This window comes from Pongo pygmaeus, chromosome 2 (genome assembly GCF_028885625.2).
Source record: "Pongo pygmaeus isolate AG05252 chromosome 2, NHGRI_mPonPyg2-v2.0_pri, whole genome shotgun sequence".
Classification (NCBI taxonomy): Eukaryota; Metazoa; Chordata; class Mammalia; order Primates; family Hominidae; genus Pongo; species Pongo pygmaeus.
Window position 1 is genome coordinate 134,331,318 of NC_085930.1, and position 576,716 is coordinate 134,908,033.

At 36.2% G+C, this 576,716-nt stretch overlaps 1 protein-coding gene across 1 annotated transcript; it reads right to left on the reverse strand.

Annotated features, from left to right (window-relative positions):
• Positions 1-70,311: 70,311 nt before the first annotated feature.
• KCNH8 (potassium voltage-gated channel subfamily H member 8) lies at positions 70,312-465,056 on the reverse strand. The gene is made up of 16 exons (XM_054483001.1): positions 464,771-465,056; positions 357,660-357,893; positions 329,298-329,429; positions 260,657-260,784; positions 255,422-255,662; positions 218,605-218,762; positions 213,931-214,138; positions 163,208-163,405; positions 151,320-151,519; positions 150,215-150,464; positions 144,633-144,847; positions 96,894-96,932; positions 92,635-92,990; positions 90,522-90,628; positions 87,895-87,971; positions 70,312-72,571 (listed from the first exon to the last, which is right to left on the reverse strand). Exons 1-16 carry the CDS (start codon positions 464,844-464,846, stop codon positions 71,867-71,869), a joined length of 3,324 nt encoding a protein of 1,107 aa, XP_054338976.1. The 5' UTR covers positions 464,847-465,056; the 3' UTR covers positions 70,312-71,866.
• Positions 465,057-576,716: the final 111,660 nt, after the last annotated feature.

Consider the following 576,716-nt stretch of genomic DNA (forward strand, 5'->3'; position numbering starts at 1 on the left):
AGGGCCTAGAACACTACTGTGAAATCGTAACATAAGTGATTTAATAAATGAGTATCTCTAGTCTCATGTCACAGTCACAGTCCTATGTTCTTCTCTCTGTCATTACTGCTATTAGAAAGAAAATTAGATTAAGACATGTTTGGCCTCTAAACCAACATTGATAATGATATAAATTGTGTGTAGGTACCATCAGTGTTGAATAAATCAAAAATTGAAATGATCACAAGACATTAGACTATGGGCCAATGTGAACTACATGAAATTTAATTTTAAAACGTTACCGTTAGTGATTAAAACAAGTCATTATGTAATTTGATATGAAATTATTAAACATAAAAAATAACAAACAAACCAAAAAAACCTTAACATTAGAGGAAACTATCAGCAGTATAATCCAAAGGTGGCCTAGGGTAGACTTGACAATTCTTGTTAAAGACTTATGGGTTTTACAAATCACCTGGTCACTGCAAGCTAATATTATGTTTTGACTGTGGAAAAGCTAACATGTTCTTAGGAAATAGAAATATTATGCCAAATCAGAAAGTATATATAGGACTTGCTTTATCTCAATCTAAAGAGAAACATCTGAATTGCTGGTGATGTCAGTTTGGAATGCAATAACACCTCTAGAGGCAGGGAGCTACCTGCTACTGGTGGGGTTCAAGGCAAGCCAGGAAGACCATATAAGAAGCATGACGTTTACTTAGGAGTAAGGTAGAATTAGGTGAACTGAAGGACTGTTTCAATTCTAAAATTATATATTTAAATGGAAATTCCTTGAGCTTCAGTTTATGTTATCTGTAAAATGAGGAGTTTTTCAGAACATTTAAGGTATATGTACATAGTATTTTGTAGAAAAACAGTGAACATGCTTAGGCAAGTTCAAAATGATAGAGCAAAATCCATGGTTTATCACAATGAACAATTTTCCAAATTATGCCATTATTTTTATTTTTTATTTTTAAATTATTTCACTGTGTATAGAACTTTGTACAGAGTGACACAGAATTTGTCAGAACACTAATAGAGCTTTAGGGGTTCAGAAAAAATAAGGGCTACTCTGTTGTTTTGTTTTAGAAAAAAGGGAGCTAAATTTGTCTTATTTGTCTTTTCTATATTTTGATAATATTCCTCATAGTGCCAGTTAAGTAGGGAACCCCAATTTCAGTCCTAAGCTGGATCCTACAAGGAAAGCTGAAACAGAAGACATTCAGCCCTTCTGAAGAGGCTGTGGTTTTTTTTCCTCCTTCAGAGTGGTCCAACTAAATAGGGCTGGAATTCTTTAGAATAGCAATTCTCAAAATGTGGTTCATGGGTTCCTGGGATACTCAAGACCCTTTTAGGACGTCTATTAAGTCATAACTGTTTTTATAATATAATAATACTGAGGTGATATTTATCTTTTGCATTGTGTTTACGTTTGTTCTGATGGTGCGAAAGCTGTGGTGTGCAACACTTCTGGCACATGAATCAAGGCAGTTTCACTAACTCTATTAGTAGGTATGGTATTCCTCATTGCCACTGATATGGTTTGACTGTGTGTCACCAGCCAAATTTTACCTTGAATTGTAATAACCCCCCCATGTCATGAGAGGAATCTGGTGGGAGGTAATTTAATAATGGGGGCTGTTTCCCCCATACTGTTCTCCTGGTAGTGAATAAGACTTATGAGATCTGATTGTTTTATTTTATTTTATTTTATTTTATTTTATTTTATTTTATTTTTTTGAGATGGAGTCTCACTCTGTCACCCAGGCTGGAGTGCAGTGGTGCGATCTCATCTTACTGCAACCTCCACCTCCCAGGTTCAAGCAGTTCTCCTCTCTCAGTCTCCTGAATAGCTGGGATTACAGGCATGCGCCACCATGCCCGGCTAATTTTTGTATTTTTAGTAGAGACAGAGTTTCACCATGTTGGTCTGGCTGTCTCGAACTCCTGACCTCGTGATCAGTCCACCTCGGCTTCCCAAAGTGCAGGGATTACAGGCGTGAGCCACAGCGCCCAATGATCTGATAGTTTTATAAATGGGAGTTCCCCTGCACAAGCTCACTTGCCTGCCACCATGTAAGATGCGACTTTGCTCCTCATGCCTTCTGCCATGATTGTGAGGACTCCCCAGGCATGTGGAACTGTGAGTCAATTAAACCTCTTTCCTTTATAAAGTAGCCAGTCTTGGATATGTCTTTCTTATCAGTGTGAGAACAGACTAATACAACCACACATTTTCGGAAATGTCAGTTTTACATTCCTTATGAATGTTCCTTATGAAGCAGTAAAATTGCTAGTTTTATTAACTCATCCTACAGTACACCTTTTTAGATATTTGGAGTAACAAAATGGGATGGAGTGATGTTTAAAGCATTTGTGTGTGCTTCGAGTTGAAAGCTATAGGTTGGTGTAAAAGTTATTGCAGTTTTTGCCATTACTTTTAATGCCATTACTTTTGCCATTAAAAGTAATGGCAAAAACCATAATTACTTTTGCACGAACCTAGTAACATAGCCACTTTTTCATGAAATTTAAAATTTCCATTTTGAAGAATCAACTGACAAACTATGGTTCTTCAAACTTGGATATTTGACAGATATTTTCTCAAAAACAAATTAAATGAGTTGTCACTCAAGCTTTCAAGTGAAAATTAGAAGAATTTTTAAAAACTTGCATCAGATACGTGATCTTGATTTTTCCAGTACTTAATAGACTTTTATGATGAGATCAGTGGTGATATTTTTTGATATTATATAATAAAATCTTCCAACATTTTGAAGATCTGCATAACTCAGTGAAGCAGTGCTTTCCAAATGATCATCTCATGATGTTACAAAATCATTCATGTGTAAAAGATCCATTTAGAGTGTAAGAAAAGCCCAATGGATTTTAATGTTACAGAGTATGCAAAATTAATTGATATGTTTTCAGATTACTTATTGCAACTTAGCTTTATGAAACTACAATTTGAGTTTTGATGTAGTGTCAAAGGAAGAAATCCACAAATATATAAAAATGCTATTAAAATACTCCTGTCTTTCCTACTACATATTTGTGTGAGCCCTGATTTTCTTCATATACTTCAACCAAAAAAACACATACCATTTGATTGAATGCAGAAGCCAATATGAGAATTCAGTGTCTCTTATTAAACTGGATGTTAAACGGATTTGCAAAAATGTAAAATGATACTACTTGTCTCTTTTTTTGGGGAAATATGGTTATTTCTGTAAAATATGTTATTTATGCTAACATGCAATAAATATATTTTTAAATGAAAAATATTTTAAGTATTTCTCAGTTTTAGTTTGTGCTACTGTAAATATGGATAGATATAACCTAAAAAAAGAAACTTTTTAGAATTTCCTCAATAATTTTAGGTGTAAAGAAGCCAGAGGCCAAAAAGTTTGAGAACTGCTGCTCAAGAATACCCTGGAGCTGCAAATAGACAATTCTATCAGCACCTTTTTTTTTAAGCATTGACTCTGCTTGCCCTGATGCAGCCTTTTCTTGACTTTGTTCCTGGCCTTAAAATGAGATGTTAAAGTTGAGGGTCTTGATCACCATTAAAGCTTCTCTAAGTTGCCTTCAAATCCATGAACTTTACTGCCCTGACTAAATCCCTCTTGGGAAATTACAGCTTGTGGGATTTGGAAAGTCCTTTCAGCTTCCCTTGGACTTGAAGTAGTTCACTTCAGCAGTTGCATTTCCATGTGGTGTGAAATGATCCCTACATTGGACCCCTACTGTGGGAGTCATTACCAACCTGGAGATGGAAAACAAACCAAAAATAGGGTACAAATGTGCTCTCAAAAAAAAAAAAATTACACAAAAACTCAAACCTGAATAAGCCATCTTTTAAAATGACTGTCTTCAGAAAGACCCAAACTTAAAATGAATATTTGGATTTTCAAAAGTCATAAACAACGAGCCATTAGTAATGGTTTCAAGTTTTTGAAATTACAATGTAAATCAAAGGGATAATATTGATTTATAGTAATTAGATTGATAGGTAACTTTCTTTGGAAATTTCTTTACTGCACAAAGTGATCTACACGTAAAAGTGTAATACAAACCGTACCCAGTGTCTTTAGCCATTGACAGTGATTTAAACATGATGTTGCTGGAAATGAGTTATCTGGAAATCAAAATGATTCCACACATATTGGAAATTTCATTAGAGTATAAATTTTGGAGAAAATTTAATATGTTTCTCTTGAGAATTTATTTGAATGCTCACGAATATTAGTGCTAATCGGTAACTAAAAGTCAAAGTAATGAACAAAATTGTGGCAAAGGCCTATGCTTATCATCAGCATACTATCAGATTTATTTTGAATTAGTTCAGGTACCACATATGGAGACATGCTTATTATTTGTGAGCTCCAGCTTTCGATTAAGATGTTATTGTACTGCTGCAAAATTAATAAAAATAGGTAGCATTGGTTACTTGCTATATATCAAATAGGTAATGTACTACTCTAAGCATTAAACAGATATTGTCTTATTTAATTCTTTCAACAAACATTATGAAGCATGTACTACTGGCACATCCTTTTTAGAGACGAAAAACAGGAATTTTTTGTTTTTTTTTGAGATGGAGTCTTGCTGTGTCATCAAGGCTGGAGTGCAGTGGTGTGATCTCAGCTCACTGCAATCTCCGTTTCCCAGGTTCAAGCAATTCTCCTACCTTAGCCTCCTGAGTAGCTGTGACTACAGGGGCCTGCCACCACGACCGGCTAATTTTTGTATTTTTAGTAGAGGCAGGGTTTCACCATGTTGGCCAGGCTGGTCTCGAACTCCTGACCTCAAGTGATCCACCCACCTTGGCCTCCCAAAGTGCTGGGATTTCAGGTGTGAGCCACAGTGCCTGGCAGAAGCAAGATTTTAAAGGCCCAGACAAAACCAATAAATTACAAAGTCAGCATTAGGACATAAAACCAGTAAGTTACAAAGCCAGGATTAGGACCCAAACAACCTACCTACACAGTCAATACTTTTAATCTGTATTGAGTAAGTTGTCTATGTGGTAGGATATGAGGAGAGATATACAGGCATATCTCATTCTTATTTTATTGCACTTTATTGCACTTTGCTTTATTGTGCTTCACAGATTTTTTTTTTTTTTTTTTTTTTACAAATTGAAGGTTTGCTGCAACTATGCATTGAGCAAGTCTGTCAGTGCCATTTTTCCAACAGCATTTGCTCATTTCGTGTCCCTTTGTCCAATCTTGGTAATTCTCACTGTATTTCAAACTTTTTTTATTATTGTTATATTTATTATGGTAATTTGCAATCAGTGATCTTTGATGTTACTATTGGAATTATTTTGGGGTGTCATGAAGCATGACAATGATGGTGAATGTAACTGATAAAGGCTGTGTATGTTCTGACTGCTCCACTGATTGGCAGTTTGCTGATCTCTCTCCATCTCTTCAGGCCTTCCTATTCCCTGAGACATAACAATATTGAAAGTAGCCAGTAAATCAACCTATGATGGGTTCCAGGTGTTCAAGTGAAATGAAGAGTCGCGTATCTCTCACTTTAAATCAAAAGCTAGAAATAATGAAGCTTAGTAAGGCATGTTGGAAACCAAGACGGGTGGAAAGCTAGGCCTTTTGCACCAAACAGGTAGCCAAATTATGAACATAAAATTAAAGTTTTTAAAAGAAATTAAAAGTGTTACTCCAGTGAACACATAAATGATGAGAAAGCGAAATATCCCTATTGCTGATAGGGAGAAACATTTAGTGGTCTGGATAGAAGATTAAACAAGTCAAAACATTCCCTTAAACCAAAGCCTAATCCAGAATAAGGCCCTAACTCTCTTTAATTCAATGAAGGCTCAGAGAGGTGAGAAAGTGGCAGAGGAAAAGTTGGAAGCTGGCAGAGGTTGGTTCATAAGGTTTAAAGAAAGAAGCTGTCTTCATAACATTGAAGCTCTAGGTGAAGCAGCAAGTGCTGATGGAGAAGCTGCAGCAAGTTATTCAGAAGATCTAGCTAAGCTCATTGATGGAGATGGCTAAACAACAGATATTCCCTGAAATGAAATGGCCTTCCGTTGGGAAAAAATGCCAACTAAAACTTTACTAACTAGAGAGGAGAAGTCAACGTCTGGCTTCAAAGCTTAAAAAGACAGGCTGACTCTTGTTACGGGCTAATGTAGCTGGTGACTTTAAATGGAAGCCAATGCTTATTTTCCATTCTGAAAATCCTGGAGCCCTTAAGAAGTATGCCAAATCCACTACGCCTGTTCTCTATTAGCAGAACAATAAAACATGGGTGACAGCACATCTGTTTACAGTATGATTTACTGAATATTTTAAGCTCACTATTGATTCCTACTGCTCAGAAAAAAAGACTCCTTTCAAAATATTACTGTTCACTGACAGTGAACATGGTCACCCAAGAGCTCTGATGGAGATGTACGTGGAGATTAATGTTGTTTTCATGCTTGCTAGCACAACATTCATTCTGCAGCTATGGATCAAGAAGTACGTTAGAATTTCAAGTCCTATTATTGAAGAAATATATTTTGTAAGGCTATAGCTGCTGTAGATAGTGATTCCTCTGATGGATCTGGGCAAATTAAATTGAAACTTTCTGGAAAAATTTCAGCATTCTAGAGGCCACTAAGCATACGTGTGATTCTTGGGAGGATGTCCAAACATCAACATTAACAGGATTTGGAAGAAGTTTATTCCAACCGACGGGGATGACTTTGAGGAGTTGAAGACTTCAGCAAAGGAAGTCACTGCAGATGACTTGGTGGAAATAGCAAGAGAACTACAATTAGAAGTAGAGCTCCAAGATGTGATTAAGTTTCTGTAATCTCATAGTAAAACTTTAACCTATGAGGAGTTGCTCCTTATGGATGAACATAGTGGTTTCTGGAGGTGAAATCTATTCCTGATGAAGGTGCTGTGAATATTGGTAAAATGACAACAAAGGATTTGGAGTATTATTAAACTTAGTTTAAAAGGAAGTGGCAGGGTATGAGAGGATTGACTACAATTTGGAAAGAAGTTCTGCTTTGGATAAAATGCTATCAAACAGCATCACATGCCATAAAGAAATCTTTCATGAAAGGAATCAATCAGTGCAGCAAATTTCATTATTGTGTTTTTTAAAATTGATATATATCTTATTTGCACTTATTTTGAGAGAACATATGATATTCTGACACCTGGGTACCAAAATATTTTGACATATGTAGCAAAATCGTGTGTAATGATCAAATCAGGGTAATTGGGAAATCCATGAACTCAAAGTTTTATGTTTTGTATGTGTGTGAGGAACATTACTAATCTTCTAGCCATTTTGAAATATACAGTAAATTATTAGCTATAATTTCCCTACTCTAATATAGAATACTAGAACTTATTCCTTCTATTTTACTGTATCTTTGTACCTCTTAACTTATCTTCATCCCCCAATCCTCATCCCTTTCCCTTCCCAGCCTCTGGTAAACATCATTCTGCTATCTACCTCCATGAGGTCTACTTTCTAGTTCCCACGTGTGAGAACATGCAATATTTGTCTTTCTGTGGCTGGATTCTCTTAGCATAATAACCTCTAGTCTAGTTCCATCTGTGTTGCTAAAAATGACAGGATTTTATTCGTTTTGTGGCTGAATAGTCTTCCATTCTGTATATCTGTCACATTTTCTTTTTTCGTAAAAGTTTTTAATTTTTAATTTTTGTGGATACATGGTATATATATTTATGATGTACATGAGATGTTTTGATACAGGCATACAATGCATAATAATCACATCATGGAAAATGGGGTATCCATCCCTTCAAGCATTTATCCTTGTGTTACAAACAATCCAATTATTCTCTTTTAGTTATTTCAAAATATACTATTAAATTAATATTGACTATAGTCATCCCGTTGTTCTATCAAATAGTAGGTCTTACTCATTCTTTCTAATGATTTTTTTGGTACCCATTAACCATCCCCACCTGCTCCCCATGCCATTACCCTTCCCTGTCACATTTTCTTTGGCCCTTCATCCATTGATAGACGCTTGGTTGATTCCATATTTTGGCTATTGTGAATAGTGCTGCAATAAACATGGGAGTGCAGATATCTCTTCGATATACTGATTTTCTTTCTTTTGGATATACACTCCTCAGTGAGATTGCTTAATTATACAGTAGCTCTAATTTTAGTTTATTGAGGAACCTCCATACTGTTTTCCATAATGGCTGTAATATTTTACATCCCTGTCAACAGTGTATGAGCCTTCCCCTTTCTCTGCATCCATGCCAACATTTGTTATTTTTTGTATTTTTGATAGTGGCCACTGTAACTGTAATGAGATGATATCTCATTGTGGTTTTGGCTGGCATTTCCTTGATGATTAATGGTGTTGAACATTTTTTTTCGTATACCTATTAGCTCTTCGTATGTATTCTTTTGAGAAATGTCGATTGAAGCCTTTTGTCATTTTAAAATCAGATTATTTATTTATTTCTATTGAATTGTCTGAATTCCTTAAGTGTTCTGGTTATTAATCCCTTGTTGGATGGATAGTTTGCAAATATTTTCTCCCATTTGGTAGGTTGTCTCTTCAGTTTGCTGATTGTTTCTTTTGCTATGTGGAAGGTTTCTAGCTTAATATAATTCTGTTTGTCTATTTTTTATTTTGCTGCCTGTGCTTTTGAGGTCTTTCCCAAAATATCTTTGCCAAGACCAATGTCCTATAGCATTTCCCCAATGTTTTCTTTTAGTAGCTTCATAGCTGCAAGTCTTACATTTGTCTTTAATCCATTCTACATGTATTTTTGTATGTGGTGAAAGACAAGGATCTCCTTTCATTCTTTTGTGTATGGATATCCGGTTACCCAGCACCATTTATTAAAGAGACTGTCCTTTCCCCACTGTATGTTCTTGGCACCTTTGTGAAAAATGAGTTAGAGGTAAGTGAGTAAATTTACTTTTGGGTTATTTATTCTGTTCCATTGGTCTGTCTGTTTTTTATGCCATTATGATGCTGTTTTGATTACTGTAGCTTTGTAGTATAATTTGAAATCAGGCAGTGTAATGGACACCTTCATGTTTTTTGGCTCAGGGTTGCTTTAGCTATTTGAGGTCTTTTGTGTTTCCATATAAATTTTAGGATATCTTTTCTATTTCTATGAAGAATGTCATTGGTATTTTGATAAACATTGCATTGAATCTATAGATCACTTGTGGTAGTATAGACATATAATAATATTAATTCATCCAATTCATGAAAATGATATATCTTTCTATTTTTTTTTTTGTTCCTCAATTTTCTTCAGCAGTGTTTTATAATTTTTCTTGTAGAGATCTTTTACTCCTTTGGTTAAATTAAGTCTTAATTTTTTTATTTTGTTTCTTCATAGCTATTATAAGTGGGCTTGCTTTCTTTTTTAAAAAATATGTTTATTTTTAATTTTTGTGGGTACATGGTATATATATTTATGGGGTACATGAGATATTTTGGTACATGTATGCAATGCATAATAATCACATCATGGAAAATTAGATATCCATCTGGTCAAGTATTTATCCTTGCTGTTACAAATAATGCAATTATACCCTTTTAGTTATTTTAAAATGTACAATAGATTATTATTGATTATAGTCCCCCTGTGGTGCTATCAAATACTAGATCTTATTCTTTCTTCTAACTATTATTTTTGTATCCATTAACTATCCCCACCTTCCCCCACCCCCCACTACCCTTCCCAGCTTCTGGTAACCATCCTTCTATTCTCTATCTCCATGAGTTCAATTATTTTGATTTTTAGATTAAAGTAAGTGAGAACATGTGATGTTTGTCTTTCTGTGCCTAGCTTATTTTGATTAACATAAAGACTTCCAGTTCTATCCATGTTTTTGTAAGTGACAGTATCTTATTCTTTTTATGACTGACTAGTACTCCACTGTGTATATGTACCACATTTTCTTTATCCATTCATCTGTTGATGGACACTTAGGTGGCTTCCAAATCTTAGCTATTGTGAACAGTGCTGCAACAAACATAAGAGTGCAGATATCTCTTTGATATAATGACTTTCTTTTTTCTTTGAGACAGAGTCTCGCTCTGTCCCCAGGCTGGAGTGCAGTGGTGCGATCTCGGCTCACTTCAACCTCCGACTCCCTCAAGCCACTCTCCTGCTTCAGCCTCCCAAGTAGCTGGGATTACAGTCACGTGCCACCATGCCTAGCTAATTTTTGTATTTTTAGTACAGACGGGGTTTCGTCATGTTGGCCAGCATGGTCTCAATCTCCTGATCTCGTGATCCACACACCTCCGTCTCCCAAAGTGCTAGGATTACAGGTGTGAGCCACCACACCGAGCCATGACTTCCTTTCTTTTGGGTATATACCTAGCAGTGGGATTACTAAATCATAGGGTGGCTTTATTTTTATGTTTTTGAGGAATCTCCGAATTGTTCTCCATAGTAGTGGTTACTAATTTACATTCTCATCAACAATGTTCAAATTTTTCCTTTTCTTCACATCCTCACCAACATTCATTATTGTCTGACTTTTGGATGAAGGACATTTTAACTGGAATAAGATGATATCTCATTGTAGTTTTGACTTGCATTATTTCATGATCAGTGATGTTGAGCAACTTTTTATGTACCTGCTTCCCATTTATATGTCTTCTTTTGAGAAATATCTGTTCAAATCTTTTGCCCATTTTTGTAATTAGATTATTAGATTTTTTTCCTATACAGTTGTTTGAGCTCCTTATACATACTGATTATTAATCTCTTGGCAGATGAACAGTTTGCACATCTTTTCTCCCATTCTGTGGGTTTTTTCGTCACTGCGTTGATTGTTTCCTTTGCTGTGCAGAAGCTTTTTAACTTGATGTGATCCCCTTTGTCCATTTTTGCTTTGGTGGCCTGTGCTTGTGGGACATGACTCAGAGAAATCTTTGCCTGGCCCAGTGTTCTGCAGAGTTTCCCCAGTGTTTTCTTGTAGCAGTTTCATTGTTTTGGGTCTTAGTTTTAAGTCTTTAATCCATTTTGATTTTGATTTGACTATATGGTGAGAGATAGGGATCTAGGTTCATTCTTCTGTATATGGATATCCAGTTTTTCTGGCATCATTTATTTTAGACACTGCCTTTTCTCCAATGCATGTTCTTGGCACCTTTGTCAAAAATGAGTTCACTGTAGGTGAAATTACATTAATTGTAGGGCCACCTCTGGATCTGCTTTGGAACAGAGATCAGCAAGCTCATTAGAGAGTCTCAGGCTCCAAGGCTGCAAGATATGGGTGAGTCTTCCTCTGGATTCTTGTGTGAGCAGCTCTGAGCTGGGACCTCAGTTGAGGGGGGCTGGCGCCAAGGTATAGGGCAACTTTCAGGTTCACTGCTGAGACCAACGGTAGTGGGCACATGAGCCTTTTTGCCAAAGTACTAGCGTGCACAATTCTTTCTGGACCTCTTGGCAGATGGTTTTGGTTACAGGCTCAGGCCCAAACAGGGCTGTAACCAAGCCTCTTGTAGGACTGGGCCTTTTCTGGGCTTGAACCCAGGAGAAAGCTCAGTGAATCGGCCAACTAGGTTTCAGTTTGCACTCTCAAAATGACACTCCAAGGTCTTAGGCTTCACTGGAGTTTCACAAACTCCTACTTGAATCCTGAGGCTCTCAGAGAGACATTTTTGATGGTAGATGGGTGCAGAGTTCTTGTTTTTATAAAGGGATATGAACAGGTTACTTTCTGTTCTGCTATTTTGGTGATGTGGCATTGTTGCCTTAATTTAAGAAATTGCCCCAGCCACTCTAACCTGCAGCAGCTACTCACCTCGATCAGTCAGCAGACATCAACATGGAAGCAAAGCCCTCCTTAGTAATAAAGTATTTTTAATTAAGACATATACATTGTTTTTTAGACATAATGCTATCTTACACTTAATAGACTATAGTGTAATATAAACATAACTTTCATGTGCACCAGGAAACCCAAAAACTTGTGTGACTTGTTTTATTGCAAAATTCATTTTATTGTAGTGGTCTGGAGTTAGACTGAAAATATCTCTGAGCCATGTCTTTAATATGACCCATATTTACTGTTTGTGTCTTTCTCTCTCTCTCTCTCTCTCCCTGTTTTTACAACAAGTTGAACTTTCATCCATCCTCTTATTTCAAATGCCATATCTTCAGTCTTCAATGTTGTCTTTTTCTCTTCCTTGTCTTTCTATAATTGCTTTTTTATATCTTTTTAGTGAAAAATGTAACCTAGATGTGGGTTTACTTTGTGTGCCACTCTGTTTTCCTTTTAGGCTAACCTTAAGTAGTAGGTCTCCAGATTGCTTGGTTTCCTCTCTTGGTTCGTCTCTTACTACCACAATGTAGGAATCATAAAGTAACATAACATTTAGTAATCATTTCATGGTCTGCTCTATAATCCAAAGCTCCACTGAAGTATGGGTATAATCCTGGAGCAGGGAGAGAAAATTACATTAATTGTATGTTAAGATATTATTCTACCACTCTGCATAGAGTACATGCTCAACATGTAATTTAATAGAGTTTAATTTAATAGAATTTAATAGAGTTTAATTGATCTTATAAATATGTCTTTTAGAAATTTGGTCTGATCCAACATCATACTGCCTGGGCAAAAGCTAAAGCCGTTCCCTTTGAGAACTGGAACAACACAAGGAAGCCTACCTACTCTCACCACTTCTATTCAACATAGTACTGGAAGTTGTAGCCAGAGCAATCAGCCAAGAGAAAGAAAAAAAGGCATCCAGATAGGAAAAGAAGTCAAACTATCTCTGTTTGCCGATGATATAATTCTATACCTAGAAAATCCTGAAGACTATGCCAAAAGGCTCCTAGAACTGAAAAACTACTTCAGTAAAGTTTCAGGATACAAAATCAATCTACAAAAATTAGTAGCGTTTCTTTACACAAAAAGGTTCTAGCTCACAGCCAAATCAAGAACACAATCACATTTATAATAGCCACAAAAAATGAAGTACCTAAGAATGCAGCTAATCAAGAAGCTGAAAGATCGCTACAAGGAAAACTACAAAACACTGCTGAAAGAAATCAGAGATTACACAAATGGAAAAATATCCCATGCTCATGGATTGGAAGACTTAATATTGTTAAAATGGCCAGACTGTGCAAATCAATTTACAGATTCAACACTATTCCTATCAAACTACCAACATCATTTTTCACAGAACTAGAAAAAAAATTCTAAATTTTATATAGAACCAGAAAAGAATCTGAATAGCCAAAGTAATCCTAAGCAAAAACAATGAGGCCAGAGACATCATATTATTTGATATCAAATTATACTACAAGGCTACAGTAAGCAAAACAGCCTAGTACTGGTACAAAAACAGACACATAGATCAATGGAACAGAATAGAGAACAGACAATAGAGACAGTCATCTGATTTTTGACAAAGTCAACAAAAATAAGCAAATGGGAAAGGGTTCCCTAGTCAATAAATGGTGCTGGGATAACTGGCTAGTCATATGCAGAAGAATGAAACTGGAGCCCTATCTTTCACCATATACACAAATTGACTCAGGATCAACTAACACTTTAAATGCGGGGTCTCAAACAAGAAAATTCCAGAAGAAAATCCGGGAAATACCCTCTTCAGCACTGGCTTTGGCAAATATTTTGTGACTAAGTCCTCAAAAGCAATTGCAACAAAAACAAAAATTGAGAATGGGACCTAATTAAATTGAAGAGCTTCTGCACAGCAAAAAAAATTGTAAACGAGTAAACAGACAACCTATAGAATGGAAAAAAATATTTGCAAGCTATGAATCTGACAAAGGTCTGATATCCAGAATATGTAAGATACTTAAATCAATAAGCAAAAACCAAATAATATCCAATTAAAAATGGGCAAAGGACATCAGCAGACACTTTTAAAAATAAGACATACAAGTGGCCAACAAACATATGAAAAAGTGTTCATCATCACTAATCATTAAAGAAATGCAAATCAAAACCACAATCAGAGATACATCTCACACTACTCAGAATGACAATCATTAAGAAGTCAAAAAATAACAGATGCTGGGGAGGCTGCAGAGAAAAGGAAATGCTTATACACTGTGAGTGGGAATGCAAATTAGTTCAGCCACTGTGGAAAGCAATCTGGAAGCTTCTCAAAGAACTTAAAAAAGAACTACTATTCGACCCAGAAATCCCATTACTGACTATATACCCAAAGGAATATAAATCATTCTACCCAAAAAGACACATGCTCTTGCATGTTCATCACAGCACTATTCACAATAGCAAAGACATAGAGTAAACCTAACTGCCCATCAACAGTGGTTTGGAATCAGAAAATGTGGTATCTATACACCATGGAATACTACACAGCCATAAAAAAGAACAAAATCATGTCTTTTGCAGCAACATGGATGCAGCTGGAGGCTATTATCCTAAGCAAATTAACATAGAAACAGAAAACCAAATGCTTCATATTCTCATTTATAAGTGGGAGCTAGAAACTGAGTACACATAGCAGTAAAGATGGCAACAATAGACACTGAGGTCTACCAGAGAAGAAAGAAAGGGAAGGGGGATTGGGCTGGAAAACTACCTATTGGGTATTATGCTCACTACCTGGGTTATGGCATCATCTGTGCTCTATGCCTCAGCAAACCATGTAACTCAATATACTTATGTAAAAAACCTACACATGTACCCGCTGAATCCGAAATAAAAGTTGGAAAAAAATAAATTTGGTCTGAGATATAAATTTTAAAATTATTTTAATTTTAGTATGTAAGTAATGTGAATATATCCTCACTATAAAAACTTAGGAAAAGGACCAATAAGGTCCTTTGATTATCTTTTCTATCTTTGTTCTTATTATTTCTTTTCTTGCCTTGTTAGGCAAAAACTCAACTACAATGTTGAATAGTAGCACTGATACTTGATATCTGACATCCTTTTATGGATGCCAACTTAATAAGCATTGTCCTAAAATTTCATCAAGATGTTGAAGTAGCTTTTGATTGGATATATTCTTGATTAAATTTGTTAAAGTTATAATAAATGAGTGCTATATTTTAATTGAATGTACTTTTTCATGTATTGCTATAATTAGTGTTTTTTGTTTAATTTGTTAATATAGTAAATTATAATAAATTTTCTAATTTATCCCTTCTTCATGTTTCTATGTGAAATCCTACCTTGACACAATGAATTATTCTATTATATACTTCTGAATTTAGCTGGAAAGTTGAAGAGTTAAAATTTTCCTGCTGTTGCTTAACTAGCCCCATAATTGTGTAAGGTCAAATCTTTATAATAAATCTCTTATTATATATGTCTCCTAGGAGGTCTGCTTCTCTGATTATTCTCAGAGTGATACAATTATTCTCCATGTGTCTTTATACAATACCCCATTAACGAAAGGAATGCAATCATTGTGCTCCATATCACTCGCAAACCGGTGATTTTGTTGGAGTCACAACCCTGGTAATTTATGTAGCTAGGACTCAAGTCCACTATTTCTGAGTCTTGTGTTCTTTCGGCAGGATTATGTTGTTTTCTTTAAGTTGTGGGAAATCAGAGCTGTCTCAGCTCATTAAAATGCCTTTCCTAAACATTTCCTTCCATGAAGTGCTAATGGTAATAACTGTTTTAGCAATGACATGGTTTCTGAGTCAGCCACAAAGTATTTTTATTTTTCAGGTTGTCCAGATTACCTAACTGTTGTCTAGTGCCATCATAGCCATGCCAAAAATGGCCAATATGGAAGCAAAATGAACACTTTGTCCTGCCCCCATCATAAATAAAGATGAATATTATGTCTCAGAATGAGATAAACCAAAAATAACAGGGTCACCCTGTCTAATTCTGCTCCCTAAAATAAATAAAACCTTGGGCATTTCCTCTAAATTACTCAATCTCTAGCAGAATAAGTATAACCCGGACTTTTGCAAAGTTGATTTCTAAAGATATGTAACATCCTTTGTGGATATGATAATTAAGTGAGAAAGTTGTTGTTTATCTACTACAAATAGATTGGTGTAAACTATGTAACCTTGGTAATTTCACAGTTTTTCCCCCTTACATTTATGTTGTGTTTTTTATTTGACAAGCTACTCTTTCTGAAGTCTGACTCCCCTGCCAACATTTTTGAAAGCAAGTCTCTTTTGTTAATGCTTTGATCTCTGAGTCTTCATCTCATACCAATATATTTTTTTGTGTGTTTCTTAGGAGGGAAATGCCATGGTAGTGGGAGAAGTAAAAATGATAGTAGTGTTTTTCGTTTATGTTGCGTCCACATATCACAGAATGATATGCAAATTTGTCTACTGACAATATATAATCCATAAGCAGATGCAGACTAGGGAATTCATATTCTAACATGAATTTGGTGGGCGTATGAGGAGGCAAAATGGGACCAGGATGAAATTGAAATGTTTGGTTTATTGCATATCCCTTTACAGTGTTTAAATTGAGACCAGCCTGGGCAACATGGCAAAATCCCATCTCTACAAAACATACAACAATTAGCCCAGTGTGGTGGCACATGGCTGTAGTCTCAACTGCTCAGGGAGCTGAGGTGGGAGGATGACTTGAGCCCAGGTAGTCGAGGCTGCAGTGAGCCATGATTGTGCCACTGCAGTCCAGCCTTGGTGACAGAGCAAGACGCTGTTTCCAAAAAAAATGTAGTTTTTATTGTCATATTGCCTGAGTTTAAATGTGAACTTTCCAACTTAGTATCTATAAGATTTTAAACATTTTATATAATAAAAAGTTATTTAAATGTTCTGTGACTCAGTTTCCTTGTCTACCAACCAGGCAAAGTAACAGTACCTGCTTTCCAGTCTTGCAGTGAAGATTAAATGAAATAATGTAAACATTCAGGGTAGCACAGAGCCTGATACATAATAAATGCTCATTACATTTTATTTATAATTATTAAGTTTTCTGATATTTTGGAAATAATTTCAGACTGGTTGGACTTATTCCTTGGAAAGGGGTGAAGATCAGTCTAGTTAATAGACCAGAAGTGTTAAGCACATGGCTACTACCAGAGGTTAAAATTCAGGAGGCCAAATTAAGAACATCCTTAACTAAATTTGCCTTCAGGAAGGAGAGTTTGAGGATGTGTCAAATGACAAAAAAATCTTCAAGGATATTAGAAAGTAAAATGCTGTGGAAAACAAGCATGAAATCCTAGTCCAATAGGCTAGAGGCAGGATCAAATTTGAGATGGCGAACAATCTAGTGAATCAGATAGTCATGGGTTCGAAAAGAGAGTTGATTGGGGAAAAAGAAAGGAGGGTGTGTAGAAAATATCTGAGATCAGTCTATCTTTTGTCTGTATTGGTTGATGGTGTATGATTTGTGAATTGTCCAGCTGCTTTGTGAGGTAGAGGCAGTATAGTAGAGGCAATGTAGATTGAAACTAGTTTGGAGAAGTCTTTTTTTTTTTCAACTTTTATTTTAGATTCAGGAGGTACACATGCAGGTTTGTTACCTGGGTATATTGCAAAATGCTGAGGTTTGGGGTACAAATGATCTCATCACCCAGGTACTAAGAAGAGTACCCAATAGTTAGTTTTTAACCCTTGTCTCCCTCCCTCCTCCATCTAGTAGTCCCTCGTGTCTACTGTTGCCATCTTTATGTCTATGAGTACCCAGTGTTTAGCTCTCATTTGTGAGAACACTTGGAATTTGGTTTTCTTTTTCTGTTCACTTAAGATAATGGTCTCCAGCTGCATTCATGTTGCTGCAAAGGACATGATTTTATTCTTTTTAATAGCTGCATAGTATTCCATTGTGTATATGTACCACATTTTCTGTATCCAGTCCACCATTGATGGGCACCTAGGTTGACTCCATGTCTTTTCTATTTGAACAGTGCTGCAGTGAACATGCAAGTGCATGTGTCTTTTTGGTAGAAAGATTTCTTTTTCTTTTGGAAATGTACCCAGTAGAGGAATTGCTGGGTTGAATGATTTTTTTTAAGTTCTTTGAGAAATCTCCATCATTTGGAGAATTCTTGTATGGGTGATGGAAATCCTCACATTGATAGTACATAGTAAGAAATTAGTACTGAGCAGCTGTACTTTACATAAAGTATTTCATCTTTATTACAAACTTATCTGTTAAATATTTGTATTCTAAATTTCGCAGATGAAAAAAACCATGGCTTAATGGAGGGAAATGTATTAGTCATGGCTTTTTTGATTTATATGACCAAAACACAGCTTGAACGTATTTAGGCAAGATGAGGAACTGGTTGCCATAGCGGTTGGTTTTCATGACAAACCATAATTGGTTTCCGTGACACCCAAGTCATGGAAAGGAAAGGGACAACTCTTATATCAGGGGTTTCTGAAACAGAAGAGAGTAGTGATAACAGTCCCCATTCTCTTACTGGCTCTCCCTGCATTTTTCTGCATATCATCTTCATTCCTTTTCATTGCTTTTGCCGTATGGCTGGAGACATGGTCCCTGGAAGCTCTTTCTCTCACAGTTTTGCAATCCAAGAGACATAGGCAATAACTCTGAGTAGTCTGGTGTGGGCCATATGCCCACTCCTGGACCACTGAAAGGTAGGGAGTTGGGTACTAACACTGGTTGCCTCCACTATAGTAGCAAGTTTCAAGTGAGAAGAGAGAGGGTCTCCTCACTCCCCTTAGTGATTTCAATTTGAAAAGGGTGGAAGGGCTGGGAAAACAAAACCCATACTTGATTAATCTGAATAAATTATTCAAGGGCTCACACACTCTGTAAATGATGGAACTGGGATTAAAACCAGTTCTGCCTGTCACTGTTTACAAAGCCTTTGCTGTTTTTTGATGTGCCTCCATTGATCTAGTTAATGCCCAGCATATGCAAGGTGTTTCAGGATTCTGGGTGAGGTGTTGAGGGGATAGTAATAGAATCTTCATACTATGGCTTTTACCATCAAAAATGATTTTCCCTCCCTCCAACTTCTGTAACAATGATGCCGTATCTGTGTTACTTCTGTAATACTTGTCACTTATTACTCTGTTATTTATTTACAATGCAGTGTGCATTAATTGGTTGTGAGTCCTTCCTCTCTCTTTTATTGAATGGAAAGCTCCTTGAGGAGGGGGATTCTGTCACATAGCACCCAGCATAGCCCTCTGCTCTTATATAGTGCATCATAAATATTTTCTGTTAGATTAGTCTTCCCAAAAAAGGTGGAATAGTGATTTCAGGTAGCTATCATTTACTTATTTGCTTTTACTGAAATATAATGTACATAGAGAAGAGTGCACAAATTATGACTATACAGCTCAATGTAGTCTCACAAATTGGAAAACATCCATGTAGCAAGCCCAGACTTAAAAGAAACATAGCTAGTACCTCCAGACACTCCTTCATACCCTTTGCTATTATTATTCTCTCCAGGAGTAGTGGTTATAAGATGCTTATTGTTTTAAATAACTTCTAACAAGGGTACCATGTCTTTTAAATATGTTCTCTAAAAAATATAAAATCCCTATGACAATGCTCTCAAAAGACCCTCATCATGTACCCTTTTCATGCTTTGTCTCACAAGAATCTAAAACTGTTACAGGGTAGAATCTAGCAAGAAATAAAAACCTAATGAGATGTTCAGCCACAGATGCTCTTGTGAAAGGATTTTAAAGTTGTACAGATCATCTAACTCCTGGAATGGGCTTTCACACAGACTAAGCATTTTCTAGTCTGTTTCTGAGGTTAGTAGTGGCCCGAAGAAAAGCATTTGCCTATGTTTTATCTGATCGGATAAAGCTTTATCATTTTATTTTTTGGTGTCTTCCTATGATACCTGATTTTCTTTGTTTTAGCAAATACTTTTTTTTGGGTAAGATTGCTTATGGGGTATCTGGTACTTTCTGTACAAAATGGCATCTGGATCTCTTTATCTTCAGCTTTTCTGTCTTCAGCAAGCCACCAGGCAGCTTACTTTCTCATGTAGCCATCCCTGAAAATCTTGATTTTTGTTTATACATTATACATATTTCTTTTGTCATTAGGTTGAGATTAGATAATTCTCCTTAATCCATAGTTCCAGTGCAACCAGAAAGGCCAAATATTATCTGATATTTTTTGTATTTTATTTTATTTTGCCTTCAAGTTAATAGGACCCTCAGGTCTTACTTAATGTTTGCCTAATATTTGGTTTTGAATATTGTTTTCTGGAGAATTTGATTGTTATTTTATTTATTTATTTATTTTATTATACTTTAAGTTTTAGGGTACATGTGCACAACGTGCAGGTTTGTTACATATATATACATGTGCCATGTTGGTGTGCTGCACCCATTAACTCGTCATTTAACATTAGGTATATCTGCTAATGCTATCCCTCCCCTCTCCCCCCACCCCACAACAGGCCCCAGTGTGTGATGTTCTCCTTCCTGTGTCCATGTGTTCTCATTGTTCAATTCCCACCTATGAGTGAGAACATGCGGTGTTTGGTTTTTTGTCCTCGCGATAGTTTGCTGTCAATGATGATTTCCAGCTTCATCCATGTCCCTACAAAGGACATGAACTCATCCTTTTTTATGGCTGCATAGTATGCCATGGTGTATATGTGCCACATTTTCTTAATCCAGTCTATCATTGTTGGACATTTGGGTTGGTTCCAGGTCTTTGCTATTGTGAATAGTGCCACAATAAACATACATGTGCATGTGTCTTTATAGCAGCATGATTTATAATCCCTTGGGTACATACCCACTAATGGGATAGCTGGGTCAAATGGTATTTCTAGTTTAGATCCCTGAGGAATCGCCACACTGACTTCCACAATGGTTGAACTAGTTTACAGTCCCACCAACAGTGTAAAAGTGTTCCTATTTCTCCACATCCTCTCCAGCACCTGTTGTTTCCTGACTTTTTAATGATCGCCATTCTAACTGGTGTGAGATGGTATCTCATTGTGGTTTTGATTTGCATTTCTCTGATGGCCAGTGATGATGAGCATTTTTTCATGTGTCTTTTGGCTGCATAAATGTCTTCTTTTGAGAAGTGTCTGTTCATATCCTTTGCCCACTTTTTGATGGGGTTATTTTTTTTTTTATTGTAAATTTGTTTGAGTTCATTGTAGATTCTGGATATTAGCCCTTTGTCAGATGAGTAGATTGCAAAAATTTTCTCCCATTCTGTAGGTTTTTCACTCTGATGGTAGTTTCTTTTGCTGTGCAGAAGCTCTTTAGTTTAATTCAACCCCATTTGTCAATTTTGGCTTTTGTTGCCATTGCTTTTGGTGTTTTAGACATGAAGTCCTTGCCCATGCCTGTGTCCTGAATGGTAATGCCTAGGTTTTCTTCTAGGGTTTTTATGGTTTTAGGTCTAACATTTAAGTCTTTAATCCATCTTGAATTAATTTTTGTATAAAGTGTAAGGAAGGGATCCAGTTTCAGCTTTCTCCATATGGCTAGCCAGTTTTCCCAGCACCATTTATTAAATAGGGAATCCTTTCCCCATTTCTTGTTTTTGTCAGGTTTGTCAAAGATCAGATAGTTGTAGATATGCAGCATTATTTCTGAGGGCTCTGTTCTGTTCCATTGATCTATATCTCTGTTTTGGTACCAGTACCATGCTGTTTTGATTACTGTAGCCTTGTAGTGTAGTTTGAAGTCAGGTAGCATGATGCCTCCAGCTTTGTTCTTTTTGCTTAGGATTGACTTGGCAACTGGGGCTCTTTTTTGGTTCCATATAAACTTTAAAGTAGTTTTTTGCAATTCTGTGAAGAAAGTCATTGGTAAGCTTGATGGGGATGGCATTGAATGTATAAACTACCTTGGGCAGTATGGCCATTTTCATCATATTGATTCTTCCTACCCGTGAGCATGGAATTTTCTTCCATTTGTTTGTATCCTCTTTTATTTCATTGAGCAGTGGTTTGTAGTTCTCCTTGAAGAGGTCCTTCACGTCCCTTGTAAGTTGGATTCCTAGGTATGTTATTCTCTTTGAAGCAATTGTGAATGGGAGTTCACTCATGATTTGGCTCTCTGTTTGTTTGTTATTGGTGTATAAGAATGCTTGTGATTTTTGCAGATTGATTTTGTATCCTGAGACTTTGTTGAAGTTGCTTATCAGCTTAAGGAGATTTTGGGCTGAGATGATGGGGTTTTCTAAATATCCAATCATGTCATCTGCAAACAGGGACAATTTGACTTCCTCTTTTCCTAATTGAATACCCTTTATTTCCTTCTCCTGCCTGATTTCCCTGGCCAGAACTTCCACCACTATGTTGAATAGGAGTGGTGAGAGAGGGCATCCCTGTCCTGTTCCAGTTTTCAAAGGGAATGCTTCCAGTTTTTGCCCATTCAGTATGATATTGGCTGTGGGTTTGTCATAAATAGTTCTCATGATTTTGAGATACGTCCCATCAATACCTAATTTATTTAGAGTTTTTAGCATGAAGGGTTATTGAATTTTGTCAAAAGCCTTTTTTGCATCTATTGAGATAATCATGTGGTTTTTGTCGTTGGTTCGGTTTGTATGCTGGATTACATTTATTGATTTGCGTATGTTGAACCAGCCTTGCATCCCAGGGATGAAGCCCATTTGATCATGGTGCATAAGCTTTTTGATGTGCTGCTGGATTCGGTTTGCCAGTATTTTATTGAGGATTTTTGCGTTGATATTCATCAAGGATATTGGTCTAAAATTCTCTTTTTTGGTTGTGTCTCCGCCAGGCTTTGGTATCGGGATGATTCTGGCCTCATAAAATGAGTTAGGGAGGATTCCCTCTTTTTCTATTGATTGGTATAGTTTCAGAAGGAATGGTACCAGCTCCTCTTTGTACCTCTGGTAGAATTCGGCTGCGAATCCATCTGGTCCTGGACTTTTTTTGGTTGGTAAGCTATTAATTATTGCCTCAATTTCAGATCCTGTTATTGGTCTATTCAGAGATTCAACTTCTTCCTGGTTTAGTCTTGGGAGAGTGTATTTGTTGAGGAATTTATCCATTTCTTCCAGATTTTCTAGTTTATTTGCATAGAGGTGTTTGTAGTATTCTCTGATGGTAGTTTGTATTTCTGTGGGATCAGTGGTGATATCCCCTTTATCATTTTTTATTGCGTCTATTTGATTCTTCTCTCTTTTCTTCTTTATTAGTCTTGCTAGCAGTCTATCAATTTTGTTGATCTTTTCAAAAAACCAGCTCCTGGATTCATTGATTTTTTGAAGGGTTTTTTGTGTCTCTATTTCCTTCAGTTCTGCTCTGAACTTAGTTATTTCTTGCCTTCTGCTAGCTTTTGAATGTGTTTGCTCTTGCTTCTCTAGTTCTTTTAATTGTGATGTTAGGGTGTCGGTTTTAGATCTTTCCTGCTTTCTCTTGTGGGCATTTAGTGCTATAAATTTCCCTGTACACACTGCTTTGAATGTGTCCCAGTGATTCTGGTATGTTGTGTCTTTGTTCTCGTTGGTTTCAAAGAACATCTTTATTTCTGCCTTCATTTTGTTATGTACCCAGTAGTCATTCAGGAGCAGGTTGTTCAGTTTCCATGTAGTTGAGTGGTTTTGAGTGAGTTTCTTAATCCTGAGTTCTAGTTTGATTGCACTGTGGTCTGAGAGACAGTTTGTTATAATTTCTGTTCTTTTGCATTTGCTGAGGAGTGCTTTACTTCCAACTATGTGGTCAATTTTGGAATAGGTGTGCTGTGGTGCTGAAAAAAATGTATATTCTGTTGATTTGGGGTGGAGAGTTCTGTAGATGACAATTTGACTTTTATAAAGTAGCCTTATATTTATTTGGTTTGTGCATCACTGTTGCCTCATGCAAATTTGCTAGTGAGGACCCGAAATGATGGGAACCATGAACCTTAGAAAATGTGTTCCAGATTCTGATGGCTTCAGAGATGAATATGACATTGTGTTACATTCTTACTTCCAGAAAATAGAAATCTAAAGACATTAGACATTTTGTGTTGAGTTATTTTGTATAGCTTACTTCCTGTGCAGCAGGCTTTACAATTGCTCCTATAAAACATCTTGAATGGAATTCTTTAATTTTTGCTTCAATTTGTTTCCAGATGTCTCCCCAGTTTTAGTAATGAATCTTTTACCTTAGCCATTGTGATGGTTAATTTTAGGTATCAACTTGACTGGATTAAGAAATACCTAGAGAACTGATAAAGCATTATTTTCAGGTGTGTCTGTGAGGACGTTTCCAGTGGAGATTGGCACGTGAATCTGATTACACTAAGGGAGATTTTCTCTTAGTGTTGGGGGCACCATGTAATTGGCTGGGGGCTAGAATAAAAACAAAGGAAAGGTGAATTATTGTCTCTTTCTTTCTCTTGGAGCTGTGATACACTAGTTCTTACTTTCCACGTCTACTAATTGGTTATAACAGTAGCTACTGGGATCTTGCTCATATGAATCTGAGTTCAAGAGGCTGAGGTACACTTGCATCAACTTAGGCTCCCCATGTCTGCACTGATGTGTTCAATCCCAACTCATCTACTCATTTTGCCCTTTTCCATAGGGCGACCATGATCACCTTTTTCTCTTTCTTAGTCCTGATTCATTTCACCAGAAATAAAATTTTGGTAGTTCCTTGGGTCTGTGATAATGTCTACGAAAATCAGTAGTTCTTGGTTGTAAATAGTGGTGTGCTGGTAAACGTTCAATAGTTGATTCTGAAAAAAAATTTGATTTGTAGCATTTGCCAGTTTTCTTGGTGTAAATGCTTTCATCATAGCCAATTTCAAGCTACCAACTTCACTATACTGAGTATGAGGGTGGGAGAAATATGCATAGTAGACTCTCCAAGCCAGTTATAGCCAGCTACTATCCTCTGTTCCTAGACTTGAACCATGCACCTCTCATTCTGTAGGCCATGTTCTATGTTCCTGATGGAGAACTCACTATCAAAAGAACTACATAGGAACTAAAGACAAATCAGTTCTAATGGCTCTTTGACCTGAATCCCTACTATTTCCTTGTAGGGTATATTCTTCAGGGTGGAGATATAACTCACTAGTGAACTGGAAGTCCAAGTGAGTAGATTTGAGTCTATAATTAACTCCAAATTTGGACTCAGTATAAACTTACCTTCTCTGTAGCATATGTTAGCCTTTGAGGCTTTGAATCCATAAAAATTGTATTAGTTACCTTTTGATGCATGACAACTTACCTGAAAACTGAGCAGCTTAAAACAACATTTATTATGTCATAGTTTCCAAGGTCTGGGAATCAAGTGTAGCTTAGCTGGGTGCCTCTGACTTAGCATCTGCCTTTGAGCTGCAATCAGGTGTCAGCCAAGCTGCAGTCCTTAGGCTTAAGTGAAGGAAAATCTGTTTCCGAACTTTCTTACATGGCTATGTCAGCCAAGCTGCAGTCCTTAGGCTTAAGTGGAGGAAAATCTGTTTCCCAGCTTTCTCACATGGCTATGGGCAGACCTCTGGTCTTCCCTGGATGTTGACTGGAGACAGCAATTCCTCATCATGTAGGACTCATCATAAAGCTGTTCATAAAATGGCAGCCGGCTTCCCATAGAGCAAGTGAACACAAGAGTAAGAGAGGCTTCCCAAGATGGAAGCCATTGTCTTTTTGTAACCCAACTTCAAAATTGACCTCATGTTACTTTGTTATATTCTATTCAGTAGAAGGGAGTCCCTAGGCTCAGTCCACACTCAAGGAGAGAACATTACACAAGGATACAAAGAAAGCAGGGATCATGGGCTTGGTATTGGCCCTATGACATTTTCTAACCATGCCTCAAAGTGTTTTTCTCTAATTTCTGATAGACAGTAGACTGGATCTGTAATTCAAAAGTCTCCTTAATTGTAAATAAAAAACAAGTTCAAAATATCAGGTCTTAGTATGCTCAGAAGGGTAAAAGATTGGATCCAGTCCCAGGATATCTGCACTTACTCCCTCAATTCTTCCAGAAAAACAAAACTAAACTAAAATCGTAAGAAATAGAGAGATCATTACATGTAGGTTAAAAACCAGTTTCCAGGAGGTGATTTCATAAGCAAGTTTTTAGATTTCCTAAATTTAGAGGATTTATATAATGCTGCCTACAGCTGATTTTCTGCCTAGAACAAACAATTTATAATGGTATTTTTCCCCAGCTTGTCCCTCTGGGTTTGCAATGATATTCAAAGAACCACATTTGGTGCCTTGTGACTCATTGACACCATTCTCCTAGGAGTTGAGTTGGCATGGAGGGTGCAACACTACTGGGCTTGGATTTTTGTTATTGCTTTCTTCACAGGGCAGACAAGCTCCATGCTTAAGTTCATACAACCTGCACAGTAGCCACCAATATATAACCAATATAATCCCAGCCACTTGATGATTCGAGTTTCATTCAAAAATACCTTTCCACTATTATACGCTTTAAAAAATAATGTCAATATTTATTGTAGGTTCAAGGGGCAGTATAGCATTTTTATCCAATACAACAAGCATTCTATAAATATATAATAAAAATGGAAAAAAAATACTCCATAGATGATTCTCTGTCCTTGTGTGTGTTTTTTCTGCTTGTGGCAATAGGTGAAAACGTTTCACCTTTACTTTCATTCTTATTGCCCTGTCAGCACCTCCCAGCATCCTACGGACTTCCTCTTCCCCAGTTGCATACCACATGCAACACAGTCTCCCAGAATAGCTGTGTGTGACCTTTGAGAAGATGGTCCTGTTCCCTGCTCTGCTGGCCTTTTTGAAATAATCAGGCACCAACTTGACGTTGGCATAGTAATTAATAAAATTCGCTATCACTATTTAAAGGGTGGTCATTAAGAAACTGAAGTTTGGATTTTGATTTCTTTCTTCTTTGATTCCTTTCTCCCAAACTCAAATAAGAAGGAAGTGGCCAGTGTTAAGAGTTACAAAAGGACTTTGGAGATGTGATATTTATTCTGAGAACCAGCCTTAAATTCTTCATGTTGGAAGCTCTAAGTTGTTCTCCCCACTTCCCACCTCCTTCCATTGAATCATCAAATTTTAAAAAATCAACAATTTTTAATGTTCAAATCACATAAAGTTATATTTAATATCATTTTTCCTTACTACCTATGTGATATGGTTTGGCTGTGTCCCCAGTGAAAATCTCATCTTTAATTATAATCCCCATAATCCTCACATGTTGTGGGAGGGACCTGGTGGGAGGTAATTGAATCATGGAGCCGGGTTTCCCCCACGCCGTTGTCGTGATAGCGAGTGAGTTCTTATGAGATTTGATGGTTTTATTTTTGCCTGCTGGCACTCCTTCTCTCTTCTGCTGCCATGTGAAGAAGGACATGTTTGCTTCCCCTTCCACCATGATTGCAAGTTTCCTGATGCCTTCCCAGCCATGTGGAACTCTGAGTCAACTAAACCCCTTTCCAGTCTCCGGCAGTTCTTTATAATAGCATGAGAACAGGCTAATACACTATGATTTTGTATTTGTGTTGCTTTTGAGTAAAGAAGCTTAATAGATGTTTTGGGCAAAATTTTGGCTATAAAGTCAGTCACAGCTGAGTTTGCTGAAAAAAGAAGAAAGGCAGTAAGAATGAACCCTTTAAAATGTTTTCTTTCATTCTATAGAAAGCAGAGAGTGAAAATAAGAGAAAACAATACAGAAACTATCAGGATTATTTTTTTCTTCTCATCTGGGTCTGAGTACTTATAGAGACTTAGAGACTGGTTAGTAACCAAGTGTACTGCCCTTCAAATTTAAAAGCTATGATTTGTATCCCGTATTTAGGGATTGTGCACATTTACTTTTAATTTAGTATGTTTAGCTTCCTCACTTGTTTTTGACTTGCTTCCCTGTCTACATAGCAGCAGGTATTTGGGTGATAACAACATTTAAAATAATTCTAGGAAAATGTGCAAATTGGCTGGAATGCAGTAGAAGCTATCATAATCTCCCCACCCCCATAATTTACTTAAACTAATCAAGTTGTAGCACCAATGCTGTTAAGTGCCTGGGACATGGAAGTCTTTTGTGCAAAATTGTGTGGGTGTTTTAACTGCAATGAGACCTATATAGAAAACTTTTGAAGTTTGTGAGGGCTATTGTGTATTCTAGAGGTGCCCACTACCAAAGATGACCCCAGTATAATAAGAATTAAGAGAGAAGAGCTTTTAATTCACAAAATTTGAACTATAAGATACATAACTAGTATTTATTAATATTCATATCAGTAAGGAATGTACTCAGCCATAAATAGATAAAAATTCAGTGATGCTGTGATGTCATTAAGACTCAGATTTCTTCCATTTTCCTACTCTACTATCCTTAGTGTGTGGGTCTCTGAATGGTTCTATACCTCCAAGCATCAGGTTCATATCCTAGCCTGAATGAAAATAGAAATAGGAAAGAAGAAGGGGCAGGAACTATTATAGGAGTGTGAAAAACTCATGGAGAAATTTCTATCAGATTCCCAATTATGTTTCCTTTGTCAGAACTGGGTCACAGGATCATCTACAGCTACAAGAATGGCTGGAAAAGGAAGATTTTTAGTTGGACAAATTGGCACTCCACCAAAATCAATTATTTTTTGGTTAGTTGATATTGGTTAATAAAGGAGGTTAATTGGTTAATAAAGGAGAAGGGGAGATTTGACATTTAGTAGGTAATTAGAGGGCCATGCAAAATCCCTTTTCTAAGAATAATCTCTCTCTCATCTGTGTATGTATATATGTATATGCAGAAACGTATGTTTGTGTGTGTGTGTATATCTCCTGAGCATGTTTGAGACTGTGGCCTTTGGCATCTGACAGAACTGAGTTTCGATTCTTTCCTACTATTTACTAGACGTGAGACTTCGGGAAGTTGTTTCACTAAGTCTCATATTCCTGAGTTTACAATTGTATTTAATTTCGTGAAATATTTTTGTGATCATTAAGTAAGAAAATATATGTGAAGCTCTTAGCACAGTGATTGGTATGGTACACAGTAAGCTTCCAATAACAAGTATTGCTTTTATTATAAATATTGCTTTTACTGCTATTATTAACCTCCAGGTTTTGTGAACTGACAGGAATTTGAGAAGCTAGGTAGGAGCCTGGATAGGGACTGCCCACTCTCCTGTGAAGGACAGTCAGAAGTGTGTGGTTCGGTTGCCAGGAACATGAAGATATGGCAAATTCCTATCCAAGGGAGATGGAATAGAACACACATTCCTCCTCCCTGTTGGCATTTATAAGGTATGCCCACTGCAAGTGATGGCAAATCAATGGAGGACACCCATGTGCAATTTGTGGTAAGGCAGATTGTATGGTTCAAGTGGTACTTCCCTCACTATAAAAAAAAAAAATCCACCCAATACAGAACTGGTCTAGTCTAGAGCTCATTCTGCAATCCCATTCTTCCACCACCTGGAGCCATCTTTGTACATTTGCAGGGTAGTTGTACTAACTCCTAAGGAGGGGCATTAGCATGTCTACCTGCTCCCCATCATGTTCAAAGCTTCTTCTATGAAAGCTTACACTGCAGATGTCTTGCTGGAGTCATTACCCAAAATATCACACAAGTGACCCTCTATCACATCGATAAGCTCTTGCTGCTCAACGTCTACTGACCATGTTACCTCTCACTCATAGAGCTTTTGCTTGCTGATATACTATCTCATTATTATTTAGAAGACCCATGCATTATTCTTGACTTCAGTTTTGCTGCCTACATTACCTATAACTGTCCACCTGTCTGCCCTGCAATAGAATCATATCTCAGGCTGATACCCTGAACAAATGTTCTACTTGTAAGATGAGTGCCAATAAATTCCATAATTGAAGCTATAGAGCCCAAGATCTCACCAAGTCCCCATTTTCTGAAACTACATCTAAGTTCCCAAAATTCCATAGATACAAACATACAAACATAATAACTAGAAGAATGATGGACTAAATATGTTGAGATTATGCCAGTCTCATCTCAGTCATCATTCAAGAAATCTACTATCAAGCTTCCTGACAAACTTGATGGAACAAATGACTTCATGAAGCTAGATTAGGAGTGTGACTAAAACCTTTTCTATGTAGTCCAGTGACCCTGAATTAAAGAAGTTTCTTCCAAATGGAGACAAGCCTAGTCACGAAGTATTATTATTTTTGGCCTACACAGTGACTCCACCATCTCCCAGTGGGTAACGAATAAAGGAAATTAAGCACAACTGTCCTCCATATTGATAATATGCTCATGTACTTGATAAATGCAACTTCATGTAGACCTCTGGTTTGAGTATCTCTGTAGCAGATATGATAGAACTACCGGGGTATCAGCCTTGAGAAATGAACTTTGGATGCCAAAAAATGAAATACCTAGGCCATGTTCAGTCTATTCAACTTGTCTGCATGATGCCAAAAAGGTATTGGAAGTTTTTGAGTGTTCTCTATTGCATACAGATGGTCCCTGGCTTATGATGCCTCGACTTATGACTTTTTGACTTTACGATGGTGTGAAAGTGATATATATTTAGTGGAAACTGTATTTCAAGCACCCCTACAACCATCCTGTTTATTACTTTCGTATAATATTCAATAAATTATACAAGATAACTCAATACTTCATTATAAAATAAGCTTTGTGCTGGATGGTTTTGCCCAACTGTAGGAAATGTACGTGTTCTGAGCACGTTTAAGGTAGGCAAGGCTGAATTATGATGTTTGGTAGGTTAGGTATATTAAAGGCCTTTTCAACTTACAGTATTTTCAATTTCCAAGGAGTTTATCATGAATTACAATGAGTTTATCACAACTTAACTCCATTGTAAGTTGAGGAGGATCTGGATTTGATGGGTTCCTGAAATAAGCAGTTAGGTGTCTTGTTTCCCAGGCTGCATTATTTGGGAATGAGTTAGGCAGTCTTGCCCAGGAAGGTCTCTAGTGAGCATTCATCCAGGTGCTCATGAATACCAGTGCCTGACTAAGATTCAGAGCCGCATAGAGATAGTCTTAGGAGACATGTATGTGGACAGGCTTCTTCCTTCGTTGCTATGGCTTTGTTGCTGCCACCCCAAAGGGGTATGTCTACCCATTCAACATTAACATAATCCACAGAAACTTTTGATGGTTCACAACCAACATGATAGCTCTAGCATTTCTTGTATGACTCTTAACCATACGTTACAGACAAACTCAGCAGGCCAGAGGGTGCTCTGAACTCATGCTAGACTCTTTAATCTCATTGAAACAGTATCACAATAAATTTTATTTTATAGCCATGACATCATCCTGGAGACAGTAGACATTCACCAAGATTCTGTACACCATTCTCTGCTTTGCATTCCCCATTTGTATGAGCCACTTTCATCCTGTTTACATAAGGCATTTATCTCATTTTAATAATATAATTTTGACAGATTGTATTTGGATCTCCAGAAGGCATATGAGGAAGTTTTGTCTCAGATTGAGTTCCAGTATTTGCCCTCATGATCACCCCCACAATCTCCTTTATATTGGTTTGCATTGCCGGGATTCTGAATCCTGAGTTTGTTTTCATCTTCCTTTCTTTTTTATTTTGCTTCTGAATCTTTATCCATCTTTTATTTCTTATACTATACCTGACAAATGAAAGTCTCTCCCGGTTATAAGATGGATATGAAATATTGGGTTCATGTAGCAGCTTGAGAAAAAAATAATAAAATAAATGAAAATTCTACTCAATGACGTGACAATCAATTTGGTATATACAGAAAATAATCCGGAATGATAACTGCATTACAGCCTTTTAGACATTACGTAGAGTCATGCTTGATTGCTCAGCCCTCATTCTTGCTGAAGCATTATCACTCTTTATCCCCATCCCTTTCGTTTTCCTAGCTGCTTTGAGCAATGACAGTCATATTGAAGGTAAAGAATAAAGAAAGGTAAATAAATGCTAAAAATATGACTATCTGTCTGAATGTCAATGACCATTTACAAGCACTGGAGACACAGCCACCCTGACTGCATTTGAAATTTCAGACTTAATGTGGCCTCTGGCTAATGGAGTTGGTGCTGCCAATTTTTCTGCACAGTAGAAGAGGCGCCTTGGAACTAAGTCTCTGATTTTTTCTAACACCTAATTATCTGCTAGGTCCCATAGCTGTGGAAACCACGTAAATGGCATAATACATTTCACTTAACTATGGCAGAGGTAAGAGTTCCTATGATTTCAGACCAGTGGGAAGTATTTTAAAACTGAGTTATATTTAATAGTAGAATACAAATTTGATGTCAGAATATTCCATATAATGTAGTATGTGTAAACCCAGTAGAAATGTTTATACAAATTTGGCTTAAACCGTAAATAGTATTTGTATAAGTATCAGCTCAATTTATTTAATCCGGAGTGTTTTAATAATAATAGGCCTAGAAATTAACGTGGACACAGAGAATAATAATTGATTAAGCTGAAAATCACATGCATTAGAAAACTGATCTTATATCAATTTATTCACTTACTACTCTACAACCATTTGCTTCTACGACCACTAAAATTTCAGTCTTATTAAATATGAGTCTAATGTAATGAAACTTTGGAAATGCAGGCAGAAAATAAAGAATCCATGCCAAATAAAAATAAAACAGAAAATTGATAACTTTGAGGGTTTCTGTTATTATTACCTTTAGCTGGCACCAAAGCTATAAGTTTATACAGACTTCTACTTAATTTGGGTTGACTACCACCACTAATTCAATGACTCTGTGTGTGTGTGTGTGTGTGTGTGTGTGTGTGTGTGTGTATGAATGAATGCAGGGCATTATGTAATGTTGGCTCAGTTACTAAAAGTTACTTCATAATGATCATTGATGGCTGTCTTAAACATTCCTACTAGATATTTGAAAGTAGAAATTATACCATTATGTTTGCTATTACTTCTTTTTAATTTGATTGAAGTCTACAGAAAATTGTTCCTGACAATAATCTCTATTGGATGATGTCTAGAAAGATAGTTGAATTAGGAAAAGCACCAGTAGATTTTCCCTTCTAATTTCTCAAGGAAAGGCATAGGCAATCATTTATCCAGAAAAAAATTACTTCACTGGTAAAAATATTTGCAATAGCTAACCTGCTGCTCTCCAGCCCCAAACTTGGTACTGCTTGACTAAAACATAGGTACGAGAAGGTTGCTGCTGGCTAAAGCTGAAGATCCTTACTTGGCCTCTTGTTAATCTGATGTCCTCCTGTGCTGGGAGTTGAATTATATCCTTTAAAAGGATGTTGAAATCCTAACATTTTGTACCTGTGAATATGACCTTACTTAGAAATAAGATCTTTGCAGATGATCAAGTTAAGATGAAGTCGTTAGGGTGGACTGTAGTCCAACAGGACCGGTGTCCTAGTAAAAGGGGAAATTGAACATAGTGATAGACATGCAGACAGAATTCCAGGTGAATATGAAAGCGGAGCTCAGGGTGATACATCTAGAAGCCAAGGTGGTCAAAAATTTCTAGCAAACCACCAGGAGCTAAGGAAGAGGCATGGAACAGAGTTCTCCTTCAGAGCTCTCAGAAGGAATCAATCCTGCTGATACCTTGATCTCAGATTTCTGGCCTCTAGAAGAGTGAGAAACGTTTTTTCTTGTTTAAGCTACCCAGTTTATGGAACCTTTTATGTTAACCCTAGCAAACGAATACAACTCCAAACCTAACAGTGCTGGTCAGCTTTGCTCTGCTAACACACACCCCTAGATCTCAGTGGCTCCAGGCTGTTCTCTGCCCCTGGCTATAGTTCTGTTCCACATGTCCTCTTCTGGATTCCAGGCTGAAGGAGCAGCACCTGTCTGGGATGTACCATTCTCATGGTGGACAGCAGAGGTGAGGGAATGGTGGAGACTTACAAGGCCTTTTACAGCTTCTGCCCAGTCATGGTGTATGTGAGTCACTGAGCACATTTCACTGGCCAAAGTCAGTCACATGGCAATGGCAAGGATGTGGAAACTTCTTATAGGAAATATAGTGGGAGAGTGAATAATTGTGAAATATCAAACAAACACACTACTTCCTCAATGGAGAAAGAATTGAGGGCAGGCCCATCAAAACTCTGGCTCTGAACTTCTGTGTATAAACCTGGTATTGCATGATGGGATGGGATAAATCATTCCAATGCCTAATCTGTAGATAAAATCTAGAAGTGGTTAGGACTTAGACTTCATTTTCAGCACTGAGAGTGTGCCTATCCTTCAGTGACATGTCCACTGAATTAAATTTAATTGAATTAAAAATAGTAACCTTATAATAATGCATACAAGATGTATACAAGAGGAAATGATCAGCCTCTCTGTTTGCTTATTTTCCGCTTTTCCTTTCTAATTTGTATTTACTTATGACTGGAACGAGATAATGGACTTTTTTTTTGTTTCCTTATATTTCCTGAGATAATTTTCCTAATATTCAGATAACAAGACTTGAAATGGATTTTTTGCAGGAGAGATTCATAATGGTTTTTAGAAAATAACAGCTATCTATTTTCATTGATAAAAGAGAATATGACAGTTGTGGAAGAAAAAGGTAGAATTCTGCTGTTGACCAATTCACATAATTTCTGAAAACAGTAGACAGCAAATTTAATGCTGCAGAAAGTCAGACTGGTGGAACATGGTGGGACATAAGAAAAGAACTGAAAGATGAAAGGGAATGTGAGAGATGTCAGAGCAGACATGGAAAATAGAAGTTTCTGAATAACAAAACAGACTGTTAATCAATGGCATACAAGATAAAGAAATACAGATGTTAAAAAATAGCTGAGGTAGGAGACAACAATGTCTCACTTTATTTCAGATAAATGAAAGAAGCAAAAACACTCTATAAGATATAGTCTGGCTATATCTTTCATAGTATAGAAATTTTCTTTTGCTCTTCCCATCTCAAAGATAAATTATCGAAGGAATTAAAATCTGGGTAACTCCTATTTCTTTATCATACTATCACAGTCAAAAGATAGCAGAGCAGTATTTGAAATGTTTTCTAGGAAGAAGATGTGATGCAGGTATGTCACACCCAGTTGAAATGCTATTACTATGTGAAATACAGCCTAGTATATTTCAGATTTGTCTTCCAAAAACTTTACCTTTAGTGATGATGATATTCAGATTTTCAATGATTAATTTTTTAAAAGGGTTGAATTTTGTAGCTATTGTGGAAAATACATATAAAGAATATTGAGGGGGGAGGTGGGAGGGATAGCATTGGGAGATATACCTAATGCTAGATGACGAGTTGGTGGGTGCAGCACACCAGCATGGCACATGTATACATATGTAACTTACCTGCACGTTGCGCACATGTACCATAGAGCCTAAAGTATAATAATAATAATAATAATAATAATAATAATAATAAAAAGAAAAGAAAAAGAATATTGAAATCACTTACCCAATTTACAAATAAGTAAATAATTCTGTGAATTTGATTATAAAATAAGAGTGGTACAATTAGGATTAAGGGTAGAAAGAAGACATTTGCTTTTTCTAATTATACTAAAAATACAAAATACAATCGAAATAGAAAAAGAAAAAGGAAATGTACTTCTCCAAAAAAGGCATAAGACAGATGCAAGTAACATAAATATTTGATAGTCATACATAAAACACACAGAATCTTAGACTGTTTTTTATTTAAAAGGCCTAGTGATTTGTTGCTCTGAGGATATCTGCTGAAAGTAGACCAAAAGGTAAAATGAGTTAGCAAAAATGGCAGAGTAAAATTAAAAGAAAAGATAGTATGAGTGAAGAGGATCATGATAATTGATAAAATGTATAAATTATAATGAGTATATAACACTGATAATCTTACGTGTACAAAATAACAGCAACAAAATGATGTGAAATACACAGAAAATAAAAAATTGCAAGATTTTTAACTCACCTTAATGTATTACACAATAGAAAAAATCAAATACATGGAAAAATAAACATTACATTAAGCAAAGTAAAAGATAATGTTATACAGATCATTTTGGGAACTCGAAGCTTCTAAAAATATATTTTCTATAGAGAAAATCTGCTATCAGGTTTCTAACCAGATAAATATCATGGTGCAGGAATTAAAAAGGGGGGCATGTAGAATTAATGGAAATACTTGAGAAAGTGACTGAAAAAATTTTGTATGAATGTAAGTATAAATATACACACAGATATACATGCAAATACATTATATACACACAAAAATCAATTATGTTCAATAACAATGAAAACTAGATACCTTACAAAGTCACAATGAAAAACATGAATTTGTACATTACCTTGCTCTGATAAGCATTTAAAGTTCTTCTTTAAAAAATAACAAATATGTGAAATGGTAAAATAAAACATAAAATTCAAATATGTAAAAAATGAGTATTGTTCAAAGAGGTAAATTTTGTAGAATCTTTGAAAAGGAAATAAAAAAACTTTTTTGACATATTTAAAAGATTTGAATAAAGAAATATAGCTGGTTCCTGGGACTCTCCCCTCCTTGATCTTTAACAACGTATGTTATGTATTTTTTGACTGTATGCAGTTTTAAGAATACAGAAAAGTGTGAAGAACGATGGTTAACACTCATATGCACAAAGCCAACATTTTTGTGTGAGTGAAGTATAGACATTCTTTTTAAATTCAAGAACAAAATAATAATGATATATACTATCACTTTTCCTATTTACAACTGCATTTTATGCTAAAAACAGAGAAAAGGTCTGAAAAGTCTGCACCAAGTTAGAAGCAACTAATTAGTTGTTCTTTTTTTTTTTTCAGACGGAGTCTCGCTCTGTTGCCCAGGCTGGAGTGCAGTGGTGCGATCTTGGCTCACTGCAAGCTCCGCCTCCCGGGTTCACGCCATTCTCCTGCCTCGGTCTCCCGAGTAGAGCCGAGATCGCACCACCGCACTCCAGCCTGGGCGACAGAGCGAGACTCCATCTCAAAACAAAAAAAAAAAAAGAAAAAAAGAAAAAAACCAACAAAAACAATAAAAAAGAAATGAGCTATTAAGCCACTGAAATACATGAAGGAACGTTAAAAGCATATTGCAAAGTTAAAGAAACCAATCCAAAAAGGCTACATATTCATACTGTGTGAGCCAACTATATCACATTTTGGAAAAAGCAAGACTATAGAGACAATAAATAGATCAGTAGTTGCCAGGGGTTTGAGGAGACGGAGGGAGTGATAGATGTGTAGTGATAGTGATAGAGGGAGGGAGTGATAGATGTGTAGTGATAGTGATAGAGGGAGGGAGTGATAGGCAGAGTACCGCGGATTTTTTTTTTTTGAGACGGAGTCTCGGAGTCTCGCTCTGTAGCCCAGGCTGGAGTGCAGTGGCGCCATCTCGGCTCACTGCAAGCTCTGCCTCCGGGGTCTACACCATTCTCCTGCCTCAGTCTCCGAGTAGCTGGGACTACAGGCACCCGCCACCACGCCTGGCTAGTACCGGGGATTTTTAGGGCAGTGAAACTGAGAGGTGAAGCTGGCTGGGCTTCTGGGTCTGGTGGGGACTTGGAGAACTTTTCTGTCTAGCTTAAGGATTGTAAATGCACCAATCAGCGCTCTGTGTCTAGCTAAAGGTTTGTAAACGCACCAATCAGCACTCTGTAAAAATGGACCAATCAGCACTCTGTAAAATGGACCAATTAGCAGGATGTGATGGGGCCAAATATGGGAATAAAAATAGGCCACCGTGACCAGCAGCAGCAACCTACTGGGGTCCCCTTCCGCACTTTAGAAGCTTTGTTCTTTCACTCTTTGCAATGAATCTTGTTGCTGCTCACTCTTTGGGTCTGCACTGCGTTTATGAGCTGTAACACTCACCGCGAAGGTCTGCAGCTTCACTCCTGAAGCCAGCGAGACCACAAACCCACCTGGAGGAAGGAACAACTCCGGACATGCTGCCTTTATGAGCTGTAACACTGACCCTGAAGGTCTGCAGCTTCACTCTTGAAGTCAGTGAGACCACGAACCCACCAGAAGGAAGAAACACTGGACACATCTGAATATCTGAAGGAACAAACTGTGGACATACCATCTTTAAGAACTTTAACACTCACCACGAGGGTCCGCGGCTTCATTCTTGAAGTCAGCCAGTCCAAGAACCCACCCCAAGGAACCAATTCCGGACACAAAATCATTTTGTATTAAACTGTATTGGTAGATACATGACATTATGCGTTTCTCAAAATCTATAGAACTGTATAATACAAGCAGTGAGCCCTGATATAAATGATGGACTTTAATTATATTGGTTCATTAATTGTACCAAAAGTGCTGCACCAATGCAAGATGTTAGTAAGAGGGGAAACTGTATGTTGGGAGAGAGGGGAAGGGAAAGAGTACATGAAAATTCCCTGTAGTTTATACTCGTTTTTCTGTCAAACTAAAACTGCGCTGATAAATAAAGCCCAATAATTTAAAAGTCAGAAAAGGAATGATATAGGAAAAGAATAACTGACATATAATTACTCGTAAAAAAGTATTTTTAAATTTCTCCATTTTTTGTATATAGTATTCTATATGATGCTATAATTTTTGTAATGACAGTTAAAGTTTTTTTAATAAATTAGATTTATTCCTACAAATTTTATTATCTTATTTACTCATTTTCTGGTTAGGAGCTGATTAAGTATTTAAATATTTTAATATAGTTATATTGTCTAGCTTTTCTAAATGTTTGAAGCACAATAGTCAGTTTTGCATAGTAACTCATTGTGCTGTATGAATTGTAAGTTCTCCAAGTTTAAACTTATTTTTAATTGACAAAAATTTTATGTATCGTACACATTGTTTTGAAATATTCATACATTGTGGCATCCAAGTTTTAAAAAAGTATATTTGAAATTATTTCTATCAAAATCTCAAAAGAAATTTTAAGAATTTTGATAAAAAAACCTTCTAAATCATGGGAAAAGTGAACAGGTAAAAAAAAATCAAGACAAATACATTAAAGAACAGCAATAGAGAGAAAAATACCTGCTATATATTGAAACCTATAATAAAGCAATAATATTTAAGACATTTTGATATTGGTAAAAAATAAAAATATAAAATAATGGGGTAGCATCAAGTAGGTATAAATACACCTCACAAAGATGGATACATTTACTAAACATGGGAGGGAAAAGGAAAAATTATTAAATATATCACATTGGAATAATTGGTTAGCATTTTGAAATATTAAAAAATCACATTATACTAATCACCAAAATATACTCCATTTGAATAAGGGCAGTGTATTTGTCTGTTCTTGTGTTGCTATTAAAAAATACCAGAGACTAAGGAATTTATAAAGAAAAGCAGTTTAATTGGCTCATGGTTCTGCAGGTTGTACAGGAAACATGGTACCGTCATCTGCCTGGCTTCTGGGGAGGCCTCAGGAAATTTACAATCATGGCAGAAGGCAAACAGGGAGCAAGCATGTCACATGACTAGGGCAGGAGCAAGAAAGAAGGCGAGGATGAGGGTGCTACACATTTTTAAACAACCAGATCTCCTAAGCACTCATTCACTATCGTGAGAACAGCACCAACAAGATGGGGCTAAACCATTCATGAGAAATGCACTCCCATGATCCAACCACCTTTCAGCAAGCCGCATTTCCAAAGGTGGAGATTGCAATTCAAGATGAGATTTGGGCAGGGACACAGACCCAAACCATATCAGGCAGTGATTGCCATTTGGGTGGAGGTGGGTGGGAGAGTGGGTGGTGAGGTGTGGAGTAATAATAAGTGTTGTTTGCAGAATGATGCTGTATTCTTCACTAGGTGTAAGAAAAAGGAGTAGCTTTATAGCTATTATACCGTTGAGAATGGGAATTGTAATTTATCTGTTTCTGCTTATATGCTGAAGGAGAATGAAATGTCTAGATCACATCAAATTGGAGGGTTAATTTTAAAATATAAAATTATAGAAGAACTGGCAGAAGATAAAATAGTTTATGGAGAAATAACTTTTTCAACATCTAAGTAATAATAGGAAGAATGAAAATATGTTCATATATACAAGTTTAAAATATCCTTATGATGAAAATAGTAATGAAATAAGATCAACCACAACACGTTTACATCAAGTATGATATTTTAATTTGATATTTATAAAATATTAAGGATGCACTCAAGTTATGAGAAAAATATTGAGACTGCAAAAGATAAGCAGGCAAGTGACATGAGCTGACAATTCAATAGGGGAAATGCAATTGGAAAATGATAATATATGAAATTGTTCATACTCTCTAGTGATAAAAATTCAAAATAGAGCAATATTAAGCAGAAAATTAAAAAAAATTGATAGCTTCCTGTGCTGATAAAGTTGGAGTAAAGTTGCTACATATATTTTAAGTTGAAACAGTTTAATTTAAAAGTAAAGTAATTGGGTTGACAATAGGTGCTCCTTACATCTCAAAAATACTTGCCTTTTCTGAGAGTTTAATTATTGAAAAATAAATTTGTAAATGGACAACAAATATATCAGTATTTTTAATTTACCTGAGAGAGTGGGTTATAGCTTTATTTGAAGTCTTTATTAGTATGTATAAAGCTGCCACAGAGCAAATAATTCTTTGTATGATCAAACAGAGAATATAACAAAGGAAGGTAGTCATGGCAGCAGGTAAGAATGGTCTTGTCTATTTGGAATATTTGCATCTTTATAGGTGTGTATGTTTGTGCAAATTATTTAATTTCTCAACAAATGCAGATAAGGGTTTCTGTCATTACAGGAACCAGCATAATGATCAGGGAAAGATTGCAACAAACCCCGGGATCTGATTTATCTTGTTTGTGGTTGGAATTGTCCCTGAAGTCAGCTGAGGTTAAATTTTAAGGTTGTGCCTCCACCTGTGATGTTTTAACACCCCTCTTCTTGACTCTACTATTGCTCTAAATTAGAATTCCTAGGATAATTAATCCTTCCATGAACTGACAAAGGGGTTCATATGGTTGGTGCAGATTTTTAAAGCCTTGGGTGGATATTTTAACAGGATTTCTAGCTAGAGAATCAGTAGAACAAAACTTTATTTCCTGAGTTACCAAAGGTAACTCAGGTGAAAGCTAATCAAGGATTTTTCATTTCTCGCGTAGCTTTCTATCCTCTGTGTGCCTAGAAAAACCTGAGCAGTCCTCTCAAGCTGTTATAGTTGCTGAAGATGTTTGTTGTCTGGAACATAGCATATATTTTTAATTCTGAACATTTATAAAAGCTGTTTCTTGGATAATTGGACAGTTGGAAGTGGCATCTTTTTTTAGTGAGTTGTAAAAAGTTCCCTGTATTATTGCCTTTGTTTCAGGTTAGACTACTCTAATGAATCTCTTTTGTTATTAATAACTTGGAAGATGAGTGTGCCATTATAACTGGCTTATCAATCATTTGAGAAAAAACTCCCACCTAAACAACTTCTGCTACATCACTTTTTCTCACTTATTTGCTAGTGGAGTGAGAAACATTTTTAAAGTGATTAACTGGAAATTTTAGGAAATGTGGGTGACCGATTTTAATGGGTTTCAGCATTGCTGTAGTCCTAGAAGATATCTGTACCTCAAACTTCACATACTTTTTGAAATTCTGTTGCTCTTCTCTTTGAAGTAAAATGATATTAACTAACTTGGAAGTATAGGTTGCCTCTTCCTCTTCCTAGCACATTCTTGGTGACATTTTTTCAATAAAAATTTTTTCAAGATAGATTAATCATAAATCTTTTCAACAACCATATGACTCTTTCCATAGAGTGACATTAAATACCCACCCATAATAAACAATTAAGCCTCTCATTTAATGAACAAATTTGATGAAACAATTTTATATGCCAATAGGATACCATAATGTTGTTATGTATAAAATATATTCTTGTACATAATCTTCTAAGAAGAAAAAAATTACAGTGTTCATATTTGACACTTGCATATTGCACTCTCTTTTGAATAAATAGAAAGAAAAGGGTTTGGTATAGTTCCTTATGGGGTGTGTGTTGTTTTTCATGCCACAGTTTGTGAATTGTAATTGTTCTTTCCCATTTCATTGTCATAACTGGGCAGAAATTTTTTTAAAAAATCAATAAAAATACAAAGAAATGTTTAAGCAAAAAAATGAGTATATGTACTTGGTTGAGAATATTTGTAGAAGTAAAATCTTTATCAGATTATATTTGTATGCATTTTAAAATTTGCCAGATGTTGCCAAATTGCCCTTTAAGAAGGTGATACCAATTTAACACAGACTGACAGATGTTTATTAGCTACATGAACTACTTATCCTTGGTCTTTGTCAATTTTTCCATAGAATAACTTATCTCTTAATTTAATTAGTATTTATATTTTTTCATATATTAAGGAAATTAGCACTTTGTCCTTGGTTGCACATATTCTCCGGACTATTGACTTTGTTAATGGTATTATGTTTAGTTAAAAAATTTTCATTTTTATGAATCTCTTTATGGTTTCAATCTTTTTAAATTTTTAAGTTATTAGGTTTTGTGTTCTGATTGGAATAAAATTCTTGGGCCAGATGTGTTGGCTCATACTTGTAATCCCAGCACTTTGGGAGGCCGAGGCAGGTGGATCATTTGAGGCCAGGAATTCAAGAGCAGCCTGGGCAACATGGCAAAACTCCATCTCTACAAAAAAATACAAAAAAATTAGCTGAGTATGGAGGTACATGCCTGTAATTCCACCTACTCAGGGGGCTGAGACACGAGACTTGTGTCAACCTGGGAGGCAGAGGTTGCAGTGAGCCGAGATTGCACCACTGCACTCCAGCCTGGGTGACAGAGTGACACTCTGTCTCAAAAAAAAAAATTATTTACTCAAGGATTTTATGAGAGAGAGAGAGAGAAGAGAGAGAGAGAGTGTGTGTGTGTGTGTGTGTGTGTTTCACACCTAAATCTTTGATTCTTCTGGGATTTGTATCTTGGTTGAAGAGGTGAGTTAAAATCCAGCTTACTTTTTAAAAGCTGGTTTAGTATTGTTTATTGTCAATTGATATGAAACACTAGCTTATAATATACCTAATTTTCACCCATATTTGTTTATAAATCTAGCTTATTTTATATCATCAAGCTGTATATTCCATCTGTAGTACCAGGCGCTTTAATGGCTATAATGTGCTTTCATACCTGACAGAGCTCATTCTCATTCATTATTGATAATATGCATGTATATGGGAGATGAGGTGGGGCCTTAGTAAAATCTGAGGAGAGTTTTATAGTACAATAAACTGTAAATCCTAAAACCTAGTTTTCATTTTGAAAAGGGCTGCTTTTGGTAACTAGTCCCTGAACATCTTTTGTGATGGCACACCTCAAATGTTGTTTTGGCTCTTCATTTTTTCTTATAACATTGTGTGACTATTAACCCTTTTGGAAAATGGGCTTCTGGGATATTGGGACTGCTCTCAACTAGATAACCTCAGATCCCTACTACGAGACACAAATTTAAAAAGCAAGAGTCAAGATGAGCTATATTTTTAGAATTCATATGAGCATCAAGATTTTTCCTGTAGAGGAGGGGACACTAAGGAATGCCCATGGCTATGTTGGGATATAAGAACTTCACCCGTATTAGAGGCTTTTTACACTGACTGAGCGTGGTTCTATGATTTAATGGTGCATTATACGAACTATAAGCTAGCTGTATTCACGATATCAAGAGTGCCAAATAAGCTTTATAGTGAATAAATTTGTACAGGTGACTCTCAGATATATTCAGGTATCCTGTCACATTTTGTTGAAGTCTTATCAGTCTTTCAAGGCCAAATATGAAGCCAGCTTTTTCCTGAAGGATTCACTGATCCTTTGTTCAGATAATATCACCTTTCCCTCCTCCCACCTTTCTCATCACCACTGTAGCTTCTCTGTTATCAGATAGTTCTGATCTCTTCTGCCCTGTGTTCCAGCATCTGTTTCCTTCCTTTGAGTATGAATGACTTAAGCTAGGTTTTCCCCGTGGTCTTGTTCATAATACTAACTCAAAAAATCTTTGATTGAGTGGAATTTATAAAATTTTAAATGTTTGGGATTTAATTAAAACATTTGTACTAGTGTCTGTGACTACATAATAAATTACCACAAACTTGGTGACTTAAAAGAAGAGAAATTTATTCCTTCACAGTTCTGGAAGCCAAAAGTCCAAAATCAGTATCAGTGGCCCCAAATCAAGCTGGGCTGCACTCTTTCTGGAAGTCCTAGGGGAGAATCCTTTTCTTACTGCTTCCAGCTTCTGTGGCTGCCAGCATTCCTTGGCTTGTGGCATCATCACTCCAATCTCTGTCTGCCTCTGCCTTCGCATTTTCTGTGTGTAATCTCCTTTTTCCTCTTTCTTATAAGGACTCTTATTGCATTTTGGGTCCCACCTGAATAGTCCAGGATAAGACCCTTAATCACAACTGCAAATATCCTTTTTCCATTTCCAACTTCCTGGGATTAGATGTGGTATGTTTGAGGATATTATCCTACCAACTATAGGTAACTAGCATCTATCTGAGGAACCATATACTAGGGAACTTCACAATTTTTTTTTTAACATTGAATCTGTTTCCCTATTTGACAGTGAAGTCCAGGGTAGAAGATAGTCTCTGTGTTGACAGGATTCAGTAGTAAGAAATGAAGAAAATGTATATAAAATCACATAGTATATATTTAAAGTAATATATATTATTTTAAAAATCATATTTATTGAGATATAATTTATATACAATAAAGTACAATCCTTTTAAGTGTTTTGATAAATTTTGGTAAATTTATTCCCATATAAATACCATTGCGATCAATACACAGAACATTTTATCATGCCACAAAAGTCCCTTGTGTTTGTCCCTAGTCAGTCCTCTCCTCTCTTTACCTTGGTTCCAGGCAATCACTGATCTGCTTTTTGTCTTTATAGATTAGATTTGTTTTTTCTAGAGTTTTATATACGTGTCATCACATAGTATGCTTCTTCTACTCAGCATAATGCTTTTGAGATCCATCTATGTTGTTGCATATATTAATAGATTATTTCTTTTATTGCTGAACAGTATTTTGTTCATCCATTCCTCTGTTGATGGGCATGTGGGATGTTTCCAGTTTGAGACTGTGATGAATAAAGCTATGATGAGCATTTGTATACAATTTTTATGTGTGGATATATTTTTTTGTTTGACATATGTTCCTTCTTTAGAATCCATCTCCCCATTTAATTTTCCATGACTTTAGAGAGCCATCCCTTAAAATGTACAGACATGAACAAACTTGGCAATAAATGTGGTGACAGTTTTTGTAGGACTTCCTGCCTTTCCTGTTTCTATAATAGAGACAGAGAAGCCACTTCAAAGACTCCTACTTTTCTTTCAGTTAGGATTTAATCCTTTCAACTAACCAAGCAGACAGTAATTCCATTGAGAAAACAAAAGAAATTGGAAGGGATGTGAGAGCTTGGAAGTATAAGCAAGTAATTATCTGATTCAATCAGAGGAAGAACCAATCTTAATGGGGATATTGCTTGCTAAATTAAACTGCAGGGAATCAAACGTGAATCTAACTTGAAATGTAACCAACTTTCTAGGCCACAGAAAGTTCACGCTCCATTAGTGTACTTTGTTCTCTCTTGCCATAGAACTCTTAGAAGAGCCCCTAGACAGATGGTGTTAATATGGAACCGTTGATCAATCATATGATTGTTTCTTTTTCTCATGACACAGGTGATTTTACAATGATTTGGAATATCAACAGTCAGTGAATTCACACATATGCTGTATCTCAGTGGTTGTGAGAATATCTGAGGTTAATTCTAACCTAGCTCCTAACTTTTGTTCTAACCCAGAGAAAGATACTGAATACATTAAGGGTCCTTTGAGAAGAGAAAGGTAGAACTGAATATTTTAGCTGCTGTGGCAACAGGTGCCATTTACATCTGGTAGTTTTATTCTCAGAGAAAAGAAAACTGAGCAGAACTAAAACTGAGAAATGAAACTCAGTCACAGAAATGGGAACAAGATAGAAGGAGGGAAGTAAAATATGTGATCCCAAGACCTCTGGCTCAACCTCTGTGCAGAGGATTTAATAGCAATAAAGCCAGAATTCCCAGTGTGGGGAATTTTCATTCCCACCATTAATTATATCTGCATACTGAACTACAGCTAAGAAATTTTGAGGTATTCTAAAACAATGTTCTCATTCAATTTCCCCTGACAGATAAAAGATAGAAACTTATATTAAATATAAACACCAGGTATCTTTCTATGTTCCCAATAGTAACATATTGGACTGTGAGAGTTAATACACCTATCCCAATAAATCACTATTAAAAACACAGACTTTGAGAAATGGGCTATAATTCTTTGGTAATTGTGTAAATAACTTATTATTTTTCTTATTTCAAATGGCTGTGTCAAAAAATCAATGCTTTCTTCTATTGCCTTTCTCCTTTCATTTCCCACCACTTTCTGCATTTACTTTTTTCCTTTGTATTCAAGTATGGCTGAATGCTGGGTCCAAAACTGCTTTCAGGTTTTGGGGAAACTTTGATTCTATGTACATCATTTCAAGCTCCTTAGATAAGAAGCCTAGAAGTTCTGGATATTGATAATGGTCCTTTAGTCCATTCTGCTGAGTCAGAACCTGGAGAGTCAGAGGAAACTAGAGATTAGATCTCCTTTACCTAGCATGGCAGGTCCATACAGATTTCAGATGGCCTTGCAGAATTCAAAGTTAACCCTGAGTTCTACTGGAAGATATATTATCTTACAAAGTAGTAAATATGGCAAATATAGAGAACATAATTTAGAGATTGGTTTGGTGTCAACAAAATTTCTGAATCGCGACACGGTTCCTATGATACAAAACATCTGATCCCAGCTTTTTATTCATTGATGCATTCATTCCCTCATTTATTGACTTGTTCAACCACACAAATATTTAGTAATTTCTATGTTCTTTATGGATATAATAGTGAAAAAAATAGACAAAGTGCCTGCTCTGAAAGAGTTTACAGTGTGATGAAAAAAGAAACATTGATTGATAAAATAAGTAGTTACATTTTTAATTTAAATCCTTTGAAAAAAGCTCACAGTGTTATAAGAGTATAAATCTTAAATGGTGACATTTGCGCTGGGACCTGACGGCTGAATTGCCAGATGTATCTTATTAAAATTTCCAGCTTCATATTGAAATTGTAGTAGAATCTAGTCTGCACCCAGGTTGTGAAAAATAATAATTTTATGCAGAAGAGAATAAAGAAGGATTATAGTACCTGCCTTTTGATATCTAAACTTAAGAGGGCATCCCAGCAGTTCTTACATCTTTTAAGATTCAATGCCATCCCCATCAAGCTACCAATGACTTTCTTCACAGAATTGGAAAAAACTACTTTAAAGTTCATATGGAACCAAAAAAGAGCCCGCATTGCCAAGTCAATCCTAAGCCAAAAGAACAAAGCTGGAGGCATCACGTTACCTGACTTCAAACTATACTACAAGGCTACAGTAATCAAAACAGCATGGTACTGGTACCAAAACAGAGATATAGACCAATGGAACAGAACAGAGCCCTCAGAAATAATGCTGCATATCTACAACTATCTGATCTTTGACAAACCTGACAAAAACAAGAAATGGGGAAAGGATTCCCTATTTAATAAATGGTGCTGGGAAAACTGGCTAGTCAATATGGAGAAAGCTGAAACTGGATCCCTTCCTTACACCTTATACAAAAATTAATTCAAGATGGATTAAAGACTTAAATGTTAGACCTAAAACCATAAAAACCCTAGAAGAAAACCTAGGCAATACCATTCAGGACATAGACATGGGCAAGGACTTCATGTCTAAAACACCAAAAGCAATGGCAACAAAAGCCAAAATTGACAAATGGGATTGAGTTAAACTAAAGAGCCTCTGCACAGCAAAAGAAACTACCATCAGAGTGAACAGGCAACCTATAGAATGGGAGAAAATTTTTGCAATCTACTCATCTGACAAAGGGCTAATATCCAGAATCTACAATGAACTCAAACAAATTTACAAGAAAAAAACAAACAACCCCATCAAAAAGTGGGCAAAGGATATGAACAGACACTTCTTAAAAGAAGACATTCATGCAGCCAAAAGACAGATGAAAAAATGCTCATCATCACTGGCCATCAGAGAAATGCAAATCAAAACCACAATGAGATACCATCTCACACCAGTTAGAATGGCGATCATTAAAAAGTCAGGAAACAACAGGTGCTGGAGAGGATGTGGAGAAATAGGAACACTTTTACACTGTTGGTGGGACTGTAAACTAGTTCAACCATTGTGGAAGTCAGTGTGGCGATTCCTCAGTGATCTAGAACTAGAAATACCATTTGACCTAGCCATCCCATTACTGGGTATATATCCAAAGGATTATAAATCATGCTGCTATAAAGTCACATGCACACATATGTTTATTGCGGCACTATTCACAATAGCAAAGACCTGGAACCAACCCAAATGTCCAACAATGATAGACTGGATTAAGCAAATGTGGCACATATACACCATGGAATACTATGCAGCCATAAAAAAGGATGAGTTCATGTCCTTTGTAGGGACATGGATGAAGCTGGAAACCATCATTGTCAGCAAACTATCGCAAGGACAAAAAACCAAACACTGCATGTTCTCACTCGTAGGTGGGAATTGAACAATGAGAACACATGGACACAGGAAGGGGAACATCACAAACCGGGGCCTGTTGTGGGGTGGGGGGATGGGGGAGGGATAGCATTAGGAGATATACCTAATGTTAAATGACGAGTTAATGGGTGCAGCACACCAACATGGCACATGTATACATATGTAACAAACCTGCACGTTATGCACATGTACCCTAAAACTTATGATAATAATAAAAAAAAAGAAAATTACTTATTGGGTACAACGCTCACTACTCAGGTGATGGGTGCACTAAAAGCCCAGATTTCAAAAAAAAAAAAGAAGAGAAGAAAAGCATTAAAACTTAAAACTTCGTACTTCGTATAAGAAATAAATCTTTGCCACCTGGGTAAGAAATCATTGAGAAGAGTTCAGGAGATCTTGAAGATAGAATGAAAATTTGTCCTGGGTAGGGTTCTAAAGCTGTCTGTAAGGTAGTAAATCACCAACGGGCTTCTTACTAGGCTCCTTTCTGGTTTTCAAGTAAGCCCGGCACCTGTTAAGTGTCCCAGCCCAAAGGCATTAATAAAGTGAAAAGATATGTGAACCTTTTAAATTCTTTTGGAGACAGGGTCTTGTTCTGTTGCCCAGGCTGGAGTGTAGTGACATGATCATAGCTCACTGCAGCCTCAGTCTCCTGGGCTCCAGTGATCCTTCTATCTCAGTGTCTCAAGTAGCTGGACTGCAGGAACATATCACCATGATTGGCTAATTTTTAATTTTTTTTGTAAAGATAGGGTCTTGCTATGTTGCCCAGGCTGTCTTTAACTCCTGTGCTCAAGCAATCCTCTCACCTTATCCTCCCAAAATGCTGGGATTCAGTTGTTAGCTCCCACTCCCAGCCAAGATGTTTGAACTTTAGATAAGAACACAGTTTCATATAAAATCTAGAAGCTATTTTTCTCTAGTACAGAAAAAAAATCAGGAACTAATAAGAAAAACAAGTAAAGACAGTCAAGGACAATTTGTTTCTTTTTGGAAATAAACATAGGTTTATTATCACATGGCCTGAGGTGGAAAGACTGGTATCAGAGCAGGCCTGGGAAGAGTCTTTCTGATTCTATACGACATGAAATCTCAGCAAGGAGGAATGAACTCAGAAGAGGGCACACATCAAGAAATAAATTTTGTCACAGAACATCTGATTCATGATCATCTTTGGACATAATTTTGTGATGTTTTCAGGGGATGCAGCACTTCCTAAAGGCAGAAGAGCTCATGGAATGGATAGGAGATCACATGAGGGCCAATGTTCACATTAACTTGGGATTTAATATCACCATCACCGATTGTCCCACTGCCACAACAGCCATGAAATAGCTAATATCTAATGTGTGTAGTGTTATTTAATGATGATGCTAAATGATACTGTAACACTAACAAAGAAATGAGACAGGAGAAATCAACTTCCAGAAGGAATTTATAGGTTTTAAGCATTTAAAAAACATATCTGGGACAGAGCAAGATGGTGGAATAGAAGCCGATGTTATTTGTCGTCCCCTCAGGAGCAACAAATTTTAACAACAATCTACACAAAGAAAAGCACTCTCATAAGAACCAAAAAATCAGTTGAGCAATCACAGTACCTGGTTTTAATTTACAGGCAATGGTTGAGTGGCACGGAGAGTCTGTGGACTTGGAGGAGGGAATGCTCAGTGACTGGGGGATTTTATATTGAATTCAGTGCTGCCTTGTCATAGAGAGAACAAAAGCCATACTGGGCTCAGTCAGCTCATGCACACAGAGGGAGCATTTGGACTAGCTCTAGCCAAAGGGGAATAGACCATGCCAGTAGTTAGAACTTGAGTTTCTTGGCAAGCCTCACCACCATGGGCCAAACTGCTTTGGGGGCCTAGGTAAACTTGAAAGTCTGTCTAGGACACATGGATTACAATTTCTAGACAACCCCTAGTGCTGGGTTGGGCTTACAGCCCATGGACTAGGGTGGCACATGACCTAGAGAAACACCAGCTGGGGTGGCTAAGGTAGTGCTTGTACCATTCCTTCCCCCAACTCCATGCAGTGCAGCTTACAGCAATGAATGTGACTCCTTCCTTCTGCTTGAGGGGAGGAGAATAAAGCGTAGCGAGAACTTTGTCTTGCATCGTGGATACCAGCTCAGCCACAGTAGGATAGGGCACTGGGTAGCGTTGTGAGGCCTCATTCCAGGCCATAGCTCCTAGATGACGGATGACATATCTAGACACATCCTGGACTAAAACAGAACCCACTGCCTTGAAGGGAAGGACCTAGGATTCATCACCCACTGTCTAAAGAACCCTTGGGCTCTGAATAACTAGCAATGATATGCAGGTAGTATGCCATGAGCCTTGGACTCTGAGATGTGCTGGCTTCAGGTGTGACCCAGCACATTCTCAGCTACAGTGGCTATGGTGAAAGACTCCTTCTGTTTGAGAAAAGCAGAGGCAAAAGTAAAGAGGACTTTGTTTTGCACCTTAGGTATCAGCATGGCCACAGTAGGGTAGAACAACAAGTTGGGGTCCCCGAGTACAGGCCTAGGCTTTTGGACAGCATTTGTGGACCTGCCTGCCCTGGGCCAGAGTGGAGTCTGCTGCCCTGAAGGATGAGTCCCAGGCCTGGGAGCATTGACAACAAGCTGATGGAAGAGACCTTAGACTTTAAGGGAACATCATAGTGGTGGCCTAGCAGAACTCTCCATAGGCTGGTGGTGGTGGTGGCTACAGGGAGAGGTTCCTCTGCCTGTGGAAACGGGAGGGAAGAGTAGGAATGACTTTATGTTGTGGTTTGAGTGCCAGCATAGGCACAGCAGAATAGAATAGAATAGCATCTATGGACTTCCCTGGGGCTTGAGGAAAATTGCTGCCCCAAAGAGAAGAATGCAAACCTGGCCGGCCTTGCCACCTGCCAATTGTAGAGCCTTAGGTCCTTGAGTGAACATAGTGGGTATCTAGGTAGTGGTTACAGTGGGCCTTGGGCAAGACTCACTGTTGTGCTGGCTTTAGGTCTGATCCAGCACAGTCCCAGTGGTGGTGGCCACAGGGGTCCTTGCATCACCACACCACCAGTTTCAGGTAGCTCAGTAAAGAGATAGAGACTCAGTTTGTTTGGGGTAAAGTAAGTTAAAAAGAAAAAGTGTCTCTGCCTGGTAATCCACAGAATTCTTCTGGATCTTATCCAAGACCACCAAAGCAGCACTTCTACAAATCTGCACAAACCAAAGAACTATTGGGCCTGTGGCCCAACTTCTTTCGAATACTAGGAAAACCTTCCCAAAAAGGATGAGCACAATCAAGCCCAGACTATGAAGACTACAACAAGGACCTAACTCTTCTGTGCCCAGACACCAATGAACATCTATGACCATCAAGACCATCCAAAAACAAAACAAAATAAAACAAAACAACAAAAAAAATGACCTTGCCAAATGAACTAAGTAAGGCACTAGGGACTAATCCTGGAGAAACAGAGATATGTGACCTTTCAGACACAGAAAACTGAAAGCAATTCAAGATAACATAGAAAAAGAATTCTGAATTCTATGAGATAAATTTAACAAAAATATTGCAATAATTTAAAAGAATCAAGCAGAAATTCTAGAGCCGAAAAATGCAATTGACATACTGAAGAATTCATCAGAGTCTCCTGATAGCAGAATTGAACAAATGGGCCTTGGGCACGACCCAGTGTTGTGCTGGCTTTAGGTCTGATCCACTGAAAGAATTAATCAGCTTGAAGATGGCTATTTGAAAACACATGATCAGAGGAGACAAAAGAAAAAAAAAGGAAGCACACCACAATATTTAGAGAATAGTCTTAAAAGGACAAATCTAAGAGTCGTTGGCTATAAAAAGAAGGTAGAAAAAGAGATAGAAGTTGAAAGTTTATTCAAAGGGATAATATCAGAGAACTTTCCAAACTTAGAGAAAGACATCAACATTCAAGTACAAGAAGGTTACAGAACGTGAAGCAGATTTAACCCAAAGAAGACTACCTCAAGGCATTTAACAATCAAACTCCCAAAGTCAAGGATAAAGAAAGGATCCTAAAAGCAGCAAGAAAAACACAACAAATAACATACAATGAAGCTCCAATACATTTGGCAGCAGAGTTGTCAGTGGAAATCTTACAGGCCAGAAGAGAATGGAATGACATAAAGTACATGAGATGTTTAACAAGCCAAAGGGGGAAAAAACACCTTTTACTCTAGAACAGTGTATTTGGTGAAAATATTCCTCAAGCACAAAGGGGAAGTAAAGACATTCCCAGACAAACAAAAGCTGAAGGATTTTATTAACAATAGACCTATCCTAAAAGAAATGCAAAACAGAGTTCTTCAATTTGAAAGAAAAGGATGTTGTTGGCCAGGCACGGTGGCTCATGCCTGTAATCCTAGCAATTTGGGAGACCGAGGCAGGTAGATTGCCTGAGGTCAGGAGTTCAAGACCAGCCTGACCAACATGGAGAAACCCTGACTCTACCAAAAATACAAAATTAGCTGGGCATGGTGGTGCATGCTTTTAACCCCAGCTACTTGGGAGGCTGAGGCAGGAGAATCGCTTGAATCCGGGAGGCGGAGGTTGTGGTGAGCCAAGATTGTGCCATTGTACTCCAGGCAACAAGAGTGAACCTCTGTCTCAAAAAAAAGAAAAAGTTTGTTAATGAACCTGAAGAAACCATCTGAAGGTACAAAATTCCATCATAATAGTAAGTACACAGAAAAACACAAAATTTTGTAACACTGTAATTGTGGTGTATACAGTACTTTTATCTTCAGTAGAATGAGTAAATGATGAACCAATCAAACATAGAATAATAACTACAACAACTTTTCAAGACATAGAGAGTAAAATAAGATGTGAAGAGAAACAACAAAAAGTTAAAAAGCAAGGGGACAAAGTTAAAGTGTAGAGTTTTTGTTTTTGCATATTTGTTTATGTAATAAGTTTTAAGTGTCATCAACTTAAAATAATAGGTTATAGGATAGTATTTCAAGGCCTCAAATCAAAAAAACATACAATGGATACACAATAAAAAGCAAGAAATTAAAGCATACCAGCAGAGAAAACCACTTTCACTAAAAGAAGATAGGAAGAAAGGAAAGAAGAGAGAGAAGACTGCAAAACAACCAGAAAACAAATGACAAGAGGCAGGAGTAAGTCCCTACTTATCAATAATAACATTGAATTTAAATGGAATAAATTCACTAATCAGAAGACATAGAGTAGCTGAATGGATGAAAAAATAAGACTCAGTGACCTGTTGCCTACAAGAAACACACTTTACCTATAAAGATACACATAGACTGAAAATAAAGGTATTAGAAAAGATATTCCATGGGCCAATGGAAACCAAAAAAGAGCAGGAGTAAGACAAAAACTGTAAGAAGAGACAAAGAAGTTTATTTTATAATGATAAAGGGGTCAACTTAACAAGAGGCTATAATGATTGTAAATCTATGTGTACCCAACATTGAAGCTCCCAGATATGTAAAGGAAATATCATTAAAGCTAAAGAAAGAGATAGACCTCAATACAATAATAGCTGGAGACTTCAAGATTCCACTTTCACATTGGATACATCTCCCAGATAGAAAATCAACAAAGAAACATCAGACTTAATGTGTACTATAGACCAAATGGACCTAATCAATATTTACAGAACATTTCATCCAGTGGCTGCAAAATACACATTTTTTCTCAACACAAGGATCATTCTCAAGGATAGACCATACGTTAGGTCACAAAACAAGTCTTAAAACATTCAAAAAAATTGAAATAATATGAAACATCTTCTCTGACCACAATGGAATAAGACTAGAAATCAATAACAAGAGGAATTTTGGAAACTATAGAAACACCTGGAAATTAAACATTATGTCTGAATGATTAGCAGGTTATTGAAGAAAATAAGAAGGAAATTGAAAAATTTCTTGAAACAAACGATAATGGAAACACAACATACCAAAACCTATGGGATGCAGCAAAAACAGTACTCAGAGAGAAGTTTATAGCTATAAGCGCCTATGTTTAAAAAGAGGAAAAACATCAAGTAAACAATTTAATGATGCATCTTGAAGAATTAGAAAAGCAAGAGCTAACTAAACCAAAAATTAGTAGAAAAAAAGAAATAATAAGGATCAGAGTGAAAATAAATGAATTTGAAATGAAGAAAAATAAGCAAAAGATCAATGAAACCAAAAACTGTTTTTTTGAAAAGACAAACAAAATTGATAAATCTTTAGCCAGACAGATGAAGAAAAAAAGGGAGAAGACTCAGATAAAAATGAATAAAGAGACATTACAACTGATATCACAGAAATTCAAAGGATCTTAAATGAGCAACTGTATGACAATAAATTGGAAAATCTAGGGGAAATAAATTCCTAGACACAACCTACCAAGTTTAAACCATGAAGAGATCCAAAACCTTAACAGACCAATAACAAGTAACAAGATCAAAATTGTCATGTAAAGTGTCCCAGTAAATAAATACCTGGGACCCAATTGCCCCACTGCTGAATTCTACCAAATCTTTAAATAACTCACCTGTAATCCCCAAAATTTGGGAAGCTGAAGCAGGAGAATCACTTGAGTCCAGGAGTTTGAGACCAGTCTGGGCAACATGGCAAGACCCCATCTCTACAAAAAGTACCAAAATTAGCCAGGCTTGGTGGTACATGCCTGTTGTCCTAGCTACTGGGGAGGCTGGGGTAGGGAGATTGCTTGAGACAGGGAGTTTGAGGTCGCAGTGAGCCATGATTGCACCACTGCACTCCAGCTTGGGTGACAGAGTAAGACCCTATCTCAAAAAAAAAAAAAAAAAAAAAAAAGAATATCTAATACAAATCCTACTCAAACTATTCTGAGAAATAGAGGAGGGAGTACTTCTGAACACATTTTATGAGGTCAGTATTACCCTGATACCAAAACCAGACAAAAACACATCACAAAAGGAAACTACATGCCAACATCTTTGATTAATATTCATGAAAAATCCTCAACAAAATAGTAGGAAACTGCATTAAACAATACATTAAACAGATCATTCATCATGACCAAATGGGATTTATCCCAGGGACACGAGAATGTTTCAAAATATGTGAATCTTTCAATGTTATACATCATATCAACAGAATGGAGGACAAAATCATATGATCATTTCAATGGAGGCTGAAAAAGCATTTGATAAAATGCAACATCCTTCATGATAAAAAAAAAAACCTTCGAAAAACCGAGTACAGAAGAAACATAATACCACATAATAAAAGTCGTATATGACAGACCCACAGCTAGTATCATACTGAATCATAGAACCAGAATTGGAACCCAGGTATGTTAGACTTCAAAATCCATGCCTTTCTAAGCTTTAAAAAAAAGGCAAGAAAGAATGTTTGGGAAAGATTCTCAGGTACTGGATTCTGAGATTTTAACATGCTAGGGTAAAAGATCAGAAGGAATTTCTGGGGGGTCAGGGACCATAAACCCAAGAAGATAAGAGATTAGTATTAAGTACAAGATGTTAGTGCAGAAATTGGTAGAAACAGGAGCTATGAGCACAATTCAATGTATGTCTTGAAATTTATTTTATATTTCTACAAAGAATTGAGAAGGAATGGTATTGAGAAGTTGAGTGATCCAAGGGAAGATCCTTTGATACTAGTCTCTATTGTTGGTTCTTCCACTTGTATGTAATATGACCTCTCTCAGACTTCCTTATGAATAAAGTGGAACTAATAGTACTGTAGTTACTGGGGTAAAAATGAGATGGAAACTATGAGATCAGTGTAAGATGGACAGTGGAACCATTTGCCAAGAGGCTTGGAAACCATGCAAACTAATCAGCATGGTTGGAGGGTTGCAGATACTGAGATAACTATGTGAAATAGAAACCTAGTCAATTATATTGTAATAGGATGGTCTTGCTGAAAGGGACAAAAAAAAAAATCAGAAAAGTTTTCCAGTCCTGTCCATCGTAGGGAACATTGCTTTTTAGTCTTTTCTTAGACTAAGAGCTGTTCAACTCTGGATGACATACCTATTAAGGCCGCTATATTCCTTTTTACCTATGTCATGCTCACCAAGCAATCCTATGCCCATAACAGTTTTTTTTCCTTTTTTCTTGTTTTCTGTTTTGTGCTACTTTTATGCTGAGAAGGGATGTTTTGGTTTCTGCTCAATTTAAGGGCATATCCCCGCCATTCTTATTGTATTAGTTATCTACTTGCTGTATAACAAATTATACTGAAATTTAGCAGTATAAAACAACACATATTTATTATTTTACAGATTGTGTGGGTCTGGAATTTGAGCACAGCTTGACTAGATCCTCTGTCAGGGTTTCACAGGCTGCCATTAAGATATAAGCAGGGACTTTATTGCGCAGCTTGTGACTATAGTTAATAACAATGTATTATAATCTTGAAATTTGTTAATAGAGTAGATTTCAAGTATCCTCACCACAAATAAAAGTATTTGAGGTAATACATATGTTAATTAGTCATTCTACAATGTGTACATATTTCAAAACATCATGTTGTATACCACAAATATGTATAGCTTTTGTGTATTGACTTTAAAAATTAAAAAAAATATAGTCAGTGGCTTCAAGGTTGAACTCAAGGGCCAACTGGAGAAGGATCAGCCCCAGGCTCACTCGGTGGTTGTTGATAAGATTCGATTCTCTTCCGTCTATTGGGATGAAGGCCTCAGTTCTTTACTGGATGTTGGCCAGAGGCTGTCCTCAGTCCTTTGCCTTGTGATGCATTCTATCACAGTAACTGAGAAGAACCTGAGAGAGAAAATACCAGCAAGAGAGAAGTCACCGTCTTTTGTTACCTAATAATGGAAGTGATATCACATTGTATTTGCTGTATTCTATATGTTAGAAGAAAGTCATTAGGTTCAGCCTACACTCAAGGGGAGAGGATTTCACAAGAGTGTGCACACCAGGAAGTAAGGATCACTGGGGCTATGCCAGAAGCTGCTTATCGCACTTAGCTATCTACAACTGTTGTAGCGAAGGGAGGAGTCATGACTATTGAAACTAATGCAGATGGTTACTTAGAAAAAAATCTGAAGCCCCCTTTACTCTGTCAAATATCCTCTCTGTAAATGAAAAATTGAGCTGTGTGTTTCTCAATAAATGTATCACAGCAAGTAAATCACCCCTTCTGATTTGATTCAGAGCAATAAAAAAGCAATCACACTATACCTTTGCTTTTACTGTGGTGTCTGATATAGCCCTCTCTTTGAGTAGCCTACTTCTGAGCAGACCCAAGTGAATAATGTAAGCCAAGGTCCCTTGACATATGGTTTTTAGAGTATATTTACACTCCATGTGAGTCAACAACCTTGATATTTGGCAGAAGTCTCTTGAGCAGATGATGGAAATATTTTATCACACATTTAAGCCAACTTCCTTGTGTTGATATTTCAAGTATAGGCATGAATTGAAGAGAGAAAGGGAAGAGGGCAACAAGGAAGGAATGGGAGGGGGGTGGCAAAGAAGGGCAGAGAAATTTTCTGTTTAGTCTCAAGCTTTATAATTAACAAAGGTTTGGTTCTAAAAGAAAGCTTCAGTGGCAAACCTAAGAATTTGGGACCTCTATAAAAAATTTATGTTTAAACCAGAAATAGTTCAAGTGGGGACAATAAGAGTCACATTTAACCTGTGCCTGCTTTAATGAGAGACTGAGGAGAAAGGGGTCTTCTGCCTGTCTTGAATGTTTGTCTGTGAATGCCTTGCCATTTTGGCTTAGACAGAGGAATAGAGCCTTTTGTGTGTGTGTGTGTGTGGTTTTTTTTTTTTCTATTTACCACCAGCAGTCAATAGTCAGAGCTATTGACTTTAAGCATTCAGAGACCTTAAGCCTTAAGAAAAGATGCCATTTCTTTTGACTTCATTTTTTTTTTTTAAATAAGGATAGTAATGCTATGTACTCACGTTATTTATTTGCTAGATGATTCACACTCTAAGGTATACAAATGTTCAGAAGCTTCTTCAAAGAGGGCTATGTTAAGGAAAGGGGTTCATAATGGTTAAAGAGATGCTAAGTAGAGATTCTTCTTGTCTGTGGGTACCAGTTTGAAACACAGATATTGCACAGATTTTCATTCTACCTTTGCTGCACAGTTGGTGGAAGATCTGGAAGCATAAAAGCAGATCTTTTGGAGTGGTTAATTTGAGTTCCATTTTAGTTATTTAGTTTAAATGCTTATTGTGTTATGGGAAGCTTTACAATGGCAAGTTTTTTATTAATCCCCATATAGGTCTAGATTGTATGGCCTATCAGTCACATTTTCTCAGTAGCCATTTTGCATCAGCCTCTGTCCTGGTTATTGTGTGGGGATTAGAAATCTATTGAAAGACTTTGGCCATCCTGGAAAGCCTTATAACCTAAAGAGGCACATGAGCAATAGATAAGCACAAAACTAGAATACAGTACAAGGCTAAGAACAAGAGTTCTGAAACAAATATAATTGGGTTGGAATTCTAACTCAGCTACTTACTAGGAGTATGGGTTTGGATATATTATTTAACTTATTTTATCCTCAGTTTCCTCAGCTATGAAATGAATATAATAGCAGTAACTACCTGACAGGATTATTGTTAGAACAAAATGAATTGATATCTAAAGCTTCAAGTATAGTGCCTGTTACTTTATAAGTACCCGTTAAATATTAGCTATTTTCATGTCTTTCCAGTTTAGACTCTTTGTTTAATCTTACCTCAATATCCTCCTCTATAGAATAAGCCTCATTTTATATTTTATGCTCTGATAATACTACAGGTGTACCAGGAGACAAATAAAAACACTCACACTTTTAAGGTGCTTTGCAGATGTATGTGCTTTTCCAATATTTGTTTACCAAGTTTGGGTTCAGGGCAGGGTAGAGTATGTACTTACAAACATCCAGGAGAGTGTGAGAGAGATCTAGTGACACCGTGGAGTTGTGCTGCATATGGTTTTTGGAATCTAAAGGTACTGTGCTTCCTATTTGCTGCGGAAAATTGCATAGTTTTTCAGCCTCTGCTTTCTCATTCATGACAGAGCAATAACACAGCATATTTTATGGAGCTGTTGGGAAGATTAAATGAGACCGCATATCTAAAGTACCTGGCATATAGTAGACAGTCAATAAACATCCTCCTATTTTGGCATATAGTAGACAGTCAATAAACATCCTCCTATTTTGATATGAAAAGAAGAGGAAAAGGTAAAATATGGAAGACCATGGAGGAAGATAATTGAACCCCAATATAGAGGCCCATTCCCACAAACCCTGATGGTTCAGCTCACATCTCCCCAGAGCTGTGGACATCCTGGGTGCATGAGGTGGGCATACTTCTCAAGTATACTACTTTTCATCTCTATTTACCTTTTATCTGCCTGCTGTCTCTTCCACAGCCCTTCTGTTTAACACCAGAAAGAGTCAGGTGAAGTAACTGATCCGGAATCAGTCCTAGTATCAGAAGGATGTAGGGATTCAACTTTTCTCTTTGTTAGTTCTAGATGCTGGGTTTGTTTTAGCTTCGAGAGTTGGGGCATGAGCTACTTGACTATTTACTATCCAAATGGTTTCTCACTTTTGTGACCAGATAATCACCTTCTCTGCTTGTGTGGATGATCAGTTTTAATTTTGGTTACATCTGAGTAGAGTCCAAGTCATACATGAAAGTTTTTCTTAGGCTTGCCTCTCTCTCCTTTCCCCAATGATTGGAGGATCTCAAGCCAGAAAACATTTCAGAAACCACCTGGCCGAATGTAATTCATCCCATACATTACCTCCACAATGAACTTGACCAACGTTTATCTAGCCATCTTTGACCATTTTGTTACAGTTCCCTTTAAAATGCCAATTACTTTGACATGTACACAACTCTCAAAATAGAAATTGTGTTTCTATCCATGGTTACCTCTTGTCTTTTTGTTTCTGTGCCTGTCTGTTATGCTGTACTATTACATCCCTTTGATAGCCTTTGAAACTTCATGAAATAAAGAGGAGGGAGAACAAAGGATGTTCTGACCTGTCAGTAGGCCTGACGACAGATTGGTTTTCTATTTCTAAGAGTTATAAGTGACTATGAACATCATTGGTAACTGAAAGGAAACAATAAATTAATAGCCAGAAGCACATTGATGGGTCAAGAGATTAATTCATTTAGAGGAAAGGTTAATTGGATAGGTATGTGATAAAGACCTCTCAAGGAGATATTTTAATTGATGTATCACTAGTGAGGAGAATAAGAGAGAAGAGTGTGATAAGTTAGAGGATTTCAACTCAATTTTTTTTTTGTAATTCCCCAAATAATTTTTTTTTATTATTATACTTTAAGTTCTAGGGTACATGTGCCCAATGTGCAGGTTTGTTACATATGTATACATGTGCCATGTTGGTGTGCTGCACCCATCAACTCGTCATTTACATTAGGTATTTCTCCTAATGCTATCCCTCCCCCATCCCCCCACTCCCCAACAGGCCCCAGTGTGTGATGCTCCCCGCCCCGTGTCCATGTGTTCTCGTTGTTCACCTCCCACCTATGAGAGAGAACATGTGGTGTTTGGTTTTCTGTCCTTGTGATAGTTTGCTTAGAATGGGGGTTTCCAGCTTCATAATTTTTTTTTTTTTTTTTTTTTTTTTTGCACTGATCTGACTGTGCTAACTAGGGTGAGAGAAAAAGATGTGGTTTCCTGAAGAGTTTTTAGGGAGAGAAGCAAGGACAGTCTAACTGCCCGGTAATAGCTTTTTCATTTTGTACATAGACCATTTTCCTCACTTTTTCCATTGTCTATCAAAATTTTCTGTAAAAGAAATAAAAATATGCTAGACCCTTTGTATTCTGTGGATTAAAATAAATATATTGCACTTATCATTCACTGTAGAAGAAAGACTTGATCCCCATTAAAGGAATTTTAGGCCATGAAACATGTATATGGACATGGGAGTCAATTTATGACATTTTTACAGAGAAGAAAACCTTGTTTAAAAGACCATATGCTAAACATAGCTTTAAAAATTTAATAAATCAACCATGTTAGTGAAAAACATAGTTTTATTATAAATAGTAATTCTGATGATGTTTTTACATACAAACACTCATTTAAAAAATACTATTAGGTTAGTGCAAAAGTAATTGAGTTTTTTTTACGTTAAAAGTAATGTCTTTTAAAACCGCAATTACTTTCACACCAAGTATATCAAGAATGCTATGGTTTGGATATGGCTTGAGTTTGTTCCCACCAAAACTGATGTTGAAATTTTTGGCTCCCAGTGTGGAGGCATTGGAGGTGGGGCTTAGTGGGAAGTGTTTGGGTCACTGTGGTGGATCCCTCATAAATGGTTTGGTGAGTTCTCACTCAGGCAAGATGAGATTCGGATTCGTTCTCATGGGAATGCCTTAGTTCCTGCAGAGTGGGTTGTTATAAAGCTGAGATGTGCCGGCCCTCAGGTTATGCATCTTTGCTTCTCTGCTTCCCCTTTGACCTTCTCCCGTGTTATGAGGCAGCAGGAAAACCTCCACCAGAAGCTGAGAGAATGCCACTGCCATGCTTCCTGTATTTTCCCACTTGTAAAATCACAAGATAGACTTATTTTCTTTATAAATTACCCAGCTTCAGATATTCTGTCACAGAAACACTAAACAGACTAACACAGAGAACTTTACTGTTTAAAAAGTGATTTTAATACATGTTATTCCATTTACTTCATATCGAATGATCTTATGTAAATAGTATTTCCTTGTGTCGGTGGTCAGAATCTATCCTTCATTGCTCTGCTTGTGATACTGAACTGGATCTTGTAAATATTTCCTCTTTGTCAGTAGAGGGTGCTAGAGAGACACTGCAGAGGAAAGGGCTCTTTTCGTGGGTTCTGTGTCCTGCTTCTTTGGTTGGCTCCTATGGTACAGAGTGACCAGTGGTGTGTTGAACACCAGAGCCATTTCCTCACACCAACCTTGATCCACTTGAACCTCTGGATGGATTTGCTGTTTGCCCAGCATGCATTTCTCTCTGGCCTCAGTCCAGTGACAATGGACCACTTCTTATCCAGGAAACCCAGCAAACCTCTCATTGGGCTATATCTACCCCTTTTTCAGAAAGTCTGTATCCTAGCCTTGGAAACTTTCCAAATTTATTCCTTCCTTCGATACCCTCTCTCCACCACAGGATGTTCTTTCATCTTTTCTTAGAAACCTATCTTCCATAATAATAATTATTTATTTTAAGCACTTCCTGTTCAAGTTACTTTGTGGTTTCTGTCTTTTGACTGGACCTGATACATACATACCTCATGTAGCAGTTGCTTTTTGTGCTCTTCTCATATACACTTATGGTTCCAGGCTCTGCCTAAGACATTTTGCTGCAAATTCCTGGGACTCTCTGCTAACGTTTTGTCTTTATATTTGCATAAGGACAGGCCGGATGTATAGTTAACATCTCTGGGTGCAGCCTTTAGCCATTGGGACAGATGGAACTTGGAGGATGAATAATCCATCTTCTTCCTTGTTAGGTTGTGCAACTCATAAGTCATGTTCTGTAATGTCGTCTGGAGCTCCTTAGAGTGATTGAACCTCAGTTGCTCACAATGGTTACCTGCTCAATAATGCATCACTTTCTAGCTTCCTTCTTTCAGTCTCATCTTCCCATTCCCTAATCAGTGTTTCCTGAGTTCATCCTCCAAATAAACTATTTCACCAAAATTTTTATATCAGGATATGCTTGTAGGAGAAGTCATATGGAAATATTCCAGTCTCAGAGAAAAGGGAATGAAGAGTCTGAGAATTTGTTTTGTTCAAAGCCAAATAGTTAAGCAGTGAAGTAAAGAACTCAGTTTATCTCAGCCCAAGTCTCACTCTTTATATTTACTTCAGAAAATGTCTTTATAAAGACAGTGTTAACTACGTGTTAGATAAATGCAGACCTACTATTGTAGTCTAAATACATAAACCCTAGAGTATAGGTGTTGTACATATACAAATAAATTTAACTTGTTTAAAAGTGAAACTCTGTAAAGTATTGCCACATCAGCCACCTATGCAGCAGCATTAAGATATAGAAACAGTTTCTAATAACAGAAAACTTTCTTTTTTCATTATTTCATATACGATATTTTATTGTCAGTAGATACCACCTCTCCACAGTCAGATAGTAGATTATCAGTTATTTTTTATGAATGTGGTTAAAACAGCACAGTGCTGCTCTTATGGCTTATATATGGAGCTGGTTTTGTGTTGCAATATAAAGCTCTGATTTCTGAACACAACAACCATGTTTAATCAAAATGAGGAAAAACATTAGGTTGTTTTTCCATGGGACACATTGTCTGTAGTCTTGAGGGAGGAACTTCTGTCTCAGCTCATGGTTCACAAGACCTACAATTGTGATCTGCTCTTGTAACCAACAATTATTCTTTTCCCAAGCTCAGACTCATGAAACTGAGATATGCCAATGATATCTGAGGAATAAAATCCTTCACAATGATATCTCTAAGCTAAACTAGAAATGATAGAATAGACGGCATTATGGGGAGCCTATTCTAATCAGAAATTGATATGTCCATCAACTAGTACGGTTTTAAAACATAGAGGAGTATTTGAAGTGGAAAGAAGATGCTGAGTCTCCAGGAGGAAGGTTGATATTGATACACATCTTGTTATACACCTTATAACTATATGCACATTCCTTCTTGCTTAAACCCTACTTCAGCCGATGCTGGGTCCTTTGTCGATTAGACTAGAGCAGTAGTTCTCACACTTTAGCTGGTATCAGAAGCACCACAGGTTGCTGGGCCCTACCCCCAGAGTTTCTGATTCTGTATGTCTGAGGTGGAGTATGAATTTGCATGTCTAACAAGTTCCTGGTGATGCTGGTTGCTGCTGGTTAAGCCACCACATTTTGAAAACTACTGTTCTAAAGCAGTGTTTTCTTCAACCCTGGGTGTATACTGAATTAATGTAAACATTACCAATACTTAGGTACCACCCACGCAAACTAAATCAAACTCTTTGTGGTTAGAGCCAGGAATCTGTTTTTTAAAAGCAACATAGGTAATTCTAATGGGTAGCCAGAGTCAAGAACCAGTGTTTGGGTATCTCTTTTTTTCTTTTTCTTTTCTTTTTTCTTTTTTTTTTTTAGACGGAGTCTTGCCTTGTCCCCAGGCTGGAGTGCAGTGGCATGATCTCTGCTCACTGCAATCTCCGCCTCCCGGGTTTAAGCGATTCTCCTGACTCAGCCTCCCAAGTAGCTGGGACTACAGGTGCCCGCCACCATGCCTGGTTAATTTTTGTATTTTTAGTAGAGACGGGGTTTCAGTATGTTAGCCAGGATGGTCTCCATCTCTTGACCTCGTGATACGCCCACCTCAGCCTCCCAAAGTGCTGGGATTACAGGTGTGAGCCACCGCACCCGGCCTTGTCCTGGTATTTCTAAACCTTTAACATGTGCACAAATTACCTGAGAATCTTGTCAAAATGCAGATTCTGATTCACTGCTCTGGGATGGGGTCCAAGATTTTGCATTTTTAACAAACTTCCAGATGAAGCTGCTGCTGTTGTCCCGCAAACCACACCTTCAGAACCAAGTGTCAGAAATGTTGTCTTCTTTACCCCTTTTCTGTAGACGTGGTTTTTGTGTAAGTTAACAAGAGATATGCTAAGTGATCTAGGCCCAGGGCTCAAATACCTTTGGAATTTGAACTCTGGAAGCCAGAGTTGACAATTAGATTTGGTTCCACAGATTGTCTGATTATAGCAGGAGGAACTCTTATGACTCATTTTGGTCAATAAGTTATCATGGCAACTTTCGGAAATCTGTGTTTCCATCTGAGGGCTTCTGGACATCACTGCCAGTCATAGCAAGGGGCCCTGAAGATGCTGAGTGTTGGCCATGTGGCTGCAGCTACCCAGAGGGCTCTGTGTTCCCCAAAAGATGTGGCTGAGTTTGAGCCCCTTCCTTATTAGCATTTAATACTGACCCCCATGCAGAGTTCAGAAATAATTCTCTCTCAGGACAAATAAACCATAGTGAAGAATAAAGCTACAGGAGTAGCGTAAAGTTCAGAGTCAGCACTGGTTAAAAAAAATTAACATTGCAAGTAAAAGTGCCAAAGCAAAAGGGTCCTCTTTACCCTGGAGGAAATTCTTAAATGAAAGTGGTCCCTTCAACTTAGTATATTAGTTCTTTACAAAAATAAAAAGCACAGACACACTTTTAAGTCTCACTTCCTCTTATTTTATTCTTTGTTGTACTCAAATATATCACATATGTATGTTCTATTTTTATCAAACCAACTGTGAAAAAAAACCCAGAAGCTTAGCTTCAGCATCAAATTCCATCCCATTTCCAGCTTCTTATCTCCATAAAGGAAAAACCCAAGTTAAAAGGAAATAGCTTAAGAAGGCATAGTTTTGCCCTTCGGACAAATTTTTCCCACCAGCTGTTTTTTTTCTGGAATGAACAGCTTATTTAATTACCTGCAATGACAGGTATGGAGGTGCTGGTCTATCTCTGCCTCACTGTGCTGTCCTCATGTCTTTTATACTGTTTATTCGGGGCTCTGTTGAATGACACAACTCAAGGAATAGGTTCTTTCAGGACACAAGCTGCAGGGAGTAACATTTAGCTTATTCCCTCTGATGAGACCTACTCACACGATGGACTACCAAGGGAAGCTTTGAAGGCATCTGTGTGAAGTGGCAGACATTTCATAAGCTCTGCTTCTAGCCAGAGGAACTGTGGGTAAGAGGGCAACAACATTTGCCACAGAGAAAGCTCTGAGGCTTTTGGCTGGTAGTGCTCAGGTCTTCTGTGGCCAGGGATGGTGGTTGTGACATATATGTGTGTGATGTCTAAAGCAACAGCAGATCTCTATAGAAAAACTTTATGGGGAAAACATGGTATGTGTTTGTAGAATATATTTGTGTTAGTGAATAAACTTCCTGTATCTTTCTGTAATTAAAGAGTTCAAAATAAAACTTCACTGAAATTCAGATAGACATATTAGAAGCCACACGGGTTGGGGATAAGGTGGCTGGGGGCAGAAACAGCATGTTTTTCTACCCTGGTGGCTCTTTAACAACTTTTTAAAGAAAGGTAAATGTTGACTTGATTGTTAACACTGTGATGAATAGACGGTAGGGGACATATTATGAAAGCTACTTTGTGACCTAAGCAGAGAAAATGTCAAAGAGAGGACTCATTTTCCAGAAGGTGGCCTGGAACACTGAGTGAGAGGGAAAAGGAGGAAGCATGAGGAAGGGCCAAGGGGAGAGGAGGGAGCGGGAAAGAGAGAATGGAGAGGATGTAAGTGGGAAGAGACTGGACATACAGGGAGAGCCAGGAAGAAGTTGGGGAAGAGGAGGGTGGGGGCAAGGAAAGGTGAAAAAATCAGGAAGGAGAGGGAAGAAGGAGATGAGGGGAGGAGGGGGAAATAGGAAAGGAACCAGGGGATGAAAGGTCAGGAAGATAAACTGACATTTGTTTAGCGTTTATTGTACATCGGGTAGTGTGCCTTCACAAAAATTACTTCATTAATTCTCACGAAGACTCTGAAAATTGGATATATTTTATTCTTCAAGTTTTAGATGAAAGAATTGAGGCTCAGATGTCTTAAATTACTTGTCCATATCACAGAGCAAGAAAAAATGGTTGGAGGCAAACACTCCTTTGTGTTCTTCCAAAACTTCTGCTCCTTTTTCAGCTTAATATTTATTTAGACCATTTGCCTTTGTATAAAGTGAAATAAGTAGGCAAAGGAAAGCCTTTTGGAAGAGGCTTTAATAGAGCCTATGCCTGCACATGTACCCAAGCTCTATTTTCGGTGATGATGGTATCTAAGAGAAGACTACATTTGAAGCACTATATACTTAAAAAAGAAGACATAAAAGCAATGTCTTAAAAAGATGACCTTAGAAAATGAGCTATATATGCCATGAGAATAAGTAGCTTTAGCAAGAACTATTTGGTGCAGACTGTTTTCATTGTTATGAATAAAATCACAATCTTAACATTAGCAATTCCATTTCACATAGGGGACATCCACAGCAACTGTCATCTGCTGACCAAATAGTTATCTTGCTTCACATACAAATATGATTCCTATCAGATAACTGACCAATTTTTGAAACTTCAGAAGGTATTTTCACTTTTCTTTTTTCTTCTAGAAAATCTAAATGAAACAAGAAAACAAAGATCTACAACAAATCAAGAGGTTTAAGTGGTGCAAGACACATAGTAGACAATCATTTTTCATTGAAGTAATTGATGGGTGTTCAAAGCTCTCTTGGAGAAAAGATGTCAATTACTTTGATAAAAAAAGGTCATTGATGTATTTGGAACTGTACAGAAAGAAACTTGTCAGTTTTAATTGGTTTGATTCTAGTTGGTCCATCTTCCCACAGAAACAGCTCATTATAAAACGAAAGGTTGTACTTCTTAGGACAACGTTTTCAGAGTTTATTTCTTGGAACATACATATTAGAATCACTTGGGGACCTAGCTCATGTCTAAGGAGTTGGAGCCCTGAAATCTCTCTTTTAATAAGATCTCCCAGAAATACATTATTTGAACTAAAGTTGGAGGACTACTGATTTAGGAGTTAATCAGCCTCCTTCATTATACAATTATAGACTCTGGGCTGTCCTTAATAGAATTTCAGTGGTTGTCTACTTACATACAGATTAGCTAGGACTGAGACTTGTACTTCTGTAGATTCTAGACCAATACTTCTCAGCCTTTAGTGTATTTGAGTCACCCAGGAAGTTTACCAAATGGTAGATTTTCAGGTCCCATTCAAAGCAGCTGGCTTGAAGCTAGATTATCTGCATTTCAAATATATACCCCATGTGGTTGTGATGTAGGCATTCTGCTAACTTCACATCCAATGCACAGCCCTTCTGGAAAAACTATTCCTGTCAAATACTCATGCAGCCTCTGAGAGGACACTTTGTCTATTGGGGATAAACAATAAACTCCATTTGTAAGTAGCTGGAATTATTAGGAATTTCTTCTTATATTGAATTAATATGAAGTTTTGCATAATCTGTCTGGTTTTAATTAGAATTGCATAGAAAATATTTATTCTCAATATAATTTTAAAGAAAATTACCTTGACCAAGAAAATAACTGCTTTTGTTGCCTCTGGGTTCCTGGGGCTTTCTTTCAGCAGAAGGTGAGTAGGTTAAGAAAATGTAGGGGCTCAAAAATGCATCCCTGATAAGAAGACAAGGGCCTTTGCTATTTGTGTAGCTACAATGCTTAGACAATTAACATCTAGGAAAACTTGAAATTCTCACTTTCTAGAATATTATTAGCACATACTTAAACAAAATAGAACTAAACTGTATCATCCTGAGCTGCTCTGGATATGGGAGAGTCCTGTTTGTCAGAGTAGATTGGGGAAAGGGTCGATAAGGAATAAAATGGGGTTGATTTGGATGAGGCGGAGGTCCTCATGGAAGAAATGCACGGGAGCCCTCCCTCCTTCCAGGTGCGCCCTCCCTCCTTCCAGGTGCTTGCTCACTTTTGTCCAGCTGCAGCTCCATGCAGGTCAGGGAGCTTGTTCTCATGCCTGCTAAAGTCAGATGTTGAGTAAATATAGAGAAGGTGACTGGACAGAAAATATGGGCTTGTTTCCAGCCAATTCACAGGAACATCCCCAAATCCCAAGAACTTAGCTAATTCATCCTATTTGTTTACTTGCATTGCAAAAATAACTCAAATAGTTTATTCACTGATTTTGAAAAAAGTTGTAGTTGACCCTTCAACAACCCTTCAAACAATGGTTTGAACTGCACGATCCATTCATATGCGGATTTTCTTCAGCTTCTGCCATCCCTGAGACAGCAAGACTCCTCCTCTTCCTCCTTCTCTTCAGCCTATTCAATGTGAAGACTATAACAATGAACACCTTTATGATGATCCACTTCCAGTTAATGAATAGTAAATGTATTTTCTCTTCATGATTTTCTTAATACAATTTTCTTTTCTCTAGCTTTTTTTATTGTGCTAATACAGTATATAATACATATAATATTCATAAACAGTTGATTTATGTAAACTGTTTATGTTATCAGTAAGGCTTCCAGTCAACAATAGGCTATTAGAAGTTAAATTTTTGGAGAGTCAAAAGTTATATATGAATTTTTAATTGTGTGTGGGGCCAGCCCCCTTGCCCCTCATTGTTCAGTGCTCAATTGTAATTATTAGTAAAGTTTCAAAGATCAACAAGCATGCGTGTGAACATGAAGAGAGGGGTACTTAGAGCAGCCATGAGTCTATCAATCATTTAAAATAATGTGACTGGGGAAGTTAAAAAAAAATCTGTGTCTCAATTATTCACTTGTAAAATAGGGATAATAATAACAAATAACTCAAGTAACTGTTAGCATTGTTTGATTAATACACGAGGAAGTGTAATGTGTATTAATTCCTAAAAATTGGCTGGTACAAAGTCAGTACTCAAGAAACAGAATGCCAGTTATTCTTGTTAGCACTAGTAATAGCAGTGTAATTTGCCAGAAGGACACTTGTGAGCCAACACCAGTTAGCTCTTTTTGAACTGCACTTAAAATGATTACATAGGTCAAGAAGAGCAAAAGGGAGAATGCAAATGAATACATGAAATCTAGAATGTTGCCTTTGTCTCAGTTTTCCCTTTAACTTAGGGAGAGACTGAATTTTGGAGAGGGGGAAAGTAGAAGGCATTGAGTCCTGAGTGACCTGCCTTATAAACATGTCCTGTGTTCGTTTTTCTTAGAAAAGATATCTTTTCTCTCTGCTGCTCTAGCCAGTTTTAAGATGCAAGATTCATACAACATCGGAAGTCTTGGCGTGTTTAGATACTTTTAATGATACAATTCTCAGATTGTTTATTTTTTGTGGTGGAAAATAAAGAGAACTCCAGAATGTGAACCCAATATATCTTCCCCAAAATGTCCAAGACAGTTAGACCGTAACTGTCCTAAAACATAAAATAAAACTTTAGTGAAGGTGCTTAAATCATTGCCAATCCCAGCATCTGAATTTGCCTGTTAGTGTGAGATGTAGGGAGCATTATGGATTCTAGACTGTGTCAGCATCCTAACTGTGTAATCTCTGAGGCTTCCCCTGAGATTTATTAAAAATAGGAATGAAAACAACTGCGCCGTATAGCATTGTTGGGAGCCTTAAAGAAAAAAGGTAAAGTGCTGACCCATTGCAAGCTGGTATTACTCCCACAAGTTATAGCTCGGAAGTCTTGGCTCCATTTGGGGATTTCCACTGGTCTACTACCTCTTGTAAAAGAAAAGCACTGGGAAAGGACACACCCAGGTTTTCTCCCTCACTTTGAGCCCAAAATATCCTTATGTCCACAGACCCATTTTGGATTCTTGAGCAACAAAATACGATACCTAGAGGAGAGACATTTCTGCTGGCACAACGACCTTAAATCAGGTCATTGACATGAGTCGGCAGAGCCTAGATGGAGCCTCTCTACCCCCATGCCAAAGCTCATGTAGTTGACACTCAGTCCATGTTTTTATTTCATTAACAAAATATGACTTCACTTTTCTTTTATAATCCAGAAGCATGAGAATACATTTGTCGCAAATTGCATGCAGAAAAAATGGGGGATTCCTTTGGAAACTACATCCTCTTAGTAATAAATAATTTTTGATCTACTATACACAACAGTAGTGCATTTCTTGTTAAAACAGCAAGCTTTTTTTTTTTTTTTTACCAAAATGAAAAGAAAACATTCATTTCTTTATAAATATTTAAATAGTTTAAATACATATTTCATACCAAGGATATAAAAATAGCCTCTGTGTTTTTTTGATAAATAAAGACGTTTTCATTTACATGGCAAATAACGTGCGAATAGCTAACCACTGGTCACCAGCTCTATTTGACTGATTGTCTAGGAGATGACATGCAGTGATAATTGTCCCTTAGCCTTCACAAAAAGAAAAATACATCAGCAGGAGCTGTGCACTCCTGAGGCCAACAGTGCTATGGATATTGTTCAGGAATGACAATCAGGCACTCATGAAAAACCTTTGCCATACTTCACAAAAGCCACATGGGACAAAAGTCATCCACAAATTCTTTGTCTAGGACTTCTAGCTGCTTAGACCCTCAGGGTCTTTGGATTGTTACCAAAGTCTGTCAAACAGACCAGTAGTTTAATACCTGTACAGAAAAATGTTTCTATTATGCTTCTAGTATCTAGAAATTGTTTGCTACAGCATGGAGGTGGTTCTGCCTTTCCCTGGCTCCTCACACTCTTTTCTGCAGGATTCCCAGCTTTGCTCAGTCTTCATGCCCACCAGAGGCAAAAAAGGCAAACTAAAACTGTCATGCAGTGGTAGGTTTGAAATTAGCTGCTGCATCATGGACACTAATATCATACATTTATGGCTTTGTTATCTTTCACTTCTGCTGTGCTTGCGATAACTTCCAGTGGAAGGTTCTCCAAAGGTTTTGTAGAAGCTGATGCCATTCCTTCCTGGTTCCAAGATCCTGGTAAGTTTTCCAGACTGAAGGAACTCACAGTTCCCTGACTGAAGCTGCCCTCCTCTGATCTGCTTGGGAGAACTAGGTGCAAAGATGTTTCTGAAGAGGAGCAGACAGAGGATGAGAGAGTTGCTGAAATGGACTGCAGAGGCGTCAACGTAGAATCTGAATGTGGAGAGATGCACCTTAAAAATTGCAAATGACCTTCTTGGACAACCTGGTAGTGGGAAGGTGAATAATCAAGGCTTGGAGAATGATAAAGTTCACTGTCTGCAGGATTTTGCTCATGAGCTCCAGTTCGTTGGGGGCTGCTCCCCACAGAGGAGGGATCCACACTCCAAATGTCTGAGGTGATATTACTGCTACAAAGTTGTGCTTGGGTATAAGCAGCCCCGCCTGTTTGCAAGTGTAGGCAAGGCTGGTGCGCACTCCAGCTCATTCTGGTCTGTAAGCTCTCTCTGGAGGGACACACAGAGGTGCTGTGCAGAGAGCAAAACCGTGATGGCTGCTGAGGTGACAGAACATTTTCCAGAAGCTGGATCACATTTCTCATGTCTTTACCCAACTGAGAAACTTCCTGAGTCAATGTTGTTACCTATGTGGATAGAGCAAAGTGAAAGACAATAGTTAGAGGTGCATAGTAGTGACCACATTTCAGAGAAATGAAGCAGGGAAGTGATATTTCTTTTGGTTTTCTTTTATTCCTACTTATTTATTCTTAAACATTTTAGCATTTGCTTGGTGAAAAAGAAATTTTTTTTTCTTTTTCCTTTTTTTTTTTTTTGAGACAGAGTCTCACACTGTTGCCCAGGCTGGAGTACAGCGGCATGATCTCAGCTCACTGCAAGCTCCACCTCCCGAGTTCACACCGTGCTCCTGCCTCAGCCTACCGAGTAGCTGGGACTACAGGTGCCCACCACAATGCCCGGCTAATTTTTTGTATTTTTAGTAGAGAGGGGGTTTCACCATGTTAGCCAGGATGGTCTCAATCTCCTGACCTCGTGATCCGCCCTCCTCAGCCTCCCAAAGTGCTGGGATTTCAGGCGTGAGCCACGAAAAGAAATTTCTTAATAAGAAAGCCTGAAAGGCCGCTCCAACTCCAACCAAGCCCAAGGGGTGAATGGGTAGGTTAGGCATTTGAATGAACATACATCCTGATCTAAAGACATCCTCATTCTGAAAGAGCCTAGAGGGGCATAAGTAGTCTGGGGATCTTAATCAGTGACTTGGGATTCTTAAACAGAATGAGAGATACAGATCCATCATCTCTAAAGTACTGATGATATCTTTTGCTTCCCCTGGGTGAATGGGATGCACGATAGTGCACAAAAATCATCGGACACTTCAAAACAATGTGGAGTGGCAGATATTGCATGTAAAGCACTCAGCACACTAAGCACTACTACCTATTTGGAGTAGACACCTAGTGAATGGTAGGTCTCACTCTTGCCATTTCTGGTTGAAGCCTATGCTTATTATAGGCCAGAGACAAAGTGGCCTTCAGTAATGGTGAGAATGCTACAAAAGAACTCATACCAGATTTGCTACAGAGAAAGTTTGCAGAAAAAGGGAAAGCTATGGAATGAGAGTTGGAAAGAAATAAAAAGACCTTCAAGGTGGGTAAGTAGAGATAAGCACTGCAGGGCATCTGAGAGTCCTGGAATCCATCAGTGAACCTGAAACCCCATGGAATTATAAAACAACAAATTGTGTTGTAGGTACTTCATTCAGTTTTCTAGGTGAGACATTTAGCTTTCACGGCCCCCAAACACTTAAGAACCATTGAAAAGTCTTCATTTTATACTTAAAATGCATAACATTCATTAGAGAATTTATTTTTGTAACGACCACATCAGTATTTTAATCATGGAAGGCCACCAGAAAATTGAATTTCACTTAAACGTAGCTTTTCTAAAAGATTTGTATTCTTCAAGTTGAGGAAAACATATTTCAGAAAGCAGGACACACACATATATTTTCTAGTCTTTGGTTAGATTCATAAAACTAACATAATGTAATATTTTGCCTTCATTGCTATAATACTTTGTATTTTTATAAAGGACTTTCTATGACTTTATTTTACTATCGTGAACCACAAAATGTAATAGAAGCAGCTGAACCTATGGGCTAAATATAATCAGGAAACAAAAAGAGGTAGTTCAACTTCATTGAACTGAAGATTCATTCAAGACTGCTGTTTTGGGCAGACATTCTTCAACATTTAAGTACATATTCCTAATTCATCCAGCAACTTAATTCAGTCTACTTACTGTGAGTGGATTCTGAAACTAATTCTCCCTGGCACGTCCATCAGGAGGTAACACTGCTCAAAGTCAGACATTTAAAAAGGCCAGAAGGAGGTTTTTCCATGGTTTGGGCAACCAACTGGTAACACCTGCCTTGAAATTGCCAGGCCAAAACTATTTCTGCCCTACTGCTGGCATGAAACTCAAGGGATTCAACTGAATACTTGTCCAGGCTTTTCAGCAGATCTAAAACTTCTGAAGACAACAACATCTCTCAGCCTCACATTTAAGAAGTGAAACAATGAATATGAGAAAAATTCAATATGCTTTGAAATCTTCACTATGGGTTGTCAATTTCATTACCTGCCAAGCTTCAGTTCTAAAGCACATGAATCACACTTAAATCATTACCCAGGATATTTGCACTACCTACATTCACAAGAGTTCCATCTTAAAGTGATTAACTCTTGTATCATAATTTCAGAAGACAACGCTGCCACTAAATGAGATGGTTAAAGAGGCACATTAGCCATCCATTCATATAGGTTGTCCAAGCTAAATTTCTGTATGAAACTCACCAGGGCTACATTAGTTCATTTCCCAATAAAAATGCTTTGAATTGACCTTTTATTGAGAATTAAATAAAGGCACAGTCTCTGAAGAAGAAGTTTGAATTTTAGGCACATCAACAATTATGTTATTCAATAAATGTTTGTGTGTTTGTAAATTTATACAATGTGCTTTCAGGTACATTTTTCCTATTGGATCTACCAACAGTGCTAAGAAAGGCAGGGATGTATTATTATTTCTCAACTTGTAAAATAGGAGCAATAAGATTCAGAGGTGAAAGGACATTTTTAAGGTTACTTATTTCATGAATGACAGTCTTCAGTCTAGAATTTAGGACTTCTAAGTTTGGTATTCATTCTGCTATAGAATATTATCATGTGGAAAAAGAAATATTGCTTAAGAAAGCATTGATTTTTCCTAATGTAGTCAGAACATGTAAAGAGCACAATGACACAGAAAGGTAGCCTCATGAGTAAAAAGCTGTGTGAAATGTTAATTCAACATTAAGTAAATAGCGTCATCTCTAAAAATATAGGAGACTGATTAAACACAGTAAAATATCTTCATAGCAAACTATATGAATGCAAAAATAGTTTGCCTCAGGGTAAGAACTGGAAACAGATATGTTAATAGACATATTTCTGATGAACTATTTTTCTAGTTTTCAAAATAAACAGATATTTTTCCATGATTGAAATACCTTTGCATAGACACATTCTTTTTTTACTGATATATAATAATTATACATATTTATAGGATGCATGTGATATTTTATATATGAATACAGTGTATAATGATCAAATCACGATAATTAGTATAACCACTATCTCAAACATTTATCATTTATTTGTGTTGGGAATATTTCAAATCTTCTCTTGTAGATATTTTGAAATATACAATAAGTTATTGTTAATTATATCACCCTACTGTGCTGTCAAACAGTGGCACTTACTCCTTTAATCTAACTGTACTTCTGTGCCCATTAACCAACCTGTCTTCATCCTAACCTCTCCCTTCCCAGCCTCTGGTAATCATCATTCTACTCTCTACCTCCATGAGATACATTTTTCTAGCTCCCACATATGAGTGAGGACATGCAATATTTGTCTTTCTGTGCCTGGCTTACCATGCATTTGCCACAACTTTGAGGCCATGAACTTAGAATGGGAATCCAGAGTCTTGACAGGATCCAGGAACATAAACAAGCACTAACATTTTCAGAAAACAAATTACTATCCTAGCTTGAACTAAAAGGAGCAAGTAACTCAAGGAAACAGAGGTTCCTTTAACTCTAGAGGGAAATAATCAATTTATGTTAGGGAAGATTCCTGTCACTGTGTCTCTGGGGATACACCCCTGAACCTTATTAAAGTTGCATGAGGGAATTAATTGTGTTAAGTAAGGGATCTCTCTTTTTACCATGACAAAACCAGCTGTCACAAGGAGAGATGGCATTTCCTAGAAGTAGAGACTGTGGTGACAGTAAAGGTAACAACATACTGCCACAGAAAATGCCATCAAGTTTTACTGCATTTTTGTTTACTGCTTCCTGCTGTGCTTGCTATCAAAATTTATTCTAAAACAGGAAAGACCTCAGTCTTCATCAAATGTTGAAGGCAAAGAATGCAGTGTTTCTACTATCTGAGGGTGGTGGCTCAAGTGCTTCTCCATAGCATGGTAAGAAGACACACATTTGCTAAAAAAGGATTGTTGGGGCTACTTTGTGAACAAAGCTCTGTCCACTCAAGAAGACATGTATACATACGTAACAAACCTGCACGTTGTGCACATGTACCCTGTAACTTAAAGTATAATTAAAAGAAAAAAGAAGATACGTCTTCAAAATACAACTTAACTGCAAAGAGATATGTCAATTAAAACAAACAAAATCGTTCTGATCAAATGAGCCAAAGTTTTCCCACTTACCTCAACAGCAGCATAAAATATTTAAATGTTTCTGACACTCATATTAGAAAATACAGTCTTTTTGAGCAGGTAATACAAAGCCCTTCACAAACCCCACTTTATTTTTTAATGGCTCCATGTCCTGCATTTTCTCCCTTGCACACCATCAGATACAGTGAGCTTTACCCCTCACTGCCCTGGCGCATGCTATTCGTTCTGACTGTGGGCTCTTCTCTTCTGCCCTTCTCTGTCTGGCAAGAAAATCTTCTCCTTCAAACTTCTTCTAATACTTAATTTTCTCAGTAGAGCATTTCCTTGGCTTACTGACACTCACATAGCAGTTTTAGCCCTGACCACTTTGCATCACATGAGACTGTACCAACTAGTCTTTGAGTTCCTTGAGGGTAGAAACTGTTATCTCAGTATCTCCTGGTCTCAAGGCAATGCCTAGAACACAACATGCACTCAGCAAATCTTGAATGTAAAAATAAATACAATACCTCCATTTTGAGGACTTTTGGTTGTTATATTGCCTTTGATTCTGATATTATTTTATATCATGATTTTACCGTAAATATTTTAGGGGAAAGTTGCCTGATACAAAATTGTATTGGAAAAGCTGTAACTGGCCATCTTCATTCCAAGTGTATATACTAAAAGCAGGTATGACTGTTAGAATTCACATATACAACTTTCCTAAACCAAAGCCTTGACTATCCCTTCATTTTAAGTGCAGGTGGTATTTCTACTGTTAAGAATCCCTTTTCCCTTATTGTGTTTCCTTCATAATTGTAGAAATATGTCTCCGTTGGCCAGGGTTTCTGCTGGATTTCACTTGTCTTATTGCTTTGTCATCTGTCCCAGCATAAACTTGATTTCCATGGGTAGTTTTAATTCTCTGGGAAATTTCCCCCAATGACTGATTCCTAGATCTCATAACTACATTATGAATGCCAAGTGACGCATTCAATTAAGTTATTAAGAGTTGTTTATCAATTGAAATTTGGCAAACATTTTGCATCCCTGATTGCTTCTCTGGATAGCTATTGTAGATGTGGCCTTCAGATTCTTTCTATTTATAAAGACAGTGCATAAAGGAAACATAACAATATACATTCTTATTTGTTTATTAATTTACATTTTCTTTATCCACTTTCCCCTCTTCCTCTTTTTTTCTTCTTCCCCCTTCTCCTTCTTATTCTTCCATGGATAAGAATCCATCAGCCTGGAATTTAAAACTGTTGGCCAAACCAGTTTACCATCACCATCTGCATAACCAATTGTTCACATCCAAGATTTCTCTATCTCTTCCAGAATCCCAACTGTTAAAGAAAAGAAGTGATGAAAACACCATCTGTGCTTCCAAGTGGTACAGTTTTGTATCCAAAACTTTGAAGCACCTAAAGATTCCTCCCTTGTCTATTCTCCCAGCATCATGCATTAACCACACAAATCATTAGATGTTTTGCAGGCAACGCATTTGCTCTTGTTAAACAACATCTCCTGTCATGAATAAAAACCTATGTGACAACTGACTTGCCAACTGGCCATGATAATCCACACATTGATCCTTCCATACCCCTAAGAAGGGAATCACTGACTACCACAGCTTTTCTATTTCTGCTGTATCCAGGTTTCCTCAGAACTTCTGTTGGTTTAGAAATAGTCATTGTTGCCCTACATTTCCAGAGTATCTGGTTTACTCCTCTCATGTTTAATCAGCTTTATTGGTGTAATGCTACTTCTCACCCTCCTCTGTGTCATATTTCCATAAGGGCCTTGTTGTGAGGATTAAATAATATAACAGATATAAAACTTTAGTCCCCATATAACTGGTATCTTGTCAGAATTCCAGGTGGCTCAATTTGATAGTGGATTTGTGACACAGGCACTAAGCTTGGTAGAGAACTTCTGCAAGGCAGGGAATCCTAATCCAGAAAGTATTTAGCTTAAAGAAAATAGAAACTACCGTTATCTCTATAACTATTCTTCTGCCTTAGCATGGAGAGATAAGCCATTCCTGGTAACAATTTTACATAACTAATATCAGAAGAAAAAGTCTTGAATTTTTAGTATTGCTTTGCATGGGTCTTTGCAGTAGCAAGTAGAAACAGCAATAATTGATGCCATTGGAAAATGTAGATTAAGGTCCTGTATTTCAAATCCAAAGTTTGAGCAACTGCATTCAGATGGATTAAAAATTCTCTATAAAGGATGTGTGAGCCAAAATGTAGGGATGTGCAGCCTGGTTTTGATCAGAATTGAATAAGGACCAGTGTGGAGCTGGGGGGGCAGGTAGGGCAGCTACTACATGTATTTATTGCTCTTTACAGTAGTCAAGCTCCTGTAAAAATCCTGCCACATAATATAACTCTACAAATCTTTGTTGATTCATTCAATGAATAGTGAATTGTATGGTGAATTTCTTATGACTTTTTGTTATTTTCAATTGAACTTAAGTAACTCACTTGCATCAATCGCCCCTAAACATCACTGAAAGATAAAGAAGTGTCAGTATATCTCTAGCAGGTAAGAATGTTTCATATAATATCCACGTCTCATGGAAGTCCCCAGCACTTCAAAATGGGAGCTTTCAAAACATTGTGTTACTAAATGGCTTAAATAATCTATCTGCGGTACTGGTGACCTATTATTCCAATAACACCATGCGTTGTCAGTGTCCACAGTTAGATTGTGTGTTTTTTGGTGTAAACACAGATTTACTGTTCTAGTGTGTGGTTAGATTGTGCCTTTTGGGAATAGAAGTATGAGTTTCTAATGCGGACAAGAGAAAAATTGTCTTTGACAATACCTTTCATCTCACATAAAATGACATATAATATCATATAAAATAGCTTTACTTCATTTTACATATGTTTTATATTTCTCCATCTTGGCTATTGGCATGATTGGTGTGAAATTCTTGCGCTTTGAGTATAACTGGAACTTCCGTTGATAGGCAGAGAAAAAATGTGATTTCCATTTTTGTGCATTCAGTGAGCAGATGGGGAATGCATCTGTTGACATAATCTTCTTAGCTTGAAGAGTTCTTGACCTGTCACTCAATTTTTGCCAAACATGTACACATTTTCCTGCTAGACACAATTTTCCTAAGGGGTACTAATTATACCAACCCTCCCCTGCCCCACTACTAATACATATACATTTTTACAAGCTATGATTTGGTAAATTAAATGGTTTTTCATTTAATCCTTTGTTATGTTGCATATTTATCATAAGATTCAGACATGTTCAAACAAACTCCATAAGCAGGCAAAACAAAAAAGACGATTGGCATAATTTCATTCTTGTGTCTTTTGCTTTACAAAGCATTCAGAACAAGTGATAGTCTTTTTATCTGTCAGCTAAAATAATAATCATACTCAGCACTTGCATACATTTCATCCATATGAGGACCTCAATCCCATTACTAATAAAAGTTGTCAATCTTTGTCTACAGCTGGAGAGACTAGAATGTTGGAAGGTAAAGTGGCTTGTTCTAGGTCACACAGGACTACTAACCAGGGTTTTACTTTTGCAGGTGCAGCCGATGTCTCTTAAATTATAATTAGGGAAGAATTACAAGTCTAGCATTACCAATACAAAATGACCAATTATAGTCTTGAAAGTGATTCAATGGCTTCGTTGAGTTTCTGCAAGCTCAGGCCTTTGGACATTACTTCAGCTGTACCATGGTAATCTATTATTTAACAACCCTTTGACTGCTTTTGTCATCTGTTTTCCTGGTTTCTGTGACAAAGTTTGATTAGTATTCAAATTGCTGTCTGGCTAAGGGATCTTTACTGCTATCAGTAAACATCAAATGAAAGTTTGTCTGCTCTCAGAATACTGGTTGTATAGAACAGTGCTTGTCAAACTTTAATGTGTATAGGAATCATCTGGGGATTTAGACAAAGAGTATACTCAGATGCAGTAGGTCTTGGGTGGGGCCTGAGATTCTGCATTTCTAATAAGCTCAAGTTGATGCCAATGCTGCTGGTTCATGCTCTACAGACAGATCCTTAGCCCCAATATATTTTGAAATTTATTTTTTTATTTTGATTTTTTAAATTGACAAAAATAATATATATTTATGTTATATTACTTGATGTTTTGATATATGTATACACTGTGGAATGACTAAGTTGAGCTTATTAGCATATCTGTTACCTCACATCCTTACCACTTTTTCTGTGGTAAGATCTACTTTTTTAGCAATTTTCAGATATACAATACATTGTTATTAACTGTAGTCACTATGTCACTACAAAACAAAAGAGCACAGCTTCTGACAACCGACCTTTTCCACCCAGCCTTCTCTAACTCATGTTTCTGTAACTGCTCTCTACTCTGGCCCCTTCTGACCTAGGAGTTGTGGTGAACTTCTGCTGTTATTATCAAGAGGGGTGGTTCTACCCCTTGTGGTTTCCCTATACTCTACTAACTTCTTTGTAAATAACCTTTTAATTCAACATGCTAAAATTGCCCATTTGGAATGTAACACTGGTTTTTACTTGGGCCCTTACTGATATATCCATTTAGTCCTTCTATTCAAAGATGAGAAGAGTCCTATCTATAAGCAATTATAGGCAAAGAGGACGAAAACAACCAGTCTCCAAAAGTTACATGCATTTTAAATCCACACCTCGCAGGAGAAGCTTTCTGAATGGCATACATTTTTTTTTCTTTTGAGAGATCCACATTGTTATTTAGAATTTTTTAAAGTCAGTAAAATTCTCATGAGAGTTATAAATCTGCCTATTTATACAGGCTTAAGAACTGGAAAATAACCAAAAGGAGTTCTACAAAACATAAATTAGTTGGAAACATTCCAGGTTAAAAACCTATGTCCACAAAACGTAGTATTAACATCAATAACACATATCTAAAAATTAAAAGAAAAACTGTTGGTTTTGCCAGCAGTTAAATGAATTTTGTCGTTCTAGGTCAAAAAGTGAATATACAGTCTTTGTTTATGTTTTGCTTTGAAAATTGATGATCAAGAACTATATATGATCAGGATGAAGAAGAAAAAAGCCTATATAGACAAATCTTGGAATGACCTGACAATTCTGTCAGTGTGTTTCAGTTGACTCAATTGTCAATGAAAAGATATAATGGCAACACTAATTCAGAGGACTAAGGAATCAACTTTACCATAAGATGTTACTCATGCAGGTTTCCTTATGTGAAATATTAGTAGTATCCTGTTTCTGTAGGCATTTAGAAGAGTAGTAAAGCAACTCTTAAATAAAAAACAGCCTCTCTTATTATTCCATCTCTCTTTGACTCAAGGAGATTTCATTAATCTATTAGCTTTGTCAAGTATAACCTAGACAACAACTGAGATTCTTTCTCTGTTTTCCAGTGGAAGGCCTTTTATTGCTGGTATTTTTTTACTTTGATAATATATAATACATTTAATTGGGGGATATTTGGAATTGAATTCTGAGCAAAATTAAATGGGAAACAAAATTTTCCTATTAGCTTTTAGGTGCTATGGTAGATATTATTAGTGTTTGCCAGTATCCAGTTTTCTATTTCTTTTAGGATATACAAAAGCTTACACTTTCTGTTCCAACTGAAATTAACTGTGCCCATGGAATTAGTTCTGCTTAATAAAATACCGACAGAAATGATGTGTTTATCTTTCAAACCGAACAACTGTGCTCCACACTTCAAATGGAAAACAGCCAAGCAGTGACATTCCAGATGGTGCAGCCCCTTCTGCTGACCTGTGTCAGGCATTTTGCTTGAACGAGAAATAAATTTTAATCAATTTGGAGTTTGTTACCTCAGTATAATTTATAACAGTGCTTATCTGATAATGGCGGGACTCTTCAATATGTTAGAAACAGTAACTGGACTTTTTGAGGAGTTGAAAATGAGAAAATAAAGCTAAAAGATCCTGATATTACAAAATTAAATTTGAAATCTAACTTTTAGGTCATAGTGATGATATAAAATAATTTTCTCTAAAGCCTTAGGATAATAGTGCATATAAGGACATTTCTGTAATATCTATTTTTAAAGGACATGACTGACCTATTATCCAATTATGAAATGTAATGCAAACACAGTCATTCCTAAAAAAAGAGGCCTTTCTTTTGGACTCAATAGCAATAAAAGCTTGGTCTCTAAAATGCTAGAGCCCAAGTTGATACGAATGGGCTTCTCATATCACTTAAAGTTAACAACGTGCTAATGTGTTATAGCAAACAACCCCATATCACTCAGATTCCCAGCAAAGTAGTGAGCCTCAGTAATTGAACTCAGCTCTCTCAAATATTGGTTCTCATCACACATATATATGCATAACTTACACTATACCAAGTTGTAAAGGGTAAAACTGAAATACTTTCTAAATTCTGGAGTTTGAGAAAGTGTTTAATTTATCTCACAAAGAAAACCATGACATCTTTTGCTATGGCAAAATGTAAAAAAAATTTTAGATCCAATCAGAGCCTAAAAAGAATTATTGTATCGCTAAAGGGGAAAATAATTATTCCCATCAAAGCAGTTTAGACATTGAAACAGGCCAATGACTTCAACTGTAAAGGAAGCCACTGGACTGACAGAAGACATTTGTTGGATGTGATAGTAAATTTTGTATGCCAGCTTGACTGGGTCATGGGGTGCCCAGATGTTTGGCAGATTATTCTGGGTGTGTCTTTGAGTGTATTTCTGGATGAGATTAGCATTTGGATCAGTAGACTGAATATAGCATACTGCCCTCCCTAATGTGGGTGGGCCTCATCCAATCAGTTGAAGGTCTGAATAGAACAAAAAGTCTAGGTAAATGGAAACTCTTTCTGCCTGCCTGTTTGAGCTATAAAACATTGGTCTTTCCCTAGCTTTGGACTTGAACTGAAAAAAAAAAAAATCAGCTCTTTTTGAGTCCCAAGCCTTTTGGCTTTCGAAATGGGACTGACACCACTGGCTCTCCTGGTTTTTAGGACTTCAGAATCAGAATGGAACTACACCATCAGATCTCCTGGTTCTCCAGTTTGCCAACTGCAGATCATGAGACCTCTCAGCCTCAATAATCAATTAATACAAGTTGCTGTGTTTCTACAAAGCTCATTTTTTTTTGTTTAGGCATGTTACACATTTTATTCTCCTCAGTATGTTTAAGATTCAAGATGGATTAAAATCACCTAATATTAACTCTGACCCCTTTACATATACACAAAATAAAATGATAAAATACAGCAAGTAGAGTATTTAAACCAAAGCATGCTTGGGTGAGTAAGGATGAATTAACAAGCTACCTGTTTTCTCTCATTTTATAGATGCAGATATGGCTATGTTTACCTTTCTGTTAAGCTTGGCAGGTTATTTTCCATCTGGTTTTTATTATCATTTTGCCAATTATATGTTTATTGTAATATCAGGTAATGGTTAAACATTGTTAAACTAGTATATGCATCTATTTGCTACTCAATCCATAAGTCTTACAGAATAAGTGTTTTTTAAAAATAATACAGTAGCACAATTACAATCAAACTAGTTAAGATGCTTTGAAATATCATTAATCTGCCATTTTGTTTTCCATTCTAATTTCATATTGAGTATGTTTATAGCAAAAAGAAAGTCTCTTAGGTGAAAACGGTGATTTTCATAACCAAATGTGTTCTTCTTAGGTCCATTCATTTTCATTTTATTCTATAAACATTGATCCTCTCTCACTTATTACTCTACTGGGCACTGTTAGGTAGAAGGAGGATGCTTATATGAGAGTCACCATTTGTTGAATCAAAGCATAACCTTGTATGAGGATGGAATCAACATTTATTGACCACTTATTAAGGGAAGATATTGTGCTCAGTGCTTTACATATGATATTAACTTCTGACAACAATCCTTGATTACAGGTTCTATTATTATCATTTAATAGAGGACAAATCTAAGCTTAGGGAAAGTAAACACCTTGTTGAAATCACAGAATAGGAATCTAAATATTTGTCTCTTTCCAAAGTGAATTCTCTTTCTTCCATAGTGTGTTTTATGCCTTCTGCCTGCTGTGCCAGAGCACACAGTCTCCCTTGGTAAGCTTTGCCTCTGTATCTTTCTGGGTCAGCCAGATTTCAGAAATGAGAATGCACTCTAACCTTCACCTACAAACCTTTTCAGAAGTGGAGCATTTGACTTACACAGCCCATGGCCCCTATCGTGACATTTTTGTAATTTTCAAAGAGTTTCCTTAGAGTCGCACTATTTCATACTATGCTGTAAAGCAATGGCAATGTGGTCAAAGTGTTCTAATATTAGCAGCTGCCCCACATCTTTTAAACTCTCCTAACTATTCTGTGAATGTAGGTAATTACCAATATTATTCCTTTTCAGATTTTAGTTCTGTATTTAGCTTGCAGATTATGATTATGAAATGTACACACTGATGAACACTTTCTTTATGTCTTAAATCTTTAAACAAATATCAGAATAGAGATTCTGCAGTGCTCTGACACCCCACACAAAGGCCCACAGTCTGCGTGGCATGTGTCACACATATTTTGGGTTGTCCTTTTGGTGGTAGAGTTTTTTTCATGCAGTGCATCCCACATTTATTATCAGTTCTTCTCTTGCTTGCTATTAACCAAATAATAGCAAGAACAAAGAATAAAGCAATCAAATGATGACACACGTTAGCAGTAGAAAATAGGCAAAATGGTAAAATTAGGCTTGGACTTTTAAAAAGTTTTTTTCTATATAAACTATCATTTTACAGAAAGATGAGGAAGAGAAAAATAGGTTAGAAGAGGGGTAATTTTACAGTTTGAAGTCCATTTGTATTTTTATTCTGCCCATCTTAGTGGGTTTTTATGCACTATCCCAAAGGGTCAAAACTGTGTATAAATTAAATTATGTGTGAAGGATAAGATTTTTCTACTTACTCTTCGACCATGAATAAATCAGATATTTTCCTTTATGGAAAACCTAATTCTTTGGGAAAGAATAGTTGGACCTTGATATTTTATCTTTCCCTTTTTATTTAAATGTTTGACAAGATAAAAAGATGTATGTCATCTCGGGGGGCTAGGGGAGGGATAGCATTAGGAGAAATACCTAATGTAGATGACGGGTTGACAGGTACAGCAAACCACCATGGCACGTGTATACCTATGTAACAAACCTGCACGTTCTGCACATGTACCACAGAACTTAAAGTATAATTTTTTAAAAAAAGAAAAGAAATCGTGAATACAGGATCATACTGGGAAGACATTTTGTTTTTAAAATGGTAATTTTTTTTTTGTTAATGGATCTACCCCTGATTCACATTGTCAAAGGAAAATAATAAACTGTGTGGATTTACAGCCCTAACTTGGAAAAATTATCTGCATTCCTAAAGGTGAACATATAGACATTTTTTCTCAGAAGAATCACTAACTCTAATATTTGAACTAAGATATAGGTCAGTTTTTAAAATTATTAAATGCCCTTCTCAAATATGAGAGGAAAGAATTTAAATGGTATTGATGGGTGGTTTTACTTAAGAGCAGTATCTGAAGAGAAACTGTTCAACAGAAGGTTAACATCCAGTTCTCCAACAGGGAGTTACATTAGTTTTGTTTTGGGTTTCGGTGTTTTTTTTGTTTTGTTTTTTTGTTTTAACAAGAGGTTATTTGGGTGATCCAGTGCATGGCTGAGTCTTTGTGATTTAAGTATTTTCAAGCCAGTTAGTGGACCATCTAGTTTTCCTTTTCTGCTTTGTTAGTCTGTCCTTCGGCTCTCTTACTTCTTATTACCAACAATCTCAGCTCCAGAGAGGGCAGGTGCAGAAGGGAGATGGTAGTAAAACATAAATCTCCACGAAGCTGAAGAAACACAGGTTTAAGAGAAACCTGCAGATTTTATGACAAGCTACTCAGTCTGCCCTTATTACAGATAACTGGAAGCTGATTATATGAACTTCATTTTTCATAAATCTCATCAATACCGTCACGTGATTACATTTTCCCCAAGGTGTCATCAAATCAACTATTAATAAGACTTTACTCCTAGAAAAGGATTCTATTGCACTGTCTGTCCCTGCCCACATGCCCTTGCCTGGGTCTACCCTGGTCACCAAAGACAGGCACAGGTTTTGCTGCATATTCTCACCTGAGCAATTTTTTTTTCCTTCAGGCCTGCCTGAAGAGCCTCAACTCCACTTTTCCTTGCTTCTTGGTTGAATAATTTTGAGTTGTCCTACATAGTCTCTCAGAGGTCTCCAGTGGGATTGAGCCCCAGTTGTTTACAAGTTTAACTGTCTCACTAACACATCCTTCTGTTTTGCTTTCCTTCCTTTTCTGTCTTACTTCTCTATTCTTTAATTATACTTCCTGTATCACTTTTCAAATAAACTATTTGCACCCATATAGTCTCAGAACTTGTTTTATTTTATTTTAATGAGAGAGACCTCAATTAAGACAGTAATCAAGAAAGTATCTTATTTTTGTATTTATTTCTATAAAATTGCCAGCAAAAGCAGATTTATAGAAATAAAAAGTAGATAAGTAGTTGCCTAGGGCTGGACATAAGAATAGAGATTAACTATAAAATGAGTATAAGAGATCTTACTGGGGGAAGAAAATATATCCTAAAACTGATTTATAGATGATGGATTCAATAAAGTTACTAAAACTCACTGGATTGTATTGGTGAAATGGACAAATTTTATGATATATAAATATACCTCAATAAAACTGTTAAAAATGAACAGATAGTAAGATTTAGAGAGGTAAAGTACCCAAGGTGACACAAGCAAATACAAGTCAGAGGAAAGAACAGAGTTCAGGCCATTTGACTACACTGAGAAACAGCATTCTTCTGTGAACTTGTGACCTTGCTTTAACTCATTAAAAATGGAAGGTCACAAAAAAGTTTAAAACGTACCAATTAAACCAAATATGCATATATCTAAGACACTTTATGCTAAATGATTGACCTAGATTATTTTATTTAATTTCACAAGGGGCCATAAGGCAGGCATTATTATTCTTCCCTTCTTACACATTGGGGAAGTGGAGCTTGAGAGAAGGTAAGTGACTTGTCAGAGGTCACACAACTTACATGAGGCAGAGCAGAGATTCACCCATGGTGGTCTCATTCTGGAATGCATGCCTGTAACTACTATATTACACTGCTTCTGCGAGTAACTAGGATTTATATCTCCTCTTACCATTTAAGCATGACCAAAGAAAGAGCTCCATACCTCACTGTTGAGTTTGTTTATCTGCTGCTTGGTCTCCTCTGCTTTGATGAAGAGAACAGCAGCTCCAATCTCTGGATCTGAAAAGTGACACACACACAAAATGAGTCCTTTAGGAATAAACCTCATATTTGAGGATTGAGGCAATTAGAATATGAAAGAAAGTCCGCGCTATCACTTTTAACCTTTTCTGATGTCTGTGCACTGTACTGTCTTTTCGGGATCAGGCAAGCTTTTTGTATTCCTCTGGATGGCACCAGATATACTCTCCGGACACACATCATGGTGGTGATTGCACCCACAGTGACTGGATGTGTCCATTGCAAACACCCCATTTCCCCGAGTACAGTCACCACCATGTTCCAAGATGGCACATTTTCTTTTCTTTGACCATTGTTTAAAACTGTATCATAGTCAGTGCTCAAGCCATAGAAAAGGGATATTATTTTTCTTCTCTCGTTCCATTCTAAACATTGATTCATGTGCCCATGAGCATAGTTTCCTCCCACATATATATCAGATACTAATATCCACTGCAGGTTGCCTTTCTCTTCCTGGGTCACTCTAAAGGGTAATTTCTCCCAGTTTTTAGTTCTTCTTCTCCACTTTTTCTCTACTTTGCTCTTCCAAATATATTTATTTCTGTCAGGGACAAGAGTACAGGTGAGTCAGTGCCAGCTTGAGTGGAAAAGATTTGACAGATAAGACCATCCTAATTCTGGTCAATTATGAGGAGAAAACTTGTTGGTGGGGGAAGAAAAGTAGTTCAAAACAGTCTGAAATAGAGTAATAAGAAATTGTTTTGCAGATATATCTTGCAGAGATAATCCATTCATTCAACGAATTGCCAGCCCTCTTTTAGAGTAGATAGCAACCAATAAAGAAAATATAGTTGACACTCATGGAGCTTAGAGTTGAGCAGGAAAAATAAACATTTAAAAAGTAGGCCAGGCATGGTGGCTCATGCTTGTAATCCCAGCATTTTGTGAGGTTGAGACAGGAGGATTCCTTGAGCCCAGGAGTTCAAGACTAGCCTGGGCAACATAGGGAGATCCCATCTCTACTAAAAAAGTAAAATAACTTATATAAAGTAATTATGCAATAGGTTTGAATTTCATACTAAGGGCAATAGAAAGCCATATTAGGGTTTTAAGCATAGGAATAGAGTAATACAAATAAATTTGAATTAATAAAATTCACTTTGCATGGAAAACAGTGTGAGGTCAAAGAAAAGACTTTGGTAGCAATGCAAGCAAGAGATAGATATAGCTAGAGAAAGAGTGGTAGCAGTAATGGTAGAAAGTCTTAGAGAGAACTGAGATATTTTGGAAGTTGCTTCTAGAAAACTTGTTGCTTGAATGCATAAACGTAGGGGTAGGTGATAGGCTAAGGAAGAGGAGGAAGCTAAGAGAGTGGTAGGACTAGAAATATGTGGATGAAATGGTGAGTTTCTGTGCACTGTCTCTAGTTGAACCAAAAAGGTAAACATCCAATTGAGGTGTCAACAGGCTTTTATTGCAAATATACCAGTTTGATGATAACTATGATTTCTTTGCTCCTTGGTCCAAGCACAGTAATATCAACATATGTAAGTCAATTAAATCAATAAATCAATACTGTACTCCTTATCCTTTTGCATTTTCCTCACTTCACACTCCCAATCAAGGAATTTCACAAGTATCCCTTAGTTTCCCAAGAAGATGATGAGTGCTGGAAAGAATTACTGATTCAGATGAAATGCTGGTATTCTACCAGAGAAACATCTCCAGAACTGTACATTCAAATGTCTTTCTTGGGCTTGGCTTTGTTCATAAAGGGATTTGCTAATTATCAAGACATTCTAATACAAGGATTTTAGAACTTGGTAGGAAGGGAAGGGGAGGTTGGGTGAGGATTGCTGGCCTTGTATTAGGTAGTTTGCTGGTAATTGTTTTGGATTGTCTCTGCCTATTCAGCACATGTTCACTATTCTCTTTTTATCAAATACAGGTGTGTCTTCTTTAGAGTTTATTTGTCATTTTATTTGTCTTGTTGACAGAATCCCTCTTACGAGCAACAAACTCAATATTGAAAAGTAAAGAGAGGGATTTGGGCTAGAGTTGGAGGTACCTTCACATTAATTCACCATCACTAAAGGTTAACACAATCACATAGTTCTCCATCATTTCTAACATGCTTATATCTTTCTGAAGTTGTTTATCGTCTGGAAAACTGCAAGTATATAACCTCACACTGAATAAATTGGTTAAATATAACCAATGTTCCCTCAGTGCACAATCAACATGGCATTTCCTCTAGATAATGTTTTTATGGATTAATCTAAATTTATAATAGTAAAACACGGCTATCCTCTGATGAATAGCAGAAATTTGAGTCTCCTGGCATATCAATTACCTTGGCTGCTAAATGGTAGCTCATCCAATCTGGACAGAGAAATGATCACAAATGACATCTTAACTTGGAAATGGCATAAACTCATGTGAAATTATTCAATGGTATTGGTAAGGTTCTATGACAGGGAGAATATTCTAAGGACAGGAAAGCAAAAAAAAAAAAAAAATGCCCATAACAAACATTACAAGTCAATAAGAAATATTGTACCTTAGGAGAAGACTAAATATAGATCTTACCTCCAAGAGGAGGAGAAATTCTGGGCTCTGATCTGATTCGTTCAGAGCCAAAATCAAAAGTCTGACTTTCTTCACTGCTGTTTCCATCTTCAATTCCATCAACGATCCTACTTAAAATAAAGGAAATTGACTGGCTGTGGATTCATATTCACGGATTCCAGTATTTTTAAAGAGTTAAAAGATATTATGTTAAATTTCTAAATTCTAGATACTCTAGAGCTGAGCTATTCAGTATAGTAACCATTAGCCTTATATTGCTATTGAGTACTTGAAATGTGGTTTGTGCAAATTGAGATGTGCTGTAAAAATACAATACACACTGGATTTTGAAGAATATGGTTAAAAAATGTAAATTATTTCACTGAGTATTTTTATATTGTTCAAATTTAAAATAATATTTGGAACATATTCAGTCAAATAAAATATATTATTAAAATTAATTTCACTTTTATCACGCTTAAAAATGTAGCTGTTAGATAATTTAAAAGTATATATGTAGCTCACAATTTTATATCACATTATATTTTTTATCACACACTACTGTTGTAGACAGAGGCTCTTTTACTTATTCTCAGATTCAAAACTTTAAGGTATGGTATAAAAGTCCTCTTACCTAAATTCATGTGAAATCACTACTCTCCAGGTTTTAACCCTTAGCATCACAGAAAATAAATTTGATTACACCTCTACTCTAGACTTAGAGAAAATTCTAAATGTCAGAGTTAAATAATTATATTTAAATCAGTATTTAGTCTTCTTTTCATGGTAAATAGTATCTAACCCACTCATTATTTAAAAAAAATACAAGTCTATTGTAGAAAATTTAAACATAAAGGTAACAAAAAACCAGAAAATAAAAATCACCTGTGATCTACTACTATAGTCAATATTTTGATGTATGTCCTCAAAATATTATTTTCTCTATAAAGGAACATATATTCTTTTTATAAATGTAAGATTACGTTGTATATAAACCTTTCTTTCTCAGCTCCAGTACAGTCTCTTCCTATTTATAATTTATTATGTTTAATTTTAGTATAAACTTACGAAGAAGAGTTAAGCAATATTTTCAAATTACCATCTCCAACTGAATTCTTGAAAATATATCATCCGACTACTTTTTGCTAAACCTATTTTGTTTATCTTTTCCTTAATATTTTATCTTAATGAATAAGAATGTTGTTCAAATAAATAATAAAAATATAGTATTTGAGAAAGATCACTTGCTTTATAAATAGAAAAACAAACTTTGAATCCACCTTTCAATACTTAATATCTCTGAGATCTTCAAAAAAATATTTACCCTTCGAATTTCACTTCTTACAACTTTATAATAGAGATAACACGAACTACTTTATAGGGTTCTGAGAAGATTAAATGCAGTTGTGAATGTGAAATTATCTAGCAAAATACATGAAACATAAAAAGTAATACATATGTTTTTCATGTTTTATTGATTATTATTCAGCTGTTATGTGATTTTGATGATGGCTATTGCTTTTCTACACCACGGCCTACCCCTGAACATCTTCGGAATCAGGATTTTTCACGCTTTCAATCACCTTTAGTGGATTCTAAAGTGATTTTTAAGAAATGAAAAATGAAACCATGCTGTGTTACTTATTGAAGAGACCAGAAATAAAACTAAGTTTTATCCATCCTTGATAATAAGGCAAGAATAGTATGAAAAATAAAAATCTGCATTTCATTTTCTTCCTAATTTCAACTCGTTGCTTATGAAACTTTTGGTAAGATCAAGCATTGAGGGGATAACATGGATGGAGTTTGTTCCATTTCTTTTATTTTCACTATAAATCATAAAATCACAATGTAGGAATATACATTTAACATAATAGGTAGTGCAAAATGAATAAAACGAGTAAAGAAGGATTTCTGAACATTTAGTATTTTGAGAACATATTTTGCCCATCCTGCATGCACACACACACTTGCACATACACTCAAAAAATTGCCCACAAAACTCAGAAAAGCTGAGGATTCCAGGCTAGGAATCTGTGGAGTAGAAAGGCTCAGAAGGCTGAAGTCAGGTACTACACTCTGTATAAAAGGCAGCCACGTTCACGTGAGAAAGTTATATGATATGAACTCTTACCTTGGACTGAGGTCTGGGGGTCCAGCATTATTCAAAGTTGAAAGTTGCAATTTCAAGTTCTTCTCTTTCCTTTTATTATGGTTGGGGGGGTCAATTTCCTGCTTGGTTTTGGGGGAATTTGACCTGGAGACTCTGATAGGCGAGTGAAAGGGCACCGTTCCCGAGGCCAGTTGCTTTAAGCTTAAGCCCAAGTAGGTTTTATTGCTTCCAACCTTCTTGTTGCGTGAAGAAGATCCCCTTGTGCAGATGGGAGAGATGGAGACTGCCTCCTCTTCCTCCCCCTCCTCCTCCTCTTCCTCATCTTCCACAATGGATGGGAGTCGCTTGTTGATGCTGCCATTTCCCTTGGGCTCTGACTAAATCAGTGGATAATATAAATTAGTACAGACTGCAAAACCGCAGAAAAGGTATATCATTAATGCTGGAGGTCTCATTTGAACAAAGTCAAATCTCTTAGAGACTTACTTTTCATTAAAACCGAAGTCTTTGCAGATTTTGTTATTATTTTATCAGGTGTTAAAGGTCTTCCCACTTCTGCTCTTCTCCAGGTTTACTCTCTATGCTTTCTTGATTTTTAGCCCCTGATTTTAACCCTTCTCTTGGTCTTTTAAACTGTCTTCATGGGGAGCCACGTGAAAGGTGCATTATACCAGGTTTGCAACTAGATTTTAATCAGCCTGTCATTTGTAATAGTATATGATGGCATGCTCTTAGAAATAAAGACATTTTCCATTTTAATGGAGGGTCTTAGGCCTTGTTATTTAAAATTACAGGGTCTTTACTGGAACTTTACATGGAGATTAACCAGCAAAATTGCATTATTCTTGAGAATAAAAAGCTTTCCTATTTTGGATCACATGAATGGAAGAAGATCAGAAGTATTCTCAGCTACTCTGCTTCCTGTTCTCCTTGTTCTTTCCAGTCACTAGCAAGAAAAGAAGCAAACCACCTGGTCTGCTTCCTTTGAAAAGCTTGGAAAAGGAAGGAAAAATAGTCTTGCCAAAACCCATCCTATAACTACTGGACTCTTGACTGGGATCATTCAACTGTGTAGACTAAGAAGAGGAAAGAAAGAGTGTGGGAAAAGACAATTGAGGTGATGATGGAAAGGCCAGGGCAGTGAACGCAGCAGAGGCTAACTAGTGGCCCTCAACACAGTCACTGTAATAGTGTGTGCTTCTTGCTTTGCCCCAGACATGGCTTCTCTGCTCACTTTTCTGTGCCTCTGTCTTTTTTGAAAATTGAATCCCTTATATCTGATCATGAATAATTTATGATAAAAATAAGGCAAAGAACTGAAAATCCCTAAGATTACTATTCAGACTCTGGGCTGTCATGGTTATTGACTTAAATGAATAGTTGTTTTTTTGGTGTATATGGATTTTGGTGTATATGGATTTTTTGGTGTATATGGTGTATATATTACAGGTATAATAACAGATCTAACATTGCAGTGACTTATAGGCAATAGCCCGTTCAGTTTAGGCCACAGGTGCTGAGTGAAATGCACAGTTTACTTATGAAGTTCTTGTACTTTAATCTTATTGGCTCAAAATTTCTTGAAGAAATGGCATTCTTAGACTCATCTTTCCAAATACGTATGGTTATTTTAATTAATGACGAGGGCATACTTTTTTTTTTTTTGCTGGCATAGTCATGATGTTACTCTTGTTTGTTTTTCACAGCATTTAAAACTCTGTGTTTTTAACAAAAATTGGGCCTACATGGAATTACAGGGGAACATTTGTACACTAGCATCGTTGGATAGAAAAATTAGTTTACCCAGCTAAAGACACAACAGGGCAAACTTAATCTAAGAAATGAGAAAAAATGAGCGCATTCTCTAATTAGAATTCTGTTTACATTTGCATTGGCAAGTTAATCATTCCTTTGTTTCAAGAAGCCTCTATTGGCTCTAATTGAATTCTCTGACTAATAACCTGTCAAGTATTTGTACTTCTACAAGTTTGTGGAAATTTCATACTTCCATTTTGTCATGGAGACTTGGTGTCTTGGACAAGTTGCTTAGATACTGACTCACAATCAGGGCAGCCGACATTACTTATACCAATAATCAATTATCCCACCTGCCATCACTGCAGACAGGACCTAAGTTTATTATATTATTAAATATTCAGCCTCACATTAGCCTCCATGCAGGAGTATGAGTTACCTTTCTCAGGTTCCCTTGCCACTTGGTTTGACCATAAGGCTAAGTTATGAGATGGTAGCATATAAGTGAACAGGTTTTAAGAAATTTTTAGAAAGGCTCCTAGAAACATGGTAACGTCTATCTTACTCTTGCACATTTCTTTTGTTTCTACTCTGAAATATGGATGAAGTGAATGTGTGTTCAGCAGCCACCTTGGAGAATGAGGAGATCTTGGAGAAGGAAACCATATTTTGAGAATGATGAAGCAAAAATAATAAATAACACATCCTGGCACCTTATTGACACATGGGAGTTTTATATTTTCTATTTCTGGACTTGTCTACAAGAGGGAAACAACACCTGTTATTCTGGTAGTTTTAACATCACAAATTAACTTCAGCCTAAATTATACAGGAGGATTTTGTTGTTGTTTAAAGTTTAGGATGTTGTAGTCTTGGGACAGATCTTCATTTTCAGAGTTCTATGAAAGGGAGAGGAATTCAAATTGAAAAATACAAAAAAAGGCTATTTTTTTTTCATAAGAAAGGGAATATAGAAAGGTCTGGGGTGAAAGCAGTGCAGTAGAAAGGAAAAGCTGTCTGATGAGAAGAGTTAAGACAAAGACATTTATGGACCATGAAGGCCATTTTTCTTGTTGCTGAGGAGGATTTTGTAGAAATGAGAGAGAAAAGACAACTAGTGCCAGGAGAAACTTGAATGAAAGCACTGAAATGCTTTAAGAGCTTCTAAGAAGTTTCCCAATGTAATACTAAAAGTGGGCCTGTAATGCTAGCACTTTGGGATGCCGAGGCAGGCAGATCACTTGAGGTCAGGAGTTCAAAACCAGGTTGGCCAACACGGTGAAACCCGTTTCTACTAAAAATACCAGAAAAATAAGTGATGTGTGGTGGTGCATGTCTGTAATCCCAGCTACTCAGGAGGTGGAGGCAGGAGAATCGCTTGAACCCAGGAAGCGGAGGTTGCAGTGAGCTGAGATCATGCCACTGCAATCTAGCCTGGGCAACAGAGGGAGACTCATTCTATGATAAAGACACACGCACACGTATGTTTATTGTGGCACTATTCACAATAGCAAAGACTTGGAACCAATCCAGATGCTCATCAATGATGATAGACTGGATTAAGAAAATCTGGCACATATACACCATGGAATACTATGCAGCCATAAAAAAGGATGAGCTCATGTCCTTTGCAGGCACAAGGATGAAGCTGGAAACCACCATTCTCAGCAAACTATCACAAGATCAGAAAACCAAACACCACATGTTCTCACTCATACATGCGAGTTGAACAATGAGAACACATGGACACAGGGAGGGGAACATCACACACTGGTGCCTGTGGGGGGTGGGGGGCTAGGGCAGGGATAACATTAGGAGAAATACCTAATGTAGGTGACAGGTTGATGGGTGCAGCAAACCACCAGGGCACATGTATACCTATGTAACAAAACTGAACGTTCTGCACATGTAACCCAGAACTTAAAGTATAATTAAAATAAAAAGTAAACCCTATTTGACCCTTCTCCACCATCATCTTCCGTAAATTCTTAATGTCTTCATAATGCATTATGTAATTTAATCTATTTGCGTGCCTCTGTGTCACAGGATTATTGGTAATAAAAGTCCAGCTAATAATCTTCACAAATTAGTTTTTTCAGGAAACTTTTCTTGAAATTAGAGAGTTCTTAAAAGTTGAAACTGTTTTAAGAGCTGACTGAATCATAAAACATGGTTCCAGAATATCTCTCAACCATATTTTTAGCATTATGGACACTTACAAGAAAAAATTTGACTGCCAATTTTAAATGCAATGAAAGTACTTTTAAGATTAACATCTTAGGACTTCACATTTGGCATGTTTTGGTAACAAACTGCTTTATAACAATAACTATAAAATGCTCCCATAGAAATATGAGTTTCAATTCTCCTCTATGCTCAAACTCAAGCAAGTCAGTTGCCACATCTTTTATTGGGAAGTCAAGTAGGGAAAGTAAAAGATAAATACATGAAATTCTGAAGAGAAAGACAGATTTATTGGTAATCCTCCAGATTTTAGATATTTTGCTCTGTAGCAAAAGCCATACCTGTGAGACCGTAGATTTGTTTGATAGTCTTGATATCACCTGAAAGAACAAACAGAAGTATTAATCATTTTACATCTCCTGGTGGTTTGGGACTGGGTGAAATGCAGCAGGCAGAGGAAAGAGAAGTATGTACAGAGTTTGCGGGAGGGAAGGAGCACAGGAAGGGGTGTGGATCTACCTGTGCAGGCCAGAGAAGAGAACACACCTTCTACAATGTGCCAGAAACAACTGCCTCATCCTATCCTCTAGGACCACTACTGATCAGTGTGTGTAATGAGAAAAGGAGCACCAAGTTGAATGTCTAACACAGGATACCACACCTAGAAAATAATGATCACAATAGTGGGCTTATTGGCTGTATTTTCCATCTTGATGCTTCATTCTCTCTCCTTTTTTTTTTTTTTTTCTATATCTCCCTATTCTTCTTTCTTGCTATTTTGCTAGATTTGCTCATCTTCCTTGATTTTTCTTTCTGGCTCTGTGGAAATAGAAATCTATGAAATCGTTTCTTATTTAATCTCATTACTTCTATTTATTCACTTCTCTTTTTGCCTGAACGCTCATAGCCATGAGCTATCCTTTCTGTTCCACTTGTTTTCCACTATCTCACTGTGATAATCCCTGTGGACTAGGTTTCAGTTTACTGGGAATCCTAATCCCCTCATTGAATCAAATATTCCATTGATTACAAAAAAAGAAGAAAAACTGCTGCCAATCAGTGTTGATATACCATCAATTGTAAGACAGATTTAAATTTCAGAGATGCTAAAATGTGGGGAAAAATATATATCTTATTCACTTAGGGTTGAATCTCAGGACACATTTTGTATAAAATCAAACTATGGCACTATAGAGGAATATATTAAAAACATGCACCTTCCATGATGTACAAAGAAGCTCTGGAAATTATGACATGCCCTGGAAACATGCTTCTGATATTATCTATATTGTTTTTTGCTCAAATACACTTCTTTCATTTTAATGTGGTAATAGATGCTATTAATTAACATGATTTTATTCACATGAAAAAAAAATTTGTACTTGAAAATGATCTGCCTAGTAAGCCAGACAAATTTGGTAATTCTGTCACCCTTTCCTCATTTTTTCCCTAGATGATTAGGGAAATAGCTCTGTTATATTTATACAAATGCAAGGATCATTATTGCTGTGCAAATATATGTTTCATCAGTATTTACTTTTATGATAGCAGTCAACCGATTCTACATCTGCTTAGCCACCTAAATATGCATTAATCAGATGCATTTTAGACATAAGTTTTGTAATAATTCCCTAAATGGTGACAAATAAAACAGCTGAATAATAAAAAATGTGAAAAATAAAACAAAATTATGGTGTTCTTGCTACTGTGGTAGACATGAAAACATGTTTGTAAAAAGCCTTTCATTTATAGCTTGGATTACAGAAGAACATCACAACGGGATTCAGGAAGCCTGAACACCTCCAATCACAGATACCGTTAGAGATATAAGAGAAAGATGCTGGCCTTAGCGTCTTCTGATTTGAGTATGCTTCCAGCTGTGTGGTTTACCACTAGATGAGTTCTGTCAAGTTGCTGAATCCCAGAGTCATTTTTCTGTACTAGTGCTTTTCAAACATATATGTGCACATGAATTACTTAGGGATCTCATTAAAATGCAGATTCTGACATGGGAGGTCTGAGGTGGGGCCTGAAATTCCTAATTTCTAGTTAGCTCCCAGGTAATACTAGTGCTGCTGGCCCTGGAGACACATTTTGAGTAGTAAGAGCTCATGACCAACATCACAGTTATTATCATCCTATTTCCTATCAATTATTTATCCATCATGTGATAAGCACCTTGATAAGTGTTTCCCAGACATTATGCCCATTAATTCCCACTGTGATCCTATAATATAGGTATTTTTAGTCTCTATTCTGCAGAAGAGGAAACAAAAGGACCAAATTAGAGTTAAGTGATTTGGTGATGGCTGCAAAGTAATAACTAACTAAGCAGAGAAATGAACACCAGATTGGCTGTTATTAAGGTTAAATGCAATACTATATTTAGGTGTTTGGCATGCAATATATTTTTCTTCCTCCTACTTTTTGATACCTTTGATTACCTAAGGTAACCTTATCTCATCTTTTACCAAATGTACTGATGGTCAAGAGTCAAGCAGAATAAGCCTAGTACCAAAATCTGGCATAGACACAATGAAAACAGAAAACTTCAGGCCAATATCCCTGATGAATATAGACATAAAAATCCTCAACAAAATACTAGCAAACTGAATCCAGCAGCACATCAAAAAGTTCATACAGCATGATCAAGTAGGCTTTATTCCTGGGATGCAAGGCTGGTTTGACATACAAAATTCAATAAATGTGATTCACCACATAAACAGAATTAAAAGCAAAACCCAAATGATCATCTCAATAGATGCAAATAAAATCAACTTCCCTTCATGATAACAACCCAGATTAGTCATCAGAGGAATATACCCGAAAATAGTAAGAGCCATATTTTGGGAAGGTAGCAGCTCCGTGTTTTCCTGGGACGGTGCTCCCACAGAGGCAAGCTGCCATTTTTGCTGTCTTGCAGCCCTCGCCCCTGTTGCCTTCAGGCTTCCAGAAGGTGTGTGGTGACAAGGAACTGGTGCAGATCCCCAGCACAGTGCAGATGCCCTGTGGAAAAAGCAGCCAGACCTTTTTCCACCCAGGTCTCCGATCCTGTTTCTCCTTACTGGGAGGCCCTTGTGACCTGGGACTCCAACACAACTACCCTGTCCCCACCTGAACATGTCAGTTGGAGGTGGCTCTGCAGTTCTCTGAGCAGGAACTCCCAGAGAAAACCCACAATCCCTCTGCCATTGCAGCTGCAGTGGTATTGCCCTAACCGCTCTGGGGCTGGGGAAGGAACAAAGGGCCTAGTCACTATGCTGGCACCTTCAGCACACTACACACCATAAGGAGAGGAATCCAGACCCTCTTCCCTGTGAGCCCAGGCCCCCCACTCTTCATGAGGCAGGGCTTCTGGCTCCGGACTACAGATCAGCCTCCTCATCATAGCTGAGCACACCCACTGGTACTGGCTCTGAGGTTCCCCAGTGGGGGCTCCCAGAGGCAATCAACAGCCCCTCCATCATTGCCACAGCAGTGGTTCTGCTCCTGCTGCCCTTGGTATAGGGAAGAAACAGTCTGAGGGCTTCACCTGTGCTCCAAGCACACCACAGCCACCATACAGAGAGGAGCTCAGTCTCTCCTCCCTGTAAGCTCTTGAAACTCCATTCTTCACCAAGCAGGGCCCCCAGCTCAGGCCAGCAGTGCGTTTGTCTCATCCCCTGGCTGAACATTTCCAGTGGCAGGGGCGCTGTGTTTCTCTGAGGCAGAGGTCCCAGAGACAACTGAAGGCCCACACCCATGGCCACTGCAGAGTGGTACTGCTCTTGCTGCCCTCGGACTGGGGAAGGCAAAAAGACCATGAGTGCTTTAACCACACTTCTAGGAAGCTGCAGTTGCTCTAAGGAGAAGAGGCCAGTCTGTCTACTCTGTGACCTACGTACCCTCCCTGCTTGTTATCAGGTAGGGCGCCCCCAGCTTGGGCCCCCAGTGCAGCCACCCCAACCTTGGCTGATTATACTGATTGGTAGCAACTCTGCATTTCTCTGGAGTGGAGCCCCCAGAGACGAGAGAAAGGCCCTCTGTCACAGTCACTGCTAAGGTCCCTGGCCTTGCTGCCTCCAAGCTGAGGAGGCCACATAAAGCCTGAGCTCACCCCAGAATTGCAGTGTGCAGCCCAGGAGAGCCAAACCGAGATCTGCAGCCAGCACTCAAGTGGGAGAGGAGCCCACACTATCAGAGCACTGAGAGGGAGCACAGCTGCAATCATGAGGAAATACAGAGGAGCCACATGGCAAAGCAAGTGCCTACCTACTGGCCATTTCACTTAAGCACCACCTACTGAATCACAGCACAAACTTCAACACCAAAAATACTTTTGGTAATATACTCCTCTGTGAAACCAAAGACAAGAGCTCAGCTAAAAATAAAGGCCCTGCACAAAGCCTCGGCCCTCTGAAAACATCCAGAAATGAAACCTACTGATTATACCCAAATTACACCACAGTTAAAGGAACACCAGCCCACACAGATGAGAAAGAACCAGTGTAAGAACTCTGGGAGCTCAAAAAGCCAGAGTGGCCTCTTTCCTCCAAACAGCCACACTAGTTCCCCAGCAAGGGTTCCTAACTGGGTTGAAATCGCTGAAATGCCTGAAATAGAATTCAGAATATGGATGGGAACATAGACAATCGAGATTCAGGAGAAAGTCAGTACCCACTACAAGGAATCTAATGAGTACCATAAAATGATTCAGGAGCTGATGAATGAAATATCCATTATAAAACAGAAGCAAATAGCTGAAAAACACACTACAAGAATTTTACAATGCAACCTCAATTATTAAGAGCAGAATAAACCAAGCTGAGGAAAGAATCTCAGAGTTCGAAAACTGGCTCTCTGAAATAACTCAGTAAAACAGAAAATACATAAAAAAGAATAAAAAAGAATGAACAAAACCTCTGAGAAATATGAGGTTATGTAAAGAGACCAAAATCTATGAATCACTGGGGTCCCTGAAAGAGCTAGGGAGAAAGCAAGCAACCTGGAAAACATATCTCAGAATATCATCCATGCAAACCTTCCCATCCTCTCTAGACAGGCCAACATTCAAATTCAGAAAATGCAGAGAACTCCGGTGAAATACTAAAGAGGAAGACATCCCCAAGACACATAATCATCAGATTTTCCAAGATTGAAATGTAAGAAAAAATGTTAAAGGCAGCTAGAGAGAAGGGATAGGTCACCTACAAAGGGAATCCCATGAGGTTAACAGCAGACCTTTCAGTAGAAACTCGACAAGCCAGAAGAAATTGGGGGCCTATATCAACATTCTTTTTTTAAAAAAACTTTAAGTTCAGGGGTACATGTGCACATTTATTATGTAAGTAAACTTGTGTCATGGGGGTTTGATGTACAGATTATTTCATCCCCCATGTACTAAGCCTAGTACCTATTACTTATATTTTCTGATCCTCTCCCTTGTGCAACCCTTCACCCTCTGGTAGGTCTCAGTGTCTGTTGTTCCCCTCTTGGTGTCCATGTGTTTTCATCATTTGGTTCCCACTTATAATTGAGAAAATGTGGCATTTGGTTTTCTGTTCCTGCATTAGTTTGCTTAGGATAATGGCCTCCAGCTCCATCCATGTTCATTTAGAGAACATGATCTCATTCTCTTTTATGGTGGTGTAGTATTCCATGGTGGGTGGGTGGGTGGGTGTGTGTGTGTGTGTGTGTGTGTGTGTATATCTATATATACATATATAGAGATTGTGTGTATATATATAGTGTATATATATACACATACATATATATAATATATATAAATGTGTGAGAGATATATATATGTATATATATATATCTCTCACATTTTCTTTTATCCAGTGTATCATCAATGGGCTTGTAGATTGATTCCATGTCTTTGCTATTGTGAATAGTGCTGTAATGAACATATGTGTGCATGTGTCTTTATGGTAGAACAATGTATATTCATTTGGGTATATACCCAGTAATGTGATTGCTGAGTTGAATGGTAGTTCTGTTTTTAGCTATTTGAGGAATTGGCACACTGCTTTCCACAACAGTTGAACTAATTTACACTCCCACCAACAGTGCATTCTTCCTTTTTCTCTGCAATCTTTCCAGCATCTGTTATTTTCTGACTGTTTAATAACAGACATTCTAACTGGTGTGAGATGGTATCTCATGGTTTTGATTTGCATTTCTCTAATGATCAGTGATATTGAGCTTTTTTTCATATGACTGTTGGCCACTTATAGGTCTTTTTTTGGAAAGTGTCTGTTCATGGCCTTTACCCACTTTTTAGTGGAGTTGTTTGTGTTTTGCTTGTAAATTTGTTTAAGTTCTTTATGGATGCTGAATATTAGACCTTTGTCAGATGCATGGTTTGCAAAAATTTTCTACCACTCTGTAGGCTGTTTGTTGATAGTGTCTTTTGTTGTGCAGAAGCTCTTTATTTTAATTAGATCCCACTTGTTAATTTTTGCTTTTGTTGCAACTGCTTTCAGCATCTTTGTCATGAAATCTTTGCCAGGTCCTATGTCCAGAATGGTATTTACCTATGTTGTCTTCCAGGGTTTTTATAGTTGTGGGTTTTACATATAAGTCTTTAATCCATCTTGAGTTGACTTTTATATATGGTGAAAGAAAGGGGTCCAGTTTCAGTCTTCTGCATATGGCTAGCCAGTTATCCCAGAACTATTTATTGAATAAGGAGTCCTTTCCCCATTGCTGGTTTTTGTCAGCTTTGTTGAAGATCAGATGGTTGTAGGTGTGTGGCCTTATTTCTGGACTCTCAATTCTGTTCCATTGACTTATGTGTCTGTTTTTGTACAGTATCCCAGCATTCTTAAAGAAAATAATTTTCCACCAAGAATTTTATATCCAGCCAAACTAAGCTTCATAAGCTTATTTCTTTCTTCAAAAGAAATAAGATCCTTTCCAGACAAGTAAACGCTGAGGGAATTCATTACCACCAGGCCTGCCTTACAAGAGATCCTGCAAGGAGCACTAAACATGGAAAGAAAAACAAACAAACAAACAAACATACCAGCCACTATGAAAACACACTTAAGTACACAGACCAGTGACACTATAAAGCAACCATACAAACAAATCTATATAATAGCCAGCTAACAACATAAAAGGACCAAATCCACACATATAAATGTTAACTTGGAATGTAAATGGGCTAAATGCTCCATGTAAAAGTAACAGAGTGGCAACATGGAGAAAGAAGCAATACACCCTGGTATGCCATCTTCAAGAGATCCATCTCACATGCAATGACAATCACAGGCTCAAAATAGAGGGATAAAGAAAAATCTACCAAGCAAATGGAAAACAGGAAAAGGCAGTGGTTGCTATCATAATTTCAGACAAAACAGACTTTAAACCAACAAAGACCAAAAAAGATAGAGTAGGACATTACATAATGGTAAAGAGTTTAATTCAACAAGAAGACCTAACTATCCTAAATATATATGCCTTCAAGGGAGGAGCACCCAGATTCATAAAGAAGTTCTTGGAGACCTACACAGAGACTTTGATTCCCACATAATAATAGTGGGAGACTTCAATACCCCATTGAGAGTATTAGACAAATTGTTCACACAGAAAATTAACAACAGAAATCAACATTAAGAAAATCTCTCAAAACCATACAATTACATGGAAGTTAAACAACCTGCTCCTGAGTGAGTTTTAGGTAAATAAACTAAGGCAGCAATCAAAAAGTTATTTGAAACTAATGAGAACAAAGACACAACATACCAGAATCTTTGGGACACAGCTAAGGCGGTGTTAAGAGGAAGTTTATGGCACTAAACACCCACATCAAAAAGTTAAAAAGATCTCAGATTAACAACCTAACATCACAACTAGAGGAACTAGAGGAACTAGAGAAGCAAGAGCAAACCAACCCCAAAGATAGCAGGAGATAAGAAATAACCAAAATTAGAGCTAAACTGAAGGAAATTAGGACATGAAAAATCATACAAAAGATCAATGAATCCAAGAGTTGGTTTTTAAAAAATTAATAAGACAGACCATTAGCTAGACTAACAAAGGAAAGAAGAGAGAAGAGCCAAATAAACACAATTAGAAATAACAAAGGGGATGTTACCACTGACCTACAGGAATACAAAAAACCCTCAGAGACTACTACAAACACCTCTATGCACACAAACTAGAAAATCTGGAAGAAACTGATAAATTCCTGGACACATATAACCTCGTAAAACTGAACCAGGAGGAAATTAAATCCCTGAACAGACCAATAATGAGTCCCAAAATTGAAACAGTAATAAAAAGCCAACCAACCAAAAAAAAGGTGCAGAACTAGACAGATTCACAGCCAAATTCTGCCAGATGTATAAAGAAAAGCTGATACCATTCCTATTGAAACTATTCCAAAAATTTGAGGAGGATAGACTCCTTCCTAACTCATTTTATGAGGCCAGTATCATCCTGATACCAAAACCTGGCAGAGACACAACAAAAAAAGAAAACTTCAGGTCAATATCCTTGATGAACACAGATAAAAGTCCTCAACAAAATACTAGCAAACTGAATCCAGCAGCACATCATAAAGTTAATTCACCAAGATCAAGTAGGCTTTATCCCTGGGATGCAAAGTTGGTTCAACATACACAAATAAATAAATATGATTCATCACGTAAAGAGAACTAAAATAAAAAACCCATGATTATCTCAATAGATGCAGAAAAGTCTTTTGATACAATTTAACATCGCTTCATGTTAAAAACCTTCAATAAACTAGTCATTGAAGGAATATACTTTAAAATAATAAGAGCCATCTATAACAAATCCACAGCCAACATAATACTAAATGGGCAAAAGCTAGAAGCATTCTGTTGAAAACCAGAGCAAGACAGGGATGCCCTCTATCATGACTCCTATTCAACATAGTACTGGAAGTCTTGGCCAGGGTAATAAGGCAAGAGAAAGAAATAAAAGGCATCCAAATAAGAAAGAAAGTCAAACTATCCTTGTGTGCAGATAATATAACTTTGTATCTAGAAAACCCCATAGTCTCTGCCCAAAAGCTCTGTGATCTGATAAACAATTTCAGCAAAGTGTCAGGTACAAAATCACTGTACAAAATCAGTAGCATTCCTATATACGAACAATATCCAATCTAAGAGTCAAATCAAGAATGTAATCTCATTCGCAATTGCCACAAAAAGGGTAAAATACTGAGGAATACAGCTAACCAGAGCGGTGAAAGATCTCTACAATGAGAATTATAAAACACTGCTCAAGGAAATCATAGATGACACAAACACATGGAAAAACACTTCATGCTCATGATTAGGAAGAATCAATATCATTAAAATGGCCATACCGCACAGAGTAATTTACAGATGCTATTCCTATGAAACTGCCAGTGACATTCTTCATGCAATTTTAAAAAAAATTTTTACATTTATACAAAACTAAAAAAGAGCCTGAATAGCAAAGGCAATCTTAAGCAAAAAGACAAAGCTGAGGTATCATGTTACCTGATTTCAAGCTATATTACAAGGCTACAGTAACCAAAATAGCAGGGTCCTGGTACAAAACCAGACATATAGACCAATGGAACAGAATAGAGATCTCAGAAATAAGGCTGCACATCTACAACTATCTGATCTTCAACAAAGCCAACAAAAACCAGCAATGGGGAAAGGACTCCCTATTCAATAAGCGGTGTAAATGGTGCTGGGATAGCTGGCTAGCAATATGAAGAAGATTGAAACTGGACCCCTTCCTTATACCATAAACAAAAGTTAACTCAAGATGAATTAAAGACTTAAATGTGAAACCCAAAACTATAAAAACTCTGGAAGACAACCTAGGCAATACCATTCTGGACATAGGACCTGGCAAAGATTTCACGAAAAAGATGCCAAAAGCAATTGCAACAAAGGCAAAAATTGACAAATGGGAACTAATTAAAGTATGAAGCTTATAGCAAAAGAAACTATCATCAGAGTGAAAAGACAACCTACGGAATGGGAGAAAATATTTGCAAACTGTGCATCCAATAAAGGTCTAATATCCAGAATCTATAAGGAACTTACACAAATTTACACGCAAAAACCAAACAACCCCATAAAAAAGTGGGCAAAGGATAGGAACAGCCACTTTTCAGAAGAAGACATATAAGTGGCTAGAAAACATATGAAAAAATGCTCAACATCACTGACCATTAGAGAAATGCAAATCAAATCCACAATGAGATAGTATTTCACAGCAGTCAGAATGGCCATTATTAAAAGTTGAAAAATAAATGCTAGCAAGGTTACGGGGGAAAAGGAACACTTATATACTGTTGGTAAGAGTATAAATTAGTTCAACTATTATGGAAAGAAGTGCAGTGACTTCTCAAAGAGCTAAAAACAGAACTACCATTTGATCCAGCAATTCCATTACCAGGTATATAGCCAAAGGAATATACATTATTTTACCATAAAGATACATGCATGCATATGTTCACTGCAGCACTGTTCACGATAGCAAAGACATGGAGTCAACCTAAATGGCCATAAATAGAAGACTGAATGTATTAGTTCATTTTCATGCTGTCGATAAAGATATACCCAAGACTAGGCAACTTACAAAAGAAAGAGGTTTATTGGACTTACAGTTCCACATGGCTTAAGAGGACTCACAATCATGGCAGAAGGCAAGGAGGAGCAAGTCACATCTTATATGGATGACAGCAGGCAAAGAGAGAGCTTGTGTAGGGAAACTCCTGTTTTCAAAATCATTGGCCCTCGTGAGACCCATTTACCATCATGAGAACAGCAAGGGAAAGGCCCACTCCCATGATTCAATCATCTCTCACTGGGTCCCTCCCACCAACACATGGGAATTATGGGAGCTACAAGATGAGATTTGCGTGGGGATATATATCACTGGATAAAGTAAATGTGGTACATGTACACTATGGAATACTATGCAGCCACAAAAGAGAATGAGCTCCTGCCCTTTGCAGCAACATGGGTGGAGCTGGAAGCAATTATCCTAAGCAAACTAACACACGAACAGAAAATCACATACTGCATGTTCTCACTTATAAGTGGCACTAAGCAATGAAAACAAAGAAAAGAACAACAGACACTGGGGCCTACTTGAGGGTGAAGAGTGAGAATAGGCAAAGGATCAGAAAAAATATCTATTGGGTACTAGGCTTAGTACATGGCTGATGAAATCTATATACCAAAACTCTGTGATACACAGTTTATGTATATAGCTAACCTGCACATGTACCCCTGAACTTAAAATAAAAGTTATAATAAAACAATCTATATTAATGGTTCATCATGTACTATGTAATTTGTAATAACATAAGGAGAATAATGTTGTGTAGAGCAGGAAAAATAATAATAATAATAAGACTCATCAATAATAAAGCCACAGCCAATATCATATGGAATGAGCAAAAGCTAAAACCCTTCTCCTTGAAAACTGGAACAAGAGAAAGATGCTGTATTTGTCAATTTTCACACTGCTACAAAGATACTACCTAAGACTGGGTAATTTATAAAGAAAAGGGGTATAATTGACTCGCAGTTCTGCTTGGCTGGGGAGGCCTCAGAAAACCTACAATCATGGCAGAAGGGGAAGGAGGCACATCTTGCATGGTGGCAGGGATGAGAGAGAAGCAAGTGTGTGAGAGCACAGGAAAAACTGCCATTTATAAAACCATCAGATCTAATTCACTCACTATCACGAGAGCAGCATGGAGAAAACTGCCCCATAATCCAATCACTTCCCACCAGTTCTCCCCCTAAACACCTAGGGATTACAATTTAAGATGAGATTTGGGTGGGGACACAAAGCCTAACCATGTAAGATGCCCACTCTCCCTGTTCCTGTTCAACATAGTACTGAAAGTCCTAGCCAGAAGTTAAGCAAGAGAAAGAAACAAAAGGCATCCAAATAGGAAGACAAGAGGCCAAACTGTCTCTGTTTGTGATGATATTATTGTATATCTAGAAACCCCCAAAGACTCTGCCAAGAGGCTACTAGAACTGAGAAACAATTTTAGTAAGGTTTTAGGATACAAAAATCAATGTACAAAAATCAATAGCATTTCTATACACCAATAATGTCCAGGCTGAAAGTCAAACCAAGAACACAATCTCATTTACAATAGCCACAAAGAAAATGAAATACCTAGAAAAACAGCTAATCAAAGAAGTGGAGGATCTCTACATGGAAAATTACAAGTCTTCTGAAAGAAGTCAGAAATCACACACACACACACACACACACGAAAAAACATTCCATGCTCAAGGACTAGAAGAATCAATGTCATGAAAATGACCATGCTGGCCAAAGCAACTTACAGATTCAATGCTACTCCTATCGAACTACCAATATCATTCTTCAAAAAATGAGAAGAAACTATTTTAAAATTCATATGGAACCAAAAAAGAGCCCAAACAGCAAAAGCAATTCTAAGCAACAACAACAACAAAAATGAAGCTGGAGGCATCACACTACCTGACTTGTAACTACACCATAAGGCTATAATGACCAAACAGCATGGTACTGGTACAAAAACAGACACACTGACCAATGGAAAAGAATAGAAAACTCAGAAATGAAGCCACATGTTTAAAACGTCTCACCTTCCACAAGATCGACAAAAATAAGTAATGGGAAAGGACTCCCTATTCAATAAATGGTGCTGGGATAACTGGATAGCCATATGCATAAGAATGAAACTAGACCCCTATCTGTCACCACATACAAAAATTAACTCAAGATGGATGAAAGATAGAAGTGTAAGACCTAAAATTATAAATATCTTAGATGAAAACCTAGGAAGTACTCTTCTTGACATTAGTGTTGGCAAAGAATTTTTTGCCAAGTCCCCAGAAGCAATTGCAGTGAAAACAAAAAATGACAAGTCCAATCTAATTAAACTAAAGAGCTTCTGCATAACAAAAGAAACTATCAAGAGACTAAACAGACAACTGACAGAATGGGATAAAATATTTACGAACTATACATCTGAAAAAGGTCTGATTATCCAGAATCTATAAGAAACTTAAACAAATTTACAAGCAAAAACCAAACAACTCCATTAAAAAGTGAGCAAAAGACATGAACAGATTCCTCTCAAAAGAAGACACACAAGTGGCCAACAAACATATGAAAAAAAGCTATCATCACTAATCATCAGAGAAATGCAAATCAAAATCACAATGAGATACCATTTCACACTAGTCAGAACGGCTATAAGTCAAAAAACAACAGATGCTGGCAAAGCTGTGGAGAAAAGGAAAAGCTGTTGCTGGGAATGTAAATTAGGTCAGCCACTGCGAAAAGCAGTTTGGAGATTTTGCAAAAAACGAAGAACTATTATTTGACCCAGCAATTCCATTACTGGGTGCATACCCAAAGGAAAATAGATCACTACATCAAAAAGAAGTGTTCACTCATATATTCATTGCTGCACTACTCACTATAGCAAAGACATAGAATCAGCATAGGTGACCATCAGTGGTGGATTGGATAAAGAAAATGTGGTACGTATCCACCACAGTGATAAATTACCATAGTAATACAGTCATAAAATAGAATGAAATCATGTCTTTCACAGCAACATGGATGAATCTGGAGGCAAGAATCCTCAGCAAACTAATGGGGGACAGAAAACCAAATACCACATGTTCTCATTTACAAATGGGAGCTAAACAATGAGTACACATGTACATAAACATAGGAATAATAAACACTGGGGACTGCTAAAGAGAGCGGGGAAGGGGGCCTCGGTTGAAAATCTACTTGTTGGGTACTGTGCTCACTACCTTGGTGCAATATCCCCATGTGATAAACCTGCCCATGTACCCCATATATCTAAAATAAAGGCTGAACATTTTTTGAAAGTGTGAGGCATAATCAAGTGTATTCCACTCACACACACACTCACACATATATATGTATATAACTAGTAATTTCCCAGCAATCTGATGGGCTATCTGAATAATTTCATTTACATGTAGTATTAATCACTTATGCTTAAAAAGAGCACTATAATATATTTATTCAGATGATTAACACTTCATACCAATCCAGATTCTGCCCAGAGTATTTTTTTTATTGGAAACTCAGCATTTTAAAGCTAGAAGTGACTGTCTGCTGAAATGATTTCTCTGCTTGTCAAAGAATAGAATGTCTTGAGTAGCTTTCTTACAAAAAAAATCCGTTGTGCTAACTACAGTGAGTCTCTTATAGCTGGTGGTGGATGGAACCCAGTGATCCACAGTTTTCCAAAAGTCTCCAGGTTAGATGTGAAACCATTGAGTTAGTCCAACTCTCTCACTTTAGAAACAGTGTTTAGAAACACTATTGCCCAGGGAGATGAGATTATTTGCTCACTTTAAGGGGGGAGACCACCCCTCATATTATCTTATGCCTAATTTATGCCTCCAAAGAAAGAAGTAGTAAAAACTGAAAGGCAGAAATGAAATCCACAGGCAGACAGCCCGGTGCCACACCCTGGGGCCTGGTAGTTAAAGATCGACCCCTGACCTAATCGGTTATGTTGTCTATAGATTACAGACATTGTATGGAAAAGCACTGTGAAAATCCCTGTCCTGTTCTGTTCCATTCTGATTACCCGTGCAGGTGCATGCAACCCCCAGTCACATACTCCCTGCTTGCTCAATCGATCCCGACCCTCTCACATGGACCTCCTTAGAGTTGTAAACCCTTAAAAGGGACAGTAATTGCTCACTCGGGGAGCTCGGTTTTTGGAGATGTGAGTCTGCCAATGCTCCCAGTTTAATAAAGCTCTTTCCTTCTACAATTCGGTGTCTGAAGGGTTCTTGTCTGTGGCTCATCCTGCTACATTTCTTGGTTTCCTGACCAGGAAGCAGGTGATTAACGGACGGACGGACAGTTGAGTCAGCCCCTTAGGCGGCTTAGGCCTGCCCTGTGGAGCATCCCTGCGGGGGACTCCGGCCAGCTTGAGCGATGTGGATTCTGAGAGCACTCTCGGGTAGGCATTTACCCTGGTGGAACGCCTCGTCAGAGCGGTGGACGGCAGGCCCTTGTGGAGGATCAATGCAGTGGCTGAACACTGGGAAGGAACTGGCACTTGGAGTCCGGACATCTGAAACTTGGTAAGACTGGTCTTTGGAACTTGCTCACTCCATTTGAGTGGAAGCATGGTCTGATCACCCACCACGTGCCTGTACTGGCACTTTGGTTTTTGGTTTTGGCTTGACTTGGATTGCTTGATACTTTGGTTTTGGTTTTGACCTGCCTTGGATTTCTTGATACTCTGATTTTGGTTTTGTTTCTGGTTTGGTGTAAACTGTAAAAGTGTGTGTGTGCCCTCTTTACCCGTTCTTTGTTTTGTGGTGTGAGTGTGGTGTCAGCGTGGTGTTTTGTCTGGAGGAAACATGGGTGAGGCACAAAGTGAGCCCATCCCACTAGGAACTACGTTGAAAAATTTCAAAAAAGGATTTAAGGGAGACTATGGAGTTACGACACCAGGAAAACTTAGAACTTTGTGTGAGATAGACTGGCCAGCATTATAGGTAGGTTGGCCATCAGAAGGAAGCCTGGACGGGTCCCTTCTCTCAAAAGTATGGCACAAGGTAACTTGTAAGCCAGGGCACCCAGATCAATTCCCGTATATACATATAGATTCTTGGTTAGAGTTAGTTTTAGATCCCCCACAGTGGTTAAGAGGACAGGCAGCAGCAGTACTAGTAGCAAAGGGACAGTTAGTTAAGGAAGGTTCTCACTCCACCCACCGAGGGAAGTCTGCACCAAAAGTCTTGTCTGTCCCAACACCAGAAGAATCATGGCAGGAATTGGTACCAGCAATACCCCCTCCTTATTGAGAGGAAGGGCTCCCCACTCCTAAACCCACAGCACCTATACCTCCACCAGATAGCCACACTCCTAGACCACCCAGAGTAGACAAAAGAGGAAGTAAAGCTGCGGGAGAAACTCCTCCCTTGGCAGCTTGCTTATGGCCTAAGACTGGAATCCAAATGCCCCTGAGAGAACAGCAATATTACTGGGGTAAATGAGGATGGACACATGGTGGAAAGGTGTGCCTTTGTATCAACCTTTCACCTCTGCTGACCTCCTCAATTGGAAAAATAATACTCCACCTTATACCAAAAAGCCTCAAGCTTTAATTGACTTGCTCTAAACCGTTATACAGACTCAATCCTACTTAGGCTGATTGCCACCAGCTGCTCATGTACCTCTTTAATACAAATAAAAGGCGAAGGGTGCTCCAGGCAGCAACTAAGTGGCTAGAGTAGCACGTCCCAGCCGATTACCAAAACCCCCAAGAATATATAAGGATTCAGCTGCCAGGAACAGACCCCCAATGGGACCCGAATAAGGGACCAGACATGGGGAGGCTAAGATGGTACTCTAAGGCATTGATAAAAGGTCTAAAGAAAGGGGCTCAAAAGGCTACAAATTTAAATAAGGTCTCTGAGGTCATCCAAGAAAAGGGAGAGTCCAGCACAATTCTATGAAAGACTGTGTGAGGCTTACGGTATGTACACTCCTTTTGATCCAAATAGCCCTGAAAATCAGCACATGATTAACATGGCCTTAGTTAGTCAAAGCGCAGAAGATATCAGGAAAAAATTGCAAAAACAGGCAGGGCTTGTGGGTATGAATACCTCGCCATTACTGGAAATAGCCAATCAAGTGTTTGTGAATAAAGATGCAACAAGCCGCAGAGAAAGCCGAACACCAGGCCAGGCGGAAATGCCAACTTACTGGCCGCGGCCATTAAGGGAATTCCCCCGAAAGGAAAAGAAAAGGGGGGTTCTGGGAAGAATACCCAGTCTAATCGCCCACACTTACAACGTAACCAATGCTCCTATTGTAAGGAAATAGGACATTGGAAAAATAAGTGTCCCCAACTGAAGGAAAAACAAGGTGATTCAGAACAAAAGACCTTAGATAAAGATGAGAGAGCTTTGTTCAATCTGGCTGAAGGGCTACTAGACTGAAGGGGACTGGGCTCAAGTGCCCCCAAGGAGCCCACGGTCAGGACTACAATTGGAGGCAAGGACATTAAATTTTTGGTCAATACTGGTGCTGAACATTCAGTAGTGACCACCCCGGTCACCCCCTTATCCAAGAAAACCATTGATATAATCGGAGCAACAGAAGTTTCCACTAAGCAGGCTTTCTGTCTACCATGGACCGGCTCGGTGGGGGGACATAAAATAGTTCACCAGTTCTTGTACATGCCTGACTGTCCCTTGCCTTTGCTGGGAAGAGACTTGCTTAGCAAGCTGAGAGCCACCATCTCCTTTACAAAACAGGGCTCTTTACAGCTAAAGTTACTGGGAACAGGAGTTATCATGGCCCTTACAGTCCCCCAGGAAAAAGAATAGAGACTTTTTCTAACCGTGCCAGGCCAAGAGATAAAACTAGCTAAGCGATGGCCCCAAGTATGGGCAGAGGATAATCCTCTGGGACTGGCAGTCCATCAAGCCCCCGTCCTTCACAGAAGTTAAGCCTGGGGCCCAGCCAATTAGACAAAAGCAGTATCTGGTTCCCAGAGAAGCTCTTGAAGGAATCCAGGTTCATCGCAGGTGCTTAAAAGTGCCTATAATTTAGAATTATAGTTCCTTGCCAGTCTCCATAGAACACCCCCCTCCTGCCTGTCCCTAAGCCAGGGACAAAGGACTACTGGCCAGTGCAGGACTTGCGCTTGGTCAACCAAGCTACAGTGACTCTGCACCCAACAATTCCTAACCCTTACACATTGTTAGGGCTACTGCCTGCTGAGGACAGCTGGTTTACCTGTCTGGACTTAAAAGATGCCTTCTTTAGCATCAGACTAGCTCCTGAGAGCCAGAAGCTGTTTGCCTTTCAGTAGGAAGATCCGGAGTACACTTGGACCCGGCTTCCCCAAGGGTTCAAGAACTCCCCTACTATCTTCAGGGAGGCCCTGGCACAAGACCTGCAAAAGTTTCCTGCTAAAGACCTAGGCTGCATCTTGCTCCTGTACATGGATGACCTTCTGCTGGGACACTCCACGGCAGTCGGGTGCGCAAAAAGTACGGATGTCCTACATCAGCACCTGGAGGACTGTAGGTAGAAAGTGTCCAAGAAGAAAGCTCAGATCTGCAGACAGCAGGTATGCTACCTGGGATTCACTATTTGGAAAGGGGAGCGCAGCCTGGAGTCAGAAAGAAAGCAGGTCATCTGCAGCCTACTGGAACCTAAAACCAGAAGGCAAGTAAGGGAATCCCTAGGAGCTGTAAGGTTTTACAGATTATGGATTCCAAACTTTGCAGTACTAGCCCAACCTTTGTACAGGGCTACAAAGGGGGGCGACCGGTAACTTTTAAATGGGAGCCTCTACAACAGCAAGTCTTTTGTAAGTTAAAGGAAAAACTTAACGTCGGCCTGTGCCCTAGGACTACCAGATTTGACAAAGCCCTTTACACTCTGTGTCAAAAAGAAAAAAAATGGCAGTTAGAGTTTTAACCCAGACTGTGGGGTCCTGGCCAAGACCAGTGGCCTATCTCTCAAAACAACTAGACGGGGTTTCCAAAGGCTGGCCACCATGTCTAAGGGCCCAGGCAGCAACGGCCCTGTTAGCACAAGAAGCAGATAAACTAACCCTTGGGCAAAAGCTGAATATAAAAGCCCCCCATGCTGTGGTAACCTTGATGAATACCAAAGGACATCATTGGCTAACAAATGCTAAATTAACCAAGTACCAAAGCTTGCTTTGTGAAAATCCCCACATAACAATTGAAGTCTGTAACAACCTAAATCCCACCACCCTGTTCCCATTATCAGAAAGCCTGGTTGAGCATAACTGTGTAGAGGTGTTGGGCTCAGTCTATTCTAGTAGACCTGACCTTCAGGACCAGCCATGGGCATCAGTAGACTGGGAGTTATATGTAGACGGGAGCAGCTTCATCAACCCACAAGATGAAAGATGTGCAGGATATGCGGTGGTAACTTTGGATGCTGTCATTGAAGCCAAACCATTGCCACAGGGCACTTCAGCCCAGAAGGCTGAGCTCATTGCTTTAACTCGGACTCTAGAACTCAGTAAGACTATAAACATCTACATTGACTCTCGATATGCCTTTCTAACCCTCAAGTGCATGGAGCATTATGTAAGAAAAAGGGCCTGTTAACCTCTGGGGGAAAGGACATAAAATATCAACAAGAAATTCTATAATTATTAAAGGCAGTGGAAAAACCTCAAAAGGTGGCAGTCATGCACTGCAGGGGACACCAGCGAGCCTCCTCCTCAGTGGCCCTAGGAAACTCTCGAGCTAATTCAGAAGTTCAAAAAGCAGCATCTACCCCTTACCGGGCATCGGTAGCAGCCCCATTACTCCCTCAAACACCTGACCTGGTACCTGCCTATTCTAAGGAAGAAAAAGACTTCTTCCACGCAGAAAGGGGGCAAGTAATAAAGGAGGATAGATCAGACTGCCAGATAGGAAGGTAGCTGTGCCACAGTTGCTGGGAGCCACAGTCGTATTGGCCGTGCACAAAACCACTCATCTAAGGTCAAGAGTCACTTAAAAAGTTGTTAGGCTGGTACTTCTACATCTCACATTTGCCAGCCCTTGCCAAAGCTGTAGCACAACAGTGCGTTACTTGCCAACAGCACAATGTGAGGCAAGGCCCCACTGTTCCACCCGGCATACAAGCTTATGGAGCAGCTCCTTTTGAGGATCTTCAGGTAAATTTCACAGAAATGCCGAAATGTGGAGGTAACAAGTATTTGCTGGTTCTTGTGTGTACTTACTCTAGGTAGGTGGAGGCTGATCCAATACAAACTAAAAAGGCCTATGAAGTAACCCGTGTGCTTCTCCGAGATCTTATTCCTAGGTTTAGACTGCCCTTACGAATCGGCTCAGGTAACAGGTTTGTGACTGACTTGGTACAGAAAACAGCAAAGGCCTTAGGAATCACTTGGAAGCTACATGCCGCCTACCGACCTCAGAGTTTCCGGAAAGGTGGAGTGAATGAATCAGACTATCAAAAATAGTTTTAAAAAAGTATGTCAGAAAACAGGAGTAAAATGGATACAGGCCCTTCCTATGGTATTGTTTAAAATTAAATGAACTCCTTCTAAGAAAACAGAATACTCCCTTTATGAAATACTGTATCATAGGCCTCCTCCTATACACAGAGACTTCCAGGCACTCCCTCAGAGTTAGGTGAAATTGAATTACAGCAACAGCTACAGGCTTTAAGAAAAATTACACAAACAATCTCAGGTAAATAAGAGGTGACCCATCAGCTTATTCTCCCCAGTTCATCCTTTCTCTCCAGGTGATCACGTGTGGATCAAGGACTGGAACGTAGCCCCTTTACAGCCACCGTGAAAAGGACCTCAGACCATCATCCTGACCACCCCCATGGCTGTAAAGGTATAAGGAATCCCAGCCTGGATCCATGACAGCCATGTGAAACCTACAGCCACTGAAAACTAGGAGACAAAACCGAGCCCGGACAACCCCTGCAAAGTGACTCTGAGGAGGACAACAAGCCCTGCTCCAGTCACACCCGGAAGCTGACTGGTCTACGCACGGCCGAAGCATGAGGAGAATCATCGTAAAACTCATTTTCCTTATAATTTGGACTTGTATAGTAAAAACTTCCGCTGATTTTCCCCGCATGAAAGACTACTCTCAGTGTATACATCAGGTTACTGAGGTAAGGCAAGAAGGTAAAACAATCTTTCTGTTCTATAGTTACTATGAATGCCTAGAAACTTTAAAAGGAGCATGTTTATATAATGACACTCAGTACAAGGTATGTAGCCCAGGAAACGACTAGCCAGATGTGTGTTATGACCCCTCTGGGCCTCCCATGTCCACAGTTTTTAAAATAAGATTAAGAACTAAAGACTGGTGAGGACTCATAAATAATACAAGTAAAGTATTAGCCAGAACAAACAAAAAGGGGGTGCCCAAATGCATAATCTTGAAATTTGATGCCTGTTGTGTCATTACTAGCAATAAGTTAGAAAGGAAATGTGACTCTTTTAATTAAAAAAAAGACTATATGACCAAAAGTAAGTAAATTTGTCATAAATTAGGACTATATAAATATAAATGTAAATACTGGTCTTGTGTCATTTAGGCCACTTGAATAAAAAATAAAAATGATCCAGTCCACCTTCAAAAAAGAAAAAAATGGCCCTTCCTGTACTAAGGGACAATGTAACTCCTTAGGGCTAGTAATAACCAATCCCCTTGATCCTCACTGAAAAAAAGGGGAACGTGTGCCCTTAGGAATCGATGAGGCCAGACTGGATCCTCGAGTAAATACCTTAGTTCCAGGAAAAGTTTACAAACGCTCTCCTGAGCCAGTGTTTTAAACTTTCTATGATGAACTAAATGTGCCAGTACCAGAAATTCAAAAAAAAAACCCCAAGAAATTTGTTTTTGCAATTAGCCGAGCATGTAGCCCAGTTTCACAATGTCACTTCATGTTATGTATGTGGAGAAAGTGTAACAGAAGATCAATAGCCATAGGAAGCATGAAAATTAGTACCTACAGACCCAGTTCCTGATGAATTCCCGGCTCAAAAAAATCACCCTGATAATTTCTAGGTCCTAAAAGCCTCAATTATTGGACAATATTGCATAGCTAGAAAAAAAAATTCACTCACCCTGTAGGATGACTTAGTTGTCTAGGACAGAAACTGTATAATGGTAACATGAAAACAGTCACTGGGTGGAGTTCAAATCACACAAAAAGGAATCCATTTAGTAAATTCCCAAAGTTGCAAACTGTGTGAACCTACCTGGAGTCCCACTGGGACTGGACAGCCCCCACTGGATTATACTGGATATGTAGGCATAGAGCTTACGCCAAATTACCTGACCGTGGGCAGGTAGTTGTGTTATTGGCACTATTAAACCATCTTTCTTCCTACTGCCCATAAAAACAGGAAAACTCCTAGGCTTCCCTGTCTATGCTTCCCACGAAAAGAGAAGCATAGTTATAAAAAATTAAAAAAATAATAAATAGCCCCCTGAAAAAAATCATACAATATTATAGGCCTGCTACTTAGACACAAGACAGCTCGTGGGGATACCAGACCCCCATTTACATGATAAATCAAATCATACAGTTACAAGCTGTCTTAGAAATAATCACTAATAAAACCAGCAGAGCCTTGACTATTCTGGTCTGGCAAGAAACTCAGATGAGAAATACTATCTATCAAAATAGATTCGCTCTCTACTACTTGCTAGCAGCTGAAGGAGGGGTCTGTAGGAAATTTAACCTTACTAATTGCTGTCTACACATAGATGATCAAGGACAAGTAGTTGAAGACATAGTTAAAAATATGACAAAACTGACACATGTGCCTGTGCAAGTGTGGCATGGATTTAATCCTAAGGCCATGTTTAAAAAATGGCTCCCAGCACTAGGAGAATTTAAAACTCTTATAATAAGAGTTATAATAGTAATAAGAACCTGCTTACTACTTCCTTGTTTACTACCTGTACTTCCTCAAATGAGAAAAAGCTTCATTGCTACCTTAGTTCACAAAAATGCTTTAGCACAAGTGTACTATATGAATTACTATTGATCTGTCTTGCAAAAAGACATAGGTAGTAAAAATAAAAGTGAAAACTCCCACTAATGAGTGAGGTTCTCAAAGGGGGGGGCGGGGAATAAAGAGGGAGACCACCCCTCATATTGTCTTATGCCCAGTTTCTGCCTCCAAAGAAAGAAAAAGTAAAAACTAAAAGGCAGAAATGAAATCCATAGGCAGACAGCCTGGCGCCACACCCTGGGGCCTGGTAGTTAAAGACTGACCCCGACCTAATCGGTTATGTTATCTATAGATTACAGACATTGTATGGAAAAGCACTGTGAGAATCCCTGTCCTTTTCTCTTCCATTCTAATTACTGGTGCAGGTGCATGCAGCCCCCAGGCACATACTCCCTGCTTGCTCAATCCACCGCGACCCTCTCACATGGACCCCCTTAGAGTTGTAAGCCTTTAAAAGGGACAAGAACTGCTCACTCGGGGAGCTCAGTTTTTGGAGACGTGAGTCTGCCGATGCTCCCAGCTGAATAAAGCCCTTTCCTTCTACAAATTGGTGTCTGAGGGGTTCTTGTCTGTGGCTCGTCCTGCTGCAACTTCATCCATCAAGTTAAGAACAGAATGTCTGTCATAGGCCATGCATCCTGACTCTCAGTGTTCCTTACCCAACCATAAGTTTTCTCAGGTGCTTTCTCCAGCAGTTAGTGCTGTTACTTGAGCTGAAAGAATAAATGCCTGATGTACTGTAGAATTTAATCCAGCACAGGGTTTTGATGATTCCCATAAAGCCGACCCAAATAGCTCATGATGCGAGGTTACTCAAGCACTGCTTTAACCTTTTCTGGGTCATAGATTTTTCTGGAAATGTGATACATTATAGACATTCTCTCCTTAGGAAAAAAATGCATGAATACAAACTTTGAACAGAAAAACTTTATTGACCCCAATTTTCTTGTTCTAACATCTAGAAGAGGACTCAGAAGTTTTAAATGTTTTGAAGAGGGCAGTCTTATCCAATTTTGAGTCCCTTCTACATAAAATTTTTACATCCTTTACACAACATGAAGAACTTCTAGTCGTCTCTAATCTCTACTGGGGATAACGTTTTAAAAAAAGACTAGACTTTTAGAGGTTGGAGAAACAAAAAGGAAGTAAATTAGACAAAAGAGAGAAATGGAGCTCATTGCAATGAAGCCTTTGGGGAGGATAAGATATTACTTATGAGTATAATATATATTATTTAGGTGATAAATACATTAAAAGCAGTGATTCCCCCTAGGCAGTATATCCATGTAACAAAATTAAACTTCTACCCCATAAATTTATATAAATAAAAAACAAAATCAGTGAAGTCTTGAGAGAGATAAAGAAGATTGAGGGTTAGCCTAATAAGACCTTAGAATTGTGCCCTTCCCTTTATTAGGATGGAAGAAACCAAATGTGGGAAAGATTTGTCTTGGCACAATGTTATTATGAACAGCAGTAAGGCTTTATAACCTTATAGAGTGGGAAAGAAATATAATCTCAGCCACAGTCAGTTGATCTAAGAAGTTTCCCCATAGCTTTTCTTCTCCTTTCTCTCCCAATCCTAACCACCTAAATTGCTCTATCACTTTGTGAATACTGTGGGAACTGAGAGGGAGGACTCTTAAATTGGAAAGATAATTGTTTTTTTGGCATGAAGAACCAGACAGAGAAAATATAGTTTCTTAGTACTCATACTATCTGTAACAAAAAAAGCAAAACAAATTCACAACTCTTTTTTTCTTAAACTGTGGAGAGAAGCCCTCAACATTCTACTGTTGAGCTTGAATTGCAAATGAAAGCAAGCATATCAGGCACATGGATAGCAATTTTAGAAGTGAAAAGTGCTATTGTATTCTCTAATGTTGTCTTTATTCTACTGAATGAAGACATTTCTATAAGAGCTCTCATAGGCTCATACCTGACTTTGGCTATTCAACCTATAATTGCCTTAAATTCTTAAATTCCTCAATGGTAAAAGTTCCTAATATTAGAATTTCCACTAATTATTGTAGTTGGGAAGGCAGTCCTTTGATTTATTGCATCTATTTCTCTAACTCATTAAATGCCTCTGAATCCTGATGGAAGATACTACAGTAACAATGTTTGGGACCCAGCCTTTTATGGGATGCTAATGCTTCACCTTTGGAAGGATTTTGAGTGGTTTTTCCGTCCTGTTGAGGCAGAAGGAAGCTTACTCTCAAGCTTCTTTCAAGAGGCTGAACCACCAGTAAGTTGACTACTGCAAAGCAGGAAAGAAGCAAACATCGCAGAACCCACAGCCTGGACCTATGAAACTTAAACTGTAATCTAGTACAACAGTGGCCCAGGGAAGATAGGAAATCTATTTGCATTGTTTACGTGGTGCATAGATCAGAATTTACAAGCCCTTGTTTGAGTCTGAAAATATCCTCTCAATAAGGAATCTCATAAGACACTAAATACTCCAGCAGGAACATTATCTACAGCTGAATGCTCAATTGGGAAGTGAGACGTGTATTATAAGGCTCTTCTTTCTGACTGATTCAAGATATCTTCTGCCTCAATAATAATGACACTGATTAAGTCACAAAGCAGATTGGAGGAACATGTGTTCCCATTCAGAAAAAGAGATCATTCCATATTTTATCTTATTCACTGGACAGCAGCATAACCAGTATTGGTGACTGTTTGGGATAAAGAGAATATGAATGAAGCGTACTCACAAATAAACCCACGACTCTCATAGTTAAAATGTCTACTCCTGCAAAATCATAATAAGTGTCATATAATAGAGACACAGCAAATCAGCAGGTCTCTTTCTCATTTCTGATCTGTTTCTTCCTCTTGTAGACTCATCTGGAGGTGCCCATAAATAGTAAATAACACCCATGGCAGGTGGTAATGGGAACAGTAAATGGAAACCTCTGGAGAAAGGATAGGCTTTGAATAAGGGAGCACTAATGTTCAAGTAAACAAATCTGACATTTCACCACCATTTAATCTAAAGAAGAGATTTTTTGAGGATGGCCTGAAACCCTAAGTGAGTAACACAGTCTCTACTATATTTCCTTTGCTTGTTGTGTAACTTAGAAATGACGTTTTTAATGAAAGAACTGACGATATTTTAACATTTTCCAATTTCACCCTGAGTTTTGAGATCAAGACTAACTATTAAGACTTAGAGGATAATTCTTTTCTGCTAGGTAAATGGTATCACTTCTGATACAGAAGTACAAGTTAAGTAATTGAGCTCTGAATTTAGAGTTTATGGACGGGAGCTGGAGAGTCAGCTACTGAGTTCATAGTGTAGGAGGCACCCCCAAACTCTCCATTGCTGTATGTTAGAGTAAAAGGTCTGTGTGCCAGGGGATGGAACCCACTTAGGAGGTCGGGTAGCATAGTGATTAAGATTTTCCTAGTCCTGTCAATTATTAGCTATGTAACCTTAGGAAACATATTAATTATGATAGAGGAGGTAATGCTGGGTTAACAATAATGTTCTAAATTTTACACAAAAGAACTGTATTTCTCAGTCATTTACAGTGTTGTATGTCCAGCAGTTCTCCGCTAACATAATCCCTAGGTGATTCAGGGACCTAGGCTTCTTCTATTTTGTGGTCTCAGGATTTTTCTGGTATTATCCAATGCTTCCCCATACTGCTCAGGAGACAGTATGGGGAAGGCATACTGGGCACATTACTACCCCAGCCTAGGGTGACACATCACTTCTATTTACATTTTAATGGCCAGAACTAGTCTTACAGTCAAATTTTGGGAACATTCATTTCCACTTCTCAAAAGTGATGGCAATAACTGGAGTTGTTTTGAGAATTAAATGAGATATATATGTGAAAACTGAATGGAGATCCAGTTGGCCACATTTGGCATTTTGTTACATTTAAGAGAAATGCAGTATAGAAACCAAATGTAATTAAAATGTAATTCTAATTTTTTTGTGTGTGTGTCTTTCAAGACCCTTAAAAGGGGTGCATTTCAAATTAAAACCACAATGAGATACCATCTTACATTAGTGAGAATGGCTATTATTAAAAGTCAAAGAACAACAGATGTTGTTGAGGATGTGGAGAAAAAGGAATGCTTATACATTGTTGGTGGGAATGAAAACTAGTACAATCTTTATGAAAAAGAGTATGGAGATTTCTCAAAGACTAAAAATAGTACCATCATTCAATCCAGCAATCCCATTACTGGGTATACACCGAGAGGGCAGGAAATCATTACATCAAAATGATATCTGCATTCATAAGTTTATTGCAGCACTATTCACAATAGCAAAGATATGGAATCAATCTAGAATTCATAGGCCCATCAGTGGAGGATCAGATGAAGAAAATGGGCCTATGAATCCTAAACTGTATATATAAACCATGAAATACTACTAGGCCATAAAAAAATAAAATTATGTTTTCTGCAGTAACATAGGTGTAACTGGAGGCCATTATCCTAACTGAAGTGACTTAGAAACAGAAAGTCAAATACTTGCATATTCTCACTTGGGAGCTAAACAATGGGTATACATGGACATACAGAGTGGAACAATAGATATTGGAGATGAAAAAAGGGTGTGAGGGGGTGAGGGTTGAAAAATTACTTATTGAGTACAATGTTCACTATTTAGGTGATGGCTACACGAATAGCCCAGAATTCACCACTATGCAATATATTAATGTAAGGAATCTGCACTTGTATTTCCTAAATGTAAATAATAAATCAATAGATTTAAAGAAGAGGATGTATTTGATAACTCTTAGTAAGACATCTTAAGATTAACCCTCCTTTTTAATTTTATTAGCAATAATAATCATGCATCTCTCTCAATTCTCTCACTGAAACTCTTTCTGGATTCCTTGTTTGTTGCTTCCACCTGGCCATAATTCTAAGCATTCCTGTTAGAGGTGTTAGTGTCATGCTAGAGGTTATAGTGTCATGCCTTCCAGGCCTCTCATTTCTCCAGAGAGAAAGCATTTGGAGCCTGTTGGGCAGTGTAAGCCTCATATCCCTTCAACTTTAGGGTCCCCTTCCACAAAGAATTCTCACATAGAAATTACAGTTAAAAAAAAAAAAAAAGAAAGAAAACCAAAAAAATCCTCACATTCATTGTTAAGTTCTCAGTCCAGTGTCTGGCATCAAGAGTAATTCTTGTTTATAAATATTAATTATACTTTATTGATATATTGATTATGAATAAAAGTTTTCTTTGAATTGAATTCATGTTGGGAATGAGCATTATGATATTTTACATCAATCATTTGGCTGGGTGATGATTATCTGAACATTCACATGCATGGGTCTGTCCTACTTGCAATTAATAAATATGTACAATGTCTTAATAAATAGGCCATATACTTAAATACCTGTTTTCCTAAAATTGTTTTCCCAGCAAAAGGGCTATCATGCCATGCCACAAAACACACTTTTCTTTGCACACTAGGAAGAATACTTTATATAAAGAAATGGCCAGGCATTCCATATTTTTCTTTCTCAATCCCTTCATATGCTTTACTTAAATAAAGTAAAACTGTTCACGGGTGTGAGTACAGTCAATAAGACATTGATAATATACACAAATCAACTCAAGAATGATTATCTTTGGATGCAATTACCTAAACTAAAAGGCTTTGAAATTGAAAGAAAATCCAAAGAAGTTTCTTGATACCTATTTAAAAGCTTGGAAAATGCAGGATGATTTTGAGGGAAAGAGGGTTATTTATTAATATGTGGCTCATATCATTCTAGAAGGAAAAAGAAAAATATACACTATTATGTGAAGAAAAATGACTAGAAATCTCTCAGCAATGATGTAAGAGTTTTAAAGATTTCAAGCTTAAGAAGCTACGCCCCAAATCAATGATTTGGGAATTCAGCAGGGTAATCTGTGTGAAAATAATTTACATTGTTTAAATTCATTATATTAAGCTGAGATCCCATGCCCCTCAGTGACCCTCTTCTGATTAGGGTACAATGGCTCCTACTTAGCTTGTAAAGTCAGCTACTGTGTAATTGTAAAGAAACACAATAGACGGTTTCGTAAGATTTTCAGGATACCCACCGAGTATTTAGGTTTCAAACCAGGTCGGTTAAGAAAGATGCTCACTTTGGTGCGAGAAGTTTGCGCATCACAATTCCCTGTGGCACTTTCAGCGTTAATGCGAAATGCCTAATTTGCGGCCTAGGAAGCCCATTGTCAATTATACACTGCAACAAAAAAGTTGAACCTCCTTGTCTGTTGAAGATAGTGTTTGAACAAGCAAACTGAAATAAACTACTTTGCTGATTTGAGATATATTGCCTCGGTTAAGCTCAATTAGCCACAGAATAAGAAGAGGGCTAATAGAGGGTCATGATAGTGGGGTGATAGGCATCCTCCACATGACTAAATGCATAAGTTTTTTACTTAAAGAAATCTTGAAACTTAAGATTGAAGAATATTATTCATCATAGTATTAGCACTTTTACCAAATAATCATTTTCAGGTGAGGAAGATATTCTCACAGTTAGTAGACGTGAGGCCAATCTTCTTATACTACAGTATTGTACTCAAAGTTGGTGTGTGGAGCATCAGAAGGAAGATGTTACTGGCTAGTTATATATTGACTAAAAACAAGTCTTTGAGAGAATTTGTAATGGGATTACAAGCCACTGAAATTTAGAATGAAACACATCTGATTTGACATTTTTGCTCCCTCAATAGTTCTCCTAAAGAAGGAATTTCCCAGAACAAGAATTATGTCATAAATAAAATATGCCTGATAAATCTCTAGTTTCCTTCCCTGGGTCTCTTTCTCAAGAATGTTTCCATGTGGAGCATGTTTTCCGTGGGGGAGAAATTATTCTCCAGTTATTTACACAGTCTCATGTATTTTATATTAATTTTTAAAGTGAGTTTATATTTTGAGCCTGAGTTTTCATCATAGGATAGACATTTTCTTAACCTTTTGAAATAAACAGAGAGGAAATTAGGGACAAGATTTGTGGGAAGAAGGGTGAATCAATGGTTCTTTTCCTGAAATTGTACTATCTGGACAAGCATTTAGAGTTATCACATGGCAACCTGGTCACAAAGTCAGCATTTCCAAATTTGGGAAAAATCACAGGGATATGAGGAGCTTCTCTTTGTAAAAATGTGAACAGTGAACAAGGCATATTCACTTAGAATGGGCATAACTTCTGAATATACAGAACTACCTAATTTAGTTATTTATAGATTCTGTACAAAGTCATCATTCATTTAGTTATACACATGAAGCCTCTTTTCAGAACAAGCTTTTCTCTCCCTTAAGACTATTATTTTCATTTAGCAAAATATAGACAAGTGACCCAATTGGAAGGATGATGCCTCAATGAATATTTACAAAAATTTGTGCAATTCTGGCCCTTTAAGCTTCCAATCTTTTGGATCAAACTGTGCTTGTTTAGTTGTTTCTTTGGGGGTTGCAAGAAACTCAAAGCTTTAGATTCTTTGGAGGAACAATTCTGGCCTTAGTTGTATGTGTATTGAGTCTAATAGTCAGATTTCTGGATCCTCTTCATTGCTCTTTTTGATAGAATCCTATTTCGTTGTTCTCTATATATGATGCTAACATTTTGTACTATCAAGATGGAAGAGTGAATAATAGCCTCAAAGGAAAATGTAAACTGTATAACCTAGGATATAAGTATGCTTCATTAGCAATAATCAGACTCGGGACTGTTTGTGAATGCTGGCAAAGTGCAGTCACACAAATCAGTCATCATATGTTCTGCTTTCAAAGACATTAATCTTAACAGTGGAAAATACAAGTGGAATTACCACATCATTAAATGTTTAGTATGTTGTATACATTCGTATCAGAATTTTCCTTAATTATTTTCTTCAATGACCTGGAAACCAAACCCTTTGAATCCCAATTCATTTGACAGAAATGCATCTTCCTGGGTCCCCCGACCCTTACAGAGTTGTCATCACCACATGCTGGCCTTCACATTCATAATTTCGAGGTACTTCAGTTTTCCCCTTAATTTGGCATTCAGCTTGCTTTGTATTTCTGATGACTTGGCTGCTGTTTCCTCCACTCAAAGCTGCCGCTCTTTTGGCATCCTGGCATGCTGGGTTTAAATGGTGAGCAAATAGATGCCTTGAATCTGATCAAACTGGAAGCCTCCAGATCTGCCTGCTGAGTACAGTCTGTGCTGCGTTGTAAGCAGACTGCCTCCACCATATGTCATCCTCTGTGCTGTCTACACCCTTTTGGGGAATTTTGTGGGAAAAGCACTATTAAATATGTTTATCCTGGGATTTTGCAATTTGTTTTAAATTTTAATTTAATTTCCATCAACTTAGCTCATGTACACAGTTTTAATCATACCATGCACTAAATCTAACAGTTGAGTTTTAGAACTGGGATTAAAGGGCTAACTGGTTTGGGATTTAGAGGGCCAACAGAAGAAATGCCCCACATGCCTAAGGATGACCTGTGAAATGTTATTATCCTGGCACAGCCTCAAACAGTGAAATATTTACCACGATAAAACATTCAGGATTATTCTGAAAATCCTGGACAATTATCTGAAAGCATAATTCTTGGACAGAAAGCATAATAGAATTATGTTTTAAAAAGTCCTAACATATCCACAGGTAAAGTATTTGCAGGTTGACTGAAAAATGTGAGCGAAAATCTAAATTGAAGACATTGCTTCTTTCACTTATGTTCTCAATCCCTCTACATAAATGTATGTGTGTGCATCAGTTTGTGTGTGTATACAAGAAGTTCTCAGAATGTGTTACTGGTTGGCAAATATGATACATTCACACTCCAAAGAGATTTTCATTTATTTCCACTAATAAGAAGACTTGCATCTTCTTACAAGAATGAAACAGTCTGGGAAGAAAGTAAAATACTGTTTTGTACATTTGAAATGATAGTGGAATGGTGATTTCACAAATTTACTCTTAAAGACGGAGCAAGGGAAGGATGAAGAACAATAATGTAAATAGCAGACTGAAAAACGTATACTTGAGTTGGAAGAAATTCTCCCAGAGCCAGTCTGTGACCATAGGGTTATTTAATAAATGGATGGATTTATGAGCAAATAAGAGCACAAATACAAGGGGAGCGGGCAAGTCAAATGGCCAAGGTATGGCTATTTTGTCACCTTACTTGTCCTCTTGTTAATCAGATGTCTTTCCTAAAATGTTTAGTTCCAGTAGGTTTCTGATGAGATATGACGAGCAATAGAATTAAGTTAAAGAAAATTAAAGTGAATGTTATTCCAGAAATTCAGTATAGCTTATGCTATAAATCAGAAGAAGACTAACCCATTTCTCTCTGATTTGTGGCAGATTATGTTAGTGGACAAATGTATTAGGCTTGTATGCAGAAGACCATGAGTTTGACTTGATTTTATTCTGTTTGATTCTTTCACTAATTTTGTAATCTCAGGCAGTAAACTACTTGGATATTCAGTTCCCTTGTTTGGGAAGCCAAAAAATAATCCAAACTCCCAGAAACAATGCAAGGATTAAAAGTTAAATTAAATAAGGTAATATAAACAAATTACCTTGCTCATAATACTTAATAACATTGACATTCTTACCTCTATGTAGCAAGTAGGTATGCTACTAAATATTCAGTTGACAATAGAAAGTAAAAAAAGATGAGATGTATTTTGTTTATTTGACTAAATCTTATTTGAAACATATGCTTGATGTCCATGGGAGATTTATCCAAATGTGAAAGTCCTCTCTGCAAAGGAGATATTCTGATTAACGTAGGTATATAATTCACTTATATTATATATCTAATCAGTGACTGAATTTTTATGCTACTTGTTATCCAATTGTATTAGTCCATTTTCATGCTGCTGAAAAAGACATACCTGAGACTGGGCAATTTACAAAAGAAAGAGATTTAATGGACTTACAGTCCCACATGGCTGGGGAAGCCTCACAATCATGGTGGAAGGCAAGGAGGAGCAAGTCACATCTTACAGGGATAGCAGCAGGCAAAAAGAACTTGTGCAGGAAACTCCTTCTTATAAAACAATCAGGTCTCATGAGACTCATTCACTATCATAAGAACAGCACAGGAAAGACCTGCCCCCATGATTCAGTTATCTCCCACTTGGTCCCTCCCCCAACAGTGGGAATTATGAGAACTACAAGATGAGATTTGGGTGGAGACACAGAGCCAGACCATATCACCAAAGAAAAAGCTTTACTGGATGGTATATAAAGTGCCTTTGTGTTCTAACATTCTGTTATTCTGTGGACATTAACACACACACACACACACACACACACACACACACACAAATGAAGTGATTAAATTCCAATAAGCTTTCATCAAGCACATACTTTGTACCAGCAATCCCATTAAAAAAAGAATTGCAAAAATGAATTAAAATATAGTAACTGTTCTCAAGGAAATCATATGTGCACAACTGAATTATTCACTTGTAACTTGGTAGAATTCTTATAATTCATTTTTTAAAAACTTTCTAATTGAAGTATAGCATACAGAAAAAAGTGCATAAATCAAAAGTGTACAGCTTAATAAATTATCAAAAAGTGCTGTGCTTCATTTTTTACTTAGGTATTTGGCTCATGAAGCTGATTTTCCCATGGAAACATGTTTCCTATGAATGCTCCATTAACTTAGCTGGCATTCAGTAATCACAGGATTAGGCAACTGACCATGAATCAATAACTTTGTTTTGATGGATAAACTTATACTAAGTTTCAACTGGGTTTTGAAGTCAGGTGGTTTGGGACTTAAATTCCAGTTCTTGATCTCCCTTGCTTACTTGCTAAAGGATTCTGGACCAGTTTTTCTTTCCTCTTTCATCCTTAATTAGTCTCCTTATCTAGAGCATAAACTTATACAACTTATTTCTAAAGTTGTTGTGAGAATAAAATAAGTTAATGTTTGTAAAGTGGTTAGCATGCAGCTTGGCTCCTAGGAGCTACTATACTATCAACAGTATGTACATCATCCTCTTTTCATGGAGCCTTTGTCGTGAGTGTGTGACTTTGGTAACCCAGCCTGCAGAAGAACTCTACAGAGGGCAAACACTGCACTTCATAGGCCTAAACAACTATCCAGAATGTAGCATGGAATGGACAACCCTTGCTCCACATCCCCCTCTTCCTGCCAAGTAACTGTAGAGCAGGTATGCGGATTCCTGGTGGATATAAGCAGTACATTGTTTTTCATTCTCAAGGAATACATGTAAGTGGAGCCATGCCTGTTTGTGGGTATGTGTGTGTATATGCAAATTTAACACTTTATTTAAGGCTGAACATCTGCTGTTCTCTTCAGGATGGATGCAACCAGGGAAGAAAGGAAAGAAAAACTTTTTTGTCTTGTTCATGGTATGGCAGGTGTCCTTTTCTTTCTCTCCCTTTCCCAGCCCAACTAAACTCCCCTTCCCCATAAACAAACTTAAAAATCTAACTGCTCACTGTTCAACTTGCAAACATAAGTTGTAATATCCAGATGCCACTAAAAATGTGGTTGATCTCTTTGCAGGGTATATGTCGTGCTCTTTGACTAACAAGAGGCCACACAGGAGACAACCCTGAAAAGATGAAGCATGAGCCACTGCAGCATGTTTTAAACCTTTTTATGTGCTCCCTATTTAATATGCTTTTATTTTAATATATTTTTTATAAGGGATTGGGTTTCTATGAAAATGTTGCTGAGATATGATTGCATGGAGACAAACTATAATGCCACAGCACAAAGGAGACCCACAATTCATACAATTTCTATCTTTGCTTTATGTGTCCAGCAGCTACATCTGCCTACCCACCCTCTTTCTCGTTCTTGTCTCTTATCTCAACTCTTCAGCCCTCAGGGATTCCATGGAAACCACCATGCTACTACAGGGTGATCTCTCTTCATCCTTGAAGCCCCCGATCACTCTGCCACTCACAATAATTAGTGAAAGCTGGATGGGCACATGACTTAAATCTGAACCACTCAGAGTCTTTCCACAAGAATCTAGAATCAACTAAGAATTGATTGATTAGTAATCAACTAAGAATTGATTAATTAGTAATCAACTAATTACTGTGCTCCTATTTAAATTGAAGAGCTGATGTCTGAGATCATATTCTGCCATTTGGATGCAGGAAATAAGATGTCAAGTCTACTGAAGGAGAGAAGAATGAAGAGGAAATGCAGAGAAAAGGAAAAGTAAGAAACGGAGAGATAACATTAGAGTTTGAGAGCCTGACTGTAAGAGTTCCTTACAGGGGTAAGGTACGTGTGGTATGTGTGCATGTGTTTTATTTGATCCCATTAGATACTTGGAATTCTTACATTAAATCTCCCCTTCTTTTAATGCTATATTTGAGTTGAATTTCTATTGTTTACAATCAATGTCCTCATTCTGAATTACCTCCAAACTTAACAGGATTCCCAGGATGGCCCTTTTGCAATGTCCCACACTAGTTCTATCTTAAAATAAGAATTAAAAAAAATTAAATATAATTTGAGAAAGGGTGAAAGTAACTTCTTTCCTTTGGTTTATGGAGTATCAGGCTTTCATTTCTCTGAGGTAGGAGTCTAGAACTTCAGGGTTAGAAGGGAACATGACCTTGGACTCCAGTGGAGTCCAGTAGAGTCTAGTCCTCACTGAGAAAACAATGAAGATGGGAAGAAAGTGGATAATAATAAAAGGAATGAAGCTGTCATCTTAGGCAATCACTAAGAAGAGAAGGGGCACTGAGAGTCATTTTGTGGCAGTCAGGAAGTAGGATGTATTAACAGGTGCAAGAAGTCCAAATTGATCTTTATTTCCTCAATACCTGAACATAAACACAAAACTAGTCTCGGGAGATGCTAATCAAAACACGATCTCTTCCTTCAAGATACTATGTTTGCCAAAATCACTTCTGAATCTACTGAAAGACATCAGTAGGAGGAAAGTTTCAGAATATAAAAAACATACTGTGACGGGTGCCTGTAATCCCAGCTACTTGGGAGGCTGAGGCAGGAGAATCACTTGAACCCCGGAGGCAGAGGTTGCAGTGAGCCGAGATCGTGCCACTGTACTCCAGCCCGGGCGATGCTGCGAGACTCCATCTCAAAAACAAAAAACGAAAAACAACCACAGCAACAACAACAAAAAATACTGGATCCAAGTACAGTTCCCAGGCCATTATTTAATGAGCTTTTCCTATCTAACATTTTCTTAAGCAGCATAAAAGTGTAAAACAGTTCACTGCAAGATATTTCATGGAAGTGTTTTTGCTTCCTGAGGGAGAGTATTTTAAAATACACAACTGACAAAACACTTGTTGGGCCTGAGATAACAAGGAAAGCTGACATGGTAAAATGACATGTGAGTCCTTTAGTATGCAATTTTCTAAGAACAATTATCTCAGAAAAGTGAAGAATTAATTATGTTCTGTTATTATGCAGGACTCTGCTAGCAGATGCACACCTACACGCAGGCTACTTTTGAAGAATTAAGTATCTGGGCTGTCAGATATGATTTAAAAAATTATTAATATTTGATAAATAATTTTCAAGAAAATTGCTTCTAAGCAGCCCAATTTTATTTCAGACTGAAATGGGGACTAAATTTAAAATAAGTGTCTTCTTGGAATAGCTCCCTTTTCAGTACATTCTTGAATTGAATTAAATCGTAATATAGTCACATAGGCATCAAGAGATGTTTGCAAATCAAAAACTTCATTCGAAAGATCTAGTCAGGCTTGTTTTTATCTAAGGAAGGAATCATGAAGTTGAATCTCATGGATACAGCACAGCTTAATTACACAAGAAATTGCCCAGTGCCAAGAGGTTCAAGTAGACGTAATTCAATAGTTCATGGAAATTAGATGTAGAAAATGGGCGCGTTAGCTGAGATTTGAAGGCAGATCTTTTATTTTAACCCTACTTATGTCAAACCACCTGGAGAAATATTACTCAGATTGCAATCTTTATTTTTCCCCCATTATTCAGCTTAAATTCCTCATGTTGCTTTTGAAAATCTCTTTTCCTGAACTTACGGGAAGTGAAAAATGTTGTTATTCAATTTAGCCGTTCTTTCAATTTGTTCTTTCAAATCCTAGTATTGATACTTTTTTTGGCTTTGCTATTTCTAACAGATATAATCCTAAATTGTTTTTTGCTTCTCATTTTAGACTCTACTTCCTGGCCATAGAGGCCGCTGTCTTCAGGACTTTCTTCATTTTCTTAAAACTTAACATTAGTTCCAGGCACCAAAGTAAACTTATTGACATTTGTTCATTCATTCACTGAATATATATTAAATGTTGACTCTGCATTAGGCTCTGACCTAGGCACTGGGGCTATAGTATAGAACAAGACAAAGGTTTCATAAAATAGGTTTTGGTAGGAGAAACTAATCATGAGCAAGAAAATATACAAATTAAAATAATATTAGATCCTGCTAAATGCCATGAAAAAAGACAAACAAGGTGATATAACAGAGGATAACTGGGAGAGGGCAAACTCCAGAGCACACTGTCAGGTAAGGGCAGAGGAGTAGCACAACAGGAAGAAAGAAGATCAAATGCAAAGACCCTGAGGCAGCAGAGGTGGGGAGGAGGGGAGGGAGGGAGTGAGGTGGGCGGAGCCTGCCTCCCTAAGGAAGGGAAAGCAGGCCAGTTTGCTGGAGTGTAATGCTGGAGGCAAGATGGCATCAGATGACTTTGAAAGGCAGGCTGGGGAAGGAAGGCTTAGAACTTTGAAAGTTACGATAAGAAGTCTTGATGTTACTACCAGCCCATGGGGATCTATTTTGAGCAGCAAAATGACACAGTTTGATTTATATTTTACAAAGATTACTCCTGTAGCCTTGAGGTCATTAGAGGATACAAGTGGAGGCAGGGAGAATCACTATATTGAATCTCATTTGTCATGATCAGGTAGGTATGTTTCAGCTCCCACTCCCACCATGCCCCCCGTGCTCCCACAAACACATTCTTCCCTGCCCCCATGGGCTACTGACGGCAAGTTGACTCATACATTAGAGTTCAGCTTATTCCTGACAAAGGATACACATACTTTGTACAGCTGGTGAATATAACTGTACCCAAGTTGCATGACTGTCATAAAGATTTCACCAGATAATGCATACACAGTGTCTATCACAGAGAAAGCAATCAGAAATGGCAGCTGTTATGATGTTTATCCCAGGCATTCTTTGCAGGTTGCTGGGTTATATATTTGTGTGTGTGCACGTGTGTGTGTGTGTGTGTGTGTGTGTCTACTTACACATGAATCTGCAAAAGAAGACAAGGGCCACTATATTTCCCTCAGGATATTTTAACATGTATATTTTTAATTGGAATTTTATGGACTCTCTATATGATATTGAAAGGGTCAATGAATCCCCTGAAACTGAGTTATGATACAGGTATATCTCAGACCACTTCCAAACCACTACAATAAAGTTACTACCTCAGTAAAGTGAGTCATATGAAATTTTTGTTTTCCAGTGGATATAAAAGTCATGTTTACATTATACTGTAGTCTATTAAGTGTGCCTTAATAGACTTATGTATGTCTAAAAACAACATACATATCTTAATAAAAAATATTTTATTGGCCGGGCACAGTGGCTCATGCCTGTAATCCCAGTACTTTGGGAGGCTGAGGCAGGCAGATCACCTGAGGTAGGGAGTTTGAGACCAGCCTGACCAACATGGAGAAACCCCATCTCTACTAAAAATACAAAATTAGCCGGGCATGGTGGCACATGCCTGTAATCCCAGCTACTCGGGAGGCTGAGGCAGGAGAATCACTTGAACCAGGGAGATGGATCTCGGTAAGCCGAGATCGTGCCATTGCACTCCAGCCTGGGCAGCAAAAGTGAGACTTCATCTAAAAAAAAAAAAAAAAAAAAAAAAAACCAAAAATGTATTGCTACAAAATGTTAACAATCATCTGAGTCTGCAGTACGTTGTAATCTCTTTGTTGGTGAAGGGTTTTGCTTTGATGTTGATGGCTGCTGACTAATCAGGGTGGTGGCTGCTGAAGGCTGGGGTGGCTGTGGCAATTTCTGAAAATAAAGCAACAATGAAGTTTGCAACATCAATTGGACTATTCCTTTCATAAGTGATTTCTTTGTACCATACAGCACAGTTTGATAGCATTTTACCCACAGTAGAACTTCTTTCGAAATTGGAGTCAAGCCTTTCAAACCATGCCACTGCTTTATAAACTAAGTTCATGTAATACTCTAAATCCTTTGTTGTCATTTCAACAGTGTTTGCAACATCTTCACCATGAGTAGATTCCATCTCAAGAAACCACTTCACGCATTCATAAGAAGCAACTCCTGGCTGGGTATGGTGGCTAACACCTGTAATCCCAACACTTTGGGAGGCTGAGGCAGGAGGATTGCTTGAGCCCAGGAGTTTGAGACCAGCCTAAGCAATATAGACTTCATCTCTACAAATATAAAAAAGAATTAGCCAGGTGTGGTGGTGCATGCCCGTGCATGGGAGGCTGAGGTTGGGGGATCTCTTGGGCCCAGGAGGTCAAGACTCCAATGAGCTGTGATCATGCCACTGCACTCCAGCCTGTGCAACAGAGTGAGGCCCTATCTCAATAAATAAATAAATAAATAAATAAATAAAATAAAAAAGAAGCAACTTCTTAAATGTTAAAAGTTTTATCATAAAATTGCAGCAATTCAGTCACATCTTCAGGCTCCACGTCTAATTCTAGTTCTTTTGCTATCTTCACCAAATCTGCACTGACTTCCTTCATTTAAGTTTGGAACCCCTCAGTCATCCATGAGGGTTAAAGTCAACTTCTTCCAAACTCCTGTTAATGTTGATATTTGGACCTCCTCCCAGGAATCACACATATTCTTAATGGCATCTAGGATGCTAAAATTTTTCCAGAGTGTTTTCAACTTAATTCACCCAGATCCATCAAAGAAATCACTATCTATGGCAGCTATAGCTTTACAAAATGTATTTCTTCAATAATAAGACTTGAAAGTTGAAATTACACCTGATTTATGGGCTACAGAATAGATGTTGTGTTAGCAGGCATGAAAACTGCATTAATATCCTTGCATATCTCCATCAGAGCTCTTGGGTAACAAGGTACACTGTCAATGAATGAGCAGTAATATTTTGAAAGGAATCTTATATTCTGAGCACTAGGTCTCAACAGTGGGCTTAAAATATTCAGTAAACCATGCTGTAAACAGATGTACTACATCTAGGCTTTGTTGTTCCATTTATAGAGTACAGGCAGAAAAGATTTAGCATACTTCTTAAGGGCCCTAGGATTTTTGGAAAGACAAATGAGCATTAGCCTCAACTTAAAGTCACCAGCTGCATTAGCTCCTAATGAGAATCAGTCTGTCCTTTGAAGATTTGAAGCCAGGCACTGACTTCTCTAACTATGAAATTCCTAGATGGCATCTTCTTCCTTAAATTGACAAGTAAAACTTATGAATTGCTAAAGATTTCTCCAGCATTATTGAAATATGGAGAAGCAGAATAAAAGAAAAGAAAATCTAAGTAATGCCTTCAAAACTTTTCTGGAGTTACCTATTCATATTTCCTTTTAATTATTTTAGCATCTTGGGTGCTATTTCTGCTAATCTCAATTACTTATCTTGATACTAATCATATCATTCTCACTATAATTTATTAAATTCTTTTACTATGAGCAATAGAGTAGATGATGATGTCATTTACTAACTTAGAGAAAAGACTGAGGAGGGAAGAGGTGTACAAGAAGTAAATGATAAAACTTTGTTGGCCATTTGGATATGCCATTTGGATAATGGCAAGTGGCCATTTGGATATCAACCACTTGAAAAGTGCCTGATCATGTTTTCCTCATTTTAAAAACTGAAGTATATGTCTTTTTCTTACTTATTTTTAGGAGTTTTACTACATTCGGGATATTCTTTCTTTTTCAAATATATGTGATGCAAATATCTTCTCCCATTCTTCAGCTTCCCTTTTTATTCTGTTACTGGTGTCTTTTGATGAATAAAAGTTCTTCATTTTAATAAATTTCTCTTTCCTTTATTGTTATTACAGTCCATGCCCTCCTTAAGAAATATTTGCTATTCCAAGGTCATAATGATACTCTGCAATGTTTTCTTCTAGAAACTTTATTGTTTTTTCTTTCATTTAGGTCTGCAATCCATCTGGAATTGAGTTTTAAGTATCTCATGGGCCAACTTTTAGGCCAAGGTTTATTTTCTTTCATATAAGCTTTAAATTAATACATCATCATTAATTGATAGTCTAAACTGCCATTTTTTTCACTATAGCAACTTGTGATAAATCAGGTGACCATAAAGTGTGGGCCTGTTTGTGGAGCCTGTTCTATTGAAATTGTACAGCCTTGCATTCATACCTCTTTGGTTGAATTACTGTAGGGTTAGTTTCTAAAGTTTTGTTAGTATGACAGCATAAATCCTCAAATTTTGTTCTTCTTCTGGTCTTAGGTATTGACAGTCTTTGGTATTTCAATGTATAGAAATTCCTCTGGTATTTTAGTTTATAATTAGCTTATGAAATTGTACACTGATTTATTTGAGTACATTTTAATTTACGCAAGTGGTATTGTTTTAGATATCATTGTGTTTCTTATCTTGTCAATAAATCCTACATTTTACATACTTACATATACTGTCACTGCTATACAGAATTCTGTTATGCACCGTATTTTATTGAACCTGGTCTTCCAGTGATGAATACCCAGGTTGCTTTTAACTCTTGTCCACAATAAGCAGAGCTACAATGAACATCCCCATACAATACCCGTTATAGACCTGTATGAAAAATTTTTGGATACATTTTGAACTTGAGAGGTCATAGGCTGTATATATATTCAAATGGACTAAGTAGTGACATATTTTTCTGCAAAATGGATACACAAAACTATATTCTCCACCAATAACTGCATAAGTTCCTATACACTTTTATTAATCTTCTCCGTAAGGTTGGTATTCTGAGAATTTAAAAGTTTACGCCTTTGTTTTTTATTTTCATTTTTATATTTCTAATGTTTTTGAGCATATTTTTATCTGCTTGTTGTCTTTTGTGTTTCTTCATCTACACATTGCCTGTACATATATTTTGCCCATTTTTCTAACAGTAATACTTTTTACTTTTTGACCAAACCCTTATGGGTTTAGACATTATGGATATATTCTTCCATTTTGTCCTCTATTAACGTTATGCATACTACTAGTATGAAACTTTTGCATTCAATTATGTTTATTTATATTTGTGTTAACTTAATACATAGGACTACTCTGAAACTTTTGCAATGAATTATCATTATATAGGTACAGTGGTCCCTTAGTATCTGAGAGACTGGTTCCAGGACGTCCTGCAGATATGAAAATCCTCAGATGCTCTAAGCCTTGATATAAAATGGCATAGTATAACCTATGCACATCCTCCTGTATACTCTAAATCATCTCTAGATTACTTGTAATACCTAATACAATGTAAATTCTATGTAAATAGTTGTTATACTGTATTGTTTAGGGAGTTATGATAAGAAAAAAAGTATGTACATATTTAGTACAGACACCACTTTTTGATGATTTTGATTGGTGGTTGGTTGAATCCCACACATCTACAACCATCTGATCTTTGACAAACCTGACAAAAACAAATGAGGAAAGGATTCCCTATTTAACAAATGGTGCTGGGAAAACTGGCTAGCCATATGGAGAAAGCTGAAACTGGATCCCTTCCTTACACCTTATACAAAAATTAATTCAAGATGGATTAAAGACTTAAATGTTAGGCCTAAAACCATAAAAACCTTAGAAGAAAACCTAGGGAATACCATTCAGGACATAAGCATGGGCAAAGACTTCATGACTAAAAGACCAAAAGCAATGGCAACAAAAGCCAAAATTGACAAATGGGATCTAATTAAACCAAAGAGCTTCTGCACAGCAAAAGAAACTACCGTCAGAGTGAACAGGCAACCTACAGAATGGGAGAAAAATTTTGCCATCTACCCACCTTACAAAGGGCTAATATTCGGAATCTACAAAGAACTTAAACAAATTTACAAGAAAAAAACAACCCCATCAAAAAGTGGCAAAGAATATCAACAGACACTTATGAAAAGAAGACACTTATGCAGCCAACAGACACATGAAGAAATGCTCATCATCACTGGTCATCAGAGAAAGCAAATCAAAACCACAATGAGATACCATCTCACACCAGTTAGAATGGCAATCATTAAAAAGTCAGGAAACAACAGATATTGGAGAGGATGTGGAGAAATAGGAACACTTTTACACTGTCGGTGGGACTGTAAACTAGTTCAACCATTGTGGAAGACAGTGTGGCGATTCCTCAAGGATCTAGAACCAGAAATACCATTTGACCCAGTGATCCCATTACTGGGTATATACCCAAAGGATTATAAATTGTACTGCTATAAAGACACATGCACACACATGTTTATTGTGGCACTATTCACAATAGCAAAGACTTGGAACCAACCCAAATGTCCAACAATGATAGACTGGATTAAGAAAATGTGGCACATATACACCATGGAATACTATGCAGCCATAAAAAAGGATGAGTTCATGTCCTTTGGAGGGACATGGATGAAGCTGGAAACCATAATTCTGAGCAAACTACCACAGGGACACTCATAGGTGGGAATTGAAAAATGAGAACACTTGGACACAGGGCAGGGAACATCACACCCTGGGGCCTCTTGTGGGGTGGTTGGGAGGGGGAGGGATAACATTAGGAGAAATACCTAATGTAAACGACAAGTTAATGGGTGCGGCAAACCAACATGGCACATGTATACCTATGTAACAAACCTGCACGTTGTGAACATGTACCCTAGAACTTAAAGTATAATAACAAACAAACAAAAAACATGGCAGAGTGGCCACATGACTTTTAAAAATAAGGATGTATAGATAAGTTACATTTATGTTGTGTACATTTCCATTTTGCAAATGTTCCTCCTCCCACAACCCATCACTTAAATTTCCACAAAGGCTTTAACCACAGAAAATCCTGTGTGACTGGATATTTTTGGTTTTGTCTGCCAAAATCAAGGAAAGGGGCTTGGTTCTACATTTAGTCTGACACCAGAGTAGAGAACAGGAATCCATAATGTAATCATCAGAATACAAGTTCCCCTGAAAGTCACAGTATGCTTGGGGAGTGCACAAGACTTTTCCCTAGGTACAAACTTATAGAAAGAGAGGTCCAAACTTATCTAGCCCATAGAGAGCATAGTATCCCCTAGACTCTTAGTTATATATAAATAGAAGTTTTGAGGGATAAAATGTCAGGAAGTATAAAACAATGAAGGTCCCATCTGCCTTTAAAATGTAACTCATAAGGAGTCCTCTTTGAAAAGAAGCAATATTTTTGGTTCCAGCCATAATGAAGTAACTTATATTGAACTAACCCTCCAATCAAAAGTAATTATCAAAATGGACAAAATTAGTAAAATAACTGTGCATTAGTCTGCTCTCATGCCGCTAATAAAAACACACCTGAGACTGGGTAATTTATAAAGGAATTAAGTTTAATTAAGTCACAGTTCAGCATGGCTGGGGAGGTCCCAGGAAACTTACAATCATGGCAGAAGGGGAAGCAAACATGTCCTTCCTTACATGGCAGCAGGGAGAGGAAGAATGAGTGTTCTGTGAAAGGGGAAGCCCTTTATGAAACCATCAGATCTTATGAGAATTAACTCACTATCACAAGAAAAGGATGAGCAAAACTGCCCCCATGATTCAATTATCTCCACCTGGTCCTTCCCATGATATGTGGGGATTATGGGAACTACAATTCAAGATGAGATACACAGTCAAACCATATGAAACTGCTTGAAGGAATTTGAGAGAAATCAACTCTAAGACTTGAAGGACATGATCCCTAAGAAAAGAGAAGTGCACCAATGAGAGCATCACATTTGGCTAGGAATTTTTCTACAGGCATTGGCTATTTCATTGTAAGATAGACTAGAAGAGATGAGAAAGGACCATCCTTACCAACTAAGGAGACAGAGAAGTTCAGGTAAACGAAAGCATAAGGGATTTGAAGAATATAATACCAGAGAGAAGTAAACTGCATTGATGTTCCCTTTAAGGCATTAGCCAACTCCTAACTTGAACAGCAAGGGGTAGTACGCTAAGAAACAGATTAAAATAGCACCTAGAAGGCTAAATTACAAGATAGAGATTTCAGCAGTCATGTGGTGTCGGGGAGATGGAGGCTGGAGCTCAAGCTCTGCTAAATAGCAAGAGCCTTGGTAAACATACTATGGTTTGAGCTGAGACTCCAGAAAAGCTGTTTTAGGAGTAAAGGCTAGACCTCAGGATTGAGGGCAAAATTGAAATATGCCAGCTTAATAAAGCCTAAAATAAACTATGGTCAGCATTAAGTTGGTTTGCTTATACTTTATTTGCCTGTGAAAAGAAAATCTTATTTTGAGGAAAATGACATGAACAATCTTTAATAAGCAACATCTATATTTAAACAAAATTCTGACACCCGCTTTTCCTTTTTTAAAATGAGAACTAAATGACCAAAAAAGAACAAATGACAGAGAGAGAGAGAGACAGAAAAAGAGAAAAATAACAGACAATGGAAATAATTCCAGAGAGAATTCAGGTATACAGGGATTTTTAAATTACTATAATTAATGTTCTAGAAGATAGAAAAAGAATCATGAAAATTTTATCAAAGATAAAAATTCCTTTTCCACATGCAGAAGAATAAAATTAGATCTTTATGTTACACCATATACAAATTCCAAATGAATAAAGACTTAAATGTAAGAACTGAAATTATGTAACTCTAAAAGAAAACAGGGGAAAGCTCCATGACATTGGTCTGGACAATGATGTTTTTGGATATGACTCCAAAGCACAGGCAACAAAAGCAAAAACAGATAAATTGAATTATATCAAATTAAAAAGCTCTACACAGAAAAGGAAACAATCAACAGAATCAAGAGACAATCTACAGAATGGGAGAAAATATTTGCAAATCATACATCTGATAAGGAGTTAATATGCAAAATACATAAACTCAACTCAGTAACAACAATAAATACATAAACAACTCAATAACAAGAAAGTAAATAACCTGATTTTTAAAACGGATGAATGACCAGAATGAACTTTTCTCAGAAAAAGACATACAAAAGGCCAACAGTTATATGAAAATATGCTCAATATTGCTAATCATTAGGAAAATGCAAATTAAAACCACACCTATTAGAAGGGCTATTTTAAAAAAACAACGACAAAGAAATTTTGGCAAGGATGTGAAAAAAAAGGAACCCCTGCACACTGTTGGTGCAAATGTAAATCATTATAGCCACTATGGAAAACAGTAGGGAAGTTCTTTAAAAAAATTAAAAATAGAAATACCATATGATCTGGAAGTCCTAATACTGGGTATATATCCAAAGGAATGAAATCAGTATCTTAAAGAGATATATGCACTTCCATTTTCATTGCAGCATTATTCATAATAGCCAAGATACAGAATTAACCTAAGTGTCCAACAACAGACAAATGAATAAAGAAAATGTGGTATATATACACAATGAAATACTATTCAGCCTTAAAAAAGAAGAAAATCCTGTCATTTGCCACAACATGGATGAAACTAGAGGTCATTATGCTTAGTGAAATAAGCCAGGTATAGAAAAACAAATACTACATGATCTCATTTATATACTGAATCTAAAATACCTTGAAGTCAAAGAAGCAGAGAGTACAATGATGGTTACCATGAGCTGGGGCTGGAGGTCCAGAAGAGATCAGAAAGATGTTGCTTAAAGGATACCGAATTTAAATTAGGAGAAATAAGTTCAAGAGATCTGTTGTACAACATGGTGACTCTAGTTAATAACGATGTATTGTACACTTGAAAATTGCTAAGGGAGGAGATTTTAAGTGTTCTCACCACAAATAAATGATAAACATGTGAGAAATGCATACATTAATTAGAGTGATTTAGCCATTCCAAAATGTATACGTATTTGAAAACATCATTTTGTATGCCACAAAGTTTTTAAAAAGATAAGGATCCTTAATAAGTCAAATGAAATAAAATAGAGATTGAGATCCAATATTTCCCACTTTCTATGCTGAGGAATATTAGCGACTCTCTTTGCTAATTTCTTCTTCTCTTTGATTACTTCGACCCCCGAACTCACCTTTGATTTTCAAAACAGTTGTCATTTTATGCTGTCATGGTGAGCACAAAAGACACCTGTAGTTTTAAACTTCAATCTACTGATTTTTTTTTTAAAGACATGGAAATGATTTCAAGATGAGGCAATATATTTAACAAAAACAATATATGTTTTAAACTCTGATGCCTATGTTGAAACTCTGACCCAGCCACCTGCCTGCAAGTATGTGTGAACATACACACGTGATTTAACCATTCTGAATTTATTTTCTCTTCCATAAAAATAGATCAAGACTTACCTTAAAGATTTGTCTTAAGCAATAAATGAGATGCTTTACATAGGTAGAGTGCTTAACACATAAAACATAGCCAGTAAATGTTGGTACCTACTCTGCTGTTTGCTGTCAACAATGGAGAGAAGCATATATGCAAAACTGGTCATCTTGAACCTCAGAATGGGATATTACCTACATACTTACTGTCATTAGATAGCCCCAACCAAGATAAAATAATACACAATTTAAGTTTTCTTTCTACCTTTCAAAGCGGAGAATATTAATGATTGACATGAATATCTGCACAATATGGGTTGGTCAAAACCACAGCTTCTTAAGTACATAGGAAAAAAATCAAGAGTTACAAATATCTGGGACAGCTCAAGACAGCATATAAAGGCTTGTTGTTACACAATGCTATGCATGCCTTGGCTTACCTTTCAACAATCATTCCTATTAAATCATGTGTCTCTCTGAGACATCTAATGAAGTCATGTTCACGATCGGCTTAATCACAGGATGCAGTATAGTACATATTTTGACAGGAAAGCTGTTGTCTAATACGAAACTTGCAGCAAATATATAATTGCATAAAATGTTCATTATGCTTTCAGTGTGACAATCCTTCACTTGAATCCTTTTATATTTACTCACTTTAAGATAGACTGTTTTGTGTACCACTAAATAAAAGATTATTTTTAAGCAAAATCTATGTCAAGCAACTGGAGTAGTGAACAATTACAAACACAGCAAACTGAACCATATACTTCATCTGGAAATCTTTAAATTCTGGAGAAATCACACATCTCTACCTAATGTTATATATAACTGAAATGGATTGTAGTTTTAAGCATATGAAAAGAAACAGAAAGAAACTGAGTTGAGAAGTCATTCATGAAAAATATTTTCCTAGAATGTTAATAACAAACTCTAGGTTTGGCTTCTAGCTAATTATTTAATTGCTTAACTGGTGGCTGAATATTCACGTCTTAGATATTCAGAGACTTTTTAAGGTGAGGTCATGACATCTGCCTTTACTGTTACAAATGATCTCCAGGCCCAATGTTACTAGGTCTCAGCACCAATTAGAAATGAGACTTACATCACTCTCATGACCTTCTCGGAGGTTGTATGTGAGGTCATGCTGAATGTCTTCCACGAATTTGTGAGCATATTCTGGGTAAAGGTCTAGCACTTCAAAGAGTCCTTTGAGGATGATGCACTGGAGATCACAGTAGGTTAAAGCCTTTACATCTGCATTGGTCTTGATCACTTGGTCCTTAATTGATAGATTTGCTCCAATTAAATCCCCTTTCCCTAGAAAGAGAGAGAGATCATTTTCAAAAAAAAAGCAAGCTTAGGACTGATAACCTCATTTGACTTACAGGCTTCATTTTTCAGTGAGATTACACTGAAAAGAGAAGAACATTTACCTTGGGGCAGGGCTTTTCAACTTTGGCATACAATAGCATCATACCTGGGCTTTAGCTTTTATTTGTTTTATGGCCATTATGCTCAATTTCATAAAGAACCAACAACTAACAAATTTTAACTAACAACAACAAGCAGCAAGCAAGCTATATCTTTGGAATGTTATTATGACAAATGGCCTCTACTTCCCATTCAACAATTTTTTTAACTTTTAAATTTTTTATTGTACCCAGCATTGTTTAAAATTTTTATTTTTTATTGTGCCCAGCATTTGTGGAAGCAAAGTCCCTAGTATGTAGCAGGCTTCAATACCAGTCTGTTTTATCAAATTTGACAGTAAAAGAAAACATGTCAAATTGACTATGAATATCTGAGTTTTTCATAAATATGTATGTCAAATAAAAAATAGAGTTTTAAAATTATTAGATTACAACTAGGTATTATCTTCAAGTTAGTACTGGACTTAAACCTTGAAATTTAGCCTATTTTGGTAGAAGAAAAAGTAGACTAAAATCTATATTTATAGACACTAGGAATAATACATAGCCACATGGTGTGGAAGAATTTAAGTCTGATTTATTGTTGTCAATATTGCTAAACTTGGAAATTTTGTTTCTTGTATATTTCATTAGAAATCTAACTTGCTGCTCAAAACTCAAAGTTGGATACTGATGCAGGATGTAAATATAGCCAAAATGTTTTGAATACAGCAAATTTTAAAATTTTGTATATTTGAGGAGAATTTATCATGATGCAGTCTCTTGCACAATAAGCATTCACATTCTCTGTTAAGCAACTAGTGTCTGCAATAACTTTCGGGTCATCATACTTTCATACTTTGGGTTGCCATGGTATGGCTATTTCAGTTACAATGACACTAGCTATAAAAACAGCACCAACATCCTGCCAATCTTGGCATCCTAGAAAGAATTCCACTTTATTTATTCGTTCAATGAATATTTATGGAGAACTGACCACGCGTGCTGAACCTTGTATTGAGTCTTGGCAAGCAGGTACTGGTGAATACCATGTTGGTATTCACCTCATTACCTAAAACTACCTCACTAATTTTACAGTCTTGTGGCCTTCTTACTGTCTAGATTTAGGACCTTTAGTTAAGTTTTTAAGTAACTTTGGGTCTCAGTATCCTTATGTCTAAAAGATGAGAAAGATTTCCTTGTGGGCTCCGTTTTTCAGCATTATACTATTGATCTTTGCTAATCAGTTACTCTTTCATTGAAAAACATAAGGTGATGGGATGCATCTGCAAACCACCCAGGTTAGAGCTATAACTTACCTTTAGTTATAATTAGGAAGACTAATGTTCTGTGGAGAGTACATTTATTCATGCTTTGCCATTTTCTTTTAAAACAATGAAGAAATTGGTGGGGGAAACACTATTACCTGGACATGAAATCAAGGTGTACAAGGCAAACAAATTCTAGCCCCATAACAAATTCCTGCCCCTACCCTTTCCAGGTATCAGATTAAGAAATGTCTGCACATATTGACTGGACAAGAAAGTTGCTAGAACAAGTTTATGGTTGGACAGCTGTTGTTGTGAGGAAGAAGAACATTAGTTTTTTTCATTGGCAGGGTGAACATGTGCTAAATATCTACAGGTCAAGTATAATGTCATGTACTTGCTAAGTTTATCAAAGTATTATTGATTTGAGTTAGCCCTATAAGGCAATATTGCTATAGGGAAAGTAAAATAATCAATCTTTATTGAAATAATGTTAATCACAGAAAGTAAATATTAAACATTTATTGTCTTTGTTTGAGTTTAGTCCCAGTACCACATACCAGTGTTTAGAATGGTCACGCAGCAATTTGCACTTTTGATATATACATGGTAGAAGCAAAGATGTGAAAATGTTACCCATGTTAATCGCAATTTATGGAGAAACTTGGGGCTAGGAGCAAAAGATAATGAATTAAGTCTTTCAGCCGTAAGTAGTTTTTAAAAAAACATAACAAGAAATATCCAATTGAATCATATTTGACTAGCAATGGAAGTTACATAGAAGCCACTAAATTTGTACTTATTGTGCTCTAGTGTCATAGATGATGCCTTCATATTCTATTCCTAAAACGGTTGCTAGTTACCAAAATTTAAAATACACCACAATTATAGAAAAATACACATTATATCTGTTTAGAATGCTGCATTGTATTTGCTTACATGAATATCAAAACCATAAGATTCTAAAGAAAAAGTCTAGATGCCCTCTTAAAAACAGGCTGAATCATTAGGCAGGCTATAAAACGTTTAGTGGTACTAAGGAAAATCAATAAAAAATATCTTATGATTAAGGTTAAGTTTTTGAAACAAATTAAGAATAACTATTAATTATAATTTAGAATCACAAGATGATAGGGTGACTGGCCTTTAACTTCCCAAACTTGAGAAGAGGCCAGGAAGAGTGTTAAATTCTCCCCTTAAGAAAGAAAACACACACACACACAAGACACACACACACACACACACACACACACACACACACACAGAAGAAGCCTTACTCTAATATTGAGTTACTCTATTATTGAGCCTTACTTTAATATTGATAAAGAAATGACCACATTAATAGTAAACTCTGAGTTGCTATTTCATGCCTTTCTATTGAGGAGAAAAACATAAGAGGATGAGACAATAACTGAGTCACAAATTTGAAAGACCTTTACTCTAAGTGGTAAACAAGTCAACGTGAAGCTGTGAAAAGCATATGGGTCTTCATCATTCACTAGTGTCTATCTCTTCACCTTTAATTTTGAAAATAATCATACTGTCTTAGTCTATTCAGGTTGCCATACTGTAAACTGGGTAGCTTATAAACAAAAAAATTATTTCTCATAGTTCTGCAGGCTGCTGTCTGGTAAGGGCTCATTTTGTGATTCACAGATGGCACCTTTTCGTTGTGTCCGCACATGGGAGAAAGGGCAAGGTAGCTCTCTTGAGCCTCTGCTATAAAGACACGAATCCCATTCACGAGGGCTGTGCCCTCATCACCTATTCACCTCTTCAAGGCCCCACTCCTAATACCATCATATTGGGGATTAGGTTTTGACATATCAATTTTGGGGGGACGCAGACATTCAGATCATAACCCACAAATAATAAATTGCATGATTTAAATTCAATAATGGGAATAAAACACCCAGCTCATATGAGGGATTCAATACACGTTAGTTCTCTTTTTCTCTTCCAAAATATAATCTATTTTGAAGCTTAGTAGCCAGAATCCATTGATAGAAGGCCTACAATGATTATATAGAATAATGGTTTTTTAAAATTTGCATAAATTTAAAGGATACAAGTGCAGTTTGGTTACATAGATATATTGCCTAGTGGTGAAGTCTGGACTTTGAGTGTAACCATCACTTGAATGGTGTACATTGTATATTAATTTATTTTCATCCCTCACCACCCCCCCCGCCCGAGTCTTCCACTTTTCCTGGTTTCCCATATCTATTATTCCACACTCTATGTCCATCTGTACACTTTATTTACTTCCCAATTATAAGTGAGCACATGTAGTATTTCACTTTCTTTTTCTGAGTTATTTTACTTAAGATAATGGCCTCCAGTTCAATCCATATTGCTGCAAAATACATGATTTCATTCTTCTTTATGGCCGAACAGTATTCCATTGCATATATGTACCACATTTTTAATCCATTCATCCAATGATGAACACTTAGGTTGATTCCATATTGTTAATATCATAAATAGTGCTGTGATAAACATATGAGTGCAGGGTTTTTTTAAAATTAGAAAAATAGATATTGTTTAGACATGGAAGGAATGCTGAATACAGAGTCCAAAGTCTTAGGTTAGCTTTGACTTTAGAAAAATCCGAGAAAATACCTTCACTATCTGTCTCTCTGTGTTGTAAAGGCTTAAATGAGACCTTGTGTGTGAACACACTTTGCAAGTAATTGTTTACAAATATAAGGTTCTTAAAAATTAAAAATAAAAAAGTACTGAATTCACCCCCTTTTATTAGCACAAACTCTAAATATTGTGTTTTATATTGGTGTTTGAAATACATCCTGAATTCACCTGCCTCTCACCATCATTACTACCAGCCAAGGGGCTGGTCTCAGACCCCATCATATCCTCCACTTCAGTTTAATTTTCATGCAGGCAAGGATTTTGGCCATTTCTTTTTTGCTGCATTATCACTGTTTAGACCAGTACTGAATTCATTCATAAGTCCTCAATAAACGTTATGTGAATAAACAAACAAAAATTAGAGTGATTTTTTTTTGAGACACTGTTTCTCTCTCTCTGCACTCAGGCTGGAGTTCAGTGGCGCTATCTTGGCTTACTGCACCCTCCACCTCTCGGACTCAAGTGATCCTCCCATCTCAGCCTCCCAGGTAGCTGGAACTACAGGCTCCTGCCACCATGGCCAGCTAATTATTTGTATTTTTAGTAGAGACAGGGTCTGTCCATGTTGCCCAGGCCGGTCTTGAACTCATGGGCTCAAGCAATCCACCTGCCTCGTCTCCAAAAGCGCTAGGATTACAGGCACGAGCCACCGTGCCCAGCCTAGAGTGATTTTTAAAAGAGCCCTACATAAAATTGTAAATAAGATTTTTAATACATTAACTCTGCATGCCATTTTTGTCAACTGCCTTTTATATTTCAATGAAGACCAATTATGTATTAATATTGAGAGTCAACTCTGTGGCGCAAAATTTTCACAATATATCTTGTAAGTTTTCTTTAAGGAAGTAAAAAGAGCCTATAGTCACCTTGACAGTATTAGGTTAATGACTGCTATGAGAGCTTTTTCTTGAAACATAGTCACCTTTGCTCTATTTCTAGTACAGGTACAATTTAATTTTTGTGTTCTTTGAATTAATTTTCCACAAAAATAAATGCCCTCTTAAAACTAAGCAGCTATTTCACCAGAAGGCAGTATATATCATGATTAATAATTTGGCTTTAGGAATAAAAAATAACTGAGTTTATTTTCTTACTAGGTGATCTGGGCTAGTTAACTAAAGTACTATTTATTCATGTCTAAAATGGAGATAATATTTGTACTACTGGATTTTTTTGCAAGAATTAAATAATATGTTGGATATAACACTTAGGCACACTAAACTCATATGAGGAATACTCCTGAGTTCATGTCTTCATCTGTTCTTTTCCTACTCTCAATAGCAGTTTTTTCCCCATTTCATCTTCTTAATTTATGCTCCAGAGTCAAATTTCATACAAGTTTTTCAATTCAGACCTACCAAGAATAGCCAGCACCATGCTGTCTTTAAGAACTTCCATGGAGCCCGAGCATACAAAGTAGATGGCCTGCAAAGCATCCCCTTGACGCAGCAGATACTCCCCCGGAGCACAGAAAGAGGTTTTGATGTGTAGAGACAGAGACCTGAGGCAGCCCCGGCTGGCACATTCAAAAAGGGACAACTGTAAGATCTCCTTGTTCAAGTGCATAGTGATGTCAGAACGCAGTTCATCTGGAAAGTCTTTCAAAAGCTGTCAGAGAAGATGAAGGAGGAAATCAAATTGGGATAAGTGTAGTCTAACTGATTTACTTTGCAAGACAGCAGGGATGCTCTTCCTACTGTCTCCTGCTGTTTGGCCATCCAGCATACAGAAGAGGAAATCTAAGTATGTATAATCCTGGAGAGATTTTTCAGTGACTGTGATTTCAATTATGTGCTACTGAATAATCAGCTGATAAGAAGTGTGGAGAAATAGAACAAATTAAAAAAAGGCTCTAGCAGGAAAACATATAACTCATTGTGACTTGCTTCTCACAGAGAGTCCTAGTCAGGACAGAAGATATGGAATTTGGACCCACTGGTGATTATACGAAGAGAGGAGAAACCAATTAATCACTACTAAAATGTTGGTTACAGGTTTGGCTGGTGGGTTGATGAAATAGTTGGTTGATTTATATAATACCTTTTTTATAGTGGCAGTCTGGGGTGTTTCTGGAAGTATAAAGATAACCCCTTTGATGGAGTTTTTTAACTTTATTGATGTTAAGGCAAACAGAAACTTGATTAATATAATTATCCTAGATTATGCTGTTAAATTATCGTAAGAATTGATTCCTTTGAAAAGAGACAATAAGAAGGAAAATAAGTCCACCTGATTGAATAAGCAGCAAGTTAATATAAAACTTCGGTCAATCCAAATTGGCATTGTGAAAACACAAGCCAAAGCAAGTGAAAGAAGATGGATTGGGATTCATGAATAATTAAAAAGGTAAAGGAATAAAGAAGTTGGTATGCTTTTCACTTCTGATACCTGCATTAGAGCACCTTGCTTTTACCTTAGAATATGTGCTTTCTGCCTGAAAACAACATGAGAAATGAACATTACCTCATTTGAATCTATTCCATTGTTGACTGACCAGGTTGTTTGAAAATATTCGAGCATCCTCTGCTTGAGTTGTTGGGGCAAGTGATGGACACGGATGAAATCTTTCAGATCCTTAGTTCTAGTGTGATAGAGGGACCATCTGGAGTACATCCTCTGTATGATTGCTGTCACGTTTCCAAACACCAAGGCGTGCATCAAGGCTAGAAAGAACAACACAGTATATAATGGAAGAGAAATGTGACGGTGGGGCCCACCACTTACATCTAAATTTACAGTTTATCCTGGATCAGAGCAGAGCGTGGTTACATGGCCATGTTGATACAGCTATTTTGGTACAAGCATTTTGGTACAGACAGTGTGTCACAGGGTACATCCTGAAGCAGTCACTTTGATTCCATATGGCTTGATCAGAGTAAAAATATCTTTAAAAATACTCAATCATATGCAAAACAGGCCCCTTTGATTTACGCTTAATCTGCTAGCTGCCATCCTGGTTATGAGAAACTTTTATTTGAACTCGATTTGTGTCTATATTATTTTAATAATTATGTATAGTTTAATAGTTACAATAAAATAGTCTTCATTGTTTGATAGAAAAGCTATAAAGTTATAGTTTAATAATTACTTTTGTAATAGTAACGGATGAAATAAATTTTTGAAATAAGTCTATTTTAACTAGTTAGCCTTTGTGGGAATTTTAGTCTCACCCCCTCAAAAAGCCATCATTTAAAATTCGTTTTAGAATATTAAATATGATACATTTATATTAATGCAGATATGGAGGAAGTTGTTAAAAATGTAACTGAGGATTTCTTGAGCAGTGTGAAGCTCCAATACCCAGCCCAACCCCAGCTCTGCAATTATTTTAATTTTGAGGGAGATATTGGAAAATTTGAGACCATTCAAGAAACAAATGAATTCACAGAGAAAAAGAGGTATTCTGCTTACAGTCCTTGTTGCCACCATGAGATGCACCAGCAGGGTATATATATATATATGAGACTCTTGTTTCAATGAGGTTTGTCAACCAGATAGCATTTAACCTCCACTTTCTTGCTAAGCCTGCCCTTTTGGCCTGTCCCAAACCTACCATCAAAGTGTAATGACATGAACAATTCTGTTCACCAGAATTTGAGGGCATATGGAGATTTAGGGTGGGTATTTCTTCTGGAGAACAGTAGAGTGAAAGGATGGACCTCGTATTCCAGGAATTACCCACTTTGGGAAGCAGGTAGGTATCCTCAAGTCAGAGAAGGCATGACAGGATTTTGCACTCACTAGTCATTAGCAGAATGAAACCGAAATTGTTTCTAAACCAGCAGATAATCCAAGAAGGCCTTGGACATACCTGGAACTGTGAAACTGAGAGAGATATGAGGGTCAAACACGTTGATATTTATGGATAATTCAACTCTAAGTAATATTCAGATTTTATCCCTGATCCTTATTCTGGGACAGGATTAGGAATGAGGTATGAAGCTTATGTGTTGGGTAAAATCATCTGTTTCAGTAATTTGGGGCTTAAAAAAAGACTAAACATTTAGTAGCTTGTCTATTAGGATCTATCAAAATGTACATGTATCAAAACCTTAGTGCCCAAGGAGCTATGTTAAAAATTTCTTAGCATCATAATGGATACATTAGTGCAAATATGTCAACATATTATTACTTCTATCTTCCTATTTCAGGACCTCCCCAATTCAAATCTTGTTCTCCCCCTACATTGATCAGAAATTACCATCACTGGCATACTAATTTAATTCTAATCTCACACTGGAATTAAAATTATTTCCTAGGTAATACATAATTTCTCTATGGAATAATGGTCACTATGTCTATAAAATCACTCCCTTCATAACAAGACCTCAGTATTTTGGAAAAGCTACTAGAATAGCGTTAAACTTAGGGTCTATATACAAGGAGCAATATAATGTTGCAGAGAGAAGATGAACTTCAGAATCAGACAGATCTGGATTTGAATACTGATTTTGCTACTTCCTAATTGTGTGAACTTGGTAGGTTACATAATTCCTTTAAACAGATTCATGTTAAATGGGCATTCTCATTATGTTAAATAGCCCTTACTCATAGGGCTATTTCAAGATTTAAAGACAAATGTATTTTTTAAAAAGTGCCTAGTATATGTATGAAACACAGTATTTGCTCAATTTATGTTAATTTTCCTTATGAAAGTGAAAAATGTTATGAATTTTCAGCATGCTCAATGCAATTAAATTTGGGGAAAATGACTCAGATTTAAGGTTTTCCTGCAACCTCTTTAATAGTAAAGAGCAGCTCTTAGTAGACACAACTTATTGATGAAATAAATTCAAAACATACTCAATAAATGCTTGATACACGCAAGAATGTATAAGTATGTATTATTCCTAAATGTTCAAAAATTAAGTGTTTCCCAGCAGGTCAAAAATATTCCATGAAAAATATATATCATGTAACAACTAAATGTTGGATTTGTTCTTTGTAGATTCTAAATAGAGGTTCACTCTTCTGTATTGTTTTAGAAGCACAGCAGTTCTGATGCTTAAGTCTTTTATTTGGAAGATAAGAGCTCTACTTATGATAAACACTCACCAAAGAAAAGAACTGATTCTGCTCCAAGTCAAAGAAATTAAACATCGATTTCAGGCACCCTTAATATACCTATGGGCTAAGTGTTTGGAAGCCCTACCATCTTTAACACTATGTAATAGTCTTTTCATGGAGATTAAATCGAGTACAGAGAACAATTCTGTTTCATTTATTTTAACACTGCTTTCCTTAATTATCTGTATGATTTTAACTTTGCTTTGCTTAATTATAATGTGTAAAGCACTTAAAGTAAGAGAAGTAATATGTTCAGATTATTTAGCATCCTAGTTGTATTTTATTAGTAAAATGAATTACTGGATTAATTGTAGCATTCATAAGTGTTGTTGAAAAGTACTAGTCTATGTCTGAGTCACCACAATTTCAAAGTCTCATTTCAGCATAGATAACTACTTCTAATTTAAGTAGTTAAAAAAATAAAATTCTGGTCCTCATAGCCTTTCATTTTCCAAAGTTGTTATGACCATTCTGTCACCGGTTATCATTTCACCCTGGCAAAGAGTGTGTGTAACTGTCAGGAAAAATCATTCCATCTGTTATGAAAGTTTGACTCAAGAACTTCTATATCCAGGTCAGTTTGGAAATTATCACTTACTTTTCTTTTATTTCTAGCAAATTTGATGTATATAATTCTTGAGTGTTAGACCTGCTGAGTGTGTGGGCGTCTCTTTTTTTTGTGTGTTGGAGTTTTGCATAAAATGCATTTTGTAAAATCTCATCTCAGTATCAGGTCCTGGAAGGAACCTCAGCAATTGGCATCTAAGAAGAAAGTAAGCGGTTCTCAAATGAAAGAAGTGCTTCTATAGAACTGCCTGGCTTTTTCTTTCTCTTTCCCTTTGTCTTTTCCTTTCTCTTTTCATTTCCTTTCCCCTTTTTGTTCCCCCTTCTCTTTCTTTTCCTGAATTTTGGACAACACTTATCTCCTGGAGTATAACATCATTGCTAATTACTTTATCCAACTATTTTGCAATGGCTTTGGAGGCTAAGTAGGGGGCGTTTTCTACTGATATAAAAGGAGGCCAGAGCTCAGGTTTTGGGTAATCTTAGCTGCCCTCCTTCTCTTTCCCACCTCCTCATTGCCCTGGAAATTTCCATTCTTGGTTATAAGTACACTGGCTTGTGGATGGCAGATGGCAGAGAGAATAGAGATGAGAAAAATTTCTTAAATAATGAATTTAAATGGCAGTGCAAAGACATCTTGAGAACAGCCTGAATTTGTGAACACAATAGCTCATCATATGGGTCCAATAAAACTATGTCAGGGTAGTGTGTGTGTATTCAGTGGGGGGACCCGAGGGAAGCCTTGATTACTTTGTGATAATAATGCTTCATTGAAACTGAATATGTTCTCAGTGATGAACGATCTTTACTAGGAAGCTTTATCCAACCTCCAAGACTGTGCTGATGACTATCAACTGGGGCAAACTCATTAGGTGACTATAAGCAGTCACTGCTTAGTATGAAATAATTTTTAAAGACATGAGAAAATCTTTTCTGTATATTTTGTCTGGTTGTGAAAAATATGAATAGTTATACATACATATTTCAAAAAATAGTTATATATGTATGGAAATTCTGGAAAACTATCTTTTGATAATGAGACTGTGTAATTTTATTTTTCTGTTTGTTTTCCAGTCTTTTCTAAATGTGCATTATAATAGAAAAAAATAGAAATAAAAAAGAAAGGACATCATCTGCTTAAGTACCTATTTCCATTATTAAACTGTGAACTCCTTGAAAGAAAGTATCATATCTTAGTCATCTTTGTTTTCCCTGCATCTAGCACAGCTCTTGGCATAATTTAAGTATGCAATAAATATTTATGGAACTGAAATGTGCCTCTGGTAGTTTGATACTTTCTTTAAAAAGTTTTATAATTGTAAGCAAATGGTTTAGAAAATCTATGATAAATAGTCCATCCCCAAACCCATCCCTTCATCCCCATCTCACTCTCTAAAGTCAACCTTTTAAAATGATTTTTTTGGGTATTTTTGCAGTTATCACCAAAATTTTGGACAATATAATTGTACTCCATTGCTTGAGTCATTATTGTTAAGACAAACCTAAAAACAATCTGATATGAAAGGCAAGAACTTAGCTCACTATTACCTAGCTTCTTAACTCATGCTTGATATATTATTTTTAGCTCATCTATTAAAATTTTACAAGGTAAAATTAAAATCAAAGATACATATAGAACAAGTTACACATTTGCTAAATGTGAAGCTCATTGAGATTTTTCAAAGTAAACATAGCTATAGAATCACTACCTCCCACCACCCGAGATAAATAAACCAAATATTAGTATCCTGGAGGCTTCCCTGTGTCCCCTTCACAATCACTAACCAATCCCTTCACCAAAGGTAACCACAGTTACCAATTATATTACAATTAATAAGCTTTGCCTATCTATAAACTTTCTCTAAACAAAATCATACAGTATGTACTTTTTTTCTGTCTGGCTTCTCTGTTGAGCATTGAGTTTGTAAGATTTATCCATAAGGTTCCATGACATAGTAGTTCATTTACTCTTATTAGTGTATAATGCTCTCTTGAATAGGCATTTCACAATTTACTTATTTATTCTCCTATTAATGGACATTCCCAGTTTGAGATTCTTACAAAAATGCTTTTATAGACATCTGTGTGTATACCCTGAAGTATATATGTATGCATTTCCATTGGTTATATATTCAGAAGTGGAATTGTTGAATCACAGAGTAGAGGTATATTCAGATATGGTAGATGTTGACAAAGTTGTATCGACTGACATGCCCCTCAACAGTATAGGAGAGGAGGTCAAGGTGTTTCATTAATCTCTCAAACACTTAGGGTTGCAGGGTTTTTAAACATATCATTTTGGTGAACAAAAATGGTCTCTAATTTTGGTTTTAATTTGCATGTTCCTGATTAATGATGTTGAGCACCTTTTTATATGTTTGTCATCTACTCAGGTATTGGAAATCTACTTTTGAGGTGTTTTTTCCAAGCTTTTGCCTATTTCAGGGAGTTGGTTGATTTTTTTCTTATTGATTTAACAATTCTTTATATATAGTAGATGAGAGTCCTTTGTCAGATAAACATTTGAAAATATCTTCTCCTATCCTGTAGCTTCTCTCTTCACATTTATAATAAGGTCTTTTGATAAAAAAGAAGTTCTGCAGTTCAATTTATCATTCTTTTCCTTTATGGCTAGGGCTTTTTGTGTCATGATTAGGAAACCTTTGCCAAATCAGAGGTCATAAAAATATTCTCCTATATTACCTTTTAGAAGTTTTAATGTTTTCCCTCCTAAATTTAGGTCAAAATCCACCTGGAATTAATTTTTATGTACAGTTTTAAGAGGGACCAAGGTTGTCTTCCAACAGGTAGATAAACATTTGGCCCAACAACATTTACTGAAAGTAGCATCCATATCACAAATGAAGTGACAACATATGTGTGAGTCTGTTTCTGAACTCTGTTCTATTTCATTGGCCTATTGGTCTGTTATTGAACAAATACCATACACTCTTAATTACTGTAACTTTGAAATACATTTTGATATCTGTAGCACAAATCTTCCAATTTTGTTCTTTTTCATGATAGCTTTGACTGGTTTTAGCTCTTTTCCACTGATTTTTAGAAACAACTTGTCAATTTTCAAACACACCCACACACAAACACACATCTACTGGAATTTTTATTGGGATTGCATTGAATCTTTAGACTACTTTGAATACAACTGATATTTTCGCAATGTTGAGTCCATTGTTAGCAACCATCACCATTGTACATCCTTCCATTATTTTCTCACTAATGTTTTGTAATTTTCTGTATAGAAGTCTTACAAATTTTTAGTTATAATTATTCATACATATTTAATTATTTGTAATCATTTTTTATATTTTATTTCTAATTTGTTACTCTATATATAGAAATGCAGTTGATTTTTTGCATATTGATCTTGTGTCCATAAACCTTACTGAATTCGCTCATTAACTCTAATATTCATCTGAAGCTATTAGGATTACTTATTTGTTTTGGGTGTTCTCAAAGTTCACATGGTTTTGTCTATGTATAATTTTTAGAAATTATTTTTGCTTTAAATCACTCTGATTTATATAGTTTTAAATATTCCTCCCATATGTTAGTGGTTTATACACTCCATAATTACAGATGCTTATATGGAAGTTTATATGGCATCTTAAATGAAAATTTTATATATATACATATATATAAAGTTTATGTTTATATACATATACACACACACATATATGTATATATATGTGTGTATATATATATATATATTTATATATATATAAAACAAAACCTGTACAACTCCTGTGGAAATTCTGGTGGGTTCCCAGAGGACTCCTAGGTGGATCCATTCAGCATTTTTTCACCCATTTCTTCTCACTGAGCAATACTATCTCTGTCCTTGATAATTATCTGGAGTTTTGCCAGTCCCCTTTCTCATTTAATATTGCTACTGCCGATTTTTCTAGTATATTGCATCCTTGCCATTAGCAATTTCATCAGCCTTGTGTGGGGGATTCCTAGTGAGATACCCTAGACTTAAGTCTATGGTAACACAAATTTTAGATTTTTCTTTTTAAAAATAAATTATTTGTTTATATTTATAAAAATTAAGTAAACAAAATAAATTTATAGTACATAATAAAATGAATATTTTAGAAGAAGTTTGCCAGGTCTTAGTGAGTCCTGGATTTAAACTCACTAAATCTCTTCTGCCTTATGTCTAAATTGGGGTATTAATAATCTCTATCTCACAGTATTATGAGAATTAAATGAACAAAGTGCTCAACAGTGTGAGCTCTTATGATTAGTTATCAACATTTTACAATTAATTAGTTAATTAGGAAATATTAAAATGCAGGCAACATTTTTCCTAGCCAGGGTAATTTTCACAATAATATAAAATTATTTCCCCACAAATACAAATATGAAAGCTTTAACTAATAAATTCAAGTCACTTAGATGGCATTTGACTTTCAAATGAATAGTTTCCTAAGTGCTGCTCGGGTCACCTAAATTTTTTAATGCCACTTACCAATGAGCACTGATTTTGCACCAGGACATTTGCTCAATAAACATTCAACAAACAAGAAACAAAGTGACATTATCAGATTATTTCCCATATCTTTTGGCCTTGTGATCAGTGTCGCACCTACCTACGGAGAACAGCAGGGAATAGTTTGTGCATTAACAATTTTTGATTCAGTACTACTCACAATACAGTAAGTGGATCAATAGATAATAAGCTCAATTATCTTATGGATTTTTTGAAATGTCAAATTAGTAGAATTAGGCTTTGAGCATTTCCCAAAATTATCATCAGGAGTAGAAGAAACATGGGCAAATATTAAATAAGTATAGACTGTTCATCTGCAAAATGCTTGTGATTTTGCTTGGCTGAAATATGGGCTATCACAGAGAATGGAAATTATAAAAGTCATAATGCTGGATACGAAACAGTCACCACAGGGCCTGGCACATTGTAGCTCTTCAGAAAATGAGAATTCCTGTTCTCTGCTCCCTAGGCTGTCACTGCTCTACATCAGCCAAGAGCTTGTTACAGTTGCAGCAGCCCCAGCATGCTACTTCAACAACTGTGCCATGGCACTGTCTTTCCAAGAAACTCTCACTGCTTCTCAACTTCCTAACTGATGTGGCACTTAGCATTTACTGCCTGGTATCGTTAAAACTCTTTCCACATGTTTAAGCCTATCTCCTCCAAACTGGATCATAAGCTCTTTGAGGGAAGGTTTGTTTTTATACTTCTTTGATTTCACTGTATGCTGCGTGATCAATTGCTTAAGACCCACACACTCATATCACATCTCTCATGCAAGGAAGCCTGTAGGAGCCATCTCTGATTGTTAAGTTTCAAAACTCAAAGTTATATCTTGAATTAAGGTCATTAAGAGGACATGCTAAAACAGGCTTTGAGGGGAATATTGTGGGGCAGAAAATATTAACAGAACTTTAGCCTAAAAAGAATGCTTACTTGATCAAGGTAGACTTCAACATCTCCTAATACTCCATCACAGCAGTCTTACAGTTCAGTAAAGTTTCCCTTTACATATTTAAGGAGAGAAGTAAGTATTCACCTGGGTTCAAACCTTGCATCTTTACTAACTGGTTGTGTGGCATTGGGAAAGTTACTTTAATTCTCCATACTTTAGATTTGTCATCTGAAAAATGTGCATAATATCAATCTGCATCAGTTGGAAGGTTTAGAAGAAAGAAATTATACTAAATATTTCAACAGCAGTAATTCAGTACAGAGAATTGGTTTTCCTGGGGTTGGAAGGCTGAATAAATAAAAAGGGAGCATAGAGGTAACATGGACATAGCAAATGTAGAAGGCTTAACCCTTAGGGCTGGATACACAAAGGGAAGAAGTGCAGTTATCAGAACATAGAAACACAGAGCAGGAGCTGTGAGGAGTGTCAGGGAGCCAGGGTTCTCTTTGGACAAGATAGTGCCCCTGACTGATGCAAGATTGTCTGAGGAGGTCCAATGAGTTTGGTTCAGAGAACGAAGGCTGAAACCACCTGCTGCTGCTGAGGTTCCCGCCTCCACTGAGGGAACAGCATGTGCACCAGAGCAGGCAGTCTCTCCTCCCCTCCTCCGCCTGCCAGTCTTCCCTTGGTTCCTCCTCTAAGAGAAAGCAACTGAGGTCAGCTGGCAAAGAAGAATGAGTTTTGCAGAGTACAAACCCCAGCATTACAAAGCAAAATAAATAAAGGTGGGTTTGGAGTCCAGAGAAAATAGTATAATAAATTGTCTATTTGTTATATGAAATAATAATAGTGCCAACCCCATAGATGTGCTTTAAAAATTATGGTATTGTGTTAGAACACTTAGAACAGAGAATGGAACATAAAAACAACTAATAAATGTTCACTATTTATATTGTATTGGTGTTGGCATATAATAGACATTCAGTAAGTATTTGGTCATACACTTGATATGGTTTGGCTGTGTCCCCAACCAAAATCTCACCTTGAATTGTAGCTCCCATAATCCCCACGTGTTGTGGGGAGGGACCCAGTGGGAGGTAATTGAATCATGGTGGCAGGTTTTTCCTGTGCTGTTCTCCTAATAGTAAATAAGTCTCACAAGATCTGATGGTTTTATAAAGGGCAGTTCCCCTGCACGTGCTCTCTTGCCTGCCGCCAAGTAAAATGTGCTTGTGCTCCTCCATCGTCTTCCACCATGATTGTGAGGCCTCCCCAGCCATGTGGAACCAAGAATCCATTAAACCTCTTTTTCTTTATAAATTGCCCAGTCTTGGTTATGTCTTCATTAGCAGCGTGAGAATTAACTAATACAACATTTGAATACGTAAATGGTTGAATCAAGCCTGTTATTTTCCTTCCTTTCTATTGTGCCTCTATCTAGCTTGTTCTCTTCTTCCTGCTTAAAAAAATTACATGCAATAATTCATGTTATCAAAAATTTTTTTTAAAATTATGTAAAATGCTATATAGTGAAAAGTCTTCCTTTGGATCTGCTGACTCCTATTAAAATTTATTTATGTATTAACAAGCAATATACATATGTTGGTTCTCCTTAGCCTGCTTTCTATGGTTAGGGTTTTCTCTACTCTTTTTAAGTTTGTTTATTTCTGTCTTTGTCACTCACTCTTTTTCTTTCTTTTGCCTGCCTGCCTTCCATCCTTTATCTCTCTCCCTCTCCTCCCTCTGTCTCTTTTTGTTTTTTCTCTCCACTTTTTCATCCTTCCCTTCAGTTCCTTTTGCTTTCCTTCTTTTTATCCTTTATGACTCATTATATTCTTTGCAATATCTATTCTTTTTTTCCTTCAGTTTTATCTTTGTGCATAAGATGGCTTTGCTTTTTTCTTTCACGTCTTTGCTTAGCTATTTTAGCGTATCTTTAACCTCTGTTGTTATATCTTTTCTAAGATAGTTAATTTTTGTTTGTGGTCTTCTTTAATAACAGCAATAACTTTATTAATATATTTTGAATTATTGTCTGTTGTTAGCGTGATCCCTGCAAATATGAATGGTCCGTGTGATTCTTTGTGAGTTGAGCCTTCTGTACTTCTCCACCAAACTTGCTCACTTGGTGCTCTTACTTGCAATAAAGGAGGGTGATAGCTTTTGCACTTTGGATCATGAACCTCACACTTAGGAAGTGTATTTTTGCTGATGCTTTCTGAGATTTGACACGCTAGACCCTCTTGTGAAGTCTTCCCATCTCTCCTCACGTTTGCCATCTACCAGTCTCAGTTTCTGCAGACTTTATGTATATTTATGAATTACAGCAGTCTCTTAGTTTAACTGAATATTGAACTTACTGGCTTTAAAAAATATCTTAATGCTTTAAAAATGTGATTTCTTTGAAGAGAAGTATAAAATGCAGACTGTTTCATTATGTTCATATAAGAAATATTTGTTGCTCTTTTTGATTGTCATAAAATTCTCTAGAGAGCATTTTGGGCAAATTTCCTAAATTTTTAATGTTTTGAGCTTTCCAAAGTAAGTGTATTTGGGGCTTTCATTCCAGGAGTGGGGATAGATGTTTGCTGAATCAACCACCCTCTTTCATTGAGTCTCTTATAAAAGAGTTGACTAGGGAGAGAAGTGCGAAGACTGAAAATACAATTCACATCTAATGAAATTTGTTTTGTTATTGGGAGAAGTACTGCTGGATCTTACTAATACCCTTGCTTTATAGAAAGCAATGTTTATTTACGGTCATATAACATTACATCAGGATAGAAAGAACCACAACTGCATCTTGCCTAGTACATCACTTGAAAGATGAAGAAACTGAGTGAAGAGTCTGAAACGGACTTGATCCTGTGGCCCAGAAAGAGGCATATGTAAAAGTAAGTTGGAGGATCTAGGAAAAGTCAGGTTCTAAGCCACTGTCCAGAGTACATATCCTAGTGGGCAGGGAAAATGTGTATTATAAGTTTGCCTACATAGCCACCTCTTACTTCATCTTACCTTTGCAGGCTAAAACAGTAAGCTGGATGAGGTAATGATTCTACGTAAGAGGAGCCCCACGTGTTAATCTTGCTCCATTCTTCTTAAATGCATGCTCTAGTGTGTTAATCTCTCAAGTCTCTTTTTATATGGAACCACAGATACAACTACAGCTTTACATCTAGACTAATTAGTGCTTTTAGAATCTTCCAATGTTAACCAGTTTATCTCTATTGTATTTCAGGACAGAACAAACAAGCAGTGACAGTTAGGCAGGCATAGTTCCTCTTCTTGGTATGAAAGAAGATGCTCTCTTACCACCAATCAGCATGGTGCAGATGGAAAAGATCTTTTCTGCATCTGTATTAGCAGAGACGTTCCCAAAACCCACGCTGGTGAGGCTGCTCAGCGTGAAGTACAGAGCGGCAATATAGGCACTTCGGATCGATGGGCCCCCCAAGGTATTGTTGCCATAGTATGGAGATTCCAGTCTCTTTCCCAACTCATGAAGCCAACCTGCAAAGGAGGAAATAATGCAAATGAGAGAACAAAAAGTAAAGTCTCAGTATTAACACATGGGAGTAATGATAAATGAACATTTGGGGAGGTAATAATTTGCTTAGGGGAAGAAGAAGATAAAAAGGAAATTAAAGGCAAGCTATTAGATTTCATTCTTTAAAAGTGAAAATATAATTTTACTCATGCTGTTCTCTATAATACACACAGCATATAAATATGAATTCCAGAGTGGATTGATGGTCAAAGCTAAACAAGTTACTCTAATGCAAGAAACAAACTGCAGGGATGGCTACTCTCAGAAACAGTGCTGTGTATTCCACTTGACCTGTTAAGCTCATCTCATATGGAATTATAAGAAGAAACAAAGAAATTGGGTAAATATTTCAAAACCCAATGTGATGATAAATTACAACAGCCATGAGTCTAGATGTCAGGGGTGAGAAGTCTAGAAGTCTAGGTGAGATAGACTTTATTTCCATTCTGTAAAACTCTTCCCCTTTGTATTCACTTGGGCAGGTATCCAGTTGTCTTACAAATCTCAGCTCATGTTACTTTACTCAGGAAGCCTTCTCTGCAGTCCTATTTTGAAATTAGGGTTGGAAGGGGGAAAACTTGCACAAGTAATGAATACTTGTAATCTATTAGAATTGAAAGCCCCTCTACAAACTGTTTTATGATACTATGTATATATGTGTCAAAATTTATCAAATTAAATGCTTTATAAATATGTATAGTTAATTGTATATTAATTATGCTGTCAGAAAGCTGTAAACAACCTATATTAATAAACATGAGAAGATAGCAAGTATAAGCTTAATAATATTATCTAGAATTTAAACACAACACAAAAATCACTTTAAAATTCTTTATTGAAAATATTTGTCCCTTAAGATTTTATATTTTATAATTCTCTCTTTCTGTGTGTGTGTGTTGCAACAAGCAATAACAATGCAGCTCAACTCATGAGATTCATAAGGCTTTTTGTAATGGATACTAACTACTACTTTCTAATAAACACTTCATTGAATGACTGACTGCTCAAGAAGAGATGAAAAACCATTACACTCTTAAGCAGTAATAATATTATCATTATCAACTAAGCTTATATATGATAAAACTGTGCTAGGTAATTAAAATGCAAATTTGAGGCAGCTGGGAATTCCTTGAGACCAAGGAGAAGCGCTTAAGAGCAAGTACTGTGCCTTATTCCTTCTGTGTTGCTACGGAGTGTTTTTCAACCTTTAGCTTGCATCAGAAACACCTAGAGGGCTTGTTAAAGAGGGTCTGAACCAAGAATTTATTTGGTTGTTTTCGTCCTGTATTCTCTGAATGAAATCACTTTGCATATCATTTACTTTCCTTAATAAAATAGGATACAAATTTGTATTGGAATGCACAGATGATATGCTTACTCAATGTCTGTTCATTTACACATGTGTGAGATGGTGTGTCTCTGAAGTGGTTCAGGGAGCAACACACAGACAAACAACTGACCTAATTTTGTTGCTGTCTCTTTTCTGTCTAGCCAACTGTTTTGTCTATTTTGAGAAACATCTCATTCTTTAAAAGGATTGCCCTAAACTGTGTTACAGCTGATGAAGCAGAAGCAATAATGACGATGAAAAAAACTGGTAACACAGAAAGGAGGTAACACCCACAAATCCGGGGATTGGCTATGTGGGCCAAATAAAACTTTTTCACAGAATGGCTCTTCTGAAATGAGAGCACATGTTCCACGGTAACAAGACAACATGTGACTGTACTGTTACAGAAGATGATATTTAACCAATTTGGAATCCAATCATTTTTTATGCTGGAGAAACTCATGTCTCTAAAGGAAAGGATGTCCTAGGACAGCCTGTTTCTGCTCAAATTTTTTTTTCCTAAAGAACATTTTGAATGAAAAAGCATACACAACATAGAGTAGAATCTAAATATACTGAAGACACTGACTTATGATAAAAACAAAAGATATCACAAAATAATCTCATAATTAGTAAAATAGATTCCATGAATACAATAGGTTTATGAAATAAATAATCAATTTCAAAGACAGAATGACTCTTCAGAGTCATTCCTAGAAGAGTTTATCATTAGCATGATAATTCAGTCGGTGCATTTTTCGATTGCATACTTACCATAGACCCAGTATTTTGCTTAATTACATACTTTTAACTCTAAATAGGAGTTTATTATTTTACTCTTTAGATTTCCTACAATAATATACTTTGGTTTACTATTTATATGTGTGCATTAACAATGTGTACAGGTGTGATCTGTTTTATACAACAGATGTGTTCCTAAAAACTTTGATTTATGTTAGCATTTGGTAAATCAACACGTTTTACGTTCAATATAAGGAATGCGAGCATGTTATTTAAGGAAAAACTATGGAGAATCTCTGTGGTTATATAAAATACTTCAGTAATATGAAAAACCACCTAGTAAAAGATAAGCTTGTTAAATCAGATTTAGATGTTTGCTAAATGATATATGTGTGGAGAGAAAGGGTAGAAATAATCAGCAAGTACTTAATCACACCTATAATTCAAAATGGTATTCTACTTAATATAGTATGAATGAGCCATGTTGTAAAAGAAGTTAGCTAGCAGCAAGAATGGAGCCCATGTGAGGGTTTCCTTGTTAGCAGGTTAGCACATGGTCAACATTTTACTAAGTGCTACCTGTGCTCTAGATACTCTGCAAAAATGGTACATCCCATCTCATTTACGTGTACTAACCCTATGGAATAGGTACAATTACAGCCGACATTTTGGTTCATTATTTCATTAATAATCACAAAGACTTAGGAATTGTTATCTCTACTTTAAAGATGTGAAAAATAAGGCTCAGGGACATTAAGTAACTTGTTCAAAGTGGCATTATCAGAATTTTAACCCAGAAGTAATCATTTTGTTGTATTTTTTTTCTCCAGTGGTCTTTTGGGAATATTTTGATTCTTTTTTTCTTCAGTTTTATTGGGGTATAATTGATAAATAAAAATTGTATATATTTATGGTATACAACATGATGTTTCGATATACATATACGTTATGAAATGATTACCACAATCAAGCCCAGTAACATATCCATGAACTCACATTGTTATCTTTTTGTGTGTGTGTGTGGTGAGAACATTTAAGATTTATTCTTAGCAGTTTTCAAGCTTTAAATACATTATTAACAATACAAGAGTTCATTTGTATAGTTATCTCGTGATGCTGTCCAAAAGATCATTTCCAATTATCATTTTAAATTGTGCTGTGTTGAGATCATTATTAAATAGGTTTGCACTTCCCACTTTAGTGGGAAAATGTGTCCCAAAAGCATAACATCATACCAGAGAAAACAGAATTATCCAAACGCAATCTACAATATAAACATAGTATGCCTTGGTATTTAGAATCTGGATATTATTTTAACAGTAATTAAGAAGTGTCAAATGCAAATTCCAAGCATAAAAAAATACTCTTACTAACATTTCTTTTCCCCCTCTCCACAATTCTGAAGGTCCACTTAATCATCCTCGTGGACTTCATTAGGATGAGAGGTGGAAAAGCACTGTGATTTTTGTGATGCAAAAGGTGGCAGGCAGTTTGCTGGGAGAGGCAGAGCATTGGAAGAAAATGATTATGATGGGGCATAACATGGGAGCTTCTCCACCCCCTTCAGCCTCCTAAGCAAGGGCCTGAAGCATGGGACTACTCAGCTGCAGAAGTGACTGAGAGATATCAGGATAAGTTTCAGAAGTCTGAGTGTGTGTGTGTCTTTATGTCTGTGTAAGGGAGATGAGGGTGGGGTGGTTATTGGTGAAGTATTTGTTACTGCTACGAATACTTAATAAGAGCAAATATCAGAGAAAAGCTTGAGATTTCATCTCTATTGCTCTTAAAGTATCTATACTTCATAGCATTGATTACAAACATCATTGATAAGAAACATACTTACATATCTGTCTCTGTGTTTCAAGGTTAATCTAGTGCCCATGATTATAATTTTTGGGGTGTTTTTGTTGTCGTTTTGCTTTAAAAACACTTTTTGTTTTGAGATAAGTTTAGATTTACACAAAAGTTCAAAGTGTACAGAGAGCACCTGTGTAGCCCACATCTTTCACCTAGTTTCCTCCAGTGCTGATATGTTATCACAGCACATTTGTAAAAACTTTAAAATTAACATTGGTACATTACTATTAACTAAACTATAAATTTTTCACATTTTAATTTAAGAAATAGAGTCAAAGAGGTTAGAGACTTGGTTCCCAAAGCTCACTCTCAACCCTTCACCCCTTTTCCATTTTATGAGATGTAATCAAGGATAAGGCTAGAATGTCACAAAGCTGTAACGGCATTTAGTGTTGATTTATTGATTTACTCAGAAGGCATCAATAAATTTAGGTCCCAGTTTGACAGGAAAGCAGTTACGACTTGGAATTCCCACTAATGTCAGACCGATTCTCACAAAATAAGAAGTGTCTTACATTTCTGAATTAGTACAATCTACTTTTGAGATAAACATCTGAAACAAAAGTAATTAATCATAAAATAGTAAAGACTGGACTTTGAGTCAGGAAATTGGGGTCCTATGCTTGGTCTTGCTGTTAATTGAGTAGCTATGTGATCCTTCATAGAATTCAGTTTCTTAAACTTAAATATGAAGTGATTGGATTGAGTAATCTCTAGGTTCGCTTTCACATCTAAGATTTTGTGAAATAATATTCTGCAATGCTTCTTCACAAATGATTGACCTTTTTTAAAAGCAAAATTCCGTGTAAAAAGTGTGACTTTTTGAATTTATCTTTCATTCGTTTTAATTCTTTGAGGGAAGATCCATCAGCAAATACTGATGGGATAAAGATAGCAGATTTTCACATTCTCATGTATGTATCACTTGTGCTCTATTTCCATTGCTATACAACCTTCCAGAGCAAGCAATATTATATACTGTTAGTACTGTCAAAAAAATGTGCCACTTGTATTAAACTAGTCCAGAGGTTGCCAGTTCATAATAGTCTACATAAAAGTTGAAAAGTTTGTAAGATAGGAAGTTTTTGAACATTGATTAGTAAAGTATAGCATTTCACTTAAGCAATGATTAATTGAAAGATTGTACAGTATTGTAAATTGCCAAAATAGGGCATCATTACGTGTACAAAAAAAACCCAAAAAAAAACAAAAGACAAGCAAACAAAAAAACCCTAAACAATCTGAAGCCACAGTTGAGCAGCTACCGTAGAGCTCTCTGGTTGATTCTAAGAAGAGAGAGAATAGGCCATCTGTTTCCAGCTAACTGGGGCACTTCCAAATGCCTCTTAAATCTCAGCTAATAATAGAAAAAAGTGTAACAAAGATTAGGCTCATGGTTAAGTTGGCAGAACATAAACTATGAACTGTTGCATTTAACCTTCCTACATAAAATACTTACAATTCACAGTGCTTTCAGATCTGTTCCCCAACATGGGCATTTATTTCACGGGTAGTTGCTCTAGTGTTTCTCATGGCTTAAATAGGTTTGTGGGACATACGTTTGTGTCTGAGCTCAGAGTATCATTTACAAATGACACTGTTTACTCAGTAAGAATTTTTTAACTGAAAGTACTCATCACTTGCATTACATCAGGACAAAAACATGTTTTAGGAAGACAATTTGGGATAAAAATAATTAAGTCCAGGCAAATTATTTTATTAATGATATGCTAAAGTTTACGTTAATAATCTGCCCCAAATTTCCTTATTGTCCTCTCTTTTTTCTCAAAGTTTCAGGCTGGTGAAAAGCTAGAGAGGAAAAATGAAGTGACAAGTCTTGTCTCAAATTTGCACATCATTTCTCAACTGTTTTTGGTAGTTTCCTGGCAGCCATTTAACTTAAAAGCATAGGGTTTTGTCATCTATTGAAAAGGAATCTCAAGTTTCCCTGGTTTGCAAAACTTCAAAAGAAAATTCTAATTACATTTTTTTCCAAAAATATTGGAGGGGGATGCATTTTCTAACATCTCAGTCATAAAAGTAAATGTAAAATAAATTAGACCATATAATATGCTTGAATATTGTATACAAATAACCTGTTAAAGAGTTCACTGGGTTTTCAAGGGATGTGAAAGACCTCTTCAAGGAGAACTACAAACCACTGCTCAAGGAAATAAAAGAGGATACAAACAAATGGAAGAACATTCCATGCTCATGGGTAGGAAGAATCAATATCATGAAAATGGCCATCCTTCCCAAGGTAATTTACAGATTCAATGCCATCCCCATCAAGCTACCAATGACTTTCTTCACAGAATTGGAAAAAACTACTTTAAAGTTCATATGGAACCAAAAAAGAGCCCGCATCGCCAAGTCAATCCTAAGCCAAAAGAACAAAGCTGGAGGCATCACACTACCTGACTTCAAACTATACTACAAGGCTACAGTAACCAAAACAGCATGGTACTGATACCAAAACAGAGATATAGATCAATGGAACAGAACAGAGCCGTCAGAAATAATGCCACATATCTACAAGTATCTGATCTTTGACAAACCTGACAAAAACGAGAAATGGGGAAAGGATTCCCTATTTAATAAATGGTGCTGGGAAAACTGGCTAGCCATATGGAGAAAGCTGAAACTGGATCCCTTCCTTACACCTTATACAAAAATCAATTCAAGATGGATTAAAGACTTAAACGTTAGACCTAAAACCATAAAAACCCTAGAAGAAAACCTAGGCATTACCATTCAGGACATAGGCATGGGCAAGGACTTCATGTCTAAAACACCAAAAGCAATGGCAACAAAAGCCAAAATTGACAAATGGGATCTAATTAAACTAAAGAGCTTCTGCACAGCAAAGGAAACTACCATCAGAGTGAACAGGCAACCTACAAAATGGGAGAAAATTTTCGCAACCTACTCATCTGACAAAGGGCTAATATCCAGAATCTACAATGAACTCCAACAAATTTACAAGAAAAAAACAAACAACCCCATCAAAAAGTGGGCGAAGGACATGAACAGACACTTCTCAAAAGAAGACATTTATGCAGCCAAAAAACACATGAAAAAATGCTCACCATCAGTGGCCATCAGAGAAATGCAAATCAAAACCACAATGAGATACCATCTCACACCAGTAAGAATGGCAATCATTAAAAAGTCAGGAAACAACAGGTGCTGGAGAGGATGTGGAGAAATAGGAACACTTTTACACTGTTGGTGGGAGTGTAAACTAGTTCAACCCTTGTGGAAGTCAGTGTGGCGATTCCTCAGGGATCTAGAACTAGAAATTCCATTCGACCCAGCCATCCCATTACTGGGTATATACCCAAAGGACTATAAATCATGCTGCTATAAAGACACATGCACACGTATGTTTATTGCCGCATTATTCACAATAGCAAAGACTTGGAACCAACCCAAATGTCCAACAATGATAGACTGGATTAAGAAAATGTGGCACATATACACCATGGAATACTATGCAGCTATAAAAAATGATGAGTTCATGTCCTTTGTAGGGACATGGATGAAATTGGAAATCATCATTCTAAGTAAACTATCGCAAGAACAAAAAACCAAACATCGCATATTCTCACTCATAGGTGGGAATTGAACAATGAGAACACATGGACACAGGAAGGGGAACATCACACTTCGGGGACTGTTGTGGGGTGGGGGGAGGGGGGAGGGATAGCATTGGGAGATATACCTAATGCTAGATGACGAGTTGGTGGGTGGGTGCAGCGCACCAGCTAGATGACGAGTTGGTGGGTGCAGCGCACCAGCATGGCACATGTATACATATGTAACTTACCTGCACATTGCGCACATGTACCATAAAACCTAAAGTATAATAATAATAATAATAATAAAAGAAAAAATAAATAAAAATAAAAAAAAATAAAATAAAATAAAATAAAGTTTTTCTTAAAAAAAAAAAAAAAAAAAAAGAAACTAATGAATGGGTTAACCCAGGAATAGAAGAGGAACTGACTCTTCTCTGAGTATTTTATTTGCCTAGTTTTGACTGTTGGAGCATCATATTATTTTACATATTAAAAAATAAAGTCAACAAGGTTGGCAAATACATGCAAAAACAAAACAAAATCCCTAAATGTGAACAATTGGTATCAGAATCACAGAGAAAAAAAATTCAAACGAATCCTAGCATTTTGAAGACAATGCTTTGACTATATGCCCTTGGTGGAAAACATTCTAAAATAAAATTGCAATGAAATTTTAAACATTGCATTTCATTTATTGGTAGTGGTATGGGTATAGAAATTCTGAAATTAATTTGTTGTATTGTAGGATATAGAAAATATAAATAATAAATATATCAATGGTTTGGGGAAAAAGTTACTCACTGTGAGAAAAATGAGGAAAAATAAAGAATTGGAAAGTAAAAAAAAAAAAAAAAAAAAGAGTTCACTGGGTTTTGTTTACCTTAGCTTGGTGTCGAAACTGTTCTACCAAGAGCAAACAAATCCCAAAACTAGCAGAAGTTAAAAAATAACAAAAATCAGAGCCGAACTTAAGGAGTAGAGACACGAAAACCCTTCAAAAGATCAACAAATCCCAGAGCTGATTTTTTGAAAAAAATTAATAAAATAGACAGACCACTAGCTAGACTAATAAAGAAGAAAAGAGAGTAGATTGAAATAAACATAATCAGAAATTATAAGGGTGATATTACCACTGACCCCACGAAAAAACAAAGAACCATGAGAGAATGTTATAAACACCTCTATGCACATAAACTAGAATATCTAGAAGAAATGGATAAATTCCTGGGTACATATACCCTCCCAAGGTTGAACCAGAAAGAAATTGAATCCCTGAACAGGTGAATAACTGGCTCTGAAATTGAGGCAGCAATAAATAGCCTACCAAACAAAAAACAAAACAAAACAAAACAAACAAACAAACCCATGACCACACAGATTTCTGGCTGAAGTCTACCAGATGTACAAAGAAGAGCTGGTACCATTACTACTGAAACTATTCCAAAAAACCGAAAAGGAGGGAAAGAGGGACTACTTCCTAAGGAGGCCAGCATTATCCTGATTCCAAAACCTGGCAGAGGTAAAACAAAGAAAGGAAACTTCAAGTCAATATTCTTGATGAACATCGATGCAAAAACCCTCAACAAAATACTAGCAGACTGCATCCAGCAGCACATCAAAAAGCTTATCCACTACAATCAAGTAGGCTTCATGCCAGAGATGCAAGGTTGGTTCAACATACACAAATCAATAAATGTGATGCATCACATAAACAGAACTAAAGACAAAAACCAGACGGTTATCTCAATAGATGCAGAGAAGTCTTTTGATAAATATCAACATCCTTTCATGTTAAAAAGTATCAATAAATTAAGTATTGAAGGAACATACCTCAAAATAATAAGAGCCATATGTGACAAACCCACAGCCAACATCAGGCTGAATGGGCAAAAGCTGGAACCATTCCCCTTGAAAACTGCAAAAGACAAGGATGCCCTCTCTCACCACTCCTATTCAACATATTATTGGAAGTTCTGGCCAGGGCAATCAGGCAAGAGAAAGAAATAAAGCGTATTCAAATAAAAAGAGAGGAAGTCAAACTGTCTGTGTTTGCAGATGATATGATTCTATATCTAGAAAACTCCATCATCTCAGCCCAAAAGCTTCTTAAGCTGATACACAACTTCAGCAAAGCCTCAGGATACAAAATCAATGTGCAAAAATCCCTAGCATTTCTATATATCAACAATGGTCAAGCAGAGAGTCAAATCGCAAACAAATTCCCATTCACAATTGCCAAAAAAAGCAATAAAATACCTAGGAATACAGCTAACTAGAGAGATGAAAGAGTTCTACTAAGAGAACTACAAAACACTGCTCAAGAAAATCAGAGATGACAGAAACAAATGGAAAACATTCTATGCTCATGCATAGAAGGAATTAATATTATTAAAATGGCCATACTGCCCAAAACAATTTATAGATTCAATGCTACTCCTATTAAACTACCATTGACATTCTTCACAAAACTAGAAGAAAACTATTTTTAAATTCATATGGAACCAAAAAAGGGCCTGAATAGCCAAGACAATCCTCAGCAAAACAAATAAAAACAAAAACAAAAAAAACCAAAGCTGGAGGCATCATGCTACCCAACTTCAAACTATACTATCAGGCTACAGTAACCAAAAGAGCATGGTACTAGTACAAGAATAGGCACACAGACCAATGGAACAGAACAGGGAATCCAGAAATAAGACCACACACCTACAACTATCTGATCTTTGACAAACATGACAAAAACAAGCAATGGGGAAAGGATTCCTTATTTAATAAATGGTGCTGGGATAACAGACTAGCCATATGCAGAAGATTGAAATGGTACTGCTTCCTTACACCATATACAAAAATTAACTCAAGATGGATTAAAGACAGAAATACCATTCAACCCAACAATCCCATTACTGTGTCTATACCCAGAGGAATATAAATCATTCTATTATAAAGACACATGCATGCGTACATTCATTGCAGCACTATTCACAAGAGCAAAGACATGGAATCAACCTAAATGTCCATTAATGACAGACTGGATAATGAAAATGTAGTAGATATACACCATGGAATACTATGCAGCCATAAAAAAACAAGATCAAGTCTTTTGTGGGAACATGGATGGAGCTGGAGGCTATTTTTAGCATACTAATGCAGGAACAGAAAACCAAATGCTGCATGTTCTCACTTACAAGTGGGAGCTAAATGACGAGAACACATGGACACAGAGAGGAGAACACCACACACTGGGGCCTTTCAGAGGGCAGAGGGTAGGAGGAGGGAGAGGATCAGAAAAATCAACTAATGGGTACTAGGCTTAATACCTGGGTGATGAAATAAACTGTACAAAAACTCGCATGAAACAAGTTTACCTATGTAACAAACCTGGGTTTATACCTCTAAACTTAAAAGTTAAAAAAAAGAAACTGTTCTAAAGGAGTTTTCTTCATGTTTCTAGGAAATGTCCAAGTCTCAAAAGGAAACACCAATTTTGAGGTGTCAGCCTTTGTCAGAAGAGTGGATTCCGGCCAGGCGCGGTGGCTCACGCCTGTAATCCCAGCACTTTGGAAGGCCGAGGCGGGCGGATCACGAGGTCAGGAGATGGAGACCATCCTGGCTAACATGGTGAAACCCCGTCTCTACTAAAAATACAAAAAAAATTAGCCGGGTGGAGTGGCGGGCGCCTGTAGTCCCAATTACTCCGGAGGCTGAGGCAGGAGAATGGCGTGAACCCGGGAGGCGGAGCTTGCAGTGAGCCGAGATCGCGCCACTGCACTCCAGGCTTGGTGACAGAGCGAGACTGTCTCAAAAAAAAAAAAAAAAAAAAAAAAAGAAGAGTGGATTCTGACTCATATGCATTTAAAAACATATAAGTAACTTTGTTTCATGGCTTGATAGGTGTGAAAAACAATAAGTAGTGGAAGTTTGCCTGAACATTCCAAAATAAGTTTTCAGCCAGCGTGTGGTGAAGCGATCGGCCTTGAAGTAAACACAGGGCAATGACGTTGTCTCGGAGAGACCTAAATGGGGGCACAGTCATTTTGAAAAATAAGAAGTAGATAGAATGCAGAGAGACAACACACAGGAGAACAAGAAACACAGCGAAATGCAGAAGAGAAACATGAGTAGAGAGAAACGTGTCAGATCCCGGTAATGCAGTAAACCTTGATAACCCAGAAGGCAAGCAATGCAGCATAAAAAAGTGCATACGCGATCTTGTCTTGGAATTATGTTGCCTCACTTTTTTATGTCTTAGTTCTGCCTCTTAGTGGTTATGTAATGTAAGTTTACTTATTCTTTTTCTGTCAGTCTTCTTCTCACTAAAATGGAGAACACAATAGTAACTCACTTCATAGGCTGTTGTGAGGTTAAGGGACATGATTCACGTAAAGTGCTTAGCAGAATGCATTATTACATGTAGCAAGCATTCAATATAAGGCTTTTACTATTGCTGGTGCTGTTTTAAATATGGGATTTCTGTTTTACGAAAAATTATGCAGACTTCAAAAATCCTTCATTATTGAAAACCTATATAAAATATTAATTCAGCATCCCAATTCCGTAAGTAGAAAATAATGTACACAATTGCATCATTCTCAGAAATCAAAGATCTTGCAACATTCTTATTTACAAATGACACTTTCCATTATGAGGTACCGAAGTCATTAAATGGTTAAGACATAGACTCAGAATATTTTCTGTCATTGATTTGTTTTGCTGTTACTTGATTCCCTATGACAAAAATAGTATGTTGTAATGATCTTTTTTCTGTGTTTGTCTAGGAGACCATGGTCTGATGTGCTAAGTACTTTATATACTATTTAATTTAATCCTACTATGTATTACAATCTGAAATGTTGATATTAAAATATTGGTACTTAAGAAGGTTAAAGCAAAACAACAAAGGGTGGACGTCTGTTAGAGAGAAGGACCAGGTTTTGAATCTGGGTTTGTCTGAATTGAAAGTCATTACACTTTTTAATATGCTTCTATCTCCTGATCCTTCTTGTTAGTCAAGGTTCTGATATTAATGAACTTCTGATTGACTTCATCTCTTTCATAGAAATGGCTACCCCAGTAGATTTTTCTCTGTAAGTGCTCTCTTCTTCCACCTGCAAATAAGAATTTCTCATGTTGTCTACTGTCTACTTACTGTCTCCATCATCTAGGACATGTTGTCTGCAGACCTTGCATTATTTTTATATTGATCATGAAAACTTTTCTGAACACTTCCCCAGCCCTTCTCCCAGAAACCCTAGCTATTATACCAAAGGCAGTTGGTGGGAGGGTGTTTTAATGTTCTGGGTATGCAAAGATTTTGGTAACATAAGACCTTTTTGGAACCACAGACTGAACTCTCAGCAACTTCCCAATGACTCATTTTCTAGGAATAGAACTCTTTGGTTACTGTCTTGTCAACTTTGCAAGATATTGATATAGGTCATAACTATGCTGTGAAGAAATTTATAACCTCATAGCTTTTGTTTATAAGAACCCATTTTTCTATGTAATTTCTTGGACCTTATCAAAAATATTGAATAAACTAAGAACTTCAGATCACATTTTAACCATACCATTCATTGACATTTGACTTCTAATTTCACTTACAGACACGAACTATCTGTTTAGAAATCCATTATTTGGCAACTATAATACCTTTTCAATGGATTTGAAACAATGGAAAGGACAAAAAGTGGTTTAGCCTCCAGCATGGCACACAAAAGCTGGTTTAATTCACATTATAACCAAACTACAGTATCTAGTTTTAAATAGATAAACCTAACTAGAATTGACAGTGGTTTTTTTTAAAAGCACTGTCGGAACAATGGGCCAATATCCTTTAAACATTGAAGGATATGACTAGTCGATATCTAGATCTAACTCCTCATCTTCTTTTGAAGATAGAGCCTGGTTACCCCTTTTGCATTAATTTTTATGTTTCTGTTCCTGGCCATGTCCATTGGTACCCTTTGGTGCTTTCCCCTGTGACACTTATGATATTTTATGAGATGAGACATTTTACTAATCAAAACCATGGATAAATCTGAATCACCAACTCAACACAAAAGGGAAAGGAAAGGAGGTTTGAGAAAGGAGAAAGATACACATTGCATGAAGAAGGAAATATTTATTGACTAAAGAGCAAACGTATACAATGAAAGGGACAAATGCCAAAGGATAAAGAACAATGATGTTTTTGATTCAAAAGTAGGCAAAAGTGGAAGGAAGAACAGGACTAAAGTGGCTGATTGCTAAGAAGCAAAGTCACAGTTTTGGGTGTTCAACCTCCCCTGTTGTTTAAGACCGTGTCATATCACTTGGTCATGAGGCTAACGGCAAACTCAGCAACTACCCACTCTAATATTTAAACTTACAACATTCAGTCAAATAACATCTAGCCCCTGGCCATCTATGGCAAAACAAAATTTACCTCATATCTTGTATGTCACATCAATTTTAGGACAATTCTGATTATCAGAAAGTTATCTCTAGTGCAGGGCACATCAGGGGCTCCAATATGCATATCTACCTGAGTGGTGTGGGGATATCAAAACCATACAAGCCAACAGAAATTTAATTTACACATTTGCCTAAGTCTTGACCTACTAATTTGGAAAAATGTCTTCATTATATGTCATTGGGTGGTATTTTCAAGAAACTCCAATTTTGAGAAGCACGTTTTAATTTCCATGTGGCAAGTTTTACAGGTGTCCTTCAGGGACACAGCTCTCCACCTTTGGCCAGGTACCACAAGCGGCAAGAGGCATAGCAACAATGGGAAAAGGGAAGTCCAAGAACACCAGAGCACAGCAGGAGCATAGCCCAGCAGGACCAAGGGAGTAGCATCAGGGATTCTCAGGGAGATGCTAAAAAGCCAGGGCTCTGGCTATCCCAGGCCTTGGTGGAAGGCAGAGTTTGGCTCCAGTTTCCACAAGAGCTAAGAATCCAGGAACACATGATTCTCTGCGTTGTCCCAGCCCTGACACATTTAAAGTCTAGTGTTGAGTCCAAATCTGCCTCTGTTGCTTCTCCACTCTCTGGCCCTATTTCTATTCTCTTAAGTAATATTACAGCAATTTTCAGTGTTTAAAAATACAATTGTCAACACCTCAGCTCCAACCTCTTCCCTCTTATATGGTAGTCATTTTCAAGGTCATATGACACCACTTCCTGTGCCTGCTTTTCCTTTTCTGAACATTCTGCAGATTGTCAAAGTCTATCTTCGATATTTTGTACTAGAACTGAACTGAACACAGTCAATGTTTTTTCTTCGTTCGTTTTGTTTTTGCCAGCAATTGCCCCTTCATGACAAGATTTGATTCCTAAATGTTCTGTTCTCACATCCTGTTCCCAGTCAAGTTTACCTTCAGACCAGTTCCCTTTGCATTTCCTTCCACTACTACTGAAGGGGAGACTTTTCTTGAAGCAGGAGACTAAAACATTACCTTCACTGAGTCCATCTCTCCGATAGTCTCTAGCCCTTAATTAGCTAATTAAAAATTCTCTCAATTAAAAAATATTTAATGACCATGCACAATGTTCAGGTTGTTGTGTGAAATATAAAAATAAGGGAGAAAGGTCTTTATTATCTTGCAGTCTATTGGGGAAACTCTAATACAAGTGTAAATAAGGCAATACTAAGTCCTAGTTGGAGCAACCAGAAAGAGTTTAAAGGAGGAGGAAAATATTCAAACTGTACTATACAGAATGAGTAGAGTTGGATGAACAGAGATGGAGAAAAAGTACATGTAGGACAGTTGAAAGCACATGAATAATAATTACTAGGCCAGGTAAATATAAGGCATTTATGGAGAAAGAAATTCATGTGAATTGGCTCAAGCTAAGGGTACAGAACAGGAAGTCATGTGAAGTATATTTAACTTAAAAGTTTTCAAACTTTAAATGTTTTCTTTTTCTTTCAAGGTATCAAAATCAGAAACATAAGAAAAGCTGGGTTTGGACTGATATTTAATATAATGGCTAACTCATTCTCTTCCTCTGTGTGTGTGTGTGTGTGTGTGTGTGTGTGTGTGTGTGTGTAACAGGGAAACCACAAATGATGTGGGGATGGGTTTTGTATAATTCTTCCTAGAATCAGGGAGTTTGTTCAACTTTATTTTGAAATACTCATAATGCAAAAATGAATGCACATTTTAAATTTTAGAAATAATTTTAAGAGACTTTTTTATATGTTTGTTGGCCATTTGTATATCTTCTTTTGAGAACGGTCTATTCATGTCCTTTGCCCACTTTTTTATAGGATTATTTATTTTTTCTTGCTGATTTGCCTGAGTTCCTTGTAGATTCTGAATATGAGTCCTTTGTCAGATGCATAGTTAGAGAATGTTTTCTCTCACTCTGTGGGTCATCGGTTTACTCTTCTGATCATTTCCTCCTTTTTAGTTTAATGAGGTCTAATCTATTTATTTTTTGTTTTGTTGTGTTTGCTTTTGAGTTCTTGGTCATGAACTCTTTGCCTAAGCCAATGTCTAGACGAGTTTTTCTGATGTTATATTCTAGAATTTTTATGGTTTCAGGTCTTAGATTTAAGTCTTTGATCTATCTTGAGTTGATTTTTGTATAAGGTGAGAGATGAGGATCCAGTTTCCTTCTTCCACATGTGGCTTGCCAATTATCCCAGCACTATTTGTTGAACAGGGTGTTCTTTCCCCACTTTATATTTTTGTTTGCTTTGTTGAATATCAGTTGGCTGTAAGTATCTGGGTTTATTTCTGGGATCTCAATTCTGTTCCATGGTCTGTGTGCCTATTTTTATACCAGTACCATGCTGTTTTGGTATCTATAGCCTGTTATATAGCCTTGTAGTATATCAGGTAATGTGATACCTTCAGATTTTTTTTTTTTTTTTTTTGCTCAGTCTTGTGTTGGCTATGGAAACTTTTTGGTTCCATATGAATTTTAGAATTGTTTTTTCTAGTTCTTTGAAGAATAATGATGGCATTTTGATGGGAATTGCATTGAATCTGTAGATTGCTTTTGGCAATATGGTCATTTTCCTAATATTGATTTTATAATGAGATACCACCTTACTCCTGCAAAAATGGCCATAATTAAAAAATCAAAAAATAATAGATGCTGGCACAAATGTCATGAAAAGGGACTACTTCTACACTGCTGGTGGGAATATGAACTAGTAAAACCACTATGGAAAACAGTATGGAGATTCCTTAAAGAACTAAAAGTAGAACTACCATTTGATCCAGGAATCCCACTACTAGATATCTACTCAGAGGAAAAGAAGTCATTATATGAAAAAGACACTTGCACACAAATGTTTACAGCAGCACAATTCGCAATTGTAAAAATATGAAACCAGCCTAAATGCTCATTAACAAATGCGCGGATACAGAAAATGTGACACACACACACACACACACAATGGAATATTACTTAACCACAAAAAGCAATGAAATAATGGCATTTGCAGCAACCTGGATGGAATTGGAGACCACTATTCTAAGTGAAGTGACTCAGGAATGGAAAATGAAATATTGTATGTTCTCCCTTATAAGTGAGAACTAAGCTATGAGGATGCAAAGGCATAAGAATGATATAATGGACTCAGGGGGAAGGGTGGAAAGAGGGTGAGGGATAAAAGACTACCCAATAGGTATGCTGTACACTTCTTGGTGACAGATGCACCAAAATCTCAGAAATCACTACTAAATAACTTCTTCATGCAACCAAAACCCAACTTTCCCCCAGAAACTATTGAAATAAAATAAAAATATAAATAAAAAGAAATAATTTTAAGAGAAATAATAAGGCAAAAGATACTGAGGCTTTGCGAAACTGCAGTAGAAACCTCTTGGAATTTATTTTAGGATTTATCTTAGGGTCATGCAGTCTGACCCAATAAATGTACAATCATGAGAGATGCTTTTCAGTCTTTAGAAAAGATTATACTCAAGATTTCAAGTTGCTGGCATTCAATCCTTATGCTGGTGTTGAGATAATAATTTCTAATCATTGTGGATCATCATCACTATGATGCAACAATTATAAATATTGTTAAGGATCTTTCAGGATATTGCAAAATTCTTTCACCTGCAGTGATTTCATTTAGAGTATTTTTATCCCCTTTCACTTTTCAGTAAACTAGGTAATCCATTTTTCATTTCAATTACTTAAACTGATCAATCTCTTGGCCCTATCTTCCTTAGACTTCCCACCCCACTGGAGGTCTCAACACACTTTAATTTCTGGTTATCTGCCTATAGGTAATCCTAGGCTGACTGCTTTGTGAACATAGGGATTATGGTCTTTCTTATATACTTGATTCCCAAGCCTAGCTCAGGATGAGGCACCTAATATGCACTCAATTAATATTTGTTAAATGATAAAAAATGTCTTTCTAAATTGTAAATACCACAGAATAGCTACTCTTGCTTTGCATATAAAACAGGATTTGGGTTTGCAGAATGGTTTGAACTGCAGCCCCCACCACTACTTAATAATTTATCTTTAGGTAAGCTAACTCTCTAAGTTTCAGCTTTTTCAGCTAAAATATGGAACTAAAAATGCCTTCTTGTTTGCTGAGGGCATTTAAGAAAATAATTTTGTAAAACATCTGGCACAGTGCCTGGTGTATTGTTCCTGCTTAAAATGACAGTTCTTTTTTCACCTTTTCTGCAGTCTTCTATTACTTTGCCACAAAAAACTGTATTATTTAAATATGTTAGCTTTCTGATTTGGAAGATTAGTTGACAATTTTCATTATAAAATATGTATATATCTACAAATAAACATGTGCCAGTTGGGAAATTCAAATGTTAAAATACCATGATCTGTACATGTAGATAGAAACTAAGATATAATGACTATTTCCAAGACATCAGGATCATATAGCAAAACCATATACTTCTGATTTGTTCCACTGAGGTGTCTAATATCTGAAGGAGGATATTTTGACCCAACCGTTTTGATTGCAATGCCATTTGACCTCCATCTCCACCTAGTTACCATCATTTGTACTATCTCATGTTCTTTGCATCTTGACCAAATAAATAAACACATATTTTAATTATTATATCCAATTAGTAAACACAAGTGGCAGCAATGAGGCAAATACAGTTGAATATGTTTAAAACAGAGTATGGTAAAATTGATTAGTCCTCAAAACAAAACAAAACAAAAAGACCTGATTGAGATTATACATTCTTTAGGAACATTAAAGACAGCAAGCATTGATTTTTTAAAAAATTAGACTTAGTAGAAATAATAAAAAATAAAATTAACAATGGCTAAAAATGCAAAGATTAAAATTAGTAACTGACTCAAAATTGATGAAAGAATAACATTTTCTTGATGGAAATGAGCTCACTAAAACTTAAATTGACAAAAATTGGGCATTGTAGAAATGTTACTAAAAAAAGCTCAGTGTATATGATATGAACTTTTAAAAATTGATTAGTGAATAAAATCTTTGGTAGTAAAGTTTATACCAAAAGAACTTAATAAAAAATAATTTCAATAAAATCAAAAAGGAAATGTAAAGGAATTGTTTAACTCTGCTGTATAAGAATTTGATTAAAAAATTAAATTAGTTTAATCAAATTGTAGAAAGTACCCTTTACATAACAGTCATATAGGTTGCTATCATTCTAATGAGAATGTCTATATGAAGAAACACACAATAGAAATGTCCTTAGGGATCAAGACAGTGAAGACAAAAACATCTTAAAATAGGAAGTTCAAAATGGTAGATCAAAATATCTTGTACTTTTTAAAACGTATTGAGTATTTGGTCAAACAAAGATTTTTTTAAATTATCCAATTTATACCTCTGAAAGTAATTATCGACTTACATGAAATAGAGCATTTTATTAAAATAATCCCATTTATCTCGTTACCCAAAGATGTAATATGTCCTTTCTAAAGAATAAAAAGTAGTTGTTTCACCAATTTTTTAAAAAGTGTCAAATTCTACCAATTCTATAACTTGGCAGTGACAATGAATTGCAGTTCTTTCTTCTTTCTTTTCTCCCTCCTTCTCTCTTACACACACGTGTGCATGTGTACACACACACACAGTCAACATAGTCATGATATTTGTAAAGAATGACCACCATAAGATGGCTTGCTTATACCATTCACTAAGCATGTTGTTGATGGAGAAATCACAGTCACATATCCTCACATATCCTCACATATCAACAAAATAATACTAGATTTTCATTTAAGTATCTCTAACTCTTCTGAATCCTGATGTACCATGGTATTATTTTTTGGATTTTGGCAGATATATTTGTATTACTATGCACATTTTTGTATGAAACATATAAAGCACTGTATTGGAGACTAGAATCATGTGCTATAATCATGTGCTGTCACTTGTAAATCAGACACTAATCAACTCTTTGAAATCATTTTTATGGATTACTCCTGAGTGGGTCACAGAGTCACGACATATTCCAAAATATACCATTTCAGTCACAAAACTGCTTTTCAACCTGTAAACCTAAGCCAGTATGTTTTAAAAATTAATGAAATTAGCTAGCACTAAAACATGATTTTATGGGCAGATGATAAAATTAGAAATACTGCCCTCCCTCTGTGCGTCACAGTCAAAAAAGCCAACCTTGACAGAATTCCATTTCAGGCTAGAAAGATTGCTAAAAATAAGCCTTTAATCCCTGACCATCAGCAGCAGGTTTTTGGTAGAGACTGTGAGCAGTTCAGGCACTGGCTTCAATATAGCAAAAAAGTTACATAAAGTTTATCGGGAACAAAATAAGCTACCATAGTTATTTAAATAAAATGTCATGTTAATAATAGCAATGATAGTTAAAACAACCACAGCGGCAGTGGCAGCCGTAGCAATGAACATATATTGAGCATTTAATCACCCTACATCACTTAATCCTCATAACAACCATGTAAAGTAGCTAATGCTGTTGCTATTTTACAGGCGGTACTTTAGACAGCCTGTAAAATTTAAGTATGTCATAAATTTTCAATGATAGTAAGTACAGGGTCTAAGCTTTGAAGTCTGAACTTAGAACATACATTCTTAAAAATTGTCATATGACATTTTACCCTATGAGACTAAACACAGGTTCATTGAGAGCTGCCAAGCCAAAGGCGAATTCCAAGTATCATTATAATAGAAAATGAATTTAGAGATGTTGAAAGCTACATAAAGCTAAATAGGAGTTAATTTTTATTTTTGCCTTTAGTACTTCAATTGACTGAACCTTCTGGTATCCCATTTCTGCTTGAGTTTGGTGTAAAGGATAGCAGTATGGATAAATATAGTAGGATGTGAATCCACCATTTTTAAAAATGGGGGCCTTCGTAAATATTTTCTGTCTTAAATAAGTTTCTGGGCTCTGAGTTTCTGAGAAATTAAAATTGGGTTTTGTTTCTATCTTTCCTGACTAATCTCAATGAAAAAATAACAAAAAATCCAAAGACTCTCATGTTCAAGTAAAGGCCATGTCAGCATAGACATTTTGGCAGTAACTTCTTTAGGGCTGAAGGCCACATAACACATTTTAATTCTTTTTGTGACTAGATGGAAAAATCCTAAATACAAAGCAAACAGCCACATATACATGCATGATGAGAAAGGAGAGAAGAGGTATTAAAATTTTATTCCAGATGTCTAACTAGTTTAGATAAAATGTTTATCTTTCATTTCCTATCATGTATCTATGAGTTATGTTCATGTTTGTTAACATCTCATATGGGGAATGTATTCCAGTGGAAATTCTTTATAAATGCCAAAACCCTGTTATGGAAATATTCCCACAATTAGTAAAACAGAGAATACCTTTACATTAGTGCAAGTATAAGGAGCATGAGACCTTTACCTAAAAACAGCGTTGGTATTTCTTTTCACAAGAATGTGCAGCTGGATGAAAACTGTTTGACAAATATTGTGAAGAAAATCACTTTCAGTGTTTCTCTCAAGTTTGCATTAAACTTTCTAAATTATTATATCAATCAAGAAACCTAGTTACATCTTCTCTTGTTCTCTGTCTCGGTATGTCTTAGGGGTCATACTCAGACACCTCAGCTAAAAGGCCAACCCATCATTTTGGTATTGTCCATTTTTTTCACTTACTTTGTGTCTGGGATGGCAAATTAGTGACTAATGGGCTTGATCAGATCCACAGATATTTTGTTTGGGCTTTATACGATGTTTTCAAGTTCTGAAGTATTTGCCAATGTTTAAATATTAGAGATTTATCAAAAAATCATGATTCTCAAATTCTCTAGAAAACTCAGATATGGCCAAACTTAAGCTATATTGGTGCTGGAGTTAGGTCATGATTAGTTCTTTCAGATGAGACTTGCATTCTCCACCTTTTTCAGAACTTAATTTCATTAACCTTTAGTTTAATATCCGACCTGCTTCATCCATGTACACCATGTCTCTTTCTCCTTTAGGTTTATTTATCTTGCAAATTCAGCTATTCATTAAATTTCTACTATAAGCCAACTGATCCATTCACAATTCCCCAAATACACTGTGAGATTTCCTTCTTTCATGCATTTATTCACACAGAGCCTCTCACCTGAAATGTTCTCTGATGAATCCCCCAAAATAATACTCACCGTTTGAAGCCCAGTTCAAATGCCACCTTCAGAGAGATTCAGAGTTATTTCTGTGTCTTTCTGAACTTTTAAGGAAATTTCTACTTGTGCAAACATACATCAAACTAACATTTTTGTCTTTTTACATTTTATTTTACTTTTTACATATTTTTATGTCCACCTTGATTTTCTAATGAGAATACATTTAAAGGAGGCAGGCTCTATTTTTCAGTTCTTAGTATTATTCACAACAGTATGTCTCTCTTAGGTAATCAATAATTATTTATTTTATAGTAAATACTGAAAACCTTATAGGATTTAACTGCAACAGTCTCAGAGCCTTGGTTCTTTTTCTGTTTTGTCTTTCTTCATAGCTGTAGTCTCTTAGACACGTAATCTGCAGCATATTAACTTGTCATGCATTCCAAAGGAATTACTATGATTAAAGTAGCAGTTAGAAAAAAATAATTGTATATTAAGCATATTTTATGATCTCTTCTCAATTCAGAAGCATAATTTATATTCCTGGTAACCGAACAATTCTGTTTGAAGGATTGAAGATTTGAGGTCTTACATTTCAATGATTTCCCCACATAAAGGGAAATCTTTATGTGGGAAATCTTACTTATAAGATTACTTATAAGTATAATAATCTTGTAATAATCTTACTTATTCCGAGCAAGAATAAGGTCCAGAGTAATTAACCCTTATTCAGTTGGCCTTTTTTATGGGTAGATAACAACCATTCTTATATTTCAAACAAAATATATAACAAAATCGCACTGGAATTTAGGCTCTATTATTTCAGCAGAAATTAGTACTGTGGTTCTGGCAAGATCATAAACTTAGTTAATGTGCAAGCCCTTCTGATATAAATACCTATAAATACTGGAAATATATATATACACACACACATATATACATATATGAATATACATATATTCTTCCAAAATATCTAATTTAATATATATTAGATAATATATATATATCTTCCCAAATATATATAATATTTGGGAGTGAAATTTCCATATTAAAAATAAAGAGTAGGAAGTTAGTTAGCTGACACTATGGTGGTGGTGCTGACAGGGGAACAGGTGGGAAGCTAATCAGTGGTAATGATGTCAGTGGGCCTGAGTTTCATGCCATTGCAAGGCACAGGAGATAACTCTTAAATCCTACAAACACTGGAACTTACACGTTTTATAAAACTGGGTTAGTGAAAGGGTGAAACATGCAGGGAGAAAGACAGAAGTAATCTACCTACCAGCTTATGGGAATAACAAAGAAACTTAAGCTTTAAAACGTAGTCTCTTATAAGCAAATTTAAAAATTCAGCCATGTGCTTTGCAAGCACACTATCTATGAGGCACAGGAATTTTGATGCTAAGAAGTTTTTAAAAATTTGATCCCAGGGCAGGTGATAATATTGGTGTCATTGAGCGAAGCAAAGACATAAACAATCACCACCAAAATTCTGTATATTTTCACAGCTCAGTATGCACAGGATTGCTACAGAAAGAGCGCTATTGAAGATGAGCTCAGAATAAGAATTTTTTAAAAATTACAAAACACATGAGGGAATAATTTATCATTCACAAGGTTAGCAGAACAGAAACTTAGAACACAATGAATTTGAACTAATGAAACAAAAATGGGGAATACAGGAAGGTAGTGTGTTTTAAATATTTAACTTCAATTCAGAAGCTTGACCTAATAAAAATATTTGAACTATAAAACACAAACTGAACACTGTAGAAAGTGAATCGAAATCTGAAAAAGCACCAAATAAAATTTCTTTATATATTTGATTACAAAATAATTAATAAGGTCTTATAATATGTGTATAATTCAAAAGCTTGATCTAATGGAAATATATAAAACACTAAGAATTAATGTATAGTCTGTCCAAGTACACAAAGAATATGTGCAAACTGAGCCTCAATAAATACTGAAAAATCAGTATCACGTAAACCAAATTCTGTGGTGATCAATGCACATAATTAGAAATCAGTAATAAGAATCAACTTCAAAAGTCCCACATAATTTAAATGATAATTAAAAAATTTTTACACTTAAAATATATAGCTTTAAATAGATTACTTAGGAAAGAAGATAACCTGCAAGTTAATGAGCTAAGTGTGTGATTCATCAAAAAGAAACAGTACTGGTCAAAAAATATATGAAAAAATATTCCACCTTACCTATTCAGGGAAATGGAAATTAAAATAAGAATTAAGCACTATTTCATACCACCCAGATTTTTACAAATTGAAAAACACTGGTAACAATTGCTAGTGAAGATCTGGGGAAAGAACATATAAAACTACCAAACAATAAATTGGCACAACTGCTTCAGACAAGAATTTAGCAATATATTAGTTTGATGCAAAAGTAATTGTTGTTTTTACATTATATTAAAGAAATGGCAAAATTACTTTTGCACCAACCTAATATGTTAACTTTGCAGATGCACGAGCATTTGGACTGAGCAAGTACACTTGTACATATCTTACCTGGAGGAATTCTTGCATATACAAGGGAACTCATAATTGATTGCTCGTTGCTCTCTACTTTGATTAATAAGTGCAAAACAAGTAATTGTGCCTCAGTAAGGAGATAGATAAATCAACCCAAATGAATAAATCAACAGCTGATTGTAGAATAATAAACATAAATAAATAAATATATCAGATTTACATCTATTATCATGGGTAAATCTTAAAAAAAAAAAAAAAAAAGCTCATTCAGAAAGTAAAAATCCCAAAAGGAAGACAGAAATCCCAGCTCTCATGTATACTATCTGTGTGACTGTGATTTAGGACAAGTTATTTAGTCTATGGTGTGTTTTCTTACCTGTAAATGGGAATAATAATAGTATTGGGCTCATAGAATTGTGACAATATTAAATGAGTTAACCCATGTAGGTACCTAGAACACTGCCTGGCACTGAGGAAGCCTCATGTATGTCTGCTATTATTATTATTACCATCATTTCTTTCATTTGTGATTATTCACATAGAAGTTAATGAGACAAAATAATGCCAAATACTGGTTTACTAACACATTTGTGTAGTAAAAATAGTATCTAAAAAATCTTATGCACCAAGTTTATAATAGTAGAGGAGAGAAAGAGGGAGAAAGTGAGAATTGAAGGGTTTTATCTGTAACATTTTATTAAATTTAAAAATAGAAATTAAGCAATTATGGCAAAATGTTAAGACAATAATTTCTGGCAGGTTTCTATTATATTAATCATAAACTTTTTCAAGTTAAGATATTTGCTAATTTTAAAGGATCTCCAGGAGATCTCAAGCTTTTCAAGTTTTAGTTTCTTTCTTATAAAATGGGCTTGAAATTATCTGCCTCATGGGATTGCAATAAAGATCAGATGAAAAATGTACAAGAATGTATTAAGTCCATTTACATTTAAAGTTAATATTGTTATGTGTGAATTTGATCCTGTCATTATGATGTTAGCTGGTTATTTTGCTCGTTAGTTGATGCAGTTTCTTCCTAGCCTCGATGGTCTTTACAATTTGGCATGATTTTGCAGTGGCTGGTACCGGTTGTTCCTTTCCATGTTTAGTGCTTCCTTCAGGAGCTCTTTTAGGGCAGGCCTGGTGGTGACAAAATCTCAGCATTTGCTTGTCTGTAAAGTATTTTATTTCTCCTTCACTTATGAGCTTAATTTGACTGGATATGAAATTCTGGGTTGAAAATTCTTTTCTTTAAGAATGTTGAATATTGGCCCCCACTCTCTTCTGGCTTGTAGAGTTTCTGCCAAGAGATCTGCTGTTAGTCTGATGGGCTTCCCTTTGTGGGTAACCCGACCTTTCTCTCCGGCTGCCCTTAACAGTTTTTCCTTCATTTCAACTTTGGTGAATCTGACAATTATGTGTCTTGGAGTTGCTCTTCTCGAGGAGTATCTTTGTGCCATTCTCTGTATTTCCTGAATCTGAATGTTGGCCTGCCTTGCTAGATTGGGGAAGTTCTCCTGGATAATACCCTGCAGAGTGTTTTCCAACTTGGTTCCATTCTCCCCGTCACTTTCAGGTACACCAATCAGACGTAAATTTGGTCTTTTCACATAGTCCCATATTTCTTGGAGGCTTTGTTCGTTTCTTTTTATTCTTTTTTCTCTAAACTTCCCTTCTCGCTTCATTTCATTCATTTCATCTTCCATCACTGGTACTCCTTCTTCCAGTTGATCGCAACGGCTCCTGAGGCTTCTGCATTCTACACGTAGTTCTCGAGCCTTGGCTTTCAGCTCCATCAGCTCCTTTAAGCATTTCTCTGTATTGGTTATTCTAGTTATACATTCGTCTAAATTTTTTTCAAAGTTTTCAACTTCTTTGCCTTTGGTTTGAATTTCCTCCTGTAGCTCAGAGTAGTTTGATTGTCTGAAGCCTTCTTCTCTCAACTCGTCAAAGTCATTCTCCATCCAGCTTTGTTCCGTTGCTGGTGAGGAGCTGCGTTCCTTTGGAGGAGGAGAGGCGCTCTGCTTTTTAGAGTTTCCAGATTTTGTGCTCTGTTTTTTCCCCATCTTTGTGGTTTTATCTACTTTTGGTCTTTGATGATGGTGATGTACAGATGGGTTTTTGGTGTGTATGTCCTTTCTGTTTGTTAGTTTTCCTTCTAACAGACAGGACCCTCAGCTGCAGGTCTGTTGGAGGTTGCTAGAGGTCCACTCCAGACCCTGTTTGCTTAGGTACCAGCAGCGGTGGCTGCAGAACAGCGGATTTTCGTGAACCGCGAATGCTGCTGTCTGATCGTTCCTCTGGAAGTTTTGTCTCAGAGGAGTACCCAGCCATGTGAGGTGTCAGTCTGCCCCTACTTGGGGGTGCCTCCCAGTTAGGCTGCTCGGGGGTCAGGAGTCAGGGACCCACTTGAGGAGGCAGTCTGCCCGTTCTCAGATCTCCAGCTGCGTGCTGGGAGAACCACTGCTCTCTTCAAAGCTGTCAGACAGGGACATTTAAGTCTGCAGAGGTTACTGCTGTCTTTTTGTTTGTCTGTGCCCTGCCCCCAGAGGTGGAGTCTACAGAGGCAGGCAGGCCTCCTTGAGCTGTGGTGGGCTCCATCTAGTTCCAGCTTCCCTGCTGCTTTGTTTAACTAAGCAAGCCCGGGCAATGGTCGGCGCCCCTCCCCCAGCCTCACTGCCGCCTTGCAGTTTGATCTCAGACTGCTGTGATAGCAATCAATTAAAAGACACAGACTGGCAAATTGGATAAAGAGTCAAGACCCATCAGTGTGCTGTATTCAGGAAACCCATCTCACATGCAGAGACACACGTAGGCTCAAAATAAAAGGATGGAGGAAGATCTACCAAGCAAATGGAAAACAAAAAAAGGCAGGGGTTGCAATCCTGGTCTCTGATAAAACAGACTTTAAACCAACAAAGATCAAAAGAGACAAAGAAGGCCATTACATAATGATAAAGGGATCAATTCAACAAGAAGAGCTAACCATCCTAAATATATATGCACCCAATACAGGAGCACCCAGATTCATAAAGCAAGTCCTGAGTGACCTACAAAGAGACTTAGACTCCCACACAATAATAATGGGAGACTTTAACACCCCACTGTCAACATTAGACAGATCAACGAGACAGAAAGTTAACACGGATACCCAGGAATTGAACTCAGCTCTGCACCAAGCGGACCTAATAGACATCTACAGAACTCTCCACCCCAATTCAACAGAATATACATTTTTTTCAGCACCACATCTATTCCAAAATTGACCACATAGTTGGAAGTAAAGCTCTCCTCAGCAAATGTAAAAGAACAGAAATTATAACCAACTGTCTCTCAGACCACAGTGCAATCAAACTAGAACTCAGGATTAAGAAACTCACTCAAAACCACTCAACTACATGGAAATGTATGACCCTGAATGACTACTGGGTACATAACGAAATGAAGGCAGAAATAAAGATGTTCTTTGAAACCAATGAGAACAAAGACACAACATACCAGAATCTCTGGGACACATTCAAAGCAGTGTGTAGAGGGAAATTTATTGCACTAAATGCCCACAAGAGAAAGTAGGAAAGATCCAAAATTGACACCCTAACATCACAATTAAAAGAACTAGAGAAGCAAGAGCAAACACATTCAAAAGCTAGCAGAAGGCAAGAAATAACTAAAATCTGAGCAGAACTGAGGGAAACAGAGACACAAAAGACCCTTCAAAAAATTAATGAATCCAGGAGCTGGTTTTTTGAAAGGATAAACAAAATTGATAGACTGCTAGCAAGACTAATGAAGAAGAAAAGAGAGAAGAGTCAAATAGATGCAATAAAAAATGATAAAGGGGATATCACCACTGATCCCACAGAAATACAAACTATCATCAGAGAATACTACAAACACCTCTAGGCAAATAAACTAGAAAATCTAGAAGAAATGGATAAATTCCTCGACACATACACCCTCCCAAGGCTAAACCAGGAAGGAGTTGAATCTCTGAATAGACCAATAACAGGATCTGAAATTGTGGCAATAATCAATAGCTTACCAACCAAAAAGAGTCCAGGACCAGATGGATTCACAGCCGAATTCTACCGGAGGTACAAGGAGGAACTGGTACCATTCCTTCTGAAACTATTCCAATCAACAGAAAAAGAGGGAATCCTCCCTAACTCATTTTATGAGGCCAGCATCATCCTGATACCAAAGCTGGGCAGAGACACAACCAAAAAAGAGAATTTTAGAGCAATATCCTTGATGAACATTGATGTAAAAATCCTCAATAAAATACTGGCAAACTGAATCCAGCAGCATATGAAAAAGCTTATCCACCATGATCAAGTGGGCTTCATCCCTGGGATGCAAGGCTGGTTCAATATACACAAATTAATAAATGTAATCCAGCATATAAACAGAACCAAAGACAAAAGCCACATGATTATCTCAAGAGATGCAGAAAAGGCCTTTAACAAAATTCAACAACCTTCATGATAAAAACTCTCAATAAATTAGGTATTGATGGGACGTATTTCAAAATAATCAGAGCCATCTATGACAAACCCACAGCCAATATCATGCTGAATGGGCAAAAACTGGAAGCATTCCCTTTGAAAACTGGCACAAGACAGGGATGCCCTCTCTCACCACTCCTATTCAACATAGTGTTGGAAGTTCTGGCCAGGGCAATTAGGCAGGAGAAGAAAATAAAGGGTATTCAATTAGGAAAAGAGGAAGTCAAATTGTCCCTGTTTGCAGATGACATGATTGTATATCTAGAAAACCCCATTGTCTCAGCCCAAAATCTCCTTAAGCTGATAAGCAACTTCAGCAAAGTCTCAGGATACACAATCAATGTACAAAAATCACAAGCATTCTTATACACCAATAACAGACAAACAGAGAGCCAAATCATGAGTGAACTCCCATTCACAATTGCATCAAAGAGAATAAAATACCTAGGAATCCAACTTACAAGGGACGTGAAGGACCTCTTCAAGGAGAACTACAAACCACTGCTCAGTGAAATAAAAGAGGATACAAACAAATGGAAGAACATTCCATGCTCATGGGTAGGAAAAATCAATATCGTGAAAATGGCCATACTGCCCAAGGTAATTTATAGATTCAATGCCATCCCCATCAAGCTACCAATGACTTTCTTCACAGAATTGGAAAAAACTACTTTAAAGTTCATATGGAACCAAAAAAGAGCCTGCATCGCCAAGTCAATCCTAAGCCAAAAGAACAAAGCTGGAGGCATCACCCTGCCTGACTTCAAACTATACTACAAGGCTACAGTAACCAAAACAGCATGGTACTGGTACCAAAACAGAGCTATAGATCAATGGAACAGAACAGAGCCCTCAGAAATAATGCCGCATATCTACAACTATCTGATCTTTGACAAACCTGAGAAAAACAAGCAATGGGGAAAGGATTCCCTATTTAATAAATGGTGCTTGGAAAACTGGCTAGCCATATGGAGAAAGCTGAAACTGGATCCCTTCCTTACACCTTATACAAAAATTAATTCAAGATGGATTAATGACTTAAATGTTAGACCTAAAACCATAAAAACCCTAGAAGAAAACCTAGGCATTACCATTCAGGACATAGGCATGTGCAAGGACTTCATGTCTAAAACACCAAAAGCAATGGCAACAAAAGCCAAAATTGACAAATGAGATCTAATTAAACTGAAGAGCTTCTGCACAGCAAAAGAAACTACCATCAGAGTGAACAGGCAACCTACAAAATGGGAGAAAGTTTTCGCAACCTACTCATCTGACAAAGGGCTAATATCCAGAATCTACAATGAACTCAAACAAATTTCCAAGAAAAAAACAAACAACCCCATCAAAAAGTGGGCAAAAGACATGAACAGACACTTCTCAAAAGAAGACATTTATGCAGCCAAAAAACACATGAAAAAATGCTCACCATCACTGGCCATCAGAGAAATGCAAATCAAAACCACAATGAGATACCATCTCACACCAGTTAGAATGGCAATCATTAAAAAGTCAGGAAACAACAGGTGCTGGAGAGGATGTGGAGAAATAGGAACACTTTTACACTGTTGGTGGGACTGTAAACTAGTTCAACCCTTGTGGAAGTCAGTGTGGCGATTCCTCAGGGATCTAGAACTAGAAATACCATTTGACCCAGCCGTCCCATTACTGGGTATATACCCAAAGAATTATAAATCATGCTGCTATAAAGACACATGCACACGTATGTTTACTGCGGCACTATTCACAATAGCAAAGACTTGGAACCAACACAAATGGCCAATAATGATAGACTGGATTAAGAAAATGTGGCACATATACACCATGGAATACTATGCAGCCATAAAAAATGATGAGTTCATGTCCTTTGTAGGGACATGGATGAAATTGGAAATCATCATTCTCAGTAAACTATCGCAAGAACAAAAAACCAAACACCGCATATTCTCACTCATAGGTGGGAACTGAACAGTGAGAACACATGGACACAGGAAGGGGAACATCACACTCTGGGGACTGTTGTGGGATGGGGGGAGGGGGGAGGGATAGCATTAGGAGATATACCTAATGCTAAATGACGAGTTAATGGGTGCAGCACACCAACATGGCACATGTATACATATGTAACTAACCTGCACATTGTGCACATGTACCCTAAAACTTAAAGTGTAATAATAATTTTAAAAAAAGTTAAAAAAAAGATATGTTACAAAAAAAGAATGTATTAAGCACTCTTCCCTGCAATAGTTTGTGATGAATAAGTGTAAGCACAATATTAATTCGATATAAATCAATTATTTTTTAATGATTAAAAAGAAAAACTTTCAAATAATTTTGCTACTCATTGAGTTTATTTTCAGTCCTTTTGTGTGTGTATTTCCTTTTTTATCTCAAATAAGAATCATGTAATATTTCCTGAGTTCTTCACATGAAATAACCTGAGCTGTTTCCTATGCTTTAAACATTCTTTAAAATCATGGTGTTTATGACCTACTATTTCTTACATTTGTATTTTCTTGATATTTCCTTTTTTTAAATCTTTTTCCATATGTTTCATGATTTGTTTGATTTGTATGTTTTCTATTTTAAATTTTATTTAGTGGTGAGTTTTAATTTTTCAAAATCCCATTACACCTATATTTTCCTACTTATCAGTAAATATTGACACTTTAACATTTCAGTATCTCCTTTCCCTGCTCCAAACTCTAGTTGAGAAATTTTGTAAACTTTAATGTTTCTTTTACTTTTGAATCAAACGACAAAGCTACTGGGCCTAGCAGAGTGACTGTTACATTTTAAAGCAATGTCTAAGCCGTAGAGGGACGATTGTCCCATTTTCTTGGAGACCTCAGCTCTCTGAATCAGAGGGCAGAGTGTGAGTATGCCGTGAAGGATTTCCCATTAGAATAAGTATCTTAAAAAACTCAAGCTATCTGCTGTTTATATTTTTAAAATCCAATCCTATTTACTTGGCTTTTTGTGAAAATTCCTCTGCTTTCTTACAACATATCAATGGTTGACACTTAACTTTTACTGATGATTAAAATGTCGTATTATGTCTTCATCCTGGCCTTCATATTAATTTTAAAGGGAAAATGTGAGAGGCTGCAACAAGAGTTGTTTTTCAGATGAACTCTTCTGTTTTTAAAACAGAGGAGGGCATTTTATTAGTTTTCTAGGGCTTCTGTAACAAATACCACAGACTGACTGGCTCAAAAAACAAATTATTTCCCCCAAGTGCTAGAGGCTGGAAGTCCGAGATCAAAGTGTCAGCAGGATTGGTTTCCTCTAAAGCCTCTCTCCTTGGCTTGTCAGTGGCTATTTTCTCGTTGTGTCTTCACAAGGTCTTCTAGCCATGTATATTGTCTCTGTTCTAATCTCTTCTTTGTTTTCTTTTTCAACTTTTATTTTAGATTCAGGAGGTACATGTGCAGGTTTGTTACATGGGTTAAAAAATGTTACCCATGACGCCGAGGTTTGAGGTATGAATAATCCCATCACCCACGTAGTGAGCATAGTACCCAACAGTTAGTTTTTCAACTCTTGCTGTCCTCCCTCCTTCCCTCCCTTCTCTAGTAGTTCCCAGTTGCTATTGTTTCCATATTTATGTCCATGAGCACCTGATGTCTAGCTCCTACTTGTGAGAACATGTAGTATTTGGTTTTCTGTCCCTGCACTAATTTAATTAAAATAATGGCCTCCAGCTCCATCCATGTTGCTACAAGGGGCATGATTTCATTCTTTTTTTTCTTTTTGGCTGTGTGGTATTCCATGGTGCTTATTTACTACATTTTCTTTATCCAATCCACCGCTGATGGGCACCCATATTGAATCTATGTCTTTGCTATTGCATTTGAATAGTGCTGCAATGAACATGCGAGTGCATATGTATTTTTGATAGAAATGATTTGTTTTCTTTTGGATATATATCCAGTAATGAGATTGCTGGGTCAAATGGTAGTTCTGTTTTAAATTCTTTGAGAAATTTCCAAACTCCTTTCCACAGTGGCTAAGCTAGTTTACATTGCCACCAACGGTGTATAAGTGTTCCTTTTTCTCCACAGCCTCACCAACACCTATTATTTTTTATATTAAAATAATAGCCATTCTGACTGTTGTGAGATGACATCTCACGGTTTTAATTTGCATTTCTTATGATTAGTGATATTGAGCATTTTTTATATGTTTGTTGGCCATGTGTATGTCTTCTCTTCACAAGCGCCTATGCATGTCTTTTGCTCATTTTTTTTAAATTGAGTTATTTGTCTTTTGCTTGTTGAATTGTTTAACTTTCTTATGTGTCTTGGACATTAGACTTTGTTGGATGCATAGTTTGCCAATATTTTCTCCCATTCGGTAGGTTGTCTTTTTATTCTGTTGGTAGTTTCTTTTGCTGTGCAGAAGCCCTTTATAGGGTCCCACTTGTCAATTTTTGTTTTTGTTGTGATTGCTTTTGACTATTTAGTCATAAATTCTTTCCCAAGGCCCATGTCCAGAATGGTGTGTTCTAGGTTTTCTTCTACAATTATTATAGTTTGAGGTCTTACATTTAAGTCTTTAATCCACCTTGAGTTTTTGTATATGGTGAAAAGTAGTAGGTCCAGTTTCATTCTTCTGCATATGGCTATCTAGGCATCCCAGCACCATTTTACTGAATAGGGAGTCTTTTCCCCCATTGCTTATTTCTGCTGACTTCGTCAAAGATTAGATGGCTGTAGGTGTATGGCTTTGTTTCTGGGTTCTCTATTCTTTCCCATTGGTTTATGTGTCTGTTTTTATATCAGTATCATGATGTTTTGGCTATGGTAGCCTTATAGTATAGTTTGAAGTCAGGTAATGTGATGCCTTTGGCTTTGTTCTTTTTGCTTAAGATTGTTTTGGCTGTTTGTACTCTTTTTTGGTTCCACATACATTTTAGAATTTTTTTTCTAATTCTATTTTTTTTTATAATTCTAAAAGAAGATGTTGGTAGTTTAATATAAATAGTGCTGAGTCTGTAGATTGTGTTGAGCAGTATGAACATTTTAATGATATAGATTCTTCCAATCCATGAGCATAGAATGTCTTTCCATTTGTGTGTGTCATCTATGGTTTCATTTCTTAGTGTTTTGTAATTCTCCTTGCAGATATCTTTCATCTCCTTGGTTTGATGTATTTGTAGTGTGTGTGTGTGTGTGTGTGTGTGTGTGTGTGTGTGTGTGTGTGTGGCTATGGTTAATGGGATTGTGTTCTTGATTTGGCTTTCAGCTTGAATATTACTGGTGTGTAGGCACGCTACTGATTTTTGTACATTGATTTTCCATCCTGAAACTTTGCTGAAGTTGTTTAGCAGTTCAGGAGTCTTTTTGCAGAGTCTTTAGGGCTTTCAAGGTGTAGAATCATATCTCCTCAAAAGAGAGTTTGACTTCTTCTTTTCCTGTTTGGATGACTCTTATTTCTTTCTTTCGACTGATTGCTCTCTAGGACTTCCAGTGCTATGCTGAATAGAAGGTGGGAGAATAGGTATCCTTGTCTTTTTCTAATTCTCAAGGGGAAAGTTTTCAGTTTATGCCTGTTCAGTATGATATTGGCTGTGGGTATGTCATAGATGGCTCTTACTGTTTTAAGATGTGTTCTTTTGATGCCTAGTTTCTTCAGAGTTTTTGTAACAAAGGGATGTCTGACTTTATCAAAATCTTTTTCTGTGTCTATTGAGATGATCATATGGTTTCTGCTTTTAATTCTGTCTATGCAGTAAACCACATTTATTGTTTTGTGCATGCAGAACGAACCTTGCATCCCAGGCATGAAGCCTACTTGATCATGGTGAATTAACTTTTTGATGTGCTGTTGAGTTTGGTTTGCTATATTTTGTTGAGAATTGTTGTTTCTGTGTTCATCAGGGATATTGGCCTGTAGTTTGATTTTTTTTATTATATTGTTACCAGGTTTTGGTATTAGGGTGTGCTAGATTCATAGAATGAGTGAGGGAGAATCCCTTCACTTCCATTTTTTGAAATTAGTTCTAGTGGAATTGGTACCTGGCTTTCTCTGTACTTCTGGTATTATTCAGTGGTAAACTCACCTGGTCCAGGGCTTTTTTTTTTTTTTTTTTTTTTGCTTGGTAGGCTTTTTATTACTGATTCAATTTTGGAACTCGATATTGGTGTGTTCAGTGTTCATTTTCTTCCTGATTCAATCTTAGGAAATTTTACCTTTCCAAGAATTTATTCATTTCCTCTAGATTTTTAGTTTGTGTCCACAGAGGTGTTCATAACACTCTCTGAGAATCTTTTGTTTGCTGTTTCTGATTGTACTTATTTGGATTTTCTCTTTTTTTTCTTTGATAATCTTGTGGTCTATTGACCTTGTTTATCTCTTAAGAAACTAAATTTTGGTTTGGTTGATTTTTTAAATGGATTATTAGGTTTTAATTTTATTCAGTTCCACTCCGATTTTAGTTATTTATTTTCTCCTGCTAGCTTTAAGGTTACTTTGTTCTTGTTTTTCTAGTTCCTCTAGATGTTAGGTTAGATTGTTAAAATGAGATTTTTTTAACTTTTTGAGGTAGGCATTTAGTGCTATGAACTTTCCTCTTAACACTGCTTTGGCTACATCCCGAATATTTTGGTATGTTATGTTTCTGTTTTCATTTATTTCAAATAATTTTTAAATTTCTGCCTTGATTCTTTGTTCACCCAAAAGTCATTCAGGAGCGAGTTGTTTAATTTCCCTATAATTGTGTGATTTTTGAGAGGCCTCCTTGTATTGATTTCTATTGTATTCCACTGTGGTCTGAGACTATAGTTTGTATGATTTTCAGTTTTTTAAAAAAAATTATTGAGACTTATTCAAGTATTTTTTAATTTATTGAGCACATGATTTCTTGGAGTATGTTCCATGTCCAGATGTCCAGATGAGAAGAGCATATATTCTGTAGTTGATGGGTGGAGTATTCTATAGATGTTTATTAGGTCCCGTTGGTCCAGTGTTGAGTTTAAGTCCAGAATTTCTTGGTTGGTTTTCTGCCATGATGGTCTGTCTAATGCTGTTGGTGGGGTCTTGAATACCCCCACTATTATTGTGTGGCTAAGTCTTTTTGTAGTTCTAGAAGTTCTCGTTTTATGAATTTGGGTGCTCCTGTGTTTGGTGTGTACATACTTATGAGAGTCAAGTCTTCTTGTTGACTTGAACAATTTATCATTATGTAATGTTGTAATGTGCTTCTTGTCATTTTTTACTGTTGTTGCTTTAAAGTCTGTTTCATCTGATATGAGAATAGTAACTCTGACTCTTTGTTTTTTGTTTTCTGTTTGCATGGTATATCTTTCTCCAACCCTGTAAGCCTATGGGTGTCAGTACGTGTGAAACAGATCCCTAAAAGAGAGCAGATGAATGGGTCTTGTTTTCGTATCTAACTTACTACTCTGTGACTTTTAAGTGGATCATTTAGACCATTTACCTTCAAGGTTAATATTGATATGAGAGGTTCTGATCTTATCATGAAGTTGTTAGCTGTTTGCTTTGTAGTTTCTATTGTAGTTTTGCTTTATGGGGTCTGTGAGCTGTATACTTAAGTGTGTTTTTGTAGCAGCAGTTATCATTATTTTGTTTCCATGTGTAGAACTCCCTTAAGAATCTCTTGTAAGGCAGGTGTAGTGGTAACAAATTCCCTTAGTGCTTGCTTGTCTGTAAAATATTTTGATTTCTCCTTCATTTATGAGTTCAGCTTGGCAGGATATAAAACTCTTGATTGGATTTTCTTTTCTTTAACTGTTAAAAATAGGCTCCCAATCTCTCTTGGCTTGTAAGCCTTTTTCTGACAAGTCTGCTGTTAGCTTGATGGTGTTCCCTTTGTATGTAATTTTCCCTTTTCCTCTAGCTGCCTTAAAGTTTTTTTCTATAGTGCTGACCTTGGATAGTCTAGTGGCTATATGTCTTGGTGATATTTGTTTTGTAGTGTTTCACACGTGTCCTCTGAATTTCTTATATCTGAATTTCTACCTCTCTAGCAAGATTAGGGACATTTTCTTGAATGATTACCTCAAATATATTTTCCAGGTTATTCGCTTTTCCTCCTCTCCAAGGAATGCCAGTAATGTGTAGGTTTGATCAGTTTACATAAGCTCATATTTCTCAAAGACTTTGATCATTTTTTAAAATTCTTTTTTTCTTCATTTTTGTCAGACTGGGTTAGTTGAAAAGACTGGCTTTCTGGCTCTGAGCTTCTTTCTTCTACTTCATCCAGTCTATTGATAAGATCTTCAATTGTATTTTGAGGTTCCTTAAGTGAGTTTTTCAATTCCAGAAGTTCTGATTGATTTTCTTTTTAGGGCATTTATCTCTTCCTTCATTTACTGGATTGCTTTAGAATTTTTTTTGTGTTGATTTTCCACCCTTTCTTGGGTCTCTCAGTGAACTTCCTTGCAATCCATGCTTTGAATTCTTTGTCTGTTATTTCTGAGTTTCTATTTTGGATAGTGACCATTGCTGGGGAGCTAGTGCAGTCCTTTGGTGGTGTCACTACATTCAGATTTTTCAGGATGCCAGCATTCTTGTTTTGGTTCCTTCTCATCTGGAGATGCTGGCACTTCTAATTCTTATAATTATGTTCATGCAGGTAGGATTTTTTCTTTTTCTTTCTTTCCCTATAATGTTATTATTATTATTTTCTTTCCCTTTACCTTCCCCTTCCACCCTAGGAGCTGTGGCTATACAGAATGATGAAGAGGGTCTTTTGGCTTTGCTTGTATAAATTCTATGTCTACGTACTTCTTTCAGCAGGTTTTAAATTGGGCTGTGCAGTTTGTCCTACAAGCCCATAGATGACACTTATAGGTAAGATTTGGTTGTGACCAATGGGGCTGGGTATATACCTGATCCTTGTTTACTAGCAGAAGCTCCCTGCTGCCTCAACCAATGCACTGACTCATGGAATGCACAGTGGTCTGAACTCTCTGCTCACTCTCCAAGGGGTGGGAGCCATGAAGGGTAGGGCTGGACCAAGCAAGTCTGCCAGCAGGTTCCCTGATGGCAGGTACAAGCACCAGTGCCAAAGGAGAATCCAGTGGGTGGTCACCATGTACCCAGAAGTGTGCCTACATGTGGAGCTGAGAAACCTTGGCTTCAGGATCTCTGCATGGTAATAGGGGCAGCTGAAGCGCAATCTAGGAGAGTGGGTGCTCTAGATACCTGGAGATCTTCCTAGGCATAGGGCAGAGACAGCATCCCTGCACCAAGATTTCTGCATGGAGGGGTGGTATGACTCAGGCTGCTGAACCAGGGAAACAGGTGCTCTGAATGCCTCAGGATCTGCCTGGACATGAAGCAGAGAGGGTCTCACTGCACCACTATCTATGTCTAGGAATGGTAGGGCAGGTCGGGCTGTTGAATCAGACAAGTGGGCACTCCAAATACCTGGATATCTGCCTGACCATGGAGCAGAAAGGGTCACCTCAAGATCTCTTCACAGGAGGGGTGGAGCAACTCAGGCTGCTGATCCAAGTGAACAGATGTTCTAACTTACTGGAGATCTGCGTAGGTGTGGAGCAGAGGGATTCCCTCTGTACTACAATCTATGTCTAGGCAGGGTGGGGCAGCTCAGGTTGCTGAACCAGGCAATTGGGGGCTCCAAATCCTTCTAGCAGATAAATTCTTATCTGAATACAACATTTGTAAATTTAGCAGGAACAGGCATAGAAAGATAGAGAAGATATGAACTTAAGAGAAAAACTACACTTAGATTATATTTCCATTAATATCACATCTTATTTTCTATTACTTGTTGTAAATATTATCTTTAATTTCCAATGCTGTAAATTAAAAAATACTATGTTTGGGCTTCAGAATAGAAGCATATAGACTACAAAGTAATTTTTAAAAAGACATATATCAGGTCAGACTTACTCCTTCTTTGGAACAAGGGTCAGAAGTCATAAAAGCCATTTATTTCATGGATGTTTGGAAGTAGAAAAATATATTTCTATCTTCAGAAATATTTTGGAGTAGAATAATTCTACTAAAAGAGCTGTTGTTCCCCTCTTCTTCTCATACAAATAAGAGAAGTTGATGTTTTAAAGATTTCGGAGATCATTTGATCTGACTAGCTCATTTTACAGGAAGAAATCTGAGGTGTAGGGCCAGGATAGACTCTTAATTTTATAACACTCAATCCATGTTCTTCCTACTGCATTATGAGGCCTTATCAAAGGAAACAATCAAGTAAAATTAGGGATTTAGAATATATTATCTCTAAAGTCCTTTCTTACGCTAACATCCTGTGCATCTATGGGCTACAGTGGCTTAAATAAAAGAGTAACTCACCTGGAGCTAACTCAGTTGCATAAGGTTATTGAGTATGGGGGTTGAAAAAAATACAGCAATTAAAGACTATGTTGTGAAGAATCTCACAACATCTGGGCTAATTAGAACATTGCCCAAATGACAGAAGTCTTAAAATACTAGTAATCTCCCTTGCTTCTTACTATCCTTTAGAAATTAAACCAGAAATGAAATTTTGAACATTTTAAAACAGGTTACTTTTATATCCAACCTGGAGAGTGGTTGGTTTCTCTCAATTTAAGAAACTACTACATTTCTGAAAAGTTGCATCTAAAGTGAAACTGTTTATTAAACTTGTTTGAATAGCAAAATTGAAAGTTCATGGCTATAGCTAAAAGTCTCCAAAGGTTAAGAACTTTAGGAAGAAATGGATTAAATGAGAGGGATTTCACAGAAGCATATTACTATACAGAATACAATTATACTTTAATGGTATAAAACCTGAAAGAATATAAAGACTAAAATGTTTTACTAGTGAGTTATGGCAGCTGTTATGTAGTTTTCATTTACGACTAAAGATATGTCAATAGACTAAGGCATTAGTTGTTCAACAGACCTAAAATTGATATGCAAGACACATTTCTTAAAGGTAATGTAGCCAAATATTCCTTAAGTTAAAAACTTTAGAGATCAACTAGCTCTCAGATGTTTTTGTGTGTTTTGTTTACCAGGATCCTATGAAAGAATCTAATGAAACATAAAACTATACTTTAATGCAAATATCATTTATATAGGATATATTAATTTATCATTGGATATCTACAGCTTCCATTCATTTTCCAAAAGGGTTTATGATGCAAGAAGGATTGAAACTCAGTAAGAATCAGTCAATTATCTCATTTTGAGAGAAATAATTGAGACAAATATGGTTTGATAAAATGTCCTAGGTCAAACGGCTAATTAATGGCAGGGCTTGATTAGGATAAAGGATTCCCAACCTCCAGGCTAAGAATTGTTCTATTATGTCATGTTCTTTTATGAAATACATTTTTGAGAACCATAATATAAAGTTCTGTGGTATATCACAGAACTTTATCAAGCATCAATGTATATCAAGCATTGATGATAATGCCTGTTAGTGATTTATAAAACATCTTTTCAGCAAAATCTCTTATTGAAGCTACAGAACATATTTAATAAAATACATCATTTTCTCAAGCTAGTAGCTAAAAAGACTATGGATATTAGAAGTCAGGGAGAAATTTATTAGTATGTATATATTATATGATTGTCTTTCTAAAAAACTCAGAAAATATTAAACTTATCAAACATTATTAGATACATATTATTTGATATTTCCATAAAATAATTTAAAGTCACTAGATTTTCTTATACAGTAATGACTGAAACAAAAATCAATGAAAAATAGATCCCATTCACAGAAGCACAAAAATGCATAATACTTAAAAATATACTTAAGAAATACGTGCAACCTGTGTAAAGAAAATTACACAATTTCACTTAATTATACAGAATAATATTTTAAATAAATGGAGATTAAATACCATGAACTGGACAAAAAGTCTCAATGTTCTCAAAGCATTCCTTTCCCTAATTTAATTTCTAAAATTAACTCCAATTAAAATGCCAGTTAGATTTTTTGGGGCAGGGATGTTTTTCCTAATATTTATCTAAATAAGTAAATGAGCTAAAGTGTCCTCTATTCTACCTGCTATACCCCAAATTTTAAAGTACAATAATCAAAACTGTGTAATATTTTTGTAAAATTATACTGTCAACAGAAGAAAAATGAAGCCTAGTAAAAGCCATAAGTATGCATAATTAAGCATGATTAAAATGCTATATTTAATTAGTGGAAATAAATCAATTATTTGATAAATGATACTAGGAAACTGAGTAGGTGTTTAGAAAATTAATTAATTAGGTTAGATCCAAACCTCAAGTCAGTAGATCACATTGCTCCCATTACCAAAAATAAATCTCTTTTCATTTTATTCTTTGAATGTTCATATTACCTTTTAGGCCACCCTAAGATCAGTAGTTCTTGTGTGAGACATGTCTTCAACACTGAACTCATTTAAATATAGAAGTCCATGACACTCCCAGAGCCAGAAGCATATTACTTGTCCATGATCTTAACAACTACACAACTCAGGAAAATCCAGTAGAATAGAAAAACAGTGATTGAAGTCATAGATCCTTTCAGAGAAGCAGTGGAGCCAATGAATGGTCAGCAAACTATCACCTTAAAACAAAGACTCCTTGGAGAAAATACTCAAAAAAGACCCACTCTTCTAAAATCTAGGTCCAAGGCACAGCCTAAGATGTTTAAGAGCCAAGAGTATTCCTTGAAAGCTAAGAAACCAAGATGAGACTAGGAAGATGAGACTAGAAAGCAACAGCTCTTTGGAGGGATTCTGTATCCAACAAGAGCCGTAAGCAGTGGCAATCTAAATTTATCTCCAGCTAGAAGATGGAAGCATGCTTGAGCCATTTACTGAGACAGGAAATACAGAAAAAGCAACAGGATAGAGAGTGAAGAGCAGTTGAAATGATTAGTTTTCTCTTGTAACCCAGTGAAATTAAAGTTCTATAAAACTGAAATCATTGCTTATCATTTCCTTTATTGATGCTATCACATAGTAAGAAATTCAAAATACATTTACAATTGACTGGTGCACTGCAACCTCACACAAATTTCAGGACATCTGATGAGGAATAGGGCCTCTAAAATCTACATATTAAAATGTTATATGGGGCATAGTGTAAAACATACTACACAGGTTTCAATAAAATATATACTAGGTGCTTTAACAAAGTCCAGATAATGAAAATTGCATAGTGATTAGCATCATCACTACAGAATGATAATTAACCTCAGTCACAAAGTATTAGCTGCTTAACAGTTTTTTATCCTTAGGAATATGATGACACTGTGGTTATGATTTTTATTTTCATCATCAAAGCTAATTTGTCTGTTTGTTTTGGTTAAAAATATATCAGTGTGAGTGGTTCAAAACCTGCGCTTTTCTATAAGCACATTGAAATTTCACACTTTACATTTCAAATCAGTGACTTAGACTTAGTATTTAATTCTTACACCTGTAGTCAGTACCCATAGACTTATTAATCTAGTAATTATTTTTCACAATAAAATTATAAATATTTAGAGTTTGCAATATGTTCTTCCATGATGGGGGTAATAGTTAAAGATTGTTCTTTAGTAATACCATAAACAGAAGGATTTTATATATACATATATATTATTTACATATGTATTTCACAGGGGGGAACAGAAGAAAGTGAGTAATTGTATGATATTGTCAGTAGATGTGAGGAATATGTAGAGTATAGATTGCAAGTTAATTATTGTATAAAAGGTCAAAGATTTTCAAAAAAGAGCAAGGACAATGTAGGGGCAAGGTACACTTGGATACTGTTTTATAAATCAGAAAACCAAACCCCAAGTGGATTAATTTGTGATACTTATAAATGCTTAGTAAAACATATATTAATAATTGTCAGGTATTATAAGATCTTTTGAGAGAAAACCAAAACAGTTTCTCCTCAAGTGTAATCTGAATACTAAGGGACTTCAGTATTTGGGTAGCCAAAATATCCAAAAGAATAGACTATTCAATAGAAATAGAATCCTGACTTTTGGTTTCCTATAACTTTATCGTCTATATTTTAGGCAAATCAGTTTTAACCAAATGACTAATGAGAATGTGCCCTATAATAGTACAGTATAAATGATGAGATACTACAAGGAAGTATGGAACAAGCATAACTACCAAACACTGAAGGAAGACTGATTTCAGAATGTCTTTCTTTTTTAAGCTAAAGGGTGACCTAATGATAAGGTACAGAATCCCTATTTGTTGTTCACCCACTTATTCCTGCATCCATTCACTCAAATACATGTATTGTGCATGTACTTTCTACATACATGCTAGGATCAGTATCGTGGAGAACACGAAGACAGGAATTTGTGGTATAGCATATACACATTCCTGTCTTTCTTTCTTATACATGCATAAATATACATATACACATGTATGTATATCTGTGTGTATACTGTTAACTATGACCCAAAAATAACACATCATAATTCTATAGCACTTTTCAATTTGCAAACTGCTTTCATATATACTCTTATTTACGCTCACCAATGATTTTCTAAGTCGGCATTTTTATCTCCATTTTGTAGTGAGAATAATCTTGCTCTCCATTTTGTAGATTTACTGTGGGATGATACATGTGATATCCTATATTTTTAAAAGATTAATACCATGATTATTCTTCCTATTATGGTATTGGTTTTAGTAACTTTTCCTAAGGTGTGTTTTTAAAACTTCATAGGATAGGACATTAATAGAGTATTAACAATATGTACAAAAAAGAAAAAGATTATGATAGAAAATAAATTTATGCAACATTTCTTTTAAATAAAGTTTAATCAATTTCTTCAGAATTTCTCTGAGCTTATATGCTGCTAATATACCTTCTCAGTCTTTACCAACAGGGATGCAGTGTGCTACATTTCTCAAACTTACATGATAACAGAATCTTTGTTGCTTGGAGTGTTTGGTAGGAAGTGTGAACACAGTGTGAAACTGTGGTGCAAAGATTCTGAGTATATTGTAGGTTCATTCCTTTCTAGGTATAAGTATTTTCTCCTCTTAAGCAACCGTGGCAACTTGAAATCATATTAACTCCCTGTCTGCTACCTGAAACCCAGAAATTCCCTTTCAAAGGACTGAGACTATTATGCAATTAAATGCAAATTTTTGTATTTCTTACTATCTAAATGCCCCAATAATCTTTAAATACGAGATCAGACTGCAAATGCAACTTCATAATTGGACATTGCTATATATACTTTACTTCCTCAATTTTTATAAGAAGCAAAGTTTATTGCTATACTTAAAATATAAAAAAATTGAGTCTTTAAAATATACCATTTGCTCCTTACGACAAAAGAGTAAAATCTCACTTCTAAAACGTGGAAATATTTTCTGTTTTCTAGAAGCCCTTATGAAAATAGAACAGAGCATTGACAAAACTTTTAAAACGAATGGTCTTTGATTTGTGTTTTCTGGAACTAACAGTAATATAAATTGTTTGTGATGACATTTTAAGTACTGTGTTATACTACTTCAGTATTGAGGTTAATTGCTTTTAGATAGACCTCCTTTGTCCATCAGAAATAAACTATGTCCAAATAAATTTGCAGATGTGTTGGGGATTGAAAAAGTATAGGACTCAAAAGTCTCAAGACATTTTAAAAACCTTGCCACCCACAGTGCGGTGTGCAGGACCAGTGACACCAGCATCACTTTAGAGTTTGTTTAAAAAAGGAGGGTCTTGACTCCACCTCAGACTTCCTTAATTAGAATTGATATTAAAGGAGATCCTTGGTTCATTCCAGTGCACATTAAGGCTTAAAGTACTGGTTTTTGTTTTAAGAAAATAAATCCAGGAGTCCTTCACTAGTGTCCACTTTAATGGCTGGAAAACTTCATTTTAGATTTTTTTCCTCTTTTCTTTATCTCATGCATTATTAAGAATGCGAATCTACAAGTAAGGGTTAGCTTTAAAAGTTTTTATAATTCTTTATGTAAACCCTGAAAAAGTAGGGTTAGTAAATTCAACCTTCTTTAGGAAAACTGATGCAGTTATTAAAGTAATCAGCTCACAACATCATAAGCCTGGTCATTTTTTTTTCTTACATAAGCCTTGTAAATGCTAAGTAGTTAATAACTAGAGAGCCGTTCAAATCAATCAGCTTTTATGAGGTTTTATCCAATGAGGATCAGGAGATTTAGGATTAAAATTGTCAATGAAAACTTGAAAATGATGTCTGATTTAATCCTTTTTTTTCCCATTCTAGATTCTTGGCCTTCCCACCCTACCCCACATGATACAGATACACTTTTAGGCATCTGCAATGGATACGCTTGCTCCAGCCAAAGGGTAAGAGATAAAAGAGCTTCCTCTCTATTACAAAATACTCTTTGACCTTTGAAGTAGATTATTTATTTTAAAGTTCAGATTGTCATTGTCTTAGAGGTAATTTTGAAAAAGAACATAAGGTAACATTTTAGCTATAAAATGGGAGCTACTGACCAAGTCACAGTCTATTATAGCTGAAGAAACACAGATTGGTAAGTAGGATTCCACTGTTAGACTCACATAAGGAACACAGATTTGTTACAGTGAGCAAGATGCATCAAAAATACCACTTCTCCATATTTCAGCTAATTCTGTCTGACATTATGATGCTTTTTTTTTTTTTTTTTTTGCTGGCTAACATCCTATCTGGTAGGGGTATGGGTGGGTTCTTCATTGTATACAGTAATGGAGAGAGACAGGGCTCCACTTTCCATCATGGAAGGGTAAGATGGAAAGAGTCTTCTTGTCCTGGTAGTCTGTGTCTGAGCATGTGATTTAAGCTTGGCCAATTGAATCCTTCCCTCAGGCACTGTGAATCAGAGGTGCAGGGGAAGTTACGACTCCCGCACAGGATCTACAGACAGAAACATGTTCAGGCCATCCTTGTGAAATGTCACAATTGAACTTCTTGCATTGGCAATCTGGGGCTACCTTAGCTCATGTTCTTTTCCTAGTCTTGTTTTGTATCCTTCTAATTCTGAGTCTACACGTCCTGCTGATGAATTCCTTTTTTGTTTTTACTTGCAATCAAGAATCATGACTGATACAAAAATATCACCTCTTCACTAGACTTTAAGAGTATTGCTATTTCAGTTCTACATTGCTCATTGATATAAGTTTGAACAGGTGGCTGGAGTTTCAGAGGGCTTCAATTAACAATAAGAGCAGAGGTGGTGGTGATAATGCTGGCAGTTACCAACTACAAGCACACACTATGTACCAGATACTATGTGAAGTGAGTACTCATGAGAGTCAGTATTGCCACACTCATAGATGACAAATCTGAGATTGTTTAATGACAAACCACACATTGAGGTCATTTCGGTCAAATCACATGGCTGATTCAAAATCACATTCGTGAAGCAGGATTCAGACCTGAACCTTTTGAGCTGGAAATCAGAACTCGCATTAGGATGCTAATGGAGTTCTTCAGAGACTAATTCAATATCGATTGAACTTTAGAAGTGATAGTAGCTTCTATCTTAATATACATATATTAACTGAGATATAAGAAAACATGCAAAGTCTACTTGTACATTTTTAGATATTTATTGACATCCTCTTGTAAACAAATAAAGCATCCTCCACTCCCTGCAAAGAGATCCTTCTGAAACATTTCTTTGCAGCCTCCCAAAAATTACTGTAAAAAGCACTCTCTGATTCAGTTGTGACATGTCTCTTTAATACAGTGTTTAATCTTACCCTTGAAGCACTATATCTAAATTCCATAAAAATTTGATATATCCTAACAAGCTTATAAGGTTGATGTAGGACTTGCCTCCTAAACGAACCGGAAATAAAAATCTCCTACGTATGTGCAATTGTGAGCCTACGTAAACATTTTTCAGAGGCTGACTTTCCAGTTGAAAGGTGGTACAGATAAACTACTTTGAAGATATGCAAAGCATATAATTTTTGTCCAGCACCAAACTAAACCGTGAAGGCAATACTTGTAAAGCTATTTCTTAATAACTTTTGTACATAAAATGATAAGTATTCACTAGTCATAGTTCATGGTACTTTCTTTCATTAGAAGTAATTGTCATAATACAATGATAATGAGAATTATACTAGCTGTTACTTACTGAGCAGTTACTACGTACCAATCTAAATGCTTTATATATGTTGCCTAATTTAATACTGGTAACCCCACGGAGGTTGGCACTATGATTATTGTCAGTTTACATTCATTGAAAATGAAGCAGAGTGAAACATCTCCCACTGTTTGGTGGCACTTTGTGTTCAAAGGAACACTGTTCAAAAGAGAACTTTATCCCTTTATGATGAAGTCCACACTCTAAAGCTTAGCACAGTCTTTAAAGATCTGGTATCTACCTACCTACCTCTTTGGCCTCATTCCCTTTCTACCACACCTCCATTCACCTTCTGTGAGAGTGAATTGCTTAATATATTAATAAACCTGCTGTCACAAATGCCTTTTCCTCAGCATCTATACAGAAAAGACCTATTCACCCTTTAAAACTCAGGTCATCTCTGAGAAGCCTTTGATGATATCCTAGTTAGATTTAGTGCCACCCCTCTATATCTATTCCTTTTATAAAACATATCGCACTGTAATATACCCATTAAATCTTTGTCTACTTTTCCCACTAGATTTTAAGCTCTATTATTTGTTTTGGTATCCCCAGTGCCTAACACAGAACCAAGTATGTAATGGGCACTTAAATATTTCATTTTATGGAAATTAACAATAATTAGAAATTTTATCCTTTGGGAAAATGAATCTATTTTTATACTTCTAATGTTAAACACAAACATAAGGAACAACATGCTCTCTCATCAAATGTTATTTGTATCATAAATTTTTGGATTCATGATAATTGGACTCAAAAAGGTAAAATTTACCATGAGTGCACAGATTACAGGGTAAAAACTAAAGTAGCCTAGACTCTCAGCTACTTTATTATAAAGTTAGGTAGGGAAGGTCATGATTATTTAATCTGTGTTCAAATCTCAGCTGGGGAATGTTTTAAATGAACATTTAAATGATGAAACTAATTTTAGAAGGGAAAGTCTTTGTAGACAAGCCTGTAAACCCAATATTTACACACTTAATTAGCATACTGTCTTGCTAGTCATATCCCAGTAGGTGTTTGGACAGGAAATCTAATTCTCTAAAGATAAATTTTCGGTCATTTTTACCATAAATGAGTAAGATTATCAATTATTTGACATGCCATGATCATAGGATGTACTTTCTAATACATCCTCTGATGGTTTATGTGGACACTGACCCATAATAAGAAAAATATATATATATGCGTGTGTATATATATATATGTATATATATATATGAGAAGCACATTTTGGGGTTTGTTTATCTGTGATAATCATTACTCATGAAACCAGAAATAGACTTTCAAATTATATAGTGAGCTTTTTCACATTGTAGATGAGGAAACTGAGGCCCAGACAGGTGAGAAAAAATATTGCAAATCTGACAGCTGATTAGCAATGGAACCATGATGACAGGAGAGGTCTACTGCCCCTAGCCCAGTGCTCTTCTTGCCACTGCTTCATGACAGTGCTCTCTCTGTGAGATTGGTTTCTGGCTTACAACCTCCTACTCATTACATTGAACCATAATACAAGGACTAAGAATACAAAGAAGGGGGTAAATATAGAAGCAATGCAGGTTGTTTTTTTTTTAATTGACAAATAAATACCTCTATATGTTGTGGGAAGAAAAACAACAGCTAGATTGTAAGTCTGCAGCGAGCCTGGCATGTTGGAAATGAAACAAAAGGCTTTGTTCATATAACTAAATTTGAGAGTGTGAATAAGCTAAATTTCCCCATCTGGAGACTCTGAGACTAGACGAGACTTACAAATTAATATGAGTGTATAGGTCTGGGGCCTGAGGAAAATTAGGTCAGGTCTAAAAAGGAATCGGGTGCTGACCACAAGTCAGAATTTTAATATGAATTCAAAACAAAGGGCAGAGATCTAATGCTGTAATTTACTGAACACCATTAGGATGATGACATATGATGTGATGAGGAAGCCTTCAAGACAAAGTTATAGAGAAGAAAACAATATTGAAAGATGGAAAATGTTTTAATCCACATACAATTCAGACCCTGATCCTCCTTTTAACCAACTCTTCTCTCTCTCTTTCTCCTTCTCTTTCTTATTGGATCTTATTTTTATCTAAGATATGTTTGCTTTCACTTGGTAATTTCCCCATTTTCTTTGTTTCCTAGAATTGAGGACTCACAGCAAGACATTTAAAAAGTGCTTTGATAAAGAAGATAAGAAAAACATTCTAAGAACACATTATAAGAACACATCAGTTGTTTTGTGTAGCTCAGAAATAAAATTGGGATGTGAAGAGGTATTTTTAAGAACTTGGAGAGGAGCTTATTCCCCTCCACCTGCTTTCCTAAGGTCTCCAGCTCTTCCTCCAGTGCTGCCTTTGAAGGCTTTGTATATGTCCTATGCTGAGAGATTGCCATTTATGAGGGCCAACACAGGGATGTTCCAAATATGTCCAGCCATTAAGTGCTGGTATGAAAAGTCTGGGCATTTTTCTTTCTTGGCAGTCTCCTATGCAAAGGTCTGAGCTTCTTCCAAAAGTTCAAGATTGATTTTTGGTAGAGAAGATAAGCGAAGGAGTTTCTAGCCAACTAAGAAGCAGATTCTTTTGATTAAATGTCAGATTAATTAAAAAAAAATTCTACATCAGGTACTGCGACAATTCTCTAAAGGGTATGACTGTGAGAAAAATGCAGATATTTTGGGATAAAGAGTTATAGTTTTGAGAATTTTCATTTTCTATAAATTTACTGTGGTTGACATAAGTTTAAAAATGTGTTCATGTGCATAGTGTTTCAGATTCATTTATGCAGATTATGTAACATTCAAAAAATCTCCCTTAAACTCCTATGTATTATGGGGACTCAAAACTATAAATTATGTTTGTAAATATCCAGTCCGTTCTACCATCACAAATTCTCAAAGTGTGCTAAATGTAGAGAATGTGTTATTTTGTTTACTTTCACTCTCACACTCTCTTTCTTTTTAAAGGGAAGGATGGTAGGATATCTTTTCTATTAATATGCCACCTCAAATATAAGTGATCATTTTCTTATTAGTTAAGATATTGTAGTGATAGGCCATAGGCCAGTTTCCCAGTGATTTACTATTACTAGCCCTGCATCGGAACATTTCAAGATAAGATTGAACATTATTTATCTAAACACTTCTACAGCCAAACTGGTCATTTTGATTATATATAAAATTTATCAGTTTAACCCATTAATTTTTGAAAAAAATGTAAGGTTGTTCCAGAAAACCTTATTGAAATAAATTACTTGTATCATGGATTCAAAAATAGAAATTAATTAGACAAATTGATAGTAAGAATAAATATATTTATAGACTTATCTTTCACTTCCTCCAAGTTCTTGATACTCTTTTTTTTTTAATTTAAAAATGGAAAATGTGACAAATGTAAGCCCTTACCAACTTCCCACTTCAGAAGGCTGTTGTCTTCCCTCTCCATTTTTCCAATGACGTACCAGATACATGCCATCCAGTGTGCAAGGAGTGCAAACATGGACATCAGCAGAGTCAGGACGATAGTACTGTGTTGGGAATAGCGGTCTAACTTCTGCAGCAGACGCAAAAGACGCAAGAGGCGCACTGTCTTTAGAAGATGCACAAGAGACACCTGTGGTAGGAGACAGAGCAGCACAACTTGGTGCATGTGTTAAATTCATACCACAACATTAACTTGGAGTCATTCTAAAAATTCTGGAAATGAAGTATAATTATTTTAATATTATTATTTTTATGAATTGTCTTTGTTCTTGACATATTATATCAGAAAGTGATAGAATTAAAGAGGCTGGATTAAAGGATAGGATAGGAAGGATAATTTAATTTATTTGAGTAAATACCTTTCTTAATTAGGGGTTATCTTTTTTTCACTTCCTGTCTGATTTCATACTATAGTTTACATTCTGATACACAACTGAAACACATTATGGTATCAGAATTGTACATATCTCGAATCCCCTACACTTATTTTCTTTCAACCCTACATTCCCTTCCCTGTGTAACGAAATTGCTTTATAATAATAATTCAGACAAATTGAAGTAAAGGCATAGAAAGTGATAATAAAAATACCTTAGAGATTATTTTTTAAAAGAGGTAGACCCATAAAACTTGAGTAAGTTCTGCCCACAAGTACCAGTAGCATCTTCTGCCTCATGTACTATACTTCCAACATTATCAATGGACAGAGGAAACATTTGCCTGAAGCTCGCTCGCTCTCTCTCTCTTTCTCTCTCTCAGTGCTCTCTCAGACATGCTTAGGGAATTAAAATGAAATGGACAAGAATTTCTGAAGAGTCTCCTAGTCCCTTTGCATCCACTATAGCAGTAGACTTGTAGCTGAGGGGTTATTTTATTGACTTCAGGGTCCAATTGAAAAATGTGTATCATTGGTGTGGACCAGAATAGTCAATATCACCATTAATAAGGGGTGCACATAACACACCTTCTTTTCATACCTTCAAAGAACATTCTAAAATAGAAACAACAAATAAAACATTAAATCATATGGAAATGCAGTTTGACAAACTTCTTGATGTCACCTTTAATTTCTTTAGGGAAAGCATAAGTAGAGAAGGAGTAACTTTATGGCTTTAACAAACCTCACTCTTTCCTTTACAAAACTGAATCAGACACAAGGTCAGCATTGGGAGTTTGCTTTTGTATTTATCTAAAGTCAGTTGACTTCTAATTCTTTCCTCTGCTAGCCATATTCTCTTATCTCTAAGAAAAACATACCTAGAACAGTACCTGACACATAGAAAATGCTCAATAAATATTTATTAGATGACTGAATGAATAAATTATCAAGTTAAGATGCAAACACTCCAAGCTCAGCCTAGAAATTGATAGCCAACAAAATTATATTCAGTTGTAATCTTGTGAATTATTCTGTATCAAATACAGTAAACTCTTAAGGGCGCTTGAAGAACTTGACAGCTAGCTGTGCGCTTTTATTTCTTTTTGTCATTCTCCTGTGTCAAGTTTTACTTTCTTCTCCTTTATAGCTAAGTTCTCATCTATCATTTCTCAAGCTGGTGGTTAGCTAGATGGTCAGATGCCAAGATTTGTAATCTCTATTCTATTATTTAAAGATATTACTGGGGATGGAAGGTAGATGAATTTGATGGTTAGGTGACAATTTTGTAAGTGAAATGAAAACTGGAACGGAAGTCCCAAATGGAGGAGGGCATCTGCACACATAATTTTGATACAGTCTCCCCATTTTCTCTGACCAGAAAGGGGATGTTTGAGCAAAGAATGTAGAGCTGCTTGTACATGAGAACAACAGTCATCTGCAAATATTAGGAACATGAACCTAGGTGTCCAGATGACCCAGATAGTTCTATGTTCATTCTTAAGTCAATAAAAACTGGCATTAAAGAAATTATGTTTGCTCCCATCAGAGTAATAGCTTCTTGCTAAAGTTTTAATGTTTTCTCTTGAAGAATGACAGGAGAAAGAAGCATATTTGACTTAGATGGAAATATGTATCTGAAAAAGGGAGAGGATTCTTTTGACTGTTTGGATGCTGTTTCAAATCTGTCACTGATGAGAATTCTAAGCTACTCATAGACAGGTGCATTCATCAAACCCCCCTAGAAAATGGGAGTTTCCCCTTTTACCAAATGGATATGGCCACCTCCTAGCTATCACCCAGAAGGGAGAAAGAGAGAGAGAGGAGGCTAACTAACATGTTGTGAGGTCTTCCTAGGTTTTAGACATTTAGCAAAGCATTGTATAGATATGTTGCATTTTCAGTCTGGTCAAAAACTCTGTAGGAATTCTCTTGTGCCCATTTTATGGATATTTTAATGTTAACTTCCCAGAGTAAGTTACTCAGATGGTAAATGATAGAACTTGGATTCATACTTCTGCCCTTTCTACTCTGTCAACACTCCTATGTCTTATTCATAATTGTATCTCTTATAAGTGCCTTCTACAGTGATATACATACTAGTTTTTAAAAAGCATGTGATCCATACTCAAAAGAACTGTCATGAGCAATTGTGAGCAGAGCCAAAGCCAAAGCTTAGGCAGTTCTGAATGTCACCTATGGAGATGCATTCACTGGACATATTTTAGATTTGGGAGACAAACATCTTTGGTTATTTATTTGTTTCTTTTTCTAAGTCTTTGTTGTAAAAGAGCATAACTCATAAGTTATTCCCCATAACTTATGTTTTCCTGAGAAGAAAACATAATACCTTCAACAAGCTTTTCTGTTCAAATATTATAGAATATTTGGTCCTGACTAACTTGTTTAAGAGGGATAACGAATTTAGGTGCCAGCTTTTTAAATGCTCATATGCTCACTCCTGTGCAAAGCAGAACAAGTATCACTGGTAACAGATTTCTTCCTTCCCCCTTTTCTTTTCTTTTTTGACACAGATGTTGCCCTATACCTTGTATTATTTATAAAGCATTTGTGTTAGATTACATATGATTGATGAAAAGAGAGCAGGAGTGTAGTGAAAGTATATAAATATTTAAAATTCATCAAACATGAGAATTAGACTTTAAGACATTTCTTCATCCATGTTAATTTTGGGGAATGAGAATGCTAATGATATAAAAATGTATGTTATATATACCTATAATATAATTATATATTATATATACATATTTAAAATATCTTATTTGCTCAGTACTCAAATACAAATGGAACATAAAAAATATATTCGTTTTTAGTAGCAAAGCAGCAAATTAATTTAAAATGGAATTGTATTAAATAATTAATGAACAATTTAGAACAATTTAAAACAATTTTCCAGGGTTATTTGGAAATTTTTTTAACCTTTTGTGAATTATATACTTATTCTGCAGTCTTGCAAAAACATGGTTTTAAGTCATTATGGTTTCATGATGGTACATTTATCTAGTCAAATTCAATCTTAAAAAGCACTGTAGAAAGCCTAGATAACAATTCAATGTAGCAGTGATTGATATATACTAGATTTTTCCTGGGAGCTTTCCTTTCAGTTGAGTCATAAATGTTTTAAAGATGTTGGCACTATCAACCTCCCAACTTAAAAAGAAAAAGAATAAAAAGAAACTATTGTACAGGCAATTAACAAATGCACAAGTCTGCACTAACAAGTCAGGATCACAATTCTATATTTGTTCTGAAGTTAATAATAATTGTATTTGAAACTGTGATTGTTGTGTTTTATATTTAAAACTATGCCTTTAAATTTTTGAAAGAGTATATGATTTCTATAAAACACTGTCAATTGACTAGAATATCTGCTTAATTTGAACTAATGTTTAATAAATTTTTACATGCCATAATTGGTTACTCTAGCAGAAAATTGCATTACTGCTTCACAAAGGGCCTTCCTAAAACTTTCTTTATAAGGGAGCATTTAATACTTTTAAGAATACCAATCATTAAATTATAAAAATGGCTACTACTACAAGTGATATGCTTTCTGTCCTGGGAGGCTACATGAGGGTAAGGGATTTAGAGCAAGAAAAAGAAGGTACCAAGATTCATGCAAATTCAAGAGAACTCTCAAGTTTTACATTAGTCATATCACTTAGATTTTTGCTACATCCAACAGTTTTACAAGGACTTCTAAGAAGTGGTTGAATTTCCTCATTTAAATTCAATATCCTCTCTATCTCGATCAGTCTTCAGTTTGTTTTGCCAATGAATAACAAAATACTAAAGAAATAGAGAGTTAAGGGTCATAAAAGCAGAAAAAAAAATCTTCAAACTCTCTAGCAAATTCTTGACACATGTATCTGCCTAGGTAATATAAAGTGATGCTTAAATTCCTACAAATGATTTCCTTATTAAAGAATTTGTTTAGTGGGTCAGTATTTATGATAAATTCAGCATTTCTGTGTTTCCTGGCTCTGGGTATTTAAAAAAGCATGAACAGGTAATATGAATGTCAAAAGGAAGTAACTTCATCAACTGAAGAATCTGGCCTGCATATCACTGGGCATCAGGGCATCTTTATTGAAGAAGGCACAAAACCCTGGAAGCATAAATCGCCACAACCATTTAAAACCTAAACATGGGAAAAATAAATCAACCTTAAAGGCCATGTGGCGGGGAGCTCTTTACTCACCACTGTGACGTTGAAAGCATACAGGAGATCAAAAGGCAGGGCAGCGATTAAATCAATGATGAACCAGGTTGTGACATAGTGGATGCAAATTGATCTTGCTTCAAAGATAACTTGGCCAGACTTGCTGACATAAGTTGTTCGGAAATTTAAAATAATATCTGCTTGGGAAAAAAAAAGGTTGAGAAATAAAAGGAAGAGACAGAGAAGAGTAAAGAAGGTAGGAAAGACAATGAAAGAAAGAAGAAAGGAAGGGAGACAGGCAGGCAAACAAGCAGGAAGGAAGGGAGGAAGAAAATTGTAGAAAATTAAATAAAATTAGGCAAATGGCAACCACTTAGCCTAGTTCAGATTGATAATATCCAAAATATTCTCCTCTACAGATCCAGTTCAACTAAACAGATACTGAAGAAGGGTGAAAGTAATATTTTCTGAGCACATAATGTTCCAGACATGAAGCCACATGTTAAGATTATTAAAATAAATAATCGTAGCAATAGCAACAATAGTCATTACTTACTAAGTGTTCACACAGGATATTTCACTTAATCCTCAGTACATCTCCTGAAGTAGACAGTGTTACTCTAATTAAAGAATCAGAAATCAAGTCCCAGGAAGAAAAAGTAATTCATCCAAGATCATATTGCCAAGAGTGGCAGAGTCAAGTTTTAATACAGATACAAGCCAGGCATGGTGGCTCATGCCTATAATCCCAGCGCTTTGGGAGGACGAAGCAAGAGAATTGCCCGAGCTCAAAAGTTCAAGATGAGCCTGGGCAACAAAACGAGAACTCATCTCTATTAAAATTCAAAAAAATTAGCTGGGCATACTGGCACATGTCTGTAGTCCCAGTTACTCCAGAGACTGAGGTGGAAGAATCACTTGAGCCCAGGAAGTTGAGGCTTCAGTGAGCCATGATTGCACCATGCACTCCAGCCTGGGCAACAGAGTGAGACCCTGTTTCAAAAACAAAAACAAAAAACCCACTAAATATAATCTGAAGTCTATATTCCTTATTTTATACAATATTACTTATTTCCATGTATAAAAGTTTTACTAATCTCTGTGTCGATATGGAATTCAGCCCTGCCCTGAAGGCACTCCTATTAACGAAGTACTGGTAGTTTCTTGTGTGAATTTCTGGGTTAAATTCTATTTTAATGAAAGATGTAATTGTTTTCAATCTTTCCCTGCATCATTATTTAGTTATATATTATCGAACGTTTTACAATATATGAGGTCCTCCTGAGTGCTGATCAAATGACATCCCTATGAGCTTCCAACAGCCCTATGAGCTTGAAAGAAGACCCTGAGCAGGAGAAAGGAACACAACTCAGCTGACACTTTGATGTCTGCCTTTTGAATTCCTGATCGGAGGATCCAACTAAGCCATCCCTGGACTTCTGACATATAGCAATTGTGAGATAGTAAATGGATGTTGTTTTAAGTTGATAAGTTTGCTATGCAGCAATAAAAATTAATACAATACTTATTATGTCATTTGATTCTCAGTATAGCCTTGTGAAGTGAAAAACACAGGAGTTATAACAAGGAAGATTAGTATTATTGTAGATAACACACAGGTTCTTCGTATGAGCCCAGTACAGTTCTAAGTCCTTTATCATCATAATCTCATTGATGCCTTACAACAATGCTAAGAGGTAGTCATTTCTATTATCTCCATTTACAGATGAGGAAATTGAGGCATAAAAGAGGTCAAGTGACTTGCCCTGGGTGATACATCTGATAAAACTGAAGCACAGGATTACATCTTCCAACAAGTTAGTGAAAGAGCAAGACCCAAATCCAAGTCTCCTGAATTCCAGTTCAGGACTTTGAGTCTTGGTACCTTCACAGAGACCACTCTTATCACAGATCTGGAGGCAAGTTCTGGGTGACCCAAAAAGAAAACAATCGTTGTTCTAGTCTATTGTGAATGATATAACTTTTAAAAACTGAATTATTAAAAGTGATATTTTTGTCAAAAAATAAAAATATCTAGGTAATTTTATTGTTAATATTGAGAATATGAAAGAATGAAGCTAATTAATAAAGCACTCACACAGGATAAGAACAATCCCAGGTGAATTCCACTGCACAGTTAAAACGCTATTGTGACAAAGATGGACCATGGAAGCATGGCCACCGTGAGGGAGACAGGTCAATGTAATGCCATCAGACTGTAAGAGTAGCATGTGAACGTTCATTCTTCCTCTTTATTTTTCTAGGCTCATGTACTTCTGCATTAGCAATGCAATTTAGTACCTCAGACCACCCACTTTGAAATAAAGCGAAGATTTCAACTTCATGTTTTCTAAAAGGAAGCACAGGTGAAGCATTTAAATTCTCATGAATAAGAAAACCCAGAGTTGTTTACTAAGTTCATTAGTGATGTTTGGTTTCCGCAATATAGGCTAAGGTAAGCCCATAAGTTCTTTATAAAATTAAAGGGGATAAATTCCTTGAATAAGTGGCCATGGGATCTACCACAGTTTTCATGGAAAACTCATTACCATCATCCATATACATCCCAGCAGCACTCCCATGAATGGAAGAATGAATGAAGTGAATGATCTATGGTTGATTGATACAGCAACATTTTTAAAGCTATGTGGTTAGTTACGTGGTTGACTAAAGAACAAAATAGTGGTTCAGACTTCTGAAAAAAAAACAACAGGTATTTTCTTAGATAAGTCATTAGAGAGTATTCGTTTAAAGAGCTTTTTAAAAAACAATATATTATTCAATTGAGTTAACGGAATGAAAATAAATATGCTAAATTTAGGTTTAAAAAGAAGTAATTATAAGACTTATACACAAAGAGATAATAGTAAAAGAATAAAAGATTTTAAAATATCTATACAAATCTATTTTTGAAATACTTGAAAATTTTTTGGTTTATTTTCAGGGGAAAAACCTAGATATATATTATTTTCTAAGATTTCTAGGTCTATGATACACTTATAAAGTGTATGGTACACTTGCAAAGACTGTATGTTTATCCAATCAATATGATTTTTTCAGTAACTGATTTCAAAGCGAACAACTACTTTTGTCATACTTATAAGAACAGACATAGTTCTGGTATATTTAAGAAACACTTTTTCACATTCATTGATTTGAATATTTCCCATGCCATCCTCTCAGGTGTACTACTATCACTTGCATTTTAACAATGACACAGGAGATTTAAGTAAAGTGTTTCAAGTCATACAGATAGTAAGCAACAGAGACGGAGGATGTTTTCTGACATTCAGTCCCATTTTCTTTCCATTATCTAAATGATTATTGCACTTCTAAATATATTTTAGAGGAAATAACAATAGATCAGTGCAAGGAAATGCATTTCTGATTGTAGTCCTTCGATCAAATTCAGCATCAGCACTACCCAGGTAAAATAATATTAAATTAGGGTCACAGAATTAAATGTGGTGAGATGAACTGTCTCTGATTCTGGAAGTACAAGGGCTAAGCTTTTGTTCAGGGATAACAGAGAAGTCACTCTGTTTTCTATCCAGTGGTGAGGATGTGGTCGTGGTGTTCACGAACCAGGATAACTCAATGTTTATAAATATTTCCTTCCATTTAAGAGAACTGTAGAGATGGCAAGTACAAGTTCTTCTTTGAAAGTGAAGGAAGCACAGAATAAAAAGATTGTGATGAGGAAGAAAAGAGCTTTCTAGATCTGGTGTCCCTCATCACAGAATCATAGAAACAGAGTGGAGCTTCACAAACACTGAATGTAGCTGCTCCTCCCCCTGTAGCTGTCTCACTCTCTTTAAGATTTTTGTATTTTTGGCTAATTAAATCAGCAATTTATTTAAATATTACAATAAGAATATGTAATATTCAGACAATCCATAACCCATCTGAAAAGCAGCAGTATAACTTTCATTTTTCAGAGTCTAGAAGCATGTTTTTCAGCTTTACATTGAAAAATACATAGAAGTGCATTCATTAATATCTACAGTTTTATATGTAATTTTCTTAATATCATTAATGAGCAATTTGCCCAATTGTCCATAAGTACAAAACACACACATATACACACAGTTTAAATTTTTAAGAAATTTCAAAATCCATAACAAATTAACTCAAAAGGATTTTTCACCTAGAAACCTTAATGTCTCCATGTGCTTATATATGCATAAACAATCCTTTATGGCACATGGTATTGGTATCATAATGAGTAAATAAGCAGGGTAATACAGAATTACCATACATACTCTATGTGGTTTATAGAATTTCCAAAAAACTAATCATAATATACCCACCCAAAAGAAGCAGAATATAATTGAATTATCTAATGCTTCAGATGACAGTTAATTATTTTGCACAATAATCAGTTTGCCTTATTGTATTTGAGTTTTACATAGAATGATTAATAAAAGACAAATAAGCGAGAGAAAAATGTGTACATATTCTATTTCCATACTGTTAAGGCAGCCAAAAGTGAGTATTTCACTTATCTCCCACACTAAGTGTCTATTTATGTGGATTAAAAAGCAGAAAGGTTAAATCCATTTTTTCTAGTTTGATTTCCTCAAGAACTATGTAAATGGAAAGCACAAAAAAAGAGGTTAAATATGGCATAAATTAGTAGGTTTCTTTATCAGCATGCATGACAGATGGGAAATAATTTTAAAATCATATTGGCTTACTTGTTAAAAAGTAAATTAAAATACAATAGTGTGCATGAAAGCATATGCACCACACACAAATAATTAATGTCTTCATTTAGCCATTTCTTTAAAAATTAATCAATGTAGTACAGTGTGGGTGGAGAGATATTTAATTAAACCAGCTGCCGACTAATATTTAAAGATACTCTGTTTTTTTCATTGCTTATGAGGCACTCTTTCAAACACATTATGATATCACAGCAAATTTGAGCTAGAAGGTGTGAGACGAATGAATAGAGAGCTGATTAGTGAAGAGAGGATTGAGGGACTAACAATCCTAAGAATAACTGCAATTGATTGCCAATATTAGTGGATGAGAGTTTCATATCACTTGACCCTTGCTCATCTTGTCAGAATTGTCCCTCTTGCTTACCTGAAGTGAAAGATTAATGGAATAGAAAGAGCAGTAGGCCCAGTGAGAAACAGCATTTAAAAACAACTGCATTTAGGAGAAAAAATGAAGCTGACAAAGGGCAATCAGGTAGACTGAGGCATAGTTGATGCTGGTATTGGCTTTTGCTTTGTATCTGTAGGGTCAATTATTCATAGTTGCATTAGTTGGCTGTGTCCATCATTAGGTAGTTATTTTTTCATGTTTTAGAAAAATTTTCTTTTTTCTATTGATACATGACCAATGTACATCTTTTGGGGGTGCATATAGTTTAATACATTCACATAATTTATAAAGATCAAATCAATATAAGTGGAGTATCCATCACTTTCTTACTTTTCGCAAGTCAGAGAAAATGCCTTCTTTCTCATAACTTCCTTTCCTTTATTCTAGTTTTGTTCTCAGCAGCAGCACAGAATACATTGTCCTCTCCCAGCCCAAAGCTCTTTCTATAAATATCTGAGATCAGTCGTCAAGTTCATCTCTCAGTTCTCAGGCTGAATATCTTCATTTCTTTCAACCATCTCTTACTGATATGGTTTCCTCTTCATAGGCCCGATGATACTCTCTAGTTTGATGGTTTTCACAAAAGCCTCATGGAAGAAAGGAAGGATTTGGGTTCTACCTCCACCCACCCAGCCTTTCCAATTTTCAGGCTGAGCTTTTATTCATTTTACATAGTAAGACTCCTCATCAGTTTTGATTTTGAAAAGGAATTTTCAAGTCTTTAATACAATAAAGAAAAGAAAAAGAAAACCACTCTTGTAAGGTACTTGGAATTAAATTTACCATCCCAGAAGTGGTCTGGCCAGTGAGGGGGACAGCAGCAAATATGCACAATTCCCACCAGCATTGTTTTCAGAGTTCTTGTTACTCCACAGCCTTGCTAACACTTGATGTTATAAAATTAAAAAATTTTTTGCCTATTGGGTGGGATAATAATAATTCTAATGTGTTTAGAATTATTTTAATACTTCTAGTAATGCAGCCTTATTAAATTGTCATGGTTAAAAAACCCTTTTATTACTATATACTGAAGTGAACTTTTGCCAACTTAAAGTCCCAAATGTTATTGTTTTTCATACATATTGGTCCTAATAGACTGCTTGGGTTCTTATTGGAAGAGCTAAAGCGTAGCTATACATTTCAGCTTTTCAATATACTTAAGTATCACAAAATACTGCTATTGAGGACTTGTGTTCTTTGCCTTGTGCGGAGCCCCTGGCACTCAAAGATGAACAAGGCATCCAAGAGAAGCATGCCTTTTTCTGGTAACCATAGGATTTCATAATTTTATTAATCTGCAATCATTCCAGCTGTAGATACATACACACTATCTGTGATCTTGCTTGCAGATCAGAGGAGATAGTGCACACTACCAGTGGATCTTTAATATTCCCCACTTATTGTCTACAACTAATTATTTGTGTTATATTGGTCTTGTGCATTGCTTTTATTTTATTATATAAGTTTACCATATCAAAAGACTTCCACATAACATGTCCCTTGGCATGTGTACAGACTATCTATTTTGACTCCCTATATTCACTTTTTCAGTGATGTGTAACTCCAAATTAGATATTGAACTTTGGAAACATTTAATCATTTTTAATAAAAATAATTTAATGATTAAACATAAACATACTGAAAAAACCTTATTTAATCAGTCTTAATTATATAAAGTTTTGACACATTTATTCTGTTTATAGGTGTAGTTATTAGGTGGTAAAGTTTCCAAGTTTAAGTAAAAATAGAAAATATAAGAACTATCTAATCTATAATATTCAATCATGCAATTAAAAAATTAACAATGGGGGTTATTAATTTCATTTGAAGTAAATATTAATTATTCAAGTTACAAAGCTTGGAACTAATGAACACTTGGCTGGGTGCATTGGCTCACACCTGTAATCCCAGCTCTTTAAGAGGCCAAGGCGGGTGGATCACATGAGGTCAGGAGTTTGACACCAGCCTGACCAACAAGGTGAAACCCCGTCTCTATTAAAAAATACATAAATCATCAGGGTGTAGTGGCGGGCGCCTGTAGTCCCAGCTACTTGGGAGGCTGAAGCAGAAGAATCGCTTGGAGGTGAAGGCTGCAGTGAGCCCTGGGATTGTGCCACTGCACTCCAGCCTGGGAGACAGAGTGAGACTCCCGTCTCAAAAAAAAAAAAAAAAAAAATTAACGAACACTGAGATGAGTAATAAAAAAATGTGTTAATATAATTGATGTTTGTCCCCAAATGAAATCCCACATGTATGCTCAATAGAGACAAAAATAAATTTAGGTTAAATAATATCTCTTATAATTACATAGCTCTTTGCACTTTAATTATATATATTATGTTCATTTTCACATTTGAGGAAAATAATATTCTTAGCATTTGTGGTAGCTTTTTAGTGCTGTTTACCAAATATTATGGCTCCTTATCTCCTGGAAAGATTATATTTCCTTACCATCTGAAGAGATTAAGTGCATCCCTGTGATTTGCTTTGGCCAAAATTGTGAGAACAGGGGTAACCTGGAACACTTTTATGCAAAAGTTTTGAGGACTGGGGCATAATTTCTCACATTTTCTTCTCCTTGCCTTGATAATTATGGAAGCATATGACAAGATGTGGATCTTCTGTCAGCCTAGGTGCCTGAGAGGTTCTGCCCTCTGTACAAAAGCTCTGCCCATTGTACATAGCATGAGTGAGACATAAAACTTTACACTATATCCCACTGAGACATTGAGATTGCTTGTTACTGTAGCACACCCTAGCCCATCCTGACTGATAGGTGTTTTTGTAAAGCCATAGAGCAGAGGGGCTAACAGTGTAGAATCTCGAGTCCACCTCCCTAGGTTGTGGATCACTGGGTAGGTGTTGTCATTATTATTATTATTACTATTACTACTGTTGTTACTACTACTCTATAGGCTTCAAAACTGATGAACAGGGTCAATGAATGACTTAATCTAAGACTGCATCACATATTAATAGTATTATTTTCATTGTTACTTTACAGACCTAATATAGTGGTGTTAAAGTGACAACAAAATAATAATCATCATCAAAGTAATACAGCTAACGTATTAAATTTTTACTTTGTGACAGGAATTGTTTAAGTACTTTCTATGTATTAACTATTTCGGTCATCATGTAGTCACTTTAAAGTAGGTAATATGTCTATTTAATGATACATTAAACACTCAGACATTTAACTTGCTGAAGGTTACCTAACTAGGCAGTGGAAGAGCTAAAAGTTATACTTTAACAGTCTGTCTGTATACGGCCACCAAAACATTATTTACTATAATTCTTACCCTCCTTCCAGCTCAGGAAAGAGGTTATTTTAGTAATATCTATGAATTGTTTTTTTGAAACTTAGTTAATTTTTAGAATCATATAAAGATAGTATTTAGCATTTAAACTATAGGTTTCTATGTACTAAATTGCTCAACATTTTTTTAAATGTTGTATTTCAAGAATAGCATATATACTGTAAAATGCATTAATCTTAAGGGGATAGTTTAAAGAATTTCCCAAAGCTAACCATCTTTGTAGCCAACAACGGATAGAGATATAAATGGAACCAGAACTCCAGAAGCCTCCTTTATGATCCTGTCTAGCCATTAACTTTCAAAATATAACCATTGTCCTGATTCTCATTGATTAATTTCATTTAAATCAGTATGGTATGTATGTCCATTGATTCTATTAATCCAATTGCTGGGTGAGCAAGTATGTGTATATTCTAGTTTAATAGACACTGGCAAAGAGTTTAATAGAGAGACAATACTAATTCACATTCTTATATGCAGTGTATGAAATTTCATGTTGCTCTGTATATTCCTCCAATCCTTGGTAATTTCTGATTTTTTTCTCTTTTTTTTCCCTTTTAGCAATTCTTGTGGTAGTGAAGTTATTTTCATTTTCCTTATGATTAATAACATTCAGCACAAACTACTTGCACATTTATATACTCTTTTTTGTGAGTATCAATTCAGAACTTTTGTCTAAGGAAAATCTCCCCCACCCTCCAGCATTTTTTCTCATTTGCAGGAATTGTGCTATATTTTCATATAAATTGTGTCACGTTCAGGTAATTTCTGCCTACCCTGAGGTCATTAAGGTACTCCACTGTGATGTCTTCTAAAAGCTTTATTTTTTAACTTTTATAATTTGTCTACAATCCAACTACAATTGATTTTGTATATGGTGTGATGCAAGAGTCAAGATTTACATTTTCCAGATGGATATCCAATTGATCCAGCACTATTTCTGAAGACATGATTTCCCCAAAACATTGCAGTGGCACCTTTGACATAAATCAGGTGTTCATGATCATTTATGTGCAGATTCATTTATGATCTCTGTATTTTGTTCCAATGGCTTATTTGTCAGATGCTAGTTTTTCCACATTTCCAGCACGGTCAGAAATAGAAGTGTTCACAAACTATTTTTAAGGACTCTTAAGAAGATTTAAAACATAACTAATATATTTGACTTTAAAAGTAAAATTTAAAGATGATTTAGTTATAAGAGGTGTTCTGTTAAAAGTGAAATAGAAGAAAATGTTCTATATTTGAAATAACAGAACTATGCTCAATTAAGAGAAAAATAGATTCTCACTTAAGCATATTATGATTTCATAGTTATTTTTATGAACACCATCAGTAGAAATTGCTCATATTTTTGTGTTTTGCTAGAATTTTATTTCTACTTGTGGTTACAATAATTCAATCTATTTTTAGTAATTGTGAACAGTAAAATCACAAAAAGATCAATAGTATCAAGCCACACCCATGTGATTTCGGTAATGTATGAGCTCAAGCAATAATGCCAAACTTGGCACTGAGTGCTCTTCACTCTAGCTATGTTATAATCCAGGTCACTGAAACCAAAAGGCAAGTTGGGAAGCAAAATAGGGTTTACGTTTTATTAATACTCCCCCAGAGTTACTTGAGTAGAGGGTATAGCCTAATGACCAGTCAAGTCAATATCACTAGGTATTTAAGAGCCAAGAATTTCACTGTGGTAGCTTGATCACCAAAGCCAAGAAGAGAAACAACAAGACAAACAGAATTCAAAATCCAAATAGCCACAGGAACTGAATAAGAAATAACAAGAATTGAGTGGGCCAGGAGGAATTACAGAGCCTGTTAGTGCCGAAGTACACCTGGCCTATAGTCAGAATTAGGGTTGAAAATGTGCCTCAGGAGGTAAGATTCATGGGTTGGAAATATACACTATCAAAAGAGTCGCCAATTAGAGCCAGAATCTCCAAAAATGTGAAGTTGCCAGTCATTTTTATTTGTTCATATTTCATGTTTAAAGTTTTGTTTTTAGGTTCTTACATAGTTTATTCTTATTCCATATAATTTCAGGAGGGAAAGAAAGACGTTGTTCCTCTATCTGTTTATATAAATAAATTATAGTATCTAGAGTTTCTCAGTGATATTCCAGAGGCAGCAAAATATAACTCTCAAAACTTACCAATGCTGTGTGTTTCTGTACTTATTCTTCACAGGATATAGGTTGTTGATATAAGGATTAATAAGCAAAACTTTACATAAACACAGCTATTTGTCAGAAATGATCTACTCATATACTCAGGAAAGGTCTTATCCTCAAAATAACCTTTTATTACACTGAGATAGTTTTACTGTTTTTTTTTTTTCTCCTAGCAGTATGGATGAAACCAAATTGTCTTTATTGGGGTTAGAGTCAGAAAGTGCTACAATATTTAGGTTACTCAGGACTGAACACTGCCACAAACTATAAGCCTAAACTTTTATTCCAAGGAATTGTTTTCTGAGGCATAGCTCCAAAAACTGAGTAATGCAAATGTGATATTTGTCTGTCACTAGCATGTTGCTTGACTTGGGGTGGTTTTGATGAATTCTGTTACCAAGATAATGTTATTTTCTTTTTTCCTTTTTTTTTTGAGATAGAGTGTTGCTCTGTCACCAGGCTGGAGTGCAGTGGCACAATCTTGGCTCACTGCAACCTCCACCTTCCAGGTTCAAGCAGTTCTCCTGCCTCAGCCTCCCAAGCAGCTGGGACTATAGGTGCATGCCACCACGCCTGACTAATTTTTTGTACTTTAGTAGAGACGGGGTTTCACCATGTTGGCCAGGATGGTCTCGATCTCCCGGCCTCGTGATCTGCCCACCGTGGCCTCCCAAAGTGCTGGGATTACAACCGTGAGCCACCGGGCCGGGCCTTCTTATTTAGCATTTGAACGCTTGTCAGTACTAATGCTATGCTAAATACTTATTTAAATACAGGCAAGAATATCTCCCTTGCTATTCAAGAGATTCAAACATAATTTCCTCTTAATTTGTTTAAGGATTGCTACTGGTCATGTACTTTGTATATTTAAATTGTAATGAGGCTTTTCATGTGTATGGTCAATTCAGATTTTCAATCTGTTACGAAATAACTTCTCCGTGATTAGTAAAGATTAATTTGTATTATTTTAATAAAGTTGCCCAAGATAGTACCTGATCTGATCAAATACACCCTCCAAAGTTGCTTACTATTTTTCTTCTTACTTTTACGTGGTACCTTTAATGAACATGTAAATTACTTGCCCTTGTGTACCTATAGACCTCACTACTTGGGAAGAACTGTCTTGGTGTCTGTGATGCATGAGACTTGAAATACGTTTAAAACATGCAACAGCTAAACCCTAGGGACTATGAAGAAATAGCATACATTTATTTGTTTTGCAAGGGAATTTTTTATGTTGATATTAGGCTCTGAAGTTTATGAGTAAAGGATAATTCATGTAGAGTCAAAATTGTGCCCCAAAGAACTTGTCACCATAAAGTATATCATAACATATCATTTCTCATTAAATCCAATATATCACCTTTTTCTTCAGTGTTAAAATAGATTGTGGTATCTGCAGTTAAATAATAGATGAAGTGATTGACTTATATCCAGTGGTCATATTGTTATGTTCCTTAAAATACTAAAATCACATTCAAATCATAACATTCCCACTCCATGGGAGAAGCAAAGAAACTAAGAACAAATAGAGAGCACGGCAGAGGGTGCTCACCTATCTCACATTTTACCTCATATTTTCTTTGAGTCAAAATGATGGGAAAAATTGCTTCTAATACTTAAAACAGTCCCTTGCTTTCCTTGTCTACCTTTCCTTCTGTCTAAAAGTCCTGTAATGCAACTCTGTTGTACAATGAAAAACACAGTGGCAAAAAATAACTGACCATCAAAATTCACTTCTGCTTTCTCCAGAGCAATAGGATTGCAGCTGGAATCACATTTCCCAGCCATCTTTGCAACTAATTATGGTCACATGACTGAGCTCTTGTAATGAAAGTGATATGTGCAAATCTTATGGTTTGCCCATAAAATTGTGCACATTTGCTTTTCCACGCGCTTTTGCTGGCTGCAATGAAGAAAAATAGGGTGACATTACAAGCCACCCATTAAAGATGGTGGAACCACTGTCTGTCTCAGTCCCTAAATGATTATCTAAGAGAACCGCCCCCAACACGCACAACTCCCCCCAACACATATACCTCTCCCTATTAGCCTTCAATACACTACCCAGAACATTAGGTAAGAAATAAAATAAAGAGAAATAAATTTTCATATCCCACAATGCACTGAATTATTGTCAAGCACTTCTTCAAACAGCTTATTAACACTAACAAACAAAGCAAAAACCACTGTTCTCTTCCTTCCACTAACTTAGCATTTTAATGGTTCTCAGCCTTTTGAGAATAGTCTTTTGATGGTTGGTCTTGAAAATCCAATCAAAATGTGACCTTTTATCATTATGAACAAGGAATTCACACAGTTCTCCACCATCTACCATGGATGGCAGCACTCATAAATAAGTTTTTCTTTTTCAATGCCCAGTCAAATGTTGATCAGCATCATCTCAATATATACCACTCTTGCAGCACCTCCTGGGCATTGAAACTCTTAGTGTTGTTTGCTAAAACCAAGGCATTAATATGATCCATTGAGGTCACCTCTGTATACTTGCCAGATTTAGCTAATAAAATATAGGACAGCTGTGGAACTTTGAACTTCAGGAAAAACCAGATCATTCTTTAGCATAAATATATTGGATAAAAAGAAATTGTCCCTATGTCTGATTTAAATGGCTATAACCACCCTTGGACTCTTAATCATCTCAGAATACATCCAGATTACCTGAAATTGACCATGTGTTCTCATCTCTCCAAAAATGTGCACAAATCCACTCAATGCCCTGATCAGGAACCTTAAAAAAGTGTGTGTTAATCACTAGATAGATCCTGATGTGGATCCTGTACAGCAGAAATGTGTTTCAGCAACCAACAGAAAATACCATCTTTTCATTTATCTCCTTGCCACTAATATCTTTTATTTTAGTTCTTTGAAAACAATATTTTCGTTGGCTGCTACAGCTGTTAACCTCCCTGCTATTTCTTCCAGGGTTCATCATTGCCTAGCATAGCAGATGTATACAACTTACATTCTAGATTCCCATTGTGTTCTAGACATTTGTTTCTACTGACAACTTATACACAATAAAGGACATTCTGTCTACGTTCTTCCATGTATGTTTATGGTTGTGCCATCTCATTCTCTCCCTTACCTGTGCACAGCATTGCTGTGTACCCATCGAATGACCTTTTTATGTCTTCATATATTTTTTTAAGTCAGTAATTTTGGACATCTCCTCTTTGTTCACTATTGGTCTCCCAAAAAGGGGAATGAGAGTTGCTTCTTGTTTAGTATCCCAAATTTTGTTCCACTCCAGTGTATTTTGAGTCTCTTCACACTTCCCATTGCACTTTTTGGATTATCCAATGTAAATAAAAATGTTCAAAGTTTCCTCCAAAGAAATAGCACCAAAATTACTGATTTCCATGGAAACCACAATAATAATCAGGCTGTGGGCAATACATTAGCAAATTTAAAATATGTATACAGTCTTTGTATTTTATTCTTTAAAATTAGCTTAGTAATAATATTATATGATAAAATGTCATGAGATGAATATTGGCTTTAAAATAAAATATAAAATAAAACATTTACAAAATAAAATGTGTCCTAATCCAGCTCTCTCACTCAGTAGCAGTGTGTCCTATGGAAAGTTAATTACCTTTCCTAAGTTCCGATTTTCACTTAATTAAGACGAAACTAATAATGGTTGCCCTTCAACTATTTACTCAACCAGTATTTATGAAGCACCTAATATGTACATGTTTAGCTGAATTCTGGGAGTACAAACACTGTTTCTGTATTAAAAGAAATTGTAGTTTAGTAGAGGACACAGGCAAGCAAATAGGTAATTATAAAGTCATGAGATGAATGTTATGGGAATGCCAAGAAAAAATAGCTAACACAGACTTGGGAGGTGAAGCTTGAGGCAGGCAGGCAAGAGATAACAAGCGAACTATATCCTAAAGGATTAATAACAGTTATCAAGGCAAAGAGGAAGAAGGTGGAGGCAGCAAGTCTGCATTTATTTAAAGTTAAAGAGTAGCAAGTGATGGAAGGGATTTAAGCAGAGACATGCCATGATCAGGCATACATTTTATTAAAACAGCAACAAAAACCTATTTATAGCATAGTAAATGAATCCCAAGACTGTAGGTAGAGAAGGAAGTTAGTCAGGGATTGTAGTAGTCTAGACAGAGCTGATGGTGACCAAAACTAAAGAAGCAGCGTCAAGAATAATAAGGGAGAGTGCAAAAATAGGTGGTTAGGAGGTGGACCATACAGGGTTTCGAGTTTGATTTTATCAAGGGATGGAGGAAGAGACAGAAATCTGTAAAGGGCCCTAAACTTATGACTTACTAGATCATTCACAAATATGGGAAAATCCAGGAAGGAAACAGGTTGTGGATTAGTGGGAAAAAATGATGAGTTCAATTTCCAACCTGTGGTATTTTAAGTAGCTATGTTTCATTGGAATGATAATATCCTATAGATAGTTGAATTCACTTGCATAAATTTAGTGAATGAGTCAGGCTCAAGATATTGTTTTGGGGGCCACCAACATTGAAATGCTAGGTGGCGAAACAATCTCCCATGATGAGTGTGTGATACAGCGGAGAGAAAGGAGAGAATCAAAGTTAATACTCAGGGGAGGAGTATCATTTAGGATACAGGAAAAGGGGCAGGAGCTCATGAAAGAGACTGAGTAGAAACATCCAGCAAGGAGAAGGAAAATCAAGAGAACACAGTATACAGTGGAAGCCAAGGAAGAGAGAAGGGGTCACTAGTATCAAATATGGAAAGAGGTCTAGTCAGATAAAGACTAACAAGCACTCTTTGACAAACAAGGGGCTACAGGCTACAAGTGACTGAACATTCTTCTGTATCCTTGTTACAACCACTAAAGGAAATAATAAATATAAAAATACTGTTACCTCCACTGTTCAAAATATGTTTATACCTAATTTCCAAACATATTTCCTTTAAAAAAAAGTGATTTAAACTCTTTGAGCTTCAGTTTCTGTATCCATAAACTAAGACGAATATTATCATGCAATTTGGCTCTTAATTATACTATAGTAGGAAAGGTCAGCCTTACAAATATTAAGAGATAGAAAAACCAGAAGGGAGTCTTTTCAGAGTTTTTGTATGTTTCAAATGAGAAAATATAAGTAACTAAACTTTAAACATTTTGATTTTTTGTGGCTATAAAGTAAATTTTTAAAATTAGACAGCATCTCACATTTTTCTTGATGAGACCATCTTTTTATCTAGGCCAATATATGATCAGCCCAAGGGAATCAGGGTCTTATTTACTATTGCAGTCAATTCCAAGACACAATAACTTTCAAACACGCAGCATAAATTTACTGACCAGCTATTATATTGCAGATACTAGATATCTAGCATGTTTATGCTCAGTCATGCTTCTAAGTATATAATCTTTATTCAATGGCCTTATTTGAGGAAGGTGTCTTGAAACATTCCACTCCAGCCATGAATTTCCTTTAGTCTGTAGTAAGGCTAGTCTTAGGTATCATTGTGAATGGGTAAATAATCACAAATACAGCTTCTTTCTTGTTGCCACCTTGGTAAGCTCCTCCTCATTCCAGGTGCTCAGCACTCATGGTCTCTCATCACACTTTCTTATCCATTTCTCTTCTCTGATCATATATACAAATTCAGTGACTAGTATGGACCAGCCCTCCATCAATTTCAAAATACACCACAGATATCTTTCCTACACTTATGGAATTATACTACACAACTTGAACAAAGTTTCCACTCTTCTTTTACTATTCACTAAGAGTTTTCCATGCTTAGACAAATTTCCCTAATCATTGTATAGGCTTCTTGAATACAGGGAGAGTGTCTTCAACTTCTTCAATATGCTTTTCATAACCCAAAGCATGGCATCAGATTTATATCAGGCCTGATATAATTAAAGTATTTAGCAACGATTAGATAATTTTTATTAGTTATTTGATAAGACAGATCTTTAATTGCCTGGTGGCCAGTATGTCTAGCTGAGTTGAGACTGCGGCATCTCCTTGGTCCTCTGTATGGTCATCAGTCTCCCTTTTAGGGTTGTGATCCAGGAAAGGATGATATCCTAACACCTAGCATTTAGATTTGCTGGGCTAATCCCATGCTGTCTCGTAAGCCAACACTAAGGGGGTCCTTGACAAGATCTTGATGTGTTTGCAAGGGTCTGGGCCAGCGCCAAAACCTGTAGGATTTCCCAAGTTACCTGCTCTTTGTTTAATGATACATGACTTGTGAAGAATTAGCAACTCTAAAGTAGGCTGTGCTTTTTAAAAATTAAAAAACAAAATCAGTTACGTGTGAGGCCACATGAAACAAACATGCAAGCCTACCTTTGGAAATAAGGCTGTTGTTCAACTCAATGAGCTACATGTCATATTTTGTTTATCTGAACTATGCTGGTCAGGAGACATATGTTTAGTGCTACATATTCATTATATGATAGAATATTATGCAAATATTAAATATGTTATTAAATACTATATTTGTTGGTGGAATTTGAAAAATAAATGTATTGCCTGGTCCATGTTCTCTGAGAGCTCAAAGTTTATTTCCATATATATATGGAGTGGGGGTACACAATTATAATATGGGGTTAAAGAGCGGAGGAAGCAAATAAGTTAAATAGTGCATGATGGAAACCTAACCCAGACTCATGGTAATCGGGGTAATAAGGGATAAAGAAGGCTTTATAGAAGAGTTCACAGATGATACTTCAAGGATAAGAAAAATTTCATTGTGTAAAGAGGAACTAAGGAGATGTCTTGCCATTTTTATTTTCTGGGAGTAGAAAGTGCAAAGATCATGAGACGAGGTGAAAAGAATGACACAGTTGAGGAAGTGCAAATGGTCAGTATGGCTGGAGCCACAAGAAGGAGGAGCAAGTGGTGATAGATAAAAGGATAGAAATAAGGAGTCAAGACCCTGAAGGGTCTTCTATGCTTCTAAGTAATTGCCACATCAGCTCTCTTGGGTGACATCATATCGGTTCTCAACAAATATTTAATACATTGACTACATAAAGACTTACATCCACACGCAGGTAGCCAGAATGTTTTCTGTCATCTAAAAATATTTAAGTAACTTTTCACTATATTCAATATATATTTGTTTTTATTGTTTATTACTTATGTATTTACTGATCTTAAAACTATTGGAGTGACGGGAAGAGGAGGTTATTCCAATAGCAAATGCTAACACCATGGACTGAGATGGAAAATACAAACCACGTGAATAATGCCTTTTCTATTTTGAGAGTAGAATTTTATTTTATTTTTTTTTAAACTTTAAGAAAACATACTTGAAAAGTGGAAAGAAGAGAGAATGACATAGCAGAACTCATGTTTGGTAAGAGGGAAAAAAACCCTTTCATTACATTAAGTTTCTAAATCAAGAACTCACAATTTTCTCCTGAGTTTCTAAATTTAGTAACATTCCATTCTTAATATCCCTGCCTTGTTCAAAACAAGTACCACTATTTCATATTTTATGAGCACATGCTCTTCTCATAGTCTATTTACAGTAATATATGTCATAAGGCAGAATCATTCTCAGACACATGCTAAGACAATTTTCCTTCATATTTGCCATCTCTCAAATATTTCAAATTTAAACATTCAGGTACACTGTGAAATAAGTTTTGAATCCATCAGACAAATACAACTTCATTTTCCTTGTGGCATTAAACCTAAGGAAAAAATAAGAATAAGTAACAATAATGCAATATGAATATTATAGTATCTGAATTACTCCATCAAATTAAGTGACTTTAAGTAGTATAAAAAATTCAGAAAGCAGCATGCAACCTATAATATTTCACAGTAGCTATTACTATGAAAATATTAGCATGGACAAATGGCATTTCAACTAGAGCTTTACTGACCAAAAATGCTCGAAGGATAATGTAATTTTTTTTAAAAAAAAGATGTGTTATAAGCTGTATATATTAACATTCTTTGGCCCAATAATTCCACTCCTTCCTAAAAGAACTCCAAATGTGGGAGAAGACATCTTGCTTTCCCCTTTGCTTAGAAAGTTCTTCATCAAGAGATACAGTTGATTGCTTCTTCATTTCTCTTCTGTCTTTATTTAAATGTCATATCCTCAATTATACTTTCTGTGACCACTGATTTAAAATTGCAGCCCATTCCTTCCCCCTTCTTTGCTTTATTTTTCTACGTGCAACTTGTCACTATCAAGCATGCCACATATTTAAATTAATTGTTTTGTTCACTGTTTTTCTCCTATCAGGATGTAAATCATATGAAGGCAAGAACCTGTGTCTATTTGCTTCACTGGCCTATCTCCAGCATCTAGAACAGTACATGGCAAATGATAGGCACTCAGTACATATTTGCTTAGTTAGTAAATAAATATATTTTTCATAGAGATGTTCATTACAATTTTTATATTTCAGTGGCAAAAAATCAAAATCATCTTAAATGTGTAACAATTAAGATGCAGTTATATAAACTAAATAATTCATTATATGATGGAATATTATGCAAATATTAAATATGTTTATAAATATTTATAAAACACAGAGAAATAATTATATTAAAATGTTATGAGAAAAAATATTCCCCAAATTTGCATAGAATACCAGCACAACTACATTAAAACAAGTAGAGAAAACAACAAACAGAAAGATTTAAAATGGAAGCAGACATTGTTTTGGAATGGCTGTAATTGACAGACATTTGTTTTTCTCCACTGCTTCTATTTTAAAGTTTAGATAATTAGCACAGTATATGCACAGAGGAAAATTAAATCACAAGAAAATACCTTAAAATATAATTTGTAGGTTTATCGAGAACACTGTCTTTGAGTATGATTTTGCTTACAGTAAAGAATGGTGGGATTATTTCCAAAAATCCATAAGTCTGTCTAATAGAAAGTGATGGTGAATAAAGTAATTCTTATAATTAAACATAAGCCTATTACATCTTGCCTAAGGAAACATCAATTGCTATGTTTGAAACAATCAAATGAAAAATAGTCTGCTCTGCAGTTTCATATGGTTAAGGAAAATGTAGTGGTTACACATCCTGGATATCCGTTCAATAGTTAATTTATGATAGTGTTTCATCTTACCATAGTGAATTCTGAAAAGCCTAATGAAGCAATACTTGAACTGATAGTTTGCAAAACAAATGCAATTTTAATCTTTGCTTAAGTGCTTAAGTAGGTACTTTAAAGTCACCTAATTTGAGAGCTCTTAATAAGAATGATGAAAACAGTACCTTACTTTTCAATGCACGGTCTTTTCCCACCAAGGTATTCTGACATGTAAAATCGCTACATTTTTGAGATAAGACACTTACTACCTTACACCTCACTGGGAATCTGAAGTGGTAGTGTAGTTTTCTGTTTTTTGTATAATTATTGCTATATACTCAGGCTTAGATTTATTCACCAAAAAATAGCTGGCCAGTAACCAAGTGGGCAGTGGTTCATTTCTAGTCAGAGATCAATGCTCAGTATAATACATTCCATTTATTAAATGTTCTAAATATATTGTCTTGACATATAGACACTGTAAATATTCTCATAACTGCATTATAAATAGCTTTGTGGGACAAAGGTCAAATCCGAGCCATGAATGCCGTATTGAGTTATTGTTAGTGAGAGACCCTATTACTCAATCCTAGATTAGTGTGAGTGGCTAAACAGAATAACTGGAAGGAGTCTCCTCAACATACTTAAGGCTTTGTGTTGTGGAGGTGTGGGCATGAAGACCTGGGGGTATATGGGTATACGGACCTCCATTGCCACCTTATATCTAAAAGGTGTACTAGGAATAGGTGGGAGAATGTGAGTATGTTAGTAGTAGGGGAGGAGGAAAAATGAGATTTAAAGAGGAAGGGAGAGAGGGAGCCAAACACTAAGAGATGAATGGATGTTAACTAATCAAAGCTTAACTATGTAGTCAGGGTATACCAGAATGTCCAAGCAATTCAGGGGTAAAATTTATTTAATTTTCTCCTCATCATAAAACTTCAACTTTATTTATTATTAGATGTCTTTGCCTTCAGTATCCAAGTCAGTATCTTTAATTTTAGCCATTTTACCTAAGGAGGAAATGACATCTTTGCAGTTGTCAGGAAAATGACTATACTATAAATTGGGATTTGCTTATACAATGAAATAATATTAAAATGTCCATACTCTTTCAGGGCCCACTGATGTTTGTGTATTTACCCTGATAGAAAAAGACATCTAAGAATCCTAGAATTAAATTACCTTTTTGGGGGCTACTAGTGTAACAAGCATTGATATGAGTAGAGTTCAATGGTACAAGAGTACTACCCCTTAGTTCTATTTAACATGAAAGTGAGATTATGTAGGTTATGCAGAATAAAGAGGGGATTTGGAGAAAAGTTTTTTGAAGCAAATATGTATTTGTAAATGCTACTAAATATTGAACTCAGATCCAGCAACATTATGAAGCTGTTGTTAAGAGATCTCTTGAATACTCAAGTTGGTGATTACGCCTTTAGCTAATGACTTGCTTCTAGACTGTGTTACTGGAAGTCCCAGTTGTGCCTTTCAGGCCTCTTCAGAGCTGTTCAGGAAAAAAGAAGGAGCTGAAATGCTGATCAGCTCTTTTCCTTGTTCTTAGAAGTGCTGACGGAAGATTGGAAGGGAGAAGATAACTGGAATGATTACTTCTAATGTTGTTTGACATCATTCAATGCATGTCAGTCCCTAGAGTACTGCAGATAAAGGATGCCTGACTTAGGCAGATATAAGATGATGGTCTTTAAGAGACCTTCTCTTGGCTTTTCAGAAAGATGCTGAGCCAAGTCTGCCTAAGTACCTGAAAAAGCCTCCGCTCCTTTAAGTAGTAAATGAATCCTCAGACACTTGTGTTCCTGAAAGCTTTGAGCTGTGCAATGTTCTGGTGTATCTTAGTCCCAAGATTAGCTGGATTATTAAGTATGTTTCAAAGGATGCTAATTTTCTAAAAACAGTAGATATTAAAACAAACTGAGGAGGCTGGGCGCAGTGGCTCATGCCTGTAATCCTGGCACTTTGGGAGGCTAAGTGGGGAGGATCACTTGAGCTCAGGAAACTAGCCTAGGCAACATAGGGAAACCCCATCTACAAAAAAACAACAAAATTAGCCAGGCGTGGTGGCACATGCCTGTAATCCCAGCTACTTGGGAGGCTGAGGTAGGAGGATCACCCTGGGAAATTGAGGCTGCAGTGAGCTGTGATTGCGCCACTGCACTCCAGCCTGGGTGACAGAGTGAGACCTTGTTTCAAACAAACAAACAACAAACAAAAACAAAAACAAATACTGAAGAAATACAGGCTTGATGACCTTGAACATGCCACCTCAAGGTATGCTGCTTTGTTATATTGATTATTTATAGCTGAAGGCATTTGAGAAACAGCAGGTGCAGGAAAGTTTCCCTGACCTTCTTCTAAATGCAAATCATAAAATTTCCCATGAGACAGGTGCTTTCCCCATATCACAAAGAAAAGAACATTCTTATCACTGGAGACTGGAAGTTGAAGCTGAGATGAATCTGGACAAACCAATCTACTAAAACAACTCATCTTCCATTAATTTCCCCCATATATTTCCTAGTCACTGCCCCACAATTTACTTCCCCTGTCTTGTCACATCCTCACAATGTTTAACACATTTTTAAAAAAGGTATTGAAGCTTTGGGGCCTAACAGCTTATCTGGATTTTTATTTTCTTTATGAAGACTCCTGTGTGTATGGAAAAATATTTAATAAAATGTGTATGCTTTTTTTTCCCTGTTAGTCTGTCTTACATTAGTTTAATTCTCAGCCACAGAATCTGAGAAGATAGAAGATTTTCCTCCCCTACATTATTGACAATAATCATCATTATTGATTGAACAGTGAGTGAGCTTATTTCTTGATATAATTACTTCACCAAATTCTCACAATAATGCTACTTCTTTGCCCATTTACAAATGAAACATTTAGGGTTTTAGCTCTAGCTTCGTCAGTAATTAACCAGATCTTGTATAAACTTCTTACTTTCCCTCCCTTTCTCCCTATGTATACAAATATATACCTGCCCTAATTATGTCACAAAAGTTATACTAAAAATTAAATGATGTTCAGAAATAAAGATTCTGAGACAGAAAAATTTGGGTAATTGTAAGTTAATAGAAGTATTGGTTAATAAAGCATTTTAAGCAAAAGGAGAAAAATGAAATAATTACAAACAATGAAAATATGTATATATGCTTATAAGAAATGCTGCACCAGTGGGAATTCTGCTCATTTGTTTAATTTTTCCTCCATTTGCAAATATGTAAATTGGTATTACAAGCACAAATGCTATACCAAATAATAGTAATGCTGATTGGTGAATTAAAGTCAAACCCATGTGTTTCTAAAGCAGCTCCCATGGTTGGTATTGCTCCTCTGAGAATCAGCAAACTAGAACTACTTAAGTGGATGTAGGAAATAACCTTAAAATACAGCATTGAATATAAATGCCAAATATGTATGGAGTATTTTGAGTTATAATGATTGGGAACATTACTGGTGTGTAGTGGGCAAGGACATGAGATGTTCTGGCCTGGACAGGATAATCTACCCAATGTGATAGCCCTTTACTCCACACGACTTTCAACTGTTTGGGCAGAGAAATGTGGGATCTCCTTTATCTTAAATAATGAAGAAATACATGAGAGAAAAAAATCCATGATTCTATTGAAAAACCATTAGGAAAATTTAATTTCATGACTTCTTTTTCTTGTTGTTTTTCCCCACTCAATTGTTTCTCCTGTTATTATTTATTTATTTTGATTTCATCACTATCTCACTCCAGGTCTGAGCACAGGAATTGTTAGAATACTACATATAGGGATAAGGGCCAACAAATTTGCCAGAAGACTCAGTTTCCTCATTTTTTCTATTTTCATAGACTGAAATTTGTCTTAGCATGCTATCCTTACCTGAGTTAGCTATTTCTCAATTTCTGTTGTCATATATTAATGTCTGCTTAAATGAATACTCATCGTAATACTAGTTCTTATTCTATGTCCACTTGTACCTCTACTCTTTTAATTTGCCTGTACTTCCTCAATGGAATTATTGTAAATCCAAGTTTGTTCATTATAACTAACTGCAAGTATTTATCTCATTATGCATTTTAGTATCCTAACGCTACAGTCCTTATGAATTGAAATACAGAAGAAATTATTATAAATGATTTCTTTTATGTTGTCTCTGATATTACAGTATCAGAGATATATAAAATTGTATCAATTTTATTTTTAAGGTGAATAGGTAGAGAATAAGAAGGCATTGTAAAATATTTGTTATGGAAAAGGCAATGTTGGGTTAGAAAACATTGTCCTAGACCAGGGGTTGGCAAACTTTTTGTTTAAAGGACTGATTGTGAAGATTTTAGGCTCTGTTGGCCACATAGTCTCTGTTGCAACTACTCAACTCTGCTGATATAGCGGGAATGCAACAATAAAACATATACAAAAGAATATGAGTAATTGTGTTAACAATAACTTTTATCTATAAAAACAGGGAAAAGGATTTGGCCTCTGACACTTGGTTTGCCAATCCCTGCTCTATATTCTTTTTTCTCTACTGTGTAGTTTTTCATTATATACATCCACTCATCCACCACACTTGATTTATGCTCTACTCTTGGTGAATATAGACTTTGTTTCCATTATTTTGCCCCTGCAAACAATAACCCAGCAAACCTTTTGCACATGTCTGCAAGTGATTCTCCACCTAAAAAAAAATAAATGCTGAATCCTAGGGTATGTGCATTTCAAATTTGATTGATTCTTGCCACATTGTTCTTATTTTTGTTTGCTATCTAGGGCATAATTTCTGTCCTTATCTTTATGACCTCCTTTAGGCTTTTGCTCATGCTTTTTAAAAATTCTGGAGTAATCACTTAATTCTTATTATATATGTTTTTTACTCTAATTTTGTTTATTCTCTATTTGGCATTACAGTTATACTGCTCAAAACTCAAAAGTTCACAGAAGGTATCCAGTAAAATCTTCCCTTTTCTGTGCTCAGTACCTTGTGGTTCTCTCTGGAAGCAAAGAAGCTCAGCAATATCTTATTTAAATCTCCAAAGACAACCTAAGCATTGTCAAGTAAATATATACACACATACTCTTTCCCCACCTCTTTTGTATATAAACATTAGCATACTTGGAACCAACCCAAATGTCCAACAATGATAGACTGGATTAAGAAAATGTGGCACATATACACCATGGAATACTATGCAGCCATAAAAAATGATGAGTTCATGTCCTTTGTAGGGACATGGATGAAATTGGAAATCATTATTCTCAGTAAACTATCGCAAGAACAAAAAACCAAACACCGCATATTCTCACTCATAGGTGGGAAATGAACAATGAGAACACATGGACACAGGAAGGGGAACATCACACTCTGGGGACTGTTGTGGGGTGGGGGGAGGGGGGAGGGATAGCATTGGGAGATATACCTAAAGTATAATAATAATAAATAAATAAATAAATTAGCATACTATATATACACAATTAATCTTGCTTATTTCATTTCGCAATATGTCTTGGAAATTATAATAAATGCATAAATTGGCAACGTCTAGAGGCAATTTTGATTGTCACAACTGGGCAGTGGGTGCTACTGGCATTTAGTGGGTAGAGATCAGAGATGTTGCTAAACATCTTGCAATATACAGGGCAGCCTCCATAACTAACGATTATCCAGCCCCAAACTTCAGTCGTCCCAAGGTTGAGGAACTCTACTTAAATGATATTGTATCAGGTGTCAATCACGTTTTTCAAATCTCCTATAGTCTAAAAATATTGATGTGCTAGTTTATCAATTTCTGATACTGTGTGTTATAATAGCTATTTTTATTTTCTAAAATAAGTTTGTCTCTCTCTCTTTCTCTATGTATATACACATGCACACACAACACACATGTATATAAGTACATATATTTATTATGGTTATATCTTCTTAATAGTTTCTTTTATTAACATGTAATATTACTTACTAGCCCTATTAGTATCTTCGTCTTAAATTTTATATCTCAGCTATTTATATTCTTGCACCTCTTTTCTTTTGGTTAGTATTTACATAACGGATCTTTTTTCCAATTCCTCTAGTAGTTTTGTATTAGATTTAATTCTATAACTGGCATATTTTTGAATTTAAAAAATCCATTGACTATCACTTATTTTAGCATGTGAGTTACTACCCATTAAGTGTTTACATTTGAATATTTGTCATATATCTTGATTTACTGCTGTTATTTTTCATTTTCTAATCCCCATATTTTTCTTCCTCATTTGTTTTTCTCCTTTTCTTTTCCTTGTGGATTAGTAATATTTCATATTTTCCTTAGGGTTTTTTTTCTGGTTGTTTTGAAATCACTGGGTCCATTAATTTTTTTTTATTTTTGCACAGTTACTTTAAAAATTTTAATACACACAACTAATTACAAAGTTTTCTAACAATATTTCCTAGGTTCTAATGTATTTACTCTGAACATGTTAAAAGGTGACACACTGCTTTTTAGCCACCTACCATCACCTCTATATGGTCATCATTGTTTAGAATTTTGGTTTCTATATATTTAAAAAACATAAAACACCTTAATATATTTTCAGCCAATAGTTAATTAAATTTATCAACATGTTTTAGCAGTATCTGTTATAACTTGTTTGTATTTAGTCCACTGAAACAATATTGTTTATTTTCACCCAGTGGTTAATCTGTCAACATATTTTATCAATTTTCATTTTAAATTTTGTTTTATCTTGGATCCACTCCTTCCTTCTGGCTTCACTTTTCTTCCTGCTAAAGAACATATTTTAGTAGTTCTTTCAGTGAGAATCTGTGGGTGGTACAATTGTTTTATTTTTTGTGAAAATATCTTCATTGTGTACTCTTTCGTCAAGAAGAATGAACCGAGAGAAAGAAATGAAAAAAGAGAAAGAAAAGAAAGGAAGGGAGGGAGGAGAAAGAGAGAAGAAGGAAAGAAAGAGAGAGAGAAAAAAAAGAATGAAAGAAAGAGAAGGAAAGAGAAAGAGAAAGAAAGAAAGAAAAAAGAAGGAAGGAAGGAAGGAAGGAAGGCCGGCCAGTATTTTTTTCTAGTAAGCCAGATATTGTTCATTGCCTTTTGGCCTCTACTGTTGCAGAGAAATCTGATTTCAGTCTAATTATTATCCCTTGGTAAGTAAACTTTCTCTTTCAGAAGGCTTTGAAGATTTTCTTTTTAATCCTTTATAATCTGCACAGTAACATGTTTAGGTATGGAATATATATATTTTTTATCCCATTCAGTTCCTAAAGTGCCCTTTTGGACTCAGGATTTATATATATATTCCTTCTATTATGAAAGCTTCTCAGCTTTATCCGTTTATTTATATATTCCTCATTACTCTATTCTGTTTTTTCAGATGTCCTGTTAAATAACTCAGTGATTTTTTGACTAAGGTAAATATAAACAAAGCATACTTGCATATCATGTTACTTTTGACACTTAGCTTTCTGAAGAGTTCTTAGACCAAAGCAATCAGAGATACAACTTTATGGCATAATCTATGACTCTCAGCCTTTATGGTTATAATAGTAGATAGTAAGAATGTGCAAATCACTTCTTAGTCTCACAGTAAAATGACAAGATGTAAAAAAGGACATTCTATTTCCTTTGAAAGAATATAACTTAGAGCCTTTGAAATGGCCCAGTAAAAGGGGCTGCAAACAATCAAGTGTTTTTTTTTTTTTGTATTTTTAGAATGATACGATGATTAGTAACAAAATACCCAGTTAACAGTGGCTCCAATAATAGGAACATTTTATATCATCCAAAAAGGAGTCTGGAGATGCAATGTCTCAGCTTTCTGCTTGGCCATCCACATTTTCTTTGCCATATCTCTCTGAATGACAACAAGACAGCTGCAGTGGTTTCAAACATCATCTCCTTCTATCTACACATCCCAGTGGAAATGAAGGAATGGGGATGCAAATATTTTTCCCTTACATGTGTTTCTTTTTTTATCAGGGAAAAGAATTATTTCCAAGAAGCTCCCCTCTTCCCACCAAAACAATCTCTTTATATCCTGTTGGAGAGACTTGGTCACATACTGATCTTCACACCAGGAAGTGAGATAAAGGGAATGAAATTAGCACTGGTTTAGAACAGTCATAATTTATTCCCTGAATCTGGGCATACTGGCTGCCTACATAAAATTGCTTTTTTTTAATTTTTCAGTAAGAAAATGGGAGAGATAACTGTTGAACCTATGGATACACAGCAGTTTTCACCACCAAGATTACAAATTCAAACTATTAATTTCCATATTCATGGAAGAAAGAAAAGGAGGTGGTCTTTCTTTTTCTCATTTTCTGCCTCATTGCCATAAATAAAGAAAAGCAAGTTGAGTGAAATTTTTTCAGAAAATAGTATCATATTGACTGTAAACTCAAGCAAAAAACCTGATCCAGCAACCAGAAGGCCTGAGTCTGCCATCAGTTAGTTATAGGGCCTTAGGCAAATCACTAATGCACAGTTCTCCAACTGTGGTGTAAGAAAGATTGGATTTGATTAATTGCTATTCAGTCACTTCTCATTTTAAGTTTCTATAAGGCTTTGAATCAGCAGCTTAATTATATAGGATGATTTTCAAACTAAAGGTAACTATATAGCCAAACTTTGTAACTAATAGGCAACCTTGCACCATGTTGATCCCAAATAATTAATGTGGCTTACAAAATAATTTAATTTAAGAGTAAGAGTACAACCTAGTAGAGATTCACCATTCATATTTAAGTTTTGACTAGCATAATTACAATCAGATACTTTCTTTATGGTGAATCTATACGGGAAGAATGTTTTTGAGTCTATCTCCCCAAAAGAGCATTACTAAGTGGTCTGGGGAAGAATGAGTTCTCAGGTAAAAATAAATTTGAGAGATGCTCGATTAATCATATTTAAATAAATTTCTTTATCATTAAATTTCTTAGAAGACCTACAGTGCCAAAGTGTATTGTGACTCTCCAAAAGAGATATATCATCTCCCAAATTTGACTGTGGGTCCTCTCTTCATGAAACATCTGAATTATTTCTCAATTTAAAATAATCATATTGCCTTATACTTTTGTATGGAGTTGACATGAATACCAAAATATTTTTTAAAACATCATCTTGTAGTTCTATGAACACCTTTCCTTCCCAGACCCTTTTTGTACTACTTTTTAACAATTGTACCCGAATTGATTATAAGATGCCAAATTAATAATACTACTCCAGAAATAGAAAATAAACAGTATGTTAAATATACATGTAAATTTTACCACACATATTGATTTGGTAAATATATATATATATATTTTTTATTATACTTTAAGTTCTAGGGTACATGTGCACAATGTGCAGGTTTGTTACATATGTATACATGTGCCATGTTGGTGTGCTGCACCCATTAACTCGTCATTTACATTAGGTATATCTCCTAATGCTATCCCTCCCACCTAATCCCACTGCACGACAGGCCCTGGTGTGTGATGTTCCCCACCCTGTGTCCAAGTGTTCTCATTGTTCAATTCCCACCTATGAGTGAGAACACGAGGTGTTTGGTTTTCTGTCCTTGCAATAGTTTGCTTAGAATGATGGTTTCCAGCTCCATCCATGTCCCTACAAAGGACATGAACTCATCCTTTTTTATGGCTGCATAGTATTCCATGGTGTATATGTGCCACATTTTCTTAATCCAGTCTATCATTGATGGACATTTGGGTTGGTTCCAAGTCTTTGCTATTGTGAATAGTACTGCAATAAACATATGTGTGCATGTGTCTTTATAGCAGCATGATTTATAATCCTTTGGGTATATACCCAGTAATGGGATCACTGGGTCAAATGTTATTTCTACTTCTAGATCCTTGAGGAATCACCATACTGTCTTCCACAATGGGTGAATTAGTTTACAGTCCCATCAACAGTGTAAAAGTGTTTCTTTTTCTCCACATCCTCTCTAGCGCCTGTTGTTTCCTGACTTTTTAATGATCGCCATTCTAACTGGTGTGAGATGGTACCTCATTGTGGTTTTGATTTGCATGTCTCTGATGGCTAGTGATGATGAGCATTTTTTCATGTATCTGTTGGCTGCATAAATGTCTTCTTTTGAGAAGTGTCTGTTCATATCCTTTGCCCACTTTTTGATGGGGTTGTTTGATTTTTTTCTTGTAAATTTGTTTAAGTTTCTTGTAAATTCTGGATATTAGCCCCTTGCCAGATGGGCAGATTGTAAAAATTTTCTCCCATTCTGTAGGTTGCCTGTTCACTCTGATGGTAGTTTCTTTTGCTGTGCAGAAGCTCTTTAGTTTAATGAGATCCCATTTGTCAATTTTGGTTTTGTTGCCATTGCTTTTGGTATTTTAGACATGAAGTCCTTGCCCATGCCTATGTCCTGAATAGTATTGCCTAGGTTTTCTTCTAGGGTTTTTATGGTTTTAGGTCAAACATTTAAATCTTTAATCCATCTTGAATTAATTTTTGTAAAGGTGTAAGGAAGGGATCCAGTTTCAGCTTTCTACACATGGCTAGCCAGTTTTCCCAGCACCATTTATTAAATAGGGAATCCTTTCCCCATTTCTTGTTTTTCTCAAGTTTGTCAAAGATCAGATGGTTGTAGATGTGTGGTATTATTTCTGAGGGCTCTGTTCTGTTCCATTGGTCTATATATCTGTTTTGGTACTAGTACCACGCTGTTTTGGTTACTGTAGCCTTGTAGTATAGTTTGAGGTCAGGTAGCGGGATACCTCCAGCTTTGTTCTTTTGGCTTAGGATTGACTTGGCAATGTGGGCTCTTTTTTGGTTCCATATGGACTTTAAAGTAGTTTTTTCCAATTCTGTGAAGAAAGTCATTGGTAGCTTGACGGGGATGGCATTGAATCTATAAATTACCTTGGGCGGTAAGGCCATTTTCACAATATTGATTCTTCCTATCCATGAGCATGGAATGTTCTTCCATTTGTTTGTGTCCTCTTTTATTTTGATGAGCAGTGGTTTGTAGTTCTCCTTGAAGAGGTCTTTCACATCCCTTGTAAGTTGGATTCCTAGGTATTTTATTCTTTGAAGCCATTGTGAATGGGAGTTCACTCATGATTTCACTCTGTTTGTCTGTTATTGGTGTATAGGAATGCTTGTGATTTCTGCACATTGATTTTGTATTCTGAGACTTTGCTGAAGTTGCTTATCAGCTTAAGGAGATTTTGGGCTGAGACGATGGGGTTTTCTAAATATATAATCATGTCACCTGCACACAGAGATAATTTTACTTTCTCTTTTCCTAATTGAATACCCTTTATTTCCTTCTCCTGCCTGATTGCCCTGGCCAGAACTTCCATCACTATGTTGAATAGGAGTGGTGAGAGAGGGCATCCTTGTCTTGTGCTAGTTTTCAAAGGGAATGCTTCCAGTGGTTGCCCATTCAGTATGATATTGGCTGTGGGTTTGTCATAAATAGTGCTTATTATTTTGAGATACGTCCCATCAATACCTAGTTTATTGAGAGTTGTTAGCATGAAGGGCTGTTGAATTTTGTCAAAGGCCTTTTCTGCATCTACTGAGATAATCACGTGGTTTTTGTCTTTGGTTCTGTTTATATGATGGATTATGTTTATTGATTTGCGTATGTTGAACCAGCCTTGCATCCGAGGGATGAAGCCAACTTGATTGTGGTGGATAAGCTTTTTGATGTGCTGCTGGATTTGGTTTGCCAGTATTTTATTGAGGATTTCTGCATTGATGTTCATCAGGGATATTGGTCTGAAATTCTCTTTTTTTGTTGTGTCTCTGCCAGGCTTTGATATCAGGATGATGCTGACCTCATAAAATGAGTAAGGGAGGATTCCCTCTTTTGCTATTGATTCGAATAGTTTCAGAAGGAATGGTACCAGCTCCTCTTTGTACTTCTGGTAGAATTCGGCTGTGAATCCGTCTGGTCCTGGACTTTTTTTTGGTTGATAGGCTATTAATTATTGCCTCAATTTCATAGCCTGTTATTGGTCTATTCAGGGATTCAACTTCTTCCTGGTTTAGCCTTGGGAGGGTGTATGCGTCGAGGAATTTATCCATTTCTTCTAGATTTTCTAGTTTATTTGAGTAAAGGTGTTTATAGTATTCTCTGATGGTATCCTCTTTATCATTTTTATTGCGTCTATTCGATTCTTCTCTCTTTTCTTCTTTATTAGTCTTGCTAGTGGTCTATCAATTTTGTTGATCTTTTTAAAAAAAAACAGCTCTGGATTCATTGATTTTTTGATGGTTTTTTTTGTGTCTCTGTCTCCTTTAGCTCTGCTCTGATCTGCTATTTCTTGTCTTCTGCTAGCTTTTGAGTGTGTTTGCTCTTGCTTCTCTAGTTCTTTTAATTGTGATGTTAGGATGTCAATTTTAGATCTTTCCTGCTTTCTTTTGTGGGCATTTAGTGCTATAAATTTCCCTCTACACACTGCTTTAAATGTGTCCCAGAGATTCTGGTATGTTGTGTCTTTGTTCTCGTTGGTTTCAAAGAACATCTTTATTTCTGCCTTCATTTCGTTATGTATCCAGTAGTCATTCAGGAGCAGGTTGTTCAGTTTCCATGTAGTTGAGCGGTTTTGAGTGAGGTTCTTAATCCTGAGTTCTAGTTTGATTGCACTGTGGTCTGAGAGACAGTTTGTTATAATTTCTGTTCTTTTGCATTTGCTGAGGAGTGCTTTACTTCCAACTATGTGGTCAATTTTGGTATAACTGCAATGTGGTGCTGAGAGTAATGTATATTCTGTTGATTTGGGGTGGAGAGTTCTGTAGATGTCTATTAGGTCCGCTTGGTGCAGAGCTGAGTTCAATTCCTGGATATCCTTGTTAACTTTCTGTCTTGTTGATCTGTCTAATATTGACAGTGCAGTGTTAAAGTCTCCCATTATTATTGTGTGGGAGTCTAGGTCTCTTTGTATGTCTCTAAGGACTTACTTTGTGAATCTGTATGCTCCTGTATTGGGTGCATATATATTCAGGACAGTTAGCTCTTCTTGTTGAATTGATCCCTTTACCATTATGTAATGGCCTTCTTTGTCTCTTTTGATCTAAAGTCTGTTTTATCAGAGACTAAGATACCAACCCTTGCTTTTTTTTGTTTTCCATTTGCTTGGTAGGTCTTCCTCCATCCCTTTATTTTGTGTCTATGTGTGTCTCTGAACGTGAGATGGGTCTCCTGAATACAGCACACTGATGGGTCTTGACTCTTTATCCAATTTGCCAGTCTGTGTCTTTTAATTGGAGCATTTAGCCCATTTACATTTAAGGTTAATATTGTTATGTGTGAATTTGATCCTGTCATTATGATGTTAGCTGGTTGTTTTGCTCGTTAGTTGACGCAGTTTCTTCCTAGCCTCGATGGTCTTTACAATTTGGCATATTTTTGTAGTGGCTGGTACTGCTTGTTCCTTTCCACGTTTAGTGCTTTCTTCAGGAGCTCTTTTAAGGCAGGCCTGGTGGTGACAAAATCTCTCAGCATTTGCTTGTCTGTAAAGGATTTTATTTCTCCTTCACTTATGAAGCTTAGTTTGGCCGGATATAAAATTCTGGGTTGAAAATTCTTTTCTTTAAGAATGTTGAATATTGGTCCCCACTCTCTTCTGGCTTGTAGAGTTTCTGCCAAGAGATCCGCTGTTAGTCTGATGGGCTTCCCTTTGTGGGTAACCCGACCTTTCTCTCTGGTTGCCTTTAATATTTTTTCCTTCATTTCAACTTTGGTGAATCTGACAATTATGTGTCTTGGAGTTGCTCTTCTTGAGGAGTACGTTTGTGGCATTCTCTGTATTTCCTGAATTTGAATGTTGGCCTGCCTTGCTAGGTTGGGAAAGTTCTCCTGGATAATATCCTGAAAAGCATTTTCCAACTTGGTTCCATTCTCCCTGTCACTTTCAGGTACACCAATCAGATGTTGATTTGGTCTTTTCACATAGTCCCATGTTTCTTGGAGGCTTTGTTCATTTCTTTTTAATCTTTTTTCTCTAAATTTCTCTTCTTGCTTTATTTCATTCATTTGATCTTCAATCACTGATACTGTTCCTTCCACTTGATCAAATTGGCTAATGAAGCTTGTGCATGCGTCATATAGTTCTCGTGCCATGGTTTTCAGCTCCATCAGGTCATTTAAGGTCTTCTCTATGCTGTTTATTCTAGTTAGCCATTCATCTAATCTTTTTTCAAGGTTTTTAGCTTCTTTGCGATGGGTTCGAACATCCTCCTTCAGCTTGGAGATGTTTGTTATTACCGATTGTCTGAAGCCTTCTTCTCTCAACTCGTCAAAGTCATTCTCCATCCAGCTTTGTTCCATTGCTGGCGAGGAGCTGTGTTCCTTTGGAGGAGAAGAGGTGCTCTGATTTTAGAATTTTCAGCTTTTCTGCTCTGGTTTCTCCCCATCTTTGTGGTTTTATTTACCTTTGGTCTCTGATGATGGTGACGTGCAGATGGGGTTTTGGTGTGGATGTCCTTTCTGTTTATTAGTTTTCCTTCTAACAGTCAGGACCCTCAGCTGCAGGTCTGTTGGTGTTTGCTGGAGGTCCACTCCAGACCCTGTTTGCCTGGGTATCACCAGCGGAGGCTGCAGAACAGCAATACTGCAGAACAGCAAATGTTGCTGCCTGATCCTTCCTCTGGAAGCTTCATCTCAGAGGGGCACCCAGCTGTATGAGGTGTCAGTTGGCCCCTACTGGGAAGTATCTCCCAGTTAAGCTACTCAGGGGTGAGGGACCCACTTGAGGAGGCAGTCTTTCTGTTCTCAGATCTCAAACTCCATGCTAGGAGAACCACTACTCTCTTCAAAGCTGTCAGACAGGGAAGTTTAAGTCTGCAGTAATTTAATAAATATTAAATGGTATGAACACTACCTTCACATTGTAAAGATACAATATTACAGGCGACTATTTTGTCCCCAGTATTTTAACTTATTTCTCAATGATCACTTTTAGGCCACCTTTTTGAAATATTTGACAGAATAAAGGTTTAGGGAAACAGAGAAATATTAATTTAAGCCATTTTTCTAAATATGCTATAATAAATTGTAGATATGCTTAAACTCATTTAAAAGAAAGAGCAGGCAGATAACAGCAGGAAAGAATAGGAAAGTTTTTACTGCTTATAAAAATAAGTTGGTCAACAAGAGATTTCAGGCAGGAGTCACACTAGAACTGCTTGCAGACCAAAATTTCAAATCCTAAATGATTCTTTGCAGAAGGTAAACTGCAAAAAAATTGGAATGGGTTTTCATTCCTTTGCATGTAGCCAGTAAGGGATGGGTATTGCCTACTGGGAGAACCATCTTGCTGCCTGAAGCACAGCAGAAATGACAGTAATAAAAAACACAGAAGAATTTAGGGGTTGCTATCAGGGGAGCAAATGAGTCTCCATTGGTTTAGTAGAGAAAAGCAGCCTTAAAACAAATAAACAAAAACTTTTAAAATACCTCCGTCAAAGGTATGAGTTTTTATGGGAGTAAGTAAGTCATCATCTGCTAATGAACATGTGGTAACAGAAGTGGCTTCTAAGGCCAAAGAATTTCAAATATCTAAGAACCAGGAAGAATGGAAAGGAAAGTTCAAGATATAACTCGACCTAATAACAAAGTTGTAAATAACAATAATAAGATGATGAAGTATTTGTTAAGCAGATACTTACATCTATTATTTCACAAAACCCTATGAAATCACGACTACAAAAAATGAAGGCTTAGACATGTTGAGTGACTGCCCAAGTTCTTGAGAACTTTGACCAGGTCATGGAGAGTGTTTTTAGGATGCTAATTTATGTGTGCATCAGCGGTGGGTGGGAGGAAACGTCAAATGTTGGCAAAGTAAAAGGACACAAAACCACAGACACACCCAATCTGTCTACCATTTTCATTTTAAATTCTTGTTCAAACTGGAATGTTATTTTCCATTTAACCATTATTTAATAGATCCCTTTATGGTTACATCTTTCTAATAAAGGATAGCTATATTTTAAAATAAAAAAATTAAAAATAAAATTGCCATCTGCCTAACCAGACAACATTGCCATCTAGTGGCCTAAACACACTACAGCTACCACTTCTGGGGTGACAGCAGAGGTCCTATCAAGGCTCTGAAGGGTGTGCCCAGTAGACACAATGTGAATAACGATGCCAGGCCATACCAACAGCATACAAACTCATCCAAAGCAAACGTGTTGACATTCAACCAGAAAACGCACTCTAGCCTCAAAGATTTAACAGCTTCACTGAGAAAAAACCAAAAAAACTAAAAAAAAAACCGGCTACTACCACCATTGAACCAAGGTTTTGATGTGCCTCACTGATTTATTTTTCTTTAAAATTTTAAGATCCATTTCTCACTCCTTTGTTCACCTACCTGCTTGAAAATGTTTCCAAACATCCTCTCATCTTTACAGTAAGAATATAGCCCTCTATCACCATGACCAAGAAAAGAAGCAGGTATCAGCTGCTAATGACAGTCAATAAATCAACAGGGACTCAATCTGTGACTTAAAGACCCGGAATCTGTCCTAGAATGAGCAAGCCAGAGCTAGGCTTTCGTCTAAACAAGATGAAGATTTAAGGGACAGGAAAATAGGAAAAGGCTTACAAGATTGGCACAGATGCAGCTTCAACTGAAGTACACAATATTCTAGTGATAAATTATCTTAACAAACATCCTTTGGGGCCTTTTCTTTAATTAAAATCAGATACTCACTGCTTCTCCAGATTTACCGCAAGGCTTATGTAACCCTTTGTTTCTGCAACCAGGTCATTTATTGAAACCATCAACATGCTGAAAGGGCATGGAAGGGCATGGAGAAAGAACACGTCAAGGAGTGGACCACTGTCACAACACCACTGGTGGGTTTTTGTCAAACCCCATCTCTGACCCTACAAGTTTGAGATCATGAAGGATGTGAGAGTACAAACAAAACAGCTGTTAAATCTTTTTTAGCCCATTTTGGATGAAATAAGTATAGAAACACAGGAGATCAGTTTAGATCTGTTTGAATAAAGGGACAGGAAAAGTTGGAAGAGGCAATTTTCAGAAATCCAAATACAGTATGTGCTTCTCCAAAATTTGCATCAGAGGCTGAATCATGCCCATGCAAATGGATCTTAGTTCAAATTCATGTCAGAAAAATCTGGAACACACTTCACTTCTCATATGCAAATATCCTAGGAAAGCAGCTGTTTGTTCTTACCTATAATGAAAAGAATCTCCACTGCAATGTCACTGACGGTTGTGCTCCGAGTTGTGGACAGGTCGTCATTGCCAATAAAGCAAACGTTGTAAGGTACAGTCACAGCAACATAAAACGTTGCCAACAAAATAAGCCAGTCCCAGCCAGCTTTAAAAGTGCTAAAATGCAAAAGTATGAATTTGGACTTTTTTGCATCAGAAACTTTATACTCCGGAAATGCTGGTTTATCTACAAAAACATTCTGTGGATGAAGACAAAAAGGAGAGAAAGGAGAAACACAACATTAGAAACAAGGATTACATAGCTTGAAACACACACTTTTGTGAGTAGGATCATTCACTACACAATGCAATATCTTACAAGTGACTTTTAAAAGTTGGTGATGCAAAGCATCTAAACATCTAAAACTGAGCAGAGATCTTTGTTATAAGGAACAGGAATATGCAGAGTTTAGTCATGAAGCTAAGTGAGTAACCCAGATTTTGTTCATTAAAAAATAAAAAAGACCATTAACCTAAAATGTCATCAAAAAACATTCAGTTACATGTAATCCTAAACACATTATAAACACAAAGCTATATTTACATTCCTATTGTCATAAGAACATTCTGTATACTTGTAGATTTCTGATGACAGTCATTATCTAAAGACTATATTTGACCTGATATTTTAATGATGACAGCAATGGTACTTTTCTTTCCAAAAAGAATAGATATATGACCAATATTATATTGTAAACAGTTTACATTTCTTTCCAAATATAGCCAAGTCATGCTAACTACTTTCATTTTTTGCATTGTGGCTGTTGGTGAAGTTGGGAACCCAAATCTCATTACCTTGACTGGCACAGATGCACTCTGACATGGGCCAGACATTGTTCAGATGGTAAAGTAAGAAACAGTTACTTAAGAGTTATTAGTCAAGTCATGGGAGGAGAAAGCCAATGTTCACTGTGCAGCTGATTAAATGCAGAATAGCTGGAGCTTTTGATAACTGCAAAAGCACTTCACTTTGAATGCAGTTCAAATTGATGAACAATTCCCTTGTTGCTAGAAGACAAAGGGAGGCCCAACAATAGCATGTGTGGAAATTTGACAAGCCTGTGACCAGATACTTGCAGACCTGGCTTTGACCTCAATTAATGGGAAATACCAGATAGGTAATGGAAACTTATATTTGAAAGTTTAGTTGAATTAACAGAGCAGTTATAAATTCCAGAATACATATTACTTGTAGGTCACAATGTTGTGTTCTTGTCTCACTCATTGAGGGAAGGGCAGATTAATGTGATGTGTTCAGGGATCCTGAAGTACCTGAGGATTCAAGAAAGGTTCAGAAAGATCAGGAACATTTAGCTCTAAGTGGTGACTGTCAGTGATTGAATAGTTTTGCTACCTTAATATTAACGCACCCCTGTCTGGCATTTCTCTTTGGTAGGTATTTTCAACCCATGTTTCTACTTCCTGTTAATATTCTCACTCAACCCACACAGGCATCTCATAATGTCAGTACTTCGTGGTGGGTCACTGTTAAACTACTTCCAGATGGTCCTTAGATGCCCACTGCCACTGCATCTATGTTTCATACAATTCCCTCATATGTGTCCTGTCTCCTTTGCCTCATTCTCTGGTTTCAAGAAACCAGTTCCAAAGGTAGACTTTGGCATAAAACAGAGAAGGGGAGATGAAGTAGCCCCGTTGGGCTTCTCATAAAAATTCAGGCTGTTACATTGGAAGAGGGAATTAAGGTCTATAACCATTAATCTTCTCACCACTGATAAACACTTCAAGTTGTAATAACATGACTGGTTCTAATCCAAATTTTCCCTGAATATTTACTACAATAAAGAATTATCAGAAGCCATGGGAAATATCTCATTTTCTATCCACATAAGTTTTTTCTATCACATTACAGAAATTAAAATTTTACGTTTTTTGAGGGAACATCCATATCTAGGGTAATGATTTGGGAAAACTCAAAAGTGAAGTTTTTGTTTTTGTCTTTGATTATGCTGATTATATGAAGCATTAGTGATTCTGTCACAAAAGTTCAGCAATATATTAGTTTTCTGTACAAATCAGAAAACAAATCACATGGTTTCATTTTGTAAGCTACTTAGAACATATTTTAAAAATATTTTTAAAAGATACTGAGAATTCAATTCATCTGAGATTAGATTTAAATTTTGAAATGTTGTCAAATCCTGCAAACATCTTTACATAATCACCTGAGTGAAAAAAATAGATGCTTCTCTTTTTCTACCAGCTTTTGTAATGTTTTATCAAAATCCTTTTGAATGAAAAAAATTCTTAAAATTGTAAAAAAAATGGTACACAATTGTAAAATTATGCTTTTTAGCAGGAAGTAGGGGGAAAGACATGTTATTTATAACTGTCAAACATGGAGTTTGCCTAGTCTAAACGTTAAGTTTATCTTATTTATTAATCTTCAAGCATATTTCTTTAGTACCAATGGTGTTTTAGATGTTTAACCTCTAACCTATGAGTTATTGAAACATACTAGTTAACTCCAGTGCCTAATTAAGGTAATTGTTTCCTAATCTATTTTTGCAATAGTGCCTTTGAAACTATCATCTGAATGCGCAAGAGAATGTGAAAATGTTTCTACAGTCACTTCAGTGAGTGATCTAAACCCAGTGTATGCCTTTGATGATCACCACTGTCCCCGACAGAAAAATGCATTTGTAGCACTCTCCTTTCAAGTTTCCAAGGCTCTAGTGTGATCTTTAATATTTCTTTGTGTCGAAAACATTTGCATCATATCATTCTCATTTGATTGACAGAATAACAAATCAAGGAAGGCAGAATTTGAAAACACCTTTTTCAAGGTATACCAGGCAAAGTTAGAGCCAGACTAAAATATGTTGCATCCTGATTCCCAAACCTGCTAATGACCTGATGAGTTCATTTGACTATGGCTGAAGCATATATTCCTGTTCCACAGAACTGAATCTGAGAAGCAGCAAGGTAAGAGTCAGAAGCACAGTGGCTTTGAATTAGAAGATTAAAGGTTTGCTTCTAATAAGTTGGTTTTTTTTTCCATCATTAAAATGGGACTAATGAAAATCAGACCTAGTACTGGCTTGCTGTAAAAATCAAATAATACGATGTAAGTAAAAGGAACTTGTAAATAGCAAAGGGCTATAAAATGTTAAGAATTATTTTTTGTGTGTGCAAATGTTATTACAGCCAGAATTTCCAGAAAATTTATTGTTTATTCAATAAACTATACAAGTCATTTCCTCTTCTCCCTTCTGCCTTCCTTCTATCTGCCATTTAACCATTCTACTCTGTTATCCTTGAAAGGAGATGGTGAACAGGTGAACAGGGCAAGTCCTGATTCCATACTTTGCTTCAGGAATAAGATATTACCTGTAGTATTAGAGTCACTGTGCTGTTAGGCATCTTAAATTACTATGTATTATTTTAATGCTCTACTCCGATGTTTGTATTTCTTAAATAAATGGCAATTAAGCAAATTAGCTAAGTAGTGGGAGTTATAGTTTTTTTGAAATCAGATTTTTAAGTACTGCTTTGTACTTTGTTGAATCTAAAGGGAAAAATAGCATGCCCAGCAAATGCATTTTAAAGCTCACTAATACTTGCTATGTTTAAATTCTCCACTAAAAGCTAGATAGTGTCAGCTTTCAGCCTTACAGAATCTGTGGATAATATTTGTTTAGGTGCTTTGCTGGTTGATTTGCATGGAATCAAGCCCAGATGCGGTTACCTTTGTTTCTTCCTATAACTTGCTTATGTCACTAAGGCTGACTTGGTAACTGAAAGGGGATGTAAATAGGCACCAGTGGAAGGATCCATAGATCAAGTGGTGTGCACTGTTTCAAGCCTCTCCCTGGATTCCCAGGAAATCAATATAACACTAAGGCACAGTTATCCTTAGAGAAACTTTATATTGAATTAGGACCAAAAAAAATAATCAAAGCGTGACCCTCCACAGTGGTACATGGCAGACCAGCACGGACATGGTTGATGGTCCTTGGAGGACAAATGATTCAAAACATCTTGTTTTGGCTTCCAGAAAGTTGCACTGAAATAGAGCCAGGCTTGCAGCACTTTCATGTCAGATCTCGCTCTTCGCCCTGGGTTCATACATCTTTCTTTGTTCACTACAATCAGAGAAATGAATACTTTGTATGTCTGATGAATGGTCCTGTTTTATCAAAGCATGTGTATGTCGGATTAGGTAGTCCTTGAGCTTGCTATGTTAAAAATGAAATGCCAAAGGATCCCCCCTCTGTCCTTAACTCCCAGAACTTCTGGATCTTAAATCGATTCCAGAATAGATCTGGTTGTTTCATGTGACTTTTTCTTGTCATTGGCAAGTTAGATGCTGGTATTTAATCTGCCACCTATGGTCACACAACCCCCCATACATGTTCTGATGATTCCATATGGCAAATTAATGACATTAACATGATTTTAAAACTTTGAGTATCTACAACTAAATAGACATTGTTCTAGGTTTCTCAGTGAAGTCTCTTAGTGCTAAGAACCAATTACAAAATTCAGTGTGAAATCCTGGAAGATATATGTCATGTAAAATGGGAAATAATCACCTTATACAGGCATAGTTATTTGTTGTGGCTTTGACAGATAAGACACCATATTTCAGAAAGCAACTCTATTGTAATTTACTAAAAGTGTGACTTTCCAAAATTGTTTAATGTATGGTATGCAATTGTTAATCCAGTGTTTTACTGTGAAATTTTCAACTGTGTTTTATATAAAATGTAAGTTTTTTCATGGAGTAATGACTTTGATTTGGTCATGTTCCTCCTGGATAAAAGCATTTGTAGAACTAGATAACATGCAAAGCAGATGGAACTAAAATTAAATTTGAGAAATTTTAACCAATAAACTATGAATGTGTAATATGACTTGCTGCATCATTTTTGTTTCATAAAATGTAACCAGTGTGTCCCCATTTGCAGTGTCCCTAGTACCATATTGTACTTCACTGCAATAATATTCTAATCTCTATGCTGTGATAACACTATGATTAAGCACTTTTATTATAGAAATGCCTCATGACTGCTGACCTTTTCCAGTTTGTTCTTTATAGAAAAGCACAAACCAAAGTGGAAAAAAAATCTAGGCAAGCCAATAAATGGGTAATTGAGGCCTTTCTTTAGCGAGTCAAACATTGCCACCAGGGGAAACACTAGCATTCATCCTGTACACACATACCACCTACGTTATTTATTTTCAGTTTGTTCTTTTCTCTTCTTTGCAGGTGCCCAGAGATGTGATAAAGGACTGCTCGACTCCGTCTCCGGGCTGAGTCAAAGTGGGTCCCTGCTCTTGATCTTCCTTTGACTTTGTCTGGGGGAAAATAAAACTCATTAGACACACATGCATGCATCATTTCACCTCAAGAATGTCATTTTGACAGTTCCCTTTCAAGAGCATATTGTACATGTTTTCCAATACCTAAAATAATCTGCTGGATCCTAATGACATTTAATTTAATTTTAGTCCTTTATGATTTATATATTTTTATCATCATATTGACTGCATTAATTTTTAAAAATTAAAGTAAAATATACATGAACATAGAAGAACTTTCAAATAGTTCAGGAAATCATTAATGGGTATTACTCCTTTCTTCCTGCTATTCCACACTGAAATCCCTAATTCTACTCTCAACATTTAAAAACATTCTTTCCAGAAAAATTTCTAATATGCACCCTATATCCACATTTATAATTATTTTTTCTCTGCATAAATGTAAGTTTACAGTGAAAACTGTTTACTTACTACTTTTTTCACATTAAAATACTTGTAAATCGTTCCATATTTGCATATTATAGTTCTCTCCTATTTTTTAAATGGCTAATAGCATACTATGTTAAGATTATAACTAACCTTATTAATTTTACTATTTCACTATCATGAAGATTCAGATTTATCTAAGATTTTTTGTCAAAATCTGTGTGGCCAATCCTGCAAAGAAAACTCTTAAATGCATACAGCTTTGAGTTTATTCAGTAAATAAATTACTGGCAGTGGTATGTACATTTTAAATTTTGGTATACATATTCCAAATTTCATTCTAGCAATTTACAGTACCAGCAAGTGAATAGATGTGCCTGCTTCACCACACACATACCAAAACTATAAACTATCAAATGAATATTGGCCAATATTTGGATAGTTGAAAAATGCCATATTAATTTATATTATAAAAATCATGAGTATGGATGAGCATGCTTTAAATATTTATTGTTCATTTGTATTGATATTTCTGGTCTATTCATTTTTGTCAATTTTAGAATCAAAGTAGTGTTTTTAAATTTATTTGCAATAGCTCTTTGTATACGAGAGTAATGGCCATTTTCTCATCATATGTGCCACCAAAAATGTTCCCAATTTGTTGCTTGACTTTGGAATTTGTTTATGCAGTTTACAAATTTTAAAGTATCTGTTGTCATGTTAGAGTATGTAGTTAGTCAGACATGAACAGTGCAGGAGAGGACCACCTCCCCAGAAATGTCAAGCAAACATTAGTTGATGGTCTGGTGGTTGCTAAACCGTCTCTCTGAAATGATAATTGGCCACAGCCAGCGCTAGCAAAAGATAGTCTCCTGATAGATAGAAAACACCTGAGCTGGTGATCTTACGCATTGAAAGAGTGGGCTCAAGCATGCACACTAAGAGGCAAAATGGTATTGTTTAACCGGTATATAACCTTCCTCTGGGAATGCACTACTGGTAAGGGAAAGCACCTCAAGTGAACGTGTGCACAGCTTCAGTAAACACACTGTGCATACAGCCCCTCCCTAGTGCTGGCAGGCCACTGTGCATGTGGACAGCCCACCTCAAGAGAAGAATCAAGAAAAGAGAACTGGAAACCCTAGAACCATGCCAATGTGTAAAACCCCAAGTCAAGGGCTGAACAGGGAACTTGGATCTCTCAAGTCACGTGCTTGGCCCACTTCCAAGTGTACATTGCTTCCTTTCATTCCTGCTCTAAAACATTTTAATAAACTCTCAATCTTAAAACTTGCCTTGGTCTTTCCCTCTGCCTTAAACCTACTTCTGCCCCTTGGCTGAATTCTTTCCTCCAAGAAGGCAAGCATTGAATTTGCTGCAGACCTGTATGGATTTGCCACTGGTTTTAGTCAGACTTATCCTTCTACTTCTGGTGTCTAGACATTATGCCCTGCATAGCCAAACTGTTGTCACACAAAAATATATGCAAGTTTCTTCCAATATAATTTGCCCTTACTTTAAAAAGTTTTAACATTTAAATTTTTAATCCAATTGCACTATATTTTAGTAAAAAAAAGTAAGGATCTAGCTATATTATTTTCTTTCTAAAGGGCTACTGTTCAAGAAAAATAAAGTGGTTATGTTACATTAAGAAATATTTAGTCATTATTTGATCAAATGGTCAGCATACAATTTCATCCTAAATAAATTGAATCTATGTCACAATTATTGCAAAATATAAAAACATTAAAATCTGTTTATTCAAGCTTCATCATAAAATCTCTCTACTGTTATAAAAGCTCTTTGATATCTCTCCTTCATAAAAATAATTTGGTTTAGTTGCTATGTCATGGAAGCCATATGACTGTTGTTGATGCCTACTGTGTGCCAGGCTCTGTTCTAGATCTTCCAAATTTATTATTAAAATTGATCCTCATAAATATCCTATGAAATAAGTATTATTATTCTCCATTTACAGATGAGAAAACTGAAGGTCTAATAACACATTAGATGGTCACACATCTAGTAACAGGAGTAGAGTCATTATGTGAAGTCAGATTGGTCTCAAGTCCCTCTTCTTTCCACACACAGAACCAAGTCTCTTAGTGACTTCAATCAGTGTTCGGGACTGCTGCTTTTTATCGACTTTCACATAGAGTAACAGGTATTATAATTCCTGCCCATCTGAGACTTCACTCCAAGTCTTTCACGGACTTTAATTACCCCACCTCCAAAATTCCCACACCACTCTGGGATGCTTTAATGACCAGCAAATGGGGTGTTTAATTCACCGCAAAAGTCTAATCGAATGTTACTTTTAAAAAAAAAAAGCATTCACCTTTTGCTACATACTTGAAAGAATACTGAAAATAAAATTTGCTACATTACTATAGACTTGAATCACTAAAAGTAGATTTTAAAACACCCAGAATAATATCAAAAAGGACACTTTTTAAAAACTTGTGGCTGAACAAGGCGCATTTCATTGTTACTGCAAAAAGTTAAGATCATATCTTCGTGTGTTAAATTTTCTGACCTACATAGAATCTTTGTAAATTACATTTGAAAATGTAATTATTACTCCAGCAAGGAGTAATTTTAAATATATTTAAACTTGAAAACAGCCAGAGTTTTCAGACAATCTCTACAGAAATTTGGTAGGTATGGCCAACAGGCTGCTTATACAATATCAATTGGCTTCAAAATGTCAAGTGGAATTACAATGCTAACTACAAAATGAACCAGATTAGATATTTACAACAGTCAATAAGCCAATTCCCCTCTCAGTGAGACATCTAATTAATAACAGATTTTCCAAATCAAATGATTGCAATTTTATCATCTTAGAAAAGGTCCCCTCAAAGGGAAGTGTCAAAGAATAATCTGTGTTAGTCTTGACTCTAAATGGAAGAAAAAAAGTTTTCTGTGAAACTATTTAGTCACAATTGAACCCTCATGCAAGATTGGGTTGAAAATCATTCTACTTTACTGTAATATTCATGACAGCAATATTTCTAATCTGCATATCTACACAAACCACAAACACATCAGTATGTACATATATACATAACATATGGGTGTCTGTGTATGTATAACTAGAAATAAGCCAAGTGTCCACAAATAAAACAATGCATACAGGCATAGTAATGACCTAGAATATCATAATTCCATTAAACTGAACTTACGTAGGAAATAAATGGGAAATGAATGAAACAGTGTCTTCCTGTTAACACAGAAATATCTCAAAAACATAATATTGAGTACAAAAGCAAAAAATGAAAGATCACAGAAAACATGGCAACATTTTAACAATATTCACAGACATGTAAAACTAAATAACATATTGTTTAGAGAAATGTACAACTGCTGTAAAACTGTATGTAATCACATGACTACAACCAGCTGCACAAGAGGCTAGAAAATAGAATCTCCAGTTGACCACCGTGTCTTACTAAATGGTATTAGTACAGTTGTATTTCTTAAACTGGATTGGGGGTATATAATGATTTGTAATAATATTTTATACTTCATATATATTTTTAATGTAAAATTGTTTCACCACAAAAAGGACAATAATCAAGTGACATCAAACCATTTCACAGTGAAACCTGATAACATTATACAGAGTGGTAGTGGTAGTGGTGGTGGTGGTAGGGAACAAACTGCTTGAGATGGATGACCCAGGGCTAAAATCTGAAGAATCAATAGTTGTTAATCAGATAGGGTCAGAGGAGCAAAGACAAGGTGTGAGGATCTCAGGCAGAAAGGAGTTCAGCATCTTTGAAGAACTGAAGAAAGTCCATAAGAGTTAGTATATGGTGAAAGGAAGGGAGGTAAAAAGGGAAACTAGAAGGTAGGCAGAAGTCAGACAGCTCATCCAGCACCTTTGAAGCCACACTAGAATTTTTGCTCTTGACTATAAGTGCAGTGATAAAAGTATTAGGAAACAAACAAATAAAAAAGCCTAAATTATTTTTTTAAAGCCTAAAATATATATTTGTAGCAACTTGAATAAGAAGATAACTCCCTCTTTCTCCTCTCTCTCCCACTCCTCTCTCTCTCTCTCTCTCTCTCTGCATGTATATGTGTGTGTATTTTTTTTTCTGTCTCCCTCACCCTCTTCTTGTTTCCTACAACAGAGCAGAGATTAGCAAGCTACAGTGCTGGAGCACATGAAGCAACAGCAAGATTTTAAACTTGCAAATGACATGAGAACATTTGAGTTTTCAAAAGAACAAACTGACTTGTAATGTGTGATTTTATTAGAAAGAGACAACAGAAGTTGATAGGAGATTACTCAAGAGCCTGTTTTAGTAATCAGTAAAAACATGGTAGGCTTAGACTAAAGTGGTAGCTAGCAGTAGACGTGGAGCAAAGCTGGCACATTTGAAATACATACAGAGATAAAAGTTGCCTGGCTTTGTCACTTAGTTGATTATGAAATTATCTAGTAAGAGTGTTCAGAGTAAAAGGAGAAAATCTAGGCCCTCCCTTTTTCTTTCAGTGATGAAAAGGTGAAGATTTCAATTGCCATCTGGTCAATGAAGGTAAATGAGTAAAATACAAGAGGAGGAGGTAGTGGTCAGTAAGCAGGATAATTTAATAAGCCATTTTAGTTACTAAGCAACACTGAGAGATGAATATTTCCAGGAAAAAAATTAAAGTTATGATTAGACTCCACTAAGTTAGGACTTCTGAACAAAACATCATGTATTAGCAATATTCCCTTAACCTCCATCATGTTCTAGGCATTATGCCAGGAACTTTGTCTTGGTTCTTTTTTAATCCTCACTTTGTTAGGCATTAGTTTTTCCATTAACTGAAAGGGAAAAAAAGCATAAAACAAACCTAAAGATCATCAAAATTGTGTACTTGTCCAAATTCACACAGTAAGTGGGAGGGCTGATATTTGAATTCTCAATGAACTTGCTTGAAATCACATGTTCTTTCCAACTCAACATAGTAAATAATAGATCATTGAGCTGTGAGCCAGTCTGATTTTTTTACTTATCTGTGTTATCATGTTGGGTCAAAATGGATCTCTCCTAGGCAGGAATTATTTTCTCTGCTAGACAAGGTCTTCTATTATTCTGCTCTCTTTCTTGCACTAAAAAGGACATACGCTGAAATATACTCTCTCTCCAGTTGTCATTTTAGGCTTTATTTCCTTTCCACCTTCTCTCATATACCTTTTACATTGTAAACTACTTTTATAACATGCTTTTTTAAAAAATAGAGCACTTGTTCCCATTTAAATATCAATGCAGAAACTTCTAGTTCAAGATGCAAAGGAAAAGTTCTTTTTAAAAAATTACAATAAAATTGTGAATTTTTGTGTTCTAAATTATATAGCATTAAAAAACGTTAAAAACACAGGAAATCTGAAAATCCAAAATCACAGTGAAATAACTTCATCTGTCTCAGAAATTGATAGCTGCGGTGGCAAAAAATAAATAAAATTATAGGGAATGTTAATACATTGATTTACATGTTATTAATGTTAATACATTAATAATGTTAATGTTAATAATGATCTATAATTAATTAATGAGTATGGTATCTACCAAAGAAGGAATTTCTCTTCATATGCTCATGGAACATTCATTAACAGTTGATTTTGTTCTGCAAAGACAATTTCAAAAATATTCCAAAAAATAGAAGTCATGTGTATGAAAACAATTCTCCATATAATGGCTCAAACTCTATTTTGATTTATTAAATTTTTGTATAATTTTTTATATTAAGAGAAATTAGTAAGTAAATTTGTAGACTTTTGGAAATAAAAGACTGTTTTTAAAAAGAAATAATTAATAGGCATATTTGATATCCAAACTCAATGGATGTAATCAGATGAATGAGAGAAAAATTTATACTTAAAATGTATCTATTACAAAATATATCATATAAAAATATCTAATACATGAAATAAACTATATATTTAAAATGTTAAATATGTAGAACTATAAGATACCAAATAAATATAATAATTTAATAGGAAAACAACAAATAAGAGTAAACTAGGTTATAGAAACAAAAAAATAAATGAAGCAGAAAACATTTTTTTTAAAAGGTGGCCAATTAAATGGAAAGAAGATAAGAGAATTAAACTTTTGGCAACTATATTCAAGGAAAAGAAATAAGACCAACACAAATAATATTCAGAATGAAAACAAGATCATGAATTTGGCAGATTTTAAAAATTATAAAATTATTTTGTAGAAAATTATATTTTCATAGTTTTTTTAGATTTAATGAATACTTTGAGGGCAAGAGTCAATTACCAAAATAGTTCCAAAAAGTAGTAAAAATTTTGAATAGACCAGTAATGTGGAAAGAAGCAGAGAAAGAGCCCATCTCATGTCACTTACCACCCCTCTCTGACGCCTATTTCAGAGGGTGTTAAAGTCAAGGTTATCAAGCTTTAAAGGAACAAATAATTATTTTAACAACTTCAGAGAATAAAAGAGCCAAAAAATTTCTGAATACATCTACAACTCTGGAAAACTTGGTACCAAACTAGATGTGTATAATAATAATAATAAAAAAAATACATATACCACTTTCACTTATAGATGCAAAAATCCTAAATAAAACATTAGTAAACTGAATATAGAAGTACAGTAAAAGAAAAATAAATCAATCTCATGTAGCATTTATGCTAAGGGTGGTTCCTTTTTAGGGAATCAATATAATTCAGCAGATCTGTAAATAAAAAAAAAACACATGACCATCTCAGTAAATACCAAATTTTACATATAACTCAGTAAACATTTGTGTTTTTTAAAAAGATCTTTATAATAAACAAGCAATAGAAGGACTCTGCTTTAAAAATATTCAACAGTAACCAAGGGAACAGCCTTATTTAGTGGGGTGGCAGTTTTTATAACTTATAAAAAGGCTAAAATCTAACAATTACATATATTTTAAAGAGAGAGAATAAAGGTAATTTAAACTCATTATGGAAAATTGGGAAATACAGAAAAATAAAAAAGAAAGAATGCCTGATTGGCTTCAATGTCAAGAATTTCATGCATTTCCTTCCAAATTTTTATTGCATTTATTTTTTATAAGCTCAGCTACAATTAAATAGTATACACACATTTCTTCCTTGAATATGAAAAATAATACATGTGCATTTTACTAAATTTAGAAGTGAAAAACAGTGTAAAGCAGGAAATGAATCTCTTTCATAATACCATCTTCCAGTAATAATTTAACGTTTTGGTGAATTTATTTTTTGGCTTTGTTCTAGGCTTTCTTTTTTTTTTTTTTTAACATCACTGACCTCATATAAACTAATCTTAAACATAATTAACACAGGAATAATTATAGATCCTAGATATAAAGAGGATTTAAGGGGAAAATATCTGCCAGTGAACTTGAGACTGGACTTTTAGTTTTGTTCAATTAAAAAAAAGCCTGTGACTCAGTTCATTCAATACCAATTTTGAATATATACATCATATATATATATGTAATCATTATTAAAAGGTTTGAAATGCAAATGGCCACAAATTAAGCCCTGCTTTGTTTTGTTTTTTAAAGATGAGGTTTAGCTGTATGGCCCAGGCTGGAGTCCAGTGGCTATTCACAGGTGCAATCATCGCAAGCTATAGCCTTGACCTCCTGAAGCTTTGCTTTTGTGATGGGAAATAAAAAGACAGGTTCTGCTTGCTGAGTTGTAGCGCATGTTACGCTACACTGGCCAGATGCCTGCTCAGGTCTAAAAGCCTGGAGTCTACAGCTGCTGGGAGTGTACCTGTCCAGAACCATCACCTCTTAGGCCTCAGTCCACTTATGAATTTCCCTCAGGTGAAGGGAGTGACTCTTCCCAGAACATCCTGCATTCAATGACGGTCCATACGGGACTGTAATGAGGGGCCTCTGCCCAATTCGAGACAACTCTGCAGAGCACCCAGTTTTAGCTGCTGGTGAACTTGGAGTCAGCAAATATCTTATAACTGCATTGCAGCCCAGTTTGTCCCTCTGCCCACTCTTCTTCCTTTTATTCCTTTATATAAACTTTTATCCCAAAAGTGCTGCTAAAAAAAATTTCCTGTATGAACTGTGGGGGAAAAAAGTGTGCCCCAGAAAAACTAGTTGCTGATACACAAAAATGACTACAAGTGAAAGAGGAATCATGTAGGGAATTGATGAAGGGTGTTGTTTACACTGTGAACTGAAGAATCCTTCTGGATTAATATATAACTGGTCCAAATTTGTTAAGGAAAGACACAAATTTATATCTTCCACATTCTTAAATTTACAATTTTGAATCGTTTCTGTTGGCTGGAATACATTGTCATTTTTTAAAGAAAAGTATATGGATTGTGTATTTTATCATTTTCCACGTATTGAACTGTACAACAGTCTATTGTGAATTTTGTTACTATGAGAGTGTTATAAAAACCTGCTAATCTCTAGGTCTAACAAGAGCAATAGCATACTGCCAGGGTCAGGGCAGGGGAAGCACTCCAAACCTGTGTAGGCAACAGGGGAAATGTTGTCTGCAGAAATTTAAAAACAATAATAAATCCAACTACATTTGGTCAGCTTTGTATTCTTACCATGTGTTTGCAATTCTAAACAAAAAATCTTTTATTGATTTAGGTTCAAAACAATTGCAACCACTCATCTGACAAATGACTTATTTAGATGTAGAATATATAAAGAACTCTGAATACTCAACAATAAGAAAACCAAACAATCCAATTAGAAAATAAGCAAAAGACATTTCACTAGAGGATATAAGAATAGCAAATAACCACATTAAAAGATGTTTAAAACTACTAACCATTAGGGGCATGCAAATTGAGACTACAATGAGATATCAATAGACACCATATGAGATTTCAATACATAATAGCTAAAATAAAAAATAGTTACAGTATCAAATTCTGGTGAAGATGTGCAGAAACTGGATCACTCACACATTGCTGGTGGAAATGTGAAGTAAAACAGTCACTCTATGCCAGGCTCAATGGCTCACGCTTGTAATCCCAGCACTTTGGGAGGCCAAGGTGGTCGGATCACTTGAGGTCAGGAGTTCAAGACCAGCCTGTTCAACATGATGAAACCCCGTCTCTACTGAAAATACAAAAATTAGCTGGGTGTGGTGGCATGCACCTGTAATCCCAGCTACTTAGGAGGCTGAGGCATGAGAATTGCTTGAACCTGGGGGGCAGAAGTTGCAGTGAGCCGAGATCGTGCCACTGTCTCAGCCTAGGGGACAGAGAGAGACTCTGTCTCAAAACAAAAGAAAAAAAATAAAAAGAAAAACAGTCAATCTAAACATTAGGTTGGGAATTTCTTGAAGAAAAAAGCCTTAAACATATACTTAACATACAAGTGAGCACCTGCATTGTTGGGCAATTATCCCAGAGAAATGAAAGCATGTCCTCATGAAGCCCTGTGCACAATTGTTAAGTAAACTGGTCTATCTATACCATGAAATACAATTCAGACTTAAAAAAGAATAAACAATGAATGTAGGCAGCAACTTGAATTGATCTCCAAGGCATTATGTCCAGTGCAAAAAGCTAATCTCAAGAGGTTACACATTGCATTATTCCATTATAGCATTCTCTAAATGTTGTAGATGGAGAACAGACTAGCAGTAGTAGGGTTAGGGATGGTAGAGGGTGATGGGGTTGGTATGACTGTAAAAGGGTAGCAACAGGGAAATTTTTGTAGTGATAGAATTTTTAACAAAAGCAAAGCAATGTTTATTGCTGGGCTGGAGGACTGTATGTGAACCTGAAACTGCCCAATATAAGGAAGTAGGCCTGAAATCTTGAGTCAGTTTAGTTCACACATGTGAAGTGTATGTGAAAAAAAAAAAACAAACCTAATGTAATGCAAAAATAAGTGATATACACATCCTTAAAGTACTAATACTTGAAAAAATTTCTCCTACCAAATATTCTGATATTGGCCATTTTGAGTATGAATCTTCACAAGTAAAACAGTTCAGAGTCTGGGTATTTCATTGTATTTGACTTAGAGTTAGTTTCATCATGATAGAAGACTCACCGTGGTACACAAATATAGTTAGATAGAATAAATAGGAGCTAGTATTTGATAGCACAACAGAGTGATTACAATCAATAGTAATTTATTGTACATTTTACAATAACTAAAAGGGTACAATTAGAATGTCTGTAACATAAAGAAATGATAAATGCTTGAGGGGATGGATACTCCATTTACCCTGATATGACTATTACGCATTGTACGCCTGTACCAAAATATCTTATGTATCCCATAAATACCTACGTCTATGATATACCCATAAAAATTAAAAATAATTGGCCGGGCACGGTGGCTCATGCCTGTAATCCCAGCAGTTTGGGAGGCTGAGGCTGGCAGATCATGAGGCCAAGAGATCGAGATCATCCTGGCCAAGATGGTGAAACCTCGTCTCTACTAAAAATACAAAAAATTAGCCAGGCGTGGTGACACGCACCTGTAGGCCCAGCTACTCCGCAGGCTGAGGCAGGAGAATCACTGGCACCTGGGAAGGTGGAGGTTGCAGTGAGCCGAGATTGTGCCATTGCACTCCAGCCTGGCGACAGAGCAAGACTCCATCTCAAAAAAATAATAATAAAAATAAACAAATAAATAAAAATAATTAAAGAAAGAAGTCCATCTCAAAATCTAAATCTTCTCAAAGTCAACATGTAGCTACTGTTACCAACATCAGAAAGCCAGAAACTTAGATTATAAGAAAAAATCTCAAAAAAACTTCCCCCTAGTATTAGAAAATGATACAAAGTATGAATTTTGATTTTTAAAAAACTTTATTTATACTACCTTGTAAGAAACAGTCTACCTACAGTGAACTGATTATCACTTGGTATCATTGGTTGGAGATTTATGTCCTTCTGGGAAGACGGCAGATACTACAATTTTGAATCTTACTTCTTCAGTAGAGGATATGACATTTTAAGAAAAAATTGAGAAAATGTCTGGTGGAATTCAGCTTTGAAAGGTAGTTCAAAAAACTAGGCACATTGCCTATAGGTGATCCTCTAAAGTTAAATTATGAAGAAATAAGAGTTTTCCTCCTTACAAAAATATTGTAACATTTGCCTAGGAAGTTCTGACTATGGGAAGACCCTCCTATGTTTGTACTATATGATACCAAAACAAAACCAAAAATCACCCTATTAGTGGTTAAGAATAAAAGGAATGTTTTGGTTTTCCTACTCCTTGCATTAACTTCCTGATAGTATTTCCCAAATCTTATGTTGTAATGTTCCCAAATGGCACAATTTCAGGATAACTTGATGCTCCCAATATTAAAATATTTAATTATTTTTATATTGAATATAAAATTTTATATTGAATTATTTTATATTGAATTAAAATAACTTCAATTCAACTTAAATGTCAAAAATAAATACGACTCCCACAACAGTTTCACAATAGGTGTTAGAAATTCATTGTCTTCTTATAAACCAATCAGTTACAAGGAAGATGCTGTGAGACACCAAGCTCATATAAACAATTTCTGACTTCATCGAGATCATATATGGTTGGAAAAATAGATGTAATTGAGGATATGGTGGTACATATGAGCACTAAATGGAAGTATTTGTGGAATATAAGGAAGACGTTTACAAGGGAGAATAAGAACAATAAAAAAATCAATAGAGAAACTGGCCTCTGGTCTGAGCCTAGAAAACATACTTTTGGCCAAGCTTATGGAAGAAAGAGAATTCTAGACTGAGAACGCTTAAACAAAAATATGTTAGAATACTTTATCATTTGAGAAAAATATTACATACATTATGCGTGGTGGTGTGTAATGGATGCTGTGGGAGACAAAATTGAGAGTAAACTTTCAGTAAAATTTATTAGAGATCTTGCATAATAGGCTAAAGAATTTAATCCTTTTTTTTTTTTTACTTTTAGAAAAAAGCTTTATTAAACACTCAAGAGCATACTTCTCAAAATCACAGAAGAGTTTCCAAATAAAAGTGTTAGAAGGAAAAAAAAAAGCTAAAAGCCAATCAGAAACAGTTCGGGTGTGCAGAGGACTGGACAGGGGACAGGGACTGCACATGGGAAGGAGCCACTTTTATATTCCGTAATTTGATCTTGTTGTGCCAGAATGCATGCTTTTTTTTCCTCCAAATGAGGAATTCATTTCAAATCAGAATTTCTTTTATTCTCCTGGAATTGAAATGCTTAGCGCTATCTCTAACATCAACCATGGGATTTTTGAAGTTATCCCAAATTTGCAATGCAAAGCACTTTTATGTATCTTCCAGTTGTAGGTCAGAATAGCAAAAGTGAATGCTAAGACCAAAGTTTTTACCCTCCTAAAGAAAGACATTCCCTTCTAGAGAGCAAATCTATCATAAAATGTCAAAACTAGAAGAGAATAAAATGACAGGAAAAAAAACTAGAAAAATATCCTAAAATATCAAATGTAGTCATTTCTAAATATAAGCCATAATTATAGCTTTACCTATTGTCTTATTGTTCCTATGCTGCTTCTAGAATGTTACATCAACTATACTTAGCTTTACTCTCCCAAAATCTTGGTGATGAAGCTTTCTGAGTGTGCTTTCCAAGCAAAGATAAGGTTATAGTAACATCAAAGATTAGGTGAGGTTTATAGAAAGATATATATCCAGGCTTACCAAAATATTTAGTCAAGAATATAGTATGTGATCAGCTTTCAAAGCATTTACAAGTGCTGCAAGTTAGTGAAACAGCTGTCTCCATAAACAGAGGAAATGTGGGGAAGCCTCGGAATGCCCTTCTGGTTATGGCACATTGGAATCCTAACTCTTAAAAGAAATATTGGGGTTATGTAGATGAGGAAGATGTTGTTTGACTTCTGCTTTTGGATTTGGAGTGATGTATTTATTAAAGAAAGGTTTTAGAAGCAGAAGACCAAACAAATGGTGCCAGCTACAAAATCTCTAATGGATTGGTAAGAACTATCCTTTGGTTATTTACTTTTTAGAACATATTTCTGACAGTATTTATCAAGGACATAAACAAAGAAATCATCCAGCAACACCCACCAAAAGAAAAAAAGTCCCTGCATATTGTATCTATAGCAAGTATAATAATATGATAGAAACAGGATTCTTTTATTCACTATTTTATTCTAATGCTTAGTCAAATATTGGTTAGCAGTTTCTTTTATGGAAATTCTAATCACACAAAATAATGTATGAATCAAGAAAGATAATGTGTTTTTCTCAACTTTTTCTTTTCAAAAATTGCAATCACTCAATTGTCCCTAATCATTGCTATTACTTTCTATTTATATATTTTTTTCCACAGAATTTATGAAGACATTGACTAATGCTGTCTCTGGAATCTTTCATAGATAAAATGGCCCTAAAAGCAAATTTTTATTGCTTCTCTGGTTGTGCAATTCAACACGTTGTTATTGAAAAGTTGCTAATTGTTTAGTTCTATTTACAGTGTGTGAAATTTAAAGTGAGTAGTGGAGGGATACATGGTTTAAAAGACCCCCAAATTCATCATGGAGCATAAAACTGATGGAAACAGTTTGGAAACAAATAGATTAAAATACAAGGTTACAAATATTATTAATAAGCACCAGAAACATTAGACAATACTTCTGAAAAAGAAAAGATTTCATATGGATTTAGGAATAGGCAATGATAGTTTATTTGGCAAAAGGAAAGTATGAGCCAAGGCTTAGTAGTAGCAGTAACATGGCAAACTCAGGAAATAATAAGGCATCCAGCATAAGAGAATAGTAATTGTCAAAATGCTTAATAAATCTTGAAGCAGTTTTTGAACATTATCAGTAAGTTTATAACAAATATGTTTGATTGTTATAAACAGTGGTTAGAAATTTTCAAAAATGTTTTTCTTCCAGGAAAAGGTAATGGGACAGAAAAAAAATGAGACAGAGAGAGAGACATGTAGAAACAGGAAGAAATAAAGTAACACTTATTGAGCATCTCAAGTTTCAGTTAATCACTATGCATAAACTATATTAATATAAATCTAATATTAACCCTTTGGGGTAAGTTTTGTCTCCTCTATTAGTTAGTAGAAGAGAAGACTTGAGGTAAAAGAGCTTACATATTTTGCTCAGTGTCATATTGCTAGAAATAAGTAGACCTGGCATTTATTTGGAGGTCTATATGTTTCTAAAACCTGTGTCTTTTCCACTAGGCATATTGAATTAGAAATAATGATGACAACACTCACTCCTTATAACCTGAGAAACCAGTGACATCACTGAAATTGTCAGGAGAGACATGAAAAATAAACAAGGAAAGATAGGAGAAAAAGGTGGAAAGTGTAATAAAAGGTTAGATTGTCTATAATTACGGCCATGGGGCCAGGCGTGGTGGCTCAGGCCTGTAATCCCAGCACTTTGGGAGGCTGAGACTGGCAGACTGCTTGAGGTCAGGAGTTCAAGACCAGCCCAGCCAACATGGTGAAACCCCGTCTCTACTAAAAACACAAAAATTAGCCAGACATGGTTGTGTGTGCCTATTATCCCAGCTACTTGGGGGGCTCAGACAGGAGAGTTGCTTGAACCTAGGAGACGAAGGCTGCAGTGAGCCTAGATCACACCACTGCACTCGTCTGGGTGACAGAGTGAGACCCTGTCTCAAAACTAAATAACTAAATAAGTAAATATGGCCAGCAATTAGCCATCACATTCTTATTCATATATGCTTTTCTTCCTACCAACAGATAGAGGTTGTTTTCTCTCCCCTTGAATTTTAGCTGGTCCTGTGACTTTCTTTGACCATTAAAGTATGGCAGAAAAGACTGTGTGTGACTTCTGGACTTATGCAGCTTCCATATTTGCCCTCTTGAGATCCAACCATTACATAAAGTCTCAAAGCTCAACTACTGAATAAGAAGAGAAAGCAAGACAGAGAGAGAGAACTAGACATCTTAGACAATGGAATGACCCCCAGTGATTCTACCTTCTCCAGTTAAGGGCCCTGTTAAGACACCAGATATATGAATGAAGTCCTTCAGAATATTCTGGCCCCAGCCAAGTTCCAAGCTGATAGCAGCTACATGAATGAATCCAGCCAATGCCATTTGAAACATAAGAACCACGTAGCTAACCCACAGAATCATAAAACATAAAAACTATTTTTGTTTTCAATTTTTCAAGTTTTGGGGAAATTTGCTATGCAGCAAAGACTAATTGGTACAATGAGTTTGGGGATCTTGAAATGGAGAGAACAAGTCATCAGGAAAATATAGGCATAGCAGGAGGGTAGTGCCACCTTAGTCTCTAACTTTATTCAAAACTTGAGCCTATATCTGATATTAACAGCTACTTCTATTAAAATATAAATGCTCTCTGGAAGAAACAGCTGCTTAGCAGGAATTAGTTGACAATCAATAGAATACCAACATTTGGCACAGAATGAAGGGAATGATTTTACCCAAGCCTGACTCAGAAAAAGGAGTTTAAAAAGTACCAGAGACACTTCACGATTTTGCAGAGCCTTGGCTCTGGTCATGTCTAGTTAATATCAACACCATTACCTCCACAATAAATCATAATCATTTATTATATATATATATTTTTAACTTTTATTTTAAGTTCAGGGGTACATGTGCAGGCTTGTTACATAGGTAAACATGTGTCATGGCAGGTGGGGGCAGGGGTTGTTGTGCAGATTATTTCATCATCCAGGTATTAAGCCTAGTATCCTTTAGTTATTTTTCTGGATCTTCTCTCTCCTCCCATCCTCTACCCTCCTATAGGCCCCAGTGTGTATTGTTCCACTCTATGTGTCTATGAGTTCTCATCATTTAGCTTCCACTTATAAGTAAGAACATGTGGTATTTGGTTTTGTGTTCCTGCATTAGTTTGCTAAGAATAATGGCCTCCAGCCTCAACAATGTCCCTGCAAAAGGCATAAGCTTGTTCTTTCTTATGGGTGCATAGTATTTTGTGATGTATATGTACATTTTCTTTGTCCAGTCTATCATTGATGGACATTTAGGTTGATTCCATGTCTTTGCTATTGTGAATAATGCTTCAATGAACATACATGTGCATGTCTTTATAATATTATAGAATGATTTACAGTTCTTTGGCTATGTACTCAGTAAGGTGATTGCTGGGTCTAATGGCATTTCTATCTTTAGGTCTTTGAGGAATTGTCAAACTGTCTTCCACACTGGTTGAACTGATTTACACTCCACCAAAAGTGTATTAGCATTCATTTTACTCCATAACATCACCAACATCTGTTATTTTTTGACATTTCACAGTGGTCATTCTGACTGGTGTGAGATGCTATCTCATTGTGGCTTTGATTTGCATTTCTCTAATGATAAGTGATGTTGAACTTTTATTCATGACTGTTGGCAACATGTATGTCTTCTTTTGACAAGTGTCTGTTCATGTCCCTTGCCCATTTTTGAATGGGGTTGTTTTTTTCTTGTCAATATGTTTAAGTTCATTATAGGTTTAAGTTCCTTACAGATGCTGGATATTAGACCTTTGTTAGATGCACAGTTTGCAAAAAATTTTCCCCTATTCTTTGGGTTATCTTTCTACTCTATTGATAGTGTCTTTTGCTGTGTAGAGCTCTTTAGTTTAATTAGTTCCCATTTGTCATTGTTGCAATTTCTTTTCACGTCTTCATCATGAAATCTTTGCCCATGCCTATGCCCTAAATGGTATTGCCTAGGATGTGTTCCAGGGTTTTTATGGTTTTGAGTTTTACATTTAAGTCTTTAATTCATCCTGAGTTAATTTTTTAATATGGTGTAAGGAAGATGTCCAGTTTCAATCTTCTGCATATGGCTAGCCAGTTATCCCAGCACCATTTATTGAATAGGGAATGCTTTCCCTATTGCTTGTTTTTGTCAGGTTTCTTGAAGATCACATAGCTTAGTGATCTTAAGTAAGTAAGCATGCAGTCTTATTTCTGAGTTGTCCATGCTGTTCCACTGGTCTATTTGTCTGTTCTTACATCAGTACCATGCTCTTCTGGTTACTGTACCCCCGTAGTACAGTTTGAAATCAGGTAGCCTGATACCTCCAGCTTTGTTCTTTTTGCTTAAAATTGCCTTGGCTGTTTGAGCCCTTTTTTGGTTCCACACGAATTTTAAAACATTTTTTTTTTCTAGTTCTGTGAAGAATGTCAACGGCAGTTTAATGGGAATAGCATTGAATTTATAAATTGCTTTGGGCAGTATGGGCATTTTAATTACATTGATTGTTCCTATCCATGAGCATGGAATGTTTTTCCAATTGTGTGATCTCTGATTTCTTCATGTAGTAGTTTGTAGTACTCCCTGTGGAGATCTTTCACTCCCCTAGCTAGCTGTATTCCTAGGTATTTTATTGTTTTGTAGCAACTGTGAGTGAGAATTTGTTCATGGTAAGGTTTGATTCTGTGTCCCCACCCAAATCTCATCTTCAGTTGTAATTCATATAATCCCCAAATGTTGAGGAAGGGACCTGGTGGAAGGTGGCTGAATCATGGAAGGGGTTTTCCCCATGCTGTTCCTGTGATAGTGAGTGAGTTCTCATGAGATCTGATGGTTTTATAAGTGTTTGGAAGTCCCTCCTTTACTGTTCTTGCTTTCCTGCTGCCTTGTGAAGAAGGTACTTGCTTTCTTCTTCACCTTCTGCCATGATTGTAAGTTTCCCAAGGCCTCCCCAGCCATGTGGAACTGTGAGTCAGTTAAGCCTCTTTCCTTTATAAATTGCCCAGTCGCTATCATAACTCCATTCGCCTGGAAACCACACTCCCATCGCCCACAGCAGCCACACCAAGCCCTGCCCAAAGAAAGTATGAGCTCAGACACACCTAACCCTGCCCCATTGGATGGCCTTTCTCTACCCACCCTGGTAGCTGAAGACAAATGACATAATCTCTTGGGAGCTCTATGGCTCCACCCACTGCCTGATCCTATACTACTACAGCTGATGTGCTCTTGAAAATGCCACCACCTGGCTGAAGGCCAATCAATACAAAACCAGTGCACTTGACAAAGACACAACCAAGAACCTTCACAGGGTCCACTTCACTCCCCTGCTACCTTCACTGGAGCAGGTGATGGCGTCCATGGCTAAGAGACCTGAAGACGAATCACATCATAGGACTCCATGCAGACACTCTCCAGTAACAGCCTAGAGCCCAGTTGCTCAACTGGGTGGCTAGATCCGGAAGAGAAATAACAATCGTTGCAGTTCGGATCTCAGGAAGCCCCATCCTTAGGGGAAAGGGAAGAGCACCACATCAAGGGAGCACCCTGTGGGACAAAAAAATCTGAACAGCAATCAAGAGTCCCAGATCTTCCCTGTGACATAGTCTACCCAAATGAGAAGGAACCAGAAAATCAATTCTGGTAATATGACAAAACAAGGTTCTTTAACACTCCAAAAGATCACACTAGCTCACCAGCAATGAATCCAAACCAAGACAAAACCTCTGAATTACCAGAAAAAGAATTCAGAAGACCAATATTTTATTTTATTACTATTTTTTGAGACAGAGTCTCGCTCTGTCACCCAGGCCGGAGTGCAGTGACGTGATCTCAGCTCACTGCAAGCTCTGCCTTCCGGGTTCACACCATTCTCCTGCCTCAGCCTCTCGAGTAGCTGCGACTACAGGCACCCACCACCACGCCCAGCTAATTTTTTGTATTTTTAGTAGAGACAGGGTTTCACCATGTTAGCCAGGATGGTCTTGATCTCCTGACCTTGTGATCCACCCGCCTCGGCCTCCCAAAGTGCTGGGATTACAGGCGTGAGCCACCGTGCACGGTCCAGAAGCCAATTATTAAGCCAATCATGGAGGCACCAAAGAAAGGTAAAATCCAATTAAATAAATAAAAAAAAATACAGGATATGACTGGAAAAACCTCCAATGAAATAGATAGCAAACGTAAAAAAACAATCACAATTTCTGGAAATGAAAGACACACTTAGAGAATTGCAAAATGCACGGGAAAGTCTCAGCAACAGAATTGAACAAGTAGAAGAAAGAACTTCAGAGCTCGAAGACAAGGCATTTGAATTAACCCAAGCCAATAAAGACAAAGAAAAAAGAATAAAAAAATTAACAAAGCCCCCAAGAAGTTTGGGATTATGTCAAAAGACCAAACCTAAGAATAATTGGTGTTCCTGAAGAAGAGAAATCTAAAAGTTTGGAAAACATGTTAGAGGGAATAATCAAGGAAAGCTTCCCTGGCCTTGCTAGAGATCTAGATATCCAAATACAAGATTCTCAAAGAAAACCTAGGAAATTCGTCATAAAAAGATAATTGCCTAGGCACATAGTCATCAAGTTATCTAAAGTCAAGACAAGGGGAAGAATCTTAAGAGCTGTGAGGTAAAAGCTTCAGATAACCTATAAAAGAAAACCTATCAGATTAACAGCAAATCTCTCAACAGAAAGCTTACAAATAAGAAGGGATTGGGGTCCAATATTTAGCCTTCTAAAACAAAACAATTATCAGCTAAGAATTTTGTATGCAGTGAAACTAAGCTTCATAAATGAAGGAAAGATAAAGTCTTTTCCAGACACACACAAAAAATGCTGAAAGAATTCACCACTACAAAGCCAGCACTACAAGAACTCCTAAAAGGAGCTTTAAATTTCAAAACAAATCCTCGAAATACACCAAAATAGATTATTCTTAAAGCATAAATCTCACAGGACCTATAAAACAATAACAGAATGAAAAAAAAAGGTATTCAGGTAACAAATAGCACAATGAATAGAATAGTACCTCACATCTCAATACTAACATTTAAAGAAAATGGCCTAAGTGCTCCAATTAAAAGATACAGAACGTCAGAATGGATAAGAATTCATGTACTAAGTATCTGCTGTCATCAAGAGACTCACCTGACATTTAAGGACTCACATAAACTTAAGGTAAAGGGGTGGAAAAAGATATTCTATGAAAATGGACACCAAAGATGAGTAGTAGTAGCTATTCTTATATCAGACAAAAAAAAAAACCCACAAACTTTAAAGCAATAGCAGTTAAAAAAGACAAAGAAGGACATTATATAATGATAAAAGGACCAGTCCAACAGGAAAATATCACAATCCTAAATATATATGCACCTAACACTGGAGCTCCCAAATTTATAAAACAATTACTACTAGACCTAAGAAATGAGATAGACAGCAACACAATAACAGTGGGGGACTTCAATACCCCACTGGCAGCACTAGACAGGTCATCAGGACAGAAAGTCAACAAAGAAACAATGGACTTAAAGTATACTTTAGAACAAATAGACTTAACAGATATTTACAGAACATTCTACCCAACAACTGCATAATATACATTCTACTCATCAGCACACAAAACATTCTCTAAGATAGACCATATGATAGGTCACAAAAAGTCTCAATAAATTTAAGAAAATAGAAATCATATCAAGTACTGTCTCAGACCACAGTGGAATAAAATTGGAAATCAACTCCAATAGGAACCGTCAAAACCATGCAAATACATAGAAATTAAATAACCTGCTCTTGAATGATCATTTGGTCCATAATGAAATCAAGATGTAAATTCAAAAATTCTTTGAACTGAAAAATAGTGACACAATGTATCAATACCTCTGGGATACAGCAAAGACAGTGCTAAGAGAAAAGTTCATACCATTAAATGCTCACATCAAAAAGTCTGAAAGAGCAAAAATAGACAATCTAAGGTCACACCTCGGAGAACTAGAGAAACAAAAACAAACCAAACCCAAACCCAGCAGAAGAAAAGAAATAACAAAGATCAGGGCAGAACTAAATAAAATTAAAACAAAAACAAATACAAAAAATAAATGAACCAAAAACCTGGTTCTTTAAAAAGATAAATAAAATGCATAGACCATCAGCAAGATTAAGCCAAAAAGAAGAGAGAAGATCCAAATAAGCTCAATTAGAAACAAAATGGGAGATATTGCAACAGATATCACAGAAATTCAAAAGATCATTCAAGGCTACTATAAATACCTTTACGTGCATAAGCTAGAAAACCTGGAGTAGATGAATAACTTCCTGGAAATATACAACCCTCCTAGATTAAACCAGAAAGAAACAGAAACTCTGAACAGACCAGTAACAAGCAGCGAGATTGAAATGGTAATTTTAAAGTTACCAACAAAAAAAAATTCCAGGACCAGATAGATTCACAGCTGAATTCTATTAGACATTCAAAGAAGAATTGGTACCAATCATATTGATACTATCCCAAAAGACAGAGGAAGAGGGAATCCTCCCTAAATCATTCTATGAGGCCAATATCACCCTAACACCAAAACCAGGAAACGGCATAACAAAAAAAGAAAGCTATAGACAGATATCTCTGATGAACACAGTTGCAAAAATTCTCAAAAAAAAAAAATACTAGTGACCCAAACCCAACAGCATATCAAAAAGATAATCCACCATGATCAAGTGGGTTTCATATCAGTAATGTAGGGATACATTCATAGGTATGTATACATTAAGGAAACATAGGTAAATAGATATGATACACCATATAAACAGAATAAAAAACAAAAATCATATGATCATCTCAATAGATGCAGAAAAAGCATTCAACAAAATCCAGCATCTCTTTATGATTAAGATCCTCAGCAAAATCAGCATAGAAGGGTCATACCTTAAGGTAATAAAAGCCACCTCTGAGAAACCCACAGCCAATATTATACTGAATGTGGAAAAGTTGAAAGCATTCCCTCTGAGAATGAATCAAGACAGGGATGCCCACTTTCACCACTTATATTCAACGTAGTACTGGAAGTCCCAGACACAGCAATCAGACAAGAGAAAGAAATTAAGGGCATCCAAATCAGTAAAGAGCAAGTCAAGCTGTTGCTGTTTGCTGATGACATGAACGTATACATAGAAAACCCCAAAGATTCATCGAAAAAACTCCCAGAACAGGCAAATGAATTGAGTAAAATTTCAGGATACAAAATTAATGTACACAAATCAGTATCTCTGCTACACATTTGTGACCAGGCTGAGAATCAAATCAAGAACTCAACCCCTTTTACAATAGTTACAAAAAATTAAAATACTTAGGAATATACTTAACCAAAGAGGTGAAAGACCTCTACGAGAAAAACTACAAAACACTGCTGAAAGAAATCATAGACAACACAAGCAAATGGAAACATATCCCATGCTCATGGATGGGTAGAATCAATATTGTGAAAATGACCATACTGCCAAAAGCAATCTGCAAATTCAATGCAATTTCCATAAAAATTCCACCATCATTCTCCACAAAAGTAGAAAAAACAATCCTGAAATTGATGTGGAACCAAGTAAAGAGCCTGCCTAGCCAAAGCAAGACTAAGCAAAAAGAACAAATCTGGAGACATAAAACTAACCAACTTTAAACTACACTATAAGGCCACAGTCACCAAAATAGCTTGGTACTCGTATAAAAATAGGCATATAGACCAATGGAAAAGAATTGAGAACCCAGAAATAAACCCAAATACTTACAGCCAACTGATCTTCAACAAAGCAAACAAAAACATAAAGTGGGGAAAGGACACCCTATTCAACATATGGTGCTGGGATAATTGGCAAGCCATGTGTAGAAGAATGAAACTGGATCCTCTTCTCTTACCTTATACAAAAATCAACTCTAGATGATGCAAATACTTAAATGTAAAACCTGAAACCATAAAGATTCTAGAAGATAACATCAGAAAAACTCTTCTAGACACTGGCTTAGGCAAAGACTTCATGATCAAGAACCCAAAAGCAAATGCAACAAAAACAAAGATAAATAGATGGGACTTAATGAAACTAAAAAGCTTCTGCAGAGCAAAAGAAATAAACAGCAGAATTAACAGACAACCCACACAGTGGGAGAAAATCTTCACAATCTATACATCTGACAAAGTACTAATATCCAGAATCTACCAAGAAATCAAATAAATCAGCAAAATAAATAAACAAATAATCCCATCAAAAAGTGGGCTAAGGTCATGAATAGAAAAGTCTCAAAAGAAGATATACAAATGGCCAACAGGCATATGGAAAAATGCTCAACACTACTATGTTATCATGGAAATGTAAGTCAAAACCACAATGCGATACCACCTCACTCCTCCAAGAATGGCCATAATAAAAAAAATCATAAAGTAATAGATGTTGGCATAGACGCGGTGAAAAGGGAACACCTTTACACTGTTGGTGAGAATGTAAACCAGTACAACCACTATGGAAAACAGTGTGGAGACTCCTTAAAGAAATAAAAGTGGATCTACCGTACATATATGTGTGTGTGTGTATATATATATATGGAATACTACTCAGCCATAAAAAGGAACAAAATGGCATTTGCAGCAACCTGGATGGAATTGGAGACCATTATTCTTAGTGAAGTAACTCAGGAATGGAAAACTAATAATTGTATGTTTTTACTCATAAGTGGAAGCTAAGCTATGAGGATGCAAAGGCATAGGAATGATACAATAGACTTTGGGGACCTGAGGGACAGGGTGTGGGGGTGAAGGATAAAAGATTACACATTGGGTACAGTGTATACTACTCTGGTGATAGGTGCATCAAAATCTCAGAAATCACAACTAAAGAACTTATTTATGTAACCAAACACCACTTGTTCCCCCAAAACCTACTGAAATAAATAAAATAAAATAAAGTAAATCAATTGCCCAGTCTCAGGTATTTCTTTGTAGCAATGTGAAAATGGACTAATACAGCTTGTGATTTGGCTCTCTGCCTGTCTGTTGTTGGTGTACAGGAAATGCTAGCAACTTTTGCACATTTGTTTTGTATCCTGAGACTTTGCTGAAGTTGCTTATCAGCTTAAGAAGCTTAGGGGTTGACACGATGGAAATTTCCAGATATAGGATCATGTCATCTGCAAACAGAGATAGTTTGACTTTATTCCTATTTGAATATGCTTTATTTCTCTTTCTTGCCTGATTGCCCTCATCAGAACTTCTTTTTTTTTTCTTCTTTTCTTTCCTCTTTTTCTTTTTTTTTTTATTATTATTAAAGTTTTAGGGTACATGTGCACAATGTGCAGGTTAGTTACGTATGTATACATGTGCCATGCTGGTGTGCTGCACCCATTAACTCGCCATTTAGCATTAGGTATATCTCTTAATGCTATCCCTCCCCGCTCCCCCCACCCCACAACAGTCCCCAGAGTGTGATGTTCCCCTTCCTGTGTCCATGTGTTCTCATTGTTCAATTCCCATCTATGAGTGAGAACACGTGGTGTTTGGTTTTTTGTCCTTGTGATAGTTTACTGAGAATGATGATACTGTGTTGAATAGGATTGGTGAGAGAGGGAAGACTTGTCTTGTGCCAGTTTTCAAGGGGATTGTGTTCAGCTTTTGCCCATTTAGTACGACATTGACTATGGGTTTGTCATATATGGCTCTTATTATTTTGAGGTATGTTCCTCCAATACCTAGTTTATTGAGAGTTTTTAACATGAAGGGATGGTGAACTTCATCTTAAGCCTTTTCTGCATCTATTGAGATAATCATGTGCTTTTTGTCTTTAGTTCTGTTTATGTGATGAATCATATTTATTGATTTGCATATGTCATTCATTATGATTATGATTGACTTACAACTACCTACTTAATGCAACTGCTTTCTTGGATCACATTTAATTTAATTTTCTCTATTCTCATAGTTATACTCTGAGGTAGACATTGGCCCAATTTAAAGATAATAACATTGAAGTTCAGTAGGTTTAAATAGCATGTCCAAATTAATGTTTACAAGAGTCCACATGACAATTAACACCTCGTTCTGCCCAGTTCGAAAGGATTTTCTCTTTGTCTTTATCATGCAGTTCTGAAAGAAAAGTATTGGTAACTGATTTTGAAAAGTAATTAAGTTCTATATAAAATTGGTCCATGTTTTGGAGTTATAAAATACATTACAAATAATTAAGATGAAAAGAAAGTTTATAACAATTCTAGTGTGAAAATTAATTTAAAAATGTTAAGTCAGCCTTAATAATTTGTAGCAGTAACAATTTTGTTACAGTGATGGTAAGTACTGAAATAATACAATATTTTCCCACTAGTATTCTTCAATGTCTTACATTAAAACTCCTTAGTACTTTTTGGTTCTGGGACCCCCTTTTGCTTATAGAAGTTAAAGCAACAAAATCTTGGCCATATCTTGAGTGTGAAAGAATAGAACAGATTATCTACGAATAAATCAAGCCACCAAGAAGTAGTCAGGAATGAATATAGGACTACAGAAGGAAAAAGGAAGAACAGAAGATGAAAACATGCTGACTCGGTCTGTAAGATCAACGAATAGATTCTGCCTATTCATCCAATTTCAAAGCATCTATTTATCCTGTGACAGCAACAGAGCTGGAAAGACAGAGATAAATACATCATATTTCTTGACCTTAAGGAAAAGTAGGCAATCTGATTTATCCAGACAAAAAGTGTGTTGAGAGACTTGGAGGTAACTCAGCTAATTCACAGGGTTCCCAAGATAAGGTCCAATTCATTTTCTATTCTAAGAAGTAACTCCACCATTGCTGCTCTGCATGCAATCTCTGGTTGAAGAGCAGAATCAATAATACAATCTTCTTATTACAACCTTAGCATGATATTGACAACATGACATGTAAGAGCTGGAGGAGCAGCGAGATAGGCCTTTATGGAGGATTGCTTTATTTCTAAATATTAGGTTTCCTTAGAAAGTCTTATGTAATAATGCACCACTCAGAAATACTAAATAACACAAATAAATTCATTTCAACACCAAAATTCAATTTTTAAAGACTTGTATTATTAATAAGATCCTGCTTCTATTCCTTAATCTTGTATGTTATAGAGTTATGGCCTGGTTGTTGTATACCAGTGTATCTCAACCAGGGGAGATTTTACCCCTAAGGGGATGTCTGACAATGTCTAAAGATAGTTTTGGTTGTTTAAACTTGTGTGTGGGTACTACGGGCATTTAGTGGGTGGAGAACAGGGATGCTGCTAAAAATCCTACAATGCACAAGACAGTCCCCCACAACAAATAATTATCCAACTCAAAATGTCAATAGTGCCAATGTTAAGAAAACCTACTGAATATCAATTTTACATGAACTTAAAAACCTTTCCATAAAATTCAACCAAAAAATTATGCAATCAATCATACATACACAAAAGATGAACTACTCCTAAAAATATTTTCAGGTTTGTTTAATTTTTCTCCAAAATAATGAAATGACTTGAAATTAATACATGACTTAATTTCTTTTAAATCTTTAGGTCACACACAATAAATGGAGTAATAATCAGACATAATTCAATTTAAGGACAGTTAACTTTCAATTGATTCATCTTTCTCCAGTCATGTTTGTCAAGTCACCAAATAATGATCTAAGTTTCTAACATCTTTAGAGAATTTTTTGAAGCAATTCTTATATACGTGTGGCCAACTATAAAATATTCTCCTGATTTTTTTCCTTAAAAGAAAAATTATAGTGCCTCAACCACTTGCATCCAAATTGTGAATTGATAATAATCTCAGTAATATCTAAGATAAAATGCACTGGCTGAACTAACTTTGATAGTTCATTTAGGTCAGGTGATGTATTTTAAGTGCACAAAAGAACTATTTTGAGGAATACTTAAGCATTCCAGATGGGCCAACATAGTAGCCAACTATTAATAGACTATTAACACATTTTTTAAGACATCTAAATAGATCTACAAAGGATATCTGATCTACAAATGATGTCTGAAGGTCGATATTTATGGTTCTACCTCTATCTACTATGTGTTGGGTAGCAGGAAGTACCTAGGTTCCTTTAAGTTTTATGAAACAACAGCCAGCAAAAAAAGTCCCTCAGTTCATTAAAATAAAGTCTTCGATAAGGCAAAAGCTGACCAGCATTTGTAGAGCTATCACAGAGAGTGCAGGCAAGCTTTCCTTTCTCATTACCTTAGTTGTGTCCCCCAGCTTCTTGGGCTCCTAATACTTTACTTTTTGACTGTAGGGTATCCTTGGACCACCTGCATAGACTTGGATGCCCTGTGATCCTACCTCTTGTATCAGAAATAGAACCTTCATTTTCTTTACCAGTTCTGGCACTGACACTTCCTTCCCCAGTTTCAAGTCTGCACAATCCTGGGCCATCTTTGTTATGATTCTAGAACATGATCACTTTTGTGATGAGAATGGAGGAGCTCTTTTCTTACATTTTTCCCCTCCAGACCAGAAATATGGCCCGATTTATCAGAACCCTAACCTGATCTTCATTTAATGTTACAGAAGTTCCTGTGACCTGATATTAAAGTATTACACCAGATATAAAGCAATACCACAACAACAGTCTTATTAACTCATAGCTAATACAATTTAAGAACTGAATATGATGACTGAAATAAGCTCCATATCAACGAGAATTTCGATGGGATTATGTGCAGTCAATGTCCAGTAATTAGAAAAGCTATCCAGCTATTCAGTCCAATGCTATTTTCAATATGGAATGATCTGGGATTGGGAGAGGACTGAAGGAGAAATCACTTGTTAATTACCTAAATCAAGTATCTGCCAGCTTTTACTCACCAATGGGTCACCTGTTTCAGTAAATAAAGTTGTATGGAACATAGCCACATGCATTTGTTTATAGATTGTCTATGGCAGCTTTCCTGCTGCAGCGGGTGAGTTAAGTACTGTGGGGTTTTTTTGTTTGTTGTTTGTTTGTTTGTTTAGAGACAGGGTCTTGTTCTGCAGCATAGGCCAGACTGCAATGTCATGACCATGGCTCATTGTAGCTTCAACGTTCTGGGCTCAAGCAATCCTACGGCCTTAGCCTCCTGAGGAGCTAAGACTATAGGTGCTCACCACCATGCCAGTCTAATTGTTTAATTTTTTGTAGAATCAGTGTCTCTCTATGTTGTCCATGCTCTCAATCTCCTGGGCCCAAGCTATCATCCCTACTTGGCCTCCCAAAGTGCTGGGATTACAGTGCTGGGCTCCTTTGTGCCTGGCCAAGTACTGTAGTATCAATAGACTTTATATGGTCCACAAAGCCCACAATATTTACTATCATATCTTTTACATAAAAAGTTTGCTATTTTCTAAACTTAGATTATAGAACAAACGAAAAAGAAAATATAAATAAACAATTTTGCTAAATATATTCCTATTTGAGAACTAAATTTTTGGAGGAGAAAATATGATGACCCAGCTTTATTGAAACTTTCAGAAATTAAACTTCACATAATTGATTCTAGGTTTTTATATGTAGGTGGTTTAAAGGGGTGGGGGGAGAACATTTGCAAGTACATTTGAAGTTCAAATATTTCTCATTTCTATCCATTTCACCATTATGTAACATCAAACACTCTATAACATATAGGGTTTATGAAAATCAAACCATTTAAGGACTGGCATTGAAATGCAAATTCCCACTTAATTCACCAAGAATACTAACAACTGCTTTTATCTTTCTCCTGAATAGGACCTTAAGATAACCAGGGACCCATGGAAACTTTGTATGATCATCTATAATCTTATGCATGACACTTCTTAGAAAGTGTTTCTTCATTTACAGTTATTGATTTTTTTTTTTCCAATTGAATCTGAGGGAGCATCAGAAAAAAGAATGTATACTTCAATTTCAAGAACTTAGGCTAGAACGAGAATGTTTTCTGGCTGGTAATACTGCATGTGACAAACACACTGAATGTTCACTGGCTCTGGTGAGTTCAGATGGGAGATTTGGAAAACAGGGTCATTAGTTCCCAATCTGTAAGTATGGTTCTGTGTGGTCATGCTTTTGTGTCATATAGTGTGATTATAGAATTTTAGATCCTTACAATAAAATAAGCCTTAGAAATGTTATATTCCAATTCTTTTATATTGTAGCTGGAGAAATTGCAGTTAGGGAGGCAAAAATGCCTGGCCTAAGATCACAGTGCTAACTAGTGGGAGAGACAGGACTTGAAACTAACTCCTGGGATTTTTTTTACTATACTGCAGAGCTAGCAAGCTGACTTGTCCCAAATAAAATGATGAAATAGAGAAATGCTGTCCTCAGACAACCATAAATAATCCTAAGCCCCCTGTTGAGTGCCTGCCTTGTCAGGACTCACACACCACATAATAAAGAATAAAGACCAAACTCCTTAGCACAACCCACAGTTGGAAGTCTGAATTACCTTTGTGTTCCCCATTCAATGCAACCACTCATAGTTTTGGAATTCTAGAGCAACTCACAGGCCAAGACATCTCCGTGAAGGCCAAAGCAGCCAATAGCAGTTATGGAGAAAACTAGTATCTTCAGAAAATCCTGGACACTAGAACTTATCCAATTCTGAAATCATAGGTATCTAGAACAACAGGAAGTCATCCTTTTAAATGGGCCCATCTTGACTACACAAGGTACTCTCAAATTTATTCCAGGAAATGACCTGTGTCTTTTCACAAGAAGGTGGTGCTGGAAGAAATCTTGTGGAACATCTAACCCAGCGATTTCCACAGTTTGAAAGTTATGATCTATAAAAGCAGTGGAGCAAGCTCTTTAAGCAAATTTTAATTTTGTATAAGACCTAGGAAAAATATTTTATCCATCATAAAAATATTTTATCCATCATAAGAGCCATATAGATCAAGATCATACTCTCTTAATCTAGATTTTATTTAGAATAATATTTACTAATATCACATGACCAGAAGCTGTGATTGGCCACTGAGGAGCTCAGAAGAATTTCTGAGAAGTGACTGATGGTTCAGAAACATTCAGGTAGTCAGAGTTCCCATTCTTTTAAATGCCAAGAGGTAATATAATCCAATATATTCCGAGTATGTATGAGGAAGCTCAAGGCCAAGACTGAGAGAGTATTAAAGGCCTACCCAAGCTTATACAGCTTGCCAAGTTTCCCATTTCCAAGTTGGTGTCCCTTTCACTATAGTATACTATTTCACAGCGTGGAAAGTTTTATAGCAAACTGATCACATAACCCTGTTTTCCTCATGTTCTGAAATGAAGAAAGAAATAATAAGGAAAAATAGAAGGGGTAAAGATAAAAGTAATTTAGTTCCTTCTTATGCCATTGATTGGCCCATACACATTTGCATTTTTAGAATTATAATTTCGAACGAAGTTTAAATCACATTCACAACAAAGTTAAACTAAAGTCTGTATGTAAGCTGCAGTATACTTGGCATGAATTTTGGGTTAATATATTAATTCAACAGATTTTCAAAATGGATTCAATCAATATTACATAATATATAAGTGCAAAAGACTGCAGAAAAAAGAGTTTGAGAAAGGCAATCCGTATGTCTAAAATTTTACCATTTAATCTGAGAGAATCTGTCGGCCTTATATCAATTAGGATACTTTATACAGCAATCGACAGAAAATCTAGAAAATTCCAAACTGTTTGAAAAAGAGAAAACAGGAATTTTGGTCAAGACTCTGTGTTAACTCAGTTCTCAGAAAGGCTCCAAGGATGTGCATCATCTCAGTTTCAAATGTAGTCAGAAGTATGTATGTCCGCATCTCATAATGTCTCTTTGGCTCTAGTGGGGTTGTGTGTCTAACCTTGAACCAGTTTCTATGTCAGAGGAGTGTACAGCTCTGTTTGGCCTGGTCTGTATCAGATACCACTCCTGGAGTCTGTGAGGGATAAACTGCACTCCACCAAAACTACAGTCTGAGAGTGAGGAAATAGTGGATCCTTCCCTCTCAAATATGTTTCTGGGTGTAGGACAAATTAATACAAGATGGCCAAGAGGCAAAAAAATGTCTATGACATACACACAGTAAAAATAATTAAATATATATTTAATTATTATTTAATGTATATTGCAAAAAAGTCGAATAAAAGGCAAAGCTGCAGAGTAAATAGCTATAGTAGTTAATAGCTCTGCAACCGGGCTGTACAGGTTCAAGTTGTCACTCCACCACTTGCTAGCCACTAGGGCAAATTACTTAATCTCTTTTGGTTTCAGTCTATTCATCTCTAAAAATGGTGTTAATAAGAATACCTATTTCGAGGTATTTTGTGACAATTAAATGTGGTAAAAACCATAAAGGGCTTAGAATAGTCCCTGACTCATGGTAACCACTCAATCAATGTTAGTTGTCATTATTATTATTATTATTATTAGACATGAGAGGCAAAAATAAGGACTGTAAAAAATCAGGGAAAGAACTTATAAAGGGAGTTTGGGTAGGGCAATCTGTGGACCTGCACTTAATGGTGAAGAATGGGTAACTGTGATAAGCAGACGGGAAAGAAGGTGACCTTATGGTTGCTAGGAACACTCTATGCTGAAGTGTAGCAGTATGAAAGAGCAAAAGTCACAGTAGAGCAATCAATTTGATGGAGTGAAGAGGAAAAATGTAACAGGGTTATAAGTGCTATCCTTTTTTCAAAAATACTGTGCATGGATAATTCTCCCAGGCTGTGATCCTGAAGTATTATTAGAAATTGTATTTTTTTCACCTTATGTTTATCATCTTTTATTATGAATAGTTATAATCTCCTGTTTTATTTAATTCATTCACTAAAAATAGCTTTGTAGGCACCATTATATGATTTTATGATATATTCATAAAATTACTCTGTTAAATAGATTGTAACAACTCAGCCCTTTGAACTCAAGAATAGCTATCCATCTTGCCAACAAGAATGTTAATCTGAGGATTATTATTCTTATTTTAAAAGCCTCTTACCTTACTGATAGCTCTCACCTCCTCCAGATCTGCTAACTTCTTTCTCACAGTCTTTCCTCAGAGACTTCATAAAAACAATATTGTTATGATTCTCAAGTTATGAAAATCCATAAATAACACAAAAAGAAAATCACATCCTATATATTGACAATTCATGATATGTTATACCTGTCCCTGGATAGGATTCAGCAACATTTGCTAAAGGGTAAGAATTCTGCACCACATTGGGTAAATATTTTTGTAAGTTGCTTTATATTAAATAAGGCATTATTCTTTAACACGTAGTAAAAAAATCTTCGAAAAGATCTAATGAATACAATGAAAAAGTTTTCTATTAGTCACTTACGTAAGGCAACACTGAAATTTTACTTGGATAAAAAATAAATAGAAGGAAAATTCTTCCATCTCAAATACCATGGTAATCAGTATGCTGATTGTTCACATATTCACGCATTCAAAAACATGTTTTGTTTTCTTCTCCCCTTTTAAATAGACATAACTACTATATTCAGGTACAATGCTAGGAGCAAGAATGCAAAGGCATAGCCCTGCTTCATAAATATTTTAATATTTTTGGGATGCAGAGTTCCTATTTCTTTTCCTCCCAGGAGCTTCCTGCATGTAGAAGATCCAAAAACCTAGTTATCTAGCAACAAGCAAGGCCCAAGAAACACAGAGATGATGGGAGAGGTGAGACACTTGACCCACCAATGAATTGAGCCCTATGCCAAAGCAAATAGTCACATTGCATCTCTATTTGGATGCAGATTTTCACATAGTTTCTCATTCAACTATTATGTTAAGTGGTTTCAAAAAGGACATGGCTGATGGGTGCAAGAATGGGATTTTTGGTTCGTGTTTTGCTGTGGCTGTATCTATCCAAATATTTTCCTTCTGAAACTATCAATTCCTTTGAAAATTCTTTCCTTCATTTCCCTCATCCTCCTCCATTACTACTCAGAAATAATCATCACTTTCTTAAAATACTTTTTTCACAGCTCTATCTTACTATATAGAATAATATATGTTAGTTATTAGACACTGTCACTCTCCAATTGACAGTGGTTTATGTAAAGGTAACAATTTCCCTTTTTCACCTTTCTGTGTGTAGATGTTTGGTGACTGCTGAATGAATGAGTGCAACAATGAATCTATGCATAACACTTCAGCTAAATTTTAACCTTTTAAATAGCATGCCCATGAAGATGTGCTCTCTGACTTTATGAAACACCATAAAACCTCCAAATAATTTTTCCACTGAGTCAAGTTTGATATTCAGGCAGTTCTTCTCCATCCCTTGGTAATTTACATAAAATGGAAGTTAGCTAGCATTTTGAGGGAACATCCCTCTCTTTTAGCTACAGGGAAACCCCAGTCTCTTAGACAATGGCAGCACTTGCTGTTGGGGCCTCTGGGAAAGAAAACAGGACACCAGTGGATTGAAAAGGGAAACCACTGAACTCAAGTTAATAATAATCAAAAGTCAACCAAGCATGCTAAATCTACAAAAAGAAAAATACTAGAAAATAAGCATTTGGCTGGCATAAAGTTTTAGTCTTATTGTCACATTCTGATTCCACTTGAACACTACAGAGTTGTGATTTGGTGTTATTTCCAGGCCTGAAGCTGTTGTTCTCCTTACTAATTGGTGTGTGTTAGCATCACTGGAATTTACATTAAGACAGTGTGGCCTCCTCCCTTAAAAACAGATTAAATTTAATCCACGGTTTTCATGGTAATGAAAATAAAATTTGCTCTGAGAAAGAGGGAGAAGGAGGAGATAGAGATAGATAGAGAGAGAGAGAGAGAGAGAGAAATTGGTGGTATAGGTTGAGTTCCCCAGGAAGCCAACTAAAGAAAAGAGGTGCTTGCAGGCAGAGCTTCAGAGAGTGCCCTCAGGGTCAAAATCTTTTAGGGAAAAGAACAAAGCAGGATTGGGTAAAGGGAAAAATAGAGCTGTGCCATCTTAACAAAAACCCCTCCCAGTTTCATGGGGCGTTCTGGAGTTAGGAGGCTCCTTCAGAAATGCTCAAGTTGGAGAAGAGTATTGTGCCTTTATACTTGTAGACTCCTCAGCTTTCCCACCTGCAACTCCACACCTAATATTGACTAGTCACTGGATAAAAGTTGCTAGGGAAGGAATGTGACCATGGAGAGCTCCTCTTTTCAGCCCAGATAATTCCTATAGAGGACTAATAGCTCACAGGGGTCAGCCAGCAACACTTGCAGAAGCTGGGGAATAAGTTCTGTCCTGAAGAAGACTGGTAGCATAACAGAGTGACCTAAGTAACAGAACAGCATTAAAAAAAACTGTATCATTTTAAATAATTGTTTTCTGTCAAAATCTTGTGTTCAAGAGATGGCAGTAGGAAAGATCACTGAGGATCAACAAATTAGTAATTTGAATATTCCATTTTTTTCTTCCTTCTTTTCTTTTCCTGTTGTTTTCTTGTTTTTTTGTTTTGTTTTGTTTTTATGAGACAGAGTCTCACTCTGTCACCCAGGATGGAGTGCAGTGGCAAGATCATGGTTCACTGCAGCTTCGACCCCCTGACTTCATATGATTCCTGCCTCAGCCTCTCAAGTAGCTGGGATTACAGGTCCATGCCACCATGCCAGGTTAATTTTTTATAAAGTTTTGTAGAGAAAAGATGTCTCTATGTTGCCCAGGCTGGTCTTTTTTTTTTTCTTTAAGTAAAAGCTAGAGTCTTGCTGTGTTGCCCAGGCTGGCCTTGGCTAAAGGAATCCTCCTGTCTCATCCTCAGTAGTTGGGACTACAGGCACAAGCCATCACGCCCAGCTCCATCTTTTCTTATCTAAAAAAATCACTTGAAAACAGTTATTCTAAGCCTGAGCAACACGGGAAAACCCCACCTCTACCAAAACAACAACAAAAAAATTAGCTGGACATGGTGGCTTGTGCCTTTAGTACCAGCTACTTGGGAGGCTGAGTTGGGAGGATGGATTGAGCCTGAGAAGTCGAGGTTACAGTGAGCTGTAATTGTGCTGCTGCACTCCAGCATAAAAGACACAGCAAGACCCTGTCTCAAAAAAAAAAAAAAAGTTATTCTATCTAAAGGTATTTGAAGTGATTCTGTTATTTTATTGTTTGATTTGTTTTTATTTTATTTTATAACTAGTCTTTGGAAGAAAAAGATGTTTTTCAATGCTCATTTATGAAATTACAGATATTCATATTTTTCATATGAAAAGGTGGTACAAATTTGTTTGGCACCTAATGTCATTTATTCTGAAATTACTTCTCTGTGTCAATTATTACAGACTTAAAACAGAAAGTAATCATTTCTGCTTTTCCCAATAAACTTAGAAGCAAAATGACCTTCTTTGTAGAGTGACTAATTTCTACTCAAAATTGGAAGATATTTGAAAAAGAAGGAGGATGCATTATATCAGCAGTTAGCACAGTGCTTTGATGTTTGATAATTCTTGTCTTGACAAGATTCTCTTAAGATACAATCTATCTGATCACCCAAAGGCCACTGTAGGACCACAACTCCCTATTGAAATGTAAATAAAAACTTCACGTGACACAGAAACTTCATGTCATGTCTACATGAGTCATATTCATGCAGAAAAACTGTACTGGCAAGTCAGGCTGAAAAACCAACTCACTGATATCTTGACCTTCTTGTAGACAAAAATGCAACATTCACAGGGTCTTTTCATGTGTGGGATCATTGGAATTAAAAAAAAAACATTTGGAAACTTTTAGTATTTGAACACTTCTGCTATGGTGGAACTGAATTTAGTGTGACATTCTGGATTTCACCAAAATATTATGTGGAAGATTGTGGGGAATCATCAAAAGTTTTATTTTTTTGAATTGACAAACCTTGAAATATCCTTCTTCCCAAGGTAACTGATCAGGCTTCAGTCAGGAAATATAACTACTCAGGGCTTAGGTTAGGCAGAAGCTGTCAATTTAAAGATACTATGCACAGATTAGTTTGAGGTCTACTGATAGTAGGCCATATGAATTCTAATCATCACCTTTTTTTTTTTTTAAGTGAGGGAACAATTCCCTGTTCCCTGTTTTATGTCTCAGAAAATTTATAAACTTTAGAGGCTAGACCTTCTAATATACAAGTAGCAATTCTTTAAAATTTAGTTTATTTAAATTGACAATAATTGTACATATTCCTAGAGTACACAGTGCTGTTTCAATACATATAACATATAGCAAACAGATCAGAGTAGCATATTCATCATCTTACACATTTATCATTTTTCTGTGTTAGGAACATTCAATGTCGTCTTTCTAGCTATTTAAAACTACAAAATATATTATTGTTAACCATAGTCACCCTATAGTGGTACAGAACACTAGAACTTATTCCTCCTATCCAGTTATTATTTTGTATTCTTTAGCAAATCTCTTCCTGTTCCTCCCTTTCACCTACCCTTACCAACATCTAGTATATTCTGTTCTACTTTTTACTTTTGTCAGATCAACTTTTTTTAGCTTCCACAAATGAGTGAGAACACACAGTGTTTAACTTTATATTCCTGGCTTATTTCACTTAACATAATGTCTTTCAGTTCCAACCATGTTGCCATGAATGACAGGATTTCTTTCTTTGTATTGACTGAATAGTATTCCATTATGCATATGTATCACGTTTTCTTTATTTATGTATCTGTTTTTAGACACCTAAGTTGATTCCATATGTTGCCTACTGTGAATACTATGGCAATAAACATGGGGGTGCAGATGTCTCTGATATAATAATTTCCTTACCTTTGGATAAATTCCCAGGAGTGGGATTGCTGGATTATAAGGTAGTTCTTTTTGCAGATTTTTTAAGAACTTCCATACTGTCCTTTGTAGTGGCTGTACTAGTTTACATTCCCCTCAACAGTGTATAAGAGTTCCCTTTTCTTAACAGCTTTGCTTTTTTTGATAATAGCCATCCTAACTGGGGTAAAATGATATCTCATTGTGGTTTTGATTTGCATTTCCCTGATGACTGGTGATGCTGAGCATTTTTCATATATATATTTTTGGCCATTGGTTTGTTTTCTTTTGAAAAATGTGTGTTGAAATCATTTGCCCATTTACAAATTGGATTGCTTTTTTTTCTTTTGTTTTGCTGTTGAGATGTTTGAGTTTCTTGCATATTCTATACATTGATCCCCTGTTATATAAGTAGCATCCTTTATTGAAGGAACTCCTCAGTGAGTATTCTAGGCACTTTTGTCAAAAATCAGTTGGCTGTAGATATGTGGATTCGTTTCTGGATTCTCTATTCTATTCTTTTGGTCTATGTGTCTCTTTCTATGCCAGTACCATGCTGTTGTGGTTACTACAGCTTTTTAGTATACTTTGAGGTCTGCTAGTGTAATATTGCCAGCTTTCTTCTTTTTGCTCAGGATTGCTTTGGCTATTTGGGGTTTATGTGTCTGTGTGTATCCAGAAAAGACCTAGAAAATGGGTCTTTTGCTGATAATTAAGGGATATAAATCTATACTATTTAATCCTTGATATGATATCACATTTCCTGATAGGTGAAAGGAATCAAATGAGCCACATATTCACATTTTGCATATTGCTTCATTTTACTGGCAGGGAAGATGGAACAATAATTCTGGCTCTGGGGCTCCTGCTCCCATGTTCTCTCCACCAATTTGCCTCTGTGCCAGCCCTGATTTTAATCATTCTTTAGAAAGAATTGTTTCCTTTGTCTTTTGAGTCAGCTTTAGATGGAAATTTAGGTACTTGCTAGCTGTAGGACCTTAGGTCAGGCTTTAGTGAGAGATCACTGATGAGACTAACCAGCATATTGCCTGGCATGCAGTAAGAATTGAACATCGACTCTTTCTCTGCAGAGAACTCCTGGTCCTACCAAGACCATTGACCCTCTTCCCTCATTTGTTTTCTTTATATGAAGTCTACTTTAAATGTTATTTTCCCTTTTGAGTAATAGGTTGTTTTTTCCTAATATGATGAAGGGCTACCTCATCAATTTAAGTACCTGATAGAAAGGAGACATAGTATTTGTATTTAGTTTAGTTTATGTTTTTTATAAGATTTTAGGAAATGCATTATCAACCACTAATACATTAGGACAAGTTTGATAATAGCCATCCTAATGGGTGAATTCTGAATGTGACTGGTGCTATTCATTTGACCTGAACATTTTTCTTTGATAAATAAAAGTTATACATGCATTTGGCATAACTTGTCCAATAGTTCATAGAAAACCAGAAGCTCCCAGATCCTCTCCTCCCATTTCTTTCACACCAGAAACAAAATTTTTCAAGAGTTTTGTCCATTTATTTTTAGTAATCACTTTCTTTCACTAACATACCTATGTTGCCATTTTTTAATTTTTTATTTTTTGATTTTCAAGGCATTACCAATTAGTTTCCCATATAACAAATGAGACTTTGGCTCACTTATATCCCACCCCCTAACCACACATATCCTCTTTCCACCTCTTCGTTTTGCAGCAAGGTAAGATTGTTACTTGCTTAAATCAATATTCAGTGTTTACAATATTGTGACAACTGAGCCATTGGTGTCTGATAAATATTTGTTTTCTACACAAGTTTTTGTTTTCTTTGGAGTTAACAATTATCCGGATTTTTTTGGTTTGCTTTGTTTTCTATATGTTTATTGCTACTAATACTACTCTAATATGTTTTTCATTATTACTAATAAAAATACAAAGTCTTCTCCAATTGTGTGGGAATTTTCTCTCAATAGGTTTTGATGCATCAAGTGGAATATTAACTAATCTTGAAAACTCCCGGAGCCTCTGCCTGCTCTGGGCAGGATGGCTGATGAACCTAGTTCATAGCTCTCACCCTGAGCTGACCCTTGGTCATCATTCCAGCCGTACCATATAGCACTGTCTTGAATTCTATCTTCATTTCCTTAATCTCATGTTTACATTTTCTTAGCTTATTGCCTCCTTTTGATGCACCACATCTTCTAGTAGATACCTAAGACAAGGTACATGAAAGGGAGATACATTTTAGAGACGTTTCATGTCTGAAAATCTATTTTTTCTACCTTTGACTTTATTGGCAATTATGCTGGATATAGATTCTGGGTTGGAAGCCATACTCATTTAGAATTTTTAAGACATTGCTCTACTGTCTTCTAGCTCCCAGTACTCCTCCTGAGAAGTCCAATGTCATTCTGGTTCTTGATGCTTTGTATAGCACTTTTTTTTTTTTCCTTTTTTCTGGAAGTCGAATTATCTTTTTGTTTGCAGTTAACAGTGTCATGATGCTTAAGTCTGGAAACTCATGTTTTTTAGATCTGGGAACTTAGCTGGCATAATGGACTCCTCCTTTCCAACCAGTTTCATTCTATTTTTTTTTAATTTTTGGTACTCTTTTTAATTTAGTTGCTTAGCCCCCTAGATCTCTGCTTTCCAATACAGTAGCAGCTAGCAACATGTGGCTTTTCACATTTGCCTTTAAATTGATAGATATATTATTATTATTATACTTTAGACTCTATGGTACATGTGCGCAACGTGCAAGTAAGTTACATCTGGAACAATAAATGCACAAGAATAACCAATAAAATTTTGAAACAAGAAAAAAAAAATTGATAGATATAAAATAAATTTTTAAAACTTTCTTAGTAACACTAGCCACATCTCAAGTGCTCAATAGCCACATGCTGCCTAGTGGTTACTGTACCGGACAGCACAAACACAGAACATCTCCATCATCACCGAAAATTCTAGGGCAGTATAGTCTTTGATAGTCCTCTAATTTTCTAATTATTTCTTTTTATTTTTCACATATTTGTCACTTTGCTCTAATTTCTGGAAGATTCCTCAACTTAATTTTCTAATCTCTCAACTGTTAAAAAATTCTATCATTATCTTTTAATCTTCATGAGTTTTTTAAAAATTTTATAGTTCGTGTGCTTCTTTACTTCATTATGTCCTATATTTATTTCATGAATATCATATTTATTCTTATCTATTTAGAGATATTAAATATTTAGCTTTGTTATTTTTTGTTAGTTTCTTTTTATTTAACGTGATTTTTTTCTCTTTGTTTATTTTGATTTTATACCTTTCCATAAGAAGCTCCCTGTAGAAGTCTTGGCAGTTTTTCACTTCTGCTCATATTTAAGACTGAAGCAAGATAAATCTGAAAAGAAAGTCTGAGCACATGTGTGAAATGCGTCAAATTTGTTCTTTGCTATAGAGTGATGTGGATGGACAAGGTTTGATGTCAGTATATTGAGAATTTTCCTCATGGGGTGTCCAGGGTATTTTGAAAATCTTCTTCGAAAGCCTTATTGAAAGGGTATAGACTTCTTGGCTGCTAGAATTATAGGAGCCAAGTTGAGGAAGAGGACTGGGGGTCTTAACATTTGGGATATAAACTTTTGCTTATTTTCTCCTTTTTTAGTACTGCCTGATTTTCTTCAGTCCAGAGACTTTCTATTTTACCTTCACAAAATAGGACTCAACTTTTCTGCAAAAAAGTGATGCACTGGATAGGGTCTATTTCCCCAGCTCTTGGGAGCACCCTTGGTTGAAGAGGATCACTTTGCCCATGATCATGCACCATTTGTAAGGTCAGCTTGCCTACAATGATCGTTCAGTGTGAGTGTTTACAAATTTCCAGGTCCTTCACTCATCTCAAGAGCATTCTGAAAGGTCATCCTGGCAGGGAGCCTTTTTTTGTGACTATATCAGAACCCAATGACTTCTGCTTAGCACCGCTTTCCTCCTTTCCCACAAAGATACTGATCCCACTAATTTTGCTTTCCAGGGAATGTGATAGCTTTGGAAGGATATTCTCAATGCACATATCAGGGGGGTAAATCTATAAATATAGACACTCCGTAAACATGCTTTCAACTTATCTTTCTGGTTTTAGTCTTCCTGTCATAATCACTTCTAAAGGTACCAATTTTTGAACTCTTGGAGGGATCTATAGTGAAAATCGTGTTGCTTGTTAGCTCTTTACACTGCCGCTTAGGATTTAGGTTTCTCAGATCTATTAAGTCTATTCACACTCATCTGTTTGCTTTTCAGCTTCTAAAATTTTGTTCTTACTATCTTTTCTATTATTTTTAACCTGTGGGTTTATGTCTTTTTAAAAATTTCCTCATGGTTGTTTTAGTGATGTTTTGGAAATCCATGCATTTAATCTGCCAGTTTCCACATATAAACTTCACTCTGCATTTAGAACTTCTGACATTTTTATTTGCAGGCCATATTGTATAGTAAATAGAAATATTCATCATTCAAGCTTTCTGATTGCACTAATCCAAGAAAGAAAAGTGAGTAGAAAGGGGGTTGTATATCTTGAAATCTGATATATCCTTGAGGAAGTAAGTGGTCAGAAGCTATCAGATTGAGGTTCAGTATGGATGGAGTTATTACAGGTTTTGCAATCATAAGGTGATATAAAAGACTGACTATAAACTGTAAAGTGGACAGTATCCCAAGGATTATAGTGGTTCGTGACTTGAATGACAGTCATAATTATTTTTAAGAGTCATTCTGATGGGGTAGAATATATAAAATGGAGACACTTAAAAGCTATTCTTTAATTAAAGTCAATAGTGACGAGACATAATATGCATTAGCATGTACTGTTCTAGACTCAAGAGGAATAGAATGAACTTCAAGAGGGCTTACGGAAAATAACAAATATGATAAAGGGTTGGGGATGAAGAGAATCTAAGTAGGAAGCAGAAAAGCCTGTAGTTTATTCAGAAGAGAAGAATTAGATGGCTTTCTAATGGCATTTCTAAGGATATGAAGAAATACTCATTCTTTTACACCTTCCTAAGTGCTTTTTCTGAGAAAATCTAATGGGATGATTGGTGAGGGAAAGTAACTTATTGATAGAAGGACGTTTAATGTTTTCTTCACAAAGAATTCAAGTATGATGAAATGGTCTTTAATTTCAACATGAAGAAATAAAGCTTTAAAGAAGAATTTCCTAGAAGCCAAGCTTATTACAGAATGGGTTTATTGCCTTAAAATTTACTAAAATTTACAAAGAAAAAAATTGATGTGTGATATTTTAATAAGAAATGTGTATTTGGTCTTCCTCTCTGGTTCCTGGCATAGAGGTTCCTAGTATTTTTGGAATTTCCAAAGGGATGGAGTGAGAGGAGTATCTTTTGTTATTCATAGTAAGCCTCTTTCAATCGTATTTATATTTATGCTAATGAGGTGACTCCTGAAAAATGGAATCTGGCTTCCAGAGGAACCAATCACTTGATTGGAGGGTTGGAACCTTCAGTCTCACACCCCAAAAGAAGAGGGATTAGAGATTGAGTTAATCACCAATGGCTGATGTTTTAATCAATCATAGTTACATAACAGAACCTCCATCAAAACCGTAAATGCGAGAGTTTGGAGACCTTCTGGGTTGCTGAATATACCCATGTGCCACAAGTCTAGTGCACCTTATTCACAGTAACAGAAGCTCCTGTGCTCAGGACCCTTCTGGACCTTTTAATTTGTCTGTTCATTTGTATCCTTTACAATATCTTTATAATAAACTAGTAAACGTAAATAAAGTGTGCCCCTGAGTTCTCCGAGTAGCTATAGCAAATTATCAAACCTTCAGAGGGTGTTGGAGTAGTTGTAGTAACCCCATTTGTAGCCAAGTTGGACAGAAGGGTGTGTAACCTGAGACTTACTACTTGTGGGTGGCATCTGAAGTGGGCACAGTTTTATGGGAGTAAGCCCTTAACCTGTGGGATCTTCACTAACTTCAGATAGTTAGTGTCAGAATTGAATTAAATTACAGGACACCCACTTGGTGCCCACAGAGAATTGGAGAATTGCTTGATGTGGAAAAAACACACATTTGGTATTAGAAGTATTCTATGAGTAGAGACACAATATTTTCTTTTTTGGAAAGAAAAAATTATGTGAAAGATGGTTTTTCTTAAATAAGCCTATTAATGATGGATTTCCTTAGTTCTTCAAATTTTCTTTATATTTCTAATTTTATATTTATATAAATATAAAATTATATATATTTATACTCATGTAAATAAATATTACATATTTATTTTATAAATATATAATGTATTATATATATTTGTATTTTCTTTATATTTCCCTAATTTTACATAAATGACCATGTAACATTTTAAAAATGGATACAAATTGTCACTATTTTTATTTTTAATTGCAACCTGATATTACATATATATTATTTTACACTGTGATACAAAGACCTTATAGGGTAGAGGTTGTAGGAGTCGAGACTCAAGCTTAATAGGGCTTGGGTTCAAGTCCTAGCTTTGCCACATTTTAGCTTTGTGACCTTGGGAATGTTACTGAAACTTGGAAAACACTGATAATAATATTGCTCATACCACAGGGTTATTGAGAGGATTATATTAATAAATATATGAAAATACTTAGAAGAATATCTTGTAAGCGCTCAATACATGTTAGATATTGTTTTTTATCCCTAAAGCATTTCAGGTAGCTTAAAAAATATATTAGAAAGGCTTTAAAAAAATAAAAAAGATTTAGGCAAAAGGTAGAAAATAGTGAAATAAAACTAAAAGGAGTTAAAAATTTAATATTTTAAAAATATTACTTAATAAATATAAAATTTCTAGCTCTCAATTGAAAAGAAGAAAATGTGGTTGGATATAACACCTAAATGCCTATAAATTTAAAAACCATCAACCAAAAGTCATACCCTGACCTAAATGTTTCCCCAGGACTCTCATAAAGGAGTCATTGGGATATATAACTTATTTATTAGAAACTGTAAAACGTTATGTAATCTCCGCTATTAAATACCTTGAAAATTAAATTTCTAAATATTGAGCACCTACGGGTCTAGGTTTCCTTAAGCATATTTTTTCTTTTCTAAACTACAGAGATCAAGCACAGCTATATGATAAAAATACTCCAAAGCAGGAGCTTATATATGACCCACTGAGTTATAGGTAAACAGATCAACATCTAGACAGAGCTCTAATGCTTTTGAAGTTAACTATGTTTCTCTGTCTTCTTTCGGTATTCATCAACTTGCCCCATGGTGAGTCTTTGTATAATTGACAAATGTGTCCCAAATTGGTCATTCAAATACTAGCTTCCTTATTTTGCCGTACTTATATAACACCTGTTCATATTTTCTTTTCTTTTTTCTTTCTTTTTTTTTTTTTCTTTTTTTTTTTTGAGACAGAGTCTTGCTATGTCACCTAGGCTGGAATGCAGTGGTGCAATCTTGGCTCACTGCAACCTCTGCCTCCCAGGTTCAAGTGATTCTCCTCCCTCAGCCTTCCGAGTAGCCAAGAATACAGGCACGTGCCACCATGCCCAGCTAATTTTTGTATTTTCAGTAGAGATGGGGTTTCGCTATGTTGGCCAGGCTGGTCTCGAACTCCTAACCTCAGGTGATCCACCCGCCTTGGCCACCCAAAGGGCTGGGATTACAGGCGTGAGCTACCATGGCTGGCCCATATTTTCTTTTATATATACTTCCAAATCACTCCTTTATTTTATTTAGATCATTTTAATAATATTCAAGCACTAAAATATTAAAATAATACTAAAACATTAAAATAATAATGTTTTCTAATACACATTAAAATAGGTTTTTAGCTTTATAAAGTTATTGATGTGTCATCCAAAATCACTACTGGTATACCACCAGCAATATTCATGACTTCTACTACTCTTTGGAAAATATTAGAATAGAAAAATTATACTTTGACATACATAGTCACATTAAAACTTTTTTATTTTTTATTTTTATTTTTGTTTGTTCAGGGATACAAGTGCAGGTGTGTTACATAGGTAAACTGTGTCATGGGGGTTTGTTGTAGAGATTTAAAAATGTGAATAATCATCTCTAATTTGGAAATGAAAATTATATTTTCTTGCTAAATGAAAAACAAGAAGAGACATTTTTTGTTGCTGTTGTTTTCTTTTTTTTGGAGATGGGGTCTCACTATGTTGCCCAATCCGTACTCGAACTTCTGGACTCAAGCAATCCTCCCATCTCACCCTCCTGGGTGGCTGGGATTACAGGCAGGAGCCACTGTTCCTGATTTAGAACGGAAATTTTGAGGAGCACCTCAGCCACTGTGTCTGGCCAGAATCACTTTAAAATTTTCAGCTAGGATTACTCCATATTCCACATGCATTATGAATTCAGGCCCCAAACTTAAACGACTGTGAGATTGTGACTAGAAATTCTTAATGAAATTTTTCTTTTTATTTTCTCATGCACTGCCCAGAACCAGGGTTTAAATAAGCAAGTCTCTTTTGGGACATCCCTACATCCCTACACCAAGGGACACTGTCAGTGTCATCTTTCAGTTGTCCCAGATTTATGCTGGTGTCTTCAATTTGACCTCCCACTCTGCTCAAAACATAGGCTTTGTCTCTTCCTTCACCAACTCCAAAGCACCCCTCTTATTTATAACTTTTTTACCCCTCAGATCTAATTGTTTCTCTTACTTTACCATCAGCACAACCATACTGTAAAATTTTTATTTTATGCAGCAACTTTAAGAATTCTGTATCAGTATGTCTTTTCTGCACCCCCAGCTCATCACATGATTTTTACTTTCACAATTGATTTCTTTATAATTACAGATTTTTGATAACTCACCTGTAACCCACAGTGGATGGGTTACCTTCATTTCAAAACTATATGAAAGATATACTATTTTGTATTTATGAGTTAACCCCACAAGAGAAGGCTTGAGGTCTCCAACATTCTACTTGTTATAAGAATGACACTGCTTTCCTTAACAGCAGGTATGGCAAATACCTGCTTCGCTTGTGACTATTACCTTCTATTCTTCCATCACCGTGACCTGGCAGACTTCAATAATTGATCATAACACCTTTCTCCTATGAGATAAGATGTTACCTTAGAAAGGTTTTCAATGTAAAATTCTAGGTAGCTATTACCCACCACATGACATTAGGTCATCTAGTAACTCTTTTTTGCCATCCCTGTTTAGCTAATCAAATTCACTGTATTTTTCTTCTCAGCACTATTATTTATTATTCTCACCTATTAAAACTTTATCTTTTGACTCCAATGGTGATGTACAATTGCACAAGAGTGATAGTCACCATGGAGAGACACCAAAAAAACACCAGCAAAAGACAAACCACACTTTTATTTAACATAGGTGATTAATAAAACCCCTATCTACAAATCTAGAAATTGTTACACGGAATAAAATGGCTAGCCAGAGGTACTTCTGGAGAGCTTGATAAGCATCTGCAGCTTTCAAGTTCTCATACTGGCCCATTGCTGCCAATGAAATCACTTGATTGAAGACAAGCTTTGAGAAACTCCTTTCACCACTTCACCACTTCACCACTTCTCTGTTTTTGGTTATGTGTGAAGTTGTAGATACCTTCTAGCCCTTTTCCACTCACCAGTAGCCAGCATACTTCTGAGAGGTTTGTAGGTAAATTAGAAAATTGAAAATCAATTTTCCAGGTGTGCCATACCTTCAGTAGACTCAGGTTTGACCTTATCTGAAGTCATATTCCTTTACAGAAGGCAATGACAGAACACTAATAGGAATATATTTCACTGTAACTTCAATTTAGCCAATCAATCCCTCTCTCAATAAAAAGCTGAACTATCTATTCAGGAAGTCATCATCTAGTGGCATAGCTTAATTTTCTGTACTTATCCTGTAATTTATGTAAACAAACTGTTAAATAACTTATATTTTCATCAATGTATCATCTAGGTATTGCTGAATCCTATTGTAAGATGAAATATAGTTGTAGTACCATTTGGGCTTTATAATTTAACTACTTCCTTAAGCTCATATTATAGCACTCTAACCATGTGAGGGAACATGTACTTAAAAAATCAAATCGGGATACTCAGCCGGTGGCTGCTTCTCAAAACTGTGCTCCAATGTGATAAGAGCTTTGCCCTATTCTTCCCTTCTATCTGGGCATCTCAGTATTTTTTTTCCATGCTCTTGAGTACATTTCTTAATGCTCGCATTACTCTGAACCATTTTCTTGAGAGTTTCATACTCTCAAGTGTCTATCTCATACTGTACTCTAATGTGTTTGCTTTCATATTCCATCTGGATATGTATGTTTTTCCACCTTTGCACTGAGATGGAATTAATAAATAATATATTTTATATCTGATATAATTGGAATATTCCATTTCTAATTTTTAAAATAGACTCACTACTTTTCTTCACTTGCAGTTAGTAGAAGTCGTTCCTTTTCATGTCTTTTTTTTTAAGAAAAAATATATATTTAATTTCATAGGTTTTGGGTGAACAGGTGGTGTTTGGTTACATTAATAAGTTCTTTAGTGGCAATTTGTGAGATTTTGGTGTACCCATCATCTGAGCAGTACACACTGAACCCAATTTGTAGTCTTTTATCCCTCACGCTCTTCCCACCCTTTCCTTCAAGTCCCCAAAGTCCATTGTATCATTCTTATGCTTTTGCATCCTCATAGTTTATTACAAATAACCACAAGACTTCTGAATCTTTTAATGCCACTCAATAAACTTCTCACACTTTAGCCTAAATTACTGGGATCAAAAGTGAATCAGACATGGCATCTGTTTTCACAGAGCTCATAGTCTAGAAGAGGAAAGGAACGCATGAAAAAACTAGAGCACAAACCAGTGTGCTCATAAGCACCATTTGTAAGTTCTGAAGTTTGCATCAATGCAATCAGTCATTTTAGCAGCTTTCTAGTTAATATTTGTTCAGCTCACCTCCCACATTGCATAAAAGCATTCTTAATATGAATGTCTGCTTTGAGAAATTAATACTTGGGCAAAATTTTCATCCTCCAAATTGGGGAGCAGTCCCCTAATTATGTTTGTATGTATTTTTCTCATGAACTCAAAGATGTATTTTTGAAGTAGATCAAATAAAATTTAATTGCTATATAATATTACAAGACTGAAGCAACTATGTGAACATTTCAGTAGACATTGCCTTTGAAACTTCTATATTGTCCATGAGTTAAATTGTTCCCCCACACAAAGTGTCAAATAAATATATATAAATATATGTAAAGCATCATGGAATTTTGGGGAGGCTCACTGGACAGATAAGCAGGATTGATAACATAGTGACTCCTGGACATTTTTTCCTACTGTCTGAAAACAAGCTAGCTGGGATGCAAAGCTTATTTTTACTGAAGCATGGGGCAGAAACTAGACTCAAAATCCCCCCAAACTGGGGACCCTATCTTTCCCATTCAGGGTACTTAGTGTTTCCCAGCCACTTCTCCAGATAATTGGCACCTATGCTCTTGGTACCAAATAGTCTGTTTTTTTCCCACTGGCAAAGTCACTACCTCAGTAACCCCATACAAAAACTCAGGCAAAAAAGAGAAAAGCTCCACACTAGCCACACCACCCACTGAAGTACAAACCCACAGTATTTTCTGCCATTCCCCAGCATGTTTCCACAGAAAATGCCAGGAGGCCAAAGAAAAGTTACCTATAGACATTTCTGTAGGTCTCCAGCCTGTCCTCAGTGACACTGTTATCATCCATGACAGTATCATAACAGCTGTAATCCCCAAACTGGGAAACTGGGAATATTCCTTAATACCAATGTCTAGGTAAATATTGCTGGATATAGCGAACATATAGCGAACATCATCAAGAATGCATATCCATAGAGGGGGTCATGTTATATGGCTCTGGCTGTTTTAGCTCTCAGCCTGAACTTTTACTTTACTTACTTTACTTACTTACTTACTTACTTACTTACTTATTTATTTATTTATTTATTTATTTATTTATATGGCTCTGGCTGTTTTAGCTCTCAGCCTGAACTTTTACTTTACCTTACTTATTTATTTATTTATTTATATTTATTTATTTATTTATTTACTTATTTGAGACAGGGTCTCTCTATGTCACCCAGGCTGGAACACAGTGGCATGCTAACAGCTCACTGCAGCCTCCACCTCCTGAACTCAAGCAATTATCCCACCTGAGCTCCCTGAGTAACTGGCACCACAGGTATGCACCACCACACCAGGCTAAATTTTTTTTCAATTTTTTGTAGAGACAGTGTCTCCCTGTGTTCCCCAGGCTAATCCTAGGCTCAAGCGGTCCTCATGCCTCAGCCACCCAAATTGGGATTACACATGTGAGCCACTGCACCTGGCCTTAATCTTCTTAATACCATATTTGCCTGGTGTTTCAATGAATTGACCATTTAATTGCAAAAAGTTTTTTAATATTAAATTCCAAAAAGGGGCAAAAATGATGTTTTAATCTTAAAGTAATAAAACTAGAAATATATTGCATAAAAAATAAGGCTAATGAGATAATACCTTCAGAAAGTTTTGTCCGAGGATCACAAGCTATTCACCATCAGAACGAATGTAATCCACGAGAGTATTTTGACTGGCTGCAGATATTTTAAATTTTTCTTTCAAATGGAATGACTTGGTGAAGCATGCCATGACTATTATGCCTAGTCCTTACCACAGCCTATGGCAACATCTTTCTCATTACATCATACTGTGGTCTCTAAAGGCAACTTAGTTTATGAACCCTAGTTTGCATTATTTGTCTTTAAAAGGTTTTGGGAGAAAAAGACATTAGCAAATATGTGTAGAAACTCCAAAGATCATTTTTTAAACATAGGTAATAAAATAAAATATAGATGTGCTTAAAATTTTTAAATCAGTTTAAGCATCTATATGAGCTCTTCAGTTCCAATGTCATCACATATCTGACAAAGAGTTGGTATAGATGTCCCTGAGGCAGAAATCTATTTCCTGGGATAAAGTATCAATTTTTATAATAATTCTCTCATCAGGCAACTTCTCTTTACTAGAAATTTTGCATGTGTTTTTTTCCATTATGCAAACAAAAGAAAATCAGGCAGAATACTTCAGCAAGTGAAAGGAACATTATTGCAATGTTCCACATTGAAAATTAAAATATTCGAAGTACATAACAATCATTGTAGATTTAATTAACATCTGATCAGTCTCTTAATGTCTTTCCTTTTGGTGACTTTTTATTTTTTATAACAAATAACTTCAATTATCTTCAAAATTTTGACCAAATTGAGATTCTTGTAAACTTAACAACCAAAGAGTCAATAAGAACAAAAAATTAACCAACAACAGAGATTCTATTCAAAGCCAAAGGGCCATTCAATACCAGCAGTAAGAACACATTTAGAGAGGCTAAGACTAAGGTAAATACATGAAAAATCGTCTTTGAATTAAATCAAGCAGAACAAAGCCAAACAATACAGTTTTCAGAATGTGCACCTGAGACATGCAGTTTTTATAATTTTGATCTGGTTCTTTTGAAACAGCAAGAATGCTATGTGGTTATCTATCTCTGAAGAGCCAAGTATCCTAAATTAGACATCATTTATGCATTCATATACTCATCATCCATCTATCAAATATTTATTGAGCACTTACTACGTGTCAGACACTCTATCTGCAAGTGTTAGAGATAAGATCCTCAACAAAAGCAAAGTCTGTTCCCTGATGAAACATACATTTTAGTGGAACAGAAAACAATTACAATTAAAACCAACTTTTTAGTAATGTTGTTTCAGATAGGCATACATGCTATAAAACAATGAACAGGGTGATGTAATGGAATGACTGAAGATGGATTAGCTTAATCTGGATGGTTGGGGAAGCCTTCTAAGAAATGTATATGTCACAGGGCTTCTCAAACTTGGATATGCATGTGAGTCACCTGAGCTCACTGAAATGCAGATTCCGATCAAAAGGTCTAACCTAGGGCCTGAGATTCTGCATTTCAAATGAGCTCCCAGGTGATGCTGATGTGTCAGTCCCTCAGACCACGCTTTGAATAGTAAGGATTTTAAATAAGAAATGAGAATGGTAAAAATAATTGCAACAGGAGCTCCGTTTCAATAACAATTGCTTGTAGGGGTTTGGGGAAGAAACTGAGATAAGCCCACCTTTCCACCTCATTTACAGTTTCCTCTCACTTGTTTCCTTGGAGGTCCCCTTGTGGTATAGTGGAAATATATAAGCTCTGAGAACAGATGGCCCTGAACTTTACCCTGTCTCCACCTCTGCACAGCACCGAGGCATTGGGCAGTTCACTTTTCACTCTAAGTCTCATTCTTCTACATTGTAGGATCCTAGGATAACATGTCTGGCATATAGAAAATAATCAATAAATGGTATCTTGATACACACTCTAGATTGCCTGACCCAATCTCATTCCAAGACTCTTTCTCTTTTGACTATTTCTATTTTAGAGATATAAAAGCTTAGGGAAAAAACCCAAACCTTGATTTATTGGCATTCCTTGGAGCTAGAAATGGCCACGGCCATGTGACAAAGTTATGGTAAATGACATGTTGACAGAAATCCCTGGAAGGAGAAAGAGGCAAGGGGAAAGACATTTTCCTACAAACAAAGGAGAATCCTCATAGAAAGAGGCCCTTGGCTTTTGTCCTTCACTCATTTTATTGTCTGCACCACAGACATGACTTCTAAAGGTGCAGCATGCATCTTGCAACCAGCAGGTGACAAGCAAGATGAAGAAAACCAAAACATAAAGGACAGCAGAGCAGAAGGGCCAAAAGAGCCTGAGTGCCCACCAGTATTGCAGAGCCACTGTTTCCAACCACAGGCTGCTCAGTCCCATGCTCTTTAAAATATGAGGAAAATAAGATCTGCTTGGTGCAGAGCTGAGTTCAAGTCCTGGGTATCCTTGTTAACTTTCTGTCTCGTTGATCTGTCTAATGTTGACAGTGGGGTGTTAAAGTCTCCCATTATTATTGTGTGGGAGTCTAAGTCTCTTTGTAGGTCACTCAGGACTTGCTTTATAAATCTGGGTGCTCCTGTATTGGGTGCATATATATTTAGGATAGTTAGCTCTTCTTGTTGAATTGATACCTTTACCATTATGTAATGGCATTCTTTGTCTCTTTTGATCTTTGTTGGTTTAAAGTCTGTTTTATCAGAGACTAGGATTGCAACCCCTGCCTTTTTTTGTTTTCCATTTGCTTGGTAGATCTTCCTCCATCCTTTTATTTTGAGCCTATGTGTGTCTCTGCATGTGAGATGGGTTTCCTGAATACAGCACACTGATGGGTCTTGACTCTTTATCCAATTTGCCAGTCTGTGTCTTTTAATTGGAGCATGTAGTCCATTTACATTTAAAGTTAATATTGTTATGTGTGAATTTGATCTTGTCATTATGATGTTAGCTGGTTATTTTGCTCGTTAGTTGATGCAGTTTCTTCCTAGCCTCGACGGTCTTTACAATTTGGCATGATTTTGCAGTGGCTGGTACCGGTTGTTCCTTTCCATGTTCAGTGCTTCCTTCAGGAGCTCTTTTAGGGCAGGCCTGGTGGTGAAAAAAATCTCTCAGCATTTGCTTGTCTGTAAAGTATTTTATTTCTCCTTCACTTATGAAGCTTAGTTTGGCTGGATATGAAATTCTGGGTTGAAAATTCTTTTCTTTAAGAATGTTGAATACTGGCCCCCACTCTCTTCTGCCTTGTAGAGTTTCTGCCGAGAGATCCACTGTTAGTCTGATGGGTTTCCCTTTGTGGGTAACCCGACCTTTCTCTCTGGCTGCCCTTAACATTTTTTCCTTCATTTCAACTTTGGTGAATCTGACAATTATGTGTCTTGGAGTTGCTCTTCTCGAGGAGTATCTTTGTGGCATTCTCTGTATTTCCTGAATCCGAATGTTGGCTGGCCTTGCTAGATTGGGGAACTTCTCCTGGATAATACCCTGCAGAGTGTTTTCCAACTTGGTTCCATTCTCCCCGTCACTTTCAGGTACTCCAATCAGACGTAGATTTGGTCTTTTCACATAGTCCATATTTCTTGGAGGCTTTGTTCATTTCTTTTTATTCTTTTTTCTCTAAACTTCCCTTCTCGCTTCATTTCATTCATTTCATCTTCCATCACTGATACCCTTTCTTCCAGTTGATCGCATAGTCTCCTGAGGCTTCTGCATTCTTCACTTAGTTCTCGAGCCTTGGCTTTCAGCTCCATCAGCTCCTTTAAGCACTTCTCCGTATTGATTATTCTAGTTATACATTCGTCTAAATTTTTTTCAAAGTTTTTAACTTCTTTGCCTTTGGTTTGAATTTCCTCCTGTAGCTCAGAGTAGTTTGATTGTCTGAAGCCTTCTTCTCTCAGCTCGTCAAAGTCATTCTCCATCCAGCTTTGTTCCGTTGCTGGTGAGGAGCTGCGTTCCTTTGGAGGAGGAGAGGCGCTCTGCTTATTAGAGTTTCCAGATTTTCTGCTCTGTTTTTTCCCCATCTTTGTGGTTTTATCTACTTTTGGTCTTTGATGATGGTGATATACAGATGGGTTTTTGGTGTGGATGTCCTTTCTATTTGTTAGTTTTCCTTCTAACAGACAGGACCCTCAGCTGCAGGTCTGTTGGAGTTTGCTAGAGGTCCACTCCAGACCCTGCTTCCCTGGGTACCAGCAGCGGTGGCTACAGAGCAGTGGCTTCTCGTGAAACGCGAATGCTGCTGTCTGATCGATCCTCTGGAAGTTTTGTCTCAGAGGAGTACCCGGCCGTGTGAGGTGTCAGTCTGTCCATACTGAGGGGTGCCTCCCAGTTAGGCTGCTTGGGGGTCAGGGGTCAGGGACCCACTTAAGGAGGCAGTCTGCCTGTTCTCAGATCTCCAGCTGCGTGCTGGGAGAACCATTGCTCTCTTCAAAGCTGTCACATCTACAGAACTCTCTACCCCAAATCAACAGAATATGCATTTTTTTCAGCACCACGCCTATTCCATAACTGACCACACAGTTGGAAGTAAAGCTCTACTCAGCAAATGTAAAAGATCAGAAATTATAACAAACTGTCTCTCAGACCACAGTGCAGTCAAACTAGAACTCAAGACTAAGAAACTCACTCAAAACCGCTCAACTACATGGAATCTGAACAACCTGCTCCTGAATGACTACTGGGTACATAACAAAATGAAGGCAGAAATAAAGATGTTCTTTGAAACCAACGAGAACAAAGACACAACATACCAGAATCTCTGGGACGCATTCAAAGCAGTGTGTAGAGGGAAATTTATAGCACTAAATGCCCACAAAAGAAAGCAGGAAAGATCCAAAATTGACACCCTAACATCACAATTAAAAGAACTAGAAAAGCAAGAGCAAACACATTCAAAAGCTAGCAGAAGGCAAGAAATAACTAAAATCAGAGCAGAACTGAAGGAAATAGAGACACAAAAAAACCCTTCAAAAAATTAATGAATCCAGGAGCTGGGTTTTTGAAAGGATCAACAAAATTGATAGACCGCTAGCAAGACTAATGAAGAAAAAAAGAGAGAAGAATCAAATAGACGCAATAAAAAATGATAAAGGGGATATCACCACTGATCCCACAGAAATACAAACTACCATCAGAGAATACTACAAACACCTCTAGGCAAATAAACTAGAAAATCTAGAAGAAATGGATAAATTCCTGGACACATACACCCTCCCAAGACTAAACCAGGAAGAAGGTGAATCTCTGAATAGACCAATAACAGGATCTGAAATTGTGGCAATAATCAATAGCTTACCAACCAAAAAGAGTCCAGGACCAGATGGTTTCACAGCCGAATTCTACCAGAGGTACAAGGAGGAACTGGCACCATTCCTTCTGAAACTATTCCAATCAACAGAAAAAGAGGGAATCCTCCCTAACTCATTTTATGAGGCCAGCACCATCCTGATACCAAAGCTGGGCAGAGACACAACCAAAACAGAGAATTTTAGAACAATATCCTTGATGAACATTGATGCAAAAATCCTCAATAAAATACTGGCAAATCGAATCCAGCAGCACATGAAAAAGCTTATCCACCATAATCAAGTGGGCTTCATCCCTGGGATGCAAGGCTGGTTCAATATATGCAAATCAATAAATGTAATGCAGCATATAAACAGAACCAAAGACAAAAACCACATGATTATCTCAATAGATGCAGAAAAGGCCTTTGACAAAATTCAACAACCCTTCATGATAAAAACTCTGAATAAATTAGGTATTGATGGGATGTTATCTCAAAATAATAAGAGCTATCTATGACAAACCCACAGACAATATCATGCTGAATGGGCAAAAACTGGAAGAATTCCCTTTGAAAACTGGCACAAGACACGGATGCCGTCTCTCACCACTCCTATTCAACATAGTGGTGGAAGTTCTGGCCAGGGCAATTAGGCAAGAGAAGGAAATAACGGGTATTCAGTTAGGAAAAGAGGAAGTCAAATTGTCCGTTTGCAGATGACATGATTGCATATCTAGAAAACCCCATTGTCTCAGCCCAAAATCTCCTTAAGCTGATAAGCAACTTCAGCAAAGTCTCAGGATACAAAATCAATGTACAAAAATCACAAGCATTCTTATACACCAATAACAGACAAACAGAGAGCCAAATCATGAGTGAACTCCCATTCACAATTGTTTCAAAGAGAATAAAATACCTAGGAATCCAACTTACAAGGGACGTGAAGGACCTCTTCAAGGAGAACTACAAACCACTGCTCAATGAAATAAAAGAGGATACAAACAAATAGAAGAACATTCCATGCTCATGGGTAGGAAGAATCAATATCGTGAAAATGGCCATACTGCCAAAGGTAATTTATAGATTCAATGCCATCCACATCAAGCTACCAATGACTTGCTTCACAGAATTGGAAAAACTACTTTAAAGTTCATATGGAACCAAAAAAGAGCCCGCATCGCCAAGTCAATCCTAAGCCAAAAGAACAAAGCTGGAGGCATCACGCTACCTGACTTCAAGACTACATCACGCTACAAGACTTCAAGACTACATCACGGTACCTGACTTCAAGACTACAGTAACCAAAACAGCATGGTACTGGTACCAAAACAGAGATATAGATCAATGGAACAGAACAGAGCCCTCAGAAATAATGCCGCATATCTACAACTATCTGATCTTTGATAAACCCAAAAAAAACAAGAAATGGGGAAAGGATTGCCTATTTAATAAACGGTGCTTGGAAAACTGGCTAGCCATACGTAGAAAGCTGAAACTGGATCCCTTCCTTACACCTTATACAAAAATTAATTCAAGATGGATTAAAGACTTAAACGTTAGACCTAAAACCATAAAAACCCTAGAAGAAAACCTAGGCATTACCATTCAGGACATAGGCATGGGCAAGGACTTCATGTCTAAAACACCAAAAGCAATGGCAACAAAAGCCAAAATTGACAAATGGGATCTCATTAAACTAAAGAGCTTCTGCACACCAAAAGAAACTACCATCAGAGTGAACAGGCAACCTACAAAATGGGAGAAAATTTTTGCAACCTACTCATCTGACAAAGGGCTAATATCCAGAATCTACAATGAACTCAAACTAATTTACAAGAAAAAAACAAACAACCCCATCAAAAAGTGGGTGAAGGACATGAATAGACACTTCTCAAAAGAAGACATTTATGCAGCCAAAAAACACATGAAAAAATGCTCACCATCACTGGCCATCAGAGAAATGCAAATCAAAACCACAATGAGATACCACCTCACACCAGTTAGAATGGCAATCATTAAAAAGTCAGGAAAAAACAGGTGCTGGAGAGGATGTGGAGAAATAGGAACACTTTTACACTGTTGGTGGGACTGTAAACTAGTTCAACCCTTGTGGAAGTCAGTGTGGCGATTCCTCAGGGATCTAGAACTAGCAATACCATTTGACCCAGCCATCCCATTACTGGGTATATACCCAAAGGACTATAAATCACGCTGCTATAAAGACACATGCACACGTATGTTTATTGCGGCACTATTCACAATAGCAAAGACTTGGAACCAACCCAAATGCCCAACAATGATAGACTGGATTAAGAAAATGTGGCACATATACACCATGGAATACTATGCAGCTATAAAAAATGATGAGTTCATGTCCTTTGTAGGGACATGGATGAAATTGGAAATCATCATTCTCAGTAAACTATCGCAAGAACAAAAAACCAAACACCACATATTCTCACTCATAGGTGGGAATTGAACAATGAGAACACATGGACACAGGAAGGGGAACATCACACTCTGGGGACTGTTGTGGGGTGGGGGGAGGGGGGAGGGATAGCATTGGGAGATATACCTAATGCTAGATGAGGAGTTAGTGGGTGCAGCACACCAGCATGGCACATGTATACGTATGTAACTAACCTGCACATTGTGCACATGTACTCTAAAACTTAAAGTATAATAATAAAATAAAATAAATACGAGGAAAATAAGCCTTTACTTTTTAATCTTGTGTTAGTTAGGTTTGCAGTTTCTTGTAGCTAAAGGCAATGCATATCTAATTGTTTAGAATAGCTGTTTATTCTTTTATTTCTTCTGAAGTCACTTAGTAATAGGCAATGGTATCTGCAACACAAAATTTTTACCAGTGTAATTAACAATGCCAACCTGCTGCAGCTTGCCACTTAGACTACCAAGAAATGCCATTGCATTGGAATCTTGATTTGTATTACCACTAAAGGTAATGTGAAAAGCTTCACACATCAAGCCCTAAATTCTCAAAAAAAATTTGAAGTGTTCACTTTTTAGAAAATGTAATTGAAATCCCCTCATTCTATGATAACTGATGTTGTTATCACATAATGAATAAGCCAGAATCAACCAACATTCCAAAGCAAATCTGGGACACTCAACAAGAAATAAACAAAAATAATTTCATTGGGCTCTGTGCCTGGAAAAACAAGGCACGTATTATTATACTCAACTGGTTTGAATGGAAAACCAAATTAACATAATGAATGAACTGCTGTGAAAAATGTTTGGAAAATTGACAGAAATGCAACTGAGTGCAGAGGAAAGGAACTTTTAAAAGACATTAACCACTGTCACACAGGTGAGGGCAATTGACTACAATTAATTAATAAGAAGGTATTTACTCAGTTTCTATTATGTTTAAGGCAATGTAGGAAATGCAAAGAATGAAGCTGTATGCCAATTTCAAGACCCATAATGACTTGGGAATGACACGATAACAGAATCAACGAGACAGAAAGTTAACAAGGATATCCAGGAATTGAACTCAGCTCTGCACCAAGCAGACCTAATAGACATCTACAGAACTCTCCACCCCAAATCAACAGAATATGAATTCTTTTCAGTACCACACCACACCTATTCCAAAACTGACCACATGGTTGGAAGTAAAGCACTCCTCAGCAAATGTAAAACAACAGAAATTATAACAAACTGTCTTTCAGATCACAGTGCAATCAAACTAGAACTCAGGATTAAGAAACTCACTCAAAACCACACAACTACATGGAAACTGAACAACCAGCTCCTGAATGACTACCGGGTACATAACGAAATGAAGGCAGAAATAAAGATGTTATTTGAAACCAGCGACAACAAAAACACAACATACCAGAATCTTTGGGAAACATTCAAAGCAGTGTGTACAGGGAAACTGATAGCACTAAATGCCCACAAAAGAAAGCAGGAAAGATCCAAAATTGACACCCTAACATCACAATTAAAAACTAGAGAAGCAAGAGCAAACACATTCAAAAGCTAGCAGAAGGCAAGAAATAACTAAGATCAGAGCAGAACTGAAGGAAATAGAGACAAAAAAAACCCTTCAAAAAAATCAATGAATCCAGGAGCTGGTTTTTTGAAAAGATCAACGAAATTGATAGACCACTAGCAAGACTAATAAAGAAGAAAAGAGAGAAGAATCAAAAAGACGCAATAAAAAATGATAAAGGGGATATCACCACCGATCCCACAGAAATACAAACTACCATCACAGAATACTATAAACACCTCTAGGCAAATAAACTAGAAAATCTAGAAGAAATGGATAAATTCCTCGACACATACACTCTCCCAAAACTAAACAAGGAAGAAGCTGAATCTCTGAATAGACCAATAACAGGCTCTGAAATTGAGGCAATAATCAATAGCCTACGAACCAAAAAAAGTCCAGGACCAGATGGATTCACAGCCGAATTCTACCACAGGTGCAAAGAGGAGCTGGTACCATTCTTTCTGAAACTATCCCAATCAATAGAAAAAGAGGGAATCCTCCCTAACTCATTTTATGATGCCAGCATCATCCTGATACCAAAGCCGGGCAGAGACACAACAAAAAAAGAGAATTTTAGACCAATATCCCTGATGAACATCAATGCAGAAATCCTCAATAAAATACTGGCAAACCGAATCCAGCAGCACATCAAAAAGCTTATCCACCATGATCAAGTGAGCTTCATCCCTGGGATGCAAGGCTGGTTCAATATATGTAAATCAATAAACGTAATCCAGTATATAAACAGAACCAAAGACAAAAACCACATGATTATCTCAATAGATGCAGAAAAGGCCTTTGACAAAATTCAACAACCCTTCATGATAAAAACTTTCAATAAATTAGATATTGATGGGATGTTATCTCAAAATAATAAGAGCTATCTATGACAAACCCACAGACAATATCATACTGAATGGGCAAAAACTGAAAGCATTCCCTTTGAAAACTGGCACAAGACACGGATGCCCTCTCTCACCACTCCTATTCAACACAGTGTTGGAAGTTCAGGCCAGGGCAATTAGGCAGGAGAAGGAAATAACGGGTATTCAATTAGGAAAAGAGGAAGTCAAATTGTCCCTGTTTGCAGATGACATGATTGTATTTCTAGAAAACCCCATTGTCTCAGCCCAAAATCTCCTTAAGCTGATAGGCAACTTCAGCAAAGTCTCAGGATACACAATCAATGTGCAAAAATCACAAGCATTCTTATACACCAATAACAGACAAACAGAGAGCCAAATCATGAGTGAACTCCCATTCACAATTGCTTCAAAGAGAATAAATTACCTAGGAATCCAACTTACAAGGGACATGAAAGACCTCTTCAAGGAGAACTACAAACCACTGCTCAAGGAAATAAGAGGATACAAACAAATGGAAGAACATTCCACGCTCATGGGTAGGAAGAATCAATATCGTGAAAATGGCCATACTGCCAAAGGTAATTTATAGGTTCAACGTCATCCACATCAAGCTACCAATGACTTGCTTCACAGAATTGGAAAAAACTACTTTAAAGTTCACATGGAACCAAAAAAGAGCCCGCATCGCCAAGTCAATCCTAAGCCAAAAGAACAAAGCTGGAGGCATCACCCTGCCTGACTTCAAACTATACTACAAGGCTACAGTAACCAAAACAGCATGGTACTGGTACCAAAACAGAGATATAAATCAATGGAACAGAACAGAGCCCTCAGAAACAATGCCGCATATCTACGACTATCTGATCTTTGACAAACCCAACAAAAACAAGAAATGGGGAAAGGATTCCCTATTTAATAAATGGTGCTGGGAAAACTGGCTAGCCATACGTAGAAAGCTGAAACTGGATCCCTTCCTTACACCTTATACAAAAATTAATACAAGATGGATTAAAGACTTAAATGTTAAACCTAAAACCATAAAAACCCTAGAAGAAAACCTAGGCAATACCATTCAGGACATAGGCATGGGCAAGGACTTCATGTCTGAAACACCAAAAACAATGGCAACAAAAGCCAAAATTGACAAATGGGATCTCATTAAACTAAAGAGCTTCTGCACACCAAAAGAAACTACCATCAGAGTGAACAGGCAACCTACAGAACGGGAGAAAATTTTTGCCATCTACTTATCTCACAAAGGGCTAATATCCAGAATCTACAATGAACTCAAACAAATTTACAAGAAAAAAACAAACAACCCCATCAAAAAGTGGGCAAAGGACATGAACAGACACTTCTCAAAAGAAGACGTTTATGCAGCCAAAAGACACATGAAAAAATGCTCACCATCACTGGCCATCAGAGAAATGCAAATCAAAACCACAATGAGATACCACCTCACACCAGTTAGAATGGCAATCATTAAAAAGTCAGGAAACAACAGGTGCTGGAGAGGATGTGGAGAAATAGGAACACTTTTACACTGTTGGTGGGACTGTAAACTAGTTCAACCATTGTGGAAGTCAGTGTGGCGATTCCTCAGAGATCTAGAACTAGCAATACCATTTGACCCAGCCATCCCATTGCTGGGTATATACCCAAAGGATTATAAAACACGCTGCTATAAAGACACATGCACATGTATGTTTATTGCGGCACTATTCACAATAGCAAAGACTTGGAACCAACCCAAATTTCCAACAATGATAGACTGGATTTAGAAAATGTGGCACATATACACCATGGAATACTATGCAGCCATAAAAAAGGATGAGTTCATGTCCTTTGTAGGGACATGGATGAAGCTGGAAATCATCATTCTCAGCAAACTATCACAAGGACAAAAAAGCAAACACCGTATGTTCTCACTCATAGGTGGGAACTGAACAATGAGAACACATGGATACAGGAAGGGGAACACACACCGGGGCCTGTTGTGGGGTAGGGGGAGGGGGGAGGGATAGCATTAGGAGATATACCTAATGTTAAATGATGAGTTAATGGGTGCAGCACACCAACATGGCACATGTATACATATGTAACTAACCTCCATGTTGTGCACATGTACCCTAAAACTTAAAGTATAATTAAAAAAAATAAATAAATAAACTAGCTTTAAATTAAAAAAAAAAAAAGAAGAAGTTTGATACACTGGTGCAAGAAGGTTTAGAAAGATGACTCCAGCAGCAGGGAATAGAGTGTTTTAAGGGAAGGACACTTACTATGAGCTAAAGTAGATTGGGAAAATCTGACTATACAGAAAAGAAGTGGGATTTTCATGATGAATAGGTGACAAAGATATATTCCAAGTGAGGGAAAATTCTCCTGGGAAAGGAGAAAGAAGAGTGTGAGCTGAAAATGAATAGGGCAGCTTGACTTGTCCCAAAGTTTCAAAAAAGTTAGAAGGTGAAATGGTAGTTAGAAAGTGGAGTGTGAGGCCGGGCACGGTGGCTCACACCTGTAATCCTAACGCTTCGGGAAGCCGAGGCAGGTGGATCATGAGGTCACAAGATCGAGACCATCCTGGCCAACATGATGAAACCCCGTCTCTACTAAAAATACAAAAATTAGCTGGGTGTGGTGGCGCATCCCTGTAGCCCCAGCTACTCAGGAGGCTGAGGCAGGAGAATAACCTGAACCCGGGAGGTGGAGGTTGCAGTGAGCCAAGATCGTGCCACTGCACTCCAGCCTGGCAACAGAGCAAGACTCCATCTCAAAAAAACAAACAAACAAACAAACAAAAAAAAAAAAAACATGTGGACCATGGGGAGCTTATTAAACTGATTCTTAAGTAATTTGAACTTAAAATCTACTTACTTGAGCTAAGAACATATAAGAAAGTGCTACAATTGTGTCTCCTTAATTTTAATAATGTGATGGCCCAAAGTGTTGGAAAGTTAGTAAGATTCTCATTATTAGCTTTCTCTCCCAGCTCTCTCTTGAAACTGCTTTTAGCAGCAATCCTGTAATCTGTCAATTAAAAAATCCAATGGGCCCATCTCTGTCCTCATCTGACTTAATTTCTCTACGACGTCTGGTTCCGTTTTTCTCTAATGTCTCACTACTATTAACCTATCTCCTTTAATGATACTCTCCTCCTGGTTCCTCAAACGTTAATATGATCCAGGGTCCTACTCTTGACCTACTTCTTTCCTCCCTCCTCTTGAAGTTTTTCTTTAGTATTCCTAAAGAATCTCACCTATGACCTTTTTTTTTTTTTTTTTTGCATTACCATCAATATATTGATGGCTGTCAAATCTATGCCTTCAGTCCATAACTCTCTCGATCACCTGACCCTCATGTCTATTTGCCTACAAGACATGCATGGAAACCTCAAACAGTAGACCCAATACTGAATTCATTAATGTTCCTCAGAAACTTATTTCTCTTCTGTATTTACCATCTGGATTAAAGTCATTAATTATGTTTGCTAGGGCTGCTATAACAAAATGCAGTCAGCCCTCTGTATCTGCGAGTTCCACATCGACGGATTCAACCAAGTGTGGATCAAAAATATTCAGAAAAATAATGGATGGTTTCATTTGTTCTAAACATGTATAGGCTTTTTTCTTGTCATTATTCTCTAAACAATACAACACAAAAACCATTTTCATAGCATTTACATTGCATTGGGCATTATAAGTAATCTAGAGATTTTTTTAAAGTGTATGGGAGGATGTGCAAGATATTACATCATTTTATATGAGGAATTTGAGCATCAGTGGATTATGGTATCCTCAGGATGTAGTGGAACCAATCCAATGACACCAAGGGAGACTGTACCTCAGACTGAGTGGCTTAAACAACAGAAATTTATTTTCTTACAGTTCTGCAGGCTAGAGATTCAAGATTAAGGTTGGTTTGGCAGGTTGGTTTCCTGAGGACTCTCCTTGGTTTGCATATGGCTGTTCTGTTCCCATGGTCAGCAGTCCCTCTATGCATTCACACCCCTGGTGTCTCTTTGTTTGTTTTAATCTCTTCTCATAAGAGTCGGACTGGATTAGGGGCAACCCTAACAACTTCATTTCAACTTAATTATTCAAAGGCCTCAAATACCGTTACATTCTGAGATAACTGGGGGTTAAGGCTTCAACATATAAATTTCGGAGTGACACAAATCAGTTCATAACAGCCCTTAAACCAGAAAGAGGATCCCAAAAGATCTCCTTTTCCTTCATCTCTTATGTCAAGGCCAAGCTGTTCTAACTCTGAAATATATCTGCATACCACCTAAACTCCTTAGGGTTGAACTTCAACTTCATGACTTTTCTTATGAACAAAGGTCAACTACTTGCTGTTTCATCACCTAAAATTAACATTCTTTCCTTTCAGTCTTACTCCACACACAAATCATCTTTCAAGATTTGCTTCAATATTATTTCTCCTGTGAAGTTCTCCTTGACTCTGCTCTACCTCTTGCTGACCCGCTCTATCTTGTTTCCTTGTCTGAGAAGAATTTATTATTTCTGTCATTCTACTGAACATACTGTATTGCAAAACTGGATCTGTGTCCACCATAAGATTACAAGCACTTTGCAGAGGGCAAGTGAGGGAGAAAAAACATAATGTAGGCTCTGAGGTTGGCTGCATGAGTGAAAATCCTAGGTTACCATTTTTTTTTTTTTTTACTATGTCAACTTTGTCAAGTCATTTAAATTCATCAATAAATGGGAATAGGAATAATACTTATTTCACAGTTATAAGAAGTAAATGAAGTCACCTATGTGAAGCACTTAGCATGAAGCAGAGACTCAATAAGAGCTAGCTATTTTTATAAAAACCTATACAATATAACAAACATGACCACATCTTTTATTGAGCATATTCTTTATGCCCTGTGCTACGTGAATTGCATATATTATCTCTTATAAACCCTATAACAAATGTAAGAGATATGTATGAGTACCTCATTTTATAGATGAGGAAACTCAGTTCCTGAGACAGTAGCAGCTTCTAGGACTAACAGCCAAAATTTAGTGGAAAGGATTTAAGCTGAGACTTAAGATGTTTCCAAGCACATTGTCTCCATTTTGACATCTCCAAATGTGAATGCAATGCTGGGGTCAGAGTGGCTGCTCAATAAATATTTTTTGAATTACTTAATATATTATTAATCCACTTTTAAACTTAAATTTTAAATATAATTTTTAAAATGAATTTAATTAAATTAATTTAATTTTAATTAACTAAAAAAATTAAAGCCTCCTGCTGAGGCTATTTTCCTTCACTCAAAGGAAACAATTCCCTCTGAACCACTCCATCCAAAGGCCCTCCGTTCTCAGCCCTGTGAATGTTTTTCCTAATCCTTCCCCACCATTGAGGACCTGGTGTCCAAAAAGACTTTGCCTACCCTGGCTTCTTGTACTAAGTAGACATTCCCTTCCTTTCTTTTTCTTTTTTCTTTCTTTCCTTTTCTTTACTTTTTTTTTATAAAAAGGACATATTTAACTGCCAGCCAAGATTTCTGATCAGCAACAAAAGAATCTCAATTGCCAAGCTGATTGACATATAAATCCGAATTTTATATCAAAGTATTTCCTAACTGATACCGAAAGATATAAAAAGGGCCTCGTATTAAATTCACTCCATAAGTAACACTTGACATGAACATAGAAGTAAGTGGTGTACATACTATTTTTGGAATAGAAGTAAACTATGTGCCAAAAAGGTAGTTTTAAAGGTGATAAAAACCATCAGATTTCTGCTGAAGGCTGTCTCTCTCTCTCTCTCTCTCCCTCTTTCTCTCTCTCTCACACACACACACACACACACACCAGCAGATCCACCAGCTGAAAGCTATTGTACATACAAATAGTAGTTTGAATTTTGTGCTCATCTTCCACCAATGCTGTTCATTGATAAAAGGCCTACATTATATCCCACACCTCGTTAGCCTCTTCTATAAAACAGGTTCTTCCTCATTTAAATAAACTCCCTCAAAACATAGAAAAATGATTAAAGTATTTTAATAGAAGTCCATGTCATTTATATCTCTTAAGTGAAGCCCATCATGTGAACCTCAGTATTAATTAATTTAATTAACATGAACCTTATTTCTACAACTTAGATGAACTTTAGTGATGCATTTGCAGAAGGTGCAACACTGGGTCATGTCATGCACTCATTTAGTTTTTTTTAATGTTATGACATAATACTGCTACAGTTACATGGTGACATTTTAATAATCAAACACTTATTTGGAAGTTTTAAAAATATCATATGTTAAGGTGTGCCTTTCCTGCAAGACATGCCATCAATTGGTGAATTTTAAGGTGTTTTTCTCCATTAAGGGCAGGTAAATATATTTTTTTTCTCTTTCTTTTTCTTTCTTTCTTTTTTTTTTTTTTTTGAGACAGGGTCTCACTCTGTCACCCAGGCTAGAGTGCAGGAGTGTAATCACCAGTCACTGCAGCATTCACCTCCTGGGCTGAAGTGATCCTCTCACCTCAGCCTCCCAAATAGCTAGGACTACAAGTGTGCACCACCATGACCTGGCTAATTTTTAATTTATTTTTTATTTTATTATTATTTTTTTTTTGGTAAAGACAGAGTCTCCCTATGTTGCTCAAGTTGGTATCAAACTTCTGGGCTCAAGCAGTTCTCCTGCCTTGGCCTCCCACATTGTTGGCTATTTTTAATTATCATTTTATAACCATGGTGACTTACAATAGTTACTGTCTTTCTAAAAATACTACATACTTTTATGGGACATTTATAATAAGGTGGCAATAGAAAAAACTGTTCTTGAGTGTTCAGTATATTTTAGAAGTAATATTTTTATATGAAATAACATCGAGATAAATATATCTAGGGACTTACTAGCAAATATTTCAAAAAATTAAATCATATTTTGCACAATATAATTAATGTTAAAAGTGTTTTGTTGATATTTTTTATTTAAATCTTGCAAGAGATAGTCTTTACATTGTACATGTTCCCTAAACAAAATGAAAATATTATTGAGCACAATTTAATATATGTATTGGAATACAAACATAACACCATATTAAGATAGAACTTTGGATTACTTTGTTATTGGCTGAACAGTGTTCAAATGGATGTCCTTCACTTCCAAATGACAGGTGTAATCTTTCAAGTGCAAGCAGCTCTACTAGTGTGACATGCTAGCCTCTCTCTGCTCCTTAACTTAGCTATTTCCAGGAAAAGAAGAAGAATATAATTTGATTAAGTGTGGAAGGTGATATGGACATGTATAGGATGACCCCTTTGTCTTCTCTCTCTTTAGGGAGCAACTGTTCTGCTCTGGTTCTCCAGACATTAAGTTACACAGTGAGAGGCTCTGCTTTATGACTGAGGGGCAACTTCGCCTAAAACTAGAGCTCACTAGAAGGAAGCCCACTTGGAGGTAGAGATATTTCATGTTTTCCTTTATTAGTTTCATCAGAAATAAAGGTGATATTTTGGTCTCCAATCTACCCATTTTTCTTTTTCAGCTGATTCAGACTGTGGACGGCAAAAATGAGTATTTTTATTGAGCTCTCTCAAACTCCAAATGAAAAGGCATACTTCACCGCTGTTATTCACTGCAGTCCACCAAGATGGGGATTTCTCCCCTATCACGAGACATAAGGAACATGAGACAAAGATAATTAAGGAATTTGTATAAAACCATTAGGCATGGTCCTAATATTCAAAACAAGTCAGTTAAAGGTTAATCAAACTGCCTTTTTTCAAGCAAAAAAAAGTCATGTATTTCTTTCTAAGGATTGTGTTATATTTCTATTTATCCACACATATTTGTGAATGTACATAATATGAATATATACTTATATGTTTGAATAATTTTATTCAAAGGGTCCTTACCCTTTGTGTTTCTATCTTACAAAGAAAATATTAAAAGCAAAAACTATACACACCAATTTTCATACTTATCTTTGTGGAACTTACATTGGACAGGTACTATGCTTACTCTAAAATTCAAGTAACTTTAATTTTAATATGGCTCTTCCCTTGCATATGTAAAATACAGTACATAATTTAGTCATGCCAATATACAGCAAAACAGACATGCATTTGCAAGGCTTTCAAATGCTAGAAGTGAGAGCACCAAACTATGATATCTGTTCATTTGGGTTGTCATTTCAAGAAACATAATGTATTGAAAACAATCACACACATTTTTAAAAAGAGCTGGAATAAAAGAGTCCATTCCTAAAAAGACATAGCTGTTGAAATGTCAAGTAGCTGATTCTAAAAAATAACTTACTACATAGGAAATCCACAAAAGATAATTGCTTTTTCTCTGGTGACTAGAATCCTACTTCGGTTTAAAACAAATAATATCAGCAGTTTTTCAGTGTTAACTTTTGTCAGCTTATATAAAATGCAAAGAATTTCTTAATAAATTATAACTAGAAAATACAAAGTAAACAACATAAAGTCTCAGACTCCTTTAAAGATAACTGAAAAGCTTGTTTATGTCTTAAAACAAAGTATTATATTTTTATATATGATAACGTACAGGATTCACATTTGTTTGCAACATTCTATTCTAACAACCACTAAGCTAGAGTTCTTAACTTTGTACATAACTACACTTTGCACATCTAAGTTTTGAGCTACAGCAATCTAGAGGAAATGGAGAGATGTATTTTTAATCACATCCTCCTAAAGTCACTTATGCCATCCATTAATTTTTGCCTAATACAATGAAGTGGTGTTAATCTTTATATTGTGATAAACTGTTTTCTCATCCTCATCATATTAGCATAGGAATATGAACTTCTAGTTCCTGTCAAGTGAGTCTTTATTATAAAGACGATAGAAGGTAAATGCATGTGAGTCTGTGATTTTGGAATATGCACCAAATGCTGACTGCTAACAGTTACGAATATTTATCAGTTGCTGTTATTAAAAATGCATGTTTTTCTCCGAGAGTTTTTAAGTAAACAATTTCAAAATGTTACTCCATCTGTCAATGTTTTCTGAAAAGGGTACAAACCTTCTTTTTTATCTTCTGGAGTAATCTTCACTTTTGTATCTGTTATATCTTTGAACGAGGCCAGAAAAAGTACTACATCTCCTTTTTCATTCTTTATGGGAACAATATCCAGTAGGCACCAAAATGGAGACCCTGCAACAGTAAAGAAATAAAAAAAATACAAATCAACCATTGCCTTGTGTTATTTCTATGGAAATCTCAATCATTAATAAAAATAAAGCCTTTAGTGTTTTCTTCAATCCCACAACTCCCTCCATCTTAAAAACGTCAGTTTTCAGATTCCATAAATTTCTATCCTATATACATCTCTCTTCATTCCAAAGGAAATGCTTTTTCTGAAAATAAAGAAGTATTTTAAACAAAAACACTTGTCTGTGCTGAGACATTTCTGCTTACATTATTCAAACTGCATTTCCTCTTTGAACTTGTTGATGCTGAAGCATTCCACTTTATGAGATTGCCCCTTCCCACCCCCAGCACACACTCGTTCTTCAATAAAGACCTTTGTTTAGAATGAATTTGCCAGAGGTTTATTTAGTCAATTTAGAAATCAAAGCTTGCCTAACAGAATGCTAAAATAAAAAAGATGAAAAGTATCAAGTTTTGGGGAGCATGCATAGCCACTTAAACTCTCATACATTGCTGGCTGATTCAAATTAATACATCTACTTTAAACACAGGTAGTATTAAAATTTAGTCTCACAATACAACACTACACATCAGCGTGAATGAGTGACTTACAATCATTTGAAACCAAATAGACGAATATCACTAATATAATGTGAGTGAAATACCTAAACACAAACAAATAGAATGCAATAAGAATTTATTTACATTAAGTACAAAAACAGGCAGAACTAATCTATGATGTTAAAAGTCAGGTTAACGGTTACTTTGGGGAAATTGTGATTAGAAAGGCATTCAGGTCTGGGAGTTGTAGGATGGTGGTCCAGTTTTGTTACATGATCTTTATGCTGTTTACATAGTAGTGTTCAGTTCTTAAATGCTTACGTGTATTTTTCAGTAAGCATGTCACATTTCAAAAAATATTTGAAGAAGAAATAATCAAATTCAATTCAATTTTTGAGCAAAAAACCATGAGAAATGTCATTAAGATTCAAGTATAAAATATAGTAGCCAAATGGTACTGCCTAAAGCTTATATTTTCAATTTTTAAATATAGTTTAAAATATGTATTTCAGAAATATGTAAAAAAAATCTTGCACTATATTTCCTACTGAAAGGGATTCTGGACAGCAATATTTGAAAATGATGATAAAGTTGTTGTTGCTTAAAAACTAAACTATTAATCTATTCATACATAATTTTCCTTCATTTTCTTTTGATGAGGGGAAAAAGACTTCAATACTGTGAATTCTTGTCTTATTTGGGTGTTGATTTCAAAGTCAGGGTATAAGACAAAAATATAAGAGGGTCAGATATATCCTTGATATTTTGAGTTGTTTTGCATACACTGTATTAGACCTCATAATTTCCAACACAGCTATGTGTTCATCCAGCCTTGGGATCTATCATTTTTTTCCGCAGTTAAACACCAGGTGAAGCCACTAATTTATATTTAGGAGCCATCTGATATAAAAGTCATATTTTATTGTAGCTGCTGCTGTATTTGTTTAAAAGAATGGTTGGATGATGTATGATGTGCTGCTCTCATAAGTTACGCATGGAATATAATAAAATATGTTTGTTCCTCTGTATTCTCCCAATAGTTTTAGAGTCATGATTTCCTCCTTATTTTTTTTATTTTTATTTTTTTAGCCCTATGGTATCACATTTCATTCATCTGCCCCAATATCTATGCCATGGCAATCTCATTTCAATAGCTCATTACCAGGCTCTAGAAGAGCTGGGATCTAACCATGGTTCTAACACTAACTAGCCACGGAACAATAGGGAAGTCAATTAACCCATCTGGAACTTGGTTCCCTTCATTGTAACACTGTCACATCCTTCACTCCAGTAGTGAATACAGTGACCCCAAAAATGCTGAGACAATAAATCAACTCAAGTGTTTGTGATTCATGGAGAAGCATAAATGAGCCATACTCATAGCCAAACACTGCTATCCTCGTCATCCCAGAATGGTTCTTAATTGAAATTTTATCAATGGTCACCATTTCAGACTGGGAACCTTTTTCAATGCTGTAGCTATGATAGAAACAAAAAGAGCCATCAGGCTAAACTAATAATCAGACCTTAGAGAAAGTAATAGTGGGGACACAAAGAATGGTATGAAATCTGACATTTTGACTGACATTTTAAAGCACCTCTCTGTCAATTACCTTGCAAGAATATCACCAAATCATAACCGAGGCTATTAATTTTCCTGAAACTCTTTTATCTGTGTACTCAGACAAGTATCATTACTGTCTCCAAAGAGCCTTTGCATAAGTGCACCAATATATTTTGGAGAGAGCCAAAACCACATGAGGGGAAAGCCAAGGAAATAGCTGTTGATATGGCAATATTCACTGATCAGCCCTTGAGGCACAGCCATCATTTCACATTATATTCTGGAATAACTGAAAGTTTACTTTGAGATTTGTCTTTTAAGTTACAGTGACATGATCACTGACATTTTATAAATTCAATAAAACTTCATTAATTCGGATCTTTCTAAATTCAACCTTTGGAATGATTTTACATGAACTAGGCTGATGTCTACCTTCCTAGTGCCTATATGACAAAAAAGTTTATGAGAGAAACAGTGTAAAGGGCATAAAAACTATTTCCTTCCTTCCCTCCCTCCCTCCCTCTCTCCCTTCCTCCCTTATTTCCCTCCTTCCTTCCTTTCTTCCTTCCCTCCCTCCCTTCCTCCCTTATTTCCCTCCTTCCTTCCTTTCTTCCTTCCTTCCTCCTCTTCCCTTTCCTTCCTTCCTGCCTGCCTGCCTTTCTCTCTCCATCTCTCCCTCCTTCCCTCCCTCCTTCCTTTTTTCCTTTCAACTGTCCCTCCAGATTTATCCATACCAACAATCTTACGAATATTCAGGTATATTTAAGCTTTTCTTTCTCAACTTTAGAAGAACGCAAAGCATATACCAACTGCATTTTCTTCTAGAAGGATAATAGATGCCAAAAGCTACCAATCATGTTCAATGCAAGACTCTTTATACTTAGCATGCTCGCTTATCCTTTGCTTCTCTGCTTTCCTAAATCTTTCCAGCAAGCCCTGCACCCTGCATTTCTAATGACACCTTTCACCTCTTATGAACGCAATAATTCAAGGCTATTCTCCAGGATCTGGCTCTTCCTATCTTACCTGTGGGCACAATGATGATCAACTCTTTCAGTCAACAGCAGTTCAGGCTCAGTGCAACAAATCTCTCTTAGGGTTAAAGTGGGAGGCTGCAAGTCCCACAGCCTCAAATTCAGAGATGTGAATGATAAGAGGAGAGTTAGAGGACAGACATTTCATGAGAATTTTAACTCCTTCTTTATATAGCAGCAGTAACTACCATGTGGGTTGGGGAGTGCCAACACAGATGAGGCTCTGACAGGATTTAGGTTAATGACACCTTTAATTCCTATGGATAAATACAATTGTGGAGAGAAAACAAGGTTTTTACCTTATATGGGAAAATCTATTTTTGGAATTGAATAGTTACACAAAAGCTTAAATCTGGTGGAATGTCCCTTGTCTCCATTTTGGTACTTTCTTTTTCTTGATTGGGAAACAAGGATGCAGGATAATTTGACTTGCTAATATTTTTGTTTATTTCTTTTTATTGAGGTAAAACATACACATATAGTTTACCACCTGTGCCTTTTTGTTTTTTAAGAGAAAGTCTTACTCTATCACACAGGTAGGAGTGCAGTGGCATGATCACAGCCTACTTTAGAGTCATACAATCCTGCCACATCAGCCTCCCAAGTAGCTAGGACTACAGACGTGCACCACCATGCCTGGCTAGTTTTAAATTTTTCTGTAGAGATGGGGATCTCACTATGTTTCCCAGGCTGGTCTCAAACTCCGGGCCTCAAGGGATCCTGCCACCTTGGCCTCTCAAAGCACTTGAATTACAGGCATAAGCCACCATGCGCAGCCCATCTTTACCATTTGTAAATGTACAGTTCAGTGGTAATAAATATCTTTATAGATATTTTTCCCTTCATCCCCCTGCCTCCCCTTCCTAGTCTAGGGTAATCAACAGTCTACTCTCTATCTTCATAAGATCCACTTTTTTAGCTCTCAAATACGAATGAGAACATGCAATATTTGTCTTTCTGTCACTCAACATAAGGGCCTCCAGTTCCATCAATGTTTCTGCAAATGACAGAATTTCATTTTTTTTATGGCCAAATAATATTCCATTATGTATATATATCACACTTTATCCATACCTTGATGGGCACTTAGGTTGATTCCATAACTTGGCTATTGTGAATAGTGCTGCAATAAATACAGGAGTGCAGATATCTCTTTAATATATTGATTTCCTTTCTTTTGGATATATACCTGGTAATGGAATTGCTAGATTATATGGAAGTTTTATCTGTGGGTTTTTGAAGATCATTCCATACTTTTCTTCATAGTAGCTGTACTAATTTTCGCTAATCGTTACAATTATTAGAGAATTCATATGCTTTCCAGACACCACTAAACTATATTTGTCAATAGATAAAAACTCATAATAGCTAACTAATAATAATGTTTCTAGTATGGGTTCATGGTTTAATAACTTAATACGAGGAGGTGCAGGTATAAAGAAAACTGAGTTGTGAGTGCTCCCACTCTCTTTAATGACTGCGCTGTCATGATGGGAAATAGTGCATTGCTCAATATAACACAATAGGTCAAAGTGAGATATGGACACATTTGATGTTCTCTTGTTTCTAATATCAAGCAGGATTTTGAATAAATTTTTAATGATAAATACATAATGTCTTTATTTTTTGAAATTAAAGCAACTATAACATAATATCCCAAGGGTTAAGAGCATCAGGGTTATGTGACCTAAACATTTCCAGGTGTTACTCCTAGGTCACATTAAGTCTGACGAGTCTTGTTCTCTACAACCATTGTCTCAGTGCTACTTAATGATAAAATAACAGGCTTGCCAGTTTTTAGAAATTAGTCCAGAGAAAATACATACATACATACACACACACACACACACACACACACACATACATATACATATTGGGGTGGGAGTGGGGAAAGAGCTGCAGGTGAGTAAACAAGGCTGCTATGAATTGTGGCTGGGTGAAGGGACACTCATTTCTTCAGCAGAAAGAGTGGGGTAGTAATTCAGTCCTAACTGAATCGACCAGAAAGCTCCAAATTGCCCCTCCACTTTATCATATTTGCTACTGTTTTGTTCGGTTTCAGTCATCTCTTGCCCAGTTTTCCAAAGTATTCTTCCTGCCTCTAGTCTTCCTCCCATGCTACTGCCAACAACCTTTGAAAATACAGGATCCTGATTAAAAACACCTGACGGCTTTTCACTGTTTGCTCAAATCAGCACAACATTCCAGACTCTAATCAATATGGAAAGTGTCTTTCAAGGGACTAGAAAATACAGGAATGTGATGGACAGTGCAAAGAGGTAAACTAAAAAAAGGTGTCATGTTAAAAAGGAGGGGAATGTTTCCTGGAATACCCAAAGCTGCTCGGCAAATAAGTCTCCACAGCATCATCACCAGCTCTTCCTGATGTTTGTACTATACTAAGAGATGAAAGTAATGGTTCTTTAGAAAATATGAGGTAAAAGCTTCACCTTAACGGCGGTGAACATTTCTTCCAGGGACCATCTATCTACAGTGCAGCTCATATAGGCTGCAAATCTTTGCTCAGTCCTCACTGAATTTACGTCGGGTCAATACCCCTCCTCCAAATGCCCCAGGATACTAGTGAGCCAAAGTAAATGGCACCAGTGCCCTGACTCCCTGTGTAACAGTGGAGGGCAGCGTGGGGATAGACAGGAGATGAACTGAAACAGCTGGAGAGCTCCCTGAACTGGGCGGTGGCTAAGGACACCCTTCATTTCAATGTTTAATGAAAAATAAAACACATTGTGTTTTAAATTTCTTTTTGTGTTAAAAACAGATGGGTAGAATACACATGCTATACTGAGTTGAAAAAACACTGGCAGAATACACATAAAATCCACAATGGTGGATTGTAAATTATGGTTTAATTTCCTTTTCAGCATCTTTATTTTCAGGTTTTCTAGAATAAGCATGAAGAAATATATAGTGAGATTCTGTCAACTCCAGTGATTTGAGGTAGAGATGTAAAGAGTTCAAGACTGGAGCAGTAAGAATGATGAGGTCATATTTCTGGGGAATAATTTTTTATATATTCTTGATAATTTGAAATACGTTCTAATGGATACTTCCATTTCAAACTTTTGAGAAAAGTGCTATGTTAAGTCAGAATATCTAAGAGGGAGAGGAAGGGAAGGGAAGGGAAGGGAAAGGGAAAGGGAAAGGGGAAGAGGAAGGGGAAAGGGAAGGGGAAGGGGAAGGAGAAGGGGAGGGAAGGGAAGGGAAGGGAAGGGAAGGGAAATCAAGTTATGCTTAACTGATTTAAATGTGCCAAGTTTTTAATCCTCTTTTCATTTTGATCCAAGTTACCTTTCTCCTTAAATAAAAGTACTTTATTCATTTCCCAGGTGTATGTATAGCCACCTCTCAGAAATCTCTAATAATTAGGAACAAGAGGAGCCTGCAAACTTCAGGTGCAAAAATATCCCCAAGACATGATTTAGTCAATACATCCAACATCCTTGCTCAACAAATTAACTGGGGTTATTGACCAGTAGAACTAATACTTGCTTTAAGAAAACCAAATTGGTTCCCACGGTAAACACAGATAATTCTTACCTACAGTTGAAAGGAGTTTCCATGTACAGTTAAACACAAATTCAGCAGCGATAGTTTTATAGTAGGAAATGGAACAACTGAGTACAGTCCAATGAGAAATGGAGATAAAGAGGCCCTGAAAATAACACACACAGCAAGGACCTAGTGATTGCTGTATTCTATTAAGAGTGTATTATGTGCTAACATTGTGCAACACATCTTGCATGTATTATATCTAAATTTCCCACTGATCAACCTGATCAACATTTTACTGCATTGAACTATATTTTACAATTATGGAGATTGAGATGTGTAGTATTTTCTTCAGGTCACACAACAGTCCTGTGAAGAAATGGAATTTAAACACAAGTCTGAGTTTGATTTTCTAATTTTGCCTTACTATTAATGTAATATTCTGGGAATGATCCTCTCCTATGGACAATGTTTTAAACATTGAATTTCGAGTCAATTTAATTCTCCTTTCTACACATACTATAAGACATGATTATACATATGATCTAAAAATGTCCTATTTTAAGTGAAAAAAGTGCAGTAAAGCCTTTTTATAATAAAAAGAATTTCATGCTCAAACCAAGAATAAGAGTAGAACCACTATTTAAAACAAGATTCAGCTAAAAACATCCTTCATTAAGGTATATGTGGTGTTAATTTTTAAATTTGCTTGAGTATCCAATGAGACTGGGATCAGAAAAACACCACTGGTGCTGCTGCCAGTCCCAGATTGAGACAGAGAGAATGTACTTATACAAGCTTTGTGATTACAGTATCTAAGTGTAGTTACCTAAGTTGCTAACATATGAGGCACCATATTCTGACCTCATTCACAAAGCTGCTGCATGCTTCTGCCTCCCAGTATGTTTTTGCTTCTTGCTCTCTTAGGAAGCTTCAGAAATGGTGATCTGTATACCATGGCAGCTCTGTGTAGGATGCAGAGCAACATTCCCTGGATTCATCTGCTAAGACTGGAAATAGCAAAGAGAACTGAGCCCCAATTAACATCTGAGTTATGGCTCTATCTTTTCAATGATCCTTTGGAGAAAAGAAGGCCACATGTGATGGACAACTGGTAGTGAGCAGAAAAATGTCTGATCTGACAGGTTTGGTTTCAAACCTACTTCTTTGCCACTTCTTTGTGAGAACAAGGCACTGAAACAAACCCACTCTCTTGATACTTTTCTTTAAGAAAAGCAATTTAAGATTTCTTCAAACTTGCAATTGTTCAGTGAGAAATAACTTGCTTTAAATGAAAATTTGAGGATTAAGTTAACCCTCTCTAATTGCATAAGGCTTTAGTTGGAGGAATCTATGGCCTTTGCAGAGCAATGAGAATAATTGTTGGTTCCAACAAACGTAACGTCTGTATGAACTCAACATTGTTATGAGGATCTGGGACTCTGGGATTATCTAGTTTAGGATCCAAAAGAAAACATTTGGAAATTACATTGCAAGCAATTGGACATAAAGTTATTCATTCATTCAGTGGATATTAATTGAGTGCCTGCAATGGCAGGCACTGTTGTTAACTGTTTGGATACATCAGTGAACAAAACAGAATAGATCTCTGTCTTACCCCTGAAAGGACTTATATTCTAATTGGAGTGAAAAACAATAAATTATAAATGCAATATACAAGCAAATTATATAGTTTATTAGAAGGTCTTAAATGCTATAGGAAAAAAGAAAAAGGAGAGCAGGGTAAAAGGAGAAATGTAGGAAAGTGTGGGAGAACAGGGTGTAGGATTGCAGCATGACATTCTTAAAGAATTATTCATGAAAATGCTACTTAATGTTGCTTTTGAATATTAATGAACTATTTGTGTGTTATTCCAGGTCTTCTTAGAAGCAAACTATGAGAAGACCATGATGCGGTTTTGATGTCAAGTGAAGGAGAGAAGAAGGAAGAAAAACTGGATGAAAGAAGTGTCTAGATTGCAGCACAGTTCTAAGCAGTTCCTCATTTCCCAGGAACAGACCTGTCTTAGCAACCCTGCCTCACTCAGTCATTGGCTGGAAGCAGCCCATGAAAACTTTGGTTGATCCGGTGATGTGTTTCAGAACACCGCAGCTGGGGCCATCAGCCAATTACTCTCCTATAATCAGAGACACGACAGGCACATTCTGAGGTGACATAATTAGTATAGTTTACCTCTCATATTTTTGGCAGAATATCATCTGTGACCCCTTCTTCTTGTCATTGTACCTCAAAATTTTACTGGGAACCAAACCTCCTTTCTGCATGCAGCCTTGGTAGAACCATCTGGTGCTCTGCAAACCGTCACTGGAGGAATGGGCAAACCATCCAAAATGAAGCAATCAGTCTTTCTCTTCTGGTAATTTTAATCTTGATTTGATGAATCCAAGGTCAAAAATGAAGGAATTATGTTCATTCAATAATGAAGCCTGGAAAAACCTTTCCAATTCTTCTTGCTACCTAGAACTTACAGAACCCTACTGCTTTTTGTCTTTTTCAAGGCTCAGATTCTCATTAATTTATCTGATTTGATAAGTTATGCCATATATTTTTCAGTAAATTGTTATTTTTGCTTAAGATGATCAGAACCAATTTGTGTTACTTCCAAAGAACACTAAATACAAAACTTTATCTTTAGAAAAGAGTCAAGATGTAACAGGAACATGCAGGATTTAGATGGCGTTGCATGTGGTCAAGTCCCTGGATTCATCTTCTAAGACTGGAAATAACAGTCATTTACTGTGCCATTTACTTGCTGAATATTCTCAGGTATAATTTTACACCTGTTCATACCGCATTTGCATACTGGATATATGGCTAATTCTCATGGTTAAGAGCTTTGAGGAGGCCAGGGTTAAGAGCTGTGAAGTATTATATGCATTTTAAATAGTTATATAAAGTAAGGGCTTTACCTGTATATGTAATGCTTTATTATTTAACCATAAAAACAATCATGGACAATTATGGCTTAGTTTTACTATATCTTAAAGTTAGGTGGTGGTGTAAAGTGGATATTTGTTCCAATAATTTCTCCTTTGTGTATGTATGAAACATTTCATTGTTAAATGAAGGAAACACATATCATACTCCACTTTAAAAATGGAGAATTCAGTGTTTCTTTGAACATCTAACATAATATTAAGTTGAAACATACAAAGGCATTTCAGATTGCTCAAGTTAAAAAAGAGCTTAAAGATGATGAGATGGAACTGTTTATTGTAAAGATGAAAATCATGAGTTCAGAGTGGTTCAGTAAACTGAAGTCAAAAATGTTAATTGTTGTAAGAGTTGGGACTAGACCTCAAATCATATGACTCTCAGTTTCATGAGCTTTCTGCCAAAACACAGTGCATTTCAACATATGTTAAAAGAAATTACCAAAGGAATCATTATCACAGGAGTGAATGATCTATTTTTGATATATTAAAAAGGAAATATTATGGTTCTATATATTGCTATTATTTTTTTGATAACATAAGCTAGGACATATAACAAATTCAACTTTGATCAAGTCCTTTTTAAGAAATTAGTTTCAGAATTAGAATTTGTGTCTAAAAGGTTAGACAAATACAGTGAAATGAATGAAAAATACATTCTATGTAAGAAAGCAGAAATATTGAGATGAGAATTTGGAAATAAGAAAAGAAGTAAAAAGAAATGGTTAAGGATCTCATGACAATTCTCCAGTGTATAAATATATGATTACAGTTTTAGGTGGCAATTTAGCACTTTCCAAGAATATGCAGACAACAAACATACTGAACATTTCTTCCATTGTGCAAACTCAACTCTTAACGAAGACTTGTGAACACTGTGCCAGATTGCCCTGAGTCACAACTTGGCAGACATGGGAGGCAAAACAGACATCTTCCTCAACTTACTGCTTCTCTCCTAAAATAAAGTGGGCACCTCACTAGAACTTGAGGCCAAAACCCGGTGTCCAGGTAGGCATCACTGTACTCAGACTACTCAGGTGAGGTATCAGCACCAATAAGCTTATCCTTGCATTACTCACCAGACACCTGCTCTAAGACAGAAATTGTTTTGTGAAAAATAAATTTGTGTAAAACATTTTCCCATATGATTACAGGCATTTTCCTACAACAGAAAAAAAATACATTTTGAGACCATATGTGTCATTAAGAAATGAAAATTCAGAATCCTTCTAAACTGTGAGGGTTCCAGTTGGGTATACAATCTAACAGATGTGGTTATTCATCTTCAAAGGTCAGCAAACTTGTTCTATAAAGGACCAGAGAGTAAATATTTTTGGCTTTACAGAGCATATGGTCTCTGTCTCAACTACTCAACTTTGCTTTTGGAGTAATAGACAACACATTAAAAAATGAGCATGGCTGTTTACCAGTAAAACTTCATTTAGAAAAACAGGCATCCTGCCAGATACAGGTCATAATTAGCCAATATTTGATGTAGAAGCCTACAGATTACTGTACACTAGGAGTTAATTCTTGATTCTTTGGAGATTTAAGAAGACTATATACTACCAAAGTATTTAAGAAGCACTATTTGTTAGTGTAAAAATCATATAGACAGTTTTTCTTGAGAAGGAGCCTAGACTACGTCATAGTGGTGTCTTGTAAAAGATCATCCAATCAGACAACAATATTTTCCTAAATAAAGGCTAGTCATTTTCTTTCCAATTTGATAATGAGCATATAATTAACTCTCCTTCACTTGAAAAATAGGGTTGGCCACCAATGGCCTAGAGGGATCTCTGATAAGGCTTTTACTTTGAAATCCATGAGCGGAAGCTGCTTTGGGAATTATGGCACTAAGTAGGAGCTTTCTCAGCTGCATTACAAAGCAAAAGATACGTAAATCAGGAGTCTAAAGAAGTGAAATGGAGATTGTGGTCTGAGTCTATACAGAGTCAGATCAAAGCAACTAGAAAGTTAAAAACGTGAGAAATGTCCACTCTGGCTATCTCTTATATGTGTGAAAAAGAATAGGTACCTTTAAAAAATCATTATAGACATTATACAGAGTGTAACAATCTTAGGTGGTCAGCGACTTTTTTAATCTCAAAACATTCTGAGTTTAATGTTTCTCCTTTTAATAGTATATTATCTTAGTAGCATTTTTAACAAGATTTCTTTTACTGTTTCACTCCTAGTATAGTTCTGAAAAGGTATTTTTTTAAAAATAGTGGAACATGATGTTTCAAAAGATAATTTAGGGGACTCAAAATTGAGAAATTTTGGGAAAGTAAAGACTTAAAGAAAAATAGCTCTCCTTATCATAGAGGATATGAGCTCTCCAGTGATAACTTGCTTATATTGCCAATTGGTTGAGATGGTCCAAGTTATAAGTTATTTTTTCATCTGAAGTCATTTTTTACAATGATGCTTCTTAGATCTTATCAACAGTGCTCTGTGGATTAGTACATGCTTAAACAAACAAACACACGTAAACCAAAATCCATGCCCTAGTCCTTCATCTTCTCTAATCTCAAAACAGATATATCTATACATACAACAAAGTATAAAAAGTCAGATTAGATGGTTTCTTTAGATGCACAATTTAGAATCATTCTTGATGCTTCCTTCTTTCTCATTTCCCAAAGTAAAGATATTGCCAAATCTTGCCAATTCTAGTAGCTAACCTCTGAAATTGGTTTTAAATCCATTTACTCTTCGGTCTTCACTGGCTACATCCTAGACCAAGCCATGGCTTCTCAACCTTTAGTGAGCATCAGAATCACCTGGAGTGCTTGTGAAAACACTGAGTGCTGGGCCCCATCCCCAGATTTGATTTGTAGGTCTGGGTGGCACTCAATAAATCCCAGGGTATGCTGATGCTGCTGGTCTTCACATCACACTCTGAGTAGGACCTGCCTTAATGACCATCATCTCTTATGTGGATTACTCATATGGCAGCAAAAATCTTCTTTGTTAAATGAAATTTTCATCATGTGACTTTCCTGCTTAAAACACTTTGACTGCACTAAGTTGACTCTCAATAGCCTGAGCATAGTCGACAGAATCCCAAGTGATCTAACTTGGTTTACCTACCTTCTCCTATGTGATACACAGCTATCTGCCCTCCAGCTAAACTGGCCTTCTCTCCATGTCTCAAATAAGATAGTCTCTCCCAGGAACTTTGCATACGTGGCTCTCTTTGACTAGAATGCTTTCATTCTTTCCTCCATGTAGTCAATTTCTACTCATCCTTCAAAAGTCAACTCAAATATCATTTCCTTGATGAAGTTTTCCTTGAACTCCATATTTGGTCAGATCCCCCTGTTATTCTCTACCATAGGAGCCTGCAACTTGCCTTCAAACTTCCTAATATGTTTGTGTGATTATTTGATTAGTCCTTCTCTCTTAATAGACCATCAGGTACAAGAGGGCAAGGTTTATGTTTTCCCTTTTCTTGTACTCTCTGATGTGCAAAACAGAGGGACTGACCCAAATGTAACAGGTACTCTAAACTCTGTGTTCAGATAATGAACTAAATTATTGTAAGATGAATTCAAACTTTGTAATAGTAATACTATTGGTTACAAGAGTGACAGTTAACACTTACTGAGCACATATTATGTATCAGACACCGTGCAAGGCACTTTACACTTCACTTAAGCCTATGAAACAGATGCTATTACTGTTATTGCCATATTACAGAAGAGAAAACTGAGGCTCGGGAAGTTGAAGTTAATTGCTCAAAATCACATAGTTCATAAGGGACAGAAGCCTTTTGGTCTGGTAGATATGAATGTAGACTCTGAGAGTCAATACAACAAGCATTTATGTGTTTCTTTATATTTTCTATAGCTTACTTTCTTTATCCGATTCTCTTAAATGCTTTTAAGAGCTAAATATTTCTGCTTGCCTCTTACAGGCAAGATTAGATATTGTAGGGTTAATCAGCTTGGCTAAGATCACCTACAGCACCTTGGTGACTGTGCAAGGACTCAAACTAGAGCCTTCACACACAAAGGTCATATTTTTTTCCATTCTAACCCACTAGAAATGGTTAAAATGCTTTCTATGATAAGATAATTTTTACTACAGTTTTCTTCTCAACTATGCATCTGAAAATGTGAATTCCTTCGAACACCCTGCAAAGTTGCTAAAGGCCAACATTGAACGACTTCTTAGAGAGCTCTTTCAGCCTTCAGAGCTATTTACATGCCAGAGTTTCTAGGTAGAGTAAAATACTTATTCTTTTCACATTCAGAGTGGTCCCTTTGTCTCCATCATCAGGCACGGGGATTTCTGAGTTGTGTGCAAGTTGCTGGCATCAGCTGCATTCTAGCAGCTGTCTTCTCAGGTGCTTTCCCCTGGCCTTTTCTTGCCAGCATGCTCAGGGGACACACTCACTTCTCTCAGCTGCCTTTTTTGTCTACCTCCTTTGTGCCTTTATTGGCCCAACCTCCCAGAGGCAGCTGTGACAGACAGGACTGAGGCAGAGCAGAGAGATGTCAATGAATAATCCTTCAGACCGCAGTCTACAAGCCTGAATTAAAATGCCTTAGAACCCCGGTCACTTCCCATACAAACAGATGTTAATTTATCAACCCAGGAAAAAACTCCAGAACACCAATCCCTCTCTCTGTGTAAGACAGAGAATTGAAATATGTTCTCTAAGGAGAGAAAAATAAAATATTCCAGCAAAGGAATTAATGTCTAGAAATAGAAAGAAAAGTGAAGGATGAGGTCAGAGGTCTTTCTTGGGAGGAAAGGTAACCACAAAGTTGAAATAGAAAAGCAAAATGAGTTTATGTGAGAATATAGGGAGACGTATACAACATTTCAAGGCTACTCTAACATGGAAGCAATATAGGGCTTCAATTGAAACAGCAAGAAAAACTATTTATTCATTCACCCATTCAGCAAATAGCATTTACTATATATCAGGAACTATTCTAGGCACTGTAGATAACAAGATTAATATGGTACCAATGTCACCCTCAAACATGCATAATGAAACAGGGATGTATAAAGAAAGTTATAACACAAGGTGGTGCCTACTGTGACGCATGGAAACACTGTGTGAAACAGAAGGTCATAGTTGAAAGCCTCATAGATGAAATAGGCTTGAATTGAATCTCAATAGTTTTATTAGCTTAATATGAGGATGGAATTTGGAAGTGGGGAGTAGCATTCCTGGCAGGGGGAACACCGAGTACAAAGGCACAAGCAAGTTAGAATATGGAAGATTTTTTAAAAAACAAAACTATAAAATAATTAGGCTGAAGTCTGGGATGTGCTGACATGGGAATGATGACAAATGAAGGGAACAGGGAGGACAGAAACAGGGAAGGATGAGTTTAAAGAGATTGTAGGCTGGGACTAGCTCATGAATGGCTTTATATGCCAGAGTGAAGAGTTTTTATTTATCCTGAAAGGCAATGAGGCACCCCTGAAGGCTCTGTCATAAGACAGTAGCATGTGTTTCGTGGAGAGGCACACTTGGGGATTGCAGGACACACTTCAGGAAGACAACTTTGGAGACAGTGAGGAGAAAAGACTTGAGGGTGCAGAACTGGAGGTTGGTCTGCAGATTGAGATGAGTTATTGTAGCTCTGGACCAAAATTGTGAGGGTCTGACCTAAGACAGTGTCAGGAAGCATGAATTTCTGGTGCCAGTGATTGTGTAAATTTGATGGATGACATAGAGTAAAGGCTCATCACTGAAAAATAAAGCACTATTTTATTTTTTATTTATTTATTTTTTTTTCTTTCTTTCTTTTATTATTATTATTATTATCATTATTATACTTTAGGTTTTATGGTACATGTGCACAATGTGCAGGTAAGTTACATATGTATACATGTGCCATGCTGGTGCGCTGCACCCACCAACTCGTCATCTAGCATTAGGTATATCTCCCAATGCTATCCCTCCCCCCTCCCCCCACCCCACAACAGTCCCCGAAGTGTGATGTTCCCCTTCCTGTGTCCATGTGTTCTCATTGTTCAATTCCCACCTATGAGTGAGAATATGCGGTGTTTGGTTTTTTGTTCTTGCGATAGTTTACTGAGAATGATGATTTCCAGTTTCATCCATGTCCCTACAAAGGACGTGAACTCATCATTTTTTATGGCTGCATAGTATTCCATGGTGTATATGTGCCACATTTTCTTAATCCAGTCTATCATTGTTGGACATTTGGGTTGGTTCCAAGTCTTTGCTATTGTGAATAATGCGGCAATAAACATACGTGATAAAGCACTATTTTAATATAATTGTAGCCAGTCGCTATTATACAATTATTCATGTTGCTAGTATAGTTTAAGCATGTGTAAATGATGTAAATTTTGTGTTAATTTTATAATTCCTGTCCGACTCAAGAGACACAGATCCTCTTAGCTAAGACCTCACAAAACTTCTGTGGGATCTCGTTGAAGATGGATAGATATTCATGGCTTTCTGATAAGGTAAGGGAAAACTAGAAACCAGCCCACAGGCCAGGGTTCAGAGTTAGCCAAGGGCCAAGCATTAGATTCCAGGCTCCTTAATGTGAGGTTCTGAGGATCCAGCACTCTGGGAAATGGGAGTAGGCAGGTTCTTCTGGTGGGAAGAATATCGGGGGCGGAAAGAATATTCATTAAATGGCTATGATGTACAAGGCCACCCTCATGGGCATGCGGTCTGTGGAGTCACAAAGACCGCATGCTTAGAAGTGCCCCATGCTTTCATTTAACGCTCTGCTGGTGCTGTCTTGAAATTTTTAGCAACTTTTTAACAAAGGCATCTGCACTTTCATTTGCACATTATGTGGCTGTTCCTGATAATGTGTGCTGAAAAGTGGTTATCTCATTTGGCCCTTCATAAGACATCTATAAGGATGATATTGGATCTCTATTTTAGGAAAGATCAAGCTGAGGCTCAAACAAGCAAAGTCACTGAACTAGAATACATACTTACTGAACGGTAGAGAGCTGAGATTCTACTCCAAGACTTTCTGATTGTAGCTATTATTGAGCTAGTCCTTCCTTGATAGTTTGTCAGTCACTCACCCCAAGGGGTATGTATAGTGCCTGGCATGCCTACCATCCACTGTCATAGACTAAGGGCAGGTGAGGGAGTGTCATGGGCTTCCTAGGTAGAAAGCTTAGGTTTGCCAGGTGCATGAGCATGACTTAGTATTTCAGAGTATAAGGGGTCAGGAGGCAGAATTGCCAGGACTTGGATCCCAGCCCTCCCACTTAACTTCTCTGTGGATCAGTATCTTTAACTGTGAAATATGATAGTAATAGGATATACCTCAAAGGGTGATGAGAGGATTAAATTGAAGCAACAACACAGGCAAAGAGCAGAGCATAGAATTTGGCCTACAGTGAATGCTCAGTAAATGTTAGCTATTTCTATTTTATGAAGTTGTCTGTGCTAAGTCAGGTAGGTGCTAAGGCTGACTTTGAAGAAGTGAAAGTATGGAGGAATCTAGTTAGGCAGTATCACTGAACACTAAATCTAAGCAGAAAAAGCTAAGCTAAGCAGTTTCTGATGAATGCACCACGACCTGATCTCTACGTTTGTCTCACTTTCTTCTCATCATTCTGGCTGCAGAGCGTGGGTCAGTGAAGAGCACTTCAAAAACTGGACTTAGTAAAAATCCTGCTCATTGATTAAGCAATGCAACTTTAGTCATGATCACAGGAAAAGAATAGTCTCTCTCAGAGTAGCTTGTTCAGATAGACGAAAAGAAGAAAAGAAAGACTGCCTACGTTTACAAATACAAAGCTTATGCGCAAATAGAAAGATAAACTGCAAGGCGGACTCTCCATACAGGCTGCATGTGCTACCTTCAGTGCACATACTTTCTCAACCCTTTGCCTTCCTGCTACCATGACTTTGAAGTTGTCTTCCATAAATGCATTTGTGAGATTCACCTCTTGAATGCAAAAGGCCTAAGAGGCAAATATAAAATATTAATCTCCTATCAAGACTGAAAATATATATTGGAGAATCTTCATAAAATCTTTTGCCAAAACATAAAGAACAATGCATGCTTTCTATTTGAGGGCATGCAAAGTCTCAGGTAAGGCTTCAGATGAATCAAGCTGGAGAAAGCAACTGAGAGTAGTCACAATAATCTGATCCAACATTTTCGAATACACTTAGTTGAAAGAAGCATGGTAACTGTTTGGTGGCCCTATAGACTTTATGAAAACTGTAAATTTTATAAGCTTCAGAACCAAATGTTCTCTTGCCTGTTGCTACACACACACTCATCCCCAAATGCGTTTCTAGGAAACTAGATATTGAAGTTGTACAACACAACTGCACATTCTTTGACACTCTTCTTATCAAGAGGTAGAATTTTGGTCTCCTTCCCATGAATCTGAGTGGACTTGTGGCTGCCCCACTAAATATGGTATGGCAGAAGTTATGCTATGTAACCTCCTAGATGAAGTCACAAAAATTCTTGCAGCTTCTGCCTGGTTCATGAAACACTAGACTACCAGACTAGTGACTACCCAAACCCACCATGCTGACGAGGCCTTGGGTAGGCACTTTGGTTCACTGTCTCAGCTGATCTCAGCCTTTCAAGATGCCATACATGAGTGAAGCCATCTTATACCTTCCAAACAGGTGCATTTCCCCACTGAACACCATCAAATACCAACCTCTGCTAACTCCACATGGAAGAAGAATTAGTCACCCATGGCCAACTTAAATTCCTGACCCACAAAATTGTAAGATATAGTTATTGTTATTTTAAGTTGCTAGGTCCTAAAGTAGTTTGTCATAACTGGAACACTAGATAAACTGTTTTGAGTTTCCTTGACTCTACAACCCAGTGAGTAAAAATATGGTATATATATTACACAGGAAAAATATTACAAGGTCTCATATTCAGGAAACCAAGTCTCCCTGGGGCTCTTCACAAGTACTTCTAACACTCAGAGGAAATGTCCCTATAATCTAGTCCTCTTGGCTTCCAAAGAAGAAAGAATCTAAGTTTTATGCTGTCCTCCAGGCTCACTTGTATGCTTTCAGTTGCTGCCAAGGCTACCATTTATATAAGCCTAATGCTCATGGTGCTAATGACTTTAACATTCTCAACAGCCTGAGGAGAACTTTATAAAAAAAATTGCATTTGCTGTTGTATTGCCTTTCTCTTGGCTTGGACTCTGGTTTGAATCAATGGGAGGGCTAGGTGAGAAGATAATTTTGTTTTGCTCAGAATGATCTTTCATTTTTCCCCAGGTCTCACTCAATCTTAGAATAAACTATCTTTTTATTTTGTGTGATCTCAAGCCTGGTTTCACTAGCTCTTGATAAAATTAATTCTTGGTTCTTTAGACGTGCTGAAATTCTAAAGCAACTACAAGTGTTGTCCATGCTGGGAACTCTGGTATTCACAAAAACACTCATTTGGATATAACACATTCTATTTAAAAGTACATTCTTGCTGTTTTTCATTTATTAAATGGGTGGGCAAGACATCTTTTGCTCTGAAATTTGTATGTTAAGTGAAAACATTCCATATGCAATGCTACAAGCCCATTACTTAACAGCCAAATGGGAAAGTCACATGTGCTTCAAATTTAAAATTGTTATTTTGGGAATACTCTGAAATTTTACAACCCAAATCATTGTCTCTTTTCCTATTTTGAGTTCCAATTCGGAAATAACTAGATGACATAATCAAATATTCTAAAAATCTTCCAGAGTCATATTGAATAACTAAGTGTAAAAGAACTCATTAAGAATATCTTCTTAGTGTTAGAAGCAAAATAATGGATGAGAAAGATACCTACACTGAAAGCTATACGACACTGATGAAAGACACTAAAGAGGAGACTAATAATGGAAAGATAGTTCATGCTCATGGATTGGAAGAATTAATATTGTTAAAATGTCCATACTACCCAACACAATATATGGATTCAATGCAAATCCTATTAAAATCTCAATGACATATTCACAGACAGGAAATAATCCTAAAATTCATATGGAACCACCAAAGACCCGAAATAGTCAAAATGATTCTGATTAAAGAAAAAAAAAAAAAAAGGTTGGAAGCATCTGACTTCCTGATTTAAAATTATAAAGCTATAGTAATAAAAATGTAATAGTGCAGGCATTAAAAACAGACAAAGAACAGGGAAACAAAAAGACACAACAGGATAAGGAAAATCTCTTCAATAAATGATACTGGAAAAAAAAACTGGATTTCCACATTCCAAAGAATAAAATTGGATTTATATCATATACCATACACAAAATTCAACTGAAAATCAATTAAAAAAACCTAAATATAAGACCTGAAACCATAAAACACTTAGCAGAAAATACAGAGGAGGAAAAGCTCCTCTCCAAGACATTGGTCTTGGCAATGATTTCTTGAATCTTACACCAAAAGTTCAGTCTACAAAAGCAAAAATTAAATAAACAGGACTATGTCAAACTAAAAAACTTCTGCATAGCAACGGAAACAGTCAACAAAATGAAAAGGTAACCTACAAATTGAGAAAAAAAATTTCAAACCACACATTGGAAAGGAGGTCAATATCCAAGATCGATAAAGAACATGTACAACTCAATGGCAAGGAAACATATAACACAAATAAAAAATAAGCAAAGGACTTGAATAAATACTTCTCCAAAGATGACATAAAAATGACCAATAGATACATAAAATGGTGTTCCACATCACTAATCATCAGGGAAATGCAAATTAAAACCACTATGCAATATCATCTTACACCATTAGGATGGCTATTATCAAAAAGACATGAGATAACAAGTGTTAGCAGGGGTGCAGAGAAAAGGGAACCCTTCTAAACTGTTGGTAGGAATGTAGATTGGTGAAGCCATTATGAAAAACAGTATGGGGGTTCCTAAATAAATTAAAAATAGAACTACCATATGACCCAGAAATCTGTCTTCTGAGTATATATTAAAAGAAAAAGATATCTGCACTCCCATGTTCATTGCAGCACTAATCACAACAGCCAAGATATGGAAAAAACTTAGATGTCCATCAATAGAAAAATTTGATAAAGAAACCGATATATATATATATGAATATTATTCAGCCTTAAAAAAGGAGGAGATCCTGCCATTTGTCACAACATAGATGTGACTTGGAGAACATTATACTGAGCGAAATAAGCCAGACACAGAAAGAAAACTTGCATTATTTCACTTGTATATGGAATCATAAGGTGAAAAACAGATCAAATATATAGAGACAGAGAACAAAACAGTGGTTAACATTGGGGTGGGGAGAAGAATTTGGGCGGATGCAGTTCAAAGTATACAAAACAGCAAATATGCAGCATGAACAAGTTGAAAGATATAATGTACAACAAGAAGACTATAGTTAATAATAGTGTGTTGTACTTGGGATTTTTGCTAAATGAGTAGCTTACAGCTGCTCTTGCCACAGGGGTGGAAGTGGGTAACTATGTGAGATAATGGATATATTAATTTGTTACACCCAGTAACCATTTTACTATACATATATATAATATATATCCTATAGAGTAATATATATATTAAATATACACAATAAAAAAATTTTTAAGTAAGTAATGTTTCTGACTGTAATTATCTGTCATGAATAGCTCATTGCAAAAGAGGAAGGTCATGAAAAAATTTGCTTCCTTTTTGCTTTTATCATGATCTGAAATCGTAAGACTGAATATGAATATACCTGATTCAGACAGCTTATGTGTACACTTGCATGAACATAGCGTGTTGCCCAAATAGTGGTATGAATAATGCTGGTGGTACACAAGATTATTTTAAGGGGAAAACATAAATGTCTTACATTTGAATATGTACATATTAGTTAAAATGTGTATTTGAAGCTAAAATATGCAGCTAGCATATCAAGTTTACCTTTAGACATGTTGATGGATAAAATACCACGAGATCACCACGTTTCTCCATTTATTTCCTTTGCTCTCTCCCCTTTTCTCCTCTTTTCTTCCTATCTTTCACAGTTCTTCCTTCTTTTCCTCTACCCATCCCAATGCTAAATAAGCCTCTTCAGCCCTCCCTATTTCCACACAACAGTTTTTATTTATTCAACAGCTTAGGTCAGTTTGAGATTTGCTTCATACATATCCAGCTTGTAAATAGAGGTTCCCCCTTTGGAGGCATTCTCCCTTAAAAAAGAAACGCAGTTAATTGTAAATAAATTATTTTTGCTGTAACAAGTGTGTGTGTGTGTGTGTAAACACACACACATACATGCATATATATATGTACATATATGTGTATATGTATCCATATATCCATTTCAAGAACAATTGAAAACCTAACATATTAAAAAGAATTGGGCTTTTTGGGGCATTTTACTATGTCATCAGATAATTAAATTTTAAAATGTAAAAATAAATAAGTTGAAGTGCATCAATCTATAAATAAAATAAGGGACAATGACTGGGGCAACAAATTGGGACCTGATCATGACATAACATTTAGACCTATGTTTAAGTCATTTTTCTACATCATAGTTTCCTCATCTGTAAATAGGAGATAATCCATATTTTTTTCAAGGGTTACTGGGAAAATTAAATAAAGTAACATATATACTGGTTGGCATAATAAAATTGATTAGGTCTATTATTACTTGGATTTCCCAGTATACTTTTTACTTTTCTAATTTAAAAAAAGCTTAAAACCAATGTTTTCATTTAATATTTATTTATGTTTGCCTTCTATTTGAAGTTAGTGATCCTGGTTTTGTATTCATGGTAGTGGCTTAGTTTTCTTTTGCTTACAATTTATTTAAGTAAAATGAAACAGTGAATCAGAATAAAGAAAAACATCAAGTAAGCAATAGCTCAGGAGGTATACACATGGAAATGGCAAACCTTGATGGCGACATGAAAATGAATGCATTTGTGAGTACAGTTATCCACAACCTTATCAAAACTCAAGATTCTCTTTTAAAATAAATAGTTGTATTTCCTTTTTTATTATTTAGAAATAAAAATCATCATAACAAAACTTGCCTACCTATACACATTATTTTCAGAGAGATATATATATATATATAGAGAGAGAGAGAGAGAGAGAGAGAAACAGAAAATAAAAATGAAGTTATTTACTCTGTAATATATATCTCAACAAGAAATGCTCAGGTATGACCAACTAGAGCAGAAGATATAATAAAACAGTTGCATAATTGGACCAGTATATAGAATCACTGCAAATGCTATGCCTCTGAGTGCAGAACACCTGAATATGTGCTCCATCAGACCAACAAGTGCTGTGAGCCACTAGTAAGATTTTCTTACATGGTGAAATTCTGAACGTGATAAAGTTCAATCTTCACTCATTTACACTATGGTTTTATTTTTGAAAATTCAGTAGGAAATAAATCCTTTCAAAAAGCACTTTGCATGTTAAGTTCAGGATTCAGGTTATTAGAATCCAGTGTTTCACCTCCTGGAAAGTCTGACTGGGCATTAGAAAGTCATGCAAGAAACTGGACAATTCTTCAATTGCAAGACCATTCCACACATTACCGTATATTTAGCAACTCTGACTCTTGCCCAATAAATGACAAAAGCATTCTCCTAATTACGGAGTCAAAAACCTCCAGAGATTTGCAAACTTCCCTGGGAGATGGTAGCATCTCCACCTCCACGGAGAATCAGTGGCTTAAGAACAAGGACCTTGAAGTCAAGCAAGAATGTTTATGCATTCGGGGTTTTTTATTTACTAGTTTGTAATCTTGGGCAAATGACTTAACTCCTAATCTATTCAATACAAATGTAACTAGATGTTTTAGGTTGAATTTTATCTTCCCCAAAAGATATGTTGCAGTCTAATCCCCAGTACCTCAAAATGGGACCTTTTTTGAAGATAGGGTCTTTACAGAGGTAATCAAGTTAAAAGGAGGTCATTAGAGTAGGACCAAATCCAATGTGACTGATATCCTCATTTAAAAGGGAAAATTTGGACACAGACCACCACATAGGGAGACCTGTATGTAAAGATGAAGGCAGAGATCTGGGTGACACTCTACAGGCCAAGGATCACCAAAGGTTTCCAGCAAACCACCAGCAGCAAAGTGAGAGGCATGGGACAGATTCTTTTTTTTTTTTTTTTTTTTTTTTAGTTTAATTTAATTTTTTATTTTATTTTTTTTTATTATTATTATTATACTTTAGGTTTTATGGTACATGTGTGCAATGTGCAGGTTAGTTACATATGTATACATGTGCCATGCTGGTGCGCTGCACCCACTAACTCGTCATCTAGCATTAGGTATATCTCCCAATGCTATCCCTCCCCCCTCCCCCCACCCCACAACAGTCCCCAAAGTGTGATGTTCCCCTTCCTGTGTCCATGTGTTCTCATTGTTCAATTCCCACCTATGAGTGAGAATATGCGGTGTTTGGTTTTTTGTTCTTGCGATAGTTTACTGAGAATGATGATTTCCAATTTTTATTGCAGCATTATTCACAATAGCAAAGACTTGGAACCAACCCAAATGTCCAACAATGATAGACTGGATTAAGAAAATGTGGCATATATACACCATGGAATACTATGCAGCCATAAAAAATGATGAGTTCATGTCCTTTGTAGGGACATGGATGAAATTGGAAAATGGGACAGATTCTTTCTCACATCCCTCAGAAGGAACCAACCCAGCTAACATCTAGAGGAACTACTAGCTTCCAGAACTATGAGGTAACAGATTTCTGTTGTTTAAGCCACTCCATTTGTGGTACTTTATAATGGTAACCCTAACAAACTAATACACTACAATAATATTTTTTGCAGAATTGGGAATATTATCCTAAGAACAACCTTAAATCTTTGTTCTCTGTTTTTCTTTCCAGGAAACTGATGATATTGGATCTACTAATATGCAAATAGGTTTGAAAAATAAGCTTTCTGTAGAGAGGATAGATATGTTAAGATAAACATATAAAAGCTAAGGCTGGTAGATCCAATCATGATGGTCTTTCATGCTATTAGAGAAGACACAACTTGTTGATATTAAAGTTCTACCAACAAGCTAGAGTGAGGAAGAAAACAAAGAGGACATGACATCTCAGTGTGTCCATCTCAGCTTAAAGGATAACGAGAAAGAACAGGGAAAACCAGAGATGATCTCTCACTATGTGGTTTTATAGCTCTGAAGCATGGAGAAATTGTGTTGGATAGTTTTTTCCCTACCACTTTTTCTGTAAGGTCAGGAGAGCAATCATAGCATTAAGGAACAAATAGGCAAAGCAGCACAATCACAGAATGTCAAAATGTATCTGGGGAGGATAAGATAAGCATCTGCTTTCTAAAGCATATTAAAAGAAAATGATCCTTGAAGAAAGGAAGGAGAACACTTGAAGTCATAAGCATATTTTTTAAAACCAGAAATCCAGACATATTTTTAAGTACCCATAGGCTAATAATCAATTTCAATTCTCTTCAGCAAGTATTTACTAAGAAACTACCATCTGATGAACACTGAGACCCCAGGCTTCAGGCACTGGGGATGTAGAAGTGTGCCTTCAAAAGCTCACAACTGTATCTACAGACAGATATTTATATAAATAGCTATGATGCAGTATGATTAGCCTAGGGTAGATGGCAATTTTCAATCTTGTAACTGGATCAATTAGTTTTCTTACAATGTCAGGCAATTCCCCATGGTGACTAGCTTAAAGGGAACTGGTGCCTTTAATGATTTCTACCCAAGTGTGTCTAAGGCTGCAGAGACATCTGATTAAAAAACTGAGCTCAAGAAATTCTTGCTCCCAACCTGTATGCCATACTTTCTACCTATCTAGCCTATAAGTCTTCATTGTTTGGTCCTGACACCTAGATTCGGATATTGTGAAGAGGCTTAAAAAGAAAAATACTCATATAGATTTGGAGTGACCTACACAAGGCGCCTATCTTAAGAAGGACAAGTCTGCAGTCAGCGGATATTTCAGACAAAGGAAATCCTTTCCCCTTTGTTCTACCGGATGGCAGCTTTATCACTCCCTGACAGTCTGCATTCTCAGCAACATCCTCCATTTTCTTTTATCTCAGGCCTCCTTTCAATGATTATGGTATAATTACATAGAGCTGGAATCCTTTTGTTTTATCGTATTTGCTATGTAGGCCTTATGTATTGACACTGGGAAGGACACAATGGTCTGAACTGTGTTTTGAGGTATCCTGTCCCAAAGAGACTGTCTCCAATACTTCATAACTACTGTATATCCAAAATCCACATCATCAGGGAATATCCTCCAAGGAAAAATAACTTACAAAAGGGGATGACATTTCCATATGCAGGCTCTCCTTCTTGACACTGATCTCAATACCTCAAAGTAATTAATGAGTAAGATATAGAAGCCAGGGATGCTGCTAAGCATCTACACTGCACAGGACAGCCTTCTACCACAAGAATTACTGACCTAAAATGTCAACAGTGGCAAGGTTGAGAAACCCTGTGTTAGAGTGCAATTTAAATATTGTTACACAAGACCCCAAAATAGGTGACTCAAACAAGATATAAATGCAACAAAACAAGATAGAAATTTTGTTGTCTGGAGTGGAAACTGGATCTCTAAACATACCCAGGTTCCTTCTATCTTGTTGCTCTGCATTTCATTATGTTATTGTCCTTGTCAAAGGGTTGAAACTGGCTTTCTAGCCTTGTCTTAACTTTTTCTTTTTAAGGGAAAGAATAAACATCATTGTAATATTGTTATAACGAACGAAACTGGAACTATCTTTTTTTTTTTTTAGAGCCAGTAAATAAACTTTAGCAACATCTTAGCCATTATTGTTTCTATTTCAAATATACAATTCCTTTTCTTCTTTTAATTTAATTTTATTTCATTTTAACTTCCAGGATACATGTGCAGGATGTGCAGGTTTGTTACACAGGTAAACGTGTGCCATGGTGGTTTGCTGCACCTATCAACGAAGCATTCCCCTTGAAAACCAGCACAAGACGAGGATGCTCTCTCTTACCACTCCTATTCAACATAATATTGGAAGTTCTGGCCAGGGCAATCAGGCAAGAGAAAGAAATACAGGGTATTCAAATAGGAAAAGAGGACATCAAACTGTCTCTGTTTGCACATGACATGATCCTATATCTAGAAAACCCCATTGTCTCCGCCCAAAAGCATCTTAAGCTGTCTTAACTTTTTAACATATGTGTATTAGTTTGCTTGGGCTGCCATAAGAAAATAACACGGACTAGGTAGCTTAAACGACAGAAATTTATTTTATCACAGCTCTGGAAGCTAGATGTCTAAGATCACGGTGCTGACAGGTTTGGTTTCTCCTGAGGCCTCTCTTCTTGGCTTGCAGACAGCTGCCTTCCTGCTGTATTTTCATGTGGTCTTTCTTTTGTGTGTGCACACCCTCACTGCCTCTTCTGCTTCCTATAAGGACTCTAGTCATATTGGATTAGGTCCCCACCCTTATGGCCTCATTTAACACTAATTATCTTTTTAAAGGCCCTATCTCCAAATACAATCATATTGGGGGTTATGACTTCAATATACCTACTTTCTAGGGCACAGTTCTGTACACACCATGGAAAAGGGAAAGGAGATAAATTAGAGAAAAAACAATTTCACTTTCAGTTTTATTTTACCCAGAGATTGCACAAAATACTCCTTCTCATATATCTTGGCCTAAAACTTAGTCATAAGCCCAACCTAATTACAAAGAAGGCTGGGAAATATTTTTTTCTAGTTTGGTAGCCATGCACTAGCTAAAACTCAGGGGATTATGTTACTACAAGGGAAAAGGAAAGCTATTGAAGAAAAAATGAGAATTTTGGATACCAGGAAAATAATAGTTTGTTCTAATTTTTGATCTAGCGTTTCTCCCATTTCTCCCTCTTGAATTTACCCTAAGTACCAGGGCCCATTTGCTAATGATATGTATTCCTACATAGAACTCGAGGACTGAGGACACCTTACACACCCCTAGATCCTCTTTCATTTAAGAGAGTCACAAAACTGCAGCCACAAGAAAAGACCTAGTATTTCCCCAGAGGCAGTTTGGAGCCCAAGAAAATTTACTCTAACATGAGATGCTATGTGTCTCCTGTTTTGTGTTTAGAATTTAAGAGCATAGTGAGAAAGGCTCTGTGGCTAGGTAACTGGAAAAGAAAATGCATATGCCGATTTTTTTTTTTAACTGACTTCCTTTTTTGCAGGGAACACACAGATCTCTGTCTTTAATGACTGGAATTGAGATATAGCTCTTTAAAGGCATAAAATTTGAGAAATACTCCTGGATAAAAGTTATTAGTATACAAATAACTATTATACATAATGTATATTTTAAGAATTACCAAAATATAATAGTAACATACTTTATTTTAACGTATATTAACTCAGTTAATATATGTTAACTATTCATTGACATTGAATAGTTATAATTCTAATTCAAAATTTCTAGGCAGTTTATTCTGCTAATGGTTAAAACAAGGCTATCATCCAAGTCATTTGTGGAACTTCTGTAACAGCCTGCATGTATGTGAAATGCCATTAAGCCTTAATGGGAGTTGGGGAGCAATTACTAGGTTGAAAGAAGACAGCCTCTCACTACTCTCCAGTGAGCACGAAAGAAAGCCAACTCACCGTTTTTCTTGTAGAACATAATTTCTCCTTTGAATTCTGTTTTCTCCTCCAGTGACTTTTCTATTTGAAGCATCAGTTGCTCATTGGTTTCCACCCCAAATAAGAACTTGCAGCTACAACTCTTCTGCATGACTTCAGTTCGGGCAAATCCAGCAAGCTCACAGAAGCCATCGGAACAGTAGACTATGGGGAAACCCTTAGCCACCTGGGCATTGGCGAGGATGAAGTTACTATCTATAGAAAAACAAGGAGAAGATACTCAGCAACTAGATAAGTGTGAGAATTTATACACAATTCCTGTATAAATTATTCAGCATATGTGTTTAGCTAACTGCCAAAAGGCACGTTCTGATGTGCTGCAGTGGAAAAGAGACACTCCAAAACATAAAATGGACTTGACCAGCAGAAGTATGCATTAAGTTCTGACTTAGGCTTGCATTTTGAAACACACTGTGGAAGAAACATACATGTTCACTGGTCTGCTTTGTGGCACCTACCATCTAGTTGGCAGTAAGGGATGATGCTTTTGATCATGGCTTCTGGTTTCATATACTGAATCTGCCATGTAATATATAGGTGAACTTGGAAAAGTTACTCAAGAACTCTAAACCTCAATTTCCTTAAATCTGCTTTCCCCAAAAGCAAATCCTGAGACTAAGATTTGAGCATAATTAGTTTATTTGGAGGTGATTCCAGGAAGAAAGCAAGTAGTAAATTGAGATAGGGAAGAGACAAAAGATAATAAAGGGTAAGTTAAAAAGGGGTTCACTGCTGTGGGCAAAATACACGGGTCCTGAAATAATTGTGAGGAGTACAACTAAAGGTTGTCCCACAAAGGGGAGAGAAAGCAGAAGTATTTATCCACTAATGTCCACACATAATTGGTTAAAGTTCACTCATGGGATGTCAATATGTTGGCACTTCTGACCTACCCACTTAAGCTAAGTGCACTTTCCAGAGATTACTCTGGCAGCAAGATGCCAGAAAACAGTGGTATATAAGGAAACGGTCTGGATACGATCTCTAGGTGAGTCCAGGTGATATTGGCTGGGCAATGACAGGTATGCTACAATAATAATAATGTTATTTACTTCATAGGTGTGTTGTAGGAATTAATGAGATTATGCATATTATGTGCTTAGTGAAGTGTCTGGCACAAACAACTACTCAATAAAAAATTATTGTTAAGAGTGCTATTCAGGCTGGGTGTGGTGGCTCAGGCCTGTAATTACAGCACTTTGGGAGGCCGAGGTGGGTGGATCATGAGGTCAGGAGTTCTAAACCAGCCTGGCCAATATGGTGAAACCCCATCCCTACTGAAAATACAAAAATTAGCCTGGCGTGGTGGTGGGCCCCTGTAATCCCAGCTACTCGGGAGGCTGAGACAGGAGAATCACTGGAAACTAGAAGACGAAGGTTGCAGTGAGTCAAGATCGCGCCACTGCACTCCAGCCTGGGCAACAAGAGTGAAACTCCGTCTCAAAAAGAAAAAAAAAAAGAGTGCTATTCACATATTTATGGTTATAATATTAACACAAAAGACTTAGAGGACAATCAAAATAGTAAACTATTAAGTAATTAGTAACAGTAAACTATTATTAAGTGCTTAGAAATAACTCCCGGGAGAGAGACAGTCAATATTCAGAGAAGGTTTCCATGGGATAAATTTTTTGAGATTTAATTTGAATATAATGTTGACAGGGAGAAAAAAGATGCATGTTGGAGATGGGGTTTAAGATAAGGCATTCATAAAATGTGTTGGTGGGTGACTTTTAGGTTCACTATGAATGAATTAGATACTATTATCAAATTAATCATTCATTCATACATGAAACAAATGTTGGACACTTGGTATACCAACAGTGTTAGAGACTGGGATTTTAAAGATAAAGATAAAAATGGAAAAACTACAGGATAAGCTGTTAATTTGTTAAAAAGCAAGATTCAGTATAGTATGTTACTATATGAGCTATTTATCTGAAATAAATACATATATATGCACATGTGTATGCATACCAAACATGAAATGTTTTTGTATACCTAAAAATAAATGGAATCTGGTAATTGTGTTATCTCTAGAGAGAGCAACTATAGGCAGAGGTGGGAAAACACTTATTTTTCCCATATACCCTACTATACCTTTTGAATTTTATCCCACATGCTTTATATATTGACTATTCAAAAAACAGTAAGTTTAAATGAGGTTTGCAGCAGACAGACAATCTTTCCTGCCATGGGAAAGAAGGTACTCCAGCTACTTCTTGATGGCCAGCAGGAGAAGCACTGAAAATCTATTCCATGTGTTTCTCCATCTCCTTTTAAGCTTTTGTTGTTTGTTTCCAAACATAGTCCACCATCGGCTGGCAGAACAAAATCCACACTACTCAGCTTTGCTCCAATCAGCGCCTAACCCAAGAGTACCAAGTGTAATGTAAGCATCAGCATCCTGCCTCTGCCCAGCTGGCTCTTCTGCCTTCCCAGCCACTCTCCCCCTCTGAAAGCATGAGCTAGAGACACACACCAAGAAACTCCAATTATACATTGTTTTGAAGCCACAGGAGTGAGTTGCATTACCCTAGACTCATAATTAATTCTCTCACACTTTACAGAATCACTTACTGACTATACATTGTATGCTGGACTTTGTTTCAGGTGTGGATGCAAAAAGTTCATTAGATGTGGTCCCAGTCCTTAACGATCACATAGTCATAAACCTGTGGGAGTCTCCAGAGGGGGGCACCCTCCTACTGGGGGTTGTGGTCTCAGTCTCATCAACTTGGCACAGCTTTGGGTCACTTTAACAATAGTGTGTGTCTCTCCCCAACTCCATTTTGTAATTTTGGCTGGAAGATTACTTAGAAAATGTAAATACATAGCATTGACAAAGTACTAAACATCCTAAAAAAGGCTTTTAATGCACTTTCAGAAGCCATTTTTCTGTTGACTGCTGATATGTTTATTAACTTTCTATTATATGATAATGCCAGGTAACACCATTTTACCAGATGGCAAGTCCTAGGGTGAGGTGACAGGAGGTATTTAAAGAAGAATAAGCATGATCTCTAGCTCTAAGATATTGTAATTTAATTAAAGAAATGCATGTACATAAATAACACTAAAACACATCATATAAGTACCAAATCAGTGGTCCACAAATAATAGGTACTACTAGAGTTGAGAGACCAAACATCTGGGCTTTGAAATGGTTAGGTTGGAATAAGACAAAAATAGATCGAGATGGCCTATCATAAGTCCTAGAATGTTAGAAGCAGATGCTTGGATGAAGTAGGCTCAGAAAATGAATAAGGAAACAAGAATTGCAGGTAGAATAAACATTGCATTTTATGCTGAAGTCCGGTTCTTAAACTATATAGATACAATAGCTTTCTTTGTTAGTATTTGTCTAGCATATATTTTCCCATATTCCTACTTTCAGGGACTTATGTTTTAGTATTATCTTGCACATGGCATATATCAAGTTTTATTTTAAGTGTAATAGAAAAATACATTCTTCAACCTAAGATTGATATATTTACTTTTATTATTATAAGTATATTACATTGGATTTTTTACCAACTTAATTTTTGCATTCTCTTCACTATGTTTTGTCATTTTGTCTTTTCTATTTTTTTTTCTTTTTTTGAAAGAAAGGCTGGAGTGCAGTGACACAATCACAGCTTGCTGCAGCCTCAACTTCTTGGGCTCAAGTGATCCTCCCACCTCAGCCACTAGAGTAGCTGGGATTAAAGGCACACACTACCACACAGATTTTTCTCTGTAGAGATTATACATTAAAAATTCACACCTGGCTAATTTTTGTAGAGATGGGGTTTTGTCATGTTGCCCAGCCTGGTCTTGAATCCTGAGCTCAAGTGGTTCACTCACCTTGGCCTTGCTGGGTTTACAGGCATGAGACACCATACCCAGCTTGCCTTTGCCATTTTTAAAAATTAGGAAATATAGGATACCCCATAAAGACTGTATAATGTTATTAAACAATAATAAATACCTGTAGATCATTCATGCAGTGAAAACCCCTGGGTATACCATACAAATTGTATTTCCTTCCTTCCCCAAAGAAGAAGCCCATAACTTGAATTTTTGTAATAATCACTCACATTTATGTAGTTTTCACCCCTTACTTATGTATCCTCAAGCAACACAGTGCCTATTTTTAAATGTTTAGGACATATTTAATGATGCTTCATTTGGTATATTTCTTAGTTACTTGCTTCATTTATTAATTTCCTTAGCATCTTTATAATTGTTTATGAGTATAAGAAAAGACCAGTCCCTCAGAGCTACAATAAACTTTTGACAAAAGATGCTGAAGGATTCACCAAGTTGACTGATCTGTGTGTTTCAATTAAGGATTATAGTGTGTTTGAGGTGGTTAATTCTTTCTGCAAATATACTGCAAAAACAAAGGAAAAAATAAAGGCATGTATTTGGCCTTTTCTGTTTACATTTAGCACTTGTCCTCGATATGTAATTGCATTTCAATTCTAAAGAGAATTTAGCAGCAGTCTGAGCTTCATAAAGCTCAGTGTACTAGCTACATGAATGGTCCTTGTATTTGGGAGAGTAGCCTCTCTTGCCCAGCTATCTACTTGGAAACATGCTTTTCTGAATCCCAGTCCTGGAATCCCTAAAGAAGAAACATGACATTTACTTTAGAATTATGTAAAACAAAGCCACTGCCATAATACTTATGAAATCATCATGGGTATATCACTATCCATACATATGCTAAGGGTATTTAACCTTCTAAGAAATCAATTATGCATATGCAATATGCATCTAAATGCCACACGGCTTTTCTCTGCTTGTTTCTAGGTCATTTTCATATATATATTCAGTTTGAAAGTGAGAGTAAACAGTAAGATATAAATGTACTTATACACTAGGCAGTTGACTATTTCTCTAAATGCTTTCTTAGCAAGAAGCTTTCATGAATCTTCAGAGAGAATCTCATGATCAGTAAACACCCAGGTCACTGAGTCTGATCTCCTAATATAGAGCACCACTTTCCCCTTCAAATGAAGATGTACTGTTTATTGTTAACTTCTTAAGCCCAAAGAGAATGGGGGTAGGAATGGAAAGGTATAAAAGATGAAAATAAAAAAGAGAGAAGAGCATAAACATTGATCCACTATTAGCTTCTTTCATCTTTGTACTTGTCCCACTTTTCAGAGAACACAGACCTAGAGAACTTTAGTTTCCTGTCTAAGATCCAATGCTGGAGATTAAAACTCAGTCTATGTGACTTATTTTACCATACCACACATTCTGTAAAGAAGTGACTTGCTCCCTACTAGCAGGAGAAATGGGTAAATAGTAGAAAAAATATTTTTACCTATTTCAGTCTCCAAAAAACCCAAAGACATGGATTTTTCTCTCTAGACATTATACATTAAAAATTCATTGATGACATCTCCTAAACCAGTCTGGATGTGTTAGCAAACTCTATGTCACTTTCTAATTTCATGCAGAAAATCAGTATTTCAGAAATAGGACAGTAACTTCTGTGGTCTCAAAATGTTTTGCATGCAGCCACTCTGGAGTCTCACAGGCAGCACGGAAATGTCGTTTCTACTCAAATAATCTGGTCTCTAATCTCACGTGCTTTTAATGTATTTTGCAGTACTTCAAAGTTTCCCACTGAAATATCCTCCTACTGGCCAATAAATTTGTATTCCACGGGGCCTAGAAGCATATCCCTAAGCCTGACATTGTTTTCAAATCTTAAGTTTAACTTAAAAATTCATCAGAATTTTTCATTATATCCTTTCATATAATATTGCTTGTTGTAGTGTTATTTTGTTTTGATATGGGCCTGTAAAACTTTTAATTCAATTGAAACTTTGAAAGGTTGTGCTGTTTCTACTATGACTTGTGCATATCATTTAGTATACTACTACATAATTTAGGTTTGAGAATCACAACTCTAAGTAGAATAGTGTATGCTCAAGAAGATTAGGCAGATACAAACCATTCTCCCTTTGTAGCCTCAAATACTTAAAAATAACCATCTCAGCACCAAGTGTAATAATTCTCCATATGGCAGATCCCTGGAGCCATTCAAAGCAATAGGGTCACTGATACACACTGACTTGGCATCATACAGAAACCTGTATTCTCTTGGCTCTTTCTGCCAATTATGCAGAAATTGAGACATTTATAGTTCAAATCTTTATTTCTGAAGAGTATCTTTGATACTGGTTCTCTTTTTAAAAAGAATCCTTGTATTGAGTTAGCAAGTACTCATAGTAACATATGCTGTTGACAAGGAAGGTAGACAAATATAAGTCCTCCATCCTTCACTTTCCTGCACAGAGCAAGAAACACACAGGAACTTTTGACATTGTTTTTTGAGTTGCCCCCCTATGCTTTCAGAATTACCTTTACATGCAGGTTCAACAAAGACAACGTTTGTATCCCTTGTGATATTGAACACAGTCATTTCTGGAAACTGCTTTGTATAGGAAGATAGAATATTAATGTTTATGACTTTAAAATATTTAAATGATCTTTGCACTTCATATTGTTTTCAGGGAGCTTAACTGCATCATTTCCAAGTATGATAGCATCTTTGTTCGATTAATAGTACTGGCTCCAAGCTAAAGTTTACAGCATGACTTCTGCCAAAATTTAGGAGGTTATCTTTATTTGGTAACTTTTCTAACCTTGCTTAAATAGCAGATTAAAAATTTGTAAAAAAGATTTCTCATAGTCCTTGTAATTTATACATCATCTGTTATCAGGCTTCATATTGCTAGGTTTCATTCTTCATTTATGGTAGGATTTTTTAAATACTGTATAGATTATCACTTAAGACAAAGATTGGAAGAAAGCTTTGTAACAATGCAAAGCTCAAAGCTGGAACTCTAGTGCTGAGGTAGTAGTAGAAAGCAGAAAACTTCATCTGTTTATGAGACTATCTTGCTCCCTTCAGTCCAATAAACAAACAGAGAGACAAATGGAAACAAGTGTCCTTCACAACCTTGCCATTGGGTGCATAGTCCTGGGCCAGCAACATCAGCCTCAGGTGGAAATTCAGAATCTTAAGCTTCACTCCAGACCCAGTGAATCTTAACCCACATTTTAACAAGATTCATATACACATTAAAGTTTGATTTTTTCTTGTAAATTTGTTGGAGTTCATTGTAGATTCTGGATATTAGCCCTTTGTCAGATGAGTAGGTTGCGAAAATTTTCTCCCATTTTGTAGGTTGCCTGTTCACTCTGATGGTAGTTTCCTTTGCTGTGCAGAAGCTCTTTAGTTTAATGAGATCCCATTTGTCAATTTTGGCTTTTGTTGCCATTGCTTTTGGTGTTTTAGACACGAAGTCCTTGCCCATGCCTATGTCCTGAATGGTAAAGCCTAGGTTTTCTTCTAGGGTTTTTATGGTTTTAGGTCTAACATTTAAGTCTTTAATCCATCTTGAATTGGGCAAAGGACATGAACAGACACTTCTCAAAAGAAGACATTTATGCAGCCAAAAAACACATGAAAAAATGCTCACCATCACTGGCCATCAGAGAAATGCAAATCAAAACCACAATGAGATACCATCTCACACCAGTTAGAATGGCAATCATTAAAAAGTCAGGAAACAACAGATGCTGGAGAGGATGTGGAGAAATAGGAACACTTTTACACTGTTGGTGGGACTGTAAACTAGTTCAACCCTTGTGGAAGTCAGTGTGGCGATTCCTCAGGGATCTAGAACTAGAAATTCCATTTGACCCAGCCATCCCATTACTGGGTATATACCCAAAGGACTATAAATCATGCTGCTATAAAGACACACGCACACGTATGTTTATTGCGGCATTATTCACAATAGCAAAGACTTGGAACAAACCCAAATGTCCAACAATGATAGACTGGATTAAGAAAATGTGGCACATATACACCATGGAATACTATGCAGCCAGAAAAAATGATGAGTTCATGTCCTTTGTAGGGACATGGATGAAATTGGAAATCATCATTCTCAGTAAACTATCACAAGAACAAAATACCAAACACCGCATATTCTCACTCATAGGTGGGAATTGAACAATGAGAACACATGGACACAGGAAGGGGAACATCACACTTCGGGGACTGTTGTGGGGTGGGGGGAGGGGGGAGGGATAGCATTGGGAGATATACCTAATGCTAGATGACGAGTTGGTGGGTGCAGCGCACCAGCATGGCACATGTATACATATGTAACTTACCTGCATGTTGCGCACATGTACCATAGAGCCTAAAGTATAATAATAATAATAATAATAATAATAATAATAATAATGAAAAAGAAAAAAAAACATAAAAAGAGGAAAAAAAAAGAGTAAAGTTTGAGATGATTCTTTAGAATAGCACTGGAAAGATCTACAAGAACCTAGTGACAGTAAATGATTGAAGGAAAGTATGCGGCTGAGGATAAAAAAATAAGAGAGACTTATTTTCATTGTATACCCATTTTAACTTTTGAATTTTCTGTTATATGCACGTAATACATACTCAAAAATATCTTCTTCACCTGGCGTGGTGACTCACGCCTGTAATCCCAGCATTTTGGGAGGCCAAGTCAGGCGGATCATGAGGTCAAGAGATCGAGACCATCCTGGCCAACATGGTGAAATCCCGTCTCTACTAAAAACACAAAAATTAGCTGGGCATGGTGGCATGTGCCTGTAGTCCCAGCTACTCGGGAGGCTGAGGCAGGAGAATCGCTTGAACCTGGGAGGCAGAGGTTGCAGTGAGCCGCTATCGCACCACTGCACTCCAGCCTGGTGACAGAGTGAGACTCCATCAAAGAAAAAAAAAAAAAACTTCTTAAAGTTATTTAATCATTCATTTGAATGGTTCAATAAAAATAATTTTAAGAACAGCAATCTTATTGAAGGAAAACCCTATATTAACAAATTTTAAAACTTTCATTAAACAAAGGTGAAAGCTCATTAAGATAAACAAACTTGAAGCAAATTTATATATTTTCATAATTTAGAATTAGCAAAACCATCAATAAATTTTGTAAATTTCACTTTTGCACCTATATGAGCTTTAGTGTTGAATTGTACTAATTCTTGTCAGGTTTATTGTCCCTTAGAGTTCAATAAATAAGTTTCATATTGAAAAATAATGCAAGAGAAAAATAAAAAGTTATTCAAATGGGAAAATAAGTCAAACTATCTCCTTTGCTAATGATATTACTCTATACCTAGAAAACCCTAAAGACTCTGCCAAAAGGCTGCTAGAACTGATAAACACTTTCAGTATGGTTTCTGGATACAAAATAGATGTACAAAAATGAATAGCATTTCTATACACCAATGTCCAGGCTGACAGTCAAATCAAGAACATAATCCCATTTACAATAGCCACAAAGAAAATAAAATACCTATGAATACAGCTAACTAAAGAGTTAAAAAAAATCTCTACCATAAAATTTGGCTGAAAGAAATCAGAGATGATATAAATAAATGGAAAAACAGTCCACACTCATGGATTGAAAAAATCAGTATCTGTCCATACCATCAAAAAGAATTTACAGATTCAACACTATTCTGATGAAAATACCAACATCATCCTTCACAGAATTAGAATAAAATATTCTAAAATTCATATGGAAACAAAATATAGCTCAAATAGCTAAAATAATCTTAAGCATAAAGAACAAAGCCAGAGGCATCACACTAACCAACTTCAAAGTATGCTATAAGGCTATAGTAACCAAAACAGCGTGGTACTGGTACAAAAACAGACACATAGACCAATGGAACAGAACAGAAAACTCAGAAATAAAGCCACACACTTACAACCATATGATATTTGACAAGAACAACAAAAACAAGCAATGGGGAAGGGACTCCCCTATTTAATAAATGGTGCTAAGATAACTGGTTAGCCATATGCAGAAGAAAGAAATTGTACCCCTACCAGTCACTGTATACAAAAGTTAACTCGAGATGGATTCAAGATTTAAATGTAAGACTTCAAACTATAAAAATCCTGAAGAAAACTTAGGGAATAGCCTTCTCAATATTGGCCTTGGCAAAGAATTTCTGGCTAAGTCCGCAAAAGGAATTACAACAAAAATAAAAACTGACAAGTGGGACGTAATTAAACTAAAAAGCTTTTCCATAGCAAAATAAACTGTAAACAGACAACCTGCAGAATGAAAGAAGCTATTTGCAAACTATGCATCTGACAAAGATCTAATATGTAGAATCTATGTGAAACTTAAATCAACAAACAACAAAAACCCCTATTACAAATGGGCAAAGGACATGAACAGACACTTCTCAAAAGAAGACATGCAAGTGGCCAATAAAAATATGAAAAAATATTCATCATCACTAATCATCAGAGAAATGTAAATCAAAACCCACAACGAGATACCATCTCATACCGATCAGAATGGCTATTATTAAAAAGTCAAATAACAACAGATGCTGGTGAAGCTGTGAAGAAAAGGGAATGCTCATACATTGTTGGTCGGAATGTAGATTAGTTCAGCCACTGTGGAAAGCAGTTTGGAGATTTCTCAAAGAATATAAAATAGAACTACCATTCAACCCAGCAATCCCATTACTGGGTATATACACAAAGGAAAATAGATCATTATAACAACAACAACAAAAAAACAAAAACAAAAACACGTGAACTCATATGTTCACCACAGTGCTAGGCACAATAGCAAAGACATGGAATCAACTTAGGGGCCCATCTATGGTAGACTGGGTAAAGAAAATGTGGTCAAACTTTTCTCCTGCCTTTGCAAAGCTTATTCTTTGCCATAGCTTCCCCCTTTCACCATACAGAAATGAATAGTAGATAAAAATTGTGACTTCCCAACCCAGAGGAAAAGGAAAGGTGAAGAGTTAAGGAGAAAATGACAGGGCCTGGATTTTCTGGGACAATTTTCATTTAGTGTAATTTTATTCTTTTAAATAAACATAAGTTTATGTGGCTAAGTGTGGTTTTAATTTTATACCTTTTAAAAAACTTCTTTTAGAAGTTTATTTAAAAACAAAATAAGACCACAAGACAATAGTTTTTATTCAAAAAACACAGTTATTTATCTTGACATCTTATCTGGCCTACTATTGAAAGGCAAGTTAAGTGGAATCTAGCAAATGAAACCAGCCATATTCTATGAATACTAAGATTCCCAAAATATTTAACTTGTCCCCTGATTCTCCCGAAGCACAGTCTAGACTTTACTTGCAATTATATTTAATTCAAAGAATATTTCTTTTTAATTTCAAACAGACTGGAACAGCCTCTTTACTTCAAGCATACATGAAGATTTGAAGAAAAAAATGGTTAATTCAGTCATGTTTTAGTCGTTTTATTAATTTTACACTTATAGGTCTTTTAAAGTTGAATTTTTGAAGACAACATATACAAATTAGTATGCCCAATCCATCAGAGTGGACTGACCTTTCTCCATTTAAGTTTTGTTTATACTCTGCAAAAGCTAATGCTATTCAAATGTTTTCCATAATTTGGTAGCATTTTCCAGAACCTCATCTGTCTCCTGAATAGTTTTCTCTGCTTTGCAGTACTCATGTTAGATTAAACAGGAAAGATGAGTAGCTTTACAAGAGATAATTGTAAGTTAAGTAACAGGAAACACAAGACTAAACTAATTTGATGGTCATAGCTATTCCATGGCTGTAATATCGGAGTTTTCTTCTAGAGTCATTACAATAATGCAGAGATGGAAAAAACAAACTTTAATTAAGGTGATACTTGGTTAAGGCAAGTCTCTGGGAGTCTGCAAGAGAGGTCGACGCAAGAAGAAGACAATAATTGAGAAACAAACCAACACAGGTGTATGCTGACTCTGCATTACAGAATGGAGATGAGTAGTAAGAAGGAAGCCAAATAAATTAGGCTGAAATAAAGCAGATAATAGCTTTTGTTTATTAAGCAGCTGTGATACGCCAGACGCTCAGGTCAGCATTCTGTATTTTGAATCTGTGGCCCTCACAATAGCATCTTACGGTAAGTGTCATTATAGATGAAGAAACTTTGGCTCAGAAAGTTTGCATAACCTAACAATGCTAAACAGCAAGTTAAACCATCCTTAGAGCTGTAATACTCCTGAGTTCAGTGGAGGATGGCTAGAGGTGAACTAGAGCTAGGATCTAAATGGGTTTTGTTTTGTTTTTTCTTTTGTTGTCACCAAACCCACTGTTTCTCAAAGTACAGTCCTTGTTCACTTCATCCACCTCATCTATTGGAATCTCCTGGGTTGCTTATTACATTTGTAGTTTCACAAACATTACCTCAGGTCTACTGAAACAGAACCTCCAAGGTATAGGACCTGGTGACCTTCATTTTAAACAAGATTACTCAGTGAGTGATTTCACACAAAAAATTAAGACCTTCTGCTCTAATGGAAGGGGGTTCAGATTATATTCCGAAGCTCCAGCGTGGGAAGGGGGATAACGCCTTTCTAGATAAGTATATAATTTACTTCTATGGTTTGGGGGGAGAGGGGGAATTCCCTTCTGAATAATAACCCCTTTGATCTTATGGTTTTCTTTTATTCCTAAAGACATTTTCAATTATTAGCTTAGTTCACAGAACTATGGAAGCTTAAAGTTTGGAGAGGATCATAAAGGTCAATACATAACCTCATGCCCAATCTATAATCCTTTAATCCCCCTCTACCATATTCACATAAAGTGGTTGCCCAGCCTCCTCTGCACCAGTACCCTAGTGATGGGGATCTCACTCTTTCATTAGTTAGTGATGTCAATGGTATGACCGTGGAATGGTGCTAACCTAATCCACATGTGGATTTAACACCTGCTTTTTGGTCGTACTACCTAGAAAGCTTTGCAGAAAAATCACACTATCACCCTCCTGTTTTAAATTCTTTAAAGATTTTCCGTTGCACTTGGAATGAGATCTAAACTACCTCTTTCATGGCCTGGAATACCCTGCCTAAAACTTCTCACTCCTCACACCTGGTATTTTACACTCAAGAATGTTCTTCCCAGCTCTTTCCACTTTCAAGGCTTTTGCCCATGCAGTTTCTTCTCCCTGTTTTACATATTTCAGGTCTTAGATTAAATGTACACTTCTCAGAGTCCTTCCCTGATCATCTTCCCTAAGTAGGTCCCTCTCTCAACTATTCTCTGTCATCATGGCCTATTTTTTAATTAAGACTATTACAATGTTCAATATTGTAGTTTTGTTATTTATGATTTGTTAGCCACACATACCTGAGCTCCTTATACACAAAATTATTAATGCATACTCAACTGTATACTTGCTCCATCAGGAATGGTTTCTCTTCTATCAAGCATGTGTGTGTGTGTCTGTGTGTATTTTTATAACTGAATATTACCTAAGACACACATACACACACACATTTTTCCAAGGCAATGTTGTCAATATACCTGAGTTATGTTGATATGACACCATGGAAGCCACCTAATCTGCAATTTACAAAATTGTCTTTTCATGAGAAAACTCATTTCTGTTGATGATTAGATTTCGGGTTGAGCACCTTTTAGACCTAAGTCATGAGGAGGTTTACATATTAGATATACTATATCTAGTAGATATTTTCTACTTTGGAAAAACACTAGTCTACACATGAGGTATCTTAGAATTGGGTTTCAATTCAATCAATAAAAAACTGTAAGATCATGCTCAAGTCACCTCTCCTCTCTGGACCTTACTTGTCTCATGTGTAAGGTGAAGTAGTTGAATCGTATGATCTCCAAGATCCTTTCTATCTCAGACAGGTGGTGAGTCAATGAATTATGGATACAGAAATTATGTATGAACAGTGACTAGAACTTAATGACTATAACGAACAATGTAAAACTGCATACAGTTTTAATCTTAAGAATAAAAGGAAGGAAGAAAAGAAGAGAGGGAGAGAGGAAAGAAAGAAAAAGACAAATATAAACAGACAAAAGGAAAACAGCTTGAATATTAAGATCCAGCAGAGGTATCTTAATTAGCAAGAAATATCTCAAATCCTAAATTTCTTCCACTTAACAAAATAGGACAGGCTATAGAAGAACAAGAGCCACACTAGGAAGACTAGTAGAGGGTTATCATGATAGTCCATAAAAAAAATGAGGTGATTTTGGACCAGAGTGATACCAATGAATGTGGTGAGAAGTGGTCATATCTGAGGCATTTTTAGAAGAGCTGAAAAATTTGCCTATGGATTCCACTGCAGTTGGAGAGAAAAAAAAAGGAGTTCAAGAATGATGTCAATGCTTTTGCCTTAATAACTAGAAAGGTAGAGGTGTATGTTATGAGATGGAACAAAAACCCTGCAGGTCTGGGTGATTTTGACAGTTTGGTCTTATATATGCTGTTTAAGAAGTCTATTAAGCATCCAAGAGGAGATATAAAGTATGCAGTTGAATAGAGTCCAAAGTTTTTTTTTTTTTTTTTTTTTTTTTTTTTTAAGACAGAGTTTTGCTCTTGTTGCCCAGGCTGGAGTACAGTGGCACGATCTCAGCTCACCGCAACCTCTGCCTCCCGGGTTCAAGCAATTCTCCTGCCTCAGCCACTCGAGTACCTGGGATTACAGGCATGCGCCACCATGCTTGCCTAATTTTGTATTTTTAGTACAGACAGGGTTTCTCCATGTTGGTCAGGCTCCTCTTGAACTCCCGACCTCAGGTGATCTGCTCACCCAAAGTGATGGGATTACAGGCATGAGCCACTGCACCTGGCCTAATGTCTGAAGTTTAAGGATGATAGCTATGCTTAGATAGAAATTTGGAGTTAGCAGAAATTGGATAATTTAGAGAGTAAGTAAAAACAGAGCAAAAATGAAGTCTGAATACTGAATCCAGAAAACTTAAACTTGAAAAAAATCAGGAGAAACCATCAAATGAGCCTGAAAAGAGTAGCCAAGAAAGCGGAAAGTGAGTAAAGAGAGCACTCATGAAACCAGATGAAACTAATCACAATGCTTCCATGCCAATACTAAGTATATTTTATGTTTAAATATGATCTGCAGTAGAGATTTTTAAAGAAATCAATATAATCATGTTTTGAGTCTGTAAACACTGGGGAAGGCATTGGTTGTGATACTGAATATGTTCTAGCTAAAAGGATGATCATAAAGATACCAGCATGGCTTCCCTGCTCCGTTCCTGCTTTGGTTAAGTATAGGTGTGTGGATGTGATGTCAAATGAGATACTTGATAAACCAATGAATCTGTCAAGTAGAAGTCTAATATCTTTAAGGTTAAATAAATTTAATTTTATTATAAATGCATGATTTAGTTATCTAACTAAGGTAGCCACATTATAAAGCATTAGGAAACTAGATCAGATAGACAGCTTAGATAGATAGGTAGGTAGGTAGATAGATAGATAGATAGATAGATAGCATCATTCTACTTTCCTCAGCTACTGGTAATAATTTTAGACTAGTTTCTAAAATTTTTCTCCATTAATACTTTAAATAAATATTATCATAACATAGCCATAATTGTGAAACTGATATTTTCACTTGCCATTATGTGGCCAAGTTAACAAGTCCTGTCCAATGAGATATTTGGATAAGTCGGTTTGAAAGTATCTAGGTTAAAATATTTTAATTTCTATTAAAAGAGAGCTATGAGAAGAGAAATGTTCTCACCATCCAGGCCATTATGCTCTTCTACCTTTTCTGCCCCTCATCCATGCCTGGTAATGTGATTGTGGTGTCCAGGACTGTACTAGCTATCTTGTGACCTTGAGGTGACAAGATAATATGGATTTTTGATAATATCATTTAATATGGATTTTTGATAATATCATTTCATAGTAAAATAGGCCAGCAAAAGCCTATAGCCAGATGTTTTATTAGGTGAAAAAAAAAGTTTAAACCACTGATATTTGGGTTCTCTTGTATTTTAGGCTGAAAGCATTCCTAACTGAAACACACAGTATCATCAGTATTTCCCTATTTATTCCTGTCTTTATAACTACAATTTGAATCGTGATGTAAGAATCAATATATCAAAAATTACTTAGCTAGTCCTGTATTCTAATAATTACATACGTTTTCTGGAAACTTTCTAGGTTTGCTCCTGTAAAATTTTAGTGTGAATAAAAATTAAAGCTACTATTTTGGAATATCCTCTGGAATTAAAAAACTGTAAGGTACGCTTCTCCTGCTCACTGCTAGACACTTGGTATAAAATGACCTTGAAGACTTGTACCAAATTCTATAATTTTCAACAAAAGCTCATCAAGGAAAAAAACCCAAAATGTGTACTTTATGATATAAACATATGCTAACATATGCTAAGAAGTAACATCATAGTAAGCTTTATTTTTTTCCCTCTACTTTATATGAGACTACAATATTAGAAACAAGGAGGACAAGTAATTGGTTCTTTTGCCTTTGTAAAAGCTCTTCTGGCATTGTTATTCATCCACAATTTGGAAAGCAAAATGTATTTCCTCAGCATGTGGTTATTAAATCACAAAAACAGAGTTATTATTCTATACAAATAAAATCTCATAAAGGGGTGCAAGTATCTGCAAAAACAAAGACTTGGAATAATCTCTCTACTTCCTGGATATTTTTTTCTTTTTCAGTTTGTTTTACCATTGTCTAGTCTACTATTTTCTCAGTCTTGAGACAGGGAAATTATACCATTTCATATATCTGCAGCATTGTCACATAGAAGAGAGAGCACTCTTATTCTAGGTTTGTCCAGGAAACAGAAGCAGAGCCCACTGATGGACATTACAAGGCAAAGATTTAATCTCAGCATGAACATAACTCTGTCTAGTAACTAAGGCTATCCAAAAGGTCACAAGCTACCTTAAATATGGTGATCTCCCTGTTACCAAAAGAACTAATACTAAGATGGATGACTCGCACAAATGCAACAGAAAGCAGACTACCATGAGGTGCAGAAACAGCCTAAATGACTTCTGAGGCCATTTGAAAAATCTAAGAAATAATCTTGCCATGCTTTTTGAATTGTGTCCCCAACAAGCCCTGAATTCTGAAGATCTTTATTTTGAAATATACTCCAAATCCAACTGCTAAATATCTTGTCATAAAATTTATAGGACATATGTAAATTTTATATAAATATATTTATCCCTTAGCCAATAGTTTCAAAACGGACCTTTAATCGCATTTTTTCTTAAGCAATGGATATGCAATTTGGATAAAAATTGCTTTGAAACAAAAGACATATACACGTTTGTGCACATGTGTGCCCTGCATATACATTATCCTTTGATTCTGTTCTGGGTCCCTCAGCGGTTCATGCACTTTAGTGAATCAGAGCTGATATACTAATTGCACAGATTTCTCAGTCTTGCTATTTTCACTTGCTCCAAGTTCAGTCTGTAAAGTACAGGGTCTTCATTGTCTACATTTACATGACCCTAATTATTCATTTGTGTTTGCCTCTGTACAGATTACTGTAAATCACTGAACTCAAGGAACACACTAATATTCAATGCATGTGTCCACTGCAGTTGCTCTTTAATACTCAGGTGTGTATTCCTTGTACTAATGTGAAGGAGAAGGTTTTATAAACCATCACAGATTTTGGAGAACAACCACCAGGGCTGCCACACACATTTGAGTAGGTCATATTTTGAACAAGAGTGCCCAGCTAAAGGGCTGTATGAGGACTGAAATCCAGCCTGCATTCGTTCACCAAGCCATGAGCCCTAGCATTGGGCCATGTCCACTGGAGGAAAGATGCCTTTGTCTAATTCCCACACAGCTCATGGGCAGCTCTGAGAACAACAGACTGACTGAAAAATATCTGAAGACTCTTCCATTACTCAACAACGAAAACACCAATTAAAAACATCTACAGATGCTACCTGTGACCTCCTATCAAGTGGTTCTTCCTAGGGGATTTATAAATACTAAGTTCAAAAAGAAAACAAAGCAAAAAAGCTTATGCTGTTTGTTGCTGCATTAACATGTATTGCCATTTAATTTGACCATGAGAACTGTATTTACCTCCTACAAACTCATACCATTTTATACTACAGATAAAACATTAACATATAAATAAACTAAGTGACTTCCAAAGGAATTAGGTCAAAACAGAATAATAAAGTCAAGTTCAACTGGGTTTTTAAACCAACTGATGTTTTTGACAATGGCATTAAAATATTTTAGCATAATATATGTATGGCACATAGGATGTTGAAACCTAGAGTATTACAGAAAGGTGTTAATAATTTCTGTGTTTAAAATCTACTCCTTTGTCTTTTCTTTTTCTTGTCTTAGATATCTTCATTTACACATGTTCTACATGAATGTCTATTCATGGAATCTATACCATTCTAAGGCTGTAACTTGAGTGAATAATTTTATGCTTTGTTTCATCTTAAACTTATACCACATCTTCCTTTACCAGATTCTCAGGAAAGGGCATATAAAATGGTTAGAGTGTCACAGTTCTACCTAATACTACAAGAATAACAAATTATAAGATTTTAACCAGTGCCCTCTTACTCCACCTTCAACTCTCAAAAGCATACACCATGCACCGTACATACCAGGGTTTTCCTTCTTACCTCCCTCCCCGTGAAAGACACTGGAGTCATTCATCTTAAGCATATTAACAGGCTGGAGAAGGGAGGCAGTACACGATGACGTAAGAAGAGAAGAGATAGTATATAATTTATCTAGATAATGACTGTCCACATTTTTGTTGTCTCTGTTGTTAACCAAAAAGCTGCAGGTACGCATCCCCACACAGAGGAAGACTCAGATGAAGACTTCTTCAAAGACTCAAATGAAGACTTCTTCCAGGATTCAAAGAGAGACTAACAACTTCAATGAAGTTTCTTTCAGCCCTGGTATTCTGCACTGCTTATTGGTACTGTGGAGCAATGGAGTTGAAAATCCCTCTAGGGAATCTGCAGAGCCTTTTATATACTATTTAAAGGTCTGAGACTATGCTACCAAGCTTTTGCCTGCCTTCCCCCATCTCATAAAACTATATACACACAGTTACACAGAACTATACATAAAACTATCATTTATTCGATGACATTATGTAAAAATTATCTCTAACTACAAGGCCCTACGTTGAAATCTGTTTTACCAAACAAATGCACAATGGCTGTTTTCCAAGTAAGGATAATCAAATCTATGCTGAAAGTCAGTTTTCCTGATTTCAATTTTGGCCATTTTTCTAAAATAATTGCTTAAGAAAATCAAGTCATTTCAACTAGGATGTCTTTCACTCAGAACCTTAGATCGCTGTAACTCTGTGAATTTGAAGTGCCTGAGACCCTCTGATGGCATTAAAAAGGTAACAGCATCTGCATTTTTTAAGAAAAAGCAACTAATTTGTTAGTATTTAAATTTTCCACGTAAAACAGACTTACATAGATGATCATTGTTACATCTTTATTCTTAAGTATTCAAACATAAAAATTGAAGAGAGTAATGTGACCAACATTCAGGGCCTATCGTTCAGAATTAACAAATATTAACCATATTTCCATATTTGTTTCTAATTTGATGATATTCCAGATGCAGCCAACATTGCTTCCTCAATTTTAGTCTCTCTCATCTTTCCCCAGAAGATACATATGTATGCCCCAGAGGCACACATAATTCTGGAGTGCACATGTAATCTAATCACCTTTGTTTTATACTTTCATCATATTTTTGTGTATGTAAACAGCATTTAAAAATCTTTCATGTGCTTGTAAAATTTACATAAATTGTATCATTCTATATGGATTATTTTGAAGTTACCCCCTCACGATGAACTTTGTTTCTGAAATCTATCACATTGATAATTATATAGTAAGTCTCACCTAATGTCATTGATAGGTTTTTGGAAGCTGTGACTTTAAGCAAAGCAAGGTATAATAAAACCAATTTTACCATAGGCTACCTGATACAAACAAGAGTTAAGTTCCTATGGCACATTTCTCCTAATGTCACCAAACTTCTAAATAAAAACCAAAACACTTCTAATAATAAACACTGAAATAAGTGCGAACTATACACACTAAATTTAAGAAAGGTTAATAAAAAACAAGTAAGATAATTATTTACCCAGTTACTTCAGTTCAGTGTCACAGAGTGGCCAGAGCCTATCCCAGAAGTTCGGGGTGCAAGGCAGAAACCCACGCTGGACAGGACATCATTCTATTGCAGGGTGCATTCACACCCACCCACACTCACTCAGACTGGAATCATCTATGCCGGTCAAATTGAGAGGTGACAGCATGCTGGCAGTGCTCAAAGCCCTCGCCCGCTCTCAGCGCCTCCTCTACTTGGGCTCCCACTTTGGCCGCACTTGAGGGGCCCTTCAGCCCGCCGCTGCACTGTGGGAGCCCCTTTCTGGGCTGGCCAAGGCCGCAGCTGGCTCCCTCCGCTTACGCGGAGGTGTGGAGGGAGAGGCGCGGGCGGAAACCGTGCCTGTGGGCGGTGCTTGCGGGCCAGCGCCAGTTCCGGGTGGGCGTGGGCTCGGCGGACCCCGCACTGGGAGCAGCCGGCAGGCGCCACTGCCCCGGGTAGTGAGGGGCTTAGCACCTGGGCCAGCAGCTGCTGTGCTCAATTTCTCGCCCGGCCTTAGCTGCCTTCCCGCGGGGCAGGGCTGGGGACCTGCAGCCTGCCTGCCTGAGCCTCCCCTCCACTCCGTGGGCTCCTGTGCGGCCGGAGCCTCTCGGATCAGCGCCACCCCCTGCTCCACCGCGCCCAGTCCCATGGACCACCCAAGGGCTGAGGAGTGCGGGCGCACAGCGCGGGACTGGCAGGCAGCTCCACCTGCAGCCCTGGTGCAGGATCCACTGGGTGAGGCCAGCTGGGCTCCTGAGTCTGGTGGGGAGGTGGAGAAACTTTGTGTCTAGCTCATGGATTGTAAAGGCACCAATCAGCGCTCTGTCAAAACAGACCACTGGGCTCTACCAATCAGCAGGATGTGGGTGGGGCCAGATAAAAATAAAAGCAGGCTGCCCGAGCCAGCAGTGGCAACCCGCTCAGGTCCCCAATAAATCTTACTGCTGCTCACTCTTTGGGTCCACACTGCCTTTATGAGCTGTAACACGGCGAAGGTCTGCAGCTTCACTCCTGAGCCAGCGAGACTACGAACCCACCAGAAGGAAGAAACTCTGAACACATCCGAACATCAGAAGGAACAAACTCCAGACACGCCGCCTTTAAGAACTGTAACACTCACCGCTAGGGTCCATGGCTTCATTCTTGAAGTCAGTGAGACCAAGAACCCACCACTTCCGGACACAAAATCACCTAGTGTGTACATCTTTGACACGTGAGAGGAAACCAGAGTACCCAGAGAAAATCCACATAAGAGAACAAGCCAACTTCACACAGACAGTTGCCCAAGCTGGGAACTGATGTTTTTTTCTCATCAATGTATGATAAATGACTTGAATGAAACAATATTATTCAAGGATCTGCTGTACATCTATTTGCTCCATTTGAACTACTCAACTGTAGGATAAACTCTGTGTATCCATTCATGAGAGAATATTTAACTTCTTTCCTTCCTTCCTATCTTCTTTTCTTTCCCTATAATAAAGCAGCAAAGCACAGAAGCATAAGTTCTAGAGTTTCTTGAAGCTCACTGTAAGCATTATAACCTACAAAAACACTACATGCATTTTTGTAAAATATTTGTCCAGTAATTATTCCAATTGTTTCAAGTTTCTAGGTATAGTTAACAAATAATACTAGTGACTCTTCTGCTACAAACTTTTCACTGATTAAAAAGTCCCTCACCTACTATTGTGTCCTGAAACTGGCACCCAGTCAGTGTGCTGACAGTAGCAATAAGATCAAATCAAAGTTATTTTCAACAGTATCAAGAATTAACAGCTCCAGACAGAGATGGCTGCCATTTAAGGTAACAGCTCAATTTATGTAGTGGGGGCGGGGGGGAGGAATATCAAGACATTGAGGTGTAAGGATAAGAGACAAGTAGCATTTTAATCAAAACATCAGAAAATGGCCAAGCATTACTAATAGGGGACTTATTTAGGTTGAATCATAGAAAATTGCCATTTTGTGTGTCAAACATCAGCAATATATAAAAATCAGCTGTTTCTCATGCTTTGAATTTGGCAACAGCATGAATAGTATTCTCTGAAATGGCCAAGAACTATTTCTGAGACCTGTAGCTACACGTGACCCATGCCAATTGAGATTTGGATGTGTTCCCAGGTGCTACAGGGCATCTTTCATACCATGCCTGTCAGATGCTTCATACAATTCTCATACACTCATCCTTTACCCAAGGGCTGCTATCCTGGGTTGTGCATTTGTGCATTTCACAAAGAATCTAAGCCAAACTGGAAACAGTATGCCAGTGACTAACCTTGCACCCCAGGATCCACTCAAGGAGGTTCTTTTTCCTAACTGATTTGTCCACCAGGAGTGCCTTTTTCTAATTTTTACAAAAGCATCCTATAGGCTAATTCCTGATCACTTTTTTAATTCTATACAAGCTTGGACATTAAAGCATAAGATTAGCTAGGTAAGAAAACAGTGGGCTGAACCTTCATAACACGTGCAAATAGAAACTCTTCTTTATTGTATTGAATCCTTGGTTTTCTCGTAGCTAAGATTTTCTACATCAAACATCCCTTTGATGAAAATGTTGAGGGATTTTTTCCGGATTCTCAGTGAAGGATATGGTTGAGGAAATAAAACCAAGAGTCAGATTATCTTCTTGGCAACCAAGCACAGATGACGTATTCAAGTTACATTAGGACATTTGCAATCTATTGAAGTAAATAAATCTGGAAGGTGTGTCTTGTTTGCTAATCATGCAAGAGGCTTCCATTTGATCTTGAATTTTTCTTTGAAAAGGAAAAAAACACTAATTCCTGTCAATTATTTTCACACTAAAAAATACATTCCAATCAAGATACAGCAGTAAACATTTCAAATGCATAATTCAAAGATTGTGAAAGCAATTCAGCATAGTGACCTCTGAATTGAGCTAGAGGCTGTGTATTCACTTTTGGTATCAGGTCTCAAAATTCATGGCAATTAATTTGATGTATTGATTTAATATTTCAGGAAGGAATGTATTTACCTGGCAAAGGCACTGTGGAAGATGTTTTGAAGAGAAAAGAAATGTTTGCAAATGAAGACAAGCTCCTTTGATGAAAGGAAAGCTGAGAGTGAGTAGCGTTCACAGAATCAGACCCCAAACACTTATTACTTCAAGGCTCAATTTCCCAAATTAGAGCTAATAATGATTCAGCATTGCACTGTTGGATACTTCATTCTGTAAAAGAATACCATGGGGTAGAAAGGAAGCCAAGCAACAGATATGATCTTGTAGGCTGGCCCATTAAGAGAGGGTTATTTAAACTAGAGCCAAATTAGAACCATTTCAACACTATATATCTAAGCCAGCAGCTTTGGAGAAAAGATGCCATCCTCTCTTTTTCAATATATAAATTTACTATTACTTTTTAAATTGTCTGTTCTGATTATATAAATAAGAAAGTACTAAATAAAATACAAAATGTAAAACAAGTATAATTCCATTATACAAAGACCACCAGATTTTCTCTCATCTTTCTTATTTATTCAAAAGAAGTTGCAGTTTATCTACAACATACCAAGCATTATGCACAATAAGGACACTACACGAGTGAATGACACAATCCTTTCCCTTGGATTTGTTTGGTGTAGTGGGGAACATGCATAAATAAAAAAGAAAATGTAGTACATTTTAATCAGTGTTATCATAGAAGTATAGAGGTATATATGCATATTATATATTAATAAATCAAATTTTTAAGAAAATAGTTCTTCTTTTTCAGTTAATGTAATATGTTCCCCCAAGATAGCAGATATACATTTTTAACATCATGTTATTGATTGCAAAATAGCCCACACCTTGGATATACTATAGTAACATAATTGGATATAGTATGTTAGCCATTTTCTTACACTTATTTGTTCAGATTTTTAAAAATTTTTCATTCATATCTAACATGATGATGAACGCATTTTACATCTTTCTTAAGGAAAATTCCTAGAAGTTAAAAGTTTTGGTTCAAATGGTAAGGACATTTCCAAAACTCTTGGCACATATTGCAAATTTGCGTTCCAAAGAACAAAAGCATTGTCCCAAATTACATGCCCACCAGGAATGGAATGTTATGAAAGATACACAAGTACACACTCATAAATCACACTGTCCTTGTTTTCTTCAGTTTGTAAGTTTTCTAAGTGCAACAACCTGTTTTTTCTTGAGCACAAGGGAATAAATATTTACAGTACATAAAGAGTTAGAGATGATAACTGATTTTGTTTTAATGCAAAAAATACCTATTTCAAAGTTTTTTAAGGTACTGCTTTGGTATTATGCAACCAATGACATAGTATGCATTTTCCCTATAACCATTTATCACAAATATCTAAAACTATCTTTCAAGATAGCATAGTAGCAGATCTTTATCTTCTCTCATTATCAAGTCTGGTATTTATGCTATCTGATTCTGAGTAAGATGAAAGAGTCTGCTGCTTATTTAGATTTTATTTAAACTTCTATGTTTACTGTTTGCAACTGTAAAATTTAGATAACCACCAAAAAATGAGTGGTTGGAAATTAAGAAAGTCATCTCTCCAACTTTTATACAAACTTGGAATAAGATTTATTGAAACCCTTGAATTATTAAAACAAGTTCTTTTTGCTTAACATCTGATATGGTTTGGCTCTGTGTCCCCAACCAAATCTCATCTTGAACTGTACTCCTATAATTCCCACTCCCATAATTACCCTGAGATAATCTGAATCATGGGGCCAGTTTCCCCCATACTGTTATTGTGGTAGTGAATAAGTCTCATGAGCTCTGATGGTTTTATCATGGGTTTCCACTTTTGCATCTTCCTCATTTTCTCTTTCCGCCACCATGTAAGAAGAGCCTTTCACCTTCCGCCATGATTCTGAGAACTCCCCAGCTATGTGGAACTGTTAAGTCCAATTAAACCTCTTTTTCTTCCCAGTCTCAGGTATGTCTTTATTAGCAGCATGAAAATAGACTAATACAGTAAATTGGTACCAGTAAAGTGGGGCATTGCTGGAAAGATACCCAAAAATGTGGAGGCAACTTTGGAACTGGGTAACAGGCAGAGGTTGGAACAGTTTGGAGGGCTCAGAAGAAGGCAGGAAAATGTGGGAAAATTTGGAACTTCCTAGAGACTGGTATTGCTTTGACAAAAATGCTGATAGTGATACAAACAATAAGGTCCAGGATAAGGTGGTCCCAGATGGAGATGAGGAACTTGTGGGAACTGGAGAAAATGTGACTCTTGTTATGTTTTAGCAAAGAGACTGACAGCATTTTGCCACTGCCCTAGAGATGTGTGGAACTTTGAACTTGAGAGAGATGATTTAGGGTATGTGGCGGAAAAAATTCTAAGCAGCAAAGCATTCAAGAGGTGACTTGGGTGCTGTTAAAAGCATTCAGTTTTAAAAGTGAAACAGAGCATAAACATTTGAAAAATTTGCAGCCTGACAATGCGATAGAAAAGAAAAATCCATTTTTTGAGTAGAAATTCAAGCCTGCTGCAGAAATTTGCATAAGTAACAAGGAGCTGAATGTTAATCCTAAAACAATGGGGAAAATGTCTCCAAGGCATGTCACAGCCTCTCCCATCACAGGCCCAGAGGCCTAGGAGAAAATGTTTCTTGGGCTGAGCCCAGGGTCTGCATGCTGTGTGCAGCCTAGGGACTTGGTGCCCTGTGTCCAGCTGATCCAGCAGTGACTGAAAGGAGCCAATGTAGATCTCAAGCCCTGGCTTCAGAGGGTGCAAGCCCCTAGCCTTGGCAGCTTCCATGTGATGTTGAGTTTGCAAGTGCACAGAAGTCAAGAATTGAGGTTTGGGAACCTCCACCTAGATTTCAGAAGATATATGGAAATGCCTGGATGGCCAGGCAGAAGCTTGCTGCAGGGGTAGGGCACTCATGGAGAACCTCTGCTAGGGCATGGAAGGGAAATGTGGTGTTGGAGCCCCCCCTCCCCCCACAGAGTCCCTACTGGGGCACCACCTAGTGGAGCTGTGAGAAGAGGGCATCTTCAACTATTTTGTGAGATATGAAGTAGTGGCAATATCATTTATGTCTTCAGCTACTTTTGAACATCTAGTAAACTACAGACAGAAGTAATAAAGTCAAATAATGGGTAATACTTAGAACAACTAATAACAGACAGAAGTAATAGAATCAAATAAATAGAAAGAGAATCCATTGTCCAACTGGATGGGTAATTCTAGACTAATTTACAACTTGCAATTATAAATGTCCTATAATGTTTTACAAAAAGATCCTGATTTGGAGTTCCAAGATCCGGCTTGGCTGCATGACTTGCAGTGGTTATTTTACTTCTAAGCCTTGAAGAGTAAAATGAGTTACCTCCTAGTGCACAGCACATAGTAGGTGTCTTAAATATAATTTTTTTCATAGGTAGACATATTTGTTTTTTCTCTGGCCTTATTAGCTAAACCATTAAGCATGTAGCTTTATTCATAAGTTTCCAGTGAATGTTCTGCTTTTTATCTGCTTTGGAAAATAACCTGATGAATACAAATAAATAGAAATTAGCTAAATATATTGGTGATGTAACACACAAATAAACATCATTTTATTTGTCAACATAGATACATTTTTTAAATGAATCACAGAACTAGCAATGCTGTGAGTAAAACATTTATCATGCTTTCCCACAATACATTATAGAATCTATCTTATGGTTTTACTGAGCTGCCCCTGAGCTGCCCACATTCATCCAAAATGTTTCAGATGTTTATTTTTATTTTAAAACTCTCATATGTTACAAAATAAGCCACGAATTATAAAAGTGCTCAATATAAGCCTAGCATGAGCTTGTGAAAAAAGAACAGCCCTGAGGCTAAGAATGTAGATTTTAGAGTAGGGATTAGCAAATTCTTCTGTAAAAGGCCAGCAACTAAATATTTTAGGCTCTGAAGGCCATATAGTCTGTCACAAATACTCAACATTCATAGTACGAAAACAGCCACAGAAAATATGTAAACAATTATTGTCATTAAATAATAATATCATTCTTTTGAACATTTATTAATATAACTATTGTTCTTAGCTCACCTGTTCAAAAAAACATGAGGTGAGCCAGATAGGGCCCACAGGGTATGCACAGGGTACTGCCCTAGAGTCGTACTGTTTGGATTCCAATTCTGGTTTATGCCTTTGTGGTTATGTGATCCTGAACAAATTAGCCTCCTCTCTCGGCTCTGGAATCTAAGTAGGAATGATAACCTACACCTCACTTACATGATTATTATGTGGTCTCAGTGAGGAATGCATGAAAGTGCATAACATTATACATGAAGAGCACATGTATAACCACCAAAAGGGTGGTTCCTTTCCCCTGGAAACATCTTTATTTTCATAGGCATCATGTATAGTGGAAACACAAGATCCTTGAAGTCAGACAGACTTGCAACCAAATCATTACCACCAACTTTGACCCCTGTTGCCGCTCACTGGGCCTACAACATTATCTATACTTCACAATTGCTGCGACTGCATGGTGCATAACAGATACTGAGTGTTTCCCTGAATCTATAGCATAAACAAGATGTTCAAAAATTCTGGTTACTTTTGTTTTACATTAAACTCGTTTTCTTATTCTTCATAGGCCATAGGTAGTTGATATGTCTTATATCTTTGTATCATTTATAACCTATGTGTCCCTCTGTGTGTGTATACTCCTTCTCAAGCTCTGGACTGAGAACACTTTCACAGAAATAAAGCACCGATATTCAAATTTAATCCATAGTGATGTTGGGAATTCTTGAGTTATCTTGTATATGTTGATCTTCAATCTAGACAATGGGTCACCTCGAGGAATAAAAGTTCTCAATAAGAGAAAAGTGTCATGTATACTATCTTACTCCCAATCATCCCCCTTCTCTGAGATATCAGAATATAATAAAATACTGGCTCATTAGATGTACAGATTAGTAACACTATGGAAAATAGCAACTTGGCCCGAGGTGGAAAGAAATGAATGAAAGGAGGGATTAAGGACAACAGAGTTGCTAAAGAAGAAAGCACGGAGGGGAGCAGATGTCTTGTCTGGTTTTCAAGATTAGAAGGAAACCCAGACTGAAGTGCCCAAAGAGTAATGTTGGCTCTGGAGAGTAACAGTGATATTTCCCATATTTATGCCTGAATATAAACAATAAATTCCAGTGATTGCAGTGATTTGAAAGTGTCACTGGACCTATCCAGGCAAAAGGAGTCCAGTGAAGAATCCAGGTGAAGACTTGGGACACAGCTCCAAAAACAGACCCTAAGTCTTGAGGTCTAGTGGACAAGTCAGAGATAAGAGACTGGGAAATTGTGGATCTGCAGAATTGTATACAAACCATAGATCTAATGTATATGGGTGTTTTTTCCTGTTATTGAAAATCTTTTGGAAACATTTTAAGACATGTCCTGCTCTTGAAGAGCACTGCAGAGCCCCAGAAGGCCAATTATAGGCACCATATCCTAGGGGGTCTTTTGTGAATGGCACCCAACTGAGCTTGGCAGAGCACAGCCTGAATAGCCTAAACATCAGTAAGTTAACAGCTGCCTTTCCTACAGAGTGAATTTTCCCCTGTGTGTGTGTGTGTGTGTGTGTGTGTGTCTGTGAGAGAGAGAGAGAGAAAGATTGCAAGAAAGAGAGAGAGAGAGAGATGGTGGAGCAAATACTTTGATGCCAAAGAAGTATGATGCCTCCAAAATGTAACTTGGTCTCTTACTGTCAAGACCTTACCAAGACAAGGATTATAGAAACCACACTTTCTTCTGATGACCTTGCTTATTATCCAGGAAATATCAAGCATGCCCTTGGAATGTTCAAGGCAGAGAGTCTCTGTTAACTACTACTACTAATGATCAAAACTACCTTTCATAGGGCTCAGAATGGAAAATTTTATCCACATGTATACACATACAAACATATATAATTATACCAAATATGTGTGGACATCATATAAAATAGCTAACTGTGGTAGACACTGCTTTTGCCCAAAGCTGTTTTGCCAACCCTGCTGGCAGTTGAAGCACTGCTCAATAAAATTTGTATTCTCAATATAAAGGCCTTAATATTTTTCAAATTATGCCTTACAAGACAAGCATTCAATATTTATTCCATTGGAACATACATCTAAGACTAGGGGAAGCCCCATATGGTCAAGAAGAATTTCATATCAAAAGAATTACTTCAAAATACATATTTTCAGTTCCTAACAATGTGCGTTGCTAATGATATCACTTTTCATAAACACTGAATTCATAATAAACACCTATGAATATAAGACTTACTTCTGAAATCACTGGCATGTTATGTATACCTGACCTAGCACACCAGCCAAAATAGCTTATGGAGGAAAATATCACTCACAAGTATTCTAAATGAATACATTTAATTTTTGGAATTTTAGGCCCATATTATGGACATAAATATTATCCGAATCAGCCATCTATGAATGCGGGAAACCAAGAAATAAAATAACCCCAGAGTAGATAGAAAAGCCAATTTCTAGAGAATAAATGTTACAAGAAACTGTCAAGTTCACATGAACAAAATGTACTACCTTCCACAAGTCATGGAGTGAGTCAACAATTTTCTAAAAAGGGAATTATAAGAATTTTTATATGAAGGGCAAATATATTAGCATACATACCACATTCATACGTCCAAAAGATTCTCATTCTTAGAAGCCCATAGAAGAACAGATATTAAAAAACAATGACAACTAGGCCTATATCTACATATTCAAGATGTAATAACTGCTGAGGACTTTGACCTTGAATAGCCCAATATAGCCTAATGTGATCGAAAGATTTCTAGGCTGGAAGTCAGCAGACTTGGGTTTTTGGTCCCACTAAGCTACTGATATTGTATGCAACCTTTGGTAAGTCACTTCCAAAAGTCACTTCTGTGCCTCAGTTTCCTTATCTATAAAATAATGAATTGGATTTTTGTGGACCCTTCCATAATAGAGTTCTGATTTTTGTGGGTCCATAAAAATCCAATCCATATTAGAGTTTTGCTACTCTATTATGTCTCTACAAGTGTTCCTTCATATTACCATTCAATTTCAGGTATTGAGAGTAAAGTCTAAATCCCTCAGGTTAGTATTCAATGTATTCCATGTTTTGACTACAGTCTTTGTCTTAATTTTTATCTCATTCTATTCCTGAAACCGTATCAACATCCCATTCATATCCTTTTTCTTTCTCAGTCTTCATCACGGTTGCCTCTGTTTTTCTTTCCTCTCCTTCAACTTAACTGTTTTACTTCATTCTAGCATTTGCCAAAGCCATCTCTGTGTTAGAATTCTGTATGTCTGTCGTTACTACAAGCCCCTACATGATGGAGGCTGGGCTTTATGCAAGGTGTCATCTGTTTGTACAGTACTCATTAACACCTGGTCCAAAACATATCCTTGGGAATGACTGGTAATTCTAATCTTGGTAACAGAAAACAGCAAAATATCTGATTCCAGTATAATCAATGACACATTTTGTCAAAAATCAAAACAGGCTGGGTGAGGTGGTTCATGCCTGTAATCCCAGCGCTTTGGGAGATCAAAGTGGGAAGATCATTTGAGCCCAGGAGTTTGAGGTTACAGTAAGCTATGATCATGCCACTGCACTCCAGCCTATCTCAAAAAAAAAAAAAAAAAAAAAGTTCAAACAAAGTACATCCTCCTTAATAAAAGTTAGTTCTTCTCAACCTCATAGGAATAAATTATTGGAAAGGAGGGAGAAAAAATTACACTTCAAATCATTAAAAATGGTTTGTTTCTCTTTAAACATAGACTATTTAGGTTTCATAATTTTCAAAACAAGTATGGTTTAGGTAAACAAATTAACCATCACTAGACTAATTTCTCACAGGCTCCATGGTAACTTTTAATAAATTACATTTTCAAGTGCTCCAAAAGCCTAATGATTGAAATAAAGTTAAATATTTTCTAAGTTGGAACATATAATGTACTCATTATTTAAAAATGTCAGAATTTGTCTTTATTTAATGTTCAAGAAAAGTTGGTCTGTTTGAGTTAGGCTACTCTATTTATGCCAAAAATAGAAAAAAAGCTTTACTTTGAAATTATTAAGAGAAAAACCACTCCATGCAAATTAATCTTAACAGAAATCTTGGCTCTGTCTTTTAAGATGCACACACATTCTCTTATAGGGAAGCACAAATCAATATAAGATGTGTCATGATAGATCTTAATCTGTCTGTATTTATTCCTCTGTACATACCAAATATGATTTCAAATAACTTATTTTACATATTTCCCTCCCTGACATTGAATACCTTTTTATCTCAGAAAAAAAAATTAAAGATTAAAGTCTTTGAGATAAAGTTAGAAAATGAAATATCTATATAACCTTTAAAAAGGCAGCCATCACTTTTTAAATTTCCCCCCCAAAATAGAAGAAAATGGCAAGTGGTGTCAATGATAAAGCATTGAGGAACTGGGCTAGAAGTTAGAGGTTTTGCAGTCTCAAATGGTAAAATAAGAATAGGAGACAAAGGTGATGTCACAGAAATGGTCCACTCTAGCAGTGTGATTTAGTAATGAATGGCTGAGAGAAACCTTCACCATTAGCAGTAAACCTAGAAAGCACAGTGGAATCCAGGCCCAAAAGAGCACATTTAACTTACACAAACTTAATATACAAGCTCAGCATGAACACATAGATAAGTAAATAAATAAGCAAATAATTAAAAAGAGAGGAAAACCGTTGGAATGATTTAAAGATAAACTTTATTTTTAAAAAATATATAATATGTCCTCAAAACATAAGGCAACTATTTTATTAGAGGCTGAACTCAAGAGTTAGTTACCTATCCAATACTGCGGAAAAATCTGACTACATTAATGAAAGACAAAAATGTCAGTCTGCAATAGACTTACTTCATAAAGGAGAGTGGTAGGTAATTTTGACCAAATGCAAATTTAATTTTATGTTGAGACCTTAGTACAGAGTTGTTGAGTAATGCGTGACTCTGCTCTAATGCCCAAATTTGGAGTTGCTGACCTCAAGCCAGGATTATCCCCTCTAGTAACTTTTTCCCAAGTATTAAACAATAATTCAGTGGAATCCTAAGGGTTTCAGTGATATCTTCAACTCCCATAGTACTCTCTTATACCTAGAGTGCTAATTACTCTTCTACTCTGTTATGGATATGACCCACTTAATATATGAATAAAGACAAAACCCCATAGAATATTTGTGCCAGAGCTCAAAATAGATAAAATAAGGAAACTGAGCTCTAAAGGACTTAAAGGATTTGGTAAAGGTCTACACTTAGCGTGGGGTTGTGCACCTTAGAGTACTTGGTACATCTCTAAGGACAGGAAATGCAAATACTTCTTCACTAGTAAAGTAAAATGTAGAGGCTTTCTTTCATTTCTCCTATAGGCTTCATCCTAAAAAATATCCTGAAATGAACCAGACATTAGTGATTTATCTGTGGTCAAAACAGAACTCCGAAGATTTCAAAGGCGCTACAACTGGCTTACACTAGATCTGGAAAGTTTTGAATTACTTTTATCAAAACTTATTATCACTCTATTTCTTGGTGGTACAATTTATTTAAAGGGTGAGCTTGTATTATTTGTCACACTACAGTTTTCAAAGCTTTACTGATATCTTCTAAATCCATTACTGCAGTTAGATTGATGACTGGAAATGCCAAACAAAATTATCCTCTGTATATACAAATGCACATGCTTTGACCTGTTCTAATTAGTCAACTCTAGTTCAAGTAGAAATGCTTAAACATTTCATTACCATCTTTCCTCACAGAAAATTTCAGAATATTGTGGCTATCCAAAACATTCATTTTTCACCGAAGTATCTATTATGTATGTAGAATAAAGGCATTCAGCAAAAATAACATTTAGGAATTCTCTCATACTATCTGCAAATAATTAGGAAAAAAAACCATGTTTTATGTAGAAGGGCATAGCCCCATGTAGAAGGCAAAAAGACAAAAACGCTGGGTAATTCACAGAGCTTTTGAGCTATGAAAATCTATTCATATTGCCCAACTCCACTTATTCTATAAATATAGGATGCTAGGCCGGGCACAGTGGCTCACACCTGTAATCCCAGCACTTTGGGAGGCCGAGGCGGGAGGATCACGGGGTCAGGAGATCAAGACCATCCTGGCTAACATGGTGAAACCCCATCACTACTAAAAATACAAAAAAAAGTAGCCTGGTGTGGTGGCACGTGCCTGTAGTCCCAGCTACTCAGGAGGCTGAGGCAGGCGAATCACTTGTACCTGGGAGGCAGAGGTTGCAGTGAGCCAACATCGTGCCATTGCACTCTAGCCTAGGCAACAGAATGAGACTCCGTCTCAAGAAGAAAAAAAAAAAAAGATGCTAGTGTTATTTTTTTCTTGCACTTAGAGACTTGATAAGGACTAGTTATCTAATATCTGTATGTTTTTAGAAGTTGTTGAGAGCAGTGAAATTACTAATAATAACCACCAAATGACATTAAACTTTAAATGACATTTTCATACATTAGGACCAAGAGGACTTGTCAAAATTTAACAAATTAAAGAGAATTGATAAGGCCGTAGAAGGGAAATTCCATGTTTTGGAAGTCTTAATGTTTTTAAAAATAGGAAAAATTCTGTAAGAAAAAAATACAAATAAATTAGGAGTGAAGATGAACATTCATTTAAGATGAGAAAAAAATCACCCGTGACAAATTACAAAAAGTTGACAAACACAAACATGAAATCCAGAAAAATAACATAATGGCTTTATTAATCACTGACTGCCGAATGTATCTCTTATAATACTTTTCCACAGATCTGTTTTTGGCTATTTCAAGCCTTCCTTCACCTTCCCCATTCACACAATTCTGGTGCAATGCACTGTAGGAGCTATCCATCCTGGGGCAAGATCTCAGGCCCTGCAACTTAGTGTCCTAACACTCAGTGAGTCATGAAGCAGGTAACTTAAGTATTCTTGCAAGCCCATTTATTCCTACACCAGGATGACTAGCAACAGCTATACTTGGAAATTACTGCAAACTACTTAAATACATACTGCTCAATCTAACCTAAATAAATGCATTCTCAACTCATCATTCCCTTTTAGCTGAACCTCAAAATCGCCTGCAGCCATATGAAGATAAGTGTGGCAGAAGGAAAATCAGAATGGTGAGAGACAGTACAACAAACCTATTGTGGTTAAAATATATTCCTTTTGAAAATTTTACAAACAAAAATGATTGCGGCATATAGTAAGGCTCCCACTAGGGGAAGTAAAAGGCCCCAAAGCTTAGGCTTCATTAGGTTCTTGATAAAGCTTTGTCTGCAGAAAGAATCCATCCTCATCAAAAGGAACTACCTCTACACTAAAACATGCCTAGCATTTTCTTTTAAATGGACTTAATGTAGATAACACTGATAGGACAAGAAAAAAAAAAAAGGTGCCATTGTTCAGGAAGTATATGATGGATGGCCAAATAAGGAATAAGATGGGTTTATTACCTGTGGATTGAGGGATCAAATGTGCTGCTTTGGTCAGTGACGTCTTTTGATACCATTCCTGTTTTATGGTTAGTCATGGATAATGTTGCCATCCATGAAAGAGCATGGCTGAAAAAAAAAATCAGTGTCACGTTTCGCATATCTGTGTAGGCAGTCCTTCCTCTTTGAAGACTCATCCATTTTAGATGCATTGTTGACAGGTTTCACCACCTGGGGCATATCAGAAACACCCTTTCAGGCTCTCCTACAGGTCACCAATCTTACTTCTGCAAGAAGAACTGCTTAAGCAGTGTTTCAGCATTTATTTTTGCAAGCCATTCATGAGTTTAAGGAGAAACTAAACCAAAGAACAAAGGCATGGACCATGCCACTGTGATACCTAACCCAGGTAGCTGGGTGGTGATACAACCTGCATGAGCTTGTGTGGGCTGAGCTCTGAGACTGTACTTCAGCTGGGGTTTAAGAAGGATTTTCCAAGCATTTTCTATATACAGTATCTATGCTGGGCGCCAGAAAGAAAAACAGCAATGGCCAAGACATGCTTGCCCTCATTAGCCTGCACATTCTATGAGGTAGAGGCTGATAACGAATAGACAATTTTAATATAAAATGGTGGCTTGGCTAGCTCAGCAGTTCTGCTGGGAATCTCTCCTGACACACTGGCTACCAGAGGACCATGAGAGACTTTGATGTGATTATTAAGGCAAGTAGATGTAACATCTGTGGCCCTTTAAACCTTATCCACTCCAGTGAAGCCAGAGAAATGTCTCTCAGAGTACTTTGTGGTTACTTTAGGAGCTTTTTGCTTTCGATGCTAGTAGGAAAAATCACAGCAAGTCATGATGCCTGAGTTCTTGACCTGAGTAATAGGTCCCTTCTAGAAGCCTCAGTGATTGCTTCTCCGCATGCTAAGTGATGGCAGAACCTAGTCAGATGAGGCCTCTCTCATCTCTGGAAGAGCTTGGTTCCACTCTGTAGGAAGAGAATGCTTTGAGCTCTCAGAAGGGAGCCATGGCAAGCACCCACAAGGATTTGCAGTCATCATGAAGATGGCATTTAGCTAAAAGCCTCAAATGTATGGCATGGAAAAGCCATGTCGCAGTGTGCAAGAAACTTGTTTCAGATATGTTTTGCCTTTCTCCCACTTGCCTTACTCCAATATATTAAAGGGTTGCATCTCTCAAATTAAAGCAACAAAGAAAAATGGGAATGCTACACACATTTTTTGAGCTGTTGTTAAATCTCAAGTTCAGTTGTAGGCGCTTGGATTACAACAGAATAAAAAAAGACAAAGACCCCTCAGAGGACTTACACTCCAGTGTCAGGGTCAGAAGACAAACAATAAACATTTTAGTTATAAGGTGATAAATACCATGGAAAAAAGAAAAGCAACAGACAAGAGAGTTTGAGGGGTATGAGGAGGAGTTGGGGTAATATTTTAAATAGGGTGATCTGGGTAGGCATTACTGAGGAGGGCATATTTGAAGACATACTTAAAGAAGGGAGTTTATAATCCACGAGGATAGTGGTGGTGAGGGTGAAAGTCTTCTAGGCAGAGGGAATAGCCAAGGCAAAGACTTTAGGGCAGGAGCACATTCAAGTACTCAAAAAACCTCAAAGAGGGTAGTATGGCTGCCCCACAGTGGGTAGGAAGAAGCATAGTAGGTGTTACAGACTGAATTTTGTCCAAATTCACATGTTGAAGTCCCAACCCCTAGTACTGCAGAATGTGACCTGATTTGGAAATAGAGTAATTGCAGATGCCATTAGTTAAAATGAGGTTATACTGGAATATGGTGGGCCCCTAATCCAATATAACTGTGTCCTTATAAAAAGAGGAAATTTGGACACAGAGATAGACATACTCACAAAGAGAATGCCATATGAAGACTGGAGTTGTTCTGCCAGTCAAAGAGCTACCAGAAGCTAGGAGAGGAGCTAGGAACAGGCTCTTCCCTAGCACCGACAGAGGGAGCAGGGCCTGCTGACACCTTGATCTCAGACTTCAGCTTCTGGAACCATGAGACAATTTTTTGTTGTTTAAACCATTTAAGTTTGTGGTACATTGTTCCAGCAGCCATAGCAAATCAATAGGCAATCAGGCCAGAGAGAAAGTGAAGGACCAGATGATAAAGAGTCTTACCACAGGGACTTTAAACAAGGAGTTATTACAGCATTTTGAGTGAAGGAGTGATATGATCTGACTAAAGCCTGAGTTCTGGAGCAGTTCGACTTTATGAAGTCACAGAACATAGGTGGACATGGCAAAGGAGCCACCAGTGATGTGGCAGGAAAACCAGGAGCACGTACAGCAAAGAAAGCTCATGGTGTTTTTCAAACTAAAAATATGGTCAGTTGGTATTATAAAAGCAGACCACCGCTGGTGGATCAGGGACAAGTACTAAGACGGAAATCAAACAAGTTCACTAACTTCTTCGAAACCAAACACAAACTAGTTGGAAAATTTTCAAAATTCCTTAAATTCATAGGATTCATTATGATTAGTGGAGTTTTAAAATATCTTAAAATTGAGTTAATTTATTAGCAAGAAAATTAAAAACAAAAATAAAAATCCTGGTCTCAGTACATAGGTCTTCTATTTGTGCTGAGTAGAACTACTTTGAATTACTAAGAAGGGATTCCTAAGATAATTTAAAATGACAGAGGTCTCAGGATCTAGTTTGGATTGAGAAAACAGTTTAAGTCAGTCAAATCCATGGCTGCTAGTTTATGTGACACAGGTTCTTTAGAGGAAGTCCTTAACACCACTCCCTGGCATCCTCCTGCATCCCTAAACTCCCTACCTGTAGGACTTATGCAAAAGGGAAATTTATAGTTAGTACCATAGTCCCAAACAAACTAAATAAGGTAACTCTAAGTTAACTCAGAAAGCCTAGACATACAGACACACAAAACAAGTTAAATAATCCCAAATCCAGTTATTCAAAAGCTGCCACTGTACAAATGGGCTAGATTGGTCTAGCTTGATACCTGTAAGTACAGACTCTGAAGCCAGCCTGCCTGGATTAGAATCCTGGCTGGACAGCTTAATACCTACGAGATCTTGAGCAACTTACTTAATTACTTTGTTCCTCAGTTTACATATCTGTAACACATGAATAATAATAGAACCAACTTCATAAGGTTTACATTAATTAATATTTACAATAGGCCTAGGAAATGCTTGGCACTCTGTAAATATTATGTAAGTATTTGTTAAATGCACAATTATATATTTCCTAGGAAAGAGTATTGATGAACAAATAAAAAATATAAAAATGGCTAAAAAGGAAGAGACTTCATATATTAAAGCCAAACTTTTCAGGCTCTTAGAATGTTTGCCTCCAGAAAACAATATGTATGCTAATCATAAGTACTCATAACTATGCTTGTGTGTGCACCTGCTCACAGAATGGGTCACCTACTTTGAAAGTTTGGACATAATAGATTTTTATAAACTATAGAAATGTAAGGTGAAATTGCTTAAGCCATGTATCTAAATAAACTGAAATAGAACACTTTCCAAGCAAAGCAGACGGCTTTCTCCTCAATTTGAATTAGCAGTGATGATCAGTGTACCCAAACAAAAATGTTAGCCTTGCGCAAGGGACTGTGCTCAGACTTCACATGAACGCCTCCTTTAATTCTTACAATAACCTCACAAGGTGCATCTTGCTATCATCCTCTACAGAAAGATGAAGAAATGATCTCAAAGAGGTTAAATATCTTTTCTACCTTCACACCAGCTAAAATGTGTGCTGCTTCATTTGCACCAAAGTCCTGCTCTCATATTGCTCAACCTGATCTCTGAGATCCCTGGCTCCTTCCTCACCCTTCCTGGCAAGCATCGGCGCCCTGGATCTGGCCTGTTGCCATACTGCTGCAATCTCAGAGCCAAATGGAAAAATCAATCCTGTTGATAACTGTTTCCTTGAGAACAGTACTCTAACTGCTACAAAACTGAAGAGAACATAAAAGGGGTACCTGATGTATCAATGAGTGAGCAGCACATTGTATTTCCTTGAGGGACACACATTTCCACTGGGGAAAGGGAAGTTACACAGAAGGGACTAAAATCACATAAATAAAGGTGGCAAGGAAACTCTAACACATTTTAGTAGCATGAGGAATCATTATGATTACAAACATTTTGAAGCTGCTGGTGACACTTGCTTATTTTCCTGAGGTTAAAATCCATTATGGTTAGAGGGGTAAGGACCATGATACTGGAGATCTATTAAGAAGAGGTATCAAGAATTACTAGTAGATTTTGATCATAACTGAGAATTTCTATTGAGAATGTCTGCCATTTCAAATAAATGTGGCACCACTTGAATTTCGTCCAAAGTTACCTGCATAATACACATGAATTTCATCCAAAGTTACGTGTGTAACACAAACACTCTTAGTCCCTGATGGAGATGTAGGCCAGCCTGCCTCTGCTAGCACCGTAAGTTGTTTCTATTTTTTTCTCTCTCCATTCCCTGCCTAGAATGGAGAGAATCAATTCCACAAACCAGCAAGCTAAGGGGAAAGGGTAAAATTTAATGGGAAAGTGATAATTCGAGTTGTTTGTGAATGATAGGTACATCCAGCAGGTTCACTTAATAGACAAACTTTGTTAGCAAAACTGCTTATTCAAATTACCAGAGGAACTAGGTTTCTTGGACCCATAAATGGTTCATTGCAAACATGCCCATTATTCTAAATTCCTATTAATTTTTCAATTCCCAGTTGGATCCAGCTGCCTTCAAAGGCACATTTCTATTTGCAGTTGCTGACACTCTGTAGAAATGGCTAATAACTTCATCTAACTGTGGGACACTAAAAATGTGACGGAATTAGCTACAGATGTACTTCATCCAGCCACAAAGAAAACATGGCTATGCCGAAGAGTGTAATCACCTTTCACGTGGGTAAATTGTCTCTCTGAAGAAAGGAGAGCCTACTAGCAAGAATACCAGTCTTTCATTTATTGGTTTGTTTGTTTTTTTGAGAAAGGGAGAGAAAAAGTTGTTGGCTGTCAAGTAATTGGTGTCATATGGGAAATTTGGAGTCATACTCTAGTAGACAGCATTGAGTAGGCTAAGAAATCCCCAAAGGGATCTGCATGCAATGGTCAAAAACAAACCACAAAATCAAAATAAAAGCTGGGATCATGGAAAAGAGACAATTAGATCCAAGACCTGTTGACTTGTCTGCTGAATCTTTCACTGTGTTTTAGAGCATCTGAAAATAGAAATCGGTTGAAAGAAGCTGTTCTCACATAGCATTGGCCCAATTATATTTCAATCTTTCAATCTCTCATAAATCTAGGTCCTCATGGTTCTCCCAGGTCTCTGAGCAACACTTCAATTGCCTCTACCCCGTTCCCCAATAAGTGCTAGTGTGTGGTGGCAGAAATTATAAATAAACTGTTATGGCCCCCACTCATAGAATATTTACCTAAAAGGCATTCAAGTGTCAAGATATCATCTTAGTTTCTGTACCTTAGTAAATGCCAGTGCACAATTCCCAGGAAATGGAGAACTAGTCTACCCCAAATAAACCTGATGGGAGAATAGCAGTGCGATTTAGCTAGACATGCAGACTCACTTCAAGGAACTGGAAAGGTAGAGCTCCAATTAGAATGCTGGCCCACATTCTAGGGAAGAGATACAGGCCCAAGCCAGTAACAACAGGGTATGTGTAAGCCTCCATGAAATAGATAATGGGCATGCAGACCTATGGCAACAGTGGGCACAGGCCTTAGATATTGTTGCATCAATAATCACACATTTCAGTCTGATCTAATGGCAGACCTTTCTCCAGGCCAAGGTGGCTCAGCATGGAAGACATACTGGATTCGGGAGAACATGTTGAAGGTGAAAGATTATCTTAACTATGAGACAATGCTGGTTAGAGAGCACGAGATTTGGAGTTAGACAGATTTGGTATAATTACTAACTTCACTATATTCTAGCACTGTGTCCTTGGTACATGTCTAATGTCAGGTTCCCCAGATGCAAAGCCTGAGGCAAAGGCTAGGATATGCCCAGTTTATTGAGGGAATACTCTCAGCAAAGACACATAAGAGAATAAGGGAAGTAGGACTGAGAAGGAGAGAGAAAGCTGAGAAAAGACATGGTTTCTGGTAAAGTTTAGCCTTGGCCTGATCCACAGGGGAAGTTAGGAGGCAAAATGTACCCACAGAATTGTCCTTGCCTTAAGTCAAAGGAGCTGGCTTTTATCGGTTAGTCATTGGCTCTAGCCCATAGGTGGGAGAGGAGGAAAAGGTGGCTAACCTCCTGAGCTAGGCAGCACCCACTAATGAAGGGCAATTATCCAAGGAAGGGGACAGCTATGTGTTTTGTGGCCAATGCTCCTAGCAGCTATGGGATGGTCCTATAGCAATCTGGATCCAATCCGGATAAAGATATCACATGGTAAATTAAACAGACAACATTTAATATAGAGAATTATTAACTCTGATAAAAGAGTAACTATATATTATCCTAGGGCTTAGGGAAAAAATCCAAGGAAGGGCAAACTTAGAGAAAGTGCAGTTCAGCTCCCAACGTCGTAGAGAATTACATAGGTATGGCCAGGCCAGAGGTAGTCTGGAGTTACTGGGCCAGCAATAGGCCATCACCCTCTAGAGTGCTGAGTGCCAGCCCAGAGCAGATGATCAGCAACTAATCCCATGGGCAGGCAGGGGTGGTAGAAGCCCAGGTGCTGTCAGCAATAGGAGCACTTCAGTGGGTGCTAGCCATGCCTACCTCTGGTTTCTGTGTCAAGAAGGCGGAGGAGAGGCTGTGGCCATGCTGAAGCTGCAGGCTTGCAGAGGGACTATGTTTTGAGCTTGAAACTGGAGTAGACTTCACTAGATGTCCTCCTACCCACACGGCCAATACCAGGACCATTCTGAAAAAGGCTGCAAAGCCTTTTCCTCCTCTACTGTCCCTCTAGCACCCTCTACTGAGAACGATTAACATTATGCTCTCTTTAAAGGGGAAATACTTAAAGGAATTCCATTATCACTGAGCATATACTGAAGACTGCATTCTGAGCTGAGATGCAATAAACAGATGACTGAAATAGTACCCCAGGCCAGTAAAGACACATCAAGATGACTTCTGGTTTTTGGCCCAAGCAACTAGAAAAAATAAAGTCTCAATTCAAGAGCTGAAGAAAACTGGGGGATGGGGGAAGCATTTTGGTCGGAAAGAGAAATCAAGGCTTTGTTTTTTGATATTAATCACAAATGCCTACTAGACATCCTAGGGGGGAAATACCCAGTAAGCAGTTATACATGGGCCTCGAGTTCAAAAGAGAAGAGGCTGTTCCAGAGATACAAATTTCAAAGTCCTCAGTTTAGAGATGTATTTAAAGGCTTGAGACTGATGGGATCACAGAATGAGGTGCCTATGGATGGAAAAGGGGACAAGTTCAAAAACAGAGTCCTAGAACACTCCTATTAAAAAACATAGGATTGCAATGTTCTCTTAGGTTTAATAGAGGAAATATCCTCTTTAATTTAAGAGAAATAGATTACTCGTAAAGGCAATGAGTTCCTGTTCCATGTGCACAAGCAGCACTTGTTAACATCAGTAAAGGATGCTGTAGAGATTCCTACATTGGGTGCAAAGAAGGAGTCTATGATCTCCAAGCTCAAAGCCATCAATATAGAAGATAATTAATGAGAAATTTAGAGACTTTTAATTAAAGACCTGCCCTAAACTTGCTCTGTGGCTTTATCAAATCATGAAACTCCCTTAGTCTTCAGTTTTCTCGTTGAAAAAATAAAGGAGTTGGATGAGATATTCTTTAAGATTCCCTTGTGAGACCCCAAAAGTCTATAATTATTAGGCATCCATTTTTGTGCTACTTAACCCAGATGTTACAAAACCCAGCTATACAAAAAATACAACATGATTTAACTGAAGAATTGCTGATATGCTCAAAATTAATTAATTAGATTCTTGGAGTCTGACAAAGGCAAATCCTTTCCAAGTAGTTCCTGAATTGTCTTTGCCAGAGCTCCTGTTCCCACTTCCACTCCGAGGTGGTGCAGCTGTACTTCTGTACTTCTGTGATAAGCTAAGGCAAAAGAAGAAAATTTAGCTCAATTCAAACAATATGAGCCCCAACCATGAGACAAGTACAGTGCTAGATGCCTTGAGACATGTGAACAGGCCTTTTCAGGATTTATAAACTAGTCAGTAAATGGCCAAGTAAATTCTAATGAAGAGAAGAATAAATTACTACCCATAAATACATAGTGCTGGCTGCGTGAAGGCCAAAGAGGACATCAACCATCTGTTGGAAAGTGGGGCTCACACAGAAAAAGCTGGTATTTACATTGGGGCTTGAAGATAAAGAGGGTTGCCAGGCATGATGAAGAATAGAAGTTTTGGAGTCAAGTGGGTCTGGGTTTCAAACCCAGCTCTATTAGCTATTAGCTGTGAGACCTTTGGTGAAAATATTCACTCTTAAAATCAAGCTAATACCTTTCTCTTAATGTAGTTGTGATGAAAGATGTAATAATCACATTTAAGATGCTTAATAAATACGTGAAATCTGAGAAGGAATCAATAAACCACAGCTATTACTATCTGGATAAAAGAGGTGATAATGTAATCCCAAGAGAAGGAACACCATGAATAAAGCTCATGAGTCTAGCATTCCCTGATCTTCTGACCTATTCACAACCAACCAGTCTTTCTGATCTTACTCTGGCTACTGTCCATCATGACTCTCCTTGTTATCACATGGAGCTACCTACCATCCTCAGTGTTCTCCCAAATTCAGTGATTAACATACTACCCAAACAAATTTTGTCCTAACACTAGTACTATTACTTGTCTCTACTTTTCCTTAAGTTGCCTAAGGTTTTCCTTAAATACATTTATTTGATTAAAAGATTTCATACCACAATTTTAAATGGAAACCCAGCATGACTTTCCGTAAGATTAAGAGAACTAAAAAATAAATGCAACCTGAAATCAATTTTATTATAGTTACTGTTGTCTGACACAGTCTTGGAGCCTGAGGCCTGCTGGCTATGTGTTAAAGAATAGGGGGAATGAGGAGGAACTGGCTAGTTAGCAAGTAAAGCAAGGAGTTAAAATATCAGACTGAGGTCTATTTTTTCCTGAGTAAAAGAAGTTTTGAAGAGAATTGGAAAGAAAAAGAAGTTTTGAAGAGAATTGGAAAGAGAAAACTTTCTCACTGATGGTTCAACATTATTTAATGTTACATCTGTCTACTGTGCATATCAGCAGTGGTACAGAGACTACGCCTTGAGAAATATTGCCTTTGTTCACACCATCCTGCCTCTTTAGTTTATCCCAATCCTTCACATCTTTCAATGCTTCCTCCAGCCCCACCTCTTCCATGAAGCCTGCCCTGACTATTCCAATCAACAGACAAGTAGGCTCTCCATCTTTTAAATCAAAATACTTGGTGTTAGCAAACCTATTTGGAAATAAATCATGCACTTCTACATGGCGTCTGTTCTGTGACTGTCATACTCACATTTTGCTCTTGCATTTTTATCATTGTATATGTTTTTCTCCTGCCTCCCCAGTGTAAGTCATTATGGGTGGAAACTATGTCTTTTCTTTTCACCCACAATACCTTTCTCTCATGTACTTTAAAAAATGAGAAGCATAAACGTATGTAGAAAACTAATGAAAATATGTGGTCAATGGGACATCATGCATTTATGACTGTATAGGAGAACTGAAACAACCTAGATGAAGGCTAAGGATAGTGGCATCAACTAGGCATTATTGAAATAAAAATATTTGAATATTGGATAGTATGCAAACATCTTCCTAATTTCAGTTTCACATGGATGTGAAGAAGGAAGCTGTCAGCACTAATGCAAAAAGGTCATCATACTTTCAGGGTCCAATATTAACAGGGCTCTGCCCAGATGGTGCTGTCAGAGGAATCTACTTTGTATTCTCACCATCATCCTTCATTTTTATCTCTCATTTGATTCACTGGGAAATATGAATGACTCCTATTTGAACATATGTGACAGCCCAGTTTTTCTAATCAAATTTTTTTTTTTACTGATAGGTTTATGAAACTTAACCTGCTGTAACACTAAAGCAGCCATTTTACAATGTGTCAGAACCCTCCACAACAGAATTTCAGGAGTAAAAGGACAATCTTGATGAAAGCAATGTATTTTTTTTAAATGGGCATTCAGAAAGTGTGATGCACAAGAAGATAAAATATGAAAATGAATTCTCTTACATCTTACACTTCAATGAGATTGAAGCACCAAAAAGAAGGCTTTATTCACCCTGGTGGTAGGGTTTTTGTGTTATTTTCTTACTAAGTCCTATGTAACAATTAGGATGTTAATCATCCCACAGCTAGGTATACAATTGGAAGGATACAATTTCATTTTATGCATTTCGGTAATATCACTTTGGAGAGAATCACATAATTGAAAAAGAAAAAAGTAGAAGAAAGGAAAAAAACATCGAGAGCCTTGTGCTGCTGGTCCATCTCTGATCTTTCTCTCTTAATTTTAAAATGTGATGGCAAATCTCTTCACTCACAAAATATTTCCTAGAAATAAATGGAAATTAAATGGCTTTCCTAGAAATAAATAAGAAATTCTAAATAACATTTTATTAGAATGGGAAGAGATCTTGCAGACTGCCTAATTTAAACTTCACATTGTACAAAGAGAAGACCAGAAAAGAGTATATAAATTGTCTAAGGTCACTCAGTGACTTTTGACAAAAGGAACTCTGAAATGCAGGCCTCTCAAGCCAAATATCTAGCCTTGGTTTATGCAGTATTTCACCCCCCCAAAAAAATCTCTTCCCAAAGCCCACTTGAGGGCTTACCTAGGGACTACACATTACACTGAGGAAGGATAACTCAAAAGGTACCTGTAACTCTCCCAGGAATGGTCCTGCCAGATCTTTAAAAGGCACATGAATCCTGTCTGAATTCTCTTCTTGGCAAATGGAGTGAACAGGCAGTGCCTCCCTGTTAAGTTTCATGCTACCATTGACAATACACCTCCCTCTATGCAAAGCTGATTTTTGTTCAGAATCTAGTAAACGGAGCTGTGCTGTGTATTCATAGCAGATGTGAAGGCACAATCATTTGCTTAATTCTGCAGGAGAATTCAAATATCTTGGATAATTTAAGGTAGTCTACATGACTTGTTTGAATGCTTTACAATGTTTACAATGTAATAGTCAATCTCTGAGTGAGTGTTAGAAACCCTATGAAAATCCCAAAGACTAAATTAGCTTTGTTTAGAAGAACCTACTTCATTTTAAAATGATCCAAGCATTTTCTTAAATTTATCAGCATTACTTTCTAGATAAACATACCTCCTTGGCCTCAGAAAGTAAAATAACATTTTCCTTAAGAAGTAGAAATTATTTTCCTAAATGAGAAAAGCATGTTTTAGTGATTTATTTTCATTAGTAACCTCTAAGCACTAAAAAGACTTGGTTTGCATGTGAGGGCAATCATCGTGAATCTTTTTAAGTAAAAAATGCATACTGCTTTAAAAGCTATTGCCAAAGCAGCTAAGGGATGGGAACTGAGAAGGTGTAATATATATTTTACATATTTATTTACTCCTTTATGGCTATACATATATATTTATACTTTGCACACATATATTTATGAATATTATAATATGAATATATATGTGAAGTGTGTAGTCTATATTTATATACTATATATGGACAGGAGAGACAGATACAGCTATAGACATAAATATAGATAGATATAGACATACATATATCCCTGTGATTTTGTTTACTGAACAAGGAAAGTATGAAAAATATCCCTGGGATCCAGAAATATTAAAGACCTGACATCTCTTGATCCCTTGCTTTAACATTGAGCTCCTGTGAAAGGCAAATTCAACCCCTCTTTTCCTGTCTTTTCTACCCATACAGAGGAAAAATTTCTCTTTGGAGTATTACCAACATCAACAAAAATAGGAAGAACACCATATCTGCCATAAGTCTCTTTTGGCTTCCTTAATTCCCATGGGTCTCTCCTTTCCTTAAATGCTTTCCACATTTGCACCGAACTTAATGGTGCTCAGCATTTTATTGTCCTCTTATTAATTTATATAGGGATCCTTCTCACCAACGGACTTGGAAATATCTGAGCATAAGGACTATAATTTATTATTTATGCCTTATGGTAGCCAGTGGTGTATTAATAGTATTTGATTAATAGTATCAAATCATAATATCTTGATTGAGAATCACACACCACTCTTTTCAATTTTTTAAAGTTGTTGAAAACATATATCCCAATGGAGTTAGGATGTTAATTTAATTACAAAGAGAGAGTGAATTTATTCTTTGGTAAGACCTAGACAACTTCTGAACAGATTACATATATTTTATTATATATCAAAGATGTGCAATAGGAATAAACATAATAACATTTGAAATGTTAAATGTGTACTTTCTGATAGTAAATACAAATAATAAATATCTTCTTAGGAATAAAACATAATGCAGTATTTTGTAAATTGCCAGCATTTTGCTTAGCTCCTTTTTCCCAACATTGACAAGGAGAGTACATGACTAATTTCTTTAAATTGTGCTTGAATCTTGGGAAATGAATTTCTGTAGTATTTAGCATGACACTCTCAACTTGTGGAATAAGCAGATAAACAGGCAAAGGCTATAAGTGCTAGAGCTTTATTAATTCAACTGAAATTAACATCTTATTTTAATAATTCTTAGAATTGCCAATTGATATTAACTAAACTGAGCACCCTGAAATACATTTTTTTTTAAATCTTGAAATCCATACCAATTACATTAAAATTTCACACAAGAAAACATTTTTTCCCTCTTTGATATCTAGAACACATTCTGCTGGTGATGAGTTTAATATCCACTTTTTACATTTTTGGTGAGAAAAGCCATTAACTGTATGAGACAGCTGTTCACAGTCTTCTAGACACAACTTGGCATGTTTCAAGACACACAAATGATCATTTATAAATTAAATGAGTCCAATTACACATTGCACTTATTTTGTCACTGGCTTAATTCAGCTATCTACTTGTGCATACTGCTATGAAAAGGAACATCATAAAAATATAGCCCTGGGATGTCTATTTGTGAGAGTCTCAAAAGACTTCATATATATTAACAGATTATTTTGTATTATCATAAAGTGATCAAAGAAGAAGCATTAATTATGTCCACTTTCTTAGGTATGGTATTGATATAATATTATAATCAAAGACTATTTGAATAATCTAGGCCCACAGATCCGGTTTGTTTTCTTAAAAGAGATCCTTTATTCAGTATAATTCATTATGATTCATTTATTTATTCTTTCATTCATCTGGCAAACATTTTTTAAATACGCACTGTGTGTCAGCCACCAAATCTACAAACAAAAATAACAGTCTTCATATAGTATTGTATTTTCTGCTCAAACTGCTATCTCCAAAAATATTTTTTATTTCCTATTTGAATGCCCCTTTCTTTACCATTGTTACTAAGACACTTCCTTCCCAAAAAGCTTGAGATAATACTCCCAGCTCTTTTTTAACCCCTGATCCTTCGTTATCTTTGATAAGCTTCTCTCCTGCTGTATACTCTTCTACTTATGTTCCCAAAAGTTCAATTGCCGGCCCACTTGTTTTGCTTTTCTATACACCTCCTTCCTTACTTTGACTAACAACACCCAAATCTTTTTTTCAAGACCAAACTTCTTCATGGAGTTTCAGGTATGCATATTCCACTGATTGCCAGACCCATTTGCCTGGAGGTAACTCAGGCACCCCAAATTTCAAGTTCAAAAACTAAACCCATGATTTCCTCCAGTCTCCCTGTCTTTGTCTTGCTCTTTCTCTTCTTCCGATATTTTCCATCCCAGTATCTCTCAAATTATCTGCCATATCTGGCGGACTTTTCTCTCTAAATTCTTTCTGCATTTGGTTCCCATTTCACCACTTGTCTTTCTTCCTTCAGTTCATCCCCTGGGTGATTCATCCAAAACACTGGTTCTCAACTTAGGGCATTTTGCTCCTCAGGGGACACTGACAATGTCCAGAACAATTTTGAATGTCACAACTGGGTAATGCTGCTCTTATCTACAGAGTATAGACTAGAAATATTGCTGAAAATCCTATAATGTACAGGATAACACCCCAGCCCCCACAAGATGACAAATAATTATCTGGTTAATAGTGCTAAGGTTGAAAAACCTTATCTAGAATAAAAACTAACCATGTCATTATCATCCCCACCACTTAAAACCATTTCAATCGTCTTTCAACCTTCTTGAAATTTCATAAAAGTCCTTGCATGACAGATCCCAGCCTTCCACTCCAGTTCATCTACTGCCCAGGATGCCTTTCCCCTTATGCTTTTGCAGCCCAGATACTTGCACACACATGTTTATAGCAGCACAATTTGCAAATGCAAAATGTGGAACCAGCCCTAATGCCCATCAATCAACGAGTGGATAAAGAAACTGTGAGATATATATATATATATATACCATTAATGACATTCACAGCAACCTGGACGGGACTGGAGACTGTTACTCTAAGTGAAGTAACTCAGGAATGGAAAACCAAACATCCTATGTTCTCACTCCTAAATGGGAGCTAAGCTACGAGGATGCAAAGGCATAAGAATGATACAATGGACTATAGGGACTCAGAGGAAAGGGTGGAAAGGGCGTGAGACATAAAAGACTACAAATTGGGTTCAGTGTATACTGCTCAGGTAATGGGTGCACTAAAAATCTCACAAATCACCACTATTTGTGTTACTATTACTTAAGTAACCAAATACCCCCGTTCCCCCAAAACCTATGGAAATAAAAAATAAATAATAATTTCCGACCACACTGTTTGTCACCTTTATGCCTCTGCTCATACTTTTTGTGCTTCCTGGAATGCCCTTCCCTCCCTTCTTTTATTTGGTTAATTTCATACATATTTTTAGACTTTTCACAGAGATCTTCCTTGATACTATTACTGCTCCCCACCACCTCAGGTCAGGGTGGATGCCACTTCTATGTATTCCTGTAGTACACTGAGTATGTTTCTATCAGAAAATTGGTGGGGTGGCTTTCAACAAATCTATGTGTACCTATACCCCCTTGCTTGAGTGTAAGGGTGGTGTTTTATCAGTTTTCTCTGTACCCCAGTGCCTGGCTTATAAGTATTCAATAAATATTTGTCAAAATTAACTAGAATAGTTAAGTAGAGTTTGACTGACTATATACACCTGAAGATCAGAACTTTATTAGCATATGAGTAACTCTAGGATATTTTCTAAATTCTCAGAAAAGAACTCATCTTGCCCAAAGCAGTGGAATATGAGCAGAAATCTAGCTATATTGAAATCTATTTTTTGGCATCAAATCTCTACATTAGACTATAAATAACTTAAGATCAGGGCCAGGTTCTCATTTTTTTGCCATTGAAATATATTAAAAATATGCGTTTATCAACTATTAGTTAGATATATGAAAGAGTGAGTGGATGGATAGGTAGATAGATAGTTGGGTAGGTGGATGGGTAGCTGAACAAACAGGTAAATAGATGGCTGGTTTGGTGGGTGGGTGGGTGGATGAATGAGCGAATAGACAGCATAAACACTGTATTCTTTTGATCTCTATTTTGGTTTCTTTTTTATGACCATCTGCCCCCTAATAGGTATAGGAAACACTCTTTGTACTTCTTTATTTGACATCCTTGTCCATGTATTTGTCCTCCATGTTGACAAGACTCAGGAAGATCAAGCGCAAAGATTTCTGAGAGCATCTGAATGAACAGTTCAATATTTAGAGTTTGTTAAAAGCATCTTGATTTCATTTATAATGAATGGAGCTAAGATCTCTTTAGGTCTTTCATTTACAATTCCATACCCTGACTGGGGAGTTGCTCTAGGCTGGTGTATAATAATTTTCTGCATTGTTTGGATTCCAATTATGGCTATCATAAAAATAATTCAGGCTAAAGAAAACAACTTTCAAGTGAGTGCATTATAGTTTTTTACATTTACAATACATTATGGTTCCCTCCCCAACCTTGATATTTTTTTCTCCCAACTTGTTTAAAATGTTTTTGTTACATGCTTTTTAAAAACTATTTTGGCTAAAATATGAATCTTAGAAGGAAAGAAAAACTGATAACCACTTACCTGAAAGTAGGTCTGTTTATTTTTAAATCGCGTTCAGAACACACACACACACAGACTCTCTCTCTCTCTTCCCCCACTCCCAGCAAGAGAGAGTACCATAGTTTAAAGCTACTATTTTCAACTTCAAATCAATTAGCAGTAGACAGCTGTGTAGGGGTTCTTATCCAGCCACCTCTAAGAACTGTTCCATTACAGAGAAATGGGCTCTCACAGACACATTAGTCTATGTAATTCATTCCCAAGATCGCACATGCTTATGACAGAGGAAGGACAGAGACACAAAGTAGTAGCTTCAGTTGACGGTAGAATCAAGTTCCTGGTCCTAGCCATTATGAGCAGGGAGGCCATGTGATTTATCATCCAAATCAGATGATATTTAACATGATATTTAACAGTGAATGGGAGCAATGCAAATAAATTATAATTTTTGAAATGATTAAAAATTGAAAATTTGGTTTTAAAATATATTGGTGAAGCAATAAAATGTACTATTCAATACCTATTCTCAAAATGAAATTCTAAAGATAAAATTGGCACTTATTTTACATAGTACACTAACATTAAAATATTTCTTAAATCTTATCTGAACAATAAACATAGCATAACAGTCACTTTCTGCTTCTAGTAATTGCACTGATTTTATCAAAGATGTTTTAGATTTTAAGAATGCTAAAATATTTAGAAAATATTAAAAAGCATTGTAAAACCTTTCAAAATACAGTGTAAGAAATTAGTCTAGAAAAAACATAAACAGAGGAAGCATTTTTGCATACCTTTATGTACTTTGAAGAGCTTCTTATCTATTTCTATCCCTACTACCATGTCACTAATATTATTTTGAAAATTTGTTATTTCAATGTGGTGATATTATTTTTGCTTTTTTATAAAACTACCTGCAAACTTCCTCAAAGATGCATTTTTATGAATAACATATTAGAAATTGTGAACATTTTCAATTTACATTTTTTGTAAACCATAAAATTTTTAACTGCAAAATTTTCTTTGAGTTGTCTGATAAGCAAAAAACAAATTATGCTACATAAAATATGTTCTCAATTTTAATATTTCTATATTGAAATATGTAAATATTCTTATAGGTTTTTTGCTTTTATTTAGAATATTTCCTTTGACAAATATTCTATAACAAAAAAGCATCAACAATTTGTCTCTATTCTGATTATTTTGAATCTGTAGCCAAATTTAAGTGCTTCAAATATATGAGTAACTCAAAGATGGGAGCTCTAACAAAACATCCTTCCCATTACTCAAGATACTTTCAAATGCAATTATAAACTTTCAAATTAAGTCTTCTACACAAGGGGGGCTCTCATTATTTAATTTGCTTAGTTTCTCCTTTTGTAATGATCCATTTTAATATGTTCCTTTTTGCAAGTATTGTTCACAATAATTATAGCTTATTACATATTCAAAATACAAATATATTGCTAATCCATTATTTGAATAGTTTGGTTCTAAATTTCTAACTAATTTTGAACAAAATGCAAACAGTATTTGAAGTGGACACTGATGCTTCTTCAGCAAATTTGTATCGTCGGGTGGTCAGGTGGTTAGTGATATGTGTATGGTCCCCATAATGGGTGGTAAATGTCAACAAACTTCTTGTGCACATTACATGTTATCATCAACATTTTTTAATAACTATAAATTTAGTACCTAACATTTCAATAAACACATTTCTTTTTTTACTCTGTTATTGAAGCCAAAAGGGTTGATTCCAAAATAAAAAAGGTTTTCCAAACAATGCAATATAGTTGTAGACATAAACATACAAACAATAACAAAAAGTTGCAGACTACTCTCTATAGAACAGGACTGGGCATCTCTCTTTTCCATACATATTTCCCATACCAAAAGCATAACTTCTCATATTTCTTCCTAACTGCCATCATTGGTGGCTTGGCAGCTTTGTGCATCTGGCGCAGGAGTTAGCTGTTCTCAGCCCCTGAGGACTGAGAGGTCTTTGTATTATCGGCAAACACAATTCACATAGTCTTTGGAGGGAGACTGGAGTTGGAAAGGGTTGAGAATAGAGGGACAGGCTGGTCATTGTCTATCAGATTTAACCGCATGTTAAAATTAGAAATGACTTCATTGCACATGGGAATCACAAACTACTAGTTCAAATTATCGCAGGAGATGCAAACAAAGTAGAAATATATCAAACCCAACCCAGCTCATCTTAATAAAATAAATAATAATAACTTGTCCTTAAAAACCGAAAACTTCAAATACATGCTAAACCAGATAAAATGATGGGACAACAGGCATAAGCCAGGACCGGCCTAAGCAAACCAGGACATATGATTACCCTCCTCATGAAGTCCCTTTTCACTGCCAGCCCTAACTTAAGAAGGACATTTTTAAACCCAACTCTCCTAACTCAATGAATTTGGTGCTGCAAATACATTTATGAAGTGATACTGTTGGATTTTATCTCTAAAATTAGTGAAAAATCTGCCAAACTCAATCAATTGACCTTAAGTTTTACTTCTTAGCGTTATTTTGTTTTTAGAATGAAAAGGAAATTAGTACATTGTTTTCAGAGCAGTAGAAATTAACATCTAATGGTTTTGATCTGAAATGTGAAAGCCATCAACTTATCTCCCGAGTAATAACATAAGTATTAATAAAACCTTTAAAGATAAATTAGAATGGAACTTAGTGAAGCAAAAACTCACGTCTTCATGTGAGTGAGTTGAGATACCATGTACTTATTCTGTCTTGGACTGATAATTCAATGGATAATATCAGTATGGGGAGTTCTTCAAGGTACCCAGGAGATTATTAAATAAAGGTGGGGGGCCCAGGTTAGTGACAGAAAAAATCAGATTTAAATAGGGCATTCATTAAGGTCATATCTAAGGGCCATTGAGCTGTGTAGCAGCTGGTGGAGTAGAATATTAAAAAAAGTCAAAAAAAGTATGTTCAAGTTCCCCTACTCTGTCACTTACTATGATCCTTTCTGATTGTTAAACCACTATTTTCTTATGTATAAAATGAACATACAGCATCCTTGGAGGAGAGAAGGCTGTGGGATTAAATGACACAATGGCACATAATTGACCTTTTAAAAACATTTGTTAAATTTTGAATATTAGAAAACAACTAGATGAAAATGAAAACTTGAAACTTGAAAAGGAACAAAAGAAACGTGGTGTTAAAAATGTTAGCAGCGTATATAAGTATTTACTATAATTCTTTTCTTTTTTTTTGAGGCAGAGTCTTGCTACTTCATCCAGGCTGGAGCGCAGTGGTATGATCTCAGCTCACTGCAACCTCCACCTTCCAGGTTCAAACAATTCTCATGCCTCAGCATTCCTAGTAGCTGGGATAACAGGTGCCCACCCCCATGTCCAGCTAATTTTTGTATTTTTAGCAGAGACATGGTTTCACCATGTTGGCCAGGCTGGTCACTAACTCCTGACCTCAGGTGATCCGCCCATCTCAGCCTCCCAAAGTGCTGGGATTACAGGCATGAGCCACAGCCCCCGGCTGTATTTACTATAATTTTAAGAGAATAACTACTTATATATGTTTTTTACATACTTGAAAATATCCCAATGATTTAGTATGCTTATCCTGAGAATACATTCAAAATTAATAAAAAAGCAAAACTTTAAGGACAGAAATTTACTAATGAACTCTCACTATAAAAGCAATGGTTTGGGAGAACTTCATGTATTAAAGTTTGATCAAAGTTTGATTTTGGGAGACTCATAGGTCAAAGCTACCATTGCTATAAATTGACAATAGTATATACCATGGGAAGACATCAAGTCTTTAACAAAAATTAGTTAATAAAGATGAAGCTGAGCTGATGTTAATTTAAAAGTTTTTTTAAAAAATAGGCAAAATTGAAAACCATGGTTAGCTAAAGATCACACTGATTATGCCCTGATAATAAAACATTCTTCCAGGGAAAAAAAAAGGTGGAAATCGCAACTGTCTATGTAGTAAAAGCTTCACAATTTTGGTTGGGTGGCATAATATTCAGGGCTTTCAGTAAATTTTGAAGACATGCCAATTTTGTTTTACAATATAAAATTTTATAAACTTTATTCATTTAATAGACTATTATTAGTTATCTCTTAATTCTCTTTTAAAACAGACACATAAAAACAAATAAACCACCAGTTATTTGTGCTTATTTTCAGCCACATTTAGCAACTTCTCAAGACCATCTTTTATGTCAACATTATCTTGGAACTCATTTTATTTTTTAACTTTACTTTTTTCACCACTCTTACTTCCACCCATTTTTTCCTCTCGTTTTATTTTTATGTAGAAAAAATTTAATCACATAAAAATCAAATTTTATTTTAATCACTTAATAAAAGTAAATTTTATTTTTAATCACTTATTTGTCAGGCTTAGGAATTCATTGAACAAGATATTATATGCTTCAGTATCACAATAAAAACTTGTACCAAGATATTCACATCACATAGGAATTTATAGCGGAGCAGTTTAAAAAGAAATCCTACTATGAACTTCTTCATAATGAACTGTGGCATTAGATCAGGAAATTTGCTGAATAAAACCCAGTTCATATGGATAGAAAGGACCACTCACTTTTTAAACTAAAACAGTAATATTTATGTCACATATTACCGTGTTTCAGTAACACTACCTGCCATTTATCAATATAATTCTCAGTGATATACATATTTTACTCAATATATCCAAAAGAAATATCTTGTTTATAAGGATGAGAGCTAGTCCCTTATAATTAGAAAATTTAGGTACTCATTGCTAAGACATTTAAAAACATATATCATTATGTACCTATATATTTATATGTACATAACATAAAAATATTTAATACATCATATATTTTATTTATATAAAATTTAAATATATAATGATTATATATGAGTTGATTCTAGCAATTAATGATCAAAGTACATTTCTGCTTCATGAATTACATGAATAGCAGTTTTTGTCCAGCAGTTTTTGTCACCACAAGAATTTTTGGTAATACAAGATGAAATACATATTTACAAATTTAGGGTAGTGTTCTTTTGTTACATGATTAAAAAGGATGCTTCTTAGGATGTGATGCCCTTTGTTTCTGATTACGATTTATGTAATATTAGTGAATAGCTTCTATAATGAAAGTTTATGCTCTGACATTTGTGGAATTTACTTTTCTAAAAGCACCCTGTCAGATAAACAAAGGGTAGAATTAAGTTCAGTTCAACACATAACATGATTTATTTAAATGTGATTAGTCACAAATAACTATCAGACTTTATATATTTAGTAGGATGACACAGTACAATGAGTGTGATAACATGCTGCACAGTAAAAGTTAAGTATTTGAGGGGAAGGTAAAAACAGCTTTGAAAATATCACACTATCTCTTCTCACAGCATATTTCCTATTTTATAATGTTCTTCCATAAATATGAAGGTGCTATTGGCAGTTCTTGGTCAGCCAGTCAGTCTTTATCATCTGTTCACCTGACGCCTGCCACTGTTTGAGGTTCTGATTAGTTTGTGGCTCTTCCAGGCAGTGGCCTTGTTTGAAATCCCTCTTTTCTCATCCATTCTCTTTCTATATTTACTAACATGTATCTCGTTTCTGCAAATCCTGTTCTTAGTGAGACAGCTAATTCATCTCAAAAGCCGTGGCATGCTTAATGGAATTCAACATTCTAAGAGATACCCTAGAAACTAAATATAGTGCATTCCTTTGTGTTAAGAAAAATTTGAAAACATCAGTGGGGAGTAGGTATTGGCATTGGTTGTTACAATTGTTTTTGGAAAATTTTTTTGTTCTTGGGGTAAGGAAGGGTCACTATCATATTAATTCTGTCTGTGCAAAATATATCCTTACTTCTATAATATTAAAATGAGGCAAAACAGAATCACAATAGTCTGAAAAAGTTACTGATGACTTATTTTAGAAACTCAAATCTGCACACATTCTCTATTGGCTGTAGGAAGGGGTCCAAATCTTTTTTTTAAATGGCAGGATGGACCTCTGTGACTTCTCCAGCTTTATTTTGTGCCACAGCCAAACCTGAACCCACTGCGGTTGTCTTGCACTGCAATGTTGGTTCCGCCTTGTTTGCTCTACTTGCTTGGTTGGAATAATACCCCATTTTTACCTCCCAACTCCTCCAGTTCAAGGCTTAAGCATTACTTCCTTCAAGAAACCACCACTATCTGACTCTCTCTCTGCAACCTGTCCCTACACATAAAGTTCAGCAATGGACTGCCCCTCTTTATTCATTTATTAATTTTTCTGTACTGGGTGTTAAATGCTCTGAAGATTGGAATGGTTATTTGTCCATTATGAATCAATAGGTTTTATCTCTATGTCAGGCACATGACGAGTACTCAATAAATGTTTGCAATTGGAGACCTATAAAAAATTATAACGTGTTAGAATTATTGCAGCAGTCCTTAATCCAACCTTTCCAAAAACCTTTCCCACACCTTGCTGCAACTGTTTAAACACTACCTTTGATACACAAAACCCTGCTCAAAAGCATTTGTCAATAGCTCCTCTTTACCCAGTGATTAGGCATCAGATTTGTAAAAAATACTGCACAAATTTTAAAAAATTATTTCTTTCCACAAATAACTTAAAATTTAGTTGGAAAAAAGTAAGCCAAGAAATAGTAAAATAGAAATAATATCAACAATAACAGTACAATTTTATATAACTTTGAAGCAAATATATCTGTAAGGACTTGACATGTATTAACTTATGTAATTCCAACAGCAATCCAATTACATAGGAACTCTCATGGTCTTGCTAGAGATAAAGAAACCAAACCACCGAGAATTTATATAACTTGCCCAAGATTGTAGAGAAAGGAAGTGGCAAAGTTTGGATTTGAAGCCAGGAAGTCCAGCCCCAAAACCTGTATTCTTAACTACTGCACTAAATTGCCTTTAAGGACATGATGCACAAATGCTTACATACCCCAAAGACAATTGTTAAGATTAACTGCTAAATGTCTAAACAGACACGTGCTAACTTTTAGAGGAGGCAACAATGGCTCCAATGCCAGATAGATTTGGGGAAACTTTATGGGAGAGATAAAAATTCACTGAAAATGATTTTTCAAGGTTTATTAGGTTCAGCAAAACAGAGTACAAGAAGACCTCATAACAGAGAAAACTAAATCTGAGAAAACAAAGATGAGTAAGAATAAGGCGTGTTGCTTGTGAGATAATATTGGAGGGTATAGAGGTCAAAATTGTTGGGGGTGGATTAAATTCTGGAGTCAATAGTTCAAAATATTTCTAACTGACCATGGAAGTCACTGAGGGGAAGGACAAAGAGAAATAAAGCATTTTTTTTCAGAATAATAATCTTTCAGTAGCTTGTAAAGCAAAAATCAAAGGCAACAGATTGGAGAAAATGAGCTCACTTGAACACTAATGTACAGAGTTGGACAGAAGTAATAGGACCCCTGTTTTACCTATCACTTCTTTCCTCTCTAAATCTGAATTTGGAAAATTCTGAATTTGAAGTTGGAAAATCTGGATTTAAATTCCACCTCTGCTATTTATTAGCTATGTTTACATTACTGGATACTAAAAGTGTAATATTTCCTATTCGGTAAAATCAAGTTGTTAAAGGATAATTTTTTAAAAGATAAAATCCCTCAAACAAACATAGAGCATATAGGTATCAAACATTTTATTTAACTTATTAATTAACAAGATAATCAGTCAACTAGTTATATTTTTTTGGATTCTGAAAGGAGAATCCGGAGAACCACACAAATAGACTAAAAACTGGGTTCTTCCACGGCAGAGAAAGGAAGTCAATTTAGCCTCCACCAAGCACGATGTATTCGCACATCCACAGACAATAATCACGTGCACTTCTATCCACTTTCCACAGTTTACAGTTGTAATTATTTTAAAGACAATAAACAGTACAGAGACCTCCATATAAACATAACCAGGAAGGATGTTCTAAAGAAAATCTAGTTTTGCACTGAAGCCAAGATCTTTTTTTTTTTTTCATTTCAGTCTTTCACTGAGTAAAAGTACCCATCTCATTACATTGGTGCTGAGCATTAAGTGATAATACCTATGATATTGGATTAGAGCAGAAATTTGAAACTTCCTAACACATGGGATTAGATGTCACTTTTCCTCTCCTCACCTCCTAAATAGTACCTAATCATTTTATCAATATATATATGAACTAGAAGATTCAGAAAAAGAGTAGAGCTATTTCTTTTATGAGGTTTTGGCATATGCAAGTATCCTGGCCACTTTTGGAGTGGTAGAAGAAGACAATAACTGAACAAAGGAGAGACTTGAGTCTCTTAAGGAGAATCTGGCACAAGAAAAGAAATGTCAGCCTGGCCCAATAAGCCAGACTTGGCAACAGGGTTTTGAGTTTCAGACAGAGTACTTTCTTGTAAGAAAAATAAACTAACTTGGGCTATTTTAATTTTTTTAAAAAAGGAAATGAACAAAACATAGGAAGTTGATAGACAGATATTAGATTTACAGAATCTGCAAGAAGGCTAGAAGAAGATGCAAACTGAAGAAAGACCAGGACACAGGAAAGATCTTAGCTGGAGGACCAAGGAACAGGAAAATCCAATTACAAGACTGATGATTCTGAAAGAAATGACCGGTACTGGAAACCACTGACATTGAAGCTACATCATTCACCACCAATAGTTTCTAACTGATCTTTCTTTCTTGAGTCACTTGCTCTAGAATCAGTTCCAGGCTGAAACATCTGATTGGCTGAGCTTGGGTCACAGGCCATGCTCTGACTCCTGGGTAATTATCAAGTAGATGGAGTATCTTCTCCTCTGCTTTTGTAGTGACAGGCAAAAAACTGCAGCACATCAATCCTATACACAGGGCCAAATTCTGCCAAAATATAAAGGGAGTAAAAGATGTTCCATTGTTAAATGATAAAGCAGATGTCCAGAACTGTCTGGGTGTTGAGACCCAAGAAGTTCTCTGTTGGGTATGAAGAGATGAGACATGAATTCCTCTCTGATTCATCTGCCCTGTCAACATGAATATACTGTGAGGGAAAAAAGGGGTATGGGAATCAGGAAAATGAAAAGCCTATGATACCAGAGCCAAGAAGTTCTGCTGTGTGATCCCTTCTAAAAAGTCAGAATAGAATAGAGACAGGAAGAATCTGACAACCAGCAAGGGGAATTATTAACACACTGGCATCTTAGAACTTCAGGAAGCCCAGGCAAAGCTCATGACTGGAACAGGGGTTAGGACACAGATGTAGATAATGACAGCAGAAAAATGGGGTTATGAGACTCCCGGCAAGCCTCAAGCTGGCAAAAGAGGTTTTTTTCAAGTGTTCCTATACTATAGCTGAGGGTCAGGGAAAAATTTGATTATGGAAGTTATTGGTATTCTCCCCTAAAACATATCATGTCTTATTAATCATTTTTTTCTGTCACTTCAGTTATCATGGCCTTGCTCATAATGCTTTTAACCTACCCTGAAAGGGCCTTCTACTCCTTATCTAACTATATTTTATAACTTTTAGTTAATTGGGCAATTCCACCTCTTAACAAACCATTCCTTGACCTAAACCAACCCATATTGTTTTCTCGATTGTCTAAATAATCAAAGCTTTTATCACACCACTTAGTATTTGAAATGAAACACTGTATTATGACCTTCTATCATTTTTTAGCTTATATTTTAGATTCAGATGATATATGTGCGGATTTGTTACATGAATATATTGTATGATGCTGAGGTTTGGGGTATGATTGATTTCATCAGCCAGGTAATGAACCTAGTACCCAATAAGTAGTTTTCAACCCCTACCCCCTCCTTATCTTTCCCCTCTAATAGTCCCCATTGTCTATTGTTTCTAACCCATAAGATTTATATCTCCAATTAACTTGTGCACCCTATGGAGAAACTGTACTATCTGATTTTGAAATGTTCTAGCCCTATAATAGGTCCATAATAAGCACTTCTTTCATTAGGGATTTAATCACGGTAGAGCAGAAAGAAAACAGAAGTAAGATAGTGTGGGTTAAGCCTGTCATTAAAATTTGGATAAATAATTCATACAACTTTTGATCCTTACTTCCTCACCAATAAAAAAGGAACAATATCTACTAACACTTGCTCAAATAAAAGGAATAAAGATGATGAAGATAACAACACCATCAACAACAGCTAGCACAAAATGTTATCAAGAGCCAATAAAAATACAGCAAAGCACTTTCAAAAGTGAAACTGTTGCATTTTTAAAAATACTATTTTTGAATGCATACTATTACCTACTATTAGCATCAAACGGAAGCAATTTCTCTAGCAGAATTTTAAATGCCATAACAAGTTGTAGACAGAAGATGTTTCTGGAAATGAAGTCCATTCAAGCATACTTCAAAATATATCAATTAGGTAGTTATAATTTTGCTTAAAATTTACTGTCTTTTCCTTTCCAAACATGGTCGGTTCTACACCTTATCAAAATTGTTCCATAGTCTCTCAATATCACCTCCCTTCACAATAATAGCACCTTATATTTATGAAGTACTTTACGGTTTACAAAAAAACATTCACACCTACTGTCTCTTTTATTTTTGCACACACAAACAAAAACTACAAGAGAGAAGTGCTAATACTTAATAAGCTTCCCAAGATGTCTGAAGCTTTCAAGTTAAAAAGAAATTTCTTCAATGAAACAATGCTTGCTTTGAGGAGTCTCCTTCTGCAATATAGTTATTTCCAATTTAATACTCAGTACTTAAGACAACAATCTGAAAGTTTTTAAGCCTAATTTTATAGCATTTTCCCTCTATTCAAAATTTAAATTGATACTGTATATCTACCTGTACCTTTTACAATATCTTCTATTATAAGACAATTTTATAGAATATTTTTATACCTTTCTCATTTGATCTTTGCACGGAAACAAAAGTCAAGATATGAGGTAAAAATCGTGTCTTATCTATTCATCATTGTATCTCTTGGGTCTAACACAGTGCCAGGCACATATAAAATACTGCATAAATGTTTGTTAAATTAAACATAAAAGAACAAAATGAAGAGAAGCAGGGAGAAAAGGGAGAGAATGGCATGACTGAAAGACAAGGAAATATTAGTGTCCATGGAGATAAGATTGTTCTTCTTTTTATCTATGCAGAAATTTTGCTAATTTACATTCATAGTCAATTCTTACACACAACCTTTGTGTTGAGCACCAAATTACCGGTCTTGCAAAGAAAGAACTTATTAAATATCGGCATTAGAAAATGTTTACTTTAATATTTTTTTAAGTATTAAATGGCATGTATTTGAAGATCTAAAACTTTAAGTATAATAAAAAATGAAAATAATCCTTGAATGGGATCAGTTTCAGCTTTCAAATTAAACTCTCTCATTACTAATGTTTTAAAATAAGAAAGTTTCAATGCATCTATAAATGAATCTTTCTAAAAATTTATGTAAAAATGTTAAATCACTGACAATCTTGCCCTTAAAAGAACACTAATGCTTCTAATAATATTTGATTGGGTTAAATTTCCAGTAAGTTTGTAGACCTTTTCTAAATACACCTGCTACAAGAATTTCAAACTGAAGCAAGATAAGTAGTCATCTCTTTTATTGGAATCAGACTGAGTGAAAATAAATATAATGGGATCAAATTGAATCACAAATCCAAGCCAACTCCATAGGAAGCTTAAAAGGAATAACTTGAAAAAAATATAATCAGTTACTCAAAATGACAATACCATTTGTTTAACTCAAGACATTTTATGTCAATAATAAAAGAACTGTGGTCTTAGTTCAAATAGAAGATTAGTGACTGAGCAAATCTCCTCGCTTCCCAAATATCTTTGAAAAGGACAAGTGAAAAAACAAAAGTAAATACAAAAGAGCACTGGTAATATGGGACAACTGTGAATTTCCTGGAAGATATAAAGCAGATGGAAATAGACTAATATCAAAATTCAACTGAATTAAGACTATCTCAATCAGATAAGGCCTTAAACAATCCCAAGATAAAGGCATTCCTTGGAGAAAGATTGGATGATAAGCAGTCAAGAGAAAAATAAAAGCATGCTGGAACCCCAGTGAGAGTAGCTGACTCTTTAAGGTTGGTAATTACTATGTTTGCTACCTCAAAAAATGAAAACAAACATGAGTACATTCTATCAAAGTAGGAATTCTTACATGAGAGATTCCAAGAGTGGGCAAAAGTGCCAGAAATATGAGACAAAATCCTAGGTAACACATTTTCTAGGACATACAAGAAAACTATAAACTGGTTGAAGGTTATTGTTCCCCCCAAACAATAATAAGAGGGAAAATTCCTGTCTTTAGAACTTGCATTTGCTGTCAAACAAAAAGGAATTATCATCCAGTCTTTGGAATTATACTGAAGCTACTAAGACTGTACAACCTGAGACCAGTGGAGAAAACCATCAACTTGAAAAGGAGATACCAATCTACTACCCCAAGGAAATTTGAATAAACAGACTAAAAAAAAAAATTAAAAGGAAGATTAAAAATGGGTAGAACTAATGTCCTAATCACGAATATCCAAAAGGATAGTGAGAATAAACAAAAACCAAAAAATTATACAACCACATAAATAGGTTATTATAAAAATCATAAACACTATAATTAAAATCAAAACAAAATACATCAAGCACTAAATAGCAGGATGAACCCTGACAAAAAGTAGTAATCTGGAAGACTGAGAATTGGGACCTCCCCGCAGAATGCAGTGGACTAGGGTTGGACAGTAGAGGACAAAAAGTTTAACAGTATGAGAGAGCAAAGTTAAAAGGTGTATTGATTAGATATTGAAAGGCTAACATGCATCTAATAGGAGTTCTAGAGAAAGGTGACAGAGAAAAAAGAATAATCATAGTAAAGAAACAAAAAAGGAAAATTTCCCTAAGCCTTAGAAAGACTCTATAAAATAAAATTCATGCATACAAATAAACAAAATCTGCCCATTAGTTAATTCTTAAACTGATAATAACTATGCTAATTACACAATTAACGTGTGAAAGATGTTTAATTTCATTACTAATCAGATATATCAAAATCATAACAACATGACATCACTTTTTGTTCATAATATTAACAAATATTTAGAAGGCTGATAAAATACAATGCTGACAAGCTTACGGGGAAACGGATGTTCTCACACAACTACAGTGGGATCATGATTAATTTAGCAGGAAAGTTAAAGAATGTATTAAAATATTAACTGTAAATATATTTTGACCTATCAATTCCATTTCTAGGGCTCTATCTTGTGGAAGTATACACATATACTAGAATGTATAAACTTAGGTTTATGGCACCATTTTTGAAACAAAAAAGATAAAAGTTTCTGTGAAAGTTTCAAGATGTGATCATCTTAAACTGACATTAAGCATCTTAAAGTTAATTCCTCAAAATAATCTAGTTCAAAAGGTTGATGAAAGTAATATTATAAAATTAAGAACAATTAAAGTATGTGACCAACACTTTACTACAGTATACATATCAAAAGCAGTATTACATATGTTCATTTCCTTAAAAATGAAACTAACACAGCATACTTGAAATAAGGCCATACAAACTTGTAGAAGCTACTCTACCTTCGTGAGATTCGTGTTTGAGGGATTTTAAGTGGAGGTTTGAAACAGAAAGCTACAAATGAATACTTCTTCCTGTGCACAGTCCTAAACTCTACCATCCATTACACATTGTGAAAGCCAACTTATTGCAACATTATCAATCCCACTTGTTGCTTTAGTAAATTAGTTCATTTCCAACAGCATCCTATTTTCTTCCACATTAAATCCATCAGGCTTCTTGTCCATGCAGCTCATTTTTCTTTGCCTATAAATACATTGGACACGTATTATTCCCACAAAGCTACTTCAGGAGAAATATTCCATCAAAGCAGCCAGGTTTATATATTTTATTCCTTATAACGCATCAACAGTCAAATTAATTTCACCTGGGCTGTTACAGCTTTCAAAATATTTCTAGGATAAAATAAAATAAAATACAAAAACAATAAAAAACTCAATCTGCTGAAGACAAGTAGCCTTGACTAGCCAAGAATAGGACTACATTTACTGAGGCATCTGTTCAACTTTTCCTCTTGGCAAGACCTTGGATCTCCTCAGAGAACTAAAGGGAAGCTGATTTGTTACCAAGAAGAACAGCTGCTGATACAATAAAAAGAAAGTGAATAAAATTTTTCCCTTAGAACTTCTGTAAGTGAAAAAAAAATGAAAGAAATCATTTATTAGTTTCCATAGTTTCTTGAAGCAATGGAAAACCTGTGAACACCAGTTTTAACATGTTTACTTAACTACTGGACTTTATAAACATATTGATTCTGACGTCTCACGTTAAGTATTCCCCCCTCAGCAAGCAAAGGTATTTTATCTCCCTTAACTAGGCCATCTCTGCTAGCACTAGATCAATTTTGCCCAAAATCAATTGATCAAATAATCACCAACCTTTACCAAATGTATCAACTCAAAAGAAGTATGCTAATGAATTTAAAGAATTTTTTAAATTATTATTATACTTTAAGTTTTAGGGTACATGTGCACAACGTGCAGGTTAGTTACATATGTGTACATGTGCCATGCTGGTGTGCTGCACCCATTAACTCGTCATTTAGCATTAGGTATATCTCCTAATGCTATCCCTCCCCCCTCCCCCCACCCCACAACAGTCCCCAGAGTGTGATGTTCCCCTTCCTGTGTCCATATGTTCTCATCGTTCAATTCCCATCTATGAGTGAGAAAATGTGGTGTTTGGTTTTTTGTCCTTGCGATAGTTTACTGAGAATGATGATTTCCAATTTCATCCATGTCCCTACAAAGCACATGAACTCATCATTTTTTATGGCTGCATAGTATTCCATGGTGTATATGTGCCACATTTGCTTAATCCAGTCTATCATTGTAGGACATTTGGGTTGGTTCCAAGTCTTTGCTATTGTGAATAGTGCCACAATAAACATACGTGTGCATGTGTCTTTATAGCAGCATGATTTATAATCCTTTGGGTATATACCCAGTAATGGGATGGCTGGGTCAAATGGTATTTCTAGTTCTAGATCCCTGAGGAATCGCCACACTGACTTCCACAATGGTTGAACTAGTTTACAGTCCCACCAACAGTGTAAAAGTTTTCCTATTTCTCCACATCCTCTCCAGCACCTGTTGTTTCTTGACTTTAATGATTGCCATTCTAACTGGTGTGAGATGGTATCTCATTGTGGTTTTGATTTGCATTTCTCTGATGGCCAGTGATGATGAGCATTTTTTCATGTGTCTTTTGGCTGCATAAATGTCTTCTTTTGAGAAGTGTCAGTTTATATCCTTCACCCACTTTTTGATGGGGTTGTTTGTTTTTTTCTTGTAAATTTGAGTTCATTGTAGATTCTGGATATTAGCCCTTTGTCAGATGAGTAGGTTGCGAAAATTTTCTTCCATTTTGTAGGTTGCCTGTTCACTCTGATAGCAATTTCTTTTGCTGTGCAGAAGCTCTTTAGTTTAATTAGATCCCATTTGTCAATTTTGGCTTTTGTTGCCATTGCTTTTGGTGTTTTAGACATGAAGTTCTTGCCCATGCCTATGTCCTGAATGGTAATGCCTAGGTTTTCTTCTAGGGTTTTTATGGTTTTAGGTCTAACGTTTAAGTCTTTAATCCATCTTGAATGAATTTTTGTATAAGGTGTAAGGAAGGGATCCAGTTTCAGCTTTCTACATATGGCTAGCCAGTTTTCCCAGCACCATTTGGTACTGGTACCAAAACAGAGATATAGATCAATGGAACAGAACAGAGCCCTCAGAAATAACGCCGCACATCTACAACTATCTGATCTTTGACCAACCTGAGAAAAACAAGCAATGGGGAAAGAAGTATGCTAATGAATTTTAAAATTATAGTCAATAGCTATATATTTTTAATGAATCTGTCTAAGTAGCATCAGTTTTAATTTTGTATTTATAGCAATTAAAATATAAAATCTCAGCAATTGATATGTGATGGAATTGTTTTGGGCTGTTTTCAGTTTGCACACATTCTTTACTATTTCATGTAAGTTTGTCATGATTTCACCAAATGGCATACCAGTCATAATTTTGTAATTAATAGGAAGATCATTAACATTTGACATTAATGTGTTTCTAGATAAAGCTATGTTTCTGAAGGTGATCATAGGTCAGATTTGGGATGCTAAATCTTATTCTAAATTTTGGTTACTAAATATGAATCACATATTTCTGAATATTAAATGAGAAATTTTTCCTAAGAAAACCAAGTCATATTATGACCTTCTAAAAATCCTCTTTCAAAAAACTAATTATTTAAAATATTGCTATGAAGACCAAAAACGCCAAAAAACTGAAACTTACAGAAATTTTAAGAAACCGTTAATTTAGCCCCACAATATGAACTGCTATATAATTATAAATAATTAAAATAAATCTAATCAATGTTACTTGACTTAAAAGAATTTGAAAAAGATCACAATATACTAATTTTCATATGAAACATTTGTTAGATTCACTTAAAATAGTAAACAAAACAATATATTTATAAAACGTATTCATAAAAATTAACTCAGTATTGAATATTCATTGAATATGTTCAAGAACAATTAGATTTTTGCTGGCCAGCTTTTAAACTTCCTTTCTGGCCTGTCAGAGAAGGTATCTTAACTGTTGTTGTTTCTTCAACCAGACACCTTTGTTTTAGCTGACATCTAAAATTCCTGCACTTGTAAGCTGAGGATGAAAAGTTCTGACCAATATCTAGGGTTTTAGAAGCAGTTTATTTAGTAACTCATATATATATATGGGTTACGGCTATAAGTCAAAAAGAAAAACTACCCATAGTTTGTGTTAAAAAAACAAACAAACTTGTGAGCTGGAAGCAGTGATGCACGCCTGCAGTCAGCTACTTGGGAGAATGAAGTGGGAGGATCGCCTGAACCCAGGAGTTTGAATCCAGTCTGGGCAACATAGCAAGACCCTCTATCTAGAAACAAAATCAATCAAACAAACAAACACTTGTGGAATACAGGCTGGTTTTCTTCAGGAATATGCTATTTATTTTTTTAAAAAAGCTTTAAAAACCTAGTTCTTTATTTTAACATAAAACATTCAAAATAATGTAATTTTATATTGTATTTGTATAATGGAAGCATTATGTAGCTAAGCAAATAATGGCTTCCTAATTTACCTCTGCAAATGTGATGCTTTATAGAATCATTTGTTAAAGAGTATATATTTATAAATCGATTTTTATTAAATTTTTGAGAATCACCAGATGTTCTACAACAAGAGTTAGCAAACTAAGGCCCCCTGGACATAATCACCCCACCACATGTTTTTGTTAATAAAGTTGTACTGGAAACTAACCACATTCATTTGTTTACATATTGTCTATGGTTGCTTTCATGCTACAACTGCCGAGTTGCATGGTTATGATGGAATTCTATGGCCTGCAAAAGCTAGAATATTTACTCTCTGGTAATTTACAGAAAGATTGCCAATATCTCTGCTCTAGAATATATTTGCATACTCTACAACAAGAGGCCAACTGTCACAGCTAGACAAGTATTATCATAAAAGTTACATTTTAAACATCATCTAAAGCCCACTAAAGAAATAAACACAATTACAGAAACAAAAATTGTGCAGCAATATTTGGTCATAAAGTGGGAATCCATAGACAATATGTAAACAAATGAGTAGGGCTATTTTCCAGGAAAACTTTATTAACAAAAACGTGTGGTGGGCTGATTACATCCAGTTAATTCATAAAAATAAAAATGTATATTTGAAGACCTTAGAGTGCTCATGGACCCTAAGAATGTATCTGGTGACGCTGGTACGTATATAGTGGTTACAAAACACAGTAATAAGTAATGTAACAATAAACATATTAAAGACATAATTTTATACCTGTACCCAATTCATGAAATCTTACCAGAGTATTCAGCCAACAAGTAGATGAAGGCTGATAAAAGTTTGTTCACAAGGACTTTTTAAACTATTTGGAAAACTATTACATTATATGTACAATTTAAAACATGTTTAATAAAATGAAAATACTCATATTTATATAGTTAACTTACATAAAGAGGCTCTGTATCTTATGCATTTGTTAACACCCAGGTTCTAAGTTTTGTTATGTTCCCCGTGCATTCAAGGAAACCTATCTGTTTCAAATATGCTTGAAATTCCATGTGAGTTTGGTAAACCAATTGTGAAAGAGAATACTTCTGGGTAACTGATCACAGAACAGTATTTTTTACTCCATCAGGTCATGTTAGTCTTATGAGTGAAGTGAGTGATCAACTGAGGTGATATAACCCCAGTGATACACGTTAACAAGGTATGGTCATCTGTATTTAGACAACCTTGGTTTTTCCAACTGTTTTAGCACAGGCTCCATTGTTGTTATTTTATGACAATTATTTATTTATATTATATATACGCATAGATAGATATGTATGTACATAAGTATATATATATGCATATCTACTATGTACATATGTAACAATATTACATTTATTATGTATAATGACTTACTACTATAAATCTTATACTTAGCAAATCTGTGCTGATTTTAGTTATGAGTTTTTCAGTGTATTCTCTGTTGGTTAAATGTTAATCAAATTTGCTTTGCAGGCTGTTTTTGTATGGTTCACAGCAGGGACTAGTCTTAGATTTTTAAATGGTTGAAAACCAAAAAAACAAAAAGAACAACATTTTGTAACATGAAAATAATATGAAATTTGAATTCCAATGTCCATAAATAAAGTTTTATTCTGACAGAATTATGCCCATTTGTTTATGTATTATCTGTGGCTGCTTTCATGCTACAACAGCTGAATTGAATGGGAGACCATAAGGCACACAAAACCTAAAATATTCACTATCTGGCATGTTACAGAAAATGTTTGACAATTCTTGCTTAAGACACAGAAAACATTACTGGGTGTCTCCAGTGAAAAACTACACATTGTCCTCCTTCACCCCTCTCTAATGGAAAAGCCAGTTTTATCTCCTTTTGTACAGTGATTTCAACATTACTTTGCTCCATAAAAACTTGGGATTCATTCGCTTCTCCTTTGAACTTTGTAACATCTGCCTAGTTCCCTTTTTAATAATGAATTAAACAAAATCTTTAACATGTTTATTTTATATCTATATGAAAGTTACGATTTTTCTTTTTTAAAATTTATCTCTCAACAAAACAAAGAAACACATCAAAGAATATGTCTTATTCTCCCTGCCTCCATCTCTTACATCACGTGAGGGCAGGGCACAGAAAGGTGATCTGTTTATGCTCTGCCCTTTCAATATATGAATAAAAGACAAGGGCCAGAAAAAGTGCCCTTAAGCAGCACAATAATTTGTGAAATGCCAGGTGTTTCAACAAGGTTTTCTTTTGGAAAGACTTTTGAAAATGAAACAAAAGGCATGTGCAAGTGTAAAGGACATTCATTTCAAGCTCAGTAATGGTAGGTTGCAATTTTTTTTCTTTTTTTTTTACATTTTTTAAAGAGGAGCATTCCACGTAAAATAAAGCTATGGGAAAATACACTCCTGTGAATTGTGCGATGCAGCAATGTCTCCTAGACAATCAGAGAGGTGATTCAGTAGACTTACCTATTCCAGAAGGTTTTAATGCTGATTAAACTAGTTCCTGTGGAAACATTTGACTTTTAAAATTGTTTCTTACTGCTGTTTTTTAAAGCATACTTAGTAATAATTTTTATTGTTTTTTAACTAAATCCCTATTTTCCATGAGACACTAAAGTTTGTCCAACAACTACGAGGGTAACATCTGCAATTGGTAAAATATTAACTCACATTTTGAAGCAGAGAAAATGAATGTGTGTGCATGTGTGTATGTACATTGAATGCAGAGGTTTACCACTCAGAATGCAAATCATGAAGAAAACTTTAAAGAATGTTTTAAACAATATTTACTTGGGGGAATAAATGTGGAAAGTAAATATAAGACCATTGCTTTGAGAGAATTACCAGTAATTAGAATGTAGGAATTCTAATACATTTGAATTAGTATTTTTCATAAGATTTAAATCCCCAGCAAATAAATCATAGGAGCATAAGCATGCTAACTATCTAAATTATCAATTACAGTGATAAATGGTCCTCTTGTAAATCATCTTTACAGCAGTACTTTCTGTCCAAAGTAATATCATGTGAGAGATATGAAACACATGAAAATCAAGTCCCACTTAAAATTATGTTATTTCTTACAGGAAGAAAATATATGCAAATCCTACATTTGGTAAAGGACTCATCCATATTAAAACTCTCTTAACTCAGTAAATCATCATCATCATCCAGTTTAAAACATGGCAAAAGACTTGGATAAACATTTCATCAAAGAAGGCATCAAATAGCTAATAAGAACATGAAGTGTTCAACATCATTCATCTTTAGAAGAATGCATATTAAAACCACAATGAAAAAACACTATACACTCACCTGAATGACTATAATCAAAACACAGATAATGAAAAGTTTTGGCAAGGATGCAGAGAAACTGAAAATATTACTGATAGAAATGTAAAATTGTATTGCCACCCTAAAAAATAATTTGGCAGGACTTTAGAAAGTTAAACATAAGCTTACAATGATCCAACAATTTCACTTCTATGAATCCACCCAAGAGAAATAAAAATACATCTCTACAAAAGACTTATACAAAAAATGTTCATAGCAGTATTATGAATAATGCTAACAGCCAAAAACTGTGAACAATTCAAATAATCAACAACTGGTATATTGATAAACCAAGTATGGTATATCCATATAATGCACTACTATTTGTCAATATAAAATAACAAAATATTGATACATCCTACAACATGGAAGAACTTCAAAATGTTATGTTACATGAAAGAAACTGGATATAAAAGACTACATATTGTATGATTCTGTATGTATGAAATGTTCACAAAAGATGATGCTCTAGACCTCAGGCACTCGCACTAAAAAATAATTTCACATCATTTTTTATTTCAAGATTTGCATTTCTCCCAGTTGTTCTGCAATAATCTAGTGTCTCCATACATATCCTCAAAATTCATTCCCTGATCAAATGCATTTGAAAAATGCCAAATACTACTTTTACCTTTTAGAGAGTCACAGTGCATCTTAGGGTCTGAGAAATCCAACATCAACTACAATAGAATTTAACTTTATTTAACACCATTTTAAAATGAAATATCATTATCATCCATAAAGTTATAAAGAATGTATTTTTGTCAGCCAGCCTTATTAAATGTTAAGATTTTTCAGTTTTTCTTTATATTTTAAATTAGAAAAATTACATGTACAGTTGAAGTGCTTATGTATCAAAATTCCATCCTTTTTCCCAGCTGATCCACTATCCTAAGCTGGTGTTTATTATTACTATGCTTCTTTTTATATTGTTATCACATAGCTATGTCTATAAACAGTATACAGTATTTTTAATATGCTTTAAAATTTTAGCTAAGCAATGACATACTTGCATTTTTTCTCTCAAAATTATGTTTTTGAGATTCTGCCATATTTAGATGGTTCATTTTCATAAAGGCTTAGTATTTAATTATATGATTATATCGATAATTTACTTATCCAATTTACAGTAAAATTTGCTATTATAAATAATGATGCAACAAGCACTCTGAACATATCTTCTTGTGTACTTGTAGTGGATGGTTTTTTAGAACATATTTCTAAAATTGGAATTGTTCTGTCAAAGAGCATGCTTATGTTCAAGTTTACTGTAACTTGACAAATTGCTCTCCCAGAGTGGCTGTTTGAATTCATATGAACATAAGCATGTTTAAAATCCATTTCTCTAAATTCTTGCCAATACCATAAATGTTACATTCAAACTTTTAAAAACACACTGGCCATATAAATGTGAAATGTTTTAGTGTGCATTTCCCTGTTTGCTAATCAGGTTCAGCATCTTTCTCTTTCTTATGCTGACTTATCGTTAGAGTTTCCTCCTCTGTGATTTGCGTTTGTCCATTTCTCTTTTAGACTAACCAGAAGTTCTTTTAAAATTCTGTATGCCATATTTTGTCAGCCACACGTGTGACAAATACCTACTTCCAGTCTGTATCTTCCATGTCAAATATGTTTACCACAGGTTTTGTTGTGGTTGTTAAATACTTTTACAATTCTAATGTAACGGCATTTGTAAATCTTTTCTTTATAGTTAGTCAAATTTTAAAGTTGTTTGTTTATTTAAGCCTTTAGTCCACTTAGAATAGCCACTTCATCTTTTCCCAACTCATCTGTAATGTTAACTCTCCCCATATGAGTTTTTGTGAATATCTAATTCTGTTTCTTGGCTCTCTATTCTATTCCATTGTCATTGTTCCATGCATGCACGATACCTTCTTACCTACTTACTACAATTTAATGTATAATAAACCTTGCCATCTGGTAGAGTTGGTCTCCACACCTTGCTATTCTTTAACATTATCTTTAGTGTGTTTTTTGTTCTAACAGCATTTACATTCTCCAGGGCTTTCTACATAGACAATGATATCATCTACAAATAAAAATACTATTTTTTTCTTAATTACATATCTCATTTCCTTTTTTATTATTATATCACATTGGCTAGAACTTCCTGTACAATATTAAATAGGAGAGGTAATAGCACAATTCTTCACTGGTCCCAAATTTTTATGGGAATGCCTAAAGCTTCACTACTAAATATATTAACTGTACATTTTAGATAAATACCTTTAATCAGGCTGAGAAACTTCTACTGCTATTTTGCTATGAAGTTTTATAATGAAGAAGCATTGAAAACTACTTAAGTTTTTTCTGTATCCAAGATCATTCATTAATGTGTCATTTAGCCTTTGCTAAATGTAACAAAATGCCCAAAACTGTTGTGGCTTAAAACAACTATTTTTTTCTCAATATTTTTCATATGCATTTCTCATGAAAAAAATAGTTGTGTATTGGCTGACCATTCTGCTCTTACTTACGCTCACTCATAAGGCAGAATATACTCAGTAAACAGGCCTTCTAGGGCTCAGCTAGTACTACTGGGGCCTCTTTCCCTATTTGTCTTTTCATTGTGCTAGAGGCTAGTCCATGCTTCTTCACAGGATTATATCAGGGCTCTGAGCAGGAAAAAAAGCAGAAAGCTTGATGCACAATCACTTTTTAAGCCTCTTCTTTTCTTGTGGGGACGGAGTCTCGCTCTGTCGCCCAGGCTGGAGTGCAGTGGCGCGATCTTGGCTCACTGCAAGCTCTGCCTCCCGGGTTCATGCCGTTCTCCTGCCTCAGCCTCCCAAGCAGCTGGGACTACAGGCGCCTGCCACCACGCCTGCTAATTTTTTTGTATTTTTTTTAGTAGAGACGGGGTTTCACCGTGTTAGCCAGGATGGTCTCGGATCTCCCGACCTCGTGATCCGCTCCCCTCGGCCTCCGAAAGTGCTGGGATTACAGGCGTGAGCCACCACGCCCGGCCAAGCCTCTTCTTTAATAAGATTTGCTAATGTTCCATTGGCCAAAGCAAGTCACACAGCTGAACCCAGATTCAAGGGATAGCGAAGCAGATTCCATCTCTTGATGAGAAGAATAACAAAGAATATATGGCCTCTATTTACAATCCAGTCTCTTTTTTAGTATAGCATATAAAAAAAGAACAGTTTTGGGTTTGTTTTTTTTTTTTCTGATGAGGAACTGTACTTTTCCTGTGTTATAGATACCCAGGAATTTGGGTATCTTATAAATTTTCTTTTCTATACAAATGTCACGCACAACACTGAATTCACTTTGTTAGTATATGTTTGTATGTGCAAAAACGATTGGCCCCTAATTTTATTTTTATTACTATTCTTGTCCAGTTTTGTAACAAGATTTCTAGATCAAGGATATTTCACTCTTTCTCTGTTTGTTGAAACTGTCAGCCAAGATTAGGGATCATCAGTTCCTTGAACATGTATGCTCATCATCTTTCTGTTGTCTGTGCAAGACAGGTGACAATGAGGACAAACTATAAACATTTTTGAGTTGATTTTTTAAATTTGTTTGTTTGCTATTTGCTTATTCAACTTTTCTATTTTTTGAGTCAATTTTGGAAATTTACAATTTATAGATATTCATCTATTACATATAAGTTATTATATTGGCTTAAATTTGCTCATGGTAATCATAGGGTGTTAAAAATATCTGTTTTCCTATTTATTACAAATTCATTTCTTTATGTCCTTTCTCTTTTTTTAGATTAATCTTGACAGATATTTACATATCATTAATTTATTCAGAAACCCAAGCTTGTTTTGTCGTTATCTCTTTCTTTCCCTTATATTGAACATTTCTGATCTATCTTTGTTCCTCCTCCTTTCTTTCTGCTACTTTCTTTAATTTTATTCCATTTTTCTTTTTCTAACTTCTGGAGTGAAATGAAATATAGAACAAAGCAGGAGAAGGGCAAGGAATAGATCTGAGAGGAAACAGCAAAGACCAGCACACAATCCTTCTGGGCTCAATTTTCCTCTTGATAAAGTATATCTTTTAAAAATTATTTTCTGAATGTTTATTGGGGATAAACTCTTTCAGTATCAGTATGACTAAAAATGTCTTGCCACTCAAATAGGCTTTGACAAATAAAAATATATCATGTTACTGGAAAGAAAGCAACTTCATAAAAATGTTAATCCTCTCTAAAACAGTTTATGTTTGTTATGATAATTGCATGCCTTTTTATATTACCATGTTATATTTCTGTCTCTATTCTACCAAAAGAATTTAATTTCTATTTTATTTTATTTCCTCTGACCAATGTCCTTTCTCTGTGATCACCCTATGCAATTAGATATGACAATTACTTGTCAGCAGAAGTATCAGATGGAATGTATTTTTTAAACTTTGTGTAATCATCTAAAAATATGTTCTCACAGAATATTTTACAAAGAGTATATCCTCATAGCCTATCAAATAGTCTTTTTGGGGAGATTTAAAAGATCAAACCAAACCAAAGAAACAAACAAACAAACAAACAAACAAAACCATACAACTTTGTACTGATTTGCTTTCTAAGTATAGTGAACCAGAGTGTAAAGCCACAATAGCAAGTTTGAATGCCTGAAGTCAAGTTCAGAAAATATATGAACCTGCCCGAAATAAGGCAACTTTTGGAAGAGTCGAACTTAATGAAACTGCTAATGGCTTATTCTTGTTATAACGTTGGCAATTCCTAATCTCCAAAAGTGTAGTATTCCTAAAGTCAAAGCTAATCTTCCATTTTGACAGCCTTCTGTTTATTCCATGATAAATATCAGGCAGTTCAATAGTAGCTTTCATAATTGTTTCAACAAGAAGCATGTCTCTGTGAATACTTTGAAATAAATACTTCAAAATTCCTTTAGCTCTGATTGGAAAAGTCTGTCGTGGCCCTTTGAACAAATGTAGGTCATGCCAGATCGCCTTCACAAAACTCTCAAAGTAGGTAAAGGGTTGAAATAGTTAGTTTTATAATACATTCTAGGCTATCCTAGCATATTTTCTCTAAACTTTTCAGCAGAAAATATTGATTCTGAAGCATGATTTTGACTTTTAAATGTTTTGAGGGTTCAACCTTTAGTAATCAGTACGAATTTAAGAAAACTTCTTGGTACAAAAGCTTCTCTGTTTTTCCTACGTACTCTGATTCTGGCCATGTATAAAAGCATCAGTCTTACGTCAGAAAACCTGCCCTTCTGCATTTTATTAAATAATCATACTTTTACTAGGGTGTCTCTTGAAAAAGTCCTTCTCTTCCTACTTACCAACTCTACTGCAAAACCACCACAAATGTCATTTACATAATTTCCGTCTTTATAATCTTCCCTACTGAGATTACAGCAAGAATATAGAGTGCAATGTGTATGGATACACACTTCTCCTCTACCTAGAGTTTCAGCATCTTTCAACAAGCATTAATATCCTGTTTCCCCTATGACTTTACTTAAATAACACTATCTGTTATTGTATTTCTTTGGAAGCAATAAAGAGAATGATTTTATTGTAGCTGTTACTATTATTTCATTCTGTTAAACTCTCTGCAAATCTTGTTCAAAAATACTTATATTTTAACTCTTTCTCACAAAATTTGCTCTGAAATACTACCAAATCTTTCAAGCCCCTGAGATGAGTTAGAATGTTTCTACTTTTAACTAAAATATCTGCCAGAAGTATTTTCATTGTCCCTGTTAACATTCATCTTGGAAAGAAATAACTACAACAAAAACGGATCATAACTGATATTCTTAATGTTGACAGTAAGGCCCATGATATTAATTATCTTTCAAATGATCAGTAAAGATTAAATTGTTAATCAGCATAGTTTTTTAGCATTAAGCCAAATATTTTGTCTTTATTACTCAAAATGGATAATTCATATATGGTATTTTACTATCACCACAGATACGCATATTTGGCAAGCGTTAGAGAAACAAATAATAAACATTCTCCCATCCCAAATAAAACCAGATCAACAACAAGAACAATAATTTACCAGGAGTAAATTCTCTACAAAAACTAAAGAATTCTAGTTTAGGGTAAATAATCTCTCAGCCAAGAAAAAAAAAATGTTTATTACACTAAAAATATATCCTTTCTCAACAATATATCTCATATTTATCCCCAACTTCCTAATTCAAATTTCCCACTCTGGTTCAGGTACCGTAATACTATGAATACAATTCCTACCTTGCTTCTTTGCTTTTAGTGTCGCATCTTACCTAATCCATCTAACGCACAGCCTCCTGCCTCAGGAGTGAGCCTAAGTGAGAACAGAATGCTCAGCCAACAGACAACTTCTTAAAAGCAAGACTCCCTGCCAGTTCAATATTTTGTAATAGCTCCAGTTATCTATTTATTAAAGTCTAACCATATTACTTGACATGCAAGACCTGAACCATAAGTCCAAATTACCATTTCAGCCTTCCTGAAATTTGCCTCCCTATGTTTGTCTTCAAGAATTTCTGCTCCAGTAAAACCTGCTGGAGGACCACACTCCCTTTCTAGCCAACAGATTCTACTCAGAATTCAAATCTCAGTCTAAATTCTCCTTTCTCTATTCCCCTTATGAAGCAGGCTTTCCATTTGCCCACTCATATTCTTTGCTGCTAGGTTTTTGTATAATCTTTCCATTTTATACTGTGTTATAGTAATGCCAGTCTTCCCTCTCTTACTGTAGTGTATCTTGAGGAAAAGAAACATTCATCCTTCTATTGAAGTAGCTCCCTTAGCAATATGTAACACAATGATTTGCAGAGTAATTTTTGAACTTATGTTTTCAGCACTGAGTTAGGGCCTAAAGATTAAGAGACTGAAAGAGAGCACTAGCCCTTTATTAGCTATTCACAATTTTTTTAATGAACAAAAACTTAAAATGACTAATGATTTCTGTTCTCCAAAGATAGAGCAATAAAAAAAAATCTCCAGGTATAAAATATAATACAAATAAGTAAATTTTTTTTATTTCAGAAGCCTCAATTCTAAATCTTATTAACAATCCAGTGCAGAATTTTCTGGAATTGGCAACCCAATTACTGCATTTACTTCCCTGTGCTATTCATTGTTGCTAGAAGGCATAAATTAATTTTGATAAATGAATAAAGAACTGAGTTGGTAATATACTAAACAAATGTTCCACTGACTTTAATATTAAGAAAAAAAAGTGAAGCAAAGCATCACCTTCTAATATATAATGACATGTTCAAATTTAGTAGCTAGAAGTGTGGCAAAAACTGAATTAACTATGTCAGAAGATGGATGACTTCCCATTAACTGCATTTTAAAACAGTGTTAAGATTATATTAATTATGAAGGCTTTTCATTTTAATTGTCTATAAACAGAAGAGGTTAAGTCAATTTCATGTATATCAAATAATTTTTAAGCAGGCTGCTACATTAACACATGAATAATTAGTTCATCCATGATTCTTTAAAATGACTTTCTTTTGCACATCAACACATCCTTGTTCTCTCTCCTTCTTTCTTTCTCACTCTCTGTCTCTGTAGGTGTATAAAAATAATACACATGTATTTAAATATACATGCATTTAAATACTCAAGTTTTAATACATATATATTTAAAAGATAATAAATATTACACAAAGAGGTACTTCCCTAAAACCAATAATAAGTAGAAGTACAGAATGGGGGAGGCTGCTGTCTACAAAGTATTTTGAATTAAAAGATAGAACATAATAGAAAATAATTCCTATTGTATATTAACCAAAACACGTCATAGATGCATGACAATCATTATTTCTGGGTGCCTTATTTGTGAATTTGACTACTCATTAAAACTTATTTATAACCACAAAATCAGTACTCATGAATCTTTTACAATTATTTGCAGACACACACAAAGCATTAAAATATTTGAATTACCTGACACATTCCCACCTGTGGCTGAACAAAGTGATGCTCTGCCTTCTTGGTTTAGCTCTCATACTGTAAAAACAAGTGTCTTTTTTGTGTTCTATTTAGTGCCATGTTTTTTGCATTTTTGTGCTTTTTGTTGATAATTTTCTTTTTTAAATTTGCTCCGAAGTATAATGCTGAAGTACTGTCTAGTGTTGCTAAGAGCAAGACTGTGATGTGACTTATGGAGAAAACGCATGTGTTAGATAAGCTTTGTTCAAGCATGAGTTATAGTGCTATTGGTTGTAAGTTCACTGGTAATAAATCAAAAATATATATTAAAGTTGCCTTAAATAGAAATACACATAAAACAAGGTTATGTATTGATTGTTTGACAAAATTATTGTGACCAGAGGCTCATAAGAACTTAACTCCTATATCTCCTTTAGGAGAAATGGTCAAGTATTTGCTAATTCAGTGTTTATACAATTTTATAGAGCATAACTAACACAAATAATGAGAATCAACTGTATGTCATATACACACAAAACCATAAATGGAATAGAATACTCTGAAATACAGTTATGAAATTAAACAATCAAAAGATAGGTAATGTCAGAAAAACTACTTTTTTCAACTATATAACACTGCGTGCTCAAAATCAGCATGTTCTGGTCAAACTGAGTATGTATTCTCAGTTAAAGGAAGAAAATATTTCTATTAACTTCTCTGATAATTTTAAAGATAATGATAGTCTTAAAACAATCTTAGGAAAAAAGAATGTGTCTTCCATATTAAAATTATGCTGAATGCACTACTAACCTCAATCTCATAGCATTTTCAGATATATCCAACACTTTCTGTCTTGGTAATGTTCTTACTTAAACTAGAAAGGTCTCCGTTGGATGAGAATACTCTTACCTCATGTTTATAGAGCCTCATACTGTTTAGCTGAATATTTTCAGTAGAGTAAGGGCACAATGTAGACAATGGTTTCTATCCTAAACAGCTGTGCCTCTCTAAGCCTCCAGTTTCCTTACCTTCAAATAAGAAGCTGAACAAGGTAATTATTCAGGTCTCTTTCAGAGTGTTAACAAAAAATGAATCCTGAATCTATTTGAGAGTAAAACTGGAGTAAAATATTAAAGGACGAGAGGTGAACAAATATTTCACCTCAAACTCAGCTGGACAAATTTTCTGAGAAAATTCTAACAACAGGAAACAAGTCTAGAGACAGTACTGGCATCATAATTTGAATTTTTATCATTTTGGTATGCATTATTTCTAACAAGCTAAAGTAGCTAAATTGATCCTAAACTCCCACACAGCTGCTGGAAATTTATTAGTTGAGGAAAATGTGAAATCTGAGTGCCATAGGGGAACTTGGACTTGTATTCAAATCTAAATATAAATAGCTCACAGATTTTTTTTTTAGCCCCTCTGAAAAGTCATAGACAGTATTAGGATACCCAGTTTATATTCAGCCTTTACACTTTATAAATATATGATCAACAGAAGAATCAAGACGACAAATCAATTTTCATTTTAGAAGCTGTGAAAAGGAGGTGATTTGACAGTATTTCCAAAAGAAACATATAAGGAAGTGTATAAGAACTAGTCATTGTATTCTTTGTAGAGTTTATGGAAATATAATCATAAAATGGTATTTTAACTATTTAGTCACATAAAATATGACAAATTCATTGCCATTCTATGGAGCAATTTGAAATAAAAGAAATAGTACAAAAAAGCATGACCGATAAAATTACAAAACAATTATTGTGGAGGTTTCAAGTCAACAACTTCTTAGAGAAATGTGTAAATATGAACAGAGTATCTCTATATTACTATATTTAGACAAAGGCAAACTATTAGCAAAAGTCTGGACTCAGAAAATACTGGTTTCTGGTGTGAAAATATCCTCTAAAACTCATGCCACTTCATCCAAGGTTAAGAGGCCAAATTCATTAATGAAAAAAATACTACTTTATATTTTGACTAATTGGTCAAAGATTTTACATAACAAAACAAAATTATTAGTGCCTAATTCAAAAGGGCGTATTTCTTCCTTTCATTTACAATGATTTTCATTAATAGAAACAAAACAACCATGGATGGACTCAAATATTCCTTTTCTGAAATAAAACAGGCACATACTATTTACTATTCAGGAATAAAAATACTTTAAATTGTATATATTTCTTCTTTTTAACCCTCCAGACTTTAACAGTCATATCCATCTCCTATGCTAGACACCACTAGGAGAATAGTGATTATTTATTCTTTACTTTTATAATTATATCCAAAAGCATGTAGTAGATGCCTAATTGAATAAAGAACATGTTTTCAGACACAATGCAAAAATAAACTCACTAAAAACTTGCAAGTTCAGTTTTAATTTAGTTCTTAAGATTGAGAATGTAAAATATAATTAATATGCCTTCATAACTTGAATGAGGTCCAAATTAGAACTTTTTAAATAAATCCTTGACTATTCACTAGTTTGCTTAACCCCATTCTATTTATTTTTCCATTTCCCTAAAGATAGACAGAATACTAAGATATGTGAACTTGTCAAGACGTCCGTATGATCCTTTGGAGATATTTTTAATACTATTTTTGAGGAAACTGCCATATTTGTGTTTTAAAAATTTATTTTATTCAAATGTATTTGAAAATATTCAGAAAAATAAAATCCCTAGAAATACAGTTGCTTTCTAAGGCCTGGAGCTAATGCAAGAAGTAGAGATTCCAGAACATTACTGAAAAAAGGGAAGAAATCCATTTCTGTAGATACGGGGCCTAGTGGTGAGCTGTGGGAAGAGCAAGGGGGAAAATGTTACCTGCCACAGGGTATCTTTTTCTTACTTCTTTTTATCAGTAAAGGAGACAAAAGAGAATCAAGCGGTGTAGAGTGGGAGTGGCTAAGTGCTGGGGGTAGTGAGCTGCGGAGGCAAGGTCAGTGTGGTAACAGGGGAGAAAAAAAAGAATGTGATTATAACACACAGATACTAGATACTACAACAGATTAAAAAACCAGTAAAGACACCTGTGAGAACAGTCAGATGTCAAAGTCAAACCTGATAAGCACAGTTACCAAGAATTTATGCTTAGATGAGTCCTGGGGACACAAAGAGAATTATTTACTTTGAGGATAAATGTGAAGATGTAGAATATGCAATAATCAAGAGAATCATAGTCATAACTCCTTTGTTCTTATGTGAATTTATTTAAATTGTGGTCTAAACGTTCTCTCATTTTTCTCATAAAAAATAAATTATGAGTAGCTCGTATTAATGATTTAGTGTGTTCTCCAGACATTTTATTTGTGGGTGTGTGTGTGTGGCTGTGTGTGTAGTTTTATGCCTTTCTCTCCTGCAGTGACTTCTCTAAATCCCTTACTCTATGAAACTTACAAACTGGGCACAGAACTAAGACATTAGAGCTGAGTATGTTGTGAACAAAGTGGATATACCTCAAAATTTTAATTATAAAGAAAAATTAAATAGTTCTATTGGTTGAATTATTTCCTGTTTTTACACTTGCAGAAGTGTAAGCCCTTGCACATTGTATGGCACATAGCAGATACTCAATAAATATTTATTGAAAAAAATAACTAGGAAAAATCTGGGCACTGTCCAGGCATCCATTGCTCAACCCACCACCACCACCATTGCCCAAGGCACTCACATTGCCGGTCCACTGCTCAGGGAGAAATCACTTCTTCAAGTCACTGTCTCACAGACCTAAGCCCTGATTTGCTAACCAGGTTGCACATAAGAAATACAGCATGGCATTTTTTTTTTTTTTTTTAAATGAGATGCCAGGATCTCTCCTAAGCGATTCTGATTCAGCAGTTTTTGGACAGAGCCTGGGAATCTGCAGTTTTCAAAAACTTATTAGGCAATTCTGATATGTAGCCTGAGTTGACAGCCACCTAGAATGAAATGAATCTCCATACATAGGATTGTGTTTTTTTCCTTTAATTAACCTAACTCAGTTTTGTTCCTTTAATTAACCTAACTCAGATTTTTTTCTTTTCAATAACATACATCCAAGAAGGCATGTAGGTAAGCAGATAGCAGGAGATGGGATTAGAGCAATTAAAAAACTAACAAAAACTTTATGGTACAATCAAGAAGACTGGTGGGAGGAAGGGGAAAGGTAACTTCTGCCACAACCACAAGGTAGATAAGAGCTTGGACCTAAAATAAGATAAGTACAAGAGTTTGAATCATGACTCTGCTACTTGTTCAGCTGTGACAAATTGCTTGCCTTCTCCATACCTCCGCTTCTTCAGCTTTAAAATGGAGCTGAGGTCAATATCTCATAAGACTGTTGTGTGGATTAAATGAGGTTATGTATAAAACTTGCTTAACAGAGAGAGTGGTACTTAATAAGAGACCAATAAATGGGAGGTGAGATGATGCCAAAATGACAATAGTGATGAAAACAACAATGTTGGTAATGATGGTTCCTGAATATAAGTGATCAAGGAGTTTTATAAACTCTAGGTAGTTAAATAGAAAAACACTTTCTATTATTCTTCTTTCACACTTATCAGTTTAAAAACTTATTTTTTTATATCTACTGTGTTTTGACACTGCAAGGCACTGGAGAAAAAAATCATTAAAAAGACAAGACTGTCTTTAAGGGGTATGTATTCTTATGGAGAAGAGAAGTATATAAGTAAAAATAATAATACCAAAGTAATGCCATAATGAGTGCAAACAAGGCCCCCCTCTTTCTCTGAGGTATATATAGTTCCAAATACAATTTTTTTTGCAAAGATAACCTAGATACTAAGAGGTAGCAAAATTTACAATAATATTTGCTCTTTTGTTACTTGTACAACCCAGGAAGGTAGTCAAAGTATTCCCATTACTGTGAAGTAACAGATGTCAGAAGAAAAAGACATTTTTGCCGAGAAAATCCACTGACAGACAGCAACTATCTACACAGTGGGAGTCTTTGTCACTTCCTCCTACATGATTGAGAAAGGGAATCACTATACTCAGATGAGATTACGCCATTGTCACACAATGAGTGCAAACACCGTCAAGTTCTTATCCTCATTCAGAATGAAGATCCTTGACAATTGAGTAAGCAGAGAAAACCCAACAAGCTAACCAACACCAACATAGTAAAATTGCATGTGACTTGTTTTCAAAACTAATCTCGGTTTCTCACTTTATATCGTCAACCCAGGGCCATGTCTCACTCTGGATTAATGAGATAGTTTTCATTTTACCTATAAACTTAGAAGTGAAGGTAATAAGCACGTTTCCTTGCTCCCTTCAAAAATGTCACAGATACTAATTTTAAAAGTATACATGAGATCATTTAAGTGGATCTAGTAATCAGAGGAGCAGAGCTGTCATTCACAGCCTCTTGGTCTTGATAGGCTAACTTATTTGTAGAGTCAAACTAATGAATATCTACTCGAAAATTGAAGAATTGAAGAGAAGCCACATACCTCTACCATGTTCATCAACCCTTAACAGATGACAACTTGAAAAAATGGATTGTAAGTAAGGATAATTCATTTTTTCTGAATCTTAGTTTTTATACCTCTAGTCACTGAGAAATAAATAGATATAGAGAGATAAATGAATAGGAGCAAAAATATAAGCTGTATTCTCCAAGGGACCTAATTTAACCTAGAAAACTTGGCAAGTGAGAACGCTTTTCAGAAAGTAGAAAAATTGATTTTTTTTAAAACTTATGTTTATTTATATGATTAATTGTTCCAGAAAAATTGCTCATATTGCTCACAAAATATACATAATTTACAAAAAATATATAAGTGAGGAAATTAGAACAAGTAAGAATAAGAAAGAGACTATGTGGCCAAGGATATTATCTTTACTCAAAATATATGCCCCAAGGGGCCGGGCGTGGTGGCTCACGCCTGTAATCCCAGCACTTTGGGAGGCCGAGGCGGGTGGATCATGTGGTCAGGAGATCGAGACCACGGTGAAACCGCATCTCTACTAAAAATACAAAAAATTAGCCGGGCGCAGTGGCAGGTGCCTGTAGTCCCAGCTGCTCGGGAGGCTGAGGCAGGAGAATGGCATGAACCCAGGAGGCGGAGCTTGCAGTGAGCCGATATTGCGCCACTGCACTCCAGCCTGGGCGAGAGAGCGAGACTCTGTCTCAAAAAAACTATATATATATATACGTATGTGTGTGTGTGTATGTGTGTGTATATATATATATGCCCCAAGAAGTGGGGCACTTGCTGAAGGAAGACTGAACATTGAAGTTGGAACATCCTTAAGCCTGTGTAAGGAGGAGTCATGATCAGTTTCACATTGTTCCCCAAATCTCTTCCCTATGTAACTCTTTGATACTGTAAAATGTTCTAAATTCTGTAAGCTTGAGACACTATTACGTCATATATGATATAACCCTTTGGGTGCAATGAACATTCAGTTGAAGTAGTAATACATTTTACATAGCTGTGTGCATGTGTGTGGATACATGTGCAAGTGTGTGTATACATTTGTGTGTGTTAAACATAGAGCTTAGGGAACTGTTAAGAAAGGGGTAAAAATAGGATGTGAAAAACAAAACAATAAATTTACTTAGGACAATTTTAGAGACATACTTAGAATGTTTTTTCCCTCAATATTCATGTGTGTAAAATGTGAATGATGCCATTTCTTTAAATGTGTCACAAAAATTTCACAGCATGAAATATTAACATAAAGTGAAATAAGGGAAGAATGAAGGATATAAGGCTGGAACACAGGGATGTGGATCTCCTCCACAGATCTCAAATGGGAACATACATGATTCCTTCCCAAACTAGTTGGTATTTGTGAAAAATAAATAAGATACGTGGTTTCTTTTTTTTGTAACGAAGCATTGAATGTAATCTTACTGATAAAATCATGTTGAGTTCCTTGAAAACAAAACAAAAAATGATACACAACTTCTCAGTCATTAGAAGAATATGTATGGATCCTTGATATGTTCCAAAAAATTCACTTTAGCTGGAGCTATCCGTTTATTTAGGGACAATTACGTGCTAGGTTATCTTTGTTATAAAACAGGATAATATAATGTATCTATTTCAGTTTCCATTTCTGTTGAGGTCTGAAAATACTAGGTGCTAATGCCTCCAGGGTCCAAAGGGAGGTGAGAAATTACACACAGGATTTTCAGATGAGGTCAACAAAAACCAGTTATGCATACTCTTAACAACGCTTCTTTCATTCCAATGTTAGAAAAGAGTGAGACTAGGCTGGGCGCGGTGGCTCACGCCTGTAATCCCGGCACTTTGAGAGGCCGAGGCGGGCGGATCATAAGTTTAGGAGATCAAGACCATCCTGGCTAACACGCTGAAAACCCATCTCTACCAAAAATACAAAAAATTAGCCAGGCGCCTGTAGTCCCAGGTACTCGGGAGGCTGAAGCAGGAGAATGGCGTGAACCCGGGAGGCGGAGCTTGCAGTGAGCTGAGATCGGGCCACTTCACTCCAGCTTGAGCGAAACAGCGAGACTCCGTCTCAAAAAAAAAAAAAAAGAAACAAACAAACAAACAAACAAAAGAGTGAGATGAGGAGATTTGGAGATTTGGGGTGGAGTTACTAAGAGGCAGGTGGTGAAACTTCGCCTAGATGTCATCCAAGTGGAAGGAAAGGACTGGCTCCACAAAAATGAGTTTGAGCAGGCAGTTGAGTCACTGGGTGCTCATTTAATAAAACAGTGACAATTATATAATGTTTAGGTGACAGATTCGATGTTTTCAAATTTCTTTTCAGCCACAGAACTCCTTCCTCAAAGGAAAACTAATGATCCCAGACTTGCTCCTGTTGGCGGAGGGATGGTGAGGAGGAAAGTCAGGAGAGGTATGTGGCAGGCCCCTAAGAGTGCTGAAGGATAGTTTGACAACCGACCCTGAGATGTCTTCAACACCTTTGGATTTTAATTTTTTTATTGGAGTGATGAAAATTTAGTAGATCCACAGATTTTTCTGAGGAAATTTCATAATGAACTTTCATACTTTAAACACTTTTAATCCTTTAAACACTTCCTGAAAGCTGTTATTCTTCGTCCTTCATATTTGAAAACAATAGTTACACAACGGGGAAGACATTCAAACACTCAGATGGTACGTGCCCTCATTCTAAGGTTTATAGCTGCTCACATTTACCCAAGTCTGTTGGCTCTTTTGGGGTGCATCACATTTGCTCAGACAAATCACCTTAGCCCTTGAGACCTGCAAGTCCTGAGAGCCCATTCCGTACAATTTACAGAGGAAGAAACTGGAGATAAAAATGAATGGATAGAATACAACTCAGCAATTAAAAAGAAACTATTGATATAGGCATATATCAACTTGGATGAATCTCAAGGAAATCACGTTTAGTGGAAAAGTCAACTTCAAAAACTACTTACTATATGATTCCATTTATATAATGTTCTTGAAATGACAGAATTATAGAAGTGGGGAACAGAGGGCCAGGCGCGGTGGCTCACACCTGTAATCCCAGCACTTTGGGAGGCTGAGCCAGCAGATCACCTGAGGCCAGGAGTTAGTGACCAGCCTACTCAACATGGCGAAACCCCGTCTCTACTAAAAATACAAAAAAAAAAAAGAAAAAGTTAGCTGGGCATGGCGGCAGGCACCTGTAATCCCAGCTACTCGGAGGCTGACACAGGAGAATCGCTTGAACCAAGGAGACAGAGGTTGCAGTGAGCCAAGATCGCGCCACTGCACTCCAGCCTGGGCGACAATAGTGAAACTCCATCTTAAAAAAAAAAAAAAAAAAGAAGTGTAGAGAGGTGACTATGGCATGAGGGATTCTTGTGATGAAATTGTTCTGTAACTTGACCTTGGCGGTTGCTCCACAAAACTACACATATAATAAAATGGCATTGAAACTAAATACAAACACACACACTCACACACAAACACACACAAATGATTCCATGTAAAACTGGTGAAATCTGAAGAAGGTAGGTGAATTGTTTCAATGTTAAATTTCTGGTTGTGATACTGTGTTATAGTTGAATATCCTGGAAGACACTGGATGCAGGGCATCTGTAATTTCTCTATTATTTCTTATAACTGCATGTGAATCTATAATTATCTATAAAAACTAGAATAGAAAAATACCAGAATCTGTGTACAGTAACTGGATTGCCATTCACTTTTATGATTCTCGTGCCTTAAGTATTTTCATTAATAAAAGGATATTGACTTGTAAAAAGTCTTAAAAAGCAATGCAGGAATACCTTATTTTGAGAGGGAAAGTAGAATCACATTCCTTGGTCTCAGATTTACAAAAAAATATGATTCAATAGATAATCTTCCCTACTGATAAATTTTCAGATTATAAATTGAAAGAGGAATCTTCATTTTATAAAATGATTCACATTTAAATAGGGGAAATCTTACAAATGCTTGGATTTATAAGAAGAAATGGTTTGAATAAACTATGACACATCTACGTTAGCAAAACCAACATTGCTTCAATGCCTATGAGATTTCAATTATTTAAATATTTTCAATTCCCTCATCAACCCTTTTTGGTAACAATATGATACAACTTAAAACACAAGTCTGACAATTAGGACAACTGGCCCCAGTGTTGTCTGTGTCATTTACCTGCTAATGACTATAAACCAAATAATGTTGAATTTCCTCATCTGTAGAACTGGAATAACATGTCTTCCATGTCTCTCTCATTTTGCTATGAAGAACAAATAAAGGAGACACTTGTGACAGAGGACATTTGGAAATATTATACAAACATACCACAATATCTAGCAGGAGGCTGGATATAACCTCAGCTAGTTATTAACAGCAGACATTACAGCACCGCAACTGAGATACTTTAAACAGAGCTGCAATCCTTGTATACTAACCATTAGTGGCCTTGTCACCTTGGGTCAAATAGCTCACATTGATGACTTTGTCACAGAACATTTAAAAATTTATTATTCAGTGGATAAATCTGTAAAACTTGCTTTAAGGGTACTAGATATCCCTGCTGCTTTACAGTGCAGCATAGAGTTTAAGATTACATACCATCACCATCCTTGATTTGACTTTCAAAGAACCTACTGATTTTCTTATTGCTGTCCCCAAGCCTACTGTCCATTTTTGGATAGCATTCCAACAATTTCATCAAATTTTCCTCCTGTAACTAGAAAAGTTCTTCACTTTATGAAAGCTTCCAATGAGGCAGGCAAGTTTTTTTTTCATATTTTACAAATTCAATCATCTAACACATATTTGAAGTTTGGACTGTGTACTACGAACAATGCTGGGGGCAAAGCATACACTGATCAACAGGATTGAGTTGACTGCCATCCTTTTTAGCTTATATTCTTGTAAAAGTAGGCTGACTGTGCAAAGCATTATACAAAAGTGTATATTTTTTGCATGTGCAGTTTTTAATCATACTGAAATATCAGAACTCTCTCCTTTTTGATAACATTTTTATGTATCTCACAGGTAGCATCATAAATTTTGTATTCTATGTCATTCATTTTAAACATTAACTGCATGTGTATGTGAGGAAATAAAAAAGCCATTTTAAGATACGAAACTCTCATTTTACAAAAAAAGATGTCTAACCTTTTTTAAAATAACTTTTAATTTTTGAAACGTGTTATTTTTCCCCCAAAGATAACAATAATAAGGCAAATATGGTGGATTTTATTATTGACTCCAATTATCCTTTGAAACATAACTTTCAGCGCCCACTCACTGTAGGGGGGGCATCATTCCCAAGCCCATGCTTGCCCATGTAAATTACTTTAGCCAATGGGATATTAACGAACATGACACAAGCAAAGTCTTGAAAATCATTTGTGTTATTGGGCTGGCTTTGTTCTACTTCTGCCGACAGGATTATGCTCAGCATTTCAGGAGAGACATCTGGAGGAGAAATGCCCTACCTAGTTAAGCTTCCCCAGCCAAGCCCACACAGGAGCAGAGCCTGTAGACAATCTACATACACATGAGTGAGTTCAGCCAAGATCCCAGAGCAACCCAGCTAAGCCCAACTTGGATTAGATTACTCCCCAGCCAACTCACAAACAAGTGAGTAGATAACTAATATAGAAAACAAGTCTGTAGTTTTTATGCTTTTTAAGAAGACATTATCTGGGGAGCTCAACCTATAAAGTCGCCAATTGGCAATGTTTTATAAACAGTATTTAGTAGGTTAATCAGGAATTTACCTCTCTTGATAGAATAAAGTACCCAAAAGGCTGTTTTTACCCAAGGAGTAATAACCCACTGGTGTTGGAGAATTGAGAGCTCTGCTGTAAGTCCAAAGCTTGTTAATGACCAAAAAAAATCAACACTAACTTTAATCTAATTTTACTGTTAAAATAGTAAGTTTGTATTATTAATTTGACTATGTTCATTGTTAACATTACTTGTTTCTCAAGTAATAGTTTACATTCAATAGTTTGTATCTGCACAAACAATAATACTCCAGAAAAGGCTGCTCATCAGAGTTGAGAAAATTGAATGCAGAGGACGTGTCATTCTATAATGTTCGTGTGAAAGTAATTGCTGTTTTTGCCATTACTTTTGCACCAACCTAATAGTGCTGTAGTTTTAACTCTACCCTTCTCTCTTCCACCCCAGAAATCATTTTTAACAGCATTTTTGAAGTACAATTCATGTACCATAAACTGCACAAAGTGTACAATTTGATAACTTTAATAGATGTGTAAGCCCAAAACCACCACAATCAAGACAGTGACCATATCCATCACCCCCAAAAGTTTCCTCATGTCTCTTTGTAATTCTACCCCTCTTGACCCTGACCCCCACCCCTAAAGAACCACTGATGAGCCAGAAGCATTTTAAAATTCAAGTTAGTGTGACATTGCTTTACAGATAACTCTGAATATATTATAATATTAACAAGCTTTGGACTTACAGCAGAGCTCTCAATCCTCCAACACCAGTGGGTTTTACTCCTTAGGTAAAAACAGCCTTTTGGGTACTTTATTCTAACAAGAGAGGTAAATTCCTGAGTAACCTACTAAATACTGTTTATAAAATATTGCCAGTTGGCAACTTTATAGGTTGAGCTTCCCAGATAATGTCTTCTTAAAAAACATAAAAATAGCTTGTAAGTATCTCACAGTGAAGTCACGTATGATCATCAAGTTCTTAATCATAAATTTAATGCCTTACACTTTAGATCCAATTTTTGCCTTTCATTAAACAGGGCCTGCTATTGTCAAAACTATGTGTATAGATTCCAGCTTCACTACTTACAAAATGTGTGACTTTTGACAATTTATTAAACCTTTCTAGGCTTCAGTTTCCCAATCCATAAAGTCAGAACAGGAACATCTAACTTGCATTGTTGTTGAGATTAAATTAACTAATGAAGGTGAAAATATCAAGTGGAGCATTAGGTCCAAATTTGCTTATTAAATGTTAATTCTCTTCCCTTTTCCTCTTTTCAAACTAAAAGCACAGTAAAGTTGAAGGAAGAGCATGGGTTTTGCAATTAAGAGGAGAATAACAGACAAGCCTTCTCCTGTTCTAGCTTTGAGACAAAAATACTTAGCTTCTTTAGGGTTCTCTGGCTCCTTGTCTCTCAAGTGAGCACAATAAACATGTCTAGGAGCAATGACAGGTCAAAAGAGACACATGTCATTTGCCTGTCAATGTTTCTAGCATATGAAAATTAAAGAGATATCAGTGGTATATCAGCTGTTGAATATTTAATATTTACCGTTGACCCTTGAACTAGGGGCACCTCCCTCCAGTAGAAAATCTGCATATAACTTTTGACTCTCCCAAAATTTAACTACCAATAGCCTGCTGTTGACTGGAAGCCTTACTGATGACACAGTCAATTAACATGTATTTTGTATGTTATATGTACTATACACTGTATTCTTACAATAAATTAAGCTAGAGAAAAGAAAATGTTAATAAGAAAGTTATAAAGAAGAGAAAATAGATTTACTATTCATTAAATGGAAGTGGATAATCATAAAGGTCTTCATCCTTATCTTCACATTGAGTAGACTGAGGAAGAAGAGGAAGAGGAGAGGGGTCGGTCTTGTTGTCTCATGGGAGGAGGCAGAGGTGGAAGAAAATCCTTGTATAAGTGGACTCGCGCAATTCAAACCTCTGTTGTTCAAGAGCCAACTGTGTATTAACAATTAAAATTGTGGAATAATTTTTTGTCAATTTGATCAATCTACCTCAGAAGATAATATAAAAATTAAATTATTTTAAAAGTCTACTTTTTGGAAATTTGTGCTTGGCAATCTGAGGCACACCCAAAACCCCTGCCTGGTTCAAATGGCTTTGAAAATGATTTTATGAAGTGAGTATAAAATAAGGTATAAATTAGGGACTGCTTTGAGAGTGAAAGTAAGTATTAAAGAATAAAATAATATAATTCTTTAAGTATTTGGTTTTAGTTTTGACTAGTTTTATTATATTGATAAACCTATAAAATTTACTTTTTGCAAAAATATTTTAAAAAGTAAAATTATTTCTGTTTTATATATATATAATTTTATATATACACATTACCAGAAAATAAAATAGTACACAAAACACAATATTTTATTATATTTTTTCATATTTAAATCATGTATTTAGCCATATCTGTCTCTTATGCAAGTTGTTGATGTTATTCTGAAGACTATGTTTATGCTTTTCCTCTATGTAGTATCATTATTTTTATTTTTTTCATAAAATTGTCTGTAAGTTTCCTCAAAGGTGCATTTCATAGTTAATAAATTTGAAATTGTTGACATCTTCAATAAACTATTCGCAACAGACCATAAAAATTTTAATTGAAAAAATATTATCTGTGGTTGCTAAAATAAGCTGTAGGCATACAGCAAATTTTGCTAAATAGAGGATATTTTAAATTCTACTTTTCCCCCAAATTTTGATATACTACAAATATTCTGAATTATATATTTTTTACATTGGAAAGTGCAAACATTTCAGTCAAAATATTACCTCTTATTTTGCCTCATTCAGGGTAACTACCTTCAAAAACATTTTTGTAATATAAAAATTTATCATAATAGGTGTCTGTATGATTCTTTGTAATGTTGTTCGAGATTTAGAGATTGCAAAATCAGTACGGAACATAAATTTATCTAATTAAAAACAAATTCCACCAAACTATTTTCTAAGTTAAAATATCTCAAAGAAAAATTAAATAATTTTAATATTTAGTCTAGTAAATAGTTTGAGCTCTCACTGTTTAATATTTTTCCCTTCCTTATCTAGTAATATATTTCTTTTTTTCTTTTTCTTTTTCTTTTTCTTTGAGAGGGAGTCTCACTCTGTCGCCCAGGCTGGAGTGCAGTGGCGTGATCTTGGCTCACTGCAACCTCCACCTCCCAGATTCAAGTGATTCCCATGCGTCAGCCACAGACATGCACCACCATGCCCAGCTAATTATTATTATTATTATTATTATTATTATTATTTTTAGTAGAGACAGGTTTTCACCATGTTGACCAGGCTGGTCTCGAACTCCTGGCCTCAAGTGATCCACCTGCCTCAGTATCCCAAAGTGCTGGGATTGCAGGTGTGGACCACCACGCCTGACCTTCAGTAGTACATTTCAATGTGCTTCTATCTGCAAGTTTTGTTTTTAAAAAGTTGCTATTTGTTAAAATGTTTAAAAGCTGAAGTTTTTAGTGTTTTGTTTAATTACAAACCTTGGTTAAATATTTTTAAGTGATTTCAAACAAAATGAAAAGAAAACATAAAATGCTCATTTAGAAAAGACTAATAACTTTGTTGAACACTTAGATTGTTTACAAGTAATAATTCAAAGGCTCAGATATTTCAAAACTGACTGACAACAGGCATCAAAAAAAAGAAACCATGTAGTGTCATGCCAAATAGTTTTTCTGTATTTAATGTATCTAATCACTTAGTGTAATTACTGTACCTAATTCACCAAATATAAAAATATGTGGTAATTTTGACCAATCCAACTTCTATAGTGATTAACACAAAAGTGAATTATGTGTACACTGCATCAAGTCCAAGAACATTTATGCTTCATACATTTTATTAATTTAGAAAGCAGTCTTTGCCATGTTGTGCTCTACCAAAATTTACATTAGCTTTGTCACCATAAAATTAATACCTTTATCTTTAATGACCTTTTAAACTGAATTTACAACAACATTTACAAAGAAATATAATTCACCACAGAACGAACTTTGAAAAGTTTTACTTCAATTCAATTAGATACAAAAGTTCAACCATTATTAAAGTTAACTGGTTTTCCACTGGAAACCCTGATGACGTGAATACTTGCCAAGTGCTGTTATTAATAACAACACATTAATCACTGGTGCTTCATTCTTTTCTACACACAGAAGAAAACTTGGAATCAAAATGAACAAAATTTTCAAAATAAAACCGAACAAACTACTGCTTCCCTCAAAAAAAGGAATAAATTGCAAAATCATTTATCTAAGTGAAAGAAGGCAGACAAAGAATGCTACATACAGTAATTCCCCCTTACCTGAGAGGGATATGTTCCAAGACCACCTGGTGGATGCCTAAAACCAACGATAGTACCAAACCCAATTGCCCTCAATTGGAACATGTTTCTGTTCATGTATTCTACCCACAAATGTAATGCCTTTTTCATCTTAACTAATCACTTATCATGCATTGTGGCTGTAACTTTTGCAGTTTGAAGTGTGACAGCAAAACTAGCACAATTTTTTTTCCTTCACAATTTCACAGATAGGTTTATTCATACTGTGGATCTTAGCAACCTCAGCATATTTTTTTCCTCTTCTCACTTTTTTACTTAAAGGAAGCACTTTCACTTTTTTACTTAAAGGAAGCACTTTCTGACTTCTTTTTGGTGATGCCAAATCACCAGCATCACCACTCTTGCGCTTTAGGGCCATTATTAAGTAAAATAAGGTTTACTTGAATACAAGCACTGTGAAACTGCAACAGTTGATGAGATAACCAACATGCCTACTATGTGACTAAAGGAGAGGTAGCATGTACAGCATGGATACTCTGAATAAAGAGATAGTTCACATCCTAGGTGGGATGGAGTGGGATAGCGTGAGATATCATCACACTACTCAGAATGGTGTGCAATTGAAATCTTATGGATTGTTCATTTATGGGATTTTTCATTTAATATTTTTGGGATTCAGCTCACAGAACATAACTGAAATCATGGAAAGCAAAGCTGCTTGTTAAGGGGCCGGGTACTGTATATAATTTCATTAATATTACGTATTAAACAAAGGAAATTTTAGGCATAAAAATAGATTAGTAGCTGCTATGTACTGGAAGTGGTAGGAGGGTACTGACCTTTGGGGCTGAGGATGCTGCTCTAAATCTTGACTGTGGTAGTGGTTACATGATTGCATATATTTTGCAAAATTCAATGAACTCTACACTTAAAAGGAGTGATTTAATATATGCAAATTATATCATTACAAACCCTTACCAAAAAAATGAATAAATGAAATTCATTTGGAAGAGCAGTCCTTTGATCTAAATGAAAAGTCATGTTTCACAAAATATGTCCAAGATACCTTCTGCAGAATGAATCATAATTTTTAAGTACAGTCTTCTTAAATCGGTTACTAGTTTTTAAAATACATGCTGATGCTTATTCAGCAGATTTATGCATTCTGATTTTAATGTGGTGAGTGACTACAATGCAGTCAATGTGGGCACCTGTAACAAATGTAAATGTCTGCATTTTCTCCCAGTTATCTATGCATCATCAATTTTCTTAGAAATGAGAATTTAATAATTCATTAAACTTATTTTTCATTTTTGTTAGGTCATTGACCCCAAAAAGGTTTATTGTAGGATTTTTTTAATACCAAAGATACTGATAAGTTCTAAATATATTGCATGTATACATACACTATAATTTCCCATATTTCCAACTGACTCCACTAACTTGTGGGCTGGTAACCTTGGGTTCTCACAGACTATGAGACATTACTAGTTGGTGTACAATGTGCATGTTGTTATAGGAAAGGAGATGATATATATAGATATAGATACAGATATAGATATAGATACAAATGTTTCATATCTGAAGTGTTTAGATACAAATGTTTTGTGTCTGAAAAATATGTGATATTGCTGGGCGTCTTTCAGATTTAAGCACACATTGAAGTAAAAACTATATTCACTATACAAATGTTTGAGACACTATTAGACAAGGCCATAGCCAAAACTATAAGAACTGGAGATCTGCCAACCAATCTTGGCCCTGTTTTCATGCAACAGTGAATAACAATGCCTTATTACAATATGAAAAATCTGCACAAATGCTAAACCAGGTGGGACCACCTTATAATTGGCACAAATATGGGTGTGTAGTTTCCTTACCAAAGTCAAATATACACGTCCAAGAAAAGAATGTAAATTCCAATATGATAATATATGCACATCATATCATACATGTGTATATATATACCATAGTACATATACATCATATTATATTTGTGTGTATATATATTTTTACATATATATCTCTCTATATATATTCAGTGTAAAAGTCCTATTAGTGGAGGGAAAATCCAGCAACATAGCAAGTAACTTTTATTGAAGGGATGCAAAGATAGTTCAATATTATAAAACCTGTTGAATTCATTATATTAATTGATTCAATAACACGGAAAGAATAGCCTTGATAGATATTAAAAAGACAATTGATACAAAGGCTTAATGAAGTAGGAATACATTACAAAGTCTTCTAATAAAGCACAAATATATAATAAAATATTTACCTCTCAAACAACAAGCCAAAAAACACGCATTAGAAAAACAATAAAATAATATCCCTTAAAGTTAAGAAGGAGGAGGGTTTTCTTTATGGTCACCATGTTTTAACATTGGTCTTAAAATGCCAAAGCAATTAAACAAAAGGGAAAAAGTAAGAGTTGCAAAAATTAGAAACAAAAGGCAAAATTTTTATTATTTAAGATCAGTATTATTTCTTATCTGAAAACTTCAAGAATCCAGCACCAGAATTATTACAAAGGATATGAGAAAGTCAGTAAGCTGGCTGGTTAAAAAAATTAATAACATATAGAAGTTAATTTCCTTCAAATAAACAAACATGATTGAATTAGAAAAAGCAGAACAATGAAAGAAAACTTTCTATTTTACATAGCAATTGCAAAGATAAAATTACTAGGAATAAAATAAGTACAAAATGTTTTATTGAGAACTCCCTCAAAAGGTGTAAACAATACAAATACCTAGTAAGTTTTTGAATATGAATTTTCAACATCACAAAAATATTGTATTTCCTGTAGATTAGTCCATTAAAAATACCATCAGGATTTTTTTCAATTAGAAAATCTGATACTTAAAGTCATATAGACTTCCAAATAAGTACAATTAGTCAAATAAAATTCTGAGAGCAAAATCATGGAATGAGAACTTTAAGAACATATCACAAATATTCTATAATTAAAATTGTAGTACTAAAATATACAGAAAAAGATAAGTTAATATAATAGGATAGAAAGTCAAGAAATAGAAGTACATAGAGGAATATAAAATATGATAAACTAGACATTTCAAATTAACATAAAGAAGATGAATTGTTGAATAACATTGTTAGGAAATTTGTACAATTCTTAAGTCTATAAACTCTTAGGATAGGAATTTGAAAATAAAATGATTTTGATCCCTATATTACACTCAGTAGATTAAATTACAGAACTTATTAATGGAGGAGAAAAAAATTGAATATGTAAAATAAAACTATAGTAGAACGTATGGGATATGTTTTAAAAATTATACACCTACTATGTACCCACAAAAATGAAAAATTAGAAATAATAATAATAGTAATTTCAAAATAGGGAATGCCTCTCTAAGTATGACACAAAATCTAGATATCATAACAGGGAAATTTATTAATCCATCTATATAAAAATCAAAAGACCAACCAAAACTGGGACAATGTATCCAATTCTTATTACTAATAAAGTGTTCCATTTCTAAAACTATATAAATGGCTCAAAGATGTCAAAAAAGGGAAAAACAACAATTCAATTAATAAGAGACAATGAATATAAACAAGTAATGCTCAACAAAGCATTTAAATATCTCTTAAACATATTAAAAAATTCTGAACTTCAATTATAGTAAACAAATGTACATTAACAATCACAAAAAACCACTTTTCATCCATTAATTTGAAAACAATTCAAGTGATGACATAAAGAATGCTGAAATGCTATACAAACATTAGCCATTATTAATATCTACCAAATAATTTTGTAACTTTTGACTTGCTAGAACCAATAATACAATATATAATATGAGTACTGTACAGATAAACAAGAGGCCTAAGTTTTTATTAATGTTGTATCCTAAAACCTAAAATCACACATTTGTTGAGAGAGAAGGACAGGCTCATTTTCAGATGACTGAGATGCAGCCTAACAAAAACTGTACCAAATTAACACAACACAAAAGCTCCTTCTCATTGCCCCAGGCCCAATACCCTCATTCTTTTCCATAACTCATCGAATCACAGCAAAACATTTATCCAGATGTTAAGGTGAAAACCTTGCCCAATTTTACCTTCTACTTTATTCTCTCCATTGAAGGAATAGCCAGAACACCACAGGTAAGAGCCATCTACTTCTTGTCAAACTGGATATTTGACATTTCAATAAAATCTGAACTTCTTATGTGGATCCTTTTTTCCAGAAAATCAAATAAAACATGGTAAGCGCTCTGGTCTCTGTTCTCTTTAGTTCAATAACTGGAATACGAGATTCATTTGGACTGACAAATACAATAAAGATGTCCGTCCAAAATACTTAATAGAACAAAAGAAAACCTTTTTTGTTTAAAAAAAAAAAAAAGGCTTTATAGACTTGAGAGTTGGAGGGCTAACTACCCTTACTTCTTCCTGCAAGTTCATTGTGGAGAAAAGGTAAACTATTTCTGTTAAAAGATGTCAACAGTACCTGACACTGGAAAATATATTCCTCCCAATAAAAGCAGACTCAAAATACATGGAAGAATTTCCTCTATATGACCCTAACAAGGTAAATATCCAAAATGATGTCACTATAATAGCTATGAGAATTAGAATATCTTTACAGAGAGATTAACCTCACAACAAAAGGAAATCACTAGAGAGTACTACAGTCAGCAAATTCTAAGCAGAAAAATCTCAAAGAAAATGGATTTCCTTTTTAAAAAAATGGACACTAGATTTTCTTTGATGAGCAAAACTGCTTTGCACAGTGAATGCATTTACTAGTTCCAGTTATGAATCTTAAATACCAATTTTAAAACATCACTTAAATGACAAGTATTTAAAGCATAATATATCCAAAGGGGAATAAACAGCATATAAACTAGAAATGGCTAAAATCTTTAAAGAAATATCTTATTTGCAAGAGCTAGAAACTAGAAACAATACCACAAACCACCCTAGTCTGTTTACACTTGCTATACAAGCACATTTTAGAGGCAGTATGATATAGTAGAAAAATCACAGGCTAATACGATATAATAGAATTCTGGGCTTGAATTTTGTCATCTTTGACTCAAAAAGTGGGTGCTGCCTTCCACCTTGCTGGGTTATTGGGTTGTGGTAGGAACAGAAAAAGCACCAGCACAGTACACAGCATGCACGTAGACATGCCCAAGATGATAGACACTATTATTACTAGAGTTTGTAAAAGAAATTTGTGCTTGAACCACGTGAAAATAAGAGGCTGGAAGGCAGTCAGTCCAGTATTCTCTCTCAAAACTAAAGGTAATCATGCAATAGTGAATAAAAGGAATACCAGGTACCACTAAAGGGAGACAAATATAATTAATATACAGCCCTGGCCTTCAAAGAAGTTGAAATTCTTTTACTCAAAGAAATATTTATTGAGCCAAGATCATTTCAACTATAAGTCTAAGCAATGGGAGTAATGACATAGTTAAGGCTTCAAGGAGTTCATGGTTGAGTGTTAAAATATGAAAGCATATAATTATAGCACATATAAAAGCTGATTAGAGGAATGGGCAAGGCCACGTGGAAGTATAGAGGAAATGTCATGTAACTTTACTCGGAGCCTCAGAGAAGGAGTTTTATAGAATGTGATCTTTAGGATGGATCTCGAACAAAAAGCATCTTGCTCTTCAAGTGAAAAGCAGAGTCCCAAAACCATGAAAGAGTAGGGAATTTAGAATGAGTATGTGTGTAGCCTGGGAGACAGCGGTTGGAAAAGATTCTGCAGAATCATCTTGGGGTCAGATGATGCCAAGGACATTGGACATTATCCAAAAGGCAGCAGGGAGCCCATGGATGGCTCTAAGCAGGAGTGTTACATGATTAAGTGGTAATATTGTTTTTAATGGAAATCACTCTGGGAGCAATGGAAACTGAACAAGTGGGAGTAGAAGGGACTGATGGTCACAGGGGTCTAGTTAGAGAGAGGCTGCAATTGTAGAGATAAGAAAAAGATGATCAAAATTAAAACAGAAGCAATAAAGAGGGAAATGAGGCACCAAATTAGGGCTTTTCTGCAGTGAAATATTAAAAATTTGATAATTAATTAGATGTGTAGGAAGTCAAGGCCAACTCAGATTTGCAGCTTGAAGAACTGGATGGGTGGTGATGCCAATAATGAGGCTGGAAAATGTAAGAAAACAAATAGGTTTCAAAGGCTAGAAAAGATTATTAGTTCATTTGGGGACATGTGGCATTTGAAGGGTTTATGTGACAAAGATGGTTGTATTAACAACTATAAAGGAAAGCAAAATATATCTTCCAGGGAATTTATAATCCAATAACTATATTGCCTGTTTAAATTACTGAGAAAGCTCTTCATTTGCCCCAGTTGCTAAATATGAACTAGGTCATAGGTGAAGTTGAAGTCTCATCTTTGATGTTTGCATTTTGGATTTTAACCACAGCATTTAGACGAGATCAGCAAATATACACTGCCAGGGTGAAACATACTACCTTTGCAGCAGTTCCAACTCTTTACCTTTTACTGTTGGGATTTCTCCAATCATGTTCACTGGCACTGAATTCCAGCAAATCCTCAATTCTCTTTCTTGACCAAGGACATAACTCTAGAATAACACAGGAGTAAACCGCCCTGGAGGAGAAGAGTAGTCAGCTATGTGGTGAGAAATAAATCTATCACTTCCTTAAGAGAAAGTTAACTCCCTGGGAGGAAGCAACATTCCTAAGAAAATGAATACATCAACTTCACTGCAGTCTATGGAACCTTTATTTTAAAAAGCATTATTAGAAATACTGAAAAGAAACATCCCAAGTCTAAAGTTGGCATCTACTGTAGTGTACTTTAGACTGTAGAACATGGGAAGGTTGAGCATTTTGGGAGTTTTTTAACTAGACATAGATGGCACCACAGTTTTTTACCAAAATATGGATCTATCACTTCCAATGGCTTATTATGACCAAAAACTGTGGGTTTAAAGATCTTTTATGGCTGGTCTAACCTACTTTCCATTGCCCTCTTACTTCTACATTGATCCCTTAACACCCTTTAAAATGCCTCTTATTCTCACTAAAGGCTCTTTCCAGCCTCAATGACAAGTACTGTACAAAATGGCAAATTAAATAGAATATTGTTTTTGCACCTATCATATATGTTACAATCATTCCCACCCAAAGTTACTTATTATATGAAGGCCTCTCAGATCATTCCTGCATAGAAACTATTCCTCCTTCACCCAAATGTGCATAGCCCTTTGTCTGCACCTTCCGAATTACACTTATCTTTTTCTAATCTATATTATAGTAATTTGTGCATGTTACATTGCCCCATTTGAGAAAAAGATAATCCTGATTTATTCCAAATATCCTAGCATAATGGCTTTGTGTATAGTCGGTATTCATTGAATATTATTAGAAAAATGATTGGGCCAGGTGCAGTGGCTCACGCCTGTAATCCCAGCACTTTGGGAGGGCGAGGTGGGTGGATCACGAGGTCAGGAGTTCAAGACCAGACTGGCCAAGATGGTGAAACCCCGTCTCTACTAAAAATGCAAAAAAATTAGCCAAGTGTGGTGGCGGGCATCTGTAATCCCAGCCACTCGGGAGGCTGAGGCAGAGAATTGCTTGAACCCGGGAGGTGGAGGTTTCAGTGAGCCAAGATCGCACCACTGCACTCCAGCCTGTGCGACAGAGTGAGTCTCGTCTCAAAAGAAAAAGAAAAATGATTGAGTGAATGAATAAAGTACACATTTCTTTAGAGAGGCTGTGCCTCTTCCAGAAGTATGTTGAGTCTAGGATATCTCAGAAACTAGTAACTCAGGATCCTCAATATGCTTCTGTAAAGACTTTTTGTCCTTTGCCAGTCTCATTGGCCAGAAGAGGTCTCATGCCATGGCCTTTGAACTGAAAGTAATGAAAAATGTCAGAGCCTAGAAAGACTATATTGTGGACATAATTTCAATTTTCAGCATATTGCATATCCATTTTCTTTATATAATAATGTCAAAATTATCTGATGTTAGCTTTTAAGACTGTGCAATGCAACTTTTCTTATTATTTGTATATATCACTAATCAAAAGAAAATCATTTCTAGTAAAGACATAAATCCAATTCCTGTAATTCTAACACTTTCTTCATTGTAGTGAAGTTATCAGAACCCCTGTGATAAGTCCTTTAGAGGGCACAGAATTCATCTACAAAGTCAAGAGTATGATAATGGGTACATTATCCTTCTCCCTATGCTTCTAACATTAAGAGATCTAGGTACCTTGATGAAAGCAAAAAGATAAAAAGAAAAAAACCACTGAGAATTTCCTCTGTAGAGGAAGTATTTCAATTTTAACAAATTTCTTTTCTTTTTTCTTTTTCTTTTTTTTTTTTTTTTTAAGACAGAGTCTCACTCTGTCATCCAGGCTGGAGTGCAGGGGCATGATCTCAGCTCACTGCAGCCTCTGCCTCCTGGGCTCAAGGGATTCTCCTGCCTCAGCCTCCCAAGTAGCTGGGATTACAGGTGCATGCCACCACACCTGGCTAATTTTTGTATTTTTAGTAGAAACGGGGTTTCACCATGTCAGCCAGGCTGGTCTCGAACTGCTTGCCTCAAGTGATCTGCCCGCCTCAGCCTCCCAAAGTGCTGGGATTACAGGCGTAAGCCACTGCGCCTGGCGTCAGTTTTAACAAATTTCTTTGGACCATTTCAAACAGGCTATATAGAAGTGCATAAAATATATGCAAATATTAATGAGTTTCTAAACAATCATTATTTTGAATACTTTGATTGGAATCTTCTTGATGGAGTCCACTGGGCTACAAACTTCCTTTAAAACTTAAATTTTTGTCTTAGTAACCCAAAAGAGAAGAAGTAGTCTGACCAAATTTTGATATGCCTAGAAAATGTAGGCTAATCCACCATTATGTTTGAAAATGGATACTTCCCTCTGAAAGCTTTGTATCTTTTTTAAAAAGCTGTTTTTCTCAAGTGGTATCCTGTGACAAACAATTGTACTAAAAACACTATTTTTTCAAATATAAATACATTGGTATATATTTTTTCAAATATATACCAATGTGTTCCCTTCTTGTACTTTCCCTTTGTCCAAATTAATATTTACTTAAAGCAAAAGTCTAAACAGAAAATATTTTCTTAAATTACAGTAAATATGTTAAAAAAAAACTATGGAGAAGTGAACTAGTTGCAGGCCATAACGTTAGGAGTGTGTGTGTGGTGTATGTGTGTATGTGTATGTCTTAGAGTGGTACAAGTGAGTGGTTTTTGCTATGTGTAATAATTCAAAGAAATTAATTGGAATGACTTTTTCTTTTTCCCCCTAAGTGGGGTATACGTATTTAAGATTTCTAAGGTTCTTAGTTTTTCTAAGTCTTATTACACTTCAGTTAAACACAAACCATAGAACATACTTCAAGAGTAAATATATTTAGTGGTAATTTTATATAATATTTTTATTTTTCAATAATGGTTGCAAATTATATTGCATATCAGAAAAAAAAAGCCTCAGTTAATAATCCACAAGTGTCTTTCAATCCTGATAGAGCTCACTTTTTAAATATTAAAAAGAAATATTATAATATGTAAAATAATAAAGTGTCACTAAGTTATAAAATGTATTATTAACTTCTGTTATGTTGCCCTGTGATAATATCTCCACTGATAAATAGTAGGATTATGTTATAGAGTTTTATGTTGTTATATATTTATTTTTCCTGGGAGGATTTTCAGATGATGTCTTACATTGTTTTATTACTTTCCAATAAAATAAATTAATAAGGCTAATAATAATACTGTATGTTGGGTACATTAGCAAGGCAGTTTGCCAGGGTTGTTGTTTGCTCTCTAATTTTTTTTCATAAAAATTGTCCAAAATAAAATAAGAAACTAGCATGACTGTAAAATATACTTCACAAATAAGGTAAAAATTATACCAACTCAGCATATTATATATTGAGTATAATTAACATTATTCACTTTCCAGCAAAGTTTTTGAGTAGGTGGCAATTTTGTAAATTTAAAATTTGTATATAGTTTTCTCTTGCAAAAGAAAATAAATGACAGCTATAAAAATCAAAAGAAGTAAGGATTATCATAGGAAAATAGTTTCAGAGATAGTAATTATAAAACTGTATCAACAAGAAACAATGGCATAAGAAGATAAAGTAAATAGCTAGCTGGAAAAATGGTATACCCATGATTCTAGATATACCAAAATTTGTGGCTAAAATTTTGTTTAAGGTATTTTAAGTTTCAGATTATTCAAGTCATCCTGCAATTCAAAAAGAAAAAAAAAGAAAGGAAAAGAAAATGAGAAAAGAAAACCCTCCTTCATTGAGTGGGGTTTCTTGGGAGGAGAGGTGTTCACTAAATCTTGTAAACAAAATCTTGCCAAAGTCAACCTTTATGTTACTTATCACCTTCAAATTTGCTTCTCTGATTGTCAGATTTCATGCAAACTGGTTCCCTCCAGGAATCCCCCAGACGCTGTGGAGCACAGACCAACCATGGTCTCCAAAAGACTTTTTGATTTCTTACTATACTAAATACAGGTATGTCAGGATGGTCTTCTTTAAAAATAAGGATTTAAAGTATCTAACCTATCTTATTAGCATTAATATGTAGCCAACATAGAAAAAGAACTATTCACAAGTACATCCATCTCTCCCTACATGCCCTCCTGCTTATCATGCATATCACTATAGTCAGAGTCAGAAGCCAACATATTTCCACCCTGATGATTTAAAGCCCCTCTCATTAGCAATTGATACCTGAATGTATCACTGTAGTAATTCCCAAGGCTGTGCTGGGATGATTCACCACACATTACACTTCATTCAACTTTAAGTGGCAATGAGATAAACAATTACCATTTGCCAATTACCTCATTTTCAATAGACAAATTCAGGATCAATGTTTACAGCCTTTTAGTTTTGGATGTTCAACTTCAAAAAAAAAAACATCCACATGAAACTGATCAGTACCTCAGGTAATGAATAGTAAAATAGTAGTACCCGCCATCATGCATGGTAAAACACAGCAGTGGTGATTTTGTGTGGAGCTTCAGTGGTGTGGTAGTGGCAACGGCAGTGACTTGAAGTTTTCCTATAATATTTATCATTATTATCTAAAAAAGACATACGTAATAACATTACACCTCATACATAACATCTAACACATTTAGAATATAAAAGGGAAAAGAATGGCTAGATGTAAAGATAAAAACACTTATGAAGTGACCAAATATCCACACCAACTACCATGATTAGGCTAGATGTCAAAAATAAAAACTGAACAAAATTAAAGTAAGTGATTCATTTCTTTCTCATGTAAACTTTTCCAACTATCCCTGAAGCATAAGTCCAAGACTTTCTTCCCACCCAAAGATAAGACTGTGTATTTAGACTACTGGAGTGGAAATGAAATTAGCATTGCTCTCCCATATCAGCTCCAAGAAATATACAGAGTAAAAGCAATGACACTTGAACCACTAAGAAGGACTCCAGGATAAATGAGTTTCTCTGAGTCTCAAATAACAGAAAAATGGAAGACAGTGCACAGAAGCAGGATAAGCTGGAAAGAAGATGAGCATATTCATAGTGAAACCAACTGAGAGTATTTGTTAGGGGTGGTAGTATAGACTCCTAATTACAGGGTTAAAGCCAGCTAGGAAGATCCACAGGGTCAAGTAGAGAGCTTGAGAAGCCTGAGAAGGAGTGGGGACCTGACCGTGGTCCTGAAAGAGAACAACTTGCAGATGATAACGAACCGTCTGCTAGCAACCACACAACATCCTATCTATTTTTTTCTACTGTAGCTTAAATGAGCTAAATGTCCAATAATATTCGCACTCAAAAAAACTAAAAACTTTCTCTTATCATCAAATCGTCTTTATTCATGTCCGTCTTCCTGAACAGCCTCTGCTTGAGTGTTAGGTTCATTTCAGGATTCAAAGATACGCTATTCTAGCTCAAAAGCAGGAATCAAGGCTCTGACAAACTCACAATACTTAAAATTCTACAGAAAGCTTACACTTGGCAATCCTGCATTTCTTAAACTCAGATAGAAAATCATACCTATCCGAAAGATATCACGGAATGAAGCTCCAAGAAAGAACACTCCAAGCTCTCCTTTTAATCTAGGGAGCCTTGAAACTCTAGAAAGATTAGGTACACCGATATTCCCCTTTTCACCTCAGAAAATTACAACCAATTCCCTAAAGATACACCAAAATGCAGGTCCCACAGTGAATACGGGCGTCGGTCTTTCCTCAGGCTGCGTTTCAGTCCTTAACAAACCCAAGAACTCAAGAGAGCCAACTATTACACCAATACAAAGGGTTAATACTACACCAAACCATGAGGGGACAAATTTCTCCGCACAAAAGATACCTTGGCAAGAACAGAAGAAAATTCACTCCGCTGGTGCAAAAGGGAAGGTGGGAGCAAAAGTAATGTGTACGAGAAAAATCAGTCTCAGAAAATGCCATACCACTCGTCCAAGTGTAAGACTTACGTGTTCCGTCAAAACGGGTGGCGATGGTGTCCAGGAAGGTGTTTTGCGGCGCCAGTAATCCTTTCATAACCGGCATTTTTCCAGCGTGGTGTGAAATTCTCCATCAAAGTTTGTCCAGAAGGATGGTTCGAAAGGAAAGTGCCAAGAAGGGAGAAGGGGAACCTGATGACGGCAGGGTAGGGGGACCCGGCCTGACGGCGGGGCCGAGCAGGGGAAGTGGAAGGATGGAGGGAGAAAGGGAGAGAGTTCCAGCCGCCCTGGCTGTGGCAGGAGGAGCCCCGAGAGCGCTCCCCGAGCCCGCCCCGCACCTCCAGGCTCAGCCCGGCGCAGGCTCCCTCTCCCGCCCCCTCCACCCCTGCCAGCTGCTGAAACCCCCCCACCGTCCCTCCGCGGGCAACAGTGCCCGCCAGGCGCCGCCACGCGGTGCCTCGCCCCCCACGTCGCCCGCCCGGAAAGAGCGCGCAGTGGCCCGGGGCGCCGGGCCCTGACCGACGTCTCTGGGGTCTGGGAGGGCGGCGCTGAGAGCTGGGAGAGGCGCTGAGCCTCCCGGTCTCCAAGGGGCGCCGGGAAAGGAGAGCGAGCGCAACTCCCACCCCCCGGGAGCCAGTGAACAAAGACCCCTTTGTTCCCTCTCCGTCCCACTCCCGGGGAGACTGGAGTCCCCTGGGTGTGGTATTAGAGAAAGGGAGGAGACAGGTCGGGGCAGGTATCCGGCCTCAGCCTACAACTTAGGAGGGGGAGGCCCCCCAGTGGTGTCCAAGGGAGCAGAGGCAGCCAGGAGCCCCACGGGGAGGCGGCCCCTTTCCGGAGCACCTGCCATTGCGAGCCCACGCGACAGGGGCAGGGCAGCCCGAGTTAGTTGTGAGGCCCATCCCCAGTCACCAGGGTATTTTAGTCCGGGAAACTGGCCCCGAGCTCCAAAAAGGGGTGCTTCAGCCCTTCTCCCCAAATTGCCATTGGCCTCCCCAAGCCATCCCAAACTTTAAAAAAATAGCCTTTTGAACGGACAATGGATGGTTTCCCATTCTCCGGTAAAATGTGAATAAAGCATTTCTAGAAAAGTTTGCTATTTTTATTAATTTGCAAAATACCACCTAAGTAAAAACAGTAAGGCTGCCTTCCAAAAATAGCTTCAAACACAAATCCCCTAGCCTGTCCCCCTTTCCCCAGTCCCCACTCCCAAAGACTGACACCTCCAAGAAGAAAGCCTGGCGGACGGCCAGGAACAGAAAGGCGTCTCAGAAAACGAAAGTGGTCTCTCCCAGTCCTCCCCTCTGGCCCCCCGCGGGGACTCCTTCTCGGCCGACGTTCTGCGGGGAAAGTCGCCCAAGCCTGCCGCACAGCCCTGTGGGGAGTGCAAGGGGACACCCCGAGCCCGAACTTTACGGAAAACTCTGCAGGGGAGGGGGAGTGTGGAAGGGAAGTTGAGAGCCCCAGGGTAGAAAAACAAACGTAAGCCCAGGTGCTAGTGCACCCGGAAGGAAAGGAGGGAAAAAGCAAACAGGTGTCAGAGCAGCGGCGAGGCTGCTCTGATCTCCAGGAACTCGGGCGTGGCGGGAGGAGGGAGCGCCCACCCCCAACCCCCTTACTGTGGGTAAGGGGGTTTCTTGTTTCAATTATCTCGGCTGTTGGGGCTTCGAGGGGGACCCCGCGGGTTTCGTCACGTCTGCCCTGGGCTCCGGGAGGGAGGGGGAGGAGAGAGAGAAGCGGCATCCCCCTCTCCCCGCCCCCAGGCCCCCTTTCTCGTGATGCACTTCCTGCAGCCGAGGATTCCCTTTGTGTTGAAATTCGAGAAGATCCGGCAGAGGCTCTAGGCTAGCTGGGCGGGGGCGCGCCGGGGAGGGGACGGGATTCCGGAGTGGGCGGCGCGGGGCGGCCATCCCAGAAGAGAAGCTACCAACGTGGGGTTCCTCGCCCAGCTGCACCCTGCTTCTGCCGCAGGTCCGTCCCTGTTCTCCCCTCAATCCTTGTGTCCCAACCCAGCTTCGCTTTTCGGAAACCGAGCTCACGCGGGTGGAGTTCCCCACGCGGCGAGCCGATCGCGACTGCGGGTGGCTATGTGGCTCAGTCTTGGGCGGAGCTGGGGAGAAAAGGATGAGGGAGTCCCTGTTGTTTGGGTGGCGCATCGTGTCCCAGAAAATTCAGGCTGTTGCTGCCGATGTAAAACGGAGATAAACGCCACCCGTGAATTGGCTCGAAGTTCAGGATGAAATTTATTAGTTGTAAGCTATGACTCGGATTCATACAATTTGCACTGTAGGGCCGTGTGTGTAAAAATTGTTTTCTCGTGGTCCTGATCTATGTTACCTAATATATGAAATCACTGCAAGAAGCAAGCCACACAGTGGCTTAAAAATGACAATCCAAAAGAAAGCCCCAGTTTCATGGCAAAAGGAGCCTGGCATTTATCATTCACTGTCTCCCCTCCAACACCTGTTATGTGTCAGGAACTGTGCTAGGCATGGCAAGATCCCTGCCCTAAATTCAAATTCAAGCCCTGTATCCTACTGAACTGCAGTAGATGGACCTAACTATCTCTTATATCCTTTGCCCACCAATAAGTCTTTCTTAATGAAGACAGCCATCACCACTCTGGTCTTGAGTTTCAGGCCCTTTTTAAGTTCTAGCCTGAAAACCTAATGTTCATTCTGAGGGTTTGTGGCATCGGTGAGGCCAAATTGTGCCATTAGAACATGATCTCCATCCAAGTTTAAGTATATTAAATTCCTTTAAACATGTTTTGCCACCTGGAAATCAAAGACCATGAAAGAAGCACCATGGGAGTCTAGAGTTTTCACTATCATCTGCCCCAAATCACCAAATCTCATGTGCTTTCCTTAAGGAAATTTTCCCACTGTCCCCACTTACTGACACAAAAAACCCCAACTCATTTTATAGTAGATCACACACTACAGGGATGTGATCTTTCTCTATGGCGTAAACCAGACAATGCTACAAGAATACAGGATAACCACACAATAGAGTAAACTTAATGCCCTCATTAAAAATATTGATGTTCATGAGAACACATGGACACAGGGAGGGGAACGTCACACACCCGGGCCTGTTGGGGGATGGGGGACTGGGGGAGGGATAGCATTAGGAGAAATACCTAATGTAAATGACCAGTTGATGGATGCAGCAAACAAACATGGCACATGTATACCAATGTAACAAACCTGCACATTGTGCACATATACCCTAGAACTTAAAGTATAACAATAATAATAAAAAATTCATGTTCACAGAAAAGATCTTTTTCTTTGACTTTAAAATGTAAAGGAAGGCACAAAATCCCTATATCCAGACCAAGGTACTCTATTATGTACTATAGAAGGCCTCTTTAGGTAAAACCAACCTAGGCAAAGTTCACTGATACAATAAACTGCCCCAAACCCTATCGACTTAAAATGACAACAATATTGTATTTTGCTTTCAGATCTCCAATTTTTACAGGGATCAATGGGGCAGGTTATTTCTGAGTACACTTAACCTGGAGCTGGAAAATACACTTCCAAGATGGTTCACTCAAAGTGATGGAAATTTGGTGCTGGCTCTCAGCTGGGAGCTCAGCCAGTGCTAGGGCCTTGGGGCTTCAGTTATTGGTGTAGATCTCTCCAGGAACTACTTGGGCTTCCTCACAGCATGGTGGTTTCCAGAGTGTCTGAAGAGACAGGAAGTAGGAACTGCCGGTTTCTTAAGGCTTGATCTAGAAACGGCCAGATTGAAAGCAGGCACAGAACCCAGGTTAATCAGAAAGGAGGAAAAGTCCAACCTTTAGATGGAACAAGTATCAAATAAAATGGAGCCATGTTTTAAAATCTTCCTATCAATTTGTTAGTATTTTGAGTTTCAAAGGAAGTTGCCTCATAACAGCATTCCTTAATGTGATTAAAAGTCCATTTTTACCTATTCTTTATGTCTCCATAAGCATTTGAGATTTATGGGTTCAAGATCTGGGTTCAACTCTATAATTCCTTATAGGGAAAATGTAACACACAAGAGAGAAAATACACATTAAATTCACTTAAGAGTTATAAGTCACATATAAAGCAATTTTTATTCTTATTATTATTTTATTTAAGGCTGACTCTCTCTCATTAGCATTTGATGTTGTCTTTTCAGACTGACTGGAACTGGAAAGAGCTTCAGGGCTCTCCATATTAGTTTGATGGTTTTAGGTCCGCTTCATGTCTACCTAATTATAGCATTCATCCAATACCATGACACAAAATAGCTGCAAATACCTTATTGATGCATATGTATTTGACTGTAGGCACTGAAAATATTCTTAAACTTTTTCTGGCAACAAGAATTTTAGCCTTCGTAAGAAGGAAATATTTTAATTTACAGGCATCTACTCAGATGTATTGAGTTCTAGTTTTGTTTCAACCACTCATCCCCTTTGTCATTTAAAGTTTGTGGGTTTCCATTTCCTTAACTGTAAAACTGGGATAATAATACTTTCCCTACTTCCCCCACTGAGTAGAAGAAAATATTTGTGAAAGCCTTTGAATCTCATAATATGTGGCATACAATAAAAGGGATGATAATAATCATTGTTCTCTTTTTTGTGTTCTAACATATCTAATACAAGTTGTTTATCCACAATAAATATTGTTGACCAACTATGACAATTTATGGTCCTGTTAGCTCAGAACACATTTATGCATTAATAATTTGTTACAACCTATGACTGGTGAGCTTTTCCTTCTAAATATAAATGACTTCAGAAGATCAGAAGGAAAATCAAGCAGTTCATTTCTTTGACTAATGCTTTCAAATTGTTCTGCTCTTATATCCAACCAAGCTGGATTCCAGTGATATGTTCACTGCCTCCTCTTCCCCAGTGTTCACTGCCTGTTCCCCAATGGTCACTGCCTATTTCTCAGTGTATGTAGAAACTAAAATACTCCAGCACAATCTCCAAAGCTATGGTTTCAGTCAGAGTAATCTAGGTTATGCCTCAATAAAAAAACAGAATATCTCAATGGCTTATTACAATAATGCTATTTCTTGCTCAGTCTACATGTCCCACCTGAGTTGGCAAGAGCTTGCTCATTATTGGGGCCCAGATTGATGGAAGTTCTGCTCAAAAGGTATTTTCTTTGAAGAGAAAAAGATAATCAGGCAAAGCATATACTGTTTTTTCAAACTTCCACTTACAACTTAATGACCAAAATAAGTCACATGGCCATCCTAATTTTAAAGAGGTGGTAAAATACAATCCAACCCTTGCCCTCAAAGAAAAGGAACTCTGGAATATTCAAGAACAGACATTTGGTAGCAATAGAGGTGCAGTGTTTGGATCTCATGTCAAGAGAACCTGGTGGGAAAAGTGTTGCTGATGACAGTCTTCAGTTGCCACATCTTCAAATCTGCCACACTGTCCATGCCAGCCGATGACCAAACGTGATGCCAATAGTAAAGTTCAGCCCTTTCTATCCTGTGTGGGGCTCGTCTAATAGGTAATCTCTGTGCCAGGATTCCTCATTAGCTTGACAAAGACTTTCTCAGTAGTGCACCATTCTTCCTACCCACTGTTCTTTCCCTCTCCTTCCCAGATGTCAACCCTGCATCACAGTCTGAAAACTCTTCCTGCCCCGCCACCTACTTTATCCTTTACATGCTCTTTCTTCAGTGTCAGCTCCTGTCTTGGTGTCTGCTTGACGGAGGATCCAGATTGACCCTGGCATATCAGGGAGATTTTCTGAGAAGAAAGAACATGAGCCGATTTACTAAATTCTACAGCTAACAATGAATCTTGAATAGAAAACAAATAAACAAACAAAAAACATCTCACATGTATCTTTGTTGCCTTCACTCCAGCACATCATTTTCCTTTGCTCCCTATTTCTCATCCATGATTCACCACTAGCCCAAAATACAATCTGGGAACCAATCTTGATTATCCTCTCTTTACATTAAAATAAATAATCTATCACTAGTTTCTATTACCTCTAGCTTCATAACATCTGTAGAGTCTGTCCTTTTTCCATTTTCCACTGTCACTCTTTTAATTGATATACTCATTATTTCTTACTATAACTATTTCTCTTAGCTGGTCTTCCTGCCAGAAAGCATTCTTCTTGAATTCATCCTTTATACTGCAGCCAGCATGGTGTTTTTCTATAATATAAATTAATCATGTACTCCTTCCTTAAAATCTTTGTATCTTTGAGGACAGAGCAAAATTATATCACCTATTAGTTAAAGCCATTCAATAACTGTCCTCTACGTAGCCCTCCAGACTTATCTTTTATGCACATAGCAAGCTAACTCCTCCATGATTTTATGTTTGACACTTGCTCAATTATGTACAATTCCCAGAACATGATATCTTCTTTCAGGCCATCTCTTTAACATGCTGTTACCCTTATTTCAAATGACTATCTCATACTTGGTAACTTCCTTATCAGTTGAACTCATGACCCAAAGATTACCTTTAACATAACTTCCAGTGAAACCTTTCTTTGAATTTTCTAATCAACTTAGGTACTCATTTTGTATATGTCCCTATATTAACTCGCATATGCCTCTGTTATAACCCTTACTTTATAGGTATAGGTATGTGCCTGAATATCTACATAATATAAGTGCCTTATATTAACTAGAATTCTGCTTGTCTGCCAGTAACAGAATACTTGCCTTAAAGTGGGTAAGAGTGGCTTAAACAAACAGGGTTATTCTTCTCTAAAATAACTGGTCCTGGGGTGGTTAGTTGCAGATATAAATTCAAAAGCACAACAATATCAGTCATTATTTCTGGTTATCTTGATCTTTTCCTCATGGTTGCAAGACGGCTGCTGAAGTTCCATCCAGTACTTCTTTGGTCTACTATCAGAAGTGAGGAGCAGGTAGTGCTGGCTGAAACGAGCTCTTTTTATTAGGAAAAGTTAAAACTTCCTTGGGAAAACCTCCTTTTCCTCTCAGGACATTTCTGCTATTTCTCATTAGCTAACACTGTGTAATAAAGATGTCTTTAGCTACAAAAAGAATGTGGAAGTAATTAGTTAATTACCCAGGATTTATAAAAGAAAGAAGCAAGGTCTAACAGTTTAAGAATGAGTGTGGGTCAACCAATCTACCTAGAGCTTCTGCCACATATTTCAAAGGCAGTTAGAAACAAGGTGTGACATGAACAAACATCCATAATATGGATGACATGCAGGTTTCATATACACTTCAATCTTAAAAATTAATAGCAACTACTAGGCTTTCTGTATTGAAAATAATTCCTAGGTGGCTCCCAGACTCATCAAGAGAGAGTTGAAGAACAATTAGTAATGTCTACCACGGGCATGGTAGAAAATCTTAGGGATTCAGATCACTGTAGTAGACCTGGAGCTGTTAGCTGTGTAGAAGATTCCTAAGAGCCGTATTTGTCCCCATCTCTCCATTGCAGAGGAAAGTGAAGAAGTACTTACTTACCCTATGATTTAGTGCTATATCTCTCATTTTGATCACTTGTTAGTCAGGCTATGTTAGATTATATTGTGGTAGCAAATTAATACCCCACCTCAAGTTTAAGTAAATTAACCATCAAAATGTAATTATCACTTATAAAGCAATAGAGGGGGCTCTTCTTTACACAATTACTCAGGCACTCAGGCTGATGGACACTTATCCATGTTACAGTTGCACATCCAGAAACAGAGGCCTCCATCATGATCACTGAACAGAAAAGTCACCTGCTATCCTGTGATTCAACCCAGAAATTATACACATCACCTCTTCCTAAAGCTTACTGACCAGAATTATTCATGTGCTTTTGCCCACCTATGAGAAAGAGCACCCGGAAAGTACTCTGCCAAATCCCCTCTATAAAAATAAAAGATGATACCACCAATTCAGACTTTTTGTGATATTTAAATGAGTGAATAATATAAAACACACAGAATAATGACCAAATTACAGTAATAACTCAATAAATGCAAGGTATTACTATTTTAGGTAACTCCGCATATATTCCCACCTTCAGAATTCAGGTCACTGCAACAGACCTTGGGCAATAGTTCAGTAGTAGATTCCAAGAGGTACATGGTTTCAACCAATAGTATTCTCAACTCTTATAAATTTTCACAGTGGTCAAGTTACGTAAGGAGGAATACATTCCATATCTTACTGCCATTCAATGAATCTGAGCCTCTTTGGAAGAGTGGAAGGTGAAAAGTGGAGATAATACTGCTTATTTATTTATTAAATCTCACCATCTTTCTCTTGTTTTGAAAATTTCCTGCCACAGGAAACAACATGTCCCTGAGTGCCTATCCAATTTTCAATACTCTGTTCAGGCTTGTTACACAAACCCTGGAATCCCAGTCTCATCAGACCTTAATGGTAAATACCTTCCATTTTTGCTCTCTCCTGTACCAGTGTATTTATAACTGTGTCCATCCTACTTTCTTTTCTTCCAGAAGATTAGGCGTTCTCTCCAAAAGTAATACACAGCCACCTGAAATTTTCATCATCTGTTTCCAGAATCATGTTCCATTTGTCCTCCCTTTCTCTCCTATATCTTTATTTCTGTCTCTTTTTCTCTCGCTACTTGTTTGTTCTCTCAACTTATAAATATTCCAGCTATTCTAACCCTGAGACATATCTTTCCTTGATCTATCTGATCTTTCACATTTCTTTTACATGTAAATTTCCTGAAAATCCATCTAAAATTATTTTGATCTTGTTGCTTCTTCAACCATTCTAAAAAGATTTATCAAAGTCAATAATGACGTAATTTTCTAAAATAATGGACATTTTCAATCCATATATTCCTAATTTTTTGTTGTCTTTGACTCTGTCAATTCCTTCGTAAAACTTTCTAAATTTCTAAAATAGAAAACTTTATTGTTTTGAACAGAAAGAGTCTTTTCTGTTGAATGGTTGGGTTTCTTGAAAAAACAAAAAAAAACCCTCTTCCCTTAGCCAATCTTTATATTCTAGTCTCCCTCAAGACTCCATAAACTGGGCCACTAAACTCTACATTTCAGTTACTGTCATATTTTAAATATTTCCTTTCTGAGAACATTTTCCTAATCTTTTTCTGAAACCCAGGCCTCTAAGCTTCTGACAATACCTAATTGTGCTCTCGATATTACTCCTTAACTATTTATTTCACATAAACTTCTGTGTATACCACCAAGTAATCTATGTGAGATCCAAAGTAGTCCTTATTCTTATATCTAAGAGCCATATTTGGCTCCAGTCTATTGCCCAGACTGGACTGCAGTGGTGAAATCATAGCTCCCTGTAACCTCTAACTCTTGAACTCAGTTGATCCTCCCACCTCAGCCTGCTAAGTAGCTAGGACTACAGGCATGCACCACACACCCAGCTATTAAAAAAATATATATATATTTTGAGACAGATCTTTGCTATATTGGTCTCAAACTCCTGCCCTGAAGTGATCCTCCTGCCTTGGCCTCCCAAATCACTGGGAGTACAAGTGTGAACCACCTTGCCTAGCCTCTAAGCCTTTCTTTACAATGTAGCTAGCATGATTTTAATAAAAGGCAAATCTGAGCATGCCACCCTTCATTTTGCCTCTGGGATTATGAGCCCATCTTATTTGCCATGGCTCATTTCTCACCATCCTCAAAATTTATACTCAAGGAAAACACAATTCCTAGAAGTTCCTAAAATACACAGTGCTCCTCTAGAGACTATGACTTTGATTATGATAGCCTCACTTCATGGAAAGTGCTTCCCAGACCTTCTTCGCATCACTAACACACACATACCCACTTTCCACTTCAGCCTAATTTGAATGCCACTCAAAATAGAAGCATTTGCTTTCATAATAGATGTTGTATATCTTCTGACCTAGTTTTATCTGCGCAGTTTTAGGCAAGCCTTTTCTTAGTTTCATGGAGATTATAATAACACACATTTCACAGGGCAGCTGTGAGGGATAAATGAAATAATATGGAGAAAATGATTAGTACAGTATCCACTGTTTGTTCACCATTGTATCGCCAGTGGCTAACATAATCCCTGGTACATTGTAGGCACATAAATATTTGTTAAAGAAAAGTTAGTTAACATAATTATTATCTCAATCATTTTACCACCACATTGCTTTATATTTATTAGCTTATCTCTCTGTCTGTTCCACGGCACCCTGAGCTTCATATGGTTTATTATCTTATCCTGTTCAACCTTTACTTAAGGTTATCTACAACACAGGATGCATGAGACAATGTTTAATGAATTAGAAATGAATATATAGAATAACAGAATTAATCTATAGCATGTCTTTTTCAGGAGCAAGTGTCAAAATTGACTTTATGTCTCTTTTAATACAATTCTCTTTTCTATACAATCTTTTTCCCTTGGTTTCTTCATACCCTGAATGTAGGGGTATATGTACATGTGAAGGCATGTAAATTTTATTTATTGATTTATGAATCATGCAAATGTGAAATTAAAATAATATACCTACCATTTTCCCCCATACTGCTGAATTGATCATTTACATGAAAAAAATGAGTCAAGGAATTGGTATACGATCCAAACTTCCTCATTCAAATTAGGCACTTTCTATTAATGTGTGTTCTTTAAATCACAACATTTTAAGGCTATAGAAAGTTTCTTAAATCTATAACTATTCACTATGAGGCCAATCTCCCATGCCCATGTCCTGTACTGGGGCTTCAATCTCATCATTTTATATATATATATATATATATATATACACACATTTGTTTTAAACAAGGTCTTGCTCTTTTGTCCAGGTTGGGATACAGTGGTAGTCATAGCTCACTGCACCCTCGACCTCCCAGGCTCAAATGATCCTCCCACCTTAGCCTTCTGAGTAGGTGGGACTATAGGTGTATGCCTTCATGCCCGGCTAATTCTTTGATTTTTTTGTAGAGACAGAATCTTACCATGTTGCCCCAGCTGATCTTGAACTCTTGGGGTCAATCCTCCTGCCTTGGCCTCCCAAAATGCTGGCATTACAGGTGTGAGCCACTGCATCTGGCACAACATACACATATTTTTCAAAAGGCTCCCATTTGTTGGATGCCTGTTAAGCTATATGAACTATGCGTATTAATAAATGGGTGGATATTTGTGAAAAGTGAGGTGATGTAAGTTCTGCTTAAGGAAATAAATTTATCTGTAAAGTAACTCCTTTCTATTTCGTAAACTATCTCAAGGCAGCTTAGAATCAAAACACATATAGAAATTATTTCAAGTAAAGTAATATGAGCTGATAAGATTATAAGACATTTTTGCTTATTTATACTCTGACATGTTTTTCAAATTTTCTATAATGAGTATACATTATTTTAAAAATGAAATTAAAAATACATTGGGAAAAAACAGAAAAAATCAGGAAGTATAAAGGCAGTGGCTCACGCCTGTAATCACAGCACTTTGGGAGGCTGAGGCAGGCGGATCACGAGGTCAGGAGATCGAGGCCATTCTGGCTAACATCGTGAAACCCCATTTCTACTGAAAATACAAAAAATTAGCTGGGCGTGGTGGCGGGCGCCTGTAGTCCCAGCTACTTGGGAGGCTGAGGCAGGAGAACGGTGTGAACCCGGGAGGCGGAGCTTGCAGTGAGCCGAGATATCACCACTGCACTCCATCCTGGGCGACAGAGCGAGACTATCTAAAAAAAAAAAGTCTTCTACTTTTAATCTTTTTCCACTTTGACCATCACTTTAACTTGAAGTGATTTAAATCTTGAACACTGTACAAGGAATGTGGTTTACTCACCTGAGCATTAAATTAAGCTCTCTCGTAGAGAGTAAAAAATGGCCTAGTGATGGCCGGACATAGTGGCTGATGCTTGTAATCCCAGCACTTTGGGAGGCCAAGGCAGGTGGATCACAAGGTCAGCAGTTCGAGACCAGCCTGACCAATATGGTGAAACCCCATCTCTACTAAAAATACAAAAATTAGCCAGGCTTGGTGGCAGGAACCTGTAATCCCAGCTACTCCGGAGGCTGAGGCAGGAGAATCGCTTGAACCCAGGAGGCAGAGGTTGCAGTGAGCCAAGACCATGCCATTGCACTCCAGACTGAGTGACAGAGCAAGGCTCCATCTCAAAAAAAAAAAAAAAAAAAAAAATGGCCTAGTTAAAATTAGCATCTTGATTATTTGGATGAGATCAAAACATTTCCTGGTAGTAAGTTCCAAGAGAAAACTCTCACTTGTTTTTTATTGAAATAGCAAAATACCAGACATGAAAACTCATGTTCTCTACTCCAAGCATATTGTTAACTAATTTTGAGACCTTAAACAAACCACTTAACATTTCTGAAATTCATATGGAGGAAGAAAGATGGAAGAGTAAGTTCAGATTTCAGAAGTCCCTTTTGCTTTAATATGATCCATGTTCAGATAGAAAATTTCAAAATAAGATTGGGAGCTATTTCTTTTCATTTGAAAATTGAACCCCAGCAACAATCCTTGCTGACCCTGAGAACTTGAAAGAAAAACTTTATCTCTTTGCTGACATACAGATAAAGACAATTCAGTTTTTCCTAGTGCATTAAAGATGAAAAGAGTGACTCTCACACCCTCCTTTTCTTCCCTAGATTCTACCCCGGTTTCTGTTTTTAGACTTTCACACAAGCAAAAAAAAAAAAAAAAAAAAAAAAAAAAAAAATATATATATATATATATATATATATATATATATATAAAGTTGGTCTTTTCTAAGTCTCCTGCTGCTCCTTTGTATGTATTTAAACCCAATGTTTTAGCAGAAGATGAGAATAGATACTCAGTGCTGATGTAAATGGCAATGCCGTCATCACTCAGCTAAAAGAAAAAAGAAATCAAGGGGAGGGAATGTGAGCAGTTCTAAGTGTTGATGAAGTAGATGTTTAAAAACTAAGTTCTTAGTGGTCAGACATCATGCTATCCACTTCTTTTTTATTAACTCATGGTACTAGCTCAATGATCTCTTTCTTTTCAGAATTATAGTAGCACTGCCCAAATTCTCCGTCTGGTAATGTCTCATGCAATATTAAGGCTTCTTTTCATGTCTTGACTTCATTCTATAAAATATAGTTTCATTATTTTCCAATGCTGTAAATGTTAGGTCTCCTACTAGACCAGAGGTAACTTAGGGGAAAGGATTATATTTTAGATTCTTTCTATCTTTCATAGTACCTATCCTGAACCAGTGTTCTTTGTAGGTTTTCAATACAGACTTGTATGCTCTGCACATACTGGGTTATTTAGGCAGTGTGTATTGATGAGGTGAACTTAGCTGGAGCCTCCATATTGCCAATTTCTTCATTCTAATATTTAATTGAAAATCTTTGAACTGCAGATTCATTTCAACTACATTTTTTGTTACTTCTTCAACTCAATCCGTTCTTTCTTTTCTTCTTTTTATTACTTAGCTACCATTTTCTTTTCCAGATTTTGCTGAAAATTCACCTTCTTTAAAAATCTTCTACTTTTAGGCCGGGCGCGGTGGCTCACGCCTGTAATCACAGCACTTCGGGAGGCTGAGGCGGGCGGATCATGAGGTCAGGAGATCGAGGCCATTCTGGCTAACACCGTGAAACCCCGTCTCTACTGAAAATACAAAAAATTAGCCGGGCGTGGTGGCGGGCGCCTGTAGTCCCAGCTACTCGTGAGGCTGAGGCAGGAGAATGGTGTGAACCCAGGAGGCGGAGCTTGCGGTGAGCCGGGATATCGCCACTGCACTCCATCCTGGCCGACAGAGTGAGACTCCATCTCAAAAAAAAAAAAAGTCTGCTACTTCTAATCTTTTTCCACTTTGACCATCACCCCGCTTTAACTTGAAGTGATTTAAATCTTGAATATTTAGTGTTTCCTTTGTTGCTGCCATCTTGAAATGTTTCTTATGTAATTTCACTCTGAAAACACTGCTTCTAAATAAACTGTAAGGAGCAGTCTTGGGTCATTTCTTTTTTATTGCTGAGTATGCAATGAGTGGCAAATTATAGTAGCTAAATAAATGCTGTTTTCTTCCCTTTGCAGCAGCCTCAAAATAGCAGGCAGTCAAAACGTGTTTTAAAATTACACTGTCAAAACACTTTCTGGTGATGAGGTTGGCACTTAGGGAACATTGCCACTCTACTGTGTTTGTTAATTCAAAGTGGAATGTTGTAAAATGATAAGAAATTCAGTAGATTTTTAAATCACAGGATGGCAAAACTAGAGAAGACTATAGAAGCTATGCAGTGACTCTAGCAGGGGAGGGATGGCACACTAAAAAAGGCTGTGACTTTTCCAAAGTCAAACAGCCAAGTCAAGAGAGAGTACTTAGATCTAAATTGTCTTAGTAGAATACTCTTGTGACTTTGCTTTCGTAGCTCTGCTTTTTCCTGGATCAATATTTTTGAGACTATTAACATGGTGTACTTCTTGATGCACAATCTCTCATGTGCCCATGGAAGGTTAATTTCCTCTTTTTCTTTTGAGTTAAATTATTCTGATAAAATATTTATGGCAGTTAATCTTTTGTAGACCACCTTCAATGCTTCTCAAATTGGCATATATGTGCCTTTGATAATTCATGGTATGTGGTAAAGTTATTTCTGAAGACATAAGATAAACAAGGCACATATTTCAGAAACTTCATTTTTGTATTAATGTACAGTGATATATTTCTTTTTAATAAACGAATTTTTAAAAAATTCAAAGTTATGGCTGTCCTTTCAGATCATTCTCCCTGGTATATGCATTCAGGCTACCTTGAGGTTAGCAGAACTCAAGAAGAAAAATTGAAGTAGAGAATGTAACAGTATCTACTGAATTGCAGAATATCTGCAACATCAGTTTATAAAACTACCTCGAGTTATTACATAACCTGTTGTTTAACCTTCACTTTCTATCTATTAATCTTATTATTTGTGTCCCCTACCATTTAACTAACCATGGAGCATATACATATTTGTTGCCTATTAAATGTAGAATATGTAGTAAGGATGACAAAGAGTTATTGAGACAGTAAAGTTAGAGGACTTGAAGATTCTGCCTTAGGAAATATGCAAATCCAGATATGACAAAATAGTATCAAGGAATTTAGAAGTTACAACACTTTGAGAATATTTTAAGCTCTAAGAAAAATTAGAAAAGAACAATTCTGGGTTTCTTTAACAAAAACTTTCATTTTAAATTACAGATGTGAGAGAAAACAGATGGAAAGTTCAATAAAGCCTATTAGGCACATAGTTTATAATAAGAACAAGAATTAAAAGCTTAGTAGCTTCTACATGCACATTAATTGATCATTCTATTATACAGTTATCTGATTCTATATGCTGTCTTATTCTTTCTAAGAGAGCCGCACATGAAATATAACATTGAAGATAAATCAATTGCATTTGAGTTTTACTCAAAAGGAAAAATGAAAACATTCAAATAATGAAGTTAATGAAATAATAAAATTATTAGAATTTTGTATCTTTAAGCTTATGGATTTTTTTTAAAATAAAAAAGTCAACACTTTCCCATTGTAGGGCAGAGATTTTAGAGATATTATTTTCCAAAATAATGATACATTTTAAAAGAATATAATTAATAGTTAACTTTTCACTAGTCCTTTCTTTCTTTCAGCTGATAATTTTATGTGACAATAACAATGTTTTTTGGGAAGTTAGAGAGTAGATCCAAAGAAACAACTTATACAAATCACTGCAAAAACTAAAATATATTTGATAGGGTGAGGCTGTAATGGCTTACTCTTTCCATTAAAAAATACACAAGGATCAATATCATGGGTATGCTTAATGTACAAAATAATTCAAAATGAAAACAATTCACAAAATTATTCAGGTACCACAGAGATGTGATTGCCTCAGTGAGGAATGAGTGAATGTATGAATGAATGAAGGAGTGAAGTACTGCTTGATGAGGCAGCAGGTCCCTTGCCTCAATGTCTTATTTGCTTCTGTAGAGTATGATGCAGAAGTGTGAGTTTATTTGAATTTTGGAAATAAAGAAATGTTTTTAATCAACAAGCCCACACTGTAGATCCTTTATATTAAGTTCAATTTCAACAGTTAAACACTTCCCTTGATAGCATTTTGTAAGCTTACTCATTCTCCTTTGCCAAAGACAAATACACACACACACACACACACACACACACACACACACACACACATATATATAACAACAAAAAAACAAGAACAGCTACCAGTTTTATTTTAATTGCTGTTGAATGGTTATTTAAGCATATGCAGAAGAGTTTTGGGGAAAGTAGCTAAAATCACCACTATTTCCGATCCTTTTTTGTTTTTTTTAAAGGATTAGGTCTTTTAAAAATAGGCCCTTGAATGACTTACTTAAATGTATATTATTATATTTAAAGGATAAATAGTATTTAGTTGCATTGATTGCATTCAGGTAAAATTAGAAGTTAAAAGCTAATAATTAAATTAATATTTAAGTAATTTAATTGGTCATTAAGTTAAAAATTTATTTTGTCATGTACAAAGTTTCAAGTTTCATTTAATTGCTTCCTGAAACATGACAAAAATAAAGTTTACTGATTTTTGTGGATTATAAATTCACAAAATCAAAAACATAACAACTTACAATTGATTTTTTTCATACTATTATATTAATATGGATAATGGCTCCTTTCTTATACAAACTATGTACAATAATTTGAATATACATGTTTCAGAAGGTAAACAGAGAAAAGAGGTTTCTAAACATTGGAACCTTTTCCAATGTATAATTGGAAAATCACTGGACTTGGAATCAAGGGACTTGAGTTTGAGTCCAAATCTTAAACTCTTAGGGCACGTAAATCATATCATAAACATTCAAAATCTTTGATATCCAAAATGAAACTTATTGACTAGATTCAATATTGCTCACCTTTCTGTGGTAATTTCCCTTAAGGACATGCAGCATACATTTTATAGGTCTCTAGTGCAGTATTTTTCAGAGTACGATACTATGAGTTGTTTGTTGGATGAGTTCAGATTATACCAAGACGACATTATTTAACATTTATCTATTATTAAAATACATATTAGAAAAATATTTTCCTATTTTATTAATGATTAAAATATTCTTTAATGTTTACATTCTTTTGTTAGTGGTAGAAGAGATCTGAATTACCCCATTACTGGCAACGAATCTGTAGGTGTCTACAGCAACTTCGATTTTTGCCTCCTCAGAAGAAAGAATTCCACCGAGGGGCATAAAGCAGAAAAAGAGACTGAGGCAAGTTCCAGAGCAGAAGTGGAAGTTTATTAAAAAGGCTTTAGAACAGGAAAGAAAGGAAAGAACACTTGGAAGAGATCCAAGTGGGCACTGAGGCCCAAGAGAGAAAAAAGAAGAGCATTTAACCTTTGATCCTGGGACTTAGGCTCGCCTCTTTCCCATGATTCATCTCTTAGGGTAGGCTCTCCTCATGTGTGGTCCTCTCCTACCCTTGGGAACTGAACATACTCAGTGAGTTTAGGGAGTTATATACATGCCTCTCTGAAGCTTTCTTTCCTTTTTCCAGTGGAGTGTACCCAGAAGATTGTACTTCGCCATTTTGTCTCTTAATGTGCATGCCCAGGAAGAGGCTTCTCCCTGGGGTCTGCCTTTAATTAACACTTTAATGTTCACAGGTATGAATCATCAGGAAATGGCCTCTCCCTGGCACCAGCTGCCAATTTATCACTTTTAGAGAGGCAACGAGATTAAATGCCGAACCATCACCTGACATTTCTAGTGGTTGAGGGGAGAGACTGCTCCTGCCCCGCTCATGTCTGTCTACGTACCTATAACACTTTAAATTGTTTTTAAAAAGGTTATACAAAATATTAGTATAAATATGATAGGTAGTAATAAAGTAAAAAATATATGTTTAAATGGTGGAGAATGCCTGATTATTGGGAAATATATACTTCCCTAGGCAATGCAAACCCAGGTTTGAGAACTGCTTTACTACATAGTAACTGAGATTCCTTCCAGTTTTCAAATACAGGCCTCAAACAGAAGTGAATCACAGTAGCTTTCCACTAGATGGCAAAAAAGAGACCACACAGTCTCTCTTTTGTATACTAAGTATACATTTTGTATCCTACATGTAAACTTCGGTAACTCTAAACTAAACTTTGTTTTTCTTCAAAATCCAGTCCCTTATGTATTGGGGAGTACCTTCACATTAGTTATTCAAGGACTTTTAAATCGTAGCTCTTCGAGGCATTTTAAATGGAAGCTATCATATGGATATAGCCCATCACCCAAGACCCCTCCCAAGGGTATATGGTTCCAATAATCCAGTATAGAGCTGATGTAAATGCAGACATAAAAATGAAAGAAACAAAATACAGACTACTGAAATAGATCCATTTATATAAGGTTAATTAAATTTTAATATTTGTACTGTCGATGAAACGCATCAAACTCTGTGAAATATTTGAAGAGATTTATTCTGAGCCAAATATAAGTGTCCATGGCCTGTGACACAGCCCTCAGGAGATCCTGAGAACTTGTGCCTAAGGTGGTTGGGGATGCAGGATGGTTTTATACATTTTAGGGAGGCATAGGACTTAAATCAATTACAGTTAAGAAAAACATTGGTTTGATCCAGAAAGGTGGGACAACTTGAAGGGGAGTGGGGTCCAGCTTATAGGTAGATTTAAACATTTTCTGCTTGACAATTGGTTTAGTTTATCCGAAGACCTGGGATCAATAGAAAGGTATGTCTGGGTTGAGATAAGAGGTCCTGGAGACCAAAGTTTTATTATGCAGATGAAGCCTCCAGGTAACAGGCTTCAGAGAACAGGTTGTAAAATGTCCCTTATCAGACTTAAAGTCTATGTTGACGTTAATGCCAGAGAGGTATAAAGAGAAATGTCCAGCCCCGCTTCTGTCATGGCTTGAACCAATCTTTCAAGTTAAATTTTAAAAGAGCCCTGGCTGAGGAGGAAGTCCATTCAGATGGTTGGAGGACATTCATTTAATTTTTGGTTTATAGTACTGTGATAGTTAATACTGAGTATCAACTTGAATGGATTGAAGAATTTAAAGTACTATTCCTGGGTTTGTCTGTGAGGGTGTTGCCAAAGGACACTAACATTTGAGTCAGTGGACTGGAAGAGGCAGACTCACCCTCAATCTAGGTGGGCACAATTTAATCAGCTGCCAATGCAGCTAAGATAAAAGCAAGCAGAAGGACGTGGAAGGGCTAGACTAAGTCTTCTGGCCTCCATCTTTTTCCCATGCTGGATGCTTCCTGCCGTCAAACATCGGACTCCAAGTTCTTCAGCTTTTGGACTCTTGGACCTACACCAGTGGTTTGCCAGGGGCTGTCAGGCCTTCAGCCACAGACTGAAGGCTGCACTGTCTGCTTCTTTACTTTTGAGGTTTTGGGACTCAGACTGGCTTCCTTGCTCCTCAGCTTGCAGATGGCCTATTGTGGGACTTCACCGTGTGATCCTGTGAGTTGATACTCCTTAATAAACTCCCTGTTATATATACATCTATCCTATTAGTCTCGTTCCTCTAGAGAACCCTGACTAATACAAGTACCTAAATATTTCAATAGGGAGAGTATAATCTTTTACTAACAATTCTCAAACAACTGGAAATTTGTTTGGAAAAAAAAATCTTGACCTTTATCACACACGACACACAAAAAAATAATGCAAAATGGACCATCGATCTAAACATAAAAGCTGAAACTACAAAATTTCTAAAAGGCAACAAAGAGAAAATCTTTGTTAATATAGAGTTAAAAAGAAGAAGATTTCTTAAGATTTCTTAGATAGGTTACAAAAGTACCAACAATATAAGAAAAAAATTATAAATTAAATGTAATCAACATAAAAAATAAACTACTCTTTGAAAGGCATTACTATGGAAAGCAAAAGAAAAGCCACTAATTGGAAAAAAAATTACAGTACAAATGCCTGATAGAGAGAAATCTCCAGTAAACATTAAAACTTTCGTTTCTCAATAATAAAAAGGCAAACATCCAATTTAAAAAAAGATGGGCAAAATATTTGAACAAATGCTTCACAAAATAAGACATACAAACAGCTAATAAGCACATTATTAATTATCAGGAACACACATATTAAAATAATGAGATATCACTATACGTTCACCTGAAAGGAAAAATTGTTTTTTAAAAGATCGGCAGTATCACATTTTGGGAAGAAAATGGGGCAACTAAAAGTCTCATACATACTAGTGGGAATATACAAGCACTTTGGAATAAATTTTGCAGTAACGTTGAAGTTAAGCATATACGTACTATATGACACATCAGTTCCATCCCTAGATATTTACCTAATAGAAATAAAATACATGTCTACAGAAAATCTTGTACACAAATGCTTATAGCAGGTATAATCACAGTAGCTCCAAACTGGACGAATGGATAGAAAACTATAAACATACAATATAGTACTACTCAGTAATAAAAAAGAATGAATTACTGCTACATGTGACAACATGGAACATCTTAGAAATGTGCATAAACCAGAGTACATAGTGTACTATTATTCCATTTATATTAAATGCTAGAATTTTAGCATTTCTAGATTTCTGTAGTAACAGAAAACAGATTGGTTTCCTGTTTTTCAATTTAAGAAAAGTTATGTTGCCAAGGAAGATGCAGTAAGAACATATGAGCACTGATGATGCCCACGATTGAAATGATTTGAGAAGAGTTGGACTCCGAATGGGAACACATTTTAGGATTCTCATAACTAGCATATTTGACTCTCACCTCTATACTCTTTCTAATGAATATCCCCAAAACTTACATTTTAAAAATCTACATCTAAAAATGTCTAACAGAGATCTTTCAAAAAGTATAAAATTTTCAAAACCTTAGGGATTGTAAGTCATTGATTCTTAGTTTAATTGGAAGTATTTTTCCCCAGTAGTATGTAAAATGATAATGCTTCTTTAAATGAACACTATTTTAGGTTAAATATATTTTGTGTTAGATTTCTTTCATTGTAAGTGAAAACATAAGAGGCTCCAACTTGCTTAAACACTAAAGGGAATCAATTATTTTACTTAATCATAAAGTCAAGTTTCTCAGCTTGATTCAGGTAAGTCTTGAGCCAGGGATGAATAATGTCATTAAGAAACTGGTTTTGTGTTCCCACTCTATCTTCCCCTTTATAAGCTTCATCTTCAGGTTATCTTCTTTTATAATGTCAACATCACTCCAGCAGTTGCTGGGGCTACAGGCTTCTTTTTCCACATTCATCAGGATAAAGCGGGAACTTTCTCCCAGAGATCCAGAAAAAGTTAACATATAACTCTTTTTGGACCAGCTTAAGTTGCCTGATCCACCCTTTGGTCCCTAAAAGTAATAGGAAATTCTTGTACAAGAAGAAAGAGATAGGAAATGGATGCAAGGAAAGCAATCACAAATGATAAGACAATTCTCTTATTTACCAAATATAGCAGGCTTATTAATTCCCATATTATCACACGCATCAGAGCTCTTGGGCCTGACTTCCAACTGCTAGCACCTGCATCTCTTTGCCTGAGGATTTTTTTGGTCTCCAAAATCCCCTTTGTCCACCTATGCAAACAGGACAGAAGAGGAAGAAAGTTAACGGCCCTGATATGGTTTGGATCTATGTCCCCACCCAAATCTCATCTCAAATTGTAATCCGGATGTGTTGAAGGAGGGAGGTGATTGGATTATGAAGGCCGTTTCCCCCATGCTGTTCTCATGATAGTGAGTGAGTTCTCAGGATATCTGATGGTTTTATAAGTGTTTGTCATTTTCCCTAATTTTACTTCTGTCTCCTGTTGCCATGTGAAGAAGGTCCTTGCTTTCCCTTCACCTTCCACCATGAAGTTTCCTGAAGCCTCCCCAACCGTGTGGAACTGTGAGTCAATTAAATCTCTTTCCTTTATAAATTACCCAGTCTTGGGTATTTCTTTATATCAATGTGAAAACGGACTAATATAGGCCTCAATGTGGGTGGATAAATACCCTAGCTCCTACTTCCTTTGTTCTTTGGGTTAGGATAATATCATTCTTGTTCCTAGAGCAGGATTAAATACCACTAGCCCACAGTGGTAAATGATTTGATAACCAATTATTTATTTGTTGATTTACCTTCCCGCTCTCATTTCTCCACTTCCTTGTCATGTTTTCTTGTTCCAAAGAAACTCTTTGCACTTGGCTCAGGATCTACTTCTGAGAAGACAAAAATTCAGTGATATTAAAGCTTCATCTTTCCCTACTCGTCTCAAATAAAGAATTTATTCTTCAACATATATCTGAAACTCAGTTTCCTCCTGAATAAAATGAAGAAAATAATGTCTGCTCCACTTTTCTTTTCTTTTTTTCTCAGGGTGACCAGTGAGCTTTATTCTTTTAAAATCAGAGTAAGCATAAGGATTAAACATATTTCAATCCACTGCAATTGTTACTCTTTTTTAATTTAACTTTTATTTTAAGCTCAGGAGTAGATGTGCAAGTTTGTTATATAGGTAAACTTGTGTCATGGGGTTTTGTTGTACAGATTATTTCATCACCCAGGTATTAAGTTTAGTACCCATTAGTTAATTTTCCTGATCTTCTCCCTCCTCCCATGTTCCACCCCCTGGCAGGACCCAGTGTCTGTTGTTCCCCTCTATGTGTCTATGTGTTCTCATGTGCTCTACTTTTCTTAACAGGACTGATATAAAGTTCAAATGAGATAATTCATTTTAAAAATGTTTTCTAAAATGCTGTGCAAATGAGCATTGCTATTGTTATAACTGCTATTGTTATACTTCAATTATTGGCAAGTAAACAGCAAAGAGTGTTCGTCAGTGGCAGGATTCCAAATGATGCCCTCTGCTTTCTCTTAGAATCAAAAAGGACAAGAATTAATAAAAAATCAGATGATTCATCACAAAAGAATTACCTAAGGTATTACTTTTCATAGGCTATAGCTGTCATTTATTTGTTGTTAATACCAGAAACATCTCAGCAGGAAGGGAGCATAAAGTAAACAAGTAAAAAGTCTAGAAAAGAGCAAAGAGAAGCTGCCCACTGGGCACTGCTCTCTCAAAGACTAATTTAACCTGAACTGACTCCACAGGGCTGCTTATCAAGACCAAGAATGTAACCCATGCCACAGCCACTTACCCAATACAGAATGTTTGTTTCCAGGAAAAAAATTTAGATCAATAAATAGCTGCCAATTACACAGTAATTGATTTTACTCAAGTTTGGAGTTCAATATGCTTTACTTTGCTTTATTTTATTTTCATTATTTTTAACAATAAAAAATGTTACTGCACTCTAACAGACGTGTAGGAGAGTTCACAAATCATACATGTGCCTTTTAAGTAATTATGACATTGTGAACAAACTGGTAATTACTAGGCAAATAAAAAAATAAAGCATTATGGGCACTCCTCATATGCCCTCCCAGTCACTACCCTGCTCCCTTCCATAAAGCTTATCTCTTTCTGGATTTTATCACTAGGGATTAATTTTGCCTGTTGTTGAACTTTATAAAAATGTAATCATACAGTAGATATTCCTTTCTGTCTAGCTCCTTTCACTAAAATTTTGATTGTGAGACTCATCTGTGATGTTGTCTATAGTTGTATTTCATTCCTTTCATTGCTATAAAGTATTGCATCATATGATTTTATGATGAGTTATTTTCTCTTTCTATTGTTGATTGACATTTGGATTGTCTCTTACTTTGGGCTGTTATTACTAAGTCTGCAATGTCATTCTCATAGAAGTTTCTATGTGGATGTGTGGACTCATTTCTTTGGAACATATACCTTGGAATTATTGGGTCAGAGAGCAGGTATATGTTTAATTTTATTAAAAATTACAATCTTCCACACGTATCATTTACACCCCCCTCAACAGTTTATGAGAATTCCTGTTCTTACACATCCTTGTAAGCACTTCATTTGTCAGTTATTTTAGTTTCATACATCCTAGTCATGTCTCATTTACATTTAAGTCACATTTTACTGATTACTAATGAGTTGAACATAGTTTAAAATATTTATTGGCCATTTGGATATCTTCTTTTGAAAAGTACCTGTTTAAGTATCTTTATTTTTTCTACTGGTTGAGTGCTGTTGCTGACTACTCAACTCTTGCTGGCTTTGTGGTGAGAGGCAGGGAGTGTGTCCTCCATTGTTTGGATTTATTCTCAGTGTTAGGCAGCTGCTAAAACACTGGATCTCAGGGATGAAGCCTTCTCTGTGATCTGGTACTTCTTCTAGTGACAAGGAATCTCTAAGATCAGGCCTCTTTGCCCCCTCCCAGAGTAGAAGGCTTTTTGTTGTTGTTACTGTTCTCTTCCCCTAACTACAATAAGTTTTCACCTGTGATGTAAGGGCAACAGAATTTAGTGCCCCTCTTCAGGAGCTTAAAGCTTTTGTTCAGCATGGGAGATAGCGGGGAAACATCAAGACAAGTCATTCTGGCTTCCTCACAGTGGCTGCCTTGCTCTCTCTTCAGATGCACCACAAGTGGGGCTTTCTATTTTTTTTTCTTTTTTTCTTTAAGTTCTGGAATACAAATGCAGAATGTGTAGTTTTGTTACATAGGTATACATGTGCCATGGTGGTTTGCTGCACCTATCAACCCATCGTCTAGGTTTTAAGTCCAGCATACATTAGCTATTTGTTCTAATGCTCTCCCTCCCCTCACCTCCCACCCCTTGACTAGCCCCAGTGTGGGATGTTCCCCTCCCTGTGCCCATGTGTTCTCATTGTTCAACTTCCACTTATGAGTGAGAACATGCGGTGTTTGGTTTTCTGTTCCTGTGTTAGTTTGCTGAGGATGATGGCTTCCAGCTTCATCCGTGCCCCTGCAAAGGACATGATCTCATTCCTTTTTATGATTGCATAGTATTCCACGGTGTATATGTGTCACATTTTCTTTATCCAGTCTATCATCGATGGGCATTTAGGTTGGTTCCAAGTCTTGCTATTGTAATTAGTGCTGCAATAAACATATGTGCTCATGTGTCTTTATAGTAGAATGATTTATATTCTTTTGGGTATATACCCAGTAATGGGATTGCTGGGTTAAATGGTATTTCTGGTTCTGGATCTTTGAGGAATCACCACAGTCTTCCACAATGGTTGAACTAATTTACATTCCCACCAACAGGTAAAAGTATTTCTATTTCTCCACAGCCTCACAAGCATCTATTGTTTCTTGACTTTTTAATAATTGCCATTCTGACTGGTGTGATATGGTCTCTCACTGTGATTTTGATATGCATTTCTCTAATGATCAGTGATGTTGAGCTTTTTTCATATGTTTGTTGGCTGCATAAATGTCTTCTTTTGAGAAGTGTCCATTCATATTTTTGCCCACTTTTTGATGGGGTTGTTTGTTTTTTTCTTGTAAATTTGTTTAAGTTCCTCATAGATTCTGGATATTAGCCTCTTGTCAGATGCGTATTTTGCAAAATTTTTCTCCCATTCTGTAGGTTGCCTGTTTACTCTGATGATAGTTTTGTTTGCTGTGCAGAAGCTTTTTAGTTTAATTAGATTGCATTTGTCAATTTTGGCTCTTGTCTGCAATTGCTTTTGGCATTTACATCATGAAGTCTTTACACATGCCTATGTGCTGAATAGTATTGCCTAGGTTTTCTTCTAGGGTTTTTATGATTTTAGGTTTTACATTTAAGTCTTTAATCCATCTTGAGTTAATTTTTGTATAAGGTATAAGGAAGGGGTCCAGTTTCGGTTTTCTGCATATGGCTAGCTAGTTTTCCCAGCGCCATTTATTAAATAGGTAGTCCTTTCTCCATTACTTGCTTTTGTCTGGTTTGTCAAAGATCATATGGTTGTAGATGTGTGGCATTATTTCTGAGATCTCTGTTCTGTTCCATTGCTCTATATATCTGTTTTGGTATATATCTGTTTTGGTACCAGTACCATGCTGTGTTGATTACTGTAGGCTTGTAGCATAGTTTGAAGTCAGATAGAGTGATGCACCAGCTTTATTCTTTTTGCTTAGGATTATCTTGGCTATACACACTCTTTTTGGGTTCCATATGAAATTTAAAGTAGTTTTTTTCTAATTCAATGGAGAATGCCAATGGTAGTTTATGGGAATAGCATTGAATCTATAAACTACTTTGGGCAGTATGGCCATTTTCACAATATTGATTCTTCTCATCTATGAGGATAAATGTTTTTCCATTTGTTTGTGTCCTCTCTTATTTCCTTGAAGAGTGATTTGTAGTTCTCCTTGAAGAGGTCTTTAGTATCCCTTGTTATCTGTATTCCTAGGTATTTTATTATTTTGTAGCAATTGTGAATGGGAGTTCATTCATGATTTGGCTTTCTGCTTGTGTATTGTTGGTGTATAGCAATGATTGTGATTTTTGCACATTTATTTTTGTATTCTGAGACTTTGTTGAAGTTGATTATCAGCTTAAGGAGTTTTTAGGCTGAGACGATGGGGTGTTCTATGTATACAATCATGTCGCCTGTAAACAGAGACAATTTGTCTTCCTCTTTTCCTGTTCACATACCCTTTATTTTTTTCTCTTGCCTGATTGCCCTGGTTAGAACTTTCAATACTATATTGAATAGGAGTAGTAATAGAGGGCATCCTTTTCTTGTTTTCAAAGGGAATGCTTCCAGCAGTTGCCCATTTAGTATGATATTGGCTGTGGGTTTGTCATAAATAGCTCTCCTTATTTTGAGATATGTTCCATCAATACCTAGTTTATTGAGAGGTTTTAACATAAAGGAATTTTTATATTTTATGGAAGGCCTTTTCTGCATCTATTGAGATGATCGTGTGGTTTTGTCATTGGTTCTGTTTATGTGATGTGTTATGTTTATTGTTTTGTGTATGTTGAACCAGCCTTGCCTCCCAGGGATGAAGCTGATTTGATCATGGTGGATAAGCTTTTTGATGTGCTACTGGATTGAATTTGTTTGTATTATATTGAGGATTTTTGCATCAATGTTCATTAGGGATATTGGCCTGAAATTTTGTCTTTTTGTTATGTCTCTGCCAGGTTTTGGTATCAGGATATGCTAGCCTCGTAAAATGAGTTAGGGAGGAGTCCCTCATTTTAATTGCTTGGAATAGTTTCAGAACGAATGGTACCAGCTGCTCTTTGTATCTCTGGTAGAATTTGGCTGTGAATTCTTTTGGTCTTGGGCTTTTCTTGGATGGTAGGGTATTAATTATTGCCTCAATTTTATAACATGTTGTTGGTCTATTCAGGGATTTGATTTCTTCCTCGTTTAGTCTTGGGAGGATGTATGCATCCAGGAATTTATCAATTTCTTCTAGATTTTCTAGTTTATTTGTGTAGGAGTGTTTATGGTACTCTCTGATTGTAGTTTGTATTTCTGTGGGGCAATTGGTAATAACCCCTTTATCATTCTCTTTTCTTCTTTATTAGTTTAGCTAGCAGTCTATTTTGTTAATTTAAAAAAAAAAAAAAAACCAGCTCCTGGATTCACTGATGTTTTGGGAGGGTTTTTGTGTTTCTATCTCCTTCAATTCTGCTCTAATCTTAGTTAATTCTTGTCTTCTTGTAGCTTTTGCAATTGTTTGCTCTTGCTTCTCTAGGTCTTTTAATTGTGATGTTAGGGTGTCAATTTGAGATCTTTCTAGCTTTCTGATGTGGGCATTTAGTGCTATAACATTGTGTTAGCTGTGTCCCAGAGATTCTGGTACATTGTCTCTTTCTTCTCATTGGTTTCAAAGCACTTCTTGATTTCTGCCTTAATTTTATTATTTACTCAGGAGTCATTCAGGAGCAGGTTGTTCAATTTCCATGTAATTGTGTGGTTTTGAGTGAGTTTCTTAATCCTGAGTTCTAATTTGATTGCACTGTGGTCTGAGAGACTTTTTTTTTTTTAATGACATCAGTTATTTTGTATTTGCTGAGGAGTGTTTTACTTCCAATTATGTGGTTGATTTTAGAATAAGTGGCACCAAGAAGAATTTATATTCTGTTGATTTGAGGTGGAGAGTTCTGTAGATGTCTGTTAGGTCCTCTTGATCCAAGGCTGAGTTCAACTCCTGAATATCCTTGTTAATTTTCTGTCTCGTTGATCTGTCTAATATTGATGGTAGGGTGTTAAAGTCTCTTAGTATTATTGTGTGGGAGTCTAAGTCTCTTTCTAGGTCTCTAAGAACTTGCTTAGAATCTGGGTGCTCCTGTATTGAGTGCATATACATTTAGAATAGTTAACTCTTCTTGTTGCATTGATCCCTTTACCATCATGTTACGTCCTTCTTAGTCTTTTTTGATCTTTGTTGGTTTAGTCTGTTTTGTCAGAGACTACAATCGCAACCTGTGCTTTTTTTTTTTTTTTTTGCTTTTCATTTGCTTGGTAAATTTTCCTCCATCCTTTTATTTTGAGCCTATGTGTGTCTTTGCATGTGAGATGAGTCTCCTGAATACAGCACACTGATGGGTCTTAACTCTATCCAATTTGCCAGTCTGTGTCTTTTAATTGGGGCATTTAGTCCATTTACATTTAAGGTTAATATTGTTATGTGTGAGTTTGGTCCTGTCATCATGATGCTATCTGGTTATTTTGCACACTAGTTGATGCAGTTTCTTTATAGTGTCATTGGTCTATATTTTGGTGTGTTTGCAGTGGCTGGTACTGGCTTTTTCTTTCTATATTTAGTGCTTCCTTCAAGAGTGCTTACAAGGCAGATCTGGTAGTGACAAAATTCCTCAACATTTGCTTGTCTGGAAAGTATTTTATTTCTCCTTCACTTATGAAGCTTAGATTGGCTGGATATAAAATTCTGGGTTGAAAATTGTTTTCTTTAAGAAGGTTGAATATTGGCCCCCACTCTCTTCTGGCTCATAAGGTTTCTGCTAAGAGGTTTGCTGTTAGTCTGATGGGCTTCCCTTTGCAGGTAACCTGACCTTTCTCTCTGGCTGCCCTTAACATTTTTTTCCTTCATTTCAACCTTGGAGAATCTGATGATTATGTGTCTTGGGTTGAAAATCTCATGGAATATCTTAGCGGTGTTCTCTGTATTTCCTGAATTTGAATGCTGTCCTGTCTTGTTCGGTTGGGGAAGTTCTCCTGGATAATATCCTGAAGTGTGTTTCTTAACTTGGTTCTATTCTCCCCATCTTTTTCAGGTACTCCAATCAATTGTAGGTTCAGTCTATTTACATAGTCCCATATTTCTCAAAGGTTTTGTTCCTTCCTTTTCATTCTTTTATCTCTAATCTTGTCTGCATACCTTATTTCAGCAAGATGGTCTTCAAACTCTGATATCCTTTCTTCCACTTGGTTGATTCGGCTATTGATGCTCGTGTATTCTTCTTGAAGTTCTCGTGCTGTGTTCTTCAGCTCCATCAGGTCATTTATGTTCCTCTCTAAACTGGTTATTCTAGCTAGCAGCTCCTGTAACCTTTTATCAAGGTTCCTAGCTTCTTTGCACTGGATCATAACATGCTCCTTTAGCTCAGTGGAGTTTGTTATTAGCCACCTTCTGAAGCCTACTTCTTTCAATTCGTACATCTCATCCTCTGTCTAGTTCAGTATCCTTGCTGGGTAAGCATTGCCATCATTTGGAGGAGAAGAGGCACTCTGGCCTTTGGGCTTTCACTGTTTTTTGTTGTTGTTGTTGATTCCTTATTTCTTTCTCTCTTCATCAGTTTGTCTAGTATTGATTTTTGAGGCTGCTGACCATTGGATGGGGTTTTTGTGGGGGCTTTTTGTTTTTGTTAATGCTGTTGTTGTTGCTTTCTGTTTGTTTTCCTTGCAATGGTAAGATCTCTATTCTCTAGGGCTGCTGTGGTTTGCTGGGGATTCACTTCAGGCCCTATTCATCTGGTTCATTCTCGTGCCTGGAGGAGGCTGATGAACAGCAAAGATGGGTGCCTGCTCCTTCCTCTGAGATCTCTGACCTACAGTGGCACTGACCTGATGCCATTAGGAATGCTCCTGTATAGGGTGTCTGACAACCCCTGTTGTGGGGTCTTATCCAGTTGGGTGGCATGGGGAGCAGGACCTGTTTAATGAAGCACTTTGACAGTCCCTTGGTGGAGGGGGTGTGCTTTGTGGGGGAAACCCATTCATCTGGGCTGCCCAGATTCCTTAGAACTAGCAGGAGGAAAGGCTAATTCTGCTGGTCCATGGAGACTGCAGCCATCTCTTCCCCTGGGGGCTCAGCCCTAGGGAGATCAGAGTTCTGTTTCTGAGCCCCTGGCTGGAGTTGTCAGAGTTCCTGCAGGGAGGCCCCACCCAGTGAGGATGGATGGGTCAGGATCAGGCCTGAAAATGCACTCTGTCCACATTCTGTCCCAGCCAGTGTGTTGGGTTGTAGGGTATACCTCTTGGGACCAAGTGGCTCAACCTCCCTGACTCCAGCAGGGGAAAAGCATAGCCTGGAGCTATAGAGATGGCTGCCACCCTTCCCTCATCCTGGGAGCTTAGTGTGTTAGGCAGCTATCAGTCCCAGTATTGGCTGTTGCCCCTCCCCCAAGGAGCTCAAACTGCTTAGACAACAGGCAGCCGCAGCTGTGGTGATGGTTGCCCCTCTTCCTGGGAGCTCTGCAGGCTTAAGCAGATTCTAGCTTAGTGGCTGTTGAGAATCTGCATGGCTCCATGGCTGGAACCATAGCCTTGGTGGCATGGGCTCATGAGTGGGATCTTTTTCCAATCCACGGGTTGTCTGTGGAAAAAGCACATTTTCCCAGGCTGGGTAGCATGCTCACTCACTTCCTCCCTCGGCTGGGGAGTAGGAAGGTGGGGGCTCCCCTGTCCCATGTGGCTCTCAGGTGGGCCACACTACTCTTCCTTCCTCTCTGTGGGTCACACTAGCCACCTAGTCAGTTCGGATGAGGGAACCTGGATACCTCAGTTTCTGGTGCAGGATTCGTACGCTGTTATGGGTCTTTTCAATGGGAGCCTTTTAGTCGGCCATCTTGGACAAGTGGGACTTTCTTCCTCGTTGCCCCTCATTAGTGAATCTTGGAAAGATTCATTGATAAGAACCTGAAAATAAGTGTTAATACTTTGGGGTCTATTGTTCTCAGAAGCTTTATAATTTCCTCCTGCCTCACACATGTCCCTTAGTAATTTGATAAATAATTCAACTCTTCTTATTGGCTTGTATAGGACCCTGATCCAGGCAAGCAATTGTTCTTCTCTTCTTTCTCCTAAGAGCACATGTTTTTCCTTAGACTTCAGGTTAGTTGTTTGCTCTAAAGCCTCAGGTATTTGTTGCCTTGAAACCTCAGCTAACTGCTAGGTTTGAGAAAAACAGGGAATTTTCAGATTATCTGGTGTCTAAATTTTTGTTGTAAGGTTGGAAGCCGTATTCTTTCCAGTTTTCTCCATGTTGAGCAATAGCTACAAGCTCATCATGATTTTTTAAAACTATTTTTATTTTCAGTTGTAATGTGTCTTTAAGATAAGTTAAGAAACAAGGACAAAATAATAATTTATATTTACCTACATGTTTACAATTTTTTGTGCTCTTGATTTCTTTGGTACCTCTGAACTTTTTAATGTTATATAATTTTCCATCAGGCTGAGGAAATTTCATTAACATTCTTCATAATGTAAATCTTCTGGTGACACATTCCTTCAGCTTTTGTTTATTTGAAAATGTGTTTTGCCTTCAGTTTTGAAGGATACTTTTGCTAGTTATAGAATTGTAGGTTTTCTTTCTAAAGATGCCAGATCATTGTCTTCTGGTTTGCAGTGATTTTAATATAAGTCAGTGGTAATTCATATCATCGTTCATCCATATAACCTGATTTTTCCTCTCTGGTTCATCTTGAGATGTTCTAGGAACATTTCGAATGGAATTAGCTGAAGCCTGCCAGATGTAATTGAGTGTTCTAGAGAGATAGGTTCGATGTCCTCAGCAGAGGTAAAAGCTTCTGCAATGACTCTGAGGCAAGAAAAAGCTTGGTCATTATAAGAAAGTGAAGGAAGGTAGAGCTGGGCAACAAATTTGTCTCAGGACTGTACATGTTTTAAAACTAAAAGTTCTGTATCCCAGGAAACCGCTCAGTACCACACAACCCAGAATGGTTGGTTGGCTACATCAGCTTAACTCTTTATTATAGTTTATACCTTCTTTCCTCTCTATCCCATTGACTACTAGCTTATTTCAGCTGTTTTACATTTTTATTGGGGTTGTAGTGATGTCATGCTAAGTGACTTTCTTGCTTTTATCATTGGCCACATGTATTGTTAATTTTCACAATCATTTCCTAGTTTACAAACCCAGAACATCCATGACTTCTAATGATATTTCTTGTAACCAGTTCTGTATCTGATTTGCCTTGAGACCAAAGCTATCTCTCTGCTAGAACACTGTGACCAATTTGTTCTAACAGTGCAAGAGTCTATGCCTGGGCTATAGAAAATGTTCTATCTTGATTATATTATATAAAGTGCTGTGTTTTCTAGATCCAGTGTGAAGCAATTGCCACTGTCAAATCAGATCCAGAGGAACTTAATATTTTCTCTAATGTGTTGACTATCCCTGTTGATTTCTAGCACTCATGTGGGATGAATAAGTGTTGGGCTCTTTTTCAGTCCATGTGGAATTAGAGTGATCCCAGGCTTCTCAGGTTGCCACTTCAGTAACAAAAGTGAATTGTTACAAGAAAATTATGCTTGTTAAAAGTACACATTGAAAATAGGGTTTGGATGCAAAGAAACCAAAAAAAATTAAGAAAGTGGAATGAATTTTGAAATATGTTTTAGCTTGTGGCTATTGGAAAGTTAGGATAGTTTCTATTTTCTCTGGTTCTTAATTACAGATAAGCCAGTTGTTATGGATTCCACTGGTTTCTTAGATGGAAGATTCTATGCACTTCTCATCTAAAGCAGTGTCCTAGAAAGTCAAGAATATCTCTAGAGAAAATGTGGGCATCCCAACTACCTTCAAGCAGTCTTAAATAAAATAATTATACCAAAACAAAATATTTATAACAGCTCATCAGCAGCATTTAAGGGAAGTTTTTAATTCTTTTTTATATTGTCTATTTCCAATTAATATAATCACTGCTAAAAACTTTATCAAATTCCAGAAACATTCCAGAAATATATTGGGTACAGATCTTGGCAAATGAATTACCTTATGGCCAGAAAACTGTAGACTTTGTAGTTGAATGTTATGGCTTAAAGATTGTTTAGTAAAACTGTTTTAAAATTATACTTTTCTTTTGCAGTGGACACCTTTCTTCAAACAAAATCTTGCACACAAATGTAGCATATAAAATAAGAAAACGAACACTTCTCTGGCTAAAGCATGGAAATATGACTACTCACAATTTTCCTCTTCTTCAGTATTTGTTGTATTATGAAGAAACAGTTATTATAATTTACAATCACATTGTGCCAAGTTTGCAAAAAATTGTAATGTAACCTGCCCAAAAACTACATGAAAAATTGCTTCCTAAATTGTATTCCTGAAAAGAATACAGTGGAAAGGTATAGTTTTCCTCTCAGATTGAAATTGGATATATTGTGCATTATAATATTACAAAAGAGCTCGAAGGGAAGCTTCCAAAAAAATGTAGTATTTTGAAAATCACTGTATAAAACTAGCCTTGACTTATGCATAAAATACCTATTTGAAATGGTAAACTATTATCTCTTTAGGATTTATCTTTGTAAACAAAATAAGAATAATAACAATTTTAAAAACAAACATATTTTTGAAATAGAATATGTCAGATTTAAATTCATAGAGATATAAACTAGTTTTTGATATATATATTTGTTTTGTATCCTTTGACTATGTTTAAGTCTGTGGAATCACTTCTTCAAATCAAACTTTATGTGCAAGATCAATGGGTAAAATAATTTGAAGTTGAGTTCTGCTTGAAGCAAGGATAGGATTCTGAAACCCTTACTGCATGCCTCCCTAATGACATGGTTGTTTTCCAACAGTCTTAACAGTCTGTCTCATCAGTCCTAGACCTCCCCTCTGCCAGGATGGGAACCCCTCTAATAAAGGCCATAAACCAGAATATTTAAAGGTGCAGGCTCTGGAATAAATGAAGCCTGAGCTTGATTTGTCAACCTGATATATCTGAGCTCCAATTTCCTTGTCCAGAAAATGAGAATAATTGCAATTGATAGTCTCCAAAGTGGGCTGGCATCCTTTTCTTTTCTCTCTATATGTCCTACTGCTCCACTCCTTGAGAGGTAGAGTCTATCTTCCATCTTCTTGAATGTAGGCCAGTCTTGTAAAATCCTTTTAGCAATAGATTGTAGAAGAAATGACTCTGTGCCAGATCCAGCAATAAATCTTAAGAAGTCTGGTAGCTCCCTCTCAGGAAAGCCAGCTGCTGTGCTCTTAAGAAGTTCAGATGAAACTGTTAGATGGGGGAAAAATCATGCAGTGAGAGAGAAGAACACCGAGGTACCAGACATCTGAGTAGGACTTCTAGAACTCTCCAGCCATGCTGAGACACTGGCTGAAGCCAAATAAGTGAGTGATTATCTGTGTATAAGGAGAATCATCTAGCTGAGACATGCCTAAATTTCTGACCCACTGAATAGTGAGAAACAATGAATTGTTGCTTGTTAATCCACTCATCTTTGGAGTGGTTTGTCACGCAGCAATAAATAATTGCATCAAAAATAGAATATACCTCATGTGGTTGTTAGGATTAAATGAGATAGCAATAGTTAATTAGTACCCTAAGGTGGAATATTCCAATTTAATTCAAATTTTGCCAGTGACTGCACAGCATCAGTGAGTTAGAGTTCTAGGGACCTCTCCTTCTGTGGAGCTTACATTCTTGAAGGAGCAGACAGAAATAATAAGTAAATGATATAGTTTGTTAAAATGCGGTAAATACTATGGGCGAAACAGGAAAAAACAATAGAGCAAAGTAGATTGGTAATATGGAGTTGGAGGAAAAAGGAGACAGTTTTCAATTTTAAATAGGATAACCAAAATAGTCTTTATTAAGAAGATTAAATGTGAGAAAAATAAGGTAAGGGGATGAAGGAGCTATCCGTGCACATATGAAGAAAACAATCCTGAGAAAGGACACAGACAATACAAATATCTTAAGGAGGAAGCATACTTGGAGTGTTCAAGCCTCAGGAAAGAGGTCACAGTGACTGGAACACAGTGGACACAGAGGAGCACGTGAAGAGATAATGTCAGAATGTGGGGACCTGTAGAATATTGTAGGCCTTGGCTGTCCTAGAACGTTGTTAAAGAGATGTTCCATGTAATGAAGGCAGTGCTCTTTTCTTTCAAAAACTATAAATTGGAAATTCAGCAACAGTTGAAATACCTGGTATTATTTCCTTCCTAACATCTATCATCATCTGCAAGTATCTTGCTTTGTTCATTTGTTTACTTGTGTAATTGCCAATCCTACTAAAATGTAAGATTTATGAAAACATGGACTTTCCCTTTTTATGTCATCACTGTATCTACAAACCCTAAAAAAGCCTCTGTCACAAAGTAGATGCCCAAGAAATATTTTTATTAAAGGAATTCATGGGGCCAGGCATGGTGGCTCACGCCTGTAATCCCAGCACTTTGGGAGGCTGAGGCAGGTGGATCACCTGACGTCAGCAGTTCAAGACCAGCCTGAGCAACATGGTGAAACCCCGTCTCTACTAAAAATACAAAAATTAACTGGGCGTAGTGGCGTGTTCCTGTGATCCCAGCTATAAGGAGTTTGAGGCTGGAGAATCGCTTGAGCCTAGGAGGCAGAGGTTGCAGTGAGCTGAGATTACGTCATTGCACTCCAGCCTGGGCAACAGAGAGAGACTCTATTAAAAAAAAAAAGAAAAGTAAGGAATTCATGGAAGAAAAGAAATTATGAATAACAAACATCTCTCCAATATATCATAATTTACAAAAGGCTTTTACATAAGTTATCTCATTTTAACCTTACAACACTGTGAGGTAAATAACATTATTATTCCATATTATAGAAATGCAGAAAGTTTAAGAATCTTGCCAGAGGGGTTCTTTTCAGGACCAGATGTAAGTGAACTGGGCTAATTTTAAGAGGTATTCAAAGCTTTTGTTTGCATACTGTCTGGTTTTTTTAGAAAACTGTCACATTGCACATTTTAACTTTATATATAAATGAATTATATATATATTAAATAATTACAAAGAATGTGATTTCTAAAATAATAAAATTTTGAACTCTTTTGTATGTAACAAATCCAATATAACTATAAAAGCTATTTGATCCCCACTATTGTCCTTAAAGCATACATAAAAAGTTTTCTTTAACAGCTGGAAATCTTTACATATTTCTTTTTCTTCCTTGATCTCGAATTTCCATTCCATGTCCTCCATAGCACTTTATCTTTAAAAAGTTGGAAACTCAGTGATCCCCAGACCCCACTTTGAACACTGCTGCCTAAGACAACAGTCTGTAGAAATGCCCAATGTAATAAGGAGATAAATGAATGTAATGATAAAAATTAGAGTCTAGAAGCATGACCTCAAAGAAATCATGAGGCATGGAGATCCAGGAATTGCTTTATAACAAGGACACAAAGTGGCTGAAGCAGGCAGTTCAGTACCCAAGTCCTAGAACTCTGGACTGCTGGGAGTAGGGATGAGAGTGGCAGTGGCAGGCAGGAGGTAGGGCTGGAGTCTTTAAGAATTATTCACCTTTAGATCATTGAAAAATTTTATGTGAAACTTCTCTTAGAATCTTATGAGATAATGTGATATGAAAAAAATTATAAAAGAAGGTACATGTAAAGGAAATCATACACCTGTATGTGCTAGTTTTAATATTTTCTTTCTTTGATGACAAGTAAAAAATGTGAGACAATATAGAGCTACACCATCCAACATAGCAGCCACTAGTCACATATGGCTATTGATCACTGGACATGTGGCTAGTCAGAATTAAGATGTGCTGTGTGTGTGCAATGCACACTAGATTTCAAAGATTTAAAATAAAAAAAGAGTGTGAAATCTCTCATTAATAATATTTTGTAATGATTACATCTTAAAATGGCAATACAGGAATATATTGGGATAAATAGAATATATTATTAAAATTAATTTCAAATTCCTTCTGACTTTTTAAAATGTGGCTATTAGAAAACCTTAAATTACATACCTGCTTCACATTTTCTCTGGGATAGTGCTGAGCTAGAGCTTCTTATTTATCCAAGAATTTTTTTTAATTAAATCATTTTTGGATGACTTTAAGGTTACTTAATTTTAGCGTAGAAGAAACTTTTAAAACCAGGAAAACAATAAGGTTGCTATATAAAATTTTAAAAGATAATGATATAAATAAATGCTCAAGATATATTAAGTATCATTAAAACATCATAGTACATCATGCTCCCAAGTTTGAAAAACAAATTAAACATACATAGATAAAATAACAGGAAAGCTCTTCACAAAAATATTAATAATAAATTTTCTCTTAATAACAGTAGTATGTGTGATTGTGGATTTTTATTATATGTTTGTATTTTCTAACTATCCAAAATATGCATATATTATTTTTATTATTAATTTTAAAATAGCATAATGGGAATATGTCTTTTTATTATCTAATTACAAAATAATAAAACTGTATATAAAAAATGAACAGAGGCAATTATAAATATTTCTATTGTTTGGAGCATATAATATCAAAACTAAATTATGTGACAAATGATAAATATTTTAGGGATACATATATTTCCTTTCCTTCCTGGTCCATTATCAATGAGGACTTCTTGCTCTCTTCCATTGTCATTAAACTTCAAAGTAACAGGCTTCAATCATAGAAGGCATCACATTTTCTTGAAAATAAGAGGAAAAAAGCCAGAAAAAGCATTTGCTCAATTTTTCAAAAACACTGTTTGCAAGAAAAATCTGTCTGCTTGGCTACCACACAAAAGACTGAGCATATGTAAAGCATTTTATGGAGCCGATCCCAATACAACACAAAAATAGGAATTACTTTGTTGATCTGCACAGATCTCTGATATGGCTCCAAATATCCAACTAAAGTTTACCAGCACAGTGAATGGAAAGTGAAGGGGATTTTCCAAGAATTTGCATTCTCAGCATTTACTTTTTAAAATTGTGTTTAGTTTACCAGAGCACTGAATGTTCTAATTATACTCAGATGGAAGGGAATTCTGCAGTACCCCCAAAGTATCTAACTTATAATCAAGGAGCCATTTCCACCAGGACAAAGTAAATCTGTTTGCAGGTATATCTCAAACACCTCAAACATCTGGTTTATAAGCATCTAACCACATGATTCCTTTAAGGGGTGAAGATATGTAACCCAATGTATGAGAAACACTGATGTCTGAAGCCTTCTGATTGGCAAGAGCACAAAGACTGCTTAATTAAAAAGTGGCAAAGTAGTCTAAACTCAGCAAGAAGGCAACTGCTCAGCCTTCATACTGACCACTGATCTGCTTTTTAATCTTCTCTGGCTCATCAAGTTCTTTCTTTTCTTAATAACTACTTTATTAGTTCTTGTTTCTCCTGAGGCTGTGAGAATGGAGGAAGAGACTTGTATGAAAATTCCAGGGCTATGTTGTTCATACTCTGTCCAGTGATTCATTTTAATAGCCATGACTTATGGGGTCAAAGTTGTCATCAAAATAAGACTCCTCCATTACACTTTGTTATTGCAACTGGCATCATAAGATACAAGTCACTTGATATAGATGTGGCAGGTAGTGAGTGAAAGACTGCCATTTTGGAAAATGTGACATGTGCTGTAATGGAGAGTTGTACATGTGTCCAAAACATTCTAAAAGCAGAGGGTACAGAGTGATTTAGAGCAATTCTTTTCTGCTTAGTTAAAAAGGCTGTGGGTTTGGAGAAGACTTCACAAAGAGGTGTGAAATCTGGGTCCGTTTTCGCCAGGCAGAAAGTTGAAAAGAAGTGAAGAGGATGTCCTAGACCAGAGGTTGTCAAATTTTAACACAAATCACTGGGTCTTGTCCTAGAGTTTCTGATTGAGTAGATCTGTCATAGGTTCCAATGAGTTCCCCAGGTCATGCTAATTCTGCTAGTCTGAGTATCTTATTTTGAGATCCACTTTTCCAGGCTAAGGGAACATCAAAAATGTATCAATTCTATGACAACGACTCCTTTTCCCCTCATCACCAATCTATAATACAAATTCGCAGGAAAACTGACCAAGGAAAGAATGTGTGGCATTGTGTCTAAAGTTAAGCAGACCCTTAGGAGGAATCCTTTGGAGATTTCATCTTGGTTCTTATAGGTCTAGTGGAGCAACAACTCACTTAGTACCTGGTAGTTTCTTAGTCTTCAATAGGCCTGGCAGATTACAGTTTGAAAGCTGTAGTAGGAAGGAGATGAAATGGAGGAAAAAAAAAAAGTGTGCTATGCCACTGTGTGAATACAAACTCTTTGGTGGACTGGAATGGCTTTTTGGATGATGGAGCAGTTAGAAAATAACTTTTGTTTTGAGTATAAACTTTATTGATTATGAAAAGTTGGGTGTTAAGCTTTGTTCTAGGGAGATATACGCTTTTAGTGTGTGTGCAAGTGTTATGATCAGTTATCCACTGAAAACCTGAAAAAATGAAAGAAGCATAAGTGCAACTTTTTTAAGTTGCAGGGCCACCTTTAAAATGACAGAATTTGACGGGGCTATGCCCAACCTGAATTTTGCTGGGGGATCTTGAATACCAAAGTCAACCTGAACTGTTCTTCAGGCATCTCCAGGAAAGTATTCTAGATTTAACTCAGAACAGAGAAAACGAACTGTAGGGGTACGGGGATGAAGACTAGGGTAACTCTAACAACCTGTGGGTAAGAGATGAGTTTCTCAAAAGGTAGATCAAATTTTCATACCTGAGGTTAGATGACATTACTTTCTTAAAAGAAAGTAAATCCAGAACAAAGAGAACAAGACTGGGAAATATGTCACATGTACAAACATACTCTCTGCAAAGGATTTTAATTTGGGGGTGCTTTTCCCACTGACTATGGGAAATACAACATTTAGCTCATAGCTTTAAGTTCTTTCTATGTCAGTTAATTTGCTTTAGCTTTTTCTAAACCTGCCGTATAGTCTGACATGTTCATAAAACTGTGTGTGTGAGCGTGTGTGTGTTTTCAGATGGAGTCTTGCTCTGTCGCCTAGGCTGGAGTGCAGTGGCACAATCTCGGCTCACCTCAACCTCTGCCTCCTGGGCTGAAGCGATTCTCCTGCCTCAGCCTCCCGAGTAGCTGGGATTACAGGTGCCTGACACCATGCCCGGCTAATTTTTTTTTTTTTTTTTTGTATTTTTAGTAGAGACAGTGTTTTGCCATGTTGGCCAGGCTGGCCTTGAACTCCTGACCTCAGGTGATCCACCCACCTCGGCCTCCCAAAGTGCTGGGATTACAGGTGTGAGCCACTGCACCCAGCTGTGGTGGTCTTTTTAGAGGAAATAAGGAATGGAACCATAAGGGGAAAAGAGTCTTGTCTCCTGCAAACTAACAATTCCCTTTATGGAGACCTTTTCAAAGGTGTGTGCATCTTGTGCACCACAAGGAAGACTGAAATACATGGATCCTATTGATGGCAGCAGTGGCCCATCTGGAGCAGCTGCTGCCATCATGCCAGCTGCAGCAGAAGGCGTGGCCAGGGTTGCACACTCCAACACTCAGGGAGCTGGCAGGAGCCAGGGACTAGTGAAAGCCCTGCTGCTTCTGAGTCAGTGGGGTGGGAGCTCCCCGGCACAACTCTGCTGCCCAAGTAACTGCTGCAGAGCCAGGCCTCCTGCTCCAAGGAGCAGGCAGAAGTCCTGCCCCCTAGGTGTGGGTGCAGTTGCCCAACCCATGGCTGCAGATCCAGGCATCTCTGCACTCTTGAGGACCTAGGAGGGCCCCCACTGCCCTCACAGGCTCAGAAATGCATACGCCCACTGCCTGTCTTCTCCCTGCTCTCAGCACCTGCTCTGATCTTGGAGCAAAGTTGGGGCCAAGCTAGGCACTGTCACAGGCCACCAGGTATGCACACACCCAGGGCAGCGCTGACATACCAGCCCTCTGCTGCCTCAACCCCCTCTGGACTTTGGGCACCAATGAGCATAGGAGGGAAGCTGAGGTGGCACTGAGGGCAGCTTGGCATGGGCCTGCAGGCACCTCTTGGCACCTACAGCCTTGGTGCCATGAATGGCAGCAGGACACAGGTTCCTGGGCAGAAGGGGGCAGTCCTTGGCGTGGCCCCACCTTCAGGCCAGGGAAGGCCTGAAGGTTGGGGGTTGGGCTGCCAGTTCCACAAACTGGAGTGGGAACTTGTGCTGCCTTTTCCGGCCCACCCATGGCTGCCCATGGACCAATTGGTGTGTAATTCTTCCATTCTGAGGCCCATAAAAGTCCTGGGCTCAGCCAGAACTGAGCAGACATCAGAATGACCACCTGTCCTGTAGAGAGGAGCTACCCACTCCAGGGCCTCCTCTCTGCTGAGTGCTGCAGATGTTGGGATGACCAGCTGCATTGAGGAGTTACCCACTCCAGGGCCTCCTATGCTGAGAGCTGCAGATGTTGGGATGATCAGCTGCAGAGACAGGAGCTACTCACTCCACGGTCTCCTCTCTCCTGAGAACTGCAGATGACAGGAAAACCAGCTACAGAGAGAAGCTACCCTTTCTGCTGATAGCTGAACACTTGTTGGGATGACCTGCCTGCAGAAAGGAGCTACTCTCTCTGCTAGGAACAGAACACTTATCAGGACACTCTGGCTGCAGAAGGGAGCTACTGCCTGTGGATCTTCTCTGAGTTGTTCTATTGCTCAATAAAGCTCCTCTTCATCTTGCTCACCCTCCACTTGTCTGTGTACCTCATTGTTCCTGGTCACAGGACAAGAATTTTGGACTTGCTGAATGGTGAGGCTGAAAGAGCTGTAACACAAACAGGGCTGAAACATGCCCCTTGCTTGCCATGTTGCAGGCAAAGAGAAGGAGAGTTGCAGTCCTTCAGGAATCCCAAACCTGGAAGCTCCCTGAGCTGGGGCTCTGACTCCCTCTTTGGAGACTTGTGGTTCCTGGCATCTCCAAGCTTCTGGGTGCCACTGAATTCCCCAGTGCCAGCTGGGGAAGCTGCTTGCAGTGTGCCTGGTCCAGCCTCAGTCTTGCAGAGAGCCAGTGTCTATGCCATCACCTCGAGCTACCCATTCTGTGGCAGCAGCCAGAATGTCCAATTGTGTGCAGTGGCCAGACCTCATGCTTGCTCACACACCTCTTGCTGCTCCATGCCTGACTTGCCCTTGGTAGGCTGGTAGTGTGAGCCAAGTGCAGCCTGCCAGGCTGAGTGAGCAGAATGAGCCCAGCAGGCCCAAGCAAAACTTGGGCAAAGGCATCACTGGCCACAGAGGTTTCTGTCCAGAAAAGCAACACCTCAAAGATCCCATAACACTTTGCCCCAAACAATTACCAAGTCAGTCAGTGACTCAAGGGGTCCAGGACTGGGTGAATAATTTAAGAGAAGGTATAAAAATGTTTCTCAGGCACATACATTTTTACTATAATGAAGAGGTAGTAACATAAATGGAAGTGAAAAGCTGACGCTTTGGAAAAATTTAACACAACATATTGCTCAACCCCCTGCCCAGGGCCTTAGGAGGAACTCCTGGGATTGAGGCCCTGAAGTTGAAGTTTCATTTGCTTCACAGTAAATCTGCTTGACACATTGCTCCACTTCCCTCAGGATCCCACAACTGGTACCTCACTCTCCAGCATCCTACTTTTCTGTCTCAGGTTAGCAAGTCCCCACCTTTGAAATAAGTTCATCATGGGCTGGGATTTTTTTTAACTCAAAGTTTAATATGTATACATAAAAGTGAACATTTCAAAATTATACAGATTGATGGTTTTTCACCAACTAATTGCATTTTTGTACCAACACTCCAGAAAGCCCCCTTTCCACTCATGATACCATCTCCCAATGTCCAAGCAATCACTACCCTGATTTCTACCAAGTAGAATAGTTTGCATATAGGTTTACTTTATTAGGGAATCATACAGTACATACACTCTTTTTCTGGTTTCTTTCTTTTAATATTATGTTTCTGAGACACATCCATATGGTTGTGTTTATTTGTCAATTGTTTATTCTCAATGATATACAGTATTATATTGTGTGAGTATGACTTATTTATTGATCTAATTTTTGATGACCGTTTTGTAGTTTTGTGTCTTAAGATATTAAAAATATTGCTGCTATAAACAATCTAGTACATATCTTTTGTTAAGCTTGTGTGTACATCTATTGGCGTGTGAGTAAGAGTGGAAATACTGGGTCATAAAATATAAGATTAATGAATACTGCCAGACAATTACTCAAGTGGTTATACTAATTTACACTCCTACAAACTGGTATAAGGGTTCTAATCATTTCATACCCTGACCAAAACTTGATAATGTCTTTTTCATTTTGGCAATTCAAGTGAGTATATACAGTATCTAATCATGGTTTTATTGGAATTTCACTTATGATTGATGCTATGGATCATTTTTTCAAATATATGTGGGATATTTTGTTATCTTCTTTTGCAAAGTATCTCTTCTAATCTTTTGTACATTTTTCTATTGGTTCATCTGTGTTTTTCTTACTGGTTTGTAGGAAGTATTAATAAGTTCAAGATAGAAATGATTTGTGGGATACATGTATTCCAAATGTCTAATTTAACTCAATATCTTTCTTCTTGATTTCAGAATAGCACCTTTTGATTTAGGAAATTCTTAAATATAATCTTATTTATCATTTTTTTTATGAATTGATCTTTTTGTATCCTGCTCAAGAAATTCAGGGGTATTCCAAAGACATAAATGTGTTATTCTATACTTTCTCTTAAAGTTGTATGTTTTATTTTCATATTTAAATATGCAATCCATCTAGAATTAACTTTTGTGTACAGTGTGAGGTATGAATCAATCTACTATTTTTTTTCTCCATATGGATAAACAATTGACTCAGCACTATTTATTGAAATTAGCATTTTTTTCACTACAGGTCTGAACTGTTGCTTTTGTTACATATCTGGAAATTTGTTTTGTAGTTTATTAATATTCTGAAATACAGGAATGAAGTGGGTGCTCAGGAGTGAAGGACAATGGAACAGAATAAAAAAGAATTAAATTCAGGTGCATATTTTTGTCACATTAATTAAGGCAAGGGCTACAGAAAACACAAAAGGAGCCAGACAACAGGCAATGAAATGTCCTCCAATAAACTGATTAAGATTCTTGGAGAACCATGTTTACAGGCTTAGGTCCCTGCCCATCAGTCATGGGAGCCTTCTTCATTGTTGTAGAAGAAATCTTTGGATTAAAAGAGCATGGATAATTTTCAGAAAAAAAAATCTCCTCAGTTGTAAAATGAGGATAATAATTTCTATCTCATAGGGTTAATTTGAAAACAAATAAGTAAATCTATTTAAAACTTTGAGAAGTTTGTCCAACTTATATAGAGTGATATATAAAGTTTTAACAATATTATTGCTGTATTTATAATTATGATCCTGAATTTCCCTCCTCAGGCATAATTTTTGCTTTTTCCACAAAAGAAAGAATGTATTAGTCCATTTTCATGCTGCTGATAAAGGCATACCTGAGACGGGGTAATTTATTAAAAAAAAAAGTTTAATGGACTTACAGTTCCACATGGCTGGGAGTCCTCACAGTCATGGCAGAAGGTGAAAGACACATATTACATGGTGGCAGACAAGAAAGAATGGGACTGGACTCCCAGGCAAGATAGCCAAATAGGAACAGCTCCAGTCTGCAGCTCCCAGTGAGACCAACGCAGAAGGTGGGTGATTTCTGCATTTTTAGCTGAGGTACCCAAGTCATCTCATTGGGACTGGTTAGACAGTGGGTGCAGCCCACAGAGGATGAGCAGAATCAGGGTGGGGTGTTACCTCACCCAGGAAGTGCAAGTCAATATCATACTGAATGGGCAAAAACTGGAAGCATTCCCTTTGAAAACCGTCACAATACAAGTATGCCCTCTCTCGCCACTCCTATTCAACATAGTATTGGAAGTTCTGGCTGGGGCAATCAGGCAAAAGAAAGAAATAAAGTGTATTCAATAGGAAGAGAGAAAGTCAAATTATCTCTCTTTGCAGAGGATGTGACTGTATATTTAGAAAACCCCATCATCTCAGTCCAAAATCTCCTTAAGCAGATAAGCAACTTCAGCAAAATCTCAGGATATAAAATCAATGTGCAAAAAGCACAAGCATTCCTATACACCAATAATAGACAAACAGAGAGCCAAATCATGAGTGAACTCCCATTCACAATTGCTACAAAGAGAATAAAATACCTAGGAATACAATTTACAAGGGATGTGAAGGACCTTGTCAAGAACTATAAACCACTGCTCAAGGAAATAAGAGAGGACACAAAAAAATGGAAAAACCATCCATGCTCATGGATAGGAAGAATAAATGTCATGAAAATGGCCATACTGCCCAAAGTAATTTATAGATTCAATGCTATTCCTATGAAGCTACCATTGACTTTCTTCACAGAATTAGAAAAAACTATTTTAAATTTCATATGGAACCAACAAAGAGCCCATACAGCCAAGACAATCTTAAGCAAAAAGAACAAAGCTGGAGAAATCACGCTACCTAACTTCAAACTATGCTACAAGGCTACAGTAACCAAACAGCATGGTGCTGGTACCAAAAGAGATATATAGACCAATGGAACAGAACAGAGGCCTCAGAAATAACACCACACATCTACAACCGTCTGATCTTTTTTTGACAAACCTCACAAAAACAAGCAATGGGGAAAGGATTCCCTATTTAATAAAAGATGTTAGGAAAACTGGCTAGTCATATGCAGAAAGCTGAAACTGGACCCTTCCTTACACCTTATACAAAAATTAACTCAAGATGGACTAAAGATTTAAACATAACACCTAAAACCATAAAAACCCTAGAAGAAAACCTAGGCAATACCATTCAGAATATAGGCATGGGCAAGGACTTCATGACTAAAATACCAAAAGCAATGGCAACAAAAGCCAAAATTGACAAATAGGATCTAATTAAACTAAAGAGCTTCTGCACAGCAAAAGAAACTATCATCAGAGTGAACAGGCAACCTACAGAAGGGGAGAAAATTTTTGCAATCTATTCATGTGCCAAAGGGCTAATATCCAGAATCTATAAGGAACATAAATAAATTTTCAAGAAAAAAAACAACCCCATCAAAAAGTGGGTGAAGGATATGAATGGACACTTTTCAAAAGAAGATATTTATGTGTGCCAACAAACATATGAAAAAACGTCATCATCACTGATCATTAGAGAAATGCCAATCAAAACCACAGTGAGATACCATCTCACACTAGTTAGAATGGCGATCATTCAAAAGCCAGGAAACAGCAGATGCTGGAGAGGATGTGGAGAAATAGGAATGCTCTTACACTGTTGGTAGGAGTGTAAATTACTTCAACCATTGTGGAAGACAGTGTGGCGATTATTCAAAGATCTAAAACTAGAAATATCTTTTCAGCCAGCAGTCCCATTACTGGGTATATACCCAAAGGGTTATAAATCATTCTACTACAAAGACACATGTACACCTGTGTTTATTGCAGCACTATTCACAATAGCAAAGACTTGGAACCAACCCAAATGCCCATCAATATTAGACTGGATAAAGAAAATGTGGCACATATACACCATGGAATACTATGCAGCCATAAAGAAGAATGAGTTCATGCCCTTTGCAGGGACATGGATGAAGCTGGAAACCATCATTCTCAGCAAACTAACACAGGAACGGAAAACCAAACACCGCATGTTCTCACTCATAAGTGGGAGTTGAACAATGATAACATATGGGCACAGGAAAGGGAACATCACACACTGGGGCTTGTCAGGGAGTGGGGGGCAAGGGGAGGGATAGCATTAGGAGAAATACCTAATGTAGATGACGGGTTGATGGGTGAAGCAAACCACCATGGCACATGTATACCTATGTAACAAACCTGCACGTTCTGCACATGTCTCCCAGAACTTAAAGTAGAATTTTAATAAAAGAAAGCAAGAAAGAATGAGAACAAAATGTAAGGGGAAACCCTATAGAAAAATCAGATTTTATGAGACTTATCCACTATCATAATAACAGTATGGGGGAAACCCTCCATGATTCAATTATCTTACACCGGGTCCCTCCCACAACATATGGGAATTATGGGAGCTAAAATTCAAGATGAGATTTGGGTGGGGACACAGCCAAGCCATATCACACACCATGGTATGAAAATTTCTGTGAGAAATCAGCCTGTCTAGAGATTACACTGACTTATTATCTTCATGTTTCTATTAGAAATCTGATAGGGAAGAGGGTTGGAAATACAACCCTGATCCTCACTATACTCAATGAGAAAAGTAAGGTTGCATTGAATGGTATCAGAAGCCATCATTTTTACCCAGAAGAGGTTACAACAGTTTCATAATACTGGTTCCCTTAAAATAATCATGTCCATAGAACTAGATAGTCTGTTCTGAGTAATTCTTACTTTTTTTTGTTGTAGTTTGTTTTTGCTTTTTAATATGAAATATTTCACACATACAGGAGAATAAAAATTAAAAATTTAAATAATAATAATTAATAAAACCTTGGTATCCACAGTCTGGGTTAAGGCAAGGATCATTACCAGTTTGCAGATTCTGTGTGACCTTAGCCACTCCTTATCCCATACACAGAGATGAAAACTATTCAGATAACTGTACATGTCTTTTCCATGCATTTCTTTATTGTTCACCACATAAGTATGTATAATTAAAATGTATTAATTTGCTTTGCACATTTTTGAACTTTAATAGAATCATATTTTTGTCGTATTTTGACACTTTTTCTTTTGGTTAAAATTTTATTATAGATTTTTCTATGTTAATCTGTGTAGTTGTAGTTCACTCATTTCACTGCTGTGCATTATTCTTTTGTATAAATATACTGTATTAGTCTGTTCTCACTCTTCTAATAAAGACATACCCAACACTGGGTAATTTATAAAGGAAAGAGGTTTAATGGACTCACAGCTCCACATGGCTGGGGAGCCCTCACGATCATGGTGGAAGACAAAGGAGAAGCAAAAACATGTCTTACATGGTGGCAGGAAAGAGAGCTTGTGCAGGGGAACTCCCATTTATAAAACCATCAGATCTCATGACACTTATTCACTACCCCCATACATGAGAACAGTATGGGGGAAACTGCCCCCATGATTCAATTATCTCCACCCACCCCACCCCTCTGACCCTTGACACACAGAAATTATTATAATTCAAGGTATTTAGGTGGGAACACAGCCAATCCATATCATATACCACAACTTATTTACTCATTCTTCTGTTGATGGCCATTTATAGTGTAGCATTTGGGGTATTTATAGTATTTTACTTAAAAAAAAAAAACTGCTATGAGTAATTGCATACTTGTCTCCTAAAATATACATGTAAATGTTTTGGGTTTTTCATGTGAGAGAAAATTTCTGGGTAATCAATTGTGTACATCTTAAAATGTAATAGACAATGCCTAATTACCTAGATGGTAGTGAAAATATACAATCTCAAAAATAACAAAACTTGTACTACAGCCTTCAAATACTTGGCATTGTCAGAGTTAAACATTTCTGCCAATCATGTCAAGCAAAATTATATTTCATTATAGTTTTAATTTGCATTTTTCTGATTATTGGTTAGATTACAATCATTTCATAGATTTGATATCATTCATATTAACTCTTCTATGAAAACCAGTTCAATAATATTTTCTAATTTTCTGTTGAGTCATTTGTCTTTTTTTTCTATTGTATTTTTAGGATTTCCTTGCATAATCTGGGTACCAAATCCTTTGTCAATTCTAAGTGTTGCAAATATCTCTGCTTATGGCTTGTCTTTTCATTTCCTTTATAAGGTCTTTTGATGGAAAAATGTTTATTTTAATGACGAAGTTCTATAGTGTATTTGTACCACATACATATACACCATGGAACACTATGCAGGCATAAAAAGAATGGAATAATGTCTTTTGCAGCAACATGGATGCAGTTCGGGGCCATCATCCTGAATAAATTAACAAAGAAACACAAAGCTAAATACCACATGTTCTCACTTATAAGTAGGAGCTAAATGTTGAGCACACACTGACATAAATATGGGAACAATAGACACTGCAAACTACTAGAAGTGGGAGGTAGGGAGGACAACATGAGTTGAAAAAATTTCACCTATCAGGTACTATGCTCACTATCTGGGTGATGGGATCCATACCCCAAACCTCAGCAGCATGCAATATTCCCGTATAAGAAACCTGCACATGTAGCCCCTGTATCTAGAATAAAAGTCAAAATTAAAGAAAATTCTATAATGTCTTTTATGTTTACATTATTTGTATTTTTTAAATAATTGTTCCTTTATCTTGAGATCATATATTTATTCTGTTGAAGCACTAAAAGTTTTCAGTTTGGCATTTAAGCCTTTAATATATTTTGAATTTATTTTATTTTATTTTCTTCCATACAAATAAACAATTGTTCCAGAGAAATTTTCAATTGTTCTAGCTCATGTGGAATCCCAATTCTATTATAAAAATTTCTGTTTTTATATTATTTTGTTTCTTGAATTCTCTTCCATTGTCCTGTTTATTTATAGCTCCAAGACTACCATGTTGTGTTAACCACTATGGCTTTATAATAAATAATATCTGATGATGTAAATTTCTCTGTTCTTCTTCTTTAATAGTATCTTATCTCTTGTTAGTCTTTTGTTTTCCCATGTATATGTAAAATTTGTTTGTTAAGATCAATAAAATATTGTTGGAAATTTTATTAGAATTATACTGAACCATAGATCAATTTGAGAAAAAGGATCATCTTCATAATATTGTGCCTTACTATACATAAACATGATATGATGCTTTATTATTTAGAATTTCTATAATGTCTTTCAATAAGATTTTCTCATTTTTCCCAGAAAGCTTTTACACATGTTTTGTTAGATTTATTCCTAGGCACCTTATATTTTATGTTATTTTCTATTAAGTTTTCTAACTTTGGTCTGATGTTTTGTTAGATTTATTCCTAGGTTCCTTATGTTTTATACTATTTTCTATTAAGTTTTCTAACTTTGACATTGTATACAGGAGTTTAATGGACTTTTCTTTATTAAGCTTGAATCCAGCAATGCTGCTAAGTTCCTTTTAGTTCTACATTTTATTTAAAGACTGGTTGGTTTTCTATATAGAATATCATCCCATTCGCAAATAACAAAGTTTCTTCTTCCTTTTTTTGAAAGCCATATATATTTTTTTCTTTCTATTTTCTTACTAACTGGCTAGAATTGACAGTACAATGTTAATTAGAAGTCCTAATCATAAACAGTCTTGTTTGATTCTGATTTAAACATTTAATATTAGTAATTTTAAAATTTAACTGTTATGTAGGATGCTTACTCCAGAGATTTTTTTTCTTTTTTGACAAATTCTATATCAGAATTGTATCCAGAGTAAATTTGTCACTTTTTTTTTTTCCTGGAAAATGCAAAGCAAAAGTAGTGCATCTACATGAGGGTCTATTCTATTATTCAAAATACTATAAAAGTAAGCAGTCCAAGGAAGATATAATGGCTACGTAAAATCACCAAAAATGTATCTCTTTAATCTTTCTCCTCCACCATTCTTCATGTGAATTGTCCTTTTAAGGTCATTTCATGATGCAAAATGGCTCGTGCATTTCTAGTCTTCACAGCAACTGTTCAGGAAACAAGAAGGAGGAAGTTGGGGGTAGGGATATGGGGGAAAATCAGTTTCTATTAAGAGGCCTTCTCAAAGAGCTTGCAAAACTCTCATGTTTCATGAGTAATCAGCTACAAGTGAAGTTAAAAAATGTGGGGTCTTCTTACAGTTTACACAGATATAGCATCAAAATTGAGATTATTTAACTAAAATAGAAGAGAATATTGGAAAGTAAATAGGCAAATAGCAGTCTCTGCCTTTATCAGGTTAAGGAAGTTCCAATCAATCCTTGGTTAGCTAATAGTTTTTTTTAAATCATGAATATACATTAACTTTATTAAATGCTTTGCTGCATCTATTCAGATTATCATATTTTTTCTTTAATCTGTTAATTTTATAAATCAAATACATAGATTTTCTAATTTAAATATACTTTGTATACCCAGCATAAACTCATTTTGATTGTGATATATCTTTGCTGTATGTTGTTGGAATTGACTTGCTAATATTTCATTTATGATTTCTTTTACACATATTAATGAATGAGATCAATTTGCAGGTTTCCTTTTTCATTTTTCCCTTGCTGGTTTTGGGTATGAAGTTTATACTATTTCAAAAATTAATTAGAGGGAGTTACTTCTTGTGTAAGGTTCAAGTTATCTCTACCTTGAAGCTTTGGTAGAATTTTCTAGTAAAGCCAGTCTTGTCCTGTGATTCCTTTTGTAAGAAGATTTGTATTTTTAGTTTTCTGAAATTATCAAAATTTCTGTTTCTGTCTTTTTAATTTTAACATAAAAACTCTTCTCAGATCATTTTATTTTTCTAAACAGTTATGTGATTTGCTAAGGATCAAGAAAATGTGTGTATCTCATAACCCATCCGTTGTGGTAGGTTAATCTTTTTTTTCCTAGAGAAAAAATCTAAAAACATCTCAGTAAGATCAGTTCTTAGTAATCCTAGGAACAAGGAGAACAGGGACTGAAAGTGTATAATAAGCTGTACTCTGACTGGCAGACAGAACTTGACATAAGTCCATCCCTAAGCCTCATGTCTAGATTATCTGAATTCATGAGCTCAATGAACTGAAGACTGCCTCTTCCCTCATGTGTGACCTAGCTCGAGTATTGCCTTCTGCTCTAGTCTCTATACTTGATTCCCACAGCTGGAGTCAAGCAGTGAGCTCACATCTACTTTGTAATGATGTTTTCTTTTCCTAGAATATGGCCTCTGTACATGTCTTTACATCCCAACCACCTGGACCACTACCCTTTTATATTCTTTCTTTTAAAACCCCAATTCACATATCATTTCTCCTGGGAAAGTTTCAGAATGTAAACAGAGTTGTACTGTCTGTATTTCATGTCATTTCTGTATCTATTACTTTTCCTTCCACTCCATTTATTACACTTACTATTTTAAAAACTTTTTACTGTAACATAATATACATCAGAAATGTATATATCAAAAGTACACAGATTTATAAATTTTCAAAGACATTGCATTTTATATTTTTGTATCTTGGTCTCTCCCATTATACTGTGAGCTAACCAGTGGTTCTCTATAACATTTCTAGGACTTATCACACAGTGGCTGGAACAAATATTAAACAAATGATAGATACTCATTTTTTCTCATTTACATTTTTGGTTTCTAGTTACTGACTATACAGCAATTTATTCATTTCTCTTAACACTGTGAAGTTGCTGCTATTATTGCCATTTTTCTGAGGAGAAAACAGTATATGTTTCCTGCTTAAAATAACAAGTGGGAGATTGAATTGTTGGCCCCAACACATCTTCCTTCTCACAAACAAGTCTGTTGCCATGTACTTTTGCAGTTTTTCCTACCACCATGGGTAGAATCTTTTTCTCTAATCCTTGACTGTGGGCTCAGCCATGTAACTTGTTTTGGCCAATTGAAGATTAGCAGATGTGATGTAAGCAGAGATTTGTAAAGTGCATTTATTGTCAAGCACTCTTGTGCCTCTGCCATTACTGAGAAAAGAGCTCCTCTTGTGCGGCTGTTGCTCCTCAGGCTGAGTCCTAGAATGAGAAACATGAAGTAGAATTAAGCCAACCTAACCCAGCCTGGGTCAGCTGACCTACTGACCTGAGTGAGGCAATTGAGCACAACAGAGATTCCTCAATCAACCTAAAGTTTGAGATAGTTGCATATCACTGAGAGTACTGTTTATTGTTATGTAGCACTGACTCACTAATTTAGCCAATGTTAACAGATTTGGCTGACACTCAGATCACGTTTTTAAGCAAAATACAATTCTCTCTTCTTTGATACATTTTCCAATCAAGTGTTTAGGCCTCCTCTTCATGCATCTTCTAGTTCCTGATTCAATACAAAAAGTCTTTTAAAATACAAAAAAATCTATTTACCCTTCGTTTATTTTTTCTCTTCTTCCTTCCTTCTTCCTTCTTTCCTTCCTTCTTCCTTCCCTCCATCCCTTCCTTTTTCTCACCTTTCTCATGCATATTGTAGTACTATCTGTCTAGGTATTCTATTTCATTTACTATAATGCGAGTAGTTTATCATCAATATTCTGCACACTTTATATAATTTTTTTGTCTTCTCCTTTGAGTAAATATTGAAGCATGGGAATTATTCTGTACCCAATTTTCCATAGCTTGGGATGGCCTTAGAAGAAGAGCTAACCATAGTCTTTGTTGATGGTCCTAGGTCTTTTGCATTGTGTTCAAAGTCTTATATTTGGGTTCACTCCTCTCAGACAGCAATGCTACCTATTTCCTTGGGGATATGGCTTTGGGTTTTGGATCATTTTTTCCATTCATCATGAAAACCTGAAAAATACTGATTTCTGGCAATTTTTTTTGCCAGCATTGAGAGTCTATAGTAGAAGGCAGGTGCTTCCAAACTTCAGTGACTTTTCATTTCTCTTCTCTAACCTGCCTGCTCTCACTCTCAGTTGCTTTTTCTCCTAATTGGTAGAAATAATTCTTGGGATTTATTTTACTCATATTCTGTCCACATTATTGGTTCTCAAAACCAGAGAAGGCTTAGGAAATATACAAAGCAAGCTAGACATTTCCACTTAATTTTTACTTCATTACTTTTTGTAATGGATGAAATTAATATTCTTATTTAGTTGCCATTGTTAAATTAAGCTCCTGTTTTTATTTCTTTTTGTTCATATCATTATGTATTTTAGGGAGACACATCTCTCTTTTCTAAGATACTGGCCACAGCCACCACTGTGTTATTGACACTGAGTCTTTAGCCTTTTCTATATGTTTAGTTGATAAAGTTCAGCAGCCATTTGCAAGATTTTCTTTTTCTTCTTTGTCTATTATTTTACATTTCCAATTTATTTAGTTTTAAGACATCATAATGTTACTGAGACATGGTTCATATACCATACCTTTAAATCTATCCAACTGAATTATATAATTCATCAGTTTTTAGTGTATTCAGTTGTGTAACCACCAATCCGATTAATTTTAGAACATTTTCATCACCCACAAAAGAAAATCCGTACCTGTTATCAATCACTTCGCATTTTTCCTCCAACACCCCAGCCCTAGGCAACAAATGATTTAATTTCTGTTTCTGTACACAAGCCTATTTTGGACATTTCAAATTAATGGTATCATACAACATATGGTATTTTGTGACTAGGTTATTTCGTTTAGCATAATGTTTTCAGGGTTTATCTATATTGTAGTATGTATCCATTATTTATTGCTTTTCTTAAAAAATTTTTTTCAGAGCAGTTTTAGGTTCACAGCCAAACTGAGAAGAAGAAACAGATATACCACATACCCTCTGTACCCACACACACATCGCTTCCCCTACTATCAGTATCTCTCAGCAGAGTGGCACATTTGTTACAACTAATGAACCTACAGTGACACATTATTATCTTTCAAACTCCATAGCTTACTTTGAGGTTCACTCTTGGTGGTGTACATTCTATGAGTTTGGACAAATGTAAATGGCATGTATTCACCATACAGAGTTTTACAAAATGATTTCTCTGCCCTAAACATTCACTGTGCTTCTTCTATATATCTGATCTTCTTACTGGCTCCATATTTTTTTCTTATCCAGAATGTTGTATAGTTGGAATCATACAGTATGTACCCTTTTCAGATTGTCTTATTTGACTTTATAATATGCACTTAAATTTTCTCCCTATCTTTTCATGGTTTGATAGCTTCTTGCTTTTTAGCACTGAATAATATTCTATTGTCTGGATGTACCACAGTGTACCTATCCATTCATCTACTGAAGGACATCTTGTCTGCTTCCAAGTTTTGGTAAGTATGAATAAAGCTGCTATAAACATCCATGTGCAGGTTTTTGAAGACAAAATATATGAACTCCTTTGTGTAAATACCAAGGAATGCAATTGTTGGAATACATGTTAATAATATGTTTAGTTTTATATTAGACTGTCAAACTGTCTTCCAAAGTGGTTGTATTATTTTGCATTCCTACTAGCAATGAATCAGGGTTCCTTTTGCTCCATATACTCACCAGGATATGGTGCTGTCTGTTTTGGATGTTGGCCATTCAAATAGGTGTATAGTAGTATCTCATGGTTGTTTTAATTTGCAATTCCCTAATGACACATGATGTTAAACAATTTTTTGTATGCTTATTTATCACCTGCATAAATTCTTAGGTCAGGTGTCTGTTCAAGTCTTTGGCTCATTTTATTTTTTTTTTGTTTTTTCTTATTGTTGAGTTACAAGAGTTCTCTGTATGTTTTGAGTAAGAATCCCTTACAAGATATGTCTTCTAAACATATTTTCTTCCAGTTTGAGGGTAATCTCATTCTCTTGGGAGTGTTTTTTGCAAATCAGAAGTTTTAAATTTTAATGAGGCCCAGCTTATCAATTCCTTTTTTCATGAACCATGACTTTGAGGTCATATCTAAAAAGTCATTGCTACACACAAGACCATCTAGATTTTCTCCTATATTATCTTTCAAGAGTTTTGCAGCTTTGTGTTTTACATGGAGGTCTGTGATTTATTTTGATTTATTTTGAGTTAGTTTTTCTGAAGGGAGTAGGGCTTGTGTTTAGATGCCTTTTTTTTTTTGCACATTGACACCCAGTAGTTTCAGAATCATTTGTTGAAAGGCCTTCTTTTCTCCATGGTATTGACTTTGCTCCCTTGTCAAAGATCACTTGACTATTGACGTAGGTCTGTTTCTGAGTTTTCTATTCTGTTCCATTGATCTATCTGTGTATACTTTTACCAATACTACAGTGTCTTGATTACTGGAGTTTTATGTCTTGCATTTGGCTAGTGTCAGGCCTCCAACTTTGTTCTTCTCTTTCAATATTGTTTTGGCTACTCTTGGATTTTTGCCTCTCCACTTTATAATCAGCTTTTGGTTTTCACAAAATATCTTGCTAGGAGTTTGATGGAGACTGCATTGAATCTATAGATCAAGTTGGAAAGAATTGACATTTTGACAATTTTGAGTGTTTCTATTCATGAATATGGAAACTTTCCCCTATTTATTTAGTTATTTCAATTGTTTTGTCAGAGTTTTGTAGTTTTGCTGATGTGCATCTTGTACATATTTTGTTAGAATTATACCTAAATATTTCCTTTTGTGTGGTGCTAATGTAAATAATATTGTGGTGTTAATTTAAAATTCCATTTGTTTATTGCTTGTATATACAAAAGTGATTGGCTTTTGTATATTAATCTTGCAGGTTTTTGATCATGAGAGAAATTGGTCTGTAGTTTTCTTGTATATTTCTGTATGGTTTTTTGCTTTTGGGCAATACATAGAATGAGTTAGGAAGTATTTCCTTTGCTTCTATCTTTTGGAAAAGATTGTAGAGAATTGATGTCATTTCTTCCTTAGCTGTTTGGTAGAATTCACTAGTTAATCCATGTGGGCCTGATGCTTTCTGTTTTGAAAGCATATTGTTTAGTGATTCAATTTCTTTAACATATGTAGACCTATTCAGATTTTCTTTTTATTGTGTGAGTTTTGGCAGATTTTGTCTTTCAAGGAATTGGTCCATTTCATCTTGGTTATCAAATTTTGGGGCATTGAGTTGTTCATATTATTGCTTTACTATTCATTTAATGTTCATAGAATCTGTAGTGATGTTCCTTCTTTCATTTCTAATTTTAATAATTTCTGTTCTTTCTCTTTTTTCTTAGATACACTGGTTAAAAGCTTATTCATTTTATTGATCTTTTCAGAGAAGCAAGTTTGGGTTTCATTTATTTTCTTTATTGATTTCCTGCTTTTAATTTCATTTATTTCTACTCTAATTTTTATTTCTTTTCTTCTGCTTACGTTGGATTTAATTTGTTCTTCTTTTCTAGATTCCTAAAGTGGAAGTTTAGGTGATTGATTTTACGTCTTTCTTTTTTATAATATATGCATTTAATGCTATACATTTCTTTCTAAGTACAGATTTCACGGCATCCCGTAAATTTTGGTAAGTTGTATTTTCATTTTCCCTTAGTTCAAAGTATTTTTAAATTTATCTTGAGATTTCTTTTTTGACCCACTTATTATTTACAAGGATATTGTTTATTCTCTATGTATATGTGATTTTTCAGTTGTTTTGTTGTTGATTTCTAATTGGATTCCATTGTGATCTGATAGCTGATATTGTATGATTTCTCTTCTATTTGCTTTTTCTTTCCATTTACTTAGTGCCCAACCCATTCATTTACTTTTAATTTAAATGTGCTTTTATATTTAAAGTAGGTTTCTTCTGGGTACTTATATGTTAAGGTGTAATTTGTGGCTCAGAATGTAGTTTATCTTCAAGAATGTTCTATGGGAACTTGAGAAAAATGTGCATTCTGCTTTTGTTTGATGAGGTACTCCATAGATGTCAATTATATCCAGTTGAATAATGGTGCTGTTGAGTTCAACTACATCTTACTGACATTCTGCCTGCTAGATCTGCCCTTTTCTGATAGAAAGATGTTGTTGTCTCCAACAACTATAATAGTAGATTTATCTATTTCTTCTTGCAATTCTATCAGTTTTTGCCTCATGTATTTTGGTGCTCTGTTGTAGGTGCATACATATTAAGGATTGTTATGTGTTCTTGGAGAACTGATAAAACTGATAATGAGTTTATCGTTATGTAATGCCCCTCTTTATCTCTAATAACTTTAAAGCCTCCTTTGTCTGAGATTAACATAACCATTCCTGCTTTCTTTTAGTTAGTGTTAGCATGGTATTGCTTTTCCCTCCCATTTACTTTTTATTTTTAATTTTTTTTCTTTTGAGACAGAGTCTATCTCTGTCACCCATGCTGGAGTGCAGTGGCATGACATCAGCTCACTGCAACCTCCATCTCGTGGGTTCAATTGGTTCTCTTGCCTCAGCTTTCCAAGCAGCTTGGATTACAGGCATGTGCCATGACACCCAGCTAATTTTTTGTATTTTCAGTTGAGATAGAGTTTCACTATGTTGGCCAGGCTGGTCTTGAACTTCTGGGCTCAAGTGATCCACCCGCCTTGGTATCCTAAAGTGCTGGGATTACAGATGTGAGCTATGGTGCCCAACCCATTCATTTACTTTTAATTTAAATGTGCCTTTATATTTAAAGTAGATTTCTTGTGGGTACTTACAGTTGGGACTTATTTTTTGATCCACTCTGACAATCTCTGTCTTTTAAGTGTTGCATTTAGACCATGGACATTCAAAATGATTATTGATATAATTGGATTAATATTTGCCACATTTATTGCTGTTTTGTTTGTTCCCTTTTTCTTTGTTCTTATTTTTGTCTTCTACTCTTTTTCTGCTTTTTGTGATTTTAATTGAGAATTTTATATGATTCTATTTTTTCTCCATTCTTAGCATATCAGTTACATTCATTTATAATGTATGAATATCATTATCATGTATCAATATCATACAGCATTATAATGTATCAATATCATATCAGTTACATTCATTTATAAATTTATTTTAGTGGTTGCCCTAGAGTGTGCAAATACATTTACAACTAATTCAAGCCCACTTTCAAGTAACACTGTACTGCTTCAGGCAGTGTGAGTACCTTATAACAAAATAATCCTCATTGCTGCTTCTCATCCTTTATCTCATTGTTATCATTTATTTCACTTATATATAAGTGTGTATAACACACACATATATATACAAAACAGGATAGTTCCCTTGGCCCCTTCAGGAGTGGGACTTGTGAAGGGGTGGCTCATTTACTCAGCCTGCAGCTCTGAACCCCTCATGGGATGGGGAGCATGCAGGTGAGCAGGTGCAGGAGACAAAGCTAACAAATGCTGGAACCGGCTGATGGCTCCTCTCTGGTGGGAGGAGGCTCTGTGTAGGCCGCTTGGCAGAATCCTAGCACGTTACCATGCTCTTTTAGCATTGCCATCTGGGAGGGGGTGCCTGTGAGCCCCGGAGCCCCAGAGGGCATGTTACCAGCCCAGTGAGCCTTTTGCCTCATTGTATGGGGCAGCTGCCCACTGCCAGCGAGAGCAAAGGGCCAAGTGACAGCCTTTTTTGGGTTCCCACACCCAGCGCATCCCAAATTTTTGTCTGGTGCCCAAGAGGAATGAGGCCACACAGACTTGAAGGATGGTGAGTGTGGAGATTTTATTGAGTGGTAGAAGTGACTCTCAGAGGGATGAGGAGCTGGAAAGGGGATTGAGTGGGAAGGCAGTCTTGCCCTGGAGTTCAGACTTCCCCAGCAGTCACTGACCATCCCTGGCAAACTCCTCTCTGACTGTAGTGTCCAACATCCAGCTACTTCTTCTCTTGACATTCAGATGTTTCTCTCTTCTGTGTGTGTGTGAGCTGAGTCTGGGGTTTGGGGTTCTTATGGGCACAGAATAAGGGGCATGGTGAGCCAAAAGGCAACATTCAGGTGGGAAAACAAGGATGTGAAGTTCTCACTTAGGGCTGTGGGTTTAGGCTTGAGGGTGGAGCCCTTACCAGAGACCCTTCCCTTTTCTACCCAGTATTTCCCTGCCTCTTGTCTGTATCATATGCATGCATAACTAATATGTTGTTTCTGTTTTTATTTTGAACAAACTGTTATCTGTTAGGTCAATGAAGAATAACAAAAATAAGTTTCTATTTTACTTGCATTTATTCCTTTTTTGATGCTCTTTCTTACTTTATGTAGATATGAGTTTCTGACCTATATCATTTTCTTTCTCTCTAAAAATCTTTTTTTTGTTTAACATTTCTTGCAATGCAAGTTCATCAATATTTGTTTGTCTGCCAAAGTCTATTTCTCCTTCATTTTTGAAGGATAATTTCACAGGGTACAGAATTCTAGGTTGGTGGGTTTTTCTTTCCCCAATAATTTAAATATTTCACTGTACTTTATTATTGCTTGCATGGTCTCCAAAGAGAAATCAGATGTATTTCTTTTTTGTTTCTCTATAAAATTAGCTGTTTTTTAGTTTGGAATTTCCAAAAAAAAAATACTAAAAATAGAGTTATATGATTCAGCAATCCTGCTGCTAGGTCTATACCCCAAAGAAAAGAAATCAGTATATCAAACAGATATCTGCACACTCACGTTTATTGCAGCATTATTCACAATAGCTAAGCTTTGGAAGCAATGTACATGTTCATCAACAGACAAACAGGTAAATAAAATGTGGAGCATATTCACAGTTGAGTACCATTTAGCGACAATAACGAATGAGATCTTGTCATTTGCAACATGGATGGAACTGGAGGCCATTACGTTAAGCAAAATTAGCCAGGCACAGAAAGACAAGCTTTTCATGTTCTCACTTATTTGTGAGAAATAAAATTAAAACGATTGAACTCACGGAGATAGAGTAGAACAATGGTTACCAGATGCGAGAAAGTGTAGTGACTAGGGGAAGAGATAATGGTTAATGTGTACAAAAATACAATTAGATAGAATTAATAACATCTAGTGTTTTATAGCACAACAGAGTGACTCCAGTCAACAATAATTTATTTTACATTTAAAAATAACTAAAAGAGTATAATTGGATTGTTTGTAACACGAAGAAGGGATAAATGCTTCAAGTAATGAATACCCCATTTACCCTGATGTTTTACTGCACATTGTATGCCTGTATCAAGATATTTCATGTACCCCATAAATATATACACCTACTATATATCTACAAAAAAAAAACCAAACAAACAAACAAAAAAAACTAAAAGCAATAAAGTTAGCTGTTTTATCCCCCTCTGGCTTCTTTCAGGATTTAGAAAAGAAATCTTTGATTTTCTGTAGTTTGAAAGTGGCATGCTTAAGTGTAGTTTTTTGTTGTTGTTTGTTTGCTTTTTGTCATTTATCTTCCTTGGAGTTCTGTGTACATCCTGAATCTGTGGTTTGGTGTCTGATATTAATCTGGAAAAATTCTCAATTATTATTGTCTCAAATATTCTGTTTTTTCCTTTTTCTTCTAGTATTCCCACTACATGTAAGTTATACTTTTTGTAGTTGTTCCACAGTTTGCGGATATTTTGTTCTCCCTCTGTCCCCACCTCTCCACCCTGCCCGATCTTTGTCCTCCTTGCTTTCCGGATTTGAAAGTTTCTATTGATATATTCTCAAGTTCAGAGAACTTTTTCTCTGCCATGTCTAGTCTACTAAAAAGCTCATCAAAGGCATTCTTTATTTTTGTTAGTGTTTTCTTGTGTCCAGCATTTTCTTTTGGTACTTTCTTAGAATTGCAGTTTCTCTGCTTACATTGCCTATTTGTTCTTGCATGTTGTCTCCTTTATCCATTAGTGCTCTTACCATATTAATAATGTTTTAAAATTTCCTGATAATTCTAAATTCCCTGCTATGTCTGGTTCTGATGCTTTCACTGTCTTTTCATACTGTTTTTTGCCTTTTAGTTTGCCTTGAATTTTTTCTTGTTAGTCAAACCTGATGCATTGGATCAAAGCAACTGCTGTAAATAGGTCTTTAGTAATGTGGTGGTGAGGTGTGTGGGAAGGGAAGGATTAAATAGTTCTACAAGTAGGTTTCAGTCTTTTAGTGAGTTTGTCTCTCTGGACTGTGAACTTTACACATGCTTCTCCATCTTTTCCCCAAACCTTAAGTGGAACAAAATGGCTAAAGTAGGCTTGAGTTGGGTATTTTTCTTCTCCCAAGTCAGTTGGGCTTTCCCTAGGAAATTAGGCTCTGGTTACTGGTTTCTTTTGAGGACAGACCTTATTAAGAACAGGGTGCACTTAATTCAGAATGGATCCTTTCTCTTCTCCCCTGCTGGAAGCATGAAAGTCGTTCTTTCTGATGTTTTCTGTGAGAACCTGGTGATAAGAGTCACAAACATGTCAGTACCCTCCTATGACTAGGTCCGCCTGAAATTTTTAACTCTCAGACTTGTCCACAGTTAGCCTCCAGCAATTTGTCAATTATAGCTCAGGTTTTTCTACTTCAGCAATGATTTCTGGGGAGATTTGTTCTCTGGTATGTGGAGATTCTCTCTATCTGCCTGTATTTCCAGTTTGGGAGATAGCAGATTTACCCTGTGACTTTGCTTCTGTGAAGTATCTAAGTTGTTTTTATTTATTTATTTTTTAGTTTGTTTAGCTTTTTACTTATTTTTACCTATTGTTTGGACAGAGTGGCAACTTCCAAGCATGCAGAACTGGAAACTGAACTTCGTTTTGTTTTTAATCATATCTTTGAAATGGAAAATTAGCACTTGTCAACAAATTACAAATATAACACTTTCAAAATAGTTTATCAATGATTTTCAAAGTTTTTTTTGCAGTTTAAAGACTTTGTATTGAAATTACTTTCCAAAATTTAAAACAGAACTTTTATTTGAGTTTCCACATCCCTCAAATATTAATGACTTACTTGGGAAAAAATGGATTGTGTTTTCCTTTAAAATATATACGTAACCTGTTTTCAATGGTGATTACAAGAAAAACTATAATAAGGTTATTTTCTATAATCTGATATTACATTATAGTACAAAAACTAAAAAGAACTAAAATTTTATTGTTTTAAAGCTGGGATTCAAATCTGAATTTTGTCATTTACTAAAGAAGAGTTTTTTCCACATGCGTTTCCCTGGGTAATAGGTTCTGCATTTGAAAAATAAGAAGTATAGTACCCACATGAGTTAGGTCATGAATTGTTACAAAAATCAAACTGAATAATATATATAAAATTCCTCATAAATTTAAATTGATATATCAATTAAAGTTGTTTATTTTCTCAACACTAAATGAAGAACTCCAGAAACTCCTAAGAAAGCTTGACAATTGCATAGTTAAAAACAATTTGAAAGCAGCAAAGAGTCCATAACTTGAGCTAATATTCCTTCATTTCAAGCTGAGGTCTTTGGTAACCAAGTAATAATATGAATGTTGAGAAGGGTAACTAATTGTGACACCCTCTGACCCTCCCTCTCCTCTTTCTCAACTTTAGTTTGGTAGACAATTTTTTAAAAAGAAGAAATAAATAAAGGAGTTAACCACCTGATAGTTCAGCCAAAAAATAATGGGAGAGCATTGTGTTCCACAGGAAGTCAATCAGTTTCACAAAATGACTCATGTAGCCAAAAAAAGTCTTATTATTTTTTCTTTTGAGAGAGAAATGATTGATACCAGACCTTGATACTAGATTAAATTAAGACCCATCAGGTGAAACAGAATTGTTTTCTTCCTTAATTTTCTATGTATCTGAATCAAATTATTTCATTTAGTTTTCTTTCCCATTACTACTCACTAATTTATTATTGTTGTTGCTTGTTGTTGTTGTTGTTGTTGTTGTTAAGGCAATTTACCTAGATGAGCTAAAAGTATCCATGAGTCATCCAAGGTTTGAGGTTGTCTGTCTTGGACCCAGAATACTGGTTCCCAGCTGTAAGTCAAAGGAATTAAGATGGAAAATTATTACATTTTGCTGGCTCAGTCTTGGGAAAGTATTACACTTGGGCTCAGTCTCATTCTTGCTTCTTCTTTCCCTATGGATTCTTTTCAGTTATCACGGGTCATTTAGTGAATAATGGTTGTAAGCCCAAACACAGAATCCAGACTAAGTTTGGGTTCAAATTCCTCCTCTTAATAATCTATGTGATCTTAGGTAGATCACCTCATCTCTTTTGGCCTCGGTTTTCTCATAAATAAAATGGAGATATTTAAAATACCTCTTTCTTAGATTTGCTAAGAATGTCACAGAAATGGCACATGCATACCCATGTAACAAACTGCATGTTTTGCACATGTATCCCAGAATTTAAAGTAAAATTTTTAAAAATCTAGCACATATTAAATGCTCATTATTGTTAGAATATACTAGAATTTAAATTCAAGTGAAATCTTAAGACCATAATATCTTTGTTCTGAAAAACATTTGATTTCAGCTAGCCAACTTCTCTGTCAATAAGACAGTGCTTCCCCAACACATGCAGGGCTGTTTGTTTTTCCTTTGGCTTCAGTGTCTTTTAAAATAAACCCATGTTTAAATCTAAAGCAAATCCAAACTAATTTAGCAATGGTGAATATTTCCTTGCTAAAAATAAGACTTACCTCACTCCTTAAGTCAAGCTGGAGTTTCCTGTGGAGGCCAAATGCCGAAAGCCTGCTGAGAGAGCAGCATGTGATGAATCACCAGAAAAGATGAAAATGATCATACTCTGGAAACACATTTTGCTAACACAAAGACCACAGAGTCTCCTCTCTCCATACCATCAGGCTATTACCACTTCAATCTCAGGGCATTACAGTAAGACAGCAATGATGATAAACTCTGAACTTCTTTGGTAAGGGGTCAGAAGAAGGGAGGCCATAGGTCTGAAGATATTTTTATAATATTATCCTGTCCTTTGTATTACATACTTGTTTTTATTTCATGAAATTGTTCTTGGTCTGGTGTAAGGAACATGAGACTAACACTTACAGTGTGTTCTAGACCAGTGGATCTCAAAGTGTAATTCCCAGACCAGCAGCAACAGCATCACCTGAGAATTTGTTTGAAATGCAATGCTTGGTTCCATCAAAGAACTACTGAATCAAGAACTCTGCTTGTGGGGCTTAGAAACCTGTGTTTTAATAACAGGTCCCCCAAGTGATTCTAATGCATGCTCAAATTTGAGAACCAGTTACAAGAATTGGAGAACCAAATCTCTTGTGCTGGCTCTGCAATTTGTTTCCCTGTGGCCTTGAGTTAGGCCTCTTAGAACTTGAGTCCTCCTCTGCAAAAGATAAATGGAGATAATGGGCCACTGGCAAGGAGACAATATGTGAGGGTGCTTCATAAACTATGCGATAAATACATATGTCATTTTATTTAAGTCTACTGATATAGGCTTCAGAAAATTATGTCAGAAGGGGATTAATCAGATTTTTTTCTTGAAACTGAATGAATTTTTAATTAAAAAAGATAAATAGCCATAAACCTATTCTCAAAGCTTAGGGCTGCTTTCATGAGCAGACCAAACTAGATCAGTCAAAGCAACCCACAGGGGCAGTGGCCAGGGTGGTGGGAAGCAATCCCAGAATTGTGCCAAGGCGGGGGTTCTACTGGGGAAAAGGGAACAATGGTTTTTCCTCTCTCTTTTACAATTAATTGTACTTCTTTGACTCACATTAGACTGCCTCTTTCCTTGTAGTACAATGAAGATGAGAGATCGCTTGAGTTACCCCCAAGATCATAAAGCCAGAGTCAAGAAAAGTTAGTTTGAGAAAAATACCTTCATAAAATTACAGCTAGCAAAAGGGAAGCCTGATTGTTTGGACCCCAGAAAAATATATTCTTTCTGTGCTCAAGAGAATACATCAGCATCTTCCTGAATCCTGATTGAAAAGACTCAAGCTCATTCTCTAGTCATTCAAAAAGGATGCAATTTTCCAGCGACAATAAGGGCTATTAAATGTCCCAGTTGGAAATGAGAATAATGTGTAGCTCCGCCAGCCAAATTCCAAATCAGTATTCTTCCTTAGCATCAATCAAATTGGTGATGCTATTTCTATATATTGCTTATGGGTTTTTTATATGTGCCATTGGATTTTATAGAAATATTTAAAGTATAATATCTACATATGAAATGTCTTTGCTCTCAAGTGATGTTTTTGGAGTCATAAGTAATAATGAACACAGAAATCTAAAGCTGTTTTTTTATACAACGAAAATGCTCTTTGTAAGAATTGCTAGCCCTTTTCATTTCAAAGCTCTTTCTTCCTGTAAGGTACCACAGACATACAGAAGACACTTTTTTCAAAGAAATGGAATATTAGGTTTCAAATGCCCAATATTAAGCTACATTTACCATGTGTACTAATCAAATTATGCATGTTCCTTGCGGGTTCAAGGAAAAAACATCATATGACGGGGAGATTGCTGTGGTAGAGATTTTTCCATGAGATAAGCATACCTGTTTCTGTGTCATTTACCAAGCCAACCTTACTACACAAAGGCTCCCATGAACGGGGTCTCTCAGCATACTTGGAAATTATGACTTAGAGAATGAAGTTGAAGAGGAGCTGGCGTTGCCCAAACCATGAATCTACCCCACATCCAGCTCTGAGTCAAAAAATAGTAAAAAAAAAAGCTCCCTGGCTTTAGACACTAGATTTAACATACCCTACTGCTACCAAAACATGAGGTTAGAAGACTTCAAATTAATTTCTAAGTTTATCACCAATAGGTTGACTATGGTGTGCCCATTCATGGGAGTACAACAATTTCCCTTTAATAAAAAACAGGATAAATATTTTAGTAAGATTATGTTACTATCTGTACTGCTGTAGTCTGTTTTATTGTTTTTTTTTTTTTTTTTTTTTACTTTTAATAGGCTTTATTTTAAAAGCCATTTTAGGCTTACAGCAAAATTAAGCAAAAGGCACAGTTTCCACATATTCCTTGCCCCCTACACACCCACAGCCTCCTCCACTAACAACTTCCCTTATCAGAATGGTACATTTGTTACACCTGATGAACCTACATTGATATATCATTACCACCCAAATTCCATAGTTTATACTAGAGTTCACTCTTGGTGTTCTATATTCCATGAGTTTAGACAGATATATAATTACATGTATTTACCATTGTAGTAACACAGATTAGTTTCTATGTCCTAAAAAATCCTCTGTGCTTTTTCTATTCATTTCTCTCTTCCCTCAAGCCCTGGCAACCACTTATCTTTTTTTTCACAGTCTCTATAGTTTTGCCTTTTCCACAATGTCATGTAGTTGGAATCATACAGTATGTAGCCTATTCACATTGTTTTCCTTCGCTTAGTAGTATGCATTTAAAGTTACTCTCTGTCTTTCCGTGGTTATAGCCGTATTAGGCCATTTTTGCGTATCTATAAAGAAATACCTAAGACTGAGTAATGTATAAAGAAAAGAGGTTTAATTGACTCACAGTTCTGCAGGCAGTACAGAAAGCATGGCACCAGCATTTGCTTCTGGTGAGGGCATCGGAAAGCTTCCAATCATGTTGGAAGGCAGATGGAGAGCAGGCATGTAACATGGCAAGAGCTGGAGCAAGAAAGAGGGAGCAAGAGAGAGAGTAAGAAGGTTCCACACACTTTAAAATGACCAGATCTCATGTGAACACAGAGCAAGAACTCACTCGTGCACCAAGGGCATGGCACCAAGCCTTTCATGAGGGATCTACTCCGATGACCAAAACACTTTCCACTGGGTCCCACCTCCAATGCCAGGTATTACATTTTAACGTGAAATTTGGAGACAACAAACATCCAGACCATATTACTTAGCCCCTCCCCACCTGCCGAATCACATGTACTTTTCATATTGCAAAATACAATAGTGCCTTCCCAACAGTCCCCAGAAGTCTTAATTGTTCCAGTCCCGACTCAAAGATGGCAAGGTCCAAAGTCCAAAGTCTCATCTGGGGATGGAGTTCCTTACAACTATGAGCCTATGAAATCAAAATCAAGTTATTTATTTCCAAGATACAATGGCAGTACAGGCATTGAGTAGGCATATCCATTCCAAAAGAAAGAAATTGGTCAAAAGAAGGGGACTATAGGCTTTATGCAAGACTAGAGCCCAGCAGGGCAGCCACTAAATCTTAAAATTTCAAAATAGTCTTCTTTGGCTTCATGTCCCACATCCAGGACATGGAGTGGTGCAAGGAGTGGGCTCCCGAGGTCTTGGACAGCTCTGCAGCTGTGACTTTGTAAGGTGCAGCACCCATGGGTGCTTTCATGAGTTGGAGCTGAGTTCCTACAGCTTTTCTAGGCTCAGGATGCAAGCTTCCTGCAGCCCTACCATTCTAGGGCCTGGAGGGTGGTGGCTCCCTTCAACACCTCCATGAGGCAACGCCCTTGTGGGGACTCTGTTTTGGGGTCTCCAATCCCACATTTCCCCTCTGCACTGCCCTATTACAGATTCTCTGTAAAGGCTCTGCCCCTGTGGCAGGCTTCTTCCTGGGCACCCAGGCTTTCTCAAACAACCTCTAAAATCTAGGAGGAAGCTGCAAAGCCTTCTTCACACTTGCATTCTATATGCCTGCAGATTTAACACCAAGTGAAAGGTACCAAGACTTATGGTATATGTCCACCAGAGTGGCAGCCTGAGCTGTACTTGTAGCCCTTTGAGCCACTGCTGGATCTGGAGCAGCCAGGATCTTGGGAGCAGTGTCCTGAGGCCGACCAGGGCAATGAGGCCCTGGGCCTGGCCCCTGTAATTATTCTTTCCTTCTCTGCGTTTGGACTTGTGATGAGAGCTGAGAGCGTCTGTCTCTAAGATTTCTGAAATGCCTTCAAGGCCTTTTCCCCATTGTCTTGGATATTAGCACTTGGCTCCCTTTTAGTCATGCTAATCTCTCTAGTAAGTGGTTACTCTACAGCCTGCTTGGATTCTTTTCCTGCCATATGGCAAGGCTACAAATTTCCCAAACTTTTACACCTTACTTCCCTTTTAAATATAAGTGCCAACTTTAGGTCTTTTCTTTGCTTCTGTATCTGACCATAGGTTGTTAAAAGTAGCCAGACCACCTCTTAAATGCTCTGCTGCTTAGAAATTTCTTCTGGCAGGTACCCTAAGTCATCACTCTTATGTTCAAGTATCCACAGATCCCTAGAACATGTGCACAATGCATCCAAGCTTTTTGCTAAGGCATAACATGGGTGACTTTTACTCCAGTTTCCAATAACTTCTTCATTTCCATCTAAGACCTGGTCAGCCTGGACTTCACGGTCCGTATTTCTATTAGCATTTTGATCACAACCATTTAACCAGTCTCTAAGAAGTTCCAAATTTTCCCTCATTTTCCTGTCCTCTTCTGAGCCCTCCAAACTCTTTCAGCCTCTGCCTGTTACCAAGTTCCAAACCTGCTTCCACATTTTCACTTCTCTTTAGAGCAATGCCCCACTCCTCAGGACCAATATTCTGTACTAGACCATTTTTGCATTACTATAAAGGAATTCCTGAGGTTAGGTAACTTATGAAGAAAAGAAGTTTAATTGGCTCATGCTTCTGCAGGCTGTACAAGAAGCATAGTGCCAGCATCTGTTTCTGATAAGGAAATTTACAGTCATAGAAGCTTACAGTCATTGCAGGAAGGTGAAAGGGGAGCAGACACATCACATGGTGTGTTAGGCCATTCTTGCATTGCTACATTGGAGACTGCATAATTTATAAAGAAAAGTGATTTAATTGATTCACAGTTTTGCAGGCTGTACAGGAATCATGGCATGAGGTATCTGCTTATAAGGACTCAGGAAGCTTACACTCATGGCAGAAGGCAAAGGGGGAGCTGGCATGTCACACGGCAAAAGCAGGAGCAAGAGAGTGAGGGGAGGGGAGTTGCCACATACATTAAAATGACTAGATCTCATGAGAACTTACTTCATTCATGGGAACTCTGCCCTCATAATCCAGTCACCTCCCACAAGGACCCACCCCCAACATTGGGAATTGCATTTCAACATGAAACTTGGGCAGGGTTAAACAGTCAAACTATTATATGGTGAGAGCTAAACCAAGAGAGAGGGAGCAAGAGAGAGAAGAGGATGTGCCACATACTTTTAAACAACCAGATCTCACATGAACATAGAGCAAGAACTCACTCATTACCAAGGGGGTAGCGCTAAGCCATTCAAAAGAGATCTGCCCTACAGTTCAAACACCCACCACAGGCCCCACCTCTAATACTGGAGATTATATTTAAATATGCAATTTGTAGTGGACAAACATCCAAACTATATCAATAACTCATTTCTTTTTTAACACTGAATAATTCCATTGTTGCATATACCACAGTTTATTAATCCATTCGCCTACTGAAGGACATTTTGGTTGCTTTTGTGTTGTGGCTATTATGAATAAAGCTGTTATAAACACTTATGCACAGGTTTTTATATGAACATAAATCTTCAAATCATTGAGTAAATACCAAGGAACACAATTGTTGAACTGTATGTTAAGAATATGTTCAGTTTTGTAATAACTGCCAAACTGTCTTTCAAAGTGGTTGTACCATTTTTCCTTTTCAAAATGGTGGTGCCATTTTTCATTTTCACCAGCAATGAATGAGAGCTTTTGTTACTCTAAATCCTCACCAGCATTTCATGTTATCTATGTTGTGATTTTCGTCATTCTAACAGGTGTGTAGTGGTATTTCATTGTTTTAATTTGCAATTTGCTAATGACATATGATGTCAAGCATATTTTTATGTGCTTATTTGTCATCAGTTTATCTTCATTGGTAAGAAGTCTGTTTCATATCTTTTGTCCATTTTTAATTGTGTTGTTCATTTTCTTATTGAGTTTTAATTGTACTTCGTATATTTTCAATAACAGTCATTTATCAGATATGTCTTTTGCAAATACTTTCTCCCAGTCTGTTGCTTGTCTTCTCATTGTTTTGATAGTGTTTTTTACACAATAGAAGTTTTTAATTTTAATGGAGTTTCACTTAACCAATTCTTCCTTTCACAGGTCATACTTTTGGCATTGGATCTAACATATTAGCTTTATACCCAAGGACACGTACATTTTCTCAGATGTTATCTTCTAAGAGTTGTATAATTTTGTGTTCTACATTTAGGATAATTATTTACTTTGTTAATTTTTGTGAAGGGTGTAAGGTCTGCATCTACATTCATTATTTGCATATAGATGTCTAGTTGTTGCAAGACCATTTGTTGAAAGACTATTTTTTTCCATTGTACTGCCTTTGCTACTTTGTCAAACATCACTTAACTATATTTATGTTTGTCTATTGATGAATTATTCTGTTCTATTGGTTGATCTATGTATACCCTTGCCAGTACTATGGTGTCCTGGATACTGTAGCTTTACAGTATTAGTTGAGGTCAGGTTGTATTAGTCCTCTGACTTTGTTCTTTATGCTGGCTCCTCTGCATCTTTTGCCTCTCCATATAAACTTGAGAATGTTTGTCAATATCCACAGAATAACTTTTTCTGGGATTTCAATTCAGATTGTAGTGAATGTATAGATCAAGTTGGGAAGAGCTGATGACATCTTCACAATATTGAATCTTTCTATCCATGACCATGGAATCTCTCTCCATTTATTTAGTTTTTCTTTTCTGTTTTTTTTTTTTTTTAATCAGTAGTTTTCCTCATATAGGTCTTGTACATATTTTGTTAAGCTTATGCCTAAGAATTTAATTTCTTTGGTGTTAATATAAATGATATTGTGTTTTTCATTTAAAATTCCACTTGTTCATTGCCAGCATATAGGAAAGTCATTGACTTTTGTACATTAACTTTGCATCCTGCAACTGTGCTATAATTTCTTACCGCCTCCAGGAAATTTTGTCCATTCTTTCAAATTTTATACATAGGCAATCATGTCATTGAACACAGTTATATCTTTTTCTTCCCAATCTGTATACTTTTTATTTTATTTGCTTGTCCAATTGCATCAGCTAGGACTTCTAGTACAATGGTAAAATAAGTAGCAAGAGAAAACATTTTCTAATTTCTTATTAGTAGGTATAATGTAACCAGTAGGTTTAGTGTAGATGTTATTTTTCAAGGTTAGGGAGTTCTGCTCTACTTACTGTTTGCTGATGGTTTTTTTAATGTAATAAAATATTTTAATTAATAAAGTGTTCTAAATTGAAGAAAATGAATCTGCTCACAGTTTGAGCTCAAATCTATGTTTCTAAACTTGCTTGGAATGTACAAGCTCTCTGATTGGTCTGCTTTCATCTTAAACATTTTATAGGATCCAGTTCAGGTATTGTCTTTCCCTAAAGCCTGTCTTGATCACCTTAGCCCAAACTGGCCTTTTCCTCTCCTAAACACAGTGATATATTTTTAATTGACACGTTGTGATTGTACACATTTATTGTATACATAGTGATGTTTTGACACAATGTATAGTAATCAAATTAGGTAAGCATGCTGAGTTTTTTAAAAATTATGAATAGGTGTTGAATTTTGCCAAATATCTTTTCTGCATCTTTTGATAGTTATGTCATTTTTCTTTTATAGGCTGTTGATGTGATTAATTATATTAATTGATTTTAAAATGTAGAACCAGCCTTGCATACCTGGAATAAATGCCATTTGGTAATGAGGTATAATTATTTTTATACATTGTTGGATTCAATTTTTAAATTTTTTTGTCAAGGATTTTTCATGTATGTTCATGAGATATATTGATCTGAAATTTTCTTTACTTGTAGTATCTTTGTCTGGTTTTGGTAAAAGGGTAATGCTGGCCTCATACAATGAGGTTAATATTCCCTCAGCCTCTATCTTCTAAAACAGAGTGTAGAGAATTAATATAACATATATCTTAAATGTTTGGTATAATACATTAGTGAACCCATCTGGGGTTGGTGCTTTCTGTTTTGGAAAGTTATTAATTATTAATTCAATTTCTTTGATAGATATAGGCCTATCTAAATTGTCCATATTTTTCTTTATTTTTATGGTAGTATTTGAGAACTATGCATTAAGAACAAATACAATAAATACACATCAAGGTATTCTTTTCATGGAAATGTTTATATTTCCTTAAATACATAACTGAATTGTTGATTAAATTTTTTATGTCCCTTGCTTTACTAGCTTACTATCATTCTACACAAGTGACCTAAATTTGTTTGTTTAAAAGTTTTCTTCAGACTTGTCTTGTCTTTTAACCGTAATCATTGGTTTATTTCCTCAAAGAGGAGAATTGTCATTTACTGATGGCAAATAAGGCAATACAGAGTGTTAAGTCTACCCATATTTTGATTTTTGAGTCGTACCTTTAACAGGACTTAATCCAATCCCAAGAGGAAATTCTTTTCCTTAATTAGGGAACTGTGCATGGCGCAAGTAATGAATCACTCAGAGATATGGAATACATCCAGTTTATGACTCAAATTCTCTATAATTGAATTATATTTTACCACTACATAATTATGTATTCCATACTGGTCTTTAGGGAAAATACAAAATGTTATTCCCCTACCACAACCATTTAGGGAAAAAAAAACAATTTAACAGAATTTTTCAAATATGTATCCTTACATTATAAAATTAATTATAGAGTATAATACAATATTTTAAATATCTGAATAGACATATAAGGTTATTCTAGATATATTCAATACATCAAAATTATTGAAAGCAGGTCAGGATTTGTAATCACATTATATGGTTCAGTTCATAAGTATCATATCCACTTTCAAAAAAGGACTTTGCTTCTTATCCCAGTATATTGCTTGTTTGTGTAGAACACAACCAAATAAATAATGTACCCAAAATACAATCAATCAAATTATATTTGTATTATATTAATTCTGAGTTTACTTTACAAAGCATATAAAGCATATAAATAATACTAAGTGTGAGAAAGGGAATTCTGTTGACTGGATGTGGCAGATTGCATTTTCCAATGATCACCACATTCTCTCCCAAAGCACATGGTCTTCATACAATGTGACTCTAATATTCCTCCAATATTAGAAGGGAGATTTATATTCTCTCCCCTTGAATCTGGGCAAATTTGTGACTACAGTGGATGTGATACAATGTGAAATCTGAGACAAATTTATGAAAGTTGACAGCTTCCAACTGGCTATCTTTTAGGGCATTTTCTCTTGGCATCCAGCCACCATGCTACGCAGAAGCAGAGATCACATGGAGACAATGCATATGCAGGTGTTTTATTTGACAGCCCCAGCTTAGGTCTCAGCCAACAGCCAAAATCACTGCCTGGCATTTGGATGAGAAGATTATTTTAACCTCAAACATCGAGATGCCCCTCAAAGCCTTCCTAAAGTATGCTCCAGACATGATGGAGCAGAGACAAGTTGTGCCTCATTTTTTTTCTGAATTTCCAACCCCATTGCCCATGGGATGCCAGGAATATATCTGTCTTTCTGGACTCCGTTAGATGTTGTATTACTCAAGTAAGTCTGGCAATGAGTATCTGTTGCTTTTCCATGCACATGGCGCAAGCTGTCACTGGCTTCTGGGGTCTGTAGGATGGTGGCCCTCTTCTCACAGCTACACTAGGCAGTGCCCCAGCAGGGACTCTGCGTGGCTCCAACTCCACATTTCCTATCTGCACTGCCCTAGTAGAGGTCCTCCATGAGGTCTCCGTCCCTGCAGCAGACATCTTCCTGGACATCCAGGTGTTTTCATACATCCTCTGAAATCTAGGTGGAGGCTCCCAAATTCTTGCCTTCTGTGCAGTGGCAGGTGGAACACTGTGTGGAAGCTGCCAAGGCTTGGGGCTTGCACCCTCTGAAGCCATGGCCTGGGCTGCACCGTGGCCCCTTTTTAGCCATGGCTGGAGCTGGAGTGGCTGGGACACAAGGTACCCTGTGTCAAGGCTGCACAACACAGGGGTGACTTGGGCCCAACCCATTAAATTACATTTCCCTCCCAGGCCTCAGGGCCTATGATGGGAAGGTCTGCTGCAAAGGTCTTCAACAAGCTCTGGAGATATTTTCCCCATTGTCTTGGCAATTAACATTTGTCTTCTCTTTACTTATGAAAAATTTCTGCAGCCATCAGCTTGAATTTCTCCCCAGAAAATGAGTTTTTCTTTTCTACCACATGGTCAGGCTACAAATATTCCAAACTTTTACACTTTGCTTCCCTTGAAAACACTAGTTCCAATTTCACACCATCTATTTGTGAATGCATATAACTGTATGAAGTTAGGAACAGCCAGGTTAATTTTGAATACTTTGCAGCTTAGAAATTTCTTCTGCCAGATACCCTAAATCATTTCTCTGAAGTTCAAAGTTCCATAGATCTCTAGGGCAGGGGCAAAATGCTGCCAGTCTCTTTGCTAAAGCATAGCAACAGTGACCTTTACTCCAGTTCCCAATAAGTTCCTCATCTCCATCTGAGGCCACCTCAGCCTGGACTTTATTGTTCACATTACTCTCAGCATTTTGATCAAAACCATTCAACAAGTTTCTAGGAAGTTTCAAACTTTCCCACATCTCCCTATCTTCTTCTGAGCCCTCCAAAAATTTCCAACCTCTGCCTGTTACCCAGTTCCAAATTTGCGTCCACATTTTCAGGTGGCTTTATAAGAGTGTCCCACTCTCCTGTTACCAATTTTCTGTGTTAGTCCATTTTCACACTGCAATAAAGAACTACCTGAGATTGGGTAGAGGTTTATGCACAGTTCTTCATGGCTATGGAGGACTCAGGAAACTTACAATCATAGAAGAAGGTAATGGGGAAGCAAGGCATGTCTTACATGGCAGCAGGAGAGAGAGTGAGGGGGGGACTGCCACACACTTTTAAACTATCAGATCTCATGAGAACTCACTCCCTATCATGAGAACAGCATGGTGGAAGTTGCCTCCATGATCCAATCACCTCCCACCAGGTCCCTCCCCAGACGTGGGGATTCAAACTCCTGGACTAAAGGCAAGCTTAATTTTAAAACTGAGAAAATGTACAGGCATTCTTTTGTAATTGCAGCCAATAGGAGTATACTGGACATCAGTGAAAGACAACTGAATTCAAATACTTTCTCTAGAATTCACCGCATGTCCTCCCACCTTAGCCTTCCAAAGTTGTGAGATTAGAGGTGTAAGTCACCACACCCGGACCACCTCTGCTCTTGATTACGGTACCTGGAGACCCCTATCTCATCCTCATCTCCAGAAGAGAAATCCTTACTTTGTTACATCTTTCATCTTTCAAAATTATAGACAAAACTTGACTTTCAAACAGATTCATGTTAAAATTTTCATAGAACTGGACTCGATTCTTCTTAGATTATGATAACATTTTGATTTAGGTCCTGGGGAGTAGGATTTTCTTCCAAATCCCTGTACCTAACAGGACAGAGGCAGCTAACACTGTCTTGCCCTTGGCTTGGGAACTATAGCTGGCCTTGGCCATAGCTTAGTTGATTTGTATATCCAGCTTTGAGGGTCAAGGAATTCAAAGAAAAATAAAAGTAAGTAGAACATATTTGGGCCACCTCTGGTTAACATTTTTGTTCTGATGAATTTTTTCTACAATGAGGGATAAATATAAACAATTCTATGGAATACCTTATTCCTTTATTTGTAATGATGTAGGCAATACCCTTAATCTTTTGATTTTGAGTTTTCCTTTTAGACCATTAGGGAAACTTTGCATAAGCTAAACACATAGCTGATAGAGCCACAGTTATAGGAAGCTGATTCTCCTGAACACAACAGGTTTTACTACAATTCGCCAAGTCTTCTGGTTTAGGCACTTAGAGAGTGGTTAGGTGAGGCTTAGTTTTAAAACTGAGAACATGTCTAGGCATTCATTTGTGATTGCAATCAATAAGAGTACACTGGACATAAATGCGAAACAATTACAAAGAACTACCTGAGATTGAGTAATTTATAAAGAAAAGAGGTTTAATTGACTCACAGTTCCACAGGTGGTGAATTCTCTGGAATTTAATTGATTCACAGTTCCACATGTGGTGAATGCTCTGGAATTCACCACGTCCTTGAATCAAGACTCTTAACATCTTTGTATTTCAGTTTCCCACTCAAAGATTGTTCTGAGTGTTGAATGTTATATCATACATGATAGCATACAGCAAGGAGCTGGAAATGTTGTGAATCTTCAAATGTTACTTCAATCTATCTTTAATGCTTTTCTGTAGTTTCAATTTATCTACTAGGTAATAGGCAAAGAGTTCTTTGCCTTTATGACATGTATCTTTGTTTTGGCTCTTACACAGTAACTGACACACAAGTACTCATTATATTTTTGCTGAAAGAGGAAGAGAAGGAAAGAAGAAAGCAGAAGTAACCATGAAATGACCAACAATTATACAATCAGAAACTGATTTAAAGGCCAGCAGAACAAGTTGAAACTATGTTGTTATGTGGATTAAAGATTTGTTATGTCTCTTTAAAGTAGAGTTTGATGATGGTATTTCAGAATCAGTTGTCTCTATTCAACATTATACAAAACACTCATCTAAATTTTGCCCAGAAAAATGCAGTTGTACAGAAAGCTTTATGTCATTATCACCAAGAAAATAATCATAATGCAGGATTATCCTACTGAGCCTGTCATGTCATAATTATTGTCTTGTTAATAAATAGTTGCAGCAAGATAAGTGAGAACATCAGCAGCCATCTGACCTGGGATATCTCATTAAAACTATAGGAGCCCAGCGGAAAATGAAACAGATAAACATTATTTTTAGTCTCTAATAGAGAAGTTGGTTGCAGCCCAATCATTTGAATAATTTGTACTATTCAACAAATCTATGTCTCACAAGCACATTATTGTATATATGTGGTAGTTGGTTCAAAAGCCAACCCACCAAAGCCTGTTTAATGGCTAGTACACCTGAAGAAGTCTTTGTGCTTACAGGGCAGTGTGATCAGGGTTTCCGCATGGGATGCTAGAACTGTGTCTATCTTTCTAGATTCTGTGAGATAGGAAATTCTTTTCTTGCTTCTAACCACTTCAATTCCCATTCAGCAGAGAGGAGGACATGCTAACTGGAAGATTTGGGTATGCAACATTTGCTCTTGAACTGAATTTAACAGGGGTAAAGATTAGAGGAATCATTTCTGGGATGAGGAAAAAGATAAGAGATGTTCAGTGATCCTAATGGACTGTATATAATAATATTGAGACTATTAGCCTTTTATTCATTCCTCAACTTTCTTATGTATTGGAGGGAAAAAATACACACACAATGTCTAGCATATATTTTATCTATAGTCATATAGTTATATATATAGTCATAAATTAAGCATAAAACTTAACAGCTATAAGGAATCAGTTACTTTAGTGTATAATTGCAAATGAACTATTTATTTGTGTTTTTCTGATGAGCTCCCTAAAAAGCTTTTTACAATAATTCCAACTCCACAAGAAGCAGAGAGTGACCTTTCCTAACCATGCAGGGAAGAACTCTCTGAGTCAACTCCTGTTGACACTACTGAGCTATTGAGCAGAAAACAATTCTCTCACCTCCACAAGTCTTGGACTCCAACCCTGAAATCAAAAAGTAGACCCATTATTGGCCCTGCGTTCACATCTATCTTTTTAAATGTTTTAATTTGAAAGAAGAATTGTTCTCACTTTAGTTTTCAGCCTGTGTTCTGTGGCTGGGGGCTCATGTGACAAGGCTACCATCTAGTGTGTTATAGACTTCATTACATCTTGAAACTAGAAAAAAAAATCATAACAGAATTGCACCACTACGATTAGCTAGTGAGGTTTTTCTGGTGATTTTAAGATGCAGGCCAGTCAAAACTCACTAACAGAATTACTATTTTCCATCACATTTTACATACTGTAATTAAAAAATATCTCCAAACTGTAGCCCTCACATTTGGAGTACTTTGCAGAATCAGAGAAAAATATGTATGCACATCTTTAGAGTCTGATTTGTGAAAGAAATCAGGACTGCTGAAATTAGATTGTATGTACAAAGATTAGAATCAGCAAAAATTTTCTTGCTTCACTGACAATTTTCAAACAAATTTAAACAGTCTATATAAATAACGTTGGTGTCCTGAACTCCATTATGACTTGACAAGGTATTGGTGAACTCACACCAAAGACTTTTATAAAGAGAGGTTTAGCAAAGAGGCAGTATAAAATGGTGGCAAAGAACATGGGTATTTAAAGCTAGACTGTCTGGGTTTAAATGCTGGCTTCCCTGCTTAATAGCTGTGTAGACTGTGAGAGTGTTACCTAATGCCTGCACACTTCAGTTTCACCATCTGTAGATGGGACTAGTATAGCAGTTAGTCACAAGGATGCTGTGAAAGTTAAGAGAGTTATGATATACAAAGAAATCTACTTCGTTTCTTTAAAAAAAAATATTGTGCCCTTTATTGAATAACCAAGGATAGCCAGAATTTGAGTTTTAGAGACTACACCACTTTATTTAAAGTCATACAGTTGGTAGTTAATAAAGAAGGAAGCCTAAAATCCATTTTTATGTTTATTTTTCTTCTTAGACATCAGCCAAAGAAGGCGGCCTTGTTTTCTGTGCTGAAAAATTGCATTTCAAGGATCAATGCGAGGAAATAGCCAAAAAAAAGAGGGGAGGGAGAGGAATCTGGAAGCATGAATGTTATCAGAATTTTTCAAAAAGTAGGAGAAAAGCCAACTGGTTTGCAATGAAAATCGTCTGCTCATAGAGTTTAGCTCACTCGCTCTCCACCCTTTATTGAATTACATTCAGTGAATCAAAATGAAGTGAAATGTCATATCTCAACTGCCTGAGTCATTGAAAAAAATATGAAACAGAAGCCCATTTTGTCTTATAATGAAATCATAGAATTTACAGAAAAGACATACAGAAACACAAAAAAGTAACAGTTAGTGCTGAAGGCTAACTCCAGAGGCACTTCTCAGTACTCAAAACAGACTTCAGCAGACAAAATAAAGGTCACTAAAATGACATTTTTATTGATAACTAGCTCTTTTAGTAAGCATTGATCAGGTCAATTAATTAAAACATATATAATTGGGAGAAATTACTCCAGCTTTGCAAATACTGTTTACTCACACATCTCCTTACCTATGTTCTTCTCAGCAGGCATAGGCACAGATATTTACTTGGGGCAAGAAGGGAGGCCCAGTAAGGGTAAATTGCTCTTGTATCTTGGAGAATTGAGCCAGGACTAAATGTAAGAAACCCAGAAATGTCCTAGAAAAACAATTCCTGAGGGCGCAAATATTTTTTAATATCAGCCGAAAAAAGCTCCTATGAACACCAGAGAGCAGAAATGTTGAAGAGCTTGACAATCAAGGTGATCACTTCTCCACTCTTGCTCTTGTGGGAGCTAATTCCTCAAAAGCCATCTAGATAACTACCTGGGAAACCATTAGCTATAGCAGACACCTTTGGTGTCTTATGCCACAATCCCACAGCACAAGAGTATTTCAGCAGCAGGTGTGGTGGACAGCTCTTGTTCAGGCTGACAGCTTCCCACCTGGACTCTCCAATGTTATTACTCAACAGTTTCTCAAAAACCAAGGGACCTTACTCATAAAATGTGGGAGAATTAATCTTCCCAGGGGAGATCATTATACAATGGGAGATTGGAGTCACTAGAAAAATGTCTCAATCGCCCACCTTTTCATCAGCTAATTTTGAAGTGCATTCTGCAAGGTTTCTCAAAAGTCCTTAGAGGGATTGCACCCCAGTTGGCTACTGCAATAACCAGTTCAAATAACAGACACTTTTAAAAGCTTTCCTTTCTCTTTCCTTCCTGCTTCCTGGAATTACCTCTCCAAAAAAAATCTACCTGCATCTGAGTCCTTGTTTCAAGCTGTGCTTGTAAAGACTCCAATATTATAGTCTGGATAATTTTTGGCTCCCTGCTTTGAGTTACTCTTCATTGGTCAGATGAAATATTCCAGGATCACTATTAACTTACCTGCTTACCTATAATGAATCTTTGGCTGTCTGACATCTCTTGGAGGGAAATAAATGCAAATGTGCATCAGTATTTACTATATTTTATTGCAAAGCTGCAAGTATCTCTTTCAAGATGGGAAACAAAGGCTAGAGGGAGTTTACTATGAACCAAGCTCTTTTCCTGTATGATACTTCCCAGGGATTAGGACAGGTTCCAGGGCCTGCGACAGAGCCTTCGTGTGTCTTCTCAGAGTGGTTTCTCAGAGTGGAGAGTAGGGGGGAAATATTATGCTATAGCCTGCCCCTTCACATGTCTAGTTCACAATTGTTGCAGCCAAACCAAACATATACTAGAGCAACCAGGCCCATATGTTTTGTTCTTTAAGATACTCTGAAGTCTGATTAGAGAGGTTAAAACTTTGGTAGTAGTCATAAACAGTGTTCCCTGTGCATTCACACAGGCACAGTAATATGAGACAAAGCATGTGCTTAGAACTACATAGGTCTGATTTTAAAGACTAGCTTAATCATTAAAGAGTTACGTGTATTTGATGATCCACTTAGAACTTCATTTAGAGATGAGGGACGTTTTCTCCCAATGGTTGGGAGTCTGTCAGCTAGTGGTCTTAAGCTGTCAGCTATCTCCAGAAATTATTCTCGGTGATCCCTCAGTACTCCTTTGCCCACAGTCACATGCCATCCTAAGGCAGCTGACTCACATCATTCAATGGCTGGTTTACTTGCTTGAATAAAGACCTGGCCATCCCAGCCCAAGTCAAAACAACTCTGAAGGGCCTAGCTCCAAGGCTTCACTTGGGGTTGGTTAAAGCCCTTGTTGAATCTTCACCACAGCCTACTCTCTCCCTTGGCACAATTCTGCTTTCTTCCTTTTTGTCTATAGGTGTTGATCCTGAGAATATGCGCTAATAAATTATCTGCCCTTTAACTCCATTGCAGTGTCCTTCTCCTGGGAAACAACCAAAACGACACTATATAACTATGCCTGATTGACACAGGGGAGTTTTTTGTAAAACTAAAAATGCAGTCCTAATTTAAAAACAAAAACATTCTTTTAATGTTTGATCAGCATTTACCCCTTGGGGATAGGACCAACACCAATGAGAAATGTTATATTCTTCCTTTTGTTTTTCTCTCCTTCGGCCCTAGAGGACTAATTACATATTTCAGATGATGGCTAGGAATCTAATGTGAATTCCTAGATTAACTGTCAAGAAATTTTCCAAGTGTTTTAATGTCAATTACAGAAACATAGAAAATATCCATGTATCCCACTCCTTAATCTGTTCTGGGCCTATTGTATGATACTGACAAAGCCACTTAAATCTTGTGAGCCTTGGTTACTTTAGCCATAGAATGTAGATAATTGTGTCTTCCTCACAGAATGATTGAGAGAACTGAATTAAATAAAAATATAGTGTCCTTGGTCCAGAATAGCTATGCAACACAAGTTAGGTTACTTCTCTCACCTTCAGCAAACTGAACCATTCATACTTTTTCAGTAGGGTAAAGTGTTAACATATTATTATAACATGAAAACTACAGCTATCAAAACATCATGTTTTACACCATAAACTTATACAACAACAACAAAAAAACTATGGTTATAATAAAGTCTGGTTCTCCTGTGGGCCTTCAGTATTTGCTGAAAAATACTTAGTGGGCCATCTATTTGTTGGGAAAGTTGAGTTTCTTCCAAGGAGCGAGTCAAAAACATCTCTGATTAGTGTTTGAGGATTTTCATCATGTTGATGGCTACAATTCATGTTGAAATTTTCTCTCTCAGCCAAGATTTTCTTTTAGGGGCTACTACATTTTAACAAGAGAGACCATTTACTTCAAAGATGCTTGGCCAGGTCTTCATAGTACATTCTGCTACTTCTGATAACCAAAGCAACTTTTGAAATGGCATTATTTCTCCATATAAGCAAACAATGGCAAAGGAGTAGAAAGAGTTTTAATATGAGGTAAGAGGACACAAATATAAGGTAGTTGTCTTGAATTATTAGTTCCTTGGAGATACCACTTGCCATTTTTATTAATCCTAGCATTATCTACCACTCACTTGTCTAAACTCCAGGTTCTGTAACAATTATCTGCTTCCCAGAATCTCTCTAACCTAAAAACAAAAATACCTTAACATAATTGACACAAATCCTATCTGTGTTGCAGTGAGGAAGTATAAACCAAAAGAAGATTCAGGACTTCTATGTTCCAGTGGCTTATCTACGTAGATTTGTGGGTTCCAGAGATCCAGACATCCAATCAAAATTTCCAGGGTCATCTTAATGGGGTATGGAATATAGAAAAAAATTACCTTTTGGTACAATAAAAATGTGCTCTGAAATTTTTTAATGTTCTCATAAGTTCGAGAAGATATTCAAATAATGATTCATACTAGGAAGAAAAGAGGAAAAATGAGATCATTCAACCTGTAGAGAGTAACAGAATAGAACAAAGTCAAAGGTGAAGGTTAGTTGAGTATTCAGATGGAAGCCCCAATCCTCTCCTCAACCTGTCAATCGAGTTACTTTTCTGTCTTTTCTCTTCATTTACTCTCCCAACCTCTTCCAAATCTGAAATCTTAGAGGTTTACTTCATATTGACCATCAAGCTATTACACTGTTATTAAAGATAAAACTAATTGAGACTGATTTGAAATAGAATTATTCTCATCGACAGCAGCAATGCCAGATAGTACTAAGAAATATGAATAACTTTGATTTAATGCTCTAGCTTGGCATACTTTATGTTTATTTCCTCTTTGTATGCAACTCATCACCCGCATAGCATATTGAATGTGTTTTCCCATAACAATGACTAGTATGGGGAGAGATGGAGAGTTATGCTTATTGAAACTTATCTACTTATCTCTCATTCCTCAAGGACCTGGTTTTTGGTTAGTTCTCAGGCTGAAAAATAATCTAAATAAATAAATAATCTAGATAAATAAAGTATCAGTATGTCCAATTATGTCGATAGATATTCCTTCCTCATTTTCAGCCTGACTGAAATTTTCTTTAATTATGCGTGCATCATTGTTCCAAAAGTCATTTTTACATTATGCTAATTATATCTCTTTAACCTATTCAAATTTTCTTCAGTCTACTGCTACTGCCCTATTCAGCCTACAAATGACTATTTCCTAGCTATTGGAATAGCATATAGAAACTTTATCCAATAACTTTATTCTTGCCATAGAGATACATCTTTATGTAATAAGCCTGATAATACAGTCTTATAATAACTGTTTTATGCAATTGTGTTTTGTGTTTTTAATCAATTAAGAAAAGAGCAAAGACATATATATAATTTATATATGTATTTTTAGTTACATTTCTACTTACTTGTAGGTATATATACTTTTACTTGCTCTTTTATATTTACTTACATAATTAGATCTGCTGGTACTGTTTATTTCTGCATGGATTCTAGTTACCATATGATGTCATTTCCCTTCCATCTGAAGTCTTCCTTTGTATTTCATGTTTTGAAAGTAGCTTAGCAGTGAATCCTCTCAACTTTTGTTTGTATCTGGAGATGTCTCTGTTTTGCCTTAATTTTTGAATGATAGATTTGTTTAATATAGAATTAGTTGTTGACAGTATTACTCTTCCTGCACTTTGACTATATCACTTTACTGCCTCTGTCTTCAATTTTTTTCTGTTATCTGTTCATTTTAATGTGGTTCTCTTGTTCATGATGAGTTGGAATATGGGTTTTTTTGGAGTTGGATTACGATTTTTCATTTGGCTCTTTGGTTTATTTGGTGATAGCTCTAGATGTGGCTCTCTTTGTATTTGTCCTACTTGAAATCTGTTAGCCTTCCTGGATATGTAGATTAAAGTTTCTTTCTGGGGACAAAGTAATCAAATTTTGGAGATGGCCAGCCATTATTTCTTCATATATTTTCTCTTCCCCTGTCTATCTCTGCCTTCTGACATTCTCTTTACACCTATGTTAGTATGCTTTATCTTGTCTCACATGTGACTAAGTCTATTCCATCTTTTTTTTCTTAATTCTTTCTTCTTTATGTTCTTCAGATTAGACAATCTTCATTCACCCACTCTGGTTGGCTGATTTTTTTTTTGCCAGCTCAAATCTTTTGTTGTGATATTCTAGTAAATTTTTTGCTTTAAATTTACTTTTCAATTCAGGAAATTCTACTTGGTTTTTATAATTTACATCTGTTTATTGATATTCTCTATTTGATAAGCCATTGTCATCGGATTGTCCTGTAATTCTTTGAGCATGGCTTATTTTTGGTTTTGAACATAGCTGGTTTTCTTTGTCTACTAAATCCAACATCTGTGTTCCCTCAGAGAGTTTCTGTTGAAACAGAAACAGTTTCTTCCTGTGTATTGGTCACATAGTCTTATTTATTGTCATACCTTATAACATTTTGGTTGAAAATTGAATACTTTAGATAATATATTTTATACTCTAGATTTTGATTTTCACCTCTTTCAGGGGTTGTGAATGTTGTTGTTGTTTTTAACTTGTGTATTTGTTAAGTGATTTTCCTAAACTAATTTTATAGAGTTTAAAGCCCCCGCAGGCTGTGACCACTGGTGTCTTTGCTTTCTTTTTTAAAAAAACCTTAATTCTTGCCTCTATTTTTAAGACTTTTTTCATGTGGGTCAGCAGAGTTTAGTGATTAGTTAAATATTAAAGGGGTGATGTAAAAATTCTATCTTAACATGATTTATCCAATTAATTTTCTAATTTTAGAGTCCCGCATTTCTAAATCCTTAGAGACATTCACATACAATTATTCATAAAGGTCCTGCTATGCATCAGACACTTTGCTAAACTGTGGAAAAATAACATGAATAAGAAAGTCAACATTTTTACTTCCTAGGAAATTGCAACTTCCTAGGCATGATAAAAGAAGGGAGAAAAATCATTGGAATCCATATTCAGGGACTGAGGCAAATATGAAGAGGGGTAATATAAATTTTTTCTTTTTAAAAAACTTGGTTTTGTTGGCCATATCAAGATGATTTTTCCCTAGATATGGCTTAAAACACCTAGTGAGATTCTGAAATATTGAAGGCAATGATTGCTGTTGCAAAAGAGAGTCATGGTATCTTAGGACATGTTTGTTTTTTATTTATTTACATATTCATTTGTCAGTGACTAACATGGTGGATTACTAAGCCCTTGTTTTTATTCCTTGATGAAACAAAAGCAAAGAAAAGAAAGGAATTTTGCTGTTTCTTTTGTCTCTGTGACAAGCTCTCACTCTCTTCAATAAGTTGCCTACTGGAGCTTATGTACCCATGCAAGGGTCCTAATCAGAAGACTAGTTTTATTTATTTACAATCAGATAAGCTATTTTGCTATGAATTTTGTTTTATTATTGGTGTTCAGTTGGGACTAGGATATAATAAAAAATCAGAAATTCTTAATCCATGAGGATGGAAATACTGATGCATGCAAAGCAGTATCTCTGACCTATGTGTGGTAGAATTTTCACAATTATAAGGAATAGGACCATCAAATGTGGTTTTTATAATGCTATTTATTTCTGTATGGTTTCTTTCAGGAACACACATTGCAAATCACTATACAAATCACTAGAGTTTATCCAGTAAATATATTACATAGCTTTAAATATGGCATTGCATATATGAAGAAACTACAGCATCAAGAAGACAAAAATGATTTTAAATAGGACTATCACAAAGTATGGCATAGTTAAGACATACTGAGTTGATTGATTTTATTATAGAGGCCATGAGAAATTACAGATCAGAGAGAAAGATTAGAATTCTGAAGTGATGAATTAGTTACACACACACACACACACACACACACACACACACCAAATAGTTATATTGTTTATCATTTCATAAGCAAAACAAGAAAAGGATACACACAGAAATGAACTGAAAAGAAGGTCTCTCTTGCTTTCAAAGATTTGTTTCTTTATTTATATGTGATTTGTTCATTTCCCCCCTCACATGCAAGAATAGCTTAGCTTTAGTAGAAACAGTCTTGCTTAAGTAATGATTTTCTAGCTTCATTGTAGAGAGACCCTTCAGCTGGTAGAAAACCATGTTTTTGCTCCTAAGTAAAATGATTTTTCTATGAAGCATAATGACTGATGATTTTTAAAAGGAATATGATTTTCAAAACAAACTTCACAATACCATATTCAGGAGGTTTCTTTTTACTGTAATTAATAGAAACAACTTCCGCAGCTGAGCCTGTGAGTCCCCAAGGGCAATGTTGTTTTAGCTCGGGATTCAGAGAAAAGTCATGATGGGTAGTCTGCAGGTATCACTCAAATGCAGGGTGGGGAGGAACCTGAGTCTAAAATTAGACCCATCCTCTCCTAGAGGAGAAGAAATACTGGCAGTTTCAAGAGGGAGAAGTACATTTGTGTATATGTGTGTGGGCGGGGTGATTCTTTTTTTTGTTGACAGTTGAGGTTGCCAAGGGAATTCCTTGCTTATCCTGGAATTACATTTTTCAAAGTACTGCATTCTTCAGTTATGTTTCTAATGAAAGCAACAATCTGAGAACTTACATTGCTTTTCCACTGTTGTGTAAAAACACATTACAAACAGTAATATTAAACAACATGCATGCATTATCTCACAGTTTCTGTGGGTCAAGAGTCTAGGCGCTTAGATGGATTCTCTGCTCAGGATCTCACAAAGCTGCAATCAGGATGCTAACTCAGCTGCATGCCTTTCTAGAGTTTGAGTTCTTCTTCAGAGGTCACATAATTACTGGGTGAACTTAATTTCTTGTGGTAGAAGGACTGAGATCTCCATTTCCTAGAGGTCAGCCAGCATTATCTGCCACATAGTTCTGTCTTTAACAAGGCAAGCTTTTTCTCCAAGGTGAATGGGAGCATCTCTGATACTTTTTTTAAAAAAAAATTTATTATACTTTAAGCTCTAGGGTACAGGTTTATTACATAGGTATACGTGTGCCACGTTGGTTTGCTGCACCCATCAACTCATCATTTACATTAGGTATTTCTCCTAATGCTATCCCTCCTCCAGCCCCTCACCCCTGATAGGCCCCAGTGTGTGATGTTCCCCTCCCTGTGTCCCTGTGTTCTCATTGTTCAATTGTTCAGCTCCCACTTATGAGTGAGGACATGCAGTGTTTGGTTTTTCTTCTTGTGTTACTTTCCTGAGAATGATGGTTTCCAGCTTCATCCATGTCCCTGCAAAGGACATGAACTCACCCTTTTTTATGGCTGCATAGTATTCCATGGTGTATATGTGCCTTTTTTCTTACCTCTAGACTCTGTTTTAATTGATCTATATTAGGCCAACTCACCCAGAATAATCTTACTTTTGATTTTCTCAAAATCAATTGACTTGGGACCTTAATTACACCTGCAAAATCCTTTTTTTGCCATGTGACACAAGCTAACCATGGAGTTATGTCCATCATATTCCCTTACCCCATCCACACTCAATGGGAGGGGATTATACAGGGTGTGTACATCAGGAATCAGTGGTAATCTTGCGGGTTCTCTTATAATTCTGCCTACCACAGGTCTCAGTATGAGCTAGCTGAGTAAATCATTAAAGTCAAGGATGAATAAAGAAGGTAAACACTAAAATATAACAGGAAGCGACTCATTATTGAATAACAAGGCTTGACTTGAATAGAGATGAGACTGAAAGATTAACTCAGAAAGATCAAAATTTTGCACAGAAAAGCTTCAGGTTTGAAATTTAGAACAGAGCAAGGCATTAACATAATAGGAATCACTGTAATTTACAGAGGAATAGTGTCTGTTTTTCTATCCAGTATTAAGAATGATGTGTGCTTAACAGAGTATCATGTACACACGATAGAAAAAATAAAAGCGAGGGCCAAATTTTAAGGCCCGTTAGGGGTTAAGAGTGATATTTTCATTCCAATAAATAAAATATGCCTGAATAAGAGTAAGGAATTTGCAGATATCTGAATTCTGCCTTGACAATCACTTGAAATCCCTTTGACTTCCTAAGAGAACTATGTTTAAAAGACACAATAGCAAAATGTAGAATTAAAGTAGCCCTTCATTGATATTTAGGATATCCAATACTACATTGTAGGCAATCTCATAAATGCTGAATGAGAAAATGGTACTAAAGCTTGAGGTCTATGTGGAAGCTTCTAACCCCTGACATTTCTTCTCCACTCCCAGCTTCAAATTACATAATTGGAATCAATGTGGCCAAACGACTTTGAAGAGAGAGAGCAAGAGAAAGAACCAAGAAAGACTCTGAGTCCACTCAACCAGACACATGGAATACAAAAAGAAGTTCAAAAGACTAAACGATTTGTCTTACCCTAAGGGTAAGGTCAGAAGGTCAGAATAAAGGATGAAAACTGAGCTCATAAAATTAATGTATGGGAGCCATTTTTATTATTATATATGGCCTGATTCAATGAATACCCTGAGTTATGGTCAATTGTGACCTCTTCTTGTAGTGGGAGAAGTTAGGAAGGCCTATAGTAAGATGATGGGCAGATTTATTTTTCTCTGGTTTAGTGGGGAGGGCCCAGAAATGCTTTAAAAATGTGGCCTATTTTCTTTTGGGAGGTGGCTTAACTACAGTAAACATACCTTTGAATGGCAAAGAACAGATCAGGTGACTTGCAGCAGCTGCTTATGCTGGTACTTAGGTTTTCTTTGTTCTTGGCCTGGTGGGTACCATGTCAAGGAGCAATAGATTCTAAGTTTCACTAATTACTGAAAGGTTGTTTTCATTGTACTATCTGTTTTAATTATCACTGGCTTATCCCACAGTGGATCTCAGGTGTTTCAGCTCAATTTTATAATATCCAGTTTTGATTCCCTAATATTAGACACTGTGTGGTATGTTAGGCACTGAACTAAAATCATAACATTGTGATAAACAGAAATTATGTTGTCATAGTTAGAGTGCTGTAGTTAGTTTAATTACAAAGTTGTTTTTTTTGCTTTTATTGGTGCTTTAAAATGTCTCACAGTTATTTAAAACATATATAAAAGTGTTTGTTTTTCAGAGTGTAAAATGTACATGCTTACTATAGAATATTTGGAAAATGTTATAGTGTAAAGAGGTAAGTAACAACGGTACACAGACTTACCATCGTTTAAACTCTTTTCTATTTCAATCAAAATCTCAACTTACTATTCAATGACTCAATCATGACTTTGGCTTGAACTTGCCAAATTAGTATCCTTTCTTGAGTAAATTGTCTGTGCCTATGGCTGCTGGAACAGAGCTTTGCTTCATTATAGTAATTGGAGTGACTACTAACAGATATAAAATGTGCACAGTTCTTCATATTTCCTTTAGGAAAGATTTTGGGAATTAGAATCCACCATCAAGTGGTATGAATCTATTAAGCCTTGTGATAATGTTGCTGTGATGGTCAGTTTTGTTTGTCAATATGGCTAGGGTATAGTCTCTAGTTATTCAAACACTAAATTAGGTGTTGTTACAAAGGTATTTAGTAGATGTGACTAACATCTCTAATCAGTTGTCATTAAGTAAAGGAGATTATCCTTAATAATCTGGGTGGGTATGATCCAATCAGTCGAAAGGCCTTAAGAACAGAACTGAGGCTTTCCTGAAGAAGAATATCTATCTGTGGACTGTTGCTTCAGCTCCTGCCCTAGAATGTTCAGCCTCCCCTTTTCTAATGGTCTTCTGCCTTACAGATTTCAGGTTTGTCCAGCTAGTCAATGCTTTGCTTTGTCTCTCTCTCTCTCTCTCTGTCTCTTGCTCTCTCTCCCTCTCTGTGTATATATGTATACATACATATGCACATAAATATATACATATATGTTAGCACATACATATATGTGTAGCACACACATTACATACATGTATAAACATATGTCACATATACTACATATGTAATATTGGTTCTGTTTCTGTAGTGAAACCCTGGCTGATACAGTAGCCAATTTCTTTCCAGAATTATTATATCAATAGTTTATAAGAATGTCTTACTCAGCATATTCTAACTCAGCACAATACTAATGTTGAGTATTATTATTCCTTAGAAATGAGGATCCATTGACTTTTTTAATGGGGTATTTTAACCGAGAAATACCATCAGAATGGCATTTCCATCCATAACACTGATATGGTTACTGTGAGTAGGTTTTACAACAAAGATGAATGAAGAAATCAGGGAGCCTGATGAGGAGTTCACTGTCACAGATCACAATGAACTCCCAAATACTCAACTCATATCTAGTTGACAATGTGTATCTATTAGAATTCTCACATGTTCTTTCCTTCTTGTCTGTAATTGTCTATATAAATTAAAACTAAGTTTAGAAATGGTCTACCCAACTGATGGTTCAAGTATTAGGATTATCAGAAGAGTTTGAATTCCTATCAAATACATCTCAGGTAAATTCTTTGGGCTATTTATCTATCCTGGAAAGTAGCATGGTGTTTCTTTATTCAAACAACCACTTATCAGATTTTCTTTGGTTTACAATTAGCCACAGTTTATACAATAATCCTCGATTCTTCTATCAAAGAAGGAAACTGATTACAAATGTGGAACAGTGAGTTAGACATGAATTTCTGCAGCAAAAATCTCATTCAAAGATCTTAGGAAGGCATAATAGATTCTGTGTGTATAGCCATTACTAAAGATGCCTCACTCATGGGGGCAATGACAAAGCAGCACAACTTTAATTTTAGCTTTTGATTCTCATTTTAAATCTTACCAGTCCAAGAATTGTGTGGCAATTCTTCCCCTGACTTTGCATCAAATTGCAGGTAGTCCCTTGTCTTTTCTGATTCCTTTCCAGTAAAATTAACAATAGCCAATCAAAATTACAAACATATCCTCAGTTTAGTAATTTAAAAGTCCAGTCTCATGTGTAATTAAAAATATCTCGTCCTCCTGTTGGTTAGTTGTCCTGTAGATAGGACATCCTGTTGTCAGGGATGAGGGTATAGTTGGCATCTTTTCCATAATTTATTCGCTCTCCATCTACTGACAAACTTTGTGTGAAATTAAATAAGTAGGAGGCCATTAGCTTTGGGCTGTTCCCATACTTTCGGTTCCTACGTTATAAACTGTAACCTAATTTAGAGGTATAATTTTTGTAACAGCCAGGTTTTAGCCAATCACAAACAATAAAGCTTTAGCCAACCATAAACAGCTAACTGATCTAACCATGTCCAACTGTGTCAAATGTTTAGCTATAGCCAATCAAATAATTTATCTACTTTGCTTCTGTGTTCAGCCTATAAAAGCTCACTGCTCACAGCTCTCTGCACCTCTTCTGGTTCTGGTTCTGATTCATGAATTTGCTCTTTGCTCACATTAACTCTTTTAAATTTAATTTGCCTAAAGTTTGTCTTTAACAATCTTTGTCATTAGAAGTGGGATTCAGAGGAGACCTTCAGTGACCCCTAGAAACACCCAGTAACCAAATGAAGGTACATGCTAGCCCACTGTACTCCCTGTTCTCTCACTGCAAATGGAGGTTGTGGGTGAGTACTATGCCAGATTTGAGTCGGCAAATTTGCCTTGTGAGCCCTCTGACTTTATTCAGCATTTAAAAAAAACTGGATTGGGTTCAGAATCAGATTGGATTTGATAACTAACTTGACTGGGCTTAGAGGTCTCAGATAGGTACCTTCTGAAAATAAGTTCCTCTGAATTTAAGGACTCCAGGATTCTAGTACTTCACTTTCTGGAATGCCAACTAATCTTATCTTAAAAAATTACACTCTGAAAACCTGTGTATTTTTACAAAAATGGTTTGACTTTACTAAGAACAACTGAGAAATACAGTGGCCACAACGAAAAAGTTTTAATTCTTGAGTCATATTAGAAAAACAAGAATCTAAAATGCCTCAAAAACAATAGGATGCATATTTTATTGAAATGTAGAGGCTTCCAAAAGACTAAATGAATCAAAAGCTGCCCCTCTAAATGACCTCTTATAAAAGGCAAATGAGAAAGCTTTAAAGATTTTTTCCAATATTAATTAAAGGGTTTAGCTATATGTGCAGGTAATCTTATCTCATTGGCCAGAAAAATATCAATTCCAGATATTCTTTAATAAAATAGTGAGCTTTTATTATTACACAAGGCACATGGCTAAAATTTTAGAATGAAAGCTGTAAGATCTGCGTCTATCTGCATGTTTATATATGTATACATGATACATTTTCCACCTCTGGATGGTATCACCAAAATTAAATCGTAAAAGAGCTCTAATTAGTTGGCTTAAAGAAAAATAAGTATTGATAAATATTAAGCATTCCTTAAACTCTTAGGAAGATAGAAATTAACCTAAAATGTTTTTCAAGTTCATGTAATCTGCGACAATTTTCAGTAAATAAAAGCTAGTTCAAGTTTGTTAGTTTGATGAAAATAGGCATGTCTTTAGGATTGTCAGCATTAAATATAATATGACACACAACTTTTCCTACCTAAGTTTACAAATAAAATAAACTGATGTTATCTCTTACATTATAAAATTATCAGCAAGAAAACTAACTTGAGATGATGACTAGTTGTTTAATGTCTCATTTTTATGAGCAATCCACGCAATATTGTTAAAAATAAATGAATTAAATATATGTAAGATAATAGTTTATAAATAAGCTCTTCACAATAATTATGTTTCTATAATGCCTACTTAAAAAAAAAGATTTCCCAAATCTCTTTGGCAACTTACACATCTAAAGTTATATGAAATTAAATTAAATAATGGATATTCATTGAATATTTCAATCATTTACCAATAAGATAATGTGCCAAAACATTTATTTCTTGACATAATTTTAAATTTATTTACTCTTTGCTTTGAAGTTCATAAGATACCCCCTCAAATACCTTGCTTTGACATATTGTCTATTTTGAGTTAAAGGGAAAAAGAAAAACCTAAGAAGACAGAAGATAGAGATAAAAATGTTGTCTCCCCTACAATTTCTTATTGCACAGAGACTAAAGATAGTTGGGTTTGTTAGTAAATATATTCTGTGCCAAAATGAAAAATTATACTATGAGAAAGCACATGCTTCAAGAAATTGATTCATAGGTTCGCTAATCTATAGAATGTTGGTGTGACAGGCAGTTCACAATTGCATACTTCTTAGTTTTCACCAGAAATTGAAGTTTCTAAGGGTTAAAAATTCAAATTGATCTACAGTTGACCCTTGAATAACGCAGAAGTTAGTGGTACCTTTCCCCATGCACAAATATTTGCATATAACTTTTGATTCTCCCAAACTTAACTACAATACTAATAGCCCACTGTTGACCAGAAGCCTTATCAATAACATAAACAATTGCCACTTATTTATGTATTTATTTATTGAGATGGAATCTCGCTCTGTCACCCAGGCTGGAGTGCAGTGGCGCGATCTCGACTCATTGCAAGCTCCGCCTCCCGGGTTCACGCCATTCTCCTGCCTCAGCCTCCTGAGTAGCTGGGACTACAGGCGCCCACCACCCGGCCGGCTAATTTTTGGATTTTTAGTAGAAACGGGGTTTCACTGTATTAGCCAGGACGGTCTCGATCTCCTGACATCGTGATCCACCCTCCTCGGCCTCCCAAAGTGCTGGGATTACAGGCATGAGCCACCGTGCCCGGTCACAATTGCCACATATTTAATATGCTATATGTACTATGTACTATATCTTTACAATGAAGTAAGCTAGAGAAAATGAGACACGTTAAGAAAATCACAAGGAAGAGAAAATATATTTACTATACGTTAATAAATGTCTTCATCCTCAATGTCAATGCATTGAGTAAGTTGAGGAGCAGGAAGAAGAGGAAGAGTTGATTTCGCTTGTCTCAGGGTGGCAGAGGCAGAAGAAAATCCATGTAGAAGTGGGCCTGTGCAGTTCAAACTCGTGCCATTCAAAGATCAACCATAAATAACTAAAATTATTTTACGTAATAAAGGAAACAACTCTATGTGCGTGTATACAAAGGAAGTAAGGTGTGTATTTTGTTAGAAAACCTATAAAGTATGAAAGTGTGTTTTGATTAGTTAAGAGAAAAATAGTAATTTTTGTCCCAAAATAGAAGGACTGGCTGTTCCACAGTGAGAAAGACGAAAAACATAAAGACAAAAATTGAATAGATATGAGAAAGTTATAGGTTTGTGGAAAAGGAAGTCTGATAAAGAAATTTTATGTGTGCTCAAGTTGGCTAAGATTTGAAGGGAAATTATTTGTAAGTTTTTAAAATGTAGCTTTAATGTCAAAAGTATACTAATGTGAAATTAGATTTTAGTTTAATCGCTCTTTTTTTTTTTTTTTTTTTTTGATATGGAGTCTCGGTCTGTTGCCCAGGCTAGAGTGCAGTGGCTCGATCTCGGCTCACTGCAAGCTCCACCTCCTGATTCACCCCATTCTCCTGCCTCAGCCTCCCCACTAGCTGGGACCATAGGCACCCGCCACCAAGCCCGGCTAATTTTTTTTTTGTATTTTTTAGTAGAGACGGGGTTTCACCGTGTTAGCCAGAATGGTCTCGATCTCCTGACCTCGTGATCCGCCTGCCTCGGCCTCCCAAAGTACTGGGATTACAGGCGTGAGCCATCGCGCCCGGCCTAGTTTTTGTTTGTGTTTATTTTTAGTATTGGTCTGCTCTTAATAATAAATTGTGAAAGGTTTTTCTTTAGCTTTTTAGTAATTGGGCTGGTAAAAAAGATTCTGTGTTTTATCCAGATGATTTCCTGTAGTTCATGTTGGCTTTATTAGGCTTTTGATTACTTAAGAAAACTGAGTCCTCTTTAATAAAAGCTAAGGCTTTTCCTAGAAGTATGTGGTTTTCTGTATTTGCCATTGAAGTCATTTAATAATCTCTACAGTTAAATGAATATATACTGTTTCACAGTGATCTGTGATTCTATTTTAATAAAGTGTTTCCAATCTTTTAACATTTTTGACAACTTCCCAAAATCAAATTGTAAACTAAGATCTTTTGATCTCAAACTAACTTTGGGAGTTTTCAGATGGACCCCTGGAATATCTCAAAAGAATTAAAAAATTTTTTTTTATTGTTTAAATTTTTGTGTGTACAAAATAGATGTATATACTTATGTCATACATGAGATATTTTGATGCAGGAATTTAATGTGAAATAAGTACATTATGGAGAATGAGGTATCCATCCCCTCAGCATTTCTTCTTTGAGTTGCAAACAACCCAAGTATATTCTTTAGGTTATTTCAAAATATACAATTAAGTTATTTTTGACTATAGTCACCCTATTCGGCTATCATAAGTCTTATTCATTCTTTCATTATTTTTTGTACGCATTAACTATCCCCACCTCTCCCAAGAATTTTTGTCTTATAAAAGGAAATGTGTTAAACTAATTGTCTTACATGATATGTTAAATTGCATGGGAAGCATGGTGAAATAATGTGATGCTGAACCTTCTTCAAACCATGCTATGGAAATGTTATTAATCTACATTCCAGAAATTGTACCAAACTCCTATAAATCTGATGGTCCTACAATAATGCTGTCAGTCATAATTCTAGTTAGTATCCTACAATATTGTATATCACAGAAAAAATGTAATTTCCCCAAAAATTGCTTTATAATAATTTCTCATCATATATTTTGCATGGCCACTTTAAGTATTGTCTTCTAATACAGTTAATAATTTTACTCTGGTACTTTCTTGAGCACTATTGAAGTAACTATAAATGTAAAGTGTCTTTAAGGAAATTCATGGGACGGACTTCGATAAGTATACATTTCTGATAACTTTAAGATCATACTATTAAACTGGATGATAATTGCTATAACTCTAATGAAGAAACTGATTGGTTCATGAAACTGCTAACCTAACAACAAGAAGGACAAGAATTAATTGAGTACCAAATAAACACTTTGGCAGATTTTCATGCTAAACCAGCTAGTACTGAAACTGTCAAAATATGCAATTTGAATAAACTCCACAGGATTGATCCAAGTCAAATTACCTAAGATAACCTATTTAATAAACAGTGTTGTGCACTGTGTGCTGTGCACCAGAATTAGAGAATCAAAATTGGTATTTAAAAGAATGTATATTCAAAATTGAGTGTGGACTCATAGAGGGCCCTGATGATTGCCTGTTCTTTCCTGAGTCTTTAAAGTTTCCATTATTAAGAGGTCTGCACCCTGCGACTATGATGGAGTAGTCAAAATGATACAAAATATATTAGTATAGAAACTATTCTAAGAATTTCTAAAATGGTCTACAACCACTGCTTGGATTGAAAACTCCTAATCCTAGTAAAATAATAAAAACCTCAAGTGTTACATTTCTGCCACCTACTGGATTATTTGAACACTTAAAGATGGATTTCATTCAATTTCCACCCTCCATGGATTACCAAAATGTTCTTGTAATTGTCTGTATGTTATTTGGTTCAACAGAAGCTTTCCTATATAGGAAGGCTGATGTTATACCAGTAACTAAAATATCATGAGTAAATATGTTTTCTTTATAAGATGTTCTCAGATAAGTCTCTGATGATAGAGGCACTCACTTTACTATACATATTATAAAACAGCTACATAAAGTATTACAATCACAATGGCATTAACACTGTCCCTATCATCTTCAATCTTCTGGGAACACTGAAAGGACAAATGTTATTTTAGACACTAAAATTGGCAGAAAACCAAAAGAAAACAAATTCAACAGTTTGTAGTCAAGTCTGTAACCCTAATTCTCTAATTATTAGTAGTTTTCAGCCATGCAATAATTCAGTAGTAGAGCGTTGAATAAATACTACTAGTGCTTTCTTACTGATGACCCCTAATGGGAAAGGTATCCCACAAGAAGTTGTCTTTTGTGCTTCTCCAGGATATATTTTCATCTGTGGAGGATTTATTGATCAGTCACATATATGAGCAATCCATGTATCAACAAGTGGGAAACAAGAACTCAATGCATGTAATGGATTATAATGGTACCACCGTCACTTTATAATGAATTTGAAACTGAACACTGGTCTATACCTTCTAATTTGTATTCTAACATAAGAAGGAATTTTCCAGGAGGCATAAATATCTCTGTGATGGTTAATACTGAGTATCACCTTGATTGGATTGAAGGATACAAAATATTAATCCTGGGTGTGTCTGTGAGGGTGTTGCCAAAGGAAACATTTCAGTCAGTGGGCTGGGGAAGGCAGACCCACCCTTAATCTGGTGGGCACAATCAAATCAGCTGCCAGCGAATATAAAGCAGGAAGAAAAATGTGAAAGGCGAGACTGGCCTAGCCTCCCAGCCTACCTACATCTTTCTCCTGTGGTGGATGAGTCCTGCCCTCGAAAATCGGACTCCAGGTTCTTCAGTTTTGAGACTCTAGTGACTCTTCCCTCTAGAGAACCCTGACTAATACAATCTCTAAATGGGCAGCTTTGATAGAATGTTTCTTCTCTGGCATGGCATAAATATAAATGAGGTTATGATTAAATATCTATCCAAACACTAGCTACTATTGTTGACTCTACTGCAAAGGCATCTCTATTATGGCTGATATTCTTACTTTCTCCCAGCCCCTACCAATTCAGCAATATCTCCAGCCTTTTCTGTTAAGGTCCCTTAACTCCCTGTAGTCTTCAAAATTTAAGATTACTCCGGCCAAGTGCAGTGGCTCACACCTGCAATCCCAGCACTTTGGGAGGCCAAGGTAGGTGGATCACAAGGTCAGGAGATCGAGACCTTCCTGGCCAACATGGTGAAAACCCGCCTCTACTAAAATACAAAAAAATTAGCCGGGCATGGTGGCATGTGCCTGTAGTCCCAGCTAGTCGGGAGGCTGAGGCAGGGGAATAGCTTGAACCCAGGAGGCAGAGATTGCAGTGAGCCTAGATCGTGTTACTGTACTCCAGCCTGGTGACAGAGCAAGACTCCATCTAAAAAAAAAAAAAAAAAGATTGCCCCAACACTGTGTCCCTTGCACACAGGCCATGCACGATCTCCAGGTGAGAAACACTCATTCATCTTTTTCCCTGACAAATTCCAACTATGCAGGTTAATTCCACCATATTAGAAACTTAACATTTTTCCCTGCCATTGATCAGCTAGTCAACCAGTCTCTCTTGTTCTTTAGATTTCTTAAGTGAGAGGCAGAGTTCCCCTCTATGTTGCAAATTATGAGAAACATATCTCTCCAAGTGGTTGCATTGAAGCGTCTTTCCCTAGTCTTGATGGAAGCTGCCTGCACTCTCCAACCCCACCTCTACCACTTGTGAGGGGACAGGACTCAACAGCGCACATTTTAGAGTTCTCTCTAAAATAACTTCCACTTTCCTCATCTCCTAATATGTAACTGTTTATATTATTATTGCAAGTGAAATTTGCATCATAGTTGTACTGCACTTCATTTTAGGATGTAGTATCTACTGAATTAGGGAAGCGGTTCTCAAAGTGGCCACAGACCAGCACTATCACCACCACTGAATAACTTATTAAAAGTGCTGCAAATTCTTAAAACCCACCCCAGACCTACTGGGTCAGAAATTATAGAGATGAGGCCGCCATTAGTCTGTGTTTTTAACACAACCTTCAGTTAATTCTGATGCATGGTAATGTTGGATAACCATTGTATTAAAGCATCTGCCAAAATTCCACTTTACTATCCTTTTACATGTGTACTTGCCTGATGCCGTCAACCCACTTAATCTGTTTCTCATAATAACTCATATGCTTACAGAGTCAATAAATAAATATAAAAATGATAAATCATAATTATCCTTTACTACAGTTAGTGCCGGATTATTTGACATGAGTTAAAGTTTTGGCCAATAAGGGCAGCTGGAGGAATGTATCCTCATTCCCTTTCTCCTGTCTCCCTATCTCCAGTTTGCTCTCTAAATTTTAAAATAAATTATCATTTTGTAAAACATTGCATTACTATTTTGACTTTGAACAGATTATTTTTTGTTATTTTGAGTCATTATCTTTTTATTTGATTCACTGCCTTTTATAAGACTCTCTTAGGTCCTTTTGTTGGTGTAAATCAGGGCTTCTCCACCTTGTTGCTATTGACATTTTGAGCCAGGTGATTCTTTATTATAGGGACCTGTCCTGGATCTCAGTAGCAATCACTAAGTTGTGAATAATAAAATTTTTTTCATACATTGTCAAATGTTTTCTGGGAGCAGAAATCAACTACAATGGAAGAATACTGGTTAAAAGGGATAACCAACAAATCCCCAAATAGATTAAACATTTCTTTGAGAGAATCCACACCTTTTGAGGTCTAGAAGAAACACTTCATTTTGGTCAGGCCTTCTAATTAGCATAGAGATGATTTCAAAAATATCTTAAATAGTTTTATTTTGCAACTTGTTATAAAAATGCAGCTTTAGATTGCTGAGAAAATATTCTTAAGTTCATCTGATTCATATCTTCAATTAAACTCGTAGAATCATTTTGAGAATTCACTGTCTGAGAATCCTCATTTATAAACACAACAGGCTCCAAAAAAACACAATTACTATACATTTTCTGAAGGAAGGGAGTGGTTGCAGCATCTTAGACTGTTGATTTAAATTGTCTTCTTTTTTTCTTATTTCATTAAGTGGTAATTCAACTCTTCATCTTTAGCAATTTTCTTTACTTACTTTAGGCAATTATTGCTGGCGATTATGATGTTAATGAGTTATGCAGAGCAGACTGAAAAAATGAAATATATTTTTAGGAAGTTAAGTTAATGGGAACAACAATTTGAATGCATGCAAAAAGCAGGCATCTTTCTTATTGTGCCCTGATTGATTTTATAAGTCAGGTGTTCATATGAATAGATAACCTTTACTTAGCGCAAAGAGTATTTTGACAGGAAATTTACTCTGATGAGCCATAAAGGAAGTCTTTTGTGAGATTGCCTGTTTTGCATTGTGTCTGATTTTTTTTATATTACTGGAGTTAATTTTAAGGCCTCCCAGTCTAAGCAGAAGATGCTGATCAACATGAAAACCATAACCCTTTTCTTAGCTCCTTTGTAGTTGAATTCTAAATGGTCTTGACATATTGTGGTATTGTTCACCAGGGTGACAAAATATAATCAAATGCACACACAGATGACTACAGGAAAGCAAATCCAGATGACAACACATATCAACAGAGTATTTTCTTTTACCTTTTTCTTATTCTTCAGTGACATAGCAATTAAAATAACCCTCCTTTTGAACACTTTTGATTCAATCAAACGCATATTTCCTCCTCAAATGAGGTTGAAATATTAGTGCTTCACTGTCATAACCACCTTTGTTTCTAAATTAATACCCAATATTTACATACCAATAAGATTCATCATAATATGCCAGACTGTCATCTTTCTCTACCTTCAGTCTTATAAACTACTTTTTTTCTGTGTAAACATTCAAACTGAGTGCTATTGAAAATATTATACTTCAGTGATCCAGACTGGTTTTTTTTTTTTGTGAGAGATGGAGATGGCAACAGGGAGCTAATATAGGTTAACCATGTTTTTTTCAAGGTAAAAACATCTTTAAAAAATTATATATATGTTTAAGAAAATTTATTTTAAATCAAAAAGGACAAAAGTCTGAAAGTAAAAAACAGTTCTTAAGTAGATAATATACTTGGGAAATGTAAAAATAAGTCTATGATATTTAGATTGTAGACATCAATATTGTACAATAGAACCTTCTGAGATGATGGATGTGTGCTATATATACACTTTTCAAAATGAAGCCATTAGTCGCGTGTGTTTATTGAATACTTGAAATGTGGTAACTGTGAGTAAATAACTTAATTTTTAATTGTACTTAATTTTAATTAATGAAAATTTAAATTTCAATAGGCACATGTGGCTAGTGGCTACTGTATTGGACAGAGAAAGTCTATATGATTTATATATTCCTATATTTGCTCTTAGTTTTCTCATTTTACACAGAACCTGGCATTTAGCTATTATTCTGTTTTAAACTGCTTTATTGGTACCATAGCATGCAACATGTCATTTTCTATATTATAAAAAATATTATTACAATTAACTCATTTAAAGTGTACAATTCAAGGACTTTTTGCACATTCAGTGTTGTGCATTTACCACCATAATCAGCTTTAGAATATTTTCATCGCCCCCCAGAATAATCCTACACATTTTAATTGTCACCTATAATCCTCAATACTCCCCAACCCTAACCCTCCAGCCCTAGGCAATCACTAATCTACTTTCTGTCTCTATAGATTTGCTTACACTAGAATATTACATATAAATGGAGTCATACAATATGTGATCCTTTTTGACTGATCTCCTCACTTAGAATTATGTTTCTAAGATTCTCCCATGTCAGTATTTCATTTCATTTTATTGCCAGATAATATCTTATTGTATGGATATATCACAGTTGGCTGATGTATTTATCATATGATGGACGTTTGACTTGTTTTAACCTTTTGACTATTATGAATAACATTGCTATAAATGTTATAAATGTGTGTACACATTGTGTGGACCTATGCTTTTATTTTTCTCGGGTATAAACCTAAAAGTGGAATTGCTGTATCATATTCGAAGTACTGTTAGACTGATTTCAAAGTGGCTACATTAATTTATACTCCTACATTACAATGTTTGAAGGTTCTGATTTTTCCAAACCTTTGCTAACACTTGTTATTTCTTATATTATAGCCATTGTAGTGGGTGTGAAGTAGTATCACATTGCTATTATTAGACATACGATTTGTAAAAAAGTTTCTTCCATTTTGTAGGTAGCCTTTTTATGTTTTTGATGGTATACTTTTGAAGCACAAAGTTTTTAATTTTGATGATGTAGATGATGCATATCTTATCTTTTTTTGCTTGTGCTTTTGGTATTATATCTAAGAAAACACTGCTTAATGCAATGTCATAAATATTTATGCCTAAATTTTCTTCTAAGAGTTTTATAGTTTTAGATCTTACTTTTAGGTCTCTGATTTATTTTTAATTAATTTTTATATGGTGTGAGGTAGGATCCAACTTCAGTTGCATATGGATATCAGTTTTCCCAGCATCATTTGTTGAAAAGACTATTATTGCACCATTGAATTCTCTTGCCACCCTTGATGAGGATCAACTGATTGTAAACGTTAGGGTTTAATTCTAAACTCCCAATTCTATTTCTCACACACACACACACACACACACACACACACAAACACACACACAGAGTAGCCATACCACACAGTCTTGATTACTGTCTCTTTATAGGAAGTTTTAACATCAGAAAATGTGAATTCTCAAACTTTGTTCTTTTTCAGGATTGTTTTGACTATTCTAGGTTCCTTGAATTTATGTAGGAATTATAGCAACAGCTTTCCAATTTATTCTGCAAAGAAGACAGCTGGGATTTTGATAGAGATTTTGCTGAGTCTGTAAATCAATTTGGGGAGTACTGCCATCTTAACAATATCATCTTCTGATTATTGATCATATAATATCTTTCCACTTATTTAGGTCATCTTTAATTTCTTTCAATATTATTTTAAAGTTTTTAGAGTGTAAGTCTTGCATTTCTTTTTAAAAAAATTTTTCCTGAGCACTTTTTCATGCTATTATGAATTGAATTGTTTTCTTAATTTTATGTTTTCCTGTCTCAAAGACACAACATACCAGAATCTCTGAAAAGCAGTGTTCAGAGGGAAATTTATAGCACTAAATGCCCATGGGAGAAAGCGGGAAAGATCTAAAATCAATGCTCTAACACCAAAATTAAAAGAACTAGAGAAGCAAGAGCAAACAAATTCAAAAGCTAGCAGAAGACAAGAAATAACTAAGATCAGAGCAGAATTGAAGGAGACAGAGACACGAAAAATCCTTCAAAAAATCAATGAATCTGGGAGCTGATTTTTTGAGATTAACAAAATAGATTGCTAGCCAGAATAATAAAGAAGAAAAGGGAGAAGAATCAAATAGACACAATAAAAAATGATAAAGGAGATATCACCACTGATCCTACAGAAACACAAACTACCATCAGAGAATACTATAAACACCTCTACACAAATAAACTAGAAAATCTAGAAGAAATAGATAAATCCTGGTTGCATACACCCTCCAAAGACTAAATCAGGAAGAAGTTGAATCCCTGAATAGGCCAATAAATTCTGAAACTGGGCAGTAATTAATAGCCTACCAGCCAAAAAAACCCCAGGACCAGACGGATTCACAGCCGAATTCTACCAGAGGTACAAAGAAGAGCTGGTACCATTCCTTCTGAGACTATTTCAAACAATAGAAAAAGAAAGAATCCTCCCTAACTCATTTTCTGAGGCCAGCATCATCCTGATATCAAAACCTGGCAGAGCACAATAACAACAAAAGAAAAACTTCAGGCCAATATCTCTGAAGAACATTGATGTGAAAATCCTTCAATAAAATACTGACAAACCGAATCCAGCAGCACATCAAAAAGCTTATCCACCATGATCAAGTCAGCTTCATCCCTGGGATGCAAGGGTGGTTCAACATATGCAAATAAATAAATGTAATCCATCACACAAACAGAACCAATGACAGAAACCACATGATTATCTCAACAGATGCAGAAAAGGCCTTTGATAAAATTCAACACCCCTTCATGCTAAAAACTCTCAACAAACTAGGTATTAATGGAATGTATTTCAAATTAATAAGAGCTATTTATGACAAACCCACAGATAATATCATACTGAATGGGCAAAAACTGGAAGCATTCCTTTGAAAACCGGCAGAAGACAAGGATGCCTTCTGTCACCATTCCTATTCAACGTAGTATTGGAAGTTCTGGCCAGAGCAATCAGGCAAGAGAAAGAAATAAAGGGTATTCAAATAGGAAGAGAGGGAGTCAAACTGTCTCTGTTTGCAGATGACATGATTGTATATTTAGAAAACGCACAATCTCAGCCCAAAATCTCCTTAAGCTGATAAGCAACTTCAGCAAAGTCTCAGGATACAAAATCACATTCCTATACATCAATAATAGACAAACAGAGAGCCAAATCATGGGTGAACTCCCATTCACAATTGCTACAAAGAGAATAAAATACCTAGGAATCCAACTTACAAGGGATGTGAAGGATATCTTAAAGGAGAACTACAAACCACTGCTCAAGGAAATAAGAGAGGTTGCAAACAAATGAAAAAACATTCCATGCTGATGGATAAGAAGAATCAATATTGTGAAAATGGCCATACTGCCCAAAGTAATTTATAGATTCAATGCTATCCCCATCAATCTACCATTGACTTTCTTCACAGAATTAGAAAAACTATTTTAAATTTCATATGGAACCAAAAAAGAGCCCGTATAGCCAAGACAATCCTAAGCAAAAAGAACAAAGCTGGAGGCATCATGCTACCTGACTTCAAACTATACTGCAAGTCTCCAGTAATCAAAACAGCATGGTACTAATACCAAAACAGATAGATAGACCAATGGAACAGAACAGAGGCCTCAGAAATAATGCCGCACATCTACAACCATCTGACTTTTGTCAAACCTGACAAAAACAAGCAATGGGGAAAGGATTCCCTATTTAATAAATGGTGTTGGGAAAACCGGCTACTCATATGTAGAAAACTGAAACTGGATGCCTTACTTTTACCTTATACAAAAATTAACTCAAGATGGATTAAAGATTTAAACATAAAACCCAAAACCATAAAAATGCTAGAAAAAAACCTAGGCAATACCATTCAGAACATAGGCATAGGCAAAGACTTAATGACTAACACATGAAAAGCAATGGCAACAAAAGCCAAAATTGACAAATGGGATCTAATTAAACTAAAGAGCTTCTGCACAACAAAATAAACTATTATCAGAGTGAACAGGTAACCTACAGAATGGGAGAAAATTTTTGCAATCTCTCCATCTGACAAAGGGCTAGTATCCAGAATCTACAAGGAAATTAAACAAATTTACAAGAAAAAACAACCCCATCAAAAAGTGGGCAAAGGATATGAACAGACACTTCTCAAAGGAAGATATTTATGTGGCCAACAAACATAGGAAAAAAGGCTCATCATTACTGGTCATTACAGAAATGCACATCAAAACCACAATGAGAAACCATCTCATGCCAGTTAAAATGGCGATCATTAAAAAGTCAGGAAACAACAGATGCTAGAGAGGATGTGGAAAAATAGGAATGCTTTTACACCATTGGTGGGAGTGTAAATTAGTTCAACCATTGCAGAAGACAGTGTGGCGATTCCTCAAGGACCTAGAACCAGAAATACTTTACTTGTTATGATTGTATTCAGAGTTTGTTATTCTAAAGAAAGTGGCCATTGTTTGTATTGTTTGTCTTTCTAGAGGTTTGTACTTTTTATTAAATATATCTAATTTCTTGACCTATAATTGTTCATTATTTTTCCTTTATAATGCTTTGTATTCCTATAAGTTTAGTTCCTCAAATAACCAACTTTGGTTTTGTTGATTTTCTTTTCTACTATCACCATTTTTAGTTAATATAATATTTACTAAAGTTATTGAAACTGTAAAGAAACAAATAAATCTGTCATTATTCAGAAATGATACAGTTCTTTACATAGAAAACAAGAAGAATGTAGCACTTTTTCTGGATGATACTAAGCTAAATATTAAGAAGTCAATTGTTTTTCTATTCACCAGCCACAATTAGTTAGAAATGTTTCTAAAAATAGTATTTACTTTTTAATTAATGGCATTTATTTTTATTATTTTTAGATGTTTTAATTTTTAATGTTTATAGGTACAGAGTAGGTGTATATATTTAGGGTTACATGATATATTTTGATACAGGCATACAATGTGTAATAATGATATCAGAGTAAATAGGATGTCCATTATCTCAAGCATTTATCATTTCTTTTTGTCATAAACATTATGCTTATAGTCTTTTAGTTATTTTAAAAGGTACAATAAATTATTGTTGACGAGGTCAGCCTATTGTGCTATCAAATATTAGATCTCATTTTTTCTAACTATATTTCTGTACCCATTAACAATGTCTACTCTGCCCTGCCATTATCCTTCCCATACTCTGGTAACTATCATACTATACTCTCTGTCTATGAATTCAATTGTATTAATTTTTAGCTCCCACAAATAAGTGAGGAAATGCAAAATTTATCTTTCTGTGTTAGGCTTATTTCACTTAATATAACATCCTCTAGTTCCATCCATGTTGTTGCAAGTGACAGGATCTCCTTTATTTATATGGACGAATAGCACACCATTGTGTTTATGTACCACATTTCTTAACCCATTCTTCCTTCAGTGGACACAGGTTGATTCCAAATCTTGGCTGTTGTGAGTAGTGTTGCAATAAACATGGGAGTGCAGACATTTCTTTGATAGACTTATTTCCTTTCTTTTGGGTATATACCTGGCAGTAGGATTGCTGGATCATATGCTATTCTATTTTAGTTTTTTGAGGAACTTCCATACAGTTCTTCAAAGTGGCTGTTCTAGTTTACATTCCCACCAGCAGTGTATGAGGCTTTCTTTTTATCCACATCCTCACCAGCATCCACTATTGCCTGCCTTTTGGATAAAGCCATTTTAACTGGGATACCATTAATATCTCATTGCAGCTTTGATTTGCATTTCTCTAATGGTCAATGATATTGATTACCTTTTCATATACCTCTTTGTCTTTGTTATGTTTTATTTTAGGAAATGTCTATTCAGATATTTTGTCCATTTTTTAATTGGATTATCAGATTTTGCATTACTAAGTTGTTTTACTTTTTTACACAGTCTTGTTATTAATCCCTTGTTAGATGAATAGTTTGCCAATAGTTTTCGCCTTCTGTGGGTTTTCTTTTCATTTTGTTGATTGTTTCTTTTCTTTTGCTGTGCAGAGGTTTTCTGACTTAATGTGGTCCCAGTTGCCCATTTTTGCTTTGGTTGCCTGTGCTTATGGGGTTTTACTAAAGAAATCTTTGCCTACTACAATGTCCTAGATAGTTTCCTCAAAGTTTTCTTTTAACAGTTTTATAGTTTGAGGTCTTAGATTTAAGTTTTTAATCAATTTTAATTTATTTTTGAATATAGTGAGAGATAGGGAACTAGTTTCATTCTTCTGCATATACACATCCATTTTTCCCAGTACCATTTATTGAAGAGACTGTCCTTTCCTCAATGTATGTTCTTGGCACTCTTATTAAAAATGAGTTCACTGTAGGTGTTTGGATTTATTTCTGGATTCTCAATTCTGTTTCATTGGTCTAGGTATCTGTTTTTATGCCAGTAGCATGCTGTTTTGGTTACTATAGCTCTGTAGTATAATTTGAAGTCTGGTAATGTGATTCCTCCAGTTTTATCCTTTTTGCTCAGGATTGGCATTGGCTATTCTAGGTCTTTTGTTGTTCTCTGTGAATTTTAGGAATTTTTCTCTATTTCTATGAATTATTTTATAGGCATTTTGACAGGAATTGCATTGAATCTGAAGATCACTTTGCATAATATGGGCATTTTAGCAATATTGATTCTTCCAAACCATGAACATGGAATATTTTTCCATTTTTTTGTGTCCCGTTCAATTTATTTCATCAACATTTTAGACGTTTCATTGTTGAGCTCTTTCAATTTTTTAGTGAAGTTTATTCCTAGGTATTTTATTTTATTTATAGCTACTGAAAATGGGATTACTTTCTTGATTTCATTTTCAGATTGTTTGCTCTTGGCATATGGAAATGCTACTGATGTTTTGATGTTAATATTTTATCCTAGAATTTTACTTAATTTATCAGTTCTAACAGTTTTTTGGTAGAATCTTTAGATATTTTCCAAATATAGGATCATATCATCTGCAAAGATAATTTGACTTCTTCCTTTCCAATATAGGTGCTCTTTATTTATTTCTCATCTGATTGTTCTAGCTAGTACTCTTCCAGTACTATATTGAATAACACCGGTGAAAGTGAGCATCCTTGTCATGTTCCAGATCTTAGAGGAAAGGCATTCATTTGATACTAGATGTGGGTCAATCATATACGTTTTTTATTGGGTTGAGGTATGTTCCTTCTAAAGACGGTTTTTTGAAGGTTTTATTTTTATCACGAATGAATGACGAATTTTATCAAATGCTTTTTCAGTATCAATTTGCATTATCATATGATTCTTTTACTTCACTCTGTTATGATATATCACATTGATTGATTTGCATATATTGGATCATCCTTGCATCCTTGGAATAAACCCCACTTGGTCATGATGATGTATGACCTTTTTAAGATGTTCTTGAATTCGTTTTGTTAGTATTTTGTTGATGTGTTTTGCATCAATGTTCATCAGAAATATTGGCCTGTAGTTTTCTTTTTTGAGGTTTCTTTGTGGTTTTGGTATCAGGATAATACTGGCCTTGTAGAATGAGTTTGGAAGTATTCCTTCTTTCTCTATTTTTCAGAATAGTTTGAGTAGAATTGGTATTAGTTCTTTAAATGTTTGGTAAAATTCAGCAATAAAGCCATTGAGTCCCAGATTTTTCTTTGCTGGTAGACTATTTAATATATTTTTATCTCATTAATTGTTATTGGTCTCTTTAGGTTTTGGATGTCTTCATTGTTCAATCCTGGTAGGTTGTACATGTCTAGGAATTTGTTGATTTCCTTCTAGGTTTTCCAATTTAGTTGCATATGGTTGCTCAAAATAGCTTCTCATGATCCTTTGAATTTCTGCATTGTCACTTGCAATGTCTCCTTTTTCTTTTCTTTTTTCCTTTTCTTTCTTTTTTTTTTTTCTTGAGACAAGGTCTTGCTCTGTCCCCCATGCTGGAGTGCAGTGGTGCAACCATAGCTCACTGCAACCTTGACCTTGCAGGCTCAATCGATCCTTCCACCTCAGCCTCCTGAGTAGTTGGAACTACAGGTACACACCACCATGCCTGGGTAATTTTTTTATTTCTATTTTTATTTATTTATTTATTTATTTTTTACGGAGTCTTGCTGTGTCGCCCAGGCTGGAGTGCAGTGGCGCGATCTCGGGATCTAGGCTCACTGCAAGCTCCGCTTCCCGGGTTCACGCCATTCTCCTGCCTCAGTCTCCTGAGTAGCTGGGATTACAGGCACCCACCACCACGCCTGGCTAATTTTTGTATTTTTAGTAGAGACGGGGTTTCACCAAGTTAGCCAGCATGGTCTCGATCTCCTGATCTCGTGATCCGCCCGCCTCAGCCCCCCAAAGTACTGGGATTACAGGCATCAGCCACCACGCCCGGCCATGCCTGGGTAATTTTTTCACTTTTTGTAGAGATGGGATCTAGCCATCTCGCCGAAGCTGGTCTGTAATTCCAGGACTCAAGCGATCTGTCCACCTCAGCCTCCCAAAGTGTTGGTATTACAAGTGTGAGCCACTGTCTACAGCTTGTAATATCTCTTTTTTCATCTCCAATTTTATTTATTTGGGTCTTCTGTCTTTTTCTCTTAGTCTTGCTGTGGGTTCGCAATTTTATCTTTTCAAAAAGCAAACTTTTTATTTTGATCTTTTATATTTTCCTTTGGTACAATTTCATTTATTTCTACTCTGATATTTATTGTTTCTTTTCTTCTACTAATTTTGGGTTTGGTTTGCTCTTGGTTTTCCAATTTTTAAAATGCATCATTAGATTGTTTATTTAAAGTTCTTCTACTTTTTTGACATAGGTACTTATTGCTTTAAACTTTCCTTTTAGTACTACTTTTGCGGTATCCCGTAGGTTTTGGAATGTTGTGTTTCCATTTTCATTTGTTTTGTGACATTTTAAAAATTTCTTTCTTAATTTCTTCATTGACCCACTGGTCACTCAGGAGCATATAATTTAATTTCCATGTGTTTCTCTTGTTACTGAATTCTAATTTTATTTCATTGTGGTCAGGGAAGTTACTTGATATAATTACATTTTTGAATTTTTTAAAGACTTGTTTTGTGGCCTAACATATGCTTTATCCTTGAGAATGATCCATGTGCAGAGGAGGATTATGCGGCCATTGAGTGAAATGATCTGTAAATATCTATTAGGTCCATGTGGTCTGTACTGCAGATTAAGTCTGGTGTTTCTTTGTTGATTTTCTATCTGGATGATGTGTCCAGTGCTAAAAGGGGTGTTTAGGTCTCCAGCTATTATTGCATTGTGATCTATCTCTTTAGCTCTAATAAATTTTGCTTTATAAATCTGTATGCTCCAGTACTATGTACATATATATTTATAATTTTTATGTCCTCTTCCTGAATTGATCCCTTAACCATTGTATAATGGCCTTCGTTTCTTTTTATAGTTTTTGTCTTGAAATCTGTCTTATCTAAGTATAGTTATTCTTGTACCTTTTTGGTTTCCGTTTGCGTGGAATCTCTTTTTCCACCCCTTTATTTTCACTCTATGTCTGTCTTTACAGGTAAAGTGAGTTTCTTGTAGGTAACAGACAGTTGGGTCTTTTATTATTATTATTTAGCCACTCCATGTCTTTTGACTGGAGAGTTTAGTCCAGTTTCTTTCAATGTTATTATTGATAAGTAAGGCCTTAGTGCTGCCATTTTGTTACTTATTTTCTGTTTGTTTTGTGGTCTTCCGTTCTTCTTTCCTGTCTACCTTTTTGTGAATACGATTTTTCTCTGGTAGTCAATTTAAATTCTTTCTTTTTGTTTTTGCATGTGTGTGTGTATTTGTATCTGTTGTAGGTTCTTTGATGTGAGGCTACCATGGGGCTTTCAAATAACATCTTATAACTCATTATTTAAATCTGATGACAATTTAACTCTGATTGCCAAAAAAAAAAAAAACTAACAAATAATCAAAGACAAAACTAATAAAAATGTTACACTTTAACTTTATTTTCCCCTACTTTTAAACTTTTTATTTCCATTTATATCTTCTTATATTGTCTGTCTCTTAAAACGTTGTTATAGTTGTTTATTTTCATAGATTCCTCTTTTAGTCTTCCTATAAGATATTAGTTGGTTATTACAACGTTATAATGTACTGTATTTGTCTATGCACTTACAATTACCAATGAATTTTGTACCTTCAGATGATTTCTTATTGCTTGATAATGCCCTTTTATTTCACACTGAAGAACTGTCTTTAGCATTTATTGTAGGACAGTTCTCATGTTGACAAAATCCCTCAGCTTTTGTTTGTCTGGGAATATTGCTATTTCTCCTTTATTTGGAGAATATTTTCATTGAATATACTATTCTAAGATAAAAGGTTTCTTCATTCAGCACTTTGAGTATGTCATGCAACTCTCTCCTGGCTTATAAGATTTCTACTGGGAAGGCTGAAACATATTGGAGGTTCTTTGTATACTATTTGTTTCTTTTGTCTTGTTGCTTTTAGGATCCTTTATTTATGCCTGCTTTTGGTAGCTCAATTATTAAATGTCTTGAGGTAGTTTTATTTGGATTAAATCTGCTTGGTGTTCTATAACTTTCTTGTACTCGAATATTGGTTATCTTTATATAGGTTTGGAAAATTCTGTGTTATTATCTCTTTGAATATACCTTCTACTCCATTCTCTCACTCTGCTTTCTCTTTAAGGAGGCCAATAACTCTTACATTTGACTTTTTGAGCCTATTTCCAGATATTTTAGGCATGCTTTTTTCTGTTATTCTTTTTTCTTTTTTCTCCTCT

Coding starts and splice junctions, on each gene's coding strand:
- KCNH8 (XM_054483001.1), bottom strand. CDS start 464,846: ATGCCGGTTATGAAAGGATTACTGGCGCCGCAAAACACCTTCCTGGAC. Junction 218,763..255,421: donor GGAGATTCTTTTCATTATAG/GTAAGAACAAAC, acceptor TTTCCCAAGCAG/ATATTATTTTAAATTTCCGA. Junction 214,139..218,604: donor ATGCTTTCAACGTCACAGTG/GTGAGTAAAGAG, acceptor CTCCTACCACAG/GTGTCTCTTGTGCATCTTCT.